The sequence below is a fragment of the Ranitomeya variabilis genome, chromosome 4, assembly GCF_051348905.1.
Source record: "Ranitomeya variabilis isolate aRanVar5 chromosome 4, aRanVar5.hap1, whole genome shotgun sequence".
NCBI lineage: Eukaryota > Metazoa > Chordata > Amphibia > Anura > Dendrobatidae > Ranitomeya > Ranitomeya variabilis.
This window is the reverse complement of record NC_135235.1, coordinates 599088149-599610492: the sequence shown is the minus strand read 5'-3', so window position 1 is coordinate 599610492 and position 522344 is coordinate 599088149. Positions and strand designations below refer to the sequence as shown.

At 45.5% G+C, this 522344-nt stretch overlaps 3 protein-coding genes and 2 long non-coding RNA genes across 8 annotated transcripts; 3 read left to right on the top strand and 2 right to left on the bottom strand.

The window, feature by feature from the left end:
- Positions 1 to 62486: 62486 nt before the first annotated feature.
- On the top strand, positions 62487 to 73571 carry LOC143769221 (uncharacterized). Its single transcript, XR_013214277.1, has 3 exons — positions 62487 to 62797; positions 72988 to 73316; positions 73405 to 73571. It is a non-coding gene; the product is annotated as an uncharacterized LOC143769221 (long non-coding RNA).
- A 67972-nt stretch (positions 73572 to 141543) lies between these two features.
- PTPN1 (protein tyrosine phosphatase non-receptor type 1) lies at positions 141544 to 191823 on the top strand. The gene is made up of 9 exons (XM_077253230.1): positions 141544 to 141818; positions 174243 to 174333; positions 183136 to 183236; positions 183459 to 183557; positions 184417 to 184554; positions 187468 to 187677; positions 187901 to 188062; positions 189556 to 189788; positions 190208 to 191823. The coding sequence occupies exons 1-9, from the start codon at positions 141756 to 141758 to the stop codon at positions 190407 to 190409; spliced, it is 1299 nt and encodes a 432-aa protein (XP_077109345.1). The 5' UTR covers positions 141544 to 141755; the 3' UTR covers positions 190410 to 191823.
- A 2642-nt stretch (positions 191824 to 194465) lies between these two features.
- Positions 194466 to 397058, bottom strand: RIPOR3 (RIPOR family member 3). Of its 4 annotated transcripts, none has more exons than XM_077253226.1 (22): positions 396956 to 397058; positions 313378 to 313493; positions 311507 to 311653; positions 293170 to 293248; positions 287306 to 287329; positions 278047 to 278100; positions 274052 to 274201; positions 267861 to 267924; positions 265027 to 265070; positions 263137 to 263262; positions 261065 to 261210; positions 233224 to 233353; positions 228510 to 229061; positions 228111 to 228253; positions 225684 to 225822; positions 224029 to 224164; positions 222614 to 222775; positions 211195 to 211353; positions 210601 to 210803; positions 196529 to 196612; positions 195699 to 195789; positions 194466 to 195504 (listed from the first exon to the last, which is right to left on the bottom strand). In XM_077253226.1, exons 1-22 carry the CDS (start codon positions 396956 to 396958, stop codon positions 195404 to 195406), a joined length of 2853 nt encoding a protein of 950 aa, XP_077109341.1. In that variant the 5' UTR covers positions 396959 to 397058; the 3' UTR covers positions 194466 to 195403. The 4 variants fall into 4 exon arrangements, with proteins under 4 accessions (XP_077109341.1, XP_077109344.1, XP_077109342.1 ...); XM_077253229.1 differs by lacking the exon at positions 396956 to 397058 and adding an exon at positions 396547 to 396568; XM_077253227.1 differs by having other exon boundaries at positions 194468 to 195504; positions 228510 to 229058; positions 396956 to 397050.
- An 88367-nt stretch (positions 397059 to 485425) lies between these two features.
- PARD6B (par-6 family cell polarity regulator beta) lies at positions 485426 to 511885 on the top strand. Its single transcript, XM_077253224.1, has 3 exons — positions 485426 to 485677; positions 492941 to 493163; positions 508426 to 511885. Exons 1-3 carry the CDS (start codon positions 485492 to 485494, stop codon positions 509259 to 509261), a joined length of 1245 nt encoding a protein of 414 aa, XP_077109339.1. The 5' UTR covers positions 485426 to 485491; the 3' UTR covers positions 509262 to 511885.
- Positions 511843 to 513903, bottom strand: LOC143765967 (uncharacterized). Its single transcript, XR_013213489.1, has 2 exons — positions 513481 to 513903; positions 511843 to 512716 (listed from the first exon to the last, which is right to left on the bottom strand). It is a non-coding gene; the product is annotated as an uncharacterized LOC143765967 (long non-coding RNA).
- Between the last annotated feature and the right edge of the window lie 8441 nt (positions 513904 to 522344).

The following is a 522344-nucleotide window of genomic DNA, read 5'->3' as shown; positions in this document are numbered from 1 at the left end:
AGCACCTTTTACTCACTGTTGAGTTTTTTTTTGAGTAATTCAGTTTATGCTCCTGGTAGGCTGTCATTTTATTCCTGTGGTTTCTGATTTGTCTACTGTAATTTCCCTTAAACTCATTTTTAGAGAGAATGGAAATGACACCAAAATGTTACACATTACTTAAATTCATTGACACCCCCATGACACTTTTCAATATGATAGCGACAGAATAAGAAGCTAATGAATGAGTCTAGGGTTCTCTATAGGGTTTGACTGAAATCTTAAACTAATAAAAATGTCTTATGAAGTATGATATGATAAGGGATAAGTTCCTGATCGCTAGGATTTCAGCTACTGGGACCTGCCGGGATTCTCAGAAGGATTCTCTACAGTTCAGCCTTGAATGGAGCAGTGGTGTACATTCTCTACCTCGGCTCCCTTTACTGTCTTATGAGAGCGCTTGAGGAAGCCGAAAGTTGTAATTTCTCCTGATGTCGCATTGACAATGTAGTGGGGACCATAGAACCATAGAATGATAGAATGGTAGAGTTGGAAGGGGCCTCCAGGATGAAAGTGTAACCCCCTGCTCAAAGCAGGATTCACTAAATCATCCCAGACAGATGTCTGTCCAGCCTCTGTTTGAAGACTTCCATTGAAGGAGAACTCACCACCTCTCGTGGCAGCCTGTTCCATTCATTGATCACCCTAACTGTCAAAAAGTTTTTATAGAATCATAGCACTCCTAGACTCCATTTAACATGGGGCTGCAGAATTCAGTGTTCAAGACCGCCAGGGGCCACAGAAGTTGGGCCTCCGGCTACTGTGGATAGTTCAAAACCTTGATTATAGGGAATAACCCATTAATGTACACAGGTCAGCAATGGAGCTGTATATGCAAAACAATAGATTTTTTGTTTTATCAGAATGTACTTTTTAACATCGTCATTGTAAGAGTGGACATACCCTTCAAAAGATGCAAGAGCTTCCTGATAACTGCCCTAACGGCATACAATCTTGAGAAAAACTCTAGTAAATATGTATCATGATATTTGGATATGCGGATGTAAGAAACAGGCAACATTTTTGCCATATTTCAAAAAGCTATATAAAGAAGTACTTTTTATAGAACTTATTTTCTTACTAATTACTACTGAGGTCATGAGTGATATTACATAAGAAAATATTTCTAGATTCTGTTGGGGAAATGGTAAAAGAAATATTTGCCTACCATGAACAAGTATATAATGCTTCAAATACTTTCCCTTATATACAAGAATATAACTACTATAATACTGCCCCCATAAACAAGAATATAACTATAATACTGCCCCTATGCACAAGAATATAACTACTATAATACTGCCCCCTATGTACAAGAATATAACTACTATAATGCTGCTCCTATGTACAAGAATATAACTACTATAATACTGCTCCCTATGTGCAAGAATATAACTACTATAATACTGCTCCTATGTACAGGAATATAACTACTATAATACTGCCCCTATGTACAAGAATATAACTACTATAATACTGCCCCCTATGTACAAGAATATAACTACTATAATACTGCTCCTATGTACAGGAATATAACTACTATAATACTGCTTCTATGTACAGGAATATAACTACTATAATGCTACCCCTATGTACAAGAATATAACTACTATAATACTGTCCCCTATGTACAAGAATATAACTACTATAATGCTACCCCTATGTACAAGAATATAACTACTATAATACTGTCCCCTATGTACAAGAATATAACTAATATAATACTGCCCCTATATACAAGAATATAACTACTATAATACTGCCCCCTATGTACAAGAATAGAACTACTATAATACTGCTCCCTATGTACAAGAATAGAACTACTATAATACTGTCCCCTATATACAAGAATATAACTACTATAACACTGCCCCTATGTACAAGAATATAACTACTATAATACTGCTCCCTATGTACAACAATATAACTACTATAATACTGCTCCTATGTACAAGAATATAACTACTATAATACTGAGGAAAAGCAGAAGTCCAGCGTGGGTGATGTCCATAAAAAATACCTTTTATTCCATTTTTGTTAAAAGCACATAAATCCAAAGTCCATCTTCATATCCATAGACACAAAAACGGGTGATTCATACCAGTGACAGTCACAGGCTTAAAGTGCATTAAAATCAAACGCGTTTCAACGGTCTTGCCGCCTTACTCATTGTGATAAAAATAAAATGAAAGAGGGCTGCCATATAGGACTAGGCCCATTAGGTTACACCCCCTGATCTTGCAGACAACAGAAACAGGGCAACACCTACAGGTAATTAGTGAGTTTAACCTGAAATTTGCATGTACAAAGGCTATGCTTAAGGCAGGAGAAAGGGAAAAAAAAACAAAAAAAACCCCAAACATATGCAAGAATTATAACTTATCATTCATAATAATTCATAAGATCCTGCCGGATATTCATGCCTAGGGGGGCTCTGGACTTAAGTTGATACATCCACCATATCTCTCTGTTGGTTATTTTTCTTTTTAGATCTCCCCCTCGAAATGGAGCTTTAACCCTTTCAATCCCGCGGACCTCCAATGAGCTGACGTCCCCATTGTGTTTATGGATGAAGTGTTTGGATGCAGCAGAGCTCTTATGGGTGATTTTATTCACTGCATCAGACAGGTGCCTCCGTATTCTCACCTTCAGGGGACCCCCTTGGAACCCCACATATTGCTGGTCACAGGTGGTGCAATTAATCAGATACACCACATTGGAGGTGTTGCAGTTAATGTAGTGGTTAATTTTGTATGTCTTTTTAGTGACAGATGAGTGGAATTCCTTACTGTTCACCATATATTTACAGCAGGTGCAGATATTGTGCCCACACTTGTATGTGCCTTTAGTACTGAGCCAGTTTTCTTTCTCTTTTAACCTTTTGTCCTCACTAACAAAGAGGCTGGGGGATAAGATGTCGTTCAGACTAGGGGCTTTTTTAGCGATATAACGCACTGGTTTGGCCAGGATTTGGTTCAGCTTTTTATCCTGGCTTAGCATAGGGATTCTTTTTCTAATGATGTCAGTAATCTCTTTGAACTGAGGGCTGTATGTAGTGGTGAAGGTGATGTGCTCCTCACTAGACACACGGGTATTACTCGCCTTATTCAGCATAGTATCCCGATCTATATCCTCCACAATGGTCTCAGCCCTCTGATAATACTATTATATATAGTATATATAATACTGCCCCTATATACAAGAATATATGGAGCGCCCCCACACCGCCGCAGGGCCGAGGGGTACCCGGAGCCGGGCCTCTGAGTCTCAGTTCTGGGGTTGTCACGGTGGCTAGACCCGGTCCGTGGCCCTGTCTGTCAGTGGGGGACGTCCGGTGCAATAAGTCGTGTTGTAACGGTGCAGTTGTGGGGTGCAGGTCGCGGTAAATAACGAGGACACCAGGTTGCAGTCTCTTTACCTCTTTACTGGAGATCTCTGAGTCCTCAGTCCAGAATACGGTTCACCAGGCTGCGCAAGTCCGGCCGGTCCAATGGCACTTCCAGAGTTCTCTTCACAGGTGGAAATCGGTGCCTTCCTTCTTAGCGCTTTGTGTTGTAGTCCTCCCCTGCTGTGCTTACGGAAAGTACCCCACAACTGTTGTGTCTGTTTCTTAAGTTCCCTCACAACTCGATTAAATGATGTTCTTCTAATCGTCCGTCCCTCCCTGATGTTACGGTTAGAACGGCACCCGTTTGTCGGGTAGGCCTGGAGTTCTTCCGGGACCCTAGAGACGCCCCTCTCCCGCAATTGCCTCCCAAGACTTCATAGGTGATATGTGTTAGACAGCCCGCCTTAAACTGACTGTCCTGCCGCTGTTTAGAGTATTGCTTGAAGCTGAATGTTATAATACTCCCTCGGCGTTCCGGCCACCGGTAATGCGCCTCAGTAGGGTGTTGCTCCGGTCTTACAGCACGACCCCTACTGGAATTCTCCTATTGCTTGATCTCGTTTCTCACTCAGCACAATCTATCTCGCTTCTAGTCCTTTCTTAGGGCACCGCCGCTATTCTGAGCAGGCACGGTCCCGTTACGTTCTTTCCAATGCCAAGCCTCTGCCAGGATCCCACCCCTGGCAGAGACCCTACTGTCTCTTCCTCAACACCCTCTGCCACTGAGTGTTGCTTCATCCCATCCAGTCAGCTTTCTGATCTAACTTCCTGCCTGACCCCCAGTTTACCCACTATGGTGGGGAGTGGCCTAATGAATAGAACCCTTAGCTCCCCCCGGAGGCCCTGCTGTGAAACATATTGGTGTCTGTGATACCTGATCAGATGAACTCCTTCAGTGCCATCGGACGCACCATGGCTCCCCATAGTGGCGGAGCCACAGTACTGCAACGACCAGGACTCTGGGGCGCTGCACTCCCCCCTGGTTAAACACAGTACTCCGGGACTGGGAAGAAAACAACAATACAGGTTAGCAAAAAGACATACAATTTTGTTGAGTGCAAACAATAAGTATACTTGAACAGGCTTCCCTTTATGGGAGGTGAGGACACTTTAACGTTACAAACATAATTAAATATCATAGCAACAGGCTACAATTAACTCTCATTACCCAACCGGGTATTCTACTAAGTGCAATTAAATGAACAATAATTTAACATTGCCTTCAAGGAACATACACTCCTAGCTCGCTAAAGGCCTTCCCATAATCACATTACAGGGCAAGTTAACTTTTCATTCTCCTACTTTGAACCTGCAGGACCGCCTGTCCCTATGGCACCAGACCTACTGCCTCTCCTTTCTTTTACAGGACCGCCCCGTTCAGCCAGGGCCTACTGCCTTTCTTTACTATACATGGTATAGACATAACATTCCTTTCAATTAGAGAACATGGAGCCGGCTCTACTTGGCTCCTATTAGGACTCACTCACTAACCCCTACGGGTTCACTTTCTGTCCTTAGTAACACATTATTAACTTTCTATGGGGACTCAGGGTTTACCTTCTATCCTCACCTTCATTATTACTTTCTTACTTTCACTTAAGCAGAACTCTAAATCTGCCCCTATGGGCTTTCTGCATCTTTCTTTTTCAAAGAACATTATCTAGGTTTCACATTTTAAACAAATTGAACACACATAACTTTCCTGTATGCAAAACAGTTACATTTCTTCCAGAGCATCATCATCAGTATTTCTTTACATTTAACTAGTTAAAACACATACAACTTTTCTCATTCCAACATTACCATGGCATTACTGTTCTTAAAACAGTATCTCTCATAAGTACGCTGTTGGACATCCCCTTTAAAAGAGGATCAAGTCTTTCTGAGGTAGCTCGTCTTCTCAGCCTACCAGTCTTTGTTCAGCAAAGGTTCCAGAACGGTATCTTCGCAAAGAGTCTTTAAATAAAACCAGTAGGAAGCGCCTTTAATAAGGTGCAAACTATTTACAAGAAAGTTTGGATCATGCACTGTTCATGATTTCTCAGTTTGTAAAACTTGTGCAAACTTGTAGAAAAACAAACAATAAGGATCCCGGGTCAACTAAGGGATCCATAAAAAGTTAACCCTGGACGGGTTTAGCAGCAAACAGTAAACAAACAGTTAAAAGGAGAACTATTTACATTTTCAGGTTTCCGAGGTTTATCCTTATTCAGGCGGCCTTGGCCCCGTCCACGGTGGCACGGATTCCAGCGGCAAGCCCCGCAGGGGCCACCAGGTCACTCGGTGTCTGGATTTGAAGATTAACCCGGCGGGCAAGCTCGGGAGCTACTACAAAGCGCACAGTGGAGACAGTAACAAGATCCGGCAACTCTGGACCAACCGTAGTTGGGGCCACAGGTGAGACTCTCCCAGACTCACATCGCTGTACCTTCCGGGCACGCCATCCTTGCGCATTCTGGTGACGGGTGTACGTCACCTGATCTCCCTCCCGTAGTGGCTCGCCTTCTCGATCACAGCAGGGAGTTTCCACGTCGTAGCCAGCAACGAAGATGCCAGTAGGTAGACCCGACTCCCAAATGGAGCCCCATCCTTTCTTGGGGTGGAAGGCCGACACAATTCCTCGTCTTACCACATCCATTCCACCATATATCAACTTCTTGCCTTGCAATTCCCGTTTTTCAACTTCGTTGCGCTGCCCCCAGTGCTGGAGCACGCATTGTTTGTACTGGTCCCAGGTAAGTATCGCAATAGTGAGACCATCCACTGGAACCCCATCCTGCTCGACCCAAGGGGTATCCCACCGAAACATCACTCCACCGGGGTCCATTTCTATGGGCTCTCCCCACTTAGTTGGTAATGGCGGTAACAACTTCCCGATCGCACTGGGGCCGAGGACCACCCGCTCAATAGTGAACGAATGATTACTGCTGCGGGGAAGATCGGTCGCGGGAGCGAGACCGGGCATGGGGGCAGGGATATCTGTCGTACCTGGGCCTGATGTGGTTCCACTGGTGTCGAATCGGTCCGCTGACAAGAACGCTGGAGTCGGCTGCTGCTCGGTCCTCGGACGCGGCTCCGCTCGCTGTGGTTCCTCCTCCGCTGACTCCGAGGCCAGGATTGGGTGACTCGGCTCCGCTATCTGTTCCAAAGGCTTCGGATCTGCCGGCTGTAGAGGACACGGGTCCACCTCTAGTGAACGAGGGTAAGCCGGGACTGCTCCTTCCCCGTTCCGGCACTCGCTGTTCTTCATCATGATCTGTTGATCGGTGGCAATGCATGCATCTGACTCCGCCATTTCTCCGAGGTCGGGCTTCTCCATCACCCGCTTCCCGCCGTTGCAAATCAGGGGGTTGTCCTCTGCTTTGGGGCAGGTCATCTCCTTGCAGCCAGAAGCGCAGGGGGCGGTATCCATTTCTCGCGCCATTCTGGTAGTCTCCTCCCATAGCACGCCCTCCTTCTTCTCCGAAGTAGCAATGGCGGCGGCTTTTGGCGGGAACTTCTCTTGGTCAATGGTAGCACACAGTCTTTGCAATAAAGTACAGTTCAAGCACAACAAATCACAGTCTCTAGGCACACATGACCTGATTCTTCAGGCTTAAGTAGATCCTGTTCGTGACGCCAAGATTTGGAGCGCCCCCACACCGCCGCAGGGCCGAGGGGTACCTGGAGCCGGGCCTCTAGGTCTCAGTCCTGGGGTTGTCACGGTGGCTAGACCCGGTCCGTGGCCCTGTCTGTCAGTGGGGGACGTCCAGTGCAATAAGTGGTGTTGTAACGGTGCAGTTGTGGGGTGCAGGTCGCGGTAAATAACGAGGACACCAGGTTGCAGTCTCTTTACCTCTTTACTGGAGATCTCTGAGTCCTCAGTCCAGAATACGGTTCACCAGGCTGCGCAAGTCCGGCCGGTCCAATGGCACTTCCAGAGTTCTCTTCACAGGTGGAAATCGGTGCCTTCCTTCTTAGCGCTTTGTGTTGTAGTCCTCCCCTGCTGTGCTTACGGAAAGTACCCCACAACTGTTGTGTCTGTTTCTTAAGTTCCCTCACAACTCGATTAAATGATGTTCTTCTAATCGTCCGTCCCTCCCTGATGTTACGGTTAGAACGGCACCCGTTTGTCGGGTAGGCCTGGAGTTCTTCCGGGACCCTAGAGACGCCCCTCTCCCGCAATTGCCTCCCAAGACTTCATAGGTGATATGTGTTAGACAGCCCGCCTTAAACTGACTGTCCTGCCGCTGTTTAGAGTATTGCTTGAAGCTGAATGTTATAATACTCCCTCGGCGTTCCGGCCACCGGTAATGCGCCTCAGTAGGGTGTTGCTCCGGTCTTACAGCACGACCCCTACTGGAATTCTCCTATTGCTTGATCTCGTTTCTCACTCAGCACAATCTATCTCGCTTCTAGTCCTTTCTTAGGGCACCGCCGCTATTCTGAGCAGGCACGGTCCCGTTACGTTCTTTCCAATGCCAAGCCTCTGCCAGGATAACACCCCTGGCAGAGACCCTACTGTCTCTTCCTCCACAACACCCTCTGCCACTGAGTGTTGCTTCGTCCAATCCAGTCAGCTTTCTGATCTAACTTCCTGCCTGACCCCCAGTTTACCCACTATGGTGGGGAGTGGCCTAATGAATAGAACCCTTAGCTCCCCCCGGAGGCCCAGCTGTGAAACATATTGGTGTCTGTGATACCTGATTGGAGGAACTCCTTCAGTGCCATCGAACGCACCATGGCTCCCCTTAGTGGCGGAGCCACAGTACTGCAACGACCAGGACTCTGGGGCGCTGCATATAACTACTATAATACTGCCCCCTATGTACAACAATATAACTACTATAATACTGCCCCTATGTACAAGAATATAACTACTATAACACTGCCCCTATGTACAACAATATAACTACTATAATACTGCTCCTATGTACAAGAATATAACTACTATAATACTGCCCCTATGTACAAGAATATAACTACTATAATACTGCCCCTATGTATAAGAATATAACTACTATAATACTGCTCCTATGTACAAGAATATAACTACTATAATACTGCCCCATGTACAAGAATATACCGTAACTACATAATATTGCTCCTATGTACAAGAATATAACTACTATGGATACAAAACTTAGCTATATTAGCTGTCCCTGAAGACAACTGCATAAAGTTACCAGTAAGTAAATGTTGCAAAATAACCAAAGACGTCAGTCATACAATTATTAGCATTACTAAATTCACACCTTAAACAGCACAGGTGAACTCCAGATTCTGGATGTAAGGCGCCACCTTGTGGAGACAATATATATAATTCTACTCTGTACAATGTGAAGCAGCACTATAATCTTAATAATAATCTTTATTTTTCTACAGCGTTAACATAGTCCACAGCGCTTTACAGTTTACAGACATTATCATTTCTGTCCCCGATGGGGCTCACAATCTACATTCCCTATCAGTATGTCTTTGAAATACAAATCCCTCATATTTTGGGGTAACAGGAAAAAGTATTAGCCTCCTGATTAGACAGTAGGAGCAATATGATTAATAATGGATCATTACTGCAGTCCAAAGAAATTGATATTGTTATGTAAGAAATCAAGGAAACCATCCTGATAATCTGCTGTGTATTACTGGAGCAATATTGTGGATGAGATTTAAAGGGAACCTGTCAGCAGGATTGTGCACAGTAACCTACACAGTGTCAGGATGGCGCTGTGAGACTGATTAGAATGATACCTGGGTTGTTGAAATCCGTCTTCTGGTAGTTCTTTAATCTTAATTTTCAGTCTTGTGCTAATGATATGCCCATGCCCTGGGCAAACTGGAGGATGGGGGTGGGGTCTTTATGTGGTGCTCTGATTAGGTATTCATAATGCAGACTGCTGACAGGTTACTGATCCCTCACTGACTCGCCCCCTATTTGCCTAATGAATATCTGTACATACTTGAAAAAAAAAAAAAAAAATTCTGCAGGCAGGTGCCGGCCGTGGCACCTGCTCTGCAGAATATTCACATGTTTAGCGTGGCAAGAATACATTTTCTTCATGGTATTCAGCTTGGAGAGAAAAAAAATCAATTTGAAAATGGTGTCCGCGCAGTAGCTGCTATCGGTGTCTATAGCTGTGATCCGAGAGCTGCACAGTAGCAGCTTTAGGATCACAGCTATAGACACCGATAGCAGCTACTGCGCAGGCGCCATTTTCAAATTGATTTTTTTTTTCTCCAAGCTGAATAACATTGCATTACTTATCCTGTACTGATCTGGAGTTACATCCTGTATTAAACCATACCTCCCAACTTTTGAAGAAGGCAAAGAGGGACAAAGGTTCTTTTTGTATTTATCTTGGAACCACCTACCTCACAGAATTTGTGAGACTTCCTCCATTCGTCCGTCTAAATTGGTAAGACTGTTCCAATTTTTTTACCTTGAGCACTGGTTCACCCGAGCACTTTGTTTCACTGTCTATGTATGTGTTTTGTTAGGACCCGAGTATTTTATACATATTTATTATGGGTACAGTATACCCCACTCCATCATTGGCCTCACACCTCCATCATTGCCTTTTCCCCACCCCCATCATTGCCTTCTCCATCACCATGCACACACACACACCTACAGACACACACACACCTCTCACCACAGCTTCTTCTCCTGTGGCACTGAATGATGTCATCCAGCCACGCCGTGCCACTGACTGCTCGCGTCGCTGCAGCTCCATTATGCCACTGATAAAGACACCTCTCAGTGTCTCCTGTGTCAGTGTTGGAGCTAGGAGCAATATCTGCTCCGATCTGACACAGCTAGCGATTGCGCCAGCAGTTTAATGAAGCGGCGGTACATTTGGTTTGAGGCCATGCGGGAAAAGGAGGATCCCGGCCGCGACAGCAGGACAGAGTCTCAAAATCGGGACTGTCCTGCTGGATCCGGTACGGTTGGGAGTTATGTTATACTCCAGAGCTGCACTCACTATTCTGCTGGTGCAGTCACTGTGTACATACATTACTTATCCTGTACTGATCCGGAGTTATATCCTGTATTATACTCCGGAGCTGCACTCACTATTCTGCAGGTGGAATCATTATGAACATACATTTATTGTCCGCTACTGATCCAGAGTTAAATTCTTCACCAAAACACTGCCCAAAATTCTCCCTTATTTGGACAAGCACAACTGGGCCAATGTTAAAATCAAAAATAGTATATATATATATATATATATATATATATATATATATATATATATATATATATATATATATATATACATACACTGTGGTGCAGTAAAAGGTGTAGTGCTGGATGGAAGATATATTTCTCCCAGCAGGATAAGTTTTGGCCTGTTATTTTCCTAAGGTTGAGGACCTGCAGTGATGTCACGATCACGTGATCAGCCCATGTGATGGGTACCTCACCTGTGGGTGTGGCTATAGACTATGTAATGGAGTTTCTTTTGTAGGGGAACCCCCTTTATGTCAAAAATTATGAAAGAGCTCTGCCGCTTGTTAAATGTCAAACAGTTGCGCACCTCAGTTTATCATCCCCAGACAGATGGGCTGGTAGAAAGATTCAATAAGACGCTAAAGAGCATGCTAAAAAAAAAAAACGTTTCTAAAGACGGGAAGGATTGGGATCTTTTACTCCCATATTTGTTGTTTGCAGTACGGGAGGTGCCGCAGGCATCTACGGGGTTCTCGCCCTTTGAATTATTGTATGGCCGACATCCCCAGGGCTTACTTGATATAGCCAAAGAGGCTTGGGAGAACCAACCAACCCCCCACAAGAGTGTAATAGAGCATGTTGCAAAAATGCAGGAGAGGATGGAGACAGTCATACCATTGGTCCGGGAACATATGGAAGCAACACAACGGTCTCAGAGTCGGGTCTATAACCGGGAGGCTCGGGTAAGAACCTTTAGTCCTGGGGATCACGTGTTGGTACTTGTGCCCACAGTGGACAGCAAATTTCTGGCAAGGTGGCAGGGGCCCTATGAGATTATGGAGAAGGTGGGTCCGGTAGACTATAAGGTACATCAACCAGGTCGAAGGAAGCCAGAGCAGGTTTATCATATTAATTTGCTTAAACTGTGGAAAGACAGAGACCACCTTGGCGGGGATAGTCCGCTGCCTGCATTTCCTGTAGAGAAGGCTCCATTACCGCCAAGTGAGTCAGGAGAAGCCTTGTCTGTAGTCTAAATACCAGATACTTTGTCTCCTAAACAGGTTCAGGAGGTCCGGGAGTTTGTTAGCCGAAATACGGACGTTTTCTCTGAGCTCCCTGGACCTACCTCCATAATCCAACATGACATTGTTACGGAGACACAGGCCAAAGTCCGATTAAAGCCATATCGGGTGCCTGAGGCCCGGCGACAAGCCATATCACGGGAGGTGGAAAATATGTTACAATTAGGGGTCATAGAAGAGTCGCAGAGTGACTGGGCCAGTCCAATAGTCCTAATACCTAAGCCTGATGGGACGCTAAGATTCTGTAATAACTTCAGAAAACTTAATGAAGTTTCAAAATTTGATGCTTACCCCATGCCCTGGGTGGATGAGTTGATAGAGCGGTTTGGGCAGGCACGGTATTTTACAACCCTTGACCTTACAAAAGGGTATTGGCAGGTGCCCCTAACAAAGACAGCTAAGGAAAAAACGGCCTTTGTAACGCCCGAAGGGCTGTTTCAGTATAAGGTATTACCCTTTGGTATGCATGGCGCACCGGCGACGTTCCAACGGCTAATGGATATTGTTCTCCGTCCCCATCGCCGTTATGCCTAATCCTATCTGGATGATATTGTTGTGTACAGTGCAGACTGGGAAAGTCACTTACCCAAGGTACAGGCGGTGATCGATTCACTCCGACAAGCAGGGCTAACAGACAATCCCAAGAAGTGTTCCATAGGGTTGGAGGAAGCTCGGTACTTGGGTTATGTCAGTGGGAGAGGGGTCCTTAAGCCTCAAATAAACAAAGTGGAGGCAATACAGAACTGGCCCCGTCCCCTCACAACAAAGCAGGTAAAAGCCTTTTTAGGCTTAGTGGGATATTACAGGCGATTTGTTCCCAACTTTGCAACATTGTCCGCGCCTCTAACAGACTGCTTGAAAGGGAGGAAGTCTGTGATGATCCAATGGAATGATCAGTTAGAAGAGGCCTTTGTAAAGTTAAAATCAGTACTGTTCTACTTACACCCGATTTCAAAAGAGAGTTCACCGTGCAAACCGATGCCTCTGAGATAGGTCTTGGTGCCGTGTTGTCTCAAGAAATTAACGGAGAAGAGCATCCCGTTAGTTTCCTGAGCCGGAAGCTTACCCCAGCTGAAAGCAGGTACAGTATTGTGGAGAGAGAGTGCCTGGCCATTAAATGGGCACTTGAGTCTCTTCGCTATTATTTGCTGGGGAGAAAATTTCACTTGGTGACAGATCACTCCCCTCTTACATGGATGAGTCAAGCTAAGGAAAGAAATGCAGGAGTTACCAGATGGTTTCTGTCCCTGCAAAATTTTAAATTTTCAGTAGAACATAGGGCAGGCAGACTACAGGGGAATGCAGATGCCCTGTCCAGAGTCCACTGTATGTCATGTGTCCACCCCCATAGGGTTGAACAAAGGGGGGAGGTATGTGGTGCAGTAAAAGGTGTAGTGCTGGACGGAAGATATATTTCTCCCAGCAGGATAAGTTTTGGCCTGTTATTTTCCTAAGATTGAGGACCTGCAGTGATGTCACGATCACGTGATCAGCCCATGTGATGGGTACCTCACCTGTGGGTGTGGCTATAGACTATGTAATGGAGTTTCTTTTGTTTGGCACATGTTATTCTGGGTTTGGAGCTGGGCTGGAATGAGCCTGAACAGTTTTTCTCTGCCACATATGCCGCAAAGGACGGTGAGATGACTGTTAGCAACCCTGGGAATGGCACCTGGCGGAAGCCGCTGACTTGGCAGCCGCTTAGTTAAGCCCGTCCTGTGTAAGGGTGAGTCTGAGACCAGTGGTTCTCCAAGCTGGAGTATGTTTGGTTTTTTCTCTTACTTTCTGTCATGGACTGTTTAAACTGCCAATAAACCACTGAAGTTTGGACTGTAAGCCTGTGTGTTGCCTCATTACTGCGGCCCTACCTCTGCTCACCCGAGCCAATCCCTACAATACATACATACACACACACTAGATGGTGGCCCGATTCTAACGCATCGGGTATTCTAGAATATGCATGTCCACGTAGTATATTGCACAGCCCACGTAGTATATTGCCCAGCCACGCAGTATATTGCCCAGTGACGTAGTATATTGCCCAGCCACGTAGTATATTGCCCAGCCACGTAGTATATTGCCTAGTGACGTAGTATATTGCCCAGTCACGTAGTATATTGCCCAGCCACGTAGTATACAGCACAGACACGTAGTATATTGCCTAGTCACGTAGTATATTGCCTAGTCACGTAGTATATTGCCTAGTCACGTAGTATATTGCCCAGTCACGTAGTATATTGCCCAGCCACGTAGTATATTGCCCAGCCACGTAGTATATTGCCCAGCCACGTAGTATGTAGTATATTGGTCAGCCACGTAGTATATTGCCCAGCCACGTAGTATATTGCCCAGCCACGTGGTATATTGCCCAGTGACGTAAAATAAAAGATAAACATATACTCACCTTCCCAAGTGCCGTTGAAGTCCTGGCGCCTGTGTACGGTGCACACAGCAGCTTCCGGTCCCAGGGTTGGTATGAGTGCAGGACCTGTGATGACGTCGCGGTCACATGACCGTGACGTCATGGCAGGTCCTTCTCGCGCAGGCCCTGTGATGACGTCGCATGGCAGGTTCTTCTCGCGCAGGCGCGCAGGACCTGTGATGACGTCGCATGGCAGGCTCTTCTCGCGCAGGCGCGCAGGACCTGTGATGACGTCGCGGTCACATGACCGTGACGTCATGGAAGGTCCTTCTCGCATAGCATCCTTGGCACCGAAACCTGCCGCTTGCACTGTCGAGGACAACGCGCCACGTCAGAGGGTGAGAATAACCTTTTTTATTATTATTATTATTATTTTTAAAAGAGGTTTTACTATTGATGCTGCATAGGCAGCATCAATAGTAAAAAGTTGGTCACATAGGGTTAATAGCTGCGTTAATGGAGTGCGTTACACCGCTGTCCATTAACGCTGGCATTAACCCTGTGTGATCGCTGACAGGAGGGGAATATGGAGCGGGCACTGACTGCTGGAGGAAGGAGCGGATATGTTGCCGCCAGACTGTGCCCGTCGCTGATTGGTCGTGGCAATGGTCGTGGGCGTTTTGCCACGACCAATCAGCGACTTGGATTTCCATGACAGAGGCCGCAACCGATGAATATCCGTGACAGACAAAGACAGACAGACAGACGGAAGTGACCCTTAGACAATTATATAGTAGAAATATAATATATATATATATATATATATATATATATATATATATATATATATATATATATATATATATATATACACACACACACACACACATACTTTAATTATAGCGATGTGTCTCTGGGCTACTTGCTGCAGTTTTGATAAAATCAGAGTTTTAGCTGCTGGAGATCTACCAGTTTGCTCAATGCTGAGCTCCGTATATCCCTGCCCACACCACTGATTGCTACTCTGTGTACACTGTGCATAGACAGAAAGCAGCCAATCAGTGGTGGTGGATGAGTTTTATAGAGCGCTTGTATATGGATGAATACATGGAATCAGGTTTCGTATTTTATCAAAACTGTAGGAGGCAGCCCAGTTAGTGTCACATCGCTCAAACCAGAGTCTTTAATTCAACATTAAGCTGCTCTCAGATAAAGTTTCAAAAACCTGGAAACAAATTCCTTTCAATGGTAATATGCTTGGGATTACAGAACAGGAGAAGGATTTGGGTATTCTGGTTACAAGTAAGCTGAACAGCAGTACTCAATGTCAGGCAGCAGCTGAAAAGCAAACAAGATTTTAGGGTGTGATCCTGATGTAGTGTTCGCCCTCTATAAAATCCATTGTATAGCTAGATCTAGTAAATCCAGTTTTGGGCTCGACATTCTAAAAATAATATTGGAAAATTAGAGTAGGTTCAAATGTAGCAACTAGATTATTACATGGGATGGAAGGTTTCTCATGTTAAAAGAGGTTAGAAAAGTTGGGCTTGCTTAGGCTTAGAGGTGATCTCCTTTTCATGTATAAATAAATGTGCGGTCAATAAAAATACCAGCACATAAATAGGAAAGGGTTCTTTACAGTTAGAGCAGTCAAACTGTGGAATTCCCTACCATAAGTGGTAGTAATGGCAGATACAACAGCATTATACAAAAAATGTGTGGAAGATTTTCTCACAACAAATAACACTGTGGGTTACAAATAATCTAGAGAATGTAGAACTGAACAAAAAAGGATAAGGATGCTAAACTGGTTTAAAGTTATTGCTCAAAATACACTTTATTGATAAAAGGATAACAACTGGTGTGGGGGAGGGGGATATGTATATATGATATATATATGTCACATGCTGTAAAAACCTGGAGCGCACTAAGGCCGGGTTCACATTAACGTTCGGGGCTTTGTGGAGGGCTGCGTATGTCCTCTGCTAAGCCCCGCCTACTTCCGTATGCGTCCTGCGTACCCATCTTTAACATTGGGTACGCAGAACATGCAGATGCGTCATTTTGACGTGCCCACCATCCACACAAAACGCAACTTGTTGCGTTCCCGAGCGGTTGACGAGCGCATCAAAACCACACATCCGCATGTCCTGCGTACCCAATGTTAAAGATAAATACGCAGGAGTATGCGGAAGTAGGCGGGGCTTAGCGGAGGACATAAGCAGCCCTCAGCAAAGTCCCCGAACGCTAATGTGAACTTAGCCTAACATGGGCAAGGCAGAATATAATAGAATACTACTGTTGATAGTAGTTCTAGTGAATACCCATATCAAAATGGCAGACAATACCACAGCAGTAGGTAAGGAAGAAGGTGCTAAATAACATTGCTATGAGAGTGTGTCCAAGTGCTGGTAGTCATATGCTGGCCAAATGGAGGCAAATGTTAGAAAGACATTACCTATGCAAGGTGCAGCCAAAATCCCAGGGGGGTGAACATCCACCCCGGCGCGCGTTTCGGTCCGGCCTTTGTCAGGGATTTTTATTACTATGTTTTTTTTTTCGTATGAGTTTCTCTTGTCAAAATGTAGATCTGGTGAAGAAAGGTTGAACTTGATGACCTGTGTCTTAACCTATAATTGTATCTTCAGGAAGGGAAGACGCCTAATAATATATATCACTGATACATTTTTCTGGAGATATGCAGCAGCATCGTCAATGGGAGAGAAATGCTGCTCCATGTCCTAACGTTACACCTTTCCTCTGTAAGGCGTAGCATCTAAAATGCAATCTTCCTGTTGCTCTGGTAAACTAACCAGGTTCCCAAAATTTTGGATAAGTGTGCCGATAGACCTGTATGGAGGGACTTAGTATATGTACACTGCAGCAAAGCAGGACGTTGCCTCCAGAAGCGCACAGCCCGATTGGCAGGTCCGGGCCTGCAGCGGACCCCTGACCACCCCTGCTGGTCGCTGTGACCCACTGACCTCCCATTTCTACTGACATTTCGTCTCTTGCTGCTGCCAAGGAACAAAACAGAACTAAAAATATCGGTTGTTAACCACATCCAGCTTTCGCTACACGATACCAACGTGGATTTCCTCTTCCGTCACTACTGAGACTATGAGGCAGGAGGAGAGGTAGCGACGACTGTCTGCAGCCGGCACCGTGAGCAGCGTCGTGGTCACTGTTGCAAAACCTACTTTCAGCAGCGTGCGCCATTCATTAACCACAGAAGCCGAGCGGCTTCCTGATGATCTGGCAGGACCTCCGACATGTTCCACAACAGAAGAGCAGAGAGCTAAACTAATTATGTCACTGATGTCTCCGAATAATCTCCAGGGGCAGTCACAAGGAGCTGTATCCAAGCCTGTCATATGGGATACAGCTGTATCTCATCTCAGCCCATTACGCCCTATGTTATACTGTGCTGCTGAGCCGCTGTATCTAAACCTACCACGTGCAATATGGCCTGCTGACCTGCTGTATCCAAGTTTACCTTGTATGATGGGGTCGTGCATCTAAGCTTCTGTACCATACTGTTTGCAGGGCAGGATTATATAAAGGGTACAGTCACAAGAGTTTTAGATAAATCTGATTTTTTTTCTTCCCAAGAGGAATCCAATTCAGCAAACGCTTCACGTTTGGAGCAGATGTTACCAGGACTTCTTTGGAAAGAATTTTTATGTGCATTGTAGAGCAGATTTGCGTCAAAATCCTCCTAAAAAACCCCTCTGTGTGAATATACCCCAAGGCTTGTGCTCTCCAGTGTGTGTATATCACAGTGTAAGACGAAGCACAGAATATAATCATATCATGGTGGTGCGAGATCCTGTTTATGGATGAGTTATACACTAGTAATGCCTAGGTCAGTGCTTGGTCACATTTCTGGCATATGATAAAGCATACGTTTTTGGGGGGGTTTTTTTGCATTTACCGTCATGAGAAACCATAGGAGACAAATCTTTTACTGTGTGCATAGGACCTTAAAGGGATTCTGTCACTAGGTTTTTGCTACCCCAACTGAGCATAGCATGATGTAGAGGCAGAGACTCTGATTCCAGTGATGTGTTACTCATTGGGATGCTTAAAGTAGTTTTGATAAAATCACCAGTACTCTGAATGCTGAGCTCAGTATAACCCCGCCCCCACCACTGATTGGCTGCTTTCAGAAAGCTGCCAATCAGTGGTGGGGGTGTGGCAGGTCTACATGACAGCAGGTTTACTAGTCCTCTAGTGATAATCTCCTGCTGATAAAACAGTGATTTTATAAAAACTAAAGCAGGGAGCAGAGTAAGTGACTACATCACTGGAATCAGGGTTTCTGTCTCTACATTATGCTGCTCTTAGATTAGGTGGCAAGAACTGGAGATAGCATAACATATGATAGGTTAAAATTAATCTATGAGAAACTCAAGAGGAAATTCTGTAAATTCTCTCTGTGTTTGTGTGGGTTTCCTTCGGGTACTGCAGTTTCCTACCACACTCCAAAGAGATACTGAAGGGGCATTTATATTGTGAGCCCCAATGGGGACAGTGATGATTATGTGTCTATACAGCACTGTGGAATATGATGGTGCTATAACAGTAAAAATAAATAATGAAAAAAAAATCTATACAAAACCTCTCATCATTTTGCTTAGTAAATCTATTATACTACCGACATTAATCTGTTGTTTTCTTAGTCTGGAGGACTGGTGAGCACAGAGCGCTGCAGAGGTTCCTGTGACGTCACCCACTTTCACAGGAGATGAAGACGCAGCTCAGTGGTTTCCTGGCTCTGTACACATATAAACAACTCCTAGGTGCTGAATCAATATCACTACGTCCTCACACGCTTGTGTTTGTTTTTTTTGTTTTTTTTTTAAAGCTGCCGGCAACTAGGACCCCATTCATTTTGTGAATGACACCGGTGGTGAGAAACTCAGGCTCAACAATAAATTCGCAGAAATAACGTGTGTATTTTCAGATCATTGACGTCAATGTTGTGTTCTTTCACAGCTTCTAATTCAGAGAAGACCCTCCTGTTCTCCCTATTTTGTGGGCTTGTGGTCACATTTTATAGAACACAAATGCTATGCACTTGGTGAACTAAACACAGCAGAAGCGCAACACTGATTGTTTGTTACAATGTATCAATCAGTACAGCTGCTAAGTGCACCAAGTCTGAGCTGACAACCAGTCGTTAATTACAATTGTATCAAGATTGTGTCTAAACACTCACTTCTGAGTATTGTTTCCATTCACTGAAAGAAAGCATAAATCCTATGTTAGAAAGTTGCATATCTTAAAGGGATTTTCCACCACTAAACAAGTCCATCTCAAATGTAATATGCAATTTCCCGCAACTTTCTTATATGTTGTTGCGGCACCCATGGGTCTGCTTTCCTCTCGGGGAGAGTGATACTTCGTTTGGAGGCAATGAAGGATAACTGCATCCAGGTATCACAAACATGCAACACATTTCACACTCCAGGCCACCAGGGGGGCTATGCTCCTATTAGGTCACTCCCCACTTAGGTAAAACTGGTCGCCTGAAGGGAAAGTTAGTTAGTTGCTGGCTGAGCTCAGCTCAGTTAGTTGGTCCCTCACAGGGGTGGGATCCTGTCAGTGAACGAAGGAGAAAAGAAAAGGAGCTGTGCATGCCCTCAGAGCTGCAGCTCCTAGGAAGAGACATTGAAGGCAGAACTGTATTGCAGCGAGCGTGAAGGAAGTCGTAGCAAAGGAGAGGAAACCAGAAGGGGAACAGCCCTACACAGGCTGCCTCCTTCTGAGGCGCAGAAGCCCAGTAGCCGGAACACAGAGGGAGTAAGGACGTTTATGCTTTGCTCCAGAGACTGGCAGGACAGCTAATTGCAAGTTACCTGTCCGCCCTACACCTAGGAGGCACGGTGGCAACCCATGGAGGCCGGGGCGTGCTAGAGTCCCTATAAACAGCCTCAAGCCACCTGTCATATGGGTTTGTCATATCCTATATGGGGGACAGAGAGAAAGACATTACATCTGTGAGGACTTTATGTGAAGCCTTTGGGGTCGTCACATTGGTGTGACGGACACAGCGCCTCTGGACCCCTGCAGACTCCGCCCACTCCGGACTGCTTCTTTACTTGGCGCACTCTACCCCTCACTAAAAGTGTGGTTATGACAAAGACCAGCCTTGGTCGAAACGTTAACCCTAACTTAAAGTATCCGTCATTATTTCTAATGCTAATGAGCACTCGGTGATGCCTGTACTAATAAAGAGTATAATTTTCACATGAAACCTTCAAGCTTTGAGTGTGCGGCTGTTTTTCCATAGACGAATACCACAGGTGGCCTCACGAACACAAACTTTATCCCTTTTAAAGACCTTTCCCTTTTACATGGACGCTCCAGGGCCACGGACCGGGTCAGCCACCGTGACATCCCCCTGTGAACTGCAAGTACCCCACAGCCCCATGGGTGCGCTCCATTGTGAATACCTAAAAGTGCCCCAATTCTTGCTTTGACCGGACTAGTCACACAATGCATTAAGTTGTACATTTCTCACACTGATGTGCTGTACATTTTGCTCTCTACCACCTCTAGTGGTGGAGGCGATGATGGCATGTGTTCAGCACTTGTGTTGGCCAGCTCCTCAGGCCCATCCTTGGAGCAGGCCTAGTAAATACCCAGGTTGTGTGCATCATGCATGCTTGCAGTAGTGTGCTGCCAATGGTAGCATGCCACGTGACCGCTATGGTGCCAACGAGTTGGGGAGGGGGGGGGGGGGCAGGTGCCGAAAGTCCCCTTCCCCTGCCAGGATTCTGCTCTCTTCTCCTGACAGAATAAGGGAAGATTTGTAGGGAGCGGGCTCAGCACAATACCTACATACCAAGAGGAGGCCAGCTGTGTTACACAGCAGACACCCACAGGTAACTGCTGCAGCTCTGATCACAGCAGTTTAACTCCTTAGATTCCACGGTTGCTATTCACCAAGGGATTTAAATGGCTAGACATTGATTTGGCACAGAGTCTGATTTGGCCTTCGTGATGTGAACGCAATGGGTTATTTAATGGCAGCCGGGGGCCTATGGGTTGGCGCCAATTCGGACCTTATGGATCCTCACGTATATATGTTTTGTACAGGATTATAAGGCATTATGGGCATTGTAGTCCGTTATGGTTGGAAATGAAGTTGCCAATGTCAGCAATGCCCGTACCAGAGAGGTAAAAACATACTGGGGGGGGGGGCATTCAGAGAGTTAAGGCTGTGAAGAGGTTAAAAAAAAGTATTTGGTGGTGGTAAATCCCTTTGGTTATATGGAAAGCTTACTGGAAAGGGGAGTGAGGGGCTTCTAGCACTAAAATATAAGAGCGGTGCTTTGCCCCAGGCGATTAGACCTTCACAGTGTACACAGCTGAGAAACACTAGTGGAAAAGCTAGCTTTGTTTCTGTGCGGTTCAGCACTTCATACTATGAGGCAGCATATTTGTGCAGTCCGTCACCCGGCTATGATCGTGGAAGTTTACGGGAATGGAGCACAAGTTGTGGATGACTCCTAATGACAAGCAGCCGCTCTGCGCAGCAGCGCACTCCTCCGGTTAGTCAACTAGGGAGACACAGGAATGTACCAGTCGGTGCAGGAAAACGAACTACCCACAACAACCAAGTCAATCCCACCGCCTCTACTTGTACAATCTTTTCTCATGACATAGCAACTACCTCACTCCCACAAATGCCTATTAATGGGTTATTCCCAGAAACACACTGTTTTTCACTCAGCACAGTAACTGCATACTTGTTAATATACTGACTGAGCCCAACGTAACATTTCTTTCTTGTACTTTTGGGTCTTTTTTTTTTTTTCTTTATCTTCCCCTCTATTCATCCAGCTTCACATACTTGAATGGACGATGCTATACTTAATTGCTAAAACTACATTTCCCAGTAGCTTCCTGCTTCTCCTCAATGATGAAGACCCCTTCCTCCTCTCCTGTGTGCTTTCAACTAGCTTCACTTCTCTGCGTTCTCATCAATCTAATCAAGGTGAAGAATACACCTTATGCTTTTGTTTACTCTATGCTCCTGTACAATTTCCTGCCTGACCAATTTTATTTTCCTCTATCTATATCAGTATAGCTGCTTGTGTGTTTATCATTGTTAGCTGGTTTCTAGCAGAGCTCAACTCTTCTGCACTCCTCTACAACAGAGATTTTAATGACTAGGTAATGCAGAGCTGCGATGTAAAACCGCAAATGCTGCTGTTGATGCATATAGCAGAGAATAATCTTCTGCCACATGCATCAACAGAGCAGCATTTGCAGTCTCACATTTTTGGCGCCCCAGGGTCCTGGTCGTCACAGTAGCATTGCTTTCCTCATGGGGAGAGTGATATTACGCTTGTAGGCAAGAAGGGATAACTGCAACCAGGTACCATAAACATGCAACACATTCACACTCCAGGCCACCAGGGGGAGCTTTTGATCTTACTTGCTAGGTGACTCCCCATCTATCTATATAATTGTCTAAGGGGTACTTCCATCTGTTAGTCTGTCTGTCTGTCACGGAAATCCCACGTCGCCGATTGGTCGCAGCCGGCTGGCCGCGACCAATCAGCGACAGGCTTAGTCTGGCCACGAATTGGCCCCTCCCTACTCTCCTCAAGTCAGTGCCCCCTCCCTACTCCCCTCCAGTCAGTGCCAGTGTGTCGCCCCATCCAACCGACCAACTTTTTACTATTGATTCTGCCTCTGCAGAAAAAAAGATACAATGTTAAAAATAATAATAAAATAAAAAATTGTGCTATTCTCACCTTCCGCCGTCCACAGATGCGCACGATGCTGCCGCCAGCTTCTGAGACAGCTAAGTCATCTGGGTAATTTGGCAATGCATCACTGGGAACGGAAGCTGGCGGTAGCATCGCGCGTATCTGGACAGCTTCGGTGGACGCCGGAGGGTGAGTATATAACTATTTATTTATTTATTTATTTTTAACAGGGATATGGTGCCCACACTGCTATATACTACGTGGGCTGTGTTATATACTGAGTGGCCTGTGTTATATATTACGTGGGCTGTGTTATATACTGCCTGGCTGCTGTATACTACGCGGGCAGTGTTATATACTACGTGGCCTGTGTTATATACTGCGTGGGCTGTGCTATATATTACGTGGGCTTTGTTATATACTACATCGCTGCTATATACTACGTGGCTGTGCTATATACAACGTAGCTGTTCTATATACTATGTGGCTGTGCAATATGCTACGTAGCTGTCTGTTACGTGGGCTGTGCTATATACTATGTGGCTGCTATATACTATGTGGTTGCTATATACTACGTGGCTGTGCTATATACTACGTGGCTGTGCTATATACTACGTGGCTGTGTTATATACTACGTGGCTGTGCTAAGCATGACGTACATACATACATACATACATACATACATACATATTCTAGAATACCCGATGCGCTAGAATCAGGCCACCATCTAGTGTATATATATATATATATATATATATGGATCAGTCTGAGGCAGAGGAAGGTTTTGCGGAGCTGTGTAGTGCTCCAGCTCCTGGAAAGAGACATTGAGAAAGCCGAATACATTGCAGAGAGAGTGCAGGAAAGCAAAGCACAGGAGAGGATATCAGGGGGAGACCAGCCCCGAGCAGGCTGCCTCCTTCTGAGGCGCAGAAACCGGTAGCCGGAACACTGAGGGTGTAAGGACCTCTACGACTTACATCAGAGACCGGCAGGACAGCTGAACTCTATGTTACCTGTCCGACCTAACACCCAGGAGGCATGGTGGCACCCCCCTCAGAGGCCGGGGCATGCTAGAGTCCCTATAAACAGTCTCAAGCCACCAGTCATACGGGTTATGTCCTATCCTACCTGGGGGACAGAGAGAGAGACAACATCTGTGAGGACCTTATGTGGAGTTTTAAGCCGTAAGGGACTACACCACCGCAGTGCTAGAGGAAGGCTTTTGATTTCCACCTGGGTAAGGGGACTCCTAACTTGCTTTCAAGCCGGCTGGACCCTGCCTGTCCCGTGATCTGGTGCTCTGGACTGCGGATGCTGAAGTCTTCAGTAAACCAAGGTAAAGAGACTGCAACCTTGTGTCCTCATTCTTTACTGCACTCCTCACCATCTTCCATCTACACACCGGGAGCCCTGGGGATATACTTCACCTGTGGGAAGTTATACCATCTAGCTGCCATAACATCACCCCAGAGGACCCCTTAAAGCAGCGTTGGTCCCCACTGACCGAATACCACAGGTGGCCAAAAAATGCATGATAAAGACCTTGTTATGGTCGAAACGTCGCATTGAACCATGGCTTAAATAAAGTTCCTTTTGAAGACTTTCTACACCTGGATTGAGCGCTGTTCAATATACATTTTTTGGTCTGCTGAAATCCAGGACGGTTCTCTGGATGTGGAACGAGTGCTCTACCAAACAGTGAGTGCTGTCAGCCTGTTTTGCTTTTTGCGAATACCACAGGTGGCGTCACGAACACAAACTTTATCCCCTTTAAAGACCTTTCCCCTTTAACGTTGGTGCCCAGGGCCATGGACCGGGTAGCCAACGTGACATCCCTTTGTGAACCGCAGGACCCAGTACCGAGCACCCCATGGCCTTGTGGGCGCGTCACATTACTGATCTATCAGCAGCAGACAACAGCTCTGCTGTGTGTCTGCCAAGATTTCACAGAAATCAGCTAGCAACGATGTAAAACCAAACAAGCCGCAAAATATCAAATCCGCCAGGCAGAGTACTAAACAGGAGCATAGAGTGTACACTAAGGGTAGCATTCCCTCATCAGTGCTGGAGGCACAGCAAAGCTACGCTGTCATGAAGATTCACTGCACATAATTTTAACGTGGGCAAAACGCTACTAAGACAACACAGGGTGGGTGTTAAAAGTGTGGCAATACTTTATTGAACTACATAAGCAGATACCATGTAGAACAGTCCCAGCAAAATACCCCAAAATGGTGCACCTTACAGAGTCTCACCCTTCTGGGATAATGGCAGCTGTTACCCCACCTGTAGCATGCACACAGAGAGGAGGTAACGACAAGCATAGGAAGATGACAGTCCGTCCCAATCCTAGCTTTCTCCAAACATATCTGTAACACCCCAGGGTCCTGGTTGTTACAGTGGCATTGCTTTGCTCACGGGGAGAGTGATGGATGATCTTCTTTATCAGGTAACCACAAACATACATGTTCACACTCCAGGCCAGAAGGAGAAGCTCTGATCCAGCTTATGCGTGGTATATATATATATATATATATATATATATATATATATATATATATATATATATATATATATATATATATATATACATACACTCACCGGCCACTTTATTAGGTACACCTGTCCAACTTCTTGTTAACACTTAATTTCTAATCAGCCAATCACATGGCGGCAACTCAGTGCATTTAGGCATGTAGACATGGTCAAGACAATCTCCTGCAGTTCAAACCGAGCATCAGTATGGGGAAGAAAGGTGATTTGAGTGCCTTTGAACGTGGCATGGTTGTTGGTGCCAGAAGGGCTGGTCTGAGTATTTCAGAAACTGCTGATCTACTGGGATTTTCACGCACAACCATCTCTAGGGTTTACAGAGAATGGTCCGAAAAAGAAAAAAAATCCAGTGAGCGGCAGTTCTGTGGGCGGAAATGCCTTGTTGATGCCAGAGGTCAGAGGAGAATGGGCAGACTGGTTCGAGCTGATAGAAAGGCAACAGTGACTCAAATCGCCACCCGTTACAACCAAGGTAGGCCTAAGAGCATCTCTGAACGCACAGTGCGTCGAACTTTGAGGCAGATGGGCTACAGCAGCAGAAGACCACACCGGGTACCACTCCTTTCAGCTAAGAACAGGAAACTGAGGCTACAATTTGTACAAGCTCATCGAAATTGGACAGTAGAAGATTGGAAAAACGTTGCTTGGTCTGATGAGTCTCGATTTCTGCTGCGACATTCGGATGGTAGGGTCAGAATTTGGCGTAAACAACATGAAAGCATGGATCCATCCTGCCTTGTATGGAGCATCTTTGGGATGTGCAGCCGACAAATCTGCGGCAACTGTGTGATGCCATCATGTCAATATGGACCAAAATCTCTGAGGAATGCTTCCAGCACCTTGTTGAATCTATGCCACGAAGAATTGAGGCAGTTCTGAAGGCAAAAGGGGGTCCAACCCGTTACTAGCATGGTGTACCTAATAAAGTGGCCGGTGAGTGTGTATATATATATATATATATATATATATATATATATATATATATATATATATATATATATATATATATATATATATATATATATATATATATATATATATATATATATATATATTCTGGTCTGGAGGGAAAGCTAGTTAGTTGGTGCCAGACAACAGACTGGAACAGTCTGAGGCAGAAAGACGTGAGGGGCCGTGCAGCCACGAGGGTGCTGCAGCTCCTGGACAGAGATAACACAGAAGGAAGAACAGCTTGTAGAGAGCGTGCAGGAGAGCAAAGCACAGGAGAGGGACAACTGGGGAGGACAGCTGCGATTGGGCTACCTCCCTGCAAAGCGCAGATACTGGTAGCCAGAAGACCGAGGTTGTGAGGGACTCCAATACTTACAGCACAAACCGGCACGACAGATGGACTTCACGTCACCTGTCTGATCCAATACCCAGGAGACACAGTGACACAGAGCCCAGTTCGTAATAGATTCGAGCCACCTGTCATACGGGTTAGTGTCCCACATTTAAGGAGGACAGAAAGAACTGAGAGGACCTTGACAGAAGCCGCAGGCAGCAAGCGACTACACCACCATGCTATTAGGAAGGCTTTTAACTCCACCTGGTATAAGGGACTGTGAACTTGCTTCCAAGCTGGCCGGACCCTGACTGTACCTGTAATCCGGGACCCTGGACTGTGGCTGCCTGAAGTCGTCAGTAAACCAGGTAAATAGACTGCTAACCTGTGTCCTCCGTTTCTTTCTACACTACCCACCATCTCCATCTACACACCGGGAGCCCTGGGGACCCAGCTTCACCTGTGGGAAGTTAAAACATCTTAGCTGCCATAACATCACCCCAGAGGACTGTTGAGGAGAGCCATAAGATCAAATACTTAATTAACCTCAACACATAAGGTAATTGAGAGAAGCGACCTATAACATGTATTGTTTAACCTTACATAAGTTTTCCTCAGACAAAGTGAGACACTGAAGATGGCCACCATCTCCCGTATCAGATCCATGTGCTCAGGTATGCAAGATGAACAATGAAGACACTAAAGATGGCCGCCATTTCCTGTTTCAGCATGCCGTGTGCTCTGGTATCCAAGCTGACGCCCACCCTGATGACCTCATGGATCCACCCACAGTGACGCCCACCCTGATGACCTCACAGACCAACCCACCCTGATGACCTCATGGATCCGCCCATGGACTTGCTCATGCCCAACCCACTAACCAATGAAATACATCTGATCACTCCCATTTTAGAGCTAACCGAGCCCCCTTACAGGAGATATATAACATTGTGTTCTCACTAATAAAGTGCTTCTTGGAGCTGAGCCACACATTGATCAAGGAGAGTTACAGCTGACTGTGTCTGGTGTATTTCTTTAGTACACATGATCAATATCCATTAGGCCAGGAGTAGGCAACTAGAGAATTGAACATATTATATTAATTGTTCAACCCTAATAGGACCCCTTTAAGCAGCGTAGGTCCCCACTGACCAAATACCACAGGCGGTGTCACGAACACAAACTTTATTCAAAACCCCTTTAAAGACATTCCCTTTTACTTGGGCACCCAGGGCCATGGACTGGGTTGCTGCCACAGTAACATCCCCTTTAAGTTCCAGACCCAGTACCAAGTACCCCATGGCCCTGGTGGGCGTTCCATAGTCATAGTTCAGCGATGGTCAATGGAGCAGATCTGTATTCTTCCAACCAGGGCAGAGATCCCCTAGGTTCATTCCTGTAGAATGATAGATCCATGTCCCTCGTGATAGGGCCATGGTAGATTGGCAGCAGTTTTGTAGGATCCCCTGGATGTTTTGATATATTGGCAGAATCTCTGGCTCTCTCTCAGTCTCTGTTTCTCTGTACCGAGGCATATCTGTTATGACCCCAATGGCGAGGGTCTCAGAGGAACGTGGAAGTCTGCAGAATACAAAAATCCAGCTCATAGGGCAGTGGTAACTGGGTTGACCATATATCTACTCCTAACGCCAACACTAGAAGTAGCCGGGGATCATTCCTACGTTGATTCTAGATGACACGCGCCAGCCGGAGAATCTAGCTACCCCTAGTAGAGGAAAACAAAGACCTTTCTTGCCTCCAGAGAAGGGGACCCCAAAGCTGGATAGAAGCCCCCCACAAATAATGACGGTGAGGTAAGAGGAAATGACAAACACAGAAATGAACCAGGTTTAGCACAGAGAGGCCCGCTTACTGATAGCAGAATAAAGAAAGGGAACTTATATGGTCAACAAAAACCCTATCAAAATCCACACTGGAAATTCAAGAACCCCCGAACCGTCTAACGGTCCGGGGGGAGAACACCAGCCCCCTAGAGCTTCCAGCAAAGGTCAGGATATAGATTTGGAACAAGCTGGACAAAAATACAAAACCAAAACAAATAGCAAAAAGCAAAAGGCAGACTTAGCTGATATAACTGGAACCAGGATCAGTAGACAAGAGCACAGCAGACTAGCTCTGATAACTACGTTGCCAGGCATTGAACTGAAGGTCCAGGGAGCTTATATAGCAACACCCCTAACTAACGACCCAGGTGCGGATAAAAGGAATGACAGAAAAACCAGAGTCAAAAAACTAGTAACCACTAGAGGGAGCAAAAAGCAAATTCACAACACATATCATCTCTTTATGTTTAACAAGTGTCCTTCAGTCCAGCATCAGTGGCGTACCGCCAATGGCGGCAGGCCACGTGACTGCTATGGGGCCCCGAGGGGTGAGGACCACAATGGCTGCCGCTGTGCTGTGCTGTGTGCCTTTAATTGAATGTGGCAGCCGTCACTCTGTATCTGGCTCCTCCTAACTCCTCCATTCTAGTCCTGCACTACTCCCGGCTGAACTCTCTGACTGGATTTGCATAAAAACGCTGCGCCTCCTGGCTAACGTAGCTTTCCAGTCAGAGAGAGCAGTGTATGCTGGGCCCAGCCGGAAGTAGCTGCACATGTGAGGGTGGCTACCGGCTGTTGGAGGCGGAGCGTGAGGAGCTGAGGCTGTCTGGAGATGCAAGACTGAGCTGGGCCCAGCGGTAATTTTTTTATTTTTTTGGGGGGGCCCCATTCAGACTTTTACTATGGGGCCCCATGAGTTCTATGTACACCCCTGTCCAGCATCATAGATAAGGGGAAGAATGGTGACGACCAAGTCGCCTTGTTTGAATATGTAATCTGTTTGTTAATTTTTAAAACAGAGGAGGAAAATCTATGCAAACTATCTGGGCTGCACAATGTATACTTAGCATATCAGTATAACTCACTACTCATCAAGGATAAGAGCACACTATGATATTTCACATATCAGCTTACAAGTCAGTATTCCAGATTGACACAAGGAAGTGTCTGTTTTCTTGACTAGCCAGAAAGAAATGCTTAAATTCAAAAGTCAACATACAGATAACAGTCTATTCTTCTTGGTTTGCTAAAAATAGACATCTGATTAATTAAGAAATAGGGATTTTTGTGTTACAGTAAAATCCTTTTCTCCGAGACGCTCATTAGGGGACACAGGACTGTGGGTGTATGCTACTGCCACCAGGAGGTCGACACTAAGTAAACATAAAAAAAAGTTTAGCTCCTCCTCCGCCGTAGACACCCTGACACTGGCCACAGGCGAACCCAGTTTGATGCAAAAGCAGGAGAACAAAAAAGGAAAAAAAAACATCAGCATTAATACAGAAACAACATGTCTAGAAATAACCCCACTGACTGAAAAAGTCAGAAAAAAATGAAACAAAAAGAGCCATCTGGCTAACAGGAAGGGAGCTGTGTCCCCAATGAGCGTCTCGAAGAAAAGGAATTTACGGTGAGTAACACAAAAATCCCTTTTTCTCCTTCACCTCATTGGGGGACACAGGACTGTGGGATGTCCTAAAGCAGTCCCTGGGTGGGGAATTAACTCACCGGTATAACATCCAGGCATCTGCCGGCTATAAGTGTGCTACCGCTGCCTGGAGAATCCTTCTACACAGACTTGCATCTGCCGAAGTCTGAGTGTGGATATTGTAGTGTTTGGCAAAGGTATGCAAACTAGACCAGGTTGCGGCCTTGCAAACCTGTTCTGCTGAAGCCTGGTGCCGAAGCGCCCAGGAAGCCCCCACTGCCCGAGTGGAATATGCTTTGATTCCGGCCGGAACGACTACGCCCTTGACGCGGTAGGCCTCCTGAATAGCCGATCGTATCCACCTGGCCAAGGTTGATCTCGAGGCCGCAAGTCTCTTCCTGCGACCCTCAGGGATGACAAACAGCGCATCAGTCTGCCGAAAAGGTGCTGTCCGTGAAATGTACCTTCTTAGCGCTCTCACTAGGTCTAACGTATGGAGAGCTTTTTCCACACGGTGCGTTGGCAATGGACAAAAAGAAGGCAAGACAATGTCATCGTTAATGTGGAGCGAGGAAACCACCTTTGGTAAAAAAGAGGGTGCTGGTCTGAGCACCACCTTATCTTGATGGAACCGTAGAAAAGGAGACTGGCAGGATAGGGTAGCCAGCTCCGATACCCGTCTAATTGAAGTAACGGCCACCAAGAATACAACCTTCCAGGAAAGGTAAGTTAAAGAGACATCCTGAAGGGGTTCGAAAGGAACTTCCTGCAAGGCACTTAAGACCAGATTAAGGTCCCAAGCATCCAGGGAGGCTCTGTAAGGCGGAATCTTGTGAGGTACTCCCTGTAGGAAAGTCTTCACCTGTAGATTAATAGCGATCCTGCGCTGAAAAAGTACCGACAAGGCTGATATCTGTCTTCTACATGTACTCGGTGCAAGCCCTGAATCCAGGCCAGTTTGGAGAAATGCAAGACTGTTTGGGATGGAGAAACGTAGTGGAGGGAGCCCATGCCTTCTGCACCATGAAACGAAAACCTTCCAGGTGTGATGATAACTACGTGCAGAGACGGATTTCCGGGTGCTAATCATGGTAGCGGCTACCTCTTAGGAAAACCCGGCCGGTGTTAGGATCCTTGATTCAATGGCCAGGCCGTTAAACACAGGGCCCCTAAGTTCTGGTTGTAGATCGGGCGCTGCAAAAGTAGATCCGGGCGGTCCAGAAGCTTCGAGCAGCTGCACTAGGTCTGCGTACCATGACCGACGAGGCCAATATGGGGCGACCAGGATAGCTGGAACTCCTGTCTTGACCTTTCTGATTACCTCCGGGAGTAGTGCTAGAGGGGGGAACAGATATGGGAGATGAAACTGGTCCCAAGGCAAAACTAACGCATCCACAGCAATCGCCTGTGGATCTCAATACCGGGAGACAAACCTGGGCACCTTGGCATTCCTCACGGAAGCCATCAGGGGATGGAGAGACCACTCCCCGGACGCAAGGCCCTGTCGACTGAGAAAATCCACAGCCCAGATTTTCTCACCCAGGGTGTGGACTGCCGAAAACACCGAGTGCTTCCTCTCGGCCCAGCAGAGGACCTGCTTTACCTCGTGCATGGCCGCCCTGCTGCGGGTACCCCTTTGATGATTTATGTATGCCACTGCTGTGGCATTGTGCAATTGAATCCGGACAGGGCGGCCTGCCAGGAGATGATGAAAATGCTGCAGAGCCAGCCGAACAGCCCGAATCTCCAAAAGATTGATCGGGAGATCTGACTCCGGAGAGGATCAGCATCCCTGGGCTGTGTGGCGGTAAAACACTGCTCCCCAACCTAGAAGGCTGGCATCTGTCATGACTATTAGCCAATGGACTGGGGGAAAAGGTTTGCCCTGTTGTAGAGAAGGACTCGTTGACCACCATGAGAGAGCCTGTCTGACCTGGAAAGCTAGACGGCACCTGAGGTTGAGAGACAATGGATTTTTGTCTCATGCTGTTAACAGTGCATGTTGGAGAGGACGAAGAAGGAGTTTGCAAATGGCACTGCTTCCATTGTCGCCACCATCCTTCCTAAGACCCTCATGCAAAACCGGATTGTATGATAGACAGGCCGGCAAAGGATCCTCACCTCTTGCTGAAGATTCAAGACCTTGTCCTGGGGTAGGATTGTCAAGCCTTGTAAGGTGTCGAAGATTAACCCTAGAAAAGAAATTCTCTGTGATGGTACAAGAGACGACTTTTCCCGGTTCACCAGCCACCCTAGACGAGAAAGAGTGTCTAGAGTAAGGCTGAGATTTTGCTCGCAGGCCCAAAAAGACGGCCCCTTGATGAGATCGTCTAGATATGGTAAAACGAGTATGCCACAGGAATGCAGGATGGACACAACAGCTGCCATGACCTTTGTGAACACTCTGGGGGCGGTGGCTAGCCCGAAAGGTAAGGCCGTGAACTGGAAATGCAGGTTGCCTACGGCAAAACGTAGTAATCTTTGATGCGTAGGAAATATCGGAATGTTGACAAACCTGTTCAAACGTTTCAGGTCCAAAATGGGCCTTACCGTTCCGTCTTTCTTGGGAACTAAGAACAGGTTGGAATAGAACCCCTGAAATCTTTCTTCCTTTGGAACTGGAAGGATGACCCCGCGGAGCCGAAGGGACTCTCTAGAATTGAACAGGACCTTTACCTGGGATTTTGAGCTGGGAAGGCGGGAAGGAAAGAACCGGTACGGGAGGTGGTTGACGAACTCTATCTTGTATCCTGAAGACACCAGTTCTCTTACCCACCTGTCGTGAACCACAGTGAGCCAGGACTGGTGAAAAGAGTAGTCATTTGGCCGAAAACCTATCGGACCTACTGTAGATCCCCTTCCCCTCCCCTGGGATCGCATTCTTCCCAATGGGTTAGCCCTGTAGGAGATCTGATGATCTCTGTCCTGATTGGGTCACCCTGGAGCAGCGGGATTTGACGTTGGGATCCACCTGGTATTGCGAAAGGGCTTAAAGCACGCCTGCAACTGGCAACGAAAAGGCTGTTGAATCCTCTGCTGTGGAAGAAAATTGCTTTTCACTCCTGTTGTATCAGAAATGAGCTGATCCAATTTTTCTCCAAATAATCGGCCAGCCTGATAAGGAAGGGTTGTAAGATTTCTTAGAGGTAGAATCTGCCCGCCATGTTCTCAACAACAGAGCCCTTCTGATGGCAATAGCATTAGCTGCCACTGAAGCTGCACAGTTCGCTGCATCTAAAGACGCATTGATCAGGTAGCTCCCAGCTAGAGCTATTTGATTTGACATCTGTCTACTCCACTGGAAGATCCCTCTCTGGAAGAGCTTTGGTCAAAGATTCTGACCAAGACATCATGGCCTTAGCTTCCCACGTCGCCGCAAAAGAGGGCTGAACCTGAAGCCTCAAAAACTGAACGAGCCAAACTATCAATAAGCCAATCAGTAGGATCCTTAATAGATGAGCCATTAGGAAGGGATAACAGTGTGTTAGAGGCCAAATGAGAAACCGGAGGATCTACCGAAGGAGATTCTGCCCATTTCTAACGCAGTTCAGGAGCAAAAGGGTATCTAGCATTCAGAGCCATTTGTCCAGCAAAATGTCTGGATGCTCCCTGTGACGTTGGACCGAGTCCTCAAACTCAGGGTGAGAAGCAAACACCCTATGAGACTGCTTGGCCCTCTTGAATGATACCTTATGATCAGAGGTCAAGGTAGATTCGTCCTCTATACCCAGGGTTTGGTTGACAGCCTCAATTAGACTGTCTACTGACTCCTGGTAATCAGGCGCCTCTAGATTGAGGGATCCCTCAGAATTGTAGTCCGAACCGAGTTCAATGCTCTCCGCTGGAGAAGATGAATGAGAGGCGGAACTCCCGGACGCAGATGCCCCTGATGGACCGGGAGTCGCTGTGTGGGTTCACTTTTCCCCACTAGTGCAAGCACGGCCCCTGCAGGCCGAAGGCTCCTGAGAGTCGGAGGACCTCTCCACGGCAGGTGAACCGCTGTCCCTGGCCCCAGCCAGGGTCTGCAGGGACCCGATTGCCTTAGTTAGGGATGCCATAGACTGTGACAAGGACATGACTTATTCCGGGGGAGAAACCACGGCATCTACCCGAGTCGCAGGTGAGGGCTCCTGAGCGCGTTCGGAGTCGCAGGCCTCACAGAGATGATTACTCTGGGCATGCGGAAAAGCGGACCGACAGACTACACACGCGGTATATAGCACCGTGTGAGATTTGGCCTTTCTAGACATGGTGCCCTGCAATGCTATAATCAGGGAGATCTAGATAGGCCGTAGCAATGCAGAGATTAATGCTATCAGGCTGGGGGGGGGGAGTATCACTTACCCCAGTCCTGTGTCCCCGTTCGTCCTGTGGAACTTGTCCCAAAGCGAAGAATCCGATCTGCCTTTTGAAAAAGAGCGCCCTCACTAGTGGGCGGAACTGAAAACAGCGGTTTCTGTGGCCTAGATTCTGCTTTCCAGCGTTCGGCGAGGAAAGGGATGGGGCGGAGCCGTCGGAAAATGACGCGGCTGGAAGGGGTGGGACTTCCGTCCGTGGCCTACTTCCTGACAGAAGCCGGGGACTAAATTATCGACCGCCCCGGAAGTGACGCCGGTGGTCCGCAGTGTGGTGCCGCCCGCAATAGACAGGCCACGGCGCCGCTAGAAACAAGGAGATCGTGGTGTCGCCGGCAGGAAAAAAAAACCTCGGCGCCGCCAGCTGCAGCCAGACCGCAGCGTCGTCCCCAAGAAAGCGAGGAGCCCGCAGAGCAGTCCTGCCCTCCAGACCCCCGGTATGATGCACGCCTCAGGAGCCCTCATAGCCCCCCGCGTGAGGGGGCTGTGTGAAACAAAAAGGACGGTGCAGGCACCCTAACTCCATCTTCCTTTTCATAGGATGAGGAGAGGTACCGTCCTCCCCCCTTTATCACCGCTGTTTAGCATTGGTGATGCAGTGGGGGCCACACGGACTGTCCATATGCGCCTGTATAGCCTAGGGTTCCATTACCTTAGGGTGGTCAGGGCTTAGTCCGGCAAGTCCCACGTTGCGGAAAAGGATACGTTGAGGCGACACTCCACGTGCTCGCCCGTTGATGGTTTGGGGAGATCGGACCCCTTCAAAAGGGTCCGTCGCCCCTGTTTCGCTTCCAAAAAAGGTCCAGGAGGTCTGGGAACAGACCTGTGCCTCCTTCAGACACTAAGCATGAACTGGGTTCGCCTGCGGCCAGTGTCAGGGTGTATACGGCGGAGGAGCTAAACTTTTTTTTATGTTTACTTAGTGTCAGCCTCCTGGCGGCAGTAGCATACACCCACAGTCCTGTGTCCCCCAATGAGGCAAACCTCGGAGAGGAATCTTTTGTGGGTGATATGTGCAAAACAGGCCAGATTTAAAAATGAGTTGTATTGGCAGAAATGAATAAATATGTGTATATTATTATAAGACCACATTGTGATTTTGGAAATACCCCTTTAAGAGACATGTATTACTATTCAATGGTTCTATAGTGTCTACTGTAAATAGTAATAATTTTGGAATGAGACATTCTGCAACTCCCCAATATACCGTAGTTGTGAATTCCTGTGTGTATTTCACAGCATTTTCAAAATTTTTACTTGCTGTCAGTGAACGGGAGCACTCTTGTTTAAATTCAGAGGCAGAAACAACTTGAACCAGTCCTAACACAGTTAAGGGTTTGCTACAATTTTATCTAGTCTAGGCAGTATAAAAATTAAAGTGACCTAGTGTTTAGGGTCACTTTAAACCTCCGTCAGTGTTTGTTTGGACAATCTGGAGAAGTGCTAGACCTTGAAGGTATCCTCAAGTGAAGCCATGAAAACAAAGGCGTAGCTAGGGTTTTTGTTCAGGGGGCGAAGCTTCAGAGTGGGCCCCTAACCAGGTTATCTTCATTACAATTCGGTGACGTGCCCTAATAGTGGAGGAGAACCTCAGCAGATGACCGCGCTATTACTGAAGATAATCTCTATATAACGACCAACATGGATATTACTGCCATATGGTCAGTGGTAGATACCAGCCCTACAGAACATATAAGAGATCACAGTACAGTTACAGATAATGTCTTACCTCTGACGTTCTCTGATGGAATCGTCACTTTTCCCGTGTTTTCCCTCTGGCCCAGACCGACATGACAACTTCTTCCAGCCACGAATTGTCTGCAGAGAATACAACAAAGACAAGTATCACTTCTGACATTCCAGCCCCATCACCATCTATTCCCAACCTGCACAAACTCCTCATCCTGCTGATACCCCAATACTGAGCCGCTGCTGCCCTATGTGACCCTATTACTGCCCCTGATACCCCAATACTGAGCTGCTGCTGCCGTATGTGTCCCTATTACTGCACCTGATACCCCAATACTGAGCCTTTGCTGGCTTATGTGTCCCTATTACTGCACCTGCTGTGTAAATTCTAAAGCACCCCTCTATAATATAGTAATGCTGGGTGCAAGTGCCCTAGAAAACAGTGCACATATTTTGCCCCTAGAAAGTAATATTGTCCTGTGTGCCCTTTTGATAGTCACAGTAACCAGAGTTCCCCTATAACAAAAAGTGCCCACTTTACATTTAATAATGTCCCGAGTCTCCCCCGTACAGCTCCTCTATGCACAGTATGATGCCCCCTCACTGTATAGCACCACCCACACAATATACTGACCCCTTAGTAGTCTCCAAACTGTTTGATGGCTCCAACACTGTATAATGGCCCTTTCACTGTAATCCCAACACTGTATGATGGCCCCATAGAGATAACCTCCATATAGTATAATGTGCCAGAGAGTCCTCAATACAGTACAAGACAGTACCTCTATAGGCAGACCCTGTAGTATAAGGCAGTACCCCTATAGGCAGACTCTGTAGTATAAGGCAGCACCTCCCATAGGTAGACTCTGTAGTATAAGGCAGCACCCCCCCATAGGCAGGTCCTGTAGTGTAAGGCAGCACCTCCCCCATAGGCAGATCCTGTAGTGTATAAGGCAGCACCCCCCCATAGGCAGATCCTGCAGTGTATAAGGCAGCGCCCCCCATAGGCAGATCCTGTAGTGTATAAGGCAGCACCCCCCCATAGGCAGATCCTGTAGTTATTAAGGCAGCACCCCCCATAGGCAGATCCTGTAGTGTATAAGTTAGCCCCCCATAGGCAGATCCTGTAGTGTATAAGGCATCCCCCATAAAAAAAACAACAATAAATACTCACCTCTCTTCCTCCTTGTTTCAGCGTTGCTCCCTGCTCCCACTCTTGTCCTGACAGCGGGCGCCGGGCGGTGAAGTCATCGCGCCCACTGTCAGTGACGGCGTCTGCGACATCAGACGCTGACAGGAGAGTGATGGGAGAAGGAGCGCAGCGCTCCTTCCCTCATCAATGCGGTGAGCTGTATCTGCTAGATGCCGATACAGCTCACCATGCGATGATGGGCGGGGGGGCCCACTGCTGGCACCTGGCCCCACCGCCTGCTCAGGGTGCTGTGCGCTTTGATGCAGTTACAATAGCGTAGCTCCGGGTGGGCCCCCGCCACCTCTGTTCCCCTGGTAGCATCGCTACCTCGTGAAAACCATCAATCACTAAAATGAAACGGACTCATGAGGAACTCCCCAAAAAAGAAGACAAAGAACAACTTCTGCTGCAGAGGAGAAGTTCATCAGAGTTACTAACCACAAAAAAACCTACAAAAATTCACAGCACCTCAGAGGATATCCCTCATAAATGATGCTAAGACATCAAGTAGCAGACATCTCAACATTAATGGTTCAGAGAGAAGTTGTTGAATTTCTGCAAAGAAGCCACTAGTGAGGACCGCAAACAAGAATAGATTTTTTCGTCCAAACAGTATTTATTTCTTTGTGGTTTTGCTGACTTCAGTCTGAATCTACAATGCCCACATTCCAATAAGAACAAGGAAAACCATTGCATGAACAGGTGTGTCCAAACTTGTGACCAGTAATGTACTGTGATGGAATGAGGATGTCACAAGTGAGGCAGTCAGGTCATACAGACTAGGTAATCAATAATTGGATTATGAGATCATAGGGCAAGAAAGACCTAGTATATGACGCAGGACAGTGTTGGTAACAGCCCAGGGAGGTCATGCAGTTTATGTAGCGGGGCAGTCGGTATTTGGATGATGTCACATTGTGACTCACAGGCTGATCTGCTACACAGACTGTGTGACCTTACTGCCCTCATCATCCAGCCATAAGCTGATCTTCTACATAAGTTTCTACAATTGGAAGAACATTTTCTAGAAAAACTGCTTCCATCCTAAAACGCGTTGGCATTCACAGGAAACGTCTGATGAATTATCTGAGAATGAACAATCCAATCAAATATTTTAAATTGTGTGCATAAACAGCAGGGGGTCACAGCTGATTCTTTCTGTGAGGCAAAACATTGCTTAAAAAAAGGCAGTGACATGTTTTGCCTTAGGCTATGTGCACAAGTCAGGATTTCTTGCAGAAATTTCCTGAACAAAACCGGACATTTTCTTTAAGAAATCCGCATGCAGATTTTGTGTGGGTTTTTTTGCGTATTTCTCACGTTTTCGCGCTTTTTTTGCGGATTTTTTTGCATTTTTTTCCAGAGGTTCTGGGATGCAATAATATAGTGGGAAATCCACAAAATTAATGAACATGCTGCGTTTTTTTCCACGATGCGTTTTTTCACGGAAAAAAAACGCAATATATGCACAAAAATTGCGGAATGCATTCTAAATGATGGGATGCATATGTATGTGTATTTTAAGCGTTTTTATAGCAAAAAAAACACGAAAAATCCGCAACGTGTGCACACAGCCTCACAAAGCTGCAGTTAACATCTTGTCCTGTCTGTATGCTCTTTTCCTTCCTCCCCTGCCCAGGAGCTGTGGTATGATCAGACCATGTCCTTATACAGTCAGACACGGCCATTACACAGTACACAGCAGGGGCACATTTATAAGATTATCTCAGCACAGGAACATTTTATAAACACATCAAATTGTGGAAATTATTATTATTCCGAGATCGATTGATGAAAATGAACTTTGTTCATAGGACAAACCCTTTAACCCCTTCACCATCTTGGATTTTTCTGTTTATTTAATTTTTTTGCTCCCCTTCTTCACAGAGCCATAACTTTTTTATTTTGGGGGCAATATGGCCTTGTGAGGGCTTGTTTTTTGCGGGACAAGTTATACTTTTGAATGATGGCATTGGGTTTGCCATATAGTGCACTGGAAATTGGGGAAAAAATTCAAAGTGCGGTGAAATTGCAAAAAATTGCACAATTGTTTTTGTTTTGCTATTTTACCGTGTTAAACAAATGCTAAAACTGACCGGCCATTATGATTCCCCAGGTCATTACGAGTTCACAGATACCAAACATGTGTAGGTTATTTTTTAATTAAGTGTTGAAAAAAAGAAAGTTGCCATTTTCCGAGTCTCCATTTTTCGTGATCTGGGGTCGGGTGAGGGCTCATTTTTTTGCGCGCTGAGCGGAGTTTTTAATGATAACATTTTGGTGCAGATATGATCTTTTGATCACCCGTTATTGCATTTTACTGCAGTGCTGCAGCAACCAAACAAAAGTAATTCTGGCATTTTAATTCTCTCTCGTTACGCCGTTTAGCGATCGGATAAATTATTTTTATATATTGATAGATTGGGCAATTCTGAACGCGGCATTACCAAATATGTGTATTTTTTTGCTTTATTTTGAATATGGCAAAAGTGGGGTTATTTGAACTTTGATATTTTTTTATATTCTTTACTATTTTATTTTATTTTTTTTACTTTCTTCAATAGTCTCCATCATCTGCAGCCCTGCTCTGTGTAGCAGAAATGCTCACTTGCTATGAACACTGCCCAGCGATGCAGCAATGACAACTACAGGGGTCTGCTGCAGACCCTGGGTTGCCATGCTAACCCATCGGTGACCTGCGGTCATGTGACACGGGCGCCGATGGAAGGGATTAGTGATGCGCTTTCGTTGCATTCATGTTAAATGTCACTGACAGCAGCATTTAACATGTTAACAGCTGTGGGTTGATGGAGATGCCACCCACTGATGTTAGGGGCACATGTGAGCTAATGAAATCAGCTGACATGTGCCAGAAAAGTTGCGAGCTCATTGCCGGAGCCTGCAGCAAGCAGGGGGAGGCCACCTTAGACGTAACTATACTTCTAAGGTGGCAATGGGGTTAAATGCATGTATTTGGGGCTAAAACAAAAATTTCCAATTGGGTTTCATTTAAAATTTTGCAGAGTTTATATTTTACAGGAACATTTAACTTCATTTGACTTTCATATGGTTTAGGGTTATAAATAAACTCCGAAAAAGACAGATAAAAGTGTTCCAAACTCCCTGTCAGACCATTATGGAGAGCTGACTGATGAATTCTTAGTTCGCGTATTCTGCAGCCAGCATTTAGACCGTGCAGCGCAGAGGCTGTAGAAGGAAAATGGTGCAAACATTTTTAAATGATACCCAATTGCAAAATTAATTTTTAATCCCAATTACATGCATTTTAGTAAAAAATACCATAGATTTCCACTGAAGGTAGACAAGACCACTCTTTTAATGATTTGGTTGCAATGTTTGGCACAGCTTTCAAACAAACTTGCTATAGTCAGTTTCGACTTTCAAGTGTTTTTTCATTCCTGTTCTCTTCTGATTTAGGTGGCAGAAAAAAAAAATGTATATGTGATGCTTGTACAGACTACATGTGTCTGCACAGGAGCTATAGACACAAAGTTGGAGAAGATTTATGACCCTGATTATTTGCAAAGTTGCATCATTTTTTATTTTAATATTTGACAACTCCCCCCAAAAACTTGTTCACACACTAAGGTTTCAGGTTCACTAGAATTATTGAGAAATCTACAAGTCATACAACAAAGGCCAAAGTAGAATTTGTCGAGGGTGGAAAACCCCCATCCTCCGCATATCTGACCAATGAAAAGAGCCACATATTACTCCAAAGAAAAAAAAATTCTATAAAATAGAAAGAAACTCATAGGGGTAAGAATAGGAGTGACAGATGTAGATAAAGGGAAAAAAAGGCATGACGAGATGGCCAAGGTTCGCTGAGCTCCCCCTTGTAGTGGGTAAAAGGATCTAATCTTTACAGGCCCTAAAAACGTAGGTGAAGTTCCCACAATGAGAACTTGGCGTTTTGATGCTACAGATTTTCAACAGCATTTTTGCACCAATTAGTCAATTTATGTTACGTGTGAGTTTTTTTTATTGTTTTTTTTGTTAAAATTCTTAACTTTGTCCCTCTGTTGGCCCAGATGAGGCTGTGCGATACTTGTCAGAGCCCCAAAAGTAGCAAGTGGTTTTTAAACCTAAGTTTTTCTGCTGCAGATTTGCCTCCTTTAGGTTTATTTAAAAAATCTACGGTACTTTATTTTGGAGATTTCCTGTCACTTCACTAAGATAAGACTTTATGGTCAAAGTCTAGGACGAATTACACGCATTTTATTTGGTCTCCGCTGCACGAACGAGCTTCCTTGTCTCATTCAAGTTTAGGGAAAATTTCACCCCCCAAAAATAAAATCCTATTAAAAGTCAGGTTCACTTATTTTACAGTCCATATACAAACTGCAATGTCTGGTCTATCAATGGGTCTCCCGATCCAAACCTGCCCTGCCCCCCAAAACAAAGCACAGTGAGCATTAGATTTCTGTTTTATTACCCAAAAAAAAACTGCGGAAAAAAAAATGCATTAAGTACTCTTCATGGAAATTTAAGAGAATCCTAAAAAGAAACATTCACATGTCATTTTTTTTTTTGTAAGAGTGCTATCCATTTTTCCTTCACAGCTAGCACTCGTACCCATGATATTTTATTTGGCTGTCCACATGTCCATTTTTTTCCTCGGACTGAGAGATCTGCAGAAAACATCGGACACATGTCCAATTTTGATCAGTATTTCGGAACAACATCGGCAATGGGTCCTTGAAAAAAATTGGATTGCACTCGGATGCCATTGGAGTGCAGTCCCATTTTCACGAATTGACAGGATAGAGAAGGTGAAGATATCTTTTTTTTTTTTTTCTCCACACTCGAGAAAAACTGATGCCACTCTGGATCACATTGATTGGTCCGTTTTTCCCCTATGTGAAAAATACTGAAGCATGAATACACTCTTTGTCTTGTCCTAAGTAATAAACAGTACTGTAAATCATGATCATAATGTGAGGAAAACCCCTCCTGTAGGATATTCCGCAGTTTACAGGAGAGATCATTTGATCACTTTCCCCAGGCTGTGCTCAGTTACAGATCACACATTGTACTTGCCGGACGACAGATCTCACGTGAGGGCAACACCTGCCCATCCTGTGCTCACCTGAGAACGGAATGTACGGCGCTGGTGAGACAACCTGTCTGTGTTTATTAACCCCTTGCCAACAACTTTACTGAGTCAATTATCCCGCAACCAAGTACAATGCAAAATAAGGTCAAGGATTGAGCACATAAGGTCTTTTTTCAGTCGGATTCCACATGAAATCTACCCCCCCCCCCCCCCAAAAAAAAAGGCTACAAAAAAAAAAAAAAAAAGGCAAAATGAATGAACATGATGCACTGCAACGTAAAAACGACCGGCTGTGCACATGTGATGTTTCTCACTTTTTTTTTGTAAACCACTTTAGACTTGGAAAGCTGATAAGCAGCTAAAAAGTGACTCACCCGTTCATAACCTCTTTACCCCTTTTATATTAAGAGGATAAAAACATTAGTGGGAGTGCCTCTTTAACCCCTTCAGCCCCCCAAGCTCTTTGCACCTTCATGACCAGGCCAATTTTTAAAATCTTATACCCTTAAATCAGAGAGTCATGTCGCACAAAATAGTTAATAAACATTCCACACATGCCTACTTTACATCGGCACAATTTTTCAAACAACATTTTTTTTTTCCTTAGGAAATTTTAAGGTTTAAAAGTTGACCAGCGATTTCTGATTTTTCCAACAAAATGTATAAAACCATTTTATTTTTAGCGACCACATCACATTTGAAGTGACTTTGAGGGGTCTATATCAGAGGTGTCAAACTGCATTCCTCGAGGGCCGCCAACAGGTCATGTTTTCAGGATTTCCTTAGCATTCCACAAGGTGCTGGAATCATTCTGTGCAGGTGATTAAATTATCACCTGTGCAATACAAGGAAATCCTGAAAACATGACATGTTGGCGGCCCTCGAGGAATGCAGTTTGACACCTCTGGTCTATATGACAGAATACTAACCCACTCCCTGAGCGATGCTCCTCGACGTCGTTGTCACTACTGACAGCGGCATCAGGGGGGTTAAATGCCCACGATCGGTGCTAGCACTAATGATGGGCGTTGTTGCAGGGCGTCAGCTCTCGCATAGAGCCGACACCGTCACCTGATCACCGCAGCGATCTGCATGAGCCTGTGTGATCGAGGAGCTGTACATATACTTCTCTTTGCGGGAACGCAGCTCACCGCAGAGCATTATGCAGTGGGTACGGAAAGTATTCAGACCTCTTTAAATTTTTCACTCTGTGAGGTCTTATATAGACAGGTGTGTGCCTTTCCAAATCAAGTCCTATCAGTATAATTAAACATAACTGGCCTCAAATGAAGGAGTAGAACCGTCTCAAGGAGGATCACAAGGAAATGGACAGCATGTACAGTAACTCAAATATGAGTGTCTGAGCAAAGGGACTTAATACTTATGACCATGTGATATTTCAGTTTTTCTTTTTCTAATAAATTTGGTAACATTTCTACATTTCTGTTTTTTTTTCAGTCAAGATGGGGTGCAGAGTGCACATTATTGAGAAAAAAAATGAACTTTTTTGAATTTACCAAATGGCTGCAATGAAACAAGGAGTGAAAAATTTAAAGGGGTCTGAGTACTTTCCGTACCCACTGTACTGTATTTATGGCGCATGTTGGGAAGGGGTTGAACAATGTTTTACTTACTAGAAAGATTCAGCTGTGATCCCATATTGTCCTACCTGTATATTCTCTTTTGAATCCTTCCCTGCCCAGGAGCTGTGGTAGGATCAGACCATGCCTCTGTACGGTCAGACACAGCCACTACACAGGACATAGCAAGGGCGCATTTATAAGATTATCTCAGCACAGGGACATTTTATTTAATCACATCCAATTGCAGAAAGCATTATTATTAGAAGATCTATTGATTAAAATCAACTTTTGTTCATGTGACAACCCCTTTAAAGTGGATTTTGCCATGATCTTATGTCTCAAACCCAGAAATGTCCATCTCTTGCATTATTGCTGGATGAGTAAAGTCTTAATTACCGGTGATTACTATTCTAAGTTTATAAAGAACTCCAATGTAAACTGTAGAAATATGTTCAAAGTTATGGATGATTCTCGACACGCCACAACTCTTTCGAAGAAAATAATAACTATATAACGAGTAGAGATGAGCGAATATTTCAATGTTCGGTTTTGCAATAATCGCCGATTAATTCGTCGAATATTTGACGAACATAACCAAACACCATTCGTGTCAATGAGAGGCAAAAACAAACGCATGCACAACACCTTATAACGACCCCAAATGCAGCCAAAACACATCAAATGAGGGGCAGACACCAGGAAAGTGGCCTCAATTCACCCACAGTACAAATTGTAGCATGGCAGGGACAGCATTCGCAGCTTTCAATTGAACTTCACAGTAAGACTACGTAGGTGAGGGATCGGCGTAGGCATCCTTTGCTGGGAGCCCTGATACCACATGCAACGGCTCTACCTGCTATCATGCTGAGCCACACTCAGGTGGCACAAATATCAGTTTTGTAGACTACCATTGACAGAAAAATGTAAGAATAGTAACACGGGTAGTTGAGTCCAAGGTAGTGGAGGCCTGATGGTCTCTGAGGCCTACTGCTACCGGCAACATGCATGAAGGAGACCCAACCAGGAGTCTACACATTTTGAAAAATTAGTAGCAGACACCAACAAAGTGGCATCAATTTCACCACAGTATAGATATTATAATAGGGACCGACCAGTCATCCACTAGGCCCAATCCAGCAGATGGACACCCAACCAGGAGTGTTCACATTTAAACAAATGAGGGGCTTACACCACAGAAGTTGCATCAATTTCACAACAGTAGAAATAGTACAATAGAGACCGACAGGTCTTCCACTACGCCCTATCTAGCAGATGGACTCCCAACCAGGAGTGTTCACATTTCCAAAAATTATTGGCAGACAGTACCAAAGTGGCATCAATTTCACCACAGTATCTATAATATAACGCTGGGAGCGTCACTCTGTCCGAAGCCTTTATAGACTGCGCAAGCACCGGCGCAGTCTGGACCCCACAGAGCGACGCCCCCAGGAGATAGCGGTATGCGTAAGCGCTGAACGCACACCGCGATCTCCAACGGAGAAGCAGGGACGAGCCAGGAGGCGGAGGGTGAGTATACTTACCTGTCCCGTTCCACCAACGCGATTCCGGCCCATGAATGTCCCCCTGCTCCCGGAATCGGCGCCTGCGCAGTCCGCGCTTTCCGGCACCATTTTATTGAAGACACATTGCAGTGTGTCTTCAAGAAAATGGCGCCGGAAAGCGCGGACTGCGCAGGCGCCGATTCCGGCACCAGGAGGACACAGAAAATGGTGCCGGAAATGAATGAGGTAGCGCAAGTAACAAATTGCTGTGCCATGAGGCTGTGGCACTTCATGCCACAGCTATTTGTTACTTACACCACCTGATTCATTTCCGCCGCCATTTTCTTGGTACTGCTCCCGGAATCGGCGCCTGCGCAGTCCGCGCTTTCCGGCGCCATTTTCTTGAAGACACATTGCAGCGTGTCTTCAAGAAAATGGCGCCGGAAAGCGCGGACTGCGCAGGCGCCGATTCCGGGAGCAGGACCAAGAAAATGGCGGCGGAAATTAATCAGGTGGCGACAGCCGCCGCACCCAGCACAGCCGTCCACAGCCGACGCACCCAGCACAGCCACCCACAGCCGCCGCACACAGCACAGCCACGCACAGCTGCTGCACCCAGCACAGCCGCCTACAGCCACGCACAGCCGCCTACAGCCGCCGCACCCACCACAGTCACCGCACCCAGCACAGCCACGCACAGCCACCGCACCCAGCACAGCCGTCCACAGCCGCCGCACCCAGCACAGCCACCCACAGCCGCCGCACCCAGCACAGCCGCCGCACCCACCACAGCCACCGCACCCACCACAGCCACCGCACCCACCACAGCCACTGCACCCACCACAGCCACGCACAGCCGCTGCACCCAGCACAGCCGCCGCACCCAGCACAGCCGCCGCACCCAGCACAGCCGCCGCACCCAGCACAGCCGCCGCACCCAGCACAGCTGCCCACAGCCACGCACAGCCGCCTACAGCCACGCACAGCCACCGCACCCAGCACAGCCGTCCACAGCCGCCGCACCCAGCACAGCCACCCACAGCCGCCACACCCACCACAGCCACCGCACCCAGCACAGCCACCGCACCCAGCACAGCCGCCGCACCCAGCACAGCCGCCCACAGCCGCTGCACCCAGCACAGCCACCGCACCCAGCACAGCCGCCGCACCCAGCCCAGCCACGCACAGCCACCCACAGCCGCCTGCACCCAGCACAGCCACGCACAGCCGCGCCACATACAGCCGCCTGCACTCAGCAAGGCCACACACAGCCGCCCGCACTCAGCACAGCCGCCCGCACCCAGCACAGCCACCCACCACAGCCGCCGCACCCAGCACAGCCACCGCACCCAGCACAGCCACGCACAGCCGCTGCACCCAGCACAGCCACGCACAGCCGCCCACAGCTATGCACAGCCGCCCACAGCTACGCACAGCCGCCCACAGCCACGCACAGCCACCGCACCCAGCACAGCCGTCCACAGCCGCCGCACCCAGCACAGCCACCCACAGCTGCCGCACCCACCACAGCCACCGCACCCAGCACAGCCACCGCACCCAGCACAGCTGCCCACAGCCGCTGCACCCAGCACAGCCACCGCACCCAGCACAGCCGCCGCACCCAGCCCAGCCACGCACAGCCACCCACAGCCGCCCGCACCCAGCACAGCCGCGCCACATACAGCCGCCCGCACTGATGGGGGCGCAGGATGGAGCAGCACGTGATAGGATGGGGGCGCAGGATGGGAGCACATAACAGGATGGGGATGCAGGATGGAGCAGCACATGACACGGTGGAGCAGCACATGACAGGATGGGGGCGCAGGATGGAGCAGCACATGACAGGATGGGGGCGCAGGGTGGAGCAGCACATGACACGGTGGAGCAGCACATGACAGGATGGGGATGCAGGATGGAGCAGCACATGACACGGTGGAGCAGCACATGACAGGATGGGGGCGCAGGATGGAGCAGCACATACCAGGATGGAGACCATATACCAATATAAATGCTCGCCACCCGGGCGTAGAATGGGTTCAATAGCTAGTAAATAGTATAATTGGGACTGATACGTCTTCCACTACAGCTAACCCAGCAGATGTTAGACCAACTATAACAGTTCACATTTCTACATATTTGTGTTAACAGCAGCCACAGAAGCCACACTAAAGATATCACTGTTATGACCCCAATGGCGAGGGTCTCAGAGGAACGTGGAAGTCTGCAGAATACAAAAATCCAGCTCATAGGGCAGTGGTAACTGGGTTGACCATATATCTACTCCTAACGCCAACACTAGAAGTAGCCGGGGATCATTCCTACGTTGATTCTAGATGACACGCTCCAGCCGGAGAATCTAGCTACCCCTAGTAGAGGAAAACAAAAGACCTTTCTTGCCTCCAGAGAAGGGGACCCCAAAGCTGGATAGAAGCCCCCCACAAATAATAACGGTGAGGTAAGAGGAAATGACAAACACAGAAATGAACCAGGTTTAGCACAGAGAGGCCCGCTAACTGATAGCAGAATAAAGAAAGGTAACTTATATGGTCAACAAAAACCCTATCAAAATCCACACTGGAAATTCAAGAACCCCCGAACCGTCTAACGGTCCGGGGGGAGAACACCAGCCCCCTAGAGCTTCCAGCAAAGGTCAGGATATATATTTGGAACAAGCTGGACAAAAATACAAAACCAAAACAAATAGCAAAAAGCAAAAAGCAGACTTAGCTGATATAACTGGAACCAGGATCAGTAGACAAGAGCACAGCAGACTAGCTCTGATAACTACGTTGCCAGGCATAGAACTGAAGGTCCAGGGAGCTTAAATAGCAACACCCTTAACTAACGACCCAGGTGCGGATAAAAGGAATGACAGAAAAACCAGAGTCAAAAAACTAGTAACCACTAGAGGGAGCAAAAAGGAAATTCACAACAGTACCCCCCCTTAGTGAGGGGTCACCGAACCCTCACCACGACCACCAGGGCGATCAGGATGAGCGGCATGAAAGGCACGAACTAAATCGGCCGCATGAACATCAGAGGCGACCACCCAGGAATTATCCTCCTGACCATAGCCCTTCCACTTGACCAGGTACTGAAGCCTCCGCCTGGAGAGGCGAGAATCCAAGATCTTCTCCACCACGTACTCCAACTCGCCCTCAACCAACACCGGAGCAGGAGGCTCAGCAGAAGGAACTACAGGCACAATGTACCGCCGCAACAAGGACCTATGAAATACATTGTGAATAGCAAACGACACAGGAAGATCCAGACGAAAAGATACAGGATTAAGGATTTCCAATATCTTGTAAGGCCCAATAAAACGAGGTTTAAATTTGGGAGAGGAGACCTATATAGGAACAAAGCGGGAAGAAAGCCATACCAAATCCCCAACGCGTAGTCGGGGACCCACACCGCGGCGGCGGTTGGCAAAGCGCTGAGCCCTCTCCTGTGACAACTTCAAGTTGTCCACCACATGATTCCAGATCCGCTGCAACCTATCCACCACAGAATCCACCCCAGGACAGTCAGAAGGCTCCACATGACCCGAAGAAAAGCGAGGATGGAAACCAGAGTTGCAGAAAAAAGGCGAAACCAAGGTGGCGGAACTAGCCCGATTATTAAGGGCAAACTCAGCCAACGGCAAGAATGTCACCCAATCGTCCTGATCAGCAGAGACAAAACACCTCAAATAAGCCTCCAAAGTCTGATTGGTTCGCTCCGTCTGTCCATTAGTCTGAGGATGGAAAGCAGACGAAAACGACAAATCAATGCCCATCCTACTACAAAAGGATCGCCAGAACCTGGAAACGAACTGGGATCCTCTGTCTGACACAATATTCTCAGGGATGCCGTGCAAACGAACCACGTTCTGGAAAAACACAGGAACCAGATCGGAAGAGGAAGGCAGCTTAGGCAAAGGAACCAAATGGACCATCTTTGAGAAGCGATCACATATCACCCAGATAACGGACATGCCCTGAGATAGCGGAAGATCAGAAATGAAATCCATGGAGATATGTGTCCAAGGTCTCTTCGGGACAGGCAAGGGCAAGAGCAAACCGCTGGCACGAGAACAGCAAGGCTTAGCTCGAGCACAAGTCCCACAGGACTGCACAAATGACCGCACATCCCTTGACAAGGAAGGCCACCAAAAGGACCTGGCCACCAGATCTCTGGTGCCAAAAATTCCCGGGTGACCTGCCAACACCGAGGAATGAACCTCGGAAATGACTCTGCTGGTCCACTTATCCGGGACAAACAGTCTGTCAGGTGGACAAGACTCAGGCCTATCAGCCTGAAATCTCTGCAACACACGTCGCAGATCCGGAGAAATAGCTGACAAGATAACTCCATCTTTAAGAATACCAACAGGATCAGCGACTCCAGGAGCATCAGGCACAAAGCTCCTAGAAAGAGCATCGGCCTTCACATTCTTTGAACCTGGTAAATACGAGACAACAAAATCAAAGCGGGAGAAAAACAATGACCAGCGGGCCTGTCTCGGATTAAGGCGTTTAGCAGACTCGAGATACATCAGATTTTTGTGATCAGTCAAGACCACCACACGATGCTTAGCACCCTCGAGCCAATGACGCCACTCCTCAAATGCCCATTTCATGGCCAACAACTCCCAATTGCCCACATCATAATTTCGCTCGGCAGGCGAAAACTTCCTAGAGAAAAAGGCACAAGGTTTCATAACAGAGCAACCAGGGCCTCTCTGCGACAAAACGGCCCCTGCTCCAATCTCTGAAGCATCCACCTCAACCTGAAAGGGAAGTGAGACATCGGGCTGGCACAAAACAGGCGCCGAAGTAAACCCGGCGTTTCAACTCCTGGAAAGCCTCCACGGCAGCAGGAGCCCAGTTAGCTACATCGGAGCCCTTCTTGGTCATATCCGTCAAAGGTTTCACAATGCTAGAAAAATTAGCGATAAAACGACGGTAGAAGTTAGCGAAACCCAAGAACTTCTGAAGACTCTTAACTGACGAGGGCTGAGTCGAATCAAGAATAGCTCGGACCTTGACTGGGTCCATCTCCACAGCAGAAGGGGAAAAAATGAACCCCAAAAAGGGAACCTTCTGTACACCAAAGAGACACTTTGAGCCCTTGACAAACAAAGAATTTTCACGCAAAATTTTAAAGACCAACCTGACCTGCTCCACATGCGAATCCCAATTATCAGAAAAAACCAAAATATCATCCAGATAAACAATCAAAAATTTATCCAGATACTTCCGGAAAATGTCATGCATAAAGGACTGAAAAACTGAAGGCGCATTGGAGAGCCCAAAAGGCATCACCAAGTACTCAAAATGACCTTCGGGCGTATTGAATGCGGTTTTCCATTCATCACCTTGCTTAATGCGCACAAGGTTGTACGCACCACGAAGGTCTATCTTGGTGAACCACTTGGCACCTTTAATCCGGGCAAACAAGTCAGACAACAGCGGTAAAGGATACTGAAATTTGACAGTGATCTTATTTAAAAGCCGATAATCAATACAAGGTCTCAAAGATCCGTCCTTTTTTGCCACAAAAAAGAATCCCGCACCAAGAGGGGAAGAAGACGGACGAATATGTCCTTTCTCTAGAGACTCCTTGATATATGAACGCATAGCGGTATGTTCAGGTACCGACAGATTAAACAGTCTTCCCTTAGGAAATTTACTGCCTGGGATCAAATCTATAGCACAGTCACAGTCCCTATGAGGAGGCAGTGCACTGGACTCAGACTCACTGAAGACATCCTGATAATCAGACAAATACTCCGGAACTTCCGAAGGCGTAGAAGAAGCAATAGACACAGGCAGGGAATCCCCATGAATACCCCGACAGCCCCAACTTGAGACTGACATAGCCTTCCAGTCCAGGACTGGATTATGGGTCTGTAACCATGGCAGCCCTAAAACAACCAAATCATGCATTTTATGTAAAACCAGGAAACGTATCACCTCGCGGTGTTCAGGAGTCATGCACATGGTAACCTGTGTCCAATACTGCGGTTTATTTGCTGCCAATGGCGTAGCATCAATACCCCTAAGAGGAATAGGATTTTCTAATGGTTCAAGAGTAAAACCACAGTGCTTAGCAAATGACAGATCCATAAGACTCAGGGCAGCACCTGAATCTACAAACGCCATGACAGGATAAGACGACAGTGAGCAAATCAAAGTTACAGACAGAATAAATTTAGGTTGCAAATTACCAACGGTGACAGGACTAACAACCTTAGCTATACGTTTAGAGCATGCTGAGATAACATGTGTAGAATCACCACAGTAGTAGCACAAGCCATTCCGGCGTCTATGAATTTTCCGCTCATTTCTAGTCAGGATTCTATCACATTGCATCAAATCAGGTGTCTGTTCAGACAACACCATGAGGGAATTTGCGGTTTTTCTATCACATTGCACCGAATTAGGTGTCTGTTCAGACAACACCATGAGGGAATTTGCGGTTTTGCGCTCCCGCAACCGCCGGTCAATTTGAATAGCCAGTGCCATAGTATCATTCAGACCTGTGGGAATGGGAAAACCCACCATAACATTCTTAATGGCTTCAGAAAGGCCATTTCTAAAATTAGCGGCCAGTGCACACTCGTTCCAATGTGTCAGCACGGACCATTTCCGAAATTTTTGGCAGTACACTTCAGCCTCGTCCTGCCCCTGAGACATAGCCAGCAAGGCCTTTTCTGCCTGAATCTCAAGATTGGGTTCCTCATAAAGTAAACCGAGCGCCAGAAAAAACGCATTAATATCAGCCAATGCCGGATCTCCTGGCGCCAGCGAAAAAGCCCAATCCTGAGGGTCGCCCCGTAAGAACGAAATAACAATTTTTACTTGCTGAGCAGAGTCTCCAGATGAACAGGGTCTCAGGGACAAAAACAATTTACAATTATTCACGAAATTCCTAAACTTAAACCTGTCTCCGGAAAACAGTTCAGGAATCGGTATTTTAGGTTCTGACCTAGGATTTCTGATAACATAGTCTTGTATGCCCTGCACACGAGTAGCCAGCTGGTCCACACTTGTAATCAAGGTCTGGACATTCATGTCTGCAGCAAGCATAGCCACTCTGAGGTAAAGGGGAAGGAGAAAAAAAAAAACAAAAAACTCAGAATCTTCTTTCTTATAATCCCTCTTCTGCAATGCATTAAACATTTAATACTGGCCTGGCAAACTGTTATGACCCCAATGGCGAGGGTCTCAGAGGAACGTGGAAGTCTGCAGAATACAAAAATCCAGCTCATAGGGCAGTGGTAACTGGGTTGACCATATATCTACTCCTAACGCCAACACTAGAAGTAGCCGGGGATCATTCCTACGTTGATTCTAGATGACACGCTCCAGCCGGAGAATCTAGCTACCCCTAGTAGAGGAAAACAAAAGACCTTTCTTGCCTCCAGAGAAGGGGACCCCAAAGCTGGATAGAAGCCCCCCACAAATAATAACGGTGAGGTAAGAGGAAATGACAAACACAGAAATGAACCAGGTTTAGCACAGAGAGGCCCGCTAACTGATAGCAGAATAAAGAAAGGTAACTTATATGGTCAACAAAAACCCTATCAAAATCCACACTGGAAATTCAAGAACCCCCGAACCGTCTAACGGTCCGGGGGGAGAACACCAGCCCCCTAGAGCTTCCAGCAAAGGTCAGGATATATATTTGGAACAAGCTGGACAAAAATACAAAACCAAAACAAATAGCAAAAAGCAAAAAGCAGACTTAGCTGATATAACTGGAACCAGGATCAGTAGACAAGAGCACAGCAGACTAGCTCTGATAACTACGTTGCCAGGCATAGAACTGAAGGTCCAGGGAGCTTAAATAGCAACACCCTTAACTAACGACCCAGGTGCGGATAAAAGGAATGACAGAAAAACCAGAGTCAAAAAACTAGTAACCACTAGAGGGAGCAAAAAGCAAATTCACAACAATCACAGAGTGCAGTTATGCGACATCAATGCATCACACACAAAAATGCAATATCACCTAGTCTGTACAGTCTGCGATTGGGGTGCAAAAGTCCTTGGGGATCCATGACTTGTTCATCTTGATGAAAGTTAAGCGGTCTACACTTTCAGGGGACAGCCGGCTGCACTTATTCGTCAGGGCACCACCAGCAGCGAAGATGAAGACACGTTCTGAGAGAAAGCTGTCTGCCGGGCACGATAAAACCTCCAAGGCGTGAGGCGAGCTCAGGCCACTCATCCATTTTGGAAGACCAAAATGTGAAAGGGTCCAAACCCTCCCTGATGGTATTCATATTCAATTCTAGATACTCCTTCACCATCCTCTCCATTCGTTCACAGAAGAAAGAATTGTTTGAGTGTGGATGAGGCCTGTTTGACAAAGAAGATATACTATAAACTACACTGCTCAAAAAAATAAAGGAAACACTTAAACAACAGAATATAACTCCAAGTAAATCAAACTTCTGTGAAATCAAACTCTCCACTTAGGAAGCAACACTATTTGACAATCAATTTCACATGCTGTTGATCACATCTCAGTACCAATGCTTTCTGGCTGATATTTTGGTAACTTTTGAATGTTGGTTGTGCTTTCACACTCGTGGTAGCATGAGATGGACTCTACAACCCACACAAGTGGCTCAGGTAGTGCAGCTCATCCAGGATGGCACATCAATGCAAGCTGTGGCAAGAAGGTTTGCTGCGTCTGTCAGCATAGTGTCCAGAGGCTGGAAGTGCTACCAGGAGACAGGCCATTACATCAGGAGACCTGGAGGGGGCCATAGGAGGGCAACAACCCAGCAGCAGGATCGCTACCTCAGACTTTGTGCAAGGAAGAACAGGAGGAGCACTGCCAGAGCCCAGCAAAATTACCTCCAGCAGGCCACAAATGTGCAAATGTGTCTGCAGAAATGGTTAAAAACCGACTCAATGAGGATGGTCTGAGTGCCCGACGTCCACAGATGGGGGTTGTGCTCACAGCCCAACACCGTGCAGGATGCTTGGCAATTGTCATAGAACACCAGGATTGGCAAATTCACCACTGGCGCCCTGTGCTCTTCACAGATGAAAGCAGGTTCACACTGAGCACATGTGACAGAAGTGACAGTCTGTAGATGCCGCGGAAAGTGATCTGCTGCCTGCAACATCCTTCAGCACGATTGGTTTGGCAGTGGGTCAGTAATGGTGTGGGGTGGCATTTCTTTGGAGGGCCACACAGCCCTCCATGTGCTCCCCAGAGGAAGCCTGACTGCCATTAAGTACCGAGATGAGATCCTCAGACCCCTTGTGAGACCATATGCTGGTGCGGTTGGCTCTGGGTTCCTCCTAATGCAGAACAATGCCAGACCTCATGTGGCTGGAGTGTGTCAGCAGTTCCTGCAAGATGAAGGCATTGAAGCTATGGACTAGCCTGCCCATTCGCCACACCTGAAACCGATTGAACATATCTGGGACATCATGTCTTGCACCATCCACCAACGTCACGTTGCACCACAGACTGTCCAGGAGTTGGCGGATGATTTAATCCAGGTCTAAGAGGAGATCTCTCAGGAGACCATCCACCGCCTCATCAGGAGCATGCCCAGGAGTTGTAGGGAGGTCATATAGGCACGTGGAGGCCACGCACACTACTGAGCATCATTTCCTTGTCTTAGACATTTCCACTGAAGTTGGATCAGCCTGTAACTTAATTTTACACTTTGATGTTGAGCATCATTCCAACTTCAGACCTCCGTGGGATATTAGTTATTTACGTTGATCATTTTTAGGCTTTATTGTTCTCAACACATGCCATTATGTAAGGAATAAAGATTTACAACTGGAATATTTCATTCAGTGATATCTGGGATGTAGGATTTTAGTGTTCTCTATTTTTTTGAGCAGTGTATTTTAAAAGTCAGGTCCCCTACTGTATGACACTATGAACAGAAGGATTTTTTGTGGCCTCTGGATCAGGCCTCTATATGACGCACTAGATGCTACAAACTATTTTAAAGTCAGGTCCTTTACTATATGATGTTTAACCCCTTCCCGACCCATGACGCCACATAGGCGTCATGAAAACCCGTGCCAATCCGACCCATGACGCCTATGTGGCGTCATGGAATGATCGCGTCCCTGCAGATCGGGTGAAGGGGTTAACTCCTATTTTACCCGATCTGCAGGGAGAGGGGGAGTGGTACTTCAGCCCAGGGGGGGTGGCTTCACCCCCCCATGGCTACGATCGCTCTGATTGGCTGTTGAAAGTGAAACTGCCAATCAGAGCGATTTGTAATATTTCACCTAAAAAACTGGTGAAATATTACAATCCAGCCATGGCCGATGCTGCAATATCATCGGCCATGGCTGGAAACACTAATGTGACCCCCCCCCACCCCACCGATCGCCCCCCCCAGTGCTCCGTTATAGGGTCCGGTCCCCTCCGTCCGCCTGCCGGCTCCCCCGTCCTGCTGTCCGCTCCCCCGTCCTCCTGCCCGCTCCCCCCCTGCTCCTATGTCACCCCCCCGTGCTCCGACGCCCCCCCCGTGCCCCGATCTCCCCCCCCTTATACTTACCGAGGCTCCCGGTCCCCGTCCGCCTCCATCATGGGCGCCGCCATCTTCCAAAATGGCGGGCGCATGCTCAGTGCGCCCGCCGGCCGGCAGATTCATTAGAGGTACATTTTGATCGCTGTGGTAGGTTCTATCACAGCGATCAAAATAAAAAAATAATAAATAAACCCCCCCCTTTATCACCCCCATAGGTAGGGACAATAATAAAATAAAGAAAATATTTTTTTTTCTTTTTCCACTAGGGTTAGGGTTAGAACTAGGGTTAGAACTAGGGGTAGGGTTAGGGGTAGGGTTAGGGTTACGGGTAGGGTTAGGGTTAGGGGTAGGGGTAGGGTTATGGCATGTGCACACAGAGCGGATCGGCCGCGGATCCGCAGCGGATCGGCCGCGGATCGGCAGCGGATCGGCAGCGGATCGGCAGCGGATCGGCAGCGGATCGGCAGCGGATCGGCCGCGGATCGGCAGCGGATCCGCAGCGGATTGGCAGCGGATCCGCAGCGGATCGGCCGCGGATTGGCAGCGGATCGGCAGCGGATCGGCAGCGGATCGGCCACGGATCGGCAGCGGATCCGCAGCGGATTGGCAGCGGATCCGCAGCGGATTGGCAGCGGATCCGCAGCGGATCGGCAGCGGATCGGCAGCGGATCCGCAGCGGATCGGCAGCGGATCCGCAGCGGATCGGCCGCGGATCCGCAGCGGATTGGCCGCGGATCCGCAGCGGATTGGCCGCTGCGAATTCGAAGCAGTTTTCCATCAGGTTTACAGTACCATGTACACCTAAGGAAAACCAAATCCGCTGTGCCCATGGTGCGGAAAATTCCGTGCAGAAACGCTGCGTTGTATTTTCTGCAGCATGTCAATTCTTTGTGCGGATTCCGCAGCGTTTTACACCTGTTCCTCAATAGGAATCCGCAGGTGAAATCTGCACAAAAAAACACTGGAAATCTGCTGTAAATCCGCAGGTAAAACGCAGTGCCTTTTACCTGCAGATTTTTCAAAAATCATGAGGAAAAATCTCACACGAATCCGCAACGTGGGCACATAGCCTTAGGGTTAGGGTTGGAATTAGAGTTAGGGTTGGAATTAGGGCTAGGGTTTGAAATAGGGTTAAGATTAGGCTTGTGGTTAGGGTTACGGATAGGGTTAGGGGTGTGTTGGGGTTACAGTTGTGGTTAGGGTTGGGATTAGGGTTACGGTTGGGATTAGGGTTAGGATTAGGGTTGGAATTAGGGTTACGGGTGTGTTGCGGTTAGGGTTGTGGTTAGGGGTGTGTTGGGGTTAAGGTTGTGATTAGGGTTATGGCTACAGTTGGGATTAGGATTAGGGGTGTGTTGGGGTTAGTGTTGAAGTTAGAATTGAGGGGTTTCCACTGTTTAGGCACATCAGGGGTCTCCAAACGCAACATGGCGCCACCATTGATTCCAGCCAATCTTGCGTTCAAAAAGTCAAATGGTGCTCCCGCCCTTCCAAGCCCCGACGTGCGCCCAAACAGTGGTTTACCCCCACATTTGGGGTACCAGCGTACTCAGGACAAACTGGGCAACAACTGCTGGGGTCTAATTTCTCCTGTTACCCTTGCAAAAATAAAAAATTACTTGCTAAAACATAATTTTTGAGGAAAGAACAATTATTTTTTATTTTCACGGCTCTGCGTTGTAAACTTCTGTGAAGCACTTGGGGGTTGAACGTGCTCACCACACATCTAGATAAGTTCCTTGGGGGGTCTAGTTTCCAAAATGGGGTCACTTGTGGGGGGGTTTCTACTGTTTAGGAATATCAGGGGCTCTGCAAACGCAACCTGACGCCCGCAGAGCATTCCATCAAAGTCTGCATTTCAAAACGTCACTACTTCCCTTCCGAACCCCGACGTGTGCCAAAACAGTGGTTTACCCCCACATATGGGGTATCAGCGTACTCACAACAAACTGGGCAACAAATATTGGGGTCCAAATTCTCCTGTTACCCTTGTGAAAATAAAAAATTGCTTGCTAAAACATCTTTTTTGAGGAAAGAAAAATGATTTTTTATTTTCACGGCTCTGCGTTGTAAACTTCTGTGAAGCACTTGGGGGTTGAACGTGCTCACCACACATCTAGATAAGTTCCCTTGGGGGTCTAGTTTCCAAAATGGAGTCAATTGTGGGGAGTTCCTACTGTTTAGGCACATCAGGGGCTCTGCAAACGCAACCTGACGCCCGCAGAGCATTCCATCAAAGTCTGCATTTCAAAACGTCACTACTTCCCTTCCGAACCCTGACGTGTGCCAAAACAGTGGTTTACCCCCACATATGGGGTATCAGCGTACTCAGGAGAAACTGGACAACAACTTTTGGGGTCCAATTTCTCCTGTTACCCTTGGGAAAATAAAAAATTGTGGGCTAAAAAATCATTTTTGAGAAAAGAAAAATTATTTTTTATTTTCATGGCTCTGCGTTATAAACTTCTGTGAAGCACTTGGGGGTTCAAAGTGCTCACCACACATCCAGATTAGTTCCTTGGGAGGTCTAGTTTCCAAAATGGGGTCACTTGTGCGGGAGCTCCAATGTTTAGGCACACAGGGGCTCTCCAAACGCGACATGGTGTCCGCTAATGATTGGAGCTAATTTTCCATTCAAAAAGCCAAATGGCGTGCCTTCCCTTCCGAGCCCTGCCGTGCGCCCAAACAGTGGTTTACCCCCACATATGGGGTATCATCGTACTCAGAACAAACTGGACAAAAACATTTGGGGTCCAATTTCTCCTATTACCCTTGGGAAAATAAAAAATTCTGGGCTAAAAATCATTTTTGAGGAAAGAAAAATTATTTTTTTATTTTCACGGCTCTGCGTTATAAACTTCTGTGAAGCACCTGGGGGTTATAAGTGCTCACTATGCATCTAGATAAGTTTCTTGGGGGGTCTAGTTTCCAAAATGGGGTCACTTGTAGGGGAGCTCCAATGTTTAGGCACACAGGGGCTCTCCAAACGCGACATGGTGTCCGCTAACGATTGGAGCTAATTTTCCATTCAAAAAGTCAAATGGCACGCCTCCCCTTCCGAGCCTTGCCGTGCACCCAAACAGTGGTTTACCCCCACATATGAGGTATCGGCATACTCAGGAGAAATTGCCCAACAAATTTTAGGATCCATTTTATCCTGTTGCCCATGTGAAAATGAAAGAATTGAGGCTAAAAGAAATTTTGTGTGAAAAAAAAGTACTTTTTCATTTTTGCGGATCAATTTGTGAAGCACCTGGGGGTTTAAAGTGCTCACTATGCCTCTGGATGAGTTCCTTGGGGGGTCTAGTTTCCAAAATGGGGTCACTTGTGGAGGAGCTCCAATGTTTAGGCACACAGGAGCTTTCCAAACACGACATGGTGTCCGCTAACGATGGAGATAATAATTTTCCATTCAAAAAGTCAAATGGCGCTCCTTCCCTTCCGAGCCTTACCATGTGCCCAAACAGTGGTTTACCCCCACATGTGAGGTATTGGTGTACTCAGGAGAAATTGCCCAACAAAATTTAGGATCCATTTTATCCTGTTGCCCATGTGAAAATGAAAAAATTGAGGCTAAAATAATTTTTTTGTGAAAAAAAAGTACTTTTTCATTTTTACGGATCAATTTGTGAAGCACCTGGGGGTTTAAAGTGCTCACTATGCTTCTAGATAAGTTCCTTGGGGGGTCTAGTTTCCAAAATGTGGTCACTTGTGGGGGAGCTCCAATGTTTAGGCACACGGGGGCTCTCCAAACGCGACATGGTGTCCGCTAAAGATTGGAGCCAATTCTTCATTAAAAAAGTCAAATGGCGCTCCTTCCCTTCCGAGCCCTGCCGTGCGCCCAAACAGTGGTTTACCCCCACATATGAGGTATCAGCGTACTCAGGACAAATTGGACAACAACGTCCCTGGTCCAGTTTCTCCTTTTACCCTTGGGAAAATAAAAAAATTGTTGCTAAAAGATCATTTTTGTGACTAAAAAGTTAAATGTTCATTTTTTACTTCCATGTTGCTTCTGCTGCTGTGAAACACCTGAAGGGTTAATAAACTTCTTGAATGTGGTTTTGAGCACCTTGAGGGGTGCAGTTTTTAGAATGGTGTCACTTTTGGGTATTTTCAGCCATATAGAACCCTCAAAATGACTTCAAATGTGAGGTGGTCCCTAAAAAAAATGGTTTTGTAAATTTTGTTGTAAAAATGAGAAATCACTGGTCAAATTTTAACCCTTATAACTTCCTAGCAAAAAAAAAAATTGTTTCCAAAATTGTGCTGATGTAAAGTAGACATGTGGGAAACGTTATTTATTAACTATTTTGTGTCACATAACTCTCTGGTTTAACAGAATAAAAATTCAAAATGTGAAAATTGCGAAATTTTCAAATTTTTTGCCACATTTCCGTTTTTTTCACAAATAAACTCAAAAATTATCGACCTAAATTTACCACTAACATGAAGCCCAATATGTCACGAAAAAACAATCTCAGAATCGCTAGGATCCGTTGAAGCGTTCCTGAGTTATTACCTCATAAAGGGACACTGGTCAGAATTGCAAAAAACGGCAAGGTCATTAAGGCCAAAATAGGCTGGGTCATGAAGGGGTTAACAACAGAAAATATGTTTTGGTTATGTGCGTGAGATCTTCAGACAGATTAATTTTAACCAAACAAAATGACAAATTGTGATACAGCGGGCTAACTTATTGCAACTGAAAAATTATAATTTTTTTGTGTGCCTTAGGTCTGCAGGCAGTTTCAGATCACCACAGCACTAAATGACAAGGTAGGATACAGCAGGCTGTTTCACATTTAGCTAGTGAAAAAATATTATTTAGAATGCTATACTCATGCATGGAGCTCAATAGAAGCAGTGCACAACACAGTTGTAGGACATGTGCCCTGCTGGCTTTATCTGTAGACCTCAGTAATGGCCAAAAAAAAAAAAAAAAGTGCTGGAGGGTAAATTTAACAGCCATACTGGACACTAGCTAGCTACACTATCTGACTGATATACAACCGCCTAGCTAACTAGCTAAAATCTTGCTGCTAACAGCGCCAGCATCAGGAGCAGCCTCTCTGCGCTGTTACAGTGTCAAAATGGTGCCAAAACAAGATGTCCGCTCTTTATATGGAGATGGACATGTGATTTCAGCAGCCAATGACAAGCTGTTGTGTCAGGACATTGTGGATGTTTCCTGCGCCCTGATTGGCTAGCCACAATGTAACACATAAAGCTAGGAAAAAAAAAAATTTACAAGAACGCCGCACCTCTGAGCTCTGCAAACCCCTACCCTCATCAAACACGTGCCAAACGCTCATTATACACCCCCATTATCGTTGCAAAAGTGCTGAATATACTTGTGACAATGCAAATATTTTCCCGCACTTTTTCCCGAATGTTAGATTTTTACTGATTTTATTACATTTTGCTCGGGTTTTCGATCACGAATCCAAATGTGCCATACTCCTGCCAAATTTATATCTGACGATCGTTTTCCAAACAATTTAGCTCATCACGAATAACTAACCAGAAAAAGAAAAGTCGAATGTATCTGATACAGATGTCCTAATGCCACCAGCTATGACAGTGAAGAAACCACCAGAGTAGCTGGTGGCAGCCCGCCCTGGGCGTATTGGACTTCTACTCCCATCACAAGTTGTGCTTGGAGGGTAGGAACATTATTGCTGTATTTTTCAAGCACTTTGTCGGACTTTTTTTTATTTTTACTTCATTGAATGTAGTTGAGGAGAAAAATATTAAAGTCTTGCAACTGGGTTAGCTCACCAAGATAGGCATAGTTGGTACGGAGTTCCTATAGAGGCAACACATGGATCCAGTCAGAGCAGCTGTATAGAGGAAGAGTAAATGGCAGAGGTGATCCAGCGAAGTAAAGGCTCCCAAATCAGTCAGTGTATCCATAAAACAAACCATGAGTAAGACGCAAGACGAAACGGGTAGGTCTGCCCACTAGTATTTTCGTATTTATTGTCAATTTTTGAATAGATGAATTAACGCTGGGTTTTATGAATACACCGATTGGGAGCCTTTACTTCGCTGGATCACCTCTGCCATTTACTTTGCTTTCTATAGCCTCTGTGTTGTACTGTTTATTGCTCGGTGCAGAATGAGTTAACTGAGAATCAGTCAGCCCGATATGACGGGGAGCTTGTCATGCCTTTATCTGTGTTTTCAGAACTTCTCTTTGATGACCATAGACCTAATTAAAGACTAATTGAAACAAATTAATTATTTTTAGTCTCAAACACATGCATATAACAAGAAAATATCTATATATATAATTGTCTAAGGGTTTTTCCGTCTGTCTGTGTCTGTCTGTCTGTCTGTCTGTCTGTCTGTCCTGGAAATCCCGTGTCTCTGATTGGTCGAGGCCGCCAGGCCTTGACCAATCAGCGACAGGCACAGTATCGACGTAGATGTCATAATGGTTGCCAAGGCGACGATGATGTCATAAAGGTATACTACGGGGACATGCATATTCTAGAATACCCGATGTGTTAGAATCGGGCCACAATCTAGTATACAATATATATTTCCACAAAAGCCAGCATGTGTATGTTATTGAAGTCCATCCACTCACACACATTTAGCATAATAAATGGGATGTTTGTGGACAGATGTCCAATAAAGAAGATGATGGTGCAGGTGATCAACACTTCTTAGATCTAAGTGAATGATTGAATTGCCAGGGCCGAGAGAAAATCTGAGGAACAGACAGAGCTAAATGAACGGAGCCAGAACTGAGCGAGCGGAGCCAGAGCCACGAGAAGAGAGCGGGCCGGGTTAAAAGGACATTGGTGAGATCTGCGACTTGAGGTGGAGAAGTATGGAACACAGGGGACTAGGGATGCGCTTCAGGAGACCAAGGCCACAGCAATGATTGGCAGCATTCTATGCAGACTGTATATTGACAGAAAGCTGCCAATCAGTGTTTAGGCGGGTGATACAGGGCTCAGCATTCAGGGCTCAGCTAGAACTGCAGCAGAGAAAACTGTGATTCTATCATGACATTGCTATTGGTCGATACCAAGAAGGGAACTTTCCCCTCTTTGTCCTTAACCCCTTCACCCCCAAGGGTGGTTTGCACGTTAATGACCGGGCCAATTTTTACAATTCTGACCACTGTCCCTTTATGAGGCTATAACTCTGGAACGCTTTGACGGATCTTGGCGATTCTGACATTGTTTTCTCGTGACATATTGTACTTCATGATAGTGGTAAAATTTATTCGATATAACTTGCGTTTATTTGTGAAAAAAATGGAAATTTGGCGAAAATTTTGAAAATTTCGCAATTTTCCAACTTTGAATTTTTATGCCCTTAAATCACAGACATATGTCACACAAAATACTTAATAAGTAACATTTCCCACATGTCTACTTTACATCAGTACAATTTTGGAACCAAAATTTTTTTTTGTGACGGAGTTATAAGGTTTAAAAGTTGACCAGCAATTTCTCATTTTTACAACACCATTTTTTTTTAGGGACCACATCTCATTTGAAGTCATTTTGAGGGGTCTATATGATAGAAAATACCCAAGTGTGACACCATTCTAAAAACTGCACCCCTCAAGGTGCTCAAAACCACATTCAAGAAGTTTATTAACCCTTCAGGTGTTTCACAGGAATTTTTGGAATGTTTAAATAAAAATGAACATTTAACTTTTTTTCACACAAAATTTATTTCAGCTCCAATTTGTTTTATTTTACCAAGGGTAACAAGAGAAAATGGACCCCAAAAAATGTTGTGCAATTTGTCCTGAGTATGCTGATACCCCATATGTGGGTGTAAACCATTGTTTGGGCGCATGGCAGAGCTTGGAAGGGAAGGAGCGCCATTTGACTTTTCAATGCAAAATTGACTGGAATTGAGATGAGACGCCATGTTGCGTTTGGAGAGCCCCTGATGTGCCTAAACATTGAAACTCCCTACAAGTGACACCATTTTGGAAAGTAGACCCCCTAAGGAACTTATCTAGATGTGTGGTGAGCACTTTGACCCACCAAGTGCTTCACAGAAGTTTATAATGCAGAGCCGTAAAAATAAAAAATCATATTTTTTCACAAAAATGATCTTTTCGCCCCCAATTTTTTATTTTCCCAAGGGTAAGAGAAGAAATTGGACCCCAAAAAATGTTGTGCAATTTGTCCTGAGTACGCTGATACCCCATATGTGGGTGTAAACCATTGTTTGGGCGCATGGCAGAGCTTGGAAGGGAAGGAGCGCCATTTGACTTTTCAATGCAAAATTGACTGGAATTGAGATGGGACGCCATGTTGCGTTTGGAGAGCCCCTGATGTGCCTAAACATTGAAACCCCCCACAAGTGACACCATTTTGGAAAGTAGACCCCCTAAGGAACTTATCTAGATGTGTTTTGAGAGCTTTGAACCCCCAAGTGTTTCACTACAGATTATAACGCAGAGCCGTGAAAATAATTTTTTTTTTTTTCTCAAAAATGATTTTTTAGCCCCCAGCTTTGTATTTTTACAAGGGTAACAGAATAAATTGGACCCCAAAATTTGTTTTCCAATTTGTCCTGAGTACGCTGATACCCCATATGTGGGGGGGAACCACTGTTTGGGCGCATGACAGAGCTCGAAAGGGAAGGAGCGCCATTTGGAATGCAGACTTAAATGGATTGGTCAGCAGCCGTCACGTTGCATTTGCAGAGCCCCTGATGTACCCAAACAGTACAAACCCCCCACAAGTGACCCCATATTGGAAACTAGACTTCCCAAGGAACTTATCTAGATGTGTTTTGAGAACTTTGAACCCCTAAGTGTTTCACTAAAGTGTATAGCGCAAAGCCGTGAAAATAAAACTTCTTTTTTTTCCCACAAAAATGATTTTTAGCCCCCCAAATTTTTATTTTCCCAAGGATAACAAGAGAACTTGGACCCCAGAAGTTGTTGTTCAATTTGTCCCGAGTACGCTGATAACCCATATGTTGGGGTAAACCCCTTTTTGGGCGCACGGGAGAGCTCGGAAGGGAAGGAGCACTGTTTTACTTTTTCAACGCAGAATTGGCTGGAATTGAGATTGGACGCCATGTCCCGTTTGGAGAGCCCCTGATGTGCCTGGACAGTGGAAACTTCCCAATTCTACCTGAAACCCTAATCCAAACAGACCCCTAGCCCTAATCCCAACGGTAACCCTAACCACACCCCTAACCCTGACACACCCATAATTCTAATCCCAACCCTAATCCAAACCGTAAATGTAATCCAAACCCTAACCCTAACTTTAGCCCCAACCCTAACTTTAGCCCCAACCCTAACCCTAACTTTACCTCCAACCCTAGCCCTAACCCTAACCCTACCCCTAACCCTAACCCTAAACGTGACTGAAATACGTGGCACTGAAATACGTGGCACTGAAATACGTGGCACTGAAATACGTGGCACTGAAATACGTGGCACTGAAATACGTGGCACTGAAATACGTGGCACTGAAATACGTGGCACTGAAATACGTGGCACTGAAATACGTGGCACTGAAATACGTGGCACTGAAATACGTGATACGTGGCACTGAAATACGTGGCACTGAAATACGTGGCACTGAAATACGTGATACGTGGCACTGAAATACGTGGCACTGAAATACGTGGCACTGAAACACGTGGCACTGAAATACGTGATACGTGGCACTGAAATATGTGGCACTGAAATACGTGGCACTGAAATACGTGGCACTGAAATACGTGGTACTTAAATACGTGGCACTAAAATATGTGGCACTGAAATATGTGATACGTGGCACTGAAACACGTGGCACTGAAATACGTGATACGTGGCACTGAAATACGTGGCACTGAAATACGTGGCACTGAAATACGTGGCACTGAAATACGTGGCACTGAAATACGTGGCACTATGACTGTCAGAAAATGTTCATTAAACGGTTAGGGGTGAGGTTAGGGGTAGAGTTAGGGTTAGGGTTTGGATCCCTTTATCACCTTGATGGTGGTGGGTGGCTTTTCAGTGTGTTTTCTGTTTTTTTTTCGATAAAAACGCATGCGTTTTTAACGCAAACGCATGTGCTTAAAAACGCAAGAAAATACTGCAGGCTGTATTTCTGAAAATGAACACATGCAGAAAAAAAACGCATGCGTTTGAAAACGCGACCAAACGCGTACAAAAAAACGCATGCGTTTTCAATGTTAAATATAGGGAAAAAACGCATGCGTTTTTTGTGCAAAAAACGCTGCAGACAAAAACGCAAGTGTGAAACCAGCGACGCTTTTTATAGCAAAAAAGTTTTTGCGTCTCCACATTTTGAGACCTATAATTTTTCCACATTTTGCTCCACAGAGTCATGTGAGGTCTTGTTTTTTGCGGGACGAGTTGACGTTTTTATTGGTAACATTTTCGGACACGTGACCAATTTTGATCACTTTTTATTCCGATTTTTGTGAGGCAGAATGACCAAAAACCTGCTATTCATGAATTTCTTTTGGGAGAGGCGTTTATACCGTTCCGCGTTTGGTAAAATGGATAAAGCAGTTTTATTCGTCGGGTCAGTATGATTACAGCGATATCTCATTTTTTTATGTTTTGGCGCTTTTATACGATAAAAACTATTTTATAGAAAAAATAATTATTTTGGCATCGCTTTATTCTCAGGACTATAACTATTTTATTTTTTTGCTGATGATGCTATATGGCGGCTCGTTTTTTCCTCTTTTTGTTCGGCGGTATGGTAATAAAGCGTTGTTTTTTGCCTCTTTTTTTTTTTTCTCTTACGGTGTTTACTGAAGGGGTTAACTAGTGGGGCAGTTTTATAGGTTGGGTCGTTACAGACGCGGCGATACTAAATATGTGTACTTTTATTGTTTTGTTTTTTTTATTTAGATAAAGAAATGTATTTATGGGAATAATATATTTTTTTATTATTTATTTAGCATTTTTTTTTTTTTTTTTTTTTTTACACATGTGGAAAATTTTTTTTTTTTACTTTTTTACTTTGTCCCAGGGGGGGACATCACAGATCGATGATCTGATAGTGTGCACTGCACTTTATCAGATCACCGATCTCACTTACATCGGTGCAGGCTTACCAGCGTCTGCTCTGAGCAGACACTCGGTAAGCCACCTTTCTCCCTGCAGGACCCGGATGCCGCGGCCATCTTGGATCCGGGACCTGCAGGGAGGAAGAAGGTAGGAGACCCTCGCAGCAACGCGATCACATCGCGTTGCTCCGGGGGTCTCAGGGAAGCCCGCAGGGAGCCCCCTCCCTGCGCGATGCTTCCCTATACCGCCGGTACACCGCGATCATGTTTGATCGCGGTGTGCCGGGGGTTAATGTGCCGGGGGCGGTCCGTGACCGCTCCTGGCACATAGTGCCGGATGTCAGCTGCGATATGCAGCTGACACCCGGCCGCGATCGGCCGCGCTCCCCCCGTGAGCGCGGCCGATCGGCTATGACATACTATCCCGTCGAGGGTCAGATAGGCCCAGGTCACCTCGACGGGATAGTACGTCTAAGGTCACAGAGGGGTTAACATCCCCATATTTGTCGCCGAATAACCCAATCCAAATAACGACAGACTCTGAATTTGGATAATAATTGTCCACAGTGGCCTTTATTATAAACATACAATAACAGTAAAATAACATGGGGAGGAGTCCTTGAAGCTCCAAACTGGTGGTCAACTCGGGAGCACCAAAATACCCCGAAGGGTTAACCATGTCCACTTAAAACTTGGGAATCCGGCCCACCGTTGCCAAGATCCTCCCCCCACCAGACCCGAAACCAAAGTTTACACCAACTGAAGAATCCGTACCCCGACGGATCCCCCAGGCCAATTTAGCACCAACTCCAAGGACCCCTCCCACCGCCACAACGAGGGTATTTGCACACCTCAAATACCCGAGACCCCCCCCACACTTGACCGCTATGGCCCTTTCAATACCGTTTTGCAAACCAAGGGCCCACAAATCGATGCCCACCGCATTCAGGTGAACACCGTCACCCAGGAGAAAATCTTCCCCACCCTTTTCAAGTTCAAAATGACGGACGAACAAACCTCCGTTCCTGACAACAAAATTCGATACCGCCAGATTAACTTTAATTCTGGCCTTATTAATCCTATCCACGGATCTGGCGTGCCACCAGCATCTCCTCGGGACGATATCTGACCATACCACGAGTAAATCCCGAAAGGACACCCATAACCTGAGAAGGTCGTGCTTAATATCCCGAATCAACTCACGACATGGACCGATCCCCAAATCATTTCCTCCAATGTGTAAAACCAAGATGTCAGGAGGTCTGTCCAAACGAACGCCATTATGCACTTCCTGCATAACCCCGTTCCAACACAACCCCTGAAAACCCAACCACCTGACCACCGCCACATCTCTGGAAAGACCAAGTTGACGTCCGCACGCCTCGCGCCCCAGTACACATAGGAGTGGCCGACGATCCAGACCAACAGGGGATGGGGACCTGGAAAATACAGACAACTTAGATTCCACAAAATTTACCACAAATACAAAACAACGTGGAACCCCCCCCCCCCGAACCTTCAGGGTCTAACATAGCTCCTGTAACGCCCCGACTCCCATCTCCCGATCCTCTGAACAACCTCAGGTGCCAAACCTCCCAAAGCCGCCTCCGTTGCGGCCCCAATACGGAAAGAGTGAGACGCAAAACGTGAAGCATCCAGCCCCATCCCCGACAACGCCCGCCTAAGAACCGCCACAAACTGAAATTTGGACAGAAAAAAAAACATTCTCATGACACAACAAAGGTCCAGCCTTAGACTGCCGAAAACTATTAAAAACTTGCCAACAACTGAGCGAACCCACAACCGCGTCCAAAACTACCCGTTTACCCCTACCGTCCTGGTCCGTCTATGACCTACACAACCAAAATTGTAAACCCCCTTCGGTAAGCACCACATCCCTAGCCAAAAGTCCCCCTTGCCTGTACGTGTTAGGAGACACGATTTCCCCAACCCGTAAAGCTCCAAAAAATGCCAGGGAAAAAGCTAAACGGAAAAGAGCCACCTCAAAGTCGGATATACAAATCTCGCCAAACGCGCGCCAACCTTTCCCAACATGCTAAAGAAGATCGGGTGCCTGCGATCCCCCCGTCCCGCCCTCCTTCTAAAACCTTTCACTGCCTGCCTTACCAGAAACAATTTAGTCAAGTCCCGTAATCCTCTAAGCTGAAAACCAAAAGCCAAAGCCGACCTAATTCTATCCACCTTCGTCGACGACCACCCTTCATCGGCACCACGTCTCAACCACAACAACAAGGCACCCACTTGATCGTCGCCCACGTTAGCAGCCCCGCATGACACCAACCAGGACTCCCAATCACACCATACCGACCGGCACGCTGCCCATGTGCTGGGTGCCAAAGACACATGAATCAAAGGTCCTGCAGCCTGGATACCACGCTCCAGAGTTCCGGCGGGCAGTCCCGCCCCGCCTCCTCCGCATCCGGGGCCAAAGCACGAAAACGCTCCCACTGAAATCGAGACAGAGTCAGCAATGGCGTTCTCGACTCCAGGCACATAAGACGCCGTAACATACGCATTACTAGACATGCAAAACAACACCAATTGACGCAAGACCCTGATGACCGGGGGAGAAGATGCCGTCAGACTGTTGATAACGCAAACGACTGCCATGTTATCACAATTAAAACGAACCCTGCGATTACGCAAATCCTCCTTCCACAAATAGACGGCAACCAAGATAGGAAAGATTTCCAATAATGTAACGTTTTTCACCAACCCGGAACCGAACCAGTCGTCGGGCCACCTGGAGACACACCACCGGCCACCAAAAAAGGCGCCAAAACCAACGCCACCCAAGGCGTCCGTGAACAAGAACAAGTCGGAATTGCCCACCACTTCCTCCATCAGCAGTGAACGGCTATTGTTCTGTGCCAAAAAACTGTCCCACACCTCCAAATCGGCTTTGTGCTCACTAGACAAGCAGACAAAATGATGGGGGGCCTTAACCCCCGCTGTAGCACCCGCCAACCTGCGAGAAAACACCCTCCCCATCGGGAAAGTTCAATTTGCCGAGAAGGGACTGAACCTCACGCAAAGGCAACTTTTTTAAGCGACGCGCTCGAGCCACCTCGCTTCGTAAACCGACCACTTTCTCCTCTGGTAGCCGAAACTCCCATGCAACAGAATCAATGACAATGCCCAAAAATGAAATACACGTGCTGGGCCCCTCGGTTTTCGCAGGCACCAACGGAACGCCGAAACGTTCTGCCACCCAAATCACCGTCTGCAATGCCAAGTCACAACAGCCAGACTGAGCAGGCCCGATGCACAAAAAGTCGTCCAAATAATGTATCACTGAATCCAAACCAGATACATCCCGAACGACCCACTCAAGAAAGGAACTAAAGGCCTCAAAGCATGCGCAAGACAACGAACAACCCATCGGCAAACATCTATCAACATAGAACCCCCGGTCCCAATAACAACCCAACAGCCTCACGCTATCCGGATGAACGCGAAGTAACCGAAAAACTTAAAGCCGACTCGATATCAGTTTTAGCCAACAAAGCGCCCCTGCCACAATTACGCACCAGGCGTGTTGCCTCGTCAAAAGATGTATAAACCACAGAGCAAAGTTCCGGATCTATCCCGTCATTCACGGACCGCTCCCGAGGGTATGACAAATGCTGAATTAACCTAAACTTGTGAGGCTCCTTCTTTGGAACCACACCCAACGGAGAAAAAAACAAATCGTCAAGGGGTGGAACGGGAAAAGGACCGGACATCCTCCCCAAAACCACTTCCTTGTTCAGCTTTTCAGACACCACTGCCCCGTGCAACACGGCTGATCTCAAATTCCTCAAAACTTGAGGGATACCAAAAGGAGGGGCGGGTATCTGAAAACCATCACGAAAACCCAACAACAACTCTGCTTTCCGCCTATCCGGGAACCTATTTAGATAGGGGACCATCGCGTCCAGCCTCACCGGCGTCACCCCCTTTTTAATTGCCGTAGGGCTTTCCCTTTTTCTTGGAGCACTTAGCGGCGCCATGGGAGGATCCACTGCAATGTGAGCACGCGTGCTTAAACTTACAAGTAGCCCCGAATTTGCACTGGCCGTCGTTAAACTGCCAACACAAACCGTGCTTCTGACCCCCCGATTGTCCGGACTGACCTCCTGATCCCAAAGCGGTTTGGCTGGCATTTCCGGCCCCGCCTTGAAAGAAATTACCGAATTTCATCGGCGCCATTACCCGCAACCACAAACCAATGACCTTCTGATCCTACCTGATCGCCGGACGATCCGCCTTCCACTGCCTAAACTGCTCTTCGTACCGGAGCCAAGCCTGACCCCCGTACGCTCTGTGTGCCTCGCCTATTGAATCCATGTAACAGAATAGAGCCGAACAATTCTCAGGCACCTTTTCACCAACTACGCTTGCCAGAATCGCGAACGCTTGCAACCAGTTCACAAAAGTCTGCGGGATAAGACTCCATCTCAGTTTCTCCTCATCCTCCTTCTTACTGTCCTTCTTGCTCTTATCTAAATTAAATTTTTCTAAAGGAAGAAGCGAAAAAATTTCTATGTACTCATCTTTCCAGATCTTCTCCCTCACTTCCTTTTTCAAATGAGCCCCAAGCGGCCCCTCAAAACAGACATAAACCTCGCCTCACTCTTTATCGTCCAAACGAATCCCGCCTTCCTTCTCCTTTTCGGTTTGCACGGACACCGACACGGGCTCAGATAAGCTACTCGGCCCCAAGGCACCCCCTCCCGACACCCCCAAACCCAAATCTGTAGGACCAACCCACGCGGCCAATGGGGACGGCACCGACCTAACGCCTCCCAAACGTGTGAGCAACTCACAAACGCTAGAACAACTCGCCCACGCCTTCGTTCCCCAAATCCGACCGAACCCTCCCGTGTTCCCCCGTAACCGCCGCCCCACTTGCCTGACTAACCCCCACTGCCGGGGAAAAAGATAGCGCCGGAAACAAAACAGACAGAATCTTGCTCACCAGGCTGTAGGGGAGCCGGGGTCCCCCCAGCCGCAGACATCCCGCTCGTCCAGCCGTCATCTGCTCCCGATCCGCTCCGTGGAACCCCGCGAGGCTGTGGCTCACCATGTGAAGATCCGGCCCCGTCCATGCCCGCTGCTGGCGATCCCGATGTGGCTCGATGGGAAAGGACCCCTGACACAGGCCCACCGTAGGATACAGGCTCCTCAGGCCCCCGACCACGGCTCCTTCCAAATCCGGCTGACGACCCTGGCGACGATCCCGGCTCGCTGGACGGGCCCGGCAACACCGCTGCAGCACGCCTTCAACGTCCGACATCCTGGAAGTATCTTCGCGTGGCCTCTAGAGCGGGAACTGGTAAGCCCCACCCCCTCCCTTCCCTATAAACCCCCTCTATGCATACGACCCCCCCCATAATTAACCCCACCCTCTCATCTTCTGCACCCAAACCCCTGTCATGACGGCCAGCACGTACGCCGTCTGTGGGGGAGGGGACGGCTCGTTCCGGCCTGCTCTCTACTGCTGCACCCAGTAAACTAAGTGACACATCGCTAAATTAGGGTCTCTACATCATCCTGCTCAGATTACATAGCAAAAACCTGCTGACAGATTCATTTTAATGTAATGAAGTAAGACTAGATACTGTAGATCATCTTGAATGGAACAGTAGGCACTATACTCCGTCAAGGGAAATAAACACTGGGCACTATGATATGCAGCGCACAGCAATCAGTAACTGCACTGCCCCTGAATACTCAGTCTACACGGGCAAGATGACAGATGATTAGAAATATGGGCAGGACCAACATTTTATTTGTTCTGTTTAGAGGAGTCCTGCATTCTCTTCTCATTCTAAAAACTGGATCTTATATAGATCCTCTACTTATCACAATCTACAGTAATATTAATCTATAACAACTAGCCAGTGGCGTTTAGGGATAAGCCGCAGGAGCGTCTGACATTTATTTTACATTATATCTACCTGTCTAGCATTGATCACACTAACTATCCTGGATAGGAGAATGCTGAACCATCTGTAAGCCATAGACCCCCACAGACCTGGACTGTCCTCTCCATGATAACGCTCTTCCCAGAATCCACAGACGCTGCACATTTTTCAGGAATTTTCGGCAGAAAACAGCTGTGCAGATCTTCATAGAGGAAACGTCATCTCTCACGTCAAGTGTTCTCCTGAAATCACTGCATATCTAAGCGGGAACAGAGCTCATCACAAAGTGTGTGGGCCAGATCCATCAAAACGGAGAACCAAACCTTCACACAAAAAGGCTCAACTGGGCAGCAAGAGGACACAGCACACCGTGGGTTATTTCTTGGTTATTTTTCATACATTTTGAAACTCAGGCATGTATAGAGTCTAATCCCATTATTTATTTATTTTTGCAACAGCTGAAAATCTTGACAAAACGTGAAGTATTCAGTCTTCTAATAACCTGCCTGCAGGGGTGACCTCAGTGGTGTCCACCTGCCGCATCATTTACTGGAGCCTGGCAACAAGTGACTGGTAGCAGGCCAAGGTGACCGGCAAAATGGAGGTAGAGGATTAAAAAAAAAAGGAGTGTTGGACCTTACTGCCATTTCATATCATTTAAAAAGGGTCGTCCACTCTTTCTGAATCCCTAGGTTTTCCTTCAGTAAAATAAGACCGCCTATATTTCCCTCCAATACTGATGCCGTTCCAGTGGTGTCGACACTGGCTCTCCTGGGGCTCACTTGACACTGTTATGTCATGCCATCCCTGTGTCCAGCCAACGCTGGCTTCGCTCTACAAATCAAGATATCCAGAAGTGACAGCTGCGGCTGCTCTCTCACTTCCATCTGATGTCAACTACATCTGTAGGAAAGGAAAGTGAAGCCAGCACTGATTGGCGAGAGGGAGAGATCCATGTGAGCAGGCGCCGGCACTGGTGGCGAGCACTAGTGTGATTATTTTACTAGGGGCAAATATAGGGATTCAGAAGGGATTGTCCGAGAAGTGGACAACCCCTTTAAGCAGTTTTCTAAATATTTAAGGTCTCTGAATACATATGGGAAAACCTATTGCCAAGCAATGACATGAGGAAAGTACTAGCATTTGGATGATCTATGTAATGCTCATTCTCTATTATGCCTGCCATCATCCCTGAATATGCAAAATGCTCATTCGAGTGATCAGATGCTGGCAAAAAACAAACAAACCATCGTTATCACAGCACATCAACCTGTGTAAATGAAAAATGTATTAATAATTGTTCAGTTCTCATTAGTTTTCGTTGGCCCATGTAAACAGAACAGAAAACAAGCTCTTATCGACATGTGTACCGTCCAGAGAAATGTATCAACTTTTAAAAATAAGAAAAAAGGGACTAATACACATACGCTGTGGCATTTTTTATATGCCCTACAGTACTTTTTCCACTACACAGTATGCGTGCACGAGCAGTTCGGCTACATCACCACACACATGCAGTTCGGCTACGTCACCACACACACGCACAGCGCGGCTACATTACCACACACACGTGCAGCTCGGCTACGACGCCACACACACACGCGCAGCTCAGCTACGTCACCACACACAAGCGCAGCTCGGCTATGTCGCCACACACGCGCAGCTCGGCTACGTAACTGGAGCGCCCCCAGACGCAGGGCCGCGGGGCACTCGGTACCGGCATCTCTGTCTCAGTCTTGGGGTTGTCACGGTGGCTAGGCCCGGTCCGTGACCCTGCCAAGGGGCGTCCAATGAAAGATGAGATAATGGTGCGTGGTGCAGGTCGCGATGAATAACGAGGACATAGGGTTGCAGTCTCTTTACCTCTTTACTGAAGGCTTCAGAATCCTCAATCCAGAGTACTGTTAACAGGGCTGGCTGAGACCGGCCGGTCCGAAGACACCTCCAGAGTTCCCTTTGCAGGTGGAAATCTGTGCCTACCTTCTAGTGCCTGTGTGTTGTAGTACTTCCCTGCTGAGCACTACGGGATAGTCCTCACAACTGTTGTGTCTGCTTCTGATGTTCTTTCTCACAACTTATATCTGTTCTGATGTTCTTCTCCGTCCCCCAGATGATATGGCTAGGACGCACCCGTATGACGGGTAAGCCTGGAGTTCTTCCGGGATCCTAGTGACGCCCCTCTCCCACAGTTGCCCCCTATGTCTGCTTAGGTGATTTAGGTGAGACAGCCAACCTATAATTAACTGTCCTGCCGTTGGTTTGAAGTAATGCTTGGAGCCCAATACTTCCTCGGCGTTCAGGCCATCGGCTACGCGCCTCAGTAGGATGCTGCCTCGATCTTACGGCACGACTCCGACTGGTGTTATCTCCTCTTTGCTGTGATCTCGTTTCTCACTCTCCACAATAAACCTCGCTTCTTGTCCTTTCTTGAGATACCGCCGCAATGTAGTGCAGGTGCAGCTCCTTAATGCTCTGTCTTGTTCGCTAGGCCTCTGTCAGGATCCCACCCCTGACAGGGACTGCCCTGAATCTTCCCCCTGCAACACCCCCTGCCACAGGATGTTGCCTGGTTCCAACCCAGTCAGCTTCTAACTAACTTCCTATCCAAACCCCAGTTTTACCAGATTGTGAGGAGTGGCGTAACACATAGTACCCTTTGCTCCCACTGGAGGCCAGACTGTGAAGTGTATTGGTGTCTGTGATACCTGGTCAAGTGAACTCCTTAAGTGCCATCAGACGTACCATCACTCCCCTTAGCGGCGGAGCGTCAGTACTGCAACGACCAGGACTCTGGGGCACTGCACTCCCCCCGGTTAAATCCAGTACTCCCGGACTGGGAAGAAAACAACAATACATGTCAGCAAAAGACATACAAATTTTGAAATGCAATAAACAAGTAATAAGTAATAATAACAGTGCTTCCCTTTATGGGAGGTGAGGACTCTTGAACGTTACAAACAAAACATGGTTAAATATTTTAAATAACACACTATAAATAACTTCTATTACCCAGCCGGGTATTCTACTAAGTGCAAATTCTGAACAATAATTTAACCTTGCCTTTAAGGACGTATAAGCTGGATCCACTAAAGGCTTACTATAAAACTCTAAAATATATATTAACTTTTTCTTTATTTTTCTCTTCTAAGTGCAATACTCTTCTTTTTCCACTCTCTGATTTTTCATATGCAGGACCGCCTGTCTATCTGCCCAGGCCTACTGCTTCTTCTCTTAGTACAGGATCACTGAGCCATCTCTCTATGGCTCCTAGGAGGACTCACCCACTAACCCCTACGGGTTTACTTCCTGTCCTCAATCTTTAACAACATTATCAAACATTTTCTATAACTATCTAGCTAACTACATAATACTCCTATGTAAAACATCATTACTATTCACTTTCTTTTAAGGCAACATTATACATTAAGTGCAACTGGTGAACCTTCCCTTTAAGAGGGAACCAAGTCTCTTTGAGGTAGCGCAACTTCTCAAGTCGCAAGTCCGTGTACAGCAGGAACTCCTGTACGGTTTCCAGGAACAGTTTCTTCGAAAAGAGTCCCTTTTTCTTGTAAAACCAGTAGGGGGCACCCTTAATGGAGTGCAAACTATTTACAATGCAGTTTGTGAACCATTCACCGTCCATGATTCGGTAGTCTTTATAACAGGGGTGAACAAGGAGCAAAAGGAAAAATAAAAGCAAAAATAAAAAACAATAGGGATCCCGGGTAAACTAAGGGATCCCCTTTAAGAATAACCCTGTTCGGGTACTAGCAGCAGAAGACACAAAAGACGAACAGTTAGCAAACTATATACAATCTCAGCAGCTTAGGCTCATGAATCAGGAGGTGGTTTCCACCAGGGCTTCACCTCACAGGTAGCCCTCTGGGGCTTAGAGAGGCTTGGCCCCACATCCACCCGCCTCAGCCGAGGACAGGTGGAACTCACGGTCACACGTTGGGTTGAGACCGCCGGATGATCCATGGTGCAGGCGGTAATCGGCCCCTCAACAAGGGGTCCGGTCTCCTGGGCCTCAGGGGCGGCCGGAAGAGTTGTGCACCGCTGGACATCATGAGCCCTCCAACCAGTCCCTCGCTGCCACCGGGTGTAGACTACAGCATCCCCAGGCTGCAGGTCGCGGTCCGCATCGATCATCCCGTGGCAGGGTTCCACTTCGCCCCAGGCGACATGCACCTTCAGCGGCTCCCCGATCTCTTGAATAACTCCTCGTCCTTCTTGGGAGTTGAAGGCAATCACTACGCCCCACTTCGGCGGAGGGTCCTGTACTTCGGCTCTCAAGTCGATCATGGCCACAGGTTGGGCTTCCCTCTCCTTTCTCTCCCGCCATGCGGTCACCAGGCGCCGCTGGTGCTCCATCCATGGCATCAGCTTCGGGTCCCGCTCCTGCGGTTCACGGCCCGGTGACGGGGTCCGTGAGTCATCCGCAGCCGGGTCGGGCGAAGAAGGGAACGCAGGGGGACAGGCGAATCTCCGCAGAGTGGACTAGTCGGGAACTCACCCTGGCGTGGGCTTCTCGGCACCGCTCCTCCTGCCGGGCCTTGGCCGCAGCCACCCATTCGTCCGGCGAGCAGCTGCTGGGTCCTCCTCTCGCGAGCAGTTCTGCAGCGGTCAGCGCTCGCTGTAACGGTGAGTCCTGGCTTGCTCCCACCAATGCGGGCTGGCGCCGGGTCGGGTCGCCCCCACATGGCTGCTTGGAGGCCGTCATGTCTGTCCCTTCTTTTTGATCGTCTTCCCACGTTCTCTTTCGTGGGCGGCCCCGTCTGCATGGTCTCCACCCTCCAAAGAGGATGAGAAGGCGGACCTCAGCTGCTGACGGACATGTCCTCAGGATACAGCAATACTTAGACTGGGTGGCCATTGTCTTTCGCGCTCTTCAGCTTGTCTACGCCCACTTCCACGCCCTTCTTCTCCTGCGCTCTTCTTAGCGCTGTAATGGCGGCAGTTTTGGCGGGGACTTTTGGCGGCAAGTGGCAATCCACAGTCTTTGCAATAAATCACAGTTCAAGCACAATTCAGTCACAGTTCCAAGGCACACATGACCTGATTCTTCAGGCTTAAGTAGATCCTGTTCGTGATGCCAAGTTTGGAGCGCCCCCAGACGCAGGGCCGCGGGGCACTCGGTACCGGCATCTGTCTCAGTCTTGGGGTTGTCACGGTGGCTAGGCCCGGTCCGTGACCCTGCCAAGGGGCGTCCAATGAAAGATGAGATAATGGTGCGTGGTGCAGGTCGCGATGAATAACGAGGACATAGGGTTGCAGTCTCTTTACCTCTTTGGCTACTTTCACACTATCGTCGGGAACAACCCGTCGCTGTGCGTCGGGCCGAGGTTCCCGACGCTAGCGTGGTCTCCGCCGCACAACGGGGGCAGCGGATGCATTTTTCCCTCGCATCCGCTGCCCCATTGTGAGGTGCGGGGAAGTGCGGGGAGGTGGGGGCGGAGTTCCGGCCGCGCATGCGCGGTCGGAAAAAGCGGACCGTCGGGAGCAAAAAACGTTACATGTAACGTTTTTTTCTCCCGACGGTCCGCTACCACACGCCCAAGCGTCGCAAAACGGACGCGACGTTTTGCAATGCGTCGCAAATGCGTCGCTAATGTTAGTCTATGACGAAAAAACGTATCCAGCAAGAACTTTTGCTGGATGCGTATTTTCGGCAAAACGACGCATTTGCGACGTATTGCAGTTAACGCTAGTGTGAAAGTAGCCTTTACTGAAGGCTTCAGAATCCTCAATCCAGAGTACTGTTAACAGGGCTGGCTGAGACCGGCCGGTCCGAAGACACCTCCAGAGTTCCCTTTGCAGGTGGAAATCTGTGCCTACCTTCTAGTGCCTGTGTGTTGTAGTACTTCCCTGCTGAGCACTACGGGATAGTCCTCACAACTGTTGTGTCTGCTTCTGATGTTCTTTCTCACAACTTATATCTGTTCTGATGTTCTTCTCCGTCCCCCAGATGATATGGCTAGGACGCACCCGTACGACGGGTAGGCCTGGAGTTCTTCCGGGACCCTAGTGACGCCCCTCTCCCACAGTTGCCCCTTATGTCTGCTTAGGTGATTTAGGTGAGACAGCCAACCTATAATTAACTGTCCTGCCGTTGGTTTGAAGTAATGCTTGGAGCCCAATACTTCCTCGGCGTTCCGGCCACGCGCCTCAGTAGGATGCTGCCTCGATCTTACGGCACGACTCCGACTGGTGTTATCTCCTCTTTGCTGTGATCTCGTTTCTCACTCTCCACAATAAACCTCGCTTCTTGTCCTTTCTTGAGATACCGCCGCAATGTAGTGCAGGCACGGCTCCTTAACGCTCTGTCTTGTTCGCTAGGCCTCTGTCAGGATCCCACCCCTGACAGGGAACCCCCTGAATCTTCCCCCTGCAACACCCTCTGCCACAGGATGTTGCCTGGTTCCAACCCAGTCAGCTTCTAACTAACTTCCTATCCAACCCCCAGTTTGACCACATTGTAAGGAGTGGCCTAATACATAGTACCCTTTGCTCCCCCTGGAGGCCAGACTGTGAAGTGTATTGGTGTCTGTGATACCTGGTCAGGTGAACTCCTTAAGTGCCATCAGACGTACCATCACTCCCCTTAGTGGCGGAGCGTCAGTATGGCAACGACCAGGACTCTGGGGCGCTGCACTACCACACACACGCGCACAGCTCGGCTATGTCACCACACAAGCGTGCGCAGCTTGGCTATGTCACCACACACACGCGCAGCTCCGATATGTCACCACACACACACGCGCAGCTCAGCTATGTCACCACACACACGCGCAGCTCTGATATGTCACCACACACACGCGCAGCTCTGCTATGTCACCACACACACGCGCAGCTCGGCTATGATGCCACACACATACGCGCAGCTCAGCTACGTCACCACACACAAGGCAGCTCGGCAACATCACCACACACACGCGCAGCTCGGCTACGTCACCACACACAAGCGCAGCTCGGCTATGTCAGTACGCATACACACAGCTCCGCTAGGCCCAATACGCACACAAGAGCTCCAGCTAGATGCTGGACAGTTGGGAGTTGAGCAAAGGTTTTTGTTAACTAACCAAGGTTGGCCAATGTCAATGCACCAATAAGGTCATTCAAGCTAGCTGCTGCAAACTTGCTGCCAACCAGGCATTAGATATAGTGCAAAGCTCCAGTTCATTGTCAAATTTAACCGTTCATATGGCACAATAAAAACACCACCCATTGTCAGCCTCACATCACCCCATGAAAACAGGGGATGTGCTGCTGATAATATGCATCCTGTATGGGGAATAGTATAGAATGATTGTATTAAGGATCATTCACTGTGCAGTTTGAATTTTGCTCCTGTGAATGGGCCTTTAAATGCGCGATGATCAAATGGTCTATAACGGATGAATGGTTTTAAGTAATATTACATAACGATACAGATTTATACCATTAAAGGGTAACTGTCATTTTAATGGTTTGTATAAATCAATAATTTACATGAAAATAAGGATCTTTGTAATATATCTTATAAGAGAAATCTGCTTCTTAGGCTCTGTGCACACGATGCGGATTTTGCTGCGGATCCGCAGCTGTGGGTCCACAGCAGTTTCCCACGAGTTTACAGTACAATGTAAACCTATGGGAAAACGAAAACGCTGTGCCCATGTTGCGGAAGAAAACGCATGGAAACGCAGTGGTTTACATTCCGCAGCATGTCAGTTCTTTGTGCAGAATCCGCAGCGGTTTACACCTGCTCCATAATAGAAAACCGCTGGTGTAAAACCGCAGTGTTATCCACACAAAAACCATGGTAAATCTGCAGTAAATCCGCAATAAATCTGCAGGAAAAACGCAGTGTTTTTGCCCTATGAATTTATCAAATCCGCTGCGGAAAAATCCGCAGTGGAAAAATCCGCAGTGGACCATTCTATGTGTGCACATACCCTTACTCCTCCTGGACTGATTATTTTTTCTCAAAATTCTCAATTCTTGGGTACAATCTGTCTACAATAACGCCAGTCTTTCCCATTACTCAGATATTAGAAGACAGTTGGTGCTCACACAGTTTTGTGGAGAACATCAACGGTCATTTCTTGAGAAGTGCAGCAGAATGTCTGTGTCTGCCTCTTGCTCCTCCTCCATAGAATCTTCAAAGCACCAACTGTCATCTCCTATCTCAGTAATGGGAAAGTCTGTCTTCACTGAACACAGATTTTACCCATGGATTGAGTGAATGATTAGTCCAGGAGGAGAAATTGAAATATATCTTATAAGATAAATCTGCTAAGTTACCTATTATATGTTCTATTGATTTATTAAATAAATGGCTATTCATTAAGGACCCATTTGTAGTTTAAGCTTAGTATCTACTATGGATTTAGGAAGACAACTGCTAATAAATTAATGTCCAATAAGAAAAAAAGGAAAAAAATAGAAAATTAAAAAAATAAAAAATAAAATTGACACAAAAGGTTTAACAGATACTGGTGAAGACTAGTGGTCCGGGTGTCCGTAGTGTACTGGATGTGAGGGTTAACCAGGTCATGTGTTTGAGCACCCTCTGCCCTACTGGCCCTGTGCACACTGATGGGCGGTCAGCAATCTGTTATTTGTATATTCCATCACATGTCATGGTCATTCGCATGGGCTTTGATCCTAGTAAATGCATAACAGAAGTACAGCCTACGGAAAAAGGTCTTACCAGAATTGCCTGCCCTACCAGGATACAAATGCACAAATGCGATGTCCGGAAACTGCACCCAAATACCAGATTTCAGTGCAATGATCCGCAACCTCTTATAAAACTACAATGCTCAGAACCGTCCGATAGCATCCAGCTCTTGAAGCATGCTGGGTGTTGTACTTTTAAAACTGCAGGGTAGCTACAGGTTGGAAGAACCACTGCTTTGGCATTATGTGAACTGGCCCATGAAGGCGACATCACCATCAAACCTGCTGATAAGGGTGGTCTCGTCGTCATTGATACCAAAGATTACATCTCAGAAATAGAACGACAATTATCGGATGACAACGTTTATAGTAGATTAAATAGTGATCCTAAGTTTAGAATTATGGAGAAGATCACAATTATACTGGATGAGGCTGCTAAGGATGGAATTATAGATGATGATCTGCACAAATATTTGTTGATTGAACATCCAGTTACACCTGGCTGTCATACACTCACTACCCAAGATACACAAGTCTCTACATAAACCACCAGGTTGCGTGATAGTATCCGGTAGAGACTCTATATTTAGCCGACGTATAGTTTTGTGCAAAATATTGGGCCCATTAGCCAAATATAAAAATTTCTTTGTGCAAGATATAACTGATATTTTATGTAAAATTAAAGATCTTCAATTTGATGATTAAACAATCCTTGAATCTTTTGATGTTATCTCGCGATATACTTCTACACTGTGTTCCAAATTATTATGCACAAAGAGTTTAGGAGTGATAAGGTTAGAATTTTTTTGTTTGTCATTTAAACTCATTGATGGTGATGTATGTCAGGGCTCTTTATATCACTGAAAGCAATTGCAGATACCTGTGCACATTAGTTTGGCCGGTGTGTCCAAATAAAGGCAAGACTACTTAAGAAGGCTGTTCCACATTAATAAGCAGCCTACATTTTTTGCCAAAATGGGAAAGAAAAAGGATGTGTCGGCTGCTGAGAAGCAACAAATTGTGGAGTATTTAGGTCAAGGCATGACTACAATCAACATTGCCAAGACACTTCATCGTGATCATCGCACAATCAAGAAGTATGTAGCTGATTCCCAGCACACACGTGTGCGTGCTGATAAGGAAAAATTGAGGACTCTTTCCAACAGGCAATTGCGTAAGGTTAAAAGAGCAGCTGCAAAAATGCCTTGTCATAGCAGCAGACAAGTTTTTGAAGCTGCTGGTGCCTCCAACGTCCCCAGAACAACAAGATGCAGGGTCCTTCAGAGGTTTGCAGCTGTGCGTAAGCCATCCTGTAGACCACCTCTATCCACTGCAACAAGCAGAAACGGCTCCAGTGGGCCAAACGATACATGAAGACTGACTTCCAAACTGTTTTGTTCACAGATGAGTGCCGTGCAACGCTCGATGGTCCAGATGGATGGAGTGGAGGATGGCTGGTTGATGGACACCCCATGAAAACACGGCTAAGGCGCCAACAAGGAAGAGGTGGAGTAATGTTTTGGGCTGGAATCATGGGGAGAAAGTCGGCCCCTTTATGATCCCTGAAGGGGTAAACATGAACTCCATAATCTATGTGGAGTTTCTAAAACAACACTTCCTGCCATGGTTCAAGAGGAAGAACCGTGCTTTCTGCAGCAAGATCATTTTCATGCATGATAATGCACCGTCTCATGCTGCAAAAAACACATCTGCATCTCTGGCTGCTATGGGCATAAAAGAGGACAAACTTATGGTGTGGCCACCATCTTCCCCTGACCTCAACCCCATTGAGAACCTCTGGAGCATCATCAAAAGGAGTGTCTATGATGGCGGGAGGCAGTTCACATCTAAGCAACAGCTCTGGGAGGGTATTCGGGCCACATGCAAAACAATTGAAGCAGAAACCATCCAGAAACTGACAAATTCAATGGATGAGAGAGTTCAGAAGCTTCTTTCGAACAAGGGGTCTTATGTGCAAATGTAACATCACCTAGAATAAAGTTTCAACTTGAAAACTGTTTGATTTCATTTTGTAATAAGCTGATAATGCTCATAACTTCACAATTGACCATTTTTTTGTTCAAAATAAAATAAAAAAGGTTGAAAACTGCTGTGCATAATAATTTGGAACATGCATTTTGAGTGTTTATTTTTTTTAAAAAGATACTGTTTTCATAGGTAGTTGTTCCAAAACATTGCAATTATACTAGAATAGTAGATGACTGGAAAATAACAATGACTGCAATTCAGATAGGTAATTTGGAGAAAATATGAGGAAATATTATTTGCATAATAATTTGGAACACAGTGTGTGTATATATATATACATATATATATATATATATATATATATATATATATATATATATATATATATATATATATATATATACACATATACATACACATACATACACACACAGCACCCCAGAGTCCTGGTCGTTGCAGTACTGTGGCTCCGCCACTATGGGGAGCTACGGTGCGTCCGATGGCACTGAAGGAGTTCATCTGATCAGGTATCACAGACACCAATAGATTTCACAGCTGGGCCTCCGGGGGGAGCTAAGGGTTCTATTCATTAGGCCACTCCCCACCATAGTGGGTAAACTGGGGGTCAGGCAGGAAGTTAGAGGAAAAAGCTGACTGGATTGGACGAAGCAACACCTAGTGGCAGAGGGTGTTGTGGAGGAAGAGACAGTAGGGTCTCTGTCAGGGGTGGGATCCTGACAGAGGCTTGGCATTGAAAAGAACGTAACGGGTCCGCGCCAGCTCCGGGAAGCGGCGGGACCCAAGAAAGGACTAGAAGCGAGATAGATTGTGCTGAGTGAGAAACGAGATCAAGCAATAGGAGAATACCAGTAGGGGTCGTGCTGTAAGACCGGAGCAACATCCTACTGAGGCGCACTACCGGCGGCCGGAATGCCGAGGGAGTATTTCATTAGACAGCTTCAAGCAATACTCTAAACAGCGGCAGGACAGTCAGTCTCAGGCGGGCTGTCTCACCTAAATCACCTATGAAGTCTTGGGAGGCAATTGCGGGAGAGGGGCGTCTCTAGGGTCCCGGAAGAACTCCAGGCCTACCCGACAAACGGGTGCCGTTCTAACTGTAACATCAGGAAGGGACGGAAGATTAGCAGAAGATCAGTTAATCGAGTTGTGAGGGAACACGAGAAACAGACACAACGGTTGTGGGGTACTTTCCGTAAGCATAGCAGGGAAGGACTACAACACATAGCGCTAAGAAGGAAGGCACCGATTTCCACCTGTGAAGTGAACTCTGGAGGTGCCATTGGACCGGCCGGACTTGCGCAGCCATTCTTCTTCTCTGCCTTTCTGATGTTTTTCTTGGCCTGCCACTTCTGGCCTTAACAAGAACTGTACCTGTGTTCTTCCATTTCCTTACTATGTTCCTCACAGTGGAAATTGACAGGTTAAATCTCTGAGACAGCTTTTTGTATCCTTCCCCTGAACAACTATGTTGAATAATCTTTGTTTTCAGATCATTTGACAGTTGTTTTGAGGAGCCCATGATGCCACTCTTCGGAGGAGATTCAAACAGGAGAACAACTTGCAAGTGGCCACTTTAAGTAGCTTTTCTCATGAATGCATACACCTAGCTATGAAGTTCAAAGCTCAATGAGGTTACGAAACCAAAAAAAAGTGCTTTAGTAAGTCAGTAAAAAGTAGGTAGGAGTATTTAAAACAAGAAAGTGATAAGGGTGCCCATACTTATGCACCTGTCAAATTTTGTTTGAATGCAGATTGCACATTTTCTGTTAGTACAATAAACCTCATTTCAAGGCAGAAACATTACTGTGTCCAACAGTTATTAGATATATGAAACTGAAATGGCTGTTGCAAAAAAACCCATTTTTATAAAACATTAAGCTTAAGGTTAATAGGGGTGCCCAAACTTTTTCATAGGACTGTAAATCTGGTATTGTTGTAGTCACACCGACCCGAAGAATAAAGTCGCCTAATCACTTATACCGCACCAGGAACGGCGTAAAAAATAAATAAAACCAATTCTTAACATGTTGTTGATTTTTCCATTCTGCTTCCCAAAGATCACAGTAAGGCTCGGCGCACATTTATCCTGAGCCCTGCGCTGAGCGCTTGCACCGGGGTTTCCGTGTAAATCTCTGAAATATGTGATTCAGACAGAACCGCCGGCGGAAGATTCCCTACAATGAGGCAGATGGAGGCACTGTGGATGCCATAGGACCTGTGATCTGGTGGTTTCCATCTTTTTCAGGGTATGTTTCCACGGTAAGGAAACGCTGCTTGTTTGACGCTGCGCAGAGCTGCAGCGTCAAACAAGCAGCGTCCAGATGTTCCAGCATAGTGGAGGGGATTTGATGAAATCCCGTCTCCACTATGCGTGGAAACCCGCACGCGGCGGCCCTGCGACTCCGGACATGCTGCGCGTCTTTTCAGATCGCAGCATGTCCGTACACCTTGCGGGGATGCAGCGTCCCCGCAAGGCATATCACATGGCCCTATGGGAGAGCGCGATCATCCCGGATGTGAAGAGTTAACACATCCGGCATGATCGCGTCCCATTAAGGGGGCGGGGCTTAGCGCCGAGCGGCTTCGCCGCTGCGGCGATACCGCCGCCCATCCGTAACGTGGAGACATACCCTCAGATTGAATAAAAGTGCAGTCGGCCACAATTTTGTGTATTTCTGAAAAGAAGGACAATGCAGAACAAAGGCCAGATGGATTCCAGAGTAACTCTGCTGCCTCATTATAGTGAAAGGATCCCTTGGAAGTTTCATCTGTCACGTCACTCGGAGATTTAGATGAAAACCATGATGTAAGTGCTCAGCGTAGAGCTCCGGATAAATGTGATCCCAAACTTTATGTAAAATGTTCCCAATAAAAGCTTCAACTCAATCCAGAAAAAAGGCAAGTCCCCACTCAGGTACATAATATGTTAACGGAAATACAGTGGGCTTCCACATTACTGGAAGTACAAAGGCTCTGGAAAAGCGAAATGGCTCCTCACCTCCAAAAGAAATTCAGCAAATTCCCAGATCCCAAATCCAAATGCAATTTTCACTCAGCAACATCCACTTCTGCTTGTTTCTTAAAAAAAAAACAAAAAACACCCATGTAGTCAATATCGTCACTACATCTGTAGATAAAATCCCAAAGGGGTATAATTTTCATAATGGGGTTACTTGAGGGGGATTCTGCTTTTCTAGCACTTAGGGTCTCTGTATCTGGAGTCTGCAAACTCTTCTAGGAAAATCTGCGCTCCAGGAGGCAAATACGCTCATCCCTCTCGAGTCCCTCTGTATGGCTAAGTAGCACTGTACAGCCACATATGGAATATTTCTACAATCAGCAGAAATTGTGGGACAAATTTTGGTGCCATTTTTATCATTTTCCCAGTATAAAAATGTAAAATTTGGGGCCAGCACAATTTTGGTGGTAAAAATTTGGTGGTAAATTATTCTTTCTTCACTGCCCAATGGTATAAAATTCTGTGACACACCTGTGGTGTCAATATAATCGCTGCACCCCTAGACGAATTTATTGAGAGGTTTAGTTTGTAAAATGAGGTCACCTATAGGGGGGGGGTTCTGCTGTTCTGGAACCTCGGGGGCTCCGCTAATGTGACATGGCGCCCTCCAACCAGTGCAGCAATATCTGCACTGTAATATGGCGCTTATTCTCTTCTGAGCTTTGCACTGTGCCTCAAAGTAGTTTTCAACCACATATGGGGTATCGGTGAACTTAGGAGAAATTGTAAAACAATTTTTGGGGTCCATTTTCTCCGGGTATCCTTGTGGAAATACAAAATTTGGAGCTAAAAAAGATTTTGCGGGAAAAAAGTGTTTTTTTTATGTTCGCGTCTTAACGTTATAAACTTCTGTGAAGCACCTGTGGGAATAAGATGCTCAATACACATCTAGTTAAGTTCCCAAAGGGGTCTAGTTTTGCAAAATGGTGTCACTTGGGGGGTTTCACTGTTTAGGCACATCAGGGGCTCTCCAAACGCAACATGACATCCGCTAATTATTCCAGTAAATTTTACATTCAAAAAGTTAAATGGCGCTCCTTTCCTTCCGAGCTCTGCCTTGTGCCCAAACAGTAGATTTTAACCACATATGGGGAATCGGCATGCTCAGGTTAAATTACACAACAAATTGTATGCTTCTCTTTTCTCCTGTTATCACTGAGAAAGTAAAACAAAAAAAAGGTCTAAATGAAATTTTTGTGAAAGAAAAGTAAATGTTTATTTTTTCCTTCCACATTCCAAAAATTCATGTGAAGCACCTGAAGGGTTAATAAACTTCTTAAATGTGGTTTTGAGGGGTGCAGTTTTTAGAATGGTGTCAATTTTGGGTATTTTGTCATAAAGGCCCCTCAAAGTCACTTCATATGTGAGGTGCTCCCTAAAAAAATGGTTTTGCAAATTTTGTTCTAAAAATGAGAAATCGCTGGTCAACTTTTAACCCTTTTAACTTCCTAACAAAAAAAATATGTTTCCAAAATTGTGCTGATGTAAAGTAGATATATGGGAAATGTTATTTATTAACTGTTTTGTGCAATATGACTCTTATTTAATGGCGTAAAAATTTAAAGTTTGAAAATTGCGAATTTTTCCGAATTTTCACCAAATTTCTGTTTTTACACAAATAAACGCAAGTAATATCAAATTTTTTTACCACTATCATGAAGTAAAATATATCCTGATAGTCTCAGAATAAGTGGGATCCATTGAAGCATTCCAGAGTTATGACCTGAAAGTGACAGTGGTCAGAATTGTAATAACTGGCCTTGTCAGGAAGGTGAAAACAGGCTTCAGGGCAAAGGAGTTAAGAAATAATGAGCTGGGGAGTAGGAGGAAAGGGGTTAAATTTGAAGCTCACATGAATTGCAAATACCCCTTATGTCATGTGTTTGAGCACCCTCTGCCCTACTGGCCCTGTGCACACTGATGGGCGGTCAGCAGTCTGTTATTTGTATATTCCATCACATGTCATGGTCATTCGCATGGGCTTTGATCCTAGGAAGTGCATAACAGAAGCACAGCCTACGGGAAAAAGGTCTTACCCGATATTGCTGCCCTACTGGGTACAAAAGCACAAATGCGATGTCCGGAAACTGCACCCAAATACCATAATTTTAGTGCAATGATCCGCAACCTCTTGTAAAATTACAATGCTCAGAACGCCCCAATAGTCTCCAGCTCTTGCAGCAAGCTGGGTGTTGTAGTTTCACAACAGCTTGGAGGGATTTGCACTAGCGACATCCACAGATCTGTAGTCAGTTTTCCAAGATGTTTGGAACAAACTCCCTGCCGTGTAAGTGTATCTAGAAGATGTGATTGGGGCAAAGGTGGTCACACCAAATATTGAACAGATTTACATTTCTCTTTTGTTCATGCACTTAGTTTATACAGTGGGTACGGAAAGTATTCAGACCCCTTTACATTTTTCATTGCAGCCATTTGGTAAATTCAAAAAAAGTTCATTTTTTTTCTCATTAATGTACACTCTGCACCCCATCTTGACTGAAGAACACAGATATGTAGACATTTTTGCAAATTTATTAAAAAAGAAAAACTGAAATATCACATGGTCATAAGTGTTGAGACCCTTTGCTCAGTATTGAGTAGAAGCACCCTTTTGAGCTAGTACAGCCATGAGTCTTCTTGGGAATGATGTCACAAGGTTTTCACTTCTATTTTTTTTACAGCATTTGTACTTTATGGACCAACGTTAACCAATTAAACAAAACAGTATACCCTTAGGGCTCATTCAGACATCCAGTTTTTCACATATAGGACTTGTACCTATTATAGTCTATGGGGCTGTTCCCATGTCGGTGTATTTTTGCAGACTGAGTGGTCAGCACTAGATAATGGAGATAAGTCTTATTTTGATCCCCATCTTACATCAAACTTGCCATTACCAATATGTCTGGAGTTACAAGAGAAAATAAAAACAAATATCAATATATTATCAATAATATATATATTACATTATTGGCTATATATATATATATATATATATATATATATATATATATATATATATATATATATATATATATATATATATATATATATATATATATATATATATATATATATATATATATATATATATATGATCAGCAACATTCTCCGTCAGTGCAGAGCTGACAGTTTGTACAGCACAGGGATGCTGTACAAGCATCAGCCTGCAAAAAAAAAATGATAGCCCCATAGTGGGACAAAGTAAAAATGTTAAAAAAATATATACCGGTATATTTTTTAAATACTTAGAAAAAAAAATCAACACATTGTATTCATAAATAAATTTTTGTATAACAAAAAACAATAAAAACACATACCGTATATACTAGAGTATAAGCCGACCCGAGTATAAGCCGACCCCCCTAATTTTGCCACAAAAAACTGGGAAAACTTATTGACTCGAGTATAAGCCTAGGGTGGAAAATGCAGCAGCTACCGGTGAATTTCAAAAATAAAAATAGATGCTCCATACCGTTCATTATTGCCCCATAGATGCTCCATATAAAGCTGTGCCATATATAATGCTCCATACCATTGATTATTGCCCCATATATTATCCATATATAGCTGTGCCATATAGAATGCTCTGCACCGTTCATTATGGCCCCATAGATGCTCCATATAAGGCCGGCGTCACACTCGGCGTAAGACAATACGGTCCGTATTTTACGGCCGTACTACGGCCGAAATACGGTGAAATGTTCCCAAAATAGTGATCCGTAGGCAGGGTGTGTCAGCGTATTTTGCGCATGGCATCCTCCGTATGTAATCCGTATGGCATCCGTACTGCGAGATTTTCGCGCAGGCTTGCAAAACCGACATCTAATGGATTTATGTGCTCAAATGTTCATTAAAACATATATACAGTATGTATATATATATATATATATATATATATATATATATATATATATATATATGTCATTGAGACACATATATATATATATTCTGTATTTATATTTCATTCAGCGCGATATCTGTGAACAGCCGGTAATTCAATTGCCGGCTTTTCATTTCTCCTTCACAAACCCGACAGGATATGAGACATGGTTTACATACAGTAAACCATCTCATATCCCCTTTTTTTTTGCATATTCCACACTACTAATGTTAGTAGTGTGTATGTGCAAAATTTCAGCGCTGTAGCTGCTAAAATAAAGGGTTAAATCGCGGAAAAAATTGGCGTGGGCTCCCGCGCAATTTTCTCCGCCAGAATGGTAAAGCCAGTGACTGAGGGCAGATATTAATAGCCAGGAGAGGGTCCATGGTTATTGGCCCCCCCGTGGCTACAAACATCTGCCCCCAGCCACCCCAGAAAAGGCACATCTGGAAGATGCGCCTATTCTGGCACTTGGCCACTCTCTTCCCACTCCCTGTAGCGGTGGGATATGGGGTAATGAAGGGTTAATGCCACCTTGCTATTGGAAGGTGACATTAAGCCAGATTAATAATGGAGAGGCGTCAATTATGTCACCTATCCATTATTAATCCAATTGTAGGAAAGGGTTAAAAAACACACACACACACACACACACACACACACACACACACACACGATTAAAAAGTATTTTAATGCAATAAACACAGCGGTTGTTGTAATAATTTATTGCTCTCGCAATCCATTTCCAGGCCCTCACTTGGCAAAATAATTAACGCACAATATACATACCTTCTGATGTCAGATCACGTCCCACGAAGTAATCCATCTGAAGGGGTTAACTAACATTACAGGCACGAGCTGCGATAAAACCACTCGCTCGTGCCTGTAATCCCCGGGTGCTGAAAGGAAAGCAGGATCTGTACTTACATTGAGTCGCGGTGATGCGCCCCTGCTGGATGTTCTCATGAACTGCAGCCTGGGAACTTTTTCCCACGCTCCAGGTCATATGAGGACATCCACCAGGGGGCGCATCACCGCGACTGAAGGAAATGTAGGTCAATGACCTACATTTAATTCATTCGCCGGGGATTACAGGCACGGAGCACAGCTGCATTTGCAGGGCTCCTGCCTGTAATATTAGTTAACCCCTTCAGATGGATTACCTCGAGGGACGAGACGGTTCACCAGAAGGTATGTATATTGTGCGTTTATTATTTTTCCAAGCGAGGGTCTGCAAATGGATTGCGAGAACAATAAATTATTACAACAACCGCTGTTGTTCATTAAAATCCTTTTTAATCATGTGTGTGTGTTTTATTAACCCTTTCAAACAATTGGATTAATAATGGAAAGGTGACATAATTGACGCCTCTCCATTATTAATCTGGCTTAATGTCACCTTCCAATAGCAAGGTGGCATTAACCCTTCATTACCCCATAGCCCACCGCTACAGGGAGTGGGAAGAGAGTGGCCAAGTGCCAGAATAGGCGCATCTTCCAGATGTGCCTTTTCTGGGGTGGCTGGGGGCAGATGTTTGTAGCCAGGGGGGGCAATAACCATGGACCCTCTCTAGGCTATTAATATCTGCCCTCAGTCACTGGCTTTACCACTCTGGCGGAGAAAATTGCGCGGGAGCCCACGCCAATTTTTTCCGCCATTTAACCCTTTATTTTAGCAGCTACAGCGCCCAAATTTTGCATACACACACTACTAACATTAGTAGTGTGGAATATGCAAAAAAAATGGGGATATGAGATGGTTTACTGTATGTAAACCATGTCTCATATCATGTCGGGTTTGTGAAGGAGAAGGAAAAAGCCGGCAATTTAATTACCGACTTTTCACTAACACCGCTGCGTATTTCTCGCAAGTCACACTGCTGGTCCGTGTGGAATCCATATTTTTCTCGCCCCCATAGACTTTCATTGGCGTATTATTTGCGCAATACGCTGACAAACGCAGCATGCTGCGATTTTGTACGGCCGTAGAAAGCCGTATAATACTGAACCGTAATATACGGCTAATAGGAGCAGCCCCATTGAGAATAATTGTGCCGTATGTAATGCGAGTTTTACGGACGTAGTTTCTGCGCTCTTACGTCCGTAAAACTCGCCAGTGTGACGCCGGCCCAAAGCTGTGCCACATATACAATGCTCTGCCCATTCATTATGGCCCTATAGATGCTCCATATAAAGCTGTGCCATATATGCTCTGCACCGTTCATTATGGCCCCATAGATGCTCCTTATAAAGCTGTTCCCTATATGCTCTGCACCGTTCAGTTTGGCCCCATAGATGCTCCTTATATAGCTGTGCCCTATATGCTCTGCACCGTTCAGTTTGGCCCCATAGATGCTCCACATAAATCTGTGCCATACATAACGCTGGTGCTGCTGCTGCAATAAAAAAAAAACACATACTCACCTTTCTTGCTTGCAGCTCCTCAGCGTCCCGTCCCGGCGTCTCTCCGCACTGACTGATCAGGCAGAGGGCGGCGCGCACACTATATGCTTCATCGCACCCTCTGACCTGCACAGTCAGTGCGGAGAGACGCCGGGAAGACGGAGCGGCGGCCGGCGTGTGGAACGTGGACAGTTAAATATGCGATACTTACCTGCTCCCGGCGTCCCGCTCCTTCCCCCGGACAGCTGGTCTCCGGGTGCCGCAGCCTCTTCCTCTGTCAGCGGTCACCGGCACCGCTGATTAGCGTAATGAATACGGCTCCACCCCTATGGGAGCGGAGTCCATATTCATAAGTTTAATGAGCAGGCCCACGTGACCGCTGAACAGGGTAAGAGCTGCTGCACCCGGAGACCGTGGGACTGCAGGGACAGCGCCAGGAGCCCCGGAAGCAGGTGAGTATGCCTCAGGACCCTCTCCCCCGCACCTGCCGACCCTGCCACAGACCGTGACTCGAGTATAAGCCGAGAGGGGCACTTTCAGCCCAAAAATTTGGGCTGAAAATCTCGGCTTATACTCGAGTATATACGGTATTTGGTATCTCCGAGTCCACAATTATCTGACCTATAAAACTGTCCCACTAGTTAATCCCTTTAGTGAAATTTGTTTTCTATAAAATAGTTTTTATTATGTAAAAGCGCCAAAACATAATAGAACAATATAAATGTGGTATCACTGTAATCGTACTGACCCCTAGAAAAACTCTACCAAAATAACGAAAAATTATGGCTCTCAAAATATGGTAATGTGAAAACTTGTTTTTGCAATAAAAAGTATCTTTTAGTGTGTGACCGCAGCAAAACATAGAAACCTGATATAAATCTGGTATCGCTATAAACGCAACAACCCAAAGAACAAAGTCGCCTAATCACTTATACCGCACAAGGAACGGCGTAAAAAACAAATAAAAAAACAATTCTTCACCTGCTGTTGAATTTTTTATTCTGCCTCGCACAGATCACAGAAAATCAGGGCACATTTTGGGCATGTTCACACTTTGCAGATTTTGCTGCGGATTTTTCCGCAGCGGATTTGCAAAAACCGCATTGCAAAACCACTGCGTTTTTCACTGCGGATTTTACTGCAGTTTCTTCTGCGGATTCCTCTGCGGGTTTTCAACAGCACTTTCCTATTGGTGCATGTTGAAAACCGCTGCGGAATCCGCAGAAAGAAGTGACATGCTCCTTTTTTTCCGCAGCAATTCCGCGCGGTTTTTAAAGGGATTTTCCGCAATGTGGGCACAGCGTTTTTTGTTTTCCATAGGGTAACATTGTACTGTAACCCTGCATGGAAAACTGCTGCGGATCCGCAGCGGCAAATCCGCAGCGGATCCGCAGCAAAAACCGCAAAGTGTGAACATAGCCTTATTGTGCACTCTGCACTGAGCACTTACACCGGGGTTTCCAAGTAAATCTCAGAAATACGTGAATCAGACAGAACCACCGGGGGAAGATTCCCTATATTGAGGCAGATGAAAGCACTGTGGATGCTGTCCCAAAAAACAGAGAGGAAAGTAGAGGTCATGCAAATGGGGATCACCACACAAAGGATTTAGCAAAAATTAACGTAATTTTATTGATATAATACAATGCATAGGAAACAAGTTATAAAGAAAATACACATTAAAAACAATTAAAAAGGAAACATACTTGTTCCTTAAGACCACAGCCCATAATAGGGCTTACACCCGCGCCAAAAGTAATGGGTCAATGTCCAATAAGATAATGCCTATATGAACATCACTGTGCATGCATATATAAAACCATAGGGCAAATGCATTTATACACCATGGGGCAAATACATAAAGGTTTGTTCGGATGGACAGAATGACAAGAAATACCATCAATGTGTGGCATATGCACAGTTTGTGCCAAAATAGTTGCTGCAAATGCAGCCCGAAATGCTAACTCTTAATGGAGGCATGTACCTTACTCAGGCATATACAGAGGTAAAAATCCTAACTCGCATCACCGTTTCAGGCTGAGAGCGAGTAAATGTACAAGGAGCCCCGTGTGCAACCATGCAATACAATACCCAAAACCAATACGGTGTGACCCAGTCAATAAAGATGAGGTGAAGCGGAGACCCGACGCGTGTCGCCCCTCAAAGGAGGCTTCGTCACGGTGATGCGAGTTAGGATTTTTACCTCTGTATATGCCTGAGTAAGGTACATGCCTCCATTAAGAGTTAGCATTTCGGGCTGCATTTGCAGCAACTATTTTGGCACAAACTGTGCATATGCCACGCATTAAAGGTATTTCTTGTCATTCTGTCCTTCCGAACAAACCTTTATGTATTTGCCCCATGGTGTATAAATGCATTTGCCCTATGGTTTTATATATGCATGCACAGTGATGTTCATATAGGCATTATCTTATTGGACATTGACCCATTACTTTTGGCGCGGGTGTAAGCCCTATTATGGGCTGTGGTCTTAAGGAACAAGTATGTTTCCTTTTTAATTGTTTTTAATGTGTGTTTTCTTTATAACTTGTTTCCTATGCATTGTATTATATCAATAAAATTACGTTTATTTTTGCTAAATCCTTTGTGTGGTGATCCCCATTTGCATGACCTCTACTTTCCTCTCTGTTTTTTGGGTCTCATATTTGTTGGAGGTCAGGGTGATCCCACTTTTGCATCTGTGGTGCCCCCTTTTACAAATAAGGTTTAAGGTACTGTGGATGCTGTCTGACCTGTGATCCACCGGTGTCCATCTCTTTAGGATTGAATAAAAGTGCAGTCAGACACAATTTTGTGCACTTCTGAACAGAGGCCAGACGGAGTCCAGAGTAGCTGCTTCATTATAGTGAATGGATCCCTTGGGGGTTTCATTTGTCACGTCACTCAGATTTAGATGGAAACCCCAAAGTAAGTGCTAAGCATAGAGCGCCAGATAAATGTGATCCAAAATGTTATGTAAAATGTTCCCAATAAAAGCTTCCACTCAATCCACAAAAAAAGCAAGTCCCCACTCAGGTCCATCATCTGTTAATGGAAATATAGGGGGCTTCCACGTTGTTGATAGCACAAAAGCTCTGAAAAAGCGAAATGGCTCCTCACCAGCCAAAAGAAATTCAGCAAATTCTCCGCTACCAAATCCAAATGCCCCTTCCCTTCTGAGCCCCACAGTGTACCTAAACCGCATATAACATCCACGTTTGGGTTTTCTGAAGCGATGAGAGCCCGCCTAACAAATGGGTATAATTTCCAAAATGGGGTCACTTGAGGGAAGATTCTGCTCTTCTAGCAATCTCTCCGTATGGCTAAGTAGTACTGTACAGCCACATATGGGGTATTGCCACATTCAGTAGAAATTGTGAGACAAGTTTTGGTGTCATTTTTACCCACTTCTTGTGTGAAAATGTAAAATCTGGGGCTAAAACAAAAAATTTTGGTGGTAAAAAAGTATTTATTTTTTCTTCACTGCCCAATAGTATAGCATTCTGTGACACATCCATGGTGTCAATATGATCACTGAACCCCTAGATGAATTCATTGAGGTGTAGTTTGTAAAATGGGGTCACTTATGGGGGGTTCTGCTGTTCTGGCACCTCATGGGCTCTCCCAGTGGGTCATGGCACCTGCAAACTATAACAGTAAAATCTGGCGCTCTTTACCTTATGACCTTTGCACTGTGCCTGAAAAATATTTCCCGATTAAATGTAGGGTATTGGCACAGTCAGGAATTTTTTTGACAACAAACTGAGGTCCATTTTTTCCTATTAGCCCTTAAAAGAAAATCATAAACTTGGGGATAAAACAATATTTTAGTGGTAGAAATGTAATTTATTCTTTTTTCACCACTCAGTGGTATAAAATTTTGTGAGGCACATTTGGTGTTAATGTGATCACTGCACCCCTAGATGAATTCATTGGGGAGTGTAGTTTGTCACATATAGGGGGTTTCTGTTGTTCTGGCACCTCAGGAGCTCTACTGATGTGACATGGCACCCTCAACCATTCCAGCAAAATCTGAACTCCAATATGGCGCCTTTTCCCTTCTGAGCTTTGCACTGTGCCTCAAAAGTAGTATTCCCCCAGATATGGGGTATCGGCGTACTCAAGAGAAATGGCACAACAACTTTTGGGGTCCAATTTCTCCTATTACCCTTATGAAAATGCAATATTTGGGGCTAAAAACATTTGTGAGGAAAATGTGATTTTTTTTTTTATTTTCATGGCTCAAGGTTATAAACTTCTGTGAAGCACCTGAGGGTTCAAGGTGCTCTCCACACATTTAAATACATTCCTTGAAGAGTCTAGTTTCCAATATGGGGTCACTTGTGGGGGGTTTCTACTGTTTAAGCACATCAGGGGCTCTCCAAATGGGACATGACGTCCACTAACGATTCCAGGAAATTTTTCATTCAAAAAGTCAAATGACGCTCCGTCCCTTCCGAGCTCTGTGTGTGCCCAAACAGTAGTTTTCTCCCACATATGCGGTATTGGCGTACTTAGGAGAAATTGCATGGTGCAATTTCTCCTGTTACCCTTATGAAAGTGCTAAATTTGGGGCATTTGTTGGGAAAATGTTATTTTATTATTTTCATGGGTCAACATTATAAACTTCTGTGAAGCATCTGAGGGTTCAGTGTGTTCACCACACAACTACATCAGTTCCCTGGGGGGTCTAGTTTCCAAAATAGTGTCATTTGTGGAGGATTTTAGCTCTTTAGGCAGATCAGGGGCTCTCCAAACGTGACATTGTGTCTGCCAATTGTTCCAGTAAATTTTGCATTCAAAAAGTCAAGTGGCGCTCCTTCTCTTCTGAACTCTGCCGTGCGCCCAGTGATTTTCTCCCTCATATAGGGTATCAGCATGCTCAGGAGAAATTACACATTTTGGGGTCCTTTTTTTTTTTGTTACCCTTGTCTAAATAAAAAAAATTGGGATCTGCAGTAATTTTTGTGTGAAAAATATTAAATGTTCATTTTTTTCCCCACATTCCAAAAATTCCTGGGAAGCACCTGAAGGGTTAATAAACTTCTTAAATGTGGTTTTGAGCACCTTGAGGGGTGCAGGTTTTAGACATGTGGGAAATGTTACTTATTAAGTATTCTGTGTGATATCTCTGCGATTTAAGGGTATAAAAATAAGTTGGAAAATTGCAAAATTTTCAAGATTTTCACCAAATTTCCAATTTTTTTTTCCACAAACTAAAGTCATACTGAACAGATTTTACCACTATCATGAAGTACAATATGTAATGAAAAAAATCTTCTTAGAATCACCGGGATCCATTGAAGCGTTCCAGAGTTATTACCTCATAAAGGGACAGTGGTCAGAATTGTAAAAATTGGCCTGGTCATTAAGCTGCAAACAGCCTTTGGGGGTAAAGGGGTTAAACTAGAACATATAAAACGTGCCAAGTTAACCAGCACAAGACATTTTGGTAAATTTGGCACATTTGAAGTTTCAACCATCATAAAAAAAAAAATAAAAAAAAAAGACAGTTGTAGTAAATCAGCCCCAATGCTTGTGACAGAAGTGGAAGAAATAAGCCGAACAAAAATTTTTTTACATACATATAAAAAAAACAAGGTTACAGAGGACTAAAGAGAAGCAGCATGGCGTGTGAATGATGGGAGTGATAGGCAGGGGACACGCTTCTCCTACGTTTTGCTGATTAAGTTGGATCCTACCCATTAAACCAACATCATAGTAACCAGGGGTGTAACTAGTAGCTCGCAGTTCCCAGGGCAAAATCTCCACCAGGACCCAAACATCACTGTTCCTCAATATTAATATTGTCTTTTTATATAGGTAAGAGAGACCTTCTGGGCCCCCTAGGCTTTAGGGCCTGGGGGTGATTGGAGCCCCTGCACCTACTTTAGTTTTGGCCCTGATAGTAACACTCAGTACTGTACATCACAGGTAGTGAAGGCAAAATTCACGTCCGGCTAATCAAAGGAAAAGCCACAGATGCAGTAAGGTAGGAGGCGGTTTTTAGGGCTCCCATCCAGCAGCCGCAGGTTACAGACGTGGCAGCTGGAATTATTTGACCCGTCTCTAGTCCCAACTCATCAAATCCTGGATATATAACTTAGTGATGAGCGAGCAACCTCAGATAAAGGTGTTATCCAAGCATGCTCAGGTTCTAGCCAAGAGTAATCAGCACGAGTCCCCCAGCTGTATGTCTCACTAACATGCCTAAGAAGTAGGCAATCCCTCCATGTGTTGTGGCTGTCAAACAGCCATGGGACATGGAGCCGCGGGGACTCGCCCATATTATTCAAGCACAATGAAGACACTCGGTTAACACCCGAGGATAACACCTTATCTGAGGACGCTCGCTTATCACTATATATATATATATATATATATATATATATATATATATATAATCAATAATAAAAAGAAATAAAAAATTGTCAGTGAAATAAAAAATTACACCACAAAGTTCATTTATTTATTTAAAAATCTGTTTGCAGACAATAAATACAGAAATAAAAAATGTTCTGTTACAAGACCCATTCATTTGAAGTGGCAATAATTGTCCTCCGGAACAGAAGTCCAAGTGAAAATCTAGTCTCCTATCCGGAGATTCCAGAAGGGATTGGACATTACATTCCAAAAGTACTGACCAAAAGTTTGGACACACCTACCTCATTTCAAGATTTTTCTGTATTTTCATGACTATGAAAATTGTACATTCACACTGAAGGCATCAAAACTATGAATTAACACATGTGGAATTATATACTTAAAAAAGTGTGAAACAACTGAAATTATGTCTCATTCTAGGTTCTTCATAGTAGCCACCTTTTGCTTTGATGACTGCTTTGCACACCCTTGGCATTCTCTTGATGAGCTTCAAGCGGTAGTCACCGGGAATGGTTTTCACTTCACAGGTGTGCCCTGTCAGGTTTAATAAGTGGGATTTCTTGCCTTATAAATGGGGTTGGGACCATCAGTTGTGTTGTGCGGAAGTCTGGTGGATACACAGCTGATAGTCCTACTGAATAGACTGTTAGAATTTGTATTATGGCAAGAAAAAAGCAGCTAAGTAAAGAAAAATGAGTGGCTATCATTACTGTAAGAAATGAAGGTCAGTCAATGCGAAAAATTGGGAAAACTTTGAAAGTATCCCCAAGTGCAGTGGCAAAAACCATCAAACGCTACAAAGAAACTGGCTCACATGAGGATCGCCCCAGGAAAGGAAGACCAAGAGTCACCTCAGCTTCTGAGGATAAGTTTATCCGAATCACCAGCCTCAGAAATTGCAGGTAAACAGCAGCTCAGATTAGAGACCAGGTCAATGCCACACAGAGTTCTAGCAGCAGACACATCTCTACAACAACTGTTAAGAGGAGACTTTGTGCAGCAGGCCTTCATGGTAAAATAGCTGCTAGGAAACCACTGCTAAGGACAGGCAACAAGCAGAAGAGACTTGTTTGGGCTAAAGAACACAAGGAATGGACATTAGACCAGTGGAAATCTGTGCATTGGTCTGATGAGTCCAAATTTGAGCTCATTGGTTCCAACCACCGTGTCTTTGTGCGACGCAGAAAAGGTGAACGGATAGACTCTACATGCCTGGTTCCCACCGTGAAGCATGGAGGAGGAGGTGTAACGGTGTGGGGTTGCTTTGCTGGTGACACTGTTGGGGATTTATTCAAAATTGAAGGCATACTGAACCAGCATAGCTACCACAGCACCTTGCACCGTCATGCTATTCTATCCGGTTTGCATTTAGTTGGACCATCATTTATGTTTCAACAGGACAATGACCCCAAACACACCTCCAGGCTATAAGGGCTATTTGACCAAGAAGGAGAGTGATGGGGTGCTGCGCCAGATGACCTGGCCTCCACAGTCACCAGATCTGAACCCAATCGAGATAGTTTGGGGTGAGCTGGACCGCAGAGTGAAGGCAAAAAGACCAACAAGTGATAAGCATCTCTGGGAACTCCTTCAAGATTGTTGGAAGACCATTCCCAGTGACTACCTCTTGAAGCTCAGCAAGAGAATGCCAAGAGTGTGCAAAGCAGTCATCAAAGCAAAAGGTGGCTACTTTGAAGAACCTAGAATATAAGACATAATTTCAGTTGTTTCACACTTTTTTGTTAAGTATATAATTCCACATGTGTTAATTCATAGTTTTGATGCCTTCAGTGTGAATGTACAATTTTCATAGTCATGAAAATACAGAAAAATCTTTAAATGAGAAGTGTGTCCAAACTTTTGGTCTGTACTGTAGCATATTATGCCAAAAAATTGATCCTTTAAAAAAGTTGACTTTTTTCCTTTTTAAACATTTTTTTTGATTATTTTAACTGGATCCATTTGAAAAATCAAAACAAGGGACGCCAAATGACAGGAAAATTGTGAAGAAGTTAAAGAAAAATTAGAGCCGGAATTTACCTTTTATTATCAGGATCACATTGTATTAAGGCCTTATAAATAAAATGTTCAGGCTGTGCCCTCTACTGAGCATGAGGTGACATTACATGTCCTTAGCAGCATTCCCTGAATTATTGCCAGGTAGCATCAGACGTCAGCCCCACAGAGAACACAGTGTACTGGACAGACAGAAAACAGACACAAGCGCACCGTCACTGTCACCAGCTTTAAATAATTCCACTTTGGGACATTTAGACTCTGATATAAAGCAGGTTTGCAGAAGATATCAGGGGATCACTTATATAGCAACTCCCCAATATGAGGACTATCACAATAACTGCACAGCTGCCCATGGATGTTCACATTTACAGTAGCTTCTCCAATAATCATTCAACCTTAGAGGATAAAAAAAATAAATAAAAATCTTTGCGTCTTTCGCATTTTCTTACCATTTTCTGGTAGCAGCCTGCAGTGTAAAGAATGGAGGTTTTCACGGCTGCAATAGATACACATCTAGATAATAAAAATCTGATTCTGCGTAAAAGCCTTACTCATGTGATATAGTGAATGTGTGGGAGAAAGTATCCACTACAGACCAGAGGACATAGCCATTGGCACCAGAAGGAAAACCTCCATGCTTTACATTGCAGAAGCATTTAACTAGGACAAAGTGAAAATAGACCTAAGATTGTGCATTGCTATGTCAATCATTATCTTATTTTCCAATAGAAACAACAAAAAATAAAACTCATTATGGAAAGTTTTCGATGCATTTAATTTCAGCTGAGTTTGAAAACTTTGAAAAAGTATGTCAGTGTCAGTCCGAGTTAAATATTAATGTTATTTACTGGCACATCCGAGACTGATGACTGTCCGGTCAATGTTCCTGATCCTAAAGGCTAATGCCATGTTCTTTGGGCAGCTTTATAGACGTGCCAAGGTTTGTGCTGTGCCGCCTGCCCCCAATACGTGACCCAAAATTATTAACAAGACGTATTAGCCACCGGTTCTGGGAAGGGGGTCAGAGATAGAAGCCTCAAATTTATACGGTATAGTGGAACACAGACATGTTCTTTGTAGAGATATCTGCACTAATGAGACGTTCTGGGGTGTCTCTGAAGCAATGGCCGGGGAGACCACCACGGTGCAGGGAGACTACCGTACGCAACATGAGGTGCAAACAACAAAGGGTAAATTTATTGGAATGCAAGGAATGAAGTGGATTAGGAAGGTGCAAACAGGGGTATGCAATGGCAAAAGATAATTTACAAGAGTTGTATTCTTTAGCTGGGCCGTCAAATGGCACGGTGCTACAACTATTACGGAATCAACATACGTCACACAAGCAAATGCAAACAATAAACAAAGAAAGATGCTACTCTATACGTATAGCCTCCCTGGCCTCTACTAAGCAGGCCACACGGCTGCCGTGTTCTGTCTATTGAAGCCTACACTAGGCCCTGACATGTGCACAAAACAGGAACAAACTCACGGTGATGTTGGGGACTCAGATCCACTCCCGTGGGGCCCCCAACAGTCTAGTACGGTGGTGCGCACTGCTCTCTGCCAGCTCCATGAAACGTGGTCTTCTCCTTGCTTCTGGGTCCTGGAGGTGCTCCTGGAAACTGTAAATCCCTTTCTCGGTATCTTTGTGGCTTCTCAAACTAGCACAGGACAGCCACCTTTGCTACACCTGAAAAATATGTCCTATTTCACGAGTCAACTCCATCCCAGGCTGTGGGACCTCTTTTACAGGTACAAGCTTAGCACAGACGTTCTCTGCAGCAGCCTCTGCTCACACACTCCCAAGGCCCAACTCCTCCCCTTAGCACAGGGCAGTTCATTTTACACATTCTATTGCAGGGGGGAACAGAACATTCTATCACACCAGACAAGGGGGTGCTGTCTCAAAGTGGCAGCATGTTCCTACTGTCCATAACAGCACCACCCCCCTACATGCCTCCCTACTTAATGATGGTCGTCCTCGGCCATCACAGCATCAAAGTCACAGTGTAATGAAGGAACATGCAATGCGGAGACAGCACCTATAGAGGAGGCAACAAAGTTGGAAAAACAGACAGAGTACACTGTTTTACGTATTAGACTGGTGGAACCCCTGCAGTAGACCTCTGGGATCTCCCGAGCTCTTGGCTGTCAGGCAAGGTTTGACTATCTTCCAAAGGAACACTTGCTGCAGGAGTCATAGTGGGCTCGTCGGGTCTCGTCCCAGCGTGGCGGTAGTGGTACATCCATGGGATTACCGTCTCTGTACGGCTGAGGACCCCCTACACTGTCAGGGACGGTCCACCACTCATCATCGATTTCACCATCAGGCATGACAGATTCAGGAAGTGAAGTAGCGCCTTCAGGCGGCAATGGCGCAGAACAGACCTCAGACCGGCAGGGACGCAGCATATTTCTGTGAAGTACTCTAGGGGCGGAAGCCCCACTCTCAATCTGCACCTTGTAGACCGGGCCATCAGCATACACTCGCTCGATTAATTTGTAAGGCTGTACTCAACATCTCTCATTTAGTTTTCCCTTGGGGAGTTTCTCTCCGACTAATACTCGGTCTCCAGGTTGGAGTGGTATCTCTTGAGACAGTTTACAGCCCGTATGTTCTTTTTCCTGCAGCTGCTGACCCACCAACAGCCGTATCGTTTGTAAATCGCTGCCGATGCTCTTTCACCCATGAAGTGACAGCTCACTCCATCAGTTCCTCTGGCTGTTCCGAATTCAGCTCAATGATCTCTCATGCAGCTCTTCCAAACAGCAGTAGATAGGGGGTATAACCCGTGGGGGAGTGGACCCGATTGTTGTAGGTCCAGACCAACTCTGGCAGATAGTCTGGCCAACATGCCTTCTTATCCTCCTCCAACGTCCTCAGCATTTGAAGTAAGGTTTGGTTGAAGCGTTCACATGCTCCGTTGCCTTGGGGATGGTAAGGGGTGGCCCGGGACCGCTCAATGCCATACAGACGATACAGTTCTTCCATCACCTTGTCTTGGAAACACGCGCCTTGGTCGGAGTGGATGTTCTTTGGGCACCCATACACCCGGATGAAGTCTTGACAGATGGCTCACGCTGCCGACTCCGCAGTCTGATCTCTAGTCGGGGTGCTGCTGCGAACTTGGAGAAATGATCGGTCATCACCAAACAGTACTGTAGCCAACAGGCTGAGTGTACCACGAGGAGATAGCTGTTCGTTAGTTTGTATGGTCTGGATGAGTGCCCTCTGTTCGGTACGCTTAATGAGGTCACATACTCGACATTGCCGGCAAACCTCTTCCACCACAAGCTCCAACCGGGGGCAATACACATACCGCTGTAACCATTGGTAGGTCTTTGTGGGGCCGAAGTAAGCTCCAAATTCGTCGGCTTCTTTAGCCATTCTTCCTGGGATGACCACCTGCCACCTTACTTCCATATCTTTTGGCTATTGTCTCTTACGATATAGCACTGACTCTCGCACTTCCAGTCTATCCCACTGGTGTAAGACACTCTTCATTTCAGCATCCAGATCATCTTGCTCGTTTGCCAGGCTTCCGCTTCTGAGTTACCCACCATTTCATTTGTCTCAGCCATTTGTCTTCATCCTGAACATGTCCCCATTCCTCATTGGTTCTCCCCAGGTACCAGGGTAGTGCGCAGGCCTCCCTTCTTGACTGGACCGCAACCACTGGGGGCTTAAACTTAAGAAAGTCTGGGGTTTCCTCCTCTTCGAGTTGTTCATTGTGATCTCCCACTGGAGTCTCCACAGTCACTCTTGACAGCCCGTCAGCATTTACGTTTTCAGTAGCAGAGCGATAACGGATGGTAAAGTCAAACTTGGCCACCCACTGTTGTTCTAAGGCCCCAATTTAGCATTCTTAAGGTGGACCAGGGGATTATTGTATGTTCGAACTTGAATCTTGGTCCCTATCAGGAAGCCCGCAAACTTGTCTGTCATGGCCCACACCAGGGCCAGGAGCTCTAACCGGAAGGAGCTGTAATTGTGGGGGTTTCTTTCGCTGTCTCGCAGGGACCTGCTGGCATATCCAATGACTCTCTCATGTCCATCCTGTATCTGAGAAAGTACTGCAGAGTCCAAGAAGGCTACCGCCTATGTACAACAGGAACGGTTGTTCGAAATCTGCGTAGGCCAAAATCGGGGCTGAAGTAAGGGCATTCTTTATAGCCTGGAATGCCTCGTCTGTACTTGGTCTTCGGCACTCTGGCGGTCCCCCTCAGCAGCTCATTCAGAGGACCCGCCACCTTCGCGAAGTCTGACAAACCGGCAGTAGTACCTGGCGAGCCCCAGAAAGGCCTGGAGTTCTCTCACTGTTCGAGGGACTGACCACTTCTGGATAGTAGCCACTTTTTCTGGTGAGGGTAGAACTCCGTCTTGTGACACTATGTGGTCCAGATACTCGATCTCTGTCTTGAAGAGGTGGCACCTCTTTGGCTTTAACTTCAGATTATGAGCTCGCAGTCTTCAGAGTACCTGTCCAAGCCGGGCAAGGTGTTCTTTGAATGAGGCCGAAAACACAATGATGTCATCTAGATAGATCAGGATAGCCTCAAAATTTAAGTCTCCCAAACACTTTTCCATCAGCCGTTGAAATGTGCCCGAAGCATTGGAGAGCTCGAAGGGCATCCGGTTAAACTCGAACAGCCCCATAGGGATGATGAAGGTGGTTTTTTCCTTTGTCTTTCTCTGCCACAGCTACTTGCCAGTATCTATTTGCCAAGTCCAAGGTGGAGAATTACTTGGCTTTCCCCAACGCTGTCAAGGATTCCTCAATGCGGGGTAACGGATGCGAGTCTCGAACAGTGCAGGCATTGAGTTTCCTGTAATCTACACAGAACGGGATGGTCCCATCCTTTTTCTTGACGAGCACCACCGGGGCTGCCCAAGGGTTCTGACTACTCTGCACTACTCCTAAATCCAGCATCTGCCTCAGTAATGTCTTCACCTCTGGGTACATCTTGGGCGGGATCTGCTGATATCGTTCTCAAATTGGACGAGCATCCCCAGTCGGTATCTCATGCATGATGGCTTCAGTACAGCTGAAATCCTCGGCATGACGGGCGAATGCAGCCCAATTTTCCCACAGCATAGCTTCTATTGCTTGCACACGTTCAGGGCCCAGAGCCTTCACATCCACTTCCATTTGATTAAGGATGACCCATCCACTCCACTCTGGGGACGGCGTCTCTTCAGCCCCCACAGCAACTGCTAAGGTCCACCCCGCACCTTCTATCGGCGATAAAGACATCTCCTTCTGACTCACCACTTCACCCTTATGTAGGTACAGCAGGGCCAGATCTGTCCCTCATGGCAAGGTGACCTCCCCGGATCCCACATTCAAAGCTCTTATGGGGACGTGTCCTTGCTGGACCCCAGCTATCGTACGAGCCATCATGACTTCTTGGTCCACTCCTCCGCCTACCATAGGCTGAACAATCACTTCCAACTCTTCGAGGTTGCGATGAGTCCCCACTGGAAGGTATAATATATTTTCTCGCTTGGGAGGCAGGATTACAGGCTCTTTACCAGGAACCCTGATGACCCCTACCGTCTGATAAGATGGCACAATCTTCTTCGTCCCACAGACACGGATCAGTTCTTGAAGGGCTTCTTGAGTAGGCTTATGTGTAGTAGCCTTCTTCCAATATCTGGGTCCCGGTTTGGTAAACAATCTGATCGAGTTCACGTAGGATATTCATTCCCAGTACTACAGGCACATCTTTGATAGGCTCAGGGACTAGCAGGATCCCTTTTCTCCCCACTTCTTGCACACAGATTAGAATATTCATCCATACGACCCCTGTGACCGGGATAGGTAGTTGGTTGGCAGCAAACAACCGGCTCAATGTCTCCTTTTCTGGCTTGGCCAGGGCCTGGAAATGCCGCTTGAAATACATGTCTGGCATCGTCGTCACTTGTGACCCGGTATCTATCAAGCAATCCACTAGAACACCCTCGAATTCAGCATGCAGGATGGGACACCCAGCATTCAAGTGTTCGCTATGATACGGAGCGGCCTCTCACCTCGCCACCCCCGTAGAGTGCCACACTACTGCTGGGGGTTGGTAGTTTAACGGCGGCTTCTGCAGGCCTTCAGCGTAATTCAGACCATCTCTGGCAAGGTGCCCCGTCCTCCACATTCCCAGCATTGGATACCTGCTCCTCACCGTGCGGCACCTCGAGCCTGTCCTCGTGCCTCCGATGCCTGTCGGGAGGGGGCTTGCTCCCACTTATCCCTTATCGGTCGGGCCGAAGAATAGTTGCATGAGTATGATGGGTCAGACTGTTGTAGTTCTCCCACTCTTCGCTCCATCTGGGTCAGTTTCTCTTGCACGTTAACAAGGGACCGCTGCAAGTCTTGCACCACCTGGACCAGCACCTCCTGATGGTTTGGGTCCCCTCTGGTATTGGCGCCCTGGACACGCATCACCCCAGATGCGTAGCTTTCTTCTTTACTTCGGGCCACTGTTTCTGCCAGGATTTGACGAAACATAAGAGCCGGATCTGCCCGGACCCGTTCTGACAGTGCTTGTCTCAAAGATGTGCTGTGCAGTCCCAGAACGAATTTCTCCCGGATTATCTGGTCTTTAGAGCCATTGCCGCAAAGTCCATCCGACTCCTGTCTCTGCATCTCCGCTAACGCTTCTTGCAGTGCTGTTGCATACTAAGAAATTCCTTCTTCCTGCTGCAGCCTAGAGAAAAATTTGGGCGAAGGTGTCCCGCGCTAGCAGTCTCGCCATAGATCTCTTCCAGGAACTTCACTAGCTCCTTCAGGGTACTACGAGCTCTGATTGTAGGCAGATGTTTCTACGGGCTTCTCCCTCTAGGGCAGTTAAAGCAATATCCACTTCAAGGTCTGGGCTGATGTTATAAATCTTCAGGGTGCTTTGCAGCCGGGACACCCAGTCGGACAGTGGCATATTATTGCCATCAAACTGCACTAAATATGGTGCCCATAGGGAGTGTCCTTGCAGGGGTTCCACCAATGCCCACAGCATCCCCATTGACATTAGCATTTCCACCATTGCTGTCTTTTGCCTCCATCTTGGTGACAGTACCCTGCTCGCAGCGCCACTTGAAGTGATGGCCGGGGGACCACCATGGTGCAGGGAGACTACCGTACACAAGATGAGGTGCAAACAACAAAAGGTAAATTTATTGGAATGCAAGGAATGAAGTGGAAGAACAAGGTGCAAACAGGGGTATGCAATGGCAAAAGATAATTTACAAGAGTTATATTCTTTAGCTGGGCCGTCAAATAGCACAGTGCTCCAACTATTACAGAATCAACATACTTCACACAAGGAAATGCAAACAATAAACAAGGAATGATGCTACTCTAAGTATAGCCTCCCTGGCCTCTACTAAGCAGGCCACACGGCTGCCGTGATGTTTCTATTGAAGCCTACACTAGGCCCTGACATGCGCACAAAACAGGAACAAACTCACGGTGATGTTGGGGACTCCGATACAGTCCCAGGGGGCCCCCAACAGTCTAGTACGGTGGTGCGCACGGCTCTCTGCCAGCTCCATGAAATGTGGTCTTCTCCTTGCTTCTGGGTCCTGGAGGTGCTCCTGGAAACAGTAAATCCAATTCTCGGTATCTTCGTGGCTTCTCAAACTAGCACAGGACAGCCACCTTTGCTACACCTGAAGAATGTGTCCTATTTTAAGAGTCCACTCCATCCCAGGCTGTGGGACCTCTATTACAGGTACAAGCTTAGCACAGACGTTCTCTGCAGCAGCCTCTGCTTACACACTCCAAAGGCCCAACTCCTCCCCTTAGCACAGGGCAGTTCATTTTACACATTCTATTGCAGGGGGGAGCAGAACATTCTATCACACCAGACAAGGGGGTGCTGTCTCAAAGTGGCAGCATGTTCCTAATATCCATAACAGAACCACCCCCCTACATCTCCATGCCCAGTGTAGGTTACAATCACCAGCATATTGAGTTTCCATAGCCAATCTTTTTGATTATTAGAGTAGATATCCATACCCCCAGAGGTGACTGGCAGCAGCTTGCTCCCTTCTCCCTATTCTGAACACACGTACGCTCATCTGAGCTGAGTGTGCATCAGGAGAAAGGGTCCAGAAAGTTAACTTTTGTTTGCTTTGCCTGTCGAACTTAGGAAAATGCTGATTAAGGGCTCATTCGCACATCTAATTTTTCCATGTATGAGAAAAAATGGTTGGGTTTCTAGTATGAGCAGAGACTGAACAGAGCGTGAACAGGGAATGATCAGAGCGTGAACAGGGAATGATCAGAGCGTGAACAGGGAATGATCAGAGCGTGAACAGGGAATGATCAGAGCGTGAACAGGGAATGATCAGAGCGTGAACAGAGCGTGAACAGAGCGTGAACAGAGCGTGAACAGAGCGTGAACAGAGCGTGAACAGAGCGTGAACAGAGCGTGAACAGAGCGTGAACAGAGCGTGAACAGAGCGTGAACAGAGCGTGAACAGAGCGTGAACAGAGCGTGATCCATTTTTCGTTATAAGTTATGAGACTTTGATCAGAGTGTGGTCTGAGTGTCGTCAGTTTTTCTTCTATGTGGACGAAAAAAGTTTCTCTACCTCCTCTAACAGTCTGAATGGATGAGTTTGGCTAGATTTTTTCATGGACCCATTGACTAGTGCAGCGCCCCAGGGTCCTGGTCATTGCAGTAATGCATTTTCCTCTAGGGGGGGGGGGGGGAAGTGATATTATGTTTGGAGGCAAAGAAGGACAACTGCATCCAGGTATCACAAACATGCAACACATTTCGCACTCCAGGCCACCAGGGGGAGCTATGCTCCTATTTATTAGGGCACTTCTCACACTTAGGTAAAACTGGTTGCCTGGGGAGGAAGTTAGTTAGTTGCTGGCTGAGCTTCGCTCAGGTAGTTGGTCCCTGACAGGGGTGGGATCTTGTCAGAGATCGAGACAGAAGGACAAGGAGCTGTGCATGCCCTAAGTGCGGCAGCTTCTAGAAAGACACTGAAGGAGAACTGTATTGTAGAGAGGCTGAAGATGTTGTAGCAAAGGAGTGGATACCAGGAGGAGTTCTGCCCTACACAGGCTGCCTCCTTCTTCTGAGGCGTCGGATCCCGGTAGCCGGAACACCGAAGGAGCAACGATCCTTTATGCCTTGCTCCAGAGACCGGTGGGACAGCTAATTTCACGTTACCTGCCGGCCCTATACCCAGGAGGCAAGGTGGCACCCCTTAGAGGCTGAGGCATGATAGAGTCTCTGTAAAACGCCTCAAGCCACCGGTCATACGGGTTTGTCCTATCCATCTGGGGGACAGAGAGAAAGACATAACATCTATAACATCTGTGAGGACCTTATGAGAAGCTTAGCAGTAAGGCACTACAACACCACGGCACTAGAGGAAGGCTACTGATTTCTACCTGGATAAGGGGACTCTGGATTTGCCTCCAAACCGGCCGTACTCTGTCTGCTCTGTGATCTGGTGCCCTGGACTGCGGATGCTGAAGCCTTCAGTAAAGGTAAAGAGATTGCAACCTTGTGTCCTCGTTCTTCTCTGCGCCTCTCGCCATACCACTATCTGGGAAGCCCTGGGGACATAATTCACCTGTGGGAAGGTATACCATCTAGCTACCATAACATCACCCCAGCGGACCCCTTAAAGCAGCGTCGGTCACCCTGACCGAATACCACAGGTGGCGTCACGAACATTTCCCTTTTAAAGACCTTTCCCTTCTACACAGACGTCCCAGGGCCACGGACCGGGTCAGCCACCGTGACATTCCCCTGTGAACCGAAGGACCCGGTACCGAGTACCCCACGGCCCCATGGGGGCACTCCAGTTGCATTGCAGATTTTGATTCGACCCTTGGGTCAAGTCTGATATGTCTACACAATTTTACGCGGACCTCTGGGAGACATATGAACGGCCCCTAAGACTATCACACATGAGTGCTGACCCTGAAAAACAAAGATAATACACTCGTATGAGAAAAACGGACGTCTCAATGAGGCCTAAGGGGCATTTCCATATGCAGGAATATGGATGTTTCCGTAGCTCCCATAGAAAAAGTTTGGTTGCTGGAGAAATGGCTGCGGATGACCACTTTTTCTTTCGATTGATGGGGTTTCTACTTGTTTCAAATCCCTGGCTCACACGGACCATAATAATGGAATATATCTAGTAGTTGGAAAATTCCTTTAAAAAGGTTTTCACACAATGAAAACCCCTGTCCATGTGGACTATCAGGGTACATAAACATAATCAAGAGGGTCCCCCAACTCAGGACCCCTCTCTATAAACCAGCACAGATCCCTCTGTCCATGCAGAGGTGGTTACCCATTCATTTCAACAATCCCAGTAGCCAGACATGGCAACCAGTAGCCTAGAGGAGACTTGCAGAATACATGCTGCCATGCCTGCTGTATACAGAGAGGTTCTCTAAAGCCCTAAGGCCTACGATCAGGAGGACACTCACTGGGAATGGACCTCTTCCATCATGTGATAATGGACAGCACCATTACAGGGCATTCCCCCAACAGAGCAGATTCATTGGCTCCAGAGCGGAGCATCACTTTACACCAGAGAACAATGATGGATTTTTATAGTTTCTCTCGCCTCCTTTGAAAATCAGTAATGTCTCATAAAATGTTGGTTTTCTTATGTCTCAACCATAGGTTCACTCTGGACATGAGGTTCCCATCAGAGATTTATTTACTGCATCATAGTTTCAGGGGAAGAACTTCATGCTCCAGAGAAAGTGAGAAGATGTCACAGTATGAAAGGACCACATGCGGCAGATCCCAAAACTGCGGTCTCTTCTACCTTAGAATTAGGTCATAGCTCAGCGTCATATGATATATAGATGGACTCAGACGGTGAAGTCACACAGTGAGTGCAGTGAGGTTATACAGTCCAGGTAGCAGGTTAGTCTGTGATTGGATGGTGATGTCACACTGAGTGCAGCGAGGTCATACACAGTCCAGGTAGGAGGTTAGTCAAGACCAACATGGATATTACCGCCATATGGTGACAGTGGTAGATACCAGTCCTACAGAACAAATAAGATCACAGCACAGTTACAGATGGTGACTTACCGCTGATGTTCTCTGATGGAATCGTTCACTTTTCCCATCTTTTCCATCTGGCCCAGACCGACATGACAACTTCTTCCACACAGGACTCGTCTGCAGAGAATACAACAAAGATACGTTTCACTTCTCATATTCCAGCCATCACCATCTATTCCCAACCTGCACAAACTCCTCATCCTGCTGATACCCCAATACTGAGCTGCTGCTGTGTGTCCTTATTACTGCACCTGATACCCCAATACTGAGCCGCTGCTGCCGTATGTGCCCCTATCACTGCACCTGCTGTGTGGTTCTCTGTGCCCTCTAAATTCTAAAGCACCCCTCTAAAATATAGTAATGCCAGGTGCAAGTGCCCTAGAAAATAGTGCCCATATTTTGCTCCCTAGAAAGTAATAATGCCCTCTGTGTGCTCCTTTGACAGTCACAGTAACCTGAGTTCCCCTATAACAATAAGTGCCCACTTTACATTTAATAATGTCCCGAGTCTCCCCCCGTACAGCTCCTCTATACACAGTATAATGCCCCCTCAATGTATAGCACCACCCACACAGTATACTGGCCTCTTAGTAGCCCCCAAACTGTTTGATGGCTCCACCACTGTGATGGCCCCTTCACTGTAATTCCCACACTGTATCATGGCCCCCTAGATAGCCTCCATAAAGTATAATGCACAAAATCGTCCTAAATATAGTATAATGCACTTCCGATAGGCCTACTCTATATCGTATAACGCACCCCCATAGGCAGACTCTATAGCACAAGGCAGCACCCCATAGGCAGACCCAGTAGTATAAGGCAGCACCTCCATAGGCTGACCCTGTAGTATAAGGCAGTACCCCTGTAGGCAGACCCAGTAGTATAAGGCAGCACCTCCATAGGCAGACTCTGCAGTATAAGGCAGAACCTCATTTAAAAAAATGAAAAAAACAACACTCACCTCTATTCCGCCGTGTGCTGGGCACTGACCTCATCGCTCCCCTCTGTCAGTGACGTCAGACACTGACAGAGGGATGATGGGAGAAGGAGCGTAGCACAGCGCTCCTTCCCTCATCAATGCGATCAGCTGTATCGATTCTCCCTGCTCTGCCGCAGAATGTAACTGTATCAGCGCGCCCTCTGCCCCCCGGTAGCTACGCTACAGGGTCTGAGTCAATGTAGCAGGACAGTCTGTGAATGGATAGTGATGTCACAGAGTGAGTGCAAGTAAAAGTACACAGTCTTTGTAGCAGGTCACTCTACAATTTGATGGTGATGTCATGGGATGAGAGCAGTGATGTCACAGTCAATATGAGCTCAGTCTATGATTGGATAGTGACATCACAGGCTGAGTGCAATAAGGTCACAGGTTAGTGCCAGATAGGTTGGCAAATTAATATTGATATCACAAGAGAAGGGCTGTGAAGTCAGCTTTGGTAGCAGGTAATTCTAGAATTTAGAAGGTGATGTCACAAGGTGGGAGCACTGAGGTCACAGTCGTGGGCCGCGCTGCGGACGGGGAGGCCATGCGCTGCGGACGGGGAGGCCATGCGCTGCGGACGGGGAGGCCATGCGCTGCGGACGGGGAGGCCATGCGCTGCGGACGGGGAGGCCATGCGCTGCGGACGGGGAGGCCATGCGCTGCGGACGGGGAGGCCATGCGCTGCGGACGGGGAGGCCATGCGCTGCGGACGGAGAGGCCATGCGCTGCGGACGGAGAGGCCATGCGCTGCGGACTGTGATGTCATCTATGCAATAAATCTGTCACTCTGTGAGCTAATTAGTAACTGTATTGCTTTTGCTTAGGACAGTTTGCCTCCTGCCCATCACACATTGGATACAAACATCTGCAGTCACTGGCACATCTAGTTCCCAGCGCACATCAGGGGTGTTATTCTGATTCAGCCTCATCATGTGAAGTGAGAGATTCATGTGAGAGGAACGTATACATACTTTTGTATGTGGTATCCAGATTTTATTTCCCAAACTAAGTGAACCCAAATGGTGCAGCCCCTTCCAATCCTGGCAACTCCTGTGCTCCCCGAGCCATGGAGGGCGGCTGGGAATAATTAGCTGGAAATACTTTTCAGGACTTTTAATAAATCACTCGCATGTCTGGGAAATAACACCAGCAATTGCACATGGATAGTCTGGTACCTGGTAGGAGAACAGTGGTTCCATCATTCTATCTACTGTGTGTCTATAACTTACCCTTGTGAAGATCTCTGCTTGCTGTCAGTGAAGGAAACCTTTCTTGGCTACATTCATGAAATGTAGAAAGTCCAGTCTTGCTCACACAGCCATTGGAAATCCACCATATCCAGGGCAGACATTGTGTGATGAAATAGCTCCACCTTGTGTACAGAGTGCATCACTACAGGTAATGCCCTTGGTTCCATCTTTGAAAAAAACAGTACCCAATAAATTACATCAGTATAAGGAAAATCGATCTGAGCTTCATGAGAGGTTTCTCAAAGAAAGAAAAAACAAAAACTGATGGCAGTTTCTTACGCTTCTCCCATCAATATATGAAAAATGGATAGAACATGGATGGCAGTGGAGTGTTGTCCATTCCCCCCCCCTCCCCCCCCCGGGGAAGAAGGGCCCATGTATGCCCCTGAACAGAGAAGGTTCCATGCCAAAAGCCAAGAGACAGGTAGATATGAGATAGCTAGATAGATAGACAGATAGCCCCTTTAAATGACCTGCACTGCAAATTACAGACTGAGCATGTGACACACAATTTGTAAAGGTAAGTGAATTATATAACGTTTAATGTTGGGTATAGGACATTTTTATGAAATTAGCAAACTCCTACTATATATTTTCTGTGGTTTTAATTTTTTTTTTTTTTTTAATTATAGAACTTCAAATTTTCTATGTTAAAAAATACTGGCAACTTCTGTGACCACAAGAGAAGGCTCAGTGCATGGTGTTTATACAATGAAAGAGCTCCCCATAGTGGTGACAATTGTATTTGCAGGGATTTGGGAGCTCTGACCTATATGCAAATGTAGTAAAAAATTAAAAATTTTAGAATTGGAAGAGAAAAACAAACTGTATAACAAATGAAGTCGTTGACCAAAGGATCCAGCGAGTACACCAACAATTTATCAGCAGTCCTTTGAAAAATGAAAGATAAAACCAAGTTGCTTGCAATTTCTCCAGTTGTTATCTTCACCAGCTCCCTTCATTAAATGTTTCCCCCAATTTTTACAATAATAATAATCTTGGAAGGGATACCTTTTATTATTTTGCTTAAGGGCACAGCAAAACGGACTTACACAGACGACGACCGCATCACAGTGCACGGACGGATCGGCACCTCTCAGAGAGACAGCTGCAAAGAAATACATGACACTGTCACGTTCAGGTCAAGAGAGGTGTTGGGCCAGTCCGTGCACTGCAGTGGGATCATCGTCCATGTTATACGTCCGTGTGACTGCACCGTTACTAAGAGGAACTTCTTTTAACTGGTTAACTTAGCACCAAACCATTTTTCTTTCAACTTTTACAAGTCACACAGAAATAAATACTAAGTAAAATCACTGCGAACATGTATAAAACACACTGTCACTTCGTGCATACATTTCTTTACTGATCCTGAGTTACATGCTGTATTATACTCCAGAGCTGCACTCACTATTCTGCTGATGCAGTCACTGTGTACATACATTACATTACTTATCCTGTACTGATCCTGAGTTACATCCTGTATTATACTCCAGAGCTGCGCTCACTGTTCTGCTGGTGGAGTCACTGTGTACATACATTACATTACTTATCCTGTACTGATCCTGAGTTACATCCTGTATTATACTCCAGAGCTGCACTCACTGTTCTGCTGGTGGAGTCACTGTGTACATACATTACATTACTTACCCTGTACTGATCCTGAGTTACATCCTGTATTATACTCCAGAGCAGCACTCACTATTCAGCTGGTGGAGTCACTGTGTACATTACATTACTTATCCTGTACTGATCCTGAGTTACATCCTGTATTATACTCCAGAGCTGCGCTCACTGTTCTGCTGGTGGAGTCACTGTGTACATACATTACTTATCCTGTACTGATCCTGAGTTACATCCTGTATTATACTCCAGAGCTGCACTCACTATTCTGCTGGTGGAGTCACTGTGTACATACATTACATTACTTACCCTGTACTGATCCTGAGTTACATCCTGTATTATACTCCAGAGCTGCACTCACTATTCTGCTGGTGCAGTCACTGTGTACATACATTACATTACTTACCCTGTACTGATCCTGAGTTACATCCTGTATTATACTCCAGAGCTGCACTCACTATTCTGCTGGTGCAGTCACTGTGTACATACATTACATTACTTACCCTGTACTGATCCTGAGTTACATCCTGTATTATGCTCCAGAGCTGCACTCACTATTCTGCTGGTGGAGTCACTGTGTACATTACATTACTTATCCTGCACTGATCCTGAGTTACATCCTGTATTATACTCCAGAGCTGCACTCACTATTCTGCTGGTGCAGTCACTGTGTACATACATTACATTACTTACCCTGTACTGATCCTGAGTTACATCCTGTATTATGCTCCAGAGCTGCACTCACTATTCTGCTGGTGGAGTCACTGTGTACATTACATTACTTATCCTGCACTGATCCTGAGTTACATCCTGTATTATACTCCAGAGCTGCACTCACTATTCTGCTGGTGCAGTCAATATGTCCTTCCATTGTTTATTCTGCCCTGCTCCTATACGAGGATAGGTCCATAAGTTAATTTACATTTCAATTCTCTAGTATAGATAGGAAGGTAGACACTTTCATTTCAAGGTTTTTGTTTTTTTACTTCCTCTGGAGCTATATGGAGCTGGCAGAACAGGCTGACTTGGACAATCTTGAATTTTTTGAGCATTCCGAGAACAATAGACAAGGAACAGGAATAAATCTCATGTTGTAAAGTAGTTGGATAGAGCGACTAGAGCTACTTGCCATTGATCACAATGCACAGAGCCGCCATTCATACACATATAAAAGGGATCTGTGTTCTTAGGGCAGGAGACCGATGTCTGTCGTCAGGTAGCAGCTGCAATCTCCCATTAACCTCAGGATTTACAGGACACTCCGCTCTCACACGGTCCTGTATCTGCCAACAGGAACCTTCTCCTATTAACAGTAAACATAACTATCCTGACAACCGACATCACAGAGCATCCTCTGGGCTGACAACCCAGCTGCATTAAAGCCCTAGGAGAAAAAGGCTTCTAAAAAGTATATAAAAATACTTGACTTTTATAAAAATACTTGACTTTACCTATAGCCAATGTCCCAGCACAGACATAAAATTAATCTGGCAGAAGATTTTTGCTATGTAATCTGAAAGAAGCATGATGTGGGGGCAGAGACCCCGATTCCAGTGATGTGTCACTTACTTGGCCATGTTACTGTTTCAATGAAATCAGTGTTTTATCAGCAGGAGATTATCACTATAGGACTAGATGTCTTGTGCCTCCTTGTCCAACCACACCCCCAGCACTGATTGGCAGCTTTCAAGCTACACACACAGAAACCTGCCAATCAGTGGTGTGGGCGGGGTTATGCAGAGCTCAGCATTTGAGCTCTGCAGCAGGGAAAACTGATTCTATCGCAACAGCTGCACCCAGTAAACTAAGTGATACATCGCTGTAATCAGGATCTCTGTCCCTACGTCATGCTGCAGTCAGCCTACACAGCAAAAATCTGCTGGTAGATTCCATTTAATGGTCAAAACAATGGTATAAAACGGCCTTCTGTACATGTTTTTCTCTCCTATATTCACTATCAGGTTGCGTTCACACAGGACAGATCCGCAGAGAGTTTTCCCATCTGGATTTACAGCTGGAAAGGTAACAGTAATGCAGTGAGAAATGTTATTAGATCTCATGCACAAATTGTGGAAAAATATACATTAACGTGATATGGATATAAAATCTGCACTGAAAGCCAAGTTATGTGAGGATGTGTCACCAAACAGAAGCTGCAGCAGACAAATGGCACGAGAAATGTTACTTGGCAAGTCCATTATGCATGAACGCACCCATAGCTGCGATACTCAGCGGGGGACAATGCTTTGGTTGCATATTAATTACCTTTCCATAGACAATAATTAACTTTCATCTGACAAAGAAATGTCATGTATGGAATGATTGCTGCAGCGAGATCAGAGTATAACCTTGGCCGGGGACTGTACATTTCTAATAGGCTTGTGTGACGGAGCTACTCCATACATCCATCATTCTGTAATGTCACATCATTTATACAATAAACTGTAGTTTCCACATGTGGCCACTAGAGGGAGACAGAAGACTTTTATTGTTATCATTAATTTATTCTATCTTTAAAGGTGCCTCCACACATCAGTGAATTTTTTGATTCGCAAAAATCGGTCCGAGTTCATCAGTGGTTTCAGAGGGTTTTTACCATCAGAGTTTGAACAGTGTCATCTCTTTCTCAGATGAAAGAAAAAAAAAAAATTAAAAAATTGATGGCGGTTTCTCAACCTTCTATCAAAAAGCCATAAAAAAAAGGGACAGAACTTGGATGGCATCTGAGTGCTGTCTGATGTTTTCACCGACCCATACACTTGCATTGACGAGTTTGATTGGATCTTGATCAATATCAGACAAGTTTTCATGCAGACCCCTTGGCCGGGGAAGGAGGGAGAAAAACAAAAAACAACCGACATATGAACTACCCCACAGTCTACTGTAGGTGCAAGTGCTGTCTATGAAAAGCGCTCACACAAGGAAAACCTGATGTCTGAATTGAGCCCTTAGGCTGTGTTCACATGTCAGCTAATAAACGGAACTTTAGAGATCAGTCATTTAAAAACAAACTAAAAAGTTGCGTCTGCACAACATTTTTGCTAATAGATGGCTGTTGGGTGTGTTCTAACTGATCACTACCAGACATCAGGGACCCCCCAATCTTATACCCTAGGGTAGGTCATCAATATCAAGAGAACAGCGCAGACCTCTAATATTGGAAATCAACTCTGAAAACAAAAGAATAAAGCAATGCGTAAGGCTCGGGCTCCATATCACATGCAGTAAGATGTAGGAGAAAAGACTGATTCCAGTGATGTGTCACTTACTGGGCTACTTGCTGCAGTTATCTACTGCAGCTCTACTAGTCCTCTGAATCTCGAAGGGAACCTGCCACTGAGTGACCTCATTCCGGTCATTTCTGATGACAGGATACATTGGATGCTGAATGGCTCCACTCACACAGTGGTGTTTTAAGCTCTGCCCGCAGTAGGGTAGAGCAAAGTGCGCCTGTGCGATCCAGCTAGGCAAAAAATCTTGTTTTGCTATGTAGATGACGCCGGGCGTATCATCCATGTCAATCAAAGCTGAAGAACGGCCATTAGGAGCAGAGAGGAGGCATAGACACCGCAGTGATGACGCCCATTGGACCGGACCACCCTAATTTTCAAACAACGCGAGAGCATCTCAGATGGGATTTTGTGGCTATACAGGGGGGAGTCCAGAGATGATAGACATGTTTGTGAGCACAGGAGCAGTTAAAGCTGGTGGCATCTGTTCAGAGACTCTAAAACTGGCGACAGGTTCCTTTGAGCTGTGTATATCCCCGCCCCCACATACCACTGATCGGCTGCTTTCTGTGTAAACTGTGCATAGGCAGCAAGCCACCAATTTTGGGGGCATGGTTATACAGAGATCATGAATATTGGGGACTACATGGCAGCAGAGTAGTGATATCGTAATCTCCTGCTGATAATCAGCCAGTAAGTGAAATCACTGAAATCAGGGTCGCTGTCTCTACATCATGATACTTTTATTTTAGATAGCAAAAACTGGATGACAGATTGCCATTAAGACCTCATTCGTATTTTTTCATGAAAATGGTCATCAGTGTTTGGTCAGTATTATCCATCAGTGTTTCAATAATGTTTTTCACATATGTAAAAATAAATCATAGAATGTTAGAGTTGGAAGGGACCTCCAGGGTCATCAAGTCCAATGCAGGATTCACTAAACCATCTCAGACAGATGTCTGTCCAGCCTCTGTGTGAAGACTTCCATTGAAGGAGAACTCACCACCTCTTGTTGCAGCCTGTTCCACTCATTGATCACCCTCACTGTCAAAAAGTTTTTTCTAATATCTATTCTGTATCTGCTACATTTCAGTATCATCCCATTGCTTCTCGTTTCCATGTGCAAATGAGAATAAAGATGATCCCTCTACACTGTGATAGCCCTTCAGATATTTGTAGACAGCTATTAAGTCTCCTCTCAGCCTTCTTTTCTGCAAGCTCAACATTGTTCCTCGCAGGACATACTTTGCAGTCCGCTCACCATCCTGGTAGCTCTTCTCTGAGCTTGCACCAGTTCTTCGATTTTTTTTTTTTTTTTTCATATGTGGTGCCTAGAACTAGAGATGAGTGAATTTGCTCGGGTTCCCTCTTATTCGGCAACCTATAGCGCTTGCCGAATAAGCAGCAGAGGAAACCCGGCCAGTCAGCTGATCGGCGCCGCAGCTGCATGTGTTGTGGATGTGTGACAGTCACAGCACATGCATGGACAGCCCAGCACACAGGTTATCCATGCATGTGTTGTGACTGACACAGCCACAGCACATGCAGCTGCGGCTTCCTGGATCGCTCAGCGCCATCCAGGAAGCCGGGTTCCCTCTGCAGTTTATTCAGCAAGCACTATAGCTTGCCGAATAACAGGGAACCTGAACAAATTTGCTCATCTCTACCCAGAACTGTACACAGTATTTCAGATTATGCTTGACCAAGGAGGAGTAGAGGGGGATAATTACTTCACGTGATCTAGACTCTATGCCTCTCTTAATACATCCTAGAACTGCGTTTGCCTTTTTTGCTGCTGCATCACTCTGTTGACTCATGTGCAGTCTGTGATCTATTAGTTTGTTTTTTTTCTACACGTACTGTTGCTTAGTTCTATTCCGCCCATTCTGTAATTTTTGGTTTTCTTCACAGATGTAGAATCTTGCATTTCTCCCTGTTAAACACTAATCTATTAGTTGCTGCCCATTGTTCACACTTCTCTAGATCCTTCTGAATCGATTGTTTGTCTCCTCTAGTGTTAGCTATCCCTCCTAGCTTTGCATCATCTGCAAATTTGATTACTTTACCTTTAGTTCCCTTATCTGCATCATTTATAAAACTGTTGAACAACACTGGGGCCAGAACAGAGCCTTGTGGTATCACATTTGAAACACTCTTCTAAAAGGATGTGCAACCATTTATCACCACTCTTTGAGTACAATCACTGAGCCAGTAATGAATCCACCTCACCGTAGTCGTCAATCCCATACTTGGTCATATTTTCAATAAGGATAGTAGGAAATACTTTATCAAATGCTTTGCTGAAGTCGAGATATACTATATCCATTGCATTTCCCTCATCCACCCAATCAGTAAATCCATCATAGAAGGAAATTAGATTAGTCTGACATGATTTTTTTAGCTAAAAAACCCATGCTGGCTCTGGTCCATTACTGTATTCTTATCCAAGTACTTATATATATGCTGTTTAATAATTTGTTCAAAGTTCTTTCCCGGTATAGAAGTAAGGCTCACTGGCCTGTAATTTCCTGGCTTCATCTTCTTTCCTTTTTTGAAGATGGGGACAACATTTGCCCTTCTCTAATCTTCTGGGACTTCTGTTTTCCAGGATTTTTCAAAGATTCTGGCTAGTGGTTCGGCAATTTCCTCTGCTAACTCTTTCATTACCGTAGGATGTAACAACAAAGCATCTCCTGTCCTTTGCAGTTAATCACAGACAAATGTATAGATTTTACACTGATGATGACATCCGTGTGCAGTGATGTGATTTTCACCAATCCATAGACTTGTAACAGTACTTTTTATCCATGATGCCAGTAAAAAATGGTTGTCTCTATGATTTTTTCACATTCCGGAAAAGCATATAGGAAAGACGGACATGTGAACAGCCCCTTAGATTATAATGGGTGCATGTTCCATCCAAGAAACCTAAAGAAGCACTCCAGTAATTACCACAACCAATCGCCAGAAGAGGGCACTTTTATCCCTGTTAGGGTGCAGTCAGGCCGTATTACCAGCGCAAGGATCGCAATGCTTGGACTGGCCATCAGTTCTCCTAACAGCATGTATTTCTATGCAGCTGTCACGCTCCGGCCAGGAGAGGCTACGTTGTGACTGCACCCTTAGAATAACGGAGTGTGTTACTGACCACTACTCAATTCATACAGTACAGCGCCCCTTTCATGCTGTGTTCAGACATTGCTTTTTTTACCCCCACTAAAATGGGTAGAGCCGTAATACATTTGCCACAAAACAAAATTACTACCTTGCAGCGAGATTATGCTTTTTGTCGCAATTGCAGAAAAAAAGGACACATAGATACCGCCACGTGTAAACGCCCTTGGCCCTAATACGTAGGTTGAAACTATTGTTTTAGCCACAATTTTGATGTGAATAATAAGAATAAAAAAAAAACAAATTACAGACTTTCTCCATTCAACACTTTGCTGTAGTTCCCACGCACCAGAAATGCAGCAATGTCTCAGAGCGCATTCAGTCGTACAAAATCCATTTTTATTATAAGAAATCTCATGCGCAAACTGCAAAATATATCTACAGCGGAAATTGTGGATTTGAGACCTGTACCATGCCGAATTATGCTGTGAAAAATTGCCCTATGCAGAACGCATTGCAGTATCTCAGAGGGGAGCAGATGCCAAGTGGGAAGGTACTGTACCTTTAAAAAAAAAAAATAATAATAATTCATGGAAAGGAGTATGAAGACCACTTTTCCCCCCATTTTAATTGGGCTTGTCACATTGCAGCACCACATTCAGACCAGTTAAGACTTTGCATACATTAAAGCCCCATAAACATCAAATTGTCCAGGATTATATGACATCAGGTATGTACTAGTCTAAGGAATGATTTAAAAAAAAAGAGCAGAATAGCTTCTTACCTGCATAAAACACCTGGACCGGTTATGGCTCATGATGTGTGATGTAAAAATAACTAAAAACCCACCTTGAGCTGAGGCATAGGATCTCCATGGTCTGCACCTTCCCAGTACTCCTCACAGGTGAAGCCATCCATCTCCACCTGCACTGATCACACATCCTGCCATCTACAGTGACCCCTGCTGGACAATGCTGGCATAACTCGTATCAAATAAATTCTCACCCACCCATAGCAGGGAATTTGTGACTTGCAACAGATTTCTTCAGGAAAAGAAAAATTCCATTATTTTGTACAATATTATTTAGCACAAAAGTTTGCAAGACAAATTCTAGGTAAGTTTTTAGTAGGAGTGTGACCTCCTGATCCCTGCAATACATCCGTAATAATCGTCCAGTATTTTTCTCACACCCATAGACTTGAATGGGCGAGTCTCATCCAATTTACAAAAGACACTAGTGCAGGCTGCCATTGTTTTCACATGCAGATTCAATCAGTGAAAAAATCATTCATCTGCACTGCCCCATTGAATAAATTGGTCTGAGTGCCATCCGATTTTCTGATGATGGCACTCAGACCGAAAACAACTGTGTGCGTGAGCCCTTACTGCAATCACAGCTGCCAGGAGAAAATGAACTTTATTCCTCCTGGGAGACACCGGTTGCAATGTCACCGCTATTTACCTGCAAAATTACCCGATGTCTGTAGGTGACCAGCTTTACCCGATGGGGAAGGTTCCCTTTAAATTATAATGCAAAAACGTACTTGTCTGGAGTCAACAGGTTTGCTCTGCTGGAGTATGCCTCTCAGGCCTTATTCACAAGCACGGTTTCTTCCACAGATACAACACGTACCTATTATAATAGAATTGTGCTGTTCACACGTCTGTGTTTTTTTTGGGCAGCACGGACGTCAAGAGTATGGGTCCATGAAAAACACGTGCAGCACACGGATGGCATCAGGGTACAGTCCATGTGCTGTCCGTATGTAACATTGAAAAGTATAGGAGAAGCTTTGTCATTTATTTATATGTGAAAAACACTGATGATAAAAATCGACACACGGATGACACTGATAGTAAAAAGTGACACACAGATGACACTGCTGGTAAAAACAGACATGGATGACACTGCTGGGAAACATGGACACACGGATGACACTGATGGTAAAAATGGACACACGGATGAGACTGATGGGAAAAACGGAGACATAGATGACACTGATGAAAAAACAGAAACATGGATGACACTAATGGTAAAAACAGACACACGGATGAGACTGATGGTAAAAACAGACACATGGATGACACTGATGGAAAAAACAGACACATGGATGACACTGAGGGTAAAAACAGACACAAGGATGACACTGATGGTAAAAACAGACACATGGATGACACTGATGGAAAAAACAGACGCATGGATGACACTGAGGGTAAAAACAGACACAAGGATGACACTGATGGTAAAAACAGACACATGGATGACACTGATGGTAAAAACAGACACATGGATGACACTGATGGTAAAAACAGACACATGGATGACACACTGATAGCAAAAACAGATGCACGGATGATATCGCTATCATATTTTCACATGCATGTTTAAACACAGAGGTGTAAATGAGGCACAAGCCTGTGAGTCCACGATGAGCTTTTGGTGCATTTTTTTGCTGTTTCAAAATCACAGCATTTTACAATTTCAGCAAAGTGGATGGGATTTATAGAAACTATAGAAACTGACCTGCGGTGCATGGTTCACATCAGCAACATGTCAATTTATCTTCCGAATACACTGTTTCCTGTGCTGATTTTTCCCATAGAATTGCATTAGAAGTGGAAAATCTGCAAGTGAAAAAATCAGATGCACAAGCACACTAAAGACGCATGTAATGAGCACATGACTGTATCAATAACGTTTTGTCAAAGCCAAATACCAGGAAGTATTAAAAAGAAAGCAGCTGTATTTAAAACATGACATACCAACAAGAGACAAAAACTAAAGCATCTGCTGCTGGGGCCCATCCGACCAAAGGAACAACACTATTCTCTGACCCTTTTATTCTCTTGTTCTACTTACAGGATCCCCTTGTGATTTTTTTTTGTCGATCACACCAATCTGCAATAATCTTCGTACACTCCTGCAAAAAAAAAAAAGAGTTCTGCAAAGTTTTGGAAATACTGGCGCCCAACTAGTCAGTGTGGACGATGCAACTGGTCCGCGGAACGTTTGGTTTGATCCTGCGCTCCAGGGTCAAATGTCTAATTGCATTATTCATCACTGATCGGGTGGGCTACAATAATAAAACGTAACCTTTATTTCTGTTATTTAAAATATTGGACCACTGCAATGTAAACTCATGGGAAACTGCTGCGGAAATGCTGCGGATCTGAAGTGTTTTCCGCATTGTGTGCGCATACCCTTAGTGAACATGGTAAAAAAACAATTGTGGAATTGCACTTTTTTTGCAATTTCACCGCACTTAAATTTCTTTTCCCGTTTTCCAGTCACTATATGGTAAAATCAATGGTGTCGTTCAAAAGTACAACTCGTCCCGCAAGAAAACAAGCCCTCACATGGCCATACTGATGTAAAAATAAAAAAAGGTATAGCTCTGGGAAGGAGGGGAGCGAAAAACAAAAACAGATAGTTCCAAGGACATGAAGGGATGGAATCCTAAAGGTTTGCATACTTTTGACACTGGCAGACATGTAATATTGGATCACTTTCCTCATTTGAAAAACGGCAGTCTTAATATTTTTGACTCATTTGCTTTATGAGGTTCTCACTACCGATTTTTAGGACTTGTGTGAAAAATTGGCTGCCCTGGAGTGACAGGTCTCTCCTTATTCGCGTATGTACGCTGGTCATCAGCTTCCCCAGAGGGTACAACAAAGAGCAGCGCTGGGTGGATGGCGTAAGAGACGTCATCCATGTCTGTTAAGACAGGAGGGCCAGCGACTGTGAGGAGAGAGGAGGCAGTGCGCACAGACCAGACTGGGGTGTGGTGTAAGGGGGCTTAAAGGTGGTGCTTTAATTCATATGGGGAACATTTGGTAACATATTCCCATGAAGCCACAAAGTATGATATGGAATAGAAGGAGCACTATGGGACACAAAATTCATATACGGGTGTGGTGAGCATTTTGAGCATATACGTGCGTCACATAATATTATGCTTGTGTAGCGCCCCCACTGCCGCAGGGCCGAGGGGCACCCGGTACCGGGCCTCTGAGTCTCTGCTCTGGGGTTGTCACGGTGGCTAGACCCGGTCCGTGACCCTGCTGAGGGGCGTACAGTGATAGATGTAGATAGTGGTGGTGGTGCGGTGCAGTAAATAACGAGGACACCAGGTTGCAGTCTCTTTACCTCTTTACTGAAGGTCTCTGGGTCCTCAGTCCGGAATACGGTTCACCAGGCTGCGCAAGTCCGGCCGGTCCGATGGCACCTCCAGAGTTCTCCTTGCAGGTGGAAATCTGTGCCTTCCTGCTAGCGCTATGTGTTGTGGTCCTCCCCTGCTGTGCTTACGGGATAGTCCCCACAACTGTTGTGTCTGTTTCTCGTGTTCCCTCACAACAACTCGATTAGATGATGTTCTGCTAATCCTCCGTCCCTCCCGGTGTTATGGTTGGGACGGCACCCGTATGACGGGTAGGCTCAGAGCTCTTCCGGGACCCTAGAGTCGCCCCTCTCCACAGGTTGCCCCCCAAGTCTGCATAGGTGATTTAGGTGAGACAGCCCGCCTGTGACTGACTGTCCTGACGTTGGTTTCAAGTATTGCTTGGAGCTAGATATATGAATACTTCCTCGGCGTTCCGGCCGCCGGTTGTGCGCCTCAGTAGGATGTTGCCTCGGTCTTACAGCACGACTCCTACTGGTATTCTCCCTCTTGCTTTGATCTCGTTTCTCACTCAGCACAATATATCTCGCTTCTGATCCTTTCTTAGGGCACCGCCGCTATGCTGAGCAGGCACGGTCCCGTGACGTTCTTTCTTGTTGCCAAGCCTCTGTCAGGGTCCCAAACCTGACAGGGACCCTACCGAATCTTCCCCACAACACCCTCTGCCACAAGGTGTTGCCTGGTTCCAACCCAGTCAGCTTTCTGAACTAACTTCCTGCCTGACCCCTAGTTTACCCACACGGTGAGGAGTGGCCTAATAAATAGCACCCTTAGCTCCCCCTGGAGGCCCGACTGTGAAATGTATTGGTGTATGTGATACCTGGTCAGATGAACTCCTTCGGTGCCAACAGACGTACCATAGCCCCCCTTAGCGGCGGAGCCACAGTACTGCAACGACCAGGACTCTGGGGCGCTGCACTTGGATGTGGAAACCAAAAAGTATTTTTTTTCTACTAAAATATTGCATTAGCCTCAAATTTTTAATTTCCACAATCCGTAACAGGAGAAAATGTACTCCATAATTTAGGAAGCGATTTCTCCAAAATGCGGGAATATGCTATACGTGGTTAAATATTACTGTTTGGACACACGGCATGGATCAGAAAGAAAGAAATGCTATTTGGACTTTTGGAGTTCAAATTTGGCTGGAATAGTTTGTGGAAACCACATGAGGTGCCACAATAGTGTAAATCCCCCAAAAGTGACTCCATTTGGGAAACTACGCTCCTCAAATAATTCATCTAAGGGCTGCCCCACACGTCCAGATAATTCCGGTACCGGAAAAAATCGGTACCGGAGTTATCCGTGTCCGTGTGCCCGTGAGCTCACGTAGGCCATACGTGCGGCACACGTGTGCCGCCCGTGTGCCGAGTGGGTACCACACGGAGCGTGTGGTACCCACGCGTGTGGTACACTGCATCGTGCTGAAGCCGCGATTCATATCTTCTGTGCAGCAGCGTTTGCTGCATAGAAGATATGAATAATAGTGTTTAAAAGAAAGATCTATGTGTCCGCCCCCCCCACCCCCTGTGCGCCCCCCCGCTGTTCTGAAAATACTCACCCGCTTCCCTCGTTGGCTGTCGATGCTTCCTGGTCTGACCGCGCCTTCTACTGTATGCGGTCACGTGGGGCCGCTCATTTACAGTCATGAATAGGCGGCTCCACCCCTATGGGAGGTGGAGCCACCTATTCATGACTCTAATCGGCGGCCCCACGTGACCGCATACAGTAGAAGGGGCGGCCAGCACAGAACACTGCGAGGGAGGCGGGTGAGTATTTTCAGAACAGCGGGGGGGCGCACAGGGGGTGGGAGGGCGGCGGACACATAGATCTTTCTTTTAAACACTATTATTCATATCTTCTATGCAGCAAACGCTGCTGCAGAGAAGATATGAATGGCGGCTTCAGCACCATGTGGGGGGGACAGCGCTTACTGTAGCGCTGTCTCCTGCACGCCACACGGACTGCACACGGAGAAGGTCCGTGTGTGGTCCGTGTTTTACACGGACCCATTGACTTTAATGGGTCCATGTAATACGTGCGCTCCCACGAACACTGACATGTCTCCGTGTTTGGCACACGGAGACACGGTCCGCAAAAAATCAATGACATCTGCACAGATACATTGATTTTAATGGGTCTACGTGTGTCAGTGGCTCCGGTACGTGAGGAAACTGTCATCTCACGTACCGGAGCCACTGACGTGTGAAACCGGCCTAAGGATGTGGTGAACATTTCAAACCCACAGTGCTTTATAGAATTTCATAATGCTGAGATGCCAAAACTAAACTAAAATTAATGCTTTAACCCCAAATTTTTCACTTTTCATAAAGTGTAGTAAGAGAAGATGGACCCCAGAAATTGTAAGAAAATTTGTCTCGAATGCAGAAATACTCTTCATGTGATTGAAAACTACGATTTGTGCACATGGCAGGGCTTGGAAGGGAAAAATGCTTTTGGCAAGCACATTTGGGAGGAATGGCTTCCAGGTACTACTTACAGACCCTGTGGTGTCAGAAACTACACCCCTCAGGGAATTCATTTAGGGGTGTAATGAGCATTTTTACCCAAGCAGTTGTTTTACAAATTTCTTTGGCATTGAGTTGCGTGAACATGAAACATTACATTTTCTACAATAAAAGGTACATTAGCTCAAATTTTATCATTTTTACCAGGGCTACAAAACAAAATCCCCATAATTTTTTACACTCTTACTCCCAAGAATGGAAATACTCTAAACGTGGTCATCCACTACTGGGCACACGGCAGGCTAAGAAGAGAAGGCATACCAGATGGCTTTTGGGACACAGATTTTCCTGGAGTAGTTTGTGGGCGCAATTTGCAGAGCCCCTAAGGTGCTAAAGCAGCACAATTTCCTAAAAAGTGACCCCCATTTAGCTAATTACACTCAGGGATTTTATCAAAGGTTATAATGACTATTTTGACACCACTGGTGTTTTAGAGAAATGTATTCAAAGTGGATGTTACAATGTGAAAATTGAGCAGATCACCAATCTTAGGCCTCATTCAGATTACCTTTTTCATTTACGTGTTCTATCCTGGGTTTTAATGGTAGAACATGTCCAGAATATAATCTATGGGGCAAAAAAGATATTGCTGATGTGTCTATTTTTGATTCAAGTCACGGATCAGTTACCCACAAAGTAATAGAATCATAGAACATTAGAGTTGGAAGGGAGTTGGAAGGGACTACCAGGGTCATCATGTCCAAACCCCAGCTCAAAGCAGGATTCACTAAACCAGACCATCTCCGATGTCTGTCCAGCCTCTGTTTGAAGACTTCCATTGAAGGAGAACTCACCACCTCTCTTGACAGCCTTTTCCACTAATTGATCACCCTCATTGTCAAAAAGTTTTTTATAATAGCTAATCTGTATCTTCTACATTTTAGTTTCATTCCATTGCTTCTCGTGTTTCCATGTGCAAATGAAAATAAGGATGATCCCTCTACACTGTGACATCCCTTCAGGTATCTGTAGACAGCTGTTAGGCCGGAGTCACACTAGAGTGAAATACGGACGAGTACTATGCGATAAAAAATCTCATAGCACTCGGAACAGTATTCTTCTATAGGGCAGCTCACATAACCGTGTTTTTCCTCGGCCGTTTTCAGTGTGCGAGTGAAATCACAGCATGCTGCGATTGTCACCGACACTCGGCCGAGTCTCTGCTCACTTGCACCCATATAAGCCTATGGGTGCGAGTGAGACAGCGCACATCATTCGGATATTATCTGAGTGATGTGCGTTATACGCTGACCCCGGAAATGGAGAAATTCATTTCTCCGCCTCCTCCGCAGCTGTGCTCCGATTCTCTGTGCGAGAGGCTCGGAGCACAGACGCATGACACTCGGCTCCTGCTGACAGCAGAGCAGGAGCCGAGCATCATTAGCATATCGCATCCAAAGCTCTCACATCGGATGCAATACGCTAGTATGACCGGCCTTAAGTGGTTTTTCCCAGATCCTTTAACCGTTCCTCGTAGGATATACTTTGCAGTCTGCTCACCATCCTGGTACATCATCTCTGAACTTGCTCCAGTTTTTCAATGTTCTTTTTTAAATGTGATGCCCAGAATTGGACACAGTATTCCAGATGAGGCCTGACCAAGGAGCCAAGGAGGAGTAGAGGGGGATAATTACTTCACGTGAGCTAGACTCTATGCTTCCTTTAATACATCCCAGAATTATGTTTGCGTGTTTTCCTGCTGAATCGTACTGTTGACTCATGTGCAGTCTGTGATCAATTAGTATACCCAAGTCTTTTTCACACGTGTTGTTGCTTAGTTCTATTCCTCTCATTCTGTATATGTAAGATGCAATTTTCATTATTCTTGCCGAGATGTAGAATCTTGCATATCTCCCTGTTAAATACCATTCTATTTGTCACTGTCCATTGTCCAAGCTTATCTAGATCATTCTGAATCTTTTCCCTGTCTACTCTAGTGTTAGCTATTAGAGATGGGTGAACTTGAACAGTAAAGTTCAGCATCTGGACACCGAACATGGACTTCACCAGGAAGTCCGTGTTAGGCTATATGCACACGTCAGGATTTTCTACAGAATTTTCCTGAACAAAACCGGACTTTTTCTGCAGGAAATCCGCATTTTTACCGCAGTTTTTTTCGTGTTTTTTTTCCGGGGCTTTCCCAATGCAATTAAATAGCGGTAAAAACACAAAAAATCTGCAAAATTAATGAACATGCTGTGCTTTTTACCACTATGCACAAAAATTGCGGAATGCATTATAAATGATGGGATGCATATGTATGCGTTTTTTAAGCGTTTTTATAGCGAAAATACGCAAAAAATCCTGAACGTGTGCACACAGCCTAACACCCCCCCTCGAACACCAGGTGTTTGTCACGCCGTCATGTGCAAGACAGCGCAGCAAACACTGCTTCTTATCATTATCACCGGTCAGACAGACGCAGTTTTAATGCTGTCAAATGACAACGCGAGCCCGCAGCTGTGATCGGAGGTAAAAAGTTTACCTCCGGTCATTGGGGTCAGCTGATGGGACTACTGCTCCCATCAGCTTACATCTGCTGCCGCTAATAACAGTGAAACTTCTGTGGTCTTCTGGCTCCTGTCTCAGTAACCCCGTGACATGCGCCTTTTCTAGGTGCTGCGGGCTGCTATTTTTAGGCTGGGGGGGCAATATCTATGGCATCTTACCAGCCTGAAAATACCAGCGCCCAGCTGTCTGCTTTAGCTTGGCTGGTGGTCAAAAATTGGGGGAGCCCATAATGTTTTTTTACTATTTTAAATAATTAAAAAAATAGGAGTAGGGACCCCTCTATTGTTGCCAACCAGCCTTGCTGAAGCTAACAGCTGAGGGTTGTAGCCCCAGCTGTGCGTTTTGCCTGGCTGGTTATCAAAAATACAGGGGAACCCATGCCTTTTTTAAAATTATTATTTATTTACAGTACAGGCGTCGCTAATGAATACTTCCATCAGTCGCCTCCTGCTGTAGCTGTTATTAGTGGCACAAGATAGCGTAGGTTGATGGGAGCAGCAGTACCATCAGTCAACGCTACTGACCGTAGGTAAACCTTTTAGCTCCGATCATAGCTGCGGGCTAATGCTGTCAAGTGACAGCGTAGGAACTTTGGCTGTCTGACTCGCGGTAATTATTTTACCGCCGATCAGAAGCAGTGTTTGCAGTGCTGTCATGCACATGACAGCATGGTAAACACTGGATGTTCGGGCCCCTCATTCAAATGAATGGGGTTCGGATCTGGGTACTGTTGTAGTACCTGAACCCAAACTTTTTGTAACTATTTGGCTGAACTCAAACATCCAGGGGTTCGCCTGAGCCTGAACATCCAGGCGTCCGCCTATCTCTATTAGCTATCCTTCCTAGCTTTGCATTGTCTGCAAATCTGATTGGTTTACCTTCAGTTCCCTTATCTAGATCATTTATAAAAATGTTAAACAACACTGGGGCCAGGACAGAGCCTTGTGGTACCCCACTTGAAACACTATTCCAGTTGCATGTGCAACCATTTATTACCACTCTTTGAGTACGATCACTGAGCCAGTTATGAATCCACCTAAACGTACCCTTGTCAATCCCATACTTGGTCATTTTTTTCAATGAGTATAGTATGAGACACTTTATCAAATGATTTGCTGTATTCGAGATATACTATATCTACTGCATTTCCCTGATCCACCAAGTCAGTAATTCCATCATAGAAGGAAATTAGTTTAGTCTGGCAAGACTTGTTTGCTACAACCCCATGCTGGCTCTGGTTAATTACAGTACTATATTCTTATCCAAGTACTTACATACATGCTGCTTAATAATTTGTTCAAAGATCTTTCTTGGTATAGCAGTAAGGCTCACTGTCATGTAAGCTCCTGGCTTCATCTTCTTTCCTTTTTTGAAGAGGGACAACATTTTCCTTTTCCAATCTTCTTGGGACTTCTCCTGTTCTCCAGGATTTTTCAAAGATTCTGGCTAGTGGTTCTGCAATTTCCTCTGCTAACTCTTTCAGCACCCTATGATGTAATGCATCTGTGCCAGGAGATTTAAATTCATGTAAATTAGCTAACTCTTCCCTCACTATCTCTCTGTTTATAGTGTGGATTATTTTATTACTTCGATAGCACAGTGAAGATCAGTTAATGTTACAATTGCTTTCTTAGAAAACACAGATGCAAAATATGAATTTAAAATTTCGACCTTCTCAACATCATTTTTGACCACTTCACCCTTTTCATCCTGTAAAAATGGTATAGCATCTTTGACTTTTCTTTTGCCATACCCCCAAAATCATTTTTTATTGCTTTTGGTCTCCCTTGCAAGCCTCACTTCATTACTGGCTTTAGCTCTTCTAACACTTGCCCTGCAGACAGCATTATAGTCTTCTTTAGATATGCCCCTCTTTCCATTAATATACATTTCTTTTTTCCTTTTTAACAAGTGTTTAAGTTCTGTGTTCATCCATCCTGGTCTCTTTAAATTCGTCAAATTCTTCCTTCTTTTCGGGATTGTTATTGATTATGCAGTGAGAATTTCATTTAGCAATATCTCCCATCCTTCTTCGGCATTTCTGTCCTTTAGAATATCCAGCCATTATACCTTTCCTAGCTTCTTTCTGAGTCCATTAAAATCTGTCTTTCTGAAGCTCAACCTTAAAGTGTGAGTCCTCGCTAGTCTTCCTCCTCTTGTAATCCTAAATTTGAGGATAGCATGATCGCTGTCTCCTAAATTCCCAGCCACATTTACTTCCTCAATCATTTCCTCCTTGTTGGTAAGAAGTAGGTCCAAGATTGCAGAACCTCTTGTTCTCTCTTCTACATTTTGAAAAATAAAGTTGTCAGCAAGAGAAAATAAGAATTTTCTGGATCCATTACTTTTGCCTGAGATTCCCAACAAATATCTGGATAGTTAAAATCTCCCATGTTCACTATGTCGTACTTTGTTTTAGAACAGAGACATCTGATGGAAAAAGAGTTCATCCATATCTTCAGTCTGTCCAGATGGCCTATAGTAAACCCCTAAAATAGTGCTCTTTCTGTTCTCTCCTTGAATTTTTACCGTTTCTGCAGAGCTACCATTCTCTGAAGCTTGGATCTCTGTGGAGATATGTTTTCCTAACATACAATGCAACACCTCCTCCCCTCTTGTTAATCTTGTTTCTATTAAATAAGTTGTAGCCTTCAAGGTTTGTATTCCAATCATGTGTATCATACCACCAAGTTTCAGTGATGCCTGTGTCATCATATCTCTCTTCCTGTGTTAGCAGCTCCAATTCCCCTTGTTTGTTTCCCATGCTCTTGTATTTTTATTCAGAATTTGATGTTTTTGTTAATTTCCACTTCTAATAGCAGGGTTCTCAAACGAATTAGCTGCGTATTTCTACCTGGCCGTATATTTCCCATCCCATATTGCTCTAGCTTAAAGCTCTCCTGATGAGTGTAGCAAGGCGTCTACCAAATATGCGTTTTCTTGTTTTCATAAGATGCAATCCATCTCTAGCAAGGAGTCCATCATACAGGTAATTCACTCCATGGTCAAGAAACCCAAAACATTGCTCGCGGCACCATCGAGGTAGCCAGTTGTTCACCTGTAGAATCCTGTTCAGTCTCCTTGGTCCATGTCCATCCACTGGGAGGATAGATGAGCCGATGACCTTCACTCACTTTTTGGTCTAGGTCTTCAAAGTCTCTGCGTACAATCTCCAGGTCCTTTTTTGCTTGGTCATTTGTTCCTATAGCACTTGAAGAGTCTTGAAACCCTATCAGACACATCTTTGATTTGGGCACCTAGAAGGCAACATACTTCTAATGAGGCAATATTTAATCAGCAGATAGCAGCTTCTGTTCCTCGCATCAAAAGAAGGGGGAGAAGAAGCTATATGCCATAAAAGTCAGAAGTTTATTAGTATATATTAAAATAATAGTGTGGTGAAATGTAAAATCAATAGGGGCAACAAATGCAAAAAGAAAATCCACAAAAAAGGAAACAGTGCCGGTATTATGTGCTAGCTGCACAATAAGTCACAATTCCGTAATATTGCCCCAAGCCCAAAAAGCATATGCAGTATAAAAGCAAGCAGATACATGTATTATCAGAAGTGTGGAGAAAGCTTCCAAATAAGGATAAATACCTACTTGCCTGTGGTCAAGCAATGCAAATGCAGTTTGCACTAAAATTTAGCAACATCCAAATGAGTGCTGTTAGCTGCAAGCTATGTTTTAAGACCAAGGGGAAGGGACAGGTGTAAAATATATGTAAGGCACTTTACCTTTGAGTGGCAATGGCACTCCGACGCGTGTTTCGCATGTAGCTTTGTCCAGGGGAAGGGAGGATGGTAATGTCATGATGGGGGCAGGCTTTTTCAGCATTGATAATCTCTCCCCCCATGTGCTCACCTCTTCAAGAGACTCATTTGCCCGTTGTCTTCGACGTTGTGCCTTTGCTGCTTTCCTTTCATTGTCATTGGCGTACTTTTTAGGAGGAGCCATGTTGGCGTTGATATTTGCTTTTTAAAGGGGTTTTCCCACGAATGAAAATTCATTTAAAAAATTGTCTGTGTCTGACCATGTACTGAACATACCACAGCTAGTGATGAGCGAATATACTCGTTACTCGAGATTTCTCTAGCACGCTCGGGGGTCCTCCGAGTATTTTTTAGTACTCGGAGATTTAGTTTTTCTTGCCGCAGCTGAATGATTTACATCTGTTAGCCAGCATAAGTACATGTGGGGATTCCCTAGCAACCAGACAACCCCCACATGTACTTATGCTGGCTAACAGATGTAAATCATTCATCTGCGACAAGAAAAACTAAATCTCCGAGTACTAAAAAATACTCGGATGACCCCTGAGCATGCTCGAGAAATCTCGAGCAACGAGTATATTCGCTCATCACTAACCACAGTTCCTGGGCAGGGGAGGAAGCAATATACTAACATTACAGCAGGAGATCACAGAGGATACAGTTTGTGAGGTAAAATATTGTTTAAAAACAGTCAGTGAAATATTTTACCTCACAAAATGAATCCTCTGTGATCCCCTGCTGTAATGTCAGTATTGTCTTTTGCTTCCTCCCCTGCCCAAGAGATGTGGTATGTTCTGTACACGGTCAGACTCAGAAAATTTTTAAAATGAACTTTCGTTTGAGGGAAAACCCCTTTAATGTGACCAGCTTCCTCTGCCTGTAGACACGTCACGCATCTGCCGCCGCGATCAGCCAAACAATTCAATGCGCCTGCGCGCGTGTTCGCGACGGTGTTCCGCTGGTGGTACCGCGCAAGAGGCTGCATACAGCGTATACAGTGTGTGTGTGTGTTTATGTGTGGTGCATACGGCATATAGAGTGTGTGTGGTGCGTACGGCATATACAGTGTGTGTGTTCGTGTGTGTACGGCGTATATAGTGTGTGTACGGCATATACAGTGTGTGTTTGGGTGTGTCGTGCGTACGGCGTATACAGTGTGTGTGGTGCGACGGTGTTCCGCTGGTGGTACCTCGCAAGAGGCTGGTATGACCAGCAGTTTCTATATTGATACACCCATCACTTCGGTGTCCCAATATGGCCGTCGGTGAACTTCCGCCGCTTGGAATTCTGGGATCCGGACACATCTGGATCGAACAGGATTTGAAGACATTATAAGGTAAGTATATATTAGATACAAGGTGGGCCATTTATACGGATACACCTGGTGGGCCATTTATAAAGTTGGATCCAAAATGGCAGACTACAAAATGGCCGCCATGGTCACTACCCATCTTGAAAACTTTTCCCCTCCCATATACTAATGTGCCACAAACAGGAAGTAGATATCACCAACCATTCCCATTATTTTTAGGTGTATCCATATACAGTACATGGCCCACCCTGTATTGTGATGAAGTTGTGTAATTTATTAAAATTTTCATACGAGAAAAGTTGTTGATGGTAAAAGCAGAAACACTGATGAAAATCGGATCAGAAACTCTAATTACACTCAGATCCTTTTTTTGCATGCCAGAAAAATCACTCACATCTGAATGAGGCTTTAGTACAGCTGAGGTAGTGTGTTAGCCATAATATATAAATACAGTACAGACCAAAAGTTTGGACACACCTTCTCATTTAAAGATTTTTCTGTATTTTCAGGACTATGAAAATTGTACATTCACACCAAAGACATCAAAACTATGAATTAACATAAGTGGAATTATATACTTAACAAAAAAGTGTGAAATGACTGAAAATATGTCTTATATTCTAGGTTCTTCAAAGTAGCCACCGTTTGCTTTGATGACTGCTTTACACACTCTTGGCATTCTCTTGATGAGTTTCAAGAAGTAGTCACCGGGAATGGTTTTCACTTCACAGGTGTGCCCTGTCAGGTTTAATAAGTGGGATTTCTTACCTTATAAATGGGGTTGGGACCATCAGTTGTGTTGTGCAGAAGTCTGGTGGATACACAGCTGATAGTCCTACTGAATAGACTGTTAGAATTTGTATTATTGCAAGAAAAAGCAGCTAAGTAAAGAAAAACGAGTGGCCATCATTACTTTAAGAAATGACGGTCAGTCAGTCCGAAAAATTGGGAAAACTTTGAAAGTGTCCCCAAGTGCAGTGGCAAAAACCATCAAGCAGTACAAAGAAACTGGCTCACATGAGGACCGTCCCAGGAAAGGAAGACCAAGAGTCACCTCTGCTTCTGAGGATAAGTTTATCCGAGTCACCAGCCTCAGAAATCGCAGGTTAACAGCAGCTCATATTAGAGACCAGGTCAATGCCAGAGTTCTAGCAGCAGACACATCTCTACAACAACTGTTAAGAGGAGACTTTGTGCAGCAGGCCTTCATGGTAAAATAGCTGCTAGGAAACCACTGCTAATGACAGGCAACAAGCAGAAGAGACTTGTTTGGACTAAAGAACACAAGGAATGGACATTAGACCAGTGGACATCTGTACTTTGGTCTGATGAGTCCAAATTTGAGATCTTTGTTTCCAACCACCGTGTCTTTGTGCGATGCAGAAAAGGTGAAGGGATGGACTCTACATGCCTGGTTCCCACTGTGAAGCATGGAGGAGGCGGTGTGATGGTGTGGGGGTGCTTTGCTGGTGACACTGTTGGGGATTTGTTCAAAAGTGAAGGCATACTGAACCAGCATGGCTACCACAGCATCTTGCAGCGGCATGCTATTCCATCCGGTTTGCATTTAGCTGGACCATCATTTATTTTTCAACAGGACAGTGACCCCAAACACACCTCCAGGCTGTGTAAGGGCTATTTGACCAAGAAGGAGAGTGATGGGATGCTACGCCAGATGACCTGGCCTCCACAGTCACCAGACCTGAATCCAATCGAGATGGTTTGGGGTGAGCTGGACCGCAGAGCGAAGGCAAAAGGGCCAAGAAGTGCTAAGCATCTCTGGGAACTCCTTCAAGATTGTTGGAAGACCATTCCCGGTGACTACCTCTTGAAACTCATCAAGAGAATGCCAAGAGTGTGCAAAGCAGTCATCAAAGCAAAAGGTGGCTACTTTGAAGAACCTAGACTATAAGACATATTTTCAGTTGCTTCACACTTTTTTGTTAAGTATTTAATTCCACATGTGTTAGTTCATAGTTTTGATGCCTTCAGTGTGAATGTACAATTTTCATAGTCATGAAAATACAGAAAAATCTTTAAATGAGAAGGTGTCCAAACTTTTGATCTGTAGTGTAGGTCCTGGGAAAGATCGACTCAGCATACATCCAGCCTACATTCCTGGGAGAGGTCCACTCAGCTTACATCCAGCCTACATTTTGGGGAGATCCACTCAGCTCATCCTTCCTACATTCTTTGGAGGGATCCACTCACCTGACATCCAGCCTACATTCCTGGTAGAGATCTACTCAACTGACATCCAGCCTACATTCCTGGGAGGGATTCACTCAGCTAACATCCAGCCTACATTCCTGGGAGAAATCCACTCAGCTAACATCCAGCCTACATTCCTGGGAGAAATCCACTCATCTGACATCCAGCCTACATTCCTGGGAGACATCCACTCAGCTTACATCCAGCCTACATTCCTCGGATAAATCCACTCATCTGTCATGTGTAAATGGGTTAGTAACTGGCTTAGTGATTGAAAGCAGAGGGTGGTTATAAATGGTATAGTCTCTAACTGGGTCGCTGTGACCAGTGGGGTACCGCAGGGGTCGGTATTGGGACCTGTTCTCTTCAACATATTCATTAATGATCTGGTAGAAGGTTTACACAGTAAAATATTGATATTTGCAGATGATACAAAACTATGTAAAGCAGTTAATACAAGAGAAGATAGTATTCTGCTACAGATGGATCTGGATAAGTTGGAAACTTTGCTGAAAGGTGGCAGATGCGGTTTAACAATGATAACTGTAAGGTTATACACATGGGAAGAAGGAAACAATATCACCATTACACACTGAACGGGAAACCACTGGGTAAATCTGACAGGGAGAAGGACTTGGGGATCCTAGTTAATGATATACTTACCTGGAGCAGTCAGTGCCAGGCAGCAGCTGCCAAGGCAAACAGGATCATGGGGTGCATTAAAAGAGGTCTGGATACACATGATGAGAGCATTATACTGCCTCTGTACAAATCCCTAGTTAGAAAGCACATGGAGTACTGTGTCCAGTTTTGGGCACCGGTGCTCAGGAAGGATATAATGGAACTAGAGAGAGTACAAAGGAGGGCAACAAAATTAATAAAGGGGATGGGAGAACTATAATACCCAGATAGATTAGCGAAATTAGGATTATTTAGTCTAGAAAAAAGACGACTGAGGGGCTATCTAATAACCATGTATATAAGGGGACAATACAAATATCTCGCTGAGGATCTGTTTATACCAAGGAAGGTGACGGGCACATGGGGGCATTCTCTGCGTCTGGAGGAGAGAAGGTTTTTCCACCAACATAGAAGAGGATTCTTTACTGTTAGGGCAGTGAGAATCTGGAATTCCTTGCCTGAGGAGGTGGTGATGGCGAACTCAGTCGAGGGGTTCAAGAGAGGCCTGGATGTCTTCCTGGAGCGTTAACAGTATTGTATCATACAATTATTAGGTTCTGTAGAAGGACGTAGATCTGGGATTTATTATGATGGAATATGGGTTGAACTGGATGGACAAATGTCTTTTTTCGGCCTTACTATGTTACTATGTATCCAGCCTACATTCCTGGGAGACATCCACTCAGCTTACATCCAGCCTACATTCCTGGGAGAAATCTAAGCAGCTCACATCCAGCCTACATTCCTGGGAGAAATCCAAGCAGCTTACATCCAGCCTACATTCCTGGGAGAAATCCAAGCAGCTCACATCCAGCCTACATTCCTGGGAGAAATCCAAGCAGCTCACATCCAGCCTACATTCCTGGGAGAAATCCACTCATCTGACATCCAGCCTACATTCCTGAGAGGGATCCACTCAGCTTACATCCAGCCTACATTCCTGGGAGAAATCCACGCAGCTCACATCCAGCCTACATTCCTGGCAGTGATATTCCAACAAGAGGAAAATCTGAAACTTAGATCAAGCTGCAAACTGCATATCAGGGGATCTGAAAATGAAGGGATGAAGACTGCTGGCCTAAGGATGGCCACTAGCACAGGTACAAATCATGTCTCCATGTACAAGGTGTCCGTAGCCATTGGATAACTGCCGCCCGTGCACTCCTGTTATTTTCAAACCTCACAGGACAAATGTCGGGGGAGAGTTGGGAGACCCCATACACATTACATGCTTCAGCTGACCTGGAGCTAATAGTTCTGAGGGCCCTCGGTGTCCCTTTAACTATCCATCTGCGCACATTTAAAGGGAACTTGTCACGATTTAGATCCTTTGCTATAAACATATTTTATACAGAAACCTTGAGGCGCCTCAGAAAAAAACATTGAAAATGGAGGCAGGGATAAAGCACTTGGTTCCGGTGGTTTGCTCTTCAGGGAGGGAGTCAATATTAAAGGGCTTTTTCAGGGGCTGGACTACCGAGGCCTGTGATTGGCTGCAGTGGTCAGGTGACTTGACCAGACAATCATTAGCAAAGAATCCTGCTCAGGTCACTCCCGGTTGCTGCAGCCAATCACAGCCGTCAGCAGTCCTGCTGCTGGTAGAACAGAGACGTCTCCTCTTCCTGTGTCAGCGCAGACCACAGAGCCAGTGTCTGTCACTGAGGGTCTTCATTTACACTCTCTGCCAGGGCAGACCCTTTCAGTCTGTGGCCGTAGAATGGGAGGCGACAAACGCCCCTGTAGGGCACTGTGTCACATTGCTCGTGCTCCCCAGTCCCCAGCACACACGGAACGTTGCCGAGCAGCCATCACGGCTCTCTCACATCCGGGTACGTAGCGCCCCCCGCGGTGCGCTCTGATTGGCCTTCCCGGAGCGGAAGTGACGTAGTCGGACTGGGGAGGTGGGAGTGCACGCTTCCGGCTGCGTGCAGTGGTGTCAGGCGGCGGCCGGAGCGGACACACAGCGGCCAGACATGGACATAGAGCGGGAGTTCCGGGAGGCGGACAGGAACAACAGCTGGAGCTCCATCTACCAGGTGAGGAGGCGGCCGTGACGTCACACATTCCAACGCTGACGGGAAAGGGTTAATGACTGACAGCTGTCAATCACCCTGCTTCTGCTGGATCTGCACGTCCCGTCCCCCGTGTAGCCTCCTGGGGCCCCCGGTACATGTGTATCTGCCCAGTATGGTCACACTCCGGCGCCGCTACATACGAGGCCATCTTATTCATATCACACACTGTACCATAGTAATATCACACACTGTGCCATAGTAATATCCCACACTGTGCCATAGTGCTGTAATATCACACACTGTACCATAGTAATATCACACACTGTGCCATAGTAATATCACACTGTACCATAGTAATATCACACACTGTGCCATAGTAATATCACACACTGTGCCATAGTAATATCCCACACTGTGCCAGAGTAATATCACACACTGTACCATAGTAATATCCCACACTGTGCCATAGTAATATCACACACTGTACCATAGTAATATCACACACTGTGCCATAGTAATATCACACACTGTGCCATAGTAATATCCCACACTGTACCAGAGTAATATCACACACTGTACCATAGTAATATCCCACACTGTACCATAGTAATATCACACACTGTACCATAGTAATATCACACACTGTACCATAGTGCTGTAATATCACACACTGTACCATAGTAATATCACACACTGTGCCATAGTAATATCACACACTGTACCATAGTAATATCACACACTGTGCCATAGTAATATCACACACTGTACCATAGTAATATCACACACTGTACCATAGTAATATCACACACTGTACCATAGTAATATCACACACTGTACCATAGTAATATCACACACTGTACCATAGTAATATCACACACTGTACCATAGTAATATCACACACTGTGCCATAGTAATATCACACACTGTGCCATAGTAATATCCCACACTGTACCAGAGTAATATCACACACTGTACCATAGTAATATCCCACACTGTACCATAGTAATATCACACACTGTACCATAGTAATATCCCACACTGTACCATAGTAATATCACACACTGTGCCATAGTAATATCCCACACTGTGCCAGAGTAATATCACACACTGTACCATAGTAATATCCCACACTGTGCCATAGTAATATCACACACTGTACCATAGTAATATCACACACTGTGCCATAGTAATATCACACACTGTGCCATAGTAATATCACACACTGTACCATAGTAATATCACACACTGTACCATAGTGCTGTAACATCACACACTGTGCCATAGTGCTGTAACATCACACACTGTACCATAGTGCTGTAATATCACACTGTACCATAGTAATATCACACACTGTACCATAGTAATATCACACACTGTACCATAGTAATATCACACACTGTACCATAGTGCTGTAATATCACACACTGTACCATAGTAATATCACACACTGTGCCATAGTAATATCACACACTGTACCATAGTGCTGTAATATCACACACTGTACCATAGTAATATCACACACTGTACCATAGTAATATCACACACTGTACCATAGTGCTGTAATATCACACACTGTACCATAGTAATATCACACACTGTGCCATAGTAATATCACACACTGTACCATAGTGCTGTAATATCACACACTGTACCATAGTAATATCACACACTGTACCATAGTAATATCACACACTGTACCATAGTGCTGTAATATCACACACTGTACCATAGTAATATCACACACTGTACCATAGTAATATCACACACTGTACCATAGTAATATCACACACTGTACCATAGTAATATCACACACTGTACCATAGTAATATCACACACTGTACCATAGTAATATCACACACTGTACCATAGTGCTGTAATATCACACACTGTGCCATAGTGCTGTAATATCACACTGTACCATAGTAATATCACACACTGTACCATAGTAATATCACACACTGTACCATAGTAATATCACACACTGTACCATAGTGCTGTAACATCACACACTGTGCCATAGTGCTGTAACATCACACACTGTACCATAGTGCTGTAATATCACACTGTACCATAGTAATATCACACACTGTACCATAGTAATATCACACACTGTACCATAGTAATATCACACACTGTACCATAGTGCTGTAATATCACACACTGTACCATAGTAATATCACACACTGTGCCATAGTAATATCACACACTGTACCATAGTGCTGTAATATCACACACTGTACCATAGTAATATCACACACTGTACCATAGTAATATCACACACTGTACCATAGTGCTGTAATATCACACACTGTACCATAGTAATATCACACACTGTACCATAGTAATATCACACACTGTACCATAGTAATATCACACACTGTACCATAGTAATATCACACACTGTACCATAGTAATATCACACACTGTACCATAGTAATATCACACACTGTACCATAGTAATATCACACACTGTACCATAGTGCTGTAATATCACACACTGTACCATAGTAATATCACACACTGTGCCATAGTAATATCACACACTGTGCCATAGTAATATCACACACTGTACCATAGTAATATCACACACTGTACCATAGTGCTGTAATATCACACACTGTACCATAGTAATATCACACACTGTACCATAGTAATATCACACACTGTACCATAGTGCTGTAATATCACACACTGTACCATAGTAATATCACACACTGTACCATAGTAATATCACACACTGTACCATAGTAATATCACACACTGTACCATAGTAATATCACACACTGTACCATAGTAATATCACACACTGTACCATAGTAATATCACACACTGTACCATAGTGCTGTAATATCACACACTGTGCCATAGTGCTGTAATATCACACACTGTGCCATAGTGCTGTAATATCACACACTGTGCCATAGTGCTGTAATATCACACACTGTGCCATAGTGCTGTAATATCACACACTGTACCATAGTAATATCACACACTGTGCCATAGTGCTGTAATATCACACTGTACCATAGTGCTGTAATATCACACACTGTGCCATAGTGCTGTAATATCACACTGTACCATAGTGCTGTAATATCACACACTGTGCCATAGTGCTGTAATATCACACACTGTACCATAGTGCCGTAATATCACACACTGTGCCATAGTGCTGTAACATCACACACTGTGCCATAGTGCTGTAACATCACACACTGTGCCATAGTGCTGTAACATCCCACACTGTGCCATAGTGCTGTAACATCACACACTGTACCATAGTGCTGTAATATCACACTGTACCATAGTGCTGTAATATCACACACTGTGCCATAGTGCTGTAATATCACACACTGTACCATAGTGCCGTAATATCACACACTGTGCCATAGTGCTGTAACATCACACACTGTGCCATAGTGCTGTAACATCACACACTGTGCCATAGTGCTGTAACATCACACACTGTGCCATAGTGCTGTAACATCACACACTGTGCCATAGTGCTGTAACATCACACACTGTGCCATAGTGCTGTAACATCACACACTGTGCCATAGTGCTGTAACATCACACACTGTGCCATAGTGCTGTAACATCACACACTGTGCCATAGTGCTGTAACATCACACACTGTGCCATAGTGCTGTAACATCACACACTGTGCCATAGTGCTGTAACATCACACACTGTGCCATAGTGCTGTAACATCACACACTGTGCCATAGTGCTGTAACATCACACACTGTGCCATAGTGCTGTAACATCACACACTGTGCCATAGTGCTGTAACATCACACACTGTGCCATAGTGCTGTAACATCACACACTGTGCCATAGTGCTGTAACATCACACACTGTGCCATAGTGCTGTAACATCACACACTGTGCCATAGTGCTGTAACATCACACTGTGCCATAGTGCTGTAACATCACACACTGTGCCATAGTGCTGTAACATCACACTGTACCATAGTGCTGTAATATCACACTGTACCATAGTGCTGTAATATCACACTGTACCATAGTGCTGTAATATCACACTGTACCATAGTGCTGTAATATCACACACTGTGCCATAGTGCTGTAATATCACACACTGTGCCATAGTAATATCACACACTGTGCCATAGTGCCGTAACATCACACACTGTACCATAGTGCCGTAACATCACACACTGTGCCATAGTGCCGTAACATCACACACTGTGCCATAGTGCCGTAACATCACACACTGTGCCATAGTGCCGTAACATCACACACTGTGCCATAGTGCCGTAACATCACACACTGTGCCATAGTGCTGTAACATCACACACTGTGCCATAGTGCCGTAACATCACACACTGTGCCATAGTGCTGTAACATCACACACTGTGCCATAGTGCTGTAACATCACACACTGTGCCATAGTGCTGTAACATCACACACTGTGCCATAGTGCTGTAATATCACACACTGTACCATAGTGCTGTAATATCACACACTGTGCCATAGTGCTGTAATATCACACACTGTGCCATAGTGCTGTAATATCACACACTGTGCCATAGTGCTGTAATATCACACACTGTGCCATAGTGCTGTAATATCACACACTGTGCCATAGTGCTGTAATATCACACACTGTGCCATAGTGCTGTAATATCACACACTGTGCCATAGTGCTGTAACATCACACACTGTGCCATAGTGCTGTAACATCACACACTGTGCCATAGTGCCGTAACATCACACACTGTGCCATAGTGCCGTAACATCACACACTGTGCCATAGTGCCGTAACATCACACACTGTGCCATAGTGCCGTAACATCACACACTGTGCCATAGTGCCGTAACATCACACACTGTGCCATAGTGCCGTAACATCACACACTGTGCCATAGTGCCGTAACATCACACACTGTGCCATAGTGCCGTAACATCACACACTGTGCCATAGTGCCGTAACATCACACACTGTGCCATAGTGCTGTAACATCACACACTGTGCCATAGTGCTGTAACATCACACACTGTGCCATAGTGCTGTAATATCACACACTGTGCCATAGTGCTGTAATATCACACACTGTGCCATAGTGCTGTAATATCACACACTGTGCCATAGTGCTGTAATATCACACACTGTGCCATAGTGCTGTAATATCACACACTGTGCCATAGTGCTGTAATATCACACACTGTGCCATAGTGCTGTAACATCACACACTGTGCCATAGTGCTGTAACATCACACACTGTGCCATAGTGCTGTAACATCACACACTGTGCCATAGTGCTGTAACATCACACACTGTGCCATAGTGCTGTAACATCACACACTGTGCCATAGTGCTGTAACATCACACACTGTGCCATAGTGCTGTAACATCACACACTGTGCCATAGTGCTGTAACATCACACACTGTGCCATAGTGCTGTAACATCACACACTGTGCCATAGTGCTGTAACATCACACACTGTGCCATAGTGCTGTAACATACACACTGTGCCATAGTGCTGTAACATGATGTTACAGCACTATGGCACAGTGTGTGATGTTACAGCACTATGGCACAGTGTGTGATGTTACTAACATCACACACTGTGCCATAGTGCTGTAACATCACACACTGTGCCATAGTGCCGTAACATCACACACTGTGCCATAGTGCCGTAACATCACACACTGTGCCATAGTGCCGTAACATCACACACTGTGCCATAGTGCCGTAACATCACACACTGTGCCATAGTGCCGTAACATCACACACTGTGCCATAGTGCCGTAACATCACACACTGTGCCATAGTGCCGTAACATCACACACTGTGCCATAGTGCCGTAACATCACACACTGTGCCATAGTGCCGTAACATCACACACTGTGCCATAGTGCCGTAACATCACACACTGTGCCATAGTGCCGTAACATCACACACTGTGCCATAGTGCCGTAACATCACACACTGTGCCATAGTGCCGTAACATCACACACTGTGCCATAGTGCCGTAACATCACACACTGTGCCATAGTGCCGTAACATCACACACTGTGCCATAGTGCCGTAACATCACACACTGTGCCATAGTGCCGTAACATCACACACTGTGCCATAGTGCCGTAACATCACACACTGTGCCATAGTGCCGTAACATCACACACTGTGCCATAGTGCCGTAACATCACACACTGTGCCATAGTGCCGTAACATCACACACTGTGCCATAGTGCCGTAACATCACACACTGTGCCATAGTGCCGTAACATCACACACTGTGCCATAGTGCCGTAACATCACACACTGTGCCATAGTGCCGTAACATCACACACTGTGCCATAGTGCCGTAACATCACACACTGTGCCATAGTGCCGTAACATCACACACTGTGCCATAGTGCCGTAACATCACACACTGTGCCATAGTGCCGTAACATCACACACTGTGCCATAGTGCCGTAACATCACACACTGTGCCATAGTGCCGTAACATCACACACTGTGCCATAGTGCCGTAACATCACACACTGTGCCATAGTGCCGTAACATCACACACTGTGCCATAGTGCCGTAACATCACACACTGTGCCATAGTGCCGTAACATCACACACTGTGCCATAGTGCCGTAACATCACACACTGTGCCATAGTGCCGTAACATCACACACTGTGCCATAGTGCCGTAACATCACACACTGTGCCATAGTGCCGTAACATCACACACTGTGCCATAGTGCCGTAACATCACACACTGTGCCATAGTGCCGTAACATCACACACTGTGCCATAGTGCCGTAACATCACACACTGTGCCATAGTGCCGTAACATCACACACTGTGCCATAGTGCCGTAACATCACACACTGTGCCATAGTGCCGTAACATCACACACTGTGCCATAGTGCCGTAACATCACACACTGTGCCATAGTGCCGTAACATCACACACTGTGCCATAGTGCCGTAACATCACACACTGTGCCATAGTGCCGTAACATCACACACTGTGCCATAGTGCCGTAACATCACACACTGTGCCATAGTGCCGTAACATCACACACTGTGCCATAGTGCCGTAACATCACACACTGTGCCATAGTGCCGTAACATCACACACTGTGCCATAGTGCCGTAACATCACACACTGTGCCATAGTGCCGTAACATCACACACTGTGCCATAGTGCCGTAACATCACACACTGTGCCGTAACATCACACACTGTGCCGTAACATCACACACTGTGCCGTAACATCACACACTGTGCCGTAGTATCACACACTGTGCCAGAGTGCCGTGATATCACACACTGTGCCAGAGTAACATCACACACTACCATAGATCTGTAATATCCCACACTGTACCAGAGTACCGTATTATCACCTACACTGTACCATAGTAATATCACACACTGTACCAGAGTAACAATATCACACCCTATACCATAACATCACACATTGTACCATAAAAATTTCACACACTGTACTGTAATATCGCACCCTGTACCATAACGACAGTATCACACCCTGTACCGTAATGTCACATACTGTATTGTAGCAATATCACACCCTATACTGTAATATCACACACTATTCTATAGTAACAATATCGCACTCTATACAGTAGTGTCACACACTGTACCGTGCTAATAATATTGAACCCTGTACCGTAATATCACACTGTAAGATCCCACTGTACCACATTAACAATAGCACACCCTGTACCGTAATATTTTATTTATTTTACCCTCTAATATAGCGCCATTAATTCCACAGCGCTTTACACACATTATCATCGCTGTCCCCATTGGGGCTCATTATCTAAATTCCCTATCAGTATGTCTTTGGTGTGTGAGAGGAAACACGCAGAGGCAACATAAAACTCCTTGCAGATGTTGTCCTTGGTGGGATTTCAACCCAGGACCCCAGCACTGCAAAGCAACAGTGCTAACCACTGAGCCACTGTGTCGTAATAATAATGTCACACTGTACTGTACCGAAATATCACGATACTGTCCTGTAATTATCACATTATCACACTGTACTGTAATATCAATATCTCACCCTGTATGGTAATATTACACTCGACCATAACAATTACACACTGTACCGTAATAACAATATCACACACTACGGTAATAATTTTCACACACTTTGTGTCGTAGTATTATCACATGCTGTGCTGTAAAAAAAAAAAAATCACACTGTACTGTAATGAGTCACACCCTGTACCATATCACACTGTACCATAATAAGAATATTACACTGTACTGTAATACAGCACACTGCTGTAATGACAATATCACACACTGTGCTATAATGACAGTATCACACTCTACTGTTGTGTCTGACTAATGTAACATCTCTCTGTGCTCTAATAATCGCACATTATACAGTATCACACTACGTACTGTAATGTAAAAAAAGCAGCAGCTGACAGCACATCAGACGATTTCTGGATGCACAGTTAAAGTCCACTGACCCAATCGGACAAATACTCACAAAGAAAAAAGAGCAGCATCCAATCCAGGTGAAGAAAATGAAAAAAACTCTTTATTCTGCCATCATACGTTTCGACCAGACATACATGATAAAGACCGTGTCTGGTCAAAACGTTGTATGATGGCAGAAAAAGATTTTTTTCATTTTCTTAAACTGGATTGTATGCTGATCTTTTTTTTTTTTTTTTTACCATGTACTGTAATGTCGTCATGCACTCTACGGTTATATTGCATATTACTGTAACGTTACACTTGTACACAGACTGCAGTAATAATCGCATACTGTGCCATAATATTATTACACACTGTACTGTTAAATCGTAACTACTGTAACCACCCTTTACCGTAAACATGCACTGGACTGTAATATTACATGTACTGTTATAATCACACACTGTACAATAATATCACATCCTGTACTGTGATATCATGTGCTCTGTTATATTGTAGACTACTGTAACATCACACTCTGTAATATTACGCTATGTGTGATATTCGGGTACACACTGTACCGTAATAATATCACACTGTAGTGTTATATCCCAAACTATTGTAACATCAGTGTACTGTAATATCACAACTATACAATATCATAGCCTGTACTGTAGTATAATCATACGCTCTACCATTATATAGTACATTACTGTGTAATGTCACACACTGAGTACTGTAATGTCAGGGTATGCGAATATCACACACTGTACTGTAATATCGCACACTACACTTTGTACCACACTCTGTGCCGTAACATTGTCAGTTGTGTACCGTAATAACAGTATAATGTTACACATTGGTTGTGTACGGGAGTAGAGTACTTGTGTTACACACTGGTGAGCCCTGTAATAAGGATATGATGTTACACACTGTAGTGGTATAATATTGGATGTTGGTAACATACTGTAATAAGTGTACAGAACCTACAAGTTGTCGCTCTGTTTTGGTGATAATGTCCTGTGTGAACAGTGTGTTACACTTATATCGCCCACTGGCTGTGTAGTGTCGCACACCGCTCTTTTACTGTGATACCGGGATCTGATTCACTTCTGTAATTGTCAAATCATTTTGTATCTAACTGCTGATGTCATCTGCTGGCGGTATATAATCACACGCTGTCCTCATTACACCGCCATACCAGCGTGACAATCGTCCTCACAGTGATGTACCAGCGTGTTGTGTCCAAGGCAGCACATGGATGACAAGTGAGAAGAAAAGGTCCAACTCTCCTGGATGAGAATGGGACCGAGTATTTTCGTGTGAGCAAATCCTTGTACCAATATATGGCATGCTGCTGGCTTACTGTAATAAGGCTCTGCCAGACGCTGTGACCGTACTGTAATAATGTCACTCTGTTCTGAAATAGCAATATATTCACCATAGTGACGTAATTAAACTCGTGCTGTAACGGTAAAATGGAAAGTGAGTGGATATTACAAGATGTGCAGTGCTCGGAGGTTACAGGTCGCCCCCCCCCCGTTATCCTGGAATATGTCTCCCATCCCCATCAGTGTCGGTCCTGCCTGACTGGCGGCGATTAACTGTAGGCAAAAACGGGGCTCAGCGGGAACGCAGGAAAATTGGATCACCAAAAATTCTTAATAGCTGAATCTGACGGGGAATAAAAAAAACAAAAACATTTCACTAGTGTATTATATTATTACGTCACACTGTCCTGAGTGTCCAGTATATTGTTACTGCATCACAGTTCTGGGTGTATAGTACTGTAATTATTCACAATATGCTGACACTATAATATTATTACGTCACTGTCCTGGGTGTATAAAGCTGTCGTTATGTCACACTGTCCCTGGTGTATAATATGGTCGTTATGTCACACTGTCCTTGGTGTATAATACTGTCATCATATCACATTGTCCTGGGTGTATAATACAGTCATTGTCACACTGTCCTGGGTGTATAAAGCTGTCATGTCACACTGTCCCTGATGTATAATATGGTCGTTATGTCACACTGTCCCTGGTGTATAATATGGTCATTATGGTACACTGTCCCTGGTGTATAATATGGTCGTTATGTCACACTGTCCCTGGTGTATAATATGGTCGTTATGTCACACTGTCCCTGGTGTATAATATGGTCATTATGGTACACTGTCCCTGGTGTATAATATGGTCATTATGGTACACTGTCCCTGGTGTATAATATGGTCATTATGGTACACTGTCCCTGGTGTATAATATGGTCGTTATGTCACACTGTCCCTGGTGTATAATATGGTCGTTATGTCACACTGTCCCTGGTGTATAATATGGTCGTTATGTCACACTGTCCCTGGTGTATAATATGGTCATTATGGTACACTGTCCCTCGTGTATAATATGGTCGTTATGTCACACTGTCCTGGGTGTATAATTCTGTCATCATGTCACACTGTCCCTGGTGTATAAAGCTGTTGTTTTGTCACACTGTCCTGGGTGTATAAAGCTGTCGTTTTGTCACACTGTCCTGGGTGTATAAAGCTGTTGTTTTGTCACACTGTCCTGGGTGTATAAAGCTGTCGTTTTGTCACACTGTCCTGGGTGTATAATAATGTGATTATGTCGCACTGTCCTGGGTGTATAATACTGTCGTTATGTCAAACTGTCCTGGGTATATAATACTGTCGTTGTGTCACACTGTCGTGCGTGTATAATACTGTCATTATGTCACACTGTCCTGGGTGTATAATAATGTTATTATGTCGCACTGTCCTGGGTGTATAATACAGTCATTATGTCGCACTGTCCTGGGGGTATAATACAGTCATTGTCGCACTGTCCTGGTGGTATAATACAGTCGTTATTGTCGCACTGGCCTGGGTGTATAATACAGTCGTTATTGTCGCACTGGCCTGGGTGTATAATACAGTCATTATGTCGCACTGTCCTGGGGGTATAATACAGTAATTGTCGCACTGTCCTGGGTGTATAATACAGTCGTTATGTCGCACTGTCCTGGGTGTATAATACAGTCGTTATGTCGCACTGTCCTGGGGGTATAATACAGTCGTTATGTCGCACTGTCCTGGGGGTATAATACAGTCGTTATTGTCGCACTGTCCTGGGTGTATAATACAGTCGTTATGTCTCCCTGTCCTGGGGGTATAATACAGTTGTTATGTCGCACTGTCCTGGGTGTATAATACAGTCGTTATGTCGCACTGTCCTGGGTGTATAATACAGTCGTTATGTCGCACTGTCCTGGGGGTATAATACAGTCGTTATGTCGCACTGTCCTGGGGGTATAATACAGTCGTTATGTCGCACTGTCCTGGGGGTATAATACAGTCGTTATGTCGCACTGTCCTGGGGGTATAATACAGTCGTTATGTCGCACTGTCCTGGGGGTATAATACAGTCGTTATGTCGCACTGTCCTGGGGGTATAATACAGTCGTTATGTCGCACTGTCCTGGGGGTATAATACAGTCGTTATGTCGCACTGTCCTGGGGGTATAATACAGTCGTTATGTCGCACTGTCCTGGGGGTATAATACAGTCGTTATGTCGCACTGTCCTGGGGGTATAATACAGTCGTTATGTCGCACTGTCCTGGGGGTATAATACAGTCGTTATGTCGCACTGTCCTGGGGGTATAATACAGTCGTTATGTCGCACTGTCCTGGGGGTATAATACAGTCGTTATGTCGCACTGTCCTGGGGGTATAATACAGTCGTTATGTCGCACTGTCCTGGGGGTATAATACAGTCGTTATGTCGCACTGTCCTGGGGGTATAATACAGTCGTTATTGTCGCACTGTCCTGGGTGTACAATACAGTCGTTATGTCGCACTGTCCTGGGTGTATAATACTGTCGTTACCGGCGCACCGTCCTTGGTGTGTAATACCTGACCACTTGCAAAGCTCACCCTAAAATATTGTTCAACCGCAGTGTTTCCCTGTAGGGGAATGCTGTGAGTTTAGGGATCTCGCAATCGTTGTACATGGGGTGGGATGCACTCATTGATCGCCCCCGTGTCCTGTCCTGCGCTTCTTTCTACAACATTGATTTTCTTTAATGGACAGGACACAGCGTTTTGGCCATGGCTGTGACAGCGATTCCGGTCGTCAGTTACAGCCACTTCCATCGAGGTCTTCCCTCTCTCCTGCTGAGGATGTGCAGCTGAGAGAGTGCCAAGTCCTGTACTGTGACGTGAGCAATCAATGGCCGATATTGACCGCGGTCAGCTACTCCGCTGCATCGGCACTGCAGCCTTGTCCCAAGGGGGTGCCGTGATGAGCTGCTTTTTGCCTATGTCTATACGACAACACTTCCTGCACCAGTGACTGTTCAGTGTTATCATAGGGACTCTAGAGCCCCAGCAGTCAGGCAGCTCTCTCTTGTACTGTTCCTTCTGCCGGATTCAGAAGTGTTCCTATTGGCTCCAGAGTCCCTATGATAACACTCATAGTCCAGGAAATGTTGTTAAGAGTGAGACTGGCGCAGTATTGCACCCTCAGATTATTTAGGTCTCCTGGTGTTTGGGCTTTAATGACTAAATAACACAATGTCGCATTCAGCTATTTCTTCGTTATCTGGGTGATAACGACTAATGGCTGCCATAACAGTGCCCAGAGGGCACTACCACCCAGCACTGCTTTAGATTACACCCTCCCCTCTGCAATCCCTCCTGCGGTGTGTCAGAAATCACTTTACTTCTGGAATTCTAATTAACAACCATGAGTCTCAGAATCCCCCCCCAAAAAAAATATATATATATTTTTTTTTTCCAATGTATTGAGTTTGGAGTTTTTGATTAGTCACAGAAGGAAGTGGATTTTGACCATTTCTCCTTTAGTTTCAGTCATCACTGAGCTTTGGGTAGATACGCCTGAACGTGACTTGTAGACTTCCCCTTTTACATAGGACATGGTGTTGGTACCCGAACGCTAGTGATGGTCCCTGACACAGCTGGTTACGTAGTAATGTTGCAACCAGCGTCATTCCTGGTTTTCGACATTTGCAATGATGCAACGTTCCTCTCTGGACCTCACATAGTGACGGTAGTTCAGGAAGCAGGGTCTTGATGATTGCACCGCTATACAAGTGAATGAGGTCGGGGTGTGACCCTGAGGGCACTGTGACCATGTCACACAATGCAACCCCATTCACCTGTATTGTGCTGCAGTGTACCGGCGACACCTAGCAAACTTTGGAAGCACCACAGGTGCCGTTGCCCAAGTCCCTGTGTAATTCCAGCCCAATTCTGCACCTCAGGACGCTGCAGATAGTCTCCGCCACTGATCTCTGCTTTTGTTACTATGGACCCGGGACGGAGGGCTGTGTGAATAAAGCAAAGTTTCAGTGTTTTTTTTTGTCTCAAATTGCATTGGAGGAAAGTAGTTTTTCGGAGATTAAAAAAACCATGTATAAGCATTTGAATAGATGTCAAACTTCAGTTCAGTTTTACAATGCATAATGCTGCAGAGATCAGAGAAGGATAGCTGTCACTCAGCAGCAGCTGTGACCTGTGTGTGTTGTCCCTTTAAATGTGCATGCAGCCGCCTCATGCAATTGGTTTGGCCTCCTATGAAGGCCGTGTGGTTGGTGCGGAGCTGCGTCCTCTCATCCTCTATATGATCTCACTGTAATGGTAAATCATTCCGCCTGAGATTTCGGGAGGTGCGGATGTGATGGTGTCAGCAGTCTCCACTGTGGGGTCATTGGGATGCTGAGACATTGCCGCCTGTCATCACCTGCAGCGCTAATGGCTGCTGATGGCACAACGCTTGCCATGTGTCGCCCTCCTGCTGCTACTGAGATGAAGGAAGGGGGGGGGATCTGTCAGGTTGTGGTCACTATGTGGAAAATAATCAGGGCATATTTCGTTAACACTTCTTTCTGATTATTTCCCCAGCGTGTAATATTTTGATGTGTTCTGTAATAATACATAGATTGGGCAGGTGTCATCATCTGTGAGATGAATCCCAAAATACTCTGCCCATATGTAACATGCGGACCCATGCTCCGTCCTCCTGCATCCTCTTCTTCCATGTAACATGCGGACCCATGCTCCATCCTCCTGCATCCTCTTCTTCCATGTAACATGCGGACCCATGCTCCGTCCTCCTGCATCCTCTTCTTCCATGTAACATGCGGACCCATGCTCTGTCCTCCTGCATCCTCTTCTTCCATGTAACATGCGGACCCATGCTCTGTCCTCCTGCATCCTCTTCTTCCATGTAACATGCGGACCCATGCTCTGTCCTCCTGCATCCTCTTCTTCCATGTAACATGCGGACCCATGCTCCGTCCTCCTGCATCCTCTTCTTCCATGTAACATGCGGACCCATGCTCTGTCCTCCTGCATCCTCTGCCCCTATGTAATATGGGGTCCCATGCTCTGTCCTCCTGCATCCTCTTCTTCCTTGTAACATGCGGACCCATGCTCCGTCCTCCTGCATCCTCTTCTTCCATGTAACATGCGGACCCATGCTCTGTCCTCCTGCATCCTCTGCCCCTATGTAATATGGGGTCCCATGCTCTGTCCTCCTGCATCCTCTTCTTCCTTGTAACATGCGGACCCATGCTCCGTCCTCCTGCATCCTCTTCTTCCATGTAACATGTGGACCCATGCTCTGTCCTCCTGCATCCTCTTCTTCCTTGTAACATGCGGACCCATGCTCCGTCCTCCTGCATCCTCTTCTTCCATGTAACATGTGGACCCATGCTCTGTCCTTCTGCATCCTCTTCTTCCATGTAACATGCGGACCCATGCTCTGTCCTCCTGCATCCTCTTCTTCCATGTAACATGCGGACCCATGCTCTGTCCTCCTGCATCCTCTTCTTCCATGTAACATGTGGACCCATGCTCTGTCCTCCTGCATCCTCTTCTTCCATGTAACATGTGGACCCATGCTCTGTCCTTCTGCATCCTCTTCTTCCATGTAACATGCGGACCCATGCTCTGTCCTCCTGCATCCTCTTCTTCCATATAACATGCGGACCCATGCTCTGTCCTCCTGCATCCTCTTCTTCCATATAACATGCGGACCCATGCTCCGTCCTCCTGCATCCTCTTCTTCCATATAACATGCGGACCCATGCTCCATCCTCCTGCATCCTCTTCTTCCACGTAACATGCGGACCCATGCTCCATCCTCCTGCATCCTCTTCTTCCACGTAACATGCGGACCCATGCTCCATCCTCCTGCATCCTCTTCTTCCATGTAACATGCGGACCCATGCTCCTGCATCCTCTGCCCCTATGTAATATGGGGTCCCATGCTCTGTCCTCCTGCATCCTCTTCTTCCATGTAACATGCGGACCCATGCTCTGTCCTCCTGCATCCTCTTCTTCCATGTAACATGCGGACCCATGCTCCTGCATCCTCTGCCCCTATGTAATATGGGGTCCCATGCTCTGTCCTCCTGCATCCTCTTCTTCCATGTACTCCAGAGCTGCACTCACTATTCTGCTGGTGCAGTCACTGTGTACATACATTACATTACGTATCCTGTACTGATCCTGAGTTACATCCTGTATTCTACTCCAGAGCTGCACTCACTATTCTGCTGGTGGAGTCACTGTGTACATACATTACATTACATATCCTGTACTGATCCTGTGTTACATCCTGCATTATACTCCAGAGCTGCACTCACTATTCTGCTGGTGCAGTCACTGTGTACATACATTACCTATTCTGTACTGTCTCTAAACTACAGACTTTGTTATACTCCAGTGCAGTGTTTGCAATTCTGGTTGTTTTTGGAGACTGTCAGCATGCATGATGCATAGGGCGATCCTGTGGAACAGCTCACTATTGAGAGGTGGTGTAGTAGCTGCTTAGGTCTGCGCTCCTCCATTGACCCTCGGCAGGACAGTGTTCCTCCTTCCTGGGGCAGGAGCTGGTTCTTCTCACTTCTCTCTTGGGTTAATATTTGACTTGTGCTTTTTTACATTTCTGCAAAACCGATTTAGTTTGATCGTGTGAAGCGGCCAAATCCGGAAAGGAAGGGAAGAAGCTGTACATCTGCTGTGTGTCTGGGAGAGGATGTTCTGCTGCGCACTTCAGAGAAGTCTCTGACCTTTGGTGCAGGGGTCACCAGTGAATTTGGAAGGAAGCTGCCCTGGGTACTTGCACTTTCACTGCTCAGAGATGGTAGCAGAGCAAAAGGGCAAAAACGCAGATCACGCGAATAGAAGAGATGAGCGGCAAACGCCCAGGGATCAAGGAGCCTGTCACTAAGACGGAAGGATTGTCCGGAAAGTTACCTAAGATCACGAAAGAAATAATATTTGATAAAAATAAACACTCATTTACACATGAAATTCCCAACCACTCGGTTACAATGTCATGTCTAAAGTAATGACAATGACCACTGCAGCCAATCACTGATGCCTGTATATTACGCACAAGGCTAACGGGCACTGCGCTCTGCTAATCTTTGGCACTCCATTAGAATGCATGGAGCAGCAGTGCGCATGTTCGACCTCCTCATGAAGAGTCCCGCGGTTCTCAGGATTTCTGGGGGGCGGGGTGGCTCCACCAGTCAGACCCCCAGCTATGGGAATGTTATCTCTATCCCATTGACAGGGGATAGCGTTGAAGCTTGAATACCTCTTTAGGTGGGCATGCGTGTTACATGTGAACCTCAACAGGAGCCAAATAGAGGGAGCCCCTTACATTTCTTTTGCAGTTTTTAGCTTGCTGAACATGAAGGGGGGCCCTTATATTGGCCCCTGAACATTCTCACAATATTCTGACTAGAAGATGAAGTGTAAGGCCAAGAAAGTTCCTGGAATTTTCGCCTTCATTTCCTACCACGGGATCTTCTGATGTTTCCAGCTCGGCACATTTGAGTCTATTTTCGTTTTTCCCATTTCTGTGTTTATTTGTTTTTAAAGTTCAACAAATAAAAACTTTTTTTTTATTGTCCCCCCCCCCCCTCCCCCCCAAAAAAAAAAAATTCTTACAAATTGTGATGGAGACGAAAGTAGAGATCCCAGAACCAGCAGATTGTCTGTGTTTACTGCCAACTATCAGATCATCAATGTGTGTTTATAAAGATCCGACCGGAAAAATAACATCCGGGCTTCTTAAAGGAGCAGCACGTCGAAAATGAGGCCAAGCCGCTGATAACAGATGAGGATATACAGGTCCTTCTCAAAAAATTAGCATATAGTGTTAAATTTCATTATTTACCATAATGTAATGATTACAATTAAACTTTCATATATTATAGATTCATTATCCACCAACTGAAATTTGTCAGGTCTTTTATTGTTTTAATACTGATGATTTTGGCATACAACTCCTGATAACCCAAAAAACCTGTCTCAATAAATTAGCATATCAAGAAAAGGTTCTCTAAACGACCTATTACCCTAATCTTCTGAATCAACTAATTAACTCTAAACACATGCAAAAGATACCTGAGGCTTTTAAAAACTCCCTGCCTGGTTCATTACTCAAAACCCCCATCATGGGTAAGACTAGCGACCTGACAGATGTCAAGAAGGCCATCATTGACACCCTCAAGCAAGAGGGTAAGACCCAGAAAGAAATTTCTCAACAAATAGGCTGTTCCCAGAGTGCTGTATCAAGGCACCTCAATGGTAAGTCTGTTGGAAGGAAACAATGTGGCAGAAAACGCTGTACAACGAGAAGAGGTGACCGGACCCTGAGGAAGATTGTGGAGAAGGACCGATTCCAGACCTTGGGGAACCTGAGGAAGCAGTGGACTGAGTCTGGTGTGGAAACATCCAGAGCCACCGTGCACAGGCGTGTGCAGGAAATGGGCTACAGGTGCCGCATTCCCCAGGTAAAGCCACTTTTGAACCATAAACAGCGGCAGAAGCGCCTGACCTGGGCTACAGAGAAGCAGCACTGGACTGTTGCTAAGTGGTCCCAAGTACTTTTTTCTGATGAAAGCAAATTTTGCATGTCATTCGGAAATCAAGGTGCCAGAGTCTGGAGGAAGACTGGGGAGAAGGAAATGCCAAAATGCCTGAAGTCCAGTGTCAAGTACCCACAGTCAGTGATGGTGTGGGGTGCCATGTCAGCTGCTGGTGTTGGTCCACTGTGTTTCATCAAGGGCAGGGTCAATGCAGCTAGCTATCAGGAGATTTTGGAGCACTTCATGCTTCCATCGGCTGAAATGCTTTATGGAGATGAAGATTTCATTTTTCAGCACGACCTGGCACCTGCTCACAGTGCCAAAACCACTGTTAATGGTTTACTGACCATGGTATTACTGTGCTCAATTGGCCTGCCAACTCTCCTGACCTGAACCCCATAGAGAATCTGTGGGATATTGTGAAGAGAAAGTTGAGAGACGCAAGACCCAACACTCTGGATGAGCTTAAGGCCGCTATTGAAGCATCCTGGGCCTCCATAACATCTCAGCAGTGTCACAGGCTGATTGCCTCCATGCCACGCCGCATTGAAGCAGTCATTTCTGCCAAAGGATTCCCGACCAAGTATTGAGTGCATAACTGAACATTATTATTTGATGGTTTTTTTGTTTGTTATTAAAAAACACTTTTATTTGATTGGCCGGGTGAAATATGCTAATTTATTGAGACAGGTTTTTTGGGTTATCAGGAGTTGTATGCCAAAATCATCAGTATTAAAACAATAAAAGACCTGACAAATTTCAGTTGGTGGATAATGAATCTATAATATATGAAAGTTTAATTGTAATCATTACATTATGGTAAATAATGAAATTTAACACTATATGCTAATTTTTTGAGAAGGACCTGTAAAGGTTCCTGTAGGTTCTCGGTACTGGTGACATAAAGTAATGATCATGGTGGTGGGGGGATCTCTTAATATTTGAAGACTTCCACGCTTATCAGCTTTTCAGACTGATGAGAGGCTAACAGGGAGCAATGCTTCATATTCACCTTTTGTACAAAATCAGCCTCAGACTACCCTGTAAGCGCTGGGGACACACTTGACTGTAGGATGTGTAAATAGTCTTTTACCCGTTAGATTCTGGAACTAGTAAATGCAAGCTATTATTCCCTGTTATCAGCAATTTACCACCAACTTTCATTTTCTTTAAGTGGGTGAGTGACAGAGAGGCTAGAAGTCCCCATGTCCCGTATCTGCAGTACTGAGAACCGTGTAATGATGCGCCCTGGGATTAGTGTCCCTTTAAATCCTGCAGCAGGGTCGTGTCATTCCCACACTGTGCATCTGCTTACGTTTGATAGGATCTGATGCTTAAATGCTGGGATAGTATTAGAAAGCGCTTTGTCCAGGATTTTGCTCGCCCAGCTCTGCTACAATTGCTGATTATGTCCCATATCTTCTGGGGAAGACCATTGATTTCCCTGAACAGCTTAAGGTTAAAGCTGATGTTTCGAGGATCTCCATAAATGTTGGTCGTCTCAAGGACTCGAGAGATTAAGTGCTACTGAATCACGTTGTCCCCTCATCCTTTTACATGTCACAGCCGGCTTCTGCTAGAGAAGGCATGCCGCTGCGTGTAATGAGATCTGGTTTATAGACATGGGGATCTAGTGCAACAGCAGATTTCCTGGAAGAGCCAATTTAAAGGGATAAGTCTAAGACAGCTGGTCAGTCCGCGACTGGACAGTGATGTCACTGGGTGAGGGCTGTGGGGTCACACTCTATGTAGCAGGTTGGTGATTGGATGACGTCACAGGTAGCTCAGTGATGTCCCACTGTCTAATATCAGGTTACTCTGTAGTGTTGTGACCTCATTGTACTCTACCTCTGTGACATCATCATCAAATTACAGACTGACCTGATACTACATTTTATGTCTTCACTTCAATCTTCCTGACATCATCAGCCAGTTAGACTATCCAGCTAGATAATTCTTCATCCAATTACAGATTGACCTCCTTGCACTATACCTAGGACATCATCATCATCTAGTCTGTAATTAGATGATGTCACAGCTGTAGTGCAATGAGGTCCTTCTGTAATTGGGTGATGAGGTCCTTCTGTAATTGGGTGATGAGGTCCTTCTGTAATTGGATGATGAGGTCCTTCTGTAACTGGGTGATGAGGTCCTTCTGTAATTGGATGATGAGGTCCTTCTGTAACTGGGTGATGAGGTCCTTCTGTAATTGGATGATGAGGTCCTTCTGTAACTGGGTGATGAGGTCCTTCTGTAACTGGGTGATGAGGTCCTTCTGTAACTGGGTGATGAGGTCCTTCTGTAACTGGGTGATGAGGTCCTTCTGTAACTGGGTGATGAGGTCCTTCTGTAACTGGGTGATGAGGTCCTTCTGTAACTGGGTGATGAGGTCCTTCTGTAATTGGGTGATGAGGTCCTTCTGTAATTGGGTGATGAGGTCCTTCTGTAATTGGGTGATGAGGTCCTTCTGTAACTGGGTGATGAGGTCCTTCTGTAACTGGGTGATGAGGTCCTTCTGTAACTGGGTGATGAGGTCCTTCTGTAACTGGGTGATGAGGTCCTTCTGTAACTGGGTGATGAGGTCCTTCTGTAACTGGGTGATGAGGTCCTTCTGTAACTGGGTGATGAGGTCCTTCTGTAACTGGGTGATGAGGTCCTTCTGTAACTGGGTGATGAGGTCCTTCTGTAACTGGGTGATGAGGTCCTTCTGTAACTGGGTGATGAGGTCCTTCTGTAACTGGGTGATGAGGTCCTTCTGTAACTGGGTGATGTCACAACTGTGGTGCAGTGACATCTGTCTAATTTGCTGATGAGGTCACTGGGGTAGTGCAATGAGGCCTCATAGTTTACGTAGCAGGACAGTCTAATTGAATAATGTCACAGGAGAGAGCGTGAGATCACCTTCTATTGAAAACTCACTTTGTAATTGATGGCAACGCAATGTCACGCAGTTTGTATTGCAGGCCAGTCTGTGATTGGACAGTGATGTCACTGGTTAGGGAAGTTAGGTCATGCGTTTTACGTTGCACAACATTATGTAATGGGATGATGTCACAGGGTGAGTGCAGTGAGGTCATAGTCTAGTATGACCTTGGTGTATAATTGCATGATGATGTCACGAGATTAGTGCAATGAGGGCAGTCTATAATTGGATTTTGATGTCACTGGATGAATGAAATGAGATGACTGTTTAGTGTCAGGCCAGTCTGTGATTGGATAGTGATGTCACTGGTGATGAAGGAAGATGGGTTATACTGCGTGTGTTGCATGAATGTGTGAATGGTTGATGCCACCCGATGAGTACAGTGAGGTCACACAGTCCATGTATCAGGCCAATATGTGATTGGATGATGTCACCCGATAAATACAGTGAGGCCACACAGTCCATTTAGCAGGCCAATATGTGATTGGATGATGTCACCCGATGAATACAGTGAGGTCACACAGTCCATGTAGCAGGCCAATATGTGATTGGATGATGTTACCCGATAAATACAGTGAGGCCACACAGTCCAGGTATCATGCCAATATGTGATTGGATGATGTCACTTGATAAGTACAGTGAGGTCACACAGTCCCTGTAGCAGGCCAATATGTTATTGGATGATGTCACTTGATGAGTACAGTGAGGTCACACAGTCCCTGTAGCAGGCCAGTATGTGATTGGATGATGTCACCCGATGAATACAGTGAGGTCACAGTCTATGTAGCAGACCAATATGTGATTGGATGATGTCACTTGAGTACAGTGAGGTCACACAGTCCATGTAGTAGGCCAATATGTTATTGGATGATGTCACTTGATGAGTACAGTGAGGTCACACAGTCCCTGTAGTAGGCGAATATGTGATTGGATGATGTCACTTGATGAGTACAGTGAGGTCACACAGTCCCTGTAGTAGGCGAATATGTGATTGGATGATGTTACCTGATGAATACAGTGAGGTCACACAGTCCCTGTAGTAGGCCAATATGTGATTGGATGATGTTACCTGATAAAGACAGTGAGGTCACACAGTCCCTGTAGCAGGCCAATATGTGATTGGATGATGTTACCCGATGAATACAGTGAGGTCACACAGTCCCTATAATAGGCCAATATGTGATTGGATGATGTCACTTGATGAGTACAGTGAGGTCACACAGTCCATGTAGCAGACCAATATGTGATTGGATGATGTTACCCGATAAATACAGTGAGGCCACACAGTCCAGGTATCATGCCAATATGTGATTGGATGATGTCACTTGATAAGTACAGTGAGGTCACACAGTCCCTGTAGCAGGCCAGTATGTGATTGGATGATGTCACCCGATGAATACAGTGAGGTCACACAGTCCCTGTAGTAGGCCAGTATGTGATTGGATGATGTCACCCGATGAATACAGTGAGGTCACAGTCTATGTAGCAGACCAATATGTGATTGGATGATGTCACTTGATGAGTACAGTGAGGTCACACAGTCCATGTAGCAGGCCAATATGTGCTGGATGATGTCACCCGATAAAGACAGTGAGGTCACACAGTCCATGTAGTAGGCCAATATGTTATTGGATGATGTCACTTGATGAGTACAGTGAGGTCACACAGTCCCTGTAGCAGGCCAGTATGCGATTGGATGATGTCACCTGATGAATACAGTGAGGTCACAGTCTATGTAGCAGACCAATATGTGATTGGATGATGTCACTTGAGTACAGTGAGGTCACACAGTCCATGTAGTAGGCCAATATGTTATTGGATGATGTCACTTGATGAGTACAGTGAGGTCACACAGTCCCTGTAGTAGGCGAATATGTGATTGGATGATGTCACTTGATGAGTACAGTGAGGTCACACAGTCCCTGTAGTAGGCCAATATGTGATTGGATGATGTTACCTGATAAAGACAGTGAGGTCACACAGTCCCTGTAGCAGACCAATATGTGATTGGATGATGTCACCCGATAAAGACAGTGAGGTCACACAGTCCCTATAATAGGCCACTATGTGATTGGATGATGTCACTTGATGAGTACAGTGAGGTCACACAGTCCATGTAGCAGACCAATATGTGATTGGATGATGTCACCCGATGAATACAGTGAGGTCACACAGTCCCTATAATAGGCCAATATGTGATTGGATGATGTCACTTGATGAGTACAGTGAGGTCACACAGTCTATGTAGCAGGCCAGTATGTGATTGGATGATGTCACTTGATGAGTACAGTGAGGTCACACAGTCTATGTAGCAGGCCAGTATGTGATTGGATGATGTCACTTGGTGAGTACAGTGAGGTCACACAGTCCATGTAGCAGGCCAATATGTGATTGGATGATGTCACTTGATGAGTACAGTGAGGTCACACAGTCCATGTAGCATGTATACATGCCTGTAATTTCCTGTGACCTCCCACCCCATAGAGAAACATTAGGTGCCATGTTGCACTGCAGTATTGGTCTTTCCATTGCTGCTGTTTTGTCCCGTCCCCAGGACTGACCTGCAGTGTAATGTATGCAGCTTTATCGATTGTCTGCCGTGAGCGCAGGGTGATGGCCATGGCTGCTCTGTCCTGACCCGACTCCTTACATTCGGATATTTCTCAGTTTCTTTCCCCATGAATCGTACTCCATTGACCTCCTGTTTCCCAGACACTCCACCCTTCCTCCTTGGTACCATTCACCTCCACCCATTTCCTGGGGAGATAATGATGACCTTCCATGTCCAGGTCTCCTGTGCAGTGTCTCTCCAGCTGCCCACAGTCATCCCTGATTTATCTGATCATAGGAAACGTAAAAAGGTATTAACTAAGTGGCTGGGCCGGTGTGGCGAAATGTGACAGGACCCCTCCTTGCCGATGTATTGCACTCCTATGGCTATTGCCATCCTTGGAGACGGCTCTTTTATGTACGCTCTCGTCTTGGAGATGATGAGGTTCTTGCTCCGCACGCTGCTTGTTTGTACTAACATTGGAAGAAGTCCAAGATCTCCTCCTGCGGTAGAGGAGCAAGTCTCAGCCTGCGCTGTCAGATTCCTGCCGCTCTCCTCTCCATGTCTGGAATGCACCGAACATACCGCTCAGGCTCGGCAGGGAGCAGGGGGAGAAGATGGCTCATACATTGGGCAGGCCCTGGGGTATCGGATACTTGGGTAGCCTTTGTTTAGTAATATAACTCGGCTTTCCCAGAACCCTGAATGGCAATACATTCTGATTTGGTCCAGTAATGGCTGCCGCACTAGTTTTCACCCAACTTTCCCATGGTCGGATAGGACAAAGGTATAGTTTAAGACTGTCATTAAAGGGTTGGTGCCAGGTCCTGCACGGATGGTATGACAGTCGGTGTATACAGCGCCCTTCTCCCTCCACCCTCATAGCGGTACAGGCAGCGACTTCCCTGGTTACCATCTTATCAGCAGCTGACCACAAGTATTTGTTTTTTCCGGATCAGCCTTGATCTGTCAGGGGGCCTGTCACTGCCCGGGTGTCTCGTGCTATTGATGGGTTCTGTACTGTACATGTATATGGAGGAAGCGGAGTGACAGGACGGTCCTGCCTTCTGGAAACAAAGGTTGTTTCAGATCTTCACCATTTTCGGCATTTTTCCTTGCTCTCAATGAATGGGAACAATATTGTCTAAACTCAAATACTAAAAGTCCCTCACACTAGACCACAGGTCCCTCACTCCCACCTATCATTACATGTCCTGCTTGTAGTACCCTGGACTGTCTACAGATCCCGCAGACACTGGCCAAATGTGTGGATCATAGACACCCTACTAACGCGTTTCGCTCTCCTAAATGCTATTGTTTTCCATGGATGTGGTTGGCGAATGCCTGGCACCGCTTATCTCGTGGTGTTCGGGGGAATAACTCATTAGGTGTAGTTTCCTCCAGCAGTAGACATGTAGAGGGTAGTAGGTTATTGGGGATTCATCGGAATACATCAGGATCCGTCACCAGACCTCCAGCTGCAATGTCCCCCCATTGACTGTGAATGCAAATGACTTGTGTTCTCGGTGATGGATCCAGACAGCCGGCATTAATGTGGCCTCGGCTTTCTCCTGGGAACGTTCCTGGTTGCCAGGTGCAGGATGAGCGAAACACGTCCCGTCCCCACTATAGTCTGTGACCGAAACTCTCAGGATCAGATGTAATAGACCCTCAGCTGCATGAAGTAGTGGGTCAGGATTCCATCATCTGGATGTTTTTTTTTTCTGATAAATTGACATTCTGCAAGAAGTGACCTCACCCGAAATGGGGGAACTTTTGTGTGACTGGCAAAATTGAAAAAAAAAATAAAAAATTCTGCGCACACTTTAGATAAGTTCCTGAGGTTCTGTAATGAGATTTTGGACACTGATGAGATGTGGTTTCTGCCCGCACCATAGTCGTACCCATATTTGCTGTGGACCTCTAGAAGTGGTGTGGAGAAGGTGAAGCCGCACCTCGCTCCCTTCGCATGGATTTAAAAGGGTATGTCCACTTTCATGAATTATTGCCGTTTGGCATAAAAAGCAAACCGTTTTACGCTCACCCTTCCCAGGTCCACCGGTGAGCCTCCGCCGCTGCTCCTCGTGTCTGTCATTGGTTGCGTTCTGACGTTACTGTTAGGAGCCCAGCGGCTCTGAGCTGGACCCTCCCTCTACGCTGGCGGAGCGCACCGATTGGCTGATACTGAGAGCAGCGGTGGCTACTATAGCGCAGTTTGGGTTATTCATACCGACCTGCACCCGGGATCAATATTTTCTGATAATCTCAGGCACTTTGCTGACGTTGTAAAATGCAGCAAATTTTCAGCACTCGAATAATCATTGGAAAATTTTCTGTATTTTTGCACCATGGGAACGTTGCCCCAAACTTGCGATTGGCGCAGGTGGCACCATTTTGCGCTGACGTTTATGGCTCCGCTCACACTTATTGACATCTTTTTGCAGTTGATTAATAACTTCATCATTTTTCGTCTCCTGGAAAGTTCTGCAGCCGTATTAGCTGCACAGCCCGGGTGCCGGTTCACGCCTCTGAAGACGCCTGCTGTCATGGGACCGGTCTTAATAGATGATAATCTTATTGACCGATCTACTTTCCAGGAACAGAAATGTGATCATCTTTATGTTCTACTGAGAAGTCGACTTATTGTGGTTTTACAGCAAGTTCCAGTAACTTCGCTGCTCGAAAGTCTTAAAGGGAAACCGACCTCCATTCTCAAGATTCTGCTGCTTTTTTTTTTTTTTTTTTTTTTTTTAAAGGGCCAGTAACCCTCCCAGTCCAGTTGTAATAGTGCACAAACTTTATGAGATTACATTGATTGCTCAGCTTGGGGTAACAGCTAATTGCACCCCTTCCTATACGTCTGCCTGCTAAGATGTGGTTCCAATAAATTTCCCTATATTATGGCATCTTCCAGACAGTCCCATTATAGTTCAGGGTGCTGCATTATCTCTTTGCTCAGTGTCGCCCCCTGTAATATTCTTGTATGTACTGCAAATGAGCGCATGGTGGGAGGTGACACTACCGTGACCTCGTTTATGTGATCAGTGAAATATTCTGTTTTTATTAGATTTCTTGGCTGCGTTTTCATCTGTCAGAAAATACGTGAACTAAATTTCTGCCGAATTTTTGTAAGAACGGCCTCCCTAATTGCCCCTTGCGATTGAGGAATCGGTTTGTGATGGAGTTGGTGGCGGGGGATGGGATTATATCTACTTTGTAATGATGTCATTCTGACTAATGAGCGATGGCGCCTGTAATACTGAATAGAGTATGATCATTCACACCGTGCACTGACTATGCAACCCCTGCTGATCCCTTCCACCGCTTGTTAGCTGTTTTTTTTTCTTCACATTCTATTTCCTCTCTGACTTCAGTGGAAAAAGAAAAAAATGCACAAGGTGTACATGCAAGCTCAGACGTTTCTAAATTCCTGCTTTACAAAGACGTAATGGGATCCTGTAAGTCATCTACAGCGTGTATTATATCCTAGAGCTGCACTCACTATTCTGCTGGTGGAGTCACTGTGTACATACATTACATTACTTATCCTGTACTGATCCTGAGTTACATCCTGTATTATACCCCAGAGCTGCACTCACTATTCTGCTGGTGCAGTCACTGTGTACATACATTACATTACTTATCCTGTACTGATCCTGAGTTACATCCTGTATTATATCCTAGAGCTGCACTCACTATTCTGCTGGTGGAGTCACTGTGTACATACATTACATTACTTATCCTGTACTGATCCTGAGTTACATCCTGTATTATACCCCAGTGCTGCACTCACTATTCTGCTGGTGGAGTCACTGTGTACATACATTACATTACTTATTCTGTACTGATCCTGAGTTACATCCTGTATTATACTCCAGAGCTGCACTCATTATTCTGCTGGTGGAGTCACTGTGTATATACATTACATTACTTATCCTGTACTGATCCTAAGTTACATCCTGTATTATACTCCAGAGCTGCACTCATTATTCTGCTGGTGGAGTCACTGTGTACATACATTACATTACTTATTCTGTACTGATCCTGAGTTACATCCTGTATTATACTCCAGAGCTGCACTCATTATTCTGCTGGTAGAGTCACTGTGTATATACATTACATTACTTATCCTGTACTGATCCTAAGTTACATCCTGTATTATACTCCAGAGCTGCACTCACTATTCTGCTGGTGCAGTCACTGTGTACATACATTACATTACTTATTCTGTACTGATCCTGAGTTACATCCTGTATTATACTCCAGAGCTGCACTCACTATTCTGCTGGTGGAGTCACTGTGTATATACATTACATTACTTATCCTGTACTGATCCTGAGTTACATCCTGTATTATACTCCAGAGCTGCACTCACTATTCTGCTGGTGCAGTCACTGTGTACATACATTACATTACTTATTCTGTACTGATCCTGAGTTACATCCTGTATTATACTCCAGAGCTGCACTCACTATTCTGCTGATGGAGTCACTGTGTACATACATTACATTACTTACCCTGTACTGATCCTGAGTTATATCCTGTATTATACTCCAGAGCTGCACTCACTATTCTGCTGGTGGAGTCACTGTGTACATACATTACATTACTTATCCTGTACTGATCCTGAGTTCCATCCTGTATTATACTTCAGAGCTGCACTCACTATTCTGCTGCTTCATAGATGAAATCTCCCAGCTTTTCAGTGTCATTGCTGAGCTCCCAGTGTTTCCTGTATACCAGGCGAATGCAGCCCTCTGGGGTAGAGACAACCAGCCATCCCTTCCTGTGGAGCTGAGCTGGTCTGGTCCATTACATTATGTGGACTGTGACTGATGAGGGCGAGGTCAGAGGTTACCTTCTACATTATGCAGCAGAGCTTCATGGATTGGACTTTTTCTTTCTGACCTGTTACAGGAAGACATGCTGCACTTTGCGGAATATGCCGGTTTGCTCAATCCTCCTGCTCCTCGTTCATCTTTCACTGTTACGTTTCCCATACATGTTGTTATTTGCATGAATGACGCAGTTAGTGCCCCAGAGCAGGAAGATGCTGCACTCATTGAACTCTTCCTCTATAAATCATCCAAACTTACTCTTGTGACACCCGGTGCCCCACATTTATAACAGCTGTAGGAGTTGGATCCATCACTTGGTCTCCATCCGCACTGTTTTATGTCCCCCACTTCTTGCATGTAGAGACTCTTGAATTAGGAGTGTGACCAGAAATTCACCTGCACAGGGTAGGATTATCTCTATTATGTTAATCCTTATAACTCTGCACAGGTGCTGTGTACCCAAAATGGGAAAAGGCTTTTATGCAAAACCTTTTGTGAAGTTGCCTTATTTTTATCAAATTGGATGCATTAGCACAGAGCAAGAAACTGGGAACCTGCAGCTCTGTGAACAGGAAAAATAATAAAAATATTTTCTATAGCACCAACATATTCCGCAGCACTTTACATTTTAGAGGGGACTTGTACAGACAATAAAGACATTACAGAATTAGGGTACCGTCACACATTGAAATTTTCATCGCTGCGACGGCACGATTCGTGACGTCGCAGCGTCGTATAATCATCGCTCCAGCGTCGTAGACTGCGGTCACACGTTGCAATCACGGCGCTGGAGCGATGCCGAAGTCCCCGGGTAACCAGGGTAAACATCGGGTAACTAAGCGCAGGGCCGCGCTTAGTAACCCGATGTTTACCCTGGTTACCAGCGTAAACGTAAAAAAACAAATAGTACATACTCACCCGTCGGTGTCCTTCAGGTCCCTTGCAGTCTGCTTCCTGCTCTGAGTGCAGCCGTACAGTGAGAGCAGAGCGCAGCACCGCTGCGCTCTGCTCTCACTTTCCGGCCGGCACTCAGAGCAGGAAGCAGACGGCAAGGGACCTGAAGGACACCGACGGGTGAGTATGTACGGTTTTTTTTTTTTACGTTTACGCTGGTAACCAGGGTAAACATCGGGTTACTAAGCGCGGCCCTGCGCTTAGTTACCCGATGTTTACCCTGGTTACAAGCGAAGACATCGCTGGATCGCTGTCACACACAACGATCCAGCGATGTCAGCGGGTGATCAAGCGACGAAAGAAAGTTCCAAACGATCTGCTACGACGTACGATTCTCAGCAGGGTGTCTGATCGCAGTAGCGTGTCAGACACAGTGATATCGTAACGATATCGCTAGAACGTCACGAATCGTAACGTCGTAGCGATGGAAATTTCAATGTGTGACGGTACCCTTACAATAAACACATAGATCAAACCAGATACCAAGAGTGAGGGCCCTGTTCACAAGCTTACAATCTATGAGGAGATTGGGGAGACACGAGAGGTGGATGGTAACAATTGCTTTTGTTGTTCGGACCAGCCATAGTGTAAGGATCGGGTGTTCATGTAAAGCTGGATGAACCGGTTATTGGCCTAAGTATGTAACAGTACAGACACAGAGGGCTATTAACTGCATAAAGCGTATGAGAACATGATGCGAGGAACCTGGTTATGGTGACAATTTTGAATGGGCCACACAGGGATAGTTAGATTAATGTGTTGAGGCGGTAGGCCAGTCTGAACAAATGCGTTTTTAGGGCACGCTTAAAACTGTGGGGATTAATCGTATTAACCTAAGTAGTGCATTCCAAAGAATCGGCGCAGCACGTGAAGAGTCTTGAAGACAGGAGTGGGAGGTTCTGATTATTGAGGATGTTAATCTGAGGTCATTAGCGGAGCGGAGGGCACAGGTAAGGTGGTAGGCGGAGACCAGGGAGGAGATGTAGGGTGGTGCTGAGCTATGGAGTGCTTTGTGGATGAGGGTAATAGTTTTGTACTGGATTCTGGAGTGGATGGGTAACCAGTGTAATGACTGGCACAGGGTAGAGGCATCGGTGTAACGATTGGTGAGGAATATGATCCTGGCTGCAGCATTCAGGACAGATTGGAGTGGGGAAAGTTTGGTAAGAGGGAGGCCGATTAGTAGAGAGTTGTTATAGTCCAGACGAGAATTAATAATAATAATTTTATTTCGCTCGCCAACATATTTCCGCAGCACTTTACATTTTTGAGGAGACTTGCACAGACAATAGACATTACAGCATAACAATAATCACATAGATCAAAACAGATACCAAGAGGAATGAGGGTCCTGCTAAATCAACAGTAAGAGTTTTTGCAAAATGTAAGAAAGGGTCGAATTCTGGAAATGTTTTTGAGGTGCAGATAAGAAGAGTGAGCCAGTGTTCGGATGTGGGGGGTGAATGAAAGCTCTGAATCAAGTATAACCCCCAAGACAGTGGGCATGTTACTGGGGAGTAATGGTGGAACCACACATGGAAATGGCAATGTCGGGCATAGGTACCGTAGGTTAGTAGAGGGAGGAAAAAGGAGTTCAGTTTTTGACAGGTTCAGTTTCAGATAGCGGAAGGACATGTTGGAGACAGCGGTAAGACAATCACTGGTGTTTTGTAATGCAGGGGTGATTTCAGAAGAAGTGTATAATCGGGTGTCATCTGCATAGAGATGGTACTGGAAACCAAATCTACTGATTGTTTGACCAATAGGGGCAGTATACAAAGAGAAGAGGAGGGGGCCTTGGACTCATCCTTGAGGAACCTCAACAGTAAAGGGAAGATGTGAGAAGGAGGAAGAACCAGCAAAAGATACAGTGAAGGAGCAGTCAGAGAGATAGGAGGAGAACCAGGAGAGAACGGTGTCCTGGAGGCCGATGGAGTGTAGCATAGTGAGGAGGAGCTGATGATTATTGAAACTGCCCTCACTAAAGTCTCTAATGATCTACTAGAGTGTAAAGAGCGGAAATCAGATTGAAGAGGGTCGAGAAGAGAGTTATCTGAGTGATAGCGGATAAGATGGGAGTGGACCAGGCGTTCGAGGAGTTTAGAGATGAAGGGAAGATTAGAGACAGGTCTATAATTAGCGGCACAGTTTTGGTCGAGGGATGGTTTTTTAAGTAATGGGTGCATGATGGCATGCTTAAATGAGGAGGGAAAGATACCTGAAGAGAGAGAAAGGTTGACTATTTTTGTTAAGTGAGAGGTGACAGCAGGGGAAAGGGACTGGAGGAGATGTGACGGAATGGGGTCACTGGTGCAAGTGGTCGGGCGAGAAGATGCAAGGAGCCTGATTACTACTTCTTCTGTGACTGGTTCAAAGTCAGAGAGTGAGTGAGGGGAGGGAGGACAGTGCATGGTATGAAGGGGTTGGGAGAAAATTTCCTGTCGGATATGGTCAATTTTTTCTTTGAAATAATTGGCCAGGTCGTAGGGCGGAGATCCGTGGTTGGGGCCTGAACTCTTGAGTTGAGTAAGGAAACAGGACGATCACTAAACTCTCCGGTCCGGCCATGTCTGGGTAGTAGTCTCCTACTGGTGACTCTCCAGCTATGGAGACGCTACAGCTCGGAGTCTGATGAGAGTTGTAGTTTACTAACAGCTGGAAAGCCACAATTTGGAGCCCATCAGGAGAACATATGACCTCTTGCTGTGGGGACTGTGCCCTATAGGTCATTGATCTGTGAACAACACTACTTACAGGGTGGGATTATTTTGGACCCCCCGCGTAGTACATGATAGTTTACCAAAAGAAGGATTGTCAGATGCCGTCCACCTAAACATTTTCTCTTCTCTCTTGCAGGAAATCCGCAATGAAGCCAGCGACTTTCCCTGTAAAGTGGCCCGACTACCTGATAACAAGACCCGCAACCGCTACCGAGACGTCAGCCCGTGTAAGTGCCCACACCACAGCGCATGTCTCTTCTGAGAGCGTCAGTCACTACGTGGATGTCTGTCAGAGCCCCAGGCCAATATCTATGTAAAGAAACTGGGAGTTTCAGTTGTGTGCTGGTCCCCGGGGGTTTTTGCGTCCGGCTGTACACACGTAGACATTTTGTATCCGCTCTTCATCCGCAGATGGCCAGATAATGACACACAAGCAGAGCGCTGTGATGCCTGCACCATTCCACATTCACTGTCTGCAACGTTCCCATAGTTGTGTCTGTGTCTGCCATCCCCGACCACCAGTAGTGAGCGGAAGCGTTCATTGTTTACATCCAGTAACTAAGAAAAGGCATGACCGATTATTTCCCACAGCTGAGGGTTTGCTTCAGTTGTAGCCGGCTTTTGCTAGTAATCTATGGCTCTGCGGTTGTTGTAAAACTATAATTCCCAGCATTTCCTCACCGCTCTCATTGTAAACGATGCTTTGTGATCTGTACACACCGGACCTACCTCTGAGGCTGAGCTCACACGGCCAGGCGTCATGTGATGGAAAAGGATCCTTGTAGAATGGAAGAAAAACAGACACCCCTTTAAGAACTGTTCCTTTTTTCATTTTAATACATATCATTTAAAGTGTACACTTGTGATATTTTTTTATTTTCTCTTAATAATATGAAGAACCAAAAAGTACACCAACCTTTTCATCAATGCACACATTCACATATGTGTATACACTGTGTGCGTGTGTGCGTACGTGCGTGCGTGCGTGTGTATAGCTAGATAACAGAAATATACACTGCTCAAAAAAATAAAGGTAACACTAAAATCTCACATCCTAGATATCACTGAATGAAATATTCCAGTTGTAAATCTTTATTCATTACATAGTGGAATGTGTTGAGAATAATAAAACCTAAAAATTATCAACGTAACTCACAACTAATATCCCACGGAGGTCTGGAGTCGGAACGATGCTCAAAATCAAAGTGGAAAATGAAGTTACAGGCTGATCCAACTTCAGTGGAAATTCCTCAAGACAAGGAAATGATGCTCAGTAGTGTGTGTGGCCTCCACGTGCTTGTATGACCTCCCTACAACGCCTGGGCATGCTCCTGATGAGGCGGCGGATGGTCTCCATAAGGTTCTCCTCCCAGACCTGGACTAAAGCATCGGCCAACTCCTGGACAGTCTGAGGTGCAACGTGATGTTGGTGGATGGTGCGAGACATGATGTCCCAGACGTGTTCAATTGGATTGAGGTCTGGGGAACGGGCGGGCCAGTCCATAGCTTCAATGCCTTCGTCTCGCAGGAATTGCTTACATGCTCCAGCCACATGAGGTCTGGCATTGTCCTGCATTAGGAGGAACCCAGGGCCAACCGCACCACATATGGTCTCACAAGGGGTCTGAGGATCTCATCTCGGTACCTAATGGGAGTCAGGCTACCTCTGGCGAGCACATGGAGGCCTGTGCGGCCCTCCAAAGAAATGCCACCCCACACCATTACTGACCCACTGCCAAACCTGTCATGCTGAAGGATGTTGCAGGCAGCAGATCGCTCTCCACGGCGTCTCCAGACTCTGTCACGTCTGTCACATGTGCTCAGTGTGAACCTGCTTTCATCTGTGAAGAGCACAGGGCGCCAGTGGCGAATTTGCCAATCCTGGTGTTCTGCGGCAAATGCCAAACGTCGTGCACGGTGTCTGGCTGTGATCACAACCCCCCATCTGTGGACGTCGCGCACTCAGACCATTCTCATGGAGTCGGTTTCTAACCGTTTGTGCAGACACATGCACGTTTGTGGCCTGCTGGAGGTCATTTTGCAGGGCTCTGGCAGTGCTCCTCCTGTTCCTCCTTGCACAAAGGCTGAGGTAGCGGTCCTGCTGCTGGGTTGTTGCCCTCCTACTGCCCCCTCCACATCTCCTGGTGTACTGGCTTGTCTCCTAGTAGTGCCTCCAGCCTCTGGACACTACGCTGACAGACACAGCAAACCTTGCCACAGCTCGCATTGATGTGCCATCCTGGATGAGCTGCACTGCCTGAGCCACTTGTGTGGGTTGTAGAGTCCGTCTCTTGCTACCATGAGTGTGAAAGCACAACCAACATTCTAAAGTGACCAAAACATCAGGCAAAAAGCATTGGTACTGAGATGTGGTCTGTGGTCCCCACCTGCAGAACCACTCCTTTATTGAGTGTGTCTTAGTAATTGCCAATAATTTTCATCTGTTGTCTATTCCATTTGCACAACAGCATGTGAAATTGATTGTCAAACAGTGTTGCTTCCTAAGTAGAGAGTTTGATTTCACAGAAGTTTGATTTACTTGGAGTTATATTCTGTTGTTTAAGTGTTAACTTTATTTTTTTGAGCAGTGTATTAATACAGGTAAAGTGACTCATTCTGGAGTCGCGTGATTTCCTACGTCATGGTCAGGATGGGGTTTCTGCCCGGGCATGTAAATAAGAACATTCTCAATCACCATTAGTAAGCAGAGATCTTGAAAATGGTGGAGAAAGAAGCACAATGGTCTATTAGATGGCTGCAGAACGTCTCATAGCACAGGGATTAATCTACACAAGACTGGACGGGCCTTTTTCACTGTGAGGCAGATGTCGGACATTTGATCAGTCTTCCTATCTATCGACAGTGTGAGAGAAACTCCAGCAGCAATAACGTTATATTAGATCAGTCAGTTACACAATGGCAGACTTCGCCAGGCACAATCAATATTTTGTGGAATAACCATGATTTTTAATCACAGCTTTCATGCGTCTTGGCATTCTTTCTACGAGTCTTTCACACTGCTTTTGCATCCCCAGATCAACACCTGGTCGTCTAATGGTTAGATGGAGACCCGGAGAGACGTACAAGCCACAGTGTTTTGTGCCCACTGTGAAATTTGGTGGGGGATCGGTGATGATCTGGGGATGCTTCAGCAAGGCTGGAATGAGGCAGGTTAATCTTTGCGAAGGACGTATGAATCAAGCTGCATACAAGGTTATCCTGGAAAAACAGTTGATTCCTTCTGCTCAGGCAATGTTCCCCAACTCTGAGGACTGGTTTCTCCAGCAGGACAATGCGCCATGCCACACAGCTAGGTCAATCAAGGTGTGGATGAAGGACCACCACATCAAATCCCTGTCATGGGCAGCCCAATCTCCAGACCTGAACCCCACTGAAAACCTCTGGAATGTAATCAAGAGGAAGATGGATAGTCACAAGCCATCAAACAAAGAAGAACTGCTTAAATGTTTGTACCGGGAGTGGCATAAGGCACCCAAAAGCAGTGTGAAAGACTGGTGGAAAGCATGCCAAGACGCATGAAAGCTGTGATTAAAAATCGTGGTTATTCCACAAAATATAGATTTTTGAACTCTTCCTGAATTAAAACATTAGTACTGTTGTTTCTAAATGATTATGAACTTGTTTTTTTTTTTTTTTTGCATTATTCGAGGTCTGAAAGCAATGCATTTTTTGTTATTTTTACAATTTCTCATTTTCAGAAAATAAATACAAAATGTATTTCTTGGAAATTCGGAGACATGTTGTCAGTAGTTTATAGACAAAAATATTGCCATAAAGAGAAAAATCAGACAAACTGAACATTTTGCAGTGGTCTCTTAATTTTTTGCCAGAGCTGTATATTATCTATCTATCTATCCATACCTACACGACTCTCATGAATACTTGTTTGCTGATTGATCGTCGGTCATTTCTGGTTAAACAGGCTATCACATTTCCTTATGTGCACAGAAAATCAGTGATAGATTGTTCTATTGTCTAGGCAGCACATATCCTTCATAACCAGGACGATGTGCGGCCGAGAACAATGATTATTAAATAAATTAAATAAGCCTTTTGCTTGTTCGTTGAGTGATCACCAGCCCGTTTACCCTGCCCAATTATCAGGACCTGAGTGTTCCCAGGAACCATAGTCGGCCAACGTAAATCCAGCTTAGGTCTGTACGGGGTGTGCAGCCCCTGGATGAAAGCAGTAAAAGTTTCCATTAATCATTAAGCAAAAATTGATGGGAAATGTTCATTATCCAAAGATAGAGCTTTATTAATAACGGATGAGACTTTTATAACATACTGGATCAGTTCCAAAACAAGAAGAAGTAGGCCGAGATTCATCAAAGAGTTTTTGCCAGAATTTTGGTGCAAAAACTGTTTGAAATGTCAAGTGCAGCTGGCAAATTCACCGTAGTTTACGCCCCCAAGAAATGACGACAGAAGTGTATTCCTTTCCCTAGCTGACGCCTTTGCCACATCTTACTCCAGCACAACCTTTATGGAAAATGCCAGTCTTGGTGAATCAGGGGTAAAGTGTAGACCTGTCTCCACGGGGGTGCTAGCGGATGTCAGAGCTTTGGACAAAGTTCACACCAGGCAGAAAAGCAGCTTATTAAGATTTGTTATTTTTTTTCTTTTACTTTATTTTACTTTTTAGCACAAATGATGACACATTGCATAAAATATCTGCATGAAAACTGCAGAAATTTATCACTCAGATTTGCAGCAGAAACCATGAAGAATTTGCTGTTACTTAAGCAGATTTTTCAGCGGTTGCTCAGTTTACATCCCGTGCGGACATAGTCCTTCCTTGTCCTGACAACCGTCCGTCCTGGTGTATTACTGGTGAATCGCAGCCCTGCTTCTTCCATTCCTCACTGCTCCACAGGGTTCACCTAGCGTCCGCCATTAACACCCACTGACCATATAATGAACCCAGCATGTGTGCCTCCTCTGACATGACCCTGCGTGTGTGCCACCTCTGACATGACCCTGCGTGTGTGCCACCTCTGACATGACCCTGCGTGTGTGCCTCCTCTGACATGACCCTGCGTGTGTGCCTCCTCTGACGTGACCCTGCATGTGTGCCTCCTCTGACGTGACCCTGCATGTGTGCCTCCTCTGACATGACCCTGCATGTGTGCCTCCTCTGACATGACCCTGCATGTGTGCCTCCTCTGACGTGACCCTGCATGTGTGCCTCCTCTGACGTGACCCTGCATGTGTGCCTCCTCTGACGTGACCCTGCATGTGTGCCTCCTCTGACGTGACCCCGCATGTGTGCCTCCTCTGACGTGACCCCGCATGTGTGCCTCCTCTGACGTGACCCCGCACGAGTGCTTCCTCTGACGTGACGCTGCATGTGTGCCTCCTCTGACGTGACCCCGCACGTGTGCCTCCTCTGACGTGACACCGCACGTGTGCCTCCTCTGACGTGACCCCGCACGTGTGCTTCCTCTGACGTGACCCCGCACGAGTGCTTCCTCTGACGTGACCCCGCACGAGTGCTTCCTCTGACGTGACCCCGCACGTGTGCTTCCTCTGACGTGACCCCGCACGTGTGCCTCCTCTGACGTGACCCCGCACGTGTGCCTCCTCTGACGTGACACCGCACGTGTGCCTCCTCTGACGTGACCCCGCACGTGTGCCTCCTCTGACGTGACCCCGCACGTGTGCCTCCTCTGACGTGACGCTGCACGTGTGCCTCCTCTGACGTGACCCCGCACGTGTGCCTCCTCTGACGTGACACCGCACGTGTGCCTCCTCTGACGTGACACCGCACGTGTGCCTCCTCTGACGTGACCCCGCACGAGTGCTTCCTCTGACGTGACCCCGCACGAGTGCTTCCTCTGACGTGACCCCGCACGAGTGCTTCCTCTGACGTGACCCCGCACGAGTGCTTCCTCTGACGTGACCCCGCACGAGTGCTTCCTCTGACGTGACCCCGCACGTGTGCCTCCTCTGACGTGACCCCGCACGTGTGCCTCCTCTGACGTGACCCTGCACGTGTGCCTCCTCTGACGTGACGCTGCAAGTGTGCCTCCTCTGACGTGACCCCGCACGTGTGCCTCCTCTGACGTGACCCCGCACGTGTGCCTCCTCTGACGTGACCCCGCACGTGTGCCTCCTCTGACGTGACCCCGCACGTGTGCCTCCTCTGACGTGACCCCGCACGTGTGCCTCCTCTGACGTGACCCCGCACGTGTGCCTCCTCTGACGTGACCCCGCACGTGTGCCTCCTCTGACGTGACCCCGCACGTGTGCCTCCTCTGACGTGACCCCGCACGTGTGCCTCCTCTGACGTGACCCCGCACGTGTGCCTCCTCTGACGTGACCCCGCACGTGTGCCTCCTCTGACGTGACCCCGCACGTGTGCCTCCTCTGACGTGACCCCGCACGTGTGCCTCCTCTGACGTGACCCCGCACGTGTGCCTCCTCTGACGTGACCCCGCACGTGTGCCTCCTCTGACGTGACCCCGCACGTGTGCCTCCTCTGACGTGACCCCGCACGTGTGCCTCCTCTGACGTGACCCCGCACGTGTGCCTCCTCTGACATCACATCATGTGACTGTGGAACGATCAAGATGATGTGTCCTCATAGGCATGGCAGCAGGGTTGTAGATGACAGATAACACTATAGAAACGTTTTGCAAAGTTTCATGTTTCCATCTCTGCTTGCAGTCATTGAATGGAAACCTTTTTCATTGTCTACACCATCCGCAGCCCTCGTTACATGTTATCAGTGTAGACAATACACCTCTTCTGTCCTGGATGATTCTCGCCTGCCCTGAAGCAGGGTAACAAAGCTTCAGCTGTGAGGACATTACTGGGGTGACGTTTCTGAATCTTTCCATGACTGTTTTTCTGGCTCTTTATGACCTGAAGAGGCGACTAGTGTCTGCCCCAAGTGTGAGATTTACCGGCGACAACGCGGAGTCCTCGCTGCACTCATCTGTGTTGCATGATCTCTATCAGTTTGGACTTGTTGGGAGTTGTAGTCCCACTGCTGCACTGGTACAATGAGTTTTTTTGTAAGCTGATAAATGTAACAATTCTGCCCCTGTGAATCCCTCCGTGCCCCCAGGGGCAGCAGATCTGCTATCTCAGGCCAATTATTGCTTCACACGACGGCTGTGATGACATTTACCAGTGGAGATTTCTGTGGAAATGTTATTAACCACATTCTGCAGATTTCCTGGCTTCAGTTATTTCAAGCGATGAAAATAATTCCGATTAAAAACTGAAAACTTCTGCAAATCCCGGCAATATACATATATGATGGACAGGCCCAAGGCTTAGATACATTTATAGGCTCTGTATCTAATTGTGTGACTGTATCCCAGATCTCGGACTCTTTATTAAACTGCATTTGTTTTTAGTTCTGCAACTTGTATCTAAGTATTCTTGATCGGATACATGTATCAGAGTTAGATGCTAAGACTTCGGAGTAAGTTCGGATGACGTTATTTTGGTGCAGATTCCACCGCGGATTGAAACCCCTTTAAATGTGCATTGGAAATTTTTAGCGCAGACTTTTGGCGCCACTGTGAAAATATTTCCTGTGGATCCTGCTCTGTTTTTTAGCTTGTGCCGACCCGTGGTAGAGCAAACTCCAAATCCACAGGGCGGCTGACAAATTCTGCTCCAGAAAATACACCTTTTGTATTGTTACCTCTTGCTTTAATGTAATCTTGGTTTGCAGAAGGTATCTAATCTGTATCTAACCCAAAACTTCCTACTCTGATACATTTTTTTTTTTTTCAGACAATTCATGTAGAGTGCAATCTCTGCCTTCAATACATGATCGACGTTAAATGCTTTCTGCAGAAAGTCATCTTGTTATCCAACTTTGTTTCAAGTTGCAGAAGTGGATACAGAATCTGACTGTTAGTCAACAATCTTAGATACGTTTCCATGGTTGGATACGGACTCAATAATAAGTAATTATCGAGTAAGCTGGCAAGAGATGCCTCCTCTGGTGCGGGGGCGCGTGTGCTGCCTCCTCTGGTGCGGGGGCGCGTGTGCTGCCTCCTCTGGTGCGGGGGCGCGTGTGCTGCCTCCTCTGGTGCGGGGGCGCGTGTGCTGCCTCCTCTGGTGCAGGGGCGCGTGTGCTGCCTCCTCTGGTGCGGGGTCGCGTGTCCTCTGGTGCGGGGGCGCTTGTGCTGCCTCCTCTGGTGCGGGGGCGCGTGTGCCTCTGGTGCGGGGGCTCTTGTGCTGCCTCCTCTGGTGCGGGGGCGCGTGTCCTCTGGTGCGGGGGCTCTTGTGCTGCCTCCTCTGGTGCGGGGGCGCGTGTCCTCTGGTGCGGGGGCTCTTGTGCTGCCTCCTCTGGTGCGGGGGCGCGTGTCCTCTGGTGCGGGGGCGTGTGTCCTCTGGTGCGGGGGCGCGTGTGCTGCCTCCTCTGGTGCGGGGGCGCGTGTCCTCTGGTGCGGGGGCGCTTGTGCTGCCTCCTCTGGTGCGGGGGCGCGTGTCCTCTGGTGCGGGGGGCTCGTGTCCTCTGGTGCGGGGGCGCGTGTGGCGCCTCCTCTGTATCTGACTGATGGCTTGGAAACCTGTTACAGTATCTAACGTTGTACTTGAGGTATAGAGTCAGACATCTTGGTCAGACATCGTTCACCTGGTTAGATACAGCCAGTGTTTAGATACTTTCGGCAGGGTGGTATCTGAACCTACTCGCACATAAAAATAGTCTGTATCTAACCATTGAGTGTATCCAGGATGTCCTTGTCTCTTCCAACTTCTTGTGTCTGATACATTGGCGACTGTATCTAACTATGAAAATGTGGCCAAGATGTTTGACTCCGTATCCCACTTTGCAACGTGTTTGTATTTTGATATTTGCAGATATTCAGCCGACTTTGATTCAAAGATGTCTTACATTCTGCAAGGTATCTAAGCAGAGTTAGATATGTTTCTCATAGAACTAAGCTCCCTTTATTCGGCGCCCGAGGGGCCGCATTTGCCCAGCAGGACGCCATTGGTGAGATTGCAGACATATTCTGACTTCCGGATTTCTCTTGCAGTTGACCACAGCCGGATAAAGCTGCACCGAGAAGACAATGATTATATTAATTCCAGTCTAATCAAGATGGAGGAGGCACAGAGGAGCTACATCCTGACTCAGGTGAGATCTGCCCGCGGCCCTCTACCTGCTTCTCGTCCACTGCTCTCATTGTGCGATGGTGGAGAAGAATGGTGGGAGCCCTGTCCTCTGCATGGGCCATAACGGGCGTGATGGGTGCACTGCATGATGGTCGCTCCCATACAGGTCACTGGTTCTGCCCCATCTTCAGTGCTGGGAGTGTGTGCTCCATGCAGAATATTAACGCCTGCTTGTCTTTTTTAGGGACCGTTACCCAACACATGCGGACACTTCTGGGAGATGGTTTGGGAGCAGAAGAGCAGCGGGGTTGTCATGCTGAACCGAGTCATCGAGAAGGGATCGGTGAGCGTCACTACACTTTGTGTCTCTAGGTGCAGCTCAGCCCCACTCTAATACCAAGACTGGGCCTAAATCCTGGTAAATGGAGAGGAGTTACAGGGGCACAGTGACCACCAGTGAGGGTATGATGGCTGCAGTCCATGGCGATAAAGACAGACTGTAGATATTGCTCTCCCCTGTACGGATTACACCCGTCCAGTCCTAACAAAGGGGGAATCCTGGAGAATAGAAGTCCAGGAATCTTCTTTAATGACGTGACCATCTATCTGTGGGGAAACTAGATGACAACCAATATGGCCACCTTTACACCTGCCACACCATGCAGAGCTGCCCCCCGCTATAGAGCCACCAGCCAACTATCCACAATCATCGGGACTACGGTAAACCAAACCGGAGTGGCGGTGACAGCTCCCTTAATAAGGGGCCATACACTGTACAGTCCTCATTTGAACACAATTTCTAAAGACCCCCTCCCTTATACACGTGCACACTCAGGTGGACCAGAAGTGCATCTGACGTCAATGGGGAGAGGGGGGTTAGCTGCCGAAAAATACCTCCAACAGCTTATCAGCCTGGAGAAAAGGGCGTATAGATTCATCATGCCCAATTCTCTCTCCCCTCACCCCCCAACATCTGTAAGGCAGGGTCTATAGGGCCCCATTCACATTTGATGGACTTCTGGTCTCGCCTAAATCATAACGTCTAGCCAACATTTTCCGAATGTATTTTTGTTCCATCCAGGCACCGAATAAGCTGTATGAGTAGTTTACCAGTGGGATAAGCCAGGTCTTCATCTGATCTGCGCGGGTCTTTATTCTTTTTTTTTTTTTTTTTTTTTTTTTTTTTCCTTTCTCCCCTGTAGATAAAGTGTGCACAGTACTGGCCGAAGAAGGAGGACAGCCCTATGTTATTTGACGACACAAACTTGAAATTAACCCTGCTTTCTGAAGACATCAAATCCTATTACACAATCCGAGTGCTGCAGCTGGAGAACCTCGGTGTAAGTAGGGGGCACAGGTACCTGCCAGCGGGGGTGGCATGGCTTTCCAGGGTTTTTTCTACACTAGTGTTTAAAATATTATCAGTCCAATATGACTGACCAGATTAATCAGTGTTTTTGGTACAAAATTATGTTACCAATTTGCCAGTTGGTGCAGTAGATTCTAAGAAAACCATCAGACTCCGCATTCATGATCTGCATGTTTTTGAGTCTGTGTATTAGAATAATTAATTGAGAAGGGCTGTGTTCATAATAATAGCAGTGTGGAGTTCATTAGTGAGGTCAATCATTCCATGAAGAAATAGGTCTGAATTAGGTGGCCCTTATTTAAGGGTGAAGCCAGGACTTGGTATATATGCATTTCTCGTTGAAATCCTGAGAAGTATGGGTCATTCAAGAAATTGTTCAGAAGAACAGCGTACTTTTATAAAAAGTTGATTGGAGAGGGTGAAACGTATAAAGAAGTGCAGACAATGATAAGGGTGTTCTGCTAAAATGGTCTCCAATGCTATAAAATGGAAAGACAGACCAAGAGACTTGGAAGAAAACAGAAGACTACCATTCCAATGGACGGAAGAATAGTCAGAATGGTAAAGGCTCAGCCAATGATCAGCTCCAGGATGATCAAAGACAGTCTCGGGTTACCTGTGAATACTGTGGCAGTTAGAAGACGCCTGTGTGAAGCTCATCTCTTAGCAAGATGTCCCCATATAGTCCACTGTTAAAAAAAAAACACACATGTACTGAAGCAGATTCAATTTGCCAAACTGGCCTAAAGAGAAACATTCCAAGGGCAGCAGACAGTTCATCAGACGGCTCCCAAATTCTGCATTCGAGCCACAGTACTCTGAAGACAGTGAAGCATCATGATATGGGCATGATTCTCTTACTATTATTATTATTTATATAGCACCATTGATTCTATGGTGCTGTACATGAGAAGGGGTTACATACAAATTACAGATATCACTTATAGTAAACAAACTAACAATGACAGACTGATACAGAGGGGCGAGGACCCTGCCCTTGCGGGCTTACATTCTACAGGATGGTGGGGAAGGAGACAATAGGTTGAGGGTTGCAGGAGCTCCGGTGTTGGTGAGGCGATAGCTTCAGTAGTGGTGAGGAGGCAGCGGGGTCAGTGCAGGCTGTAGGCTTTCCTGAAGAGGTGGGTTTTCAGGTTCCGTCTGAAGGATCCGAATGTGGTTGATAGTCGGATGTGTTGGGGCAAAGAATTCCAGAGGACGGGGGATATTCGGGAGAAGTCTTGGAGGCGGTTGGGTGAGGAGCGGATAAGTGTGGAGGAGAGAAGGAGGTCTTGGGAGGACCGGAGATTACGTGAGGGAAGATTAGTTCAGAGATATATGGAGGAGACAGGTTATGGATGGCTTTGTAGGTCAGTATAAGTAATTTGAACTGGATACGCTGAGGGAATGGGAGCCAGTGAAGAGATTTGCAGATGGGAGAAGCGAGAGAGATGAATTAGTCGGGCAGCAGAGTTATGGACGGATTGGAGAGGTGCAAGGGTGTTAGCAGGGAGGCCGCAAAAAAGGATGTTGCAGTAGTCAAGGCGGGAGATGATGAGGGCATGCACAAGAATTTTAGTAGATTGACGGATGAGGAAAGGACAGATTCTGGAGATATTTTTGAGCTGGAGGCAACAGGAGGTGGAAAGAGCTTGGATGTGCTGTTTGAAGGACAGGGCAGAGTTGAGGGTTATTCCGAGGCAGCGGACTTCTGGTACGGGGGAAAGTGTGATGATTGCAATAGATAGGTCAGGTAAGGAAGATCTATGAGATGGAGAAAGATGATGAGTTCGGATTAGTCCACATTGAGTTTGAGGAAGCGAGAGGAGAAGAAGGATGATATGGCTGATAGACACTCTGGGATTCTGAACAGCAGAGCGGTGACGTCTGGGCTGGACTATGGTGCTGGACCTATTTACCACATACCAGGGATCATGGACCAGTTTGCATATATTTAAATACTTGAAGGATATGGCCTGTAAATGGGTGTTTCAACAAGACAATGACTCTAAAGGCTCAAGCGAGCAAAATCTTGGTTCCAGTTCAACAAAATTGAGGTTATGGAGTGAGTGACCAGCCCAATCCCCGGACCTTAATCCGAATACTAATGGGGTGACATTAAAAATGCCATTTCTGAGGCAAAGGCAACAAATGCCAAAAAATTGTAGGGTGTACGCACAGTATCCTGGGCTGGAATAACAGGTGACAGGTACCAGAAGTTGGTTGACTCTATGCAACTTAGATGTGGAGCAGTTCTAAGAAACTGCGGGTATACAACCAAATATTAGGTTAGTGAGTCACAGGAATGCTAAATCCTCAAAATATAGTACATAGGGAGTTTGTAAAGACAAATGCAGACACTGCTGATTTTTAGAACAAGTCAATGCTCACTTTTTGTCATTTTCTGTAAAGGAGTTAAACATTCTATACATTTCTCTTGTTTTGAACTAGAAAATGGTGTGCAATGTTCCCAATGCTGGAAATAAAAAATAGCATACAGATTGTGATTAACTCAGGTTTTTGAACGCTACTGTATTCGTAGTTTTGTGGAAAGCGGAATAAAGACCAAAAATGATGATGATCCAGTTGTTTCCTAACATCCCTTCCCCCCCCCCCCCACCTGAGTGGACCAGGTCAGAGCTTGCAAAACCACCCCGTATTATGTATGCAGGAGCTGTCCACCAACTTGTGCATTTAAAGGGTTTGTCCACATTTCCTTATGTAGAACCCTTGGTGCAGATTGCTTAATTGCTGCCAATCAGGCATCTGCTTTTCTGACAGCTGTGATCTGATTGGTTGCCCTCTGCTGTCTCTGCTAGTTTTGAGACTCACCCTCTGGACTCCTGGCCCATGCCGCTTAACCACCAAACTTTTTTTTGTTTTGCAGACACAGGAGACCAGGGAGATCCTGCACTTTCATTACACCACGTGGCCAGACTTCGGGGTCCCAGAGTCTCCAGCCTCATTCCTCAACTTCTTGTTTAAAGTGCGAGAGTCAGGATCCCTGAACCCTGAGCACGGGCCCATTGTGGTGCACTGCAGCGCTGGCATCGGACGCTCGGGCACCTTCTGTCTGGCGGACACCTGTTTGCTGCTGGTGAGTAAAAACGCAAACCAAATAGAACATGTTGGGGGGAGACGAGGAGTCCGAGTATAAGCAGATAATTTCCCAGGGATTTCTAATCCGTGATTGGTAATGGATGACCCCTCTTATTTCTGCTCTGGGATCCGTGGCACCAATCATGGCATAATATAATATATAACGGCTGCTGGGGGGACAAACCCCAAACTATCTGACTTCTCTTTTTCTTAACCCGTAGATGGATAAGAGGAAAGATCCGTCATCGGTGGACATTAAACAGGTCTTACTGGAAATGAGAAAGTACAGGATGGGTCTCATCCAGACTGCTGATCAGCTGCGGTTCTCCTATCTGGCGGTGATCGAGGGGGCCAAGTTCATCATGGGGGACTCGTCTGTGCAGGTGAGGCGTCGCTGTGAATAATTGAGGGGCTGTTTATGGCACACTTCTGTATAGATGTAATATCACATCCCCTAAATACACGGTTACTTCTCCTTAGGACAGAGACACACTGCCGTATTTCTCGTGGAGAATCGCATGGTAAACCTTGTACTGGCTGTCGGCTCCCCTGACCTGAGCTTGTCAGCTGCATAGTAATCCATCACGCTGTCTTGCTCGGGTCAGGAGAGGTGCCGGCCAGTCTGTGCAATGCAATGCGATTCTTTCACGAGAAATACGGCAGTCTGTCTTCGCCTTTACTGCATCACCAAAAAGAGGCACATTCTCCATGTGCACATAGTGTCAGTGTGCACGCTACGCCATTTATTCTCTGTGGCATGGAGATCATGGCACCCTGCACACCTTTTACCGGGTTATTCCAGCTCTGCTCCCTTATGTTGTGGGAGGCAAGTTGGCCGGCCCACCCGGACGTGTGTGATCATCAGGTATTATATTAGAACGATACCCACTGATTACACACGTGGCAGGCATCGGTAAATGTGATGTCATCAGCACCGCTTTCCTCTCTGAAGCAGAAGTGAGCAGAGCTGGAGTAACCCTTCGGTTGCTGCTTGATCGTAATCTTCACTTAATTTGGCATCCCCACAATCTAGAAAGTGGCATCTTCACACAGAAACATTCCTCTAAATAATGAAATGCAACAACTCCTCTCCTTGTATTTTAAGTGCTCAACCCCCAAGCTTACGGACTATTTTGAAACTAGTAGCAGAATAGTGAGTGCAGCTCTGCGGTATAATACGGGATGTAACTCAGGATCAGTACAGGATAAGTAATGTAATGTATGTACAGTGACTGCACCAGCAGAATAGTGAGTGCAGCTCTGGGGTATAATACAGGATGTAACTCAGGATCAGTACAGGATAAGTAATGTAATGTGTGTACACAGTGACTCCACCAGCAGAATAGTGAGTGCAGCTCTGGAGTATAATACAGGATGTAACTCAGGATCAGTAATGTAATGTATGTACACAGTGACTGCACCAGCAGAATAGTGAGTGCAGCTCTGGAGTATAATACAGGATGTAACTCAGGATCAGTACAGGATAAGTAATGTAATGTATGTACACAGTGACTGCACCAGCAGAATAGTGAGTGCAGCTCTGGAGTATAATGCAGGATGTAACTCAGGATCAGTACAGGATAAGTAATGTAATGTGTGTACACAGTGACTCCACCAGCAGAATAGTGAGTGCAGCTCTGGAGTATAATACAGGATGTAACTCAGGATCAGTACAGGATAAGTAATGTAATGTATGTACACAGTGACTGCACCAGCAGAATAGCGAGTGCAGCTCTGGGGTATAATACAGGATGTAACTCATGACCTCAGCAACTGCTGTCTTTTTGTTTCCATACCTATGTATAGTGGGGTGTTATGTAAATGGTTGCTGATTTTGTATCATTCCTATTAGTAATGGCTTCTATTTCTGCTGCAGGAACAATGGAAAGAATTGTCTAATGAAGACATGGACCCTCCTCCAGAGCACACCCCACCTCCACCCAGACCCCCCAAGCGCACCTCTGAGACCCTGAATGGACGGATGCATGACCAACAAGAGTTGTTCTGCCAGCAGGTTGTGGAAGAGGTTATAAAACGAGCAGTGAGCGTGGTGGAGGAGAGCATTCCCGATGGCAGAGCTCACCTGGGCTCTCAGCCCCCAGCAGATAGGTAGGTGACTCTGCAATAAGTGGGTAACAGACACAATGTGACAACCTTTTAAGGTGAATTTTTGGCTCCCAATCTCCCGAACTGCACTGGAGATTGAATCAATGAGCCAAATCAGAAAAGTGCAGTGCAGTTTTCTATGTCTTAACTGTGGATTGTCTTAAAGGGTCAGGAACCCTCACAGTGAATGGATGGGTCTCAGGAGGTTTTTACCACAGGGTACCTGTTACAGGTATTGACCACAGGTTAGCGAGGTTTCGGCCACTGCGACAGCCGGACTGCGCTGCTACTATGGCTGAAACCGTGTCCATCTAGAGTTGCGCCAAGCAAACATGACTGGCAATACCGACTGTGTCACCCTGGTCAGAGTTTGCTCATTTTATCCTTTTACTCATATTTTTCTTCTCATCCGTCTCTTACAGCCTTTGTCACAGCACTGAGCTAAGAAGGAGAAACTTGGGTGACCCGATCCCTTCTTCATCCAACCCTGACGAGACGACCAAACCGGACAACACAGACGACAGAAGCGGCAGCCAGGAATGGAAGTCGTGGGCAATAAACGTGTGCGTCTTCACAGTGCTGACCGTGGGGGCGATCCTGTGCTACAGGGTGTGGTACCATTAACGAACGCTCGGCCCGGGCCGCATCCAACTTCATCACCCAGGAGCAAGCGAGACGTATTTGGAGCCAAATGAGGAGGACGAGGAGCTGAGCGAAGCTTTTACAGCAGTCGCAATGCACTAATGGTGTCTCCGAGCCCCGACGCCCCACGGAGAGATTCCTCACATCTCAGGGCATTTCTACATCGATTCAGGAGTAAACACAGATAATGCCAAATATATCTCTATATATATATTATATTTTTTTTTCTTTTTGAAATAAATTCATGACAACACATTGTTGTTTCTTTTTGGCCAGGTTTTTTTTCTTTTTTATTCTTTTTCCTTGCCCGTGTTTTTTTTTTTTTTCTTTTTTAAGGAGTACTTATTTCATTTCCTTCTGCACCAGTTTCCCGGAATCACAAGCAATTTGGATACAGCTTGTCATTTTTTTTTGTGTGTACGGAACCAGTTGATTTCTTTATAAAGAACGTTCCTCAAAAAGCCGCCCTCCCCTCCCCTGCAACCTGAAAAGAACACCAAATCGGAGGAATGTACTTTTTTTATTTTCTTTCGGAGAGGAAGGTGTCATTTGTATTAATAGGAATTTTGACTATCTGGGGGTGGGGGGGGGGGGGGGAGCTGAGACATTGTATAGATTGTCTTCTTTCTTTTTTTGTTATATTGTTGTGGGCTGTGCCTGACACGTATCCTCAATGTATCTGTTACAAAAAGCTTCAATGTCTTTGCCATGTTTCGTTTTGTTTTTTTTTGTTATTTTTTTTGTAGGAGAAGCAGCTTTGTTTTTTGTTTTTATTTCGGTTTCTGCTCAGGGTAGTCCAAAAAATTATTATTTTTTTTTTGCCCCATTGTGTATCACGTTGGACTTGCATTGGTCACACTCTAGTCCTGACTGATGCACATGTTCCCTTACAGCACGATAGATATACCAGCATTTCAACCGTACGGTGCCTCAGAACCAGAGTGCTAGTCCGTCTCTTTAGCCCCGCGCTCTCCCGCGCGTTTCACCGGCTGACCATAAAGAATGTCTCTACGCCGGCAGAGCCGACTTTCGGGTCATGACTGTTCTTAGATCTCACCATCGGTGCTCGGGGAGTAATAAACCACTTTGCTGGGACTGAGCCGTGTGCACGGGGGCTTCACTTGTCACCACCGAAGGTCTGTGTCGGTCCGCTATATGGCTGTTGTGTCATCCATCTGTATAAGCTTCTTTTTTTTCTTGCCTTTTACATTTATACACAGTGCAACGTGTTGGGTTGTGGAACCAACACCATTTGGAAGGGGAGGAGATGGGGGGGTTGATGTTTAGTGAACTTTACAATACTGTTTAGACCGAACGCAATACAGAAATGCACTTGTGACACTCGAATGTGTTATGGATTTATGTGCTGATTCAATAAAGTTATATCCCCCCCTTCCATCTGTCCGAGCCCCCCGTGTGGTTTATGGCTGATCGGACGCAGTGTTTTTGCTCCTGGTCGTGATTTCGGCCCATCTAGATCAATCTGATCAAGGGCTCGTTTAGACGAGCATATCATCGATGGAACTGTCCGACAGTGCAAGGGCCAATGTCATTTAGTAGGGCTGCTGCAAATGCTGGAAGAAGGGGTGGGTGTAAAGTGGCGCTGCCAGAGATTTAATAGTGAATGTGCCCCTTATGATGAGAGCTGTCACCGCCTCTCTGGTTTGGCGCAAGTCTAGTCGTCGTCCCGATGTTTGTGGATAGTTGGCTGGTGCCTCTATAGCTGGGTCAGCTCTGCATGGTGTGGCAAGTTTAATGGTGGCCAATGGTTTCCCCACAGGTAGTTGGTCACATCATTAGAGAAGATTCCTGGACCTAGCCCTGCTATGTGTAGCAGAATTGATCATTTGCTGAGAGTGCCGGCCACAGGGCGGCGCTCATAGCTGATTAGCAATGACAACCACAGGAGTCTCCTGCAGACCCCAGGTTGACATTCCAACCCATCAGAATTAGTGACGCGCTTCCGGCGCAGCCATGTTAAATGCCGCCGTCTGAGATTGACAGCAGCAGCACTTAACTGCTGGTGGATTGTGATTCCATCTGCGGCTGTTAGGGGCACATGTCAGCTGATGAAGTCAGCTGGAAAACATGCGGGCTCAGCGCCGGAGCTTGCATGGAATTGGAGGGACACATCCTATGACGTTCCTATATGTCATAGGTCGTGAAGGTGTTAGAAAAGTGGCAAATTGCCTCTTCAGATAGGGAAGAGGACTAGAAATGTAGTTCCACCTACTGGAAGTATCTATCCTAAAAGTCAACATCGACCCTCTAACAAGCCTTGTCACATGACAGGATAAAAGCCAAATCAGAATTGCTCAATTTGCAGACAGTGATTCGATGTGGCGCCTCATCAGTGATGGTGTCTCCGCAGATATCCTACATGCATTTGCATATTTCCCATAAGGGATGGGGGCAGTGTTCTGGATCACTGCGTTGAGAAACACGTGATGGTGTCTCCGCAGTGTTGGATGTTTTGGTCTCCCCGAGGCCAATCATCTGTGCCTTTACAGCCTTTTACTAGGCACTGCTCCTAATAGCCAGATTCCTACTCCACACTGATGAGGGGCAAACACCCCGAAACAGCTGTCTGTGGATGGATACCATGCTTGGCATAGGTGGTTTTCCTGTATTGGATGCTGCCCTTCCCGTGGTTGTTCCTTCCCGGGGAAAGGCCTGGCTATTCACTGCTTGCGTTGAGAAACACGTGATGGTGTCTCCGCAGATATCCTATACTCAACAAGGAAAGACCCTAAAAAGCTGCAAAGTTGGATATATGTACAGAAAGTAATTTTGGCATAAAAGCACATTTTGTATATAATATTTATTTCTGCGTTTTTTTTTTTTTGCAACGTATTCAGCACAAAAATGGCTTAAAAAGACGTTGCATAAAAGCCCTAATATAGCAGTTCGATAGAACTGGTCTGGTGTGACTGCTCCTTTTGTCAATACAGGGGCACAGCCACTGTGAAGTGAACACCCGGGTCCAGATTAGCGGCCTACAGTTACATTATAACAGCCAATCTGCTGTATAGTGTGGCGGAAAGATTACTATGGTCTTCAGCTTCTGTAATATAGCTCTTTTTATCTTCCTGCATTTCCCAGTAGGGGGTGCTCACTAAGCGATGATTAATCCAGCCTCCTGCATGCCTGTCTGTAGGGCTGGTGGTGGGTCCATCTTCCATTTATAGCAGTGGTCTTCGATGTCTGGATGAACTACAAATTCCAGCATATCCGTGCAGTGTATATAGAGCAGGGTGCAATATGATATCGAGACTATTGGCTGTGTGTGCAGAAGCTGAAAATATGCCACGGTGTCCCCCCTTGTACCGTGGTGCCCCTGACCGTCTGTATAATAAGTAGCGGCTATTCTACGGGTACAGTTATATGAAGGCTGATCTGGATATACAGTAGGGAAAATGCTACGAATATTTGTGTCTGTAACTGTAGATTGTTTTATCAAAGTCGCACCTTTTCCGCTTCCATGTAGACCTGCCATCACTGGGGACTTATAATCACTCTCCTAATTTCAGGCTACAATCACATTTCCTTTTTTTCTAGAACAAACCGAAATGGAGGGACCCTACTGCTCATTACAGGGTCCCCCTGTTTTTGTTTATTTTTTAGGATTTTAGAATGCAAGAAGTGCAGCATGCAGAACTGAACCCTGATGGACCCCATAGTAATCGGTGGAGGACCCTCTGGAATGAACGACCCCAACGTTCACGTTTCCATTTGCACAGTCTTTCTTCCAGGGGACCCCACTGATTATTATGGGATCCATCTGAGTTTAGTTTTCAGTTTTTAGAACAGAAGATAAAATTCATCGTGTAGAATGATTTCTCCTGTTCTAAAAATGTACGCAAAACCCAACCGGACTGTACAACAATCAGTAGTTCCCCCCTAGAATCAAACAAATGGAAATGTGCGCTTCGCCTAACGCCCCTCATTCAGACGTCAGGGATAGGTGGTTTTTTTTTCATATTGCAAAAACTATCCGCGTTTCATCAGTTCTTCATCAAATTGTCTGCAGTTTGGTTACGGTCAATTTTTTACCATCAGCGCGTTGTGTGAATTAGCCCTTAGATGAGGGCAGAAACTGTGCCAAAGTTGTCACCTTACTAGGCAGGTTGGACACTTCTTTCTTATGTCGCTTCTCGGCCAATGTTTTGTGCCAAAAACAACTAAATCTCAAGTGAAGCAGAATTCTGATCCCAAAATCTGTCACACATCATGTTTCAGAGATCTATAATCGCACTTTTTTTTTTTTTTTTTTTTCTTTTACTTTGTTGTGTCTTATACTCTGACACGTCCAAAGCTGCATTCTGAATGTTTATGTGGTTTATTATATCTGTTCTGTCTTCGTCTGCCATCTTTATCCTTTTTTAGCACCATCTTCTCTGTGCTGGCAGAATCGGGGTTAAATGTTTATGTATTTTCATCTCCATCAATGACTTTCTTAGAGGCTGTGCTGCCACCTTGTGGTGAAACCTGATATTGCACACATTGTTTTTGATCCTCAACTTTGTGGTTTATTTAGTGCCATTTTGCTTTCCCCTATGCCCCTCTCCCCATGGATGCTGATCGCAGGGACTCGGGTTCTATTAAACCTATTTTATTGCATATTTGTGAACTCAAGTTAATATACAAAACAGAATGTATTAAGAATTAATATACAGATTTATGTACATTGCTTTAACCCTTAGACCCAAATCAGTGCTTTACAACCGCCCATGCCGTCTGTATTATACACAGGATCCATCGCCTCTTGGCTATGTTAGGAGTTATTCTGACGGGTCACAGAATGGTGGCGGGACCCCCTTAGAGGGTCTCTCCTCTAATGAACACTGAGCGAGGAGGATATGACATTTTGGTCATTGATGTTGTGCCTATGCCAGGCCGGAGCCATGGAATCAGTAAGGATCGGGACTCTTTGGTATGTGAACCCTGGCTGCCGATACGCGTCGTCGTTTCACATCTCAGAATACGGTGATCTCGATCTCGCCGTCCAGCGTCAGCGTTTCCTGGAGCTCCCTGCAGATCTTGTCCGTCTTTCCAAACGTGTGTCGACCTTTCTGACCTAAGAGAGAAAATCCTCTGTAAAATATTTGACACCTGGTTACTAAATCCACCAAAAAGGAGTCATGGTGTGCAGTACCCCCTGTGCGAGCGTCCTGTCCGTTCTGCATAATTACAGCACACGGTCGTTAAACCCGCCCTACCCCGTATTCGTGGCGTATAGGTGGATCTATACAGAACTGTCTCTATACTCACCGAACGACACAATGGTGTCTCTGGCTGTGATCCTCACATCCTCCACCTCTGACTGGCACAGTCCTGCGATCTGGTCAATGCTGGCGGTGCCCTGTTAGGAGAAGACGCCGGTTACTCGTATCCACGTGGATACAGGCTTTTCTGTAAATCAATCACTAGCATCGTATAATGAAACTTGTTTCAATTTGTGAAGATGTAAGATCTCTGCTACCAGTAACACTTTACATCGTAATATTTCTCAGAGCTGGGGCTTTGTTACAGTGGTATCATGACTATACAATGCTCCGTGAATAAAGACATCAGCAGTACAAATCTCTGTTCTGTTTCCAATGTATAAGTCTGGACACATAACATATCGTATTTGCTGACAGCAAGCAGAGATCATACCTTGCATGTTGGCCCCTCACTGCTGTTACTAGAAAGAGGCAGAATTTCTCATTGTACAATGCTGACACTTGTTGCATAAAACCATTTAATGTAAATGTGACGTATTACAGGACAGTCTAAGATGAGAACGGACAATGGAAGGGCGCTTCATAGCCAGAGACACAACATGGAGCCAACTTTCTGGCCCTGACATCCACAACTACGCCTACCTGTGCCGGAGCCCACCAATCTTTCCCAGAGAGGCCCACCCAGGTCCTATTACAAAAAGGACACCGGCGTAACCATCACCCTGTCTCTACGCTACGTCATAATGGTGGCCTGCTTGTATTTGCAGTAACTTCTCAATACAATATGAAGCTGCTAATGAAAAAAATTCCTATACAGATTTATAACCTGAATGGGTTGAAGAGCATTAGATGTGTTCCAGGCAGGGGTGCACTTACTTTTAGATGTTTCAGGGCCAAGCACGCCGATCGCTGAACTTTCACATCCTTATTGGAGAGGAGCTCAGTGTAATAGAGCACTGCCTGTAGAGAAAGAAGAGAAGCTCTGTTTAATAGAGCACTGCCTGTACAGAGAAGAGAGGAGCTCAGTGTAATAGAGCACTGCCTGTACAGAGAAGAGAGGAGCTCAGTGTAATAGAGCACTGCCTGTACAGAGAAGAGAGGAGCTCAGTGTAATAGAGCACTGCCTGTAAAGAAAAGAGAGGAGCTCAGTGTAATAGAGCACTGCCTGTACAGAGAAGAGAGGAGCTCAGTGTAATAGAGCACTGCCTGTACAGAGATGAGAGGAGCTCAGTGTAATAGAGCACTGCCTGTACAGAGAAGAGAGGAGCTCGGTGTAATAGAGCACTGCCTGTACAGAGAAGAGAGGAGCTCAGTGTAATAGAGCACTGCCTGTACAGAGAAGAGAGGAGCTCAGTGTAAGAGCACTGCCTGTACAGAGAAGAGAGGAGCTCAGTGTAATAGAGCACTGCCTGTACAGAGATGAGAGGAGCTCAGTGTAATAGAGCACTGCCTGTACAGAGAAGAGAGGAGCTCGGTGTAATAGAGCACTGCCTGTACAGAGAAGAGAGGAGCTCAGTGTAATAGAGCACTGCCTGTACAGAGAAGAGAGGAGCTCAGTGTAAGAGCACTGCCTGTACAGAGAAGAGAGGAGCTCAGTGTAATAGAGCACTGCCTGTACAGAGAAGAGAGGAGCTCAGTGTAATAGAGCACTGCCTGTACAGAGAAGAGAGGAGCTCAGTGTAATAGAGCACTGCCTGTAAAGAAAAGAGAGGAGCTCAGTGTAAGAGCACTGCCTGTACAGAGAAGAGAGGAGCTCAGTGTAATAGAGCACTGTCTGTACAGAGATGAGAGGAGCTCAGTGTAATGGAGCACTGCCTGTACAGAGAAGAGAGGAGCTCAGTGTAATAGAGCACTGCCTGTAAAGAAAAGAGAGGAGCTCAGTGTAATAGAGCACTGCCTGTACAGAGAAGAGAGGAGCTCAGTGTAATAGAGCACTGCCTGTACAGAGAAGAGAGGAGCTCAGTGTAATAGAGCACTGCCTGTACAGAGATGAGAGGAGCTCAGTGTAATAGAGCACTGCCTGTACAGAGAAGAGAGGAGCTCAGTGTAATAGAGCACTGCCTGTACAGAGAAGAGAGGAGCTCAGTGTAATAGAGCATTGCCTGTACAGAGAGGAGAGGAGCTCAGTGTAATAGAGCACTGCCTGTACAGAAAAGAGAGGAGCTCGGTGTAATAGAGCACTGCCTGTACAGAGATGAGAGGAGCTCGGTGTAATAGAGCACTGCCTGTAAAGAAAAGAGAGGAGCTCAGTGTAATAGAGCACTGCCTGTACAGAGAAGAGAGGAGCTCAGTGTAATAGAGCATTGCCTGTACAGAGAGGAGAGGAGCTCAGTGTAATAGAGCACTGCCTGTACAGAGAAGAGAGGAGCTCAGTGTAATAGAGCACTGCCTGTACAGAGATGAGAGGAGCTCAGTGTAATAGAGCACTGCCTGTACAGAGATGAGAGGAGCTCAGTGTAATAGAGCACTGCCTGTAGAGAAAGAAGAGAAGCTCTGTTTAATAGAGCACTGCCTGTACAGAGAAGATAGGCGCTCAGTGTAATAGAGCACTGCCTGTAAAGAAAAGAGAGGAGCTCAGTGTAATAGAGCACTGCCTGTACAGAGAAGAGAGGAGCTCAGTGTAATAGAGCACTGCCTGTACAGAGATGAGAGGAGCACAGTGTAATAGAGCACTGCCTGTAAAGAAAAGAGAGGAGCTCAGTGTAATAGAGCACTGCCTGTACAGAAAAGAGAGGAGCTCGGTGTAATAGAGCACTGCCTGTACAGAGATGAGAGGAGCTCGGTGTAATAGAGCACTGCCTGTAAAGAAAAGAGAGGAGCTCAGTGTAATAGAGCACTGCCTGTACAGAGATGAGAGGAGCTCAGTGTAATAGAGCACTGCCTGTACAGAGAAGAGAGGAGCTCAGTGTAATAGAGCATTGCCTGTACAGAGAGGAGAGGAGCTCAGTGTAATAGAGCACTGCCTGTACAGAGAAGAGAGGAGCTCAGTGTAATAGAGCACTGCCTGTACAGAGATGAGAGGAGCTCAGTGTAATAGAGCACTGCCTGTACAGAGAAGAGAGGAGCTCAGTGTAATAGAGCACTGCCTGTACAGAGATGAGAGGAGCTCAGTGTAATAGAGCACTGCCTGTAGAGAAAGAAGAGAAGCTCTGTTTAATAGAGCACTGCCTGTACAGAGAAGATAGGCGCTCAGTGTAATAGAGCACTGCCTGTAAAGAAAAGAGAGGAGCTCAGTGTAATAGAGCACTGCCTGTACAGAGAAGAGAGGAGCTCAGTGTAATAGAGCACTGCCTGTACAGAGATGAGAGGAGCACAGTGTAATAGAGCACTGCCTGTAAAGAAAAGAGAGGAGCTCAGTGTAATAGAGCACTGCCTGTACAGAAAAGAGAGGAGCTCGGTGTAATAGAGCACTGCCTGTACAGAGATGAGAGGAGCTCGGTGTAATAGAGCACTGCCTATACAGAAAAGAGAGGAGCTCAGTGTAATAGAGCACTGCCTGTACAGAGAAGAGAGGAGCTCGGTGTAATAGAGCACTGCCTGTAAAGAAAAGAGAGGAGCTCAGTGTAATAGAGCACTGCCTGTACAGAGAAGAGAGGAGCTCAGTGTAATAGAGCACTGTCTGTACAGAGATGAGAGGAGCTCAGTGTAATGGAGCACTGCCTGTACAGAGAAGAGAGGAGCTCAGTGTAATAGAGCACTGCCTATACAGAAAAGAGAGGAGCTCAGTGTAATAGAGCACTGCCTGTACAGAGAAGAGAGGAGCTCGGTGTAATAGAGCACTGCCTGTACAGAAAAGAGAGGAGCTCGGTGTAATAGAGCACTGCCTGTACAGAAGAGAGAGGAGCTCGGTGTAATAGAGCACTGCCTGTACAGAAAAGAGAGGAGCTCGGTGTAATAGAGCACTGCCTGTACAGAAAAGAGAGGAGCTCAGTGTAATAGAGCACTGCCTGTACAGAGATGAGAGGAGCTCAGTGTAATAGAGCACTGCCTGTACAGAGATGAGAGGAGCTCAGTGTAATAGAGCACTGCCTGTACAGAGATGAGAGGAGCTCAGTGTAATAGAGCACTGCCTGTACAGAGAAGAGAGGAGCTCGGTGTAATAGAGCACTGCCTGTACAGAGAAGAGAGGAGCTCGGTGTAATAGAGCACTGCCTGTACAGAGAAGAGAGGAGCTCGGTGTAATAGAGCACTGCCTGTACAGAGAAGAGAGGAGCTCGGTGTAATAGAGCACTGCCTGTACAGAGAAGAGAGGAGCTCGGTGTAATAGAGCACTGCCTGTACAGAGAAGAGAGGAGCTCGGTGTAATAGAGCACTGCCTGTACAGAGATGAGAGGAGCTCGGTGTAATAGAGCACTGCCTGTACAGAGAAGAGAGGAGCTCGGTGTAATAGAGCACTGCCTGTAAAGAAAAGAGCGGAGCTCAGTGTAATAGAGCACTGCCTGTACAGAGAAGAGAGGAGCTCGGTGTAATAGAGCACTGCCTGTACAGAGAAGAGAGGAGCTCGGTGTAATAGAGCACTGCCTGTACAGAGAAGAGAGGAGCTCGGTGTAATAGAGCACTGCCTGTAAAGAAAAGAGCGGAGCTCGGTGTAATAGAGCACTGCCTGTACAGAAAAGAGAGGAGCTCGGTGTAATAGAGCACTGCCTGTACAGAGATGAGAGGAGCTCAGTGTAATAGAGCACTGCCTGTACAGAGAACAGAGGAGCTCGGTGTAATAGAGCACTGCCTGTACAGAGATGAGAGGAGCTCAGTGTAATAGAGCACTGCCTGTACAGAGAAGAGAGGAGCTCGGTGTAATAGAGCACTGCCTGTACAGAGAAGAGAGGAGCTCGGTGTAATAGAGCACTGCCTGTACAGAGAAGAGAGGAGCTCGGTGTAATAGAGCACTGCCTGTACAGAGAAGAGAGGAGCTCGGTGTAATAGAGCACTGCCTGTACAGAGAAGAGAGGAGCTCGGTGTAATAGAGCACTGCCTGTACAGAGAAGAGAGGAGCTCGGTGTAATAGAGCACTGCCTGTACAGAGATGAGAGGAGCTCGGTGTAATAGAGCACTGCCTGTACAGAGAAGAGAGGAGCTCGGTGTAATAGAGCACTGCCTGTAAAGAAAAGAGCGGAGCTCAGTGTAATAGAGCACTGCCTGTACAGAGAAGAGAGGAGCTCGGTGTAATAGAGCACTGCCTGTACAGAGAAGAGAGGAGCTCGGTGTAATAGAGCACTGCCTGTACAGAGAAGAGAGGAGCTCGGTGTAATAGAGCACTGCCTGTAAAGAAAAGAGCGGAGCTCGGTGTAATAGAGCACTGCCTGTACAGAAAAGAGAGGAGCTCGGTGTAATAGAGCACTGCCTGTACAGAGATGAGAGGAGCTCAGTGTAATAGAGCACTGCCTGTACAGAGAACAGAGGAGCTCGGTGTAATAGAGCACTGCCTGTACAGAGATGAGAGGAGCTCAGTGTAATAGAGCACTGCCTGTACAGAAAAGAGAGGAGCTCGGTGTAATAGAGCACTGCCTGTACAGAGATGAGAGGAGCTCAGTGTAATAGAGCACTGCCTGTACAGAAAAGAGAGGAGCTCGGTGTAATAGAGCACTGCCTGTACAGAGAAGAGAGGAGCTCGGTGTAATAGAGCACTGCCTGTACAGAGAAGAGAGGAGCTCGGTGTAATAGAGCACTGCCTGTACAGAGAAGAGAGGAGCTCGGTGTAATAGAGCACTGCCTGTACAGAGAAGAGAGGAGCTCGGTGTAATAGAGCACTGCCTGTACAGAGAAGAGAGGAGCTCAGTGTAATAGAGCACTGCCTGTACAGAGAAGAGAGGAGCTCAGTGTAATAGAGCACTGCCTGTACAGAAAAGAGAGGAGCTCGGTGTAATAGAGCACTGCCTGTACAGAGAAGAGAGGAGCTCGGTGTAATAGAGCACTGCCTGTAAAGAAAAGAGCGGAGCTCGGTGTAATAGAGCACTGCCTGTACAGAAAAGAGAGGAGCTCGGTGTAATAGAGCACTGCCTGTACAGAGATGAGAGGAGCTCAGTGTAATAGAGCACTGCCTGTACAGAGAACAGAGGAGCTCGGTGTAATAGAGCACTGCCTGTACAGAGATGAGAGGAGCTCAGTGTAATAGAGCACTGCCTGTACAGAGAAGAGAGGAGCTCGGTGTAATAGAGCACTGCCTGTACAGAGAAGAGAGGAGCTCGGTGTAATAGAGCACTGCCTGTACAGAGAAGAGAGGAGCTCGGTGTAATAGAGCACTGCCTGTACAGAGAAGAGAGGAGCTCGGTGTAATAGAGCACTGCCTGTACAGAGAAGAGAGGAGCTCGGTGTAATAGAGCACTGCCTGTACAGAGAAGAGAGGAGCTCGGTGTAATAGAGCACTGCCTGTACAGAGATGAGAGGAGCTCAGTGTAATAGAGCATTGCCTGTACAGAGAGGAGAGGAGCTCAGTGTAATAGAGCACTGCCTGTACAGAGAAGAGAGGAGCTCAGTGTAATAGAGCACTGCCTGTACAGAGAGGAGAGGAGCTCAGTGTAATAGAGCATTGCCTGTACAGAGAGGAGAGGAGCTCAGTGTAATAGAGCACTGCCTGTACAGAGAAGAGAGGAGCTCAGTGTAATAGAGCACTGCCTGTACAGAGATGAGAGGAGCTCAGTGTAATAGAGCACTGCCTGTAGAGAAAGAAGAGAAGCTCTGTTTAATAGAGCACTGCCTGTACAGAGAAGAGAGGAGCTCGGTGTAATAGAGCACTGCCTGTACAGAGAAGAGAGGAGCTTGGTGTAATAGAGCACTGCCTGTACAGAGATGAGAGGAGCTTGGTGTAAAGGCTGAGTCACACATAACGATATCGTTAACGATATCGTTGCAACGTCACGCTTTTGGTGACGTAGCAACGATCCCGCTAACGATCTCGTTATGTGTGACAGCGACCAACGATCAGGCCCCTGCTGGGAGATCGTTGGTCGTAGGGAATGATCAGGACCTTTTTTTGGTCGCTGATCACCCGCTGCCATCGCTGGATCGGCGTGTGTGACGCCGATCCAGCGATGTGTTCACTTGTAACCAGGGTAAATATCGGGTTACTAAGCGCAGGGCCGCGCTTAGTAACCGGATATTTACCCTGGTTACCATTGTAAAAGTAAAAAAAAAAAAAAACACTACATACTCACATTCTGATGTCTGTCACGTCCCCCGGCGTCCACAGGGTTAAAACTGCTTTCGGCAGGAGCGCTGCTAATGCACGCGCTCTGGCCGAGAGCTTCCCTGCACTGACTGCCGAAAGCAGTTTTAACCCTGTGGACGCCGGGGGACGTGACACACATCAGAATGTGAGTATGTAGTGTTTTTTTTTTACTTTTACAATGGTAACCAGGGTAAATATCGGGTTACTAAGTGCGGCCCTGCGCTTAGTAACCCGATGGTTACCCGGGTGCTGCAGGGGGACTTCGGCATCGTTGAAGACAGTTTCAACGATGCCGAAGTCGTTCCCCTGATCGTTGGTCGTTGGAGAGAGCTGTCTGTGTGACAGCTCCCCAGCGACCACACAGCGACTTACCAACGATCACGGCCAGGTCGTATCGCTGGTCGTGATCATTGGTAAGTCGTTTAGTGTGACTTAAGGTACCTTCACACTAAACGACTTTGCAGCGATAACGACAGCGATCCGTGACGTTGCAGCGTCCTGGATAGCGATATCGTTGTGTTTGACACGCAGCAGCGATCTGGATCCTGCTGTGATATCGCTGGTCGTTGCTGAAAGTTCAGAACTTTATTTGGTCGTCAGATCGGCGTGTATCGTCGTGTTTGACAGCAGAAGCAACGATGCCAGCGATGTTTTACAATGGTAACCAGGGTAAATATCGGGTTACTAAGCGCAGGGCCGTGCTTAGTAACCCGATATTTACCCTGGTTACCATTTTAAATTTAAAAAAAAAACAGTACATACTCACCCTCTGATGTCTGTCACGTCCCCCGGCGTCCGCGCTGCTGCTCAGAGCTTCCTGCACTGACTGTGTCAGTGCCGGCCGGAAAGCAAAGCACAGTGGTGACGTCACCGCTGTGCTTTAGGGCCGGTGCTTACACAGTGCAGGGAAGCGGACGCCGGGGGACGCGAATGTAAGTATGTAGTGTTTGTTTTTTTACATTTACACTGGTAACCAGGGTAAACATCAGGTTACTAAGCGCGGCCCTGCGCTTAGTAACCCGATGGTTACCCGGGGACTTCGGCATAGTTGGTCGCTGGAGAGCTGTCTGTGTGACAGCTCTCCAGTGACCACACAGCGACGCTGCAGCGATCGGCATCGTTGTCGCTATCGCTGCAGCGTCACTTAGTGTGAAGGTACCTTTAGGCTTAATAGAGCACTGCCTGCTGAGACAGGAGAACAGGTCATCACAAAACAATTAAGGTCACATTCACACACTCAGTATTTTACCTTGTCACCACTTCTGTATTGATCACCCACTCCTGGTTTTGGCTTATAAACACTGAGGTAAAAAACTGAACAAATATTGAATGTGTGCACGTGGCCTTATAGACAGAACAAGCGCTACAGTATTACATACAGCTCTAGTGTAAATTGCTTTGCAAATACCGGCACAAGCAGGGAATGCTGGGAGATTTCAGCTCTGAAACCTTTACAACAGTGATTGCTGCACTAGGATATAGCTTCGGATAAGTAGTGTACTGTATGTAGACAGTGACTCCACCAGCAGAATAGTGAGTGCAGCTCTGGAGTATAATACAGGATGTAACTCAGGATCAGTACAGGATAAGTAATGTAATGTATGTGCTCAGTGACTCCACCAGCAGAATAGTGAGTGCAGCTCTGGAGTATAATACAGGATGTAACTCAGGATCAGTACAGGATCAGTAATGTAATGTATGTACACAGTGACTGCACCAGCAGAATAGTGAGTGCAGCTCTGGAGTATAATACAGGATGTAACTCAGGATCAGTACAGGATAAGTAATGTAATGTATGTACACAGTGACTGCACCAGCAGAATAGTGAGTGCAGCTCTGGGGTATAATACAGGATGTAACTCAGGATCAGTACAGGATAAGTAATGTAATGTATGTACACAGTGACTGCACCAGCAGAATAGTGAGTGCAGCTCTGGAGTATAATACAGGATGTAACTCAGGATCAGTACAGGATAAGTAATGTAATGTATGTACACAGTGACTCCACCAGCAGAATAGTGAGTGCAGCTCTGGAGTATAATACAGGATGTAACTCAGGATCAGTACAGGATAAGTAATGTAATGTATGTGCTCAGTGACTCCACCAGCAGAATAGTGAGTGCAGCTCTGGAGTATAATACAGGATGTAACTCAGGATCAGTACAGGATAAGTAATGTATGTACACAGTGACTGCACCAGCAGAATAGTGAGTGCAGCTCTGGAGTATAATACAGGATGTAATTCAGGATCAGTACAGGATAAGTAATGTATGTACACAGTGACTCCACCAGCAGAATAGTGAGTGCAGCTCTGGAGTATAATACATGATGTAACTCAGGATCAGTACAGGATAAGTAATGTAATGTATGTACACAGTGACTCCACCAGTAGAATAGTGAGTGCAGCTCTGGGGTATAATACAGGATGTAACTCAGGATCAGTACAGGATAAGTAATGTAATGTATGTGCTCAGTGACTCCACCAGCAGAATAGTGAGTGCAGCTCTGGAGTATAATACAGGATGTAACTCAGGATCAGTACAGGATAAGTAATGTAATGTATGTACACAGTGACTCCACCAGCAGAATAGTGAGTACAGCTCTGGAGTATAATACAGGATGTAATGCAGGATCAGTAGAGGATAAGTAATGTAATGTATGTACACAGTGACTGCACCAGCAGAATAGTGAGTGCAGCTCTGGAGTATAGTACAGGATGTAACTCAGGATCAGTACAGGATAAGTAATGTAATGTATGTACACAGTGACTGCACCAGCAGAATAGTGAGTACAGCTCTGGATTATAATACAGGATGTAACTCAGGATCAGTACAGGATAAGTAATGTAATGTATGTGCTCAGTGACTCCACCAGCAGAATAGTGAGTGCAGCTCTGGAGTATAATACAGGATGTAACTCAGGATCAGTACAGGATCAGTAATGTAATGTATGTACACAGTGACTGCACCAGCAGAATAGTGAGTGCAGCTCTGGAGTATAATACAGGATATAACTCAGGATCAGTACAGGATCAGTAATGTAATGTATGTACACAGTGACTGCACCAGCAGAATAGTGAGTGCAGCTCTGGAGTATAATACAGGATGTAACTCAGGATCAGTACAGGATCAGTAATGTAATGTATGTACACAGTGACTGCACCAGCAGAATAGTGAGTACAGCTCTGGATTATAATACAGGATGTAACTCAGGATCAGTACAGGATAAGTAATGTAATGTATGTGCTCAGTGACTTCACCAGCAGAATAGTGAGTGCAGCTCTGGAGTATAATACAGGATGTAACTCAGGATCAGTACAGGATAAGTAATGTAATGTATGTGCTCAGTGACTCCACCAGCAGAATAGTGAGTGCAGCTCTGGAGTATAATACAGGATGTAACTCAGGATCAGTACAGGATAAGTAATGTATGTACACAGTGACTGCACCAGCAGAATAGTGAGTGCAGCTCTGGAGTATAATACAGGATGTAATTCAGGATCAGTACAGGATAAGTAATGTATGTACACAGTGACTCCACCAGCAGAATAGTGAGTGCAGCTCTGGAGTATAATACAGGATGTAACTCAGGATCAGTACAGGATAAGTAATGTAATGTATGTACACAGTGACTCCACCAGTAGAATAGTGAGTGCAGCTCTGGGGTATAATACAGGATGTAACTCAGGATCAGTACAGGATAAGTAATGTAATGTATGTACACAGTGACTCCACCAGTAGAATAGTGAGTGCAGCTCTGGAGTATAATACAGGATGTAACTCAGGATCAGTACAGGATAAGTAATGTAATGTATGTGCTCAGTGACTCCACCAGCAGAATAGTGAGTGCAGCTCTGGAGTATAATACAGGATGTAACTCAGGATCAGCACAGGATAAGTAATGTAATGTATGTGCTCAGTGACTCCACCAGCAGAATAGTGAGTGCAGCTCTGTAGTATAATACAGGATGTAACTCAGGATCAGTACAGGATAAGTAATGTATGTACACAGTGACTGCACCAGCAGAATAGTGAGTGCAGCTCTGGAGTATAATACAGGATGTAATTCAGGATCAGTACAGGATAAGTAATGTATGTACACAGTGACTCCACCAGCAGAATAGCGAGTGCAGCTCTGGAGTATAATACAGGATGAAACTTAGGATCAGTACAAGATAAGTAATGTAATGTATGTACACAGTGACTGCACCAGCAGAATAGTGAGTGCAGCTCTAGAGTATAATACAGGATGTAACTCAGAATCAGTACGGGATCAGTAATGTAATGTATGTACACAGTGACTCCACCAGCACAATAGTGAGTGCAGCTCTGGAGTATAATACAGGGTGTAACTGAGGATCAGTACAGGATAAGTAATGTAATGTATGTACACAGTGACTCCACCAGCAGAATAGTGAGTGCAGCTCTGGAGTATAATACAGGATGTAACTTAGGATCAGTACAGGATCAGTAATGTATGTACACAGTGACTGCACCAGCAGAATAGAGAGTGCAGCTCTGGAGTATAATACAGGATGTAACTCAGGATCAGTACAGGATAATTAATGTAATGTATGTACATAGTGACTGCACCAGCAGAATAGTGAGTGCAGCTCTGGGGTATAATACAGGATGTAACTCGGGATCAGTACAGGATCAGTAATGTAATGTATGCACACAGTGACTGTACCAGCAGAATAGTGAGTGCAGCTCTGGAGTATGATACAGGATGTAACTCAGGATCATGTACAGGATATATAATGTAATGAATGTACACAGTGACTCCACCAGCAGAATAGTGAGTACAGCTCTGGAGTATAATACAGGATGTAACTCAGGATCATGTACAGTATCTGTAAAGCCCCCACACACATTAGATGAAGGTCCACAGACCTTGAAAATTTCAGCTGACCATCTGTTGTGTCCTGTCCCCTTCTCTCACCTGACAGATGATGTTGGGGGACTTAAGGAATTTCAATGGTCATCCTTTTGATTTCAATAAGATGAGCGTGGCAGCGGCTTTCTCCTCTCCATGCGCTCATGTGTATGGGGGGAATTACGAGAGCGAGAGAACAAGCTGTCTGCTGAATGAACGCCCGGCAGACAGCTGTCTCGTGTATGGCTTTTAGTGACTGCACTGATAATGTGAATTAAAGGGGTGGGCTGGAATTGGGGGGATCTAAGAGTGCTAGACTTGGCTGAAGATCAGAGGAATATGAACTTTCTCTGTAATTTTGATACTGCAGACTGTGAATCAAAAACAGGGAAAATTGAGACATTGTCCTGCTTTCTGTCTAAACATTCCTCAGCCGGTCCCGTGGGAATCCTGATTTGCCCCACATGGATTCTGCTTACCCGTCTCTAGTCTGCGGTCAACTAAATGGAGCATAAAAAGAAAATAAATATTGCAGAAAAAGATAAAGAAAAGAGCGTGGGAACAAATATCTGCGTCACCCGATCCCTAACTAACGCATAATGGCCGGAGCGTCCCCGACTGGCGGCAGCACAGACACTGGAGCCCCCCCAGATTGCTGCCTGTCGGGGGAGCATGGATTGCATGAACGGCTGAAATCACATATACTGCAGCTATGGACACTGAAAAATCTGATGGGATCGGCACTGAGGCTTTGTTCACGGGAACAATTCAATGATTTCGGACAAAAAGTGGGGACAGTGACGGCTGCTCTGATTGGGCGCCGGGCACCACTTGTCATAGAACAGCACAAGAGCACACCGCCAGTGCGGACACCACAGGAACGGCATCGGGAGGTGACTATAGGCGTTTTTACTTTATTGGGGCCAAGTGTAGGAAATGAGAAGGGGTTGTCCTAGTAGTGGACCCCCATGCCTGTGGCGGGCATCCATAAGAGATGATGTGTAGCGCAGGCGATCAGATGGTCACAGCTTCAAGTCGCCTAATGGGACTATTAAATCAAGTAAAAAAAAAGTTTTAAAAAATATTTTTTAAGAAAACTTCAAATCACCCCCCTTTTACCCCATTAAAAATAAAACCATTTAAAAAAAAAATACACGTTTGGTATCGCTGCATTCAGAAACACCCGACCTATCAAAATATAAACTAAATTAATCTGATCGATAAACTTTGTAACAAGAAAAAAAATCAACACATCAGAATTACGTTTTTTTGGTCACTGCAACATTGCAATAACAGGAGATCAAAACATCATATCTACTGCAAAATGGCATCAGTAAAAATGTCAGCTTGGCAAGCAAAAAATAAGCCCACACCCAGCTCCAGATACCGAAAAATGGAGACTCTACGGGTCTCGGAAAATGGTGCCATTTATTATTTTTTTATAAACATTGGAATTTTCTTTCACCACTTAAAGGGAACCTGTCACCTGAATTTGGCAGAACCTTTTTTCGGTCCGATGGGCGGTGTTTTCGGGTGTTTTATTCACCCCTTCCTTTCCCGCTGGAGGCACGCTGGCCGCTATATTGGCTTGAAGTTGATTCGCTTTCCTCCGTAGAACACGCCTGCGCAAGGCAATCTTGCCTTGCGCACGCCCTGTATGCTTTGCCCAACTGCGGGCAAAGCCGGAAAGCATTAGTGCGCATGCACCGGCACACTATGTCACGGAAGTATTTCGCTGTGTTCCAGGACATAGTGCGCCGGCGCATGCGCACTAATGCTTTTCGGCTTTGCCCGCAGCTGGGCAAAGCATACTGTGCGTGCGCAAGGCAAGATTGCCTTGCGCATGCGTGTTCTACGGAGGAAAGCGAATCAACTTCAAGCCAATATTGCGGCCAGCGTGCCTCCAGCGGGAAAGGAAGGGGTGAATAAAACACCTGAAAACACCGCCCATCAAACCGAAAAAAGGTCCCGCCAAATTCAGGTAACAGGTTCCCTTTAAATAAAAAAAGAACTTAGACATGTTTGGTGTCTGTGAACTTGTAATGACCTGGAGAATCATAATGGCAGGTCAGTTTTAGCATTTAGCGAACATGGTAAAAATTGTGGAGTTGCCCTTTTGTTTTTGGAATTTCACCACACTTGAAATTTGTTTCCCGTTTTCCAGTCACTACTGTATATGGTAAAATCAAATGGTTTTGTTCAAAAGTACAACTCATCCCACAAAAAGCAAGCCCTCACATGGCCATATTGATGGAAAAATATAAAAGTTATGGCTCTGGGAAGAAGGGGAGCAAAAAACGAAAACTCAAAACCAAAAAAATCCCAAGGTCCTCAAAGGTTTAAGTCATAGGGGCATTACAGGGCATGGACACAGTCAATGCTCACTATACGCACTGCCCGGCACTTTAATTGACAGCTCACTCTACAGCGCTTCTGTGCTAAGCTGACTGTCAACCAAGTGACTGGGCGTGATAACACTATGACTGAAAGCCAGCGGCTCCCTGCAGGAAAGAAGTTAATGTTCTCCCAGTAGCTGCACTACCAGTATAGTAACCAGGCACCATCATACCGCTATTTACCTGCTTATTAACCCTATAGCTATAGGTGAATAGTAAATAGAATTTTTCAAGGTGACAGGTTCCCTTTAATCTTGCAGTGAAGGTCATTCCACCTGCAAAACCATGTGACCATTACAATTGGCATTGGCCATGCTGTCTTGCAGCTGAAACATCTGTTTGCCTACAAAAACTAAGTGATTTTGCAGGGAAAATCGTAAAAGGACCACAACGGTAAAGGGTTATCAAGGTCAAAAGCCGTTCAATGACAGCTTCATGTGAACGCAGCTGAATAAACCCTGGCCTCAGCCTGGAGTCATGGATGTTCTCCTCAGCCGGGCAGTGCTACCCACCTTCTGCTTGAAGTGCTTGTTCGCAGATGCTCTACAGAGGAAGCTCGCGGCTGCTTTGCAGAGTTTCATGTTCTCATCTATTTGGAACGTGGCCACGAGCTTCAGGAACTGCGGCAGGGGCTGGAGCCGTGAGATCCGCTTCGCTTTCAGCTTTTTGATCTTCTTCAGGCGCCCGGGAAGCTGCAGGTCTCCAATGAGAGTGACTGCATGGTTGGGAGAGAGACACATGATTCTGATGACTTGTACAATGCTCGGTGGTCTCTAGCATGTTTGTGAGAAGAGCAGAACCAAGTTTTAGGAGGGCCATGCACCCAAAATGTAGCTAATAGTGCAGTGATACTGAATATGCTCTTGTTGCACGGTTGAATGCATCTGCTGTCCTAAGTCATCAGCCATTTTATTCGGTGGAGTGACTTAGGCTGCAGCTACACAGCACCTTTACCTGCGCCACCTGTGGGGGGGGGACCAAAAGAACATGTGCTGCGTCCAAAGTGCTGCCAATTACTGACCGTGTGCACCCGGCCTTACTGTTGACGGTACTGCAAGCGCCGAGGAGCAGTGACCCCCTCTGATCTTCCCCATCACATAACTCACCTTCTCGGGTAAGTGCTGCAAAGTGTTTTTCCAGATCGACCACATGGTATCTCCGCAGGTAGCCATAAAATAGGAAGATGGAGATAATGGATCCTGGGATCTCATTTGCTGCCGTTACTCCACCAAATCCAAATATTTGCTCTAGCGTTCTTCTAAACACTGTGAGGAACAAAACTAGATTGTTAGCTCACGTGACAAATTCCATTCATCTGTACAGGCATGTTTTGCAAATCATCAATGTAACTATTAATTTGAGGTTTTCCATTCCCCCATTTATACCATTTAATGACATATTGAAGCCCCAGCCCCCGCCCTACTGAATATTGAAGTAGCAGTGCAGATCTGTACAGTCCTCTCATCTGTGGCGGATTTATCCTCTCCATGACTGATTTGATCTCACAGTGGATAAATGGGATTTCCATAGCAGATTTTATTTACCTTCTATCATAACATCCTGCTTCATAGTCTGTCCGTGGGTAATGGGTTTAGCACTTGTGGGGGAAGGACACCAAGAAACCCAATGAATATGAGGAAGGTTCCTAATGTGTCCTGCAGACTCCTCATAGTGTCCTGACAAGTGCACTTCCCACATCCCCTGCGGAGGCCACTCACAGCGGGGGCAGCCACAAGTTATTCCACCAGATTTCCTGTGTCAGAGGAATAGACAGAGACAGGTACATACACAAGGGGTAACATGATCCCTGGTGCATAGAGGAGGCTGCAGGACCTGTCATTTGCTCTTGCGGTCTCCTATCACATGTAGCTCCTGTTTTGTCTGCAGACCTCATTAACATCCCAGCCAAAACTGCTTTTGAAAAAGAAAACTTCCTTTGCACTCTCTTACATTGACTCGTGTTCTATGGACATGTCTTAAACGGGACAGGTCACTGGATTTATTAAATTAAGCTAAGTACCTGCTCAACTCATCCACTAATTCTGGAATTGTTTTTCTTCTTCTATGCCGTCCATCGCAAAGTTATGTCCCCGATAGAGTTAACTGAGCACTAAAATGCTCGGAAGCTCGTCACTCGAACTGAGCAATTCCTAATGCTGGGTCGCTCGTTTCAAGTAACGAGTATAATGGGAGACCACCGAACATTTTTCCAGCAGACACTACAAAAAGGTCTGGGGGGCAGTGAAATGGATGGAAAAAGTGCTGAATGGAAGGAGGACAGGATGGGGAAGACCCCTGGAAGCATCTCTGATTGCCAGATCACTGCTGACAACAATGGTGTCACACTTTTTCTCCACTTTAAGACAAAACATTAAAAATCTAAAATATATTTCTAGTTTACATGAAAAAAAAAAAAAAAAGAAACATTGTTTCCTGTAAAACATGTTGCGTTTGGCGGGCACGTCAAAACGACGCACGGGGATGCATCCGCATACAACGCATGTCCCTGCGTACACAATGTTAAATATAGGTACGCAAGACGCATACGGATCTATGTAGATCTTAAGGAAAGAAGTACGCAGGCCTACGCTGAGCACAGAAACGGTAATGTGAATCCGGCCTTACAGCAATTATCACACACAGCCATGCCTGGGTGGAGGTTCAGTGCTAAAAGCCACAGATCTGTCTGATCTGTTATGCCTTTCAATAACTCTGCTGCAGTGTGCGGTTTGTCTCCTAGACAAATTAGCTTCACCAGAGCGTGTTGCCGCTTCGCTGAGGCAGTGCTGCAGAGCTTCAAGCTTCCGGCTGATGTGGACGACGTGCTCTGAAATAACAATTACGAGATGGAGGAGTGTCATGAACAGGGGATTGGGAAGCACCTAGCACAGGTGAAGAGGCAGTGGTGTCGCCCATTGGCATCAATCTTGGACCCAGGCATTCGGCCCACCGAGTCAGGTGCTTAAATGACATGTGCCTGATCATGCTGGTGGTGGTTGGGCTCTTAGTGGTCAGGAACTTGCTAATCTTGGCATGGCACAGGTTGCACTGACCATTTTTTTGTCTCAGAATTCACTTTAAAAAAGTCCCAGATCTGGGAACACTTAACTCTGCTAAATAGCTGCCCGCCTTCTCCCTCTTGTTGCGCACCTTCTCCCTCTGGCCACCCCACTACCTCTTCCTGCCCACTTAAAGAAGTTGTCCACTACTATAACCTTTTTTTTTTTTTTTCATAAATCTTGCTATTATGGGCCACTGAAAACATCTACTGTGTTTATTTTAGCAATATTACCTTTTATCATGCTGTAGCAGCACATTTTAGTGCTGGATTCAGCTCTCATGGGGTTAATCGACAACTTCCTTTCTCCTGAGTCATTGTGCTCTAATACTACAAGTTCCATGATGCATTGCACTGCTACTAAGCCTGAACCTAGCACACCCACTCCAAAACACACCCCAACCCCTCCCTCCTCTCCCTCCTCTAGCTTCAGAAAGATTTGTGATGTCATTTCTGTCCAACCTCCTCTTTTACATTTGTCCAACCCACACTCCATTACACACAGATAGAGGGATAGATAGATAGATAGATAGATAGATAGATAGATAGATAGATAGATAGATAGATAGATACATACATACATACAGATATATCTATGTCTATTTCCATAGGTATGTCTATATCCATGTTTCTAAACCCCTTCACCCCTGGAGCTTTTTTGTTTTAGTTTATCGCTCCCCTTCTTTCCAGAGCCATAATTTTTCCGTCAGTATGGCCATGTGAGGGCTTATCTTTTGCAGAACAAGTTCTACTTTTGAACGACACCATTGGTTTTACCATGTCGTGTAGCAGAAAATGTGAAAAAAATTCAAAGTGCAATGAAATGGCAAAAAAAGTGCAATCCCACGCTTGTTTTTTGCTTGGCTTTTTGGCTAGGTTCCCTAAATGCTAAGGCTGTGTGCACCCGTTGCGGATCTGATTGCAGATCCGCAGCGTTTTTTGCTGCACTGAATTGCATCAAATCCGCAGTGTAGTGTACAACCAATGTAAGTCTATGGGAGCCGCAGACTTGTGCACATGCTGCGGAAAAAGCCGCACCGAAACCGCACCAAGAACTGCATCAAAACCGCACCAAAAACTGTATCAAAACCGCACCAAAACTGCGAAACTGCACCAGGTTTTGATGCAGTTTTTGGTGCAGTTTTGATGCAGTTTTTGGTGCAGTTTTTATGCTTTTTTTGGTGCGGTTTATGCGCGGTTTTAATGCCGTTTTTGGAAATAAGTAAATAAACGGAAAATGTGCATGATTTGAATGGAAACATGCATGAAAAAACGGATTCCAAGGCCGGATTCATCATTTCACAGCTCAGTTTCATACTTTTTTTGCCGGATCCGTCGCTGTGCGTTTTTTCGCCGGACAGAAAAAACGTTCCTCTGTATGTGTTTTCCATCTGGCGGAAACAGCTTTTTTGACGGATCCGGCAAAAAACGGATGAAACTCTATGAGAAAAAAATGGATCCGTTTTTTTCAAAACTCGCCGGATTGTGCCTCACGGCAAAAACCTGATGTGTGAAAGCAGCCAAATATATGGATAGATACATCTATGTATCTATAGATATATCTATAGATAAATATATCTATAGATAGATATATCCATAGATATATAATAGAAAGGCCGATGTTTCTATAAGGCTACTTTCACACTTGCGTTTTTCGCAATCCGTCTTTTTGGGAAAAAAACGGATCCTGCAAATGTGCTCGCAGGATGCGTTTTTTACCCATAGACGTGTATTAGTGAAGGATCGCGACGGATGGTCACACGTCGCGTCCATCGTGCAACGGATGCGTCGTGTTTTGGCGGACCGTTGGCACATCCGTCACGTCTGCCATTTTCTACCGTGCATGCGCGGCCAAAACTCCGCCCCCTCCTCCCCGGACTTCAGAATGGGCAGCGGATGCGTTGAAAAACTGCATCCGCTGCCCACGACGTGCACAAATTTCACAACGTGCGTCGGTACGTCGGCCCAACGCATAGAGATGGACCCGTGCCGACGCAAGTGTGAAACAGGGCTTAATGAGCGTTTAATTTAGTAAAAAACTGAAAAAAACGGCGTGGGCTCCCGCGCAATTTTCTGCGCCAGAGGGGGAAAGCCGACGGCCGAGGCCAATATTTGTAGCCTGCTATGAATATCAGCCCGCAGCTGTCTGCGTAGCCTTTACTGGCTATTAAAATAGAGGGACCCCCCCAAAAAAATGACGTGGGGTCCCCCTATATTTTATAGCCAGAAAGGCTACGCAGACAGCTGCGGGCTGATATTAATAGCCTAGAGAGGGGCCATGGATATTGGTCCCCCCCCCGGCTACAAATACCAGTCCGCAGCCGCCCCAGAAATGGCGCATCTGTAAGTCTACGTTCACATTAGCGTTCGGCGCCGCAGCGTCGCCGCATGCGTCATGCGCCCCTATATTTAACATGGGGGCGCATGGACATGCATTGTGCTGCGTTTTACGACGCATGGGTTTTTTTGGCCGCAAGCGTTGGGCGCAGAGGACGCAGCAAGTTGCATTTTTTTTGCGTCCAACTTTCGGCCAAAAAGGACGCATGCGTCGTTTTAGCGTGCGTTTTGTTGCGTTTTTGTTTGCCTTGTGCGTTGCGTCTCCGACGCTGCGGCGCAAAACGCAAATGTGAACGTAGCCTTAGATGCGCCAATTCCGGCACTGAGGCTGGTTTCACACTGGCGTTTTTGGACGCTGCGTTTTAGTGCTTAAAAAACGCATGCGGTTTTTTCCTATACTTAACATTAAAAACGCATGCGTTTTTTCGCATGCGTTTTGACGCGTTTTCGGCAACGCATGCGTTTTTGAACGCGCGCGTTTGTTTGCGTTAAAAACGCATGCGTTTTTATAGAAAAAAAAACAAAAAACACTGAAAAACCACCCACCACCATCAGGGTGATAAAGGGATCCAAACCCTAACCCTACCCCTAACCTCACCCCTAAGGCTACGTTCACATTTGCGGTCAGCGCCGCAGCGTCGGGCGCCGCAGCGGCGCCGCATGCGTCATGCGCCCCTATATTTAACATGGGGGCGCATGGACATGCGTTGTGCTGCGTTTTGCGCCGCATGGCCGCAAGCGTTGGACGCAAGAAACGCATCAAGTTGCATTTTTTTGGGGTCCAACTTTCGGCCAAAAAGGACGCATGCGGCGCAAAACGCAGCGTTTTAGCGTGCGTTTTGCCGCGTTTTTGTTTGCGTTGTGCGCTGCGGCGCCGACGCTGCGGCGCACAACGCAAATGTGAACGTAGCCTAACCGTTTAATGAACATTTTATGACATAGTGCCACGATATTTCAGTGCCACGTATGTAAGTGCCACGTATGTAAGTGCCACGTATGTAAGTGCCACGTGCCACGTATGTAAGTGCCACGTATGTGTCACGTATGTAAGTGCCACGTATATAAGTGCCACGTATGTAAGTGCCACGTGCCACGTATTTAAGTGCCACGTATGTAAGTGCCACATATGTAAGTGCCACGTATGTAAGTGCCACGTGCCACGTATGTAAGTGCCACGTATATAAGTGCCACGTATGTAAGTGCCACGTGCCACGTATATAAGTGCCACGTATGTAAGTGCCACGTGCCACGTATTTAAGTGCCACATATGTAAGTGCCACATATGTAAGTGCCACGTATGTAAGTGCCACGTGCCACGTATATAAGTGCCACGTATGTAAGTGCCACATATGTAAGTGCCACATATGTAAGTGCCACGTGCCACGTATGTAAGTGCCACGTATGTAAGTGTCACGTATGTAAGTGCCACGTATATAAGTGCCACGTATATAAGTGCCACGTATGCAAGTGCCACGTGCCACGTATATAAGTGCCACGTATGTAAGTGCCACGTATGTAAGTGCCATGTATGTAAGTGCCACGTATTTAAGTGTCACGTGACACGTATTTCAGTGCCACGGATTTAAGTGCCACGTATTTCAGTGCCACGTGCCATGTATTTCAGTGCCACGGATTTAAGTGCCACCTATGTAAGTGCCACGTATTTCAGTGCCACGTATTTCAGTGCCACGTATTTCTGTCACGTTTAGGGTTAGGGTTAGGCCCTAACCCTACCCCTAGCTATTTCTATTTATAGTGCGTTTTGTGGATTTTGATGATTGGCAGCTGTCACACACTTCTCAGCATGCGTTTTAAAAACGCAAACGCATGAAAAAACGCATGTAAACGCGGCAAAACGCCGCGGTTTTTTTCTACATGCAAAAACGCATGCGTCTAAAAAACGCAGCGTTTTACCACGTTTACATGTGTTTTTTCACACATGCGGTTTAAAAAACGCATGCAGATAAAAACGCAAGTGTGAAACCAGCCTAAGCCCCTCTCTTCCCACTCCCGTGTAGCGGTGGGATATGGGGTAATAAGGGGTTAATGTCACCTTGCTATTGTAAGGTGACATTAAGCCGGGTTAATAACGGAGAGGCGTCAATAAGACGCCTATCCATTATTAATCCAATATTAATAAAGGGTTAATAAAACACACACATTAGGAAAAAGTATTTTAATATTCTTCATTTCACCATACTTACCATACTTCAGCCCCTGCAAAAAACGTAAAATAATAAACCGTATACTACCTGTCCGCCGTAGTCCAATTAATAACAAGTGTCCCACGACGACCTCCCCTATAGAACAGTGACATCGGGTGATGTCACTGCTCTATAGGACCCTCAGTGACACACTGACAAGAGACAATGGCTCCTGCAGTGCATCACTGAGGTTACTATAGTTCACTGGTCTCACTTTATGGCAAAAAGCTGCGTGGGAACTTTCTCATACAGCATGCCATAAAGTGAGACTAGGGACTATTTTCTCACAGAGGCGTAGGAATACATTGTGGGGAATACATTGTGGAAGGATACCTTCCTCCCCTCATTGTCTTCCTGGAGCCCCTGGAGAGTGGTTGCATCAGCAGATGCTCCTGTTCTCCACGGGAGATCGTCGTGGGACACTCGTTTTAATTGGATTTCTGCGGATCAGGGAGTATATTTGTTGTTTATTATTTTAATATTTTTTATGACACTGGCTTCGGGGATCAAAGTGACAAGTGATGGTGAGTATGTAATCTATGTTATATGTACTGTATGTCTGTATGTATGTATGCGCATGTCGTCGCATGCCGCATGTCGTCGCATGGCGCATGTCGTCGCATGCCGTCGCATGGCGCATGCCGTCGCATGGCGCATGCCGTCGCATGGCGCATGTCGTCGCGTGGCGCATGTCGTCACATGGCGCATGTCGTCGCATGCCGTCTCATGGTGCATGCAGTTGCATGGCGCATGTCGTCGCATGGCGCATGTCGTCGCATGGCGCATGGTGCATGCAGCATGTCGTCGCATGCAGCATGTTGTCGCATGGCGCATGTTCTGTATGTGTGTATGTACTGTATATGTGTGTTTTTTTTTGTTTTTTTTTTTTTTTACATTCAACACATTAGCCGGATGATGGGACTACTACTGTCCCATCATTGGCTAATGTGTCACTGACTGTCACTGTAGCAGGCAGAGCCCGATGGGACTTGTAGTCCCATCGGACAATGCCTGCACACAGAGAGACACACACACACACACACACACACACACACCAAAGACCACCCCACCCCCCGCAGCAGACCCAGCACATACCGGCAGCAGAGCACCGGCGCGAACATACAGACCCCAGCGCCCGCACCTTCATCATCCCTGCCTAGCCCCGCCCGCCCCCAGCACAGCCCCGCAGGCAGCCACCAGCCCCGCCCACAGCCCTGTCACTCTTGATGAGTGACTGCTCTGACTGTGCGGCTGGGACACACCTGCTGCTGACGTCACGTCAATTTCCAGAGCCTGGAAATTGACGTGACGTCGTCGGAAATAAGCGGCGGCTGCAGCCTGGGGGTCACCTGACCCGGACTCAGCCGCCGCTACAGCGCCGCTCACAGGCAAAAACGGCAACAAAAGGTATTTGCACAATTCATCAGGGGCCCCGGGGGGATACATTGGGGGGTTAATTGAAAGTAGTGGACAACCCCTTTAAGTGCTGTAGAATCCTCTCGCTTAGCATTGCTGGCCTTGCTTCGCATGCCAGCTTCCCAGGTTCGGTGGGTGACTTCTGTCTTCCAACACCTCTTCTTCCACCACCGCACCTGGTCCTACTGACTTGGAGACTTAACAACAACCTGACTTATCAGCAACTGTGTCTAATCATCACCTACCTCCTTAGACAAAATTTGCTGTTCTCATGGTCACAGTAATCTTCTTGTGACCATGGCTGCTCTAAGTTTTGTGCTTCACTACACAGCATCTCCTCCTGTCTCTCTTGGAACATGCAGGGTGAGAGGTCACAATCAAGAAATGATGTTGTAAAGAGCTCCTTGGATTTTCCTATTGTGGGATCACTGGTCTTCTGGGATTCAACATGGGAGGAAATAGGATCAGGAAATAGGTGAGGATTAAGTGATCCAGACTATTGGCTGGTGAAACTGGACCGTGTGGAAGACTGGGTGGTGCTGCATTGTCTTCTATCTTACCGACCCCTGTTCGCACTAGTGTGGCTTGAGAAGTGGTGTCCCATGCCTCCTGCAAAGTGTGACAGGAAGCTATGGGGGGTGTTTATTGTGCTCCAGCAAAAGTCGTAGTTGTAGTTGCCCCATGTCCTCGACGTCTGCGTGCACCATCGTCAGCACTTCCACTTCAACGTCCCTTATCACACGCCTTACACATTTTAATTGCTATGTCTCTGGAAACCAAGTTTCCTTTATGAACTATCCCTTGTAGATTGTGAGCCCTCGTAGGCAGGGTCCTCTCTCCTCATGTATCACTCATGACTTGTATTGATTAAGATTATTGTACTTGTTTTTATTATGTATACCCCTCCTCACATGTAAAGCGCCATGGAATAAATGTCACTATAATAATAAATAATAATAATAATGAATTGAAACAACTTTTTTTAATGAACAAAAAAATTTGGTCAACTGTAGCAGGTCAAGCAGTTTGTACAAAATTTTAAACCGCCATACTGTAATTCTAACCATGTTAAACTCTATGGATGACTAATTAAATCTACAAAAAAATTTGAATGTTTTTTTTTTGTTTTATATACCATCGTAATGTAACACTAACCACTTGAAACTTTATGGATGACTAATTCAATCCAGAAAAAATGTTGAACCGTTTTTTTTTTAGTTCAATATACCACCGTAATGTAACACAAAGCACGTTAAACTGTATGGATGACAATATAGTCAATCCCCCTCCTAAATAAAAAAAAGTGGTCACGAGCAGCAGCTATATGTTTGACAATGGACTGCAAAGCCCTAAGCCCTGCCTAGAGGCTGTATTCTGCACTTTTCCCTGCTTCTGTAACTGTTTACACACAGGCCTGAATAACTGCTCTCTTCCTTCAACCACGACTGTCACAGAGCTGTGTAATGGCGTCAGTGAGCCGACCGTAGTGGCACCTGTCCTTTTATAACCTCTGATGAGGTCATGTGGCCATTCAATCACAGTAATGCCACTACCAAGATGGTGTTACAGTGAGTGGCAGGCAACCCCTGCATTCTTATTGGCTGTGTAACAGGTGCCAAACTTGCGGTGCAGGGATTCGAGTTTCAAATCCAAGCACCAGCCAATGCTTGTCCAGTGTCGAGCACATCCGTTCACCTAGATACTTGAGTGACATCTGAGTATCACCAAGCACGTTCGCTCATCCCTAGTCCAGGGAAATAAAGGTGCAAATTTTCAGTTCAATTAACTGGGCATATGACGCGCCCACAGGGCAGTGGGGTACTCGGTACTGGGTCCGGTCGCAAAGGGGGATGTCACGGTGGCTGCGACCCGGTCTGTGGCCGTGGGCATAAATGTTAAAGGGGTTAATGTTCAAAGCTTGTCGTGACGCCAAATGGTGAGTGGCGTAGATGGTGTAGCCGGTGAATAAATGGAGGAGACAAGTGATAAGTCTTTACCTGGTTTACTTGTGGGTAACAGGCCACAGTCCAGGGTACCAGGCACAGATGATGGTGGTCCGGCCGACTCAGAGGCAAGTGAGAGTTCTCTTTTCCCAGTAGAGGTCCATGAGCCTTTCCTACTTGCGCCTTTCTAAGTTGGCGCACGCGCAGTATGCTTTGCCCTACTGCGGGCAAAGCTGAAAAGCATTACTGCGCATGCACCGGCGCACTATGTTCCGGAAGTATTTCGCTGTGTTCCGAGACATAGTACGCGGGCGCATGCACAGTAATGTTTTTGGCTTTGCCCGCAGTAGGGCAAAGCATACTGCGCGTGCGCCACCGAAGACTGCAGGCGCACGCGCAAACTATGGCGCACGCATACTCTTATGCACTAAACTATTGTGGAAAAAAGGGACGGACGGGGAGGAGAAATTACGAGGCTACGCCACCCATCTGACCGTTAACAACTCATTTTAATATCCCACCAAATTGAGGTGACAGAGTCCCTTTAAGCTTCCTACAAGGTCCTCCAGTTTCCCCCTGTCCTGGGACAGGTACCTGCACGACAGGCAGCTTGAGCCTTTTTACAGGGACTCTCAGATGCCCCGGGCTCCTCAAGTGCTGCTGCATCTCAGGCATGGTGCGGGCAGGTGACGTGTAATGTAGTGCCCCCCGGTTCTGCTCCGTGTCCTAGAGTCCACGAAAGCCTCAGGCTCCCGGTTCCCAGATTACTGCGCTTTTGCTCTGAGGGTGTCCTGCCATAGTTCCCCTCTGAGCTCTGTCTCTCTCCTGTGCTCCTTCCCTTTCGGCTGCTACACATGCAACCCAACAGGTTACTCCTTCCCAGAGGCTGCAGCTCCACGTGGCTGCCAGGCCTCTTACGTCTGTTCCAGACGTCCTTCTCCATCTGTGTCTCTCCCAGACTAAACTAAACTCGCTCCTCCTTCAAGTCAGGATTTTTATACAAGGAAGCTCCCCTGAATCTGGGTCTTGAGCTCCCCCTCCTGGCCTGGATTTAGAATGTGTTGCATGTATGTGCCTTACCTGGTGAAGAGAACTCCTTTGCCTCTGAGCATGACATCACCTTCCCCGAAGGAAAAGCAACATCACTGCAGCAACCGGTAACCTGGGGTGCTGCACATATACCACAGATCTGATCTGTGGGCACAGCCACATTTTGATTGGCCGGCAAGAGGAGAAAAAGAAAATGCCCACAGAGCAGATTTCTGGTATGCGCCCAGTTAGTTAAAGGGAAAATTTGCACCATTATTAGCGAGAGGCATAAATTTGGAACAGAATGGCACAGAAGAAAAAGAAAAACTGTTCCAGAATCACTGGAGCTGCACCAAGTTTAGGAGGTACTCAGTTTCATTTAATAAATCCAGAGAAAGGTGCTCTTCAAACTATTTTAGCCCTCTGGATGCATACATCTAAGCAATGATTGGCTCATGGGCAGACTGATGGGTATATGGCCTACAGAACCAATATAACAATTTACTGGTGCAGACTACAGGCACTGGACTCTCCTCACCTGCCTCCAGTTGCCCTGGGTATTTGGCTTTAATCTTCAGCACAAACATTTTCTTGAGCTGATTGAGGAAAACATCTGAAGTGCAGAACCATGGACACTCTGGCTGGATGCAGCTTTCCCACAATTTAAGGAAATGTCGGATCTTTTTGGTCTTTGGGAAAACTGTATAGAAAATCAGATAAGAAATAATGTAACAATGGCTGTATGACTAGTTCTGTGAAAAAGATTTAGGCAGGTGTGGAAAGAATGCTGGCAAAGAATGCTTGTAGAAATTAAAGCCCTGATCTCAACATCACGGAGTTCTTCTAGTATTACATGAGAAGATAGAAGGATTTGCACCCGCGACGTCCACAGAAGATCTGTGGTTAGCTCACCAACATGTTTGGAAAAACCTCCCTACCGAGTTCCTTCAAAAACTGTGTGCAAGTGTATCTTGAAGTGATGAAGTCAAAGATTTATCTTTTGTTCATTCAATTTACACTTTGAGAAACGATTAAGACTCCTATTTCTAAAAGCATTCCTATTTTGCAGTATTTTGCCATCATCTGCCTAATACTTTTACACAGTATTTTCTATTTATCTATCTGTCTATCTAATCTCACCAGCGCATTCCAGGGCTATGGTCATCCGAGAAAATCAGGCCGATTATGCTAATCACTCTTTGATCAGAGTTTAATCATAGTGTGATCCGATTTTCTCAGATCTGAAGAAGGAAAAAAAAAAGACTCCATCTTCTCCATTCTGCCAAGTCCATGAATATTGGACTACATACAGATGTCAGTCGAGTGTGATATGATTTTTTCCACTGACCCATAGACATAAGTGGCAGAGTGCGATAAATTGAATACAACTTGGGCAAGCTACGATTATTTTCTCGGACTGACTCGGTCCGAGGAAGAAATCGGATATGTGCACAACCCCATAGAATAAGGCTAGGTTCACATTGCGTTAGGGCAATCCGTTTAGCGCTAGCGGATTGCGCTAACGCAATGTATTTGTAGGGGCCGCGTTTAGGGGTCGCGCTAACGTCCCTGCTCTCGCAGATCCCCGATCTGCGAGAGCGGGGAACGGACCTCGGGCGCGCCGCGGACGCTGCAAGCAGCGTCCGAGGCGCGCCACAAAAGAACGGCACATCGCTAGCGCGAGCCGAAAAAGGCGCGCGCTAGCGATGCGCTTCAGGCTGAAATAACATTGCTGTCAATGGGTGCGCTAACGGACCCGTTGCACGGCGTTAATTGCGACATTTTCGCCGTGCAACGCTGTCCGTTAGCGATCACCCACTAACGCAATGTGAACCTAGCCTAACACTGGTCCGAGCGCTATCCGTCAAAACGAGGGATAACACTAGTCTGATTTTTACAGTGGTCTGCCAGAGCCCTAATATGAATCAATGAATAAAGCAGGGGAATACGTACTGTCCTCAATGGAGGCCTTTTCTTGTGCTTTCTGGATATAAATAATGGACAGATCCTCCAGAACCTCCCTTTGCCAGGACAATTCCTCCAGGAGATGATGCTGTATAATCCTGGCGGTGTTCGGTGAGGTCAGTTTCTGTAATATAACGTTCTGAGTCGGTTAATGTATCTCGATTTTATGGAGCCCCACAGCCGGATACAGATAGGATTGCTGCATAACATCTGCATCTCCTCCTACTTCTAAAGCCATGTTCACACGGTCAATATTTGGTCAGTATTTTACCTCACACGGTCAATATTTGGTCAGTATTTTACCTCACATGGTCAATATTTGGTCAGTATTTTACCTCACATGGTCAATATTTGGTCAGTATTTTACCTCACACGGTCAATATTTGGTCAGTATTTTACCTCACATGGTCAATATTTGGTCAGTATTTTACCTCACACGGTCAATATTTGGTCAGCATTTTACCTCACATGGTCAATATTTGGTCAGTATTTTACCTCACACGGTCAATATTTGGTCAGTATTTTACCTCACATGGTCAATATTTGGTCAGTATTTTACCTCACATGGTCAATATTTGGTCAGTATTTTACCTCACACGGTCAATATTTGGTCAGTATTTTACCTCACATGGTCAATATTTGGTCAGTATTTTACCTCACACGGTCAATATTTGGTCAGTATTTTACCTCACATGGTCAATATTTGGTCAGTATTTTACCTCACACGGTCAATATTTGGTCAGTATTTTACCTCACATGGTCAATATTTGGTCAGTATTTTACCTCACACGGTCAATATTTGGTCAGCATTTTACCTCACATGGTCAATATTTGGTCAGTATTTTACCTCACACGGTCAATATTTGGTCAGTATTTTACCTCACATGGTCAATATTTGGTCAGTATTTTACCTCACATGGTCAATATTTGGTCAGTATTTTACCTCACACGGTCAATATTTGGTCAGTATTTTACCTCACATGGTCAATATTTGGTCAGTATTTTACCTCACACGGTCAATATTTGGTCAGTATTTTACCTCACATGGTCAATATTTGGTCAGTATTTTACCTCACACGGTCAATATTTGGTCAGTATTTTACCTCAGTATTTGTAAGCCAAAACCAGGAGTGGGAGATAAATGCAGAAGTGGTGACGTGTTTCTATTATACTTTTCTTCTGATTGTTCCACTCCTGGTTTTGGCTTACACATCCTGAGGTAAAATACTGACCAAATACTGAAAGTGTGAACATGGCGTTAGTATCCAAACTGCCTATAACTTGTATCTCATGAAGAGAAGTTGCAACAAATGTGTCTGACAGCAGCTTAGTTTTTCTTTCCCTTGTGTTTTTTGAGCTCCTGGGAATTTTTGGAAATCTGCAGTGTGTTGATTCTTTCAGCGTTTTTTCAGCCATTTTAATGAAAGGGAAAAACCTAAATAAAACCCTCTGCATAAATGCATAGATTTAATGCAGCGTTTTTTCCAACACTTTTTTTTCTGCAGGAAAAAAGGCTGCAAAATGCTATGTATGAATATATTTAGGCTGTGCTAAAAGTGCATGAAAATAGATGATAGGGGTGAGCTCAGCACATCGACAGCGGACATGGTTTTCTCCGAGGGTACCAAGCAGCCCTGCCTCACCTTTAACAGTGCTTTACAGATATCCAGATGCACGGACAGCAGAGTGTCCAGATCTTCATGTCCAGTGCTTAGTCCATCCTGCTCCAATTCACTGTGACAGCTGATTGTCTGCGCGACTGACGGGGAGATCATCCCATTACTGAAACACAAAACATTCCGCTTACTAATCAGTCACGGTTATAATATAACTCCTACACTCATATCTACCCAGTCACACATCGCCCCTGTACGTAACACTGTGCCCACGGGTTCACTAATATAACTAGCACTGCAATGATGACACCTTACAGGAGCAGAGGCTGGAGTATCTCTATGCAATAACACCAGGCTTATGTAGTTTAGATCTAGGAAAATCCTTCAGAACAGGCTACCGAAATAACATTTCGGTTATGTTCTCAAGTTGCTTTTTTAATGCTTTTGACATTGACTTGCACTATACTATGACATAGCAGAGGCATTCAGTGGGGAAAATAAGTATTTGATACACTGTCGATTTTGCAAGTTTTCCCACCTATAAAGAATGGAGAGGTCTGTCATTTTTATCGTAGGTACACTTCAACTGTGAGAGACAGAACCTAAAAATTAATTCCAGAAAATCACATTGTATGATTTTTACATAATTAAATTGCATTTTATTGCATGAAATTACGTATTTGATCACCTACCAACCAGCAAGAATTCTGGCTCTCACAGACCTGTTAGTTTTTCTTTAAGAAGCCCTCCTACTCTGTACTCATTACCTGTATTAATTGCACCTGTTTTAACTCGTTACCTGTATAAAAGACACCACTCCACACACTCAATCACACTCCAACCTCTCCACCATGGCCAAGACCAAAGAACTGTCTAAGGACACCAGGGACAAAACAGTTGTCCTGCACAAGGCTGGGATGGGCTATAGGACAATAGGCAAGCAGTTCGGTGAGAAGGCAACAACTGTTAGCACAATTATTAGAAAATAGAAGAAACACAACATGATTGTCAATCTTCCCCAGTCTGGGGCTCCATACAAGATCTCACCTAGTGGGGTAAGGGTGATTCTGAGAAAGGTCAGGAATCAACCCAGAACTACGCAGGAAGACTTGGTCAATGCCCTGAAGAAAGCTGGGACCATAGTATCAAACTATACAGTTAGTAACACACTATGCAGTCATGGATTAAAATCCTGCAGGGCGCTCAAGGTCCCCTGCTCATGCAATAACATGTCCAGGCCCATTTGAAGTTTGCCAGTGACCATCTGAATGATCCAGAGGAGGCATGGGAGAAGGTCATGTGGTCAGTGGAGTCAACTCCACTCGCTGTGTTTGGAAGAAGAAGAAGGATCAGTATAACCCCAAAAACACCATCCCAACCATGAAACATGGTGGGGGAAACATCACACTTTGGGGATGATTTTCTGCAAAGAGCACCGGACAACTGTATTGTATTGAAGGGAGGATGGAAGGGTTCATGTATCGCCAGATTTTGACCAATAACCTCCTTCCCACAGTAAAAGCGTTGAAGGTGGGTCATGGCAGAGTCTTCCAGCATGGCAATTACCTGAAATACACAGCCACGGCAACTAAGAAGCATTTCAAGGTCCTGGAGTGGCCTAGCCAGTCTTCACACCTGAACCCAGTAGAAAATCTTTGGAGGAAGCTGAAACTCAGTGTTGCCCAGCGACATTGTATCAAATACTCATTTCATGCAATAAATTGCAAATGAATTATGCAAAAAATCATACAATGTGATTTTCTGGATTTTTTTTAAGATCCTGTTTCTCACAGTTGAAGTGTACCTAAGATAAAAGTTACAGACCTCTCCATTCTTTGTAGGTGGGAAAACTTGCAAAATCAGCAGTGTATCAAATACTTATTTTCCCCACTGTATATTAATCTTTAGCCGAGCAACCCTTGTTGCAGACAACGTCGCCGTGTATCTCCAGCCATAGGGCGCATTCAGACATGCATGCAAACCAGTCCAAGATCAGACAGCAATGCACAAACTAGCTGCAGATTTTCCGACCCGAGCATGAAAGCTTTATATATTTCTATGAAGACCCACGGCCAGTCTGTGCACTGCGGTCCAATATTGGACCAATTTGTAGAGTCGTCTGAATGCGCCCATAGGATGACTTGTTTACTTGGAGTTTCATGGTTTTAAGGTCAAATGTTCATGCCGTTTTATGAAGTCATCCAACAAGATGTCCTAGAAGAGATCAAATGTGATTTTTCAGGTTACGTCTAGCTACAAAGAAAGTTTACAATCTGTGGATACCCAGCTGGTAGCAAACTGTCAGCATCCCCTCCAGCATGCTGGGAGTTGTAGTCTCCTGCTAGCTGGAAAGGTTGCAGACCTCTTCGTTCATAGTCACATAAGTGCACTGACTTGTTCCCAGCATATCACACAGGAAATGCTGGGAATAGTTGGAGATGATGTGTATTTTACCTCTTGCTGTGAGTGCGAACGCTGCCAAACAGAGAAATGTCATCTGTGCTGAAATCTGTGTTCAAAAAGTCGAAACTTTCCAGTGCTGTCTCCACCATCAGGCTGTCCATGGAGGGAAGCTCCAGCACGGGATCACTTGACCTCTGCAGAACGATAAAGAAAAAGACAGTTCTGTGATAAAATAGCCAGAAGCACCATAAATCCCAGCAAGTTGCCCTCCACCCATTATTATCCTGACATTCTAACAATGCCTGATGGCAGAGACGTTGTTAAATGGTGCGGTGGGGCTCTCGTTCGTTCCTAATTGAACATAGGCTTGCATACTTCAGGCTCAGAAAATGACAGATAACAGAGTCACGAACTCTCCCACTGGACCATCAAAAACAGCTCACCACGTACCAAGACTCTCTCTCTGAAGTTTAGCACTGACTGCTCCATCTCCTTCATCTTCCACCTTGTGGCATCCTCTGACCTCAGCAGGTCCAGAATGTCGTCCAGTTGCCGCGGTAGTGATCGTCTCTCTTCAGTGGTATCATTGCCGCTGGAGCTTTCCTCCAGAGTCATGGTGGGGGTCCTGTTCTCCTCAGTGAGTTCGATGCTTGGTTTATTGTCAAAATCCAGCCTGGGTGGTTTCAGGTTGTTCTGAGAGTTGTAGTTGTTGGGTGTCTCTCTGAGAATATCCAGAGTTTCATGACTTGGGGGCTGCTCGTCTCTGGTCAGCTCTTGTGAAGAATATGGCAGGGTCTCCCCACAGGAGGATGGCGGACTGGGAGCAGCTTCATCTCTGATCTCTTCGAGATTTCTTAGACTGTCTATGCTGTTCAGCTCCAGGCTATGTGTAAGACTCCGGCGGTCTCTAATAAAGCCACTGTTGGCCAGGTAGCTCAGGATATATGGAGTCTGGATGTCTTTTTCCAGGGATGGATATGTGCTGTCTAGATCATTCTGCTGCTTAAAAAAAGAGTAAAGTATAAAAAATAAATAATAATAATAATACAATGCACATACAGTACAATCTAAAGGCCCCCATACACATTAGATAAAAGTCATCTGAACCCACAAATTTCAGTGGGATCAACCAACCATATGATGGTCTTCATATATGATGATCCTTGCAGTGGCCCTTAACGTCCCCTGGGAGAACATAAAAATACTCATCCAAGTTGATTGTTCCTGTGTTTGGGGGAGGTGGGGAAATAGAGCTGCCAGTTTTCAGATTTCAGCTAGCAAGGAAAGAGTGCTGAAATGAAAGTTTCTGCCCTTTATTTTTGCAATCAGTGGTGATCTCAGTACCCTAGGGGTTCTTTCAGGGAGATTTTAGAGCAGACACCTACAGGAGTCCAAATTCCTCAAATATGTTGACCCGATCTTGACCAGGATCATTTACTCCAGCCTTGATGAAAAGATGGGCAGGAGTCAGATACTCCTGATTCATGAAGAGGCGTACTCCCCTTAAGGAATCGGTAGCATCAAAGAGTGGCATACACTTCAGTGTGTGCCTCACCACCAATCCTACTTCCTTCCCTGCATTAATTCAACAAGTGGTGGTCACCACGCCCTATCTCACCCCAGCTCCGCTCATTTTGTCAGAGCTGGTCAAAAATGGTATGACAACGCCAAAAGTCACAAAATTTGCACCAACATTTTGCGAGTTTTCAAAGCTTTTTACTATAGAATACTGGCATAAAAGCTTTGATGAATCGGACCTTTGGCGTTTCTGCTCCAAAAAGCTCAACAAAAAGACTCAGAGTGCACAGACCCTTAGGGTCTGTGCACACGTTGCGGATTTGACTGCGGATCTGCAGCAGTTTTTCATGCAGTGTACAGTAGCATGTAAACGTATGGAAAACAAAATCCACAGTGCACATGCTGTGGAAAATACCGCTCGGAGACGCTGCGGTTTATTTTCCGCAGCATGTCAATTCTTTGTGTGGATTCCGCAGCGTTTTACACCTGCTCCATAATTGGAATCCGCAGAAGTAAAAACGCAGCTGAAATCCGTACAAAAACTGCGGAAAATCTGCGGTAAATCCGCGTTTTACCTGCGGATTTTTCAGAATCTTCATGGAAAAATCCGCTCACGAATCCGCAACGTGTGCACATACTCTAAATCTTCTGCGGATTAAATCTGTGCACATGATTTGCTATCAGTCTCAATCATGTTTTTGTTCACAGACATGCAAGAAGACATTTTTACAAGATGAGGGAACCTAATAAAATATAATTAGATAGCTTTTGGAACTTTTTATTCTACAAAGCTTAAAAGGGTTGTGCAGACTTGCAGTACTTGGAAATCATCAAAGCATGCAGTATGTGCACTGTCAGCATTCTCCGGAGCCAGGAGTGGCAAGCATGTGACCACAAGCATGCAATTTGGATTCATTCGGTCACTTGCCAACTAGATGTGAGCAGCCTCGCTCGATACACTTGCACGTCTAGTCGGAATGTGGCCAAAATATGCCAATCTCATACTTGCGGTCACATGATCGCCTGCGTCCGGTGCTGGTGAATACTGACAGCGTGCTCACTGTCTGAAGACTTGTACCGCAAGCCTGCACAACCTCTTTAAGCGATATTGACATAGGACTGGAGAACCATTGTAAGTGCCCAAACTAGATGACAAAGAAGTGCGACTAGTTAGGCCGGCGTCACACTAGCGAGTTTTACGGACGTATGAGAGGTGCAGAAAATACGGATTGCACACGGTACAATTATTCTGTATGGGGCAGCTCCTATCTGCCGTATTTTTCGTATCCGTATTATACGGTCTTGTATGGCCGTAGAAAATCGCAGCATGCTGCGTCTGTCAGCATATTGCGCAAAAACTACGCCAATGAAAGTCATATGAACTCGAGCCTGGGAACTTTTCAGAATATTTTCCACGCTCGCGTTCATATGAGTTCATCCAGCAGGGGGCGCATCACCGCGACTCGAGGTAACTGCAGTACATTCCCCTGCATTCCATTCATTCACCAAGTTTTACAGGCAGGAGCACAGCTGCATTAGCAGAGCTCCTGGGTGTAAAATGATTTAACCCCTTTAGATGGATTTACAGCGTGGGACAAGACTGATCGACGGAAGGTATGGACTATTGTTGTTTGGTTTTTTTAACTTTATTTCAGGTGACAAGGGTCTTCAGGTGGATTGAGAGTATAATAAAATATTAAAACACCCTGTGTCTTTATTTCATTAAAATACTTTTAAATAATGTGTGTGTGTTTTATTAACCATTTAATACTATTGGATTAATAATGGATAGGTGTCATAATTGACGCCTCTCCATTATTAACCTAGCTTAATGTCACCTTACAATAGCAAGGTGACATTAACCCTTTATTACCCCATATCCCACCGCTACACGGGAGTGGGAAGAGAGAGGCTAAGTGCCAGAATAGGCGCATCTTTCAGATGTGCCTTTTCTGGAGTGGCTGGGGGCAGATGTTTTTAGCCAGGGGGGGGGGGGCCCTATAACCATGGTCCCTCTCTAGGCTATTAATATCTGCCCTCAGTCACTGGAGTTCCCACTCTGGCGGAGAAAATTGCGCGGGAGCCCACGCCAGTTTTTTCCGGGATTTAACCCTTTAATTTAATAGCTACAGCTTCAAAATTTTGCACAGACACTTCTTACATTAGTAAAGAGGAATATGTAATAAAAGAAGGGATATGAGATGGTTTACTGTATGTAAACCATGTCTCATGTCCTGTCGTGTTTGTGAAGGAGATAGCAACAGCCAGCAATTGAATTACCGGCTTTTATGCTATCTTGCGCTGAATTCAATATATATATATATATATATATATATATATATATATATATATATATATATATATATATATATATATATATATATATATATATATATATATATATATATATGTCTCACTGACATATATATAGATAGATAGATATATATATATATATAGATATATATATATATATACACTCACCGGCCACTTTATTGGGTACACCATGCTAGTAACGGGTTGGACCCCCTTTTGCCTTCAGAACTGCCTCAATTCTTCGTGGCATAGATTCAACAAGGTGCTGGAAGCATTCCTCAGAGATTTTTGTCCATATTGACATGATGGCATCACACAGTTGCCGCAGATTTGTCGGCTGCACATCCCAAAGATGCTCCATACAAGGCAGGATGGATCCATGCTTTCATGTTGTTTACGCCAAATTCTGACCCTACCATCCGAATGTCGCAGCAGAAATCGAGACTCATCAGACCAAGCAACGTTTTTCCAATCTTCTACTGTCCAATTTCGATGAGCTTGTACAAATTGTAGCCTCAGTTTCCTGTTCTTAGCTGAAAGGAGTGGTACCCGGTGTGGTCTTCTGCTGCTGTAGCCCATCTGCCTCAAAGTTCGACGCACTGTGCGTTCAGAGATGCTCTTAGGCCTACCTTGGTTGTAACGGGTGGCGATTTGAGTCACTGTTGCCTTTCTATCAGCTCGAACCAGTCTGCCCATTCTCCTCTGACCTCTGGCATCAACAAGGCATTTCCGCCCACAGAACTGCCGCTCACTGGATTTTTTTTCTTTTTCGGACCATTCTCTGTAAACCCTAGAGATGGTTGTGCGTGAAAATCCCAGTAGATCAGCAGTTTCTGAAATACTCAGACCAGCCCTTCTGGCACCAACAACCATGCCACGTTCAAAGGCACTCAAATCACCTTTCTTCCCCATACTGATGCTCGGTTTGAACTGCAGGAGATTGTCTTGACCATGTCTACATGCCTAAATGCACTGAGTTGCCGCCATGTGATTGGCTGATTAGAAATTAAGTGTTAACAAGAAGTTGGACAGGTGTACCTAATAAAGTGGCCAGTGAGTGTATATATATATATATATATATATATACAGATCGTATATATGTTTTTAAGAATATTTGAGCTGATGGATTCATGATTTGGCCATTTTGCAAGCCTGAATGAAAAAAAATCGCCGTACGGAAGCCATACGGATGACACACGGATAAATTTGTGCGTAAAAATCGCATCCTCGCATTGAATACGGAACAGTGTTTTGGGACAATTACTGCGTATTACGGCCATAAAAAACGGACGGTATTTTCATACTCCTAGTGTGACGCCGGCCTTATACTCACCAGGTAAAACTTGTCCCGGAAGCTCGGGGTGTTGGGAGGCGTCGAATGATATAAGGACATTTTCCGGACACTTGATGAAAACTTGTTGGTCATTCCAGGTGTACACAAAATCTTGCTGTTATCGAACGGGCTGCGAAGAAAGAGGCAGACCGCAAAAAAATATCACTGTATGTGTGGGGACTGATCTATAGGACAAATTGCCACAAGCATAGAGGAATGTCACATGATCTGTTCCCAAATACTCAGACTCTTGTAAGTGCGTGTTCACATGCAGCATTTCAGATGCGTTTTTTTCTGTGCTATTCATGCAGAAAAACTATTTTACAGTAACAGCAAAATGAATGAGATTTCTAAATACGTGTGAAAGCACGCATAATTTATGTTGCAGGGTTCTGTCCATCGCCTGCTATCATAAAAGCTACGTGTGAACATACCCTTACTCCTGTTACAGCAGCATCACCAATAATTGACACACACTCCAATAATATTGTGAATCCCTTCCATAGCGTTTTTTTACCTAACCTTGGAATGAGGCCGGCGACACAATTATTACAATATTTCGGCAGCTCCAGCCACTTGATCACAAGAGCAAACAGCTGGAAGTCGTCACTTGCTGAACAGGGTCAGACAAAATTAGAAACAGAACCTGCGCTTCATCACCCCGACTCTTCATTCATAACTTGCCCCTAATGTCATCCAAATAACTAAATAAATTAGTATGATGGACGCGGGACAAGTTCTCCTTTTTTTTGCTTCACTCATGCTATAAATCAAAACATATCAGGCTTTGGCTGCTTCTGATGTGGCATATGGCTCTTATGCAAATCTAGCACTGCAAATAACTTCCCTGTACAAAAAAAAGAGGACATAAGGAAACCAATTGTATAAAAACCTCATCATTGTGAATGTAAAACTTCTCTGCTTGGTTTGCAAATTAGAATATTTAGTCTTTCTCCAGAAGAGGCCTATAAGTCTCTTTACCCAGGCATGTCAGGTATGTCACTCTCCACGAGAAGAAATGTTACTCCTTAGATCCCGTAAGAGTACTCTCATACAGCCAAATCAAATCTCTTGCTTTGCACCGAGTAGTGTCAGCACGCCAAAACATGTGCCTGCAGATTGAGATTCTGGTTTGGCTTTTACCCTAGGTCATGTGACAAGGCTCGTTAAAGGGTTGATATTGACTTTTAGGATTGCTTACTTCGAATAGGTGGCACTACAGTTCTAGTCCTTTTCCTTTCTGAAGAGGTAATTTGCATATTTAATTTCCCAGAGGAGCATTGTATGGCCTATAAGTCTCCTTACACTGGCATGTCACTCTTCACAAGAAAAGATGTCTCCAGAAGCTAAAACACATTTTTATAGGTAATACTGTGAGCTAAATAGCCTCAGTTACATTCAGTAATATATTGTAACAAACAACCAGGAGATTTCTCTTGCAGCTATACTCTGCACACAGATGATTGCCTATATTATATGTAGCTGTATCAAACAAATAATCCTAATATTCTACGACAGGAATCTAATTCTAAAGGGGTTTCAATTTTATACAATGTTCTGAATTAGATAGATTTAGCTGATAAACTAGCCTATATGAAGCACTGGGAATCGGAATTAGGCTGGAGTCACACACAACGTATAAAAAATCGGTCCGTTTTACACTGATGAGAATTGCAGAAATGTTCCCTGAACAGTGATCCGTATGTCATCCGTGTGCAGTGCGAGGATACGATTTTCTCGCATCTAAGCATTCGTGTGACACCCGTATGGCGTCTGAAACACCCCAGGTAACCGGTTGTTACAGTGATATTGCCTTCCTTTCGGGGAGGGCGATATCATGCTTGGAGGCAAGGGGGATTTCCTTTACCAGGTAAGGCACCCACATACAACACATTCCGAATCTAGGCCAGAAGGGGGAGCTCTGAACCCGGATTCAGGGGAGCTTTCCTCAGATACAGATATCCTGGTCTGGAGGAGTCAGACAGTTGGTACAGGGAGACCAGAGAAGGCAGTAAGTGAGAGACTGAGGAGTGAAGAGCAGACAGCGGAGCCGTGCAGCCAGAACTGAGCTGCAGCTCCAGGAAAGAAAGAGAAGCCGAGGAGTTGAATGTGGTGGAGCTATTGAGGAAAGAAGCACAGTGGAAACGGAAAGGGGCTCAGAGGGGAACTGTGACCAGGCACCCTCAGAGCCAGAGCACAGGAACCGGGCATCGGGAGGCTGAGGCTTACTCCAGGAAAGGGAGGGCATAGAAATGTATGTGATTTGCCCACACCACACCTGAAGATGAAGCAGCACCTGAAGAGCCTGAGTCATGATAGAGACCCTATAAAATGGCTCAAGTTGCCCACCATACAGGCAACTGTCCCAGGACAGGAGAGAGAGGACTTTGCCAGCAAGCTTCAGGCAGCAGGGACCTCGCACATCAGTGCAAGTAGGAAAGGCTTACGGACCTCACCTGGTAGAGGGATTTACCTTTGCCTCCAGGCCAGCCATGCCATACCATCACCATTCCTGGTACCCTGGGCTGGGGACTGTTACTGCCAGTAAACCAGGTAAAGACCTTATAAACTCTGTCCTTATTTAATGGCATACATCATCATTGCCATACACTTTGAGAGCCCTGGGGACCCCGCTTCACCTGTGGGAAGGGTCACCTTGAAAGTTCTTGGAAAACTCATTCAATTAATTTTTTAGGCATGTGAACACAATGCCTAAATTAGGCGGATTCTGCAAAATAACGTTCAAAAGAATGAACATAAACATTTCTATTTAAAAATGACACGCTGCATATATTCAGGCTTTTAAACCACTTCAAGTTTCTAAAAACGCTGAGCGTTTAAAAGAACTGACCGATTCATTCTGGCGTTTTCTGTTTGGAAGTCGCTCTGTACTTTACAATACAGGACAATAGGAAAGCTCAAATGATGCCCAGAAGATGATGATATTTTTGGGAGTGTTTTGGCATTGTTTATTCTTAAATAAAAATTCTAGTTTTTTTCCAGTGAAAAAAAAAAAAGACCGTGAAACAACAATAAAAAAGACGTTACAAAATCCATGAGAAAACCCTCCAGAAAAACATTAAAATTGTCAGAAAACTGCACAGGAAATGACCGAAAGACACCACAAAAGACGCTTCAGGAAAAAGAATCCATTTTCCAGAAGCGTCTTCAGCTTGAAAAACTCATTGGGTTGAGTTTAAAAGATATCGTTTGTGTGTACATAGCCCTATGGGTAACCCATTTTGATATTTATATGAAGTGTTTTGTATTTTTTAGCTCCTTTTTTTTCCTGAAAATGATTTGAAAAAGCCTAATGGAAAATAAAAAAGAAAGTGCATGTCACTTCTTTGAAAAAGATTCTGAAGGAAACCTCTCCAGGCTGCAAAACACTTCAGGGAAAAAAACTCTTCCAAAAGTCTTCAAAACTGCTTCAGAAAAAGAAAAACTCCTCCAAAAATTTAAAAAAAAAAAAAAAATCTGAGAGTGTTTCCTAAAGCCATTACAGCTTGAAACTTTTATTTTAACTACTTAAAAAACTCCATGTGCACATACCCCCAATAAAAAAAAAAAAAAAGCGATAGCCACTGCGTGTATTCTGCATGCTGAGATGTGTATTTTTGCATCCTCCGATGTAGTGGTGGGGGGGCACAAGTCAAATTGCTGAGCTCCGCAACAAAGTTTTGCTCTTGGTGGCTGCACGCTGTCACCGTCCGGGGTCTGTATTCTCCCGCTACTATCATAACATACCCCAAACATTAGATGACAAATGAGAAAAACCTGCGAGAAACGCTTGTGGCAGATGAAGCTTTCTGTAGGGATTATCTCAGCACGGAAATATGTGTTCTTGGTACAGACTATCGCATCATTCCATCAAAGTGCTCGAGCCAGGCAGGAAAACAAGGACTCCCTGCGGACATACTCAGCTCTGCTGCATCCTGCGGCGGACCGTGACAAGCGTGCCACACGCAGAGCGCATCCGTTTTACTGTAACAATGGTACGTCTTCATTACTCTCCCTCTAATTTAATATACAGAGTCCAGAATATACACGTTCACCCTTCACAAATTAAGATTTCCAAAGGGTCAAGTGGAAAAATCTCCACTGAATGCACCCGTTCTCAGCAGAAATCTGAAGAAATGTCCATTTTTATGTAAACCGACCTCTAACCTTGTGTATATTCTGCAATATGGAAGGGTTATGGTTAATCCTAGTTCACACTTGTACATTAAATCCATTTTATGTCTGTCTGCTTTAAGCCCGGGGGCCGGGACTAAAAAAAGAAGTTGGGTATTTTATGCACAGATTTCTAAAAGTGAAATCCACAGCTATTCTGCATCATAAATCTGCACCAATTTTCTGCACTTATTCATGTATTTTTTGTGCATTTCTCTTATTGTGGAAACAAAAATTTTAAAAAATGCAACAAAACAATGCCAGGGCAGCCGCATACCCTGCAGATTTAGGGTCCTAAGGGAAATGATTGTGTAAAATCCACACCAGAAAGGTTTGTTTCAGCAAGAGAATTTCACATGCAGATTTATAAAAAACAAAAGCCCATTTTCATGCAGATACCAAACCAGAAAAAGACAGGGCATGTGGGTGACTTTACGTTAAAACTCATCCACTTTGCATATTTGGTGTGGATTCTCCGTGCACATTTTCCTAATGTAGAATCTGTGTCATTAAAGTGTGAACTTGACCATCGATATTACAGAAGGAAATAGAGCCGTGGTCAACCATGAGCAGCATGACTCCATTCACACAGGAGACTTTGCCTCCCATTTTCGAGGTCCTACCAGTTGGACTACTATCGATCATACATGTGCCACCTATTCTGCAGATCAGCAATTTTATTGCTGTGAAAAAAATATTGCAAGTACTCATTTGGAGGACAGATGATGGCAGTGATGGGTCAGCTCCTGCCTCCTGCAGCAGATTACCCCAGAGTTAGGCTACTTTCACACTAGCGTCGTACGACGCACGACGAATTGCGTCGTTGCGACGTACCGACGCAAGCAGTGAAAACGCCGCACAACGGGGGCAGCGGATGCTGTTTTTCAACGCATCCGCTGCCCCATTGTGAGGTGTGGGGAGGCGCGGTCAGAAAAGACGGTCACGACGCACCAAAAAACGTTACATGTAACGTTTTTTGGTGGCGACGGCCCGACGCAACACAACGCAACCGTCATACGACGGTTGTGACGTGTGGCAATGCGTCGCACTGCATCGCTAATGCTAGTCTATGTAGAAAAAACGCATCCTGCAAGCACTTTTGCAGGATGCGTTTTTTCTACAAAACGATGCATAGCGACGTGCGGTGCACGACGCTAGTGTGAAAGTAGCCTTAGTGAGACTCAGAAGCTGAGCTGACTCATCACTGCCATCATCTGTACTCCAAATGAGTACGTTCTGATGTCAATGCAGCTAAAGGCAGGAAAATAGAATAGGGAAAAACAGAGGTTCAGAAGTCAATTAAATGCATTTTTTTTACAGAAATGAAGACAAATCATCTAAGGCTACGTTCACATTTGCGTTGTTGGGCGCAGCGTCGTCGACGCATACCGACGCATGCGTCATGCGCCCCTATCTTTAACATGGGGGGCGCATGGACATGCGCCGGTATGCGTTTTACTGCATTTTACGACGCATGCGTCATATAGACGCACAATACAGGGCGCAGGGGACGCTACTTGTAGCGTTTTCCCTGCGCCGAAATTCCCGATCTGTAGGATCTTATGACAATGCATGCGTCGCAAAACGCTGCGTTGTGTACATGCGCTGTTGGTTGCATCGCGTCGCCGACGCTGCGCCCAACAACACAAATGTGAACGTAGCCTAATAAAGTGATTTGCAGTTTCATAACTTTCCATGCTGGACAGTTACCGTACTCTTTAAGTGCTAAGTCTGTAATGGAGCTACATATTAACTCTATTATTTTTCAGTGGATGCTACATAACATTGCATCAATACATATTCACACAGTGTGCTGCCGATGACCAAAGAGGAGGAGGTCTCAGTGCCTCTCTGGTCACGCTGCTGTTATTCTTGGCATTCACAATATATTAAGTTGCTCTAATAAACCAAGGTCTCCCAGCAGTTGGGAATAAAATAGATCTTGCCATGTCAGGTTCCAAGGGGATCTGACTTCAAAGGTGCAGGAGAGCGCACTATCGCTCACTGTATTAATATTCTGGGCTTGTTAGAATTACAATGAGCCGCTATGAATATGTGATGAGGAAATCGGATCCAGGACAACGGTCAACGCCACCACCCCTGAGCACAGAGTCCCAGGTCCTCACTAATCTGCACATGCCATCAGAGAAGTATCTGGATCTATTCCAAGAAGCCGCTAGTGATGATCTGATGAGCGCACATGAAAGCATTAACCAATAATGCACCGTAATGTAGGAATGAAGCAGATCTCAGTCTCTGATGTGAGACCTCACTCGCTGACAGAAAGCAGAGGGAAAATAGCAAATGTTAGGCTTTATATCCAATAGCGAAGCAACACTCAGGTGCATACACCTTGAAATTACAAAATGCACTAGCATCAAAACAAGAACCCCAGACTGAAATCCTGAAAGTTGCTAGTCTAATGGCACATTCACACAGAGTTTTTGACATAGTTCAATTCAATATCTACATAAAACCTGTTTTAAAGGGGACTTTCACTGGAATTTTACATTTAAACTGAGTACCTCCTCCAATTTCCACTGCTCCACTGAGTCTGGAACAGTTTTTCTTTTTCTTCTTTGTTCCTCCGTTCCCAAGTTATGCCCTCTGTTAATATTGGTGCAAATTTTTCCCTTCAATCAACTAGACGTATACCACAGAAATTCTCTGTGGGCGTGGCCATGTTTTGATTGGCCAGTGTCAGAAGACGAAGGCAAACACCCACACAGGAGTTCTGTTGTATACGCCTAGTTAATTGAATGAAATTGTGCACCTTCATTATCGACGGGCATAACTTTGGAACGGAGGGGAACAGAAGAAAAAGGAAAACTCTTCCTAGATCAGTGGAGCAACACCAATTGGAGGAGGAATGCTGTTTAAATGGAAAAAAATCCAGTGAAGGTGCCCTTTAAATACTTTTCCTATTGACTTAATTTAGAAATTTTCAATGCTGTTCATACAGTGAATTTTTGCAACTTTTTTCCAATGAGGTTTTGAAAACCTTCCTGCAGAGAAGAAGGAAGTGACACGTCACTTCTTTGATGTGGATTTCTTGTGAATCCAAACCAAACTTGACACTGTCAAGCCAAAAGGCTAAAAAAAATGATAAATGAGTGAAGTCTTGATGTGGATTTTTCTGGAAAATTATGATGTAAAAAAAAAAAAAGTCAATGTAAACATACCCTAAATATCAGTAAAAAATGCATTTTTTGCCACAATTCTGGAAAATCGTGGCAACAAAAAGTAGTGTGATTGCATCATGTGAACATACCTGTATAAAAAAGATTTATAATTCTGAAATGCAATATATCAGCGATGAACTCTCTAGGAATAAGGGACCCAACACATTACAAAAAGTTATGTCTCCCCTGACATAATCTATGATCTGAGAAAGATCGGACCTGTTGAATTTAATCTCCTGAGCCTTTTGTTTTCCTTGGGGATCTAACGCAGATAGATGAACAGCAGCTTGAGGAACTCCACACTTCCCTCAGCTGAAATGAGCTTTCATGTGTATGGGTTAGGGTTTCCCCGTCCCCTGACTGATCACTGCCATCTTTACACAAGTCAATGATCGGCCCAAACTAGCATTCGTAAGAACGCTTATTTCTAATTATTTTCCTGTGTAAAGGGAATCGCTTTACTTTTGCACCTTTGTGGGCCTTCCTTCTCCAGAATTGGAAATCTAAAGCCTCTCCTCCCCATATTGTTCCAAAATATGCAGCACGGATGTCCGGAGTGTCACAGATCACCCATGTCTGGTCTTGGTTTATAAACCCCCTTCCCCATCTTATGTTTCATTCATTGAACCTTTTTTCAGACAAAATATGTGAAAGCCGTGAAATCCAGTCCAGATCTGTGTTGATATCTGATCTATTGTTTGAAGTCACCGATACAGCCACAGCGGTGGGAGCACAACAGCCTAAGTAAAAACAGCAAAAAGACTGGATAAAGGAACAAAAAGCTGCACGCGAAAATACACAAAAAAAAAAGTAAGAAAAAAAAATAAGAAAAGAAGAAGAGGGAAGCAGAGGCTCATCTACACATTAAACTGCCCAAAAAAGGAATTTGTGATCGTACCCAATGAAACAAAGTAATCTAGTGATCCAACTTCTTGGTCTATAGTTATTTTGACCTCAGGGGCTGTAATCACAGTCATCCTCGGCTTTATAAATGGAATAACCGACTTGGGGCTTATTCAGATAAATTTTTTTAACATTTGTGTGCTGTCCATATACAAAACTGATAACATAAAGATAGCACAAAGACCACAGCAAGTCAATATGGCCATTCACATGAACAGTTTTACGCACAGACTGATGGTCCGGGTTTAACAAATTGCAGCATGCACATACTTTGATCAATATTTTAGATTAGTCTTGCCGGTTATAAATTAATGGGTGCAAAGCAAAAAAACAGATCACGTGCAGGTTATTATACATATGTCATGTGTTTTTCTTGGATTCATTACAATTCTAAAGACCAGAAACTGGGTTTGGTCTTTTTTTTTAATATAAAACCGTCTTTATTGAACAATAAACAAAGGGTCCATAGATTATTCAGCAGCATTAGAAAAGATTTGACCAACAGAGTTTTACAGTGAACATTAGACAATGTATTAGAACTATAACCAACTTCCCCTCCCCCCCTTCCCAGGCACACATCCACACCTTCATAGCACAATCTCAATCAAGCCCAACAGGAAATCTGCCATCAGTTTGCTCTCTCATGTACCAGTCTGTAAACTGGAAGCAACCATGAATCGCTTGGGGTATAGATAATGTCTGGGCATTAATAAGAAAAGACCATGTAAGGAAAAACCGTTCAGTGTATTTTTCTTTACTCAATATGGACTCTATCCAGTGCATCTTGAAGAGATAGTCTACCATCGTAGTAATTAAGCTCCAAGAAGGAGTATTATCTTGTGCCCATAAATGAAGAATACTTTTGCGGGAGGCTGCCGCCCAGATGAATAAAATGAGGCGCTGCTGAACAGAAAGCCTTAGCAACTGATCTTGTGGGAGAATGTGGAATATGGCCCACTTCGGAAAAAGAGAGATAGATACACCAAAGGTATTAGTGAGATGTTGCAAGAGTGTATCCCAGAACTCCTGTATTTTTGGACAGTCCCAGAAACAATGAAAAATATCAGCTGAAGAATGTAAGCATTTAGGGCAGGGAAAATCACCTGAGGGGGGCATTTTAGATTTAACCTCTGGGGAGATACATGCTCTATGGAATATCATGCGAGTCATGGTTGTGTAACTATCATACGGTAACAGAGTTAATACGTAATGTGGCTTGCAAGAGATCTTTTACCTGACAGTCATCTAGATAGTTGAGATACCCATCTCCCCGGGGCCCGGTGAGGAGTCTAACCACTGTATGGAAGGTTTCAGTGACTTGTATATAAAACTCAGAGTAATTTCCCATGTGGGCTTTAATGGAGATTAAGTTTAGATGGTGCACTCTAACGTCATCTGGTATATCCCGCAGTACCGAGCTTACATAATGTCTAACTTGAGTAATAGTTAAGTTACCTCCCGTCAGTATTGGGTATTTAAAGACAGTATCTTCCAAAGTAATAGGACATTGATTGTCTGCCAACATGTCACAAACCAGTCTGCATCCATTATTCTCAAGCACGCAATAGATGGGAGGTGGCCAGCCCTGTAGAAAGGAGGGATTGCCTCGGAAGGGAAGAAATACCGAAATATGGGGGTCAAGTCCACTAATTGGGTTTGGTCTTTTAATGTTTATGAAAAATTGTTCATAGAAAAAAACAGATGCAGTATAGATATCATAGCGATGTAAAAATACATCAGCAGTTAATAAAATTTACAAGACCAAATACAGTATCCTATGTTAATAAAAATCGGATACTATATGATTGATCCCATAAACTTGAATAGTCGAATTTCATCCACAAGAGAATAGTGCATGCTGTGATCTATTTCCATCGAAAATTTGGCCCGTGTAAAAAAAAAACAGTAATCTGAACAGCCTAATTGAATAACATTGTCCTAGTGCTGTTCGTTTTTTCACAGACAGCACTCCGACTGAAAATACGATAATGTGAACTTAGCCTTACATTGGCAGAGCTGTAAGAGAAGAGGATGTCATACAATCATAGAATGATAGAATGTTAGAGTTGGAAGGGACCTCCGCAGGGGCGTAACTACCGCGGTCGCAGGGGTCGCAATTGCGACGGGGCCCGCAGTGCTTAGGGGCCCACCCAGTCCAGCAGACTGGGCGGGCTCCTAAGAACTCTAAGCTACAAAATGGGCCGCCGGCCCTTTAAATAATTCTTCCTTACAGGCCCTGCTGCGCGTGCACTCGCGATCACGGGTGGGACTGCACTTGACCCGCAGCAGAGCCCCTCCACCGCAGAGAGCCGCACACCACTACTATAGCTGCCACTGCTCTGTGCGCACAGGACCTGTGATGAGGTCACAGGAGGGGAGGAGTTGGAGTCACATGATCAAGGGCTTCCGTGTAGTGCAGGACAGTAGTGCAGTGCTGTTTGTCATCATGCTGGAGGAGGGTAAGCTTTTGTGTGAGGTCAGGAGGGGTTTGGGTGGATGTAGCAGAGCAGTGTGTGTATGAGGTGTACGGAGCGGAGCCGGGTGTGTATGAGGTGTACGGAGCAGAGCTGGGTGTGCATGAGGTGTACGGAGCAGAGCCGGGTGTGCATGAGGTGTACGGAGCAGAGCCGGGTGTGTATGAGGTGTACGGAGCAGAGCCGGGTGTGTATGAGGTGTACGGAGCAGAGCCGGGTGTGCATGAGGTGTACGGAGCAGAGCCGGGTGTGCATGAGGTGTACGGAGCAGAGCCGGGTGTGCATGAGGTGTACGGAGCAGAGCCGGGTGTGTATGAGGTGTACGGAGCAGAGCCGGGTGTGCATGAGGTGTACGGAGCAGAGCCGGGTGTGCATGAGGTGTACGGAGCAGAGCCGGGTGTGTATGAGGTGTACAGAGCAGAGCCGGGTGTGTATGAAGTGTACGGAGCACAGCTGTGTGTGTATGAGGTGTACGGAGCAGAGCCGGGTGTGTATGAGGTGTACGGAGCAGAGCCGGGTGTGCATGAGGTGTACGGAGCAGAGCCGGGTGTGCATGAGGTGTACGGAGCGGAGCCGGGTGTGCATGAGGTGTACGGAGCGGAGCCGGGTGTGTATGAGGTGTACGGAGCAGAGCCGGGTGTGTATGAGGTGTACGGAGCAGAGCCGGGTGTGTATGAGGTGTACAGAGCAGAGCCGTGTGTGTATGAGGTGTACGGAGCAGAGCCGGGTGTGCATGAGGTGTACGGAGCGGAGCCGGGTGTGTATGAGGTGTACGGAGCAGAGCTGGGTGTGCATGAGGTGTACGGAGCAGAGCTGGGTGTGTATGAGGTGTACGGAGCAGAGCCGGGTGTGTATGAGGTGTACGGAGCGGAGCCGGGTGTGTATGAGGTGTACGGAGCAGAGCCGGGTGTGTATGAGGTGTACGGAGCAGAGCCGGGTGTGTATGAGGTGTACGGAGCGGAGCCGGGTGTGTATGAGGTGTACGGAGCAGAGCCGGGTGTGTACGAGGTGTACGGAGCGGAGCCGTGTGTGTACGAGGTGTACGGAGCGGAGCCGTGTGTGTACGAGGTGTACGGAGCGGAGCCGTGTGTGTACGAGGTGTACGGAGCGGAGCCGTGTGTGTACGAGGTGTACGGAGCGGAGTCGGGGGTGTACGGAGCGGAGTCGGGTGTGTACGAGGTGTCGCATCTCTGCTTCAGGAAAATTGCCGCCGCGATCTCCATCTAGGCACGCGCGGCATCCTGCGGCCATTTTCCTGAAGCCGCGGCCAGCAGAGCGCCGCTTCTGCGCACGCGCGGCCAAAGGAAGATGGCCGCCCCCACCGATCACCAATGAAATGTCGCACATCACGCTATTTTCACTCCCCTGTGCAGTGGATTCGGGACCTTGGGCATGCGCACACCACTACGCCACCAACGGAAAACTAAGCAAGATCTGGGGGAAGACACCACGCCCATCTGACGAGACCAGCCTGATTGACAGGCGAAAACGACTACTTTGGTAACGTATTTCGGCAGCATAGGTGGGGAATCGGGGTACACAAAATACACTATTGCAATGCACAGCTCAGGCCCTATTTAACAGTATTTTTATCTCATACGGAAAAAACGGGGTGACAGGTTCCCTTTAAGAGAAAGCCAAAATAACCCCGGGACAGAAGGCGAGAGCAGGGGGGAGGTGCGGGACAGAGCCGCTTTAGGCTAGTTTCACACTAGCGTTAACTGCAATACGCCGCAAATGCGTCATTTTGCCGAAAATACGCATCCAGCAAAAGTTCTTGCTGGATACGTTTTTTCGTCATAGACTAACATTAGCGACGCATTTGCGACGCATTGCCAAACGTCGCGTCCGTTTTGCGACGCTTGGGCGTGTGGTAGTGGACCGTCGGGAGAAAAAAACCTTACATGTAACGTTTTTTGCTCCCGACGGTCCACTTTTTCCGACCGCGCATGCGCGGCCGGAACTCCGCCCCCACCTCCCCGCACTTCCCCGCACCTCACAATGGGGCAGCGGATGCGTGGGAAAAATGCATCCGCTGCCCCCGTTGTGCGGCGGAGACCACACTAGCGTCGGGAACGTCGGCCCGACGCACAGCGACGGGTTGTTCCCGACGCTAGTGTGAAACTAGCCTTAGTCAGGAGAAGCTGAGGAGCTGCAGCCGGTTTACATCAGCCACCCCTGTACCAGAGAGGAGATTGTGAGTTGTGTATATGAGCTGGTATCTCTGGTGTGTGTGTGTGTGTGTGGTATCTGTAGTGTGTGTGTGATAACTGTAGTATGTGTGTGATATCTGTAGTATGATGTGTGTGTGTGTGATATCTGTAGTGTGTGTATGTGTGTGTGTGTGTGATATCTGTAGTGTGTGTATGTGTGTGTGTGTGTGTGTGTGATATCTGTAGTGTGTGTGTGTGTGTGTTATCTGTAGTGTGTGTGTGTGTGTGTGTGTGTGATATCTGTAGTATGATGTGTGTGTGTGTGATATCTGTAGTATGTCTGTGTGTGTGTGTGTGATATCTGTAGTGTGTGTGTGTGATAACTGTAGTATGTGTGTGATATCTGTAGTATGATGTGTGTGTGTGTGATATCTGTAGTGTGTGTGTGATATCTGTAGTATGTGTGTGTGTGAGGCAGCGGCGTAACTACTACGGTCGCAGCTGCAAGCGGCTCTGGCAGGTCAGGGGGCCGTGAGTCCCCTTGAGCCTGTCTCCCTTATGCTTGTGTCCCCATGTGCCAGTCTCCCTTGCCCATTAGTCCCTGTGTGTCCCCATGTGCCTGTCTCCCTTGTCCCCTTATGCTTGTGTCCCTTGTCCCCGTGTGCCAGTCTCCCTTGCCCATTAGTCCCTGTGTGTCCCCTTGAGCCTGTCTCCCTTATGCTTGTGTCCCCGTGTGCCAGTCTCCCTTGCCCATTAGTCCCTGTGTGTCCCCATGTGCCTGTCTCCTATGTCCCCTTGTGCTTCTGTTAGTCTCCTTTGTCCCCTTGTGCTTGTGTCAGTCTCCTTTGCCCACTAGTCCCTGTGTGTCAGTCTCCCTTTCCCACTTGTCCCTGTGTGTCCCCTTGTGCTTGTATCCCTTGTCCCCTTGTGTCAGTCTCTTGCTCACTAGTCCCTATGTGTCCCCTTGTGCCTGTCTCCCTTGTCCCCTTGTGCTTGTCCCTTGTCCCCGTGTGTCAGTCTCCATTGCCCACTAGTCCCCTTGTATCAGTCTCCCTTGCCCACTATTCCCCGTGTGTCAGTCTCCCTTGCCCACTAGTCCGTGTCCCCGTGTGCCAGTCTCTCTTGTCCACTAGTCCCCGTGTGCCCTTTGTGTCAGTCTCCCTTGCCCACTTGTGTCAGTCTCCCTTGCCCACTAGACCCCTTGTATCCTTCTCCCCTGCCTCCTAGCCCCCATGTGTCCCCTAGTGCCTGTCTTCCTTGCCCCCTTGTTCCCTCTCCTCTGCCCCCTCGTCACCATTTGCTCGTGTCTTTGTCACTGCCCCTGTATGGAGGGGCTGCATTATACTATGAGGGGGGGGCTGCATTGTATTCTATGGGGCCTACATTGAATTTTATGGCGGGGGGGGCCCCATTTGGAAGTTCGCACCGGGGCCCATAACTTTGTAGTTACGCCACTGGACCTCCGGGTCATCATGTCCAACCCCCGCTCAATGCAGGATTCACTAAACCATCTCAGACAGATATCTATCCAGCCTCTGTTTGAAGACTTCCATGTAAGGAGAACTCACCAACTCTCTTGACAACTTGTTCCACTCATTGATCACGCTCACTGTCAAAAAGTTTTTTCTAATATCAAATCTGTATCTTTTCCTTTTCAGTTTCATTTAATTGCTTCTCGTTTTTACATGTGCACATGAAAATAAACATGATCCCTCTACACTGTGACATCAATTCAGATATTTGTAGACAGCTATTAAGTCTCCTCTTAGCCTTCGTTTTTGCAAGCTAAAGATTCTTAGATTCTTTAACTGCTCCTCGTAGGACATACTTTGCAGTCCACTCACCATCCTGGCAGCTCTTCTCTGAATTTGCTCCAGTTTTTCAATGACTTTTTTAAAATGTGGTGCCCAGAACTGGACACAGTATTCCAGATGAGGCCTGACCAAGGAGGAGTAGAGGGGGATAATGACTTCACATGATCTATACTCTATGCGTCTCTTAATAGTCCTAGAATGGTATTTGCCTTTTTTTACTGCTTCATCACATTGTTGAGTCATGTGCAGTTTGTGATCTATTAATATACCAAATTCTTTTTCACGCGTACTGTCGCTTAGTTCTATTCCACCCATTCTGTAGATCTAATTTTCGTTTTTCCTGCCCAGATGTAGAATCCTGCATTCCTCCCTGTTAAATACCATTCTATTAGATGCTGCCCATTGTTGCATTGTTGAAGCTTTTCTAGATCCTTCTGAATCCTTTGTCTGTCTTCTCTGGTGTTAGTTGATGGTCCATCCTACCTTTGGATTGTCTTGAAATTTGAATAGCTTAACTTCAGTTCCCTTATCTAGATCATTTATAAAAATGTTGAACAACAGTGGGGCCAGGAGTGGTACTCCACTTGAAACATTCTTCCAATTGAATGTGCAACCATTTATCACCACTCTTTGAGTACGATCACTGAGTCAGTTAAGAATCCACCTAGCCGTAGCTTTGTCCCATACTTGGGCATTTTTTCAATAAGGATAGTATGAAATACTTTGTCAAATGTTTTGCTGAAGTCGAGATATACTATATGTACCGCATTTCCCTGATCCACCCAGACAGTGATTCCATCATAGAAGGAAATTAGATTAGCCTGGCATGACTTGTTTGCTACAAATCCATGCTGGCTCAGGTTAATTACTGTATTCTTATCCAAGAAGTAAAGGTACCGTCACACTAAACGATATCGCTAGCGATCCGTGACGTTGCAGCGTCCTGGCTAGCGATATCGTTGTGTTTGACACGCAGCAGCGATCAGGATATCGCTGGTCGTTGATTAAAGTTCAGAACTTTATTTGGTCGTCAGATCGCCGTGTATCGTTGTGTTTGACAGCAAAAGCAACGATACCAGCGATGTTTTACAATGGTAACCAGGGTAAATATCGGGTTACTAAGCGCAGGGCCGCGCTTAGTAACCCGATGTTTACCATGGTTACCAGTGTAAAATGTAAAAAAACAAACAGTACATACTCACCCTCTGATCTCCGTCACGTCCCTCGCCTTCCGCTTCCTGCACTGACTGAGCGCCGGCCGTAAAATGAAAGTACAGCACAGCGGTGACGTCACCGCTCTGCTGTTAGGGCCGGCGCTCAGTCAGTGCAGGAAGCGGACGCCGGGGGACGCGAAGGTGAGTATGTACTGTTTGTTTTTTTACATTTTACACTGGTAACCAGGGTAAACATCGGGTTACTAAGCGCGGCCCTGCGCTTAGTAACCCGATGTTTACCCTGGTTACCCGGGGACCTCGGCATCGTTGGTCGCTGGAGAGCGGTCTGTGTGAGAGCTCTCCAGCGACCAAACAGCGACGCTGCAGCGATCGGCAGCGTTGTCTGTATCGCTGCAGCGTCGCTTAGTCTGACGGTACCTTTAGGCTCCCTGGCCTGTAATTTCCTTTCTCCATCTTCTTTCCTTTTTTGAAGATAGGGACAACATTTGCCCTTGTCTAATCTTCCGGGATTTCTCCTGTTCTCCAGGATTTTCTCCAAATTCCTCTGCTATCTTTTTCAGTATCTTAGGAAATGTCACTCTCCATAAGGAGAAACGTTACCCCTTAGACCCCAGTCCAGTGCCTCTCACCTAGCCAAATCAGTTCTCATGCTTCGCACTGACGAGGGCCAACAGCCCGAAACACAGTGTCTGCGAATTGAGATACTGATTTGGCTTTTATCCTAAGTCATATTGCACGACTCATTAAAGGGTTGATTGTGACTTGTAGGATCGCTACTTCCGACAGGTGGCACTATAGAGTTAAGTCCTCTTTTTCTCAGAAGAGGCAATTTGCATATTTAATTTCCCAGACGAGGATTGCACAGCGAATAAGCCTCCTTACCTTGACAAGCCAGCTGGTATGTCACTCTCCATAAGGAGAAACGTTACCCCTTAGGGTACTGTCACACTATACGATTTACCAACGATCACGACCAGCGATACGACCTGGCCGTGATCGTTGGTAAGTGGTTGTGTGGTCGCTGGGGAGCTGTCACACAGTCAGCTCTCCAGCGACCAACGATGCCGAAGGCCCCGGGAAACCAGGGTAAACATCGGGTTACTAAGCGCAGGGCCGCGCTTAGTAACCCGATGTTTACCGTGGTTACCAGCGTAAAAGTAAAAAAAAACAAACCGTACATACTTACATTCCGGTGTCTGTCCCCCGGCGTTCTGCTTCTCTCCACTGTGTCTGCGCCAGCCGGAAAGCACAGCGGTGACGTCACTGCGTCACCGCTGTGCTCGCTTTCCGGCCGGCCGGCGCTCACAGTGCAGAGAAGCAGAACGCCGGGGGACAGACACCGAAATGTAAGTATGTACTGTTTTTTTTTTAAAACTTTTACGCTGGTAACCACGGTAAACATCGGTTACTAAGCGCGGCCCTGCGCTTAGTAACCCGATGTTTACCCTGGTTACAAGCGAACGCATCGCTGGATCGTTGTCACACACAACGATCCAGCGATGACAGCGGGAGATCCAGCAACGAAAGAAAGTTCCAAACGATCTGCTACGACGTACGATTCTCAGCAGGGTCCCTGATTGCTGCTGCGTGTCAGACACTGCGATATCGTATGGATATCGCTGGAACGTCACGGATCGTACCGTCGTAGTGACAAAAGTGCCAATGTGTGACAGTACCCTTAGACCCCAGTGTCTTAGGATGTAATTCATCTGGACCAGGAGATTTAATTTAAATTAGCTAATTGTTCCCTCACTATCTCTCTGTTTATAGATAGTGTGGATTATTTTATTCCTTCGATAGCACTGTGAAGATCAATTGATGTTACAATTGCTTAGAGAACACAGATGCAAAATAGGAGTTTAAAAGTTCGGCCCTCTCAACATCATTTTTGACCATTTCACTCTTTTTATCTTGTAAAAATCCTATAGCATTTTTTACTTTTCTTTTGCTTCTGACATATCCCCCAAAACCTTTTTTTATTCTTTTGGTCTCCCTTGCAAGCCTCACTTCATTACTAAAGTTTGCCCTGTATTACCTGCAGACAGCATTACATTCTTCTTTAGATATGTCCCCCTCTTACCATTTAACATACAATTCTTTTTAACAAGTGTTTAAGTTCTGTGTTCATCCATCCTGGTCTCCTTAAATGCTTCCAAATCTTGATTACTTTTCGGGATTGTTACTGATTGTGCAGTGAGAATTTAATTTAGCAAAGTCTCCCATCCTTCATGGACATTTTTGTCCTTTAGAACATCCAGCCATTGGACCTTTCCTACCCTCTTTCTGAGTCCATTAGAATCTACCTTTCTGAAGACCAGCCTTTTTCCTCATGTAATCCAAAATTCGAAGATACAGGTGTTTTTCACAAACTTAGAATACCATCAAAAAGTTAATTTATTTCAGTTGTTCAATACAAAAAGTGAAACTCATATATTATATAGAGTCATTACACACAGAGTGATCTATTTCAAGTGTTTATTTCTGTTAATGTTGATGATTATGACTTACAGCCAATGAAAACCCTAAAGTCATTATCTCAGTAACTTAGAATAATTAACAAAAAACACCTGCAAAGGCTTCCTAAGTGTTTAAAAAGGTCCCTTAGTCTGTTTCATGGGGAAGACTGCTGACTTGACAGATGTCCAGGAGGCAGTCATGGACACACTCCACAAGGAAAGCAAATTTTGCATTTCATTTGGAAATCAAGGTCCCAGAGTCTGGAGGGAGAGTGGAGAGGCCACAATCCAAGCTGCTTGAGGTCTAGTGTGAAGTTTCCACAATCAGTGATGGTTTGAGGAGCCATGTCATCTGCTGGTGTAGGTCCACTGTGTTTTATCAAGACCAAAGTCAGCGCAGCCGTCTACCAGGAAATTGTAGAGCACTTCATGCTTCCCTCTGCTAACAAGCTTTTTGGAGATGGAAATTTCATTCTCCAGCAGGACTAGGTATCTGTCCACACTGGCAAAAGTACCAATACCTGGTTTAAAGTCAACAGTATCACTGTGCATCATTGGCCAGCAAACTCGCCTGACCTTAACCCCCCAGAATCTAGAGGGTAGTGTCAAGAGGAAGATGAGAGACACCAGACCCAACAACGCAGACGAGCTGAAGGCTGCTATCAAAGCAACCTGGGCTTCCATATCACCTCAGCAGTGATACAGACTGATCGCCTCCATGCCACGCTGCATTGATGCAGTAATTGATGCAAAAGGAGCCAAGACCAAGTATTGAGTGCATTTACTGAACATACATTTCAGTAGGCCAACATTTTGGATTTTTAACTAATTTTTCAAGCTGGTGTTATAAAGTATTCTAATTTACTGAGTTAATGACTTTTGGGTTTTCATTGGCTGTAAGCCATAATCATCAACATTAACAGAAATAAACACTTGAAATAGATCACTATGTCTGTAATGACTATATAATATATGAGTTTCACTTTTTGCATTGAAGAACTGAAATAAATTAACTTTTTTATGATATTCTAATTTAGTGAGAAGCACCTGTAGCTTCCTGGCCACCTTTACTTCCTCAAGCATTTCCTCAACACATTTAGATGCCACTCCACAATGGTGGACACATCAAAAAGGGTCCCTGTGTAAGAATAGTTTATGGGCCCTTTACTGTCCAGTAGCTCGTCATAATGCAACATTTCATCTGCTTTGGAGGTAGTAGTGGCCCCTTTACTTCTTGGGCGCCTGTACAGCCGCACAGGTTGTATCAATGATATGTTTGCTCTTGCCACTCCGGATGTGTGGAAAGCTAGGTGATAATCCCCATGAGCACAGTCAAATGTCTCATATCTCAAATGTCAGAGATTACACAGACTCTGGTGTTACATACTCCAGAGACAGTATCCAAGTGTCTAGTCCCTAATCCATCTGGTCTATGAGCTTTCTTAAAGAATTATACAACAAAGTTGGATCTTGCCAAACGCTTTCATCATCAGGTTTCCTGCACAGCTGTGAGCGAACCAAGCGTGATATAAACAACTGCTCAAGATTGCTGTAGTCCTGCTTCGTCCACCAGCTGAGGGGCCTGGGTCACTGATCACTGTGGGAGAGGGCTGTTCACCTCTATGCAGGTCACCAAAATTAAAGGACAACATCACGATGTCCTGCTCTGAAACTGGAAACACACATGAAGGTTTTGATTCAACTTTCTGAACCAAAGCCAGAAGAGAATCCACCAAGAAGAAAAAGTCTAAGTCCTTCCTTTATATTTATCAATTCTTTCTAAACTCACAACTTGTTTTGGCTTCCTGTGTGATTCCAGCATAAAGGGTATGTTCACAATGGGTTTTTAAGGAGTTTTTAGAGCAGAAACTGTCTATGTGCACACAATGTCTATTAAAATCAGGTGAACCCGACAAGCTTTTCAAGCAGAAGACTCTTTGGGGTAATTATAGAGTTTTTTTTACTCAAGCATCTTTTGTGTCTTTTATCTTCAGTTATTTTCCTGGGAGATTTTTGGAGTTTTTTTCTGAGACTTTTTTGGGTGTTTTGCAGTATTTGTTATGAATTATTTTTACTGTAGTTTTCCATTCCTTTTTTTTTCACTTCTTTGAATAATGAAAAAACGCTATATAAAAATATATATATCCGGTCGTTTTTTGAGCTTTCAAATTGACTTGTACTGATAAGTACAGAGCATCTTCCCAGAAGAAAACCCCAGAAGAATAGACAGGTCACTTCTTTAAACATCTTGGTGTTTTTAGAAACCTGAAGCTATTAAAGCTCCACTCCAGTGCTTTTTTATTGAAGTGCTGGAGTGGTGCTACTAACGTAAGTTCCCTACCCCCTGTCTTATACTTACCAGCCATAGTCTTCATCTTTTATCCGCTCCGGTCGGTTTCCAGCAGTTTGTGACCTGCCAGATTGTTCAAGTGTTTATTGGAGTGACGGGGAGGTCACTTTTCAGTACAAATCTATGAGACCCTCGTTTTGGCTCTCATAGATTTGCATTGAGCACTTGTAACCGCTACCTCAGTCAGAAGATGGGGGCACAAGATGGCGTTGTACATGGAAAAGCTTATGTCCATTCTTTTGAATTGTTTTATTTTATGTGAAAGTTGGGTAATGTGGCTACCCTATTACAAAGTAAATTGAATGCTGAGCTCCCTAAACAATGTTAATGCCATAGCGCCCCACACAAGTTTGTTTAATGGTGGTTAAAGCTGTAAGCAATGCCAAGTATACAAGGCATGATCGCAGCTACATCCAAGCCAATTGGCGGTTGTTTAGAAGTCTGTTTAGACTGGCCGAGAACACTTGCTTAAAACATGATCGCAGTTGACAAAAGATCTTTTCGCTTGTTTGTCGGGTGATTTCTAGACTGTTTAGTCTCATTGATAATCTGTAATGAGCAATCCTATGGTCTCATGTTTCTTGCCTATCGATCCTACCAAATGGGCCATAACTGAAGGATCCACTTGCTGTTTTGTTGTTGGCAGATGGGCTTACACAATTTGATCAAATATTCAGTGTTTGCCTATACATTAACAGGCTCAGGGAGCTGCTTCATATTTTCGTGTTTGCTTTTGCTTAACAGGCACCATAACGTGCCCCGTACTTCATTTTGTTAGGACTTGCAGATCTATTCCATTAGTTGAATTGTATAAGATGTAGCGATTCCTTAAGAAGCAAATGAGCTCTGCGGTACACATGGAAAGTGATTACATTCCACCAGCACCATACAATAACACAAACATACAAGACTCGGAACAGTGTATTAATGCCTGACCCTCAAGCACGCACACGGCATAAATAAACAAGGACTACAAGCCCAATCACGAGAACACCGGTGAGATGATATCCAGAGCACGAATCGAGGGAGATGTTTAACTCCTCCGATCCCACTGAAGATTCTAAGGCTAGGGATACGATGTGACACTAGCTGTCAAACAACAGCTAAAAATATTTGACTTGTGACTTGTTTCTGTCAAATTGGAAACAGTTTGCATGCAATACGCAAGTTGCACGTGATCTACATTGATGCCTATAGGGTAAAAGGTTGCATTTTTTTAGGATGGTGGTGCTGCATCGCCACTCATTGATGCAATGTTGCAATGCATCAATGCAATCTTCATGTCACCGAATGCACTTGTGGATTATGCAGCAATATGTACTTTAAGGTACGGCCTCATTTACACGTCAGTGCTTACACACATACGTGAAACGTACCGGTGCCATCAGTGTTTTCCATTACTCTGTTGTCCGTATGTCCATTTTTACCATCAGTGTGATCATCAATGTTTTCCGATATGGATAAAGAAAGAATTACATTACAAAGTTTCTCCTATACTTTGCAATGTTGCACATGGATGGCACACTGGCACACAGATGGCACACTGACAACACACCAATGACATACTGGGACACACTGATGTCATCCTTGTGCTGTACATGTTTTTCACAGATCCATAGACTTGTACTGTACTTGTTACATAAGTTGAAAGAAGACTCCGGTCCATCAAGTTCAACCTTTCTCCAAATCAATGTGTAGGCACTAGTGATGAGCGAACGTGCTCAGATAACGGGTTATCTGAGCATGCTCGTGTGCTAACCGAGTGACTTTGGCGTGCTTGAAAAATATGAAAATATGTTGGCGTCTCCGCGGCTGCATGTCTCGTGGCTGTTCGACAGCCGCATCACATGTAGGGATTACCTGTTTGTTAGGCAATCCCTGCATGTGTTGCGGCTGTTGACAGCCACAAGACATGCAGCCGCGGAGACTCCAACATATCATTTGAGCACGTTGAAATCACTCAGTTAGCACAAGAGCTAAGATGTTATCCGAGCACGTTCGCTCATCACTAGTAGGCATCTAAGGCCAGTCTCACACGTCCAGATAATTCCGGTACCGGAAAAATCGGTCATGTCAGTGTTCGTGGGAGCGCACGGATCACACGGACCCATTAAAGTCAATGGGTCCGTGTAAAACACGTACCGCACACGGATGTGGTCCGTGTGCCATGCAGGAGACAGCGCTACAGTAAGCGCTGTCCCCTGCTTTGGGTGCTGAAGACGCCATTAATTTCTTCTCTCCAGCAGCGTTCGCTGAGGAGAAGGAATGAAAAATCATTGGATTTTTTTGCGGTTAAAATAAAGTTCCCGGTACCCAACCCCCTCCCACCCCCTCCCAACCCCTGTGCGCCCGCCCACTGGAAATAAAATACCCAGCTCCCTCGATGCTTCCTCTCAGCGTCGCAGCTTGTCCTGTATGAGCGGTCACGTGGTACCGCTCATTACAGTGATGAATATGCGGCTCCACCTCCCATAGCATTGAATTACCGGAATTATCTGGACGTGTGATCCGTGCGCTCCCACGAACACTGACATGTCTCCGTGTTTTTCAAACGGACACACGGTCCGTGAAAACACGCTGACATGTGCAGAGACACATTGATTTTAATGTGTCTACGTGAGTCAGTGTCTCTGGTACGTGAGAAAACTGTCACCACACGTACCGGAGCCACTGACGTGTGAAACCGGCCTAAGGGTATGAGCAAACTACATCTTTTAGACACATGCAAACCTGTCAAGTTTTTGAAGCAGAAGGCACTTTATGAAAGCGCCAGCTGTACATTTTTTTCAGAAGTGTCTTTTTTGGCGTCTCCAGTAGTTTTTTATGGTGGCTTTGCGAACCAGAAATCTGTAGCGGTTAAAAGAATCTCAAAAAGCCTGAACATATAGACAGCCTGAACATGTGAAGATGATCATTCTTTTTAGTGTTTCTTTAGTGCTTTATCAAGCAGACTTTTTTTAGCGTTTTTGTGCGCTCTTTCAATTGTTCTTTGAGTGTTTTCAGTGTTTTTGGGGGGCTTTTTTACTGTTGTTTTCTGGACTTTTTTTTTAAGCCATTAAACATGAAGAAAATGCAAGCATCTTTTGAAGCAAAAAACGCCTACATTGACTCATATTGTAAAATACTGAGCATCGTCGTAGCGGAAACGGCCTGAAGAATGGACCTTTCACTTCTTTTAAACCTTTGGCAACTTTGAAAGCGTGAAGTGTTTAACCCGTTAAAAAACTGTCCGATTTTTCATTTTTGTGCTTTCATTTTTTCCACCCCTTCTTCCAAAAGCCATAACTTTCTTCATTTTCCACCCACATAATGAGGGCTTGATTTTGACTCCCGAGCCTGCTCCATATGCTCGCTCCTGATGAACAGCGCTTGTCGTTAAGGGGTTAAAGACGTTCAAAAGCCTGAACATATGAGCAGGAATACTCTTTTCTCATACATATCAACAGGATTATTCTTTTGCGTTTTCTGCCATTTCAGGACGCAGTCTGAACATACCTTAATTATGGTCCAGTATAACTGAAACCATGTATACCGGATTATCAAAATTCTACTATAAAAGGATGATAAGAGAGCAGAAAAATTACCAGCAGAGACATCAATCTGACAACAGAAGCAAGAAAGATGGAGTATGGGAGAACTGAATCATTGGAAGGAAATACCAGACAGGGCTAATGAGAGAGTACAAATAATTAGTAGCATTTATCTCCTTCCAGTGAACTACACCCTAAACTGCATGCTTAAATTTATGGAGGAATTAGCACCCCCGGACACTTCAAGTTTTGTGGGTCAGATCTACTCAGCAAAATGCAGGAAAAAAACACAAGAAGGAATGTTCCTATCGATTTGTATGGAAAAATGACATTCTCAAAGATGCTCAAAAGTCTGAATATTTGAATAATTGCTTCAAAACTGCTAAGCGTTCAGAAGAAGTAACCTCCATTATTCAGGTGTGTTCTGCTAGGAAGATGCTCCATACTTTACAATACTAGTCAATGGGATGGCTATAAAAAAAAACACCCACTGAGGTTTTTTTTTTGCGTATTTTCTGTTATTTCTGGATATAATAAAATGTCAGAAAAACAGCACACTGGCTTGGTGGTTAAGGCTACTTTCACACTCATCCGTCGGTACGGGCCCTTCGCAATGCGTCGGGCCGACATACCGACGGACGCTGTGAAAAACTGCAAGACGTGGGCAGCGGATGCAGTTATACAACATATCCGCTGCCCATTCTTCAGTCCGGGGAGGAGGGGGCGGAGTTCCGGCCGCGCTTGCGCGGTCGAAAATGGCGGACGTGACGCACAAAAAAAGTTACATGGAAAGTTTTTTGTGCCGTCGGTCCGCCAAAGCACGACGGATGCGATGTGTGGCCATACGTCGCAATGTGTCGCTAATGCAAGTCTATGGAGAAAAAACGCATCCTGCGGGCAACTTTGCAGGCTGCGTTTTTTCTCCAAAACGACGCATTGCGACGTACGTCACACGACGCTAGTGTGAAAATAGCCTTACACTGTTGTTTTGTAGTTCTGGGGTTTCGGGTTTAAATCCCACCAAGGACAACATCTGGAATAAACAAGTAAATAAAAAGATTTGCACAAAAAATCTCCAGTGGTAAAAAAAGCCTAAAATTGCTTAGAGAAACAACAACAAAAAATTAACAAAAAATGTTCTACCAGAAAAAAAGTAGAATTTCCTGAAGCGTCTTACGTCCTTGACAGCTTGAAAAAGAAGCAGTGTGAACATACCCTAAGATAACCCAAGGAATGTATTAGAAAACACCCAAATATAGTGGGGTCCTACAGATCCTGGAGGAGTTTTTCTTAGTACGGGCATTTCCTCTTACGAAAGAGGCATCCGTCTGTGACACGGCAGGGTTAAGCCAGCAGGTAGCATGTTGGATCTGCAAATGTTGTTTCCTGACGCTGCAGGACGCATTGCACTGTTTGCGTTGGATTTTATGTCAGCGGCATGCACCGTACAGAATGTATAATTTATCATCCCTCTGCAAAAAAAAATGTTTTCCTCTGTGTCCCCTGCAGAGAATTGGGCTGAACGTTCTCAACGATTAGTACAGAAAGAAAAAACGAAAACCTTCCAACAACACCAGTGCTGGGAAATGATGCAGGGTCTGTACGGTAAGTTGGTGTGCACCCTGCCAGGACAATTCCCTGTGCCGTATATTATAATGCTAGCGCACGAGGGAAAAGGCAGATGCGAATGTCATCATGTGAATACGTCCCGAGGCAGATGCTCGCCGCTGCTTGTGCGCTGCCCGCCTTCTCTTCTATGATAATACTTCCATGATTAATTAATGTCATGGAAAAATCAAATCCCACTACTTAATAATTCGACAGTAAAACGTTCTTCACATTTCTAAGGTTTACAACTTTATACCAGAGTTTGAGCGAACATTTCTCATTGTTTTCACTGCTTGCTGTCATTGCATGGAAATATTCTTATCACATCCAGAAGCTGAAAACGAGCACAGACCTGGTCCTGCTTACAGGTGATGGGCTTATATGCTAAATACATGTATACAGGGTGATTTCCATAGGATTGCATCATAAGGATGCCATCTTTAAACCCAGCCTTTGAGGTCAATTTTCTTTTTTTCTTTTATGTTCTTAAATGGATGTTTTTGGGGCTAAAAAATCATTTTTGCAATTGGGTTTCTTTACAAATTTTGTTCTTTGTGCCTTCTATAGTCTCTGCGTTGCACTGTCTATTGGTTAAAGAATTAAGTTAATTGGGAATCTGTCAGGGGCTCCGACAGATAACTCATTTATCCATCTTCCAAAATGTACAGAAAAACAAAGTGTCTGTAAAAGCCAAAAAATGCAACATTTCTAATGAAACCTAATTGGAAAAACGATCTTTCAGCCCGAAATGCATGCATTAAAGTAAAAAAAAAAAAATTGTCCTCCAAAGATGGACAACCCCCAGTCACATGTACAACGGAAAGCAGCAGATTATGGTATACAACCATGATTATTATTATTATTATTATTTATTTATATAGCACCATTGATTCCATGGTGCTGTACATGAGAAGGCTTCATCACCTTAGTATCACCGATGGACCAGATAAACACAACAGCCCTATCGTGAAGACTTTCAGAATCCACGTAAAAAGGGCAACAGTTGCTTTTGCAAGAAAAAAAAAAAAGATTCTAAAATATTGCAGAAAAAATAAGCGCATATGATCAGGATATTCCTGTGTGACAAAATGACCCATCAAAGTTGCCGTTTTCACCAGCTGGAAGCATCTGATAACATAACATTAGACTATACTTAGCGGCACAGCAAAGATTAATTCGCGGTGACAGATCTCCAATTCTGCCAATGTTGGAAAAATGTGACATGTATGATACATCCAGGAACGTTATCAATGGCAGCACCAAGTACCAGCTTAAACCAATGAGTAAAAACTAAAATAAACCTAAGTCCGTGAGTCCTAATTCTAGAGAGCTACGACTGCCCCAACAGCGGTTGTCACAGCTGTGCATGCTCCACCAGCCGAGCCTCAGCCACCCGCAGCATAACGCACCGTACCACCCTGATAGTATACCCACCTGGTTACCTCATAGACACAAGTAAAATTGTCTAAAATAAAAATTGACTTTGTTGCCCATTGCAACCAATCACTGCGTAGCTTTCATTTTTCAAGAGCAAAACATGAAATTTAAGCTCCGCTGTGATTGGTTGCTATGGGCAACAAAGATCATTTTTGCTTTAGACAGTTTTGATAAATCCCCCTCAATGAGTGTACAATTATACAGCAAATCTGAAATGAAATATTGGGCCACTGAATATTCATTCCATACAGAAGAAGAATTGCTACTTGCCCCATTCTTGTATGGAACTTTACTGCAGTAGATATGCCCCCCAGTGACACCCATGGATATACTGCAGGGATCCCGTTTCTAACTAACTTCTTACTGCTCTGCCCCAGGGGGCAATCATGATAACTGACGAGTTGATGCTTTACACTGCAGCTTTGCTTCCTCAGCTTATCATCTGTATATAAACATCAAATTTTAATGGGGATCCTGGAGATCCTCTAGCCAAAATTGAGTGAATGGCATTGACAAAGTCGGGCCTGCTTTTATCTGGTAATACTATGGTAACCCGACAGGTCCGTACCCAATGAAATCCACTTACTTCCATGTAACCTCCAGCTGCAGCTTAATTGTGCCCAGCTCAGTGATGTCCACAATGATGATTCTCGGCCGAGTGGTAAAAAAATCAGCGCTGTCACAAGTCACAACCCCGACAGAGATAGTGGTCAAGCCCCGTAGCTCTACGACCTGAAAAGTGCAGAAAATAAAGAGAATTAAATCGTAAAGGAAACCTTCCGCTGCATTTTTTAATTTAACATGAGTACCTCCTCCAGTGATTCAGGAACAGTTTTCCTTTTTCTTCTGTGCCCCTCCTTTCCAAAGTTATGCCCCTGGGTAACAAAGGAGCAAATTTTCCCTTCAAGCAACTGGGTGTGGACTACAGAGCTTCTCTTTGGGCGTGGCTATGTTTTGATTGGCTAGCATCAGAGGACAACATGTAAGCGCCCACAGAGAAGTTCTGTTGTGTACGCCCAGTTGCTTGAAGGGAAAATTTGCAGTTATTCTCGGGGGCATAAGTGTGGAATGGAGGGGCACAGAAGAAAAAGAAAACCTGTTCCGAAATCAGTGGAGCGGTGCCAACTGGAAGAGGTGCTTAGTTTAATTTAAAAAAATCGAAAGAAAGATCCTCTTTAATAAGAGCCTATAAATACCAGGGAGCTGCAGGATGACCGCCTTACTGGTGGTTTCCTCATGGGTTGCATGACCTGCAATACTCATGTCAGCCGGATGATCCATGTACTGGAGATATTAGTTTGGGGCAATTTACAAGCCACCTGTGACCCATGAAGAGGAATCTAAATAATGTCCCTGATATATTCCAGGAATTACAGTAAAGTTTCTGATGGCCGCACATCTGTCCGGGCTTCCCGTGTAGATTTATTAGAGTGCGGCTGGTTACACTCGGGCAGCCACTGTGCGCCATGCTAAGCCGTCCATGCACCGAGTGCTCATATATAATGTAAGGTATGCATACCTTTTTACCCTACAGACCTTTAACACTGAGGGGTGTCTTGGAGGGCGGCCAGATGTCATAAATTCTCTTTAAAGGTTCCATATGTTTCTGGACATATGGGAATTATTAGTGTAACTACTCTGCTTCTGTTGTGTGACTGTACAGTAGAAATACAGACAATTACTAACGATCTGACTACAAACGATGACGGTCAATTCCAATGAAATTCCATTTTACTTGATAGCAAATGGCTTACCAGTTGGATCAAACATAAACCCTATGGCCATGATCCCACATGGCACAAACGCTGCTTTTTCTCTTGCATTTTTTGCAGAAATATGCGGCATTTCAAGCACCACTCCGGTGTATTGTTTTAATGCAGCTGTGGAGTGGTGCTTCTAATCTAAGGTCCTTGACCCTAGTCATACGCTACGTCAAATATACACCCAAAGGGTATAAAAAAACTGAACGTGTCCCACCAAGAAAGCAACAAGCAGAGCAAATTGCTATTGATACAGATGCCCATGAAAAAGATTCAGAAAAAGAACAGTCATAGGAATATTACCTGTGGCTAAAAACTGCAATTTAATATAATCCCGTGCCACCTAACCTAACCCCTATCATATAGTTGATCTTATTAACCCTTGCCCATCATGTCTGCCTAAATATTGTGTGAAACGCTGTGTGGGAGCTCAATGGTTAAAGATGTTTGGGTCATTTGATTCAATTTGCATGGAGTGCCGGTCAGGTCGAAGGGTAACCTTTGTGTCTAGAACAAACTTAAAAAAAACATTTTTGTCCAATTGCAACGGCTCAATACCAAGAACAAACGCTACAAAACGTATGATTGATTAGTAGTACACTGCAATATCAATAATGTATTCAATTCCTGTAAGTGGCGCTACAGTTGTAGTTCTCCTCCTCTCTGAAGTGTCAATTTTGAAAATGTAATATCCCATAGAGTTGCATGGCCTATAAGTCTCCTTACACTGGCATGTCAGGCATGTGACTCTCCACCTATACAGCAGTTGTTTTTGACCTGTTTTTTTTGCAACCAATAAAAAACAACTCTCTAGTCTTCTCATCGTCGCAATGACAATCATAAGCACACAAATAAAAGGGACGGCATTGACCACGTCCAATGACTAAAAATCCTTTACCTTGATTTCAAAATTCTCGCAGAGATTCGGTATAAATATTCTCTCCTCCTCGTCCCACATTTGGCTGTCATCCGTCTCTATCTTGCCTTTTAACCTCCACCTCTGGCGACCCAAACGTATCAACACCTAGGGAACAGCAAGCAATAGGATGAATAAGGGGGATACAGGTAGTAAGCGGGTTCTAGGTATTCACAGCCGGACTCTGGCAGATAATCGCTCCCCCATGTGGGGTGAAGACTGTGGGATTGTGAGGTTAAATGCCCCTGTGGGATGGGAACTTGTGACCTTCTCCCGTCAGTGACCAGGAACTTTTATTGGTAAAACCGTGCAGTAAACTGTGGGAAGTTACTAGGACTCTGAGTACAAATAACACATAAATAAGAATGACACCTATCCTGAGCACTAAGTGATTGCAATCAATTTCTATGACATAATGAAGACTTAATGGAATTTTCCCACGAAATACATTATCACCTATCCATATAACTGTAAAACATTGCTGGAGGTTCAACTTGAGCGAGTTGATTTTATCCTAACAATTGGGGATCCCAAAGTCTCCTGCGTCAATGGAGAGGTAGTGCAAATACTCGACAGCCGCTACATATCCAGGAGAAATTGACTTTTTTTACAAATTGAGAAAGGTGCAGAAACGCGTTGAAATAAAAAAAAGTATTTTGGAATCCGAAGGCTCTTCATTTTCTCAGCACAGCACACTTAAACGTGCCAGCTTCCATTTTTGCCCTTCTATCCAGGAGATTCTGCCCGTCCCAGAGAAGTCAATAGAGCAATGGTCAAAGATGCACACTACCGCTCTATTCGCAAAGGCAACTTTGGGACCTTATCTTTGGGATTGGTGGTGGTCCCGCTTAGGAATGCTTATTTCCCCGTAATTGTGGAGTTTAAACAGACTGCAGATCACACGATGAATGAGCAAAATAATTGTTTATTGGGTGAAATTACTTATAAGCTTGCTTAAAAATCATCGCCTTTGGCAGCACATCATCCTGTGTAACCAGGACACGTGCTGCCGAGAATAATGACAGTCTATGTGCACAGAAGAATCTATTACTGATCGTGTGTACTTGAGAAGTGCTGTTATCCTGACTAACCCGACTATTATACAAGCACAAATAAACAGTCATTTAACTCTGCAAGTGGGCTAGTGTGAACGCACCCTTTAGGTCCATTAACGCGAACTAACCGGATGCATGATACAACCATTGATCAGTAAACTTTCACCAATCGGCGGTTTGACTGCCTGTTTACATGAGCAGACCAAAGCAAACCATGCGTATTAGATCGCTCAGTGCGTATACGCCGCCATGTTTCTCCGCAGTGCGAGTCCTGTTTACACGGGATGATGCACTAATGACAAAGATGATCTTTTCTGGAGGCTTCAAAAATTCGACAGCCTGTTGACACTGCAAGATAATCGTGAAAATAGCAATTTGAGCAATGCTTGTTGGCGATTATCTTGTAGTGTGATTGCACCCTTCGTCTAGCGTGACACAGAGACGTTTGGAGCTGCAGTCCAAAGGAATCCATTGGGTTGAATGTTATCTTGTGGACAGATGTGACTTTATAAATAAAATCAATAAGTAGCTCTACAAAAAGTCTCCATGCATCATTAGCCCAAGTTCACCATTATTTTTTGTTTTGACAGACAGCAAGAATTGACACATTGTCCGTGCTCCCACCGCTACATACAGTGCCCATCACATGCTCATAAAGCATGTAGAGCAATGAAGAGAGCTCACTGTTCGCCGTCCATGGTTACTACAAGTGAGCTCATGGTTGGTCGTAATTCTGACTTTTATGGACTATGACCTGGTTCTGCTTTACTAACAATAGTAGTGTAAAAACAATATTTTCTCTGAATAGTTACTGTACCTCATAGTGGTCCCCAGGGCAAAGCCGAGCGTAACCCACCAGACCTAAGGCAGGACAAGGAAAATGTCATAAATACTCAGACTTTTGGAGAAAGTGACCATTCTCAAACACCATCTTTGTATATAGGCAAGTACTGAGGGGAATATCCAGTGCACATCCGGTTATGAAGATAAAAAAGTTTATTGATAACAGTGCACAGCAATGATGCGATAATGGGTGCGAACAACGTGACGTTTTGGTTAGGAAACCTTTTGTGGCTCACGTTCCCTGCTCTCTTCCGTCCCATTACCTTCTGGACTTGCAAGCTCGGTAAAAGGTGGCTAGGTTTCCTGCCACAGATCCCGTCTCCACAAGATCAATCTCACCTTCTGTCACTTTCTCTTGCCTCTTTCCTGGATCTCGCTATTGGTCTCCACTCATTCCATGGACACCCACGTCTTGCAACTCTGCTTACTTATCAGACCATAGGTCTTGATCTGCTGCAGGTTGGGCCCTATCTGACCTCCTGACAGGAAACGGTCTCTGTCCCTTAATTTTAGCCCCAATACTTTGGGCTAGTCCTAATCATTAACCCTAACTGTCTCTATTGTTGGGCAAGATACAACACCGTCACTAATAACGCATGTCACAATACTAAACATGCCACACTAATAAAATACATTGCAACAATACAAGGGTCTTACAGGGGAAACTTGGGCAACATTTCCATCTTCTCACAGATGTCTTCTAGGGTGCTATACAGCTCCTGGTGTATGATATACATCAGGTGCTGTATACATCCATGCCCACAAGTGTCCTCCACCCAGCAAATGTTTGAAAAGGGTTTCTTAAGTCGAAATGTCACGTTGTTCGCACCCAAGGAACTTAACTCATCATCGCCTTGCACTATCTTCAATAAACTTTTTTACTTGCATCAACTGAGTGTGCAATGGATATTCCTATTATTCGGGACCCCACTCCCATTCCACTTGCACCCCGCATTCAACAAGCATGTGCACTCCGTATTTTATACTATTGAGTCAAGAGCACCACCCTTCTACACTAATACAATGCAAACGGTTAGGGACTGAAGTACAGAGTGGGGTACATGGGTTAGCACATCATGCTGTGGTTGGCCCCATACCTCACCCAAAGCCTCACCTGCCATTTTAAGTATGACAAATAGGGTCAGCTGAAAATTGCAAAAAGATGCATTTATTTTACACAACCGTCGGGTGCGCAAAAGTGGCAACTTTTTATTTAGCCAGAAAACTGCAGTAAAACCTTTGATGAATCCACTTGATATATTAAAATCTTGTATTGTTAATAATGCAATGAAGGATCATTCTTTACCAATTTGATGACATACATGACATTTAGGGCCCTAATAGAGATCAAAAGATCTCTTCATAATCTCTCCATACGAGTATGTCCACCCACGATGATCCCCCATAAATAGAGTCGGGGTGACCATCGTTACCAAACAAATAATCAGGATATCTACAGATTTTTTTGTACAATTTAGTTCCTTTACAAGATTGACAGTGTAAAATTAAAGACTGATTGTCGTTTTAATTTTTATTGTAATGTCATAAATCAATAGCTCACATGAATATAAGAAACTGTGTAATATATCTCATTACAGAAATCTGCTTCTTACTCCTCCTGGACTGATCTTTCACTCTCAATTTTTGGGTAAAACCTGTGTAATCTGTCTTAAATGAACACAGACTTTAACATTACTGAGATAGGAGACTACAGTTAGTGCTCATAAAGTTCTTTGACAAGGAGGAGGGGCTAGAGGCAGAGACAGACACAGATGTTCTGCTGCAAGTTCTCCTGAAACGACAGTTACGCTATGTCTGCGTCTGTGAATGTCTGCGTCGGCCTCTGGCTCTGCCCACTCTTCATAGAACTTTATAAGCACAAACTGTCATCCCTTATCTCATTAACGGGAACATCTGTCTCTACTGAATACACATTTTATCACTGAACACAGAGTTTACAGAGTGAGAGATCATTCCTGGAGGAGAAAGAAGCAGATTTCGGCAATTAGATATATTAAAAAGTTTCTTATTGTCACGTGTAACATTGATTTATATATAAATAAATAAAAAATGTACCGGTAATTACTCTTTTAAAGAGGTTCTCGACTACCGGACAACTGCAGCTTAATTAATAAAGGACCCTCATTAAAATAGAAACAATCTTTACTCCCCTCCTGCAGTATTTCTATTCCAGTAATGTCAGTACCGCTGTTATTGGAGAGGGGCATGACTTGTGTCATGTACAGGCTGCAGCCAATCAGCGGCCGCTCATCAGCTGCAGCCAATCAGCGGCCACTCATCAGCTGCAGGCTATACTACTTCAGAGGAGACATCCGTCCTGATGGAAAATTGATGGGCTCGTTGTTTGCAGTCTACACGTGACACAATAAGTCACGTCATTCTCTGGGAAGAGCGGCACTGACATCGCAGGAACGCTGCGGCTGTAGGAGCTCAGTATAGATTGTTTTTTATTTTAATTGAGGTCCTTGATTGATTAAGTAGAGGGTTGTTCAGTGGTCAACAACCCCTTTGAGGAATATTTAAATTTTGACTTTTTTTTTTTCCAAAAATGGCAGATCGGTGGGGGCATCGTAGAATAAGCTATCTGCTGAGCTATGCACTGTTCGGGGGTGTATTGCACATTCGGTGGGGATATCAGGACCTGGACCCCCACCAAACTGCAGGCAATTAAAGTACGGTACCTGTCAAATATGAAAAACATGTTCAAAGTGTAGTTACTCTTTAGCATTAGATTTCTATAGAGATTGTACCACTCTCTGCTTTTACCCTCATATGTATGGGATTTACCTTTCATCTTAATGAGGAATTCTCCCAGATGGACTTCCAGCGCTCCCTCAATCATACACATATCCTACAAGGAGATACAAGAAATATAAGATCACATTTGTCTGGAGCCGGTGCTGTGACATCCTGACTGCGCTCTCAATATTACTCAGTCTTAAGAATTTATTACACAAAGCCTACAGGTCACAAATACAGATGGAGACACGACTTTCTATCAGATGTAGGCGAATTTATTGGGACTGGTGTTTCATACGTCAGTCTTAGGCACACGTTGCGGATTTGCCTGTGGATCCGCAGCAGATTGGCCGCTGCGGATTCGCAGCAGTTTTCCCTGTACAGTACCATGTAAACGTATGGAAAACCAAATCCGCTGTGCCCATGCTGCGAAAAATACTCAGCGTTGTATTTTCCGCAGCATGTTAATTCTTTGTGCGGATTCCGCAGCGGTTTACACCTGCTCCTCAATAGGAATCCGCAGGTGTAAAACAGCAGGTGAAATCCACACAAAAAACGCTGGAAATCCTCAGTAAATCCACGGGTAATCCGTAGGGAAAACGCAGTGTGTTTCTAAAGTGGTGTGGAAAAAATCCGCACACGAATCCACAACGTAGGCACATAGCCTCAAACTTGGATTTAGAGTCGCCAAATGCATTCTTCTTAGGAATGTTAGAGCTTCTTGGGCTATGTGTGCGAAGAATATTGAAATCTCTGCCTGCTCTGATTTAGCACAAAACGTAGCACATCGATTGGTCCACAGACGCCTGGCCACTTCTTCTAAACACTGCCCACTTTCCTTGTCACTTTTAAAAAATGCCAAGAGACTCGTATAACAGCTAAAAGTGGGATTCCAGAAATCAGTGATAATCTGTAATGAAATCTGCCAGCAAGTGTTCAATTTCCCTGCAGCGGAACCACAGGGGAATGAAACATTGCACACTGTCCTTTAAATCATTGGGTTGCCTATATAATAAGGGATGGGACAGATCCGCCAAAAAACGAGAGGCTGCTTGGAAACTGAAAATACAGAATCCCATCTATTAACACATAATTACCTATCAGTAACATAGTTTTCTAAACTAGATGATCCCTTTACCTAAGTAGAAGGAGAAAAATAAACTGTAAATCTCCTGTTAAAGAAGGATGCACAGGAGAAAATGCGTGGGACGGATCAGTTTACACATACCTACGGTGATGGTCATGCTACTTGCATAACCGAGAAAAACAAGTTTTGAGCCTCCTTGTACTGTGATTGCAAGTATCCCACTTTTGCAATTTCCGGCTTATTAAAATGTTCCGCCATTCTTGAGGTATTCACACATTTCTTTTGTTTACAGTTTGTTGCCTAGGAGACCGACCACTGATGTCTAGGTTGTAAGCATTGCTCTGAAACTAGCCTGGATTAGGAGGTAGCAGCGCACTCCAGCGATCCTGGACAGCTTCAAAATAGTGTTCTCGAGTGTTAGGCTGCCGTCACACTAGCAGTATTTGGTCAGTATTTTACATCAGTGTTTGTAAGCCAAAACCAGGAGTGGAACAATTAGAGGAAAAGTATAATAGAAACACATGCACCACTTCTGCATTTATCACCCTCTCCTGGTTTTGGCTTACAAATACTGATGTAAAATACTGACTAAATACTGCTAGTGTGACGGCAGCCTTAGGGTATGTGCACAAGTTGCGGATTCTGCTGCGGATTTTTCCGCAGCGGATTTGGAAAATCCGCAGTGCAAAACCACTGCGGTTTTCACTGCGGATTTTCTCGCGGTTTCTTCTGCGGATTCCTCTGCGGTTTTACAACTGCACTTTCCTATTGGTGCAGGTTGAAAACCGCTGCGGAATCCGCACAAAGAATTGACATGCTGTGGAAAATAATCCGCTGCGTTTCCGCGCAAAACTCAAAACTGCTGACAGGCTCACTTTTAATGAAAACGTTAATAATACATCGGATAACCAAGACTTTTCCGATGCACCCAAAAAATACTTCCCAAGTCATCAGTAACATATTGCAAATTATTTCAATTTTGTAGATCCAAGTAAACTTTGAACATGTTATTCTAATATTTAAAAGTTAAAAAAAAAATTCTAGCCCTTTAATAGAAAGCTACAGAGGTCGTGCTTAGTACAGTGAAGTCACAAGGCTTATGCAGAGATGTCACCACATTGGAAATGAAAACGGCCAGACTGCCGATCCTATTAATATCCCAGCTGCTGGGGTCTCTCGGCTCATTTCCACCAAGAATCTGCCAACATATAGAGACAAATAACATCTGTCCTCCCTCACTCTGCACACGTGTATCTGGCATGTCCTGACTGTTTATGGACATTTTCAGCCTGTTGCGCTAATGTAAGGCAGATGCCTGCTGGACTCCTGAGTAGGACATGATATATAAGGGACTCATGAATGTCAGCGGAGCCTCTTTACATACAGATATATTACTGAGTAGTGAAGACATTGTCATCATAATCAGCCCAGGCTCCCTGCAGATACGGCTCTGGAATATATTGAGGCGCCTTTAATTCTAGTTTTGGTTTTTAATGAAACATAACTAAATTATAAGATGGATATTGCGGAAGTAAGGAAATGTAGCGTGGAAACAAAAAAAAACACAAAGACAAGCACTTCTGCAATTTACTGTTTATTAAAATTTGCAGCGGCTTTTAAAATATTAATACTTTTCTTTTGTTTACAGCTCGTTGACTAGGAGACCGACCACCGCTGATAACTAGCTTGTGCGCACAGCGCTGAAACTGGCCAGGATTAAGAGGTAACGGCGTGTTCCAGCGATCCTGGCCTGCTTCAAAAAAGGACAGAAAGAGAAAACAACAGAAAAGAGCTTGTAAGCAACGATCATGTTCTGCTGTCTAGCAGCAAAGGTCGGTCTCTAAGGTAACGAGTTGTAAACAAAGGGAAAGAAAAATGTTAATATGTCAAAAACAGCTGAAAATTGTAATAAACAGTAAATCTGACAATACCCATTTATGAAGATGAATACAAGCAGGCCCCAAATAAGGGGCCTACCAAATATATATGTAACCAAGTTTATTAGCCATAGGCCGGAGTCACACTAGACCGTAATACGGACGAATACTATGAGATAAAAAAATCACATCGCACTCGGGCCAATGTTACTCTATGGGGCAGCTCTCATCATCCATTGTTTTCTCGGCCGTATTATACGTGCGAGATATCGCAGCATGCTGCGATTGTCACCGTATATCGTCCGAGAATCGCCAATGAAAGTCTATGGGTGCGAGAAAAACTCGCACACCACACAGACCGTCAGTGTGACTTGCGTCCTTTAGATAAGCCGGCAATTCAGTGTGGTGTACAGTAAAATCACACTGACAGGTTAGAATAGAATAAATAAGATAAAAGTCTACACATAGAATAGGTATATAGATATATATACACAGTACAGACCAAAAGTTTGGACACACATTCTCATTTAAAGATTTAAAATCTGAGAAGATTTAAAATCTGTATTTTCATGACTATGAAAATTGTACATTCACACTGAAGGCATCAAAACTATGAATTAACACATGTGGAATTATATACTTAACAAAAAAGTGTGAAACAACTGAAATTATGTCTTATATTCTAGGTTCTTCAAAGTAGCCATCTTTTGCTTTGATGACTGCTTTGCACACTCTTGGCATTCTCTTGATGAGCTTCAAGAGGTAGTCTTCCCACTCCCCTGTAGCAGTGGGAAATGGGCTGATAAGGGGTTAATGTCACCTTGCTATTGTAATAATGGAAAGCTGTCAATAAGTTAAGAATAAAGTATTTTATTGAAAGAAACACACAGGTTTTTAATATCTTTATTGTATACTCAATCTAAGGCCGGTTTCACACGTCAGTGGCTCCGGTACGTGAGGTGACAGTTTCCTCACGTACCGGAGCCACTGACACACGTAGACCCATTAAAATCAATGCATCTGTGCAGATGTCATTGATTTTTTGCGGACCATGTCTCCGTGTGCCAAACACGGAGACATGTCAGTGTTCGTGGGAGCGCACGTATTACACGGACCCATTAAAGTCAATGGACCTTCTCCGTGTGCAGTCCAGGCGTGCAGGAGACAGCGCTACAGTAAGCGCTGTCCCCCCCACATGGTGCTGAAGCCGCGATTCATATCTTCTGTGCAGCAGCGTTTGCTGCATAGAAGATATGAATAATAGCATTTAAAAGAAAGATCTATCTGTCCGCCGCCCTCCCACCCCCTGTGCGCCCCCCCCCCCGCTGTTCTGAAAATACTCACGCGCTTCCCTCGTTGGCTGTCGATGCTTCCTGTGCTGGCCGACCCTTCTACTGTATGCGGTCACGTGGGGACGCCGATTAGAGTCATGAATATGTGGCTCCACCTCCCATAGGGGTGGAGCCGCCTATTCATGACTGTAAATGAGCGGCCCCACGTGACCGCATACAGTAGAAGGAGCGGCCAGGAAAGGACACTGCGAGGGAGGCGGGTGAGTATTTTCAGAACAGCGGGGGGGCCTACGTGAGCTCACGGGCACACGGACACGGATAACTCCGGTACCGATTTTTTCCAGTACCGGAATTATCTGGACGTGTGGGACAGCCCTAAAGCGAAGCCCTCGTTCTTCTGTAAAAAAAAACAAAAAAAACAACAATATGCCATACCTGTCCACCGTACAGCCAAGTCCCACGCTGCAAATACTTTACAACCGGGAGTGCTGCTAATGCGGCCGCTCCCGGCTGTAAACGACTGGGGAATTAATGAAATGCAGGAAATGGAGCTTCGGTGACTAGCGATGCCCTCACCGAAGCTCCGCCCCCTGGCGGCATGAACTCATATGAACTGTATGAACTACAGTTTCTGAATATTTTCCCACGCTACAGTTCATTTGAGTTCATGCCACCAGGGGGGCAGAGCTTCAGTAACGGCACCGCTAGTCACCAAAGCTCCATTCCCTGCATTTCATTCATTCCCCAGTCGTTTACAGCCATGACTGGCCGCATTAGCAGCGCTCCCAGTTGTAAATGTAAATGCCCCAGATATGGATTACTGCGCAGGACTGGACTGTACGGTGGACAGGTATGGCATATTGTTGTTTTTTTATTTTGTTTTTTTTACAGAAGAACGAGGGCTTTGCTTTGGATTGAGCATACAATAATGATATTAAAAACCTGTGTGTTTCTTTCTTTCAATAAAATACTTTATTCTTAATGTGCGTGTGTATTTTTAAAACTTTCCTGCTATTGGGGGGCAATAACGATGGTCCCTCTCTAGGCTATTAATATCTGCCCTCAGTCACTGGCTTTCCCTCTCTGGCGGAGAAAATTGTGCGGGAGCCCACGCCAGTTTTTTCCTTGAATTAACCCTTTAATTTAACACCTACAGCTCCCAAATTTTACACACACTTCTAACATTATTAGGGAGGAATAAGTAAAAATCTAACGGATATGAAATGGTTTACTGTATATAAACCATGGCTCATATCCTGTTGGGTTCGGTAATGATTTAGCAAAAGCCGACAATTGAATTACCAGCTTTTACGCTATCTAGCTATGTATTATATATAAATATATATATATATATATATATATATATATATTTATATATATATATATATATATATATATATATATATATATATGTGTCTCACTGATATATATATATATATATATATACACTGTATATATACTATATATATGTTTTCAAGAATATTTGAGCCCATGGATCCATTATATGTCCATTTTGCAAGCCGACGAGAAAATTTCGCCATACCGGTGAAACACAGATATTTTTTGGAGAAACAAAATCGCATCCTCGCACTGCACACGGATCACTGTTCATGAAACATTTGTGCATTTCTCGTCTGTGTAAAACTGACCTTTTTTTATATGTTGTGTGTGACTCCAGCCTTAAAGGGGTCCTCTGGCCTTAGGCTACATGTCTGCAGTCACTTTATATGACTGCAGGCTTGTGGATCCTCACATCTGTAAGGATTCGCCAGGGCCGGGAGAGTGCAGGTGCATGACCGCAAGTATGTGATTTGCATACATACAGTCAAGTGCTGACTAGACGTGCGCAGGTGGACACGTCTAGTCAGAATGTGGCTGGAGGTATGCAAATTGCATACTTGCGGTAACATGACCACGCAGTACAGAGTATTTCAGGATATAAACGCTTTCTGAATGGTGTCACAACATTCAAACATATCCCACCTCAGTGCACTCCTGGAAGTTCTTGCTCAGCTCTATGAGACTTTCCCTGGACGCCTTTGTCGATGGAGACAAGGAAAATGCATGTTTCATGTTGCATGTCCCAACACGTAGCCGCCATTGTATGCAGTAGGTTTCATACAGCTCTTCAATCTGGGGAAGGTGAACTCATTATATTAGTCTGGATGCTCGTTACTTCATACATAGAATACATGTTTTTGTTTTTTTTTCTAGCTTCTGTGAAGTATGCACGACAGAAGAAGAGCCTTAAACTGCTAGGTACGCTCGTAAAGTGTAAACATGCTGTGGATCACCCGACAACTGAGCAAAACACTTGTTCATCGGGTAAAATTATTTTTTTTATGCTGCAAAATAGATCATCATTCTCGGCAGTGCACCTTGCTGTGTAAACGGGACATGTGCTGTTGACAATGGAAGCTTATGTGCATTGAACGATTAATTAGGCTATGTTCACATGTTGCATTTTTGCTGCATTTTTTAAGCTGCGTTTTACATCACCAGAAAAACTATGAGATTTCAGAAATCTCATGCACACACACCATTTTTTTTCCTCACTGAATTGGGAAACTGCTGCGTTTTTGAAAACTGCAGCATGTCATTTCTTTCAGCGTTTTTGCAGCGTTTTTTTTCACCCATACAAAGAAATGAGTAAGTTAAAAAACGCAGCAAAAACCGCAGGTATTAGGTTTTGCTACATTTTTAGTGAATAAAGCATGTTCAGCAGTATGTGAAACCCATTTATCCTTGTGATTTTTTTCAAGTTTAAACTATAATGTATTGATGTCCTCACATAACAAAGGCAATTAGGATTGGTACAGTTTAATAAAATTTGTGATAAGTGTAAAGTAAACGTTGGCCGACCAAGGTGTGAAATTGAATAATACTTGACTAAGGTGTGAAAGTAAAGTGTCCTACAAAACTCAATGCTCTGCCAATGTCTTAGGTAAACTATTCCTGACCAATTACTCTCTCCTCTCTGTTACATTTATAATTGTGTATGTACTTTTTTGCTCAGAATAGTCACTATTTTTTCAGACATAAAAAATCTTTTTCTACTAAATAATTTAATCAAATTACCCTTTGTTCCAAAATGGTTTTCTGGTTTCACATATGTATTGTGCTGGTGATCTAACACCTTGCATTCTTCATGGTTGTATGGTGGAAGCAATGCTGAACTTTGGGATCCTGAAAAAAGCGGCAAAAAAAAAGCGGCAAAGAAAAACACAGCAAAACACAGCTTCTTTACTGCCAAGAGAGCAGGTTTTGCATGCAGAAAAAAAAACGCAACGTGTGAACACAGCCTTTTAGATTATCCAGGGGAATCGTCTGGCAATTAAACAACCACCAATTGGTTAAATGCTATAAATCGGTTAGTGGAAATGAGGTACATGATGCCTTTTATTTTTACTGGAGGTTTCCAGACAATTTTTTAAGAGTTTTTGTACCATCTTTGGAAGAGTTTATTTGCAGCCTTTTGGTTTGACAGTGCCTAGCATGGAGTGAATTCCTTTAGAGGCCGCTTGAAAGAAGTGATGTCACTTTCCTTTTTTCCCCAGGAGCTTTCAGAAAAAAAAGGCTAAAAAAACTTCTCATATCAGCAACAAAGTGGATATTTGCCATAGAGCTAAATTAGAAAAGTTTTCCAAGAGTTTTTGAAGACGGTTTTGAAGAGGATTTGCTTAAAAACTTTCGGGAAAAAAGCTGTGTGTGTACATACCCTTACCAGTAAAATGACAATAACATTAACTATATGAGTGATTTTATTTCGGGCAGTATCTCAGGTCACCAAATGAGGACTGCTCTGGGTGAGAGTGTGCTACACCAATGCACAATACAGGAGCTTCCATGACAGGGGAAGCCCTTCTCTTACAGCATAACATCCTATTACTTGTGGCTAGCTATTAAGCTGCGTTCATCAAAAAACCATCTTAAGATAAAAAGCAAAAATGGAAAAAAAACATAATAACATCATGAAGCTGATTTGTAGCAGGCACCGAGTAAACATGGACTCCCATGTCTGGTTCTCATCAGTACACCTAGAGATGACAAGCTCTGTGTCGGCTCCATAGGTGGAGAAAGGACAATCCTCATTGCGTAACATGATCGACTGTAGCACCGCGGCCGGCACAGTCCTGGAACGCATCATCCAGAACAATGCATTTTATAAAGTTCACGTTTGGGGTTCCGGAATCTGGCAGCGCAGAGAATATAATCTATACTGGCGACCTCCAAATTATAGGGTAAGGCAGAGATATTTCCTGCAAAATGTAGCACATTCCGCTCAGGCCATCGGAAGACAAGGACTTTCCTAAATTACAGTTTATTGGAGAGGAAAACCAGCAGATAGGACGGAGACAAATGACTGAGATAAAAGGGCTGCTCTCCATCAAGGTCACAGCGCCAGAGTTTCCGAAGAAGAATTGGAAATGACTGTAATTCAGAAGCCTGCTCTAATCCCCATAGGCCGCGGTGTGCAAGAGGAAAAACTGCAAACATTTTACAACTATTAGGGCTTGTTCACACATTGTGCTTTTGGCGTGTTTTTTTTTTCATGAGTTTTTGCAGTATTTTTGAGTGCATTTGTTATTACATGGGCCTTTATCGCTTTTTTGATACTGTTTTTTGTCTCTTGTTGGTGTCTCATGTTTTAAATAACGCTTCTTTGTTTTTTATACTTCTTGGTTTTTGGATTTGACAAAACTTTATTGATACAGTCATATGCGGATTACATGTATTTTTTATGCCTTTCCTCTGCAAAACACAACATGTGAACGAGCCCTTACTATCACTCTTGCAGTGGGAAAAAAATATGTAAAAATATTGATGCGTCTAATAAATTGCTATCTCTTGTCTTTCGGCCTCATTTAGATGTCCATCTTTGAAGTACATGTTCTACCTGTGTTTTTCTTGAATAGATCATGTATCTATAAGGGCTTGTTTCCACTTGCGAGAAATGCGTCCGTGTCTCACATGTGAAAACCAAGCTGTGGCGCCGGCACTCCAGAGCGGAGCGTGCGGCCGCATAGCAACACATGGAGCTGCACGCTACGCTCCAAAGTGGCGGCGCCAGAGCTTGGTTTTCACATGCGAGACACGGACGTATTTCTTGCAAGTGGAAACAAGCCCTAACAGTCTATGGACATGTTCACATGACAGTTTTATTGTCGATCAATAACAAAAAAAGACATGTGTGATTTTGATCTAATATCACCTCTTCAATCAATGGGTTCTTGATAAAAATGGACAGCACACCGGTGCCATCTGTGTGTCATTTATGCAGTCTCAATGGGTAGGAGACGGCTTGGAATTTTTTTTTTATATATGTGAAAAAATGGATGTCACACTGATGGCAAAAAACGAACACACAGACCAAAAGAGGATGAAAATAGGATTTAGGACACTGATGAAAAATGTCTGTTCCTCCACTTTTCTGGAGTAATTAGCTCCTTGTTAGTGTCTTTATAGTATTTGCGCCTTATGCTCTATCAGTTTTGCGCCCCTTTTTTAACTTGTCTTTCTTTTTTAAGTCTTTTTTTATTTTTCTATTTTTGGTGCTGAACAGTCACAAAAATTGGATGAAGACAAAAAAAAAGCGGTTTTGATTTTGCACTGAATTTATGGACCAAGTGAGCCATTTTGAAAATTATCCTGCAAAAATCATCAGCAAATACCACAAGGCAAAAAAAAGGAAGAGTGACTTCAATAAATCGCAAATGATGTATCGGGCCCTTGTAGTTTAGAGTTTTACCAGCTTGCAGTCTGCAGCTTATGAACAGAACTGAGTAAGAACTGCAAAAATAGAAGAAAATGTGGCAGGAATCTATGTGTCATAGGACGTGTATTTGAAGAATGTGTGCAGCGGCGGCGGCGATGACATGTGTCCCCCAGATGTGGAAAAATCATGACGCCAGATCATGCGCCATGAGGCTGTGCCCCGTCACCTAAAAATATGTACCGTACATAATAAAAACACTTACCTTACTAATGTGAAACTCCAACTTCCTAATGTGTCTTTCAATTAACCGAATTTCCTTAAAAAGTGAAGAATGGAAGATTACCTCAGTCAATTTATACATGAATTTGCAGACACAATTGGATTAGACAAGTCCTAGCAGATGTGATAGAGATTTAGAAGTTCAGATTATTGCATGGACATAGTAGAGCATAAAAACCCACCATGATAAAGGCTCCCAAAATTAAAAGGTGATCCTGCCGAAGGTTTCTAATTGTAACTTGGGACTCATTCACAATTCCAATTTGTCCATGTACGAGAAAAAGAAAATGGAAAATTTGGACATGTGAATGAGCCGTTACTATAATCATTCAATAATTCAAGATTTGCTGTAATGTGAAAAAATTGCTATGCCCCAGATTCTATATTAGGGCTCTATCACACGTCCTGATATTTCTGGTACTGGAAAAGCCAGTACCAGAGATGTCCATGTCTATGTGTGTTTAATACGTGTGGCAACTGTGTGACGCCTGTGTACCGCATCACTGTGACATGTACCGGCGCCTGGGAATTAGCGGTACTGTTAACGCTGTTCCCCGGCGCTGGGTGCTGAAGACAGCTCTCGTCATTCTCCCCTGCTCGTGCTGCAATAAGGGCTAGCCAGGGACAATGTTGAGAGTTGTATTCAGCTGATAAGAGCAGGCGGCGGCTATAAATAAATGCATTAAAAAAAATTATGTGGGGTTCCCCTAAATTTTTGATAACCAGCCAGGCAAAACTGACAGCTGCGGGCTGCAACCCTCAGCTGTCAGCTTCAGCTTGGCTGGTTATCAAGAATAAAGGGGTCCCCATACCGTATTTTTTTAATTATTTAAAAATACAGAGGGACCCCATGTCATCTTATTTATGTATTCATAGGAGTATTCATCAGCTGCTGCCTGTGCTATCAGCCACCGCCTGCTCTCGCTATTATCAACTGAATGCAACTCTCAACATTCTCCCTTCCTAGCGCTGATTGCAGCACAAGCAGGGGAGAATGATGCGAGCTGTCTTCAGCACCCGGTGCCAGGGAACAGCACTAACAGTACTGCTGATTCCCAGGCATCGGTACTTGTCACACTGATGACACAGGTATGTCATCCATGTGTCAGTGTGCACGTGTGTGGGATGTTTTACGGTCCGTGCTGCTATTAAAAAACGGACATGTCAACGTGTTTTGCCCACGGACACATGGTCCGTGGAGACAAACTGGCATGTGCACAGACCCATTCACTTGTGTGTAAGTGTCTCTGGTACATGTGAAAACTGTCACCACTTGTAACGGAAAGACTGACATGTGAAACAGCACTTAATGGAATTGTCCTGTAATAAGGCAACCTATCACCAATTTACCATATAAAGTAAAATATGAAGCTGAAGGGATACAAAAAAAAGGAATTTTGAGTTTTATTGGATTTAGTTTCAACAGCATTTATTGTGGGGTAAAAATGACTTGGAAACATGGTTCTCCAGGTCAGTACAATTACAAGAACAATCAGAGGGAAAGGTAGGTGAAACCTCGCATGCATATGGTCCAGATATGTTTAGGTTTTAAATGTTTTATATAAAATTTTTTATATAAACTAACTTTACTTTTGAATAAAAAGGGGGTTAATTCAAATTCTTTTATTATCATTTATTTTATAAATACATTTTTTATTACATTAGACTTATTATTTAGTCTCCGCAGGGAATTTGTATCCGCAATTGTTTGATCACTTGTATTATATACTGTAATATGGCATAATATCTTAAAAATAACAATCTCCTATGAAGCCCAGTCTTTGGCCTCCTGAGCCTGTTCCATACACTTGTATCCAACCTATGATAAAAACACAGGTCATTAAAGGGGAGATATTCTCCACAATGTTGTAATATAAACAACATGTATTTCTACTTAATATGGTATGAACAACAATAACACTAAATCAAGAATAGGAGAGAAAAAGCCCAAGTTCCTACAATGTGATTTTGCTGAGGTTTTAACGCTGCATATTTTTTTTAAACATGCTAGTAAACCTATTTTACTTAATGGATGCAGAAATGCTGCAGAAAATCTGCAATATCAAAAATTCACCAAATGCTCATCGTGGAAACATAGCCTAATGGTTTTATTGGGCATTCCCAGGGGTGGGATTCAGCCGGTACGACCCGGTACGGGGCAGCCGTTTACTAAAATTTCTATCTGTCAGCGTTCCGGTAATCAGGGCCGCGGGAGGATGCGGGGGGGCGGCGCCTGAGCAAGGTGTGTTTTTTTTGTTGTTTTAATAATGCGGGGTAGCGCGGCGCCAGGCGCGGGGTGGCAAAGGGGCATGTGCCCCCCGGGCCGGTCACTTAGCAGCGATTCGGGCTGCTGGTGGCCGGCGCTGTTCTCTATGTCCGGCCAGCTGCATCATCACACTCACAGTGGAGCTGACACGCCCCCTCCTGCTCCCTGTGTGCGGCCTCCTGAAGAGGGAACATGGCTGCATCTACCTGCAGGAGAGGATCTGGTGGATGACTCAGACTGACATCAGGGGGAGCTTCAGCTCTGTGTGCGGTGAGGAGATGGACGCTGCTGCTCACCTCCCGATAAGTCCAGGGCCGTGTGTGTCCCTGTATTGTATTAGCGGGCGCTCTGCTGATGCTCACAGATTTATTGCAGGAGTCTGAACTTTCAGGGTCACCCTGTCAGTGCCAGGTCATCGGCTCCAGGAAAGTTCAGTCTCCTGCAATAAATCTCCCTATACTGATAGTGAGCAGAGACTGTCTGCAGAATCCAGCACTGGAGTGATCACGCCTGAACCTGGTGACTGGACATCACATGCTGTATACATGGCCCTGTATATATACAGTGCATGTATGGCCAGGGCCAGGTGCAGGATGGATCCATCCAGTGTATATAATGTTGTGTATCTGTGCCCATAGTATACAACCATCAAGAGCCTGGAGCACTCTGAGCTACAAAATGGGTCGCCCGCCCCTCAAATCCTCTGCACAGGCCTTTGTGCGCACTCTCTCGGTGCCCACGCTGACCAAGGCCATGGCAGCCCTCATTCATGCTTGCGTATGTAGTTGCGGCCTTTGTCAGTGAGGGAAAACAGGAAAGCACACGCACCTGGACCTGTGCAGAAGATTGAAAAGGCCGCCACTGCGTGCACAGACGCCCGAGCCTCACTGTGTCTAACGCTAGCCAGGACCAGTGTAAGAGAACAGCGCTCTCCTCACCAATCCCCGGCCGGCATCCGATCCATTATATAGGTGATACTGCAGCTGATGTGTATATACGTTATATAAGTGATACTGCTGTATATATATACTGGAACTATACACTGCAATCATAGTATCACCTATATATTGTATATGCAGCATTTGCAGTTTGACCTGTCTAATGTATATTGACTGTTGTATATACAGTATATAAGTGATACTGCCATTATATACCGCAGTAGCAGTATCACCTATATAATGTATGTACAGCAGTCTATATACATTATATAGGCGAAACTGCGACTACGGTATGTACGTTATATAGGTTATACCACTGTAATATACTGCGACCGCTGTGTATAGCCCATATAGGCCAGCCGCAGTGTGTGTGTGTGTGTGTGTATGCATATATATACACACACACACACTCTCTGTAGCTGCCCTATATGGGCTATACACAGCGGTCGCAGTATATTAGTGGTATAACCTATATAACGTACATACCATAGTCGCAGTTTCACCTATGTAATGTGTGTGTGAGTGTATGAGTGTGTGTCTATGTGTGTGTGTGTATATTATACCCATACATACACAGACACACACCACTCTGATTAATCGTGAAAAAAGTGCGGACTCTTTATTGGCCCAAATGGCAATGTTTCGGATCAATAACAGAGCATTTCTCTGATATGGAACTGAAATGTTGCCACATGGGCCAATAAAGCGTCCACTGCTTTAAGGGATTGTCTCCCACTAGGACAACCTGTTAAACTAAAGCCTATACTCACCTCCTTTGCCAGCGCCGTTCCCACAGTGGCTGTGATGTGTTGTGATGCCCGGCGCCAATCAGCGCTGGTGTCACTGTCTCTGCCTTCAGACAAACTGAACATGAAGAGGAAGTCCAGGATGAGCTGCTTGATCCTGGACACTGGCACGGGAGGCAAGTGTAGGCTTTATAATTTTATCAGGGCCAAACATTTAGGGGTTGTCCTAGTAGCGGACAACCCCTTAAAGATTTGGTGCTGCTCAGTTATGATATATATACAGTGGGGCAAAAAAGTATTTAGTCATTCAGCAATAGTGCAAGTTCCACCACTTAAAAAGATGAGAGGCGTCTGTAATTTACATCATAGGTAGACCTCAACTATGGGAGACAAACTGAGAAAACAAAATCCAGAAAATCACATTGTCTGTTTTTTTATCATTTTATTTGTATATTATGGTGGAAAATAAGTATTTGGTCAGAAACAAAATTTCATCTCAATACTTTGACCTCTGTCATTGCCAACAAAGGATATATTACAAACGTTTTCTGTAAGTCTTCACAAGGTTGCCACACACTGTTGTTGGTATGTTGGCCCATTCCTCCATGCAGATCTCCTCTAGAGCAGTGATGTTTTTGGCTTTTCGCTTGGCAACACGGACTTTCAACTCCCTCCAAAGGTTTTCTATAGGGTTGAGATCTGGAGACTGGCTAGGCCACTCCAGGACCTTGAAATGCTTCTTACGAAGCCACTCCTTCGTTGCCCTGGCGGTGTGCTTTGGATCATTGTCATGTTGAAAGACCCAGCCACGTTTCATCTTCAATGCCCTTGCTGATGGAAGGAGGTTTGCACTCACAATCTCACGATACATGGCCCCATTCATTCTTTCATGTACCCGGATCAGTCGTCCTGGCCCCTTTGCAGAGAAACAGCCCCAAAGCATGATGTTTCCACCACCATGCTTTACAGTAGGTATGGTGTTTGATGGATGCAACTCAGTATTCTTTTTCCTCCAAACACGACAAGTTGTGTTTCTACCAAACAGTTCCAGTTTGGTTTCATCAGACCATAGGACATTCTCCCAAAACTCCTCTGGATCATCCAAATGCTCTCTAGCAAACTTCAGACGGGCCCGGACATGTACTGGCTTAAGCAGTGGGACACGTCTGGCACTGTAGGATCTGAGTCCATGGTGGCGTAGTGTGTTACTTATGGTAGGCCTTGTTACATTGGTCCCAGCTCTCTGCAGTTCATTCACTAGGTCCCCCCGCGTGGTTCTGGGATTTTTGCTCACCGTTCTTGTGATCATTCTGACCCCACGGGGTGGGATTTTGCGTGGAGCCCCAGATCGAGGGAGATTATCAGTGGTCTTGAATGTCTTCCATTTTTTAATTATTGCTCCCACTGTTGATTTCTTCACTCCAAGCTGGTTGGCTATTGCAGATTCAGTCTTCCCAGCCTGGTGCAGGGCTACAATTTTGTTTCTGGTGTCCTTTGACAGCTCTTTGGTCTTCACCATAGTGGAGTTTGGAGTCAGACTGTTTGAGGGTGTGCACAGGTGTCTTTTTATACTGATAACAAGTTTAAACAGGTGCCATTACTACAGGTAATGAGTGGAGGAAAGAGGAGACTCTTAAAGAAGAAGTTACAGGTCTGTGAGAGCCAGAAATCTTGATTGTTTGTTTCTGACCAAATACTTATTTTCCACCATAATATACAAATAAAATGATAAAAAAACAGACAATGTGATTTTCTGGATTTTTTTTTCTCAGTTTGTCTCCCATAGTTGAGGTCTAACTATGATGTAAATTACAGACGCCTCTCATATTTTTAAGTGGTGGAACTTGCACTATTGCTGACTGACTAAATACTTTTTTGCCCCACTGTATATATATTGCCTGCGTGGTGTAAATCTGTAAATCTAAGTATCTGTATATATACACTGCAAAGTACCACTCCTCCTGTCCTGTATATATATACACTACACAGTACCACTCCTCCTGTCCTGTATATATACACTGCACAGTACCACTCCTCCTGTATATGTACACTGTACAATACTCTTCCTCCTGTCCTGTATATATACACTGCACAGTACCACTCCTCCTGTCCTGTATATATACACTGCACAGTACCACTCCTCCTGTCCTGTATATATACACTGCACAGTACCACTCCTCCTGTCCTGTATATATACACTGCACAGTACTGCTTCTCCTGTCCTGTATATATACACTGCACAGTACCACTCCTCCTGTCCTGTATATATACACTGCACAGTACCACTCCTCCTGTCCTGTGTATATACACTACACAGTACCGCTCCTCCGTTCCTGTGTATATGTATACTGCACAGTACCACTCCTCCTGTATATATACACTGCACAGTACCACTCCTCCTGTATATATACACTGCACAGTACCATTCCTCCTGTCCTGTATATATACACTGCACAGTACTGCTTCTCCTGTCCTGTATATATACACTGCACAGTACCACTCCTCCTGTATATGTACACTGCACAGTACCACTCCTCCTGTATATATACACTGCACAGTACCACTCCTCCTGTCCTGTATATATACACTGCACAGTACCACTCCTCCTGTCCTGTATATATACACTGCACAGTACTGCTTCTCCTGTCCTGTATATATACACTGCACAGTACCACTCCTCCTGTCCTGTATATATACACTGCACAGTACCACTCCTCCTGTCCTGTATATATACACTGCACAGTACTGCTTCTCCTGTCCTGTATATATACACTGCACAGTACCACTCCTCCTGTCCTGTATATATACACTGCACAGTACCACTCCTCCTGTCCTGTGTATATACACTACACAGTACCGCTCCTCCTTTCCTGTGTATATATACACTGCACAGTACCACTCCTCCTGTATATGTACACTGCACAGTACCACTCCTCCTGTATATATACCCTGCACAGTACCATTCCTCCTGTCCTGTATATATACACTGCACAGCACCACTCCTCCTGTCCTGTATATATACACTGCACAGTACCACTTCTCCTGTCCTGTATATATACACTGCACAGTACCACTCCTCCTGTCCTGTATATATACACTTGCACAGCACCACTCCTCCTGTCCTGTATATATACACTGCACAGTACCACTTCTCCTGTCCTGTATATATACACTGCACAGTACCACTCCTCCTGTCCTGTATATATACACTTGCACAGCACCACTCCTCCTGTCCTGTATATATACACTGCACAGCACCACTCCTCCTGTCCTGTATATATACACTGCACAGTACCACTCCTCCTGTCCTGTATATATACACTTGCACAGCACCACTCCTCCTGTCCTGTATATATACACTGCACAGCACCACTCCTCCTGTCCTGTATATATACACTGCACAGTACCACTTCTGTCCTGTATATATACACTGTACAGTACCACTCCTCCTGTCCTGTTCTTGGAGAGGCGACATTGATCTTTGGGAGGGTTAATATTGGTTTATATTGGAAAACCCATTTAAATGGATTATGCCAAGTAATCCCCATTCCCGAGAGCTTTGTAGTCGCTGGAGTCTGACCGCTGGGACCCCCATGATCTCGAGAACAGGCGCTCTATAGAGCTTGTACACGGACAATTGTCCTGTGCAGTACATTTGCTTTAGTCATTTGTTTCTTTGAATGACTTTAATACCGTATGTCACAACGTATTCTTGTCATTAAGGGAGACAAACTGCTTCAAAAAATATGAATCGTGCCACTGGGCGTGGCTTATTAGTATGGGTGGGGTTATTGAAAATGGGCGTGGCCAAAATTCCGGCCGCCGCGACTTAGAGGACCTGTTGTTAAAAATTTGAATCCCACCCCTGGGCATTCCTCATACATATGAAACTAGATAATATACAGGCTCACTGACCCTTGTTGTCTTAGGCCACGTTCACACATTCAGTATTTGGTCAGTATTTTACATCAGTATTTGTAAGCCAAAACCAGGAGTGGAAGAATCTGCATTTTATACCCACTCCTGGATTGGGCTTACAAATAATGATGTAAAAAACTCAGTATGTGAACATAGCCTAACATGCAGAAACCAGAAGCAAAGGTAGGAGATTCAAGATAAGGTGATGAGGACACAGCAACCATACAAGTTATTAAAGGGATTGTCCCCGATAGCATAATTAAGCCTATCATCACCTCCCATGGTGTTGGCTCTCGCGGTCTCGGGGCTGTGATGCGGGGTTGTGACATGTGATGCCCGGTGCCCAATCAGCGCTGGCGTCACTGCCTCCGCTTTCGTACTAACTGAACATGAAGAGGAAGTCCAGGCTACAGCCGATCCCTGGCTTCCTCTTCATGTTCAGCTTGTCCGATGGAGGAGGCAGTGACGCCAGCGCTGATCGGGCGCCGGACGTCAAGTGTCATTCCACTGTATCACAGCCCCGAGACCGTGAAGCATGACATTTAGTTTAATAAGAGGTTGCTCTAGTAGTGGACAACCTCTTGAATTATAAAACCACGATCAATGAAAAAATTCAGCTCACCCTTGATGGAAATCAGGTAAGTTTCTGGTGTGGAGAAGCCCGAAGCCTCTTCTCTGCCAGACGCTGGTACTGCTTGTGATGGAAGTCCTGCTTCAATCCATAAAATCAAATCCTTTATTTAATTTGTAATATTATTAATTATTAATAGATATGGCAGCACTAAAATAAGCCTAGTCTTAGGCATGACTGAGGATTAGAGGTGCAAGACCAAACTGGACGCATTTTGAATGACTGCTGGGTCAGACCGAGTTGAAGTCGTTCAAAACGCCTTCGGTTTCACCTCCTTGCCCCTCTAACCCCCACACATGCCTATGCCTAGGCTTATATTAGTGCTGCCATATCTATTTTAATCATGAAATAAAGGATTTGATTTTCTGGGTTGAAGCTGGACTCGCGTCCTTCAGAAATATAACCAATATTACAAATAGCAACTTTGCTGTATTTTTTCCATGTGGGAAAAAAAGAAGCGTTTTACAGTAGCAGCAAAATAAATGAGATTTCTAAAATCTCATTCACATGGGGCAACTTTTCCTTTTGAGATGTGTCACAGTTTTTTTTAGAACCGCAGAATGTCAATTTTGTCATTGTTTCTGCTCATTTTTGTTACATATTCAATTAAGTGCATGAAAAGCGCATCAAAAATGCGCATATTGCACATAGCTTTTTTATTGACAAAACTCTGCATTTTTTATGTGGGAAAAATCGATGCGAAAAACAGTGTGAACAAACCTTGGTAGCTTGTTAGAACTTACCTTGTCCAGGTCATAGATGTAACCCTGTAATAAAAGATGGGCAGTGAGTATCCACTTGTTTGACATATTGTTTTTAATGACATTTTCCACTTTTACAAAGTTAATCATTGTATCATAAGAAGTTTTGTGTCTCAGTTCCTCACAAGTCTCAAGTTCCTCCTTGAGAATGTACATACTTCTGTTTACAATCAAAGGATGAAAAACTTGTCCCAAAAGCTTGCAATTCACATGGGCTCTGACTGCTGTTTATTAGTGATGAGCGAGTATACTCGTTGCTCGGGTTTTCCCGAGCACACTCGGGTGGTCTCCGAGTATTTGTGACTGCTCAGAGATTTAGTTTTCGTTGCCTCAGCTGCATGATTTGTGGCTACTAGACAGCTTGATTACATGTGGGGATTCCCTAGCAACCAGGCAACCCCCACATGTACTCAGCCTGGCTAGCAGCCATAAATCATGCAGCTGTGTCAACAAAAACTAAATCTCCGAGCAGTTACAAATACTCGGAGACCACCCGAGCATGCTCGGGAAAACCCGAGCAACCAGTATACTTGCTCATCACTACTGTTTATTACAAATAGCAGAAGATTTTATTATACAATTATTACGTTTTCATCACATAAACTTAAAAATTACTTATGGAAATATTTCTACAAAATGCTTGGAAAGCTTGTGATACTGCTTGTAAAACGTTTCTTTACATTGTGACCAACATTTGAATCATAAATGGCAAAAACAAAAATCTGTGAACATAAAGTTAACCTCCTCCACAAAACTAACAAGCGGTTAAAAAAATAATGAGATATTCATCCTATTAAAGTAAAATAAGTCTTTGGCAATGCACAAGTTAAAGTGGTAGGCCCACCATAACAACTAATTAGCTGCAAACTGATGGGACCTGTATCGATAACGAGAAGAGAGATCTGGAGTCTAGTGATAAACGAGTATACTCATTGCTCGGGTGGTCTCCGAGTATTTGTTAGTGCTGGGAGATTTAGTTTTTGTCAACCGACTGCAGCTGCATGATTTACGGCTGCTAGCCAGCCTGAGTACATGTGGGGGTTGCCTGGTTGCTAGGGAATCCCCACATGTATTCAAGCTGTCCAGCAGCCATAAAATATGCAGCTGCGTTGACAAAATCTAAATCTCCGAGCACTAACAAATACTCGGAGACCACCCAAGCATGCCCGGGAAAACCCGAGCAACGAGTATACTTGCTCATCACTACTGGAGTCCCGTTTCAAATGGCACGATGGATAAATATGCACAAAACCTTTTCATTGATTGCCAGTGTGACTGACAGAGATAGTAGAGCATAATTAATCATTCTATTAGGAAGTGAATGGAATGGTGGTACACATGCTCAATCATAGCTTTAAACGGGACTCCAGAGCTTCGTTCTTGGAATGTGCAGTGGTCCAAGTCTTCAGTATGGATCTATGATAATGTGTTATGGTGGGTCAACGACTTTACTCATGTAGGAGATGGTACTAAGGGTTCATACACATCACCGTTAAAAAAAACTGTCCAATATTGGCCCAGAAAGTGGGACACGCGTCATGAGATTTTGTTGAGAGTAGAATGTGATTTCTATCACCAAGCATCCGAATGACATCCAATTTACATACGAATGTGATCCAATTGAATGCTATTTTAACATGAACTGTTACATAGAGCAATTCTCTATGTAACTTACACATAGTTTTTCAAGGAAATATTCTTAGATAGATAGATGGATACAGAAAGAGAGATGTAAATATGTGAGTTAAATATATAACCAGTGCTTTGCATGTGTAACTACAGTACATGCATTTTATTAATAAATAAATTATTTTCTGAAAAAAAAATAGCATGGGGTCCCCTGAAATTTTATTAACCAGCAGAGGGAAAGTGGACAGCTAGGGCAGATGTTTATAGCCTTGAAAGGGGGTAATACGCATGGATCTACCCAGGCTATTAATATCAGCTCACAGCTCTATACTAAGCATTTACTGGTTATTAAAATGGTGGACCAAGAAAAAGTTATGTAGGTTTCCCATAAAATATATAACCAGCAAAGGCTATGCAGCTAGCTGTGGGCTGATATTAATAGCCTAGGAAGGGGCCATGGATATTCGCCCTTCCCAGACTAAAAACATCAGCTGTCTATAAAACACCTCCATTACTAAGTCCTTTATTTGAACAAATGACACAGACTCCTTTATTGACTTTAAATTAGCCAAAAACACTTACTCACCTTACACCTAATCCACTTAAGCCAATGTACCCCCATAAAACAATAAAAATAATAAACAACCATATTCCTTACCTGTCCGATGAGAAGATACTAATCCAACTGGCCCCAATGCGTCGAGCTCTGCTACATCTCGATGGCAGGCTGCATTGTTGCCTGATGCAACTGTACAGCTTGCCATTAGGCAGCAACACTGAGCTGCGAGTGCTTGCTCAGCTCAGAGCCTCGCGGTGACGTGCTAAAGTTGAGCGGAGTTCATATCCAATGAACTTCTTTGACCTTACTGATGTCCCCATAAGTGTGAGAAAATTTTAATGCTGCTCACACTGACGTTACTGAGTTGATCTGAGTTCATCGGCTCTGAAATCCGATGACCTTACAGAAGCACCATGAGAGTGATAACTTTCTCATGCTTGTGGTGACATCATTGAGGTCAAAAGAGTTAATTGGATATGAACTCCATGTCATTGCGAAGCACTGAACTGAGAAAGCTCATGCAGCTTTAGTATCTCTGCTGGATGGCAGACTATATAGTTGCATAATGCAACAATGCAGCCTGCCATCTAGATTTAGCAGAGCTTGACATTTCAATGGACAATTGAATTTTTATCTTCTCATCTGACCGGTGAGTAATAGGGTTGTTTATTATTTAAATTCATTTACAGGGGACATTGGCTTCAGTGGACAGGGCGTAAGATGAGTATACGTGTTTTTGGTTAATTTACAGTAAATAAAGTAGTCTGTGTAATTTTTTAAACAATTTGACTATGGGTTTAGTATTGGGGGCGCCTTATAGACATCTCTCCAATACTAACCCTGGGCTTGATGTCACCTGACAATAAAAAGGTGACATCAACCACAGTACTATCACCCCACTTGCCACCGCACCAGAGGCAAGAGGGAAGAGCAAGTCTATGTGCCAGATTTGGCGCATCTTATGGATGCACCATTTCTGGGGCAGCTGAGAACTGATGTTTTGAGTCTGGGAGGAGGTCAATATCCATGGCCCGTTCGTAGGCTATTAATATCAGCCCGAAGCTTTCTGCCTTCACTTTGCTGGTTATTAATTATAGGGGGCCCTATGTTTTTTTTTGGGGGGGTCCCCCATTTAATAACCAGTAAAGGCTAAGTATATAGCTGTGATCTGATATTAATAGCTTGAGAAGCTCCATGGGTATTACCCCCTTTCCAGGCTATAAACATTAGCCCCAGTTGTCTGCTTTCCCTCTGCTGGTTAATAAAATTTCAGGGGATCACAAGCCATTTTTTTCATAAACTATTTATTTAGTAATAAAATACATGTACAATAAGCTACACAAGCACTGTACTAATTATATATGTGACTGACATCATTATATCTATTCTATGTGTATACAGTATATCTATTCTATCTATTCTATTTTGTCGGGTCACACTGTCACTTTATTGTATGCGGCAAATGAAATGTCAGATTTTCAAGGACATGGGTATGTAAAAATCGGATGGTAGTCACATGGTCTCAGTACCATGTGATTTTTTTTTATCACACACATTGACTTGCATTAGCGAGTCTTGTTCAAGATACAAGGACAAACGCAGCATGCTGAGATTTTTTTCTCAGCCTGATCTCATAAATTAACATTGGTCTGAGTACAATCTGATTTTTTTATCGGATTGCACTCAATGAATAGTTACTGAATAATCTGCATGTAACCATAGAAGATACATAGCTTTATTAATAACTTGGTAGGATATGCTAAAGGCCCCTATACACATGAGACTAATGGCGGACAAACCCAATGATATCGATGGGTTTAGTTGACAGTCTAATGAGTATGGGGGCCCCCGATAAATGATTTTAAAGGGAGTTAAGGATCTGTCTTGTCTGATTTCGGATTGGTGTTCCTTTGATGCTTTTAGAGATACGCCGATGCCACAGATGTCTGGTAGTAGTTTTCTCATAGATAACAAAGGAGCGTTTAGCTCTGTATGAGGGCTGTCCCACACGTCCAGATAATTCCGGTACCGGAATAAATCGGTACCGGAGTTATCCGTGTCCGTGTGCCTGGGAACTCACGGAGGCCATACGTGCGGCACACGTGTGCCGCCCGTATGGCGAGTGGGTACCACACGGAGCGTGTGGTACCCACTCTGCATGGTGCTGAAGCTGCGATTCATATCTTCCCTGCAGCAGCGTTTGCTGTAGAGAAAATATGAAGAATAGTGTTAAAAATAAAGATTTAGGTGTCCGCCGCCCCCCACCCCCTGTGCGCCCCCCCGCTGGTCAGAAAATACTTACCCGCCTCCCTCGCTGCTTCCTGGTCTGGCCGCGGCTTCTCCTGCATGCGGTCATGTGGGGCCGATCATTTACAGTCATGAATATGTGGCTCCACCTCCCATAGGGGCGGAGCCGACTATTCATGATTGTAAATGATCGGCCCCACGTGACCGCATACAGTAGGAGGCGCGGCCAGACCAGGAAGGAGCGGGTGAGTATTTTCTGACCAGCGGGGGGGCGCACAGGGGGTGGGGGGGCGGCGGACACATGGATCTTTATTTTTAACACTATTCTTCATATTTTCTCTACAGCAAACGCTGCTGCAGAGAGGATATGAATCGCGGCTTCAGCACCATGTGGGGGGGACAGCGCTTACTGTAGCGCTGTCTCCTGCACGCACACGGACCCCAGACGGAGAATGTCCGTGTGAGGTCCGTGTTTTACGCGGACCCATTGACTCTATTGGGTCCATGAAAAACGTGCGCTCCCACGAACACTGACATGTCTCCGTGTTTGGCACACGGAGACACGGTCCGCAAAAAATCAATGACATCTGAACAGATGCATTGATTTTTATGGGTCTACGTGTGTCAGTGTCTCCGGTACGTGAGGAAACTGTCACCTCACGTACCGGAATCACTGACGTGTGAAACCGGCCTGAGATAGTCGAGTGACATAGCTGCCTGCCAAACAATCACAGAAACCATCAATCGATAGCTATTGAAACGGTATGTAGGTGGAGAGGTCTCTATCTTGACAGCTAAACACATCCATAACTAGAATATAGGTTGGCCAAAAAGGGTACAATGCCAACACCATTTAGGGGTCTCCTCTCAGACGTATTCACATCCTTGCCACCATTATTTGGCAACTATGGGATGGCAATCTTTGGATACTATGCAGTAGTATTATTTAGATACTGTCAAGTATTATTTGGTCACTTCAAAGCACTATCATTTAAGCACCGAAAGATTGACTAAAATGAGAAACAAGTTGTCCTCTTTGTTTGTGCCCTGATTGCACTTTTGCAGCTCATCCTCATAAATATTAGACCCAGCCCAAGAACAAGAGTTCCCATTTTTCCAAGTCCTGTACCACATAATTTGGCCATTTTACAATGATATTATTTGGGAACCACATGGCGGTAATATATGTGCATGTTATGGTGGTATTTAGTGGGCACAGTGTGGTTCTGTTATTTAGTGCTCTAAGGGGCACCTCACATAAATGACAGGAGTGTAATGTGCTTTAAAGGAAACTCAGGCCATAGATGGAAGACTCTTCGTTTTCAGGTAATTACATCTGAGCTGCAGCAAGTAGAAAATAACAGGTATTAGTGTTATAAAGGCTTTGGCTGGAGGCAGCGCTCGTCCTTACCAGTCTGGAGTTTCTTTTTATGTCTTTCTGTTGGCCGGCCAGGAAATCCAGCTGCGTTTGATGTTCTTCAAGGTACTCGCTGCAAAATTAGCCAAGTTTATGCCAATTATTTTTATGCAAACCACAACACAGGTCACAGCTCTCTTTAAGGAAACAGCTGAGCTTAATGAACATGTTTTCAGATTGTAATCTCTGAGAACATTTCTTCTTTATAGCCACATGGAGAACAGCTCAAGCCTCCGAGTCATAGAACGCCTAAAATCAGAGGCCTGATCATTTCCTGTGAGACCTTCCAGATCAGCTCCATGTGGCAGAGCACCTGGGAGGTCAACATATGTAAAAAGCAATAATATGGCGACACCTAACACCCAACTGTTTATAGGTTACAGAATGCAGTCACTCAAAGGGTGCCCAGCATTTATACCCACTGGAGGCAGCCAAAGATACCTACTGGAAGAGGTACTAAGAAATGTAAATTATATTACATGTCCTGCACTGATCCTGAGTTACATCCTGCATTATACTCCAGAGCTGCACTCACTATTCTGCTGGTGGAGTCACTGTGTACATACATTACATTACTTATCCTGTACTGATCCTGAGTTACATCTTCTATTATACCCCAGAGCTGCACTTACTATTCTGCTGGTGGAGTCACTGTGTACATACATTACAGTACTTATCCTGCACTGATCCTGAGTTACATCCTGTATTATACTCCAGAGCTGCACTCACTATTCTGCTGGTGTAGTCACTGTGTACATACATTACATTACTTATCCTGTACTGATCCTGAATTACATCCTGTAATATACTCCAGAGCTGCACTCACTATTCTGCTGGTGCAGTCACTGTGTACATACATTACATTACTTATCCTGTACTGATCGTGAGTTACACCCTGTATTATACTCCAGAGCTGCACTCACTATTCTGCTGGTGCAGTCACTATGTACATACATTACATTACTTATCCTTTACCGATCCTGAGTTACATCCTGTATTATATTCCAGAGCTGCACTCACTATTCTGCTGGTACAGTCACTGTGTACATACATTACATAACTTATCCTATACTGATCCTGAGTTACATCTTCTATTATACCCCAGAGCTGCACTTACTATTCTGCTGGTGGAGTCACTGTGTACATACATTACATTACTTATCCTGTACTGATCCTGAGGTACATCCTGTATTATACTCCAGAGCTGCACTCACTATTCTGCCGGTGCAGTCACTGTGTACATACATTACAGTACTTATCCTGCACTGATCCTGAGTTACATCCTGTATTATACTCCAGAGCTGCACTCAATATTCTGCCGGTGCAGTCACTGTGTACATACATTACATTACTTATCCTGTACTGATCCTGAGTTACACCCTGTATTATACTCCAGAGCTGCACTCACTATTCTGCTGGTGCAGTCACTGTGTACATACATTACATTACTTATCCTGTACTGATCGTGAGTTACACCCTGTATTATACTCCAGAGCTGCACTCACTATTCTGCTGCTGCAGTCACTATGCATTACATTACTTATCCTTTACCGATCCTGAGTTACATCCTGTATTATACTCCAGAGCTGCACTCACTATTCTGCTGGTGCAGCCACTGTGTACATACATTACATTACTTATCCTGTACTGATCCTGAGTTACATCTTCTATTATACCCCAGAGCTGCACTTACTATTCTGCTGGTGGAGTCACTGTGTACATACATTACAGTACTTATCCTGCACTGATCCTGAGTTACATCCTGTATTATACTCCAGAGCTGCACTCACTATTCTGCTGGTGTAGTCACTGTGTACATACATTACATTACTTATCCTGTACTGATCCTGAGTTACATCCTGTATTATACTCCAGAGCTGCACTCACTATTCTGCTGGTGCAGTCACTGTGTACATACATTACATTACTTATCCTGTACTGATCGTGAGTTACACCCTGTATTATACTCCAGAGCTGCACTCACTATTCTGCTGGTGCAGTCACTATGTACATACATTACATTGCTTATCCTTTACCGATCCTGAGTTACATCCTGTATTATACTCCAGAGCTGCACTCACTATTCTGCTGGTACAGTCACTGTGTACATACATTACATAACTTATCCTGTACTGATCCTGAGTTACATCCTGTATTATAGTCCAGAGCTGCACTCACTATTCTGCTGCTGGAGTCATTGTGTACATACATTACATTACTTATCCTGTACTGATCCTGAGTTACATCTTCTATTATACCCCAGAGCTGCACTTAGTATTCTGCTGGTGCAGTCACTGTGTGCATACATTACATTACTTGTCCTGTACTGATCCTGAGTTATATCCTGTATTATCCCCCAGAGCTGCACTCATTATTCTGCTGGTGGAGTCACTGCGTACATACATTACATTACTGATCCTGAGTTACATCCTGTATTATACCCCAGAGCTGCTGCACTCACTATTCTGCTGGTGCAGTCACTGTGTACATACATTACATTACTTATCCTGTACTGATCCTGAGTTACATCCTGTATTATACCCCAGAGCTGCACTCACTATTCTGCTGGTGCAGTCACTGCGCACATACATTACATTACTGATCCTGTACTGATCCTGCATTACATCCTGTATTATACTCCAGAGCTGCACTCACTATTCTGCTGGTGGAGTCAGTGTGTACATACATTACATTACTTATCCTGTACTGATCCTGCATTACATCCTGTATTAGACTCCAGAGCTGCACTCACTATTCTGCTGGTACAGTCACTGTGTACATACATTACATTACTTATCCTGTACTGATCCTGAGCTACATCTTCTATTATACCCCAGAGCTGCACTTACTATTCTGCTGGTGGAGTCACTGTGTACATACATTACAGTACTTATCCTGCACTGATCCTGAGTTACATCCTGTATTATACTCCAGAGCTGCACTCACTATTCTGCTGGTGCAGTCACTGTGTACATACATTACATTACTTATCCTGTACTGATCCTGAGTTACATCTTCTATTATACCCCAGAGCTGCACTTACTATTCTGCTGGTGGAGTCACTGTGTACATACATTACATTACTTATCCTGTACTGATCCTGAGGTACATCCTGTATTATACTCCAGAGCTGCACTCACTATTCTGCCGGTGCAGTCACTGTGTACATACATTACAGTACTTATCCTGCACTGATCCTGAGTTACATCCTGTATTATACTCCAGAGCTGCACTCAATATTCTGCCGGTGCAGTCACTGTGTACATACATTACATTACTTATCCTGTACTGATCCTGAGTTACACCCTGTATTATACTCCAGAGCTGCACTCACTATTCTGCTGGTGCAGTCACTGTGTACATACATTACATTACTTATCCTGTACTGATCGTGATTTACACCCTGTATTATACTCCAGAGCTGCACTCACTATTCTGCTGCTGCAGTCACTATGTGCATAAATTACATTACTTATCCTTTACCGATCCTGAGTTACATCCTGTATTATACTCCAGAGCTGCACTCACTATTCTGCTGGTGCAGCCACTGTGTACATACATTACAGTACTTATCCTGCACTGATCCTGAGTTACATCCTGTATTATACTCCAGAGCTGCACTCACTTTTCTGCTGGTGCAGTCACTGTGTACATACATTACATTACTTATCCTGCACTGATCCTGAGTTACATCCTGTATTATACTCCAGAGCTGCACTCACTATTCTGCTGGTGCAGTCACTATGTACATACATTACATTACTTATCCTTTACCGATCCTGAGTTACATCCTGTATTATACTCCAGAGCTGCACTCACTATTCTGCTGGTACAGTCACTGTGTACATACATTACATTACTTATCCTGTACTGATCGTGAGTTACACCCTGTATTATACTCCAGAGCTGCACTCACTATTCTGCTGGTGCAGTCACTATGTACATACATTACATTACTTAACCTTTACCTATCCTGAGTTACATCCTGTATTATACTCCAGAGCTGCACTCACTATTCTGCTGGTACAGTCACTTTGTACATACATTACATAACTTATCCTGTACTGATCCTGAGTTACATCCTGTATTATAGTCCAGAGCTGCACTCACTATTCTGCTGCTGGAGTCATTGTGTACATACATTACATTACTTATCCTGTACTGATCCTGAGTTACATCTTCTATTATACCCCAGAGCTGCACTTAGTATTCTGCTGGTGCAGTCACTGTGTGCATACATTACATTACTTGTCCTGTACTGATCCTGAGTTATATCCTGTATTATCCCCCAGAGCTGCACTCATTATTCTGCTGGTGGAGTCACTGCGTACATACATTATATTACTGATCCTGAGTTACATCCTGTATTATACTCCAGAGCTGCACTCACTATTCTGCTGGTGCAGTCACTGTGTACATACATTACATTACTTATCCTGTACTGATCCTGAGTTACATCCTGTATTATGCCCCAGAGCTGCACTCACTATTCTGCTGGTGCAGTCACTGCGCACATACATTACATTACTGATCCTGTACTGATCCTGCATTACATCCTGTATTATACTCCAGAGCTGCACTCACTATTCTGCTGGTGGAGTCAGTGTGTACATACATTACATTACTTATCCTGTACTGATCCTGCATTACATCCTGTATTAGACTCCAGAGCTGCACTCACTGTTCTGCTGGTACAGTCACTGTGTACATACATTACATTACTTATCCTGTACTGATCCTGAGCTACATCTTCTATTATACACCAGAGCTGCACTCACTATTCTGCTGGTGGAGTCACTGTGTACATACATTACATTACTTATCCTGTACTGATCCTGAGCTACATCTTCTATTATACACCAGAGCTGCACTCACTATTCTGCTGGTGGAGTCACTGTGTACATACATTACATTAGTTATCCTGTACTGATCCTGAGTTACATCCTGTATTATACTCCAGAGCTGCACTCACTATTCTGCTGGTGGAGTCACTGTGTACATACATTATTTATCCTGTACTGATCCTGAGTTACATCCTGTATTATACTTCAGAGATGCACTCACTATTCTGCTGGTGGAGTCACTGTGTACATACATTATTTATCCTGTACTGATCCTGAGTTACATCCTGTATTATACTCCAGAGCTGCACTCACTATTCTGCTGGTGGAGTCACTGTGTACATACATTACATTACTTATCCTGTACTGATCCTGGGTTACATCCTGTATTATACTCCAGAGCTGCACTCACTATTCTGCTGGTGCAGTCACTGTGTACATACATTACATTACTTTTCCTGTACTGATCCTGAGTTACATCCTGTATTATACTCCAGAGCTGCACTCACTATTCTGCTGGTGAAGTCACTGTGTACATACATTACATTACTTATCCTGTACTGATCCTGAGTTACATCCTGTATTATACTCCAGAGCTGCACTCACTATTCTGCTGGTGCAGTCACTGTGTACATGCATTACATTACTTATCCTGTACTGATCCTGAGTTACATCCTGTATTGTACTCCAGAGCTGCACTCACTATTCTGCTGGTGGAGATATCCATGACATTACATTACTTATCTTGCACGCATTCCCAGTTATGTACTGTATTTTATTGCACACATGTAATCACAATTGTGTTCCGGCTTCAGGGCAGAAATCTCCCAGCACTTTTCACTGATTCAGTATTTGATTAGACATTGCTTGGAGACTTGTATTCATAATTACGGCGACATCTAATGATGACAAACTTATCCTGCAGGAGTTTTATAGCTGTGTGGGAGGTAGCTGTACTCAACACACATGTAAAAAATAGAATCCGCTGATGTTCCTGCTGTTTTACATGAATCTTCCATCTAGGATCTTATTTCCTGGGAATCCATGGTGAATTAACGAGGAGTTTCTGAGGAGATTTCTCCTAGCCACATACTATACAGAGAATAACCATTTAGCTATAGGAGGCAGATGCTGAATCATCTCCCGTGAGACACCCAATAAATCATTCCTGTGATACTGAATGCAGAGCAGACAGTCCCACCTGTGAGGAGCTTCCTTGGATCCTGTAGATGAGCTGTTGATAATAGATCCCATGTGGTCCAGAAACCACCGGAGACTAGACGGAGGTGGACATGACTTGGGGTTGGGTGGACCGAGAACTCCTGCAGCTTTTGTTTGTATTGCGGTGTAGATTTTAAACAAGAGTGTTGTTGCTTTAAGAGGAAGGAGTTTAGATGCTTGTGCCTTGTGTATTACTGTGAGGAGGGTGGGGCTTATATAGGGGAGGCAACTCTGGCTCTCCCTCTTTCTCTCACAGGATGGACAGGAGGAAACATTACCCGCCCTCCCGCCCTGTTTATAATCTTTGTCCTTAAACTTTTTAATTATTGCTTTTATAATGATAGATGCTTTATTGTATTTTTAATTTGTCATTGTATATCTTGTACCAGGTACAATTGTATATTGGCTATAAAGAGTTATTATTTGTGGTAACCTTCTAAGCCCAAGGGAAGGGCAATCCTTCAGCCATGGTTCCCTGGAGGTTTCCTCCACAGGGGGTTTTTCCTCTCCTGAGTGCTGTAGGATGACTCTTTGTGAGTCGGAGGTTTGCCAAGTTTAGTCCCATCAATGCTTTTGCAGGGACTTCTAGTTTTTAAGTTTACAAAAATGATGTAATTATTAAAAAAAAAAAAAGTGTCAAATGAGACTTGGAATTTATAACCCGTCACGGCTTTGCGGTTTAGGAGTCAGGTGGAAGTTGCATACAAGTTAAGGTGGACTCATTTTAACTAATAGAGGATGTAAAACCTGATGGTGGTGAGCAGGCTCGGCTTTGGTGGCCAGCCTCAAGGACGTTGTAATGGTAACATCAATCAGGGGCGGGCACAGTGGTTAAGCACAGGAGTGAGGATAATAGGGTCATTGGTGCCCTGAAAGTTTACTGGCTCTGCTTGAATGGCAAGCCAGTGCGTGCCGCCCCTTTATGGCTGTCTGTCCTGGTGCTGTATGTCAGACAGCTGGGGATATCGCAGTACTTGTGAATCCCAATGTACTAGCACTCCACCTGACTCCTACTGTGATTATTTAATCCTGTGATTTGAATAAAAGCTGTGGCCATTTTTGACAACCAAAATAATGTGTTTTGTGTATTTATTTTAGTACCTAGGTTTACAGTAGTTATGGTGGTTTTCAGAAGGAGTGGGGTCCATCCCATATCCAAAAGTCATGAATGCTCCTATGATCTAGAAACACGGATCATTAGTTCTGTCTATGGGAACGTATTTGGAAGCAATAATTCAAAATGTCCCACCATGCCAGGCCCTGTATACATGTCTGTAGCAGCCCGAAAAAGACATTGTCTGCCAAGAGCTGTCCATGAGGATGGAGAACTAAGGGTCAATCTAGATCTAGAAATATAAATGATGGCACACTTAATATTCAAAAATAATAATAGTAATAATGAGTGTCTACACAGTCACAATGGAGGAAGAGCTTGTCCCCACATATAATAGCAGCCTTGTCATAGCAATCTCATCAGCTATTAATAATAATAGTAATAATAATAATAAGCAGAATAGTGAGTGCCGCTCAGGAGTATAATGCAGGATGTAACTCAGGATCAGTACAGGATAAATAATGTGTGTATGTACACAGTGACTGCACCAGCAGAATAGTGAGTGCAGCTCTGGGGCATAATACAGGCTGTAACTCAGGATCAGTACAGGATAAGTAATGTAATATATGTACACAGTGACTGCACCAGCAGAATAGTGAGTGCAGCTCTGGGGTATATTACAGGATATAACTCAGGATCAGTACAGGATAAGTAGTGTAATGTATGTACACAGTGACTGCACCAGCAGAATAGTGAGTGCAGCTCTGGAGTATAATACAGGATGTAACTCAAGATCAGTACAGGATAAGTAATGTAATGTATGTACACAGTGACTGCACCAGCAGAATAGTGAGTGCAGCTCTGGAGTATAATATAGGATGTAACTCAAGATCAGTACAGGATATGTAATGTAATGTATGTACACAGTGACTGCACCAGCAGAAAAGGGAGTGCAGCTCTGGAGTATAATACAGGATGTAACTCAGGATCAGTACAGGATAAGTAATGTAATGTATGTACACAGTGACTGCACCAGCAGAATAGTGAGTGCAGCTCTGGAGTATAATACAGGATGTAACTCAGGATTAGTACAGGATAAGTAATGTAATGTATGTACACAGTGACTCCACCAGCAGAATAGTGAGTGCAGCTCTGGAGTATAATACAGGATGTAACTCAGGATCAGTACAGGACAAGTAATGTAATGTATGTACACAGTGACTTCACCAGCAGAATAGTGAGTGCAGCTCTGGAGTATAATACAGGATGTTACTCATGATCAGTACAGGATAAGTAATGTAATGCATGTACACAGTGACTGCTTCAGCAGAATAGTGAGTGCAGCTCTGAACTATAATACAGGATGTAACTCAGGTTCAGTACAGGATAAGTAATGTAATGTATGTATACAGTGACTGCACCAGCAGCATAGTGAGTGCAGCTCTGGAGTATAATACAGGATATAACTCAGGATCAGCACAGGATAAGTAATGTAATGTATGTATACAGTGATTGCACCAGCAGCATAGTGAGTGCAGCTCTGGAGTATAATACAGGATGCAACTCAGGATCAGCACAGGATCAGTAATGTAATGTATGTACACAGTGACTCCACGAGCAGAATAGTGAGTGCAGCTCTGGAGTATAATACAGGATGTAACTCAGGATCAGCACAGGATAAGTAATGTAATGTATGTACACAGTGACTCCACCAGCAGAATAGTGAGTGCCGCTCTGGACTATAATACAGGATGTAACTCAGGATCAGTACAGGATAAGTAATGTAATGTATGTATACAGTGACTGCACCAGCAGCATAGTGAGTGCAGCTCTGGAGTATAATACAGGATGTAACTCAGGATCAGTACAGGATAAGTAATGTAATGTATGTATACAGTGACTGCACCAGCAGCATAGTGAGCGCAGCTCTGGAGTATAATACAGGATGTAACTCAGGATCAGTACAGGATAAGTAATGTAATGTATATACACAGTGACTCCAGAAGCAGAATAGTGAGTGCAGCTCTGGTGTAGAATACAGGGTGTAACTCAGGATCAGTAAAGGATAAGTAATGTAATGTACACAATGACTGCACCAGCAGAATAGTGAGTGCAGCTCTGGAGTATAATACAGGATGCAACTCAGGATTAGTACAGGATAAGTAATGTAATGTATGTACACAGTGATTCCACCAGCAGAACAGTGACTGCAGCTCTGGAGTATAATACAGGATATAACTCAGGATCAGTACAGGATAAGTAATGTAATGTATGTACACAGTGACTCCACCAGCATAATAGTGAGTGCAGCTCTGGAGTATAATGCAGGATGTAACTCAGGATCAGTACAGGATAAGTAATGTAATGTATGAACACAGTGACTCCACCAGCAGAACAGTGAGTGCAGCTCTGGAGTATAATACAGGATATAACTCAGGATCAGTACAGGATAAGTAATGTAATGTATGTACACAGTTACTCCACCAGCAGAACAGTGAGTGCAGCTCTGGAGTTTAATACAGGATGTAACTCAGGATCAGTACAGGATAAGTAATGTAATGTATGCACACAGTGACTCCACCAGCAGAATAGTGAGTGCAGCTCTGGAGTATAACACAGGATGTAACTCAGGTACAGTGCAGGAAAAGTAATGTAATGTATGCACACAGTGACTCCACCAGCAGAACAGTGAGTGCAACTCTGGAGTACAATACAGGATATAACTCACTATCAGTACAGGATAAGTAATGTAATGTATGTACACAGTGACTCCACCAGCAGAACAGTGAGTGCAGCTCTGGAGTATAATACAGGATATAACTCAGGATCAGTACAGGATAAGTAATGTAATGTATGTGCACAGTGACTGCACCAGCAGGATAGTGGGTGCAGCTCTGCTCAGCTGCTACTCACTGTGCTGATTGTGGGTGCGGTCGCTGCTGAACCTGCTGTGTGCTCCTGAGCTCCTGAGAACCACCACCTCTCCACCCGGGGACCTGCTCTCTCTCTTACCCAGGGAGGGAGTGGGTTTCCGGGGATGAGTGAAGGAGCCAAGTCCCAGGCTTCTGCTTCCCGGACCAGGCTGGCGGGGGGCAGAAGGAACCAGCAACCAGCCTGCACATCAGAGGATTCGGGGGTGAGACGCTCCACCAGGAGTCGCAGCAATGTGGCTCCTACTCCCCCCAGGTCTGCAGAGACCCAGAGAAGCCGCAAGGCTTCCATGGAGGAGAAGCCTGCTAGTGTGCAAGATGGCGGTCCTTCTGGAGGAAAGCTGAGTGCTCACGGAGGTGAAGCCGACCTCACTGAAGAGGGTTGGGCGCTGCAGAGCCCCCGGGAGTCTGTGTCCACCTATGCCTCCCGGGTCATGAGCCACCTCCGTGAGTATGAAGACGCAAGCAAGACCATCACGAGGCTCCGAGAGGAGCTGCGCTGCACAAGCAACAAAGCTGCAGGTTCCTCCAAACCGAGGAAGAATCAGCTCCAGGCGGAGGTAAGGAGACTGAAGGATGACATCAATGAGCTTGAAGTCAGAAAAGCTTTCATCAGAGAAAAAAGTGGACCATTTAAGGAAAAACTTATTAATGAAGATCGATTCAGAGAAATGGCTGATAACAGAGAGCAAAGGCAGATGGGGCTGCAGCCTGAGTGCCAGGTGGATGATGATGATGAGGAGGAGGATGATGACCAGCAGAAAGCCCCACCTGGCAGCCTGCTTAGTCACTCACAGGCCACGTGCAGCGAGGTCCCTGCTGGACAGGCGACAATGACATCTCGTCACAGTTCTGCTGGCTCTGGGGAGGACAGTGACATCGGCCAGGGAGGGGCACTAATGGCCGAGATCAAGCTCCTGGAGTCCCCAGTGTGTCTTCAGAACTTCCATCTTGGTGATGATTTACCAGAGGAGGCACCTGGGGGCCAGAAAAAAAAGGTGAAGAAGATCAAACCTAAGCTGCAGGAAGCGGTAAGCTATGTATATGCCCCCCTCCCTGTACCCCCTGAGTCGGCTGCAGGGTCAGCTCGCTGTATAAGCCCCGTTGCCCAGCCCAGCCCGGGTTCTGCTGTGGATCCGGTGCAAAGGCGCGGGGAGACTACAAAGCAATGTAGTGAGGCGCAGAGCTCCGTTTCTGCTTGTAGTAGCAGGGACGTAGCAGCAGGTGCATCAGCCGAGAGGCTGGACAGTGAGGGCGGCCCGGCGGTGGGCGAAAAATCAGGCCACGATACTGTGGTGCGCTCCCCAGTGGGAGGGGGGAGCAGCCCGGTGTCAGGGGCAGCTCCGGTAGCCTCGGTGCCCCTGAATGCTGTTGCCGCTGATCACTTAGTTGAGAAGCGGCGGCAGTGTGAGGGGGTTACCGGGGCTGGGCGTTCCGGTCCTCCCACCAAAGTCCTGTTCTGTGTTGGCGCCGCTGGTCAACAAGATCCTGATGCTAAGGATCAGCGGTGCCTCACAACAGCGAAAGATCAGCGGCGCCTGGTAGCAACCATGAAGCAGCGGAAAATATCAACTGATGATGCGGAGGGCACACATAAAACCAGGGGTGAGGTCACCTCCAGTTCTGTGGAGGAGACTCAGCCCCTTGTGCCTGATGATGCGGAGGCCAAAATGTCACCCCCTGTTGTCACTGGTCCAGCAGGAGTGAATGTGGTGGTGGGTATGGATGAGGAAAACTCTTTGTCTAGTGGTGTGGTTGCTGGTTTGGTAGAGGGTGAGGGGGTTATGGAGGTGGGTAATGGTGATGCTGTTGGTGTGGATGTGGTCACTGGTCCGGTTGCCCCCCCGGTGGTGGCAGCACCTGTCAGGAGTTATGCCGCTGTCACCTCCGGGGGAAATAGGGTGTCCTCCTCGTCTCTGGGCTCTGGGGACGGCATGTTGCAACGGCGTCTCCTGGAGGCTCTAGAGAAGGGAGAGAGATCACTAATGGTAGAGGGTCGAGAGGTTGATCTATCCTTCTGGATAGAGAGGCATGGCCTCGGGGCCTTCCGAGAGCAAAGAGGGGGGGATACAGTGTGGTCCCTCCCAACAGCCGGGCCGGGTAGTGTGCGTAGGAATGTGGTCCGTCTTCGGTGGAGGGGCAGTGATGCATGTCCTCCAAGGTCGAAGGTTGTGGAGCTCCTGCTGAGGATGGGCTTCAAGGCGATTGACATCTACGCCTTGATACATCCCTATTCCACACCTGAGTTTGATGTCAGCTTTGTTCGGCCGGAGGGGCTTGAACTTTTCTGGTCGAACTATGAGTTGGCAAAAAATGAGCCCGGCTGGCGAGACTTTGCCGTTCAGGCGGTGTCTCGCCAAAATCAAGTCAAGAAAGTGACCGTGATGACATGTAACGAGTCGCTTTCTTGTTATGACATCATGACGTGGCTTGGCCGGTATGGAGAGGTAGTGGAGATGCCAAAGAAAAACCGTGACGAGTTTGGTATCTGGTCAGGGGCCTGGACGTTTATGGTAAAACTTAAGCGTTCAGGTGGTACGGTTGCCCACATACCATCATCTGCCTTCCTGGGTAGGGATCGTATCCTGGTCTTCTACCAGGGGCAACCGAAGCTCTGTCACAAGTGCGGCGACCCCACACACTTCAGCGCAAACTGCACTGTGCAGAAGTTTGCATTGTGTGGGGATGTCGGCCATCTTGCTGCATCTTGTGTGGAGATTAGGTGCCACCTGTGTGGTGAGTTAGGTCACCCATTCAGCCGTTGTCCTCGCTCCTTCGCTAACGCAGTCGTGACCCCGGTGGGAGAAAGCCGTGAGGCTGATTCTGCTGGGGAAGGGACTAGCAAGGGTGAGGGAGCTGAGGGGCCAAGGAAGAAAAGCAATAAAAAGACGCCTGCCCAGCTAAGGCGTCTAGACAAGCGCAGACAGGATAGGGAGCTGGGCGAGCCTCGGGCTACTGGGGCGGCCCCTGTCCTGGATGCCAGTCTTGCTGCTGAGGCCCCAAGGGATGATGAGTTGGATGAGGAGGTCAGGAGGATCCACAGGGAGGAGAGTGCCACTGCCTCAGAGTCCTCCCATTATGAAAGTATGGATGAGGATAATAGGCAGTGGCTAGAGGACAAGCGTAAGCTCGGCACCAAAAAGAAGAGAAAGAAGGGAGATAAAAAATCTTCTCTCACTCTGACCAAGGTACCTAAGGAAGGAAAAACCGACTCCCCTCTGGTTGGTCTTTCTAACCGGTTCCAAGCCCTTGAAAACATCTCTTCCTCTGAGGAGGAAGCTGAGGGTGAGGTTCTGGCTTTGGCGGGGCTCACAGGGGGCGCCGAGTCTCCTCCTTCTGGGAACGTAAGATCCTTGGAGGGAGGGACTGGCCCAGAGTCCGGAGACGAGGACGAAAAAAATAAAAAACGCGTGGAAATGGATACCTCCATGTCATTAAAGAGGGGGAAGGATTCCTCCTCTGAGGCAGAGGATAAGGGGAGTGGGAAAAAGAAAGCCATCTAACTCAATCACCAATGATGGCGGAACCCACTCCGTTGACGCTGGCGTCCATTAATGTCGCCAGCATAAAGTCAAATACAGCTAGATTTGCGGCCTTTGATTTTCTCAGCCGGGTTGAAGCTGACATTTTCTTTTTGCAAGAGACCAGGCTGCCAAACATGGCAGATGTGTTTAAAGCTAAGAGGGAGTGGAGACTCGGGCCCTCCTATTGGTCTCTTGCGGCCGAGCCGTATAGCGGAGTGGCGGTCCTTTTTACCGCACCGGTGGAATGCCGACGGGTTATTGAGTTAGAAATGGGGAGGTGCCTGATCTTAGATGTCCTCATGAAGGGACAAGAGCTCCGGCTCATTAACATCTATGGTCCCCAATCTAAGTGGGACCGGAAGTGTCTCTTTATGAGGATCAAGCCCTACCTTTTTACAAGTCGGCAGGTTGTCTTTGGAGGGGACTTCAATGCTGTCACGAGGCCCCGAGATAGAGGAGGTTCCAGAGACAAGCTGACTTATGATAGCGTCGCCCTTAATAGTATAGCTAGTGAGGCTCGCCTGGTGGATGTCCACATTCGGCACACCCCAGGCCACGAGGGGTTCACCTATCATAGAGGTAACTGTAGGTCCAGAATAGATAGGTTTTATTTAAAGGAGGAAGCTGTCTCTTCAGCAGTGTCTGTTGTTGAGGTGGAGTTCTCCGACCACTGTTTAATTTTGTTTTCTCTGAATGTTACAGAGACCCTCCGGATGGGAAGAGGCTTTTGGAGGCTCAATTCGTCTCTCTTGGAAGAAGCGGAGATAAGACAGTCCTTTGAGGATTTTCTTCAGAGCCAGGTACCCTTACTGGATCTTTGTAGTAGTAGGTCAGAGTGGTGGGAGATGTTCAAGGAAAGGGTGGCGAGATTCTTCCGCCAGCTCTCGAGCCTCAGGAGTCTGTGCAGGTACCGCCTGTATCAGGGTCTGAGGAGGAAACTCGAGCATCTTGTCTCAACTGGAGGTAGCCGCGAGGAGATCTCCAGAGTGAAATCTTTGCTTATGAGGTGTCAGTACGATAGACACGCATCTTTGGTTTTTGAGAGGGATTACGGGAAGTACCGCTCGCCCGACCCTTACAGAAACTGCAAGATGTCAGTGAATAGTAAAGTGGTTACAGGACTGGTCGACACTACGGGGTCCCTGAGGCGATCCAGATCAGGGATCCTGGAGGTTGTCAGATCCTTCTACTCGCACCTCTTGGGGAAGAGGGATCTTGATTGGGATGAGATGTCGGCTTTCCTGGCAGAAGCTGTCCCCGAACCAGGGGTAGACCCCTCTCTTGACGTTTTGACAGAAATGATCAGGGAAGAGGAAGTTCAGTTGGCGATTGAAGGGCTTGCTCCCAAAAAATCGCCTGGTCCAGATGGCTTAACATCTGAATTCTATAAGACCTTTAAGGACGTTTTGGTTCCCCTCCTGACTGAGGTATTCAATGAGTGTCTTTCCTCGGGCACTCTGCCGAAGTCAATGAGGAGGTCTGCTCTGATCATCTTGTCAAAGGGTAAGGACCCGTCTTGCATTGAGAATTGGCGTCCCATAGCGCTTCTCAATGCAGACAGGAAGGTTCTGGCAAAGGTGCTGTTTAATCGGCTGGTGAAATTTGCACCCCGACTCCTTTCGGGGGCCCAGCATTGCTCTGTTCCAGGCCGCAGCACATTTAGTGCTGTGCTCTGTGTCCGAGAGGTAGTGGAGCAGGGTAGGGCTGGTCACTGGAAGGGGTACATGCTGTCACTGGACCAGGCAAAAGCGTTTGATCGGGTTAATCACGAGTACCTCTGGTCCGTCCTTCTGAGATATGGCCTGCCGGGGGGGTTTGTTGATTGGCTTAAGACCTTGTACAGTGGGGCAGAGAGTTTCCCGCTTGTGAATGGTTGGATTGGTAGCTCTTTTGAGGTTGGGTCCGGTGTTCGCCAGGGTTGTCCCTTGAGCCCGCTGCTGTACGTGTTTGCGATTGACCCTCTTCTTAGGAGGGTGGAGCGTGGACCGTTGGCCGGGATCGGGATGGATCAGGCAGCACCGGAAGCCACTCTGAGGGTGGTGGCGTATGCCGATGATGTCACTGTGTTTGCTTCCTCTCACGAGGAGGCAGGGTGGCTGATGTCAGAGGTAGATCGCTACTCGGAGGCATCCGGGTCCAAGATCAACCGGGATAAGTGTGAGAGTCTCTGGCTGGGAGGAGGAGATCCTGGTTTTGATCTCCCGGACACCCTTCCAGGACCCAAAGTCTCTGCAAAAGTCCTTGGCATCGAATTTGGCCAGGGGGATTACCCCAAACAAAATTGGGACAACAGGCTAGAGATCGCCACTCAGAAGGTGAACCAATGGAAGGGTTGGTCTTTGACCCTAAGGGAAAGGGTAAACCTGAGCAAAACTTACCTGCTCCCTTTACTGATTTATCTGGGCAGTGTGTGCATCTTGCCGGAATCTCTCTGGACTCGGGTCTACAGTTTGTTCTTCCAACTGTTATGGGGGAATAGACTGAACCTGGTCAAGAGGGAGGTTACTTACCGTACGAGGAGACTAGGAGGGTTGGGTATGGTCAACCCTGTGGTATTCCTTGTGGATACCTTCATTAAGATCAATATCGCAAACCTCTGGAAAGAGAGGGCTCCTCCGTGGGTATTCTCCTGTAGGGGATGGTTTCAGCCTTTCTTCCAGGAATGGGAGACAGGAGGGCAAGTGAAGGATCTTCGCACACCGCATGGACATCTTCCGGCTTACGCTACCTTGGTTCTGAAGGTAATTCGTCGGTGGGGTCTGGGAATGTGGGAGATCAGGACTCTGCCAAGGAAACTACTTGACAGTAGGGTTCTGTTGACCCATTTCCAGAGGCCTCTGGCGCTCAGGGACTGCCCAAGTCGGGATCTTGGGGTGGGTTTGCATCTTTTGAATTCTATCAGGATCCCCTCGAAGTTTTGGGACTTGGCTTGGCGCTGCTTCCATGGGAAACTGTGTGTGAGGGACAATCTGAAGTGTAGGAGCTCTGAGGACAGGAATTGTCCTCGGGAGCATTGTGGTACCTTGCTGGAAAGCATGGACCACTTCCTGCTTCATTGTCCCTTCAACACAGAGGTGTACAACAGGGTGGGCGCCTTCATTGGCTGGTCTCGGCTGGCCGGTCTCTCCTATGCGGAATGGGCCTATGGAGCATTCGGAGACCTGGGTGGTCGGGACCGCTGCACCTTATTTCTAGTTAGCGCAGTGGTTAGGTATCACACGTGGAACGCACGGTGCTTAGTATCGACGCAACGAAAAATCCTCCCAGTGGACGATGTGTTTAGGACCATACTCGGTGACCTGGTGAAGGTGCGCTCTCTGGAGTATGGGAGACTGGGCGCACGGAGGGCCGCGCTCCTCTGGAGGGGCTTTTCTTTTAGTGTGCCCTAGTCTGGTCATCTCCTTTCCTGGTGGTGGGCTGCTGCTGACACTGTAGATTTTTGTTTTGTTTGATCATTATACAGTGATGTAGGGCTGCAGGCGCCGAGCTTGGGCTTCGTGTTTTGTAATTATTGTGGTGTGTGCTGCTGTATATATTGTAAAAAAAATGGGGATATAGATTTGGGTGTAGGTGTTAGGTTGGGTGGTGGGAAAAGGGGGGAGGTGGGATTATCTTGTGGGACTATGGGACACCGGGTTGTTTGGGGGAAAAACTGGCACTGCCTGATCTGGCCTATGGACGTTGGACATGGACTGAGGCATGAGACGCAGGACCAGCTCTCAGGTCAGTGCGGGGGGTTGGGAATGGAGGATAGCTTAGTATTGTATATATTTGTTTAATTTGTAGTTATTTTATTTAAAACTAAAAAAAAAAAAAAAAAAAAAAAAAAGTTCCTGTATATAGTCTTTGTTTTCCATTGTTTATTTTATTTGTTATTATTATTTTGTTTGGTGACCGGACCTGAAGTTATTGTTCTGTATATACTGTATAATATGTGTGAGAGGAGAGAATGAGCGGCTGGACCAGTGTTCAGTATACTGATTATTTTCTGGCTAATATTTTTGTTATGTTTTCTGCTATTATTGTTGTTATGTTTTTCATTTTTATAATAAAAGATCTACAGGATATAACTCAGGATCAGTACAGGATAAGTAATGTAATGTCTGTACACAGTGACTCCACCAGCATAATAGTGAGTGCAGCTCTGGAGTATAATACAGGATGTAACTCAGGATCAGTACAGGTTAAGTAAAGTAATGTATGTACACAGTGACTGCACTAGCAGAATAGTGAGTGCAGCTCTGGAGTATAATACAGGATATAACTCAGGATCAGTACAGGATAAGTAATGTAATGTATGTACACAGTGACTCCACCAGCAGAATAGTGAGTGCAGCTCTGGAGTATAATACAGGATGTAATTCAGGATCAGTACAGGGTAAGTAATGTAATGTATGTACACAGTGACTCCACCAGCAGAATAGTGAGTGCAGCTCTGGAGTATAATACAGGATGTAACTCAGGATCAGTAATGTAATGTATGTACACAGTGACTCCACCAGCAGAATAGTGAGTGCAGCTCTGGAGTATATATAATACAGGATGTAACTCAGGATCAGTACAGGATAAGTAATGTAATGTATGTACACAGTGACTGCACCAGCAGAATAGTGAGTGCAGCTCTGGGGTATAATAAAGGATGTAACTCAGGATCAGTACAGGATAAGTAATGTAAAGTATGCAGATGTTACCATCCATAACATTATATGACGATTTACATTGCTTTACAAAAGGCAATATATAGTGATTTTGAATACATACTTTAATCCTTTCCTTAAAGCTTCAAATATCTTCTTGACTTGGTGAGGATGAGGGTCCAACCTGATAGATCCTTTCCTCAGTGATGGGTACAATTTCTCAGATCGGAGAGACATCTTTGATTTTACAGAGTTTTTCCGAAGGGACTGTCTGGAAAATGTAGAAAAGGAGACACCAGAAGAGTTGTGTAAAGCAGGTCTGCTCCATCACTATAAATATAAATAAATATCCTTATCTACATACAATATTTTATTTTGCATATTTCGGATCTGATTCATTATTCATTTTCAGTTTTCTAGTTTTGGGTGATTTTCATCATTTGTGCCTTATTCTTCTTTTTATTTGTGTCTTATTTATAATATATTTTAAATATGTTCTCATTTTTTTTTTATATTTGTCATTGTGGATAAGTTTTGGGGTTTTCAGATGCTTTTGGCTGAGTCATAAATTGGGACTCTTTATAAAGTAGCAATATTTTGCACAAATATACTCCAGTCCCCACTTCCCCAAGTGATTTTATGTATACCTGAATTTCCCCACACAGAATCATAAACATTTTAGCAGGACATATGAATTTTTGCACTAAATGGTATCAACAAGAAGTTGAAGACAAAAATAAAGATCGGCCAGAGCCTCTCACCTAGCCAAATCAGTTCTCATGCTTCGCACTGACGAGGGCCAACAGCCCGAAACACCGTGTCTGCGATTTGAGATACTGATTTGGCTTTTATCCTAAGTCATATTGCACGACTTGTTAAAGGGTTGATTGTGACTTGTAGGATTGCTGCTTCCAACAGGTGGCGCTAAAGAATTCATGTCCTGTTTTTCTCTGAAGAGGCAATTTGCGTTTTATTACATGGACCGAATGTCCGCATGAAAAATTTGCAGGGTGCACAATTCTTTTCCGTATTTCTGATGAGACTCCCCTATTCAAATCTATGGGTGTCCAAATAAAAGCGGATCCCATAGAGATGAACCGTATAGCATCTGATTTTCAGGAAATGGTTTTTGATCTTACAAATTGTACTTACAGCTGATCTACCAAAACAGATGCCATATGGATGACAAAAATTTTTGTACGGATGAAGATTGGACAATTTTTTTTACACTAGTGTGAACTTAGCCTGAAGCAGATATTAAGAAGAAATGGCATCAAGGCATCTTGACAGACGAGGAGGATTTTTCTATTGTAGGGAAAATCTTCTTAATATGTTTAGTATAAATATATATAGATAGGTCTATATATTTTGCGCCGTCCCCCGGTAGCCTTGCAGACTATGTGGACGGTGATCTGGTTTCTATCTTACTCACAGTCACCTGAAGTCTGCAGTGACATCTGTTATCCAGCCTGGAGATTCAGTTACATTATTCCTTACTGCAGCTTCCAGGGATCTTCTCGTACATCATTTCCTAAACGTTTGCTAGACGGCAGACGTATTGATTTTACAGGCTTCCTGCACGGAGTCTGCTGCCATATTTCAGTATCTATTGCACTTACACTAAATTAGAGGATATATCGGCAATGATTTCTGAGAGCCGTAGACATAATACTGCTCCACTGTATCCCCTGGCTGCCGGGGATAATATTGCGCTGAGGTCTCCTGCGAACACCTGGGCAGAGAGGGGGTTTAAAATACCTTGTAAAAGGTGATCTCCGTGTCAATCAGAAGTGTCTGGGACTAGGAAAACAATCTGCAAAAGGAGACTTTACAGGGCTGAAGCTTCATCAATCAGGGCAAGTTATAGGAAGATCAGGCCTACTGGCCCCATAAACCCATCACAGGAGCCCTAATGGGTTCCAGACTGTTGGTCGTATTGACATTACTATTACAGAGCTAGGCTTCCTCGGCTGCTATTCACATTTCATTACTTACGAGGTCTTTCGGACTTGTAATGTACTAAATCCAGCAAAGGATCGGCTCCTACCGACCGCGGCAAGACCATCGCTGGGAGAGCTGAACTTCAGTTTCACCGACATATTGGCTGAAGACTTTACATAAAAAAAATAAAGAGAAGAAAGAAAATAATCATTGGTAACAATTCATAAGTCCTGCTTCCCAATGTAGGTCACTGAACATTAGGCAATCTAAATTATCTATCTAGTGAGTGCAAAACTGTCCAACACCCCCTATCCATTCATATATGATGTGCCAACGTGGGCAAGGGTAGCAAAACTGCACTGCAGTCTACTTAGTTGTCCCTCCACTGAGACCCCCACTGATTCTGAGCCCCAGTTCTAGGGTTCGGTGGGGGTCTCAACAGTTGGGAGGTTATGCCCTATCATATTGATAGGAGAGAAGTTCCAAACTTGGTACCACCCCTCTACAGGAGAAACGGTACTCCTTTGACCACCCATTGAAGGTCTTTTAACCAGCCAACCATTCTCATACTTTGCACTGATGACTTGCAAGAACCCCGAAACAGCTGTATGCACATGGCCTTCTTTTTTGTAGAAGATAGTGGCTTGGCTTTATACCCTTAGGCTATGTACACATCGCGTTTTACCCCATGTTTACTGTCTCCATTGGGGCTTTTGTTTGAAGCCCTAGAAAAAGGGATTCAGACATATGCGCTGAAGTGGCCATTGACTGTAATAATGGAGTCACTGTGTGCTCTATGGGACATTATTTTTGGTCATATATGTCTGCCTGAAGCAGGCTCCAAGACGCAGTCAACTATGTCTAGGTAACCAGCTTAGCTAGGCGTATATGGCCGAAAATTATGTCCAACAGAGCACACTGTGACTCCATTATTACAGTCAAAGGCCACTTCAGAGCATACATCCAAATCCCTTTTTCCAGGTCTTCAGACGTAAGTCACTTTGCAAAGCTTTTTAAAAGGTCCATATTAACTTCTAGAATGCCTACTTCCAATAGGTGGTACTAGTGATCTCATCCTCTTCCCTTCTGAAGAGTCTATTTGCTTACTGGATGATAGTAATGATGCCAACTAGGGTTGAGCGACTTTTGCTTTTTTAGGATCGAGTTGGGTTTTGTGAAACCCGACCTTCTCGAAAGTCGGATCGCGTGAAATCGGCCGATTCTACTGTAAAGTCGGGTTCCGGACCGGAACACGAAACCCAATGCAAGTCAATGTGGATTATATTTTTTTTCTCTCTCTCTCTCTCTCTCTCTTCTCTCTCTCTCTCCCCTCCGTGCAAAGCATATGTTGTGTTTGACTGCGGAAATCACTGCAGCCCAAACGGTAATATGGCTCTATGATGCCGCAGAAACCAGACCGGAACCTATGTCATCACGCTGCCCACACTCCTTAATTGGCTGAAAAAATGGCAGGGAAGGCGTCATACAAAACGCGACTTTTTATGTCTTTGTGTGGAGTTTCTTGAATAAAGCTGGATTTTGTATAAATTCTTATTTTGTGGTGATCCCAATTTGTTTGCATACACTTGCTCCTTTTTGATTTTACTATGTTTGGTATGCAAGTGGTGATCCCCTAGTATTTATTCTATATGCAGGTGGTGCCCACTCACTAAGTGCTTTTCTGAACAAAACGCGACTTTGGCGCCAAGATCGCCGACCACGTGGCCGATCCCACGCTGGAGTCGGGTCGGGTTTCACGAAACCCGACTTTGCCAAAAGTCGGCGACTTTTGAAAATGAACGATCCGTTTCGCTCAACCCTAATGCCAACGTGTCCATTTTCCAATAATAACCAACTACGCTCATTACTATTCTTGATTTGCGTACCTACAATCTTTTCAGTTGTACAAAGTTCTGCTTTCTTATATAATTAGCACTGCACCTCTTCCTAATTGTCAAGATCTCTGCTGATAGTGAACTTAAACATTGTTAAAGAGGCTGTCCACTACTCATACAAAACCTTCTTTCTCAAATACTATATCCCCTAATGCAAAGTACCCTATACTCTCTGTTCTAGCGATGTTGGTGACGGGTCTCCCGAGGCTCATGTGACCTTGTTATGCTATGTGAGCCCTGCAGCCAATCAGCAGACACTAATTGTCTGCAGTAATCACACCTCCCCTGCATGTCCGAGGTTCATCTGAAGGAAGTGACATTACCGACAATGTCTATTGAGCCTTGGGAGACCAAACACCGACATTACTAGAACAGCGACAAGGCAGAGGTGTGTAGAGGGTATTTTTATTTTACAAGGGGAAATATAGTATTTAAGAATGACCGCCTAATCTATGTTCCCATTATGAGTTTTTGAAGTTGCAGATTTTTTGCACCATTTCTGCACCAATTACCTAAATTAGGTAACTTGCGTTTTCTATTGCGTTTTTTTCTAGCTACATTTTTTTTTTTTTTTAAATGTCATGTTTTAAATAAAGCTGCTTTGTTCTGAAAAATTCCTGTTCCATGTATATGAGCTTTTTAATATGAAAATTTTCTTTTCTCATTCAAGTCTATGGAGAAAATCTGCCCATATTTATCGCACGAGAAATTGATGAGTTACAGATGCAAAAACGCACCACAAGCCACAAACCACAGTGAGCATAAGATTTCTATGAATCCCATCCACTTTGCTGGGTCTGTATAGTATTTGCTACAAAAGGTGAAAATAAAAGACAAGGAAAATCATAGATAAAATTTGCTTCCGCCCAATGTCTACAGCTTTGTCTGCTTTTGTACCTTTTATTTCTGCGCAGACATTCATCCCACATACTTCCCCCAGGATGCAGGAAAGGACCCCAGTGATTAAACCATTTGTCCTATCTCAGTAACAATTATTTTACAGTTTGATGTCCCGGGTTGTTGCTGCTGTCAGACTGCCAGGGCTTTAACTCTCCCGCAAGTGCACAGCTTGTAAAGACATCCATGAGAGATGAAAGATTTGGAGAGACGGGACTCCATGCCAAGTGCTCTATAGACGCTGCTGCATTATTAAACAGGGGAGATTTGAAGCGCGGGGCGACTCTTGGCTGCTCTACATTGGACAGGTTGCTGCGACATGGCCTGGAGCACATTTGTTTTTGATTTAAGAAAATGCAAACTAGATAACATTGTCGGGGGCCAAATTCTACGTCTTCCTAAAATGTTACTTTTTCTTAAAGTTACATAAGGAATATTATATTATTTTGTCGTAGGTACTCTTCAACTGTGATAGACTCAGAGACAGAATCTAAAAATAAAAAACAGAAAATCACATTGTATGATTTTTACATAATTAATTAGCATTTTATTATATGAAATAACTATGTGATGCAATAGAAAAACAGAAATAAAAATTTGGTACAGAAACCTTTGTTTGCAATTACAGAGGTCAGACATTCCCTGAAGTTCTTGACCAAGCTTGAACACACTGCAGCAGGGATTTTGGCCCACTCCTCCATACATTTCTTATCCAGATCTTTCAGATTTTGGGGTTTTCGCTGGGCAACATTGAGTTTCAGCTCCCTCCAAAGATTTTCTATTGGGTTCAGGTCTGGAGACTGACTAGGCCACTCCAGGACCTTGAAATGCTTCTTACGGAGGCACTCCTTAGTTGCCCTGTGTGTTTTGGGTCACTGTCATACTGGAAGATCCAGCCACTACCCATCTTCAATGTTCTTACTGAGGGAAGGAGCTTGTTGCCCAATATCTCGCGATACATGACCCTATCCTCACTTCAATAAGGTAGTCACCCTGTCCCCTTTGCAGAAAAGCACCCCCAAAGTATGAGGTTTCCCCCACCATGCTTGACAGTTGGCATGGTGTTCTTGAGGTTGTACTCATCCATCTTCATCCAAAAATGGCCAGTGGAGTTGATGATACCAAAAAGTTCTATTTTGTTCTCATCTGAACACATGACCTTCTCATCCAGATGGTTAGAGTTGAACTTCAAACAGGCCTGGACATTTGCTGGCATGAGCAGGGGGACCTTGCATGCACTGCAGGATTTTAATCCATGACGGTGTAGTGTGTTACTAACAGTAATGTTTGAGAATGTGATCCCAGCTCTCTTCAGGTCATTGACCAGGTCCTCCCATGTAGTTCTGGGCTGATTCCTTTCCTCACTCAGAATCATCCTTACCCCATGAGGTGAGATCTTGTATGGAATCCTAGCCGAGTAAGATTGACAATCATCTTGTGTTTCTTCCATTTTCTAATAATTGTGCCAACAGTTGTTGCCTTCTCACCAAGCTGCTTGCCTGTTGTCCTGTAGCCCATCCCAGCCTTGTGCACACCTACAATTTTGTCCCTGGTGTCCATAGACAGCTCTTTGGTCTTGGCCATGGTGGAGAGGTTGAAATGTGATTGATTGAGTGAGTGGACATGTGTCTTTATAAAAGCAATAATAAATAATAATAATATTTTTTTATTTCTATAGCGCGAACATATTCCGCAGCACTTTACATTTTAGAGGGGACTTGTACAGACAATAGGCATTACAGCATAACAATAAACACAGATCAAAACAGATACCAAGAGGAATGAGGGCCCTGCTCGCAAGCTTACAAACTATGAGGGAAAAGGGGAGACACGAGAGGTGGATGTAAGTAACGATTTCAAACAGGTGCAATTAATACAGGTAATGAGTTCTTAAAGAAAGTTAACAGGTCTGTGAGAGTCAGAATTCTTGCTGGTTGGTAGGTGATCAAATACTGATTTCATGCAATAAAATGCAATTTAATTATGTAAAAATCATACAATGTGATTTTCTGTTTTTTTACTTTTAGATTCTGTCTCTCTCATTTAAGTGATCGGTCCCAATAGTAGGACCCACACCAATATAACAGTTATCATCACCTATCCAGTGAATAAGAGAACCCTTTCATTCACCTTTTGAATGCTCCATCATTCGTTCAATTGGCTTTCATTGGTTCCGCACCGATGATGTCCGATGTGGTCACATGCCCAGCATGCAAACATCAATGTTTTACAAATTTTCATTCAGTCCTAGAAAACCTCTTCAAGACTTTGTGCCTACTGAGTTTTTTGAACAGTTTTTGGAGCAAAAAACTTTCCAAAACCTAAAAAATGCAAAAGTCAATAAAAATGTAGAGTTTCTACAAAAAGAAAAACTCTTTAAAAAAAAATCTTTGTAAATATAGATACCAAAGCTGGAAGGGACATTCAAATGGAAAAAAAAAGGGTCACCATCTATTGAAACAGAGCCAGGCTTGGACTGGCCCAAAGGAGAGCTGGAGAATCCTCTGGTGGGCCCCTCTTATATGAGCTGTACTTGGCGCAATATACCTGACTCACTATGTACAGAGGAAGACGACATCTTATTCATTTAACAATCTACCCCGAACATTGTTATATACATTTGCGATTGAGGATAATCTCACATTTACATGTGGCTGAAAAGTGGGGCCCAGGATTTGGTTACTGGTGGACTCTAGGAAACTGAGTCCAACACTAGCAAAAGACTGATGTAAATTGTCAAATAATGTTCATATGCTGTGAAAAGGTATATGGAAAGTAATGACCCTTAGGCATTCAGATACTGGAGCTGTGGGATCAGCACCAGAGTAGGAAAGTTCTAATAATGCAATCAATCATACAGCAGAAAGGGTTAATATTTTAGGGAACACTAGGTTAGCATGTCTTGGCAGTCGGCAGGTGTATTTATGAAGAATCAGTCGGGCAGACAACTGGAACTGTCCACTATTATGAAGTTTGGATAAAACCTACATTCATTTCAGATGAAGCATAGACTTGGATGTTGCAAAAGACCTGGCAGAAGCTCGCACTTTCCATGGACGGTTTCCCTTATTGGTGTCTATCTGCAAACTTATTACCACTTAACTCTCCTCCTCGGTAATAAATGCAACATAAATCCATGCAGTGACAGGTGACTGGATACCTTCTCTGGACACAGGACGGTGTGCATTATACAGAACCTGACACACAAACTAAAGCCGTCCATAAACTGCTGGTGGATCTACAGATAATGTAGTGACCATGGGGGACGTCAGATCTTCCCAAGACCAGAAATCACAGGCTAAATTCGCACTGTGCCATAAGTGACAGCAGAGGTGCCTGGCAGCAGGACATCTCCCTGCCTCCACTAACATGCCTCACCGAGCAGAACATGTATAGTACAGTTCGTTTTCTCTACTTGACCCATCATTTTTTATCTTTATAATGAATAACAGACGTGAGATAGAAACCAAATACCAGATGGATGGACCAATGGGTCATGTGACAGCACTTTTTTTCTTGTACTGTAGACATTTAAAAGCCATAAACATATATTACATTACATTTCATGAGTTACATCCTGTATTATACTCCAGAGCTGCACTCACTATTCTGCTGGTGGAGTCACTGTGTACATACATTACATTACTTATCCTATACTGATCCTGAGTTACATCCTGTATTATACTCCAGAGCTGCACTCACTATTCTGCTGATGCAGTCACTGTGTACATACATTACATTACTTATCCTATACTGATCCTGAGTTACATCCTGTATTATACTCCAGAGCTGCACTCACTATTCTGCTGGTGGAGTAACTGTGTACATACATTACATTACTTATCCTGTACTGATCCTGAGTTACATCCTGTATTATACTCCAGAGCTGCACTCACTATTCTGCTGGTGCAGTCACTGTGTACATACATTACATTACTTATCCTGTACTGATACTGAGTTACATCCTGTATTATACTCCAGAGCTGCACTCACTATGCTGCTGGTGGAGTCACTGTGTACATACATTACATTACTTATCCTGTACTGATCCTGAGTTACATCCTGTATTATACCCCAGAGCTGCACTCACTATTCTGCTGGTGCAGTCACTGTACATACATTACATTACTGATCCTGTACTGATCCTGAGTTACATCCTGTATTATACTCCAGAGCTGCACTCACTATTCTGCTGGTGGAGTCACTGTATACATACATTACATTATTTATCCTGCACTGATCCTGAGTTACATCCTGTATTATACTCCAGAGCTGCACTCACTATTCAGCTGGTGCAGTCACTGTATACATACATTACATTACTTATCCTGTACTGATCCTGAGTTACATCCGGTATTATACTCCAGAGCTGCACTCACTATTCTGCTGGTGGAGTCACTGTATACATACATTACTTATCCTGTACTGATCCTGAGTTACATACTGTATTAGACTCCAGAGCTGCACTCACTATTCTGCTGGTGGAGTCACTGTGTACATACATTACATTACTTATCCTGTACTGATCCTGAGTTACATCCTGTATTATACTCCAGAGCTGTGCTCACTATTCTGCTGGTGGAGTCACTGTGTACATACATTACATTACTTATCCTGTACTGATCCTGAGTTACATCCCGTATTATACTCGAGAGCTGCACTCACTATTCTGCTGGTGGAGTCACTGTGTACATACATTACATTACTTATCCTGTACTGATCCTGAGTTACATCCCGTATTATACTCGAGAGCTGCACTCACTATTCTGCTGGTGGAGTCACTGTGTACATACATTACATTACTTATCCTGTACTGATCCTGAGTTACATCCCGTATTATACTCCAGAGCTGCGCTCACTATTCTGCTGGTGCAGTCACTGTGTACATACATTACATTACTTATCCTGTACTGATCCTGAGTTACAACCTGTATTTAAAGCAGACTGACCTCATTCACTAATTTGGGAGTTAATTAGGGAAAAGCTCCCGCAGATGACCATGACGTGTTCTCATGGTTTTTCGTGCACACACTTCCGTTTGATAAGTTGTAAATCGGTTAGAAACAAGATAAATATTTGCAGTGTTGAGAATCTGAAATATAAACCGAAGCATCATCTAGCTACTGATTGTTTATATAATGAGGCGTTTGAACAACAGGAAAAGCACAAATGTCACGCATCTGCAGCAGCATCCATATCGCTGTGCTAATACCGGACCCCCTATTTATGCCTGTGGTGCTGGCCTCTGGAAGACCCTGGAAATACTACCCAATTGTTGCTCTGCGTGACATCTAGGAAACATTCCTGCTTTTAGTTTCTTCTATTCTCCGATAGTTGTGTAGTGAAAGTGCATCAGTAGATCACTAAATATTGGCACTAATAATGATTTATGGGCTGTTCAAGGAAACCATTACCTAAAATGGCTCCAAATAGCTCCAAGTGCATATAGTGGTGGTCACCCAGCTTTCCCTGACCCTGAAAGGTCTAAAAATCATCACTGTTATGTCACTTCATCCTGACCCAAAAATATAGTCAGGTGCACAAGCCCTAATACTGGCAATGTTTATGACCAGAAAGATCGGGATGAGCACAGCTAATAGACCATGCCAAAAAAGCGTGTAGCTGTGCATAGAGGAATGGTCAGAGAAAAGCTTCTGTGGCTCTTTAAATGGAACCTGTCATGTTTAAAATGGTATTTAATATGCAGGCTGGTTGTTATAAAGCAGGACAAACTGATGTGATTGATATACATTTTTATGAGGAATGTTTCAGTAAAACTGCCATTTTATTCAGCAAAATTCCTGGTGTTTGTATGCAAGAGTCCAGTGGGAGGTCCTATTCAGTAATAGTGCATGCAAAGATAGCTGTCAATCACTAAGTATGACGGCCCACTGGACTCATATGAGTAGGATGGCCTACTGGACTCATATGAGTAGGATGGCCCACTGGACTCATATGAGTAGGATGTGCAGCGCCCCAGAGTCCTGGTCGTTGCAGTAATGTCATTCTTCCACCAGGGGGAGTGATATTACGTCTGATGGCAATAAAGGAGATCTTCCTACCAGGTATCACAAACCATACACCACACTTCACACTCCAGACCACCAGGGGGAGCCTTGCTCCTATCTACTAGGGCACTCCTCACAGAAGGGTAAAACTGGTGGGCTGGATAGAAAGTTAGGGAGACGCTGACTGGGCTTTGCCTAGGCAACACCTGTCAGGCAGACAGGGGGAAAGGAGGAACATCGGAGCTGCAAACAGAGGGCCCCTGGCAGGGGTGGGATCCTGACAGAGGCCTAGCGAGACAGAAAGCTACGGAGCTGCGCCTGCCCCATGTGCGGCAGCATCCTAAGAAAGGACATGAAGAGAATTGTATTGTAGAGAGTGAGAAACGAAGTCACAGCACAAGGAGATAACACCAGGAGGAGTTCTGCCCTGAAATAGGCGTAGCTGGTGGCCAGAACACCGAGGGAGTAATTGACTCTACGCATTACTTCAGAGACCGGCAGGACAGTCAATTCCAAGTTGGCTGCCCGACCTTAATAACTAAGAAGACACAGTGGCAAATTGTGGGGGTCGGGGCGTCTCTAGGGTCCCTATAAACAAGCCTCAGGCCATCAGTCATACGGGTTTGTCCTATCCATACCATCTGGGGGACCGAGAGGAAGAAATAACATCTAGAACATCTACAAGAGTTGTGAGGACCTTACCGAGTTGCTCAGCAGGGGGGTACTACAACACACAGGCGCTAGTAGGAAGGCTACTGATTTCCACCTGGATAAGGGGACTCTGGATTTGCCTTCGGACCGGCCGGACTCTACCTATCCTGTGGTCTGTACCCTGGACTGTGGATGCTGAAGTCTTCAGTAAAAGGTAAAGAGACTGCAACCTTGTGTCCTCGTTATTCCCTGCGCCTTACATCATCCACCATCACCCTCTACACTTCTGGGAAGCCTTGGGGACACACTTCACCTGTGCGAAGGTATACCATCTAGCTGCCATCACATCACCCCAGTGGACCCCTAAGCAGCGTCGGTCACCCTGACCGAATACCACAGGTGGCGTCACGAGCTTTATACAAACTATTCTCCCTTTCATTGGACGCCCCTCTAAGGGCCACGGTACCGGGTCAGGCCACCATGACATCCCTTGAACCGAAGGACTTGGTACCGAGTACCCATTGCCCTTACTATGGGGGCAATCCAGATGGACTACTGGACTCATACGAGTAGGATGGACTACTGGACTCACATGAGTAGGATGGCCCACTGGACTGATATGAGTAGGACGGGCCACTGGATTCATATGAGTTGGATGGGCCACTGGACTCATATGAGTAGGACGACCCACTGGACTCATATGAGTAGGACGACCCACTGGACACATATGAGTAGGACGACCCACTGGACTCATATGAGTAGGACGACCCACTGGACTCATGAGTAGGATGGCCCACTGGACTCATATGAGTAGGATGGCCCACTGGACTCATATGAGTAGGATGGCCCACTGGACTCATATGAGTAGGATGGCCCATTGGACTCATATGTGTAGGATGGCCCACTGGACTCATATGTGTAGGATGGCCCACTGGACTCATATGAGTAGGATGGCCCACTGGACTCATATTTGTAGGATGGCCCACTGGACTCATATGTGTAGGATGGCTCACTGGACTCATATGAGTAGGATGGCCCACTGGACTCAGATAAGTAGGATGGGCCACTGGAATCATATGAGTAGGATGGCCCACTGGAATCATATGAGTAGGACGACCCACTGGACTCATGAGTAGGACGACCCACTGGACTCATATGAGTAGGATGGCCCACTGGACTCATATGAGTAGGATTGGCCACTAGACTCATGAGTAGGATTGCCGACTGGTCTCAAATGAGTAGGACGGCCCACTGGACTAATGAGTAGAACAACCCACTGGACTCATATGAGTAGGATGGGCCAGTGGACTCATGAGTAGGACAGCCCACTGGACTTATATGAGAAGGACGGCCCACTGGACTCATGAATAGGACAACCCACTGGACTCCTACAATAAAAGTTATACTGAATTTATGCCAATAAACCGATATATCATTCTGCTTTGCACCTTCTTTGCACAATGCTGTCCAAAGCAGGTTCCCTTTAAGGGCAGATGTTGCACAAAACCTGTTTCTCACTTCATTTTTACACCCTAATTTATTTTTGGGAAATTTTATTACTAATGCAGCATTAGACAGTCTAGTTGCAAGGGCTACATTGTAACAGCCTTCCCTATAAGATTGTCAGACAGCAGGCCACTACTAGACTGTGATTACTGTGATGACCCGCCAAAGGCAAAATTATGACTGAGCCAACAGCAGGAGGATTGCCTGCTCAACACACATCAATTAAAAGGAACATGTCTTCTCTTGGCATATCTACCTAGTATTGTTGCCCAAATATAAATGACAGCTCCCCTTTACCTACATTGCACATTTAGGAGCAGAATATCCTCAAAAAGATCATAGATTAAAGGGAATATCAAATGAAACCAAGTCACCACCTATTTATTGGGACCAGGACCAATCGGCAATTTGGTGAATTTTTATTTTCAGTGGGGCACTTTTATCCCATAATAAAATGGCGCAGCTGATGGATTTCCTCTCCATTTGTTCTCTATGGGGCTGTGCTAGAAAGTCGAGCCCAGTGCTCAGCAGTGCCATAGGGAATAAATGGAGTGGTGGTTGAGCATCTGCATTGCTGCTTCATTCTGTCTATCAGTACGAGTCCCAGCAGTCAGACCCCCATCGATCAACCAGTTATCACCTATCCTTTGTTAAGACTATTTTAATTTAAAAAAAAGCATAAAAGTCATTCCACCGCGACAAGGTGCACCCAATTGGGAAGGTCCAGATTGGGTACGCCTTTTATGCTTTTTTTTAATCAACATAGTGTTTACTTGGTACCATATGTTACTTACATGTACTATTACTATTTACTTACTATAGGGTATATGTTCTTTTTTTTTTCTTAGGTTTTGTCTGTGAAATGGCCACAGAGTGAATGTGCTCTTACACACTGCACATATGCCAACTGTCACGCTCGCGTCCCCGTGCGGGGGATTGGCCCCACTGGACCACAGACCAAACTTCCCTGGAAGGGGCGTAACTAAGTAGCCTCCTAGGTGTTCGCTGGAGCCTCCGATGGTGAGGTCAGACTTGTGCAATAGGAAGCTACCAGGTACCACTCCAGGGTGGTGTCTGGCTGTGGCTGCTGATCCCACCGGGGAACGGAACATAGACAGGCAAGCGGGCACGGCTGGCACTCTGGCAGACATGGCTGGGACACAGGCAGGCAGATGGGTACAACAGAGACACTGGCAGGCAGGCGGACACGGCTGGCTCTCTGGTAGGCAGGCAGGTACGGCTGGCTTTCTGGAAGGACAGGCGGACAAGACTGGTACACTGGAAGAACTGGTAGGGACCGGTCTGCAGGCAGGTATGTAAAACAGGTAAGAACCTGTTCAGACAGGAGGACTAAATAATAGGTAGAGAAAGACCGCAAGAGCGGATGCAGAGCGAAAGCACAGGAGCTAGAGCCAAGAACAGAAACGCAGGAGGCGGAGCCAAGAACAGGAGGCGGAGCCTAGTGCAGAAATGCAAAAGGCGGAGCCAAGTGCAGAAACGCAAGAGGCGGAGCCAAGAGCAGGAGGCGGAGCCAAGAGTTGGAGGCAGAGCTAAGTGCAGAAACGCAGGAGACGGAGCCAAGAGCTGGAGGCGGAGCCAGGTAGAACCACAAGGAGCGGAGCAAAGTAGAACCACAAGAAGCGGAGCCGCAGAGCGAGAGCTGAGCGGAGCCGCAGAGCAGGGCCACAGAGTGCACAGCAAAGTCAGAGTACAGAGCAAAGCTACAGAGAGCAGAGCTGAGAGCAAAGCCACAGAGTGCAGAGCTGAGAGCAGAGCAAAAACACAGTGCAGAGCAAGATCACAGAATGCAGAGCAAGGAGCAAAGCAAGGTTGCAGAGAGCGGAGCCGAAAGCAGAGCAAAGCAAAACACAGAGGGCAGAGCAGGGCAAAAGCAAGACACAGAGTACGCACAGCAGAAAAAGCAAACCAAGACAGGGATATAAACGGACACAGGAACGGGACTAGACTAAGACAGAGTCAGGAACGAGACTAGGCACAGAGACATAGAGACATGGACACAAGCCAGGGTACGACGCCCCTCTGGGTGGCCGACATAGGCCAGGGTACGAAGCCCCGCTGGGTGGCCGACATAGGCCAGGGTACGAAGCCCCGCTGGGTGGCTACACAGAAAACAGACCAGGGTACAACGCCCCCCTGGGTGGCGGACATGAGAGTAAGCGAGACAGGGCCTGGCACCTCAGCAGCTAAGAACTGACTGAGGGAGTAAGCATAGCTCCCAACCGTCCCTCATTGTGCGGGATTGTCCCGGATTTCATGCTGTGCCCCGCTGTCCAGCGCAGGACACAGTGGTCCCGGACACAGAGCAGGAGAAACTCCGCCACGGCCGCCTTTTGTTAGGCCACGCCCCTTCCCCTGTATGTTCCTGAGTCTCCCAGCATCACTGTTCAGAGAGGGAGAGAGAGGGGACACTTCTAGTTTGAGGTATGTAACAGCAGAGCCTGGGTGCAATGTAAGCAGCTGCCAGCAGACCAGTGTGGACTGCTGATAATGCCTGCTAGTATAAATCGTGTGTGGAATGAGTCTGGGGCTGAGCAGGGAGGGATGGACACTCACAGCCTCCCTGTTTGCCTCGGCTGCTCAGAGCTCACAGATCGATGACTCACTGACACTCCAGTCAGTGCATTTCAGAGGAGGAGAGGGTGACGACGCTATTGTGGCTGCTTTTTTCCCCACGCAAAAAAGGGCAAAGCCAAAGCCCCTGTGACAGTCTGACACTATCATCATGTGCTATAATGAGACAGCAAATCATGGCACAATTAAGGTGTGTGTGCGAGGTGTATTTAGCGGAGCCGTGTGAGGTGTACAGAATGGAGCCGTGTGTGTACGAGGTGTACGGAGTGGAGCCGTGTGTACGAGGTGTACGGAGCGGAGCCGTGTGTGTGTGAGGTGTACGGAGCGGAGCCGTGTGTGTGTGAGGTGTACGGAGCGGAGCCGTCTGTGCGAGGTGTACGGAGAGGAGCCGTGTGTGTGCGAGGTGTACGGAGCGGAGCCGTGTGTGTGCGAGGTGTACGGAGCGGAGCCGTGTGTGTACGAGGTGTACGGAGCAGAGCCGTGTGTGTACGAGGTGTACGGAGCGGAGCCGTGTGTGTACGAGGTGTACGGAGCGGAGCCGTGTGTGTACGAGGTGTACGGAGCGGAGCCGTGTGTGTACAAGGTGTACGGAGCAGAGCCGTGTGTGTACGAGGTGTACGGAGCAGAGCCGTGTGTGTACGAGGTGTACGGAGCGGAGCCGTGTGTGTACGAGGTATACGGAGCGGAGCCGTGTGTGTGCGAGGTGTACGGAGCGGAGCCGTGTGTGTGCGAGGTGTACGGAGCGGAGCCGTGTGTGTGCGAGGTGTACGGAGAGGAGCCGTGTGTGTACGAGGTGTACGGAGCGGAGCCGTGTGTGTGCGAGGTGTGCGGAGCCGTGTGTACGAGGTGTACGGAGCGGAGCCGTGTGTACCAGGTGTACGGAGCGGAGCCGTGTGTACGGTGTGGAGCCGTGTGTGTACGAGGTGTACGGTGTGGAGCCGTGTGTGTACGAGGTGTATGGAGCGGAGCCGTGTGTGTGTGAGGTGTATGGAGCGGAGCCGTGTGTGTGTGAGGTGTATTTAGCGGAGCCGTGTGTGTGCGAGGTGTATGGAGTGGAGCCGTGTCTGTGCGAGGTGTATGGAGAGGAGCCATGTGTGCAAAGTGTAAGGAGCGCAGCCGCGTGTGTAGGAGTAGCTATGTGTGGCCATTATATGGTACGAAGTATGTGCAGCCAATATACAGTATGGAGCATCATGTGCAGCCAATATACAGTATGGAGCATCATGTGCGGTCATTATACAGTATGGAGCATCATGTGCGGCCAATATACAGTATGGAGCATCATGTGCGGCCAATATACAGTATGGAGCATCATGTGCGGTCATTTTACAGTATGGAGCATCATGTGCGGTCATTATACAGTATGGAGCATCATGTGCGGTCATTATACAGTATGGAGCATCATGTGTGGCCATTATACAGTATGGAGCATCATGTGCGGTCATTATACAGTATGGAGCATCATGTGCGGTCATTATACAGTATGGAGCATCATGTGCAGCCAGTATACAGTATGGAGCATCATGTGCGGTCATTATACAGTATGGAGCATCATGTGCAGCCAGTATACAGTATGGAGCATCATGTGTGGTCATCGTACAGTATGGAGCATCATGTGCAGCCAGTATACAGTATGGAGCGTCATGTGTGGTCATTATACAGTATGGAGCATCATATGTGGCCATTATTGTTGTGAATTTACCTTTTGGCTCCCTCTAGTGGTTACTAGTGATTTGACTCTGGGTATGTCATTCATCCCTTGTATGCTCACCTGGGTCGTTAGGTCAGGGGTGTTGCTATATAAGCTCCCTGGACCTTCAGTTCAATGCCTGGCAACGTTGTAATCAGAGCTAATCTGTTGTGCTCTTGTCTACTGATCCTGGTTCCTGCTAAATTAAGCTAAGTCTGCTTTCTTGCTTTTTGCTATTTGTTTTTGTTTGCATTTTTTGTCCAGCTTGTACATAATCTGTATCCTAACCTTGCTGGAAGCTCTAGGGAGGCTGGAGTTCTCCCCCCGGGCCGTTAGACGGTTCGGGGGTTCTTGTATCTCCAGTGTGGAATTTTGTTAGGGTTTTTTTGTTGACCATATAAGTTATCTTACTACATTCTGCTATTAGTAAGTGGGCCTCTCTTTGCTTAACCTAGTTCATCTCTGTGTTTGTCATTTCCTCTTACCTCACCGTTATTATTTGTGGGGGGCTTGTATCCGACTTTTGGGGTCTATTCTCTGGAGGCAAGAGAGGTCTTTGTTTTCCTCTTCTAGGGGTAGTTAGTCCTCCGGCTGGCGCGAGACATCTAGCGACCAACGTAGGCATGTTCCCCGGCTACTTCTAGTGTTGGCGTTAGGAGTAGTTATATGGTCAACCCAGTTACCACTGCCCTATGAGCTGGATTTTTGTACGTCGCAGACTTACTTGTTCCTCTGAGACCCTCGCCATTGGGGTCATAACAGTTTGCCAGGCCAGTATTAAATGTTATATGCATTGCAGAAGCGGGATTATAAGAAAGAAAGTTCTGAGTTTTTTTTTCTCTCTCTCATTTTTTTTTTTTTTCTTGTCCCCTTTACCTCTGAGTGGCTTGTGTTTGCTGCAGACATGAATGTCCAGACCTTGATTACAAGTGTGGATCAGCTTGCTGCTCGTGTGCAGGGCATACAAGATTATGTTATCAGAAATCCTATGTCAGAACCTAAGATACCGATTCCTGAACCGTTTTCCGGAGACCGATTTAAATTTAGAAATTTCAGGAATAATTGTAAATTGTTTTTGTCCCTGAAACCCTGTTCATCTGGAGACTCCGCTCAGCAAGTAAAAATTGTTATTTCTTTTTTACGGGGCGACCCTCAGGATTGGGCTTTCTCGCTGGCGCCAGGAGATCCGGCATTGGCTGACATTGATGCGTTTTTTCTGGCGCTTGGTTTGCTTTATGAGGAACCCAATCTTGAGATTCAGGCAGAAAAAGCCTTGCTGGCGATGTCTCAGGGCCAGGACGAGGCTGAAGTGTATTGCCAAAAATTTCGGAAATGGTCCGTGCTGACCCAGTGGAACGAGTGTGCATTGGCTGCTAATTTTAGAAATGGCCTTTCTGAAGCCATTAAGAATGTGATGGTGGGTTTTCCCATTCCCACAGGTCTGAATGATTCTATGGCCCTGGCTATTCAAATCGACCGGCGGTTGCGGGAGCGCAAAACCGCTAATTCCCTCATGGTGTTGTCTGAACAGGCACCTGATTTAATGCAATGTGATAGAATCCTGACTAGAAATGAGCGGAAAATTCATAGACGCCAGAATGGCTTGTGTTACTACTGTGGTGATTCTACACATGTTATCTCAGCATGCTCTAAACGTCTTACTAAGGTTGTTAGTCCGGTCGCCATTGGTAATTTGCAACCTAAGTTTATTCTATCTGTAACTTTGATTTGCTCACTGTCATCGTATCCTGTCATGGCGTTTGTGGACTCAGGTGCTGCCCTGAGCCTTATGGATCTGTCATTTGCCAAGTGCTGCGGATTTGTTCTTGAGCCATTGGAAAATCCTATCCCTCTTAGGGGTATTGATTCTACGCCATTGGCAAAAAATAAACCGCAGTTTTGGACACAGGTTACCATGTGCATGACTCCCGAACATCGGGAGGTAATACGTTTTCTTGTTCTGCATAAAATGCATGATTTGGTTGTTTTGGGTTTGCCATGGTTACAGACCCATAACCCAGTCTTGGACTGGAAGGCTATGTCAGTGTCAAGTTGGGGCTGCCATGGAATTCATGGAGATTCCCTGCCCTTGTCTATTGCTTCTTCTACGCCTTCGGAAGTTCCGGCGTATTTGTCTGATTATCAGGATGTCTTCAGCGAGTCTAAGTCCAGTGCACTGCCTCCTCATAGGGAATGTGACTGTGCAATAGATTTGATTCCTGGCAGTAAGTTTCCTAAGGGGAGACTGTTTAATCTGTCGGTACCTGAACATACCGCGATGCGTTCATATATCAAGGAGTCTCTTGAGAAGGGGCATATCCGTCCTTCTTCTTCCCCTCTTGGTGCGGGATTCTTTTTTGTGGCCAAAAAGGACGGATCTTTGAGGCCTTGTATTGACTATCGGCTTTTAAATAAGATCACTGTCAAATTTCAGTATCCTTTGCCGCTGTTGTCAGATTTGTTTGCCCGGATTAAAGGTGCCAAGTGGTTCACCAAGATAGACCTTCGTGGTGCGTACAACCTTGTGCGCATTAGGCAGGGCGATGAATGGAAAACCGCATTCAATACGCCTGAAGGTCATTTTGAGTACTTGGTGATGCCATTTGGGCTCTCTAATGCCCCTTCAGTTTTTCAGTCCTTCATGCATGACATTTTCCGGAAGTATCTGGATAAATTTTTGATTGTTTATCTGGATGATATTCTGTTTTTTTCTGATGATTGGGACTCGCATGTGGAGCAGGTCAGGATGGTTTTTGAGATTCTGCGTGAAAATTCTTTGTTTGTAAAAGGCTCAAAGTGTCTCTTTGGTGTACAGAAGGTTCCCTTTTTGGGGTTCATTTTTTCCCCTTCTGCTGTGGAGATGGATCCAGTCAAGGTCCGAGCTATTCATGATTGGACTCAACCCTCGTCAGTTAAGAGTCTTCAGAAGTTCTTGGGTTTTGCTAACTTCTACCGTCGTTTTATCGCAAATTTCTCTAGCGTTGTTAAACCGCTGACGGATATGACCAAGAAAGGCTCTGATGTAGCTAACTGGGCTCCTGCTGCCGTGGAGGCTTTCCAGGAGTTGAAACGCCGATTTACTTCGGCGCCTGTTTTGTGCCAGCCTGACGTCTCACTTCCCTTTCAGGTTGAGGTGGATGCTTCGGAGATTGGGGCAGGGGCCGTTTTGTCGCAGAGAGGCCCTGGTTGCTCTACTATGAGGCCTTGTGCCTTTTTCTCTAGGAAGTTTTCGCCGGCAGAGCGAAATTATGATGTGGGCAATCGGGAGTTGTTGGCCATGAAGTGGGCATTTGAGGAGTGGCGTCATTGGCTCGAGGGTGCTAAGCATCGTGTGGTGGTCTTGACTGATCACAAAAATCTGATGTATCTCGAGTCTGCTAAACGCCTGAATCCTAGACAGGCCCGCTGGTCATTGTTTTTCTCCCGTTTTGACTTTGTGGTCTCGTATTTACCAGGTTCTAAGAATGTGAAGGCCGATGCTCTGTCTAGGAGCTTTGTGCCTGATGCTCCTGGAGTCGCTGAACCTGTGGGTATTCTTAAGGAAGGAGTTATCGTGTCTGCTATTTCTCCAGATCTGCGACGTGTGTTGCAGAGATTTCAGGCTGGTAGGCCTGACTCTTGTCCACCTGACAGATTGTTTGTGCCTGCTAGATGGACCAGCAGAGTCATTTCCGAGGTTCATTCCTCGGTGTTGGCAGGGCACCCGGGAATTTTTGGCACCAGAGATCTGGTGGCCAGGTCCTTTTGGTGGCCTTCCTTGTCTAGGGATGTGCGGTCATTTGTGCAGTCCTGTGGTACTTGTGCCCGAGCTAAGCCTTGTTGCTCTCGTGCCAGCGGGTTGCTCTTGCCCTTGCCTGTCCCGAAGAGACCTTGGACACACATCTCTATGGATTTCATTTCGGATCTTCCGGTGTCTCAGGGCATGTCTGTCATCTGGGTGATATGTGATCGTTTCTCCAAGATGGTCCATCTGGTTCCTTTGCCTAAGCTGCCTTCCTCTTCTGATCTGGTTCCTGTGTTCTTCCAGAACGTGGTTCGTTTGCACGGCATTCCTGAGAATATTGTGTCGGACAGAGGATCCCAGTTTGTTTCCAGGTTCTGGCGATCCTTTTGTGGTAGGATGGGCATTGATTTGTCGTTTTCGTCCGCTTTCCATCCCCAGACTAACGGACAAACGGAGCGAACTAATCAGACTCTGGAGGCTTATTTGAGGTGTTTTGTCTCTTCTGATCAGGATGATTGGGTGACCTTCTTGCCGTTGGCTGAATTTGCCCTTAATAATCGGGCTAGTTCCGCCACCTTGGTTTCGCCATTTTTCTGCAACTCTGGTTTCCATCCTCGTTTTTCCTCGGGACATGTGAAGCCTTCTGACTGTCCTGGGGTGGATTCCGTGGTGGATAGGTTGCAGCGGATCTGGAGTCATGTGGTGGACAACTTGAAGTTGTCACAGGAGAAGGCTCAGCGTTTTGCCAACCGCCGCCGCGGTGTGGGTCCCCGACTTCGCGTTGGGGATTTGGTATGGCTGTCTTCTTGATTTGTTCCTATGAAGGTCTCCTCTCCCAAATTTAAGCCTCGCTTCATTGGTCCTTACAAGATATTGGAAATCATTAATCCTGTATCCTTTCGCCTGGATCTTCCGGTGTCGTTTGCCATTCACAACGTATTTCATAGGTCCTTGTTGCGGCGGTACGTTGTGCCTGTGGTTCCTTCTGCTGAGCCTCCTGCTCCGGTGTTGGTTGAGGGCGAGTTGGAGTACGTGGTGGAGAAGATCTTAGATTCTCGTCTCTCCAGGCTGAGGCTTCAGTACCTGGTCAAGTGGAAGGGCTATGGTCAGGAGGATAATTCCTGGGTGGTCGCCTCTGATGTACATGCGGCCGATTTAGTTCGTGCCTTTCACGCCGCTCATCCTGATCGCCCTGGTGGTCTTGGTGAGGGTTCGGTGACCCCTCACTAAGGGGGGGGTACTGTTGTGAATTTACCTTTTGGCTCCCTCTAGTGGTTACTAGTGATTTGACTCTGGGTATGTCATTCATCCCTTGTATGCTCACCTGGGTCGTTAGGTCAGGGGTGTTGCTATATAAGCTCCCTGGACCTTCAGTTCAATGCCTGGCAACGTTGTAATCAGAGCTAATCTGTTGTGCTCTTGTCTACTGATCCTGGTTCCTGCTAAATTAAGCTAAGTCTGCTTTCTTGCTTTTTGCTATTTGTTTTTGTTTGCATTTTTTGTCCAGCTTGTACATAATCTGTATCCTAACCTTGCTGGAAGCTCTAGGGAGGCTGGAGTTCTCCCCCCGGGCCGTTAGACGGTTCGGGGGTTCTTGCATCTCCAGTGTGGAATTTTGTTAGGGTTTTTTTGTTGACCATATAAGTTATCTTACTACATTCTGCTATTAGTAAGTGGGCCTCTCTTTGCTAAACCTAGTTCATCTCTGTGTTTGTCATTTCCTCTTACCTCACCGTTATTATTTGTGGGGGGCTTGTATCCGACTTTTGGGGTCTATTCTCTGGAGGCAAGAGAGGTCTTTGTTTTCCTCTTCTAGGGGTAGTTAGTCCTCCGGCTGGCGCGAGACATCTAGCGACCAACGTAGGCATGTTCCCCGGCTACTTCTAGTGTTGGCGTTAGGAGTAGTTATATGGTCAACCCAGTTACCACTGCCCTATGAGCTGGATTTTTGTACGTCGCAGACTTACTTGTTCCTCTGAGACCCTCGCCATTGGGGTCATAACACATTATACAGTATGGAGCATCATATGTGGCCATTATACAGTATGGAGCACTGTGTGGCCATAGTTTTTTTGTTTATAATTATTGTATATGAAACAGTGTGATCAGCAGTGCTGAATGGGTGTGGTTGGGACGTGGATATGGGTGTGACTAATTATGAATGGGTGTGGTCAGAGGCGTGGCCTAAAATTTGCCGTTGCGCGCCGCAAACTTTGTCCCTCTTTCCCATCTTCAAAAGTTGGGAGGTATGGAGTAAGTTGCACAGGCCCCCACCAATGGGTGGGGATGTCTTAAATACAGAAAGCCTCATGGCGATTGGCCAGGGACACCTTAGCAAGGTGCACAGAGTCTCTATAAGAAACAGGAGTTGCAATGCACACAGACAGAGCATGCACAGAGCAGACAGCGCATGCACAGAGCAAACAGCAGACATGAGGCACACAGCATGGAGCCGGCAGCAGAGAGAAGTCACAACAAGGCCCAGAGAAGTGAGTTTGAGTGTAATGCAGGTGGGGGATGGGAGGCCATGCAGTGATGCCAGCAGAGTTGTTGCACCAGCCTTAGTTGCGGCTCATTTCTTTGGTTTTGCTATAAACTCTACATATGTAGCATTAACATCGATTTTAATGTCTTGAGCCGTGTGCCAAAAAAGTGCTAGCATTTCTTTAGGTCCAATTGCTACAGTTAATCTACTTTGTAGGCTATAACATTTTTAATGGTGGATTATAATACATTATCCGCCCATCTATAGCCTGCCCTAGGTTAGTACAAGTGGAAAGTTTACCTGCAGAAGTAATGATAACATCACACATGCTTAATTTACACCAGACGATATCAGTGGTTATCTGACGGCATCACGTTCCAAAAGTGGAAGATCGGTTTCTGTGCACATGCGTTTCTGAACACATAATGTCGTGATAAAAGAGACAAAGTAACAGCTTCCTTTATTGCTCTATTCGGAGATTTCCAAAAGTAACAGTTTCTTGAATTCCTGAGGTTCCCACGCTTCTTCTGTGCTATCTCTCCTTGTTTGTCTATGTAGTTCAGCACTTGGGGCCAAAGGTTTTTCTACACTAAAGCGCATACGGAATTGGCCTCGGAATTTTGTTTATTCTCAGGGCATATAAAGAGTTTATGATAATGACAGATTATTAAAAGGCGTTAACCTCAAGGGCAGCGGAAGAATCTAAAAATGTATCATGGAAGGGAACACTTTCTGATTTCCGAGAAAAGCCTCCGCTCGTTCCGGTGATATGAAAATTTTACAGCCTGAAACATCTCTCCCCCCCACTCCTCCTGGGAAACAAAAATTTGGTAGATAAAGAGACCAGATTATGTCCAGCATTGAGAGAGTTAAGTATTATGTAAATGCAAGCTCGTCTTCCAGTAGGTCTGTATAGTATCACACTGCTGAATTAATCTCTCGCACATTTCTAGTCTGCGGTGAATTATAGAATACCACAGAGGCTAATCAAAAGAGACTGTAAAAGTGAGAAGAAAATCTCTCCTCTGACATATTCGCAGGCCACTCTTTCATAGCCATCCAGGACCTGTCCAGTAATTCTGCCCTAACAATACGCTCTTCCTTTTCTACAAGGGTCGGACTACTCTTGGTGCCGAGGCCGAGAATTGGCTCACAAGTGCAATGCCATTACGAGGGTGTAACGTGCGATTTTGTTCCTCATGAAAGAGAGACCTAAATATAGCACCGGGTAAGAACAGAATTAAATTGTTTCTCTCATCCTTCCCTTCCACAAAGTTGTTAGGAAGGAGATACAGCTGAAATTGGGCTAATAGGTCCCATAGAAGCAAAAATGTTTACCCAATCCCCATTACATCCAATGGTCCGATATATCAGAAAAAGGCAGAAAAATGGCAAAACTGAACAGCAATCCTAAAAGTCTATTTTGACCCTTTGCCACAATGCTTAGGATAAGAAGACAAACCACACACGTGTTCCAGTGTGTTTGCCCCTCATCAGTGAAAAGCGGGAGGACTCGTTTGGCTGGGTGATAGGCTACTGACTGGCGTTTAAGGGGTAATATTTCTCCTTGTGGACATTGCCAAGTCAGTCAAAGGAGACTTATAGGTCATGCAATGCATCTCTGGTAATCTGAATTACTTGTACATCGTACATAGGTCAGAATCTGACCTTTTCTTACTGTGGAAATAGCAAAAATGTTTTTTTATAACTTATTGCTAATTAGTTTTCCACTTTCTAGCCTTAAAAGGGCTGTATGGCCTTAGGCCTATGTGATTGCAGACTTGTGAATCCTCACAGCACGCGCACATGCGGTCACATGCCGACTAGTTGGGCGCGACCTCTCTCAGTGCAAGTGCTTTGAGTGAGGCTGGACAAGTCTAGTTGGAACGTGTCAGGAAGTATGCGAATCACATACTTGCAGTCATAGGGTCAAATAATTTACTTGCGGACATAGAGTGACTGAAAATTTGTAGCTTAAGTCCGCACAAGCCCTTTAATGCAGCATCCGGGCTCATCCTCCAGTCCAACAGCTATATAGATGGAAGAAAGAAAGAGAAAAAAGTGCTCAGTGAATCAGTAACCGCATAGGACAAGGTGCTAGTAAGTATTGCTCACCTTCACTGGTTGTGCTGGACCGGCAAACATTGCTATAGGGCACAAAATGGAGAAATCTTCTGATCAACTGCTGCACCGACCGTCAACTCATTGGCCAGGAGATGCTCATTGGGCAGGAGATGCTCCACTGTACTGAATAGCACATTCTTGGAGGAGGTGTATGACGGATGGCTTCCCCTATCAGGTGCTGGGCAGGAGCTGGAGATACAATTCAGGAAGGAAAAGAAAAAGAAGGGGTTGGATATGTTGCAGGCACTGCGATGGAGGAGACCAGCCTATTCACAAGATGAGACGCTTGATCAGGAGCATCTGATGAAGGTGACAGACCGTCACTGAAACGCATAGTGCCATTAAACGTCTCCTACATCGCAGTGCCCAGAACATAGCCACCCCCTTCTTTTTCCTTTTTCCTCCAGAATTACAGCTATATCGATGGCAGGATCTTGTGCCAATCACCACACTGGATGCCCATTTACTTGAAAGTCATCTTCGAAGCTCCCCACAGTGCTGCACCAGGCTACATTCACCTTATCTGTCTACTAATCTGATGATGCTCTACATTCTGTTATTGATCTATGGGCCCACATACACATTAGACTGACATTGGCAGAATACACCAATAGCTACAGGTTGAGTCGAAAGTCGAAATGTGCTGGGGGAGTTAAAGAAGTTCTTCTCCCATCAAAGTTTTATCCTCTTAATATATTGCAATCATCATATTATATAGCACTGTGTACTTACAGTTGCTCATTTTGCCCTTCTACCCAGTAAATTCTTCACTTTTCTCTGTTCTATGTAGAAACAGGAAGTCTCTTGTCCCTGCATAAATCATTTCCCTCTTCAACTCCTGACCCAGATGTTCCCTCCTCCCCCTGCCATTGACTATTACATTGACTCATGACTTGTGCAGAGAAAATTGACCTCCTGTTTCTAAGTACTGTAGATCTTAGAAGGATTCAGCTTGGCAGTTTTTAATCACATGTCACAGACCTCATGGAAAAGAGAAAAATGAACTGGGTAGAAAGTTAAATGAGCAATTATAAGTGCTATTTAATATGATGACTGCAATATAGGAAGAGGATAAAAACTTTGATGGAAGGGCTTCTTTAAGGATGCCACATGAAGATCTGTTGTGTAATTTAGGCTCCTAGGAAGGAAGGAGCGAATTTGATGTACATTTTTTTTTAGAAATATTCCATCAAACTGACATATTAATTGGGGGGGAGGGGTTATCTACTATCGTAGATGTGAGTCTAAAGGTACCGTTACACTAAAAGACTTACCAACGATCACGACCAGCGATACGACCTGGCCGTGATCGTTGGTAAGTCGTTGTGTGGTCGCTGGGGAGCTGTCACACAGACAGCTCTCTCCAGCGACCAACGATCAGGGGAACGACTTCGGCATAGTTGAAACTGTCTTCAACGATGCCGAAGTCCCCCTGCAGCACCCGGGTAACCAGGGTAAACATCGGGTTACTAAGTGCAGGGCCGCGCTTAGTAACCCGATATTTACCCTGGTTACCATTGTGGGGACGTGACAGACATCAGAAGGTGAGTATGTAGTGTTTTTTTTTTACTTTTACAATGGTAACCAGTGTAAATATCGGGTTACTAAGCGCGGCCCTGCGCTTAGTAACCCGATGTTTTCCCTGGTTACAAGTGAACACATCGCTGGATCGGTGTCATACACACCGATCCAGCGATGACAGCGGGTGATCAGCGACGAAATAAAGTTCTGGACTTCTAGCTCCGACCAGCGATATCACAGCGGGATCCAGATCGCTGCTGCGTGTCAAACACAACGAGATCGCTATCCAGGACGCTGCAACGTCACGGATCGTCGTCGTTCTCGCTGCAAAGTCGCTTAGTGTGAAGGTACCTTTAGTCACTGGCTTCTTCTGGTGCCAGCTATCTGTCCAGGTTTCACATATGTCACAGACAACCTCTGCACTTCACAGCCTGACACTACGCATTTCACCAGTGTTTATTTACAAGCAGGGGGCTTAAACACTTCCCCCTTCATTCAACAATAGTAATGTTTTCACATGAGATTCCAGTCCACTTAGGGAAGAAAATCAATCACACTTAAAGTCACCTATATTTTTTTTATTAATCAGAAGCAAATACTAATAAATATTCATTTTCACTCATTTGTTTTTATTTTTATCTTATTTTCTGTACAGGCTAGCACTGCAGTCTTGCAGCTCTGAGTTAAAATTCCACCAAGAACAACATCTGCAAGGAGTTTGTATGTTCTCCCCGTGTTTGCGTGGGTTTCCTCCGAGTCCTCCGGTTTCCTCCCACACTACAAACACATACTGATAGGGAATGTAGATTGTGAGCCCCAATGGGGACATTGATGATGATGTCTGTAAAGCGCTGTGAAATTAATGGCACTATGTAAGCTAAATAAATACATGTCCTCCTGCTCTGTCTCAAAGTAAGAAGTCAACTTTCTGCAGCACCACCAAATTGAACATTACGCTGTGCAGGACAGGTCCTCCAGAGTGGGAGACGTTCCATACAACCGCTCTACGCTATGGCCAAGAAATGGAAATCCTGAATAGAAGACCCCATATCTATTAACATGGCCCATCTATGCATTTATATTCCAATTTATGCTTTCCTGGGTACAAATGCAACACTATGTTATTTGACATCATAAAGGAGACAGATGTTTTTGAGGTATGAAGGGAATGTGTTGGTTGGGGGGCGAAACATAATAAGAGGTGTACAGAGGGTATGGCGATAATGGCTGGTGAAAGGAAGAAACAGCAGGCAGATGGAGAAAGCCCAAACCTTGGCAAGATGACTAACAGATGCTGACTGCACATAAGATGACGAGAAGACATTCGAGAGACAAAGACTGGAAGGTAGAGGGGCAATGACTGTACAGCTAAATAACAGTCTATTTAAAGCAATCTCCACCTTTGGGAGCATTATTTTTACTTAAAGTATTTAGGACTAAGTACATTTTTTCTACAATTTCTGTATAAAAAAAAATTACACCCTGTGCCATCTATGGTTGTGGCCTAAAGTTTTGAGACTGAAGTTTTAATTTTCACAAACTTTACTGCTTTGGTGCGTTTTGATCTTTATCAGCATTTCATACGTTTTAACACTTTTATTGACAAATTCATCAAGTTTCTGCAAAGACTCGAGATTTACAGTGTTGTCCCTTATTTTTCAAAAAGAAAGGATTCGAGGGTCAGGATCTTTGCTTAAAATGACACGTTATTAGAAAAGTATTAAAAAAAGTTGCAACTCCTGTATAGAAAATATCTCGCAAACACGTTTCAGACATTGCAATGACTAAAGATGGCAGTCCAAAACGCGTTTGCTATATATTTTCTATAGAAGGATAGAATTTTTGAAGCTGGATATCAGTATCTGGGCCAAATCCTGACAGATGACGATAACCCATACTTGTGTAATCTTAGTGATGAACCCAAGGTTTCAATGTTTTGTTCACTGAGACACTTGGTTATCAATCTTGCCTGGTAACACAGTCTCCTGGATGGTTGGAAGAAGTGTCTCTTGGAGGACGTTTAGATCCCATTCTTTATTCATGGCAGGGTTCTAAGGCAAAATTGTGTGTGACCCCCTCCATGGATGAAAAGAAACCTCCCACATGAATGGTCTCAGGAGGCTTTACTGTTGGTATCACACAGGACTCATGGTAGTGTTCACCTTTGCTTCTACAGAAAATCATTCTTCCAATGTCCCAACATTCTGAAGAGGCTTCATCTGAGAAAATAACTTTACCCCAGTCCTCATCTGTCCAATCACCATACTGCCTGTAGAATGTCACTCTGTCTTTGATGGTTTTAGAGCAAACCGGCTTCTTTGCTGCCTTTCTTGACACAAGGCCAGCTTCCAAAACTTTTGTTTCACTGCATGCAGATGAACTAACACCTACATGCTTCCATCCATGAACAATTTCTGCACTGGTGTTGAACCAATCACCTAGATGAATCCTCTTTAGGAGATGTTCCTGGCACTTGATGGCACTTTCTTGGGTGCTCCGAAGCCTTCTTCACAGCAATTAAACCTCTCTTTGAAATTCTTGATGATCTGGTTAATTAGTTGATTTAGTGGCAATCTTACAAACGGCAATGTCCTTGCCTATAAAGCCCTTTTGATGTATACTAATGAATACTGTACATGATTCCTTGTAGGTAACTATGGATAATAGAATAACATTAGTAGACAATGCTTTAAAAGTGGGCTTGTGCTTTAAATCATCCAGTCAGCTCTTATCCTAATTGCAAGATGACAGTAATCAGCTACCTTGTCCTCGTCAACACTTTCTCCTGAGTTAACGAGAAGATCACTGAAGTTATATAAGTAGATTATTTTGTGTCAGGGGCAGAAATGCAGTTGGAATTGAGTTTTTGTGATTAAGTTAATTTCCATGGCAAGGAATGACTTTGCAATTGTATGCAATTCATTTGATTACTCTTCATAATGATAGAGTGAATGCAAATTTCAACTTTAAAAACTGAAGAAGCAAACTTTGTTAAAAAAAAAACTAATTTTGTATCTGTCTCAAAATTGTTGGCCACAACTGTATAGCCTCTGTGTTGTACTGCCTCTCACTGGCTGCAGAATGAGTTAACTGAAAACTCGTTTTTTGGGGAGATTTTAATAGACAATATCTCATTTTACCTAATGACAATAAAGCCAATTCGATGCTGGTTGCACTGAGGACGAGCAGAACCTGAAGGTAATAATAGGACCTACATTGCACTGTCACCCCTGCATCACATCTGTCTTGGTTTGCTGTACCAGGAGCAGATGATGGCAGAAGTTGACCATACACATCTGTTCTCTGTGCCATATGTGGGAAACTGAGGACACATGCTGTGTATGGTCCTGTCCTGTGCTTTATTTATTGGGCCTGGGGAAGGTATGTAGAACATGAGCCAGTCCTGCATGCAGCACAATCCATCTGCATACTTCATCCGCTAAATAACAGCATTCCTCCAGGAACCGGTGACCTGGGAATAGTGCGTGCCTCATCCCAATCTCATAAAAGATGGAAAACCACAATAAGCAATGAGAAATATGTGACATTTTGTAAGATATCAGCCATCAGCTCAAATGTTTCTCAATCCAGCACATTTTTCAATACAGAAACTTATATTTCCAAGGAGAAATCATAAATCCTTCATTCCCAGTACAATGATGTCAAAGCAATGAATGAAAGATGATTAATAAATCTTAGAGGTGGAGAAGGTCTCAAGAAGCAAGGGTCAACTCAAGAGTCTAGAAAATGTGGGAACTGCAGGGTGCAAGATCAGCTAACCACTAACCAGCAGATAACCTATACAATAAGCGGTTAAGGAGCCATATAATACTATTGTTTTCATGTAAGAACCATACAGTAATGTTCTTTAAGTAGGGTTGTATTCATTTACCGTGCCATCCTCTGTAACATCCATATACTGATCCTGAGTTTATCTTGCATCATACTCCAGAGCTGCACTCACTATTCTGCTGGTGGAGTCACTGTGTACATATATTACATTACTTATCCTGTACTGATCCTGAGTTACATCCTGTATTATACTCCAGAGCGGCACTCGCTATTCTGCTGGTGGAGTCACTGTGTACATACATTACATTACTTATCCTGTAGTGATCCTGAGTTACGGAGTTACATCCTGTAATATACTCCAGAGCTGCACTCACTATTCTGCTGCTGCAGTCACTGTGTACGTACATTACATTACTTATCCTGTACTGATCCTGAGTTACATCCTGTATTATACTCCAGAGCTGCACTCACTATTCTGCTGGTGGAGTCACTGTGTACATACATTACATTACTTATCCTGTACTGATCCTGAGTTACATCCTGTATTATACTCCAGAGCTGCACTCACTATTCTGGTGGTGCAGTCACTGTGTACATACATTACATTACTTATCCTGTACTGATCCTGAGTTACATCCTGTATTATACTCCAGAGCCGCACTCACTATTCTGCTGGTGCAGTCACTGTGTACATACATTACTTATCCTGTACTGATCCTCAGTTACATCTTGTATGATACCCCAGAGCTGCACTCACTATTCTGCTGGTGCAGTCACTGTGTACATATATTACATTACTTATCCTGTACTGATCTTGAGTTACATCCTGTATTATACTCCAGAGCTGCACTCACTATTCTGCTGGTGCAGTCACTGTGTACATACATTACTTATCCTGTACTGATCCTGGGTTACATCCTGTACTATACTCCAGAGCTGCACTCACTATTCTGCTGGTGCAGTCACTGTGTACATACATTACATTACTTATCCTGTACTGATCCTCAGTTACATCTTGTATGATACCCCAGAGCTGCTCTCACTATTCTGCTGGTGGAGTCACTGTGTACATACATTACATTACTTATCCTGTACTGATCTTGAGTTACATCCTGTATTATACTCCAGAGCTGCACTCACTATTCTGCTGGTATTCTGCTCCCTGTCAGACCGTCATAACGGTTCTCAGAACTAATTCTGCAGCAAGCAATAGACAGTGCAACACAAAGGCTATAAAAGGCAAACAATGCTACATTTTTAATTAACCCAATTGCATATTTTGAGCAAAATACATGCATATAAATAATAAGAAAATTGCACAAAAAGTGGACAACTCCATTAAAGGATAAAAAAACAAACAATTTTTTATTGGTTGCTGTTATTACAGGCCATGCCCAACATGGCACTTCACATGCTTAAAGTGTAAACTGTGAAGTGCTGCAGAATATGTTGGCGCTATCGATTATTATTATTATTATTATTAAGTTAGAGAAAAACCACCCTGGAGTAATAGATACTACAAGAAGGAGCGATGGGACCGGAGAGTGAAGTTCACATGTTTATCCAAGAAAACAAACTGGTTCAATAAAAAGAAGAAAAATAACAAAACAAAATCAGCCAAAATTCTTAGTAGTTGCACAATAAGATACTGAAGCTCAAGTTGGAAAATCCACAGAACATTACACAAGCTAATTCCTTCTAGCATTGGAGGATTTATTTCCACAAAATGACAAAACATTGTAATGTACCAGAGAAATCCATTTAGAGAAAAAGCAGAGAAAATAGTCATAAACAAACCAGATTATCCCACCCTGAACATATTTTGCGGCAGCTGCTACAATTGGACTGAGATTTTAACATGATTTCACCAGCAAGTGAATATAACAAAGAATGACAGTACAGGAGGAAAAGTAAAGATGGGGGCTGGAACAAAGCACAGCTGGGTGGAGGCCCCCCATGACTGCTTTGAGCCGGGCGGTCTTTTTGAATAATGCTGCGGCTGGGGATAGGAGGATGGCAGGGGGGGAGGAGTTAGGAAGGGGGGAGGTAGTAGGGAAAGTGCGGGAAAACCGCCATTCCCTACCTTAATTCAGGAAGAAGAGGACGTGCAGTATGGCGTCAGCGGAATCCATGATGTCGCAGCTGCGAGAGATGGCCAGGTCCAGGAGAGGGGGCTGGCTTGAGGCCCAGCTGGCATCCATCATCGGCGCTGCAGGAGGATCCGGGCAGAGCTCACGGGGCAGGAGGACCAGGCCCCCAGAGAGACTGTCTCCTGATGTCCCGGCGCGTGGCAGGCGCAGGCTCCGGAGCCCCTCCAGGGACCCTGCGGGTGGTGAGTCCGGCGGCGCTTCCCCCTCCGGCCTCTCCCGCTCCGGCAGGAATCCAAGCAGCCGGCCTCCAGGCGCCGGGCGTCGGGCCCAGGACACCGCCGCTGCTGCTGGGAGCGCTGGACCGGAAGTGCGGCCTGCGCGATCCAGGCAGAGCGCAGCCGCAGCTTCCTCCGCTCCTGTCGGGTCCCCCGCTCTCAGGGGGCGCGGGGCCGCCGCTCTTCCAGCCTATCCTGTTACACCGGTGTCCAGAGGGAGAGCGGCCGCCGCTCCCCCTGCTCCCAGCAGACCCACAGCGCTCAGGCGGCGCTCAGCGGCAGGAAGAGGCAGAGCAGCGCTGCCAGGAAGAGCAGCACAAGCAGGAAGAGCAGCACAAGCAGGAAGAGCAGCACAAGCAGGAAGAGCTGCACAGCCAGGAGGAGCAGCACTGCCAGGAGGAGCAGCACTGCCAGGAGGAGCAGCACGGCCAGGAGGAGCAGCACGGCCAGGAGGAGCAGCACGGCCCGGAGGAGCAGCGGCAGCAGCAGCCAGGAATCCGGACCCGTTACCTGCGGCAAGCACCCACAGCCCATTACCTCCCAGGGTGCCTGCTAGGATGACCACGAGGAGTGCACAGGCGGCGGACGGTCAGCGGTCGGGAGATATTCTACGTCCCGCTTGTACGGAACGGCGCAGCAGAGGGAGAGACGCAGGCAGCAGTGTCGAGCTGCCTGATCGGGAGCGAAGAATGCTACACGACCGGGCGGGCTCGCCTGGGTCAGCACACGGGGATCGGTCAAGGTCGCCCAGGAGGTCTCCAGAACGCAGAGCAGCGTTTACCCGTTACCCATCGGACGGTGGGGTGGCGGGGGATACGGACCATGGACGGAGGAGCGGGTCGGTGCAGCAGCTACAGCACGCTCGGGTCCCCCCTGGTGACGAGGAGGCCAGGGGCGCGGGCCTGGGGCAGAGAGGGCTAGCGATGCAGGAGTTCCAGCACGCTCGGGTCCCCCCTGGTGACGAGGAGGCCAGGGGCGCGGGCCTGGGGCAGAGAGGGCTAGCGACGCAGCAGTTCCAGCACGCTCGGGTCCCCCCTGGTGACGAGGAGGCCAGGGGCGCGGGCCTGGGGCATCAACGCGGCGACGAGAGGTTGGAGTCCAGCGGTGATCGTCGCGTGAGGTCGGAGCGCCAGGGATCCGGAGGTCCGGCTGGCGGGGACACAGCACCCGTGCAGCCTTGTGAGTATGCCTCTATGTCTGGTTTGTCGCCCGCAGGGGCCGGGTTGCAGGAAATTAGGAGGGGTCGGGTGGCGGTGTGTGAGGAATGGCAGAGGAGTGGGCCGATTGTGGCGGAGGTGCCAGGTATGCAGGACTTATTGCAGGGTATGTCGCAAATTTTGCGAAGATTAGAGGGAGGGTCGGCAGCTGGGGTTGCCGCATCGCCGGTTGAGGCGTGGTTGTCTGGTCGAGGGGTGGAACCCCAGGCAAGTTGTGGTTTGTTAAGCCCTGGTCAGGTAGTGGAGGTTGCATCGTCAGGTGTATCAGTTTCGGTTCAGACGGAGAAGGATAAAGGCGATACGGTCAAATTAGATGACAGAGCAAAAGGGGAAGTTTATGTGTGTTTTGAAGGGCCATTGGGAGCGCATTTAAAAAAGGAGGTGAAGGAGAAGATTTGGAGAGACGAGTATGTGGAAATTTTTCCCTGCTTCCGTTGGAAAAGTTTAACTTGGATAAAGGAAAAAAAGACGATAGCAAAAAGGAGGAGGAAGAAAAGCGGAGGTGGCGGCTAATTCCGCAGACGTTTTTGAACTGGTTGCAGGCATTTGCAATATTGGCGAGCGTAGTGGGGGAGAAGGCGCCTGAGAATTGCTCGGGTTTGTTTTGCTATTTAGACTCGATTGGGGAGGCGCATCGTACATATGGCGGTCAGACGTGGCTGCGGTATGATGAGCAGTTCAGGCAGCGTAAGGCGGTAAGGCCGGAAATTAGGTGGGACCAGAAGGATATAGGCCTTTGGCTGAAGGTTATGGCCCCAGCCAGACACGGGCAGTCCTTTCATGGGTCCGGGGGTGGTGGCAGCCAGCAGTCGGGACACGGAAGCAGTAGCCAGGGTGCGCAGGGAGCAAAGGAGAAGTCTGGAACCTGCTGGCAGTTTAACGACGGGCAGTGTAAATACGGTAACACCTGTAAATTTAAGCATGTGTGTTCCCACTGTAATGGAAGTTCACACGGGGCTTCCAAGTGTTTCAGGAAGGGAAAAGGAAAGCCAGCTTTGGGTGCCGGTCAAGGGGGAGAGCCTGGTGAGGCTTCACGAGATGGCCCTCTTTCTAAATAGGTACCCTGATCAGTTGAAGGCGGGTATTATTTTTAATGGTTTTGCGGATGGTTTTAGGATTCCTCCCCCGAGTCACGAGGTTCCTTTTTCGATTAAGAATTTGCGGTCGGCAATGTTGCATGCCGAGGTTGTTGATGTTAAACTGAAGAAAGAAGTGGAGTTGGGAAGGATGTCGGGGCCGTTTTTAAACCCGCCGATTGAGGGTATGGTGGTTTCCCCGTTGGGGGTGGTGCCTAAGAAAGAGCCGAATAAATTTCGGTTGATTCAACATTTGTCGTATCCAAAGGGTCGGTCGGTAAATGATGGCATCGCCCAAGAGCTGTGCTCTGTTGAGTATACATCATTCGATGCAGCGGTGCAGTGGGTGAGAAGGCATGGCCCTGGGGCGCTGTTGGCAAAGACGGATATTGAATCGGCCTTCCGTTTGCTTCCGGTGCACCCGGACAGCGTTCCGTTGTTAGGTTGTTTTTGGAATGGTGGTTACTATTTGGACAGATGTTTGCCAATGGGCTGCGCCATTTCTTGTTCCTTGTTTGAGACGTTTAGTACTTTTCTGGAGTGGGTGGTTAGGGACGTGGCGGGAGTTCAGTCGGTTATCCATTATTTGGATGATTTTTTGTTTATCGGGCCGCCTGATTCCGCGGTATGCCGTAATACGTTAACGGCTATGTTTTGGGTTGCAGAGCTTTTTGGAGTTCCATTAGCGACGGATAAGACGGAAGGTCCTGCTACGGTGTTGAGTTTTTTGGGAATTTTAATTGACTCCGAGAGAATGGAGTGTCGGTTGCCGGAGGATAAGCTGGCCCTGCTGCAGCAGGAGGTTGATAGAGCTAGAAAGAGGAGGAAGCTGACTTTGAAAGAGTTGCAGTCTCTTTTGGGTAGATTGAATTTTGCATGTCGGATCATACCCATGGGCAGGATATTTTGTCGCAGGTTGTCGGTCGCGACGGCAGGTGTGAAAGAGCCGCACCATTTTATTCGCCTGAGCAAGGAACACAAAGACGACTTGCTAGTGTGGCAACGTTTCCTGTGCAACTACAACGGGCGGTCGTTGATTCAGCAGGAGGTCTTAACAAACTTTGATTGCGAGATATATACGGATGCAGCTGGTTCGGCTGGTTACGGGGCCTATTGCGGTGGTCGTTGGTGTGCCGGACGGTGGCCGGGCCAATGGAGGGAGTTGGGCCTTACAAAAAACCTGGTCTTGTTGGAATTGTTCCCTATCGTGGTTGCGGTTTCCATTTGGGGGGAAATGTTTGCTAACAGGAGGATTCGTTTTCATTGCGACAACATGAGCGTCGTGTCAGTGATGAACAGTTTGTCGGCCTCATCTCCCCCGGTGATTAAGTTGGTGAGGGAGTTGGTTTTTCAGTGCTTGGAGCTGAATGCTTGTATTTCGGCGGTGCATGTGCCGGGTGTGCAGAACTCAATAGCAGATGCATTGTCTCGTTTCCAGTGGGACCGTTTTCGGGAATTGGCGCCGGACGCGGAGATCTCGGGAGAGGAATGCCCTTTGCATCTTTGGAGCGTGATTATGGACGAGCGGGCCGGTTGATTCAGGAGTCTGTTACGAGACAAACATGGGCATCATACGAAGCATCTTGGCGAGTATGGCAAAGTTGGGTGTCGGTGTGGGGCCAGTTGGTGTCTGACGAAGATAGGATGTTGGCAGTGTTATTTTTGATCGGGAAGGCGGCCGAAGAAGGTTGGTCGATTTCGAAGGTAAATAAATTTGTTGCTGGATTGGCTTTTGCTTTTAAGTTGCAGGGGTTGGTGGACGCGACGAACCTTTTTTTGGTCAGGCAGGCACTTAGGGGTTTTAGGAGAGGTAATCAGACGATTGACCGTCGCCGCCCCATTTCGTTTAGCCTTTTAGAACGGTTGGGTGGAGTCTTGGAGATTATTTGTGGTTCGAGTTTTGAGTTGGCGTTGTTTCGTCTCGCTGTTTCATTAGCATTTTTTGGGGCTATGCGCGTTGGGGAGCTGGTGTCAACGTCCAAAGTTAGAGCAGGGGGTTTGTTGGCGGAGGACGTGGAAGTATGGACGGGGGGTATCGTTTTTTGGATTCGGCGTTCGAAGACTGACCAAATTGGGAGAGGAAAACGTGTTGTGCTGGGGAGGGTTAACGGGTCTATGATGTGCCCTCGAGGTTGTCTGGAAGCGTACTGGCAGTTATGGTCAGGCAGATCCGGCCCTTTGTTGTGTCACGCAGAGGGGTCCTTTTTGTCACGCTTTCAGTTCATTGCAGTGTTAAGAAGGGGCTTGCGGGAGTTGGGCCTTTCTCCAGATTTGTTTGGGTCGCATTCTTTTCGTATCGGGGCGGCATCAGAAGCTGATAGTTTGGGTTTGGGCGCGGAGGACATTTGTAGGATTGGCAGGTGGACTTCCAATCGTTACTTAAGTTACGTCCGTCATTAATTTAGTGGTGTGGTTATGATTTTGTATTTGACCTCAGTGTTTTTTCTTCATGCCTCTTGTTGCAGGTGTGTCCCCTTACTTAGCCTGGATCTTCGGACATTCGTTCGTTCATTGGGGGGCGCTGCGGGCCGAGGTCAGGCCGGACGGTAGGCAACTGGGGTTTAGTAGGCGTCAGGTTGTCATTCGGTGGTTGGGGTATAGGGGGATGGTGTGGAGCAGGGCCCTTCCTGAATTTTCCAAGGCGGTTCGTTTAGACAGACAACCTGACATTTTAATTGTGCATTTGGGGGGGAACGACTTGGGCGCGCGGCCTGTCAGGGAGTTGATTAGGGACATACGGTTTGATTTGTTGAGGTTGCAGGTATCATTTCCTGGGGTGTTGATTGTGTGGTCAGACATTGTGCCTAGGAAACGGTGGAGGCGGGCTAGATCTTTGAAGGGTATTAATAGGGCTAGGGTCAAGTTGAATAGGGCAATAGCAGGTTTTGTTTCCAGAAACGGGGGGATTAGCGTTAGACATTTTGAATTGGAGTCGTGGCTTGGTAACTACTGGTTAGAGGACGGAATTCATTTAAACGCGATTGGGATTGATTTGTGGACTTTGGCATTGCAAGAAGGAGTTGAACGGGCGTTGTTGGCGTTGGGGCACTCACGAGCCTGAGGTGGTCAGGGCTGTTCGTGTGTGGTGGGGGGGTGGGGGTTCTTGGAGTTGACGCTGATTGGTTGGGGGAAGGAATTGGAGCATAATTGCTGGCAATTTAAAATGTGGTGGGGTTGGATCTGGCATTTTTGGTATGGGCTCTGGACGGGGTTTTTACCCTGGGAGCTGTTGGTGGTTTTTTCTCTTCCCGGAACGGGATGTACGGTGCCCTCGAGCTGGTTTTCACGGCTGAGGGTAATATGGTGGTCGATCTTCTCTTGTGGGGTTTTGCCAGATCTTTTTAGCTCCAAGAACCCTCCCCTCGAATTTATACTGTTGTATTTATGTTTATGTTAATTTTGTTAATAAAGGTTGGCCGCTGTGGCCAAAATATCCAAATGAATAATTGGTTATGTTTTATTTAAGGAAAGGGGTTGGGTCGGTGGGCAGTTTCTGGTGGTTAGGTTGCATACGTAGGAAAAGACCCTACTCGGCATACGCGGTCAAGATGGGGGCTGGAACAAAGCACAGCTGGGTGGAGGCCCCCCATGACTGCTTTGAGCCGGGCGGTCTTTTTGAATAATGCTGCGGCTGGGGATAGGAGGATGGCGGGGGGGAGGAGTTAGGAAGGGGGGAGGTAGTAGGGAAAGTGCGGGAAAACCGACATTCCCTACCTTAATTCAGGAAGAAGACCCACCCACCCTCCCTTGTTGGCTTTATGCTTAGGGGGTTTTTTAATGGGGGGGGGGGAATTGTCGTGAAGAGTTTATATATCAATATGGCGAGGGAAGTTATATATTTATGTATATTTATATAAAAAAAAAAAAAAAATTGGGGGTTTGGGATTTCAATTTGTATGCGGGTGTTTGGTTCATTATTTACATTTTATTTGTTTATTGTCACAGTGGCGGTGGGGGGGTGGGGGTTCTTGGAGTTGACGCTGATTGGTTGGGGGAAGGAATTGGAGCATAATTGCTGGCAATTTAAAATGTGGTGGGGTTGGATCTGGCATTTTTGGTATGGGCTCTGGACGGGGTTTTTACCCTGGGAGCTGTTGGTGGTTTTTTCTCTTCCCGGAACGGGATGTACGGTGCCCTCGAGCTGGTTTTCACGGCTGAGGGTAATATGGTGGTCGATCTTCTTTTGTGGGGTTTTGTCAGATCTTTTTAGCTCCAAGAACCCTCCCCTCGAATTTATACTGTTGTATTTATGTTTATGTTAATTTTGTTAATAAAGGTTGGCCGCTGTGGCCAAAATATCCAAATGAATAATTGGTTATGTTTTATTTAAGGAAAGGGGTTGGGTCGGTGGGCAGTTTCTGGTGGTTAGGTTGCATACGTAGGAAAAGACCCTACTCGGCATACGCGGTCATGTCATGTACGAACATACTTCAACAGCAGAATAGTGAGCGCAGCTCTGGAGTATAATGCAGGATGTAACTCAGGATCAGTACAGGATAAGTAATGTAATGTATGTACACAGTGACTCCACCAGCAGAACAGTGAGTGCAGCTCTGGAGTATAATACAGGATATAACTCAGGATCAGTACAGGATAAGTAATGTAATGTATGTACACAGTTACTCCACCAGCTGAACAGTGAGTGCAGCTCTGGAGTTTAATACAGGATGTAACTCAGGATCAGTACAGGATAAGTAATGTAATGTATGTACACAGTGACTCCACCAGCATAATAGTGAGTGCAGCTCTGGAGTATAATACAGGATGTAACTCAGGATCAGTATAGGATAAGTAATGTAATGTATGTACACAGTGACTGCACTAGCAGAATAGTGAGTGCAGCTCTGGAGTATAATACAGGATGTAACTCAGGATCAGTACAGGATAAGTAATGTAATGTATGTACACAGTGACTCCACCAGCAGAACAGTGAGTGCAGCTCTGGAGTATAATACAGGATATAACTCAGGATCAGTACAGGATAAGTAATGTAATGTATGTACACAGTTACTCCACCAGCTGAACAGTGAGTGCAGCTCTGGAGTATAATACAGGATGTAACTCAGGATCAGTACAGGATAAGTAATGTATGTACACAGTGACTGCACCAGCAGAATAGTGAGCGCAGCTCTGGAGTATAATACAGGATGTTACTAAGGATCAGTACAGGATAAGTAATGTATGTACACAGTGACTGCACCAGCAGAATAGTGAGTGCAGCTCTGGAGTATAATACAGGATGTTCCTAAGGATCAGTATAGGATAAGTAATGTAATGTATGTACACAGTGACTGCACCAGCAGAATAGTGAGTGCAGCTCTGGAGTATAATACAGGATGTTACTAAGGATCAGTACAGGATAAGTTATGTAATGTATGTACACAGTGACTGCACCAGCAGAATAGTGAGTGCAGCTCTGGAGTATAATACAGGATGTTACTAAGGATCAGTACAGGATAAGTAATGTAATGTATGTACACAGTGACTGCACCAGCAGAATAGTGAGTGCAGCTCTGGAGTACAATACAGGATGTAACTCAGGATCAGTACAGGATAAGTAATGTAATGTATGTACACAGTGACTCCACCAGCAGAATAGTGAGTGCAGCTCTGGGGTATAATGCAGGATGTAACTCAGGATTTGTACAGGATAAGTAATGTAATGTATGTACACAGTGACTCCACCAGCAGAATAGTGAGTGCAGCTCTGGGGTATAATACAGGATGTAACTCAGGATCAGTACAGGATAAGTAATGTAATGTATATACACAGTGACTCCACGAGCAGAATAGTGAGCGCAGCTCTGGAGTATAATAAAGGATGTAACTCAGGATGAATACAAGATAAGTAGTGTAATGCATGTACACAATGACTGCACCTGCAGAATAGTGAGTGCAGCTCTGGAGTATAATACAGGATATACCTCAGGATCAGTACAGGATAAGTAATGTAATGTATGTACACAGTGACTCCACCAGCAGAATAGTGAGTACAGCTCTGGAGTATAATACAGGATGTAACTCAGGATCAGTACAGGATAAGTAATGTAATGTATGTACACAGTGACTCCACGAGTAGAATAGTGAGTGCAGCTCTGGAGTATAATAAGATTAAACTCAGGATCAGCAGGAAAGTATTGTCCTGAGGATAAGCCCTTATCTTCTCAGGACTCATGGTGTCCCAGAGTTTGGACCCCTAATGTTCAGATAGTAACCTCTACCAGTCTTTAGGGTATGTGCACACGTCAGGATTTCTTGCAGAAATTTCCTGAAGAAAACCGGAAATTTTCTGCAAGAAATCCGCATTTTTTTTGGTGTTTTTTTCCCGTTTTTTTCGCGTTTTATTTAGCATTTTGCAAGCGAAATTAGCTTGCAGAATGCTAAAGTTTTCCAAGCGATCTGTAGCATCGCTTGAAAATATGACTGACAGGTTGGTCACACTTGTCAAACATAGTGTTTGACAAGTGTGACCAACTTTTTACTATAGATGCAGCCTGTGCAGCATCAATAGTAAAAGATAGAATGTTTAAAAATAATAAAAAAAAAAATTAAAAAAATGGTTATACTCACCTGCAGACAGCCGATCTCCTCAGCGGCTTCCGTTCCTATAGATGGTGTGTGTGTGCAGGACCTTCGATGACGTCGCGGTCACGTGACCGCGACGTCATCGCAGGTCCTTCACACATACCATCTATAGGAACGGAAGCGGCAGCATGCACCGCTGAGAGCCGGGAAGACTCCGGGGCCATCGAAGGTGAGTATATGACTATTTTTTATTTTAATTCTTTATTTTTGACCACTTATATGGTGCCCAGTCCGTGGAGGAGAGTCTCCTCTCCTCCACCCTGGGTACCAACCGCACATAATCTGCTTACTTCCCGCATGGTGTGCACAGCCCCGTGCGGGAAGTAAGCAGATCAATGCATTCCTAGGTGTGCGGAATCCCCGCAATTCCGCAAATTTAATGAACATGTTGCTTTTTTTTCCGCGATGCGATTTTTTCACGGAAAAAAATGCAACATTTGCACAAGAAATGCGGAATACACTGTAAATAATAGGAGGCATATGTAAGCGTTTTTTTTGCGTTTTTATAGCGAAAAAAACGCAAAAAATACTGAACGTGTGCACATGGCCTTAGTCACACCCTGGTTTATCTATCCACTTATATCCACACCACAAGCATTGTGAACTCACATCTATTAGGGTATGTTCCCACGGTCAGGAACTGGCCGCGCTTTGGACGCAGCACATGTCCGCAGCCGGCTTTTGAACCCAGGTGAATCCGCATGTGTTCATTGAATGGTGCGGAATTACCGCGCCCAATACAGTGTACGGGGACATTTATCTTGCGGAGACACTCAGTTAAATTGACATGCTGCAGTCTGGAAAAAAGCGCCACATGTCCGTCTCCGCAGGGAAGCCGTGGGTGCCGATGCATGCATAAGTGGACATGGGATTTCTTCAAATCCTATCCACTATGCTGTAACATCTGGCCGCTGCGGGTTGGATGCTGCGGAAGTACGCAACGTCCAACCCGCAGCGTTTACTGACTGTGGGAACATACCCTTACACTCTTACCTTATAGTCCCTCCTTTGACTTACAAAACAGAGTCACACATTTGGCACAAAAGATTACGGTTTAGTATTCTCCTCGAGTATTCTCCTTTTACCAAGAACATATTTTCCTTACAGTGACAGATAGGAAATGACACAGGAATATAAAAGCTAATAATAATCCCGCATCTCTCTAGTGGTTACATGACGTTCCCTGCAGGAAGTTTCGCCAAACTGAGATAATCAAGGACAACAGCGAAAGTTACAGACCAGTTACAGCAAATGCAGTTTATCTAGCGATAAGGGGATGAAGCCACATCATTATCTGCTGCCCACAGACAACTTTCAAACCATTTGGTGCTCGTCTCTTTTCGAAGAGCAATAATAAAGAGGGGGTCTTAAAAGGGTTGTCCACATTTGAGGAAAAAAAACATTTTGTTTTTACTTAAATGCATGTATTTGAGGCTAAAATTAATTTTAGCAATCCAATTTCATTAAAAATTTTGCACCGTTTGGCTTTTACAGGCTCTTTGTTTCCTGCACATTCAACTTTGATGTGGTCATAAATCAGCTCAGAAAAAAACGCAGAAAAGTGAATCAACTGATGGATTCTCATTTAGCCCATCTGAGTGCAGTACGATGTTTCACACGCACCCATAGACCTGTATGGGAGCATACGATCTGATTCTCGGATGCAATCGTAGCATGCCGATTTGGCATGAGAAAATAATTGTAGATGTTAGCTGCCCCAAAGTTTAACATTGGGGCGAGAGCAATCTGATTTTTTATGGAATTACACTTATCCGATTACATCACAAGTATGAGCGAGCCCTAAGGGTCAGCTCACCTCTGCTTTTCTTAATTCTGTTATATAATACTGTATATGATATACCCTTTGCATTTGCCTTACTACTTATGACAGTAATAGAAGGTGGGTCCCCCAATTAGGACAACTATAAGAGCAATCATATCTGTGCATGGATTAGCATTGCTCTGTCTATTAATACGATCACTGGAGGTCCTACCACTGGGACCGCCACTAATCACAGGGGCGAGGTTCCCACAGTCCCCGGTGTGAGTAGAGCAATACTGAGCATGTGTGACCATCACTGTCTATAAGTAGTGGTCAGACATGCTCACTACTGCGCCATTTACACAGGAGACTTTGGTCCCCCCCCCATGTTAGCTGTGGATAGCTGATGTTTATGAGACAGCTCTTTTTAATATGTTGCCTCTGGGGCTGTCAGAGAAGTAGGATTCTACGGTGTCTCACCCTACATACGATAGATGCTGCTGTGTCATATCTGAGAAACAACTAAATTAATATCAGTGCCAGATCTCTCACTCGACAGAAGCCAGCTACACCTGACGGACTCCATTGACAATGAGATCCTTTGGGACTCCATTATAGTGTCCGTTATTTTATCAGACAAATATTAATATTATCTCTGGCATTTTGGGGAAAAATCTGTGAGAGAACCTCTATGACAAATACATACACTCAATGACCCTAAAGGGGATTTTCTTCAGCACTATTGATAAGGGGTTTTCCACCCAAAATATGTAAGAATTTTGCTTTTTCTAAGATGTCCACATTCTGCCAATTTTTTTTACCCTATATGATTAAAGGCTAATTTTTTGCTACTTTCCTTTGCTGGAGACCATGCCCTTTTGGACCACCGAGAGCCATTGGACCTGGAAGCCAGACTAGAGCATACACCGTGCACCACATCCAGACCACAGACTGTCTACCCTGGAAGTTTCCTGTGATACTTATCTCTTAAGGGTTCGTGCACACAACCAATTTTCTCGGACGAGTGCTATCTATGGTTTTGAAAGATAGAACTTGTACCTATAAGGCCGGGGTCACACTTGCGAGTGTGATGCGAGAAACTCACACGAGTCTCGCACCTCAATACCCGGCACTGCCACCGGCACTCGGACCGGAGCGTTCAGATGCATAGAAATACATGCAGCCGCACACTCCAGTCCCGAGGGACAGCGGCAGTCCCGGGTATTGAGGTGAGAGACTCGTGCAAGTTTCTCACAAGTGTGACCCCGGCCTAACAGTCTATGGGGCCATTCACATGTCAGATTTTTTTGTCGTGCCGAGTGGTCTGTGGGAAAAATTAGAGACATGTTCAATTTTGATCCGAGTGTCAGATCAGAATCAGCAATGCCAGAGTATGGGTCGTAAAAAAAATTGGAGCGTGCTCGGATGTCCGATTTTTACAGCGTAACAGATTGGAGAAGGTGGAGGAATTTTTTTTTAAATTTTTCTCTCCACATTTGAAAAAAAACTGATGCCACTCTGATCAAGGTCTGATTAGAATAATGGGACCGATTTTCTCGGAGGTGGAGAGAAAACCGCCATGTCATGTTACCAACCCTAACACAAGAGTGGTGAGCTGAATGGACACTTTTTCTATTTTTTACAAATATACGCAGTCATTTTGTAATATAAACTTTGTTTTGTCTATGTAGCCTGTAGTATAAAGAATGGTGATTTTTATCATGGTTTCATAGCTACACAATTATTGCAATATATATATATATATATATATATATATATATATATATATATATATATATACAAATATATATATATATATATATATATATATATATATATATATTATATGCACACCCAAATACTTTCTTCCTCAGTCTATAAAAGATACGTTTCTACTTCTCTCAATAACCTTCAAGTCTACTCAAAAAGCATTGTGCAGAGGCGTCATTACTTCTCGCTAGTAACAATGGCGAGGTGTACGATGCTTGTAAAATGCAGACCGGTTGCCGCTCTCACGAGCTCGAGTCTGTCTGTGCGCAATACAGAAAGGGCGCAGATTCTTGGCTTGGGGTTCCGTCTCTGCACAGATATGTCGGAGCGCAATGTGATGGCATTTCATAGCTTTACAGCAAATTAATGTTTTATCCAAAGCAGATGGATTGTTCCCTGTGCGCATTCCTTGGGAACTATTAAAAAAAAAATACAAGCAGTTTAGGAGTCAGCCGTGATTGCTGAGGATGTTGTGCAAGCCATGGACAAATGCACTGGAAAATCCCAAACATTAAAAAAATAAATATCTTCTTGAAGATTAATTACAGATACAATCCTGATTTAATTAGTAGCATATAGCGGCTTATTGCAAAACCTACACATATATAAATAAAACTAAGCATAATCAAGTATAATCAAAAAAGTACCAAACTGGGGTTTTTCTTTTTCACTACACCCCCCCTCGATCCCATTACTCATAGAAGAGAGAGGGGTGGTCTACAGTAGATATACCTTTTGCATTTGTCCTTCTGCAAACTACAGTAGTAGAGGGGGCTCCCCCAATTAGGACAACTATTAGGAAAGCAAGGATCAATCACTGGAGGTCCTACCACTGGGACCACCACCAATCACCAGAGCAAGGATTACAAAGTCCCGTGTGAGTAGAGCAGCACTGAGCATGTGCAACCGTTGCTCCAATCACTGTCTATAGGAGTAGTGGTCGGACATTCTCGCTACTGCTCCCTTTAGATAGGAGACCTTGGGGGTCCCGATCTATCCCATGGATAGATGATATTTATGTAACAATCCTTTCTAATATTTATCCTCTAGGGTTGTCATAGAGCTAGAATCCTATGGTGTCTACCCCTAGATACAATAGGATATCTGGCAATAAAGTATGTAACTGGTTCAATTATAGGACATGTTATTCTTAACAAACCATTTACAGATATGCCAATCTGAGCAGGGTTGCCATTTTGATTTTTGATTTTTATTTTGGACGGCTTATCAAAAAAATTATGGACAGACAATATTCTTCACAGACACATTGGAAAACTATAATAAATCATTATGATTATAAGTGATCCATAATTCTAATAAAACATGAGCTGCATTAACAGTAAACTGTAAAATGATGATAATTACAAGCAAAATAATGTGTATAAGAAGTGTAGCGCCCTAGAGTCCTGGTCGTTGCAGTAATGTCGCTCTTCCACCAGGGGGAGTGATGTTACGTCTGATGGTACTAAAGGAGTTCACCTGACCAGGTATCACAGTCACACACTACACTTCACACTCCAGTCCACCAGGGGGAGCAAAGGTTCTATTTACTAGGCCACTCCTCACACACGAGTAAAACTGGTGGGTTGGATAGGAAGTCAGTGAGAAGCTGCCTGGGTTAGACCCAGAGAGGACCTGTCAGGCAGACAGGGGGAAAAGGAGGAACATCTGAGCTGCAGACAGAGGGTCCCTGTCAGGGGTGGGATCCTGACAGAGGCCAAGCACGAGATAGAACGTTACATAGCTGCGCCTGCACTTCATTGCGGCAGTATCCTAAGAAAGGACAAGAAGCGAAGTATATTGTGGAGAGTGAGAAACAAAGTCACAGCACAAGGAGATAATACCGGGAGGAGTTCTGCCCCAAGATTGGCAGCCTCCTTCTGAGGCGCGTAGCCGATGGCCGGAACACCGAGGGAGTAATAGGCTCTACGCATTACTTCAGAGACCGGCAGGACAGTTGATTCCAAGTTGGCTGCCCGACCTTAATACCTATGAAGACACGGAGGCAAATTGTGGGAGAGGGGCGTCTCTAGGGTCCCTATAAAATAGCTCCAGGCCTACCCCATCATACGGGTTGTCCTATCCATACCATCTGGGGGACAGAGAGAGAAAGAACATCAGAAACATCCACGAAAGTTGTGAGGACTATCCCGTGGTGCTCAGCAGGGAAGTACTACAACACACAGGCGCTAGTAGGAAGGCTACTGATTTCCACATGCATAAGGGAACTCTGGATGTGCCTTCGGACCGGCCGGACTCAGCCAGCCCTGTGAACGGTACTCTGGACTGTGGACTCTGAAGTCTTCAGTAAAAGGTAAAGAGACTGCAACCTTTGTGTCCTCGTTATTCATTGCACCTTACCACATCCACCATCAACACCTATACAACAGGGAAGCCCTGGGGACATACTTCACCTGTGGGAAGGTATACCATCTAGCTGCCATTCCATCACCCCAGCGGACCCCTAGCAGCGTCGGTCACCCTGACCGAATACCACAGGTGGCGTCACGTACACCGTACAAGCAACTACCCCTTTAAGTGGACGCCCCTCAGAAGGGCCACGGACCGGGTCTGGCCACCGTGACATCCCCAGAACCGAGAGAGATAGACCCGGTACCGAGTACCCCATTGCCCTTACACGTGGGGGCGCTCCAGAAGCTTTAGCTTCAAAAGAATCACAGACAGGGCGAAAAAGTGCCCTATTTTTACGGGTTGTCCTGGAATTTCTAGATAGTTGCAACCCTGAATGTGAGGTTAAAGGGGTATTCCCATCTCCAAGATGCTATCCCAATATTTAGTAGGTATAATAATAATAGCAAATATCTCCAATTTGAAATGTAGCATGGTTTTTCCATGTCTCTTTCCTCATGTGCAGGCATTGCAGGACCTTAGGTATCCATGGTTATGACCACTAGCAACAAGCTATCTGTCTCTATCAGTGGACGTAACCATGGATACCTAAGGTCCTGCAATGCCTGCACATGAGGAAAGAGACATAGAAAAACTATGCTACATTTCTAATTGCAGGTATTTGGTAATATTATTATTATTATACCAATTATATATTGGGATTGGATGTTGGATATGGGAATACCCCTTTAAAGAAAACTGGGTATAGCCACCTTTAGGAGTTGTAAAGGCATCCACTTTGTCGTCCAGCTTTCCTTGGAGAGATAAAACTTACAAATGGATTGATGGGATATATACCACAGGGACAGATAATACATGGAGTAACAAAAAACTTTTCAAAGAGAACCTGTTACCCGGTCAAAAAGTGTCAGTGCTTGCCCTTTTTTGTTCTGCTGCTCCCCTGAGTAGTGCTTTTTTTTAAAAAATAAATAAATCTGCCAAATGATTGCAGAGATATAGGTCTTCTTTTAGTGCTAATTTTTATAACCATTTTCAAGTTGGAGGTGCTTACAGGGTAATAATGCAGAGCAGCCTAAAGACACACCCCAGAGGATCCTGTGAGATCCGCCCCCTTGGTAAAAAAAAAAATACATAGAAATTCGCACTAAGTAAAGAGGCCCATATCTCTGGAACCATTTGATGGATTTAAAAAAAATTAAAAAAAATATATTCAGGGAAGTAGCAGGAATAAAATAATCAACCTGGCCACTTTTGATCTGGTGACAGGTCCTTCTTAAAGGGGTTGTACAGGACTTTTACATTGATCTTCTATCCATAGGTAGGTCATCAATATCTGATTAGAGGGGTTGCAACACCCACCACCCCTGCCGATCAGCTGTTGATTAAAAAAGGAAGTGGATATACAGAACCCAGCTGTGCAGCTCTGCAGCTGAAGGCTTCCACTCGCCTCCAGAACAGCTGAACAGCAGGGATGCTGGGAATGGCACCCCCACCAATCAGATATTGATGACCTATCCTTAGGATAGGTCATTAATGTAAAAGTCCTGAACAACCATTTTAATAATAAAGCAGGAGTTCTCTGTAGGTCTGTACATGTATACAATGTTATTGAACATCTGTTACTTTGACTTTTCAGAGACTTATGCAACTAACACTGAACATTTTGATAACCTCAGGATTGCTTCTCTGTACAGCTCAATAGTAACTTTCTGAGCCAAGATGGCTACAAGTGGACAAACAGCACACTGCAGGATCTAAGGTGAGCCAAAGTTCTGTCTTGTGCATGACGGCTCACACACCATGGTGCAGAGAAAACATCACACATTGCAAAAATAAGGGCAGATGATTCCATCACTTAATTTACTCATTTAAATGAGGCAGAATTCTAGTTCAAATTGCACCAAAAAGTACTAATGGCCATTTTTGGAGGCTAAATAATGGTGTAAAGTGAGCCAGCCACGAGAGACAGTGTCTACTTCTTGAGCCACTGTGATAAATTTAGCACATCTACATTTATACCGTCTATATTTTACACTGGATGAGAAAATGAGAGGTCCTGGATAATCCGTTTAAAGACTTTAGAAAACAGTAGCAGGCCTATATAAAACTTAATAGGCACCTTCAGTGCTAAATCTATCTAGTTAAAAGGGTATTCCAATTATATATATTTTTTGGAATATGTAGGGTGCTGCATCTACATCATGGCATTGGGTTGAAAAGTCACCTTCTCCAGAAACCATTATTTCTGAGAAAAGCTGTTTTGGAGTTTTGAAAGGAGTATTAATTAATAGTGATCGCTCGAGACCATGTGCCCTATTAGGGCACACAGATGTCATAGACGGGGTTTCCTGCTCACATCCCCTGCTATTAGCAAGAATGGATAGCCAGCAAGAGTGTGTTAGTGTATTGTTTGCTCAAAGTTTTTGAAGAGTTCAAATGAAAATCACTTTGGGAAATGCTCCTATATTGGTGATTTGTTCTTTTCCCCAAAGCATTTTTTGCAGCGGTATGATTGGACCGTGCTTGTTTTGGAGTGGAATCCATCTGGGTGTTAAGAACTTACCTGGTGAGATGGATTCTCTAAGTCATAGGTCAGAGTGAGGAGCACAGACATGAGGCAATGATGCAGTGGAGCTGGACTTGAAAATGGCATGGTCGATCAGCGAGGAACTGGACAGCAGAGTATGCAGGATCCCAGATGGGTAAGCAAAGCTGGAAGCACTAGATGCAGCTGAGCCGGTTGTATAGTGAATTATACAATTATACAGGTACAACAGAGATGTATAGGCAAATTGGCATCTTACAGCATGAGTGTGATTTCACACAGGAATACCAGAGATGTATAGGCAAACTGGCATCTTACAGCATGATCGTCGTTTCACACAAGAATAGTAGAGATGTATAGGCAAACTGACATCTTACAGCATAAGTGTGGTTTCACACAGGAATAGCAGAGATGTATAGGCAAACTGGTATCTTGTAGCAGGTTTGTTTAAAGCACAAGAACTGGACTGAGCTTGGTGGAACATGCTGGTAACTGTATAAAAGTCAGGAGAAGCTGAGAACAATGTCACCTGGATGGAACTAAGCCAAGTAGAAGGTAAAGCTAGACTGCTGAAAAACAAATGTTGTCAGAAAACTATACTATCTCAATACTCAGGCAGTGCATAGCTGCCTGAGCGGGCCATATAGGTGAGCTGGCCTCGGGTGATAACAGGTGCAGAATAGCAAAGAGAGAGCTGGACATAGAGAAAAGAAGCAAAGCTTGGCAATGGAGCTGGGATAGGTAACATAGAATCCACTTCAAGTAATAGACATGTACTGGGTTGGTCATTTATATTGATACACCTGGGTGGGCCATTTATAAAGTTGGAATCCAAAATGGCCGACTTCAAAATGGCCGCCATGGTCACCACCCATCTTGAAAAGTTTTTCCCCTCCCATATACTAATGTGCCACAAACAGGAAGTTGATATAACCAACCATTTTATTTAGGTGTATCCATATACATGGCTCACCCAGGTGTATCCATATAAATGACCCACCTTGGACTTTTTTTCCAACAGAATTTTTCAAAACTTCTTCAAGAAAAAGAAGTCAACAAAGTGGATTTTCCATTGAAGCGAATAGGAACAGTGATTCAAAAGTATTTAAAAAACATTCCTTAAAAAACTTAATGTGAACATGGTCTTAGACTCAGTCCGTCCCTGTATTACAATGATGACCATTTATAGAAATGGCTTACACATTAACTGGCTGTTGACCAACGATGCTTCAGCCAATTGTTCGGCTGACAGGTATCTCAGCCGAAACTCTTATGTACAGGAGTGCACGCTCGGGCAGACTGCTCCTGTTTTTCTCTATGAGAAAGCCACTAACTAATGTCGACCGGCAGCTTATGTCAGGGACAACAATGTGATCGGCAGTACGAAATTGGACACGCACCATTGACATATCTCCCGACCATCAGTCGGCTGGCACCTCCATACACATTAGACCAATGATCGAAGCCTTCGATATCGACGTGTTCACTCGACATTAGTAAGGGGGCATTTTTCCAGGCAAAATTCACTTTAGAACCCCTAAGATCTGAAAACAGTTCACCATTTGAAAAGTGCTAATAGTAATAACTGTGGTGGAGACGCTGTCTGATGGTAAGAAATATTCTAGCATTCTATCACAAAACCGAGCGGAATCACCACTCCTAAAGCAAGTATTTCATAGTCCATATAACCGACCCCAGCTTGTAACTGTATCTCGCTGCACATTACTCGGCATCACAAATCAAGGGACCTTGCTGGATTCGGCTCAAGAGAACAGGCCTGACTGCCGCTTTGTTGAGGCTTTAGACTGCGGCCACTTTGCCAGTTTGAAAACATATCAAAAAACATCTTCAAGGCAAAACTAAATCCCCCCTCCCCCAAACTTTCTCTCACCCTTGCAAATGGCCGTCTGGTATGGAATCTGCCTCCTGCCAAAACCATTAAATGAAGTGCAGATACCTTTAAAGAATTTTTTTTTACTTTCCTCTAATTAGTTGCCAATAAAAAGCAGAGGGTGCCTTATAAAGGTGATTGTGGGGGGGGGAGTTAATGGCATTTGTAGCTGATGGAAGGGGATTTGGCATTGAAATATTAGTTAGTGTTCTTTAATTATTTTGGCTTGTGCTCTGGAAAAAAAACACACACATAAAGTGTGTCCTTGTGGAAAGATTTATTTTTTTCTGTCTGTAAATCTCTGCTCTTGTAACTCCGTAGTAATATACCTTCCAGACAGATTTTTCTCATTTGAATACAATGCCTATACACACAAGCTTGTGAGATGCGAAAACTTTGCTTGGTCTTTAGAGATCTGACAGACGGCGCTGCTTTCCATACTGTTCCTATAGAACGCCGGCTCCTACGAGTCTGTGGGGTCTTTATGCCAATAAACAAATATTTAGATATGTGAAGAATCAGCAGGTAGTTAATCACTGAAAGGCTGCTGGAGATGGACTTAAAAGGGTTCGGCAGAATTAGAAAAACATGAGTGAATTCTTCTAAGAACAGCGCCACATATGTCCTGAGGTTGTGTATGGTATTGCAGCTCAGTCCCACTCACTTCAAAGGAGATGAGCTGCCATAGCAGACAGAACCCATCTTGGATAACCCCTTTGATTGGAACGTATTCCCTGGTCCACAACAACCCTTGATGTGTCCTATGTTAGCGTTCTAGTGGTGGAGGTTATATTGGGGAGGGGGTTCTAAATTATGGGTCTTCAAGGAAGGACAGGATGACAGTCATTATCCATGCATTAAAGGAAGTTTTCCTAAAAGATGAATGTCTAATCACCAGTGGGCCCATGACTGGGACCACCACAGATCATAAAACTAGGGTACTTTGTCCCTTGTTCCTCCTCAATGTATGACCATAATGAGAAGGAGCTGAAATCGAGTGGCGGTCGAGCATGCGTGATGCTGCTCTACTAAAGGTCTCTGGGATTGATGGAGGTAGCCAAATTCATGCTTGATGTTACAGGAAAAAAGTCATTAAAATCTGCACTATGTGAACCTGCTTTTTAAGGGTGGATTGATGCTTTGTAAGAAGGGAAATATGAGCATCAGGTCTTAAAATCTATGAATAGCTGGTCATATTCCATTGCATATTTTATTTCATACTATTAAATAATAAAATTTGAAAAATGTAAATAATGGTAGCAGATCCCTGACAGGTCAGGATTCACGACGTTCAGACACTTTGAGTGTGAGTTGTTATTGGAGAATGTTGGTTTTGTAGGACTCAGGATCCACCCAGCCCACAGTATCAGACCGCAGTGGCACTTGTGTTGACAGATGCTTAATACGGAGATTAAACCACTCCGCTCTGTCAGTAAGCCCTTGAACATATTGCAGGGTTTCTGGCGGAGCCGGTGTAACCACGAGTACGATTCCAATTACTGGAACAACATGGAGGGAATCGGGGAACAACATATCCAAGAGTCAGGAGAGTTTGTGAAGAGGACAGCCAAGAGGGTGAGCACGACGCTTCCCACCATCTTATTATTTTATCATGTTAGTTCAGATGGAATAAGGTTATTGACCAAAGGCCTTGACAAAAAGCCAAAGATCTCCCCCGGTGAGCAGAAGGTCCTGTCGTCTCTGAAGGCTCGTGCTGGGGATGATGTATCTTTGATGTCATCCAGTCTGTGGCCTTTGAAGGCGATCACTTTTGTTCTTTAGAAAAGTTCCCAAAATAAAATATTTTAGTCCAGTTTTTCTATTTTCTTTTTTTTTTTTACTTGTTCTTTTTCTCACCAGTTCTCTATTTGAAATTGATGTCCAATAGGTCAGAAAAAAATAAACTTGGCAAATTTGTGAAGTAAATCAGGCTTCAATAAACCTCCTAAACAAAAAGTACATTGGATGCAACATTTAATTATTTTTGTAATATTTCACCCTTTAGTCATTGTGCTTATAGGCACAGACCTGTTGTAGGACAGAGAAAGAGCTGAGAGCTAAGAGCTACTTCAGGAACCTCTTTGGGGGAAGGACTTGAAGAGGATGGAGTTCAGATCTTGTCATGCTCCTCTGGGGAGTGGCTGGCAAGTGGTGCTGGGTGCAGTAGAAGCAAAAGGATTGCCTTGGCAGAAAAAAACTTGTCAATGTAACTGGGTGTCAAGGCTGCTCCCCCTCAGATAGGCAGATAGAGTGGGGGCCTTTTGTGAGGTTGTGACCCCTGTTGGCTCAGAAGCCTTAACGGTGACACATGCAGTGGTCCATCCAAGCGACTTGCACAGCGGATGTATGCTGGCATTTATGTTTTTGACCCCACTAGCTTTCTCTGAAATATTGGTCAATGGCCCTCCACGTAGTGAAATACTCCCCCCCCAAAAAAAAAAAAAACTCAATTGATATTAAGTGTCATTAAATAAAGTGGGGAGACAGCCAGTGATGGTAAGTACCTTAGCGTATGCATTCTTGCTCATGTTATTAGGCCAATCCATGATGGTCCATTGCGCGTGTATATTGAGCTGCAAATACACTGTCGCATTAGAGCAATTCAAATCGACCTCATTGTTCCCATTACCAGACGCATGTGCCAGTACTTAGGTTTTGAATAGAAGGAAACACACTGCTCTATATGCCAAGGCGCATGCGCTCAGATATAGAAAGAACAGAAGGAGAAACGGTGATTTTTTTATACCTTTCAAAGTTGCGTAAGTGCTTAGATTGAAATAATTTATAATCAGACCTATTATACTCAAGAGCATTGATTGATATGTAGTCACACTCTGGGGAAAACAAAAGGTGCACTTTTATTATACAAGTACTGTATATACTCAAGTATAAGCCAACCGGAGTATAAGCCGACCCCCTAATTTTGCCACAAAAAAACTGGGAAAACTTAATGACTCGAGTATAAGCCTAGGGTGGGAAATGCAGCAGCTACCGGTAAATGTCAAAAGTAAAAATAGATACCAATAAAAGTAAAATTAATTGAGACATCAGTAGGTTAAGTGTTTTTGAATATCCATATTGAATCAGGAGCCCCATATAATGCTCCATACAGTTTATGATGGCCACATAAGATGCTCCATATTAAAATATGCCCCATATAATGCTGCATAAAGGTTAATAATGGCCCCATAGGATGTTCCATAGACACATTTGCCCAATATAATGCTGCACAAATGTTGATTATGGCCCCATAAGATGCTCCATAAAGATATTTGCCCCATATAGTGCTGCACAAACCTTGATTATGGCCCCATAAGATGCTCCATACAAACACTTGCCCCATATAATGCTCCACAAACGTTAATTATGGCCCCATAAGCTGCTCCATAAAGATATTTGCCCCATATAGTGCTGCACAAATGTTATGGCCCCATAAGATACTCCATACAGACATTTACCCCATATAATGCTGCACAAACGTTAATTATGGCCCAATAAGATACTCCATACAGACATTTGCCCCATACAATGCTGCACAAACGTTATGGCCCCATAAGATGCTCCATACAGACATTTGCCCCATACAATGCTGCACAAACGTTATGGCCCCATAAGATACTCCATACAGACATTTGCCCCATACAATGCTGCACAAACGTTATGGCCCCATAAGATACTCCATACAGACATTTGCCCCATACAATGCTGCACAAACGTTATGGCCCCATAAGATACTCCATACAGACATTTGCCCCATACAATGCTGCACAAACGTTATGGCCCCATAAGATACTCCATACAGACATTTGCCCCATACAATGCTGCACAAACGTTATGGCCCCATAAGATGCTCTATACAGACACTTGCCCCATTATAATGCTGCACAAACGTTGATTATGGCCCCATACAGACACTTGCTCCATTATAGTCTTGCACAAATGTTATGGCCCCATAAGATGCTCTATACAGACACTTGCCCCATTATAGTGCTGCACAAATGTTATGGCCCCATAAGATGCTCCATACAAACACTTGCCCCATTTGCTGTTGCTGCGATAAAAAAAAAAAATCACATACTCACCTCTCCGTCGCTCAGGCTCCCGGCACTTTTAATATTCACCTGACTTCGTTCCGGTGCTGCTCCGTCTTCAGCATCTTCTGCACTGACGTTCAGGCAGAGGGTGCGCACTAACCACGTCACCGTGCCCTCTGACCTGAGCGCCACTGCAGAAGACGCTGAAGACGAAGCGGCTCCGGAACGAGGAGCAGGTGAATATCGCACAGCGCTCCCCTCCCCGTTATACTCACCTGCTCCTGGCGCGGTGCAGTCCCTGCTTCTCCGGCGCCGCAGCTTCTTCCTGTACTGAGCAGTCACCGTTACCGCTCATTACAGTAATGAACATGCGGCTCCACCCCTATGGGAGGTGGAGCCGCATATTCATTACTGTAATAAGCGGTACCATGTGACCGCTCAGTGCAGGAAGAAGCTGGGGTGGCGGGGAGCCAGGGACCTGCAGGGACCACGCCAGGAGTAGGTGAGTATAATTAGACAGCCCCCACTCCCCCTCCCCTGCCGACCCCTGGGTATGACTTGAGTATAAGCCGAGAGGGGGACTTTCAACCCAAAAAAATGGGCTGAAAATCTCGGCTTATACTCGAGTATATACGGTATATATCCCAACACTCAGTCTCTAGATTATGAATCTCTTATGTAGTGGTGGACGCTGACAGAAGAGGGCCACTGTGCAAGAACAATATATGGGCCTTTGGCAGTCCAATAGGTGAGCATAATGCACAAGTCCACATACCTTGGAGGTAGTAGTGGCCCTCTTACCTCTTGGGCCCCTGTGTGACTGCACAGATCAGACGAATGGTATGTCCGCCCCTGCTCTTAGGATGGAAGAGGACACACAACCAATGTATGGGGTAATACCTCACCAAAACTCAATATGACACGACTCCGTCACACTGGAGTTCTGCAGGATCCAAACTGCAACATCCCATACAGATAAACAGTCCCTTTTCCTCCCCCTAAAGAATGCAGTCCATTTGATGAGCACGGACTGTGGAAACACATGTGAATGCATCGCAGGCGATTATAATAGAAAACACCAGGAATAACAAAAGATTTACATTTTGAACAATGGCCTGGAGTGTTTGTATGTTTATTAGAAGAGAAAATGTGCAGTGATTTAGAGCTCATGGAGAAGGCGAGTCATCTGGATCTTGTACAGCGCAGTCCTCTCTGTTCATCTCGGGATGTATTGTCCTGGCATGTGGCCCGTTTATCAAATAAGCGGAGTGATTTACATGAACAAAAATCCTTATAATAAATGTTATACCGTCATGGCCAAAAGTGTTGGCACCCTTGAAATTGTTCCAGAAAACTAAGTATTTTTCCCAGAAAATTATTACAATTACACTTTTTGTTATTACATGTTTAATCCCTTTGTGTGTCTTGGAACAATACAAAAAAAGAGAAAAAAAAAGCTAATTGGACATAATTTCACACAAAACGCCACAAATTGTTGGCACCCTCAACTTAATACTTGGTTGCACATCTTTGAAATAAAAAACTGCAATCAATCGCTTCCTACAACCATCAACAAGCTTTTTACACCACTCAACTGGAGTTTTCAACCACTCTTCTTTTGCAAACTATGCCTGGTCGCTCCCGACAGCTCCAAACTACTCCAGGGTGCCTTCTCCCAACAGCAATTTTAAGATCTCTCCACCGGTGTTCAATGGGATTTAGATCTAGACTCATTGCTGGCCACATCAGAACTCTCCAGCGCTTTGTTTCCATCCATTTCTGGGTGCTTCTTGAAGTATGTTTGGGGTCATTATCCTGCTGTAAGACCCTTAGCCTAGGACGCAAACCCAGCTTTCTGACACTGGGCACTGCATTGTGACTCAAAATCCTTTGGATTTCATGATGCCTTGCACATAGTTAAGGCAACCAATGCCAGAGGCAACAAAACAACCCCAAAATATCTTTGATCCTCCACTATATTTGACTATAGGTACTGTGTTCTTTCCTTTGTAGGCCTCATTCCGTTTCAGTATACAGTAGAATGATGTACTTTACCAAAAGGCTCTATCTTGCTTTCATCTGTCCACTAGACACTTTTCCAGAAGTATTTTGGCTTACTCACGTACATTCTGGCAAACTGCAGTCGCGCTTATTTATGTCTCTTTGTCGCAGTGGGGTCCCTCCTGGGTCTTCTGCCACAGCGTTTGATGTCATTCAAATGTCAACAGATAGCTTGCACTGACACAGATTGCCTTGATTGCTTATCCACCATCCTGACCATAATCTTCACCTGAAGATCAATAAGTAATTTACATCTGTTGTACATGACTATTCTCCAAAGTATTGACTTTTGTAAACTGAACTATTGATAAGAAATAATTCAATGGGAATATAATTCACTGCAAAGTTACCATTTGGTATACTCCAGAGCTGCACTCTCTGTTCTGCTGGTGGAGTCACTGTGTACATACATTACATTACTTATCCTGTACTGATCCTGAGTTACATCATGTATTATACTCCAGAGCTGCACTCACTATTCTGCTGGTGGAGTCACTGTGTTACATTACATTACTTATTATGTAATGATACTGCGTTACAGTCAGCATTATAATCGGAGCGATAATAGGCTTTACAAGTTTTCATCTTCAAAGGTAAAATCTCTTGCATTCTCAGAGCCTGTACAGAATTTCAAGAATTATTCCACTGTAGAATATTTATGGCATTTTAACAGCCATAAATGTATGATAGATATAAGTCCCACTGTTGGAGAATGGGGCATCATCATCAGGGCCGGCATTAGGGGCAAGCAGACCAGGCAGCTGCCTAAGGCCCCTGTTCCTCCGGGGCCCCCAACCAGTGGTGTACCGCTAATAGTGGCACACGTGACCACTATAAGGCCCATGAATAAGAGAGGCCCGGCGCCCCCTCCCTTCTCCCTCGCATTCAACTTATCAGATGATGCTTCCTCTCCCATCAATCCCCCTCTGCATCTGACTCAGCGTGTGCCAGAAGTGGAGCTGATGAGACACTCTGCAGAAGCCAGAGCAATGCGGGAACAAGTAGGAGAGGTAAGTATTGTATGTGTGTTTGCATTATAGTGTGTGTGTTTGCATTATAGTGTGTGTGTGTGTGTGTGTGTGTGTGTGTGGTGTGGGTTGGCTGCACTATACTGTGTGTGTGGGGAGGCTGCATTATACTGTGTGTGGATGGATTGCACTGTACTGCATATGTGGGAAGGCTGCATTATACTGTGTTTGGCGACTGCACTATACTGTGTGTGTGGGCTACACTATACTGTTTGTGGTGTGACTGCACTATACTGTGTATGTGAGTGGACTGCTCTATACTGTGTATGTGGGGAGGCTGCATTATATTGTGTGTGTGGGGGGACTGCACTATACTGTGTACGTGGGGGGACTGCACTATACTGTGTGTGTGGTGGTTGCATGATACTGTGTGTGGTGGGATTGCACTATATTGTGTATTTGGGGAGGCTGCAATAAACTGTATAAAAAAGAAAAAACAGCTCACCTGCAGCAGCATGTAGTGTGAGGAAGCACGGAACTCGTGTAGTTGCACATGTAGTAGATCAAGAAAAAGAAGGTGAACCAGCTTCTAAAATATTTTTCTCCAAAATCTATTGGTTCACAGATAAAACAGGATTAGGCAGGACATAGTTCCCCTAACCAAAAGTAGCAGCAACGCATTTCAAACATGCTAGGTGTTCTTTCTCAAAGCTGAGGGGGCTGCACTATACTGTTTGTGTGGTGGCTGCATTATACTGTGTGTGGGGGGACTGTTTTATACTGTGTATGTGGGAAGGCTGCATTATACTGTGTATGTGGGGAGGCTGCATTATACTGTGTTTGGGAGCTGCACTATACTGTATGTGGAGGCTGCACTATACTGCATGTGCGGGGGCTGCATTATACTGCGTGGGGGGACTGCACTATACTGTGTTGGGCTACATTATACTGTGTTTGTGGGAGCTGGATTATACTGTGAGTGGACGGCTGCATTATACTGTGTGGGGGGGATGCACTATACTGTGCTTGGGCTGATTGCATGATACTGTGAGTGGGGAGGCTGCATTATAATGCATGTGCAGGGGCTGCATTACACTGCGTGGGGGGATTGCACTATACTGTGTTGAGGGGATACATTATACTGTGTTTGTGGGAGCTGGATTATGCTGTGAGTGGAGGGCTGCATTATACTGTGTGGGGGATGCACTATACTGTGCTTGGGCTGATAGCATGATACTGTGAGTGGGGGGGCTGCATTATACTGTGAGTGGGGGGTTGCATTATTCTGTGTGAGGGGCTGCACTATACTGTGTATGGGAGGGCTGCATTATATTGTGTGTGGGGCCACTGCACTATACTGTGTATGTGGAAGGAGCTGCATTACATACTGTGTGTATGTGGCGGATGCATTATACTGTGTGTGGGGGAGCTGCATTATACTGTGTGGGGCTGCATTATGCTCTATGACAGGGCTACATTATACTCTATGAGGGGGCTACATTATATTCTGAGGGGGCTGCATTATACTATATGAGGGGGCTGCATTATACTATAGGAGGGAGCTGCATTATACTCTGAGGGAGCTGCATTATACTCTCAGGCAGGCTGCATTTTACTCTGATGGAGGCTGCATTATACTTTATCAGGGAGTCTGCATTATACTCTATGTGGGGGGCTGCAGTATACCCTGAGTGGGCTGCAGTATACTCTGAGGGGGGCTACATTATACTCCATCAAGGACCATGGTCAGTGCATTATACTACATGTACTATATGGAACCTGCATTATACTGTATCGAGGACTATCTGTACCCATCATTCTATCTCAGCTGGAGTAAAGAGGCCAGGAAAAAAGTGTCGAATTACTTCAATATTGGTGATCATGCTCGTTTACCGGCCTGAACTCAGCGCATGTAACTACAACAGAAATGTTTCTGTGTGATGGTGCAATATGTGAGCATTTGGGGCACCACTTTGTCTAAAACCGGCCGTGCTCATCATGTATGGCTATCAGCGGAGAGGTACACTGATGAGCACACTCGCTGAAAATTTGTTGGAACGCCCATATAAATCAAAAGAGAATAAAGAATAGAGAATAGTAAGCACCTCCTCCTCTCTATTCCTGGGCAGGGCTCATTTGGATATGCCATAAATATATGACATGGAAATACCCCTTGAATCAAAGGGTTCCTATTCATTTCAATGGAGCTAAACTGCAATACCAGATACAACCAGTAGACAGGTGCAGGACTGACCCTCTCAAAACGGGTTTTCCCATCTTACACATTTATACAGTAGCATATTCTGTGTGAAGTACTTCTACGGTATTATTCCATCAACACAAGCCTGGGCTTTAATATCCTATTACAAATCAGTGACAACCTTTCCCAGTCCCATTTATTATGTAACTAAAGGGGGAAGTATAAAATAAGCAGTAATAAAAAACTTCTACACAAGTTCTTTCCATTTCTCTTCTGCACACAGAGTGGAAACCAGTCCTATAGCAGCTTTTGCCTTGCATGTCTACATATCTTACCCATACAACGTCCCCCTCCCAGAACTATTAAAAAGTCCCGGGATCATGAACAAATGTATGGAGGATAAGCGCGATAACCATCAGGAACTTCTGCCGAGTCTGCCGCATCTCAAACCTGTCATTTATAACTGGTGCTGTATAGCAGAGAACATAAACACCAGAAAGAATAACCCAAATAAAGTAGGACCCGGCGGCCGAGCGGTCACATCCTGCTCTGCCGGGGACAAGTCACATTCAATTAAAGCCCAAATTCCTACAATGAACTCACAGCCGATAGAACAAGCACCCACAGAGTGACCTGCTGCAGATTAAAAAAGGAATTTATCTCCTAAAACTGCAGCAAGAATGATCATTTTCTGGATTAACAGAAAACGACATGTGTGCAAAAGTCAGGGCAGCCGGTTAATAAACATGTGGAGGCATTTGGCAAATATTCACAGCAAGGAAAGTGGAACTGGGAAACATTTCAGGGGATTTGACAGATTTTTCATATAACCTTCCGTTTCATTACTGTCCGTCACCAGTGATCAGTGCTCCCCCCCACGTTCAGTTTCAGCTATGTCATTCACGCACCTCCAGCCATGGACATCCAGATTTGGCAGCAGCGAGAGCAGGACTTTGCTACGTGCAGATGTTTTTCCAAGTCATTACAGTTTTATATCTCTTTGCTCTGCAGACTACCCACTTCTCCATTATTACAGCTTTTTTACAGTTGACCTCTCTTTTCCAGACTTTCTCTATAGCAGTCTATGGCAACTATGGAGACAAGGCGGCTTTGTCGTGTTTCTACAGATTTTATTCTGCTGATGTAATTTGGAGTTTTAGCGCCCCAAGTAAAGTATAGCAGCTACCAGAGAATAGTATCATCACCTAGGCAGGAATTGGTAAAACTCTGGGAAGTCAAAGGTTTACATCATGAATAGGTCCCAAAATAAGGGGAAAAAAATCTCCCCGGTCCATGCACTTAAGACCCAGTGTGGATGCACATATATCATCCCTGCAGGGCCGCTCCAGCCATGAGGCGTTGGCCTGAACTGTCTGACATCTGTCCTTGGGGTGACCACCTATCTCACAGACCTGGGTAAGCTTGTCCCCTTGCACTTTTTAGGTATTATCCTGTGTGATGTGTGCTTATTTAATTAATATGGGGGCATCCTTTTTCCGTGGCCTTGTTTTTGCATCATGACTATAATATAATGCCTGATACCCTGCACTGCTCAGGTGGTTATAAGTCGCCCTCTAGGGCAATGGGGATACTCGGTACCGGGTCCGGTCGCACTTAAAGGGAATGTCACGGTGGCTGCGACCCGGTCTGTGGCCCTGGGCGCTCACTTAAAAGGGGAAAGGTCTTTAAGGGGATTTTGGTAATAAAGTTTATTCGTGACGCCACTGGGGTGATGTTGTTGCAGCAAGATGGCGACGCTTCCCACAGGTGAAGCAGGGTCCCCAGGGCTCCCAAGGTGTATGGCAAGGATGGTTGGTTGCCGGTAAATAACGAATGACACAGAGTTGCAGTCTTTTCCTGGTTTACTAATGGCAACAGGCCTCAGTCCAGGGTAGCGGCAACAGGTGCAAAAGGAGTCCAGGCAGCCTGAAAGCAAGTAGTAATCTCCCTTGGCAGGTCAGGTTGGGAGCCTTCTTCTATGCACTGGTTTTCTGGTCCCTTGCTACCTGTAGTTCGCTGGCAAGGTACCCCTTTCTTTCTCCTGTCCTGGGACAGTACTTGCACAGCAGGCAGCTTGAGCTGTTCTCTTGGGGGGGTCTCTGACAGGGTGACAACAGGCTCTATCTGCTGCTGTACCTCAGGTATGGTATGGGCAATTAACATACAGTCCTATGCCCTCCGGTTCTACTGTGGACCTTGCAGTTAGCCACAATCTCGGGCTCCCGGTGCCCGGTTTCTGCGCTCTGGCTCACAGGAGGCCCAATCGCAGCCTCCCTGAGCTCCTAATCACTCCTCTCCCTTCACTGTCTGCTCCAGACTGCACTAACTCCTCCTCCAGACCAGGATGGATATCAGGGAAGTTCCCCTAAAACAGAGTTTTGAGCTCCCCCTTTTGGCCTGGAGTTAGAATATGTTGTGTGTAAGATGTACCTGCCAAAGGGATTCCACCTGTCTTCAGGCATGGCACTACCCTCCCAAAGAGGAAGGCAGCACCACTGATGTACCCAAACTCCTGGGGTGCCACAGTTACCTCTCTTCCTGTCTGTACCTCCGTGGAGTATGGGTTACTTTATTAAATATCAAAAAGAATAAATAAACCACATTAAATAAAGATTTATACTGTTTTTTAGTAAAATTATCACCTGGTACTCCTTTTTCTCCTATTTGCCACTGTATGACATGGGTTGGCAAAATGGCGCTACTCCACTCTCAGACTCAAACACTGCGCACCTGCCTGGCAGGTCTAGGGTGCCAGTGCTATTTTCAGCTGTATGTGTGTCCTCAGAGGCACATCCAGTTGAAAACTACTGCTTAGCAGAGAGCCACAGGCAAGTTGCCCGGCAATACCAATATACGCTACCAGCCTATAAGAGGACAGCAGCAAGGTGACATCAGGCATCCCGCTGCAGGTAGCACAATGACATCACTGCATTGCACAGCCTCTGCTGGGCAATGGAGGAGGAAGAAGGAGCTGCTCAGCTTGGAAGCAGAGATAGGTGAGAGGTATGGTTGTTTTTTCCCGTGCTATGTGAAAGAGAGTAGCACTGAGGGGGACATTATACTGTACTGGGCAACAGAGAAGGAGACATTATTAGTGTATGTGGCAAGAATGGGGAATAAATCAGTGAATGGGGCATGAATGGGGGACATTATTAGTGTATGGGAACCAGAATGGGGGACATTATTACTGTATGGGGTTTCAGCCCATTTTTGGGGTTTTGTGTGAAATTATGTCCAATTTGCCTTTTTTTCTTTGATTTTTTTTTGTGTCGTTCCAATATACACAAAGGAAATAAACATGTATGTAACAAAATACCATATGTGCAATTGAAATAATTTTCTGGGAAAAATACTTAATTTTCTGGAACAATTTCAAGGGTGCCAACATTTCTGGCGACGACTGTATATTAGTGTATATGTCATATACATTGCTGGCTAGTGGTATATACTTATGTACTTTATATGGTTTCTTCATTCTGATATGGAGCGCCCCCAGACGCAGGGCCGCGGGGTACTCGATACCGGGCCTCTCTGCCTCAGTTCTGGGGTTGTCACGGTGGCTAGACCCGGTCCGTGACCCTGTTAAGGGGCGTCCAATGAAAGATGTGATGATGGTGCGTGGTGCAGGTCGCGATGAATAACGAGGACACAGGGTTGCAGTCTCTTTTCCTCTTTACTGAAGGCTTCAGGATCCTCAATCCAGAGCACTGCTAACAGGGCTGTCTGAGACCGGCCGGTCCGAAGGCACATCCAGAGTTCCCTTTGCAGGTGGAATTCAGTGCCTACCTTCTAGCGCCTGTGTGTTGTAGTTCTTCCCTGCTAAGCACCACGGGATAGTCCTCACAACTGTTGTGCCTGTTTCTGATGTTCCCTCTCTCTCCGTCCCCCAGATGATATGGCTAGGACGCACCCGTATGACGGGGTAGGCCTGGAGTTATTCTGGGACCCTAGAGACGCCCCTCTCCCACAATTGCCTCCTTTGTCTTCGTTAGGTGTTTTAGGTGAGACAGACAACCTATAGTTAACTGTCCTGCCACTGTTTGAAGTAATACGTAGAGTCTCTTACTTCCTCGGTGCTCCGGCCACCGGCTACGCGCCTCAGAAGGATGTTGCCACGGTCTTAAGGGCACGACTCCCTCTGATTCTATCTCCTCTGCGCTGTGATCTCGCTTCTCAATTCTCCGCAATATACTCTGCTTTCGTGTCCTTTCTTAGGAGTCTGCCGCTGTAACACTCAAGCACGGCTCCGTGACGTTCTGCATACCTCCCAACTTTTGAAGATGGGAAAGAGGGACAAAGTTTGCGGCGCGCAAATTTTAGGCCACGCCTCTGACCACACCCATTCATAATTAGTCACACCCATATCCACGTCCCAAGCACACCCATTTAGCACTGCTGATCACACTGTTTCATATACAATAGTTATAAACAAAAAAATATGGCCACACAGTGCTCCATACTGTATAATGGCCACACATGAGGCTCCATACTGTATAATGAACACACATGACGCTCCATACTGTATAATGACCGCATGCATACTGTATAATGGCCGCACATGATGCTCCATACTGTATAATGACCGCACATGATGCTCCATACTGTATAATGACCGCACATGATGCTCCATACTGTATAATGACCGCACATGATGCTCCATATTGTATAATGACCGCACATGATGCTCCATACTGTATAATGACTGCACATGATGCTCCATATTGTATAATGACCACACATGATGCTCCATACTGTATACTGGCTGCACATGATGCTCCATATTGTATAATGACCGCACATGATGCTCCATACTGTATAATGACTGCACATGATGCTCCATACTGTATAATGACCCCACATGATGCTCCATACTGTATTATGGCCACAGTTCTCCATACTGTATAATGACATACAGGCACGCAGCTCACACACATGCAGCATCACACACACAGTATCACACATACACACGCAGCATCACAAACGCAGCTCACAAACACATGCAGCTTTGACACAAATGCATCACACATGCAGCCATCACACACACACACAGCCATCACACACACACGCAGTCATCACACACACACACGCAGCCATCACACACACACACACGCAGCCATCACACACACACGCAGCCATCACACACACACACGCAGCCATCACACACACACACACGCAGCCATCACACACATGCAGCCATCACACACACACGCAGCCATCACACACACACGCAGCCATCACACACACACACACACGCAGCCATCACACACACACACACGCAGCCATCACACACATGCAGCCATCACACACACCCAGCCATCACACACACCCAGCCATCACACACACACACACCCAGCCATCACACACACACACCCAGCCATCACACACACACACTCAGCCATCACACACACACACCCAGCCATCACACACACACACCCAGCCATCACACACACACACCCAGCCATCACACACACCCAGCCATCACACACACCAGATACCTCATACACACATGACACACACACAAATGCAGCATCACACATCTCACACACACACACACATCACACACACACACAATCTCCTCTGTGGTGCAGGGGCGGCTGATCTGTCCATGTGCAGCTCTTCAGTTTCTCCGGCTGCTCACAGCTCTGCACTGTCCCGGCACCTCCCCCGTCTCTCCTTCTCTGCCGGGATAGCAGCTAAGAGCAGGAGACGCCAGAGCTCTGTGCACACACCTCAGGTAGTGAGGAGACCCAGCATGTATAAGAAAAAAAAAACAGCCACAAACCTAATCGGGCTCTCTCTACGTCCCGGAAGTGGGCGGGGCTTCACCGGCGGCCGCAAATTCGGGATTTTAAATGCCCGAAGCGGGACAGCGGGACCCCGGTGCCAAAGCGGGACTGTCACGCTGAAATCGGGACGGTTGGGAGGTATGCGTTCTGTCTGTCCTAGGCCGCTGTCAGGATCCCACCCCTGACAGGTCCTCCCTCTAGCTCTCCCCAGCTACTTTCTCCCTAACTTCCTGTCCAACCCCCAGTTTTACCAGAGTGCGAGGAGTGGCCTAATAGATAGAACCACCCCCCCGGTGGCCGGAGTGTGGAGTGTAGTGTGTGTCTGTGATACCTGGTCAGGTGAACTCCTTTAGTGCAATCAGACGTAACATCACTCCCCTTAGTAGCAGAGCGACAATACTGCAACGACCAGGACTCTGGGGCGCTGCAGATACATAATACATGTGTATGGTATAAATTGCTTAATGCTTTTTTTGGATGGGAAGGAGCGCCATCTTAATTTTTGCCAGGCTACAGAAGTTCCCCTTTTAAGGATTCATACTTATGCATCCCAATTTTGCAAAAAACAGCGCGTCTGCAAATTCCTAAACACAAAGTTCATCATGTCATTATTAATCTAGACAAGTAATTGCCACAAGAAATATGTTCCATGTCCCCAGAGAAAACAAACCCTCAGGTCCACAAGTCTCCCATTACAACAATAAACAATGAGAAAATCAGCTCAATCAACAAAGTGACTGAGACTAACGGGCACTGAGCAATGCTGGGACTGTAGACGGGAGCAGCAGAAGTGTTCGGGGACTTAGACACATATCCCTGCCAGAGAATAAATTACAGAGTAATATATATTCCACAGGCATCATCTCTCACACCAGTCACCCATGCACAGGGCAACTTTTAGATCCAGCCAAAAAAGTCTCTAGAAGATTACAGTGATATGGGAAAAGATCTAATTTTCTATTTTCACGTTAATCATTTTAGAAGGAATGTAGGGTTGATGGCATGTGACATGGCAGTAATATATAAGGAGGTAGACGCCCTTAAATGTTAAAGTTGGATAGAATTTGAAATAAAAATGGATTTTTTTTCTTCCTGAAACTGTGCCATTCCTTTCAATAGGCCTGGTATCACCACTTGGTCTCTCTCACGTGAAAAGGGAAGATTTGCAAAGCCATAAAGAGCCCATGGGAAAGACAGGTGCTATTTTGGCACAAAAAAAATATCAAGGTATGTGTCTCAGGGTGTTTGCAACCAATCTCAAGTCTTAAGGCTCCCGCACATAATTAGAGAGAAATTGGATGAACCCACCAATTTTGCTGATCATCTAATTCCGAATGTTAAGTCTGTTAATAGACATCAGCTCAAAAAGGCTACAAACGTAGCACTAGCCACTATGTCAAGCAGGTCCCAGAGAAACTCTGGCCTTCACTTTTGGCCACTACACAGAGACCTGGATTTACAACTGACCCCCCTGGGTTGTGTCAATGAAGTAGCAGCTAGCCTAAAAAAGCGAGCCAGAGGCAAGGATGGTCAAAAAAAGCTGGGTCAGAATCAGGAGGGACAGACCTAGCAACATAATTATAGAACAAAACCACAATCAAAAGAATGGTCGAGGTCAGATATCAGGAAATCAAAATGTACATGAACTCTAAAAGCTTGACTTGTGAAGTCAGCCTAATGTCCAACATGCCCTGAAGAGTTACTGACTCCTGTTCTAATGTTTATGGGGTCTCCCAACTATACCCTTGTATCAGAATAGAGAAGGATCCGAGTAGTTTGAATTCAAAGGCATGACCCTTTTGGTTTCAAGCGAGATAAGCAGCTGTCAGAGGTATCTGGTATCAGCATTCTCCCCTGGTCCAATTGAAAACACAAATGCTTGGCCAAGCTGAATGGTCATGGGTATGGGACAGTTGGGAGAAAAAACTGTCAATGTTAAGCTTAATTGGGGAAGTGGATCCTCCAAGCTCAAGGTCCGGGTGGGCACATCGGCTATAGGGTTGGCGTAGCAGGCAGGTGAGGCATTTAGGAGACAGGTAGCAGAGGTGGACCGGAGGCTGAGGCACTGGAAGCCACAGGCAGCCAGGAGATTTATTGGAGACCGCAGGTTGTAGAGAAACTGAAGGCTGCAGGTGGACAGGAGACAAAAACACCAAAGTCTGATATGTTGTGGTAGAGAGTTCCAGAGTAGGGGGGATGTGCAGGAGAAATCTTGTGTGCGATTGTGGGAAGAGGAGATAAGAGGGGCGTAGAGAAGAAGATCTTGTGAGGATCGGAGGTTGCGTGCAGGAAAGTACCGGGAGACGAGGTCACAGATGTATGGAGGAGACAGATTGTGGATGGCTTTGTATGTCACGGTTAGGGTTTTGAACTGGAGTCTCTGGGTAATGGGGAGCCAGTGAAGGGATTGACAGAGGGGAGAGGCCGGGGAATAGCGGGAGGACAGGTGGATTAGTCAGGCAGCAGAGTTTAGAATAGATTGAAGGGGTGAGAGAGTGTTAGAGAGGAGGCCACAGAGCAGGAGGTTTCAGTAGTCGAGGCGGGAGATGATGACGGCATGCACGAGTGTTTTTGCAGATTGTTGGTTGAAGAATGTGCGGATCCTCGAAATGTTTGAGTTGAAGTCGGCAGGTGGTGGAGAGGACTTGGATATGTGGTTTGAAGGAGAGATCAGAGTCAAGGATTACCCTGAGGCAGCGAGCTTGTGGGACTGGGGAGAGTGAGCAGCCATTTACTTTAATGGATAGGTCTGTTGGGGGGTCAAGTGAGATGGGGGAAAGATGATGAATTGTTTTGTCTATATTAAGTTTTAGAATTCTAGCGGAGAAGAAGGATGAAATAGCAGACAGACATTGTGGGATTTCTGGTTAGTATGGAGGTGATATCTAGTCCAGAGATGTAGATCTGTGTGTCTTCTTCATAGATGTGATACTGAAAGCCATCTATATAAAGTATATAGACAGCGTTTCTGCAGCCACTTTATGTCAAAAGTTGCAGTTGTACTGTTTTCCATTGATATTCATTTTGGAGGAGCCTTTTACTACTTCCTGCCAAATCGGGAAGAAATATCGGGAAGAACAGCACCCAAGGTCAGTGGGACCCTTGTATTTTCAGCATATACAAATGCAGTGCACAGAGGAACTCTATGCCGGATGACTGGAAACCTTATCTGATCAGAAAAAACAGATGTAGATAGATGCGGTGATATAATATTTTATTGAGGAATATGTATATTTGTGACCGTGGAGCAACATCATTGTGATATGCACGATGTTAGGTGTGGTCCACAGATAGGCTGACTGGTAAGTCTGGCAGACCTGCTCTCTATGTAGGCACACGAAGAATGTGAAGGGAATAACATATGACAGAAACAAAATCAAGATCCCCATCTGTAAAAGTATACAACACCAGCACCCACAAATAAACTCCAGTCTGCTGTGTGTTTTGTCTCGTGTGTGCAGCATAACGTATACAGTGGTCTCTGCCCGGTGTGTGATTACATGTCAGAAAGGGAAACACATTGCACTTGGCTCCAAATATCCAAATAATGTGGGTTTACATTTCAATATTTTGCGAAACCAAGCATCTTCTGAGTAAAGAATTTGCAGTTTGCCGCATAAATGATTATGAAACCTGATTACTGAAAGCACAGAAGCGGCTATGGGCCTAACTCTGAAATCACTTGGCAAGGTGACGACTGTCACCAATAAGTGGACAATTTACCTATTTTATTCCCACTGCTCCCCTGAGTATTCTGTTTTAGTTTTTTTTTTTTTTTTTTTTTTAAATCTGCCATACAGTTTCAGAGATAAAGCTTTTTTATTTAGTGCTATGGTCTTTATCAAGAGGTCATTGCTAGAATAAGATCATCAATATCCGATGGTGGCTCCCCGTCCTACTGCTTTTTGCAGCTCCTGGTGAAGCCAGATATACACAGGAAACAGCGAAACATCACTGCTCCTTAAATTGTACGATGGCCGTCCTGGCATGCGTCAGCTCAATTCCCATTTAGGTAAATGGGAGCTGATCTGCAGAACCCAAAATAGCCAGTACATAGAGTACGGAGCACTATACACTGTGTACATGTGTACATCTGGCTGTGGCAGGAGCTACAAAAACGAAATTGGTGGGGGTACATGGATAGAAAAGTCCTGGAAACATCCTTAAGGGTATATTCATACGAGGCGTTTTTGCTGCGTTTTTTCTACAGCAAAAACCTGAGTTGGCAAGAAAAATGCTGGGTAAAATATGCATGTTTTGCATGTGTTTTTGCTTTATTAGAATAGGTAAAACACGTTGCACAAATGCTGAAAGAATTGACACTGCAGATTTAAAAAAACGGCCAGCAGCTCAAAAAACACAAGGAAAAAAACAAGTGTTGTCATGAGATTTTATAAAAATCTCATTCACTTTGCTGATACTGTAAAATGCAGCAAGAAAACATTGCAAAAACTCCATGTGTGAACATACCCCAACACAATGTACACAGCAGCATCACAATCATGTGATGCTGGTGGTTATACAATCATGTGATGCTGGTGGTTATTAGAGCCAGGTCACAGCAGTTTGTGACCTGTCAATGAGTCTATGAGAACCCGAACAAGGCCAGAACAAGGCTCTAATAGACTAACATTGAGATCTTTCGACAATTACCTCTGGCTTTCGGACATTGAGAAGTTGTGCTCAAAAGATGGTGATGTTGGACCACAGCGGCGCCGGAAAGAGATGAAGATGGCACCTCATATGTATAAGACTAGGCTCAGAGAACTTGGATTAGTAGCACCACTTCTTGATTGATAGTGGAGAGCAGAGGTGACAATATGCAGCAGAGCCTCTGTCGCCAATGTCATGAAACAGGGTCAGTAACAGCAGGGAGAAGTAAAGAAGAACCGAGGACTGCAAGTGCACAGATCATTCCACCTGTGCACTTGCGGGGCTAATTTGCATATGAATAAAAGATTAATTTCAGTGCTTGGGAGCACCAGGTCATGACGAAACAAGCATCTCTGGAAAGGTTTTACACGGTCCTATGCTGCAGCACTTCTGTTTGCCTAAGGCAATCCATTTCTTATTGTAGGTGACATGGATACAACTACTCAATGTAGGCAGGGTAAGTGCAAAAAAGAATGCATTACACTTGTACCCTCAGGATCCGCTGCTACCACTGATTGTCTGTGAATGCCTTTTGTAGAAAAGTTGAGAACAGCACAGAAAGCTTAGAGAAGGTCCGGGGGGTCTGGCACACATTGCACAGAGCCGTGGCGGATAAGTGACACTTGGTGGGCAGCTGCCAGCCAGGAAAAACTGTTCCTGGCTCTAATTTTTCCAAACAAATCAGGCCGGATTTATCCAATACTAGCATTTACTGAGCTCATTGGCAAGCACTGCATTAACTTGAATAGGATAAATAATGCCAGTCTCTGATTAACCATAAACGATCCAGGGGGAGGAAGTTACAAACAAGATTCGCTAACCCAAAACAGACAATTATAAAGGGAACAGCATTGTGTTGTACAGTTTACCGTACTCTATAAAGCGAAGGAGAAACCTAGAGAGGGCCCCTATTATTGGGTTTCTAATACGGTCAAAAGTGCCGATGATTAAGGTAATTGGAGATTAGAGACCAAGCACGATTATATATGAGCATTAATGATACATTAATCAATGTACTGAATGTTACAAAATATGAAAAAATAGCATTTTCTTATTCATCTTCTTTTCCCTGCTCAGTGTTGTGCTTTATTTTGTATGCCATAGGGAGTAAGGGATATGACAACAGCTCTGAGCACCTTTATATCCTATTCCAACCTATGAAAAATATAACTACTATAATACTGCCCCAGTGTACAAGAATATAACTACTATAATACTGCCCCTATATTCAAGAATATAACTACTATAATACTGCCCCTATGTACAAGAATATAACTACTATAATACTGCCCCTATGTATAAGAATATAACTAATATAATACTGCCCCTATGTACAAGAATATAACTACTATAATACTGCCCCTATATTCAAGAATATAACTACTATAATACTGCCCCCTATGTACAAGAATATAACTACTATAATATTGTACCCTATGTACAAGAATATAACTACTATAATACTGCCCCTATATACAAGAATATAACTACTATAATACTGCCCCCATGTACAAGAATATAACTACTATAATACTGCCCCTATGTACAAGAATATGACTACTATAATACTGCCCCCTATGTACAAGAATATAACTACTATAATATTGTACCCTATGTACAAGAATATAACTACTATAATACTGCCCCTATATACAAGAATATAACTACTATAATACTGCCCCATGTACAAGAATATAATTACTATAATACTGCCCCATGTACAATAATATAATTACTATAATACTGCCCCTATATACAAGAATATAACTACTATAATATTGCCTCCTATGTGCAAGAATATAACTACTATAATGCTGCTCCTATGTACAAGAATATAACTACTATAATACTGCCCCCATGTACAAGAATATAACTACTATAATACTGCCCCTATATACAAGAATATAACTACTATAATACTGCCTCCTATGTGCAAGAATATAACTACTATAATACTGCCTCCTATGTGCAAGAATATAACTACTATAATGCTGCTCCTAAGTACAAGAATATAACTACTATAATACTGCCCCTATGTACAAAAATATAACTACTATAATACTGCCCCTATATACAAGAATATAACTACTATAATACTGCTCTTATGTACAAGAATATAACTACTATAATACTGCTCCCATTTACAAAAATACAGCTACTATAATACTGCTCCATATGCAGAAGAGTATAACTATCATAATACTGCCCCTATGTACAAGAATATATCTACTATAATACTGCCTCCTATGTACAAGAATATAACTACTATAATACTGCTCCTATGTACAAGAATATAACTGCTATAATACTGCCCCCTATGTACAAGAATATAACTACTATAACACTGCTCCCTATGTACAAGAATATAACTACTATAATACTTCTCCCTTTTACAAAAATATAGCTAATATAATACTGCTCCCTATGCTTAAGAATATAACTAACATAATACTGCCCCATGTACAAGAATATACAGTGCCTTGCAAAAGTATTCGGCTCCCTGGAACTTTTCAACCTTTTCCCACATATCATGCTTCAAACATGAAGATACCAAATGTAAATTTTTGGTGAAGAATCAACAAGTGGAACACAATTGTGAAGCTGAACGAAATTTATTAGTTATTTTAAATTTTTGTGGAAATTCAAAAACTGAGAAGTGGTGTGTGCATTATTCGGCCCCTTTAACTAAATACTTTGTTGCGCCACCTTTTGCTGTGATTACAGCTGCAAGTCGCTTGGGGTATGTCTCTATCAGTTTTGTACATCGAGAGACTGAAATTCTTGCCCATTCGTCCTTAGTAAACAGCTCGAGCTCAGTGAGGTTTGATGGAGATCGTTTGTGAATAGCAGTTTTCAGCAATTTCCACAGATTCTTGGTTGGATTGAGGTCTGGACTTTGACTTGGCCATTCTAACACCTGGATACGTTTATTTGCGAACCATTCCATTGTAGATTTTGATTTATGTTTGGGATCATTGTTTTGTTTGAAGACAAATCTCCATCCCAGTCTCAGGTCTTTTGCAGACTCCAACAGGTTTTCTTAAAGAATGGTCCTGTATTTGGCTCCATCCATCTTCCCATCAATTTTAACCACCTTCCCTGTCCCTGCTGAAGAAAAGCAGGCCCAAACCATGGCTGACACCACCATGTTTGACAGTGGGGGTGGCGTGTGTTGCCTTTATGCCAAACATATCGTTTGGCATTGTTGCCAAAAAGTTTGATTTTGGTTTCATCTGACCAGAGCACCTTCTTCCACATGTTTGGTGTGTCTCCCAGGTGGCTTGTTGCAAACTTTAAAGGACATTTTATATGGATATCTTTGAGAAATGGCTTTCTTCTTGCCACTCTTCCATAAAGGCCAGATTTGTGCAGTGTACGACTAATTGTTGTCCTATGGACAGACTGTCCCACCTCAGCTGTAGATCTCTGCAGTTCATCCAGAGTGATCATGGGCCTCTTGGCTTCATCTCTGATCAGTCTTCTCTTTGTTTGAGATGAAAATTTAGAGGGACGGCCGGGTCTTGGTAGATTTGAAGTGGTATGATACTCCTTCCATTTCAATATGATCGCTTGCACAGTGCTCCTTGGGATGTTTAAAGTTTTGGAAATCATTTTGTATCCAAATCCGGCTTTAAACTTCTCTACAACAGTGTCACGGACCTGCCTGTTGTGTTCCTTGGTCTTCATGATGCTCTCTGTGCTTCAAACAGAACTCTGAGACTATCACAGAGCAGGTGCATTTATACGGAGACTTGATTACACACAGGTGGATTATATTTATCATCATTAGGCATTTAGGACAACATTGGATCATTCAGAGATCCACAATGAACTTCTGGAGTGAGTTTGCTGCACTGAAAGTAAAGGGGCCGAATAATATTGCACTCCCCACGTTTCAGTTTTTGATTTTCAACAAAAATTTAAAATAACCAATAAATTTCATTCAACTTCACAATTGTGTTCCACTTGTTGTTGATTCTTCACCAAAAATTACATTTGGTATCTTTATGTTTGAACCATGATATGTGGGAAAAGGTTGAAAAGTTCCAGGGAGCCGAATACTTTTGCAAGGCACTGTAACTACCATAATACTGCCCCTATGCACAAGAATATAACTACTATAATATTGCCCCTATGTACAAGAATATAACTACTATAATAATGTCACGGGGAGACTAGGTGAGCGAGAGCTAATAACCCGGGCCCCTGCAATTTCCCTCAGACTAGGGAAATCCTGACTGACCCTCTACCTGGAGTTTACACTGATGGTGTGCATGTCCAGGCCTCGAACCTCACCCTGTCTCCTGTTTCAACCCTAGGCTGAAACCTCCGCCCACCACCCAGTGAAGAGATAATACACCAATACCCACAGTTAGCACAGACAAGGATAAAGGAAAATATACACCAAGCCGCAGTCACTCAGGAATACACTATAAATGTGCAGGGCAAAATAAATACAAATATAGGAAGGAGTAAATAAGACTAAGGAAAATACACCACCAGCAACGAATCTCCAACAACCAGCTCTCCACTCCAGACCGAGATAACAACGCACAAGACAGAAGCTATAATCGGCGACGCCCAATGATCAGGAGAACTATTTAAAGGCAATGGGCATGGCCCAGCTTCCAATCCGAGGATCAGGTAAATTAACCCCGGAACAGCTAGATAAAATCTAGCCGACGCCATGAGCAAATGGTGGTCAAAAGTGGAATTACCGCTGTCTGTCGAACGACCTGGTCTGAACAGCGTCCGACATGACAAATACTGCCCCTATGTACAAGAATATAACTACTATAATATTGCCCCTATGTACAGGAATATAACTACTATAACATGCCCCTATGTACAAGAATATAACTACTATAATACTGCTCCTAGGTGCAAGAATATAACTACTATAATACTGTCCCTATGTACAAGAATATAACTACTATAATACTGTCCCTATGTACAAGAATATAACTACTATAATACTGCCCCTATGTACAAGAATATATCTACTATAACATGCTCCTATGTACAAGAATATAACTACTATAATACTGCTCCTAGGTGCAAGAATATAACTATTAAAATACTCCCTCAGAAGAATATAGAAGAATGTAGAAAAATATAAGCACCTTAATACTGCTCCTTATACACAATAATATGGAAATATATGTATCATGATCAGACTGCACACGCCATGTAATGCGATAACATACAAGTCATATCATTCCTAAATGACGCCTGTCTCTCTGATATAAATATTAGGACTCTGTTCACATTTGCCTTAGAAGTTCTGTCGGGAATAGAAGAACAACACTATTTTTCCAATCAGAAATATGGACTCCAGAACGGCACTAATTATTAGTTGGCGTAAACAGAACTTAAAAATATATAGATTGTTTTGTTAATAGGTATAAACTGTCTTTTTCACTCACAGGACCAATTCTAGCGACAGAGGCTCACTCTGTTTCCTAAATTGCTTAAACGTCACCATTTCAGTGAGATTCCTCAAGCAAACAATTCAGAGGATAATAAATGAGGTGTCCCTGACAGTCTCTCACATAACAATCTATTCTTAGAAGAATATGTGACCAAGAGAGGCTGTTACCACCACTGCGCCAAAGATTGTGCAGCTTTCACCACCATCAGATGTGCTGCTGCGGAAATGAATAGTAATCATCCTGTAACGTTTATCATTGTGCATTAGAGGGGTACGGAAGTTTTCCAATTGTGCAAAAATAATGGGAAAGTATCCAGTGGTCACGACATAGTTTGCATCCAGCAACTAGATTATTGATACCCGCCATGTATTTCCCATTTGCATAAGCAGGGCAGATTACAGTTTAAAGGGAATCGTCAGCAGGTTTTTGTTATGGAATCTGAGAGCAGCATGATGTAGGGGCTGACAGCCTGATTCCAGCAAAGAATCACTTACTGGACTGCTTGATGCAGTTTTGATTAAATCCCTGTTTTCTTTGCTGTAGATGGAGCAGTGCACAAATGCTGAGCTGTATATAACCCCGCCCACTGGACTGCCTGGCACATGACACCTATTCCTGTAGTGATAATCTCCTGGTCATAAAACACTGATTGTATTGAAACTACAGCAATCTGCTGAGCAGGTGACACATACTTTGAATCAGGGGATCTGCCCCTACATCATACTGCTTTCACATTACATAGCAAAATCCTGCTGACAGATTCCATTTAAGAATTGGTATCATTTTATTATGCAAATGGCAGTAAGAAACTCAGCTTACAACCTAGTCCACACTCTAGACTTGGTAAATCTCCTTGCATTAGCATATTTCCATGGGGATGCAATGTCCAAGAGTAGGAAGTTCTATAGAAAGGGGACAATGCTGTAGTACGTAAGAAGCAGAGACTGGAGGACTGTGTTGGGGGTCCGGGAAATCGTCACTTTCTCAGACCTCAGGATTCCAACCACCCTTATGGCTCATTCAGACATCAGTTTTTCACAGATCGAAATCATACCTATTTTAGTCTTTGAGGCTGTTCACATGTCCATGTATTTTTGCAGACTGAGTGGTCCACACCAAATCATGGCGACATGTCCAATTTTGATCCAAGTCACAGAGCAAATTTGACAACGAAAATCTATCGGTCAGTGAAGAGAAAAATCAGACAACGCTCTGATGCCATACGTGTGCTGTCCATTTTTCATTAACTGATAGGAGAAGCTTGAGAAACCTCCATCAGTTTTATTTTGCATAGGAGAAAATCTGATGAAACACCACTTAGGTCTGAATGAGCTCTCAGGCCGGTTTCACATGTCCATGGATGGACGTCGAGCGAAGGCATATTGAGTTCAATTCAGGAGACCAATGGCCGGTCCAGATATTATTATCCATACTTGGACTGTAAATATCAGATTAGGTTTGAGAAATTACAACATTCATGGAGTTGTTTTCTTTTTTGGTGAAGGGAACTGGACCAACTAATACACTTACCAAGTTCACAACATTAAAGAGGTTGTCTGGTACTTTAAGGCTGCTGTTACACTAGCAGTATTTGGTCAGTATTTTACCTCAGTATTTGTAAGCCAAAACCAGGAGTGGGTGATAAATACAGAAATGGTGGCGTGTTTCTATTATACTTTTCCTCTGATTGTTCCACTCCTGGTTTTGGCTTACAAATACTGAGATAAAAAACTGACCATTAAAATACTGCTAGTGTGACGGCAGCCTTACCCTTTTGAGATGAAGCCTGTTTTCACTTTAATGACCAGGCCAATTTTTACAATTCTGACCACTGTCACTTTATGAGGTAATAACTCTGGAATGCTTCAACAGATCCTGGTGATTCTGACATTGTTTTCTCGCAACATATTGTACTTTACGATAGCGGTAAAATTTCTTCGATATGACTAGGGTTTATTTGTGAAAAAATGGAAATTTGGCAAAAATGATGAAAATTTCGCAATTTTCAAAAACTTTTGTGTATGCCCTTAAATCAGAGAGTCATATCGCACAAAATACCGGTACTTAATAAATAACATTTCCCTCATGTCTGATTTACATCAGCACAATTTTGGAAACAATTTTTTTTGTTAGGAAGTTATAAGGGTTAAAAGTTGATTAGCAATTTCTCATTTTTAGAACAAAATTTGCAAAGCCATTTTTTTTGGGACCACCTCAAACTTGAAGTGACTTTGAGGGGCCTATATGACAGAAAATGCCCAAAAATTACACCATTCTAAAAAAAAGTTCCCCTCAAAGTGCTCAAAACCACGTTCAAGAAGTTTTCTCAGGAAAAAATTCTCAGGAATTTTTGGAATGTGGAAAGAAAAAATAAACATTTTCTTTTCTTTCACAAAAATTTTCCTTTAGATCTCATTTTTTTTTACTTTCGCAAGGGTAACAGGAGAAAATGGAAAATACATTTTGTTGTGCAATTTCTCCTGAGCATGCCAATACCCCATATGTGGGGGAAATCTTCTATTTGTGCGCACGGCAGGGCTCGGAAGGGAAGGAGTGCCATTTGATTTTTTTAATGTGAAATATGCTAGAATAATTAGCGGACGTCATATCATGTTTGGAGAGCCCCTGATGTGCCTAAGAAATGAAAATCCCACAAGTGACACCATTTTGGACACTAGACCCCTTTGGGAACTTATCTAGATATGTATTGAGCATCTCGAACCAACAGGTGCTTTACAGAAGTTTATAGCGTAGAGTCGTGAAAATAAAAAAAATCACCTTTTTCCCAAATAAATCTTATTTATGCCCAATATTTTGCATTTTCATAAGGTTAACTGAAAGAAGAGAAGAGAAATTTCTCTGTACACTGTTGTAGAATTTCTCCTGAGTACGCTGATACCCCATATGTGGGGGAAAACTACTGTTTAGGCGCACGGCAGGGCTTGGAAAGGAAAGAGCGCCATTTGACTTTTTGAATGCAAAATTTGATAGAATAATTAACGGACGTCATGTCGCGTTTGAAGAGCCCTTGATATGCCTAAACAGTGGAAACCCCCCACAAATGACACCATTTTGCAAACTAGACCCCTTAGAGAACTTATCTAGATGTGTATTGAGCACCTTGAACTCCCAGGTACTTCACAGAAGCTTATAACATTAAGCGGTAAGAATAAAAAAAAATCACATTCTTCCCATAAAAATCTTTTTTAGCTACAAATTTTGTATTTTCACAAGGGCAAAAGGAGAACATGGACCACAGAGTTTGGTTTGCAATTTCTCCTGAGTTCACCGATACCCCATATGTGGTCGAAAACTACTTTGAGGCACAGTGCAAAGCTCAGAAGGGAATTAGCGCCATATTACAGTGCAGATGTAATCTCCATAAGGGACCCCATTTTGAAAATTATAACCCTTTGGCAATTTATCTACAGATGTAGTAATGATTTTGACTCCATGGGTGTCTTCCAGAAACAGGCAGCAGTGGATGTTGCTGAGTGAAAATTGCAAACTGCCGTTGTAGTGACCAGTTCGCTGTAGTGACCAGTACATTATGCCCAGCTTATGCTTCTGGAGACACGCACCTGTAAATTAGGCGGGCTCTCATCACTATCGAAATGCGAAACAAGTGGGTCCTATATGTGTTTTAGGCACACTGGGGCTCAGAAAGGATGGGAGCATTTGGATTTGGGAGGGGAGAATTTGCTGAATTTCTTTTGTCGGGTGAGGAGCCATTTCGCTTTTCCAGAGCCTTTGTACTACCAGTAACGTGGAAGCCCCCTATATTTCAGTTAACAAATGATGTACCTGAGTGGGGACTTGCTTTTTTTGTGGAATGAGTTGAAGCTTTTATTGGGAACATTTTACATAACGTTAGGGATCACAGTTATCCGGCGCTCTACGCAACCAGCAATTCAGGAATTGCTTTTTTCTTTTATACCGTTCCACGTGTAGTAAAATTAATAAGGCAGCTTTATTCTTCAGGTCAGGATGATTACAGCGATACCTCATTTATATCCTGTTTTTATGTTTTGACGCTTTTACACAATAAAAACTATTTTATAGAAAAAATAATTATTTTTGCACCACTCTATTCTAAGAGCTATAACTTTTTTTATTTTTCTGCTGATGGAGCTGTATGGCGCCTTATTTTTTTGCGGTACAAGATGATGTTTTCAGCAGTACCCGTTTTATTTACATCAGTCTTTATGATTTAGTTTTATTGCACTTTTTGTTTGGCGGTATGATGATAAAGCATTGTTTTTTGCCTCGATTTTTTAAAAAAAAAAAAAACAGTGTTCACTGAAGGGGTTAACTAGTGGGACACTTTTATAGAGTGGGTTGTTACAGACGCGGCGATACTAAACATGTGTAATTTTATTGTTTGTATTTTTAGTTACATACATGTATTTATTTGAAAAATATTTATATTTTTTTTTTCTTTATTTGGGGATTTTAAAAAAATATATATTTTTACCCATTATAATTTTTTTTTTTTACTTTATTGCATTGTCCCAGTATGGGACATCACTATATAATGTCAGATCACTGATCTGACACTTTGTACAGCACAGTTTCAGATCAGCAATCTGACAGGCAGGGAAGGAGGCATGCCAGTGCCTGTTCTCAGCAGGCGCTGACAAGCAACCTCCCTGCAGGACCCGGAAGGACCTGCGGCCATCTTGGTGCAACCCCTGCACCTGTTGTAGTTATACCCCTGCCTCTACCTATCAGATCTTCCTGATGCAGGTAGGATGTTATCAGTACGGAGCTGCACAGCACAGCTCTGTCACCTGCATGGCAAAAGTGGCTAAATACTGCAAATTCGCCCCTATACGAATAGCGGTTGATCTGCAGTACCCCACTATAGCCACTATGCAGTTGACGGCGCTGTGCTTTTCTGCTCCGCAACTAAAGCACATCCAGCCATTCGCGAGTTGATAGCAACCCCCAAATTATAATAAAGATGACCTATCCTAAGTAGGGATGAGCACACCAGTGGAAGTTCGGGTGCTGGTACCCAACCCGAACTTTATTCCAAAGTTTGGGTACCATAACTGTACCTGAACGTAAACCAGAACACGAACCCCATTGAAAAGAATGGGGGCCTGAACTTTTGAGCTGAAAAATTCTCTCTCTCTCTCTCATGTGAGACAATCGGATCACACTCTGACAAAGTTGGATCCGAGTGTCATTAGCATAATCATCCTTATTCTCTTGCATAAGAAAATATACTGTAGTGCAAGTGAGCCCTTAAAGTACCCGACATCTCCTTGAAGGGTATATCACCACTATGTGGTTAAGCTGAGGATCTGGTGGTTTTTAGCCAATATAGGTGAAATGCTTGATCGGTAAAACACATGTGATTGTGGCCACAGATGTGTGCTCGGCGCCCTCGCATGAGATCCAGCGTAAATCCGAGCACCTGTGACACCTACGTCATCCCCAGCTCCTCCTCCATACTAGCACATAATAACAGATACTCCCACTGTCCGTGCTGCCCCGGCGTGCTCACAGTTACCACCGCCGCAGCCCCAACACCACCCTCATTATTAGGGGGGCAACCGCTGCATTCTCGTACCCTCAATCTTCAAGACTGTCCTAAAGCCCCCGTCTCACTAAGCGAGATCGCTAGCGAGATCGCTGCTGAGTCACAAGTTTTGTGACACAACAGCGACCTCAGTAGCGATCTCGCTATGTGTGACACGTAGCAGCGACCAGGCCCCTGCTGTGAGATCGGTGGTCGTGTCGGAATGGCCTGGACCGTTTTTTGATCGTTGAGGTCCCGCTGAGTAGCACACATCGCTGTGTTTGACACCTTACCAACGACCTCGTTGACGACTCAGACACTGAATCGTCATAATAGCTCCCATGTGACATCGTTGTACAGGTCGCTACAGGTCGCTGGTGAGATGTCAAACAGTGAGATCGCAGCAGCGATCGTTGGGAAGATCTCACTGTTTGACATCTCACCAGCGACCCATAGCAACGCAGCAACGATCCCTGACAGGTCGTATCGTTGTCGGGATCGCTTTAGCGTCGCTAAGTGAGACGGGGCCTTAAACACACGATGTGACCAGCGTCAGAGGAAAGCTCTCAGGACACAAGTTTCCTCTTGCACAACTTAATTTTTCCTAACTTTTGTGTATTTGGCATCAACTTCAGCAGCAAAATAAAAGATTCCAGGGGTTTTCCTGCTTTTTCACACAGTTTAAACTTCAATTGCTTCACATTTTTGTCATCTCTGCTGGTGAAAAGCGAAGGGCAGCCACAGAAGAAGACTTCTCACAGCTCACGCTTTGCTACAATTGTATGAAGTCTGGACAATGCTCAATAGACAGGGGCGTAACTATAATAGGTGCAGAGGTTGCAATTGCACCTGCACCTGGACCCTGGAGCTTAGGAAGCACAAAAGTTGGAACATATGAAAAGACCACTAAGAAATATTACTCCACTGTCAATAGACCAAATCTTTCTACTGTCCTCCAGTGAAGGATTGATTACATTCCGAGAGAGACTACTCACACAGGTGTATGGCTCGTCACCCTGTAAAGGTCGGGTCCCGCGTAGCAGTTGCTTCATGCTAGCTCCTAGACTATGTTTCTGCCCACTTGCATTTGAGATTCAGACCATAGTGATGGCCGATTGGCGCACAATTCTGTTTCAATGCACTGTCTGACCGTACCCCGTGGCTGGGTTCACATAATACGGGTTTTTTTGCCACGATTTTCCAAAAATGTGGTAAAAAATCACTTAATTTTTACCATGTTTTTGGAATATTTCAAAAAGAAACACACTGTGTGAATACGACGTAAAAGTCTCAGCAACTTTCTCAACTGCATGGCCATTAACAATAAGTAATCCATTTGGAAGCATTACCGCTACGTGGGACCTAACCTTTTTAGCAACTATTTTAGAGCTGCAATTTTGTTTAAACAAATGGACAAATTGCATGCAAATCGCAGTCGTATGTGACATGTAGTAAGTGACTTATGACCAGGGACAGAAAATCTTCCACACCTGAATCATTTACGATTCTGTGTCACAGTCACAATAGGTCGCAGTGCGACACTAAAAGAATCAATAGATGCAACGCGACATCACAATCTCAATGTAGCGCGACATATATAGCCCCGGCCAGCCTTGTAGGGTTGGTGCGACCTCACTTGCCAAAGCAACTGTCAGACCCCCGGCACAAATCATGCATGTGTCCTATTCTAAAAAGTCCATCCTACAGTCTACGTCGGATGTCTCTCAACGCTCAGTGAGGAAATGAGAGACACTGCGGAACCTCTTTAATTAATTTTGAGTTGTAAACCATGTTCTATTTGCTGACAATAAGCAGAAATACTGGAAATAGAAAGCAACCATAACAAAAGTGCAATAAAAGTTTCAGAACTTTTCAATCAATGACAGGAGCACTCGCTGCCTTCCAAGTCTTAAAACGTCTCGGTTACGCTTTTCAGTTCCGCGTCTTCCTCCAGCACCAGTGCATCTGTGATTAATTGGGTCATGAGCGCCCAGTGTTACTCGCTGATCATACTAATTCAGGACCCCCATAACTAAGTCTCTTACGTCTTGTCCCATACAGCTCTCGGGGGTAGAAGGACAGCGTGTGGCACTTACCGACCGATCGATCTCCTGGGCTTCAGCTTGTACGTGTATCCGATTCGGGCAGTATTTGGCCTCCGGAGCAGCGCTGCTTATTTGGCGTTGTCATACATGCAATGCGCAGATAACAGCCTTATCATGAAAGCCAGCTCAGCACATGTCAAGAGCAAGCAGCACTTCTATGAAAATGTACATAGTGCAGGGAAAATCTAGGAGGGGGAGAGAAGGATGGAGGAGGAGGAGGGAGGAGGGTGCTCACTCTGTACCTCTGTCACACTGATGGGAGTAATAGGCACCCCCACTGTGGATCCCTCCCCGCCACTACCCCCCTAAACCTGGCATGGCGACTGGGAAAGTGCAGCTAATTGGAAGGACATGCAGAACTTGTAACCATGTCAGGAGCCCTCTGCTATCAATCACGCACCATATGAAGCTGGCTTTCGCCTATGGTGTTCGCTGGCGAGTAGACGACAGACGATGATTTTTTTCTTTATTTACTTGGGTTTTGCACAATGCTTAATCACAAACAGACGATCTAAGGGGGAAAAAAAACAGTAAAAAGAATACACAAGCTCCCTCCTTCTCCTAACCGGATCCTTATAAAGAATTTTATTCTGCACTAGTAAACTCTTTCATTGCCGGGGTCACATTCATAATGCAAGTGCAACTACTTACCAGGGGCTGTTCAGGATGCCGGTCATTCACCAGTTGTAAATCTGCACAGACCATAATGGAACTCACCTAAAAGGCCAACGGGGGGCGGCGGAGGTGCTCGCCTGCAGAGGTACATGACAATTAAGTGATCTGTAGGCGAAAAAAAGAGAATAAGACAGGGGTAACGAATATATCTATTAATGCAGAGATTCCCCTAGGCTGCAGGATGCCAATTATAAAGGGGGTTTCCAATCTTTTGTAAATAAAGTGTTTTTTTTTAAGATTCAGATATAAGCAGAAAAAAATACTTATATACATAGAGAATAGGGGTTCCAAAAAATGAAGAGGCCTCAGATCTGAATCAGCAGTGGGACCCTTAAGGGTATGTGTCCACGTTCAGGTTTGCTTCAGGCTTTGGTCAGGATTTTATGCAAGTAAAATCCTGACCAAAAATGCACCTGAGGTCACTGGCAGGTCACCTGCGGTGTTCCTGCGTGTTTTGCTCATTGTAGCAACATGCTGCGTTCTTAACAAATGCACCGCATGTGCGTTTTCGCGGGAAAAACGCATGCGTTTTTTCCTGCACAGTGGAGACGGGATTTCATTAAATCCCCTCCACTATGCTGTAACATCTGGACGCTGCGTTTTTGACGCTGCGGCTCAGCGCTGCGTCAAAAACGCAGCGTTTCCTGAACGTGGACACATACCCTAAGGGTGTGTGTCCACGGTCAATAAACGCTGCTTGTTTGACGCTGCGCAGAGCTGCAGCGTCAAACACGCAGCGTCCAGATGTTCCAGCATAGTGGAGGGGATTTTTTTAAATCCCGTGTCCACTGTGCGTGGAAACCCGCACGCGGCGCCCTGGGCCTCCGGACATGCTGCGCGTCTTTTCAGATCGCAGCATGTCCGTTCACCTTGCGGGGACGCAGCGTCCCCGAAAGGCATAACACAGGGCCCTATGGGAGGGGTGCGATGATCCCGGATGTGTACAGTTAACACATCCGGCATCATCGCGTCCCAGAAGGGGGCGGGGCTTAGCGCCGAGCGGCTTCGCCGCTCCGGCGATACCGCCGGCCATCCTGAACGTGGACACGCAGCCTAAGGCTTCGCTCCCACGATGAGCTTTTTGGTGAGTTTCTGATGTTGCAGATTTGCTGCACCTATTAAGTTACTTGCATTTTCTCAAAAATATACAGCGTGAAAAGCTCATTGTTGGAACATAGCCTTACTATTTCTCACTCCAGAGCAGCGCTCCCGGTCTTCCGCTATGTAAGAAATTGAAGCATCTCCCCATTTCAGATCCCTGCACAGACTGTAGCGCCACTATGCAGGAAAAATCTAGGCACATAGCTTATTCAAAGGCAAGGGCCCTTCAGTTTTAGGATCATAGGGGGCCCAGTGGTCAGCAAATTCCCCAATTTTTAAAGTAATGGCGTATCCTAGCGATATGCTATCACTTCATAAGATGGAAATAACCCTTTAGATTTCTCTTACTTTTTTCCTTTGAACCTGCCCTGTCCCCCAGCAATGCTCTTGTATTTACAGACGGACTCATTTAAGCGGTCACTCCATGGACTCCATTGTTACACCATTCTTGCGTCGCCTCCTTGCTAAATGGTAACAACCACAGCTCTTACCACAAAAAAAAATGGCCTCGTATAATTCTATAGACTGGAAAATAAAAAAGTTATGTCTCTTGGAAGATGAGGAGGAAAAATCGAAGAGGTGACCACTGACTTTATCGCCCAAGGGCCTGCATAGTCCTAGAGCAGGGCCTGATCTTTCCTGAGGAAATGAAGAAAATATTAGTCCTATATATATCAATAGCCCAACATCTGGCTACCCCAATCACCCAGCGGTGCCCCTGACTACCGCCAATACCAGTGTTCGGTCTCCACCATACTTTGCCTCTCTGGCAGCCATTACCAGCAAGAACTGGCCCACAGTGTTGTCACAGCTTATCGATCTCTGCGTCATCCTGGTGAAAAACGTAAGGCCGAAGTCACACTTAACGCATGAAAAATCGGTCCGATTCTCTCTCCCGAGAATCGCACCAATGTTCTCCGTATGGTGATCCGTATGTAATCCGCTTGCAATGCGAGGATGCGATTTCCTCGTATCTAAGTATCCGTATGACATGCGTATGGCTTTACATTTCTCACTGCTTTTCATCATTGAATTTAATGGCTTCAATGGGCTGAAATGAGGAAAACGTGTGCGTATTTCTCACAAGTCACACTGAGGGTCCGTGTGGAGTGCGAGTTTTTCTTGCACCCATAGACTTTGATTGGCGAGTCTCGGACGATATATGGTGCAAATCGTATCATGCTGCGATTTCACTCTCATGTATAATACGGACGAGAAAAAAACAGATGATGAGAGCTGCCCCATAGATTAACACTGGGCCGAGTGTTAGGCAATTTTTTATAGCATAGAACTCGTCCATATTATGTGGACTAGACACCAGCAACAATAGCAGTCCCTTGGACTCTTGAAGGCTGTAATGGCGGCTTTGCAGTCTCCTCAGGGAGTTTGTGAGGAAACGTGCGAAGACCTGACAAGACCTTAACATGGTTTTCCCACAAACAAAATTCATTTTAATCAACATTTTAATCACTGTGTCTAAATAAAATGTTCCTGTGCTGAGATAATCTTATAAATGTGCCCCTGCTGTCACTGGCGTAGCTAGAGCTTTTGCCGCCCGGGGCTGTTCCCGAGTTTGGCGCCCCCCCATTGCCGTCACCCAACACAGGGCGCCGCCCCCTCAGCGCTGTTTACCCATGAAATCCGGCGCCTGCGCTGTGTATCGCTGTTTGGTGCAGGCGCAGAGCGCTCTGGCCGTCTGACGTCACAGCCAGGCTTGCAGACTGTGCCTGTGCGGCCACCCACCTTGGTAATCCCAGCCCCGCAGTGTGTTATGCATTATGCAGAGTGTGGGGCTGGGATTCACAAGCCAGGCGGCCGCACAGGTGCAGTGTCCAGCATTGCCCCAGTGTGTCCAGCAATCTGCCCCAGTATCCAGCATTGCCCCCAGTGTGTCCAGCAATCTGCCCCAGTGTCCAGCATTGCCCCCAGTGTGTCCAGCAATCTGCCCCAGTGTCCAGCATTGCCCCCAGTGTGTCCAGCAATCTGCCCCAGTGTCCAGCATTGCCCCCAGTGTGTCCAGCAATCTGCCCCAGTGTCCAGCATTGCCACCAGTGTGTCCAGCAATCTGCCCCAGTGTCCAGCATTGCCCCCAGTGTGTCCAGCAATCTGCCCCAGTGTCCAGCATTGCCCCCAGTGTGTCCAGCAATCTGCCCCAGTGTCCAGCATTGCCCCCAGTGTGTCCAGCAATCTGCCCCAGTGTCCAGCACTGCCCCCAGTGTGTCCAGCAATCTGCCCCAGTGTCCAGCATTGCCCCCAGTGTGTCTAGCAATCTGCCCCAGTGTCCAGCATTGCCCCCAGTATGTCTGAGTCAGACATAAAGAAAAAAAAAAAAAAGTAAAATCCTCACCTCTCCCGTTCCCAGCGCAGGTCCGGTGCACTCAGCGTCTCTCCGGCTCTGCAACGCTCAGGACAGAGAGGCTGAGCGCGCAGTGATGATGTCATTGCACCCTCTGCCCTGAGACGTCGCAGAGTCAGAGGGCGCCGAAGATGCTGCAGCTGCCGCAGGAACCAAGAGAGGTGAGTATTAGAAGGGGGGGCCCAATGCTAGCGCTGGTATCGGAAGGGGGGGGGCCTGGTCGTGGCGGCGGTCGGCGCTGCACGAAGATTTAAAGGGCCTGCGTCTCTCTTTTTTTTTTTTTCTTCCTCCTCCTCCTCTCTGGGTCGGACCCGCCCCCGGCATTGTGCCGCCCGGGGCGGCCCGCCCCCCCCCCGCCCCCCCTTCCTACGCCACTGCCTGCTGTGTACTGTGTAATGTCTGTGTCTGACTGTACAGGGACATGGTCTGATCATAACACATCTCCTGGACAGAGAGGAAGCAAAAGAGGATACAGACAGGATAGCGTGGGATCGCCGCTGATTTTTTTCTGTGAGGTAAAACATTACTTAAAACCAGGCAGTGAAATGTTTTACCTCACAAGAAGAATCAGCTGCAATTCCCTGCTGTCCTGTCTGTATACTCCTTTGCTGCCTCCCCTGCCCAGGAGCTATGGTATGAGCAGACCATGTTCCTGTACGATCAGACACAGACATTACATAGTACACAGCAGGGGTACATTTATAAGATTATCTCAGCACAGGGACATTTTATTTTAATACATGCAATGGTGAAAATTAATATTATTCTGAGATTTATTAATTAAAATGTACTTTGTTCATGGGAAGACCCCTTTCAGACCATGATGGGGCAGAGAGAATTGCGTTATGAGGGCCTGCAAAGCGGGACCGGAGTAGTAAAGCTGATTTTGCAAGAGGGTCAGTGTACGACATCTGGCATAGAGATGTAGTAGGGTTGATTCAGAGATATAGCAGAGTTGACTTTGCACAGACACTCAATATAGCAGTAGAAGAACCACAGAACAGCATAGCTAAAGCATGAATTTTTCCCAGTTATGTAGAAGCAGGATGCCAATTACCTAAATACTCTGGCAGCGTACTCACATCAATGGTTTTCTCCTATGTTTGACATGTGTGCAAAGAAAATTCGGGACAAAATGCTAACATGTCCACAGGACTCTGTTGCAAAACGGAGACTAAAAAAAAGTTTAACTTTAGCATGTCACAAAATCAGTTACATGGATTTTTTTTTACATGGATGCTACAGGTAATGAATGCTGCTGTTAGGCATTTTTTCAGAACCTCCATTCAACATATACTTCAGGAGCCTTTCCCGGTATATACATTATATACAAGTTTCTCGCATTGCACTTGTAAGTGTGACCCCAGCCTTAAACAGAAGTCTTATTACTTGGTGTAAACATAGCCCAACATGTTCTTAATATCAAAACATAAAAAATAAAATACTAGATAACAGTTTTTTTTTTAACTTTACCAATCTTAAAAAAAATGCACCAGAATGGTGGCAATAAAAACTACTATTTGTAACTCAAAAAACTAACATAGCACATAAAAACTAACCATCCTATATCTTTGTCCAAAAAAAGATATAATAAAAAAATTATGGCTTTTAGAAGACGTCAAAGAAAAAAAAAGGAAAAAATATGCATGGTCCAGAAAGCCCAAAATAAGGGTATGTGCACACTGCATCTATTAGACGCATATTTCCCCAATCAAAGACACCAGCAGTTGTTTTCCATTCATCCTCCTCACAATTCCAATACATTTCTATGGGAAAAATAGCATAGAATTTTTAAGATTTTTTTTTCTGAAAATGTTTTGAAAAAGTCCTGTGGTAAAAAAAAGTGCATGTCACTACTTTGAAGCTTATTTGATCTCTAAAGAAGTTCTCAAGGTTTGGCACGAGAGTCTGCAGTCCCTCTATGAGAGTGCTGACTTGTGAATCCTCACACTGTGTGCAGTGCGCTCTGTCAGGATTGTTCAGTGCCAGCGCCAGGAGAAGGCGGTCATGTAACCATATGCAATATGGATACTCCAGGCCACATCCCAACTAGACACATCATACTGTATATAAAGGGGAAATGTGGGGAAATGCATTGTGTGAGTGGCATCATACTGTGTGGGGGAATTAAGTTTCTGGGCGGATGTCATACTGTGTGTGGGGGTTTTGGGGACATCATACTGTGCGTGTGGGGGATGCACTGTGGGAACATCATACTGCTTGCTTCTGCACTAAAAACTCAGCAAAAAGACTCCAAGTGCACATAGCCAAACTGCTTCAGAAAGATAAAAACTCCCATCCCTAAAAAAAGGGTGAGTTTCCTGAAGTGGGTTTTGCTTAAAATCTCACGAATTTCGAACTCCAGAAGAAAAACTTAGGGCTCAAATCATCAAAGCTTTTATCCCTGTATTCTTGTGTAATAAGCTTTAAAAGTTGCATAACTTTGGCACAAAACTAGAGACTGCACTAAAATTATGCAACTTTGACGTTCTCATACCATTTTCGCTTAACTTCAAAAAGTATGCTGGGAAGAAATGAACTTTATTCAGGTTCTTTATTCAAGTTTCAGTCATGGGGACGGCACCGGCGCAAGTTCTGTCACTACTCTGTGTATAGAGAGCGGCGTCTAACCGTGCCACCGACACTGACTAATAGCCAGCCCTAATGATGATTCGCTGTCAGTCAGTGCCGGGGGCACTGTTATAACCTCAGCTCTCTATACACTGCTATGACTGAAACCCGAACACTATGACTCTAAGTGCCGGTGGGAAGCCCACCAGGGCCTGGGGCACTCGGTACCGGGTCCAGTCGCACTTAAAGGGGATGTCACGGTGGTTGCGACCCGGTCCGTGGCCCTGGGCGCCCAATTAACTCCTTAATCCCATATGACGTACTATCCCGTCAAGGTGACCTGGGACTTAATTCCCAGTGACGGGATAGTACGTCATATGCGATCGGCCGCGCTCACGGGGGGAGCGCGGCCGATCGCGGCCGGGTGTCAGCTGACTATCACAGCTGACATCCGGCACTATGTGTATGTCACGGACCGCCCCCCGCACATTAACCCCCGGCACACTGTGATCAAACATGATCGCAGTGTTCTGGTGGTATAGGGAAGCATCGCGCAGGGAGGGGGCTCCCTGCGTGCTTCCCTGAGACCCCCGGAGCAACGCGATATGATCGCGTTGCTCCGAGGGTCTCTTACCTCCTCCTCCTTGCAGCAGGCCCGGATCCAAAATGGCGGCGGCATCCGGGTCCTGCAGGGAGGTGGCTTCACAGCGCCTGCTCAGAGCAGGCACCGGGAAGCCTGGAGGAGCTGTGCACATCAGATCGGAGATCTGACAGAGTGCTGTGCAAACTGTCAGATCAGCGATCTTACACTATAACATGATGCCCCCCCGGGGCAATGTTATAGTGTACAAAAAAAAATATTCACATGTGTAAAAAAAATAAAAAATATTACCAAAAAAAATCCCCCCCCCCCAAAAAAAAATATTGTTCCTATAAATACATTTCTTTATCTAAATAAACAAAAAACAATAAAAGTACACATATTTAGTATCGCTGTGTCCGTAACGACCCGACCTATAAAACTGTCCCACTAGTTAACCCCTTCAGTGAACACCGTAAAAAAAAAAAAAAAAAAGAGGCAAAAAACAATGCTTTATTATCATTCCGACAAACAAAAAGTGGAATAACACGCGATCAAAAAGACGGATCTAAATAACCATGGTACCGCTGAAAACGTCATCTTGTCCCGCAAAAAACGAGCTGCCATACAGCGTCAAAGAAAAAATAAAAAAGTTATAGTCCTCCGAATAAAGCGATGCAAAAATAATTATTTTTTCTATAAAATAGTTTTTATCGTATAAAAGCGCCAAAACATAAAAAAATGATATAAATGAGGTATCACTGTAATCACACTGACCGAAAGAATAAAACTGCTTTATCCATTTTACCAAACGCGGAACGGTATAAACGCCTCCCCCAAAAGAAATTCATGAATAGCTGTTTTTTGGTCATTCTGCCTCACAAAAATCGGAATAAAAAGCGATCAAAAAATGTCACATGCCCAAAAATGTTACCAATAAAAACGTCAACTCGTCCCGCAAAAAACAAGACCTCACATGACTCTGTGGACCAAAATATGGAAAAATTATAGCTCTCAAAATGTGGTAACGCAAAAAATATTTTTTGCAATAAAAAGCGTCTTTCAGTGTGTGACAGCTGCCAATCATAAAAATCCGCTAAAAAACCCGCTATAAAAGTAAATCAAACCCCCCTTCATCACCCCCTTAGTTAGCAAAAAATTAAAAAATGTAAAAAAAATGTATTTATTTCCATTTTCCCATTAGGGTTAGGGCTAGGGTTAGGGTTAGGGCTAGAGTTAGGATTAGGGCTAGAGTTAGGATTAGGGCTAGGGTTAGGGTTAGGGCTAGGGTTAGGGCTAGGGTTAGGGCTAGGGTTAGTGCAAGGGTTAGGGTTAGGTTTAAGGCTACAGTTAGGGTTGGGGCTAAAGTTAGGGTTAGGGTTTGGATTACATTTACGGTAGGGAATTAGGTTGGGATTAGGGTTAGGGGTGTGTCTGGATTAGGGTTTCAGTTATAATTGGGGGGTTTCCACTGTTTAGGCACATCAGGGGCTCTCCAAACGCGACATGGCATCCGATCTCAAATTCCAGCCAATTCTGCGTTGAAAAAGAAAAACAGTGCTCCTTCCCTTCCAAGCTCTCCCGTGCTCCCAAACAGGGGTTTACCCCAACATATGGGGTATCAGCATACTCAGAACACATTGGACAACAACTTTTGGGGTCCAATTTCTCCTGTTACCCTTGGAAAAATACAAAACTGGGGGCTAAAAATAATTTTTGTGGAAAAAAAAGGATTTTTTATTTTCACGGCTTTGCGTAATAAACTGTAGTGAAACACTTGGGGGTTCAAAGTTCTCACAACACATCTAGATAAGTTCCTTGGGGGGTCTAGTTTCCAATATGGGGTCACTTGTGGGGGGTTTCTATTGTTTAGGTACATTAGGGGCTCTGCAAACGCAATGTGACGCCTGCAGACCAATCCATCTAAGTCTGCATTCCAAATGACGCTCCTTCCCTTCCGAGCTCTGCCATGCGCTCAAACGGTGTTTCTCCCCCACATATCGGGTATCAGCGTACTCAGGACAAATTGGACAACAACTTTTGGGTCTAATTTCAACTGTTACCCTTGGAAAAATACAAAACTGGGGGCTAAAAAATAATTTTTGTGGAAAATTTTTTTATTTTATTTTCACGGCTCTGCGTTATAAACTGTAGTGAAACACTTGGGGGTTCAAAGCTCTCACAACACATCTAGATGAGTTCCTTAGGGGGTCTACTTTTCAAAATGGTGTCACTTGTGGGGGGTTTCAATGTTTAGGCACATCAGTGGCTCTCCAAACGCAACATGGCATCCCATCTCAATTCCTGTCAATTTTACATTGAAAAGTCAAATGGCGCTCCTTCCCTTCCGAGCTCTCCCATGTGCCCAGACAGTGGTTTACCCCCACATATGGGGTATCAGCGTACTCAGGACAAATTGTACAACAACTTTTGGGGTCCAATTTCTTCTCTTACCCTTGGGAAAATAAAAAATTGGGGGCGAAAAGATCATTTTTTGTGAAAAAAATATGATTTTTTATTTTTACGGCTCTGCATTATAAACTTCTGTGAATCACTTAATGAGTCAAAGTGCTCAATGGGACAGTCATAATGCCTGTGTGGAGGAAGCTGATCTGCATTCTTCTTGTCACAGATGTCAGAGAACTCTTTATAAGCTGGAGGTAAAGAAGATACCTGTACATGTGGTTCCATAGCCGTGGACTCAGGGACAGCTTCTGTTAATGCTGAGTTGCTCCTTGTTGGAAAGATAATCTCCTTGGTCTCCCAGTTGATAATTGGGTTCTGAGAACGCAACCAAGGAATGCCTAAAATCACAGGAAAATGAGGAGAAGAAATTAGCAAGAAAGAAAGTTGCTCCTGATGATTAGGCTCCAACAAAATTTCAAGGGGTACGGTCTCCTGATCCACAGGCCCAGAGATTAAAGGTGACCCATCCACTGTTTCCATGGTAATTGGAGAGGCTCTTTGCTGAATTTTAATACCATGTTCCTTGGCAAATGCGATATCCATGAAATTGCCACCTGCACCAGAGTCAATCATAGCTGAACTGGAAATCCACTGTCCTGAACGCAGGATCTTAATAGGGAGAGAACAGTGAGAGTTCTTTTCCTTCAGCTCCTTGGGGGGGTGAAGTCATAGAAAGTGAATGGAATACAGCGTTTAAAGGCAGGCTACATTCAGAGATGTCAGATTCATCATCACAGTTGTCATACTCCCCTATTGCTGCTAGCACCTTGTTAGGCCGTCTAAGACACTTAGGACAATAGATCAAGAAGTGGTCAGACTGGCAGCAACAGAAACATAGACTTTCACGAAGGCGATGCTCCCGGCGCTCATTGATCTCGCGCCTCTGAATGGAATCAATTTGCATGGGCACCTCCTCCACCTCCCGAGAGGTTTTACCTGCAGGCTCTTTGGAAGGAAGGGAAAAGTTAGAAACACAGTTATATGCAGCGAATTTCTCCTGCCTACGCTCAGTAAGGCGAATGTCTATGCACACACAATGCTGTATAAATGTCTCTAGCTCTTGTGGTGACTCAGAGCGAGCTAGTTCATCTTTTATAATACTAGACAGACCCCTTTTAAAAATAGGCAATTGTGCATAACTGTCCCAATTGGTATCTACCACCAATCTCCTGAATTCAGTGGCATACTCAAAAACAGAACATTTAGCCTGGCGTAAAGACAACAAAGCAGATTCACTGGTTGCACGGCGATTAGGGTCATCAAACATTAATGCCATAGCGGCCAAGAAATCATCCAAGTCATTTAACCGTGGGTCACGAGACTCAATCATCGGATTCGCCCAGGCGAGCGTCGTGAGGTCAGTAGCATTATTACACACAATACTTTGGATCTATCAGTAGGAAAACGGTCAGCATGCACATCAAAATATAGCATACATTGATTCACAAAGCCACGAAATTTGCCACGATCACCATTAAATCTGAATGGGGGCAACTTAGGTGGGCTAGCTGGTGGCGGTTGCCCAGAGGGTAAAGTCACTTATGCAGCTATTTGCGTGCTTATGTCCTGAAAAGCCCGTCCATACTGGGACTCTATGCCAGCAAGTTTGTTTTCCTGGGCTGCCATGCGGATGCTCAAGTCCTGCAAAGTCTGTCCAAACACTTGTTGATTGAGTTCAAAGCTTCCAAACTTCTTTTGCAGACCTTCCACATCTTTCTGCAGTGATCTAATTATGGAAAACACCTGCTCTAATCTGCTTTCTGCAGTCATTGTTCCAGCAGTCTCCTTTTTTTTTTTTTTTAGGCTAGAGCATCATGTAATAATTATAGGGGATAACTCAGGAGACTCTTTGCGTGGAACAAGACAACTACAGGACACAGTTTTATAAGTGGTAAAGTCTATATTATCACACGGTGATTCAAACAGGTGCAGAGAGAAACTCAAGTCCACAACACTTGGTGCAAATAATAAACGCAGCTTAGCAGTCTTCAGAGAAAAATGCAATCAAGCAGAAAATCTATGAAGCACAGTTATTCTTGAGGATACTTGACACGAATAAATCCTTGTCTTAGTCCAGACACAGATAGATATGCTTATAGGCAGTTCAAATCATATCTTAGCTCAACTAGGGAGGCCTGGTTAATAGTCTCAGGTTATAGCAAAGCAGCAGCAGCTTACATGTCCAGCAAATGCAGATGAAGTAAACACGGGCATCAGATGAAGGAGGATTACTGGAAACTTGTGTATGCAGCAGGAACTCAGAGCAGAGTAGCAGGATCACCACACAGGTTCACAGGAGCAGGTGTATAGCTAGGGAGTAATCAGAGGTCAGGAGCTGGATGCAAGGCAGAATATCTAGCACAGACTGAAGGCTGGGGTGGAGTTTTATAGCAGGAAGACACAGTGCACATGAGACCAAAGACGCCATCTTGGAAGAGGGCAGTAATGCACAAAAGGTAAAAAATGTTCAGAGTCCTGACAAGGTGTCTCCATAGGAAACGGTCCATCATCAGGGGTTTGTGTAGCCTGGGTTTGCGTTCCACTTTCAGTGGCTACATGGGTATGGATATGCTGTCCTGGGCACCTTTTAACATGTAGGGCATAATATCCCCTTTCACCATGGTGCCGGGTAAAGGTCACTTTGTCTCCTGGATACAGGTCACGGTCAGGGTGTCCTCTTAAGAGATGTGACTCAATGTCACTACGGTTAACAAATGGTTCAGTTGTTCCACCATGTTCTTTTATGAAACCCCATCCTCTGTCCAAGTTAAAGGTGACAACAGTTCCTGATCTTAATGGTCCTCTATCCTCTGGTCTACCTTTGCGGGACCTATTTTTAGCTAGGATGTTCCTTTCCTCCATTGCTTCCCACTTAGCTCTGCGTTCCTTTTCCTCTGCTGCAAGTTTTAATATCTGTTGTCTGCAATACTCCTCTTTGGCTATGATTCTTACGTTATTGGCTGCTGCTTGGGCTTCTATTAGGAATCTCATAAGGTCAGTTTTTGGGTGCCTCCAAAGTATGGCTTCTTTTGGCCTGCACACCTTCAGGGCCGAGGGTTCAGGTACCATTGGGTCAGATAAATCATTACCCAGGTCTGTCATGCGGTCCCAGGTTACTGTAATGGTGACTACCTGGCCAGGCGTTAAGGTTGGCGGGGGTTATCAGGGTCCCACCAGGGTTTCCTCAGCTACTGGGGCAGTTTGTGTACCTGTCTCACCGATTCCGGTGTCCTTTTCTGCCTCCGCTGGGGTCAGGATCGCAGGTTGCAGGGTCTGGTGCTGCGGCGTTGCCGTCTCCTCCAGCAGCATCTCGCTTTCCGGCTCCGCTGGGGTTAAAGGTGCAGGCTCCGGGTCTCCTGCAATAGCGCCGCTCCCTTGGGCTCCGCTGGGCTGTGAGCGAGGTCTGAGGCTGCGCAGTCCTCATCCTCCGGGTCGGGGACTCTTTCCATGCGGCCACCGCTGTCATCTGGGTCCACAGGAGTCATCGGGCCAGCTCCTCCATCTCCGTGCAGAGGAGCTCCGGATCAAAGGTATTCACCACTCCAGTGTCTCTTGTTGTTGCTCTGGGTCATCCTCTTCTCTACTTTCCCGCCGGCCATCTCCAGGGGCGGATCCGTCCTCCTGACGGACATGTTTTATCTCCATTAAAGTTCCTGAAGGAGGTGGATCCAGCTTTGGCGCTGGTTCTTGAGCTCCACCCATGGCAACACATCCTCCTTGTTCTCTATCCGTCTCATGGTGCAATAATGGAGGCCATTAAACAATTTCACACAGTCCATTACAGTCCATGGTGCACAGGACCCATTTCAGTGGGTCAGTCCATCCTGTTCGTGACGCCAAAATGGGACACCTGCCAGGGCCTGGGGCACTCGGTACCGGGTCCGGTCGTACTTAAAGGGGATGTCACGGTGGCTGGTCTTTTAAAGGGATTTGTGTTAAAGTTTGTGTTCGTGACGCCACCTGTGGTTCTTGGTCAGACGGGACCGACGCTGCTTAATGGGGTCCTCTGGGGTGATGTTACTGCAGCAAAGATGGTGACGCTTCCAACAGGTGAAGTGGGGTCCCCAGGGCTTCCGGTGTGCTGGGCAGGGATGGTGTATGCCGGCAAATAAATGGAGGACACAGAGTTGTAACCTCTTTACCTGGTTTACTGATGGTAGCAGTACAAAGTCCAGGGTACCAGGAACAGGTGGTGATGTGGTCCGGCCGGCCTGGAGGCAAAGGTAGATCCCTCTCCCAGGTGAGGTCCGTAAGCCTTCCTACTCGCGCTCGTATGCAAGGTCCCTGCTGCCTGTAGCTTGCTGGCAAAGTTCTCTCTCTCCTGTCCTGGGACAGATAGCTGTATGATGGGCAGTGTGAGCCTTTTTATAGGGTCTCTATCACGACCCAGGCTCCTAGTGTACTGCTGCACCTTCAGGTGTGGGTGCAGGCAAATAACATTACATCCTATGCCCTCCGGTTCTGCCGTGTAACCTGGAGTACAACACAGTCTCGGGCTCCCGATTCCTGCTCTTCGGCTCTGAGGGTGCCCGGTCACAGTTCCCCTCTGAGCCCCTTTCCTTCTCCTGTGCTTCTTTCCTCTGATGCTCACTAACATGCAACCATTCTGGTATCTTCCTTTTCCTGGAGCTGCAGCTCAGTCCTGGCTGCACGGCCCCACTGTCTGCTCTCAGTCCTCACTCCTCCACTGTCTCTCCAGACTGTTCTAACTCCTCCTCTAGACCAGAACACTTAAAGCTAGGGAAGCTCCCCTGAATCCGGGTTCAGAGCTCCCCCTTCTGGCCTGGATTCAGAATGTGTTGCATATAGGTGCATTACCTGGTAAAGGGAATCCTCCTTGGCTCCAAGCATGACATCACCCTCCCCGAAAGGAAGGCAATATCACTGTAACAACCGGTTACCTGGGGTTTTACAACGGCGCCGGTCAGGATCAGAAGGCTATTAACTTGCAGACTAACCTCATATCTGCAGGTCAATAGCGTTTTTTCACTTGATAGTTTCCCTTTAAAGATTGTGCAGCCCATTTAGTAAATGCGAAACCAAAAACCCAATTGCATATTCAAAATGCAGAAATATTGCACAAGATGAGTGCAATAGATCCCAGACAAAAGAACCAACTCCAAGCAATATGTGGAAACAGGAGAATGCAGAGTAGAAAGATTAAAGTAGTAATTTATATTTAACAAATTTCTTTACAATTTACAATTATTATAAAAAGCTATGTAGAAAAGGATAGCCAGCCATGAGTACATGAAAGAACACACCCGCAAACACGCCAAACAAGGCCAAAACAGTATTTTACATGTGAAATGCGCGTCATGGTTCTGCCATCCAGTTCTCCTTGCCAGTCAGAGCCTCTCCACTTGTGGTAAGATGTACCCTCCCCAACCCTGCATTTATGCCCACTTGGTCTGATATGGATATGCATTTATGGGCTGGTGTTCTGTGGCTCTGCAGCGCCCCAGAGTCCTGGTAGTTGCAGTATTGTGGCTCCGCCACTAAGGGGAGCTATGGTACGTCTAATGGCACTGAAGGAGTTCATCTGATCAGGTATCACAGACACCAATACATTTCACCGCCGGGCCTCCAGGGGGAGCTAAGGGTTCTATTCATTAGGCCACTCCCTACACACTGGTAAAACTGGGGGTCAGGCAGGAAGTGAGGGAGAAAGCTGACTGGGTTGGAACCAGGCAACACCTTGTGGCAGAGGGTGTTGCGGGAGAAGATTCGGTAGGGTCCCTGTCAGGGGTGGGATCCTGACAGAAGCTTGGCAATTTGAGCGAACGTAACGGGACCGTGCCTGCTCAGTATAGCGGCGGTGCCCAAGGAGGGATTGGAAGCGAGATAGATTGTGCTGAGTGAGAAACGAGATCAAAGCAACAAGGAGAATACCAGTAGGGGTCGTGCTGTAAGACCGAGGCAACATCCTACTGAGGCGCACAACCGGCGGCCGGAACGCCGAGGGAGTATTACAATATCTAGCTTCAAGCAATACTCCAAACCAACGGCAGGACAGTCAGTCTAAGGCAGGCTGTCTCACCTAAATCACCTATGCAGTCTTGGGGGGCAACTTGTGGAGAGGGGCGATTCTAGGGTCCCGGAAGAGCTCCGAGCCTACCCGTCAAACGGGTGCCGTCCTAACCGTAACATCAGGGAGGGACGGAGGATTAGCAGAACATCACCTAATCGAGTTGTGAGGGAACTTAAGAAACGGACACAACAGTTGTGGGGACTTTCCGTAAGCACAGCAGGGAAGAACCGCAACACCTAGCGCTAGGGGGAAGGCACAGATTTCCACCTGTGAAGAGAACTCTGGAGGTGCCATCGGACCGGCCGGACTTGCGCAGCCTGGTTATCCGGATTCCGGACTGAGGACCCAGAGATCTTCAGTAAAGAGGTAAAGAGACTGCAACCTGGTGTCCTCGTTATTTACTGCACCGCACCACTACAGCCTCACCCCCACCATCATCCATCACATCTATTACTGTACGCCCCTCAGCAGGGTCACTGACCGGGCCTAGCCACCGTGACAACCCCAGAGCAGAGACTCAGAAGCCCGGTACCGGGTACCCCTCGGCCCTGCGGCAGTGGGGGCGCTACAACTTGGCGTCACGAACAGGATCTACTTAAGCCTGAAAAATCAGGTCATGTGTGCCTTGGAACTGTGATTTGTTGTGCTTGGACTGTACTTTATTGCAAAGACTGTGCTGTGCCGTTTGCCGCCAAAAGTTCCCGCCAAAAACCGCCGCCATTGCTACACCAAAGAAGAAGGGGGGCGTGCCATGGGAGGAGACTACCAAAGTGGCGCCAGAAGCGGCGACCGCCCCCTGCGCCTCTTGCTGCAAAGCGAAGACCTGCCTCAAAGCAGGGGACCACCCCTTGATTTGCAACGGCGGGAAGCGGGTGACGGAGAAGCTCGACCCCAGAGAAATGGCGGAGCCAGGTGCATGCATTGCCACCGACTACACAGGTCAACAAAAAAAAATTTTTTTTCTGGTGTCCAAAATATTTTAATTAATTTGGGGTATTTTTTGGGTGCTGATTCTGAATATGCTATCAGTTTTGCCAGATTGGCTCAAGTTTTTTAGATTTTTGGTATCTTATTTATAGCACTTGTTGGTAAATGCGACGCATCATCTCATTAATTTCTTTGGATTAGTACTTGAACTGAGCAGTTCTCAATATAGTTTTGTGTTAATTAGTGTTCTAAAAGTTTGTTCCTAGCTTGATTTTTGCACTAACTTTATGTTGTTGTCTGTTTTCCAATGAAAAGCATGAACTCATCAAGAAGAAGTTGTCTTAACGATCCAGACTCATTCTGTTACATTTGTGGTGAATACACACTGCCAAAACATAGAAGAAACATAACAGACTTCGTAAAAAAAGTGTATTTTGCCTATTTTGGGGTTATGCTTGGGGACCAAGACAAGTTTTGGGCACCACACATAGTGTGCAAAGCATGTATCGAATTATTACGAAAATGGAGCAAAGGACAAAGAAAAAGCTTCAAATTTGGTGTTCCAATGGTGTGGAGAGAGCCAAAAAATCATCATGATGACTGTTATTTCTGTGCAGTGCAAGTGCAAGGATTCAATAAGCATAAGAAACGAAAATGGGAGTAACATGGAATCTGCAAGAAGGCCTGTCCCTCATTGTGAAGATGTGCCTGTACCTGTGTTTACCATAAATAACAGTCATCATGATGATTTTTTGGCTCTCTCCACACCATTGGAACACCAAATTTGAAGCTTTTTCTTTGTCCTTTGCTCCATTTTCGTAATAATTCGATACATGCTTTGCACACTATGTGTGGTGCCCAAAACTTGTCTTGGTCCCCAAGCATAACCCCAAAATAGGCAAAATACACTTTTTTTACGAAGTCTGTTATGTTTCTTCTATGTTTTGGCAGTGTGTATTCACCACAAATGTAACAGAATGAGTCTGGATCGTTAAGACAACTTTTTCTTGATGAGTTCATGCTTTTCACTGGAAAACAGACAACAACATAAAGTTAGTGCAAAAATCAAGCTATGAACAAACTTTTAGAACACTAATTAACACAAAACTATATTGAGAACTGCTCAGTTCAAGTACTAATCCAAAGAAATTAATGAGATGATGCGTCGCATTTACCAACAAGTGCTATAAATAAGATACCAAAAATCTCAAAAACTTGAGCCAATCTGGCAAAACTGATGACATATTCAGAATCAGCACCCCAAAAATACCCTAAATTCGATTAAATATCTTTGGCACCAAAAATGCTGTTGACCAGTGCTATCAGACAGCGATGATGAACAGCAAGTGCCTGAAAGAGGAAGGAGCAATCCCGACTTACCCTCAACCACCGCAGCGGGAGAGCCTGAACTCCTCGGAGCCAGCGACAGGGGAGCTGAACCCACCTATCCCGACATCGGAGCCAGCCGAGGAGGAGCCATGGGGAGCGGAGTCGCATCCGGAGGCCGCAGAGGAAGAGCCGCGGTCCGGGCTGCAGCCGATTCCAGTGTCCTCGTCAACGGACCGGATCGACATCGGTGGAATCACATCGGGCGCAGGTATGGAAGACGCCCCTGCTCCCCCGCTCGATCCCGCTCCCGCGACCGGCCCTCACCCCAGTAAAAGCCGTCTCCTCTCGGCAGAGCTAGTGGTGTTACCCCCCGACGCAATGGGGAAGCTGGTACCACCGCTGCCGACCAGGATGGGAGAACCCATAGACGTGGGCCCAGACGGGGTGATTCTCCAGTGGGACACCCCCCGGATTGGGCCAGATGGAGCTCGGGAGGAAGGGTTCACCCTTGCTGTGCTTACCTGGGAACAATACAAACAGTGTTTGATCCTACATTGGAAAAGGCAAAAAGAGGCAGAGCTGACTGACCCACCGAGGGTGCAACAACCGCCTCTTGCATGTGATGACAGGGACATGGTAAAGCAGGGCACTGTATTGGCCTTCCACCCGAAGAGGGGATGGGGCTCCATACAGGAACCGGGGCTACTAACTGACGTCTTCGTTGCCAGTTGCAACGTGAAGACTCCCTGCTGCGGCCGAAGTGGTGATCCATTGCAAAGGGGGGATCAGGTGACTTACACCCGTCATCGGAATGCATACGGGTGGTACGCCCGGAACGTGCACCGCTGTGAGCTTGGGAGAGCGTCATCTGCTACTTCAACCATGATGGAACCAGACGTGACAGATCTTACCAATATTGCCGCCGTACGTCTCATTGCAGCGACTGAGCTGGCGGCTAGAGTCCGCCTTCGGGTCCAGACATCAGGTGGCCTGACTGCACCAGGGAAATCCACCAGTGATGCTGGTGCGGCATCAGCTGCTGACCTAGGATCAAAGCCTGCACAGTCTGAAGGTGCCCACTTTCGGCTGATGTCTTGTGATTTACTATGAGGATAAACCTCGATACCACCAGAATGTAAATAGTTCCTTGCTTAACTGTTTGTCTACTGTTTTGCTAAACCTGTCCTGGGTTAACCCTTAAAGGGACCCCTTTGTTGACCCGGGGTCCCTATTGTTTTGTTTGCTTTTTTCTAAGTTTTGCACAAGTTTCCAGAACTGCCGCGATCATGAACAGTGCATGATACAAACTTTTTGTAAATAGTTTGCACCTTCTTAAAGGTGCTCCCTACTGGTTTTACTTAAGGAAGGACTCTTTGTGAAGTTACCGCACCGGAGCCTTTGCTGAGTACGGACTGGTAGCTTGAGAAGATATGCTACCTTATAGAGACTTGGTCCCCTCTTAAGGGGGATGTTCACTTGTTGCACTTAAAGGATAATATTGCTTTAAGACTGAAAGATAGCAATAATGTCTTGACAGAAAGAAAGTGATGATGATGCTTACATGTAAAAGTTATGTGTATTTAACAAGTTAATTGTGGAAAATGTTTGATAATGTTGATAGAAAGATGAGGACAGAGAGTGAACCCGTACGGGGTTAGTTAGTGAGTCCTCTTAGGGGCCTTGAAGAAAGGGCTCATTGATCCTAAACTGAAAGTAATGTTATGTTCTATACTGTGTATAGTAGTTGAAAAGACAGAAGGCTCGGGCTGAAAGGAGCGGTCCTGTAAGAAAGGAGAGGCAGTAGGTCTGGCGCCGTTAGGACAGGCGGTCCTGCAGATTTAAAGAAGGGGAATGTAAAAGTTAAATTGCCTTATAATGTGATTATAAGAAGGTCTTTAGCGGATTCAGAGTGTACGTCCTTAAAGGCAATGTTAAATTATTGTTCAAGAATTTGTACTAAGTAGAATACCCGGTTGGGTAAGAAAAGTTATTTATAGCATGTTGCTATGATATTTAACCATGTTTGTAACGTTCAAGTGTCCTCACCTCCCATAAAGGGAAGCTCTGTTCAAGTATACTTATTGTTATTGCACTCAACAAATTGTATGTCTTTTTGCTAATCTGTATTGTTGTTTTCTTCCCAGTCCCGGAGTACTGGATTTAACCGGGGGGGGAGTGCAGCGCCCCAGAGTCCTGGTCATTGCAGTATTGTGGCTCCACCACTAAGGGGAGCTATGGTACGTCTAATGGCACTGAAGGAGTTCATCTGATCAGGTATCACAGACACCAATACATTTCACCGCTGGGCCTCCAGGGGGAGCTAAGGGTTCTATTCATTAGGCCACTCCCTACACACTGGTAAAACTGGGGGTCAGGCAGGAAGTGAGGGAGAAAGCTGACTGGGTTGGAACCAGGCAACACCTTGTGGCAGAGGGTGTTGCGGGAGAAGATTCGGTAGGGTCCCTGTCAGGGGTGGGATCCTGACAGAGGCTTGGCAATTTGAGCGAACGTAACGGGACCGTGCCTGCTCAGTATAGCGGCGGTGCCCAAGGAGGGATTGGAAGCGAGATAGATTATGCTGAGTGAGAAACGAGATCAAAGCAACAAGGAGAATACCAGTAGGGGTCGTGCTGTAAGACCGAGGCAACATCCTACTGAGGCGCACAACCGGCGGCCGGAACGCCGAGGGAGTATTACAATATCTAGCTTCAAGCAATACTCCAAACCAACGGCAGGACAGTCAGTCTAAGGCAGGCTGTCTCACCTAAATCACCTATGCAGTCTTGGGGGGCAACTTGTGGAGAGGGGCGACTCTAGGGTCCCGGAAGAGCTACGAGCCTACCCGTCAAACGGGTGCCGTCCTAACCGTAACATCAGGGAGGGACGGAGGATTAGCAGAACATCATCTAATCGAGTTGTGAGGGAACTTAAGGAACGGACACAACAGTTGTGGGGACTTTCCGTAAGCACAGCAGGGAAGGACCGCAACACCTAGCGCTAGGGAGAAGGCACAGATTTCCACCTGTGAAGAGAACTCTGGAGGTGCCATCGGACCGGCCGGACTTGCGCAGCCTGGTTATCCGGATTCCGGACTGAGGACCCAGAGATCTTCAGTAAAGAGGTAAAGAGACTGCAACCTGGTGTCCTCGTTATTTACTGCACCGCACCACTACAGCCTCACCCCCACCATCATCCATCACATCTATTACTGTGCGCCCCTCAGCAGGGTCACGGACCGGGCCTAGCCACCATGACAACCCCAGAGCAGAGACTCAGAGGCCCGGTACCGGGTACCCCTCGGCCCTGCGGCAGTGGGGGCGCTACAGCTCTTACTCAGTTTATTCCACATACATGTCACTTGATTTTGTGTGTTCTTTCATGTACTCATAGCTGGCTATCGCTTGTTTGTCTTTTCTACATACCTCATTATAATAATTGTGAATTTTATAGAAATTTGTTAAGTAAAAATTACTACTTTAATCTTTCTACTCCGCATTTTCCTGTTTTCACAATTAATAAATGCGCCCATTATGTATCCCCTTGAGTAGTCCTAAAGTAGAAAAAGTCAAGTGATAGCTATATAGCACAAATGTGGTATTAAAGGGGCTGTCCTCTAATTCGACAGGTATCCTTCTCTTAATATGTAATTCAGGTGTCTTGGAAAACTGTTTGAATGGCAATGGCCATAATAATGGTTGTTCCAAGATAGAGACAAAAATGATTTCTCCGAAGACAACCACAGGACTGGACAGTTCTGGACGGTCAGTTTCCAGGTAAAGAGTCATAGAGGATGTATATTGCCAGAGACTCATGGAAACAAGTATTCCCACATTAGGTCATTTTTACTTTGGCTCTGTATAAATTCTATTTGATACTTTCACATCCCTGAAAGCAGTAAGGACTCGCGCAAATATATAGGATAAGTGCATTCCGATAATAAATTGGATAGCACTCGACCCAATGTTATACTATTGGGCAGCTCACATCTGCGATTATTTTCTCATGCTGCAAATGGCTGCGAGAATCAAATCACATGCACCCATACAAGTCTATCGGACATCGCCCGAGTGCAGTGCGATTCCCGCGAACGCCGATGATCGGAGCACAGAGCACTGACACTCGGATCACACTCGCAGCAGAGCAGGAGCCGAGTGTATTAGCATATCACATCTGATGCTCTTGATCGGATGCCATACACTAGTGTGACTCCGGCCTAAGGCTACGCAGACATGTTACAATCACACCACAATTGTCAAAAAATTGGGGCAAAATTCTTCAATTCCTGCAGTTAGGCAAAAAAGTAATTGAATGTGAGGAAATGGCTCCCTCTACTGGTCAATAGATACAGTACATACAAAAGTATTCTGAATGAAGCACTAGTGCAGTCATCAAAGTAACGCCTAAAATAGTGGGATCATCTAACACTTCGTGGTTGCTGGGATGCCATTTCAATGGAAATGTTTGCATAGGCTGTGTACACTCCTGAGCTTCTGATGCTCCATGCTGTTAATTGGAAAAAAAAAAAGTCCAGAACCAGGCGAAGATACATTGCGAATATTTTTGTTGTATACTGTGGTAGACCCATTCACATTTGAGAATTTAATAGTATTGTTCTTTGCCTGTGGGCCAAAGGGACCAAAGCCCTGGATGCAACCTTAACCCTTGATCCACTATAGCGGCAGACAATAACAGACTGCGGGAGCAACAGTGGACCCGCGGAGGGAGAGTATAGCCAGTCTGTTTTGTTTTTGTAAAACAAGCTGCATCTAGAAAACCCCTTTAGGCCATGTGCACACGTTGCGGTTTTTACTGCGGATCCGCAGCGTTTTTGACGCTGCGGATCCGCACCAGTTTTCCATGCGGTGTACGGTACCATGTTAACCTATGGAAAATAAAAACCGCTGTGCACATGCTGCGGAAAAAAACACGCGGAAATGCAGCGGTTTATTTTCCGCAGCATGTCAATTCTTTGTGCGGATTCCGCAGCGGTTTTACACCTGCTCCATATTAGAAAACCGCAGTTGTAAAACCGCTTTAGAATCCGCACAAAAACCGCTGTAAATCCACAATAAATCAGCAGGAAAAACGCAGTGTTTTTGCCCTGCGGATTTATCAAAATCAGTGCGGAAAAATCCGCACACCAGTCCGCAACGTGTGCACATACCCTTAAGGTGTATTTGTGTAATGCACACTGTCAGAATTCGCTAATCTGTAGTCATATGCAGAAATTTACTTCAAGCTTGGAAACCCCTTTAAATTACTGAGCTTCTTCATTGCTTGCAAATATACATTGGGTGGATATGACATAACATTTCTTATCTGCCATCATTCTTGCATAGGGCGCCCTCCCCGCTGCAGTGTCTTATTAACAGGATGTTCTTTCTGCTGCGGAATGTGAACAAGGCTTCATAGCAAAAGGTCATTTTCAGAGGAGATGACTCGTGCCCACGTGGGGGTTTGGTTGATGCTAAGGTCGTGTCAATCTGACCTCCTCCGTCTATGAGTTAGCCACAAGAACATCAGATCCTGGACCCATGTCAGATCTCTTCTGTCCCCATCGTTTCATATGCTGCCAGCAGCTCATGGGAGGTCGCTGTCTCAATAATGACATATTAAAGAAAAAGAAAAACATTGTCAGAAGGGAGGAAAACTACCTCAAGATGAAACCCAGGTCCTTGTTCACAGGGAAACTGTTTAAAGGGAATCTGTCACCAGATTTTTGCTATCTAATCTGAGAGCACCATATTGTAGGAGCAGAGACCCTGATTCCAGTGATGTGTCACTTACTGGGCTGTTTGTTGTTTCAATGCAATCAGTGTTTTATCAGCAGGACATTATCATTACAGGCCAACATGGCACCTGCAGGGTAGTCCAACTGTGGCCTCAGCACTGACTAACAGCTTTCTGTCACTATACAGTGTACACAGAAAGCTGGTGTGGTCAGGGTTATAAAGGGCTCAGCATTCAGAGCTCTGCTAGATGAGCAGCAGAGAAAAAGGTGATTGTATCACAACTACTGCACCCAGTAAACTGAGACATTGCTGGAATAAGGGTCTCTATCCCTACCTCATGATGCTGTCAGATTACATAGCAAAAACCTGCTGAGAGATTCCCTTTAACCCCTTCCCAACCATGGACTTACTCAGTACGTCTTGGTCAGCTTGTACTTACCGAACTTAGACTTAGGGCTCATTTCCACTGGCGAGGAAAACGGACGAGTGCAATCCGATAAAAAATCGGATTGCACTCGGACCAATGTTATTCAATAGGTGTCTTTTCATTTGCGATTTTTTTCTCAGCCGAAATCGGACTGAGAAAAAAATCGCAGCAAGCTGCGTATTGCTGCGATTCTCGGACGAGACTCGCCAATGCAAGTCAATGGGTGTGAGGAAAAAATCGCACAGCACTCGCACCATGCGAGTACTGTCCGATTTTTACGCACCGGTGTCCTTTGAAAAGCCGGTAATTCAGCGCGGTGTACAGTAAAATCACACTGACAGATTAGAATAGAGTAGATATATACACATAGAATAGGTATATATACATATATATATGTCAGTGAGACACCTATATATGTATATTTATATTTAATGCAGCGCTAGATAGCATAAAAGCCGCTAATTCAATTACCGGCTTTTTCTTTCTCCTTCCCAAACCCGACAGGATATGAGACATGGTTTACATACAGTAAACCATCTCATGTCCCCCTTTTTTTTGCATATTCCACACTACTAATGTTAGTAGTGTGTATGTTCCAAATTTGGCCGCTGTAGCTGCTCAAATAAAGGGTTAAATGGCGGAAAAAATTGGCGTGGGCTCCCGCGCAATTTTCTCCGCCAGAGTGGTAAAGCCAGTGACTGAGGGCAGATATTAATAGCCAGGAGAGGGTCCATGGTTATTGGCCCCCCCCTGGCTACAAACATCTGCCCCCAGCCACCCCAGAAAAGGCACATCTGGAAGATGCGCCTATTCTGGCACTTGGCCACTCTCTTCCCACTCCCTGTAGCGGTGGGATATGGGGTAATGAAGGGTTAATGCCACCTTGCTATTGTAAGGTGACATTAAGCCAGATTAATAATGGAGAGGCGTCAATTATGACACCTATCCATTACTAATCCAATTGTTTGAAAGGGTTAAAAAACACACACACACATGATTTAAAAGTATTTTAATGAAATAAACACAGCGGTTGTTTTAATATTTTATTGCTCTCTCAATCCATTTGCTGACCCTCGCTTGGCAAAACAATAAACGCACAATATACATACCTTCTGCTGACCCGTCACGTCCCACGAAGTAATCCATCTGAAGGGGTTAAAATAATTTACAAGCAGGAGCCCTGCAAATGCAGCTGTTCTCCGTGCCTGTAATTCCCCGGCGAATGAAGGAAATGTAGGTCATTGACCTATAGTTACCTTCAGTCGCGGTGATGCGCCCCCTGGAGGATGTCCTCATATGACCTGGAGCGTGGGAAAAAGTTCCCAGGCTGCAGTTCATGAGAACATCCAGCAGGGGCGCATCACCGCGACTCAATGTAAGTACAGATCACTCTGCTTTCCTTTCAGCACCCGGGGATTACAGGCACGAGCGAGTGGTTTATCGCAGCTCGTGCCTGTAATATTAGTTAACCCCTTCAGATGGATTACCTCGTGGGACCTGACAGTTCATCAGAGAGGGTATGTATATTGTGTGTTTATTATTTTGCCAAGTGAGGATGTTGCTGATGGATTGAGAGAGCAATAAAATACTAAAACAACCGCTGTGTTTCTTTCATTAAAATACTTCTAAATCATGTGTGTGTGTGTTTTTTAACCCTTTCAGACAATTGGATTAATAATGGATAGGTGTCATAATTGACACCTCTCCATTATTAATCTGGCTTAATGTCACCTTACAATAGCAAGGTGGCATTAACCCTTCATTACCCCATATCCCACCGCTACAGGGAGTGGGAAGAGAGTGGCCAAGTGCCAGAATAGGCGCATCTTCCAGATGTGCCTTTTCTGGGGTGGCTGGGGGCAGATGTTTGTAGCCACGGGGGGGCCAATAACCATGGACCCTCTCCTGGCTATTAATATCTGCCCTCGGTCACTGGCTTTACCACTCTGGCGGAGAAAATTGCGCGGGAGCCCACGCCAATTTTTTCCGGCATTTAACCCTTTATTTGAGCAGCTACAGCGGCCAAATTTTGCACATACACACTACTAACATTAGTAGTGTGGAATATGCAAAAAAAAGGGGATATGAGATGGTTCACTGTATGTAAACCATGTCTCATATCCTGTCGGGTTTGTGAAGGAGAGAGCAAAAGCCGGCAATTGAATTAGCGGCTTTTATGCTATCTAGTGCTGCATTAAATATAAATATACATATATAGGTGTCTCACTGACATATATATGTGTATATACACACATTCTATGTGCATATATCTACTCTATTCTAACCTGTCAGTGTGATTTTACTGTACACGGCGCTGATTTGCCGGCTTTTAAAAGGACACCGGTGCGTAAAAATCGGACAGCAATACGGATGTCATACTGATGTCATACGGATGATGCGATTAAAAATCGCATTGCACTCGCATGACACTCGCATGACAATCGCATACGTTACATCCGTTTTTTCGGTCCAGATTACGGACCGATTTGTCTCTCGCCAGTGGAAATGTACCCATAAAGACATACTGATAGGGAATTTAGATTGTGAGCCCCATTGGGGACAGCGATGAAAATGTGTGCAAACTGTAAAGTGCTGCGGAATATGTTAGCGCTATATAAAAATAAAGATAATTTTTTATTATTATTATACTAAGTACGTCCAGGTGATTTTGCGCTCACAAGGGCTGTGTGTGTACGATCACACTGATTCTTGTCATGCTGCTGCAATGCAGGTAGGTGCAGGCCTCACTAGATGGCAATAGAGAGGAAGCAGGTCTGCCCCTAAACAGAGCTAACCTGGAGTGCAACAGTGAGGCTACCAAAGGTGGCAGCAGAATGGTCAAAACAAGCAGGGTCAAATCCTAGACTGTAGCGCAGTACCAAAGGAATAAGAAAACTCGCGGTCAGAGACAAGCCAGGGGGTCAGTAACGGTCAAGAGCGGATAAGCCAAAAGACAAATGACAGAAACAGGTCAGGATACACGCCAAGTCAAAACCAGGGAGTCTGCACACTAAAGGGAAACACTGTGTCAAGACAGGAACAGGGGAAAACAGAGACATGGGTTCAGACAGCAAATGCAATCAGGGCCAGTTACAGCAGCATTAGGCAGAAACTATAACTGACATGATCTGCAGGACACAGCGAGGCTAAATAGCAAACCTGAGTCCAGACTGAGGCTGAGAAAAGTTAACCCCTGACATGATCACACTGGAAAAAGGGAAGACAGGACTCAAAACCCGGTCTGGATCATGACAGTTCTGACAGTTGACACCCGGTTCTCAGTGCAGGATCAGTGCCTGCACCGATACCAGCACATTAACCCCCTGAATACTGTGATCGCAGCATATAGCAGGCATGCAGAGGGAGGGAGCTCCCTCTGTATTCTGTTCGGAGCCCTGCGATGTCATTGCAGGGATCCGATCGTTGCCATGATGACTCAATGTTGTCATAATGACATCTGGGTCATCAGGCTAAGGCAAGCTCCTCAGACCATAAGCAGAGCATAGTCTCATTGGTTTGTTATGGTGCAGCACTGACAGTTAGAATCCATTGTAATGCTGCAATCAGGCTGCTGAAAGCGGAAGCCCCAAAGTGGGACAAAGTAAAAAAGTTTAAAAAAAAATGAGAAAAAAAAATTATATATATATATATTGCAGTGACACACTTCTATTTTTATGTAAACATAAAGAAGAAATGAAAAAAGTACACATTTGGTATCGCCATGTCCGTGAGGACCTACCCCATAAAACTAGTTAACCCCTTCAATGAACACTAAAAACAAAAAAAACAGGAAAAACTATGCTTTTTCATCATATTACAGAATAAAAATTGGAATAAAACACGATAAAAAAGACAAATGTAAATAAAAATGGAATCTCTGAAAATGTCATCTTGTCCCGCAGAAAACAAGCTGCCATGAAGGCTCTATCAGTAGGAACATAAAAAAAAAGTTATACAGCAATACAGCAATGCAAAAAATATTTTTTCTATAAAATAGTTTTTACTGTGTAGAAGCGCCAAAACATAAAAAAAGATATAAATGTGGTCTCTTCGTATGGCTAAATAGCACTGTACAGCATATATAGGATATTTCCACATTCAGCAGAAATTGTGAGACAACGTATGATGCCATTTGTACCCATGTCTCCTTGTGAAAATTTAAAATTTGTGGCTTTAACACATTTTTTTGTGGTAAAAATGTAAATTATTTTTTTCCACTGCCCAATGGAATAAAATTCTATGACACAACTATGGTGTCAATATAATCAATGCACCCCAAGATTAATTCATCAAGAGTTGTATTTTGTAAAATGGAGTCACATATGAGGAGTTCTGCTGTACTGGCATCTCAGGGGCTCTCTCAATGGGTCATGGTAGCTGCAAATTGTAACAGTAAGGGCTCATACTCACTTGCGCGAGACTCGGATGAGTCTCGCACGGCACTCAGATTGGAGCGTGCGGCCGCATAGGAATACATGCAGCCGCACGCCCCGCTCCTCTGTGCCAGGTGCAGTGCCGGGTATTGCCGTGCGAGACTCATCCGAGTCTCGCACAAGTGAGTATGAGCCCTAAAATCCACACTATAATATGGCGCTCCTTCCCTTCTGAGCTTTGCAATGTGCCTGAAACGTATTTCCCATTTACATGTAGGTTATTGGCGCACTCAGGAGAAATTTTTTTCAACACACTGTGGTCCATTTTTTATTAGCCCTTATAAAAATAAAAAACTGAGGGTAAAACAAGATTTTAATGGTAAAAATGTAATTATTCTTTCTTCACTGACCAATAGTATAAAAATCTTTGAAGCACATATGGTGTCAATGTGATCACTGTACCCCTGGATGAATTCAATGGGGAGTTTACTTTGTAAAATGGGGTCATATTTGGGGGTTTCTGCTGTTCTGGTACCTCAGGGTGCCTCATTCCAGCACACGGTGCCTCAAAAGTAGATTTCGACCACATATGGGATATCTTTGTACTCAGAATAAATTGCACAACAAATTTGGGGTCCATTTTCTCCTGCTATCCTTGTGAAAATGAAAAAAATTGGGACTAAAACAACATTTTTGTAGGAAATGTTTTATTTTTGTTTTCACGCCTCAATATTATGATCTTCTGTGACACACCTAAAGGCCCCGTCACACATAGCGAGATCGCTAGCGAGATCGCTGCTGAGTCACAAGTTTTGTGACGCAACAGCGACCTCAGTAGCGATCTCGCTATGTGTGACACGTACCAGCGATCAGGCCCCTGCTGTGAGATCGCTGGTCATGTCGGAATGGCCTGGACCTTTTTTTGGTCGTTGAGGTCCCGCTGACATCACTGAATCGGTGTATGTGACACCGATCCAGCGATGTCTTCACTGGTAACCAGGGTAAACATCGGGTTACTAAGCGCAGGGCCGCGCTTAGTAACCCGATGTTTACCCTGGTTACCAGCGTAAATGTAAAAAAAAAAAAACAGTACATACTCACCATCTGATGTCCGTCAGGTCCCCTGCCGTCTGCTTCCTGCTCTGACTGAGTGCCGCCGTACAGTGAGAGCACAGCACAGCAGTGACGTCACCGCTGCGCTCTGCTCTCACTGTACGGCGGCACTCAGTCAGAGCAGGAAGCAGACGGCAAAGGGACCTGACGGACATCAGATGGTGAGTATGTACTGTTTGTTTTTTTTTGGTAACCAGGGTAAACATCGGGTTACTAAGCGCGGCCCTGCGCTTAGTAACCCGATGTTTACCCTGGTTACCCGGGTGCTGCAGGGGGACTTCGGCATCGTTGAAGACAGTTTCAACGATGCTGAAGTCGTTCCCCTGATCGTTGGTCACTGGAGAGAGCTGTCTGTGTGACAGCTCTCCAGCGACCACACAGCGACAAAACAGCGACGCTGCAGCGATCAGGATCGTTGTCTGTATCGCTGCAGCGTCGCTGTGTGTGACGGGGCCTTAAGAGTTTAAGTGCTCATCACACATCTAGATAAGTTCCCTGAGGGATCTAGTTTCCAAAATGGTATCACTTGTGGGGGGTTTCTACTATTTAGGCACATCAGTGGCTCTGCAAACGTGACATGGCCTTTGCTAATTATTCCAGCAAATTTTGCATTCAAAAAGTCAAACGGCGCTCCTTCCCTTCCGAGACCTGCCATGCGCCCAAACAGTAGTTTTCCCCCATATATAGGGGTATCAGAATGCTCAAGAGAATTAGAAATACAAATATTGGGGTCCATTTTTTTCTGTTACCCATATGAAAATAAAAAAATGTGGGTCTAACGTCAAATTTTTGTGAAAAAAAAAAGTTAAATGTTCATTTTTTTCTTCCACATTCCAAAAATTCCTGTGAAGCACCTGAAGGGTTAATAAACTTCTTGAATGTGGTTTTGAGCATCTTGAGGGGTGCAGTTTTTAGGATGGTGACATTTTGTTTTTTTTTCTTTCATATAGACCCATCAAAGTCATTCCAAATGTGAGGTGGTCCCTAAAAGAAAAAAAGGTTTCGTAAATTTGGCTGAAAAATGAGAAATCACTGGTCAGCTTTTATCCCTTATAACAAAAAAAATTATGTTTATGTTTCAAAAAATGTGCTGATGAAAAGTAGACTTGTTGGACATGTTATTTATTAACTCTTATGTGTGAAATAACTCTGATTTAAGGGCATAAAAATTAGAATATTGCTACATTTTCAACATTTTTGCCAAATTTCTGCTCTTTGTCACAAATAAACGCAAGTTATATCAAATAAATTTTACCACTATCATGAAATTCAATATATCACGAAAAAACAATCTCAGAATCAGTGGGATCCCATGAAGCCTTGCAGTTATTACCACATAAAGTGACACTGGTCAGAATTGTAAAATTTGACCTGGTCATGAAGGCGCAAACAGGCCCGGGGGGTAAAGGGGTTCAATGGTTGAAATACAATAAACAGGAGCCAGCAAAGCTACAGGATGATCAAAGGGAAATTTACATCCGCACAAAAACCTCTCTGCGGATTTTTCAAAATCTGCGCAGAAAAATCCACACATGAATCCGCCACGTGTGCACACACCCTTTGAAGTCTATTTTATATGTTCGCTTGTTGTTGTTTTTTTCTTATGGTCGTCATCGTGGAGCGAAGTTTTCAGCTGATTCATCTATAGCAGCTTATTAAAAAGTTTGAAAAAGTGTGCACAAATGTACTGACTCCAGTTCTCTCCCTCCGCAGTGATTTTATATACGCCTGAAATTTTTATGACATATTAGTGGAACGTGCTGTATTTTAGGCTAAAAAAATCACAAAAAGGGTAAGGACAGAAATAAAGATAATTTTTTGGAGGTTTTGTGCAAAATTATTGAATCTGGTTCACCATTTTAAAGAGTGTTGCTAAAAAAAAAATCATAAAATATCATGAAACAAAAAAAAGTGATTTAAAAAAAAATATATGCAAATGATGAATTTACAGTATCTTTCTGTTATGTGCATGCACTAGTCTGGTCCATAAATTGAAATAAAATAGTGCCCTGCTGCCATTTTTTCCATGCAGACTGTCAGTCCATGTGGATAATTGGCAATATGCGCTGGCACATAGGCTGCAGAGGGTGCGTGCACTCGCCAGGTGCAGCCCATGGTACATACGGACAGCACACATCCATATAATATGATTTTTATGGGCAAAAAAAGGCAGAGTCTTACTGTTCCAGCAAAGTAGATGGGATTTATAGAAATCTACTGCCCACAGTGTTTTTTTTTTTTTTTTTTTATTGTTGCACAAACTGATTTTAACATCTGCAAAATGTCAATTTCTTGTGCTGTAAATATGTGTTTTATTTGCAGATTTTCCTCATAGGCTTGAATAAGGTTAAGAAAATCTACAGACATGATATACGCATATGTGTTTTTAACATTTATTTTTTAATTAAATAAAATATGACCTACCAAAAGAGACAAAAATTACAGCTGGAAAAAATGCAACAAAAATGTATGTAAAATAAAAATCCACACAAAAACACAATGAATAAAAGGCATGTTACCTAATTTAGATAAGTGGAGCAGAAAATCTGAAGAAAAATGCAACAAATACTCATTGTGGGAGCCTAAGCTAGGTGAACGCGTTAGGATTGGGTTGATTATGCAAATCACACTATGATCAGAGTTTCATCAGAATGTGATCATTGTGTGCTCTGATTCTCTCGGATGAGGAGAAGATGGAGAAAAAAAAATCTCTATCCTGTAAGTCTGTGGAAAACAGACTGCACTCAGATGTCATCCAAGTGCAGCCCGATGTTCTCCACGGACTCATTGACTTGCATGGCCGAGTGCGATCTGAATATCATGTCAAATTCAGGCATGCTGACATTTTTCGTTGGACAGACTCGGTCCAAGGAAAAAATTGAACATGTCCAAGGCCCCATAGAATAAGATCAGTCCAAGTGCAATTTGATGTTTTGTTGGATTCCTCTTTGACCAAAAATACAGTCGTCTGCACAAGCCCTTAGGCCGGCCTCACACTAGCGAGTTTTACGGACGTATGAGCGCATAAACTACGTCCGTAAAACTCGCAAAATAAACGGCACAATTATTCTCAATGGGGCTGCTCCTATTAGCCGTATATTACGGTTCAGTATTATACGGCTTTCTACGGCCATACAAAATCGCAGCATGCTGCGTTTGTCAGCGTATTGCGCAAAAAAATCGCCAATGAAAGTCTATGGGGGCGAGAAAAATACAGATTCCACACTGACCAGCAGTGTGACTTGCGAGAAATACGCAGCGGTGTTAGTGAAAAGTCGGTAATTCTATTGCCGGCTTTTCATTTCTCCTGCACAAACCCGACAGGATATGAGACATGGTTTACATACAGTAAACCATCTCATATCCCCTTTTTTTTTGCATATTCCACACTACTAATGTTAGTAGTGTGTATGTGCAAAATTTCAGCGCTGTAGCTGCTAAAATAAAGGGTTAAATGGCGGAAAAAATTGGCGTGGGCTCCCGCGCAATTTTCTCCGCCAGAATGGTAAAGCCAGTGACCGAGGGCAGATATTAATAGCCTAGAGAGGGTCCATGGTTATTGGCCCCCCCGTGGCTAAAAACATCTGCCCCCAGCCACCCCAGAAAAGGCACATCTGGAAGATGCACCTATTCTGGCACTTGGCCACTCTCTTCCCACTCCCTGTAGCGGTGGGATATGGGGTAATGAAGGGTTAATGCCACCTTGCTATTGTAAGGTGACATTAAGCCAGATTAATAATGGAGAGGCGTCAATTATGACACCTATCCATTATTAATCCAATTGTTTGAAAGGGTTAAAAAACACACACACACATGATTTAAAAGTATTTTAATGAAATAAACAGCGGTTGTTGTAATAATTTATTGTTCTCTGAATCCATCAGGAACACCCTCGCTTGGAAAAATAATAAACGCACAAGATACATACCTTCTGGTGAACCGTCTCGTCCCACGAAGTAATCCATCTGAAGGGGTTAACTAATATTACAGGCAGGAGCCCTGCTAAATGCAGCTGTGCTCCGTGCTTGTAATCCCCGGCGAATGAATGAAATGTAGGTCATTGACCTACATTTCCTTCAGTCGCGGTGAGGCGCCCTCTGGTGGATGTTCTCATGAACTGCAGCCTGGGAACTTTTTCCCACGCTCCAGGTCATATGAGGACATCCACCAGGGGGCGCATCACCGCGACTGAAGGAAATGTAGGTCAATGACCTACATTTCATTCATTCGCCGGGGATTACAAGCACGGAGCACAGCTGCATTTAGCAGGGCTTCTGCCTGTAATATTAGTTAACCCCTTCAGATGGATTACTTCGTGGGACGAGACGGTTCACCAGAAGGTATGTATCTTGTGCGTTTATTATTTTTCCAAGCGAGGGTGTTCCTGATGGATTCAGAGAACAATAAATTATTACAACAACCGCTGTGTTTATTTCATTAAAATACTTTTAAATCATGTGTGTGTGTGTTTTTTAACCCTTTCCAACAATTGGATTAATAATGGATAGGTGTCATAATTGACGCCTCTCCATTATTAATCTGGCTTAATGTCACCTTCCAATATCAAGGTGGCATTAACCCTTCATTACCCCATATCCCACCGCTACAGGGAGTGGGAAGAGAGTGGCCAAGTGCCAGAATAGGCGCATCTTCCAGATGTGCCTTTTCTGGGGTGGCTGGGGGCAGATGTTTTTAGCCACGGGGGGGGGGGCCAATAACCATGGACCCTCTCCTGGCTATTAATATCTGCCCTCGGTCACTGGCTTTACCATTCTGGCGGAGAAAATTGCGCGGGAGCCCACGCCAATTTTTTCCGCCATTTAACCCTTTATTTCAGCAGCTACAGCGCTGAAATTTTGCACATACACACTACTAACATCAGTAGTGTGGAATATGCAAAAAAAAAGGGGATATGAGATGGTTTACTGTATGTAATCATGTCTCATATCCTGTCGGGTTTGGGAAGGAGAAATGAGAAGCCGGCAATTGAATTACCGGCTTTTAACACATATCGCGCTGAATGAAATCTAAATACAGAATATATATATATGTGTCTCAATGACATATATATATATATATATATATATACTGTATATATGTTTTCCCTAACATTTGAGCACATAAAGCCATTAGATGTCGGTTTTGCAAGCCTGCGCGAAAATCTCGCAGTACGGATGCCATACGGATTACATACGGAGGATGCCATGCGCAAAATACGCTGACACACCCTGCCTACGGATCAATATTTTGGGAACATTTCTCCGTATTACGGCCGTAGTACGGACGTATAATACGTGGCGTATTGTCTTACGCCCAGTGTGAGGCCGGCCTTAGCCTCAGCAATCCTCTGCTCCCATCAGTACTGGTCAGCCTGTAGAAACAGACCAGTAACCGAGCGCTGATCCACTGGTATATGGTCGATCGGCTCTCACAAAGGGGGCGAATTGTCTCATCTTATAAGCGTTTCGTTCACTTATTCTTGATTTTTGGCTTATAGAACTGCTACAATTAGCCCGCAATTCTAGATTGTAACAAACCGTCACTGCCAAGGAGAGATTTGTGCTGCTGCTGAGTTTTTAGGCTGGATGCAGTTGTTACAAAACACTCAGCAGTGACGCTTTTGGGTTTCGAATCTCAGCCACAGTATATTTGCCAGAATGTTTTAATGAATTTATGAACGTGATCTTAAAAATGGTGAGAAATAGGGAAACAAAGAGCCCTATTCATTATTGCACCTATTCATTATTGCACCTATTTATTATTGCACCTATTCATTATTGCATTTGCGCCTTCTCCTTGCTTAGTTTTGGATGTTTTTATTCCGTCTTTCATTTTCTCATTCTCCTTTTAACCTGCGCAATTTTTTTTGAAGTCTATCTTATGTGTTTGCTTTTTTTATGCTCGCCAATACGAGCATGCCTTCTGTTTCCCAAATGTTTACAGCCGATTCATCACTTGATAAAAATCTTGCAAAATTTTGGGGCAAATGTTCTCCGCTCCTACGTCTGAATTATTTTATGCTCAAATTTTGTGACGTTTTATTGCTTTCAAATGTAGCAAAAAAGGTAAAAGACAAAAATAAAGAGCAGTTTTGCTTTTGCATCAAATTCATGAACCTTGCTCACCATTTCGAAGAATTTGGAGCAAAAAAAAAAAAACACCACTCGGTCCGAGGAAAGAATCTGACATGTGAACAGCCCCCTAGACTGTCATAGATATGAGTGATAGCACTCACACTTGAAAACCAGATGTGTGACTTAAGGTACCTTCACACGAAACGACTTTGTAACGATATCGCTAGCGTTCCGTGACGTTGCAGCGTCCTGGCTAGCGATATCGTTTAGTTTGACACGCAGCAGCGATCAGGATCCTGCTGTGATGTCGCTGGTCGCTGAATAAAGTTCAGAACTTTATTTGGTCGTCAGATCGCCGTGTATCGTCGTGTTTGACACCAAAAGCAACGATACCAGCGATATTTTACACTGGTAACCAGGGTAAACATCGGGTTACTAAGCGCAGGGCCGCGCTTAGTAACCCGATGTTTACCCTGGTTACCAGTGTAAAATGTAAAAAAAACAAACAGTACATACTCACCTTCGCGTCCCCCGCCGTCTGCTTCCCACACTGACTGAGCGCCGCAAAGTGAAAGTGAAAGCACAGCACAGCGGTGACGTCACCGCTGTGCCCTGCTACTGCCGGTGCTCAGTCAGTCAGTCAGTGCAGGAAGCGGACGCTGGGGGACGCGAATGTAAGTATGTACTGTTTGTTTTTTTTACATTTTACGCTGGTAACCAGGGTAAACATCGGGTTACTAAGCGCGGCCCTGCGCTTAGCAACCCGATGTTTACCCTGGTTACCCGGGGACCTCGGCATCGTTGGTCGCTGGAGAGCGGTCTGTGTGACAGCTCTCCAGCGATCAAACAGCGACGCTGCAGCGATCGGCATCGTTGTCGCTATCGCTGCAGCGTCGTTTCGTGTGAAGGTACCTTAAGCCCTTACGGAGGTAGCAGTTTTTAATGTATTTTTATCCCACTTCCAGTAGTCCGACTCTGTCCCTGGCGATGAACTGGATGTTCCAGAAGTTAGAAGTTTCTCATGTTACATAACAATGCTGATTATTTTTAGTTGATGTAACACTTAGTCATCGAGTTATCTAAGATGTTTCCATATATAATGTCTGCATTGTGTCCTGGACATGAAGGCCGATGCTTATCACTAAGTAAAGAACAATGTATATTTTGGCCCATGTGATTAGAAGATATCAGTCGCCCGTGTTATTTGTGTCCTTCTATGGATCGGGTGGGAAGAACACGTTAGGGAACCATGCATTTACTTGTTTCCTAGATTTATGGGGGATGAGCAGGAAATTCCAGGGCTGAATTACCCCAGGGAGAAACGTCCCGATGGGGCACAAGAGACGACTACTAATTCCTGGGGTCAATCCTATGAAATTTGGAGGTCCTTCTGTCCAGTAATAAACACAGGCCCTAGATAAATTTTTATATCCAAAAATGCTCTTTTCTTGGCACTTTAGTTGATTTTCACTTCCTCACCTCCTGAATTCCCTGAATTCAATTGATTGCTAGGGATGAGCGGACCCATTGAAGTTCAGGTTCTGGTACCTAACCCAAACTTTAGTCCAGAACTGTACCAGCTTTAACCTGAACCCCATTTTAGGCCGGTTTCACACGTCAGTGATTCCGGTACGTGAGGTGTCAGTTTTCTCACGTACCGGAGACACTGACACACGTAGACACATTAAAATCAATGTGTCTCTGCACATGTCAGCGTGTTTTCACAGACCGTGTGTCCGTTTGAAAAACACGGAGACATGTCAGTGTTCGTGGGAGTGCACGGATCACACGGACCCATTAAAGTCAATGGGTCCGTGTAAAACACGTACCGTACACACGGATGCTGTCCGTGTGCCGTCCGTGTGCCGTGCAGGAGACAGCGCTACAGTAAGCGCTGTCCCCCCAGCGTGGTGCTGAAGCCGCCATTCATTTCTTCTCTCCAGCAGCGTTCGCTGGAGAGAAGAAATGAAAAATCATTTTATTTTGGGTTTTTTTTTGCGGTAGAAATAAAGATCTTTGTTTCCCCCCCCCCTCCCACCCCCTGTGCGCCCGACCGCTGGAAAGAAAATACTCACCTGGCTCCCTCGAAGCTTCCTCTCCGCGCCGCAGCTTCTCCTGTATGAGCGGTCACGTGGTGCCGCCCATTACAGTGATGAATATGCGGCTGGAGAGAAGAAATGAATGGCGGCTTCAGCACCCAAAGCAGTGGACAGCGCTTACTGTAGCGCTGTCTCCTGCACGGTCCGTGTGGTACCCAGTCGGCACACGGGCGGCACACGGCTGCCGCACGTGTGCCACACTGATGTGCCACGTGAGCTCACGGACACACGGATAACTCCGGTACCGATTTTTCCGGTACCGGAATTATCTGGACGTGTGGGACAGGCCTTAAAGCAATGGAGACCTGAACTTTGGATCTTGGAAAATTCTTTCTCGCTCTCTTTCTTCCCCTGGAACTTCAATCTTTGCAATGGACTTCCTAGAGATGTGACTGCAGACTTATGAATCCTCACGTCGCGCGCACAATATGGATTCTCTGATGCCGGCAGTAGTGTGACTGTAAATATATATGATATGTATAATCTCGGCCACATTCCAACTAGATGTGCACAGCCTTGGTCATCTCACTTGTATTGAGTGAAGCTCTGCACGTCTAGTCGGAAGGTGGCCGGAAGTATGCAGTCACTGGACAACCCCTTTAAGTAGAAGTGAATGAAGCAGTTGTTACACATGCTCACTACTGCTCTAATGACACACAGGATCAGGGACCCCTGTTCTCTGAATTGGTGAGGGTCCTGGACCCCAGTGATCATACGTTTATCTCCTTTCCTGTGTAAAGATTTAGTTGCAAAATACCGGGGAAGTGGCCGACACTTCAATTTTCTGCTCACCCACATCCTCCACTTGTGAATGTTTCACCATCATGCACCCTGTGGAGTGGAGACTACACATATGTAGGAATATAGCTGAAGGGTATAGGGCATATAAAAGACAACAATGAGCATACTTTACTATTCGTCACATTTCCTGCAGTCCTTCAGTTGGAGGCTATCTATTTTCAGCTACATTTTATGCACTTGGTAATTCTGGAAAAGCTAAATGGAAACTGACAAAAAAAAAAAGAATACATTCCAGGCTCTGATTCCCATTACTAGACTGTCAGGAAACAGCTGCAGTTACCCACAATAGCCTGCAGAGGGCATCGTTTTCAGGGACTTGGATGGTTGTGTTAGGATTAGTAGCATTTAGGTTATGTTCTTATAAAGTCCTCTTCCAAAACAGAAACTGTCTGAATTTTTTTTTTACAGAAAACGCTCAAAAGAATGAGCATAACTTAAGCATTTCTATGTAGAAATGACTCGCCGTTCATATGTTCAGGCTTTTGATCATCTTTTAACTAATTCTGGTTTCTAAAAATCCCAAACGGTTAAATAAAATGACACAACCATTCTTGTAGCATTTTCCATTGGGAAGTTGCTCTACAATACAAGTGAATGAGAAAGCTTAAAAAACGACTGGACGTTTTTTGAATCGTTTTGCCATCATCTTGTTAAAAAAAAAAATGCTATTCAAAAGGTTAAAAAAAAAAAGGACCGGAAAATTACACTAAAAAAAATCGTCATAAAAAACATGGGAAAACCCAACAAAAGGCACTGGCTGGAAAAAAAAACTTCAGAAAAAAATTCTAATGGAAACTAAGCGCTGTCCAATCAAAAGGCTGCAAAGAAAACTCTTCAAAACCGCTGCAGGAAACGAAAATGTTCCCCAAGAAAGAAGTGTTTTCTGAAGTGGTTTCCACATGAAAAATAGTTGCTTTTGAACATCTCAAAAAAATGTTGTCTGCACGTAGCCTTAAAGGGGTTGTCTTAAATTTGCATGTGTAAAATTACAAAGTGCTTATTAAATATCCTCTCTGGTCTCAACAACTGAAGGACTTTTAGCTCTATAGTGCACCACTCGTTGCCTTGGGTACCGACCACCCTGTAGTCTAAGGCTATGTTCACATGTTGCGTTTTTGAGACATTTTTTTCTATATGCAAAACCTGCTCTCTTGACAGTAAAGAAGCAATGTCAAAAAAGCAGGCTTTGGTAAGTGTTTGCTGCATTTTTTGCAGCGTTTTTTGCGATACTCATTGCTTTTAATGGGTGAAAACCTCTGAAGGAAGTGACATGCTGCATTTTTCTAAAAAGCCCCTCTTTGACAAAACAGTCAGGAAAAAAATACCAAGGTGTGTGCATGAGATTTCTGAAAACTCACAGACTTTGCTGGTGCTGTGAAATGCAGCTGAAAATGTGCATTAAAAAAACTCAGCAAAAACGTGTGAACATAGCCTAAGAGTGGCCGTAAGAGCGCATGGCACAAGCAGTCTCTGCCTGCGCCACTGTGAAGCTGACCAGATTCCTGGATCCCACCATCCTCCATGTTCCTGCACTTCTCCCATACTGCAGAACCTTCCATGCTTCTGATACCCGCCTTGGAGAGCGCACATTTTTGACCATTTGTCGCAACCATGACGCTGGTTCGAACTGTCAGTCTTCAGGGTCCCCTGCTAAAGCCGTAAGCTTGAAGAAAAGCAGTTGAGATAACCCCTTTAATTAAAGACATAGCCAACTTTGGTCTTGATGACCTAAAGTAGTTTTTTTTCCTCCTGACTAGGGATGAGCGGACCTCTCGAAGTTTGGGTTCTGGTACCCCACCCAAATTTTATTCCAAAGTTCGGTTCGGTTACCAGACCTGTACCCAAACATGAACCAGAACCTGAACCCCATTGAAACAAATGGAGACTTGTACTTTGGGTCTGGGTGAGAAAAATATATCTCCCCCGTACCTGGAACTCCAACCATTGCAATGGAAAAGTCCGTGTTCGGCGTGTACCACCACATACTAACTCTCCGGTACGAAGCCCGAACTTTCTGGATCACTCATCTCTACTCTCGACCTATTTTAGCTCCTGCATTTTTACATGCACATAGTATTTCTTCTATATTAAAGAACTCCGTTTTGTAAATTATGGAAATCATTTGGTGTCTTACAACATGTATATTTATTAACCTTTTTATTTTTTTGAAAAATTGTGTTTGCGTATTCTTTGCATTTTCCAACATTTCTTTCAATTTATTAATCTGACACTTTGCTAGCTGCACACATGGCCAAGCAATACTGGTTTTGTGGTGTTTTCTTAGCTTGTACAGTATATATAGGAGATAACACATAGTTTAGCCCCTGTAAAACCCTGAAGCCTCTTTTCAGTGGCGCTCTTGGCTGGCACGGCTCATTGGTAAACAGATAAAAGTTCCTCATGTTACAATAGATTGTTAAACACTTCACATAGGAAATCCTATGATCCAGAGCAGGTTGGACACCTTCAGGCCTCAAGTCAGGACTTGTCTGGTAAACCCAGGCTGCGACCTTCTACTTTCACATTTGCGTTTAAATCCGCAGCATTCAAAATGCATCCACACGTGGTTGAAAAAACGCATGTAAAAGTGCACAAGCGTGGCATTTTTTAGACGCATGCGGTAGCGCATGCGGTTAAAAAAACGCCGCGTTTGTACGCGTTTACATGCGTTTTTTTTCCTGCGTTTGCGTTTTAATATCCGCATGCGTTTTGTATTCCTATATTTATCATTAGGGACGCATGCGTTTTTGTTTGTTCGCGGTTTGCCGCGTTTGACGACGCAGTGTCTACAAAAATTTTTTCCTGTGGAACGCATGCGTTCACGAACGCATGTGCTTATGAACGCATGCGTTCATATAGACAGCAATGCGTTTTTTTGCCGCAAACCTTGCACAATCGACCACATGCGTTTCCAGGCGGCAAATTGACGCCTCTAAAAATTACTACATGTTGCATTTCCGCGCCAAGCCGCAAACGACCGAAACAACGCATGCGTCGTCAAACGCGGCAAACCGCGAACAAACAAAAAGGCATGCGTTTTTAATGTTAAAGATAGGAATACAAAACGCATGCGGATATATGCGGTAGAAACGCTGCGGACACAACCGCAAATGTGAAACCAGCCTAAGGCTACGTGCACACGATGCGGTTTTTGCTGCGGATCCGCAGCGGATTTGACGCTGCGGATCCGCAGCAGTTTTCCATGCGGGGTACAGTACAATGTTACCCTATGGAAAACGAAAACCGCAGTGCACACGATGCAGAAAATTCCACGCGGATTCTCTGTGGAAAAAAAGAAGGAGCATGTCACTTCTTTCTGCGGATTCTGCAGCGGTTTTCAACATGCACCAATAGGAAAGTGCAGTTGAAAACCCGCAGAGGAATCCGCAAAAGAAACCGCAGGAAAATCCGCAGTGAAAACCGCAGTGGTTTTGCACTGCGGTTTTTCCAAATCCGCTGCGGAAAAATCCGCAGCAGAATCCGCATCGTGTGCACGTAGCCTTAGGCTGCTGTCACACTAGCAGTATTTGGTCAGTATTTTACCTCAGTATTTGTAAGCCAAAACCCGGAGTGAGTGAAAAATACAGAAGTGGTGACGTGTATCTATAAGGGTATGTTTCCACGTTCAGGAAACGCTGCGTGTTTGACGCAGCGTTAAACCCGCAGCGTCCAGATGTTACAGCATAGTGGAGGGGATTTCATGAAATCCTGTCTCCACTATGCAGTAAAAGACGCATGCGGCATACCCGAGAAAACGGACATGCGGTGCGTCTTTTAAGAACGCAGCATGTCCTTACAATGTGGAAACAACGCAAGGACAACGCAGGTGACCGGCCAGTGACCTCAGGTGCAGATTTGGTGCAGATTTTACCTGCATAATTATAGATACATGTCACCACTTCGGCATTTATCACCCACTCCTGGTTTTGGTTTACAAATACTGAGGTAAAATACTGACCAAATACTGCTAGTGTGACGGCAGCCTTACTCAGTATCTCAGTGTCTGGTGGTTTAGTGCTGCAGTCATTATGTGTCCTGTGGTTTGGTGCTGCAGCCCCTGGTTTCCATGTTTTTAGTGCTGCAATCTCAACAGTCTTGTGGTTTGTAGTTTAGTGCTACATCCCCTGTAGTAGTTGGTGTCCAGTTTTTTGTGCTGCAGTCACAAGTGTCTGATGCTTTTGTGCTTCGTTCCCTGGTGTCCAGTACGTGTACTGCTAGGCTCTAGTGGAAGTATGTAGTAACCCTTATTACATGGCAATCAGTCCTGAAAGCTCCATGACCATTTCTCAGTATCATTTTGGCTTGATCACGAACTTGCACCGATCCTAATTCCAAATCATGTGACAGTATGTTGAAGTGGGATTAGAAATTCTCTGTAATCATTCACACCATTGCTCAGAGGAAAAACTGTTTGCAGTGAAGCTGTCTGCCACTAGGGGGCAGGTTAGCCTGTACAGAAGGCGCTCCCATGAAGGTTCCCACCTTACAACACAATGGAATCTGGCAGGACAAGTTCAGAGAATGTCACCTTTGTTAGCTATGGAATTTACTCTGATCACAGTGAGTCAGTAGCAATGTCAACAAGTGCTGCTCTAAGTGACAGTAAATTTATTTCTTCCATGGATATATTTTGACTGCTACAACATCTGATCATGACAGTGCGCCTCATATAGAGCCAGATCCATAATTTGTAGGGGTGGGGAAGAGGAGTTAAGTCTATCAGAGACAATCAGAGGAAAAGTATACTAGAAACACGTCACCACTTCTGTATTTCTCACCCGCTCCTGGTTTTGGCTTACAAATACTGAGGTAAAATACTCACCAAATACTGAACGTGTGAACGTGGCTTAAAGCAAAGACTATAGTGTAGTGCACTGATTGTAAAGTTGAGGTTACCAGGGATTTTATCAGGGGGGGGGGTATATACTTCTTCCACTTAATAACATTGACCAATCATAAGCAGGCAGCAACATACAGGGAAAAAAAACAACCCACCCCTATGATATCTTCAAACAGGCTTTCTTTTGTGTGCAGGGCTCGCTCCCACTTGCGATGTTATCGGACGAGTGCAATCCGATAAAAAATTGGATTGCACTCGGGCGGATGTTAACCTATGGGGCAGTGCCCATATGCGATTATTTTCTCATGCCGCTTTGGCATGCAAACAGAATCACAGCATGCTGCAGTTGCATCTGTGACTCTGATCACATGCACCCATATAAGTCTATGAGTGTGTGAGAAACATTGCACTGCACTCAGATATTACCGGAGTGCAGTGCGATACCCGAGGACGCCGGCAATAGGGGAGACGGAGAAATTACTTTCTCCATCTCCTCCACAGCTATGCTCAGATTCTCTGATGTGAGAGGATCAGAGCACAGAGCACTGACACTTGGCTCACACTCCCAGCATAGCAGGAGCCGAGTGTCATTAGCATATCACATCCAATGTGATACGCTAGTGTGTCACCGGCCTGAGACATATACAGCCCTTGGCAAAAATTATGGAATCACTGGCCTTGGAGGATGTTCATTCAGTTGTTTAATTTTGTAGAAAAAAGCAGCTCTGCTGTATTGCCTATCCCCCTACACCGACTGCTTCAGATGAAAGGTGTTTGCAATCACACTCATCTTTACTTTACTCATGGCACTTGTAATCACACACAGTTCTGCAGTGAGATAATTGAAAAGAGCAGACCATCTGTCATTACATGTCTCACAAAGGAGAAGCCTGTTCCCTATTGTGGAGGCGTGTTCTTTTTCCCCCTGTATATTGCTGCCTGTTAATGATTGATCAATCTCATACAAGGGAAGAAGTACACGCCCCCTATCACTTCAAAATAAATGATATCCTAAACTTTACAGGCTATTATCTCTACAACAGAGAGTAGAAATGAAAAAATAAAAACTATGATTTACTCAGCTGCACAGCCATTATTCCATGATATTTTAACATGCTCAAACTGGTAAAAGGTCCACTTTAACTTAGAATCTGTCAGTCGGCCCACGATTATGGTCTGATGGGGAGGTTGTAAATTGTTTCTATGTCTTTTCTGAGGTCCTCCCAGCTGATTTACGAATGGAGATTACATCAAAGTTGAGCAGAAAAACAAAGAGTCTGTAAAAACTAAACATTGCAAAATTTTTGTAAAAAAACAACAATTGTCCCCAAAGATTGACAGCTCCGAAAGTGTCCAACCACCTCACTGTACATTCCATATAAGATCATCCCAGATTTCCCACCCATCCTTCTGCCACCACCAGGAAAGCATATCACCCAGTAATATTAGCACGTGTCCTTCCTCTAGTCTATAATGCTTGCCACCTACACAGTATCAGATTTGCATGTAGTATAATGGTATCACAGACTCCTATCAACCTTCACAGCATTGCATGTTGGTGTCCTACAAATGAGTAAATCTCCAGTATTCCTTGCTGCTAAACATGTGTTTTATATATTATTTGTAAATTGTCTGCAAACAGGGGGACATATAGGGAGGATTTATTATCAGCCATGTTTTGGCAGTGATTTACCACATTTTGCTAATTTGTGCTTCTCTCCTCGCCAATTTTCAAAATAAGGTGGGTGGTGTTATTCTGTGAGCAGGTTGCGGGATGCAGTAACAGACCGGAAGCAGAGCAAGGGTTAACAACTTTAATAACAGGGGAATACTCCACACAGGGAGGCAATGAGTTAAACGGGAATAAAACGGTTCAGTTTGCAAAGGATATTAAAGTTCAGAATACATGCCCCAACCACACCCATTTAGCACTGCTGATCACACTATTACATAAATAATAATTATAAACAGAAAAAAATATGGCCACACAGTGCTCCATACTGTATAATGGCCACACATGATGCTGCGTACAGTATAATGGCCACACAGTGCTCCATACTGTACAATGGCCCCACATGATGCTCAATACTGTATAATGGCCACACATAATGCTCAATAGCGTATAATGGCCACACAGTGCTCAATACTGTATAATGGCCACACAGTGCTCCATACCGTATAATGGCCCCACATCATGCTCAATACTGCATAATGGCCACACAGTGCTCCATACTGTATAATGGCCACACATGATGCTCAATACTGTATAATGGCCCCACATGATGCTCCATCCTGTATAATGGCCCCACAAGATGCTGCATACAGTATAATGGCCACACATGATGCTCAATACTGTATAATGGCCTCACAGTGCTCCATACTGTATAATGGCCCCACATGACGCTCAATACTGTATAACGGCTACACAGTGCTCCATACTGTATAATGGCCACACATGATGCTCCATACTGTATAATGGCCACACATAATGCTCAATACCGTATAATGGCCACACAGTGCTCCATAGCGTATAATTGCCCCACATGATGCTCAATACTGTATAATGGCCACACATTGCTCCATACTGTATAATGGCCCCACATGATGCTGCCTACAGTATAATGGCCACACAGTGCTCCACACTGTATAATGGCCACACATGATGCTCAATACTGTATAATGGCCACACATTGCTCCATACTGTATAATGGCCCCACATGATGCTGCGTACAGTATAATGGCCATACATGATGCTCAATACTGTATAATGGCCACACAGTGCTCCATACCGTATAATTGCCCCACATGATGCTGAATACAGTATAATGGCCACATAGTGCTCCATACCATATAATGGCCACACAGTGCTCCATACTGTAGAATTGCCCCACATGATGCTCCATACTGTAGAATGGCCCACATGACGATGCCTGTCATGATCTCAATGGCAAGAGAACATAGCATAAGCATATATAGGAACTAGCTCTTGGAAGATGGGAACTGAGCTGACCATGAACTAAACCTAACGCACAACTAGCAGTGGCCGGGTAGCATGCCTACGTTGATTCTAGATGCCCAGCCCAGCCGGAGAACTAAATAAAGCTAGCAGAGGAAAATATTAGTCCTAGCTCACCTCTAGAGAAATACCCCGAAAGGAGACAGAGGCCCCCCACATGTATTGGCGGTGAGTTGAGATGAAATAACAAACGTAGTATGAAAATAGGTTTAGCAAATTTGAGGTCCACTTACTACATAGCAGAAGACAGAAAGGACACTTTCATGGTCAGCTGAAAACCCTATCAAAAACACCATCCAGAAATTACTTTAAAACTCTGGCATTAACTCATAACACCAGAGTGGCAATTCCCGTTCACAAGAGCTTTCCAGACACAGTAACGAAACTACAGCTGTGAACTGGAACAAAATGCAAAAACAAACATGGACAAGAGTCCAACTTATCTAGTAGTTGTCTAGGAGCAGGAACAAGCACAGAGAGGCTTCTGATAACATTGTTGACCGGCAAGCAACTAACAGAGCAGCAAGGTTATATAGCGACTCCCACATCATGATGGGAACAGGTGAACAGAGAAGATGAAGACACCAGTTCAATTCCACCAGTAGCCACCGGGGGAGCCCAGAATCCAAATTCACAACAGATGCCAGTGTACAGTCGGGACTGTAGATGTGTCCCAGCAGCTCTGCTTACAATGCAAGCAACGATTTCACCACCTGTCACTGTCCACACTGCTGCCTAACAGATCCTACACATTGCAATGTAGCCCAGCTCTGAGAACTCTGCATGTACTCAGACAACACCACTAACTACTGGCTCCACTCCATAACTGCTGTAGTATATAAAGGATATACACTCACCGGCCACTTTATTAGGTACACCATGCTAGTAACGGGTTGGACCCCCTTTTGCCTTCAGAACTGCCTCAATTCTTCATGGCATAGATTCAACAAGGTGCTGGAAGCATTCCTCAGAGATTTTGGTCCATATTGACATGATGGCATCACACAGTTGCCGCAGATTTGTCGGCTGCACATCCCAAAGATGCTCCATACAAGGCAGGATGGATCCATGCTTTCATGTTGTTTACGCCAAATTCTGACCCTACCATCCGAATGTCGCAGCAGAAATCGAGACTCATCAGACCAAGCAACGTTTTTCCAATCTTCTACTGTCCAATTTCGATGAGCTTGTACAAATTGTAGCCTCAGTTTCCTGTTCTTAGCTGAAAGGAGTGGTACCCGGTGTGGTCTTCTGCTGCTGTAGCCCATCTGCCTCAAAGTTCGACGCACTGTGCGTTCAGAGATGCTCTTAGGCCTACCTTGGTTGTAACGGGTGGCGATTTGAGTCACTGTTGCCTTTCTATCAGCTCGAACCAGTCTGCCCATTCTCCTCTGACCTCTGGCATCAACAAGGCATTTCCGCCCACAGAACTGCCGCTCACTGGATTTTTTTTCTTTTTCGGACCATTCTCTGTAAACCCTAGAGATGGTTGTGCGTGAAAATCCCAGTAGATCAGCAGTTTCTGAAATACTCAGACCAGCCCTTCTGGCACCAACAACCATGCCACGTTCAAAGGCACTCAAATCACCTTTCTTCCCCATACTGATGCTCGGTTTGAACTGCAGGAGATTGTCTTGACCATATCTACATGCCTAAATGCACTGAGTTGCCGCCATGTGATTGGCTGATTAGAAATTAAGTGTTAACAAGAAGTTGGACAGGTGTACCTAATAAAGTGGCCAGTGAGTGTATATATATATATATATATATATATATATATATATATGTATATACTGTGCCTATGAGTAACAGGCTGCACTGGATTGCTCTAACTGCTGCCACTACTGGTTATAATGCCTTGTACTGTCTGCAGAGCAGGGCCAGCTGCATGTATGTGTGCAACACATACACACACACAACACAGCACACACGCACACACACACACGTACCTCAGAATGTCCTCTCTCCCTCTCTTAACCACTAGAGAAGAAGATACCGAGGGGGCATGGCCTAATACAATACAAGGGGGCGTATCAGCAGCTTCTCCTGCTGGCTGTGTGGGAGAGGCAGAGTCCCATCCGGGACTGCGGGGCACAGCCTCAAAATCATGACAGTCCCGCAGAATGAGGGACAGTTGGGAGCTATGGTGGTATCTTTTCCTATGGGGTCCTGTGGGCAACAATGCCCCGTCTTCTGGCGGCAGCAGTCGGTGTCCGGTACCTTCTGCTGGGCCTAGTCCATATGCTATAGTGGCTGATAAGAGTGCAAGCCACAGTACTGTACGAGCCCAACGTGGCTCTACAAATATACACTGGCAAAGTCAGAGTCTCCCGTGAGCGGGAAACTATGAGCTGGTAAGGTGGGTTACACAAGTCTATCCAGCACTCGGTTCTGTCTTTGCGGCACGTGAGCTGCACTCAAGGTTATGAAGCACACAACACCTGGATCTCTGCTAGCTGTTAATTGCGCTGCACTCTTCTCTTTATGCTGCGTGCTGCCGACATCCACTGGCGTGCTGCTTCTCCGGCGGGGTGCTGCACCTGATCTCTCTCTGGGAGCATGAACACAGTACTCACTAGCCAGGAATGTTTCACACCTCGCTCCATGGTGACCAACGGGTACCCTGCATGTCTCCCCTCACAGTCTTTGTCAGCGGTGGCGGTGCTTGGGCGTGGGCCTGCGCTGTACAGAAGCTCCGGGGCCGCAGCACTCCACTGGTCCCTGCTGCACACTATCTGTTCCTGCCAAGCCTTTCTGTGAGCCACTGCTGAGCTCACGGCTCCCCTCAGAGCAACAGTTCCTCTCTCTGGACTGCTGCAGAATGCCCGGCTCTTCTCCTGGCAGCGGTCCCTGTGTAGATGGTGGGGCCCTGTTGCAGCACCGGTGCTCAGGGGGATGGAAAGCGGAGCGCACTGCTCGCCTGACTGCGCTCTGCCTTCCATTCGCACCAAACTCATCTGGTGCGCACGCTTTCCCCTTTTATATCCCTGCCCCTCTTGGTCAGGAGGAAGGTCCAGCTTGCTATTGCTTCCCCTAGGGAACAGAGGATGCAGCCTCAACAGTTCCAGACCCGGCTTAATACAGGTATTTCCAGCTTGGTTCTCCTCCTCCTTACAATTCCGCAGAGTGAAACATACATGACTGGTGTCTGATGACACGGTTCAGGCAACATGCATCAGATGCACAGTTCCTTTAAACTTTAGCTTCCTCTTTTTCTCTCTATTATCAGTTATTGAGAATTATTTGAACCCGTTTTATTCCTGCATCTCTAATTCCACTATCAAATAAAAAGATTTAAATTATGGCAGTAAAGAAAGCTACAACTCGCATACAAAAGCGCCTTACATACTCCATCCACACAGATATGATTTATGTCATGTACGAGACACCCGGGAGTGTGAGGGATGGATTCGTTCTGCCTGGTTCTCCTCCTTCCACATTTTCCCAAGCTAAAGAACATTAGTATTATAATGAAAACACGACATTAGCAGGCAAAATTCCCCGCATGCCTCCATGAATGAGAAGAGGAGGAGGATTGTGTGTGCCCCCTTCAGATACATGGCGAGGTTCATTTGCTTCTCATAGGAGAGCCCTACAGCGCTGTGAAATATGGCAGTGAGATATAGTCGATGAGACATTGAGCTTTTCTGTATGTATCATGATGGCATGTTGTATCTACTGACTCATATATTGGTTGAAAACTACAATTTTGCTGGGACAGTAAGGATATATCCAGACAAGGCCGAAAAAGTAATGAGGTTACGAGATAGGACTCCACACCAACGTCTGTAACCTAAGGATGCCACATAATGTATTGGTAGAGACTTTAGTTCTGGAATATGAAGATCATAACTCATAAAAAAAATGTTCATTTTAAAGACACAGCGGTTTTCTATATGTTCTATTGAATTTAGGGCAATAAGACCCCACTTGTTCACCTACTTCAGTAATAAGAAACAATGTAACCTTGCTCTTGCCATTAAGCCCCTATACATAAAAGATAGCTCTTGGTGGAACGTTCTTTCCCAATCTGCCTGCACACGAGAGAGAGCTCATCCTGCCCGCTCCTGTGTTTTCCATGAGAGAAGAAGAATCTAGTAGTGGCTTATATCAGGGTGAACGAAAGGATCTGAATTCTAAAATCGAGAGTCGGGGGCCTCCATACATACCACACTGCTGGCCAATCCTGCTGATGTTTGGGGGGTTCGGCCAACATTAGTCCAATGTGTATGGGGGTCTCATCACTTCCGACATTAAGGATATTCAGTAAATTGCCCTGTCATTTTGTGATCAGAAAACCCAATCACCTTCTGGATACCATTTATAAGGTTACATTCACATTAGCAGTTTTTGCTGTCCATGTCCTGGCCATCTAGATTACCGATCAGCATACAGACCAATGTAAATGACTGTGCTAATTCATATAAATTATTTAAAAAAATCACAGCATGCGATATTCTCATCCGTTTTGTAGATGAGGCTCGGCTACTGGATTTAAAGGGTGCATTTAAAAAAAATGGATGCCACGCTCACACCAACCAGATGTCATCCGTTTTTTTTAACAAATCCGTTGCAAAGAATACTAAGGAGAATAAATGAGGCATTTTATCAATTTTATATGTGAATATAAGAAAATGGATATTGTACAACGCAAGATCGATGGAAAGTCATGTGTTTTTTTTTTCTCGAATAAAAATAGGATGTTTTTGTTATTAATTCATCTGAACTTAACCCCACATCTGTACAACTCCCCCCATGTTCTGCTTAGGGCTCCTGTGTTCTCTATCACAAAATCACTGCCAGATTAATCTGGCAGCAGTTTATCTCAGCGAGTCCTTGTGTTTGTCTGATCAGAAGGATCCTGCGCTTACAACCCCTCATGTCTGTCTGACCAGAAGGATTCTGAGCTTACGACCCCTTGTGTCTGTCCGATCAGTAGGATCCTGAGCTTACGACCGCTTATGCCTGTCTTATCAGAAGGATCCTGAGCTTACGACCCCTCCTGCCTGTCCGATCAGTGGGATCCTGAGCTTACGACCCCTTGTGTCTGATCAGAAAGATCATGAGCTTATAACCCATCATGTCTGTCCGATCAGTAGGATCCTGAGCTTACGACCCCTCATGTCTGCCCGATCAGAAGGATCCTGAGCTTACTACCCCTCGTGTCTGTCTGATCAGTAGAATCCTGAGCTTACCACCCCTCATGTCTGTCTGATCAGAAGGATCCTGAGTTTATGACCCCTCGTGTTTGTCCGATCAGAAGGATCCTGTGCTTACGACCCCTCATGTCTGTCTTATCAGAAAAATGTTTAGAATTGAGAGTCCTCAGTGGTTGATACCTTTTAATCGCTAACTGAAAAGATGGTAACAAATTGCGAGCTTTCGAGACTACACAGGTCTCTTCATCAGGCATAGACTAATACAAATTCTGAAGAATTTGTATTAGTCTATGCCTGATGAAGAGACCTGTGTAGAGAATTTGTATTAGTCTATGCCTGATGAAGAGACCTGTGTAGTCTCGAAAGCTCGCAATTTGTTACCATCTTTTCAGTTAGCCATTAAAAGGTATCAACCACTGAGGACTCTCAATTCTAAACATTTTTCTATCTACTGGCTAACACGGTACCAAGATATATATCTTTCCTGTGTCTTATCAGAAGCATCCTGAGCTTATGACCCCTCGTGTCTGTCTTATCAGAAGCATCCTGAGCTTACGACCCCTCGTGCCTGTCTGATCAGTAGGATCCTGAGCTTACGACCTCTTGTGTCTGTCCAATCAGAAGGATCCTAAGCTTTAGACCCCTTGTGCCTGTCCGATCAGTAAGATCCTGAGCTTACAACCCCCCATGTCTGTCTGATCAGTAGGATCCTGAGCTTACCACCACCCCTCATGTCTGTCTGATCAGAAGGATCCTGAGCTATGACCCCTCATGTCTGTCCGATCAGAAGGATCCTGAGCTTATGGCCCCTTGTGTCTCTCTGATCAAAAGGATCCTGAGCTTACAGCCCCTCGTATTATTAGGCTGCAGGAGTGATGCTACACTCAGAGGTTTATGATCCTTGCGCAGAAGCCATGTGACGGAGCCGCACAGTGTCGCTTCCCACATCCGTTTTGCAGATATCACAATCATTCCTATCACTTGTTTATAAATCAGTCATAATCCTGCGGATGATGTGTAGTCAATGTTATGCAGATACTAACATGGACACGTGTGCAGTCAGGTCTATTACCTAACAGGGACTGCATACAGAATAGGGAGTGACACCACAGCCCTGCCTGCCTGCTGCCTAGTTTTCTGATATGCGGCATCTTCTGGTTTTATATCAGTTAGGCTAAGTTGCCACAATGAGTTTTTGAGGCTGTGTATATTTGCTCTTCGAAAAATGCAGCGTCTTACAGTTCCAGCAAAGTGGATGGGATTTATAGAAATTTACTTCCCACTGTGCTTCTTTTTTACACAGCATGAACAGACCTGCGGTGCAGGTTTCAAATTAGCAACATGTCAATTTCTTTTTGGGTATGCTGAGTTTGATGTGCGGATTTTCCCCATTGTTAAAGCCAAATACCAGGAAGTATCAAAAACAAAGCAGTTTTATTTAAAACATGACATACCAAAAAGAGACAAAAACCGCAGCGTACTCTGGATCCAGCATCTGTTTTCCCAGAGCCGGACACAAACTGAAGAGGACCCTGTGCAAGAACAGTACATGGGACCCTTTAGATGTTGGTGACAGAAGCTGCTTGCTCCTTTGGAGGTGATAGTGGTCCCTTTATTTCTTAGGCCCCTGTGTGGCTGCACAGGTTGCATCAATGGTTTGTTGTTCACCCCCGTGTTGTCTATCCATGGGCGGACATACCGGGGCCTGGAGGCTCCGGGAGGCCCCTGCAGGGCTGCTAATAATGAGGGCAATCTGGCCAGTTTATCTTGCCCAGCGGCTCCGGGGGGCCCTGGCCAGATTGCCCTCATGTGCGGCAGGCAGGGAGCAATCTCTGCAGCTCCGCTGCCTGCAAGAGGAAATGGCAGTAGAGTGGAGCTGCAGGGAATGGATCCATCCTGCTTCCTGCCTGCCCTTCCTGTCTCACACAGCAGCGGCTGAATGACATCATCATTCAGCGCCGCAGCTGTGCGAGACAGGAAGCTGCCAGCGATGGTGCGGCTTCAGCATACCGTGCGCAGAGGTGAGGTGTGTGTATGTGTATGCAGAGAAGGCGAATGGTGCTGTGTGTGTCTGTGTATGTAGGTGGAGGAGAGGGCAATGATGGGGTGATAGGGCATAAGGCAGTGATTCTGTTGACGGAGAGGGCAATGATGAGGGTGATGGTGCAGAAGGCAATGATTGGGTTGACGGAGAGGGCAATGATGGGGGTGATGGGGCAGAAGGCAATGATTGGGTTGACAGAGAGGGCAATGATGGAGGTGATAGGACAGAAGGCAATGATTGGGTTGACGGAGAGGGCAATTATAGGGGTGGTGGGGTGAAAGCAATGATGGGTGGTGGAAAGGGCAATAACGGGGGTGGTGGGGGAGGAGGAAATGGTGGTGGTGAATGGGCAATAATGGGGATGGTCGGGAGGAGGAAATGATGGAGGCAGTGTAATGGGCAAAAATGGGGGTGGTGGGGGAAAAGACAATGATAGCAGTGGTGGAAAGGGCAATGATGGGGATGGTGGGGAGGAGGAAATGATGGAGGTTGTGGAATGGGTAATGATGGGGTGGTGGGGGAGAAGACAATGATGATGGCAGTGGAAAGGACAATGATGGGGTGGTGGGGGAGGAGGAAATGATGGAGGTGGTGGAATGGGTAATGATGGGGTGGTGGGGGAGAAGGCAATGATGGTGGAAGTGGAAAAGACAATGGTGGGGGTGGTGGGAACAAAGCAATGATGGAGGTAGTGGAATGGGCAATAATTGGGTGGTGGGGAGAAAATAATGATGGAGATGGTGAAGAGGGCAATAATGGGATGCGGGGGGAGGAGGACAATGAGGGGTGTGGGGGACTGGCTTGTGAGGAAGGGGGATTTATAATGGATTTAGGAACAGGAAGGTGGAGGAAGATGTTATAATCGATTATTATGTCTAACAGTCCCTTAGTATAAAGTGTAATCACTTATTATGTATAGCACAGTCCCTTAGTATATTGAGTATATTGTGTACTCATGTATAGCACAGTCCATTAGTATATTGAGTATATTGTGTACTCATGTATAGCACAGTCCCTTAGTGTATAGTGTACTCACTTATTATGTATAACAACATCCTTAGTTACATAGTTTCCTCTTTTGTTATGTATAACACCGTCCCTTATTGCGTACCATCCTCTCTAGTTATATATGATGCCCTCCCTTATTATATAGCTTCCTCTGCTGTTATGTACAGTGCTGTATAATACATAGTGTATTCTTGTTATTTTTGTTATTCACAGCGCCCTCTTTTATTACATAGTCCCCTCTCTTGTTAGATATAAAATGACTACTGATGGAGGAGCCAGTGACCAGACTACCAGTCCATCAGCTCCTCCTTTAGAAAGGAGCTTTCCCATGCTCCATCAGCCATCATTATACAGCTAACAAGACAGGACAGTATGTAATAAAAAACAGGGCTCTACAAAATCCAATATGTAAGGGACAGTGCTGTACATAACAATAGGAGCACTGTATAATAAGGGACAGCAATATACATAATAAAGGAGAATATGTACACATGTACAGTATGTGTGTGTGTGTGTGTGTATATATATATATATATATATATATATATATATATATATATGTTTATCTTTGTCGCCTTAAAAGGAGGGAGGCCCAGACATATTTCCTGCACAGGGGCCCCAAGCTGTCAGTGTCTGCCCCTGTGTCTATCTGATGCATTCTGAGCCTACAGTATGATGTTGTCCAAGCTAAGTGTAAAGAAATATCATATGTAATGTCAGCAGAACCTTGTACTGCATGAAAAACTAATAATACAATTTGTCTACTGCCATTACCCCGATTGCCAACGCACCAGGGCAAAAGGGAAGAGACGGGCAAAGCGCCAGAATTGACTCATCTAATGTGATGCGCCAATTCTGGGGCAACTGTGGACTGGTATTTTTAGGTTGGGAAGGGCTCAATAACTAGGCACTAAAGGGTGCAAGATTATTACATGTAGGGGACTATTACATTATATGTCTACAGGACATCTATCTTTATATAAGACTGCTTTATTAGTTTTGTAAACTGGCTTTAAATGATATAGAGAATTACAGTATGTAAAAGATGATGTTAAAAACGCATTGCATACAGATGTTATACGGATGCTAGGTGAAGAAAAATCGCATTGTGCTTGCATGACACTCATCCTACATTTCTGGTTCAACATCGGAGCTATTTCTTTCAGCAGATGTTTGCAAGGCCTTAATAGGCAAGTAGGTTTTTTTTTTCTAATTTTTGTGCAATCATGGGTCAATATTTAAACTCAGTGGACAACCTCTCTAAACTGAACCTGTCAGTAACACAGCCCCTGCGCTAGCATAGGTAGTGCAGAACAAGGCAGTGTAAAAGATTATGAAAAATATATTTTATTGATATGCAGATTAAGTTCACAAGTGCACAGGTGGGGGGTATCCGTGCACTTGCAGCCTATGGCCATCGTCACACTACCGTAGAATACGGGCGAGTGCTATGTGAGAAAACATTGCATAGCGCTCGGCCCAGTGTTAATCTATTTGGCAGCTCCCATCACCATTTATTTTCTCGGGTGGATTCAGCGTGCGTGTAAAATTGCAGCATGCTCTGATTGTCACCGAGACTCAGCCGCGACTCGCCAAAGCAAGCCTATGGGTGTGAGAACAAAATCGCATAGCACTCGAACCATGTGACTGCTGTCCAATTTTTACTCACCGGTGTCCTTTGAAAAGTGGGCAATTCATGTGCCGCATACCATAAAATCACACTGACAGGTTAGAATAGAATAGCTAGAATAGATATATACACACATATATTACATAGAAAAAAAGCCGGTAATTCATCTGCCTTGTTCTGTAAAATCAATGCAGGAGCCGACCGGATAGAAGAGATGGATTACATACAGTAAATACAAATAGAATAGGTAGATATATAGATGTCAGTGACAAATACAATTAGTACAATGTGTGTGCAGCTTACTGTACATGTATTTAATAAAAGATTATTTTTAGGAAAAAAATGGCGTAGGCTCCCGTGCAATTTTTTTAACCAGCAGAGGGAAAGCAGACGGCTGGGGCAGATGTTTATAGCCTGGGAAGGGGGTAATGCCCATGGAGCTTCCCAGGCTATTAATATCAGCTCGCAGCTGTAGAATTAGCTTTTACTGTCTATTAAAATGGTGGACCCTAAAAAAAAGTGATGTAGGGTCCCCGTATAGTTAATAACCAGCAAAGGCTATGCAGACAGCTGCGGGCTACTCACAGGTTCCCCTTAAAATGTGTCAAACAGGCTAGGACCGATTGGGGACGCCGGCAGCAGTATGGAGGAGCAGCAGTCCTGTAGATGAGTTTGGGCATGTTAACCACCATATGCCTATTTTTAACTTATAAAAGTGTTGAAGGCAGGAACGCCAGATTCTAGGCAAAACAAATGAGACAAAATTCTGGAGCATTTATTAAATCTAACCAAAGTCTATTAGAAAGTCATACAAAGTTATATGGTGATTTGGCTTTTTCTTTGAGAAACTGGAAATCCCTTAATTTACACAAGTGCTAGACAAACCCTCCCTGGGCACTGGGTGCTATATTGATGCCATCAGCCTATTTTCATGCAGATGAGCTTGGTAGTCTGGAGGTAAATGAATGCACACATCATCACAATGGGGAAGGGGGCACAAAAGTCTGCATGCCTGGGTGGGAGAACTGGGTGGGCAAGGTCACTTTGCTGAATGCAGGCTGGATCTAATTGTGCTTCTCACATTGCTCCCACATGCACAGACCAGAATGAATTCCTACATTTACTAAGGAGAATCCGAAACTCTCATATTCCTATTATTAGTTAGTATATGTCAGCACTCCATCAGGGGTGTCTGACTTCAACACCCTCCCCCCCATCAAGACTTGATCAATATGCAAGGGGGAGATTAATTTGGTATTATATTTAGGTAGAACCTAATTTTGTCATATTTTCAGTTAGTATGCAAAACTTTTATGTAAAGGAAAACTTTTTTAATACAGAAAAAAAGTAGTCTAGAAACTCCAGCGTTGAGGTTTAGGACTCAATATGTGTTGTCCATATTCGCCAGGGATCACATAGGCATCCAATGATAGCCAAAGTGCTAGTGCACTAGTGAACATTGCCCATTTTCCACATGGACCAATGGTGGTCTGAACCCGGCCTTATGTATTGGATTTTTAATAGTTTCTTGAAGGTTCTCTGCACTAACAGTTTTTTTCCTGCTCTATTCATACTCTGAATATTTTACTTGCACCGCTCTTTAGCCTTTGACCTTGGTATTGATCGGCATTCCACAAGTAGCGCAGCAGATAAGAAGTGAGACCAACAGGAACAGTATGGTGAATGCAGAGAAAGTGATGGGTCCGGCAATGACCACATTTGGGTTTACTATACTTGTAGTGATCAGTAGGTGAGATAAGGGGAAGGCCTCATTCAGGTATCTGTGATTTTTCTCTTGAGTAAAAACATGTAGTTGTTGATCAGCGTTATGGATCAGATTTTCAGCAGTGCGTCAGTTTCTACCATCAGTCTTTGTTCAGTGATTTTACACTAATGAAAAAAAATATATCTGCAAATCCTCTCCTACCCATTTTAATGTTAAGGGGGTTGTTCACTACTTGTACAACCCCTTCTCAACCACCATAGTAATTATTATGCCCATGTAAAATACACCAATGCTCACATCTGGCGCGGGTGCTTTTTCAGCAATGTCGGCACTCCCAGGGCTCTCATGACATTTTTATGTCACGTGAGCCCCGCAGCCAATCACCCACCACTTCCCTATCATTTCCTTCAAATGTAACTGACTGACATCCAGAGGAAGTCAGAGATCAGCAGCTGCCCTCGCTTTTTTGGGGTGTCAATTTAGTCTGAAGCAAGTGAGATGGAAGCAGACGCTGACTGACTGCAGAGCTCCGGAACAGCAGATGCCGAGTATGTCTGTTATTACTTTACATGAGAAAACTGAGCAGTCTGAGTAGTGGAAAATATATGCTGTCAGTGATGTACAGAGAACCATAGACTTGTATGGGTAATGTTGATCCGATATTGGACTATTGGACATGTCTCTGTGATTTGTTTTGCAAATGAAGTGCGAAGAGACGTTCGGTTGCTTATAAACAGTTGATGATCGTTCGTTATGGTCACAATTCTCTATTTCAGAGGAGTTTTATATAATATTCATGGGCGCTGTTAGTGCTTCTTACAAGATAGGGTATATAGGGTGCCTATATAAGAATGTCCTGTACTGCCAGCACATAACAGTTCATTACTTACTTCAGACTCGTACTTGTCCGCTAAGCTTACAGTCTTATCCGGAGCAGCAGGATCAGCCCATGGGTGACTGGCTTATCTACTAATCCTCAAAAAGCTGTATTGTTGGGGGTGGTCTAAAGAATGTCCTAATAAGATTCCTAAAACGTGAAACTAGACCTCATATCGCTTATTGTAGACTGGGGAAGGGGATTTAATGGAGTATGGTCACCTAAGCTCCTGCTGTCATTAACACAACATTAGTGCAAAGAATATTAATATAAAGCATTTCCGCCAATTACAATGATACGACATGAATGTTATATACCAGTCCCATATTTGAGGCTTCCGAGCAGCCAGTGAATTCGTGCTTACAGATAACTCGACCTTTGAGTTGGTCGCCTGTCCATCTTGGGCCCCATACGTTGCCAGCATGGAGTCTACAGTTGCATTTTAAATGGTATTTTCAATGCAGAAAAACAAGATCTTCTACATTTCTGCATAACTCGACTCCTGTACAAAGACAAGGTGAATTCCTGACTCAGCAGAGTTTCCACACCAGGGGGCAAAGGTTCAGGCTGGTGTATTCATCAGGCCTCTGACAGATGGGTGGGCCTTACTGCAGCCTTACCATTCACTCCACTCATATGCAAGTGTATAGAAGTATTACTGAAACTGCCACAGAGAAAGGAAGCACAAGGGCTACAGTGATGCAAAACACCTGAGGACACTGATGTTATCTAGGCCTACAGGAGATTCTATTAAATACCTCTCACCTGTGAACATTGCAATGGGGAAGTGTGGACTTTGCTACACTTAGGGTACCGTCACACAGTGAAATTTCCATCGCTACGACGGTACGATTCGTGACGTTCTAGCGATATCGTTACGATATCGCTGTGTCTGACACGCTACTGCGATCAGACATCACGCTGAGAATCGTACGTCGTAGCAGATCGTTTGGAACTTTCTTTCGTCGCTTGATCACCCGCTGACATCGCTGGATCGTTGTGTGTGACAGCGATCCAGCGATGTGTTCGCTTGTAACCAGGGTAAACATCGGGTAACTAAGCGCAGGGCCGCGCATAGTAACCCGATGTTTACCCTGGTTACCAGCGTAAACGTTAAAAAAACAAACAGTACATACTTACATTCCGGTGTCTGTCCCCGGCGTCTCAGCTTCTCTGCACTGTGTGAGCGCCTGCGCCGGCCGGAAAGCGAGCACAGCGGTGACGTCACCGCTCTGCTTTCCGGCTATGGCGCTTACACAGTGGAGAGAAGCAGAACGCCGGGGACAGACACCGGAATGTAAGTATGTACTGTTTGTTTTTTTTATGTTAACGCTGGTAACCAGGGTAAACATCGGGTTACTAAGCGCGGCCCTGCGCTTAGTAACCCGATGTTTACCCTGGTTACCCGGGGACTTCGGCATCGCTCCAGCGCCGTGATTGCAAAGTGTGACCGCAGTCTACGACGCTGGAGCGATATTCATACGACGCTGCGATGTCACGAATCGTGCCGTCGCAGCGATGGAAATTTCACTGTGTGACGGTACCCTTAGGATGTGAACATATGTTTAAGCCTACAGGTTCACATTGGAACTCATTGGGGTATTGTATAAGTAGCAATTACCTAATATAATATTATGAGTTGCCCTTTCCCCTGCAAACACCATTTTCAAGATTATATAGAGAATTACCGTAATCTACATTGCAAACATATTACACAATATACTAATTCTGCATTATACTCCAGAGCTGCACTCGCTATTCTGCTGGTGCAGTCACTGTGTACATACATTACATTACTTATCCTGTACTGATCCTGAGTTACATCCTGTATTATACTCCAATGCTGCACTCACTATTCTGCTGGTGGAGTCACTGTGTACATACATTATATTACTTGTCCTGTACTGATCCTGAGTTACATCCTGTATTATACCCCAGAGCTGCACTCACTATTCTGCTGGTGCAGTCACTGTGTACATACATTACATTACTTATCCTGTACTGATCCTGAGTTACATCCTGTATTATACCCCAGAGCTGCACTCACTATTCTGCTGGTGGAGTCACTGTGTACATACATTACATTACTTGTCCTGTACTGATCCTGAGTTACATCCTGTATTATACCCCAGAGCTGCGCTCACTATTCTGCTGGTGCAGTCACTGTGTACATACATTACATTACCTATCCTGTACTGATCCTGAGTTACATCCTGTATTAGGCCATGTTCACACTTTGCGGTTTTTACCGCGGAACCGCCGCGATTTTGCCGCTGCGGGTCCGCTGCAGTTTCCATTGCGTTTACATTTACATGTAAACCTATGGAAACCGCAAACCGCTGTGCACATGCTGCGGGAAAAACCGCGCAGAAACGCAGCGGTTTACATTCCGCAGCATGTCACTTCTTTGTGCAGAATCGCTGCGATTCTGCACCCATAGGAATGCATTGAACCGCTTCCCGCATGGGGCTGTGCCCACGTTGCAGGAGGTAAGCGGATAATGTGTGGGTGGTACCCGGGGTGGAGGAGAGGAGACTCTCCTCCAGGCCCTGGGAACCATATTTATGTGTAAAAAAAAGAATTAAAATAAAAAATCATGTTATACTCACCTCTCAGCGCTGAACGCGGCCGGCCGGTCAGAGTTGCTGTGCGAACAGGACCTGCGGTGACGTCGCGGTCACATGACCGTGACGTCACGGTCACATGACCGTGACGTCACGAAGGGTCCTTCTCGCACATCATCTTTGGAACCGGAGCGCCGGGTGCAGCGCCGAGGAGATCGGGACGTCAGAGGGTGTGTATATAAACTTTTTTTTTATTTTAACATTACTATTGATGCTGCATATTGCTGCATATGCAGCATCAATAGTATAGGCGGAAACCCGCAGCGAAAACCGCGGAACAAACCGCGATAAATCTGCAGGGATAACCGCAGCGGTTTTGCCCTGCAGATTTATCAAATCCGCTGCGGGAGAACCCGCAGAGGTCACCCGCAAAGTGTGCATACAGCCTTATACTCCAGAGCTGCACTCACTATTCTGATGGTGGAGTTGCAGCGCCCCAGAGTCCTGGTCGTTGCAGTACTGTGGCTCCGCCACTAAGGGGAGCTATAGTACGTCTAATGGCACTGAAGGAGTTCATCTGAACAGGTATCACAGACACCAATACATTTCACAGCCGGGCCACCAGGGGGAGCTAAGGGTTCTATTCACTAGGCCACTCCTCACATACTGGTAAAACTGGGGGTCAGGCAGGAAGTTAGATGAGAAAGCTGACTGGGTTGGAACCAGGCAACACCTTGTGGCAGAGGGTGTTGTGGGAGAAGATTCGGTAGGGTCCCTGTCAGGAGTGGGATCCTGACAGAGGCCTGGCAACTTGAGCGAACGTAACGGGACCGTGCCTGCTCAGCATAGCGGCGGTGCCCAAGGAGGGATTGGAAGCGAGATAGATTGTGCTGAGTGAGAAACGAGATCAAAGCAAGAAGGAGAATACCAGTAGGAGTCGTGCTGTGAGACCGAGGCAACATCCTACTGAGGCGCACAACCGGCGGCCGGAACGCTGAGGGAGTATTACAATATTCAGCTTCAGGCAATACTCTAAACCAACGGCAGGTCAGTCAGTCTAAGGCGGGCTGTCTCACCTAAATCACCTATGCAGTCTTGGGGGGCAACTTGTGGAGAGGGGCGACTCTAGGGTCCCGGAAGAGCTCCGAGCCTACCCGTCATACGGGTGGCGTCTTAACCGTAACATCAGGGAGGGACGGAAGATTAGCAGAACATCATCTAATCGAGTTGTGAGGGAACTTAAGAAACAGACACAACAGTTGTGGGGACTTTCCGTAAGCACAGCAGGGAAGGACCGCAACACCTAGCGCTAGAAGGAAGGCACAGATTTCCACCTGCTAAGAGAACTCTGGAGGTGCCATTGGACCGGCCGGACTTGCGCAGCCTGGTTATCCGGATTCCGGACTGAGGACCCAGAGACCTTCAGTAAAGAGGTAAAGAGACTGCAACCTGGTGTCCTCGTTATTTACTACAATCTACACTGCACCGCAACATCACCGTCTACATCTATCACTGTACGCCCCTCAGCAGGGTCACGGACCGGGCCTAGCCACCGTGACAACCCCAGAGCAGAGACTCAGAGGCCCGGTACCGGGTACCCCTCGGCCCTGCGGCAGTGGGGGCGCTACATTTTGGCGTCACGAACAGGATCTACTTAAGCCTGAAGAATCAGGTCATGTGTGCCTTAGAACTGTGATTTACTGTGCTTTATTGAGAGACTGTGTACTACTGCTTGCCGCCAGAAGTTCCCGCCAAAAAAACGCCGCCATTGCTACACCAAAGAAGAAGGAGGGCGTGCCATGGGAGGAGACTACCAAAGTGGCGCCAGAAGCGGCGACCGCCCCCTGCGCCTCTTGCTGCAAAGCGAAGACCTGCCTCAAAGCAGAGGACCACCCCTTGATTTGCAACGGCGGGAATCGGGTGACGGAGAAGCTCAACCCCGGAGAAATGGCGGAGCCAGGTGCATGCATTGCCACCGACTATCAGACAGCGATGATGAACAGCAAGTGCCTGAAAGAGGAAGGGGCAATCCCGACGTACCCTCAACCACCTATCCCGACATCGGGGCCAGCCGAGGAGGAGCCATGGGGAGCGGAGTCGTATCCGGAGGCCGCAGAGGAAGAGCCGTGGTCCGGGCTCCAGCCGATTCCAGTGTCCTCGTCAACGGACCGGATCGACATCGGTGGAATCACATCAGGCGCAGGTATGGAAGACGCCCCTGCTCCCCCGCTCGATCCCGCTCCCGCGACCGGCCCTTACCCCAGTAAAAGCCGCCTCCTCTCGGCAGAGCTAGTGGTGTTACCCCCCGACGCAATGGGGAAGCTGGTACCACCGCTGCCGACCAGGATGGGAGAACCCATAGACGTGGGCCCAGACGGGGTGATTCTCCAGTGGGACACCCCCCGGGTCGGGCCAGATGAAGCTCGGGAGGAAGGGTTCACCCTTGCTGTGCTTACCTGGGAACAATACAAACAATGCCTGATCCTACATTGGAAAAGACAAAAAGAGGCAGAACTGACTGACCCACCGAGAGTACAACCATCACCTCTTGTGTGCGGTAAGAAGGACGTGGTAAAGCGGGGAACTGTGTTGGCCTTCCACCCGAAGAGGGGATGGGGCTCCATACAGGAACCGGGGCTACCAACGGACGTCTTCGTTACTAGTTGCAACGTGAAGACTCCCTGCTGCAGCCGAGATGGTGATCCATTGCAAAAGGGGGATCAGGTGACCTACACCCGTCATCGGAATGCATACGGATGGTACGCTCGGAACGTTCGCTGCTGTGAGCTTGGGGAAGCGTCATCTGTTACTTCAACCATGATGGAACCAGATGTGACAGATCTTACCACTATTGCCGCCGTACGTCTCATTGCAGCAACTGAGCTGGCGGCTAGAGTCCGCCTTCAGATTCAGACATCAGGTGGTCTGACTGCACCCGGGAAATCCACCAGTGACACTGGTGCGGCATCAGCCGTCGACCAAGGATCGAAGCCTGCACAGTCAGAAGGTGTCCACTTTCGGCTGATGTCTTGCAACTTACTATGAGGATAAACCTCGATACCACGAGAATGTAAATAGTTAACTGTTTGTTTTCTGATTTTGCTGCTAAACCCGTTTAGGGTTAACTCTTAAAGGGATCCCTTTGTTGACCCGGGATCCCTATTGCTTTTTGGTTATTTTCTATTCTTTTCTTTGTTATCAAGAACTGCTGCAATCATGAACAGTGCATGATACAAACTGCTTGTAAATAGTTTGCACCTTCTTAAAGGTGCTCCCTACTGGTTTTACTTAAAGAAGGACTCTTTGTGAAGATACCGCACCGGAGCCTTTGCTGAGTATGGACTAGTAGCTTGAGAAGATGTGCTACCTCATAAAGACTTGGTCCCCTCTTAAAGGGGATGTTCACTTGTTTCACTTAAAGAATGGTATTGCTTTAAGACTGATAGATAGCAATAATGTCTTGACCAAAAGAAAGTGATGATGATGCTTACATGAAAAAGTTATGTGTATCCAACCAGTTGATTGTAAGAAATGATTGATAATGTTGATAGAAAAATGAGGACAGAGAGTGAACCCGTACGGGGTTAGTCAGTGAGTCCTCTTAGGAGCCATGTAAGGATGGCTCAGTGATTTCAAACCGAAAGTAAATGTTATGTTCTATACTGTGTATAGTAGTTGAAAAGGCAGTAGGCCCGGGCTGAAAGGGGCGGTCCTGTAAAGAAAGGAGAGGCAGTAGGCCTGGAGCAGTTAGGACAGGCGGTCCTGCAGATTTAATGAAGGAGAATGAAAGAGAAAGAGTTAATTAATATCATAATGTTTTATAAGTAAAGTCTTTAGTGGATAGGAAGTGTACGTCCTTAAAGGCAATGTTAACTTATTATTCGAAAGTTTGCACTGAGTAGAATACCCGGTTGGGTAACAGGAGTTATTTATAGCCTGTAATTTATAATGTTTAACCATGTTTGTAACGTTCAAGTGTCCTCACCTCCCATAAAGGGAAGCTCTGTTCAAGCTTACTTATTGTTATTGCATTTTCAAAATTGTATGTCTTTTTGCTAACCTGTATTGTTGTTTTCTTCCCAGTCCAGGAGTACTGGATTTAACCGGGGGGAGTGCAGCGCCCCAGAGTCCTGGTCGTTGCAGTACTGTGGCTCCGCCACTAAGGGGAGCTATAGTACGTCTGATGGCACTGAAGGAGTTCATCTGAACAGGTATCACAGACACCAATACATTTCACAGCCGGGCCACCAGGGGGAGCTAAGGGTTCTATTCACTAGGCCACTCCTCACATACTGGTAAAACTGGGGGTCAGGCAGGAAGTTAGACAGAAAGCTGACTGGGTTGGAACCAGGCAACACCTTGTGGCAGAGGGTGTTGTGGGAGAAGATTCGGTAGGGTCCCTGTCAGGGGTGGGATCCTGACAGAGGCCTGGCAACTTGAGCGAACGTAACGGGACCATGCCTGCTCAGCATAGCGGCGGTGCCCAAGGAGGGATTGGAAGCGAGATAGATTGTGCTGAGTGAGAAACGAGATCAAAGCAAGAAGGAGAATACCAGTAGGAGCGTGCTGTGAGACCGAGGCAACATCCTACTGAGGCGCACAACCGGCGGCCGGAACGCCGAGGGAGTATTACAATATTCAGCTTCAGGCAATACTCTAAACCAACGGCAGGACAGTCAGTCTAAGGCGGGCTGTCTCACCTAAATCACCTATGCAGTCTTGGGGGGCAACTTGTGGAGAGGGGCGACTCTAGGGTCCCGGAAGAGCTCCGAGCCTACCCGTCATATGGGTGCCGTCCTAACCGTAACATCAGGGAGGGACGGAAGATTAGCAGAACATCATCTAATCGAGTTGTGAGGGAACTTAAGAAACAGACACAACAGATATGGGGACTTTCCGTAAGCACAGCAAGGAAGGACCGCAACACCTAGCGCTAGAAGGAAGGCACAGATTTCCACCTGCTAAGAGAACTCTGGAGGTGCCATCGGACCGGCCGGACTTGCACAGCCTGGTTATCCGGATTCCGGACTGAGGACCCAGAGACCTTCAGTAAAGAGGTAAAGAGACTGCAACCTGGTGTCCTCGTTATTTACTACAATCTACACTGCACCGCAACATCACCGTCTACATCTATCACTGTACGCCCCTCAGCAGGGTCACGGACCGGGCCTAGCCACCGTGACAACCCCAGAGCAGAGACTCAGAGGCCCGGTACCGGGTACCCCTCGGCCCTGCGGCAGTGGAGGCGCTACAGAGTCACTGTGTACATACATTACATTACTTATCCTGTACTGATCCTGAGTTACATCCTGTATTATACTCCAGAGCTGCACTCACTATTCTGCTGGTGGAGTCACTGTGTACATACATTACATTACTTATCCTGTACTGATCCTGAGTTACATCCTGTATTATACCCCAGAGCTGCACTCACTATTCTGCTGCTGGAGTCACTGTGTACATACATTACATTACTTATCCTGTACTGATCCTCAGTTACATCCTGTATTATACCCCAGAGCTGCACTCACTATTCTGCTGGTGGAGTCACTGTGTACATACATTACATTACTTATCCTGCACTGATCCTGAGTTACATCCTGTATTATACCCCAGAGCTGCACTCACTATTCTGCTGGTGCAGTCACTGTGTACATACATTACATTACTTATCCTGTACTGATCCTGAGTTACATCCTGTATTATACCCCAGAGCTGCACTCACTATTCTGCTGGTGCAGTCACTGTGTACATACATTACATTACTCATCCTGAACTGATCCTGAGTTACATCCTGTATGATACTCAAGAGCTGCATTCACTATTCTGCTGGTGCAGTCACTGTGTACATGCATTACTTATCCTGACTTACATCCTGTATTATGCTCCAGAGCTGCACTCACTATTCTGCTGGTGGAGTCACTGTGTACATACATTACATTACTTATCCTGTACTGATCCTGAGTTACATCCTGTATGATACTCCAGAGCTGCACTCACTATTCTGCTGGTGGAGTCACTGTGTACATACATTACTTATCCTGTACTGATCCAGAGTTACATCCCGTATTATACTCCAGAGCTGCACTCACTATTCTGCTGGTGGAGTCACTGTGTACATACATTACATTACTTATCCTTTACTGATCCTGAGTTACATCCTGTATTATGCTCCAGAGCTGCACTCACTATTCTGCTGGTGGAGTCACTGTGTACATACATTACATTACTTATCCTGTACTGATCCTGAGTTACATCCTGTATGATACTCCAGAGCTGCACTCACTATTCTGCTGGTGGAGTCACTGTGTACATACATTACTTATCCTGTACTGATCCAGAGTTACATCCCGTATTATACTCCAGAGCTGCACTCACTATTCTGCTGGTGGAGTCACTGTGTACATACATTACATTACTTATCCTGTACTGATCCTGAGTTACATCCTGTATTATACTCCAGAGCTGCACTCACTATTCTGCTGGTGCAGTCACTGTGTACATACATTACATTACTTATCCTGTACTGATCCTCAGTTACATCCTGTATTATACCCCAGAGCTGCACTCACTATTCTGATGGTGCATTCACTGTGTACATACGTTACATTACTTATCCTGTACTGATCCTCAGTTACATACTCAGTAACTATATCTATCTGACCTGGTAATAATAAACCTAGCTGTCCCCCATGATAGTTGTCCACTGTATTACTGACTGTCTCCAATAATAACCAGCTGAATCATAGGTGATACAATGTATTTGCTTATTGTATATTGTTTATGTAGCAATGCCTATGTTTAAAATATGTGTATTTTATGTACAATGTACAAGAAACCCTGTAAAAGTTAAAATTAAACAAATAAAAAAACAACAATTTTGACAGCCCCTCCAACTAGAACTTCTGGACTGTGCTGGAGCCAGCATCCATCTTTACATGATTAATCCTGGATGCTGAAGACCTACAAATCACTGCAATATATCTGCAGAATGGAGGGGGACAACCTTGGACTTAGAAGATCTTAGTAACATTGTGTCTCTGCACCTTCATGCAAAGTGCAGCCAAGGGACTTGGAGTCCCATTAGTGACATCACAAGGAGCGATAATTATGGTTCAGCTGTCAAGGGATGGAATGACCCTTTGACACCTCCTTCTGAAGACCACTAATTACTGGCCATGCAATATAAGACTTTGTGACAGTTTAAGATTTGTTCCTCTAGAACAATCTTATCATGAAGGATAATGGTTAATATTGAGAATAGCAGGGTATGGACCAGAGATACAACTCTACAAAGGATTTACAATGTGATAATGCACAGTGATAAGTGCCAGGGGACCATCCTCACCCCAATCCCATCAATGAGGGCCTGTCCCTGTGACTGCATTGTTCCTGAATGTTTGGATTAATTGGGATAAACAGGGGCTTTTCAGGGTTTCGGATGAGTAGTCACAGTAGGGAAAGGCTTTGAAGGGCTGAGTCTATAATCAATGTGATGGACTTACAATAGGTAGTAAAGGCTGCAGACAATTGTGCTGGGCTCTGTTGGTTTATTGCATTGTCTGGTGACTAAATTTAGAAGGAGAAGCGTTTGTGGACATTCAGGTCGGACTATAGAGAGTGAAACTTGTAAAGAAAGTGCAGGAAATAATCATTCACACTTATTGTGTGCTTGGCTCTGGTTTTCGTAATCGCATTTGAAATATTGGAAAATTGAGGAAAAGGCAAGAATATTGAAGACTTATCACAATATTCCTATCTTCTTGAAGTATCAGAAAAGTATTGAATGGATTTATCAGATTTTCCAGAATATTGGACTGCTGTGTGTTACCAGCTAGCAAAGAAAGAAAAATCCTCTAACTTGAGTTTTACCCTGAAACTTCCCTCCAACTCTCCTGTTACTTTCCACCACAACTCTTATCATTCTAGAATTTTTTTGAAAGCCACCTGAATTTCTTGACTACAAAAAAGTATTAGGTATAGCACCGACATCTGATTCTTACTTGCTCTTTGAGGTCATTCTAGACAAGCTTGAGATGTTCATCCTGAAGTTCACCCATAAGCATTGGCCCCAATGTTACTTATCTCTGAGAAATCAATAGGATTGGACACAAGGAATCTTAGCCCGTCTGGTCCTTCCATTTTTCTGTGAGCAGTTTATGGGTTAGGATGTGAGGACCATTTATGTTCACCTGCTTGACATGATAGGGAATGTTACACAGAGTTTTATTGAGGCTGTCAAAGATGATACGTTTTTTAGTGGAAACCGCTTCAGGCAACACTTTCTTTGGGGAGTTTTTGGAGGAGTTGTTTTCATTTCATGAAGTGGTTTTGAAGAGTTTTCAAGCATTTTTGGAACATTTTTTTCCTCAAGACTTTTTTATTGGACAGTGCCTAATTTGGAGCAATTTCCATCAGGAGATGATTCAAAGAGGTGACATTCACTTTTCATTTCTCCAACCAGGCTTTTTTTTCATAACCTGCAGTGGAAGCAAAATGCTCTAAAGACTGAACAAATGAACAGCAAAGTGGTTTTACAATGGAAATTAATAGGAAGAGTCTTTCAAACATTTTTTAGCTATTTTTTTCGGACAGATTTCGGAACGAACATGATCCAAAAGACTCATAAAAAAAATGAGACATACCCTAAACCTACTACTATCCAATTGGCCGTGATTTTCCAAACCCCACTACCAAGACATGCTACTGGGACATGCCAGGTATCAGTCAGTCAGCTGCTTGTAGAAGGCAAAGCGTGTGTAGGTACTCAGTACCATACAGAGTCCATCAGGCCAAGCCCAGGCAACAGTCATACCCCTTTTTATAAGCCGTCAACAAGGCCATGCCCAGGTATGAAAGTACAGGATGTATAGATGTTTGGTACTGTACATAGACCACAGGCCATGACCAGGTATGGAGGTATATGATGTACAGGTGCTCAGTACTGTACACGGACAACCTAGCCATGTCCAGTCCTGTGCACTGTCCACGGGGCCATGTCCAAGTATGAAAATACAGGTTGTGTAGGTGGTCAGTCAACTATCTCATGCTCAGGTGTGAAAGTGCAGGACATTGTGGGAATGCTACCCATTTGGGTGCCCGGCGAGGTGTCAGGACTCTGAACATTTTTTATTACCTTTTTGTGCATTACTGCCCTTTTCCAAGATGGCGTCTTTGGTCTCATGTGCACTGTGTCTTCCTGCTATAAAACTCCACCCCAGCCTTCAGTCTGTGCTAGAGTATTCTGCCTTGCATCCAGCTCCTGACCTCTGGTGACTCCCTGGCTATATACCTGCTCCTGTGAACCTGTGGGGTTATCCTGCTACTCTGCTCTGAGTTCCTGCTGCATACACAAGTTTCCAGTAATCCTCCTTCATCTGCTGCTCGTGTTTACTTCCATCTGCATTTGCTGGACATGTAAGCTGTTTCTGCTTTGTAAGAACCTGAGACTATTACCCAGACCTCCCTGGTTGAGCTAAGATATTATTTGAACTGCCTTATAAGCATATCTGTGTTTTGGACTAAGCAAGGACTTATTCGTGTCAAGTATCCTCAAGAATAATTGTGCTTCATAGACTTTTTGCATGATTGCATTTTCCTATGAAGTTTCCTATAGACTGCTGAGCTGCATTTGATATTTGCACCAAGTGTTGTGGACTTGAGTTTCTCTCTGCACCTGTTTGAATCACCGTGTTATAATATAGACTTTACCACTTATAAAACTGTGTCCTGTAGTTGTCTTGTTCCACGCAAAGAGTCTCCTGAGTTATCCCCTATAATTATTACACGAGGTAACATAGGAAACATTTCCATTTAAATGTTCAGGCTGGCCATGTGTCAAACAAACAGACTCCATTTTATCATGTAAACCACACCCAGAGGTGGCGTATGTGAGTAGCAAGACCCGCTCATCTCTCAGGCTGCCCTTAAACCTGGCCCAGGTGCACCAAACAAGCCTCTTACTACTACTATATGCACTAGAGCATTACTCCAGGTTTACATAATTGAGGACAATCACCTCCGTAATACATACCTCCCATCAACTATGTGTCCGGTAGCCAACATACATACCTCCCCTTTTGGCTAAAGCCATGGGGCTTGGCACCTTCTACCACTACAATCGCATATGTTTGTCGTGAACTTTCTTATATTCCTTCTGTGTATTGCTCAAAACAATTTTAAATATTTTAATAGTATGCACCAATAAAATGTATACCTTTTTTAATATAATTTTATCTTTGTTTTTGGCTAGTCACCCTGTTGTGTAGTCATCTTCTACCACTAGACAAGGGATTTTCGAGAGGGCATTAGCATTACCATGTAGCTTCCTAGGTCTATGTTTCACATGAAAGCTGAAATCCTGCAGGGCTAGAAACTAGCAGGTAACTTGAGCACTTTTCCCCTTTTTTTTTCTTTTATCTACCTGAGTGGGGCATGATCTGATAAATTTTTGCCCCAATGCTGGAGTCACACTAGCGTATGGCATCTGATAGGAGAGCATCAGATGCGATATGCTAATGACACTCTGCTCAAGCCTTGCTGCGAGTGTAAGCCAAGTGTCAGTGCTCTGATGCGCTCGCATGCGAGAATTGGAGCACAGGTGAGGGGCAGTCGGAGAAAGTAATTTCTCCATCTTCTCCATTGCCAGTGTCCGCAGGAATCGCATTGCACTTAGGTGACATCCGAGTGAAGTGCGATGTTTCACAGGCACCCATAAACTTGTATGGGTGCATGCAATCCGCTGCTCGCAGCCATTCGCTGCATGCTGTAATTGTTTTCACATGCCTAATCAGCATGACAAAATAATCGCAGATGTTCACTGCCCCATAGAATAACACTGGGCCAAGTGCAATCCAATTTTTTATCGGATGACACTAGTCCAATTTATTCGCTCGTGTGAGCGAGCCCTAACAGATAGTATCGTAATGTGTCCACCGCCCACTTTATGGCCAAGCATTCCTTTTCTATGATGCAATAATTCTTTTCACATGCAGACAGATTCCTACTCCGGTAGAGAACGGGGTGCTCCTACCTGTGTATCTCCTGAGAAAGTACTGTAATGACCAGAGGTCCGAATAAGATCCAGTGAGTCACAAACCAAGACTAAGGCAGAAATCTCCAACAGTTGTTTACTCAAAGGCAAAATAACTAAGGTAGTATGGAGAATATCAAGGCAGATGCACCCCAAAGATACACCAATTCAGCATCAGCTGAAATCACTGTGCCACTCCAAGGTCTCCTGAGAAGTGTATGCTCCAACAGACTAATAATCAATTTACCTAACAGAACAACTCAATACAAGAACAAGTGTAAATTGATTGTAATGCAATCAAGGGAGCCCCTGGAATGGCACACTGAGTATAACTTATACACATCTAATATTAACGATTAAACACTCTGAACAGGGATACCCGGGTATCTATGACTATGGTACCGTATCCTGAGATAGATCTCGTCTCAGGCAGGAATCTGCACAGGCTGCAGCCAGTCCATATCTTCAGCGCCAATAAATTACAGCAAGCTCCTCTGTCTTGTCGGCCGATGCCGAGCCCAAACGCCGGGGACTTAGTTTGGTGGTCTCACGATGTTGTCTCTGCTTCTGTAGCTCCTAGAAATGCTCCACAAAAACCCGTCCGTCTCTATATCAGCAGTCTGTCCAAACTTGTTTCTCCACTCAATGCACCAAGACTCCACAGACTCAAATACGTACTGGGTTTTCAGTAAAGTCTCAGTCTTCCAAAATAAAAGGTTAGCTCTTCTCCAGAAAACGTTAGCAACAAAAAGTCTCTCACAGAGTTAATTCCTCTCAACAGCTTTTTCTCCAACACACTCGCAGTAAATCCACACAGTCTCTTTCTATATCACTGCAGCTGCTTCTTCTCTTCCCGCCTTTCCTTCTTTTCTCTCACTTCCTTATCTGACACTTTACACACAGGACACCAGACCCCACCCACCAGCACACATTGTCTCCGGGAGTGTGGCAGTGTCTGTCCCTTGCTGCAGCAGGCAAAAACCACAGGGTCCTAGTGCTCTCTCAGTGGGACTACAGTTCACCCTCTTACATGCCACCCCACTAGAGGTTGGCGTCCTCGACACACCTTCCCACTCAAATTCATCCTGAGCATATCGCTGAGGCGGTATTCCTGCCGTAGATCGTGTAGTTCTCCTGAGTCCTACATCAGCAGGTGCAACCCTAGAGGGAGCTAAAGTCTCTTCCGTGGTCGTGTTAGTGGACGCAAGTGGAGTTGTGTCCTCCTGCGGCTCGTCAGGACCCAGCAGTTGGCCTGATGCGCTCTCCTCAACAGCATCCTCCACATTGCCAACATTCTCATCACACAAGGCCAGATTGGTCACAGGGGGCAAATAAGCAGGCGCAGGAGTAAGCACACCATCAAATTCAAGATCATTCAGAGTTCCCGCCCCTTGGGACATGGCCTCTGGCTCTAGGGGGATAGGCGCCGAATCTTCAAACCAGCACCGTTGTAGCATGTTACGGTGTAAATTACGGGTTGGCCCCCCTGTCCCCACCGGTTCGACCTCGTACACTGGAATCTCAGGATTCACCTGTTTTTTATCAGATACGGTATCGCCTCCCATCGGTCACTCAGCTTTCCTGACCGTCGTTTTGTCCTCACCAACACTCTGTCTCTCGGAGAGAACAATTCTGTTTGTACGGGTCGCGTGTCCCTATGAACCACCTGGCGAAGGCGGTCGCCCACCACCTGATGCACCACCCTCAACCGCCGCCGATGCTCTCGTACCCACTCGGATGCAGTCCGAAGGGGGACGGAGGAGGGATCTGGCATGTTCAAATCCTCAATGTCTCGGCCAGGTCTACCAAACATCAACATGTGTGGCGAATAACCAGTAGTACTGTGCACCCTGTTATTGTAAGCCCACATCAATTCGGGGAGATACTCAGGCCAGCTTGTCTGTTGCTGACTCTCTAAGGACCTCAACATTTGCAACAAGGTCCGATTAAAACGCTCACACGCCCCGTTACCCTGAGGGTGGTAAGGCGTTGTTCTCGACTGCTCGATACCATAGAGCTGGTGCAACTCCTTCATCAGCGTCCCCTGAAAGCAGGCCCCTTGATCTGAATGTACTCTCTGCGGACACCCGAACACTTGGAAGAAATGTCGGCACACGGCCTCAGCCGCCGACTTGGCCGTCTGATCTCTTGTCGGCACCGCTACAGCATACTTGGTAAAGTGATCTGTCATCACCAGGCAATAGGAGTACCCTGACGTAGAGTACCCTATCAACACGTAGTCAATCATGAGTAGCTCCAGCGGAGCTGAAGTCTTAATAGACTGTGTGGGAGCCCGCTGCTCAGGGCTTTTGTTGAGCCCACAAATTCAAAGAGCCCCATTGGCAAGACAAACGCCGTCTTGGCCTGATCTTTTTCAGCCATTGGGACCTGCCAGTACCCGCTTGCCAAATCCAACGTTAAGAAATACTTGGCCCGACCCAGGGCCGACAGGGATTCTTCAATACGGGGTAAAGGATATGCGTCCTGTACGGTGTGGGCGTTCAATTTTCGATAGTCCACACAAAATCGGAGTGTCCCATCCTTCTTGCGGACCAAGACTACAGGGGCCGCCCAGGGACTCCGGCTCTCTCGGATCACTTGGTTGTCCAGCATACTGGCCACCATGCTCTTCACCTCTTGATAGAGCGCCGGAAGAATTTGACGATATCTTTCTCTAATGGGTGGAGTATCCCCCGTTGGAATCTCATGCTCAATCGTCTGGGTACACCCGAAGTCCTCTCCATGTCGGGAAAAGGTCTCTTGATGTTCCCACAAAACTCTCTCCAACTGCTCCAACTGTACGGGGGTCAGCTTCTCCCGATCCACTCCCATCTGCTCCATGATCACATGACCATTCCATTCCTCCGTAGGGGGCTCAGTCCGGCCTACCTCGACCGCAAATGTCCAGGATGACTGTTGGTCTGGTCGCAGTTCGAATCCTGCATTTTCCGGCACCTTCTCTGCCGGCACAAACAGTTCAGCCAGTATGGTTCCAGCGGGAATTGCAACAGCTTCATCTAAAACATTGATGCATCGGACCGGCACTCGTCCATTCTTCACAATCGCCAAAGACCGGGCCACATGTACCTTGGCAAATGAGGAACTCTCTTGGGCGGGTTCAAGTAGCACTTCAAGCCCATTCAATCTCTGTGCAGCTCCCACCGGCAGCATTAAGAGTTCCTCTTGTCTGGGTCCCAGCAGGATCGGGGCCCACGATGGCACTCGGACCCGGCCCACCCGGCCACCTGGGACCGCACTTTTCAGCAAGTCGCAACTCAGCACTAGACGGTGTAGAATTCTCTGTGTGGGTCGGTGTCTTGTCGCACGGACCCAGTATCGGGGTCCTTCACTGGCATACATCTGGTGATTCAAGTCTCGCAGCACGTTCATTCCGAGCGTCACCTCCATCCCTCTTCTAGGGGGGTGATCCACCAGTACTACCCCTTTCTGCCCCAGCTCTTGACCAAACATTTTTAGTTGCATCCACACGATCCCCTTGACTGAAAGTTGACCATTATTTGCGGCGGTCAGTCGTATCACTCGGCCATCCTCTGGAATCACTAGTCGACTGAAGTATCTCTCATATACTTCTAGAGGCATTATAGTACATTCGGATCCCGTGTCAACCAAGCACCTCATCTTCCGCCCTTCAAACTCTGCTTCTATCACTGGACTACATGCAAACAAATCTTGCTCATTCCGTCGAGGGCTTTGTGTGGGTGGGGCCGCTGCTGCTTGCCCTCTCATGGCAGCGGCCGGACGTTTAAAGCCGGCGACGGGGTTTCTGGGGCTGCAAGCGTCCGGCAGTAACGAGAGATGTGTCCCTGGCGCCCACACTTCCAGCAGGTGATTGCTCCTCGTGGACGAGGGCTTGACTCATTCTGATAGGACGACCTGGCCGTCTGTGGGGTCACCGTTCCAGGGGGCGGGGCAGGAGGCCCCCATGAGGGGGTAGAGGTGGGATCAACTGTCAGTTGAGACAATTTCAGCTTCAACTCCTTCACCTCAGCACGCAAAGCTTGTACCACGCTTACCAGCCCCTCTCCCCCTGACCCTGATGACCCACCTTCCTCCAGCTGGGCACTGTTCACTGACCCCTCGGGCACATGGGCAGATTTCTCTTCCCTTTCCACTGCAGCTCGGTAAATCTGCCAGAAGGATAATTCTGGTGCAACCCGGGCCATTTCCAACAGTTTGTCCCGGAGAAGTCTATTGGCTAAACCGGTGATAAATTGATCCCGGAGCAAGCGGTCTACCTCCCGGAACGCTCCCATGGCCCCCGGGTCTAGTCGCTGCATCTCATTCAGCGTCTCTTGCAAGATATTAGAGTACTGCATCAGGGACTCACACTCTCTCTGGGGACGATTAAAGAATAGGGACCGAAGCTGGGCCACACGCGCTCGGCCCCCCAAATTCCCCTCTAACAGTTCCAAAATCTTTTCTAACGTATCCCTCTCTGATTCTGGGCGTACCATCACCATACGTCTAATATCGCCTTCCAGTGCATTTAATGCCAGCTCAGTGTGTAACGCGGGGGTCAAATTACACATGCGCAGAATACTCCGGATTCTCTCAGCCCAATCTTGCAACGCCATATTGCGCCCGTCGTATTTCGGCATGTGCTGAAGTAAAGCTCCTACAGGCACATACCCTCCCGGAGTCACCGCGGCTGCCAGGGGAACCCCAACCCCCGAGGAGGATGCGGATACAGCGGGGTCATTTCTATCCTCGCCCTCGTCCATGACAAACACTGGATCCTGCCGACTACGCCAAAAATGTAATGACCAGAGGTCCGAATAAGATCCAGTGAGTCACAAACCAAGACTAAGGCAGAAATCTCCAACAGTTGTTTACTCAAAGGCAAAGTAACTAAGGTAGTATGGAGAATATCAAGGCAGAAGCACCCCAAAGATACACCAATTCAGCATCAGCTGAAATCACTGTGCCACTCCAAGGTCTCCTGAGAAGTGTATGCTCCAACAGACTAATAATCAATTTACCTAACAGAACAACTCAATACAAGAACAAGTGTAAATTGATTGTAATGCAATCAAGGGAGCCCCTGGAATGGCACACTGAGTATAACTTATACACATCTAATATTAACGATTAAACACTCTGAACAGGGATACCCGGGTATCTATGACTATGGTACCGTATCCTGAGATAGATCTCGTCTCAGGCAGGAATCTGCACAGGCTGCAGCCAGTCCATATCTTCAGCGCCAATAAATTACAGCAAGCTCCTCTGTCTTGTCGGCCGATGCCGAGCCCAAACGCCGGGGACTTAGTTTGGTGGTCTCACGATGTTGTCTCTGCTTCTGTAGCTCCTAGAAATGCTCCACAACAACCCGTCCGTCTCTATATCAGCAGTCTGTCCAAACTTGTTTCTCCACTCAATGCACCGAGACTCCACAGACTCTCAAATACATACTGGGTTTTCAGTAAAGTCTCAGTCTTCCAAAATAAAAGGTTAGCTCTTCTCCAGAAAACGTTAGCAACAAAAAGTCTCTCACAGAGTTAATTCCTCTCAACAGCTTTTTCTCCAACACACTCGCAGTAAATCCACACAGTCTCTTTCTATATCACTGCAGCTGCTTCTTCTCTTCCCGCCTTTTCTTCTTTTCTCTCACTTCCTTATCTGACACTTTACACACAGGACACCAGACCCCACCCACCAGCACACATTGTCTCCGGGAGTCTGGTAGTGTCTGTCCCTTGCTGCAGCAGGCAAAAACCACAGGGTCCTAGTGCTCTCTCAGTGGGACTACAGTTCACCCTCTTACAGTACTGCTCCTAAACCGACTTCTGAGGTGTCTGGAGTACAAATTCCTTCTTAAAGTCGGGGGCCACCAGAACCGCCTGCTTACACAGTGCTAGTTTTATTTTTTAAAAGGTTGTCTTCGCCTCCGCAGTCCATTTTGCCAAAGCTGCTATTTCTCAGTAAGAAGGTCGGTCAGGGGTGCGGCCATTATGGCAAAGTTTAGGAGGAACCTCTTGTTGTACCACACGATTCCCAGAAAGGCTCTAACTTGCTTCTTTGAGAGTGGTCTCGGACAGTTTTGACTGTGTCCACTTTACCGATCTGGGGTTTGATCTCGCCTTTACCTACTACATATCCTAGGTATTTGGCCTCTTCTTTCCCCATGGCACATTTTGTTTTATTTATAGAAAACCCCGCCTTCCTGAGAGCATCAAACACCATCTGAACCTTTTGCAGATGACTTCCCCAAGCTGGGCTGAAGATTACAATATCATTTTGGTATGCTGCGGCATAAATCTTATGAGGTGTGAGGATCCGGTCCATGGCCCTCTGGAAGGTGGCCGGGGTTCCCTGCAGTCCAAACAGCATCCGGACGTTTTGAAAGTATCCCTTTTGGCGTAGAGAAAGTGGTCTTCTCCTTGGCTTCTTGTGACATTGGGATTTGCCAGTATCCCTTGGTTAAATCTAAGGTGGTTATGTACCTTGCCGGTCCAAGTCTCTCGATCAGCTCATTGACACGCGGCATCAGATATGCGCTGAATTTGGAAATTTAATTCAGCTTCCTATAATATTACAGAACCTTCATTCGCCATTGGTTTTTAGAACCAGGACAATAGGGCTAGATCGCCCGCTTTTGGATTCTTCAATGACTTTGAGATTTAGCATATGCTTTACTTCCTTGAAGATCAGCTTTCGCCGGGCCTCGGGAATTCGATAGAGCTTCAAGTTCACCCACAAATGAGGTTCTGCAAATCTGAGAATCTTTCCCTGTTCTGCTGCAGAAACTGCTGTTTCTGTTTTTGGGACTTCCGCTATTGTGACTCCATCAACATCTGCTTCTGACTTGACCAGCTAGCATGGAGTTTCAGTGGGCTCCCTGTCTTGCCACAGTTTGATAAGATTGACGTGATACACTTGGTACGGTTTTCGTCTTCCTGGGTGATGAATCTTGTAGTTCACTTCACCAAGCTTCCCCACCACCTCATAGGCCTTGCCATTTGGCCAAGAACTTACTCTCCACTGTGGGAATTAGTGCAAGGACTCATTCCCCGAGGATGAACTGCCTCCCCCTGGCTAAACAGTTGTAGACCCTAGCTTGAGCCTCTTGTGCCTGGAGATGTCCTTTTAAGATGGGCATCACTTTTGCAATCATCTGCTGTATCTGGGCGACGTGCTTGATGACGCTTCAGTGTGGGATGACTTTGTCGGTGGGACAGGACCTGCAATACTTTAAGATTTCCTGATGACATATGAGCCAAAAGAATCTACACATGACCCATTCATGAGTTGTGTCCACCCCCAGATGGCCACCCAAGACATATGAATGTGAATGGGCCATGTCCAACACCCTCCATCTATGAAGGTACAGGATGTGTAGATGCTCAGTACTGTACACGGTCCACCTAGCTATGTCCTGTGTACAGTCCACCAGGCCATGCCCAGGTATGAAGGTACAGGATGTGTAGGTGGTAAGTCAACCGTCTCATGCTCAGGTATGGAAGTACCGGACGTGTAGGTGATGTAGGTGCTCAGTCCTGTACACAGTCCATCAGACCATTTCCTGCTATGAAGGAACAGAATACGTAGGTGCTCAGGGCTATATACAGTCCATCAGGCCATGCCCAGGTTTGAAGATACAGGATGGGCAGGTGTCTCAGAGCTGTACACATTCAAACAAGGCCATGCCCAGGTATGATGATACAGGATGCTCAGTCCACCCGGTACAGGACATGTAGGTGGCTGAGTCCTGTAAACGGTCTACTAGGACATACACACATATGAAGGTAGAAGATGTGTGCCCAGGTATAAAGGTACCGGACATGTAGGTGGCTCAGTACTGTACATAGTCCTCCAGGCCATGCCCAGGTATGATGGTACAGGATGTTTGGATGCTCTGTCCAGTAGGCCATTCCCAGGTATGAAGGCACAGGATGTGTAGGTGGCTCGGCCCTGTACAAGGTCAATCAGGCCATGCCCAGGTATAAAGGTACAGGACATGTAGGTGGCTCAGTGCTGTACACGGTCCACCAGGCCATGCCCAGGTATAAGTGAAAAGTATGCACTCAAAATAGTGCAGCAATGTTATTTATGGAATGTTCTTGTACATCCCAACAGGCCAATCCAGTTTTTATCTGCTTACTTCTCTAGAGAAGTTATGTAACCTGGTTATGTAAGCGACACCTGATGAGTCCTAGATTCCAGGCATATATGTGACTCGACAGCCTATGAAAGGTATGTATGGTATTATGTACATCATTCTGTCCATCCGAACATGTCAGAAATCAAAAGTTTCCTGCACAGGATCATCCTTTCCTGTGTGGTAGAACGTGGAAACCTGACTACACCCCACTGAGGAACGACAGAAATTCTGACTATTTCACTGAAGAACTTCACAGCTTATCTTGTATCAATAAAGTCGATAAGATTCGACCTCTGTGGCCAAGAGCCTCTCTATACGGAACAGAGTGTCTATGATCCGTGATGACAACATCACTGCAATTATCACAGCCATAAATTCCATCTTTACATGTCAGAGGCTCCCCCACCCCAGCTGGGCACAGCCACAAGTATGGCTGCCATGCTGCACCGCCGCTGTCATCTCTGGAGAGTGCCTGAGGACATTGCACTTATCAGCTCTTAAAGAAGACTTGTTGCTACTCTGCCACAAAAATACTTGTACTATCCATGTAACAACAATTCTGGAGCATCTTTTCTTGTAATGCCGAATTGTGTTGTCCCTCTGTTGTTCCTCCTGAACATTTCTGAATACATTGACAAGGTAAAGATAACACCTTGTTGACAAAGGGGTGTTTCCCTACCCAGTCTGACACCGGAAGCACTAATTGGACAGTGTCAGACTATGGAAGGACACCCCCCCAACTAGGAACACCCAGTTGTCACTTTATTCATAAATGTGTAGTAGGAATAACAGGGGAACGACACAACAAAGAGTTCTAATACAGATGCCCAAGAGCTGTTATTTTAGAAATATTAACCATAAGAAGAGGTGACGGGTCCTCTTTACAGAAGAGCCATCAATACATTTCACAATATTAACGGTTTGCCTTATTAAATAGATAGCACAGCCCTGATGAGGCTTATGTACTTACTTTAAAAATCCAAGTAGAATGGCTGTTAAAGATCTGTTTTGAAAGTTTACTTTTCTAATGTTAAAGGGAACTTGCACCAGGTTTTACCAAAATAAACTACGCTCAACACCTTTAATGCCTCTTTTGTATATAAGACCCCAATCCCCTTCTGCGTAGCCCAAAAAATAGGTAGTGTCATTATATAGGAGGACCGCTCCTTATAGACAGGTAGTGTCACTATATAGGAGGACCGCTCCTTATACACAGGTAGGTGTCACTATATATGAGGACCGCTCCTTATAGACAGGTAGGTGTCGCTATATACGAGGACCGCTCCTTATAGACAGGTAGTGTCACTATATAGGAGGACCGCTCCTTATAGACAGGTAGTGTCACTATATAGGAGGACCGCTCCTTATACACAGGTAGGTGTCACTATATAGGAGGACTGCTCCTTATACACAGGTAGGTGTCGCTATATAGGAGGACCGCTCCTTATAGACAGGTAGTGTCACTATATAGGAGGACCGCTCCTTATAGACAGGTAGTGTCACTATATAGGAGGACCGCTCCTTATACACAGGTAGTGTCACTATATAGGAGGACCGCTCCTTATAGACAGGTAGGTGTCACTATATAGGACTGCTCTTTATAGACAGGTAGGTGTCACTATATAGGAGGACTGCTCCTTATAGACAGGTAGGTGTCACTATATAGGACTGCTCCTTATACACAGGTAGTGTCACTATATAGGAGGACTGCTCCTTATAGACAGGTAGGTGTCACTATATAGGAGGACCGCTCCTTATACACAGGTAGTGTCACTATATAGGAGGACTGCTTCTTATAGACAGGTAGTGTCACTATATAGGACTGCTCCTTATAAACAGGTAGGTGTCACTATATAGGAGGACCGCTTCTTATAGACAGGTAGTGTCACTATATAGGACTGCTCCTTATATACAGGTAGTGTCGTTATATAGGAGGACCGCTCCTTATACACAGGTAGGTGTCACTATATAGGAGGACTGCTCTTTATATACAGGTAGTGTCGTTATATAGGAGGACCGCTCCTTATAGACAGGTAGGTGTCACTATATAGGAGGACCGCTTCTTATAGACAGGTAGTGTCACTATATAGGACTGCTCCTTATATACAGGTAGTGTCGTTATATAGGAGGACCACTCCTTATAGACACGTAGGTGTCACTATACATGAGGACTGCTCCTTATAGACAGGTAGGTGTCACTATATAGGAGGACCGCTCCTTATATACAGGTAGTGTCGTTATATAGGAGGACTGCTCCTTATAGACAGGTAGGTGTCACTATATAGGAGGACAGCTCCTTATAGACAGGTAGTGTCACTATATAGGAGGACCGCTCCTTATAGACAGGTAGGTGTCACTATACATGAGGACTGCTCCTTATAGACAGGTAGTGTCGTTATATAGGAGGACTGCTCCTTATAGACAGGTAAGTGTCACTTTATGGGAGGACCGCTCCTTATAGACAGGTAGGTGTCACTATATAGGAGGACTCCTCCTTATAGACAGGTAGTGTCGTTATATAGGAGGACCGCTCCTTATAGACAGGTAGTGTCGTTATATAGGAGGACTGCTCCTTATAGACAGGTAGGTGTCACTATATGGGAGGACTGCTCCTTATAGACAGGTAGGTGTCACTATATAGGAGGACTCCTCCTAATACACAGGTAGTGTCGTTATATAGGAGGACTGCTCCTTATAGACAGGTAGTGTCACTATATAGGAGGACTGCTCCTTATATACAGGTAGGTGTCACTATATAGGAGGACCGCTCCTTATAGACAGGTAGTGTCACTATATAGAAGGACCGCTCCTTATTGACAGGTAGTGTCACTATATGGGAGGACCGCTCCTTATAGACAGGTAGGTGTCACTATATAGGAGGACTCCTCCTTATAGAAAGGTAGTGTCGTTATATAGGAGGACCACTCCTTATAGACAGGTAGGTGTCACTATATAGGAGGACCGCTCCTTATACACAGGTAGGTGTCACTATATATGAGGACCTCTCCTTATATACAGGTAGGTGTCACTATATATGAGGACAGCTCCTTATAGACAGGTAGTGTCACTATATAGGACTGCTCCTTATAGACAGGTAGGTGTCACTCTATAGGAGGACCGCTCCTTATAGACAGGTAGTGTCACTATATAGGAGGACTGATCCTTATATACAGGTAGGTGTCACTATATAGGAGGACTGCTCCTTATATACAGGTAGGTGTCACTATATAGGAGGATTGCTCCTTATACACAGGTAGGTGTCACTATATAGGAGGACCGCTCCTTATACACAGGTAGTGTCACTATATAGGAGGACCGCTCCTTATACACAGGTAGGTGTCACTCTATAGGACCGCTCCTTATAGACAGGTAGTGTCACTATATAGGAGGACTGCTCCTTATACACAGGTAGGTGTCACTATATAGGAGGACTCCTCCTTATAGACAGGTAGTGTCACTATATAGGAGGACCGCTCCTTATAGACAGGTAGGTGTCGCTATATAGGAGGACCGCTCCTTATACACAGGTAGTGTCACTATATAGGAGGACTGCTCCTTATAGACAGGTAGTGTCACTATATAGGAGGACTGCTCCTTATATACAGGTAGGTGTCACTATATAGGAGGACTCCTCTTTATAGACAGGTAGTGTCACTATATAGGAGGACCGCTCCTTATAGACAGGTAGTGTCACTATATAGGAGGACTGCTCCTGATATACAGGTAGGTGTCGTTATATAGGAGGACTGCTCTTTATAGACAGGTAGGTGTCGTTATATAGGAGGACTGCTCCTTATAAACAGGTAGTGTCACTATATAGGAGGACCGCTCCTTATAGACAGGTAGGTGTCACTATATGGGACTGCTCTTTATAGACAGGTAGGTGTCACTATATAGGAGGACTGCTCCTTATAGACAGGTAGGTGTCACTATATAGGACTGCTCTTTATAGACAGGTAGGTGTCACTATATAGGAGGACTGCTCCTTATAGACAGGTAGTGTCACTATATAGGAGGACGGCTCCTTATAGACAGGTAGTGTCACTATATAGGAGGACGGCTCCTTATACACAGGTAGTGTCACTATATAAGAGGACCGCTCCTTATAGACAGGTAGGTGTCACTATATAGGACTGCTCTTTATAGACAGGTAGGTGTCACTATATAGGAGGACTGCTCCTTATAGACAGGTAGGTGTCACTATATAGGACTGCTCTTTATACACAGGTAGGTGTCACTATATAGGACTGCTCCTTATACACAGGTAGGTGTCACTATATAGGAGGACTGCTCCTTATAGACAGGTAGGTGTCACTATATTGGAGGACCGCTCCTTATACACAGGTAGTGTCACTATATAGGAGGACTGCTCCTTATAGACAGGTAGGTGTCACTATATAGGAGGACCGCTTCTTATAGACAGGTAGGTGTCACTATATAGGAGGACTGCTCTTTATATACAGGTAGTGTCGTTATATAGGAGGACCGCTCCTTATAGACAGGTAGGTGTCACTATATAGGAGGACCGCTTCTTATAGACAGGTAGTGTCACTATATAGGACTGCTCCTTATATACAGGTAGTGTCGTTATATAGGAGGACCGCTCCATATAGACAGGTAGGTGTCACTATACATGAGGACTGCTCCTTATAGACAGATAGTGTCGTTATATAGGAGGACTGCTCCTTATAGACAGGTAGGTGTCACTATATAGGAGGACCGCTCCTTATAGACAGGTAGTGTCACTATATAGGAGGACCGCTCCTTATAGACAGGTAGGTGTCACTATATAGGAGGACTGCTCCTTATAGACAGGTAGTGTCGTTATATAGGAGGACTGCTCCTTATAGACAGGTAGGTGTCACTATATAGGAGGACCGCTTCTAATACACAGGTAGTGTCGTTATATAGGAGGACTGCTCCTTATAGACAGGTAGTGTCACTATATAGGAGGACTGCTCCTTATATACAGGTAGGTGTCACTATATAGGAGGACCGCTCCTTATAGACAGGTAGTGTCACTATATAGGAGGACCGCTCCTTATAGACAGGTAGTGTCACTATATAGGAGGACCGCTCCTTATAGACAGGTAGGTGTCACTATATAGGAGGACTCCTCCTTATAGACAGGTAGTGTCGTTATATAGGAGGACCGCTCCTTATAGACAGGTAGGTGTCACTATATAGGAGGACCGCTCCTTATAGACAGGTAGGTGTCACTATATGTGAGGACAGCTCCTTATAGACAGGTAGTGTCACTATATAGGACTGCTCCTTATAGACAGGTAGGTGTCACTCTATAGGAGGACCGCTCCTTATAGACAGGTAGTGTCACTATATAGGAGGACTGCTCCTTATATACAGGTAGGTGTCACTATATAGGAGTACTGCTCCTTATATACAGGTAGGTGTCACTATATAGGAGGATTGCTCCTTATACACAGGTAGGTGTCACTATATAGGAGGACTGCTCCTTATGCACAGGTAGGTGTCACTCTATAGGACCGCTCCTTATAGGCAGGTAGTGTCACTATATAGGAGGACTGCTCCTTATGCACAGGTAGGTGTCACTCTATAGGACCGCTCCTTATAGACAGGTAGTGTCACTATATAGGACTGCTCCTTATACACAGGTAGGTGTCACTATATAGGAGGACTCCTCCTTATAGACAGGTAGTGTCACTATATAGGAGGACCGCTCCTTATAGACAGGTAGGTGTCGCTATATAGGAGGACCGCTCCTTATACACAGGTAGTGTCACTATATAGGAGGACCGCTCCTTATACACAGGTAGTGTCACTATATAGGAGGACTGCTCCTTATACACAGGTAGTGTCACTATATAGGAGGACCGCTCCTTATAGACAGGTAGTGTCACTATATAGGACTGCTCCTTATACACAGGTAGTGTCACTATATAGGAGGACTGCTCCTTATAGACAGGTAGTGTCACTATATAGGAGGACCGCTCCTTATATACAGTTAGGTGTCACTATATAGGAGGACCGCTCCTTATAGACAGGTAGTGTCACTATATAGGAGGACCGCTCCTTATATACAGGTAGGTGTCACTATATAGGAGGACCGCTCCTTATAGACAGGTAGTGTCACTATATAGGAGGACCGCTCCTTATAGACAGGTAGTGTCACTATATAGGACCGCTCCTTATAGACAGGTAGTGTCACTATATAGGAGGACTGCTCCTTATAGATAGGTAGTGTCACTATATAGGAGGACCGCTCCTTATAGACAGGTAGTGTCACTATATAGGAGGACCGCTCCTTATAGACAGGTAGTGTCACTATATGGGAGGACCGCTCCTTATAGACAGGTAGGTGTCACTATATAGGAGGACTCCTCCTTATAGACAGGTAGTGTCGTTATATAGGAGGACCGCTCCTTATAGACAGGTAGGTGTCACTATATAGGAGGACCGCTCCTTATATACAGGTAGGTGTCACTATATAGGAGGACCGCTCCTTATAGACAGGTAGTGTCACTATATAGGAGGACCGCTCCTTATAGACAGGTAGTGTCACTATATAGGACCGCTCCTTATAGACAGGTAGTGTCACTATATAGGAGGACTGCTCCTTATAGACAGGTAGTGTCACTATATAGGAGGACCGCTCCTTATATACAGGTAGGTGTCACTATATAGGAGGACTGCTCCTTATAGACAGGTAGGTGTCACTATATAGGAGGACCGCTCCTTATAGACAGGTAGGTGTCACTATATAGGAGGACCGCTCCTTATATACAGGTAGGTGTCACTATATAGGAGGACTGCTCCTTATAGACAGGTAGGTGTCACTATATACGAGGACCGCTCCTTATAGACAGGTAGTGTCACTATATAGGAGGACCGCTCCTTATAGACAGGTAGGTGTCACTATATAGGAGGACCGCTCCTTATACACAGGTAGGTGTCACTATATAGGAGGACCGCTCCTTATACACAGGTAGTGTCACTATATAGGAGGACCGCTCCTTATAGACAGGTAGGTGTCACTATATAGGAGGACTGCTCCTTATAGACAGGTAGTGTCACTATATAGGAGGACCGCTCCTTATAGACAGGTAGTGTCACTATATAGGACTGCTCCTTATATACAGGTAGGTGTCGTTATATAGGAGGACCGCTCCTTATAGACAGGTAGGTGTCACTATATACGAGGACCGCTCCTTATAGACAGGTAGTGTCACTATATAGGAGGACCGCTCCTTATAGACAGGTAGGTGTCACTATATAGGAGGACCGCTCCTTAAACACAGGTAGGTGTCACTATATAGGAGGACCGCTCCTTATACACAGGTAGTGTCACTATATAGGAGGACCGCTCCTTATAGACAGGTAGTGTCACTATATAGGACTGCTCCTTATATACAGGTAGGTGTCGTTATATAGGAGGACCGCTCCTTATAGACAGGTAGGTGTCACTATATAGGAGGACCGCTCCTTATAGACAGGTAGGTGTCACTCTATAGGACCGCTCCTTATAGACAGGTAGTGTCACTATATAGGAGGACCGCTCCTTATAGACAGGTAGTGTCACTATATAGGAGGACTGCTCCTTATAGACAGGTAGGTGTCACTATATAGGAGGACCGCTCCTTATACACAGGTAGTGTCACTATATAGGACTGCTCCTTATAGACAGGTAGGTGTCACTATATAGGAGGACCGCTCCTTATAGACAGGTAGGTGTCACTCTATAGGACCGCTCCTTATAGACAGGTAGTGTCACTATATAGGAGGACCGCTCCTTATAGACAGGTAGTGTCACTATATAGGAGGACTGCTCCTTATAGACAGGTAGGTGTCACTATATAGGAGGACTGCTCCTTATAGACAGGTAGTGTCACTATATAGGAGGACTGCTCCTTATACACAGGTAGGTGTCACTATATAGGAGGACCGCTCCTTATAGACAGGTAGTGTCACTATATAGGAGGACTGCTCCTTATACACAGGTAGGTGTCACTATATAGGAGGACCGCTCCTTATAGACAGGTAGTGTCACTATATAGGAGGACCGCTCCTTATAGACAGGTAGGTGTCGCCCGCACAGAGAGGAGTCTCGTCTATCACACATTGTGTCTCCCCTCCTCTTACACTTTGCTGTCACATTTGTTGTTGTTTCCATGGTAGCCGGCCGTAGTGACGTCATCACGTAACGCAGCGCTCCTTTCCAGGTGTCCTTCTTGCCTTGTAATGGGCGTGGTCTGCGGATGGGGCAGTGGGCGGGGTATTGACGCATATGATCGAGAGGTGGGATTGTGACGTAGCGGCCCCGGGCTCCGTGTCACACGGGAATACCTTCCAGATAATCCAGGCGCAAGGTGGACGACTAGGAGAGAGCGCTCAGAGCGGAAACATGAACCGGAGCCACCGGTCTACGGGCACCAGCAGCAGGTCCCTGGGTACCGTGGAGGTGAAGAGCAAGGTACGTGCCGGGGAAGCAGGAGGCGACATGGAGGGGCAGAGAAGGGAAGGGTGCGTAGTACGGACACCTGCCGCAGGGGAGGAGGCGGCACCGGACTGGGGCTGAGAAGGGGGCATCTGCTGGGGAGGAGAAGGGGACATGGGGGGCACCTGCTGGGGAGGAGAAGCGGACATGGGGCGCACCGGACTGGGGCTGAGAAGGGGGCACCTGCTGGGGAGGATAAGCGGACATGGGGGGCACCTGCTGGGGAGAAGGGACATGGGGGGCACCTGCTGGGGAGGAGAAGGGGACATGGGGGGCACCTGCTGGGGAGAAGGGACATGGGGGGCACCTGCTGGGGAGTAGAAGAGTACATGGGGGGCACCTGCTGGGGAGTAGAAGAGTACATGGGGGGCACCTGCTGGGAAGGAGAAAAGACATGGGTGGCACTGGACTGGGGCTGAGAAGGGAGCATAGGCATCACCTGCTGGGGAGGAGATGGGGACATGGGGGGCACCTGCTGGGGAGGAGATGAGGACATGGGGGGCACCTGCTGAGGAGGAGAAGAGGACATGGGGGGCACCTGCTGAGGAGGAGAAGAGGACATGGGGGGCACCTGCTGAGGAGAAGGGGACATGGGGGGCACCTGCTGAGGAGGAGAAGGGGACATGGGGGGCACCTGCTGGGGAGGAGAAGGGGACATGGGGGGCACCTGCTGGGGAGGAGATGGGGACATGGGGGGCACCTGCTGGGGAGGAGATGGGGACATGGGGGGCACCTGCTGAGGAGGAGAAGGGGACATGGGGGGCACCTGCTGAGGAGGAGAAGAGGACATGGGGGGCACCTGCTGAGGAGGAGAAGAGGACATGGGGGGCACCTGCTGAGGAGGAGAAGAGGACATGGGGGGCACCTGCTGAGGAGGAGAAGGGGACATGGGGGGCACCTGCTGAGGAGGAGAAGAGGACATGGGGGGCACCTGCTGAGGAGGAGAAGGGGACATGGGGGGCACCTGCTGAGGAGGAGAAGGGGACATGGGGGGCACCTGCTGAGGAGGAGAAGGGGACATGGGGGGCACCTGCTGAGGAGGAGAAGGGGACATGGGGGGCACCTGCTGAGGAGGAGAAGGGGACATGGGGGGCACCTGCTGAGGAGGAGAAGGGGACATGGGGGGCACCTGCTGAGGAGGAGAAGGGGACATGGGGGGCACCTGCTGAGGAGGAGAAGGGGACATGGGGGGCACCTGCTGGGGAGGAGATGAGGACATGGGGGGCACCTGCTGAGGAGGAGAAGGGTAAGTGGGAGTTTCCTCTGGAGGACAGTAGGATACATGGAGGAGGGGGCAACTGCTGAAAAGGAGAGGCCTACATGGGGGATAGGAGAAGTTTATAAGATGGAGGAGGGGACATGGAGGGTGTGCTTCCTGGAAGAACAGAGTGGGTGTGTTGGGGGAGCACCAGTTTGGGGAAAGAAAAGGATGCATGTAGGGGACCGTGATGGGCGTGAAGGAGGGCACATGTAGGTGGCACTTTCTGAACAATAGAAGGCATATTGGTGACACCCACTGGCTTGAGAAAGGTGAAATGGGGGCTATTTGCTGGAGATGAAAGCTGGGAACTCCCAGGTGGGCAGCAGTTGTAGTATAAGATAGAACATTGACAGAGTCTGGAAGGTGGGCACCGGGAGGGTTCTCAGGTGGGCATTGCACGACTGAAGCTTCTTACCAGGGATGGGAAGCAGTGGGTTTCTGGTGGCGCCTACTGGGAGTGGCAGGTAAAGGATCTTTCCAGATAGTTTGTACTTGTAGAGAGAAGGCTCCTGGGTGCTGGGCACCTGCCTGTTTTCTTGTGGGTGGTTATAAGTGACCCTGAGGTGTTGGGGATTGTGTATGGGATATGTCCGGTAGTGTGCCCGTCTCCTCCGTGTGCCCCCCGCCCATCCTCGGTGTTCCATAGTATCACTTGTTATTATTTGCTCTCCTTCCATAACACCAGCTCTAGGTGTGTGATTTGTGAGCTAAATATAGAGTTGTCGGGTCTGTGCTGCCATATACACATTGTCCAGATCAGCCGGGGCTCGGCCTCGGGTCCAGCGCTCTTCCTACTGTGCCCAGGTTTCAGCTGATCTGCACCTACACCCCGTACTGGGCCTCGCGCAGGTGGAGCAGCCTCTGTTGTCCACTCTCCTCTCTGGGGGAACTAAATTAAATAACTTCTTTATTCCTAATACAAGCACAACTGGGAAATGTATCCCTGCATAGCTGAGAGTTACCACTCAGGAGCCTGGGAAAGCTTGCCATCCTATTAATACAGTGCTACCTCTCCGACAGACCAATTGCTATCCTTGCCTCGCCTACTTCATGAATTTTGAGAGCTCGCTGACAACTTGTGTTATAGAAGTAGTCATAATAGTCACAAGGAATCCAAGGGACTGGCTGAAACGAAAAATCTCCCTACTTATGCCAGTGTGGACGTGTCCCTAGTGGTGGTGGACATTGATGTGCAGGTTTACTTTTCAGCTGTAGCCTCCCTACATTCGCTGGATGACTATCTGTTATGGATTTGCCTTTCAGCAGCCTGGGAAAGCTGGATGTTTACTTTGTAAGGGCTGTAATAAATGCCATGTTTGTTGTCACTCAGCTTTTCCAAATCCAGATCACTGTACAATAGACAGCAGGAAGAAATATCAGAATGTGGGGAGTGCAGAATACCATGATTTTCATGTTAGATCCTTGCTGCCAGTGGTGCTGGTTGTCTCCGAGTTGGCCTGCAGAACCCATACCCTTTTAGACCTGGTGGATTCAGTCTGCAGACATAGCGCTCACTGGCATTGCAGGGGTTATAATTAGCCTCTTGCTATGTCCTGACCTTATGACATCACCAGGTCTTTATCCTTCATGGCAAGGTCCAAGACTTCACCAGCCCGCTGGCGTGAGCACGCAGGTCAGTGGGCAGCGCACTGACACCCACCCTAGATCTGCAGGGGAGAGCTAGCTGTCCTGGACTCTGCCCCTGAGAGGGGCTGTTAGTGCAGCAGTCGGGCATATTGTTCCACTACTTGATGCTGTGAGACTATTGTTCGTCACGTCCATTCTACTCTACAATAGTCACGGCGAATCTCCTCTGATATTTATAGTAAATGTCCTTAAATCCTCTGCGCCTCAGACTTTGTGTGTGGTCATAAGTAGGTATCTTTGGGGTTCTGGCTCATGTTATCCTTGTTTGCTATGAGCTGTGTGAATTTGCCCCCTCATAGCTGGAGGGGGCATTCCACCCTTGCAACAGACATCAGACCCCCCTGTCCTGGGATAGCGCACTCACCGGTAGGGTCCTTGTATTGATTTCTTCCATGCTGCCCAGACTTCCTGGCTGGCAGACCCCCACTGTATGACTATACTGTTTACGTTTTTACCCAAAGGGATGGAGATGTTGCACCTTTCCTGATCAGCCTGTAGTCCTTGGTGGTCTTCACCACCTCCATGCCCACATTCAGCTCCTTCCTTATGACTGTACAGAGGAGCAGCATTAAGACTGTCGCTGGGTGAAAGTCTCCCTTGTGACCGCTTTCTACAAACCTCTTTATCTCGTGTATTTACTCGAGTCTACTAGTGATTTCATCTGTAACCTTTGATATTTCACGTTTATTCTTCAGCCTGCAGATAACGAATAATTACTGAGTTCCTGGAAAAATGTTCACAATGCAGCAGATGTGTGTTTACCCAGTAAAGGGGTCTGTCCAGCTCCATAAGGTCAAACTTCCATGTCCAGAACTGGAAACCAGTAGAGACCTCATAGTTTGCTACAATGTATCAACAAAAAGTTTGGAGTCCAGGCATTTTAATGCAAAGTGTATTTTCTACTATGTAACAAACCCTGAACTGTCAGGCTACTGCACATGCTCAGTATTTGCACCAGATTAATGTTACTTAAAATACATGTGCTTTTACATCCTAAATTCAATTGCATGGGTGAAAAACACTAAAATGCAGAAAAAAGTGTCATGCTGTAGACTTGAAAAACTGCTTTGGTTCCAAGGTGGAAGGAAAAATAAGCACCCTGTGCATCAGATTTCAGAAATCTCATGCACTTTTTTTCTTTCTCTGAGCTAAATGCAACATGTAGACAGGCCTAGAAGTATTCAGGTAGAAGGCCTTTGTGTCTTCTCCTGAGTGTTTCCATTCACTGACAAGAAGCTGAGATCACAAGTCGGGAGTAATTGAAACAATATCTGTTAGGAAGTTGCAGAACTTTTCCATCATACAGTAGAAGATGACTGGTGGAATTACCAAGTAGACACAGCAGTGTAAGGATCGGCAGCACCCAGACCCCTGGGCGAGCGTCCTGGGCACTGTAGTGGCAGACTGGGGCTTGTGTAGCAGGTTCTGCTGCTGCTCCTGTCTGGCAGGTGACCATGAAGTGAGCCTGTCTGGCTGCAAGCGCTATCAGATTGTCTTCTGACCCCGAAGGGCACGGAAGAGTTTGCTTTACCTTAATTAAATGAGTGTCTCTAAAGATAAACAGATTACGCTCCTGCCTCGGCTTGTCTTCTCCTACCAGTGACAGTAATTGTGTTAGGGCCCATTTACACTGGCCGATTATCGGAAACGAGCGCTTTAGGAATGCCCGTTTCCCGATTATCAGGGACACAGACCTGCAATCACCTGACAACACGCTCATTCATCAGCTAAAGTCAGGCTTAAAAATCATCGTCAACATAGTGCAAGCAGGGCCCGTGCTTCCCAGAAGAATGATTCCATGTGCACAGAACGCTCTATTACCGATTGTTCTGCGCGCATAGGAAGCGCAGTCGGCCTGTCTAAATGGACTCAAAACCGCAGATCAACGTGCATGTCATTTAACGGCGGTTTAAAAGGCCTCTAGTGTGTGTAACTATATGTACATACTTAATAGCATGCAGGTTCACACATAAGAGATCACGGGTTACATACGTGTATACTCGCAGTGCTATGTCCATCTATGTTCACATGCCGATCAGTACAATTGAAATGACGGGCAGACCTAACATTGTATGTAAAGTATTCACTATTCATGCCATACAGTAAATATTTGGAGAATTTATAACATTTATTGATATATTTGGAAAACACAAATACTGAGACCTCACAAAAATGGATTAAAAACAAAGCGCACAACATCAACCACAGAAATGATGTGCTTAGCTGGTAACATTAGCCCATAATTGAGTACTCTCCACAAATATAGGCAGTGCTCCCCATAATCTATCAGCGGTAATAAAAACTTCTCTCATAAATGTGAAACCATATCATGAAAGCGTCAAATGCAAAAAGTGCTGTCAAGAGGCACATATAACTCCTTTAATGGAGAGAAATCCCTGTGTGCATATGATTACACAGCGCAAGAGAATCCGTATAATGTGATATCCGGTAGTGTAGATGGTGTATGATAACCCAGTCGGTGTGTACCAAAACCTGGGAGAGGTGTTAATGGGGATGGGGGAAAGTGCCACAGTGTAACTTTGTGTGTGCTGTCTGCTTGCACTCATCGTTACATACGTGTGCGCGCACCCTCACCGTCATACACCTACACCCATGTGTGCTCGCGCACCCTCGCCCTCATGCACCTACACCCATGTGTGCTCGTGCACCCTCGCCGCCATGCACCTACGCCCATGTGTGCGCGCGCGAACCCTCGCCGCCATGCACCTACGCCCATGTGTGCGCGCGCGAACCCTCGCCGCCATGCACCTACGCCCATGTGTGCTCGTGCACCCTCGCCGTCATGCACCTACGCCCATGTGTGCTCGCGCACCCTCGCCATCATGCACCTACGCCCATGTGTGTGCGCGCGCGCGAACCCTCGCCGCCATGCACCTACACCCATGTGTCCTCGCGCACCCTTGCCAGGACGCACATGTACGCACAGACTCCTGGGACGTTCTCTGTTACAAGCTGCTATTTTTGCGGCTCATTATCCATTCTTAGAAATCTTTATTATGTGTTTTTTCTGCTTCTTCAGGAACTTGCGAGCTCGGGTCGCTTGGTTATTAACCTCCGTGTTTCATGTAGCAGCACAGTTACCCATTCCTGCAAATCTCCGTGCCCAAAGCTTGCAGCCACAGCTCAGAGACCTCTGCCTGTGCAAAGGGAAAATTTAGCATGACGCTGACAAAACTCTTCTATCTTTTTGATTGACGTATTCTTTTCTTTATTTTTTTCTCAAATGTCTGTGGCCCAAATACCTCATTCACTTTGGCCCAATTCCATGTGACCTTGCAATACTGTCATTAATAGTAAATGAAAGGGTACATCCTTTACATAACTTGGGGTGCAGTAAATTAGAAATTCCTCCAGAGCTTACTGAATTAATTCAATGTTCTCTGCTATGTTCTTTAAATAGGTCGTACATGATTACGAGAGCTGAAGGGGTTAATTAGAGTATGCGAGCCGCATACCTGCAGTAGTGAGTATGAGCAGATGAGGTATTTGCCGTAAGCCTGAGTGTAATGTGCTTTTTGGTGTTTATCTGCCTGACTCAGGCGCTCGGCATTGTCCTTCCTCCGACAGGCAGAATGTGTGCGCTGACCTCTTAGTCACACATAGGTGTGTCCGATCCGAGGGGAGCGAGGTATTGGGACGTATGACGCTGACGACAGACCTGGTGTCTCGTACAAAGCCATTTCCGTAAAAATAGAAAATCTGAGTTAACACGCTCTCTGATTAGTTACATACTTTGTATGTTTAGCAGGAGCTCTGCCGCCATAGATCCTGAAACCTCGCCTCACGTTTGCCTACAAGCCCCTCTTTTCTCACGATGACCTCTGATTTTGATAAATCTACCCCATTTTTCTAATTATTTTGCACACGAGTCACTACCATGTGCAGAAATCAGCAGTTGGCACCTGTAAAGGTTGCGGGAGGAAATCTGCAGAAAGTGAAAGCGTGGTGTTTCAAATCTGCAGCGAGCGCTTTCTTGCGCAAATTTTTGTCACGGATTTCACCCCAGTCAATGTTTAAAAAAAAAATAAAATAAATAAAGTACTGTGATATCCGCAACGAAACACACAAGTAACACATGCAAGTTGTCTGTCTTCGTTGTGGCTTTGTGACCCTATCTGTAAACATGGCCTTAGGTAGTAATGCTTGTCCTCACTGCCCCCCATAACCTATGACAGCCCCCATTGACATAGCCCGATGGCGTTATTGTTCTGAGTCTGTACGGACAAGAAGTCCATTATTTATGCTGCGTTTTTTGTCTGTTAGCTGACTCACATTTGTGTTTAAACATTTCTCTTTTTTTGTCTTCGCAGTTTGGCGCAGAGTTCAGACGTTTCGCATTGGAAAGGTCAAAGCCTGGAAAGTTTGAAGAGTTCTATGGATTACTTCAACATGTACATAAGATTCCCAATGTGGATGTGTTGGTGGGGTACGCAGACATCCACGGGGACCTACTGCCTATTAATAACGACGACAATTACCACAAAGCGATAACTACGGCCAATCCCTTACTCCGATTATTTCTACAGCGGAAAGGTAACGTCTTGTGCATGTGTCAGCCATGGCTTGTCTTTGATTTGTGGTGCCGGTTTAGCCCTCCATATATAAATCTTATATTTGGAGGCGAAGTACAAACCGAAGCTTTTTTTTTGTAACGGCCAGCTTGTAGCTAATCTCCAGGGAAGACTAGTTTCTCCCAAATCAGATCACTGTTCAGTGCCCAATGTCAGGACGACCCCACTAAGAATGCAAATAACCAGAGCAAAGCCTGTGCAGACACTGAACATGCAGGCAATGCTGTAAGATTTCAGCTCTGGAGTCCAATGTGAACATACATATTAAATGCGTGTGTGTATAGGAATGCCCTAAACCCCCTCTTTAACTATTTCCTATTTATGGAGCTAAGAATCAGATTCCTTGTTGTCGCAGCTTGCAGGTGGATTTAATGTTGAATCCAGTGATAGGAGTAGTATAATAAGGAAACTATGACTTTTAACTAATGGTCCCCATAGACATTAGATAAGACGACCCCAGTGATTTTTGGCCTGATCAGCCGTCTGTGTATAGGGGTCTCCCGACAGATGATGTAGAAGGCGCTAAGGATCCAGCCTGTTGGATTTCATTGATTAGTCCTTTGGCTCAGCGGTGCGATAAGTCTCTGCCCGCGGTCCCCAAATGGGGAACACAAGAGCTTGGGTTCCTGTATATGGTAGAGATGACGGTCAGCCGCATGATCCATCAGCATTCGCCATCTAATGTGTATGGCCAGCTTCTACTGTAGGTCACCTCCACGACTCGCTGTCCTATCAGTGATCCTGGTCCTATCCCATGTGGTGGCGCTGCGGGCAGAGCAGGAATCTGGCACTGTGATATGTTGTGTAATGAACTATGCTGCTTTTAGTTTCTTCTCCACTGAAAATAACTTTCTATTTTTTTTTAATTTCCTTGCTTTGGTAGAAAAACACCTCCCACACGTCCATGGTGCGGCGCTCAGCGTTTCCTTGTGCTCCTTTGACGTGCAGGCATTGCGTTGCTGTCTGACTCTTCTGCGTCGGGGGTTGTTTGGTCCATTAATTTTATGTTTACTTTCAGCTCAGGCTCCGATATGTAGAGCATTATCTCATGGATTGTTAATGATTCATTCCAGCCTTGGCAATCCACGAGAGTTATCATCCAACTTTCCTGGAGTGCTGAATGGCCGTCGACCTAGCTATCCATCCATGCCGGCGTAAGAGCAGGGGTCAAAATAAGAACAAAAATGGCAGCCAATCAGTTACCAGCCATCTTTCCTATTGTTTGATCGGAGTAGGAAACCTTCAGGGAAAATCGGTGATGACCAATATGTCCGCCATGAAATCTCCCCCAGCGATCGCAATGGACGGTGTACTGTAGCATTTACAGATATTGCCATCATGTGTCATGCATTGTTTTCTAGGTTTCTGTCCCTTTAACTGTGCACAGTTGTTGTTTCTGGGAGCTGCTGCCATATAATGGGCTGATTATATTCGTGTTGTAATCTGTGGCATAGCTGAGTCTCTCTCACACGGCAAGTTCCAGATCCAATATGGATTCCGCCTGGGGCAATTTCTGCAGATCGGCGCGGCCTCAAAGAGGGTTGTTCACTGCATAGATTCAGTCTTTTGCAAAGTTTCCCTGCTTAACCCTTTAATGACCTGAATGGGCCTTAACTAGCTGATGTTTTTGCTTCTCCATTTTTAGTAGTTCTCCCATGATTGGCGCTCTTTAAGAGCAACTATTAGGGTCTTTGCAGACGTTGTGTTTTTGTTGTGTGTTTTTTTTTTTTTTTTTTATGTTCAGTTTTGTCACAAAACCTGAAGGATTTCCTAGTTCCAGCAAAGTGAAGGCAGTTCCTAAGGCTAGTTTCACACTCGCGTTCGGCAGGCCTGTGGATGAAAGCCTTCTTTCTCCGTGAAGCCCCGCCCACTGCCGCGCCTCTAACTTCAGCTCCGCCTATGTCTGCATGCGTCCTGCGTACCCTATCTTTAACATTGGGTATGCAGGCCATGCGGATGTATGCGGATATCTTCGCATGCATCGTTTTGACCCTGCGCCGACCGCAACAAAATGCAACATGTTGCGCTCGATGCAGTTTAGCGCAGCATCAAAACGGCACATGCGGATACATCCGCATGGCCTGCGTACCCAAAGTTAAAGATAGGTACGCAGGACGCATGCAGACATAGGCGGAGCTGAAGGAAGAGGTGCGGCAGTGGGCGGGGCTTAACAGAGGAAGAAGTCTTTCATCCACAGCCCTGCCGAACGTTAGTGTGAATCAGCGTTAGTCTCCTGCGCGCGTTGCTTATTTTTTACTTGCAGACTTAAGCCTTCATCATGTCAATTCTTTGTGTTTTTGATGCAGATTTTATCCATTCTGAATGGGGGGAAAATCTGCAACCAAAACGCAGGAAAAAAGTGCAGCAGAAACGTGCCTATTTTACACTGCGTTTTTCCTTACCAAGAGATGCAGACATTTTTGCAACAAATAATTAATGTGTGCACATACCCCAAATCACTGTGTCATTCATATCCTTTTTTTTTTTTGGGTGATGTGAATATAGGAAAAAGTTAGTTGTGCTAAGTAACCCATTGAACTATCGCATGGATACCGAATACGTGAAAGTTTTATATTAAGAAGTATACGAACTAATGGCGTTTTTTTCTTTTTTGAGGAGAGGAGGAAGTGTCAATGAAATTTGTTTTAATAAAATTTATTATGTTTGAGAATATATACATCTATACATCTATTTTTTTTTTTTTCTTTCTTTACCCTGCAGAGGGTCATTACAGATCTCTGGGCGTCATCATTTTCTTTATGCATACTAGCAGGACTGTGGGGTCGGTTAGCCAAACCTCCGACTCCTCAATTTCCATGGCTCCAACTCCGACAATGACTCCGCAGCCCTGTGTACTAGTGCCCTAGTCAGAGGAAAGCAGCCATGTCCTTGGCAGAGCTGGCCGGGGGCTGCCAGGAGTTCATATGACCGCCAGGCCTAGTAGGTGCATTGGTATTGCCATCCTTACCGTGCTTGTAATGGTTGGCCCTGTCTTGCTGTGCAGTCGTTGCTTCCTCTTAGTTTTTTTTACCCAAGTGACAGTCTGCACCGTCATTTTGTTCATAAACCAGAGGGCTCGGTATAAAATGGCCTTATAAGATCCCATCCGGCTGAATTATAGGTCAATATCAATTGTAAAATAAATCTTGTATATAATGGTGTTCCTGGAAAAGCATGGAGTGATCCTCATTGAGGTCCCGCGGGTGCTTGGGGCAGAGCAGCGTTTGCCTTGCGTTGCTCGGTGACTCTTCACTATGTATGGAGATGACACACGGATGCCATAACACAGCCTTGGTGATCACCTGGCCATCAATAGCAACTGAGTGGCCCGGAGGAGAACCTGCAGCTGTGTGCTAAAGATGAGCAGCGTCCAAGACTGTTATACATTCCTATATGATGACGGGCCGTCGCCCTGTGTGAATCCTGACTAGTGATGAGAGAAGGTGCTGGGATAAGGTGTTATCTGAGCATGCTCGTGTGCTGACCGAGTGTCTTCAGTGTGTTCGAAAAATGAGTTTGAAGCCCCGTTGCTGCATGTCTCGGGGCTGTTAGACAGCCGCAACACATGCAAGGATTGCCTAACAGCCGTGAGACACGCGGGGACGTGAACATATTTTACGAGTACGTGGAAGACACTCGGTCAGCACACAAGCATGCTGAGATAACACCTTATCCGAGCATGTCCGTTCATCACTAGTCCTGACCCTTTACTATGGGAGACTGAAACGTCCTGCACAGAAGTTGCGCTTTCATTCATCACCTTTCTTGAGATCTCTGCTCCCGTACAGTGAATGAAAACCTTCTTGTTGCATCCAATAAACAATAAGACTACTTTCACACTGGCGTTTTTTGTCCTCCGTCGCAATGCGTCATTTTGGACAAAAAACGCATCCTGCAAAAGTGCTTGCAGGATGCGTTTTTTGTCCATTGACTTGCATTAGCGTCGCATTGCGACGGATGCGTTGTGCTTTGGCGGACCGTCGGCACAAAAAAACGCTACATGTAACGTTTTTTGCTGCCGACGGTCCGCTTTTTCCGACTGCGCATGCGCGGCCGGAACTCCGCCCCCACCTCCCCGCACCTCACAATGGGGCAGCGGATGCGCTGGAAAAATGCATCCGCTGCCCCCGTTGTGCGGCGTATACAACGCTAGCGTCGGTAACCTCGGCCCGACGCACTGCGACGGGCCGAGCCCGACGCTAGTGTGAAAGAAGCCTAACCTGTCTTGGCGTAGCCTTGCTCACACAGCTGATGTGGCTAGAACCTATAGAGTTGCAAAACTTTTACAATACAATCGTAAAATGTTCACCCCTTCTCTTGTTGTAGATGAGCATCCGCTCAGCGGGCCAGAGTGACCAGATTTTGCTTGTATCTTATTCCCGATGCTCGTCTGAATATTTATTTGTTAATTAAATCCGCCACTCTGTTCCAGAGAAATGGGCTTTTATTTTTTTCTGTACTTCTAGCATTTATGGGCTTTGCCACAAGGGGGCGTGGCTCACATGATCCTCTGGGGCGTGTCTTTAGGCTCCTCTGCATTATCACTGTGAGCCACGCCCTCTCATTAAGACCATAAAATTTGGCACTTAATAAAAAGGCCCATATCTCTGAACCGTATGGCAGATTTTAAAAAGGTAAAAAATGTAATAATCGGGAACAATGGTAATAACCTTTAAGCAAAACTGGACACGTTTGACCTGCTGACAGGTCCCCTTTAAATCACCAGTTCTCACGACATTTACACCCTGAGGTTGTCAGATTTGCCGTTGGCGGCTGATGTGGATCATGGAATTTACCCTTGGTTTATTTTTACCGTCTCTATTTGCAGATCTTAGGAGGACAGGTTTTGTACTTGACTGTCGGGAAAATTCTCTTCATATGTCCCTGACTGAGAAATTCAAGATTCGTGTGATTTATTTCTTTATTTTTGTTTCTAGCTGAAAAACAAAAGTGTTTAGGGGAGTCAGTCACCCTGTAATGTCGCATGATGATCGAGCTTCAGAGTTGGGGCAGATATACGGTACTTAGAAATGGTGACATTTGTGAGGGATGTAGTGTGACAACTGTGTCCTGATGTGGGAACTTGTGTGTCACTGGAGGGAGAACCTTTAAAATGGGCATATGAAGATCTTCTCGTTGCTTTGAGTGTGCCCCTGCCTGTTGCACTGCGGTCTGTGATGGGTCAAAGTCTGAGTGTGGATTTCAGAGTTGTAGGATCAGCCTCTGAATAAAGGATGAGCGGTGCAGGTGTTTCTGGCTTCCCACTCATTGCAGTAATATTATCCACGCGGTCCATGCAGGGATCAATACAGCCCCGTCCAGCAGGAAAAAGCCACGCACAGTGGGGCAAAAAAGTATTTAGTCATTCAGCAATAGTGCAAGTTCCACCACTTAAAAAGATGAGAGGCGTCTGTAATTTACATCATAGGTAGACCTCAACTATGGGAGACAAACTGAGAAATAAAAATCCAGAAAATCACATTGTCTGTTTTTTTATCATTTTATTTGCATATTATGGTGGAAAATAAGTATTTGGTCAGAAACAAACAATCAAGATTTCTGGCTCTCACAGACCTGTAACTTCTTCTTTAAGAGTCTCCTCTTTCCTCCACTCATTACCTGTAGTAATGGCCCCCGTTTAAACTTGTTATCAGTATAAAAAGACACCTGTGCACACCCTCAAACAGTCTGACTCCAAACTCCACTATGGTGAAGACCAAAGAGCTGTCAAAGGACACCAGAAACAAAATTGTAGCCCTGCACCAGGCTGGGAAGACTGAATCTGCAATAGCCAACCAGCTTGGAGTGAAGAAATCAACAGTGGGAGCAATAATTAGAAAATGGAAGACATTCAAGACCACTGATAATCTCCCTCGATCTGGGGCTCCACGCAAAATCCCACCCCATGGGGTCAGAATGATCACAAGAACGGTGAGCAAAAATCCCAGAACCACGCGGGGGGACCTAGTGAATGAACTGCAGAGAGCTGGGACCAATGTAACAAGGCCTACCATAAGTAACACAATACGCCACCATGGACTCAGATCCTGCAGTGCCAGACGTGTCCCACTGCTTAAGCCGGTACATGTCCGGGCCCGTCTGAAGTTTGCTAGAGAGCATTTGGATGATCCAGAGGAGTTTTGGGAGAATGTCCTATGGTCTGATGAAACCAATCTGGAACTGTTTGGTAGAAACACAACTTGTCGTGTTTGAAGGAAAAAGAATACTGAGTTGCATCCATCAAACACCATACCTACTGTAAAGCATGGTGGTGGAAACATCATGCTTTGGGGCTGTTTCTCTGCAAAGGGGCCAGGACGACTGATCCGGGTACATGAAAGAATGAATGGGGCCACGTATTGTGAGATTTTGAGTGCAAACCTCCTTCCATCAGCAAGGGCATTGAAGATGAAACGTGGCCTAGCCAGTCTCCAGATCTCAACCCTATAGAAAACCTTTGGAGGGAGTTGAAAGTCCGTGTTGCCAAGCGAAAAGCCAAAAACATCACTACTCTAGAGGAGATCTGCATGGAGGAATGGGCCAACATACCAACAACAGTGTGTGGCAACCTTGTGAAGACTTACAGAAAACGTTTGACCTCTGTCATTGCCAACAAAGGATATATTACAAAGTATTGAGATGAAATTTTGTTTCTGACCAAATACTTATTTTCCACCATAATATGCAAATAAAATGATAAAAAAACAGAAAATGTGATTTTCTGGATTTTTTTTTCTCAGTTTGTCTTCCATAGTTGAGGTCTACCTATGATGTAAATTACAGACGCCTCTCATCTTTTTAAGTGGTGGAACTTGCACTATTGCTGAATGACTAAATACTTTTTTGCCCCACTGTATGTAATTGTCTGATGGATGTGAAAACCAAAAAGGATGCAAACATTTAGGCAATCTGTTTCCATCCTTTCCCCATAGACTGCACTCCTATGAAAAAGGATCTTTTTTTTTCAGCCAGAGTGCGGTTTTGTTTTTATTTATTCTTAAAAAAAAAATCAATTAAGATGTATATGTGCCCAAATGGATAGGCGCTGGACATGTTTTCCCATTGTATCCTTTGTATATACAAACATATACCGTACGTTGAAATGTTTGTTTTTTTTACAGTACAAACGGATGTGTTAAGTATATCACAAAATCGTGGTGTGGGACTGTCAGTTCTAATCAGTCTGACATTAAGAATCATAGAATGCTAGAGTTGGAAGGGACCTCGAGGGTCATCGTGTTCAACCCCCTGCTCAACGCAGGATTCACTAAACCATCTCAGACAGATGTTTGTCCAGCCTCTGTTTGACGACTTCCATTGAAGGAGAACTCGTTGCAGCTCATTGATCACCCTCATTGTCAAAAAGTTTTTTCTAATATCTAATCTGTATCTTCTCCCCTTCAGTTTGTCCCATTGCTTCTAGTCTTTCCATGTGCAAATGAGGAAATGATGATCCCTCTACACTGTGACATCCCTTCAGATATTGCTGAAATATGTATATAGTGCATAGAGAGCGCCATAAGAAGGGCTCTCATATCTTACAGGACATTAAAGGGGTTGTCATGTCCATAGAAAAACTGATAACTTGTTGATTGGTGGGGGTCTGACCTCTGGGAACCACACAGATTATTACTTTTTTTTTTTTTTTCCCCCACCTCTCCATTCATTCCCTGGGGCTGCGGAGCTCTGCGCTTGACCTACTCCAGCAACCCTATAGAGTGTGGAGTGGAGGTGGGGCATCCGCCATGCATCTCCATTTTGAAATGGGGATATAAAGTCTCTATTTTGCTGATCAGTGCAGGTCCCAGCGGTCTCGCCTCCTCTGATCAACATGTTGTTTTCACCTGACAGCTTGTTGAAGGTAGCGTGTCCCTCTTGTTTCTTCGCTAATTTTTCAGTTCCTCTGCAGAAGGGAAAGTATTATATAAACAGTAAAGTATATACATATACACTCTCAGGAAAAGCTAGCAATATAAGGTTTAAGGGGGAACCCAGTCTGTTTCCCAGCATCTGCCTTAAAGGTATTATATCTGTGTGTATACTGCGTCTGTATCCAGGGCTGTGGAGTTGGTAAGTCACACCTCCGACGCCTCAATTTCCCTGACTCCGACTCCACAATCATGCCTCAATACTGAGCACGTACATAACATGCAGCACGGATTCATCTCCACTCCGACTCCACAGCACTGCCTCACTACTGAGCACGTACATAACATGCAGCACAGATTCATCTCCAGACTCCACAGCACTGCCTCACTACTGAGCACGTACATAACATGCAGCACGGATTCATCTCCACTCCGACTCCACAGTCATGCCTCACTACTGAGCACGTACATAACATGCAGCACGGATTCATCACTCCGACTCCACAGCACTGCCTCACTACTGAGCACGTACATAACGTGCAGCACGGATTCATCACTCCGACTCCACAGCACTGCCTCACTACTGAGCACGTACATAACATGCAGCACGGATTCATCACTCCGACTCCACAGCACTGCCTCACTACTGAGCACGTACATAACATGCACCACAGATTCATCTCCAGACTCCACAGCACTGCCTCACTACTGAGCACGTACATAACATGCAGCACGGATTCATCTCCACTCCGACTCCACAGCACTGCCTCACTACTGAGCACGTACATAACATGCAGCACGGATTCATCACTCCGACTCCACAGCACTGCCTCACTACTGAGCACGTACATAACATGCAGCACGGATTCATCACTCCGACTCCACAGCACTGCCTCACTACTGAGCACGTACATAACATGCAGCACGGATTCATCACTCCGACTCCACAGCACTGCCTCACTACTGAGCACGTACATAACATGCAGCACGGATTCATCTCCACTCCGACTCCACAGCCCTGCCTCACTACTGAGCACGTACATAACATGCAGCACGGATTCATCTCCACTCCGACTCCACAGTCCTGCCTCACTACTGAGCACGTACATAACATGCAGCACGGATTCATCTCCACTCCGACTCCACAGCACTGCCTCACTACTGAGCACGTACATAACATGCAGCACGGATTCATCTCCACTCCGACTCCACAGTCCTGCCTCACTACTGAGCACGTACATAACATGCAGCACGGATTCATCTCCACTCCGACTCCACAGTCCTGCCTCACTACTGAGCACGTACATAACATGCAGCACGGATTCATCTCCACTCCGACTCCACAGCACTGCCTCACTACTGAGCACGTACATAACATGCAGCACGGATTCATCTCCACTCCGACTCCACAGTCCTGCCTCACTACTGAGCATGTACATAACATGCAGCACGGATTCATCTCCACTCCGACTCCACAGCACTGCCTCACTACTGAGCACGTGCATAAAGTGCAGCACAGATTCATAGAAACATAGTTATTACTGTTGACTAGAAAAGACATGTTCATGAAGCCCACTCAAAGGATGGGAAAGGATAAAGAGAATATTTGTGTATGAAGTGTGTATTGTGTGGGTACAGTGTGTATTGTATGTATCGTATGTGTGTACAGTGTAGTGTGTGTGTGTGTATATAGTATGTGCGTGTACAGTGTATATTTTGTGTATGTATATTATATATAATTAGTGTGTGTGTGTATAGTATGTATTTGTCTGTCTGTATTTGTGTGTATATATATAGTGTATGTGCCTGCTAGATGTATATCTCATATGGGTAAGAAACTTTCCATCGGATTAGCTTTTTTTTTCTCTCTATGTTAATCTTTGACTTTCTTCCAACTTTTACTCAAATTCTTTGCTGCCCCTGAGTCTATAATACTTACTGCGCGGTACGAGGCACGGCCGGACTCTGGTCCTCATGCACTTTCCCTCTTAATTTCAAACCCCTTGAACAGTCCCTGTAAGTGGTTAGGAAACAGTCTATCCAGTGTCAGGGGAAAGCTGGGTGACCACCAGTATGGCCGCCATCACTGTTCCATTACAGCTATGGCCTCCCTTTCTTGCCAGGCCTGGTTGTATATATATTTAATAAGGGAGCAGACCGGCATGGCGGCTCAGTATAATAACACCCATTGTTCCTGTAGCAGATAATGGAGTGTGCTAGAACTCCCATTCTGGGACATACAGTGAAACTGATTTAATGGGGTGTAGTTGGCAGGTGCCCAGCAGGTATTAATGTTTCCTTTCATGGTAAAGGGCACATCAGGACAGGCTCAGCGCCCGGCAGAGGGTGCCCCATCCCCTCTGCGGATTTCTTCCTGTGCTGTGATATTGATTTTATATTTCTGTATTGAAGCTGCGGTCGTTGTTATCCCATCACATTTGTCCTTGTTCTGTAACTAGATGCAGGGTCACCAGTTTTCTGGGTCACCATCGTTTTCCTGGCAAGCCATTGATCATGTTTGTGGGTAAATTTGCACCTTTCTGGGATTTTATTATCATTCACAGAACAAATTTGGTCATTGTAAGTTAATTCCCGCTATATACACTTATGTAATGTTGTGCATCAGGTGGCTTTATGCAGACCCTGAACCAGCAGGGAGTATCAGCTAGTGCAGCCTGAAAACTAATAGAGAGTGCAGCTCCGGAGGTGACTGGAGCATCAGGTAAAGCAAAAGATTTCCAAGATGAATCCATGCTATTGGGTCAGAAACAAGAATTCAAGGTGTCGCCGATGTAGGGATGTAGTCAGAGCCAACGTTCATCGCTTTTTTTCCCCTGCCAGACACATGTGAAGGTTCCTGGTAAAGGTCTGGGTGTTGGGAGGGCTGTGGAGGGTGGTCTGGGGGCTGTCAGATTGCCTCCACTGCGCAGAATATAAAACTTTGAGGAATGTCTGGTTCCTGGCACGGCCCAGCACTATGGATAACGTCACCCTCCCTGCACTGGGTAATGAACCCTCCTCTGAGCTCGGGCACGTATTACCTGCCCATTTCCAGTATTCCTCCCTGCGTGATTCATACGTGCGGACTGATGGGGGTTGTTGTAGCAAATAGTCAAGAATGTGAGTAACCGACCTGAAATGAAGCATTATGTGTATGTAATGCGTGTCCGTGCCTGATGACTCCCAGCATGCTGCACCTCCGAGGTATGCACCGAGCGCGGCCACAAACAGCGGCGGTGACACATATGCAACAAGTTCTATTAATAAGTTATAGGAGACCCACAATGAAGGATGTGAAACTAGAAACGTAGAAGTTTTGTGTTCAGTATCGGCACCTTGTGCATCGGGCTGCAGACTGGTACCGTGCAGACGGTCACCCTGTGGTCTGGGTCTTACCCATCACCACAATTCTATTCTACAGCTGCCGCCCCACTCTACAGGCCAGGATCGGAGATCGGGCTGATCTGGGCTGGTTATCCTACCATTTAAGTAATTAAACAAAGGAAAAGTCCTATCAGCCATTGCCTCCCCACAAGCAGCGTGATCATGCCATACTAACGGTTTGCCATGGCGGCAATAATAGTGATCAAAATTTTGCATCCCATGATTGCAGCAACGAAAAGCTGCAAAGTTACCCTGCAAAAAAAAAAAACCCCTTTATAAAGTTCTGTTTTTATCGTGAAGGAGTACAAAAAAAAAATAATTTATCAACTCAATAAATGATTGTAATGACTTTCAGATTAAAATTATCATATCTTTTCAGCAGCGTGGTGAATACTGTAAAGACAAACCCCCCAAAGCTATAGCGTGTTTTTTTTTGTTTTTTTTTTAAAGTTGATTTACAGTTTCTCCCTAAGTTAAAGTTATACCCCAATTAAAAATTTGGGCCTACAAAAACAAGCCCATATATAGCTATGGAATGGGGGGATTATATTTTGAGATGTTCAGATTTAAAAATTGAATACATCTCTGCATTATTTTTTACCAATCTTCACATCATCGAGGGTTGTTGCACATACAGCAATGAGCAATGCTTGTAGTGTTCAGCCTTCTGTAAAAGTAATTTCAGCTTTTGCAGATAAACTACTAGTATCTGATAGTGGAAAGTATCAGAGCGCTGCCCGGCTCGGGCATCAGGACAGGTAACTGGCACTGACGGTTTGCAATCTAAGTGGTAACGTCTCTCCTTGTGGAGAGTGAAATGCGTATGTAAGGAGACTTATAGGCTATGCAGTGCTCCTCTAGAAAACAAAATATGCAAATTGTCTCTTCAGAGAGGAAGAGAATTAGAACTCTAGTGCCACCTACTGGAAGTAGCAATCCTAAAAGTCCAATATCAACCCTTTAATGAGCTTTTCCACATAACTTACCATAGACTAAAGGTACCTTCACACTAAGCGACTTTGCAGCGAGAACGACGACGATCCGTGACGTTGCAGCATCCTGGATAGCGATCTCATTGTGTTTGACACGCAGCAGCGGTCTGGATCCCGCTGTGAGATCGCTGGTCGGAGCTAGAAGTCCAGAACTTTATTTCGTCGTCAGATCACCCGCTGTCATCGCTGGATCGGCATGTGTGACGCCGATCCAGCGATGTGTTCACTTGTAACCAGGGTAAACATCGGGTTACTAAGTGCAGGGCCGCGCTTAGTAACCCGATATTTACCCTGGTTACCATTGTAAAAGTAAAAAAAAAAAAAAAAAAAACACTACATACTCACATTCTGATGTCTGTCACGTCCCCCGGCGTCCACAGGGTTACGCGCTGCTGCCGAGAACTTCCTGCACTGAATGTGTCAGCGCCGGCAGTAAAGCAGAGCACAGCGGTGACGTCACCGCTGTGCTCTGCTTTACTGCCGGCGCTGACACATTCAGTGCAGGAAGCTCTGAGCAGCAGCGCGTAACCCTGTGGACGCCGGAGGACGTGACAGACATCAGAATGTGAGTGTGTAGTTTTTTTTTTACTTTTACAATGGTAACCAGGGTAAATATCGGGTTACTTAAGCGTGGCCCTGCACTTAGTAACCCGATGTTTACCCTGGTTACCCGGGTGCTGCAGGGGGACTTCGGCATCGTTGAAGACAGTTTCAATGATGCCGAAGTCGTTCCCCTGATCGTTGGTCGCTGGAGAGAGCTGTCTGTGTGACAGCTCCCCAGCGACCAAACAACGACTTACCAACGATCACGGCCAGGTCGTATCACTGATCGTGATCGTTGGTAAGTCGTTTAGTGTAACGGTACCTTAAAAGCCAAACCAGAATCTCTATTTGCAGATAGTGTTTCGCCGCTGACGAGTCATGTGACAAGGCTTGTTATATGGTCTATATTGACTTTTTGGACTGCTACATCCAGTTGGCGCTAGAGTTCAAGTCCTCTTCCTCTCTGAAGAGGCAAGTTGCAGGTTTACAGACTATCGCCATGTTTGGGAATGCTGGGGCATATCCTGCATGGGTGGAGAAGTTAGGTGACTATACGGGGAATGCAGCTGTGCCCGTCGGTGCGGTTTGAGTCACTCCTGCAGAAACTGGCGATGGGGGGCCCATGATGCCAGCAACGGGATCATTATTTCACTTCCTTATGGTGATGTCACTACCCGGTCAGGTAGGGTAAAGGTGAGCGGTGATTAAACCCGTACTCACCGGCTAATGATATAACTTCATGGCCTGTAAATGATTTCAGTGGAATTCTGACCTGGATGTGCTGCCCCACAAATACAACCCTCGGGTGTCCAAGGCGCGGCCCCGCATACCTGTCAGGTGTGTACATAACAACCCGTTCATCCGGATTCTGTTTACCCCCGTTGCTGGTCACCACACACCGCCGGCTTCATCACCTGCAAAGGACTCTGGGAGCAGCTGTGTGTGTTATTCCGCTCATCACTGTAAAGTGCTCATTCTGCCCATGTACATAAATGCATTATCATCACCATTGTGCAAGGGTCGGCTCCAGCAGCAGAGGCAGGCACCGGTCTGCGACTTTGTCTTACTGTTTCCTTTTGATTCCTCATCATTTTCAAGTTCTCTACTTGCTGTTAGAAAATCAGCTGCTTTCTTTTCAGTACAGCGCCACACCTGGCAACAATTTTATTTGGTAACATTCACTTTGAAGGGAATTTGTCACCAGGTTTGTGTAATGAGAGCAGCATGATGTAGGGGCTGAGACACTGATTCCAGAAATGTCATGTAATAGGCTGCATGCCGTTATATAGATTTAATCCGTTTTCCCTGCTGAGCCTTGTATATCCTACACCACTGATTGGCTGCTTCCTGACAATGTACAGTGTACACAAAAAGCAGCCAATCAGTGGTGGGGGTGGGGTTACACAGAGTAGGAGGCAGGAGAGACCTAGTCCTATAGTGATAATCTCCTGCTGATAAAACACTGAACAGTAGCACATACAGTGTAGGTTAAACATCGCTGGAATCAGGATCTTGGCCCCTACATCATGCTGCTCTCTGATTACATAGCAACAACCCACTGACTTATTCCCATTAATTGAATTGAGTTGCAATACTAGACCCTAATCCTGAACAACCCCTTTAAAGGAGTTGTTAACCTTTTAAGATCAACTTTTTTTTATTAAATGCATGTATTTAGATCTAAAAGTCATTTTTGCAATTTGGTGACGTTAAAAATGTTGCAACGTTTTGCTTTTCCAGGCTCTTTGCTTTATGCACATTCAACTTTGATGTGGTCATAAATCAGCTGAGAGGAGCTTAGAAAACACTGATAAATAAGTCACAAACTCCATGTCAGACCATTTATAACAGGTTGACTGACAGATTCCGAGTTAAACTTATTCAGGCCAGTAAAAGTGTCCCAAAAAATGGATTACTCCTTCAGAGCTAATAGTATAAAATGTACTGGTGCAGGTAAGAGCTGGGGTCCGGGACTGTTGGTGCTGTGTTTAGCTGTTAGTTTCTTACACTGAGACACTGTAACGTGCCTTCAGCTGTGTGAGCATGCTGTGTTTTCAGCCTCTAAAGCAAATAATGAATCTGTGTATAGCTCCAGAAGGAGGTTTTTCTACATATTTGGCCTCTAAATTCACCTCTGTTTGCTGAGCTGCAGTGATCTCCCCGGGCATCTATAATTCATAATATAGATCCTGCGGCTTTAAAGTAAAACATAAACTGTAAGAGATAACAGTCCCGAGCCTCGGCTGTGTAACCAGGCCCGGTATATATAGACGGCAGGGTGTCCTCGGCCAGAAATCCCGAGCATCAGAAATAGGATATATTTAGTGCTGGATGAACAGGAATTTCCACTTGATTTGTGTCCTCTGTACACACGACGCTCACAGGATATTTTCTTCTTTGGAAATTTCTGACTTGTTCTTTTTCCTTCTTTCTACAGAAGAAGCGGACTACAGCGCCTTTGGCACCGATACTTTGACCAAAAAGAAGAATGTTCTTACGACCGTCCTTCGCCCCGACATGGCTAAGAAGAAGCCTCATCTTGTCATCGGGATGCCCAGCGACTTCAGGCCAGTGTCCTCCATCATCGACGTGGACATTCTTCCCGAAACCCACCGCAGAGTCCGACTCTATAAACACGGAATGGAGAGACCGCTGGGCTTCTACATTCGGGACGGCTCGAGTGTCCGCGTGACGCCCCACGGCCTGGAGAAAGTGCCAGGTATCTTCATATCCAGGCTTGTTCCTGGAGGACTTGCCCAAAGCACCGGATTATTGGCGGTCAACGACGAGGTTCTGGAAGTTAACAGCATAGAGGTATCTGGGAAGAGCCTGGACCAGGTCACCGACATGATGATTGCGAACAGCCACAACCTCATCATAACGGTCAGACCGGCCAACCAGCGGAATAACGTGGTACGGAACAGCAGGAACTCTGGCAGCTCTGGGCAGTCGACGGACAGCAGTACGAGCATGTACAGCAACGCCCCGCCACAGCAGATCATCCAGAACTACCATCCGGAGGAGGCGCAGAGCGATGATGAGGACATTATCATAGAGGAAGGTGGCACTTCCGTCATCCCCAGGGCAGCGCCATCCACAGAGAGTCTGGAGTCCTTAACTCAGCACAGCTCGTACCACGATTCCCCACAGAATGGATTTGTATCATCCACGTACCACACACACTTATCTGCCAGCTCCGGCAGCCTGGACCACATTGGCCATAACCACCACACTAAGATCTTGGAAGAAGATGGCACCATTATTACACTGTGAAGGCCCGCTCGGACGCGATGTCTGGCGCTGCCTCATTGCACATATTTTATTTTAGTGTTTTTTTTATTTTTAGCCTATTGATTCGTGTGACATTATACTTGCAAAATCATTTTTTTTTATATTAAGAAAATATATTGTATAGTTTATCTCATCCGCGGTTCTCGTATCTCCACAGAACTTGCAATTTCTATTTTCGTGAAATTAAGGAAAAAGAAAAACTTTTGTTTTGGTTTTACATTCCCTAGGCGAACAAAAGGCCCCTCTCCTATAGCGCTATGATCAAGAAGACGAGGCGTGCCTGGATCCGTGAACACTAAAGTCTGCATTTTTGTATTTTCATATCTACGAAAAATTGTTAAAAATTCCGTTGTATCCCAGTATCTTGACCGGCGAGGATTGATAAGCGGAGTCTGTGTACAATGATCAGACTGGTTGTTTTTCGTCACTGGAATTATCAGAACTTACCCAGTAATGGAAAGTTGTTGTTAAAGATCTGGACACCTAAGGATATCAACCATATTGACCAGCAGACCTTGCTGCGTAACGTGCTGGAAGTGACCAGTTGGTTAACACTCTCTCTGTTGGTGTCACTTGCTCCTTATCCCAGCTGGTGTCACTCGCTCATTGTCTTCTGCCTGTCTAGCTCGTTCTGTCTGGTTTTGCATTTGCAGTTACCTGTAGCTGGATTTGTTTGCACATTTTCCTGATGGGAAGGAGATCTGTTATATTCACACAGAGGATGCCGCAAAGCTGAGGGCAGGGGGTAGTGGCGGGTGAGCGAGGTGCTATCAGTGCCACCTTCATCACTGATTGGTGGAGCACCTATGAATCAATGGGTACTCTCCCGATCAGGGCTGACAGTCAGCTACTAATGTGGCCTGCAAACCAATGACCCACTGGCTCCTTATTAGTGTGGCCCCCAGCACATCCCCTGTGTGTAGGCGACAGGTCAGTTTTGCACAGTCTTGACTAATAATATGGAGTAACCTGATACAACTATACATGACCTGAATGTGTTATTCCTGTTCTGACCCCACTTTCTCGCTGTAGACGCTCACCCCGGCTTCCTATGTTGTAATATGGCCGCTGAGTGGACACGGAGCCCAGTAAAGGCCGGCACTGGATAATATGCCTCATTATAGGACTCTGTGACTTAGGCCGGACTCTTCCTTTCTACCCTTACCTGCATGGCTCCTGTGCATAGTCTACAAATACTACAAATGTGTATATATTTTGTAAATCTGATGCTGCTATAATAAGATGGGTTATGATTTTTAAATGAGGTGTCTATGAACGGGTTAAACGTCAGCGTGTTTGCCTTCGGTTACTAACCTGGATCATTAAGGAGGGCTGCGCTCCCAAAACTTTTAAGGGGCTATGCTGTTTATATCATGTTGTCCTGGGCCGAGAGCTGCGCTGGACGCAGCCCTCACTTCTGACTTGGATAGGGGGCAATGGCTCTAATAGCTGGCCTTTACGTTATAGGGGGGGAAGTCACCAACAAGCAGACCATCCTCTGAGAGACCACTGCAGTATATCACAGCGAAGACCTGTCCGATGGTCTGTGTTGGCTGAGGGACCCATGGTCTCTGTATATGTCCTGTATCAGACCCTCTACCTCCTTTGTATCCCTTCTAAACACTGGACTTCATCCCCTCATCCCCCTGTCACCCTCATCTCGGTTCTTGGCTTTTCGAGTAGATGTTCCCGCTTGAACACCATTTTATAGTTTCTATATAGGATGAATGTCAATAAACTAGAGTCACCATGTACATACAGAGTCACAAACGTTGCATTTCTGATCTTGCATTTCAGCTGACCTTTCGTCTGTCTGATACTCCAGAGCTGAACTCACAATTCTGTTGATCTTCTCTCTCGCAGCCCTTTAAGCAGCTTAGCTGAGCACCTATAGTGCAAACCACTAGAATAAGCTGTATGCTGACACCTAACAAGCAGGGGTTGTAGGAAGATTTTGCAGCTTCCTGAATAGGGAGTTCAGCTCTGGAGCACAATACAGGATATAACTCAGTCTTGTAATATATTATGTAATTATGTAAATGAATTCTAAATATAAAATGGTGATCAGAGGTGGAGCTGAGCTTTAACTCTTTCTTCATGATGGAAGGAGTTGACCCTCCCACTATCTCTTTTATAGTTCACGACTGACCCGGCTCCCGACATTCATCACATTTCGGAGGCAGAGCTCATGGTGTCGATCGCTTTTCTTTGTTTTTATATAAATCGCAGAACATTTGCTTTGACTTTGATAAGCATATAATTTATTACTATAATGTATATACTCTCTGTATCTGACTGTTCATATGTACGAGAATCCGGTGTAATTATCTGCTGACCGATATGAAGTAAGCCGGAAGCACAAGATTAGCCAGAATCCCCAGAATATTTTATTTTACCACTCCCTTCCCCCCACGTTTGTAGGGTAACGGACCCCAAGCGGTGCACAAATACGTGGGATGGTCAGACTGGTCGGGTGGCTATAGGTACTAGGAAAGGGAGTCCCATAGCGCCATACTACTGTGGGTATAGAAGACTTTGTTTTCTATTATATAGGCTTAAAAGGGTTTTCCAGTTTTCAGAAAACCGCTGTCCCCCGGCTGCAGTTTAAAAAAAAAAAAAACCAAACAAAAAAAAAACAACCTAAAACGAATCCTTTACTCAACCTCACCAGGTCCGATGCTGCGAGTACTGCGCCAAGGACCAGTTTTCCAAAAACCCGGAACACCCTTTAATGGCTATAACCCCAAACAGCACACCTCTATGCAGCGGCAGTTACCAGATGGTACTGTGGGCTTCACTTCATGCTGTCTCGTCTACAACTGTAAACGGCTAAGCAATAGGTCACAGCTCCCTATGAAGATATACGGGGGACTTCCAGCTCAAAGACCCTCTACTGTGTCGATAAGTTCTCCAAGAGACTACTTTGTAGCAAAAACTGTGTCTAATTTGTGCCCTCCCCATGTGTCATCTGTAATGACCCCCCCCCCCCCCCCCAATTCTTTTGTGGGTGTAACATAATGTGACACTAAGGTCCATTAAGGGGGTTCCGATTCTCACACAGATATGCCAAGAACAATTGGGCTAATAGTGGAGTTCCCCTTTAAAAAGTGTTTCTTTTTGTTGTTTTTTAATTAAGTAAAGTAAACCCCATAGAAGCACAAACTGGGACTATCATGAGTCTGGTATTTCTGGACTTTGTGGTTGATGACGTGATACTGTTATAATTCCGTTACTCTATTACTGCTGCAGGTGAAGTGATTGAATGCACAGCGGATGACCCAGAGAAGTCACGGGGGAGGGGATCTTGCCAAGTATTGGGGGTCTCACTTACTTTGTGATATATTGATCCACATATAATGTCCAGCAACTGCAGATGATTCGCTTCCATGTACGAATTTCAGGTTTTATCATCTCTTCTACTCCAGTCACATCCAAAGCTTAAGGGTACTGTCACACAGTGCAATTTTGATCGCTAGGACGGCACGATTCGTGACGTTCTAGCGATATCGTTACGATCTCGCAGTGTCTGACACGCTACTGCGATCAGGGACCCTGCTGAGAATCGTACGTCGTAGCAGATCGTTTGGAACTTTCTTTCGTCGCTGGATCTCCCGCTGTCATCGCTGGATCGTTGTGTGTGACAGCGATCCAGCGATGCGTTCGCTGGTAACCAGGGTAAACATCGGGTTACTAAGCGCAGGGCCGCGCTTAGTAACCCGATGTTTACCCTGGTTACCAGCGTAAAAGTAAAAAAAAAAAAAACCGTACATGCTCACCATCTGATGTCCGTCAGGTCCCTTGCCGTCCGCTTCCCGCTCTGACTGTCTGCCGGCCGGAAAGTGAGAGCAGATCACAGCGGTGACGTCGCCGCTGCGCTCTGCTCTCACTGTACGGCCGGATCTCAGTCAGAGCAGAGAAGCAGACGGCAAGGGACCTGACGGACATCAGATGGTGAGCATGTACGTTTTTTTTTTTTTTTACTTTTACGCTGGTAACCAGGGTAAACATCGGGTTACTAAGCGCGGCCCTGCGCTTAGTAACCCGATGTTTACCCTGGTTACCCGGGGACTTCGGCATCGCTCCAGCGCCGTGATTGCAACGTGTGACCGCAGTCTACGACGCTGGAGCGATAATCATACGATCGCTGCGACGTCACGAATCGTGCCGTCGTAGCGATTAAAATGGTACTGTGTGACAGTACCCTAACAGTAGAATTATGATTGCAGCTCTGGAGGTGACTGGAGACACAATGTAACTGTGGATCAGCAATACAAGTAAAGGACAAGGTGACTGAGCATTGTATGTAGATCAACTTACAGAGGGGCGCAGGCCCCCTGGGGTGCGTTTCTCTCCATCACAGTTACCTGGTTATGCCCCCGATCCCCGCTGAGTGTCACATGTGAAGTTGCTCTTTGTATGGCTACAGAAAAAAATGTGATTTTTACACGAATTCTGAATGTTTTAACCGTCAGATGTCAGTATTTTTACTACGATTCTGTAAAATATGCATTTGTATCACTAAATGAAGTTTTAATTTTTCAACAATCAGATGATCAGATCATTGCTTTCGCAGTACTTCATGTCTTATATTTTTACAAATGAAAAAATAAAATGATAGATTCTGACGCCTCTCGCTTTATTACTGGAAGGGATGGGAGCGGAGCTGCACCACCCAAACAGGAGGACACGGTGGTGGTGGTGCAGCTTTCCGAAATCGGACATGGGCAGTGCCAGGAGTGACGGCTGCGGGACTGATTCATTCATGCATTTCTGCTTCTTTTTTGTGTGTTTTTCATTTGTGCCTTCTATAAATAAGGCTATGTTCCCACGATGAGCTTTTGATGCTACAGATTTCCGACAGCATTTCCACACCAATTGGGTTACTTGCGGTTTTTTCATTGCTTTTTTTTTACATTCTTTTTGGTCTCTTGTGTTTTAAAACAAAGCTGCTTTGTTTTGTTACTTCCTTGTATTAGGCTTTGACACAACTTTGTTGATATTAGTTGTGTTTTTCTTTTATATAAATATAACTAAAAATGTTTTGTTTTTTTTTACCTATGGATTTTCCACACCTAATGCAAGTCTATCCGTACCGCAAGAGAAATGTTACATGTTACAGATTTGAAATTTGCATCTCAGCTCTGTCTATGCGGAGTGAAAAAGAAGCACATCGGGCAGGAGATTTCTATAAATTCCTAAATTGCTGAAACTGTAAGGCGCTTTTTTTTTTTTTTTTGTGACATGCAAATATGTGTGAAGTTAACCTTACAAGGCCACGTGCACACGCTGCGGATTACTCTGCGGATTTTTCCAGAATGATTTTGGTAAATCCGCTGGTAAACCGCACTGCGGACTTCCTGTGGAATTACCGTGATTTTTGTGCGGATTCCACCTGCTGTTTTACACCTGCGGATTCCTATTATGGAGCAAGTGTAAACCGCTGCGGAATCCGCACAAAGAATTGACATGCTGCGGAATAAACAACGCAGCGTTTCCGTGCGTTTTTTTCCGCAGCATGTGCACTGTGGATTTTGTTTTCCATAGGTTTACATGGTACTGTAAACTCAGGGAAAACTGCTGCGAATCTGCAGTGGCCAATCCCCTGCAGATCCGCCGCAAAATCCGCAACGTGTGCACATACCCTAAAGAGGTTGTCTACTACTTTTTTTTCACTGATGACCTATTATTAGGACAGGTCATCAATGTCTGATCGGTTAGGGACCGACACCTGATGCAAGGTGCTACACATGCGACTCCTAGTGCTTTGAATAGGAGGAAAATGTGCAGTACCAAGTGACTTGCCTCTCTGCAAGTCGGACCCCGACTGTTCCTAAGGATAGAAAAAGATAGTTACACCCTGAATTGCTAAGCATGATAACTCAAGAGACATTGGAACTGCACTACTGCCGTAGAAAACCGGAACATGCTACATTATGTACATATGGAATATTGGAAAAATGAAACTGCAATATTCCTATGAAATATTACAGTGAAAAGAAGGTATTTAGCGCATAGAATGGCCAATATATGTGAGCCCATCAGCCAAGTCAAGGTGTACCTACATAACGTGTCTTTTTTACTGTAATTTTTCATAGCAATTATGCAATTTAATTTTTCCAATCTCTTTCTATAGTTGTTTTTAGTTGGCACCTGTTCACACTAGTTTGGATGTGCTGGTCATTTAATTCTATCCTAAGGCTATATCATCAATGAAAAAGTAGTGGCCAACCTCTTTTAAAGTGTAATTTATGGGTTTGCCTTTTTTTTTTGTCCAAGTTTTACTCTCAAGTCCTTCCATGAAGTATTTTTATGTACGCTTGTATTTTATTTATTTTTTTTTCTCCTTTGTCTCATTGGGGGACACAGGACTGTGGGTGTATGCTACTGCTGCCAGGAGGCTGACACTAAGTAAACATAAAAAAAAAAGTTTAGCTCCTCCTCTGTCGTATACAACCTGACACTGGCCGAAGGCGAACCCAGTTTATGCTTACTGTCTGAAGGAGGCACAGGTCTGGTTTCCAGACTCTCCATATTTTTCCTCTTCACATCGGAAATGAGATAGGGGCGACGGTCCCTTTTGAAGGGGTCCGATCTCCCCAAACCAACAACGGGCGAGCAAGTGTCGCCTCCACGTATCCTCTCCCGCAACGTGGGACCTCTTGCTGGTCTCAGCCCTGACCACCCTAAGGTAACGAAACCCTAGGCTGTACAGGAGCATATGGACTGTCCGTGCGGCCTCCACTGCATCACCAATCCTCAGACAGCGGTGATGGAAGGAGGCGGACGGTCCCTCTCCTCATCCCCTGAAGGGAACATGGAGCTAGGGTGCCAGCACCATCCTTTTCAGACAGCCCCCCTCAAACCTTAATCTCTATCGCGTGGTGGGGGGGCTGGGATGCTTTCCCTGCAGCAGCACGCATCCCTGGATATTCCCTGATTTGCGGGCGCTGCGGTCTTTCTGCCGCTGGCAGCGCCGCGGGGATCCCGGCGCCTGGTCCACGCCCCTTCATCCTCGTTCAGGTCCCGGGTAATTTTAGCCCCCAGCGTCTGCCGAGGTAGGCCGCGGGCAGAAGTCCCGCCCCTTCCGGCCACGTCATCAGCCGGCGGGCTCGCCACTTCACCCTTGGGCAAACGCTGGGGGGAAAAAATCTAGGCCCCGGCTTCTGTCGTGTTAGGCTGCGGGCAGAAGCCCTGCCCCTTCCGGCCGCGTCATCGGCCAGCGGGCCCCGCCTTCCTCATCCCTGGAGTGAACGTGGAGGAAAAATGTAGGCCCCGGTTTCTGCTTCCCATAGGCCGCGGACTGAAAACTCTGCTATTTCCGGCGGGACAACCCACCAAGGAAGCGCTTCTTTTTAAAGGAACAGCGCGGTTGCGCCACAATGTGACAGGTTCCACAGGATGGACAGGAACACAGGACTGTACTGGGGTAAGTGCTACTCCCCCCCAGCCTGACAGCTGCCATATCTGTTTCTGCAGCCTATCTAAAAACACTGATTATAGCATCAGCAGGGTCACCATGTCTAGAAGGACCAAGTCTCATATGGTTTTATATACCGCATATGTAGCCTGTCAGTCCACTTTTCCGCATGCCCAGAGTAATAGTCTCTGTGAGGCTTGCGATTCCGAGCGCGCTCAGAAGCCCTCCCCTGCGACTCGGGCAGAAACTGTAGTTTCTCCACCGGAAAGGGTCACGTCCTTGTCGCAATCTATGGCGTCCCTAACAAAGGTAATCTAGTCCCTTCAAACCCCGGCTGGGGCCAGGGACAGTGGTTCTTCTGCCCTGGAGAGGTCTTCCGACTCACTGGAGCCTCCGGCCTGCAGGGGCCGCGCTCTCACTAGGCAGACGCGGGGGAAACGCACCCACACAACGTCTGCTGGTCCATCAGGTGCATCTGCATCCTTGAGTACCGCCTCTCGTTCACCCTCACCAGCGGAGATTAGTGAACATGGTTCAGACTACGATTCTGAAGGGTCCCTCAATTTAGAGGTGCCTGATTTCAGGAGTCAGACAGCCTAATTGAGGCTGTCAGCCATACCCTGGGTATAGAGGACGAATCAATCTTGGCCTCTGGTCATAAGGTATCGTTCAAGAGGATCAAGCAGCCTCATAGGGTGTTTTCCACTCACCCGGAGTTTGAGGACTTAGTCCAACGTCACAGGGAGCGTCCGGACAGGCGTTTCTCGGGACAGAAGGCTCTAAATGCAAGATACCCTTTCGCCCCTGAGCTGTGTAAGAAGTGGGCAAAATTCCCTTCGGTAGATCCACCGGTTTCCTGTTTGGCCTCTAACATGCTGCTATCCCTTCCCAACGGCTCCTCTATTAGGGATCCAACTGATTGGCTCATAGAAAGTTTGGCTCGTTCAGTTTTTGAGGCCTCAGGTTCAGTCCTCTCGTCCTCTTTTGCGGCGACTTGGGTAGCTAAGGCCATGATATCTTGGTCAGAATCTTTAACTAAGGCTCTACAGGAGAGGGACCTACCAGTGGAATTGATGGAGATGTCAAATCAGATAGCTCTAGCTGTGAGCTACCTGATCAATGCATCTTTGGATGCAGCGAACTGTGTGGCATTGGCTGCCGCAAACGCAATTGCTAATAGAAGGGCTGTTTGGTTGTGAACTTGGCTGGTGAATTCTACCTTGAAAAAATCACTTACGATTCTCCCATATCAGGGTGGTCGATTTATTTGGGGAAAAACTGGATCAGCTCCTTTCTGATACCGCAGGGGGGAAAAGCAATTTTCTCCCACTGCAAGAGATTAAACAACCTTTTCGTCGCCAGTTTCAGGCTCGTTTCAAGTTCTTTCGTAACACCAGGTGGACTACAGCGTCAAACCACGTTGACCCAGATCTACCTAATCAGGAGAGAGATCATCAGATCTCCTACAGGTCTAACCCGTTGGGAAGAATGCAGTCCCAGCTGCCAAGATCAAGGGGATCTAGGTCCCATAGGTTTTCGGCCAAATGACTGGCGGTCTCCGATCACCACCAACAGCGTAGGCAGCCGTCTACTCTTGTTTCATCAGTTCTGGCTCACTGTGGTTCACGACAGGTGGGTAAGAGAACTGGTGTCCTCAGTGTACAAGATAGGGTTTGTGCCACGCTCACGCCCTGACTGGTGGGCGAGAGCTCGGGGGGTTTGTGGCCCCACTGTGCCACAGACCAGACTACCCTGGAAGGGGCGTGACTATGACAGCTGCCTGGGTTTTCACTGGAGCCCCTGATGGTGACGTCAGGCTTGTGCAGCAGGCAGCTGCCAGGTGCTACTCCAGGGTGGTGTCTGGCTGTGGCTGCTGATCCCACTTGGAGAACAGGAACACTAGGACAGGTGCGGGCATCAGGCAGGACTGGCAGAAGAGCACGGCTGAAACTCAGACGAGTAGGCTGGCACGGCAGAGAACACAGGGCTGGCAGGCACGGCAGAGAACACAGGGCTGGCAGGCACGGCAGAGGACACAGGGCTGGTTGATGTGGTGTATGAATGAACAGGTAGGGACCTGTTCATACTGGAGGTGCAGGTACGGATATGTAGTATGGAGGAACAGGTAGGGACCTGTTCACACAGGAGGTGCAGGAAAGGAAACAAGCAGAAAGGAATGAGGTATGAAGGAACAGGTTGGGACCTGTTCATACTGGAAGAGAACCGCAAGGCTGCGGATAGGATCGGTAGAGCAGCAAGAGATAGTGCAGCAATAAAAGCTAAGCAGAGCAGAACCACAGGGAATATGGAGAGGAGCTGCGGCAAGAGATTACTGCAGCTGCAGAAGCTAAGCAGAGCGGAACCACAAGGAATGTGGAGAGGAGCTGCAGCAAGAGATTACTGCAGAAGCTAAGCAGAGCAGAGCCACAAGGAATGTGGAGAGGAGCTGCAGCAAGAGGTTTCTGCAGCAGCAAAGCAGAGCAGAACCGCAAGGAATGCGGAGAGGAGCTGCAGCAAGAGATTACTGCAGCAGCAGAAGATAAGCAGAGTAGAAAGGAGCAGAACCGCAGGAGTGCGGAGAGGAGCTGCAGCAAGAGAATACTGCAGCAGCAGAAGATAAGCAGAGTAGAAAGGAGCAGGAGTGCGGAGCAGAAGTAAAGCCACAAAGGTACAGAGCAGGCAGAGAGAGTGCGGAGTGTAAACAGACTGAGAACACGAGGAAAGACACAGCAGAGAAGGAAGCCACAGACAAGGAGACCGAGATAAGACTAAGTTCAGACAAGGAAATGGAACAAGACAAGAAACAAGGACAAAGACACAGGGACCAGGATATTCTGCCTCCTGGAGGGAGGAAAACAAGATCAAGGCATGGCAAGGAGAAAAGCCTCTAGAGAGGGAGTAACACAGAGCAAGGCCTGGCAAACTCAGAAGCTAAGCACAAACTGAGCTAACACATTGCACAGGCCCAGTCCACTGGGTGAAGCTGCATTAAATACTGGAGGCCTCCTGGCAATTGGTCAGGAACAGATTAGACAGATGCACCTGATTTCTATAAGAACCAGAGAGTTCAGGCGCCACCCCCCTATGCACACAGCCAGGAAGCATGCAGAGAGCAGAGACACAGAATATGGAGCTGGCGAGAAACAAATCGCAACATGACCTGGAGCAGTGGGTAAGATAGTGTGAGAGATGAGAGGCCATGTCGTGATGCCAGCAGAGTTGTTACAGTTTGTCAGCCATCCCTCATGCCGGTTCTTTCCCTCCGGCCTTCCCAGTTCAGAATCCCGGGTACAAGCCCTGTTCAAAACTGTAGAATCCCTTCGGCTCCGTGGGGTCATCACTCCAGTCCCAAAGGAAGAGAGATTTCAGGGGTTCTATTCCAACCTGTTTATAGTTCCCAAAAAAGACGGAACTGTAAGGCCCATTTTGGACCTGAAATGTTTAAACAGGTTCGTCAACATTCGTCACTTTCGAATGGAATCTCTCCGGTCGGTCATTGCGGCAATGGAAAAGGGAGAATTCTTAGCTTCAATAGATATTCAAGATGCCTATCTTCATCTTCCCATATTTTCTTTGCATCAAAAATTTCTACGTTTTGCCGTAGGCAGCCTACATTTCCAGTTCATAGCCTTACATTTCGGGCTGGCCACCGCACCCAGAGTGTTCACCAAGGTAATGGCAGCAGTGGTGTCCATCCTGCATTCCCGGGGCATACTCATCTTGCCATATCTAGAAGACCTCCTTATCAAGTGACCGTCTTTTTGGGCCTGTGAGGAAAATGTCAGCATTACTCTGGATACTCTTTCTCGCCTAGGGTGGCTGGTGAATCTAAAGAAATTGTCCCTTGTACCATCTCTGAAAATCTCTTTTCTAGGCATGATCTTCGACACCTCACAAGGTTTGACAATCCTGCCTCGGGACAAGGTCCTGACCCTTCGGCAAGAGGTGAGGGTCCTTCGCCGGCCGATCTACCATACAATCCGGTTCTGCATGAGGTTCTTAGGAAGGATGGTGGCGGCGGCAATAGAGGCAGTGCCATTTGCACAACTCCATCTTCGTCCTCTCCAACATGCACTTTTGGCAGCATGGGAAAAGAATCCGTGCTCTCTCAACCTCAGGTGGCGTCTGTCTCTCCAAGTCAGACAGGCTCTCACATGGTGGTCAACGAGTCCTTCTCTACGACAGGGGAAGCCTTTTCCCCAGCCCATTGGCTGGTAGTCACAACAGACGCCAGTCTTCTCGGTTGGGGAGCAGTGTTTTGCCACCACACAGCCCAGGGACGCTGGTCCTTGCGGGAGTCAACCCTCCCGATCAATCTTTTGGAGATTCGAGTGGTTCAGCTGGCTCTGCAGCATTTTCATCATCTTATGGCAGGCCGCCCTGTCCGGATTCAAATGGATAATGCCACAACGGTGGCATGCATAAATCATCAAGGGGGTACCCGCAGCAGGGTGGCCATGCACGAGGTAAAACAGGTCCTCTACTGGGCAGAGAAGAATCACTCTGTGATTTCGGCAGTCCACATCCCGGGCGAGGAAATCGGCTGTGGATTTTCTCAGTCGTCAGGGCCTTGCATCCGGGGAGTGGTCTGTCCATCCCGAAGTTTTTCGGCAAATATGCCAGCGCTGGGGAACCCCCTGACGTGGATCTGATGGCTTCCGGGATGAATGCCAAAGTACCCAGGTTTGTTGCCCGGTATCCAGATCCACAGGCGATCGCTGTGGATGCGTTAGTTCTACCTTGGAACCAGTTTCGTCTCCCATATCTGTTTCCCTCTCTGGCACTGCTCCCAAAGGTAGTCAGGAAGGTCAAGACAGAGGGAGTCCCAGCAATCCTGGTCGCCCCAGATTGGCTTTGTCGGTCATGGTACGCAGACCTAGTGCAGCTGCTCGCCGAGGTTCCTTGGCGGCTTCCAGAGCACCCAGATCTACTGTCTCAGGGCCCGATCTACCACCAGAACTTAGGGGCCCTGTGTTTAACGGCCTGGCCATTGAATCTTGGATTCTGATGCAGGCTGGGTTTTCCCAAAAGGTTGCCGCTACAATGATTAGCGCCCGGAAATCCGTCTCAGCACGTATTTATCATCACACCTGGAAGGTTTTCCTTTCATGGTGCAGAACGCGTGGGCTTCCCCCACTACGTTTCTCCATCCCTAACATTCTTGCTTCTCTCCAAGCCGGCCTGGATTCAGGGCTTGCACCAAGTACTCTCAGAAGACAAATAGCCTTGTCGGTTCTTTTTCATCGCAGGATCTCTATGAATTTACAGGTGAAGACTTTTCTACAGGGAGTCGCTCACATGGTACCGCCTTACAGGGCCCCCCTGGATGCTTGGGACCTTAACCTGGTCTTAAGTGCCTTGCAGGAAGCATGATAAGGTTGTGCTCAGGCCAGCACCCTCTTTTTTGTCAAAGGTGGTTTCCTCGTTTCACATTAGCGAGGATATTGTCTTACCTTCTTTTTGCCCAGTGCCAACGCACCATGTGGAAAAAGCTCTCCATACGCTAGACCTAGTGAGAGCATTTATGAGGTACATTTCACAGACAGCACCTTTTCGGCAGACCGATGTGCTGTTTGTACTCCCTGAGGGTTGCAGGAAGGGACTCGCTGCTTCAAGATCGACCATGGCCAGGTGGATACGATCGGATA

Coding starts and splice junctions, on each gene's coding strand:
- PTPN1 (XM_077253230.1), top strand. CDS start 141,756: ATGGACATAGAGCGGGAGTTCCGGGAGGCGGACAGGAACAACAGCTGG. Junction 141,819..174,242: donor GCTGGAGCTCCATCTACCAG/GTGAGGAGGCGG, acceptor TCTCTCTTGCAG/GAAATCCGCAATGAAGCCAG. Junction 174,334..183,135: donor CTACCGAGACGTCAGCCCGT/GTAAGTGCCCAC, acceptor TTTCTCTTGCAG/TTGACCACAGCCGGATAAAG.
- RIPOR3 (XM_077253226.1), bottom strand. Junction 311,654..313,377: donor TTACAAGTCCGAAAGACCTC/GTAAGTAATGAA, acceptor TACATTTTCCAG/ACAGTCCCTTCGGAAAAACT. Junction 233,354..261,064: donor CAGCTGGAGGTTACATGGAA/GTAAGTGGATTT, acceptor CTTTCTTCGCAG/CCCGTTCGATAACAGCAAGA.
- PARD6B (XM_077253224.1), top strand. CDS start 485,492: ATGATCGAGAGGTGGGATTGTGACGTAGCGGCCCCGGGCTCCGTGTCA. Junction 485,678..492,940: donor CCGTGGAGGTGAAGAGCAAG/GTACGTGCCGGG, acceptor TTGTCTTCGCAG/TTTGGCGCAGAGTTCAGACG. Junction 493,164..508,425: donor ATTATTTCTACAGCGGAAAG/GTAACGTCTTGT, acceptor TTCTTTCTACAG/AAGAAGCGGACTACAGCGCC.